Below are 576,716 nucleotides of genomic sequence, written 5' to 3'. Positions count from 1 at the left end.
TCTCAGAGGTGGATCATCACTTTTGGAGATAAAATGAGCATCGTTATCGTCATTTTCATGCTTCTAGGGAGCCAAAACTCAAGATTTGGCTTATGGTTAAAAGTGACTTAAAAGGACCCAAATGCTCACTTGGAGGGCTTAAAACGTGTTTATTCACTGCAGAAAGAGATATAAACAATATTTAGAGTGAATTAATGTTCATGCGAGAACGTTCAATTTTTCATGCAAAACGATCGATGACCCGCGACCTGATGAAATTGCTCTGAGATGACCAAAATGGTCCGTTTTGAAAAAGTTCATCTTTCAACTAATTTTGACTCTCAGAGGTGGATCATCACTTTTGGAGATAAAATGAGCATCGTTATCGCCATTTTCATGCTTCTAGGGAGCCAAAACTCAGGATTTGGCTCATGGTTAAAAGTGACGGAAAAGGCCCAAAATGCTCACTTCGAGGGCTTAAAACGTGTTTATTCACTGCGGGAAGAGATATAAACAATAGTTAGAGTAAATTAATGTTCATGCGAGAACGTTCAATTTTTCATGCAAAACGATCGATGACCCGCGACCTGATGAAATGACTCTGAGATGACCAAAATGTTCCGTTTTGAAAATGTTCATCTTTCAACTAATTTTGACTCTCAGAGTTGGATCATCACTTTTGGAGATAAAATGAGCATCGTTATAGTCATTTTCATGCTTCTAGGGAGCCAAAACTCAAGATTTGGCTTATGGTTAAAAGTGACTTAAAAGGACCCAAATGCTCACTTTGAGGGCTTAAAACGTGTTTATTCACTGCGGAAAGAGATATAAACAATATTTAGAGTGAATTAATGTTCATGCGAGAACGTTCAATTTTTCATGCAAAACGATCGATGACCCGCGACCTGATGAAATTACTCTGAGATGACCAAAATGGTCCGTTTTGAAAATTTTCATCTTTTAACTAATTTTGACTCTCAGAGGTTGATCATCACTTTTGGAGATAAAATGAGCATCGTTATCGTCATTTTCATGCTTCTAGGGAGCCAAAACTCAAGATTTGGCTTATGGTTAAAAGTGACTTAAAAGGACCCAAATGCTCACTTTGAGGGCTTAAAACGTGTTTATTCACTGCGGAAAGAGATATAAACAATATTTAGAGTGAATTAATGTTTATGCGAGAACGTTCAATTTTTCATGCAAAACGATCGATGACCCGCGACCTGATGAAATGACTCTGAGATGACCAAAATGTTCAGTTTTGAAAATTTTCATCTTTCAACTAATTTTGACTCTCAGAGGTGGATCATCACTTTTGGAGATAAAATGAGCATCGTTATCGTCATTTTCATGCTTCTAGGGAGCCAAAACTCAAGATTTGGCTTATGGTTAAAAGTGACTTAAAAGGACCCAAATGCTCACTTGGAGGGCTTAAAACGTGTTTATTCACTGCGGGAAGAGATATAAACAACATTTAGAGTAAATTATTGTTCATGCGAGAACGTTTAATTTTTCATGCAAAACGATCGATGACCCGCGACCTGATGAAATTACTCTGAGATGACCAAAATGGTCCGTTTTGAAAATTTTCATCTTTCAACTAATTTTGACTCTCAGAGGTTGATCATCACTTTTGGAGATAAAATGAGCATCGTTATCGTCATTTTAATGCTTCTAGGGAGCCAAAACTCAAGATTTGGCTTATGGTTAAAAGTGACTTAAAAGGACCCAAATGCTCACTTTGAGGGCTTAAAACGTGTTTATTCACTGCGGAAAGAGATATAAACAATATTTAGAGTGAATTAATGTTTATGCGAGAACGTTCAATTTTTCATGCAAAACGATCGATGACCCGCGACCTGATGAAATGACTCTGAGATGACCAAAATGTTCCGTTTTGAAAATTTTCATCTTTCAACTAATTTTGACTCTCAGAGGTGGATCATCACTTTTGGAGATAAAATTAGCATCGTTATCGTCATTTTCATGCTTCTAGGGAGCCAAAACTCAAGATTTGGCTTATGGTTAAAAGTGACTTAAAAGGACCCAAATGCTCACTTCGAGGGCTTAAAACGTGTTTATTCACTGCCGGAAGAGATATAAACAACATTTAGAGTAAATTATTGTTCATGCGAGAACGTTCAATTTTTCATGCAAAACGATCGATGACCCGCGACCTGATGAAATGACTCTGAGATGACCAAAATGTTCCGTTTTGAAAATTTTCATCTTTCAACTAATTTTGACTCTCAGAGGTTGATCATCACTTTTGGAGATAAAATGAGCATCGTTATCGTCATTTTCATGCTTCTAGGGAGCCAAAACTCAAGATTTGGCTTATGGTTAAAAGTGACTTAAAAGGGTCCAAATGCTCACTTGGAGGGCTTAAAACGTGTTTATTCACTGCGGGAAGAGATATAAACAACATTTAGAGTAAATTATTGTTAATGCGAGAACGTTCAATTTTTCATGCAAAACGATCGATGACCCGCGACCTGATGAAATGACTCTGAGATGACCAAAATGTTCCGTTTTGAAAATTTTCATCTTTCAACTAATTTTGACTCTCAGAGGTGGATCATCACTTTTGGAGATAAAATGAGCATCGTTATCGTCATTTTCATGCTTCGAGGGAGCCAAAACTCAAGATTTGGCTTATGGTTAAAAGTGACTTAAAAGGACCCAAATGCTCACTTGGAGGGCTTAAAACGTGTTTATTCACTGCGGGAAGAGATATAAACAACATTTAGAGTAAATTATTGTTCATGCGAGAACGTTCAATTTTTCATGCAAAACGATTGATGACCCGCGACCTGATGAAATGACTCTGAGATGACCAAAATGTTCCGTTTTGAAAATTTTCATCTTTCAACTAATTTTGACTCTCAAAGGTGGATCATCACTTTTGGAGATAAAATGAGCATCGTTATCGCCATTTTCATGCTTCTAGGGAGCCAAAACTCAAGATTTGGCTTATGGTTAAAAGTGACTTAAAAGGACCCAAATGCTCACTTGGAGGGCTTAAAACGTGTTTATTCACTGCGGGAAGAGATATAAACAACATTTAGAGTAAATTATTGTTCATGCGAGAACGTTTAATTTTTCATGCAAAACGATCGATGACCCGCGACCTGATGAAATTACTCTGAGATGACCAAAATGGTCCGTTTTGAAAATTTTCATCTTTCAACTAATTTTGACTCTCAGAGGTTGATCATCACTTTTGGAGATAAAATGAGCATCGTTATCGTCATTTTAATGCTTCTAGGGAGCCAAAACTCAAGATTTGGCTTATGGTTAAAAGTGACTTAAAAGGACCCAAATGCTCACTTTGAGGGCTTAAAACGTGTTTATTCACTGCGGAAAGAGATATAAACAATATTTAGAGTGAATTAATGTTTATGCGAGAACGTTCAATTTTTCATGCAAAACGATCGATGACCCGCGACCTGATGAAATGACTCTGAGATGACCAAAATGTTCAGTTTTGAAAATTTTCATCTTTCAACTAATTTTGACTCTCAGAGGTGGATCATCACTTTTGGAGATAAAATGAGCATCGTTATCGTCATTTTCATGCTTCTAGGGAGCCAAAACTCAAGATTTGGCTTATGGTTAAAAGTGACTTAAAAGGACCCAAATGCTCACTTGGAGGGCTTAAAACGTGTTTATTCACTGCGGGAAGAGATATAAACAACATTTAGAGTAAATTATTGTTCATGCGAGAACGTTTAATTTTTCATGCAAAACGATCGATGACCCGCGACCTGATGAAATTACTCTGAGATGACCAAAATGGTCCGTTTTGAAAATTTTCATCTTTCAACTAATTTTGACTCTCAGAGGTTGATCATCACTTTTGGAGATAAAATGAGCATCGTTATCGTCATTTTAATGCTTCTAGGGAGCCAAAACTCAAGATTTGGCTTATGGTTAAAAGTGACTTAAAAGGACCCAAATGCTCACTTTGAGGGCTTAAAACGTGTTTATTCACTGCGGAAAGAGATATAAACAATATTTAGAGTGAATTAATGTTTATGCGAGAACGTTCAATTTTTCATGCAAAACGATCGATGACCCGCGACCTGATGAAATGACTCTGAGATGACCAAAATGTTCCGTTTTGAAAATTTTCATCTTTCAACTAATTTTGACTCTCAGAGGTGGATCATCACTTTTGGAGATAAAATTAGCATCGTTATCGTCATTTTCATGCTTCTAGGGAGCCAAAACTCAAGATTTGGCTTATGGTTAAAAGTGACTTAAAAGGACCCAAATGCTCACTTCGAGGGCTTAAAACGTGTTTATTCACTGCCGGAAGAGATATAAACAACATTTAGAGTAAATTATTGTTCATGCGAGAACGTTCAATTTTTCATGCAAAACGATCGATGACCCGCGACCTGATGAAATGACTCTGAGATGACCAAAATGTTCCGTTTTGAAAATTTTCATCTTTCAACTAATTTTGACTCTCAGAGGTTGATCATCACTTTTGGAGATAAAATGAGCATCGTTATCGTCATTTTCATGCTTCTAGGGAGCCAAAACTCAAGATTTGGCTTATGGTTAAAAGTGACTTAAAAGGGTCCAAATGCTCACTTGGAGGGCTTAAAACGTGTTTATTCACTGCGGGAAGAGATATAAACAACATTTAGAGTAAATTATTGTTAATGCGAGAACGTTCAATTTTTCATGCAAAACGATCGATGACCCGCGACCTGATGAAATGACTCTGAGATGACCAAAATGTTCCGTTTTGAAAATTTTCATCTTTCAACTAATTTTGACTCTCAAAGGTGGATCATCACTTTTGGAGATAAAATGAGCATCGTTATCGCCATTTTCATGCTTCTAGGGAGCCAAAACTCAAGATTTGGCTTATGGTTAAAAGTGACTTAAAAGGACCCAAATGCTCACTTGGAGGGCTTAAAACGTGTTTATTCACTGCGGGAAGAGATATAAACAACATTTAGAGTAAATTATTGTTCATGCGAGAACGTTTAATTTTTCATGCAAAACGATCGATGACCCGCGACCTGATGAAATTACTCTGAGATGACCAAAATGGTCCGTTTTGAAAATTTTCATCTTTCAACTAATTTTGACTCTCAGAGGTTGATCATCACTTTTGGAGATAAAATGAGCATCGTTATCGTCATTTTAATGCTTCTAGGGAGCCAAAACTCAAGATTTGGCTTATGGTTAAAAGTGACTTAAAAGGACCCAAATGCTCACTTTGAGGGCTTAAAACGTGTTTATTCACTGCGGAAAGAGATATAAACAATATTTAGAGTGAATTAATGTTTATGCGAGAACGTTCAATTTTTCATGCAAAACGATCGATGACCCGCGACCTGATGAAATGACTCTGAGATGACCAAAATGTTCAGTTTTGAAAATTTTCATCTTTCAACTAATTTTGACTCTCAGAGGTGGATCATCACTTTTGGAGATAAAATGAGCATCGTTATCGTCATTTTCATGCTTCTAGGGAGCCAAAACTCAAGATTTGGCTTATGGTTAAAAGTGACTTAAAAGGACCCAAATGCTCACTTGGAGGGCTTAAAACGTGTTTATTCACTGCGGGAAGAGATATAAACAACATTTAGAGTAAATTATTGTTCATGCGAGAACGTTTAATTTTTCATGCAAAACGATCGATGACCCGCGACCTGATGAAATTACTCTGAGATGACCAAAATGGTCCGTTTTGAAAATTTTCATCTTTCAACTAATTTTGACTCTCAGAGGTTGATCATCACTTTTGGAGATAAAATGAGCATCGTTATCGTCATTTTAATGCTTCTAGGGAGCCAAAACTCAAGATTTGGCTTATGGTTAAAAGTGACTTAAAAGGACCCAAATGCTCACTTTGAGGGCTTAAAACGTGTTTATTCACTGCGGAAAGAGATATAAACAATATTTAGAGTGAATTAATGTTTATGCGAGAACGTTCAATTTTTCATGCAAAACGATCGATGACCCGCGACCTGATGAAATGACTCTGAGATGACCAAAATGTTCCGTTTTGAAAATTTTCATCTTTCAACTAATTTTGACTCTCAGAGGTGGATCATCACTTTTGGAGATAAAATTAGCATCGTTATCGTCATTTTCATGCTTCTAGGGAGCCAAAACTCAAGATTTGGCTTATGGTTAAAAGTGACTTAAAAGGACCCAAATGCTCACTTCGAGGGCTTAAAACGTGTTTATTCACTGCCGGAAGAGATATAAACAACATTTAGAGTAAATTATTGTTCATGCGAGAACGTTCAATTTTTCATGCAAAACGATCGATGACCCGCGACCTGATGAAATGACTCTGAGATGACCAAAATGTTCCGTTTTGAAAATTTTCATCTTTCAACTAATTTTGACTCTCAGAGGTTGATCATCACTTTTGGAGATAAAATGAGCATCGTTATCGTCATTTTCATGCTTCTAGGGAGCCAAAACTCAAGATTTGGCTTATGGTTAAAAGTGACTTAAAAGGGTCCAAATGCTCACTTGGAGGGCTTAAAACGTGTTTATTCACTGCGGGAAGAGATATAAACAACATTTAGAGTAAATTATTGTTAATGCGAGAACGTTCAATTTTTCATGCAAAACGATCGATGACCCGCGACCTGATGAAATGACTCTGAGATGACCAAAATGTTCCGTTTTGAAAATTTTCATCTTTCAACTAATTTTGACTCTCAGAGGTGGATCATCACTTTTGGAGATAAAATGAGCATCGTTATCGTCATTTTCATGCTTCGAGGGAGCCAAAACTCAAGATTTGGCTTATGGTTAAAAGTGACTTAAAAGGACCCAAATGCTCACTTGGAGGGCTTAAAACGTGTTTATTCACTGCGGGAAGAGATATAAACAACATTTAGAGTAAATTATTGTTCATGCGAGAACGTTCAATTTTTCATGCAAAACGATTGATGACCCGCGACCTGATGAAATGACTCTGAGATGACCAAAATGTTCCGTTTTGAAAATTTTCATCTTTCAACTAATTTTGACTCTCAAAGGTGGATCATCACTTTTGGAGATAAAATGAGCATCGTTATCGCCATTTTCATGCTTCTAGGGAGCCAAAACTCAAGATTTGGCTCATGGTTAAAAGTGACGGAAAAGGCCCAAAATGCTCACTTCGAGGGCTTAAAACGTGTTTATTCACTGCGGGAAGAGATATAAACAATAGTTAGAGTGAATTAATGTTCATGCGAGAACGTTCAATTTTTCATGCAAAACGATCGATGACCCGCGACCTGATGAAATAACTCTGAGATGACCAAAATGTTCCGTTTTGAAAATTTTCATCTTTCAACTAATTTTGACTCTCAGAGGTGGATCATCACTTTTGGAGATAAAATGAGCATCGTTATAGTCATTTTCATGCTTCTAGGGAGCCAAAACTCAAGATTTGGCTTATGGTTAAAAGTGACTTAAAAAGGCCAAAATGCTCACTTGGAGGGCTTAAAACGTGTTTATTCACTGCCGGAAGAGATATAAACAATAGTTAGAGTGAATTAATGTTCATGCGAGAACGTTCAATTTTTCATGCAAAACGATCGATGACCCGCGACCTGATGAAATGACTCTGAGATTACCAAAATGTTCCGTTTTGAAAATTTTCATCTTTCAACTAATTTTGACTCTCAGAGGTTGATAATCACTTTTGGAGAGAAAATGAGCATCGTTATCGTCATTTTCATGCTTCTAGGGAGCCAAAACTCAAGATTTGGCTTATGGTTAAAAGTGACTTAAAAGGACCCAAATGCTCACTTGGAGGGCTTAAAACGTGTTTATTCACTGCGGGAAGAGATATAAACAACATTTAGAGTAAATTATTGTTCATGCGAGAACGTTCAATTTTTCATGCAAAACGATCGATGACCCGCGACCTGATGAAATTACTCTGAGATGACCATAATGGTCCGTTTTGAAAATTTTCATCTTTCAACTAATTTTGACTCTCAGAGGTTGATAATCACTTTTGGAGAGAAAATGAGCATCGTTATCGTCATTTTCATGCTTCTAGGGAGCCAAAACTCAAGATTTGGCTTATGGTTAAAAGTGACTTAAAAGGACCCAAATGCTCACTTCGAGGGCTTAAAGCATGTTTATTCACTGCGGGAAGAGATATAAACAACATTTAGAGTAAATGATTGTTCATGCGAGACGTTCAATTTTTCATACAAAACGATCGATGACCCGCGACCTGATGAAATTGCTCTGAGATGACCAAAATGTTACGTTTTGAAAATGTTCATCTTTCAACTAATTTTGACTCTCAGAGGTGGATCATCACTTTTGGAGATAAAATGAGCATCGTTATCGTCATTTTCATGCTTCTAGGGAGCCAAAACTCAAGATTTGGCTCATGGTTAAAAGTGACTTAAAAGGCCCAAAATGCTCACTTCGAGGGCTTAAAACGTGTTTATTCACTGCCGGAAGAGATAAAAACAATAGTTAGAGTGAATTAATGTTCATGCGAGAACGTTCAATTTTTCATGCAAAACAATCGATGACATGCGACCTGATGAAATTGCTCTGAGATGACCAAAATGGTCCGTTTTGAAAATGTTCATCTTTCAACTAATTTTGACTCTCAGAGGTGGATCATCACTATTGGAGATAAAATGAGCATCGTTATCGTCATTTTCATGCTTCTAGGGAGCCAAAACTCAAGATTTGGCTTATGGTTCAAAGTGACTTAAAAGGACCCAAATGCTCACTTTGAGGGCTTAAAACGTGTTTATTCACTGCGGAAAGAGATATAAACAATCTTTAGAGTGAATTAATGTTCATGCGAGAACGTTCAATTTTTCATGCAAAACGATCGATGACCCGCGACCTGATGAAATTGCTCTGAGATGACCAAAATGGTCCGTTTTGAAAAAGTTCATCTTTCAACTAATTTTGACTCTCAGAGGTGGATCATCACTTTTGGAGATAAAATGAGCATCGTTATCGTCATTTTCATGCTTCTAGGGAGCCAAAACTCAATATTTGGCTTATGGTTAAAAGTGACTTAAAAGGACCCAAATGCTCACTTTGAGGGCTTAAAACGTGTTTATTCACTGCGGAAAGAGATATAAACAATATTTAGAGTGAATTAATGTTCATGCGAGAACGTTCAATTTTTCATGCAAAACGATCGATGACCCGCGACCTGATGAAATGACTCTGAGATGACCAAAATGTTCCGTTTTGAAAAAGTTCATCTTTCAACTAATTTTGACTCTCAGAGGTGGATCATCACTTTTGGAGATAAAATGAGCATCGTTATCGTCATTTTCATGCTTCTAGGGAGCCAAAACTCAAGATTTGGCTTATGGTTAAAAGTGACTTAAAAGGACCCAAATGCTCACTTCGAGGGCTTAAAACGTGTTTATTCACTGCGGGAAGAGATATAAACAATAGTTAGAGTGAATTAATGTTCATGCGAGAACGTTCAATTTTTCATGCAAAACGATCGATGACCCGCGACCTGATGAAATGACTCTGAGATGACCAAAATGTTCCGTTTTGAAAATTTTCATCTTTCAACTAATTTTGACTCTCAGAGGTGGATCATCACTTTTGGAGATAAAATGAGCATCGTTATCGTCATTTTCATGCTTCTAGGGAGCCCAAACTCAAGATTTGGCTTATGGTTAAAAGTGACTTAAAAGGACCCAAATGCTCACTTTGAGGGCTTAAAACGTGTTTATTCACTGCGGAAAGAGATATAAACAATATTTAGAGTGAATTAATGTTTATGCGAGAACGTTCAATTTTTCATGCAAAACGATCGATGACCCGCGACCTGATGAAATGACTCTGAGATGACCAAAATGTTCCGTTTTGAAAATTTTCATCTTTCAACTAATTTTGACTCTCAGAGGTGGATCATCACTTTTGGAGATAAAATGAGCATCGTTATCGTCATTTTCATGCTTCTAGGGAGCCAAAACTCAAGATTTGGCTTATGGTTAAAAGTGACTTAAAAGGACCCAAATGCTCACTTCGAGGGCTTAAAACGTGTTTATTCACTGCCGGAAGAGATATAAACAACATTTAGAGTAAATTATTGTTCATGCGAGAACGTTCAATTTTTCATGCAAAACGATCGATGACCCGCGACCTGATGAAATGACTCTGAGATGACCAAAATGTTCCGTTTTGAAAATTTTCATCTTTCAACTAATTTTGACTCTCAGAGGTGGATCATCACTTTTGGAGATAAAATGAGCATCGTTATCGTCATTTTCATGCTTCTAGGGAGCCAAAACTCAAGATTTGGCTTATGGTTAAAAGTGACTTAAAAGGACCCAAATGCTCACTTGGAGGGCTTAAAACGTGTTTATTCACTGCGGAAAGAGATATAAACAATATTTAGAGTGAATTAATGTTCATGTGAGAACGTTCAATTTTTCATGCAAAACGATCGATGACCCGCAACCTGATGAAATTGCTCTGAGATGACCAAAATGGTCCGTTTTGAAAAAGTTCATCTTTCAACTAATTTTGACTCTCAGAGGTGGATCATCACTTTTGGAGATAAAATGAGCATCGTTATCGCCATTTTCATGCTTTTAGGGAGCAAAAACTCAAGATTTGGCTCATGGTTAAAAGTGACTGAAAAGGCCCAAAATGCTCACTTCGAGGGCTTAAAACGTGTTTATTCACTGCGGGAAGAGATATAAACAATAGTTAGAGTGAATTAATGTTCATGCGAGAACGTTCAATTGTTCATGCAAAACGATCGATGACCCGCGACCTGATGAAATGACTCTGAGATGACCAAAATGTTCCGTTTTGAAAATTTTCATCTTTCAACTAATTTTGACTCTCAGAGGTGGATCATCACTTTTGGAGATAAAATGAGCATCGTTATAGTCATTTTCATGCTTCTAGGGAGCCAAAACTCAAGATTTGGCTTATGGTTAAAAGTGACTTAAAAGGACCCAAATGCTCACATCGAGGGCTTAAAACGTGTTTATTCACTGCAGGAAGAGATATAAACAACATTTAGAGTAAATTATTGTTCATGCGAGAACGTTCAATTTTTCATGCAAAACGATCGATGACCCGCGACCTGATGAAATTGCTCTGAAATGACCAAAATGGTCCGTTTTGAAAATTTTCATCTTTCAACTAATTTTGACTCTCAGAGGTTGATCATCACTTTTGGAGATAAAATGAGCATCGTTATCGTCATTTTCATGCTTCTAGGGAGCCAAAACTCAAGATTTGGCTTATGGTTAAAAGTGACTTAAAAGGACCCAAATGCTCACTTTGAGGGCTTAAAACGTGTTTATTCACTGCGGAAAGAGATATAAACAATATTTAGAGTGAATTAATGTTCATGCGAGAACGTTCAATTTTTCATGCAAAACGATCGATGACCCGCGACCTGATGAAATTACTCTGAGATGACCAAAATGGTCCGTTTTGAAAATTTTCATCTTTTAACTAATTTTGACTCTCAGAGGTTGATCATCACTTTTGGAGATAAAATGAGCATCGTTATCGTCATTTTCATGCTTCTAGGGAGCCAAAACTCAAGATTTGGCTTATGGTTAAAAGTGACTTAAAAGGACCCAAATGCTCACTTTGAGGGCTTAAAACGTGTTTATTCACTGCGGAAAGAGATATAAACAATATTTAGAGTGAATTAATGTTTATGCGAGAACGTTCAATTTTTCATGCAAAACGATCGATGACCCGCGACCTGATGAAATGACTCTGAGATGACCAAAATGTTCAGTTTTGAAAATTTTCATCTTTCAACTAATTTTGACTCTCAGAGGTGGATCATCACTTTTGGAGATAAAATGAGCATCGTTATCGTCATTTTCATGCTTCTAGGGAGCCAAAACTCAAGATTTGGCTTATGGTTAAAAGTGACTTAAAAGGACCCAAATGCTCACTTGGAGGGCTTAAAACGTGTTTATTCACTGCGGGAAGAGATATAAACAACATTTAGAGTAAATTATTGTTCATGCGAGAACGTTTAATTTTTCATGCAAAACGATCGATGACCCGCGACCTGATGAAATTACTCTGAGATGACCAAAATGTTCCGTTTTGAAAATTTTCATCTTTCAACTAATTTTGACTCTCAGAGGTTGATCATCACTTTTGGAGATAAAATGAGCATCGTTATCGTCATTTTAATGCTTCTAGGGAGCCAAAACTCAAGATTTGGCTTATGGTTAAAAGTGACTTAAAAGGACCCAAAGGCTCACTTTGAGGGCTTAAAACGTGTTTATTCACTGCGGAAAGAGATATAAACAATATTTAGAGTGAATTAATGTTTATGCGAGAACGTTCAATTTTTCATGCAAAACGATCGATGACCCGCGACCTGATGAAATGACTCTGAGATGACCAAAATGTTCCGTTTTGAAAATTTTCATCTTTCAACTAATTTTGACTCTCAGAGGTGGATCATCACTTTTGGAGATAAAATTAGCATCGTTATCGTCATTTTCATGCTTCTAGGGAGCCAAAACTCAAGATTTGGCTTATGGTTAAAAGTGACTTAAAAGGACCCAAATGCTCACTTCGAGGGCTTAAAACGTGTTTATTCACTGCCGGAAGAGATATAAACAACATTTAGAGTAAATTATTGTTCATGCGAGAACGTTCAATTTTTCATGCAAAACGATCGATGACCCGCGACCTGATGAAATGACTCTGAGATGACCAAAATGTTCCGTTTTGAAAATTTTCATCTTTCAACTAATTTTGACTCTCAGAGGTGGATCATCACTTTTGGAGATAAAATGAGCATCGTTATCGTCATTTTCATGCTTCTAGGGAGCCAAAACTCAAGATTTGGCTTATGGTTAAAAGTGACTTAAAAGGACCCAAATGCTCACTTGGAGGGCTTAAAACGTGTTTATTCACTGCGGAAAGAGATATAAACAATATTTAGAGTGAATTAATGTTCATGTGAGAACGTTCAATTTTTCATGCAAAACGATCGATGACCCGCAACCTGATGAAATTGCTCTGAGATGACCAAAATGGTCCGTTTTGAAAAAGTTCATCTTTCAACTAATTTTGACTCTCAGAGGTGGATCATCACTTTTGGAGATAAAATGAGCATCGTTATCGCCATTTTCATGCTTTTAGGGAGCAAAAACTCAAGATTTGGCTCATGGTTAAAAGTGACTGAAAAGGCCCAAAATGCTCACTTCGAGGGCTTAAAACGTGTTTATTCACTGCGGGAAGAGATATAAACAATAGTTAGAGTGAATTAATGTTCATGCGAGAACGTTCAATTGTTCATGCAAAACGATTGATGACCCGCGACCTGATGAAATGACTCTGAGATGACCAAAATGTTCCGTTTTGAAAATGTTCATCTTTCAACTAATTTTGACTCTCAGAGGTGGATCATCACTTTTGGAGATAAAATGAGCATCGTTATAGTCATTTTCATGCTTCTAGGGAGCCAAAACTCAAGATTTGGCTTATGGTTAAAAGTGACTTAAAAGGACCCAAATGCTCACATCGAGGGCTTAAAACGTGTTTATTCACTGCAGGAAGAGATATAAACAACATTTAGAGTAAATTATTGTTCATGCGAGAACGTTCAATTTTTCATGCAAAACGATCAATGACCCGCAACCTGATGAAATTGCTCTGAGATGACCAAAATGGTCCGTTTTGAAAAAGTTCATCTTTCAACTAATTTTGACTCTCAGAGGTGGATCATCACTTTTGGAGATAAAATGAGCATCGTTATCGCCATTTTCATGCTTTTAGGGAGCAAAAACTCAAGATTTGGCTCATGGTTAAAAGTGACTGAAAAGGCCCAAAATGCTCACTTCGAGGGCTTAAAACGTGTTTATTCACTGCGGGAAGAGATATAAACAATAGTTAGAGTGAATTAATGTTCATGCGAGAACGTTCAATTGTTCATGCAAAACGATCGATGACCCGCGACCTGATGAAATGACTCTGAGATGACCAAAATGTTCCGTTTTGAAAATTTTCATCTTTCAACTAATTTTGACTCTCAGAGGTGGATCATCACTTTTGGAGATAAAATGAGCATCGTTATAGTCATTTTCATGCTTCTAGGGAGCCAAAACTCAAGATTTGGCTTATGGTTAAAAGTGACTTAAAAGGACCCAAATGCTCACATCGAGGGCTTAAAACGTGTTTATTCACTGCAGGAAGAGATATAAACAACATTTAGAGTAAATTATTGTTCATGCGAGAACGTTCAATTTTTCATGCAAAACGATCGATGACCCGCGACCTGATGAAATTGCTCTGAAATGACCAAAATGGTCCGTTTTGAAAATTTTCATCTTTCAACTAATTTTGACTCTCAGAGGTTGATCATCACTTTTGGAGATAAAATGAGCATCGTTATCGTCATTTTCATGCTTCTAGGGAGCCAAAACTCAAGATTTGGCTTATGGTTAAAAGTGACTTAAAAGGACCCAAATGCTCACTTTGAGGGCTTAAAACGTGTTTATTCACTGCGGAAAGAGATATAAACAATATTTAGAGTGAATTAATGTTCATGCGAGAACGTTCAATTTTTCATGCAAAACGATCGATGACCCGCGACCTGATGAAATTACTCTGAGATGACCAAAATGGTCCGTTTTGAAAATTTTCATCTTTTAACTAATTTTGACTCTCAGAGGTTGATCATCACTTTTGGAGATAAAATGAGCATCGTTATCGTCATTTTCATGCTTCTAGGGAGCCAAAACTCAAGATTTGGCTTATGGTTAAAAGTGACTTAAAAGGACCCAAATGCTCACTTTGAGGGCTTAAAACGTGTTTATTCACTGCGGAAAGAGATATAAACAATATTTAGAGTGAATTAATGTTTATGCGAGAACGTTCAATTTTTCATGCAAAACGATCGATGACCCGCGACCTGATGAAATGACTCTGAGATGACCAAAATGTTCAGTTTTGAAAATTTTCATCTTTCAACTAATTTTGACTCTCAGAGGTGGATCATCACTTTTGGAGATAAAATGAGCATCGTTATCGTCATTTTCATGCTTCTAGGGAGCCAAAACTCAAGATTTGGCTTATGGTTAAAAGTGACTTAAAAGGACCCAAATGCTCACTTGGAGGGCTTAAAACGTGTTTATTCACTGCGGGAAGAGATATAAACAACATTTAGAGTAAATTATTGTTCATGCGAGAACGTTTAATTTTTCATGCAAAACGATCGATGACCCGCGACCTGATGAAATTACTCTGAGATGACCAAAATGTTCCGTTTTGAAAATTTTCATCTTTCAACTAATTTTGACTCTCAGAGGTTGATCATCACTTTTGGAGATAAAATGAGCATCGTTATCGTCATTTTAATGCTTCTAGGGAGCCAAAACTCAAGATTTGGCTTATGGTTAAAAGTGACTTAAAAGGACCCAAAGGCTCACTTTGAGGGCTTAAAACGTGTTTATTCACTGCGGAAAGAGATATAAACAATATTTAGAGTGAATTAATGTTTATGCGAGAACGTTCAATTTTTCATGCAAAACGATCGATGACCCGCGACCTGATGAAATGACTCTGAGATGACCAAAATGTTCCGTTTTGAAAATTTTCATCTTTCAACTAATTTTGACTCTCAGAGGTGGATCATCACTTTTGGAGATAAAATTAGCATCGTTATCGTCATTTTCATGCTTCTAGGGAGCCAAAACTCAAGATTTGGCTTATGGTTAAAAGTGACTTAAAAGGACCCAAATGCTCACTTCGAGGGCTTAAAACGTGTTTATTCACTGCCGGAAGAGATATAAACAACATTTAGAGTAAATTATTGTTCATGCGAGAACGTTCAATTTTTCATGCAAAACGATCGATGACCCGCGACCTGATGAAATGACTCTGAGATGACCAAAATGTTCCGTTTTGAAAATTTTCATCTTTCAACTAATTTTGACTCTCAGAGGTGGATCATCACTTTTGGAGATAAAATGAGCATCGTTATCGTCATTTTCATGCTTCTAGGGAGCCAAAACTCAAGATTTGGCTTATGGTTAAAAGTGACTTAAAAGGACCCAAATGCTCACTTGGAGGGCTTAAAACGTGTTTATTCACTGCGGAAAGAGATATAAACAATATTTAGAGTGAATTAATGTTCATGTGAGAACGTTCAATTTTTCATGCAAAACGATCGATGACCCGCAACCTGATGAAATTGCTCTGAGATGACCAAAATGGTCCGTTTTGAAAAAGTTCATCTTTCAACTAATTTTGACTCTCAGAGGTGGATCATCACTTTTGGAGATAAAATGAGCATCGTTATCGCCATTTTCATGCTTTTAGGGAGCAAAAACTCAAGATTTGGCTCATGGTTAAAAGTGACTGAAAAGGCCCAAAATGCTCACTTCGAGGGCTTAAAACGTGTTTATTCACTGCGGGAAGAGATATAAACAATAGTTAGAGTGAATTAATGTTCATGCGAGAACGTTCAATTGTTCATGCAAAACGATTGATGACCCGCGACCTGATGAAATGACTCTGAGATGACCAAAATGTTCCGTTTTGAAAATGTTCATCTTTCAACTAATTTTGACTCTCAGAGGTGGATCATCACTTTTGGAGATAAAATGAGCATCGTTATAGTCATTTTCATGCTTCTAGGGAGCCAAAACTCAAGATTTGGCTTATGGTTAAAAGTGACTTAAAAGGACCCAAATGCTCACATCGAGGGCTTAAAACGTGTTTATTCACTGCAGGAAGAGATATAAACAACATTTAGAGTAAATTATTGTTCATGCGAGAACGTTCAATTTTTCATGCAAAACGATCGATGACCCGCGACCTGATAAAATTGCTCTGAGATGACCAAAATGGTCCGTTTTGAAAATTTTCATCTTTCAACTAATTTTGACTCTCAGAGGTTGATCATCACTTTTGGAGATAAAATGAGCATCGTTATCGTCATTTTCATGCTTCTAGGGAGCCAAAACTCAAGATTTGGCTTATGGTTAAAAGTGACTTAAAAGGACCCAAATGCTCACTTTGAGGGCTTAAAACGTGTTTATTCACTGCGGAAAGAGATATAAACAATATTTAGAGTGAATTAATGTTCATGCGAGAACGTTCAATTTTTCATGCAAAACGATCGATGACCCGCGACCTGATGAAATTACTCTGAGATGACCAAAATGGTCCGTTTTGAAAATGTTCATCTTTCAACTAATTTTGACTCTCAGAGGTTGATCATCACTTTTGGAGATAAAATGAGCATCGTTATCGTCATTTTCATGCTTCTAGGGAGCCAAAACTCAAGATTTGGCTTATGGTTAAAAGTGACTTAAAAGGACCCAAATGCTCACTTTGAGGGCTTAAAACGTGTTTATTCACTGCGGAAAGAGATATAAACAATATTTAGAGTGAATTAATGTTTATGCGAGAACGTTCAATTTTTCATGCAAAACGATCGATGACCCGCGACCTGATGAAATGACTCTGAGATGACCAAAATGTTCCGTTTTGAAAATTTTCATCTTTCAACTAATTTTGACTCTCAGAGGTGGATCATCACTTTTGGAGATAAAATGAGCATCGTTATCGCCATTTTCATGCTTCTAGGGAGCCAAAACTCAAGATTTAGAGTAAATTATTGTTCATGCGAGAACGTTCAATTTTTCATGCAAAACGATCGATGACCCGCGACCTGATGAAATGACTCTGAGATGACCAAAATGTTCCGTTTTGAAAATTTTCATCTTTCAACTAATTTTGACTCTCAGAGGTTGATCATCACTTTTGGAGATAAAATGAGCATCGTTATCGTCATTTTCATGCTTCTAGGGAGCCAAAACTCAAGATTTGGCTTATGGTTAAAAGTGACTTAAAAGGGTCCAAATGCTCACTTGGAGGGCTTAAAACGTGTTTATTCACTGCGGGAAGAGATATAAACAACATTTAGAGTAAATTATTGTTAATGCGAGAACGTTCAATTTTTCATGCAAAACGATCGATGACCCGCGACCTGATGAAATGACTCTGAGATGACCAAAATGTTCCGTTTTGAAAATTTTCATCTTTCAACTAATTTTGACTCTCAGAGGTGGATCATCACTTTTGGAGATAAAATGAGCATCGTTATCGTCATTTTCATGCTTCGAGGGAGCCAAAACTCAAGATTTGGCTTATGGTTAAAAGTGACTTAAAAGGACCCAAATGCTCACTTGGAGGGCTTAAAACGTGTTTATTCACTGCGGGAAGAGATATAAACAACATTTAGAGTAAATTATTGTTCATGCGAGAACGTTCAATTTTTCATGCAAAACGATTGATGACCCGCGACCTGATGAAATGACTCTGAGATGACCAAAATGTTCCGTTTTGAAAATTTTCATCTTTCAACTAATTTTGACTCTCAAAGGTGGATCATCACTTTTGGAGATAAAATGAGCATCGTTATCGCCATTTTCATGCTTCTAGGGAGCCAAAACTCAAGATTTGGCTCATGGTTAAAAGTGACGGAAAAGGCCCAAAATGCTCACTTCGAGGGCTTAAAACGTGTTTATTCACTGCGGGAAGAGATATAAACAATAGTTAGAGTGAATTAATGTTCATGCGAGAACGTTCAATTTTTCATGCAAAACGATCGATGACCCGCGACCTGATGAAATAACTCTGAGATGACCAAAATGTTCCGTTTTGAAAATTTTCATCTTTCAACTAATTTTGACTCTCAGAGGTGGATCATCACTTTTGGAGATAAAATGAGCATCGTTATAGTCATTTTCATGCTTCTAGGGAGCCAAAACTCAAGATTTGGCTTATGGTTAAAAGTGACTTAAAAAGGCCAAAATGCTCACTTGGAGGGCTTAAAACGTGTTTATTCACTGCCGGAAGAGATATAAACAATAGTTAGAGTGAATTAATGTTCATGCGAGAACGTTCAATTTTTCATGCAAAACGATCGATGACCCGCGACCTGATGAAATGACTCTGAGATTACCAAAATGTTCCGTTTTGAAAATTTTCATCTTTCAACTAATTTTGACTCTCAGAGGTTGATAATCACTTTTGGAGAGAAAATGAGCATCGTTATCGTCATTTTCATGCTTCTAGGGAGCCAAAACTCAAGATTTGGCTTATGGTTAAAAGTGACTTAAAAGGACCCAAATGCTCACTTGGAGGGCTTAAAACGTGTTTATTCACTGCGGGAAGAGATATAAACAACATTTAGAGTAAATTATTGTTCATGCGAGAACGTTCAATTTTTCATGCAAAACGATCGATGACCCGCGACCTGATGAAATTACTCTGAGATGACCATAATGGTCCGTTTTGAAAATTTTCATCTTTCAACTAATTTTGACTCTCAGAGGTTGATAATCACTTTTGGAGAGAAAATGAGCATCGTTATCGTCATTTTCATGCTTCTAGGGAGCCAAAACTCAAGATTTGGCTTATGGTTAAAAGTGACTTAAAAGGACCCAAATGCTCACTTCGAGGGCTTAAAGCATGTTTATTCACTGCGGGAAGAGATATAAACAACATTTAGAGTAAATGATTGTTCATGCGAGACGTTCAATTTTTCATACAAAACGATCGATGACCCGCGACCTGATGAAATTGCTCTGAGATGACCAAAATGTTACGTTTTGAAAATGTTCATCTTTCAACTAATTTTGACTCTCAGAGGTGGATCATCACTTTTGGAGATAAAATGAGCATCGTTATCGTCATTTTCATGCTTCTAGGGAGCCAAAACTCAAGATTTGGCTCATGGTTAAAAGTGACTTAAAAGGCCCAAAATGCTCACTTCGAGGGCTTAAAACGTGTTTATTCACTGCCGGAAGAGATAAAAACAATAGTTAGAGTGAATTAATGTTCATGCGAGAACGTTCAATTTTTCATGCAAAACAATCGATGACATGCGACCTGATGAAATTGCTCTGAGATGACCAAAATGGTCCGTTTTGAAAATGTTCATCTTTCAACTAATTTTGACTCTCAGAGGTGGATCATCACTATTGGAGATAAAATGAGCATCGTTATCGTCATTTTCATGCTTCTAGGGAGCCAAAACTCAAGATTTGGCTTATGGTTCAAAGTGACTTAAAAGGACCCAAATGCTCACTTTGAGGGCTTAAAACGTGTTTATTCACTGCGGAAAGAGATATAAACAATCTTTAGAGTGAATTAATGTTCATGCGAGAACGTTCAATTTTTCATGCAAAACGATCGATGACCCGCGACCTGATGAAATTGCTCTGAGATGACCAAAATGGTCCGTTTTGAAAAAGTTCATCTTTCAACTAATTTTGACTCTCAGAGGTGGATCATCACTTTTGGAGATAAAATGAGCATCGTTATCGTCATTTTCATGCTTCTAGGGAGCCAAAACTCAATATTTGGCTTATGGTTAAAAGTGACTTAAAAGGACCCAAATGCTCACTTTGAGGGCTTAAAACGTGTTTATTCACTGCGGAAAGAGATATAAACAATATTTAGAGTGAATTAATGTTCATGCGAGAACGTTCAATTTTTCATGCAAAACGATCGATGACCCGCGACCTGATGAAATGACTCTGAGATGACCAAAATGTTCCGTTTTGAAAAAGTTCATCTTTCAACTAATTTTGACTCTCAGAGGTGGATCATCACTTTTGGAGATAAAATGAGCATCGTTATCGTCATTTTCATGCTTCTAGGGAGCCAAAACTCAAGATTTGGCTTATGGTTAAAAGTGACTTAAAAGGACCCAAATGCTCACTTCGAGGGCTTAAAACGTGTTTATTCACTGCGGGAAGAGATATAAACAATAGTTAGAGTGAATTAATGTTCATGCGAGAACGTTCAATTTTTCATGCAAAACGATCGATGACCCGCGACCTGATGAAATGACTCTGAGATGACCAAAATGTTCCGTTTTGAAAATTTTCATCTTTCAACTAATTTTGACTCTCAGAGGTGGATCATCACTTTTGGAGATAAAATGAGCATCGTTATCGTCATTTTCATGCTTCTAGGGAGCCCAAACTCAAGATTTGGCTTATGGTTAAAAGTGACTTAAAAGGACCCAAATGCTCACTTTGAGGGCTTAAAACGTGTTTATTCACTGCGGAAAGAGATATAAACAATATTTAGAGTGAATTAATGTTTATGCGAGAACGTTCAATTTTTCATGCAAAACGATCGATGACCCGCGACCTGATGAAATGACTCTGAGATGACCAAAATGTTCCGTTTTGAAAATTTTCATCTTTCAACTAATTTTGACTCTCAGAGGTGGATCATCACTTTTGGAGATAAAATGAGCATCGTTATCGTCATTTTCATGCTTCTAGGGAGCCAAAACTCAAGATTTGGCTTATGGTTAAAAGTGACTTAAAAGGACCCAAATGCTCACTTCGAGGGCTTAAAACGTGTTTATTCACTGCCGGAAGAGATATAAACAACATTTAGAGTAAATTATTGTTCATGCGAGAACGTTCAATTTTTCATGCAAAACGATCGATGACCCGCGACCTGATGAAATGACTCTGAGATGACCAAAATGTTCCGTTTTGAAAATTTTCATCTTTCAACTAATTTTGACTCTCAGAGGTGGATCATCACTTTTGGAGATAAAATGAGCATCGTTATCGTCATTTTCATGCTTCTAGGGAGCCAAAACTCAAGATTTGGCTTATGGTTAAAAGTGACTTAAAAGGACCCAAATGCTCACTTGGAGGGCTTAAAACGTGTTTATTCACTGCGGAAAGAGATATAAACAATATTTAGAGTGAATTAATGTTCATGTGAGAACGTTCAATTTTTCATGCAAAACGATCGATGACCCGCAACCTGATGAAATTGCTCTGAGATGACCAAAATGGTCCGTTTTGAAAAAGTTCATCTTTCAACTAATTTTGACTCTCAGAGGTGGATCATCACTTTTGGAGATAAAATGAGCATCGTTATCGCCATTTTCATGCTTTTAGGGAGCAAAAACTCAAGATTTGGCTCATGGTTAAAAGTGACTGAAAAGGCCCAAAATGCTCACTTCGAGGGCTTAAAACGTGTTTATTCACTGCGGGAAGAGATATAAACAATAGTTAGAGTGAATTAATGTTCATGCGAGAACGTTCAATTGTTCATGCAAAACGATCGATGACCCGCGACCTGATGAAATGACTCTGAGATGACCAAAATGTTCCGTTTTGAAAATTTTCATCTTTCAACTAATTTTGACTCTCAGAGGTGGATCATCACTTTTGGAGATAAAATGAGCATCGTTATAGTCATTTTCATGCTTCTAGGGAGCCAAAACTCAAGATTTGGCTTATGGTTAAAAGTGACTTAAAAGGACCCAAATGCTCACATCGAGGGCTTAAAACGTGTTTATTCACTGCAGGAAGAGATATAAACAACATTTAGAGTAAATTATTGTTCATGCGAGAACGTTCAATTTTTCATGCAAAACGATCGATGACCCGCGACCTGATGAAATTGCTCTGAAATGACCAAAATGGTCCGTTTTGAAAATTTTCATCTTTCAACTAATTTTGACTCTCAGAGGTTGATCATCACTTTTGGAGATAAAATGAGCATCGTTATCGTCATTTTCATGCTTCTAGGGAGCCAAAACTCAAGATTTGGCTTATGGTTAAAAGTGACTTAAAAGGACCCAAATGCTCACTTTGAGGGCTTAAAACGTGTTTATTCACTGCGGAAAGAGATATAAACAATATTTAGAGTGAATTAATGTTCATGCGAGAACGTTCAATTTTTCATGCAAAACGATCGATGACCCGCGACCTGATGAAATTACTCTGAGATGACCAAAATGGTCCGTTTTGAAAATTTTCATCTTTTAACTAATTTTGACTCTCAGAGGTTGATCATCACTTTTGGAGATAAAATGAGCATCGTTATCGTCATTTTCATGCTTCTAGGGAGCCAAAACTCAAGATTTGGCTTATGGTTAAAAGTGACTTAAAAGGACCCAAATGCTCACTTTGAGGGCTTAAAACGTGTTTATTCACTGCGGAAAGAGATATAAACAATATTTAGAGTGAATTAATGTTTATGCGAGAACGTTCAATTTTTCATGCAAAACGATCGATGACCCGCGACCTGATGAAATGACTCTGAGATGACCAAAATGTTCAGTTTTGAAAATTTTCATCTTTCAACTAATTTTGACTCTCAGAGGTGGATCATCACTTTTGGAGATAAAATGAGCATCGTTATCGTCATTTTCATGCTTCTAGGGAGCCAAAACTCAAGATTTGGCTTATGGTTAAAAGTGACTTAAAAGGACCCAAATGCTCACTTGGAGGGCTTAAAACGTGTTTATTCACTGCGGGAAGAGATATAAACAACATTTAGAGTAAATTATTGTTCATGCGAGAACGTTTAATTTTTCATGCAAAACGATCGATGACCCGCGACCTGATGAAATTACTCTGAGATGACCAAAATGTTCCGTTTTGAAAATTTTCATCTTTCAACTAATTTTGACTCTCAGAGGTTGATCATCACTTTTGGAGATAAAATGAGCATCGTTATCGTCATTTTAATGCTTCTAGGGAGCCAAAACTCAAGATTTGGCTTATGGTTAAAAGTGACTTAAAAGGACCCAAAGGCTCACTTTGAGGGCTTAAAACGTGTTTATTCACTGCGGAAAGAGATATAAACAATATTTAGAGTGAATTAATGTTTATGCGAGAACGTTCAATTTTTCATGCAAAACGATCGATGACCCGCGACCTGATGAAATGACTCTGAGATGACCAAAATGTTCCGTTTTGAAAATTTTCATCTTTCAACTAATTTTGACTCTCAGAGGTGGATCATCACTTTTGGAGATAAAATTAGCATCGTTATCGTCATTTTCATGCTTCTAGGGAGCCAAAACTCAAGATTTGGCTTATGGTTAAAAGTGACTTAAAAGGACCCAAATGCTCACTTCGAGGGCTTAAAACGTGTTTATTCACTGCCGGAAGAGATATAAACAACATTTAGAGTAAATTATTGTTCATGCGAGAACGTTCAATTTTTCATGCAAAACGATCGATGACCCGCGACCTGATGAAATGACTCTGAGATGACCAAAATGTTCCGTTTTGAAAATTTTCATCTTTCAACTAATTTTGACTCTCAGAGGTGGATCATCACTTTTGGAGATAAAATGAGCATCGTTATCGTCATTTTCATGCTTCTAGGGAGCCAAAACTCAAGATTTGGCTTATGGTTAAAAGTGACTTAAAAGGACCCAAATGCTCACTTGGAGGGCTTAAAACGTGTTTATTCACTGCGGAAAGAGATATAAACAATATTTAGAGTGAATTAATGTTCATGTGAGAACGTTCAATTTTTCATGCAAAACGATCGATGACCCGCAACCTGATGAAATTGCTCTGAGATGACCAAAATGGTCCGTTTTGAAAAAGTTCATCTTTCAACTAATTTTGACTCTCAGAGGTGGATCATCACTTTTGGAGATAAAATGAGCATCGTTATCGCCATTTTCATGCTTTTAGGGAGCAAAAACTCAAGATTTGGCTCATGGTTAAAAGTGACTGAAAAGGCCCAAAATGCTCACTTCGAGGGCTTAAAACGTGTTTATTCACTGCGGGAAGAGATATAAACAATAGTTAGAGTGAATTAATGTTCATGCGAGAACGTTCAATTGTTCATGCAAAACGATTGATGACCCGCGACCTGATGAAATGACTCTGAGATGACCAAAATGTTCCGTTTTGAAAATGTTCATCTTTCAACTAATTTTGACTCTCAGAGGTGGATCATCACTTTTGGAGATAAAATGAGCATCGTTATAGTCATTTTCATGCTTCTAGGGAGCCAAAACTCAAGATTTGGCTTATGGTTAAAAGTGACTTAAAAGGACCCAAATGCTCACATCGAGGGCTTAAAACGTGTTTATTCACTGCAGGAAGAGATATAAACAACATTTAGAGTAAATTATTGTTCATGCGAGAACGTTCAATTTTTCATGCAAAACGATCAATGACCCGCAACCTGATGAAATTGCTCTGAGATGACCAAAATGGTCCGTTTTGAAAAAGTTCATCTTTCAACTAATTTTGACTCTCAGAGGTGGATCATCACTTTTGGAGATAAAATGAGCATCGTTATCGCCATTTTCATGCTTTTAGGGAGCAAAAACTCAAGATTTGGCTCATGGTTAAAAGTGACTGAAAAGGCCCAAAATGCTCACTTCGAGGGCTTAAAACGTGTTTATTCACTGCGGGAAGAGATATAAACAATAGTTAGAGTGAATTAATGTTCATGCGAGAACGTTCAATTGTTCATGCAAAACGATCGATGACCCGCGACCTGATGAAATGACTCTGAGATGACCAAAATGTTCCGTTTTGAAAATTTTCATCTTTCAACTAATTTTGACTCTCAGAGGTGGATCATCACTTTTGGAGATAAAATGAGCATCGTTATAGTAATTTTCATGCTTCTAGGGAGCCAAAACTCAAGATTTGGCTTATGGTTAAAAGTGACTTAAAAGGACCCAAATGCTCACATCGAGGGCTTAAAACGTGTTTATTCACTGCAGGAAGAGATATAAACAACATTTAGAGTAAATTATTGTTCATGCGAGAACGTTCAATTTTTCATGCAAAACGATCGATGACCCGCGACCTGATGAAATTGCTCTGAAATGACCAAAATGGTCCGTTTTGAAAATTTTCATCTTTCAACTAATTTTGACTCTCAGAGGTTGATCATCACTTTTGGAGATAAAATGAGCATCGTTATCGTCATTTTCATGCTTCTAGGGAGCCAAAACTCAAGATTTGGCTTATGGTTAAAAGTGACTTAAAAGGACCCAAATGCTCACTTTGAGGGCTTAAAACGTGTTTATTCACTGCGGAAAGAGATATAAACAATATTTAGAGTGAATTAATGTTCATGCGAGAACGTTCAATTTTTCATGCAAAACGATCGATGACCCGCGACCTGATGAAATTACTCTGAGATGACCAAAATGGTCCGTTTTGAAAATTTTCATCTTTTAACTAATTTTGACTCTCAGAGGTTGATCATCACTTTTGGAGATAAAATGAGCATCGTTATCGTCATTTTCATGCTTCTAGGGAGCCAAAACTCAAGATTTGGCTTATGGTTAAAAGTGACTTAAAAGGACCCAAATGCTCACTTTGAGGGCTTAAAACGTGTTTATTCACTGCGGAAAGAGATATAAACAATATTTAGAGTGAATTAATGTTTATGCGAGAACGTTCAATTTTTCATGCAAAACGATCGATGACCCGCGACCTGATGAAATGACTCTGAGATGACCAAAATGTTCAGTTTTGAAAATTTTCATCTTTCAACTAATTTTGACTCTCAGAGGTGGATCATCACTTTTGGAGATAAAATGAGCATCGTTATCGTCATTTTCATGCTTCTAGGGAGCCAAAACTCAAGATTTGGCTTATGGTTAAAAGTGACTTAAAAGGACCCAAATGCTCACTTGGAGGGCTTAAAACGTGTTTATTCACTGCGGGAAGAGATATAAACAACATTTAGAGTAAATTATTGTTCATGCGAGAACGTTTAATTTTTCATGCAAAACGATCGATGACCCGCGACCTGATGAAATTACTCTGAGATGACCAAAATGTTCCGTTTTGAAAATTTTCATCTTTCAACTAATTTTGACTCTCAGAGGTTGATCATCACTTTTGGAGATAAAATGAGCATCGTTATCGTCATTTTAATGCTTCTAGGGAGCCAAAACTCAAGATTTGGCTTATGGTTAAAAGTGACTTAAAAGGACCCAAAGGCTCACTTTGAGGGCTTAAAACGTGTTTATTCACTGCGGAAAGAGATATAAACAATATTTAGAGTGAATTAATGTTTATGCGAGAACGTTCAATTTTTCATGCAAAACGATCGATGACCCGCGACCTGATGAAATGACTCTGAGATGACCAAAATGTTCCGTTTTGAAAATTTTCATCTTTCAACTAATTTTGACTCTCAGAGGTGGATCATCACTTTTGGAGATAAAATTAGCATCGTTATCGTCATTTTCATGCTTCTAGGGAGCCAAAACTCAAGATTTGGCTTATGGTTAAAAGTGACTTAAAAGGACCCAAATGCTCACTTCGAGGGCTTAAAACGTGTTTATTCACTGCCGGAAGAGATATAAACAACATTTAGAGTAAATTATTGTTCATGCGAGAACGTTCAATTTTTCATGCAAAACGATCGATGACCCGCGACCTGATGAAATGACTCTGAGATGACCAAAATGTTCCGTTTTGAAAATTTTCATCTTTCAACTAATTTTGACTCTCAGAGGTGGATCATCACTTTTGGAGATAAAATGAGCATCGTTATCGTCATTTTCATGCTTCTAGGGAGCCAAAACTCAAGATTTGGCTTATGGTTAAAAGTGACTTAAAAGGACCCAAATGCTCACTTGGAGGGCTTAAAACGTGTTTATTCACTGCGGAAAGAGATATAAACAATATTTAGAGTGAATTAATGTTCATGTGAGAACGTTCAATTTTTCATGCAAAACGATCGATGACCCGCAACCTGATGAAATTGCTCTGAGATGACCAAAATGGTCCGTTTTGAAAAAGTTCATCTTTCAACTAATTTTGACTCTCAGAGGTGGATCATCACTTTTGGAGATAAAATGAGCATCGTTATCGCCATTTTCATGCTTTTAGGGAGCAAAAACTCAAGATTTGGCTCATGGTTAAAAGTGACTGAAAAGGCCCAAAATGCTCACTTCGAGGGCTTAAAACGTGTTTATTCACTGCGGGAAGAGATATAAACAATAGTTAGAGTGAATTAATGTTCATGCGAGAACGTTCAATTGTTCATGCAAAACGATTGATGACCCGCGACCTGATGAAATGACTCTGAGATGACCAAAATGTTCCGTTTTGAAAATGTTCATCTTTCAACTAATTTTGACTCTCAGAGGTGGATCATCACTTTTGGAGATAAAATGAGCATCGTTATAGTCATTTTCATGCTTCTAGGGAGCCAAAACTCAAGATTTGGCTTATGGTTAAAAGTGACTTAAAAGGACCCAAATGCTCACATCGAGGGCTTAAAACGTGTTTATTCACTGCAGGAAGAGATATAAACAACATTTAGAGTAAATTATTGTTCATGCGAGAACGTTCAATTTTTCATGCAAAACGATCGATGACCCGCGACCTGATAAAATTGCTCTGAGATGACCAAAATGGTCCGTTTTGAAAATTTTCATCTTTCAACTAATTTTGACTCTCAGAGGTTGATCATCACTTTTGGAGATAAAATGAGCATCGTTATCGTCATTTTCATGCTTCTAGGGAGCCAAAACTCAAGATTTGGCTTATGGTTAAAAGTGACTTAAAAGGACCCAAATGCTCACTTTGAGGGCTTAAAACGTGTTTATTCACTGCGGAAAGAGATATAAACAATATTTAGAGTGAATTAATGTTCATGCGAGAACGTTCAATTTTTCATGCAAAACGATCGATGACCCGCGACCTGATGAAATTACTCTGAGATGACCAAAATGGTCCGTTTTGAAAATGTTCATCTTTCAACTAATTTTGACTCTCAGAGGTTGATCATCACTTTTGGAGATAAAATGAGCATCGTTATCGTCATTTTCATGCTTCTAGGGAGCCAAAACTCAAGATTTGGCTTATGGTTAAAAGTGACTTAAAAGGACCCAAATGCTCACTTTGAGGGCTTAAAACGTGTTTATTCACTGCGGAAAGAGATATAAACAATATTTAGAGTGAATTAATGTTTATGCGAGAACGTTCAATTTTTCATGCAAAACGATCGATGACCCGCGACCTGATGAAATGACTCTGAGATGACCAAAATGTTCCGTTTTGAAAATTTTCATCTTTCAACTAATTTTGACTCTCAGAGGTGGATCATCACTTTTGGAGATAAAATGAGCATCGTTATCGCCATTTTCATGCTTCTAGGGAGCCAAAACTCAAGATTTAGAGTAAATTATTGTTCATGCGAGAACGTTCAATTTTTCATGCAAAACGATCGATGACCCGCGACCTGATGAAATGACTCTGAGATGACCAAAATGTTCCGTTTTGAAAATTTTCATCTTTCAACTAATTTTGACTCTCAGAGGTGGATCATCACTTTTGGAGATAAAATGAGCATCGTTATCGTCATTTTCATGCTTCTAGGGAGCCAAAACTCAAGATTTGGCTTATGGTTAAAAGTGACTTAAAAGGACCCAAATGCTCACTTGGAGGGCTTAAAACGTGTTTATTCACTGCGGGAAGAGATATAAACAACATTTAGAGTAAATTATTGTTCATGCGAGAACGTTCAATTTTTCATGCAAAACGATCGATGACCCGCGACCTGATGAAATTACTCTGAGATGACCATAATGGTCCGTTTTGAAAATTTTCATCTTTCAACTAATTTTGACTCTCAGAGGTTGATAATCACTTTTGGAGAGAAAATGAGCATCGTTATCGTCATTTTCATGCTTCTAGGGAGCCAAAACTCAAGATTTGGCTTATGGATAAAAGTGACTTAAAAGGACCCAAATGCTCACTTCGAGGGCTTAAAGCATGTTTATTCACTGCGGGAAGAGATATAAACAACATTTAGAGTAAATTATTGTTCATGCGAGACGTTCAATTTTTCATACAAAACGATCGATGACCCGCGACCTGATGAAATTGCTCTGAGATGACCAAAATGTTACGTTTTGAAAATGTTCATCTTTCAACTAATTTTGACTCTCAGAGGTGGATCATCACTTTTGGAGATAAAATGAGCATCGTTATCGTCATTTTCATGCTTCTAGGGAGCCAAAACTCAAGATTTGGCTTATGGTTAAAAGTGACTTAAAAGGACCCAAATGCTCACTTTGAGGGCTTAAAACGTGTTTATTCACTGCGGAAAGAGATATAAACAATATTTAGAGTGAATTAATGTTCATGCGAGAACGTTCAATTTTTCATGCAAAACGATCGATGACCCGCGACCTGATGAAATTACTCTGAGATGACCAAAATGGTCCGTTTTGAAAATTTTCATCTTTTAACTAATTTTGACTCTCAGAGGTTGATCATCACTTTTGGAGATAAAATGAGCATCGTTATCGTCATTTTCATGCTTCTAGGGAGCCAAAACTCAAGATTTGGCTTATGGTTAAAAGTGACTTAAAAGGACCCAAATGCTCACTTTGAGGGCTTAAAACGTGTTTATTCACTGCGGAAAGAGATATAAACAATATTTAGAGTGAATTAATGTTTATGCGAGAACGTTCAATTTTTCATGCAAAACGATCGATGACCCGCGACCTGATGAAATGACTCTGAGATGACCAAAATGTTCAGTTTTGAAAATTTTCATCTTTCAACTAATTTTGACTCTCAGAGGTGGATCATCACTTTTGGAGATAAAATGAGCATCGTTATCGTCATTTTCATGCTTCTAGGGAGCCAAAACTCAAGATTTGGCTTATGGTTAAAAGTGACTTAAAAGGACCCAAATGCTCACTTGGAGGGCTTAAAACGTGTTTATTCACTGCGGGAAGAGATATAAACAACATTTAGAGTAAATTATTGTTCATGCGAGAACGTTTAATTTTTCATGCAAAACGATCGATGACCCGCGACCTGATGAAATTACTCTGAGATGACCAAAATGTTCCGTTTTGAAAATTTTCATCTTTCAACTAATTTTGACTCTCAGAGGTTGATCATCACTTTTGGAGATAAAATGAGCATCGTTATCGTCATTTTAATGCTTCTAGGGAGCCAAAACTCAAGATTTGGCTTATGGTTAAAAGTGACTTAAAAGGACCCAAAGGCTCACTTTGAGGGCTTAAAACGTGTTTATTCACTGCGGAAAGAGATATAAACAATATTTAGAGTGAATTAATGTTTATGCGAGAACGTTCAATTTTTCATGCAAAACGATCGATGACCCGCGACCTGATGAAATGACTCTGAGATGACCGAAATGTTCCGTTTTGAAAATTTTCATCTTTCAACTAATTTTGACTCTCAGAGGTGGATCATCACTTTTGGAGATAAAATTAGCATCGTTATCGTCATTTTCATGCTTCTAGGGAGCCAAAACTCAAGATTTGGCTTATGGTTAAAAGTGACTTAAAAGGACCCAAATGCTCACTTCGAGGGCTTAAAACGTGTTTATTCACTGCCGGAAGAGATATAAACAACATTTAGAGTAAATTATTGTTCATGCGAGAACGTTCAATTTTTCATGCAAAACGATCGATGACCCGCGACCTGATGAAATGACTCTGAGATGACCAAAATGTTCCGTTTTGAAAATTTTCATCTTTCAACTAATTTTGACTCTCAGAGGTGGATCATCACTTTTGGAGATAAAATGAGCATCGTTATCGTCATTTTCATGCTTCTAGGGAGCCAAAACTCAAGATTTGGCTTATGGTTAAAAGTGACTTAAAAGGACCCAAATGCTCACTTGGAGGGCTTAAAACGTGTTTATTCACTGCGGAAAGAGATATAAACAATATTTAGAGTGAATTAATGTTCATGTGAGAACGTTCAATTTTTCATGCAAAACGATCGATGACCCGCAACCTGATGAAATTGCTCTGAGATGACCAAAATGGTCCGTTTTGAAAAAGTTCATCTTTCAACTAATTTTGACTCTCAGAGGTGGATCATCACTTTTGGAGATAAAATGAGCATCGTTATCGCCATTTTCATGCTTTTAGGGAGCAAAAACTCAAGATTTGGCTCATGGTTAAAAGTGACTGAAAAGGCCCAAAATGCTCACTTCGAGGGCTTAAAACGTGTTTATTCACTGCGGGAAGAGATATAAACAATAGTTAGAGTGAATTAATGTTCATGCGAGAACGTTCAATTGTTCATGCAAAACGATTGATGACCCGCGACCTGATGAAATGACTCTGAGATGACCAAAATGTTCCGTTTTGAAAATGTTCATCTTTCAACTAATTTTGACTCTCAGAGGTGGATCATCACTTTTGGAGATAAAATGAGCATCGTTATAGTCATTTTCATGCTTCTAGGGAGCCAAAACTCAAGATTTGGCTTATGGTTAAAAGTGACTTAAAAGGACCCAAATGCTCACATCGAGGGCTTAAAACGTGTTTATTCACTGCAGGAAGAGATATAAACAACATTTAGAGTAAATTATTGTTCATGCGAGAACGTTCAATTTTTCATGCAAAACGATCGATGACCCGCGACCTGATAAAATTGCTCTGAGATGACCAAAATGGTCCGTTTTGAAAATTTTCATCTTTCAACTAATTTTGACTCTCAGAGGTTGATCATCACTTTTGGAGATAAAATGAGCATCGTTATCGTCATTTTCATGCTTCTAGGGAGCCAAAACTCAAGATTTGGCTTATGGTTAAAAGTGACTTAAAAGGACCCAAATGCTCACTTTGAGGGCTTAAAACGTGTTTATTCACTGCGGAAAGAGATATAAACAATATTTAGAGTGAATTAATGTTCATGCGAGAACGTTCAATTTTTCATGCAAAACGATCGATGACCCGCGACCTGATGAAATTACTCTGAGATGACCAAAATGGTCCGTTTTGAAAATGTTCATCTTTCAACTAATTTTGACTCTCAGAGGTTGATCATCACTTTTGGAGATAAAATGAGCATCGTTATCGTCATTTTCATGCTTCTAGGGAGCCAAAACTCAAGATTTGGCTTATGGTTAAAAGTGACTTAAAAGGACCCAAATGCTCACTTTGAGGGCTTAAAACGTGTTTATTCACTGCGGAAAGAGATATAAACAATATTTAGAGTGAATTAATGTTTATGCGAGAACGTTCAATTTTTCATGCAAAACGATCGATGACCCGCGACCTGATGAAATGACTCTGAGATGACCAAAATGTTCCGTTTTGAAAATTTTCATCTTTCAACTAATTTTGACTCTCAGAGGTGGATCATCACTTTTGGAGATAAAATGAGCATCGTTATCGCCATTTTCATGCTTCTAGGGAGCCAAAACTCAAGATTTAGAGTAAATTATTGTTCATGCGAGAACGTTCAATTTTTCATGCAAAACGATCGATGACCCGCGACCTGATGAAATGACTCTGAGATGACCAAAATGTTCCGTTTTGAAAATTTTCATCTTTCAACTAATTTTGACTCTCAGAGGTGGATCATCACTTTTGGAGATAAAATGAGCATCGTTATCGTCATTTTCATGCTTCTAGGGAGCCAAAACTCAAGATTTGGCTTATGGTTAAAAGTGACTTAAAAGGACCCAAATGCTCACTTGGAGGGCTTAAAACGTGTTTATTCACTGCGGGAAGAGATATAAACAACATTTAGAGTAAATTATTGTTCATGCGAGAACGTTCAATTTTTCATGCAAAACGATCGATGACCCGCGACCTGATGAAATTACTCTGAGATGACCATAATGGTCCGTTTTGAAAATTTTCATCTTTCAACTAATTTTGACTCTCAGAGGTTGATAATCACTTTTGGAGAGAAAATGAGCATCGTTATCGTCATTTTCATGCTTCTAGGGAGCCAAAACTCAAGATTTGGCTTATGGTTAAAAGTGACTTAAAAGGACCCAAATGCTCACTTCGAGGGCTTAAAGCATGTTTATTCACTGCGGGAAGAGATATAAACAACATTTAGAGTAAATTATTGTTCATGCGAGACGTTCAATTTTTCATACAAAACGATCGATGACCCGCGACCTGATGAAATTGCTCTGAGATGACCAAAATGTTACGTTTTGAAAATGTTCATCTTTCAACTAATTTTGACTCTCAGAGGTGGATCATCACTTTTGGAGATAAAATGAGCATCGTTATCGTCATTTTCATGCTTCTAGGGAGCCAAAACTCAAGATTTGGCTCATGGTTAAAAGTGACTTAAAAGGCCCAAAATGCTCACTTCGAGGGCTTAAAACGTGTTTATTCACTGCCGGAAGAGATAAAAACAATAGTTAGAGTGAATTAATGTTCATGCGAGAACGTTCAATTTTTCATGCAAAACAATCGATGACCCGCGACCTGATGAAATTGCTCTGAGATGACCAAAATGGTCCGTTTTGAAAATGTTCATCTTTCAACTAATTTTGACTCTCAGAGGTGGATCATCACTATTGGAGATAAAATGAGCATCGTTATCGTCATTTTCATGCTTCTAGGGAGCCAAAACTCAAGATTTGGCTTATGGTTCAAAGTGACTTAAAAGGACCCAAATGCTCACTTTGAGGGCTTAAAACGTGTTTATTCACTGCGGAAAGAGATATAAACAATCTTTAGAGTGAATTAATGTTCATGCGAGAACGTTCAATTTTTCATGCAAAACGATCGATGACCCGCGACCTGATGAAATTGCTCTGAGATGACCAAAATGGTCCGTTTTGAAAAAGTTCATCTTTCAACTAATTTTGACTCTCAGAGGTGGATCATCACTTTTGGAGATAAAATGAGCATCGTTATCGTCATTTTCATGCTTCTAGGGAGCCAAAACTCAATATTTGGCTTATGGTTAAAAGTGACTTAAAAGGACCCAAATGCTCACTTTGAGGGCTTAAAACGTGTTTATTCACTGCGGAAAGAGATATAAACAATATTTAGAGTGAATTAATGTTCATGCGAGAACGTTCAATTTTTCATGCAAAACGATCGATGACCCGCGACCTGATGAAATGACTCTGAGATGACCAAAATGTTCCGTTTTGAAAAAGTTCATCTTTCAACTAATTTTGACTCTCAGAGGTGGATCATCACTTTTGGAGATAAAATGAGCATCGTTATCGTCATTTTCATGCTTCTAGGGAGCCAAAACTCAAGATTTGGCTTATGGTTAAAAGTGACTTAAAAGGACCCAAATGCTCACTTCGAGGGCTTAAAACGTGTTTATTCACTGCGGGAAGAGATATAAACAATAGTTAGAGTGAATTAATGTTCATGCGAGAACGTTCAATTTTTCATGCAAAACGATCGATGACCCGTGACCTGATGAAATGACTCTGAGATTACCAAAATGTTCAGTTTTGAAAATTTTCATCTTTCAACTAATTTTGACTCTCAGAGGTGGATCATCACTTTTGGAGATAAAATGAGCATCGTTATCGTCATTTTCATGCTTCTAGGGAGCCAAAACTCAAGATTTGGCTTATGGTTAAAAGTGACTTAAAAGGACCCAAATGCTCACTTGGAGGGCTTAAAACGTGTTTATTCACTGCGGGAAGAGATATAAACAACATTTAGAGTAAATTATTGTTCATGCGAGAACGTTCAATTTTTCATGCAAAACGATCGATGACCCGCGACCTGATGAAATTACTCTGAGATGACCAAAATGGTCCGTTTTGAAAATTTTCATCTTTCAACTAATTTTGACTCTCAGAGGTTGATCATCACTTTTGGAGATAAAATGAGCATCGTTATCGTCATTTTCATGCTTCTAGGGAGCCAAAACTCAAGATTTGGCTTATGGTTAAAAGTGACTTAAAAGGACCCAAATGCTCACTTTGAGGGCTTAAAACGTGTTTATTCACTGCGGAAAGAGATATAAACAATATTTAGAGTGAATTAATGTTTATGCGAGAACGTTCAATTTTTCATGCAAAACGATCGATGACCCGCGACCTGATGAAATGACTCTGAGATGACCAAAATGTTCCGTTTTGAAAATTTTCATCTTTCAACTAATTTTGACTCTCAGAGGTGGATCATCACTTTTGGAGATAAAATGAGCATCGTTATCGTCATTTTCATGCTTCTAGGGAGCCAAAACTCAAGATTTGGCTTATGGTTAAAAGTGACTTAAAAGGACCCAAATGCTCACTTGGAGGGCTTAAAACGTGTTTATTCACTGCAGAAAGAGATATAAACAATATTTAGAGTGAATTAATGTTCATGCGAGAACGTTCAATTGTTCATGCAAAACGATCGATGACCCGCGACCTGATGAAATGACTCTGAGATGACCAAAATGTTCCGTTTTGAAAATTTTCATCTTTCAACTAATTTTGACTCTCAGAGGTGGATCATCACTTTTGGAGATAAAATGAGCATCGTTATAGTCATTTTCATGCTTCTAGGGAGCCAAAACTCAAGATTTGGCTTATGGTTAAAAGTGACTTAAAAGGACCCAAATGCTCACATCGAGGGCTTAAAACGTGTTTATTCACTGCAGGAAGAGATATAAACAACATTTAGAGTAAATTATTGTTCATGCGAGAACGTTCAATTTTTCATGCAAAACGATCGATGACCCGCGACCTGATGAAATTGCTCTGAGATGACCAAAATGGTCCGTTTTGAAAATTTTCATCTTTCAACTAATTTTGACTCTCAGAGGTTGATCATCACTTTTGGAGATAAAATGAGCATCGTTATCGTCATTTTCATGCTTCTAGGGAGCCAAAACTCAAGATTTGGCTTATGGTTAAAAGTGACTTAAAAGGACCCAAATGCTCACTTTGAGGGCTTAAAACGTGTTTATTCACTGCGGAAAGAGATATAAACAATATTTAGAGTGAATTAATGTTCATGCGAGAACGTTCAATTTTTCATGCAAAACGATCGATGACCCGCGACCTGATGAAATGACTCTGAGATGACCAAAATGTTCCGTTTTGAAAATTTTCATCTTTCAACTAATTTTGACTCTCAGAGGTGGATCATCACTTTTGGAGATAAAATGAGCATCGTTATCGTCATTTTCATGCTTCTAGGGAGCCAAAACTCAAGATTTGGCTTATGGTTAAAAGTGACTTAAAAGGACCCAAATGCTCACTTGGAGGGCTTAAAACGTGTTTATTCACTGCAGAAAGAGATATAAACAATATTTAGAGTGAATTAATGTTCATGCGAGAACGTTCAATTTTTCATGCAAAACGATCGATGACCCGTGACCTGATGAAATTGCTCTGAGATGACCAAAATGGTCCGTTTTGAAAAAGTTCATCTTTCAACTAATTTTGACTCTCAGAGGTGGATCATCACTTTTGGAGATAAAATGAGCATCGTTATCGCCATTTTCATGCTTCTAGGGAGCCAAAACTCAAGATTTGGCTTATGGTTAAAAGTGACTTAAAAGGACCCAAATGCTCACTTGGAGGGCTTAAAACGTGTTTATTCACTGCGGGAAGAGATATAAACAACATTTAGAGTAAATTATTGTTCATGCGAGAACGTTCAATTTTTCATGCAAAACGATCGATGACCCGCGACCTGATGAAATGACTCTGAGATTACCAAAATGTTCCGTTTTGAAAATTTTCATCTTTCAACTAATTTTGACTCTCAGAGGTGGATCATCACTTTTGGAAATAAAATGAGCATCGTTATCGTCATTTTCATGCTTCTAGGGAGCCAAAACTCAAGATTTGGCTTATGGTTAAAAGTGACTTAAAAGGACCCAAATGCTCACTTGGAGGGCTTAAAACGTGTTTATTCACTGCGGGAAGAGATATAAACAACATTTAGAGTAAATTATTGTTCATGCGAGAACGTTCAATTTTTCATGCAAAACGATCGATGACCCGCGACCTGATGAAATTACTCTGAGATGACCAAAATGGTCAGTTTTGAAAATGTTCATCTTTCAACTAATTTTGACTCTCAGAGGTGGATCATCACTATTGGAGATAAAATGAGCATCGTTATCGTCATTTTCATGCTTCTAGGGAGCCAAAACTCAAGATTTGGCTTATGGTTAAAAGTGACGGAAAAGGACCCAAATGCTCACTTTGAGGGCTTAAAACGTGTTTATTCACTGCGGAAAGAGATATAAACAATATTTAGAGTGAATTAATGTTCATGCGAGAACGTTTAATTTTTCATGCAAAACGATCGATGACCCGCGACCTGATGAAATGACTCTGAGATGACCAAAATGTTCCGTTTTGAAAAAGTTCATCTTTCAACTAATTTTGACTCTCAGAGGTGGATCATCACTTTTGGAGATAAAATGAGCATCGTTATCGTCATTTTCATGCTTCTAGGGAGCCAAAACTCAAGATTTGGCTTATGGTTAAAAGTGACTTAAAAGGACCCAAATGCTCACTTCGAGGGCTTAAAACGTGTTTATTCACTGCGGGAAGAGATATAAACAATAGTTAGAGTGAATTAATGTTCATGCGAGAACGTTCAATTTTTCATGCAAAACGATCGATGACCCGAGACCTGATGAAATGACTCTGAGATTACCAAAATGTTCCGTTTTGAAAATTTTCATCTTTCAACTAATTTTGACTCTCAGAGGTGGATCATCCTTTTGGAGATAAAATGAGCATCGTTATCGTCATTTTCATGCTTCTAGGGAGCCAAAACTCAAGATTTGGCTTATGGTTAAAAGTGACTTAAAAGGACACAAATGCTCACTTGGAGGGCTTAAAACGTGTTTATTCACTGCGGGAAGAGATATAAACAACATTTAGAGTAAATTATTGTTCATGCGAGAACGTTCAATTTTTCATGCAAAACGATCGATGACCCGCGACCTGATGAAATTACTCTGAGATGACCAAAATGGTCCGTTTTGAAAATTTTCATCTTTCAACTAATTTTGACTCTCAGAGGTTGATCATCACTTTTGGAGATAAAATGAGCATCGTTATCGTCATTTTCATGCTTCTAGGGAGCCAAAACTCAAGATTTGGCTTATGGTAAAAGTGACTTAAAAGGACCCAAATGCTCACTTTGAGGGCTTAAAACGTGTTTATTCACTGCGGAAAGAGATATAAACAATATTTAGAGTGAATTAATGTTCATGCGAGAACGTTCAATTTTTCATGCAAAACGATCGATGACCTGCGACCTGATGAAATGACTCTGAGATGACCAAAATGTTCCGTTTTGAAAAAGTTCATCTTTCAACTAATTTTGACTCTCAGAGGTGGATCATCACTTTTGGAGATAAAATGAGCATTGTTATCGTCATTTTCCTGCTTCTAGGGAGCCAAAACTCAAGATTTGGCTTATGGTTAAAAGTGACTTAAAAGGACCCAAATGCTCACTTCGAGGGCTTAAAACGTGTTTATTCACTGCGGGAAGAGATATAAACAATATTTAGAGTGAATTAATGTTCATGCGAGAACGTTCAATTTTTCATGCAAAACGATCGATGACCCGCGACCTGATGAAATGACTCTGAGATTACCAAAATGTTCCGTTTTGAAAATTTTCATCTTTCAACTAATTTTGACTCTCAGAGGTGGATCATCACTTTTGGAGATAAAATGAGCATCGTTATCGTCATTTTCATGCTTCTAGGGAGCCAAAACTCAAGATTTGGCTTATGGTTAAAAGTGACTTAAAAGGACCCAAATGCTCACTTGGAGGGCTTAAAACGTGTTTATTCACTGCGGGAAGAGATATAAACAACATTTAGAGTAAATTATTGTTCATGCGAGAACGTTCAATTTTTCATGCAAAACGATCGATGACCCGCGACCTGATGAAATGACTCTGAGATGACCAAAATGTTCCGTTTTGAAAATTTTCATCTTTCAACTAATTTTGACTCTCAGAGGTGGATCATCACTTTTGGAGATAAAATGAGCATCATTATCGTCATTTTCATGCTTCTAGGGAGCCAAAACTCAAGATTTGGCTTATGGTTAAAAGTGACTTAAAAGGACCCAAATGCTCACTTGGAGGGCTTAAAACGTGTTTATTCACTGCGGGAAGAGATATAAACAACATTTAGAGTAAATTATTGTTCATGCGAGAACGTACAATTTTTCATGCAAAACGATCGATGACCCGCGACCTGATGAAATTACTCTGAGATGACCATAATGGTCCGTTTTGAAAATTTTCATCTTTCAACTAATTTTGACTCTCAGAGGTTGATAATCACTTTTGGAGAGAAAATGAGCATCGTTATCGTCATTTTCATGCTTCTAGGGAGCCAAAACTCAAGATTTGGCTTATGGTTAAAAGTGACTTAAAAGGACCCAAATGCTCACTTCGAGGGCTTAAAGCGTGTTTATTCACTGCGGGAAGAGATATAAACAACATTTAGAGTAAATTATTGTTCATGCGAGACGTTCAATTTTTCATACAAAACGATCGATGACCCGCGACCTGATGAAATTGCTCTGAGATGACCAAAATGTTACGTTTTGAAAATGTTCATCTTTCAACTAATTTTGACTCTCAGAGGTGGATCATCACTTTTGGAGATAAAAGGAGCATCGTTATCGTCATTTTCATGCTTCTAGGGAGCCAAAACTCAAGATTTGGCTCATGGTTAAAAGTGACTTAAAAGGCCCAAAATGCTCACTTCGAGGGCTTAAAACGTGTTTATTCACTGCCGGAAGAGATAAAAACAATAGTTAGAGTGAATTAATGTTCATGCGAGAACGTTCAATTTTTCATGCAAAACAATCGATGACCCGCGACCTGATGAAATTGCTCTGAGATGACCAAAATGGTCCGTTTTGAAAATGTTCATCTTTCAACTAATTTTGACTCTCAGAGGTGGATCATCACTATTGGAGATAAAATGAGCATCGTTATCGTCATTTTCATGCTTCTAGGGAGCCAAAACTCAAGATTTGGCTTATGGTTCAAAGTGACTTAAAAGGACCCAAATGCTCACTTTGAGGGCTTAAAACGTGTTTATTCACTGCGGAAAGAGATATAAACAATCTTTAGAGTGAATTAATGTTCATGCGAGAACGTTCAATTTTTCATGCAAAACGATCGATGACCCGCGACCTGATGAAATTGCTCTGAGATGACCAAAATGGTCCGTTTTGAAAAAGTTCATCTTTCAACTAATTTTGACTCTCAGAGGTGGATCATCACTTTTGGAGATAAAATGAGCATCGTTATCGTCATTTTCATGCTTCTAGGGAGCCAAAACTCAAGATTTGGCTTATGGTTAAAAGTGACTTAAAAGGACCCAAATGCTCACTTCGAGGGCTTAAAACGTGTTTATTCACTGCCGGAAGAGATATAAACATCATTTAGAGTAAATTATTGTTCATGCGAGAACGTTCAATTTTTCATGCAAAACGATCGATGACCCGCGACCTGATGAAATGACTCTGAGATGACCAAAATGTTCCGTTTTGAAAATTTTCATCTTTCAACTAATTTTGACTCTCAGAGGTGGATCATCACTTTTGGAGATAAAATGAGCATCGTTATCGTCATTTTCATGCTTCTAGGGAGCCAAAACTCAAGATTTGGCTTATGGTTAAAAGTGACTTAAAAGGACCCAAATGCTCACTTGGAGGGCTTAAAACGTGTTTATTCACTGCGGAAAGAGATATAAACAATATTTAGAGTGAATTAATGTTCATGTGAGAACGTTCAATTTTTCATGCAAAACGATCGATGACCCGCAACCTGATGAAATGACTCTGAGATTACCAAAATGTTCCGTTTTGAAAATTTTCATCTTTCAACTAATTTTGACTCTCAGAGGTGGATCATCACTTTTGGAGATAAAATGAGCATTGTTATCGTCATTTTCCTGCTTCTAGGGAGCCAAAACTCAAGATTTGGCTTATGGTTAAAAGTGACTTAAAAGGACCCAAATGCTCACTTCGAGGGCTTAAAACGTGTTTATTCACTGCGGGAAGAGATATAAACAATATTTAGAGTGAATTAATGTTCATGCGAGAACGTTCAATTTTTCATGCAAAACGATCGATGACCCGCGACCTGATGAAATGACTCTGAGATTACCAAAATGTTCCGTTTTGAAAATTTTCATCTTTCAACTAATTTTGACTCTCAGAGGTGGATCATCACTTTTGGAGATAAAATGAGCATCGTTATCGTCATTTTCATGCTTCTAGGGAGCCAAAACTCAAGATTTGGCTTATGGTTAAAAGTGACTTAAAAGGACCCAAATGCTCACTTGGAGGGCTTAAAACGTGTTTATTCACTGCGGGAAGAGATATAAACAACATTTAGAGTAAATTATTGTTCATGCGAGAACGTTCAATTTTTCATGCAAAACGATCGATGACCCGCGACCTGATGAAATGACTCTGAGATGACCAAAATGTTCCGTTTTGAAAATTTTCATCTTTCAACTAATTTTGACTCTCAGAGGTGGATCATCACTTTTGGAGATAAAATGAGCATCATTATCGTCATTTTCATGCTTCTAGGGAGCCAAAACTCAAGATTTGGCTTATGGTTAAAAGTGACTTAAAAGGACCCAAATGCTCACTTCGAGGGCTTAAAACGTGTTTATTCACTGCCGGAAGAGATATAAACAACATTTAGAGTAAATTATTGTTCATGCGAGAACGTTCAATTTTTCATGCCAAACGATCGATGACCCGCGACCTGATGAAATGACTCTGAGATGACCAAAATGTTCCGTTTTGAAAATTTTCATCTTTCAACTAATTTTGACTCTCAGAGGTGGATCATCACTTTTGGAGATAAAATGAGCATCGTTATCGTCATTTTCATGCTTCTAGGGAGCCAAAACTCAAGATTTGGCTTATGGTTAAAAGTGACTTAAAAGGACCCAAATGCTCACTAGGAGGGCTTAAAACGTGTTTATTCACTGCGGAAAGAGATATAAACAATATTTAGAGTGAATTAATGTTCATGTGAGAACGTTCAATTTTTCATGCAAAACGATCGATGACCCGCAACCTGATGAAATTGCTCTGAGATGACCAAAATGGTCCGTTTTGAAAAAGTTCATCTTTCAACTAATTTTGACTCTCAGAGGTGGATCATCACTTTTGGAGATAAAATGAGCATCGTTATCGCCATTTTCATGCTTTTAGGGAGCAAAAACTCAAGATTTGGCTCATGGTTAAAAGTGACTGAAAAGGCCCAAAATGCTCACTTCGAGGGCTTAAAACGTGTTTATTCACTGCGGGAAGAGATATAAACAATAGTTAGAGTGAATTAATGTTCATGCGAGAACGTTCAATTGTTCATGCAAAACGATCGATGACCCGCGACCTGATGAAATGACTCTGAGATGACCAAAATGTTCCGTTTTGAAAATGTTCATCTTTCAACTAATTTTGACTCTCAGAGGTGGATCATCACTTTTGGAGATAAAATGAGCATCGTTATAGTCATTTTCATGCTTCTAGGGAGCCAAAACTCAAGATTTGGCTTATGGTTAAAAGTGACTTAAAAGGACCCAAATGCTCACATCGAGGGCTTAAAACGTGTTTATTCACTGCAGGAAGAGATATAAACAACATTTAGAGTAAATTATTGTTCATGCGAGAACGTTCAATTTTTCATGCAAAACGATCGATGACCCGCGACCTGATAAAATTGCTCTGAGATGACCAAAATGGTCCGTTTTGAAAATTTTCATCTTTCAACTAATTTTGACTCTCAGAGGTTGATCATCACTTTTGGAGATAAAATGAGCATCGTTATCGTCATTTTCATGCTTCTAGGGAGCCAAAACTCAAGATTTGGCTTATGGTTAAAAGTGACTTAAAAGGACCCAAATGCTCACTTTGAGGGCTTAAAACGTGTTTATTCACTGCGGAAAGAGATATAAACAATATTTAGAGTGAATTAATGTTCATGCGAGAACGTTCAATTTTTCATGCAAAACGATCGATGACCCGCGACCTGATGAAATTACTCTGAGATGACCAAAATGGTCCGTTTTGAAAATTTTCATCTTTCAACTAATTTTGACTCTCAGAGGTTGATCATCACTTTTGGAGATAAAATGAGCATCGTTATCGTCATTTTCATGCTTCTAGGGAGCCAAAACTCAAGATTTGGCTTATGGTTAAAAGTGACTTAAAAGGACCCAAATGCTCACTTTGAGGGCTTAAAACGTGTTTATTCACTGCGGAAAGAGATATAAACAATATTTAGAGTGAATTAATGTTTATGCGAGAACGTTCAATTTTTCATGCAAAACGATCGATGACCCGCGACCTGATGAAATGACTCTGAGATGACCAAAATGTTCCGTTTTGAAAATTTTCATCTTTCAACTAATTTTGACTCTCAGAGGTGGATCATCACTTTTGGAGATAAAATGAGCATCGTTATCGCCATTTTCATGCTTCTAGGGAGCCAAAACTCAAGATTTAGAGTAAATTATTGTTCATGCGAGAACGTTCAATTTTTCATGCAAAACGATCGATGACCCGCGACCTGATGAAATGACTCTGAGATGACCAAAATGTTCCGTTTTGAAAATTTTCATCTTTCAACTAATTTTGACTCTCAGAGGTGGATCATCACTTTTGGAGATAAAATGAGCATCGTTATCGTCATTTTCATGCTTCTAGGGAGCCAAAACTCAAGATTTGGCTTATGGTTAAAAGTGACTTAAAAGGACCCAAATGCTCACTTGGAGGGCTTAAAACGTGTTTATTCACTGCGGGAAGAGATATAAACAACATTTAGAGTAAATTATTGTTCATGCGAGAACGTTCAATTTTTCATGCAAAACGATCGATGACCCGCGACCTGATGAAATTACTCTGAGATGACCATAATGGTCCGTTTTGAAAATTTTCATCTTTCAACTAATTTTGACTCTCAGAGGTTGATAATCACTTTTGGAGAGAAAATGAGCATCGTTATCGTCATTTTCATGCTTCTAGGGAGCCAAAACTCAAGATTTGGCTTATGGTTAAAAGTGACTTAAAAGGACCCAAATGCTCACTTCGAGGGCTTAAAGCATGTTTATTCACTGCGGGAAGAGATATAAACAACATTTAGAGTAAATTATTGTTCATGCGAGACGTTCAATTTTTCATACAAAACGATCGATGACCCGCGACCTGATGAAATTGCTCTGAGATGACCAAAATGGTCCGTTTTGAAAAAGTTCATCTTTCAACTAATTTTGACTCTCAGAGGTGGATCATCACTTTTGGAGATAAAATGAGCATCGTTATCGTCATTTTCATGCTTCTAGGGAGCCAAAACTCAAGATTTGGCTTATGGTTCAAAGTGACTTAAAAGGACCCAAATGCTCACTTTGAGGGCTTAAAACGTGTTTATTCACTGCGGAAAGAGATATAAACAATCTTTAGAGTGAATTAATGTTCATGCGAGAACGTTCAATTTTTCATGCAAAACGATCGATGACCCGCGACCTGATGAAATTGCTCTGAGATGACCAAAATGGTCCGTTTTGAAAAAGTTCATCTTTCAACTAATTTTGACTCTCAGAGGTGGATCATCACTTTTGGAGATAAAATGAGCATCGTTATCGTCATTTTCATGCTTCTAGGGAGCCAAAACTCAATATTTGGCTTATGGTTAAAAGTGACTTAAAAGGACCCAAATGCTCACTTTGAGGGCTTAAAACGTGTTTATTCACTGCGGAAAGAGATATAAACAATATTTAGAGTGAATTAATGTTCATGCGAGAACGTTCAATTTTTCATGCAAAACGATCGATGACCCGCGACCTGATGAAATGACTCTGAGATGACCAAAATGTTCCGTTTTGAAAAAGTTCATCTTTCAACTAATTTTGACTCTCAGAGGTGGATCATCACTTTTGGAGATAAAATGAGCATCGTTATCGTCATTTTCATGCTTCTAGGGAGCCAAAACTCAAGATTTGGCTTATGGTTAAAAGTGACTTAAAAGGACCCAAATGCTCACTTCGAGGGCTTAAAACGTGTTTATTCACTGCGGGAAGAGATATAAACAATAGTTAGAGTGAATTAATGTTCATGCGAGAACGTTCAATTTTTCATGCAAAACGATCGATGACCCGTGACCTGATGAAATGACTCTGAGATTACCAAAATGTTCAGTTTTGAAAATTTTCATCTTTCAACTAATTTTGACTCTCAGAGGTGGATCATCACTTTTGGAGATAAAATGAGCATCGTTATCGTCATTTTCATGCTTCTAGGGAGCCAAAACTCAAGATTTGGCTTATGGTTAAAAGTGACTTAAAAGGACCCAAATGCTCACTTGGAGGGCTTAAAACGTGTTTATTCACTGCGGGAAGAGATATAAACAACATTTAGAGTAAATTATTGTTCATGCGAGAACGTTCAATTTTTCATGCAAAACGATCGATGACCCGCGACCTGATGAAATTACTCTGAGATGACCAAAATGGTCCGTTTTGAAAATTTTCATCTTTCAACTAATTTTTACTCTCAGAGGTTGATCATCACTTTTGGAGATAAAATGAGCATCGTTATCGTCATTTTCATGCTTCTAGGGAGCCAAAACTCAAGATTTGGCTTATGGTTAAAAGTGACTTAAAAGGACCCAAATGCTCACTTTGAGGGCTTAAAACGTGTTTATTCACTGCGGAAAGAGATATAAACAATATTTAGAGTGAATTAACCCCTTAATTGCTGCCGTCGGCCAACGGTCGTCACGGCCACTACCTCCCCAGTGCTGCGCACGACCGTTGGACGTCCATTCAGCACTAGTTCCAATGGACAGCGCAGCACTGGGGAGGTTTATTTACAAGCTCTAAAGGGGTTAATGTTTATGCGAGAACGTTCAATTTTTCATGCAAAACGATCGATGACCCGCGACCTGATGAAATGACTCTGAGATGACCAAAATGTTCCGTTTTGAAAATTTTCATCTTTCAACTAATTTTGACTCTCAGAGGTGGATCATCACTTTTGGAGATAAAATGAGCATCGTTATCGTCATTTTCATGCTTCTAGGGAGCCAAAACTCAAGATTTGGCTTATGGTTAAAAGTGACTTAAAAGGACCCAAATGCTCACTTAGAGGGCTTAAAACGTGTTTATTCACTGCCGGAAGAGATATAAACAACATTTAGAGTAAATTATTGTTCATGCGAGAACGTTCAATTTTTCATGCAAAACGATCGATGACCCGCGACCTGATGAAATGACTCTGAGATGACCAAAATGTTCCGTTTTGAAAATTTTCATCTTTCAACTAATTTTGACTCTCAGAGGTGGATCATCACTTTTGGAGATAAAATGAGCATCGTTATCGTCATTTTCATGCTTCTAGGGAGCCAAAACTCAAGATTTGGCTTATGGTTAAAAGTGACTTAAAAGGACCCAAATGCTCACTTGGAGGGCTTAAAACGTGTTTATTCACTGCGGAAAGAGATATAAACAATATTTAGAGTGAATTAATGTTCATGTGAGAACGTTCAATTTTTCATGCAAAACGATCAATGACCCGCAACCTGATGAAATTGCTCTGAGATGACCAAAATGGTCCGTTTTGAAAAAGTTCATCTTTCAACTAATTTTGACTCTCAGAGGTGGATCATCACTTTTGGAGATAAAATGAGCATCGTTATCGCCATTTTCATGCTTTTAGGGAGCAAAAACTCAAGATTTGGCTCATGGTTAAAAGTGACTGAAAAGGCCCAAAATGCTCACTTCGAGGGCTTAAAACGTGTTTATTCACTGCGGGAAGAGATATAAACAATAGTTAGAGTGAATTAATGTTCATGCGAGAACGTTCAATTGTTCATGCAAAACGATCGATGACCCGCGACCTGATGAAATGACTCTGAGATGACCAAAATGTTCCGTTTTGAAAATTTTCATCTTTCAACTAATTTTGACTCTCAGAGGTGGATCATCACTTTTGGAGATAAAATGAGCATCGTTATAGTCATTTTCATGCTTCTAGGGAGCCAAAACTCAAGATTTGGCTTATGGTTAAAAGTGACTTAAAAGGACCCAAATGCTCACATCGAGGGCTTAAAACGTGTTTATTCACTGCAGGAAGAGATATAAACAACATTTAGAGTAAATTATTGTTCATGCGAGAACGTTCAATTTTTCATGCAAAACGATCGATGACCCGCGACCTGATAAAATTGCTCTGAGATGACCAAAATGGTCCGTTTTGAAAATTTTCATCTTTCAACTAATTTTGACTCTCAGAGGTTGATCATCACTTTTGGAGATAAAATGAGCATCGTTATCGTCATTTTCATGCTTCTAGGGAGCCAAAACTCAAGATTTGGCTTATGGTTAAAAGTGACTTAAAAGGACCCAAATGCTCACTTTGAGGGCTTAAAACGTGTTTATTCACTGCGGAAAGAGATATAAACAATATTTAGAGTGAATTAATGTTCATGCGAGAACGTTCAATTTTTCATGCAAAACGATCGATGACCCGCGACCTGATGAAATTACTCTGAGATGACCAAAATGGTCCGTTTTGAAAATTTTCATCTTTCAACTAATTTTGACTCTCAGAGGTTGATCATCACTTTTGGAGATAAAATGAGCATCGTTATCGTCATTTTCATGCTTCTAGGGAGCCAAAACTCAAGATTTGGCTTATGGTTAAAAGTGACTTAAAAGGACCCAAATGCTCACTTTGAGGGCTTAAAACGTGTTTATTCACTGCGGAAAGAGATATAAACAATATTTAGAGTGAATTAATGTTTATGCGAGAACGTTCAATTTTTCATGCAAAACGATCGATGACCCGCGACCTGATGAAATGACTCTGAGATGACCAAAATGTTCCGTTTTGAAAATTTTCATCTTTCAACTAATTTTGACTCTCAGAGGTGGATCATCACTTTTGGAGATAAAATGAGCATCGTTATCGCCATTTTCATGCTTCTAGGGAGCCAAAACTCAAGATTTAGAGTAAATTATTGTTCATGCGAGAACGTTCAATTTTTCATGCAAAACGATCGATGACCCGCGACCTGATGAAATGACTCTGAGATGACCAAAATGTTCCGTTTTGAAAATTTTCATCTTTCAACTAATTTTGACTCTCAGAGGTGGATCATCACTTTTGGAGATAAAATGAGCATCGTTATCGTCATTTTCATGCTTCTAGGGAGCCAAAACTCAAGATTTGGCTTATGGTTAAAAGTGACTTAAAAGGACCCAAATGCTCACTTGGAGGGCTTAAAACGTGTTTATTCACTGCGGGAAGAGATATAAACAACATTTAGAGTAAATTATTGTTCATGCGAGAACGTTCAATTTTTCATGCAAAACGATCGATGACCCGCGACCTGATGAAATTACTCTGAGATGACCATAATGGTCCGTTTTGAAAATTTTCATCTTTCAACTAATTTTGACTCTCAGAGGTTGATAATCACTTTTGGAGAGAAAATGAGCATCGTTATCGTCATTTTCATGCTTCTAGGGAGCCAAAACTCAAGATTTGGCTTATGGTTAAAAGTGACTTAAAAAGACCCAAATGCTCACTTCGAGGGCTTAAAGCATGTTTATTCACTGCGGGAAGAGATATAAACAACATTTAGAGTAAATTATTGTTCATGCGAGACGTTCAATTTTTCATACAAAACGATCGATGACCCGCGACCTGATGAAATTGCTCTGAGATGACCAAAATGGTCCGTTTTGAAAAAGTTCATCTTTCAACTAATTTTGACTCTCAGAGGTGGATCATCACTTTTGGAGATAAAATGAGCATCGTTATCGTCATTTTCATGCTTCTAGGGAGCCAAAACTCAAGATTTGGCTTATGGTTCAAAGTGACTTAAAAGGACCCAAATGCTCACTTTGAGGGCTTAAAACGTGTTTATTCACTGCGGAAAGAGATATAAACAATCTTTAGAGTGAATTAATGTTCATGCGAGAACGTTCAATTTTTCATGCAAAACGATCGATGACCCGCGACCTGATGAAATTGCTCTGAGATGACCAAAATGGTCCGTTTTGAAAAAGTTCATCTTTCAACTAATTTTGACTCTCAGAGGTGGATCATCACTTTTGGAGATAAAATGAGCATCGTTATCGTCATTTTCATGCTTCTAGGGAGCCAAAACTCAATATTTGGCTTATGGTTAAAAGTGACTTAAAAGGACCCAAATGCTCACTTTGAGGGCTTAAAACGTGTTTATTCACTGCGGAAAGAGATATAAACAATATTTAGAGTGAATTAATGTTCATGCGAGAACGTTCAATTTTTCATGCAAAACGATCGATGACCCGCGACCTGATGAAATGACTCTGAGATGACCAAAATGTTCCGTTTTGAAAAAGTTCATCTTTCAACTAATTTTGACTCTCAGAGGTGGATCATCACTTTTGGAGATAAAATGAGCATCGTTATCGTCATTTTCATGCTTCTAGGGAGCCAAAACTCAAGATTTGGCTTATGGTTAAAAGTGACGGAAAAGGACCCAAATGCTCACTTTGAGGGCTTAAAACGTGTTTATTCACTGCGGAAAGAGATATAAACAATATTTAGAGTGAATTAATGTTCATGCGAGAACGTTTAATTTTTCATGCAAAACGATCGATGACCCGCGACCTGATGAAATGACTCTGAGATGACCAAAATGTTCCGTTTTGAAAAAGTTCATCTTTCAACTAATTTTGACTCTCAGAGGTGGATCATCACTTTTGGAGATAAAATGAGCATCGTTATCGTCATTTTCATGCTTCTAGGGAGCCAAAACTCAAGATTTGGCTTATGGTTAAAAGTGACTTAAAAGGACCCAAATGCTCACTTCGAGGGCTTAAAACGTGTTTATTCACTGCGGGAAGAGATATAAACAATAGTTAGAGTGAATTAATGTTCATGCGAGAACGTTCAATTTTTCATGCAAAACGATCGATGACCCGAGACCTGATGAAATGACTCTGAGATTACCAAAATGTTCCGTTTTGAAAATTTTCATCTTTCAACTAATTTTGACTCTCAGAGGTGGATCATCACTTTTGGAGATAAAATGAGCATCGTTATCGTCATTTTCATGCTTCTAGGGAGCCAAAACTCAAGATTTGGCTTATGGTTAAAAGTGACTTAAAAGGACACAAATGCTCACTTGGAGGGCTTAAAACGTGTTTATTCACTGCGGGAAGAGATATAAACAACATTTAGAGTAAATTATTGTTCATGCGAGAACGTTCAATTTTTCATGCAAAACGATCGATGACCCGCGACCTGATGAAATGACTCTGAGATTACCAAAATGTTCCGTTTTGAAAATTTTCATCTTTCAACTAATTTTGACTCTCAGAGGTGGATCATCACTTTTGGAAATAAAATGAGCATCGTTATCGTCATTTTCATGCTTCTAGGGAGCCAAAACTCAAGATTTGGCTTATGGTTAAAAGTGACTTAAAAGGACCCAAATGCTCACTTGGAGGGCTTAAAACGTGTTTATTCACTGCGGGAAGAGATATAAACAACATTTAGAGTAAATTATTGTTCATGCGAGAACGTTCAATTTTTCATGCAAAACGATCGATGACCCGCGACCTGATGAAATTACTCTGAGATGACCAAAATGGTCAGTTTTGAAAATGTTCATCTTTCAACTAATTTTGACTCTCAGAGGTGGATCATCACTATTGGAGATAAAATGAGCATCGTTATCGTCATTTTCATGCTTCTAGGGAGCCAAAACTCAAGATTTGGCTTATGGTTAAAAGTGACGGAAAAGGACCCAAATGCTCACTTTGAGGGCTTAAAACGTGTTTATTCACTGCGGAAAGAGATATAAACAATATTTAGAGTGAATTAATGTTCATGCGAGAACGTTTAATTTTTCATGCAAAACGATCGATGACCCGCGACCTGATGAAATGACTCTGAGATGACCAAAATGTTCCGTTTTGAAAAAGTTCATCTTTCAACTAATTTTGACTCTCAGAGGTGGATCATCACTTTTGGAGATAAAATGAGCATCGTTATCGTCATTTTCATGCTTCTAGGGAGCCAAAACTCAAGATTTGGCTTATGGTTAAAAGTGACTTAAAAGGACCCAAATGCTCACTTCGAGGGCTTAAAACGTGTTTATTCACTGCGGGAAGAGATATAAACAATAGTTAGAGTGAATTAATGTTCATGCGAGAACGTTCAATTTTTCATGCAAAACGATCGATGACCCGAGACCTGATGAAATGACTCTGAGATTACCAAAATGTTCCGTTTTGAAAATTTTCATCTTTCAACTAATTTTGACTCTCAGAGGTGGATCATCACTTTTGGAGATAAAATGAGCATCGTTATCGTCATTTTCATGCTTCTAGGGAGCCAAAACTCAAGATTTGGCTTATGGTTAAAAGTGACTTAAAAGGACACAAATGCTCACTTGGAGGGCTTAAAACGTGTTTATTCACTGCGGGAAGAGATATAAACAACATTTAGAGTAAATTATTGTTCATGCGAGAACGTTCAATTTTTCATGCAAAACGATCGATGACCCGCGACCTGATGAAATTACTCTGAGATGACCAAAATGGTCCGTTTTGAAAATTTTCATCTTTCAACTAATTTTGACTCTCAGAGGTTGATCATCACTTTTGGAGATAAAATGAGCATCGTTATCGTCATTTTCATGCTTCTAGGGAGCCAAAACTCAAGATTTGGCTTATGGTAAAAGTGACTTAAAAGGACCCAAATGCTCACTTTGAGGGCTTAAAACGTGTTTATTCACTGCGGAAAGAGATATAAACAATATTTAGAGTGAATTAATGTTCATGCGAGAACGTTCAATTTTTCATGCAAAACGATCGATGACCTGCGACCTGATGAAATGACTCTGAGATGACCAAAATGTTCCGTTTTGAAAAAGTTCATCTTTCAACTAATTTTGACTCTCAGAGGTGGATCATCACTTTTGGAGATAAAATGAGCATTGTTATCGTCATTTTCCTGCTTCTAGGGAGCCAAAACTCAAGATTTGGCTTATGGTTAAAAGTGACTTAAAAGGACCCAAATGCTCACTTCGAGGGCTTAAAACGTGTTTATTCACTGCGGGAAGAGATATAAACAATATTTAGAGTGAATTAATGTTCATGCGAGAACGTTCAATTTTTCATGCAAAACGATCGATGACCCGCGACCTGATGAAATGACTCTGAGATTACCAAAATGTTCCGTTTTGAAAATTTTCATCTTTCAACTAATTTTGACTCTCAGAGGTGGATCATCACTTTTGGAGATAAAATGAGCATCGTTATCGTCATTTTCATGCTTCTAGGGAGCCAAAACTCAAGATTTGGCTTATGGTTAAAAGTGACTTAAAAGGACCCAAATGCTCACTTGGAGGGCTTAAAACGTGTTTATTCACTGCGGGAAGAGATATAAACAACATTTAGAGTAAATTATTGTTCATGCGAGAACGTTCAATTTTTCATGCAAAACGATCGATGACCCGCGACCTGATGAAATGACTCTGAGATGACCAAAATGTTCCGTTTTGAAAATTTTCATCTTTCAACTAATTTTGACTCTCAGAGGTGGATCATCACTTTTGGAGATAAAATGAGCATCATTATCGTCATTTTCATGCTTCTAGGGAGCCAAAACTCAAGATTTGGCTTATGGTTAAAAGTGACTTAAAAGGACCCAAATGCTCACTTGGAGGGCTTAAAACGTGTTTATTCACTGCGGGAAGAGATATAAACAACATTTAGAGTAAATTATTGTTCATGCGAGAACGTACAATTTTTCATGCAAAACGATCGATGACCCGCGACCTGATGAAATTACTCTGAGATGACCATAATGGTCCGTTTTGAAAATGTTCATCTTTCAACTAATTTTGACTCTCAGAGGTTGATAATCACTTTTGGAGAGAAAATGAGCATCGTTATCGTCATTTTCATGCTTCTAGGGAGCCAAAACTCAAGATTTGGCTTATGGTTAAAAGTGACTTAAAAGGACCCAAATGCTCACTTCGAGGGCTTAAAGCGTGTTTATTCACTGCGGGAAGAGATATAAACAACATTTAGAGTAAATTATTGTTCATGCGAGACGTTCAATTTTTCATACAAAACGATCGATGACCCGCGACCTGATGAAATTGCTCTGAGATGACCAAAATGTTACGTTTTGAAAATGTTCATCTTTCAACTAATTTTGACTCTCAGAGGTGGATCATCACTTTTGGAGATAAAAGGAGCATCGTTATCGTCATTTTCATGCTTCTAGGGAGCCAAAACTCAAGATTTGGCTCATGGTTAAAAGTGACTTAAAAGGCCCAAAATGCTCACTTCGAGGGCTTAAAACGTGTTTATTCACTGCCGGAAGAGATAAAAACAATAGTTAGAGTGAATTAATGTTCATGCGAGAACGTTCAATTTTTCATGCAAAACAATCGATGACCCGCGACCTGATGAAATTGCTCTGAGATGACCAAAATGGTCCGTTTTGAAAATGTTCATCTTTCAACTAATTTTGACTCTCAGAGGTGGATCATCACTATTGGAGATAAAATGAGCATCGTTATCGTCATTTTCATGCTTCTAGGGAGCCAAAACTCAAGATTTGGCTTATGGTTCAAAGTGACTTAAAAGGACCCAAATGCTCACTTTGAGGGCTTAAAACGTGTTTATTCACTGCGGAAAGAGATATAAACAATCTTTAGAGTGAATTAATGTTCATGCGAGAACGTTCAATTTTTCATGCAAAACGATCGATGACCCGCGACCTGATGAAATTGCTCTGAGATGACCAAAATGGTCCGTTTTGAAAAAGTTCATCTTTCAACTAATTTTGACTCTCAGAGGTGGATCATCACTTTTGGAGATAAAATGAGCATCGTTATCGTCATTTTCATGCTTCTAGGGAGCCAAAACTCAAGATTTGGCTTATGGTTAAAAGTGACTTAAAAGGACCCAAATGCTCACTTCGATGGCTTAAAACGTGTTTATTCACTGCCGGAAGAGATATAAACATCATTTAGAGTAAATTATTGTTCATGCGAGAACGTTCAATTTTTCATGCAAAACGATCGATGACCCGCGACCTGATGAAATGACTCTGAGATGACCAAAATGTTCCGTTTTGAAAATTTTCCTCTTTCAACTAATTTTGACTCTCAGAGGTGGATCATCACTTTTGGAGATAAAATGAGCATCGTTATCGTCATTTTCATGCTTCTAGGGAGCCAAAACTCAAGATTTGGCTTATGGTTAAAAGTGACTTAAAAGGACCCAAATGCTCACTTGGAGGGCTTAAAACGTGTTTATTCACTGCGGAAAGAGATATAAACAATATTTAGAGTGAATTAATGTTCATGTGAGAACGTTCAATTTTTCATGCAAAACGATCGATGACCCGCAACCTGATGAAATGACTCTGAGATTACCAAAATGTTCCGTTTTGAAAATTTTCATCTTTCAACTAATTTTGACTCTCAGAGGTGGATCATCACTTTTGGAGATAAAATGAGCATCGTTATCGTCATTTTCATGCTTCTAGGGAGCCAAAACTCAAGATTTGGCTTATGGTTAAAAGTGACTTAAAAGGACACAAATGCTCACTTGGAGGGCTTTAAACGTTTTTATTCACTGCGGGAAGAGATATAAACAACATTTAAAGTAAATTATTGTTCATGCGAGAACGTTCAATTTTTCATGCAAAACGATCGATGACCCGCGACCTGATGAAATTACTCTGAGATGACCAAAATGGTCCGTTTTGAAAATTTTCATCTTTCAACTAATTTTGACTCTCAGAGGTTGATCATCACTTTTGGAGATAAAATGAGCATCGTTATCGTCATTTTCATGCTTCTAGGGAGCCAAAACTCAAGATTTGGCTTATGGTAAAAGTGACTTAAAAGGACCCAAATGCTCACTTTGAGGGCTTAAAACGTGTTTATTCACTGCGGAAAGAGATATAAACAATATTTAGAGTGAATTAATGTTCATGCGAGAACGTTCAATTTTTCATGCAAAACGATCGATGACCTGCGACCTGATGAAATGACTCTGAGATGACCAAAATGTTCCGTTTTGAAAAAGTTCATCTTTCAACTAATTTTGACTCTCAGAGGTGGATCATCACTTTTGGAGATAAAATGAGCATTGTTATCGTCATTTTCCTGCTTCTAGGGAGCCAAAACTCAAGATTTGGCTTATGGTTAAAAGTGACTTAAAAGGACCCAAATGCTCACTTCGAGGGCTTAAAACGTGTTTATTCACTGCGGGAAGAGATATAAACAATATTTAGAGTGAATTAATGTTCATGCGAGAACGTTCAATTTTTCATGCAAAACGATCGATGACCCGCGACCTGATGAAATGACTCTGAGATTACCAAAATGTTCCGTTTTGAAAATTTTCATCTTTCAACTAATTTTGACTCTCAGAGGTGGATCATCACTTTTGGAGATAAAATGAGCATCGTTATCGTCATTTTCATGCTTCTAGGGAGCCAAAACTCAAGATTTGGCTTATGGTTAAAAGTGACTTAAAAGGACCCAAATGCTCACTTGGAGGGCTTAAAACGTGTTTATTCACTGCGGGAAGAGATATAAACAACATTTAGAGTAAATTATTGTTCATGCGAGAACGTTCAATTTTTCATGCAAAACGATCGATGACCCGCGACCTGATGAAATGACTCTGAGATGACCAAAATGTTCCGTTTTGAAAATTTTCATCTTTCAACTAATTTTGACTCTCAGAGGTGGATCATCACTTTTGGAGATAAAATGAGCATCATTATCGTCATTTTCATGCTTCTAGGGAGCCAAAACTCAAGATTTGGCTTATGGTTAAAAGTGACTTAAAAGGACCCAAATGCTCACTTGGAGGGCTTAAAACGTGTTTATTCACTGCGGGAAGAGATATAAACAACATTTAGAGTAAATTATTGTTCATGCGAGAACGTACAATTTTTCATGCAAAACGATCGATGACCCGCGACCTGATGAAATTACTCTGAGATGACCATAATGGTCCGTTTTGAAAATTTTCATCTTTCAACTAATTTTGACTCTCAGAGGTTGATAATCACTTTTGGAGAGAAAATGAGCATCGTTATCGTCATTTTCATGCTTCTAGGGAGCCAAAACTCAAGATTTGGCTTATGGTTAAAAGTGACTTAAAAGGACCCAAATGCTCACTTCGAGGGCTTAAAGCGTGTTTATTCACTGCGGGAAGAGATATAAACAACATTTAGAGTAAATTATTGTTCATGCGAGACGTTAAATTTTTCATACAAAACGATCGATGACCCGCGACCTGATGAAATTGCTCTGAGATGACCAAAATGTTACATTTTGAAAATGTTCATCTTTCAACTAATTTTGACTCTCAGAGGTGGATCATCACTTTTGGAGATAAAAGGAGCATCGTTATCGTCATTTTCATGCTTCTAGGGAGCCAAAACTCAAGATTTGGCTCATGGTTAAAAGTGACTTAAAAGGCCCAAAATGCTCACTTCGAGGGCTTAAAACGTGTTTATTCACTGCCGGAAGAGATAAAAACAATAGTTAGAGTGAATTAATGTTCATGCGAGAACGTTCAATTTTTCATGCAAAACAATCGATGACCCGCGACCTGATGAAATTGCTCTGAGATGACCAAAATGGTCCGTTTTGAAAATGTTCATCTTTCAACTAATTTTGACTCTCAGAGGTGGATCATCACTATTGGAGATAAAATGAGCATCGTTATCGTCATTTTCATGCTTCTAGGGAGCCAAAACTCAAGATTTGGCTTATGGTTCAAAGTGACTTAAAAGGACCCAAATGCTCACTTTGAGGGCTTAAAACGTGTTTATTCACTGCGGAAAGAGATATAAACAATCTTTAGAGTGAATTAATGTTCATGCGAGAACGTTCAATTTTTCATGCAAAACGATCGATGACCCGCGACCTGATGAAATTGCTCTGAGATGACCAAAATGGTCCGTTTTGAAAAAGTTCATCTTTCAACTAATTTTGACTCTCAGAGGTGGATCATCACTTTTGGAGATAAAATGAGCATCGTTATCGTCATTTTCATGCTTCTAGGGAGCCAAAACTCAAGATTTGGCTTATGGTTAAAAGTGACTTAAAAGGACCCAAATGCTCACTTCGAGGGCTTAAAACGTGTTTATTCACTGCCGGAAGAGATATAAACATCATTTAGAGTAAATTATTGTTCATGCGAGAACGTTCAATTTTTCATGCAAAACGATCGATGACCCGCGACCTGATGAAATGACTCTGAGATGACCAAAATGTTCCGTTTTGAAAATTTTCATCTTTCAACTAATTTTGACTCTCAGAGGTGGATCATCACTTTTGGAGATAAAATGAGCATCGTTATCGTCATTTTCATGCTTCTAGGGAGCCAAAACTCAAGATTTGGCTTATGGTTAAAAGTGACTTAAAAGGACCCAAATGCTCACTTGGAGGGCTTAAAACGTGTTTATTCACTGCGGAAAGAGATATAAACAATATTTAGAGTGAATTAATGTTCATGTGAGAACGTTCAATTTTTCATGCAAAACGATCGATGACCCGCAACCTGATGAAATTGCTCTGAGATGACCAAAATGGTCCGTTTTGAAAAAGTTCATCTTTCAACTAATTTTGACTCTCAGAGGTGGATCATCACTTTTGGAGATAAAATGAGCATCGTTATCGCCATTTTCATGCTTTTAGGGAGCAAAAACTCAAGATTTGGCTCATGGTTAAAAGTGACTGAAAAGGCCCAAAATGCTCACTTCGAGGGCTTAAAACGTGTTTATTCACTGCGGGAAGAGATATAAACAATAGTTAGAGTGAATTAATGTTCATGCGAGAACGTTCAATTGTTCATGCAAAACGATCGATGACCCGCGACCTGATGAAATGACTCTGAGATGACCAAAATGTTCCGTTTTGAAAATTTTCATCTTTCAACTAATTTTGACTCTCAGAGGTGGATCATCACTTTTGGAGATAAAATGAGCATCGTTATAGTCATTTTCATGCTTCTAGGGAGCCAAAACTCAAGATTTGGCTTATGGTTAAAAGTGACTTAAAAGGACCCAAATGCTCACATCGAGGGCTTAAAACGTGTTTATTCACTGCAGGAAGAGATATAAACAACATTTAGAGTAAATTATTGTTCATGCGAGAACGTTCAATTTTTCATGCAAAACGATCGATGACCCGCGACCTGATGAAATTGCTCTGAGATGACCAAAATGGTCCGTTTTGAAAATTTTCATCTTTCAACTAATTTTGACTCTCAGAGGTTGATCATCACTTTTGGAGATAAAATGAGCATCGTTATCGTCATTTTCATGCTTCTAGGGAGCCAAAACTCAAGATTTGGCTTATGGTTAAAAGTGACTTAAAAGGACCCAAATGCTCACTTTGAGGGCTTAAAACGTGTTTATTCACTGCGGAAAGAGATATAAACAATATTTAGAGTGAATTAATGTTCATGCGAGAACGTTCAATTTTTCATGCAAAACGATCGATGACCCGCGACCTGATGAAATGACTCTGAGATGACCAAAATGTTCCGTTTTGAAAATTTTCATCTTTCAACTAATTTTGACTCTCAGAGGTGGATCATCACTTTTGGAGATAAAATGAGCATCGTTATCGTCATTTTCATGCTTCTAGGGAGCCAAAACTCAAGATTTGGCTTATGGTTAAAAGTGACTTAAAAGGACCCAAATGCTCACTTGGAGGGCTTAAAACGTGTTTATTCACTGCAGAAAGAGATATAAACAATATTTAGAGTGAATTAATGTTCATGCGAGAACGTTCAATTTTTCATGCAAAACGATCGATGACCCGCGACCTGATGAAATTGCTCTGAGATGACCAAAATGGTCCGTTTTGAAAAAGTTCATCTTTCAACTAATTTTGACTCTCAGAGGTGGATCATCACTTTTGGAGATAAAATGAGCATCGTTATCGCCATTTTCATGCTTCTAGGGAGCCAAAACTCAAGATTTGGCTCATGGTTAAAAGTGACGGAAAAGGCCCAAAATGCTCACTTCGAGGGCTTAAAACGTGTTTATTCACTGCGGGAAGAGATATAAACAATAGTTAGAGTAAATTAATGTTCATGCGAGAACGTTCAATTTTTCATGCAAAACGATCGATGACCCGCGACCTGATGAAATGACTCTGAGATGACCAAAATGTTCCGTTTTGAAAATGTTCATCTTTCAACTAATTTTGACTCTCAGAGTTGGATCATCACTTTTGGAGATAAAATGAGCATCGTTATAGTCATTTTCATGCTTCTAGGGAGCCAAAACTCAAGATTTGGCTTATGGTTAAAAGTGACTTAAAAGGACCCAAATGCTCACTTCGAGGGCTTAAAACGTGTTTATTCACTGCAGGAAGAGATATAAACAACATTTAGAGTAAATTATTGTTCATGCGAGAACGTTCAATTTTTCATGCAAAACGATCGATGACCCGCGACCTGATGAAATTGCTCTGAGATGACCAAAATGGTCCGTTTTGAAAATGTTCATCTTTCAACTAATTTTGACTCTCAGAGGTTGATCATCACTTTTGGAGATAAAATGAGCATCGTTATCGTGATTTTCATGCTTCTAGGGTGCAAAAACTCAAGATTTGGCTTATGGTTAAAAGTGACTTAAAAGGACCCAAATGCTCACTTTGAGGGCTTAAAACGTGTTTATTCACTGCGGAAAGAGATATAAACAATATTTAGAGTGAATTAATGTTCATGCGAGAACGTTCAATTTTTCATGCAAAACGATCGATGACCCGCGACCTGATGAAATGACTCTGAGATTACCAAAATGTTCCGTTTTGAAAATTTTCATCTTTCAACTAATTTTGACTCTCAGAGGTGGATCATCACTTTTGGAGATAAAATGAGCATCGTTATCATCATTTTCATGCTTCTAGGGAGCCAAAACTCAAGATTTGGCTTATGGTTAAAAGTGACTTAAAAGGACCCAAATGCTCACTTGGAGGGCTTAAAACGTGTTTATTCACTGCGGGAAGAGATATAAACAACATTTAGAGTAAATTATTGTTCATGCGAGAACGTTCAATTTTTCATGCAAAACGATCGATGACCCGCGACCTGATGAAATTACTCTGAGATGACCATAATGGTCCGTTTTGAAAATTTTCATCTTTCAACTAATTTTGACTCTCAGAGGTTGATAATCACTTTTGGAGAGAAAATGAGCATCGTTATCGTCATTTTCATGCTTCTAGGGAGCCAAAACTCAAGATTTGGCTTATGGTTAAAAGTGACTTAAAAGGACCCAAATGCTCACTTCGAGGGCTTAAAGCGTGTTTATTCACTGCGGGAAGAGATATAAACAACATTTAGAGTAAATTATTGTTCATGCGAGACGTTCAATTTTTCATACAAAACGATCGATGACCCGCGACCTGATGAAATTGCTCTGAGATGACCAAAATGTTACGTTTTGAAAATGTTCATCTTTCAACTAATTTTGACTCTCAGAGGTGGATCATCACTTTTGGAGATAAAATGAGCATCGTTATCGTCATTTTCATGCTTCTAGGGAGCCAAAACTCAAGATTTGGCTCATGGTTAAAAGTGACTTAAAAGGCCCAAAATGCTCACTTCGAGGGCTTAAAACGTGTTTATTCACTGCCGGAAGAGAAATAAACAATAGTTAGAGTGAATTAATGTTCATGCGAGAACGTTCAATTTTTCATGCAAAACAATCGATGACCCGCGACCTGATGAAATTGCTCTGAGATGACCAAAATGGTCCGTTTTGAAAATGTTCATCTTTCAACTAATTTTGACTCTCAGAGGTGGATCATCACTATTGGAGATAAAATGAGCATCGTTATCGTCATTTTCATGCTTCTAGGGAGCCAAAACTCAAGATTTGGCTTATGGTTCAAAGTGACTTAAAAGGACCCAAATGCTCACTTTGAGGGCTTAAAACGTGTTTATTCACTGCGGAAAGAGATATAAACAATATTTAGAGTGAATTAATGTTTATGCGAGAACGTTCAAGTTTTTCATGCAAAACGATCGATGACCCGCGACCTGATGAAATGACTCTGAGATGACCAAAATGTTCCGTTTTGAAAATTTTCATCTTTCAACTAATTTTGACTCTCAGAGGTGGATCATCACTTTTGGAGATAAAATGAGCATCGTTATCGTCATTTTCATGCTTCTAGGGAGCCAAAACTCAAGATTTGGCTTATGGTTAAAAGTGACTTAAAAGGACCCAAATGCTCACTTAGAGGGCTTAAAACGTGTTTATTCACTGCCGGAAGAGATATAAACAACATTTAGAGTAAATTATTGTTCATGCGAGAACGTTCAATTTTTCATGCAAAACGATCGATGACCCGCGACCTGATGAAATGACTCTGAGATGACCAAAATGTTCCGTTTTGAAAATTTTCATCTTTCAACTAATTTTGACTCTCAGAGGTGGATCATCACTTTTGGAGATAAAATGAGCATCGTTATCGTCATTTTCATGCTTCTAGGGAGCCAAAACTCAAGATTTGGCTTATGGTTAAAAGTGACTTAAAAGGACCCAAATGCTCACTTGGAGGGCTTAAAACGTGTTTATTCACTGCGGAAAGAGATATAAACAATATTTAGAGTGAATTAATGTTCATGTGAGAACGTTCAATTTTTCATGCAAAACGATCAATGACCCGCAACCTGATGAAATTGCTCTGAGATGACCAAAATGGTCCGTTTTGAAAAAGTTCATCTTTCAACTAATTTTGACTCTCAGAGGTGGATCATCACTTTTGGAGATAAAATGAGCATCGTTATCGCCATTTTCATGCTTTTAGGGAGCAAAAACTCAAGATTTGGCTCATGGTTAAAAGTGACTGAAAAGGCCCAAAATGCTCACTTCGAGGGCTTAAAACGTGTTTATTCACTGCGGGAAGAGATATAAACAATAGTTAGAGTGAATTAATGTTCATGCGAGAACGTTCAATTGTTCATGCAAAACGATCGATGACCCGCGACCTGATGAAATGACTCTGAGATGACCAAAATGTTCCGTTTTGAAAATTTTCATCTTTCAACTAATTTTGACTCTCAGAGGTGGATCATCACTTTTGGAGATAAAATGAGCATCGTTATAGTCATTTTCATGCTTCTAGGGAGCCAAAACTCAAGATTTGGCTTATGGTTAAAAGTGACTTAAAAGGACCCAAATGCTCACATCGAGGGCTTAAAACGTGTTTATTCACTGCAGGAAGAGATATAAACAACATTTAGAGTAAATTATTGTTCATGCGAGAACGTTCAATTTTTCATGCAAAACGATCGATGACCCGCGACCTGATGAAATTGCTCTGAGATGACCAAAATGGTCCGTTTTGAAAATTTTCATCTTTCAACTAATTTTGACTCTCAGAGGTTGATCATCACTTTTGGAGATAAAATGAGCATCGTTATCGTCATTTTCATGCTTCTAGGGAGCCAAAACTCAAGATTTGGCTTATGGTTAAAAGTGACTTAAAAGGACCCAAATGCTCACTTTGAGGGCTTAAAACGTGTTTATTCACTGCGGAAAGAGATATAAACAATATTTAGAGTGAATTAATGTTCATGCGAGAACGTTCAATTTTTCATGCAAAACGATCGATGACCCGCGACCTGATGAAATGACTCTGAGATGACCAAAATGTTCCGTTTTGAAAATTTTCATCTTTCAACTAATTTTGACTCTCAGAGGTGGATCATCACTTTTGGAGATAAAATGAGCATCGTTATCGTCATTTTCATGCTTCTAGGGAGCCAAAACTCAAGATTTGGCTTATGGTTAAAAGTGACTTAAAAGGACCCAAATGCTCACTTGGAGGGCTTAAAACGTGTTTATTCACTGCAGAAAGAGATATAAACAATATTTAGAGTGAATTAATGTTCATGCGAGAACGTTCAATTTTTCATGCAAAACGATCGATGACCCGTGACCTGATGAAATTGCTCTGAGATGACCAAAATGGTCCGTTTTGAAAAAGTTCATCTTTCAACTAATTTTGACTCTCAGAGGTGGATCATCACTTTTGGAGATAAAATGAGCATCGTTATCGCCATTTTCATGCTTCTAGGGAGCCAAAACTCAAGATTTGGCTTATGGTTAAAAGTGACTTAAAAGGACCCAAATGCTCACTTGGAGGGCTTAAAACGTGTTTATTCACTGCGGGAAGAGATATAAACAACATTTAGAGTAAATTATTGTTCATGCGAGAACGTTCAATTTTTCATGCAAAACGATCGATGACCCGCGACCTGATGAAATGACTCTGAGATTACCAAAATGTTCCGTTTTGAAAATTTTCATCTTTCAACTAATTTTGACTCTCAGAGGTGGATCATCACTTTTGGAAATAAAATGAGCATCGTTATCGTCATTTTCATGCTTCTAGGGAGCCAAAACTCAAGATTTGGCTTATGGTTAAAAGTGACTTAAAAGGACCCAAATGCTCACTTGGAGGGCTTAAAACGTGTTTATTCACTGCGGGAAGAGATATAAACAACATTTAGAGTAAATTATTGTTCATGCGAGAACGTTCAATTTTTCATGCAAAACGATCGATGACCCGCGACCTGATGAAATTACTCTGAGATGACCAAAATGGTCAGTTTTGAAAATGTTCATCTTTCAACTAATTTTGACTCTCAGAGGTGGATCATCACTATTGGAGATAAAATGAGCATCGTTATCGTCATTTTCATGCTTCTAGGGAGCCAAAACTCAAGATTTGGCTTATGGTTAAAAGTGACGGAAAAGGACCCAAATGCTCACTTTGAGGGCTTAAAACGTGTTTATTCACTGCGGAAAGAGATATAAACAATATTTAGAGTGAATTAATGTTCATGCGAGAACGTTTAATTTTTCATGCAAAACGATCGATGACCCGCGACCTGATGAAATGACTCTGAGATGACCAAAATGTTCCGTTTTGAAAAAGTTCATCTTTCAACTAATTTTGACTCTCAGAGGTGGATCATCACTTTTGGAGATAAAATGAGCATCGTTATCGTCATTTTCATGCTTCTAGGGAGCCAAAACTCAAGATTTGGCTTATGGTTAAAAGTGACTTAAAAGGACCCAAATGCTCACTTCGAGGGCTTAAAACGTGTTTATTCACTGCGGGAAGAGATATAAACAATAGTTAGAGTGAATTAATGTTCATGCGAGAACGTTCAATTTTTCATGCAAAACGATCGATGACCCGAGACCTGATGAAATGACTCTGAGATTACCAAAATGTTCCGTTTTGAAAATGTTCATCTTTCAACTAATTTTGACTCTCAGAGGTGGATCATCACTTTTGGAGATAAAATGAGCATCGTTATCGTCATTTTCATGCTTCTAGGGAGCCAAAACTCAAGATTTGGCTTATGGTTAAAAGTGACTTAAAAGGACACAAATGCTCACTTGGAGGGCTTAAAACGTGTTTATTCACTGCGGGAAGAGATATAAACAACATTTAGAGTAAATTATTGTTCATGCGAGAACGTTCAATTTTTCATGCAAAACGATCGATGACCCGCGACCTGATGAAATTACTCTGAGATGACCAAAATGGTCCGTTTTGAAAATTTTCATCTTTCAACTAATTTTGACTCTCAGAGGTTGATCATCACTTTTGGAGATAAAATGAGCATCGTTATCGTCATTTTCATGCTTCTAGGGAGCCAAAACTCAAGATTTGGCTTATGGTAAAAGTGACTTAAAAGGACCCAAATGCTCACTTTGAGGGCTTAAAACGTGTTTATTCACTGCGGAAAGAGATATAAACAATATTTAGAGTGAATTAATGTTCATGCGAGAACGTTCAATTTTTCATGCAAAACGATCGATGACCTGCGACCTGATGAAATGACTCTGAGATGACCAAAATGTTCCGTTTTGAAAAAGTTCATCTTTCAACTAATTTTGACTCTCAGAGGTGGATCATCACTTTTGGAGATAAAATGAGCATTGTTATCGTCATTTTCCTGCTTCTAGGGAGCCAAAACTCAAGATTTGGCTTATGGTTAAAAGTGACTTAAAAGGACCCAAATGCTCACTTCGAGGGCTTAAAACGTGTTTATTCACTGCGGGAAGAGATATAAACAATATTTAGAGTGAATTAATGTTCATGCGAGAACGTTCAATTTTTCATGCAAAACGATCGATGACCCGCGACCTGATGAAATGACTCTGAGATTACCAAAATGTTCCGTTTTGAAAATTTTCATCTTTCAACTAATTTTGACTCTCATAGGTGGATCATCACTTTTGGAGATAAAATGAGCATCGTTATCGTCATTTTCATGCTTCTAGGGAGCCAAAACTCAAGATTTGGCTTATGGTTAAAAGTGACTTAAAAGGACCCAAATGCTCACTTGGAGGGCTTAAAACGTGTTTATTCACTGCGGGAAGAGATATAAACAACATTTAGAGTAAATTATTGTTCATGCGAGAACGTTCAATTTTTCATGCAAAACGATCGATGACCCGCGACCTGATGAAATGACTCTGAGATGACCATAATGGTCCGTTTTGAAAATTTTCATCTTTCAACTAATTTTGACTCTCAGAGGTGGATCATCACTTTTGGAGATAAAATGAGCATCATTATCGTCATTTTCATGCTTCTAGGGAGCCAAAACTCAAGATTTGGCTTATGGTTAAAAGTGACTTAAAAGGACCCAAATGCTCACTTGGAGGGCTTAAAACGTGTTTATTCACTGCGGGAAGAGATATAAACAACATTTAGAGTAAATTATTGTTCATGCGAGAACGTACAATTTTTCATGCAAAACGATCGATGACCCGCGACCTGATGAAATTACTCTGAGATGACCATAATGGTCCGTTTTGAAAATTTTCATCTTTCAACTAATTTTGACTCTCAGAGGTTGATAATCACTTTTGGAGAGAAAATGAGCATCGTTATCGTCATTTTCATGCTTCTAGGGAGCCAAAACTCAAGATTTGGCTTATGGTTAAAAGTGACTTAAAAGGACCCAAATGCTCACTTCGAGGGCTTAAAGCGTGTTTATTCACTGCGGGAAGAGATATAAACAACATTTAGAGTAAATTATTGTTCATGCGAGACGTTCAATTTTTCATACAAAACGATCGATGACCCGCGACCTGATGAAATTGCTCTGAGATGACCAAAATGTTACGTTTTGAAAATGTTCATCTTTCAACTAATTTTGACTCTCAGAGGTGGATCATCACTTTTGGAGATAAAAGGAGCATCGTTATCGTCATTTTCATGCTTCTAGGGAGCCAAAACTCAAGATTTGGCTCATGGTTAAAAGTGACTTAAAAGGCCCAAAATGCTCACTTCGAGGGCTTAAAACGTGTTTATTCACTGCCGGAAGAGATAAAAACAATAGTTAGAGTGAATTAATGTTCATGCGAGAACGTTCAATTTTTCATGCAAAACAATCGATGACCCGCGACCTGATGAAATTGCTCTGAGATGACCAAAATGGTCCGTTTTGAAAATGTTCATCTTTCAACTAATTTTGACTCTCAGAGGTGGATCATCACTATTGGAGATAAAATGAGCATCGTTATCGTCATTTTCATGCTTCTAGGGAGCCAAAACTCAAGATTTGGCTTATGGTTCAAAGTGACTTAAAAGGACCCAAATGCTCACTTTGAGGGCTTAAAACGTGTTTATTCACTGCGGAAAGAGATATAAACAATCTTTAGAGTGAATTAATGTTCATGCGAGAACGTTCAATTTTTCATGCAAAACGATCGATGACCCGCGACCTGATGAAATTGCTCTGAGATGACCAAAATGGTCCGTTTTGAAAAAGTTCATCTTTCAACTAATTTTGACTCTCAGAGGTGGATCATCACTTTTGGAGATAAAATGAGCATCGTTATCGTCATTTTCATGCTTCTAGGGAGCCAAAACTCAAGATTTGGCTTATGGTTAAAAGTGAGTTAAAAGGACCCAAATGCTCACTTCGAGGGCTTAAAACGTGTTTATTCACTGCCGGAAGAGATATAAACATCATTTAGAGTAAATTATTGTTCATGCGAGAACGTTCAATTTTTCATGCAAAACGATCGATGACCCGCGACCTGATGAAATGACTCTGAGATGACCAAAATGTTCCGTTTTGAAAATTTTCATCTTTCAACTAATTTTGACTCTCAGAGGTGGATCATCACTTTTGGAGATAAAATGAGCATCGTTATCGTCATTTTCATGCTTCTAGGGAGCCAAAACTCAAGATTTGGCTTATGGTTAAAAGTGACTTAAAAGGACCCAAATGCTCACTTGGAGGGCTTAAAACGTGTTTATTCACTGCGGAAAGAGATATAAACAATATTTAGAGTGAATTAATGTTCATGTGAGAACGTTCAATTTTTCATGCAAAACGATCGATGACCCGCAACCTGATGAAATGACTCTGAGATTACCAAAATGTTCCGTTTTGAAAATTTTCATCTTTCAACTAATTTTGACTCTCAGAGGTGGATCATCACTTTTGGAGATAAAATGAGCATCGTTATCGTCATTTTCATGCTTCTAGGGAGCCAAAACTCAAGATTTGGCTTATGGTTAAAAGTGACTTAAAAGGACACAAATGCTCACTTGGAGGGCTTTAAACGTTTTTATTCACCGCGGGAAGAGATATAAACAACATTTAGAGTAAATTATTGTTCATGCGAGAACGTTCAATTTTTCATGCAAAACGATCGATGACCCGCGACCTGATGAAATTACTCTGAGATGACCAAAATGGTCCGTTTTGAAAATTTTCATCTTTCAACTAATTTTGACTCTCAGAGGTTGATCATCACTTTTGGAGATAAAATGAGCATCGTTATCGTCATTTTCATGCTTCTAGGGAGCCAAAACTCAAGATTTGGCTTATGGTAAAAGTGACTTAAAAGGACCCAAATGCTCACTTTGAGGGCTTAAAACGTGTTTATTCACTGCGGAAAGAGATATAAACAATATTTAGAGTGAATTAATGTTCATGCGAGAACGTTCAATTTTTCATGCAAAACGATCGATGACCTGCGACCTGATGAAATGACTCTGAGATGACCAAAATGTTCCGTTTTGAAAAAGTTCATCTTTCAACTAATTTTGACTCTCAGAGGTGGATCATCACTTTTGGAGATAAAATGAGCATTGTTATCGTCATTTTCCTGCTTCTAGGGAGCCAAAACTCAAGATTTGGCTTATGGTTAAAAGTGACTTAAAAGGACCCAAATGCTCACTTCGAGGGCTTAAAACGTGTTTATTCACTGCGGGAAGAGATATAAACAATATTTAGAGTGAATTAATGTTCATGCGAGAACGTTCAATTTTTCATGCAAAACGATCGATGACCCGCGACCTGATGAAATGACTCTGAGATTACCAAAATGTTCCGTTTTGAAAATTTTCATCTTTCAACTAATTTTGACTCTCAGAGGTGGATCATCACTTTTGGAGATAAAATGAGCATCGTTATCGTCATTTTCATGCTTCTAGGGAGCCAAAACTCAAGATTTGGCTTATGGTTAAAAGTGACTTAAAAGGACCCAAATGCTCACTTGGAGGGCTTAAAACGTGTTTATTCACTGCGGGAAGAGATATAAACAACATTTAGAGTAAATTATTGTTCATGCGAGAACGTTCAATTTTTCATGCAAAACGATCGATGACCCGCGACCTGATGAAATGACTCTGAGATGACCAAAATGTTCCGTTTTGAAAATTTTCATCTTTCAACTAATTTTGACTCTCAGAGGTGGATCATCACTTTTGGAGATAAAATGAGCATCATTATCGTCATTTTCATGCTTCTAGGGAGCCAAAACTCAAGATTTGGCTTATGGTTAAAAGTGACTTAAAAGGACCCAAATGCTCACTTGGAGGGCTTAAAACGTGTTTATTCACTGCGGGAAGAGATATAAACAACATTTAGAGTAAATTATTGTTCATGCGAGAACGTACAATTTTTCATGCAAAACGATCGATGACCCGCGACCTGATGAAATTACTCTGAGATGACCATAATGGTCCGTTTTGAAAATTTTCATCTTTCAACTAATTTTGACTCTCAGAGGTTGATAATCACTTTTGGAGAGAAAATGAGCATCGTTATCGTCATTTTCATGCTTCTAGGGAGCCAAAACTCAAGATTTGGCTTATGGTTAAAAGTGACTTAAAAGGACCCAAATGCTCACTTCGAGGGCTTAAAGCGTGTTTATTCACTGCGGGAAGAGATATAAACAACATTTAGAGTAAATTATTGTTCATGCGAGACGTTCAATTTTTCATACAAAACGATCGATGACCCGCGACCTGATGAAATTGCTCTGAGATGACCAAAATGTTACGTTTTGAAAATGTTCATCTTTCAACTAATTTTGACTCTCAGAGGTGGATCATCACTTTTGGAGATAAAAGGAGCATCGTTATCGTCATTTTCATGCTTCTAGGGAGCCAAAACTCAAGATTTGGCTCATGGTTAAAAGTGACTTAAAAGGCCCAAAATGCTCACTTCGAGGGCTTAAAACGTGTTTATTCACTGCCGGAAGAGATAAAAACAATAGTTAGAGTGAATTAATGTTCATGCGAGAACGTTCAATTTTTCATGCAAAACAATCGATGACCCGCGACCTGATGAAATTGCTCTGAGATGACCAAAATGGTCCGTTTTGAAAATGTTCATCTTTCAACTAATTTTGACTCTCAGAGGTGGATCATCACTATTGGAGATAAAATGAGCATCGTTATCGTCATTTTCATGCTTCTAGGGAGCCAAAACTCAAGATTTGGCTTATGGTTCAAAGTGACTTAAAAGGACCCAAATGCTCACTTTGAGGGCTTAAAACGTGTTTATTCACTGCGGAAAGAGATATAAACAATCTTTAGAGTGAATTAATGTTCATGCGAGAACGTTCAATTTTTCATGCAAAACGATCGATGACCCGCGACCTGATGAAATTGCTCTGAGATGACCAAAATGGTCCGTTTTGAAAAAGTTCATCTTTCAACTAATTTTGACTCTCAGAGGTGGATCATCACTTTTGGAGATAAAATGAGCATCGTTATCGTCATTTTCATGCTTCTAGGGAGCCAAAACTCAAGATTTGGCTTATGGTTAAAAGTGACTTAAAAGGACCCAAATGCTCACTTCGAGGGCTTAAAACGTGTTTATTCACTGCCGGAAGAGATATAAACATCATTTAGAGTAAATTATTGTTCATGCGAGAACGTTCAATTTTTCATGCAAAACGATCGATGACCCGCGACCTGATGAAATGACTCTGAGATGACCAAAATGTTCCGTTTTGAAAATTTTCATCTTTCAACTAATTTTGACTCTCAGAGGTGGATCATCACTTTTGGAGATAAAATGAGCATCGTTATCGTCATTTTCATGCTTCTAGGGAGCCAAAACTCAAGATTTGGCTTATGGTTAAAAGTGACTTAAAAGGACCCAAATGCTCACTTGGAGGGCTTAAAACGTGTTTATTCACTGCGGAAAGAGATATAAACAATATTTAGAGTGAATTAATGTTCATGTGAGAACGTTCAATTTTTCATGCAAAACGATCGATGACCCGCAACCTGATGAAATTGCTCTGAGATGACCAAAATGGTCCGTTTTGAAAAAGTTCATCTTTCAACTAATTTTGACTCTCAGAGGTGGATCATCACTTTTGGAGATAAAATGAGCATCGTTATCGCCATTTTCATGCTTTTAGGGAGCAAAAACTCAAGATTTGGCTCATGGTTAAAAGTGACTGAAAAGGCCCAAAATGCTCACTTCGAGGGCTTAAAACGTGTTTATTCACTGCGGGAAGAGATATAAACAATAGTTAGAGTGAATTAATGTTCATGCGAGAACGTTCAATTGTTCATGCAAAACGATCGATGACCCGCGACCTGATGAAATGACTCTGAGATGACCAAAATGTTCCGTTTTGAAAATTTTCATCTTTCAACTAATTTTGACTCTCAGAGGTGGATCATCACTTTTGGAGATAAAATGAGCATCGTTATAGTCATTTTCATGCTTCTAGGGAGCCAAAACTCAAGATTTGGCTTATGGTTAAAAGTGACTTAAAAGGACCCAAATGCTCACATCGAGGGCTTAAAACGTGTTTATTCACTGCAGGAAGAGATATAAACAACATTTAGAGTAAATTATTGTTCATGCGAGAACGTTCAATTTTTCATGCAAAACGATCGATGACCCGCGACCTGATGAAATTGCTCTGAGATGACCAAAATGGTCCGTTTTGAAAATTTTCATCTTTCAACTAATTTTGACTCTCAGAGGTTGATCATCACTTTTGGAGATAAAATGAGCATCGTTATCGTCATTTTCATGCTTCTAGGGAGCCAAAACTCAAGATTTGGCTTATGGTTAAAAGTGACTTAAAAGGACCCAAATGCTCACTTTGAGGGCTTAAAACGTGTTTATTCACTGCGGAAAGAGATATAAACAATATTTAGAGTGAATTAATGTTCATGCGAGAACGTTCAATTTTTCATGCAAAACGATCGATGACCCGCGACCTGATGAAATGACTCTGAGATGACCAAAATGTTCCGTTTTGAAAATTTTCATCTTTCAACTAATTTTGACTCTCAGAGGTGGATCATCACTTTTGGAGATAAAATGAGCATCGTTATCGTCATTTTCATGCTTCTAGGGAGCCAAAACTCAAGATTTGGCTTATGGTTAAAAGTGACTTAAAAGGACCCAAATGCTCACTTGGAGGGCTTAAAACGTGTTTATTCACTGCAGAAAGAGATATAAACAATATTTAGAGTGAATTAATGTTCATGCGAGAACGTTCAATTTTTCATGCAAAACGATCGATGACCCGCGACCTGATGAAATTGCTCTGAGATGACCAAAATGGTCCGTTTTGAAAAAGTTCATCTTTCAACTAATTTTGACTCTCAGAGGTGGATCATCACTTTTGGAGATAAAATGAGCATCGTTATCGCCATTTTCATGCTTCTAGGGAGCCAAAACTCAAGATTTGGCTCATGGTTAAAAGTGACGGAAAAGGCCCAAAATGCTCACTTCGAGGGCTTAAAACGTGTTTATTCACTGCGGGAAGAGATATAAACAATAGTTAGAGTAAATTAATGTTCATGCGAGAACGTTCAATTTTTCATGCAAAACGATCGATGACCCGCGACCTGATGAAATGACTCTGAGATGACCAAAATGTTCCGTTTTGAAAATGTTCATCTTTCAACTAATTTTGACTCTCAGAGTTGGATCATCACTTTTGGAGATAAAATGAGCATCGTTATAGTCATTTTCATGCTTCTAGGGAGCCAAAACTCAAGATTTGGCTTATGGTTAAAAGTGACTTAAAAGGACCCAAATGCTCACTTCGAGGGCTTAAAACGTGTTTATTCACTGCAGGAAGAGATATAAACAACATTTAGAGTAAATTATTGTTCATGCGAGAACGTTCAATTTTTCATGCAAAACGATCGATGACCCGCGACCTGATGAAATTGCTCTGAGATGACCAAAATGGTCCGTTTTGAAAATTTTCATCTTTCAACTAATTTTGACTCTCAGAGGTTGATCATCACTTTTGGAGATAAAATGAGCATCGTTATCGTGATTTTCATGCTTCTAGGGTGCAAAAACTCAAGATTTGGCTTATGGTTAAAAGTGACTTAAAAGGACCCAAATGCTCACTTTGAGGGCTTAAAACGTGTTTATTCACTGCGGAAAGAGATATAAACAATATTTAGAGTGAATTAATGTTCATGCGAGAACGTTCAATTTTTCATGCAAAACGATCGATGACCCGCGACCTGATGAAATGACTCTGAGATTACCAAAATGTTCCGTTTTGAAAATTTTCATCTTTCAACTAATTTTGACTCTCAGAGGTGGATCATCACTTTTGGAGATAAAATGAGCATCGTTATCATCATTTTCATGCTTCTAGGGAGCCAAAACTCAAGATTTGGCTTATGGTTAAAAGTGACTTAAAAGGACCCAAATGCTCACTTGGAGGGCTTAAAACGTGTTTATTCACTGCGGGAAGAGATATAAACAACATTTAGAGTAAATTATTGTTCATGCGAGAACGTTCAATTTTTCATGCAAAACGATCGATGACCCGCGACCTGATGAAATTACTCTGAGATGACCATAATGGTCCGTTTTGAAAATTTTCATCTTTCAACTAATTTTGACTCTCAGAGGTTGATAATCACTTTTGGAGAGAAAATGAGCATCGTTATCGTCATTTTCATGCTTCTAGGGAGCCAAAACTCAAGATTTGGCTTATGGTTAAAAGTGACTTAAAAGGACACAAATGCTCACTTCGAGGGCTTAAAGCGTGTTTATTCACTGCGGGAAGAGATATAAACAACATTTAGAGTAAATTATTGTTCATGCGAGACGTTCAATTTTTCATACAAAACGATCGATGACCCGCGACCTGATGAAATTGCTCTGAGATGACCAAAATGTTACGTTTTGAAAATGTTCATCTTTCAACTAATTTTGACTCTCAGAGGTGGATCATCACTTTTGGAGATAAAATGAGCATCGTTATCGTCATTTTCATGCTTCTAGGGAGCCAAAACTCAAGATTTGGCTCATGGTTAAAAGTGACTTAAAAGGCCCAAAATGCTCACTTCGAGGGCTTAAAACGTGTTTATTCACTGCCGGAAGAGATAAAAACAATAGTTAGAGTGAATTAATGTTCATGCGAGAACGTTCAATTTTTCATGCAAAACAATCGATGACCCGCGACCTGATGAAATTGCTCTGAGATGACCAAAATGGTCCGTTTTGAAAATGTTCATCTTTCAACTAATTTTGACTCTCAGAGGTGGATCATCACTATTGGAGATAAAATGAGCATCGTTATCGTCATTTTCATGCTTCTAGGGAGCCAAAACTCAAGATTTGGCTTATGGTTCAAAGTGACTTAAAAGGACCCAAATGCTCACTTTGAGGGCTTAAAACGTGTTTATTCACTGCGGAAAGAGATATAAACAATCTTTAGAGTGAATTAATGTTCATGCGAGAACGTTCAATTTTTCATGCAAAACGATCGATGACCCGCGACCTGATGAAATTGCTCTGAGATGACCAAAATGGTCCGTTTTGAAAAAGTTCATCTTTCAACTAATTTTGACTCTCAGAGGTGGATCATCACTTTTGGAGATAAAATGAGCATCGTTATCGCCATTTTCATGCTTCTAGGGAGCCAAAACTCAAGATTTGGCTCATGGTTAAAAGTGACGGAAAAGGCCCAAAATGCTCACTTCGAGGGCTTAAAACGTGTTTATTCACTGCGGGAAGAGATATAAACAATAGTTAGAGTAAATTAATGTTCATGCGAGAACGTTCAATTTTTCATGCAAAACGATCGATGACCCGCGACCTGATGAAATGACTCTGAGATGACCAAAATGTTCCGTTTTGAAAATGTTCATCTTTCAACTAATTTTGACTCTCAGAGTTGGATCATCACTTTTGGAGATAAAATGAGCATCGTTATAGTCATTTTCATGCTTCTAGGGAGCCAAAACTCAAGATTTGGCTTATGGTTAAAAGTGACTTAAAAGGACCCAAATGCTCACTTCGAGGGCTTAAAACGTGTTTATTCACTGCAGGAAGAGATATAAACAACATTTAGAGTAAATTATTGTTCATGCGAGAACGTTCAATTTTTCATGCAAAACGATCGATGACCCGCGACCTGATGAAATTGCTCTGAGATGACCAAAATGGTCCGTTTTGAAAATTTTCATCTTTCAACTAATTTTGACTCTCAGAGGTTGATCATCACTTTTGGAGATAAAATGAGCATCGTTATCGTGATTTTCATGCTTCTAGGGTGCAAAAACTCAAGATTTGGCTTATGGTTAAAAGTGACTTAAAAGGACCCAAATGCTCACTTTGAGGGCTTAAAACGTGTTTATTCACTGCGGAAAGAGATATAAACAATATTTAGAGTGAATTAATGTTCATGCGAGAACGTTCAATTTTTCATGCAAAACGATCGATGACCCGCGACCTGATGAAATGACTCTGAGATTACCAAAATGTTCCGTTTTGAAAATTTTCATCTTTCAACTAATTTTGACTCTCAGAGGTGGATCATCACTTTTGGAGATAAAATGAGCATCGTTATCATCATTTTCATGCTTCTAGGGAGCCAAAACTCAAGATTTGGCTTATGGTTAAAAGTGACTTAAAAGGACCCAAATGCTCACTTGGAGGGCTTAAAACGTGTTTATTCACTGCGGGAAGAGATATAAACAACATTTAGAGTAAATTATTGTTCATGCGAGAACGTTCAATTTTTCATGCAAAACGATCGATGACCCGCGACCTGATGAAATTACTCTGAGATGACCATAATGGTCCGTTTTGAAAATTTTCATCTTTCAACTAATTTTGACTCTCAGAGGTTGATAATCACTTTTGGAGAGAAAATGAGCATCGTTATCGTCATTTTCATGCTTCTAGGGAGCCAAAACTCAAGATTTGGCTTATGGTTAAAAGTGACTTAAAAGGACCCAAATGCTCACTTCGAGGGCTTAAAGCGTGTTTATTCACTGCGGGAAGAGATATAAACAACATTTAGAGTAAATTATTGTTCATGCGAGACGTTCAATTTTTCATACAAAACGATCGATGACCCGCGACCTGATGAAATTGCTCTGAGATGACCAAAATGTTACGTTTTGAAAATGTTCATCTTTCAACTAATTTTGACTCTCAGAGGTGGATCATCACTTTTGGAGATAAAATGAGCATCGTTATCGTCATTTTCATGCTTCTAGGGAGCCAAAACTCAAGATTTGGCTCATGGTTAAAAGTGACTTAAAAGGCCCAAAATGCTCACTTCGAGGGCTTAAAACGTGTTTATTCACTGCCGGAAGAGATAAAAACAATAGTTAGAGTGAATTAATGTTCATGCGAGAACGTTCAATTTTTCATGCAAAACTATCGATGACCCGCAACCTGATGAAATTGCTCTGAGATGACCAAAATGGTCCGTTTTGAAAATGTTCATCTTTCAACTAATTTTGACTCTCAGAGGTGGATCATCACTATTGGAGATAAAATGAGCATCGTTATCGTCATTTTCATGCTTCTAGGGAGCCAAAACTCAAGATTTGGCTTATGGTTCAAAGTGACTTAAAAGGACCCAAATGCTCACTTTGAGGGCTTAAAACGTGTTTATTCACTGCGGAAAGAGATATAAACAATCTTTAGAGTGAATTAATGTTCATGCGAGAACGTTCAATTTTTCATGCAAAACGATCGATGACCCGCGACCTGATGAAATTGCTCTGAGATGACCAAAATGGTCCGTTTTGAAAAAGTTCATCTTTCAACTAATTTTGACTCTCAGAGGTGGATCATCACTTTTGGAGATAAAATGAGCATCGTTATCGTCATTTTCATGCTTCTAGGGAGCCAAAACTCAATATTTGGCTTATGGTTAAAAGTGACTTAAAAGGACCCAAATGCTCACTTTGAGGGCTTAAAACGTGTTTATTCACTGCGGAAAGAGATATAAACAATATTTAGAGTGAATTAATGTTCATGCGAGAACGTTCAATTTTTCATGCAAAACGATCGATGACCCGCGACCTGATGAAATGACTCTGAGATGACCAAAATGTTCCGTTTTGAAAAAGTTCATCTTTCAACTAATTTTGACTCTCAGAGGTGGATCATCACTTTTGGAGATAAAATGAGCATCGTTATCGTCATTTTCATGCTTCTAGGGAGCCAAAACTCAAGATTTGGCTTATGGTTAAAAGTGACTTAAAAGGACCCAAATGCTCACTTCGAGGGCTTAAAACGTGTTAATTCACTGCGGGAAGAGATATAAACAATAGTTAGAGTGAATTAATGTTCATGCAAGAACGTTCAATTTTTCATGCAAAACGATCGATGACCCGTGACCTGATGAAATGACTCTGAGATTACCAAAATGTTCCGTTTTGAAAATTTTCATCTTTCAACTAATTTTGACTCTCAGAGGTGGATCATCACTTTTGGAGATAAAATGAGCATCGTTATCGTCATTTTCATGCTTCTAGGGAGCCAAAACTCAAGATTTGGCTTATGGTTAAAAGTGACTTAAAAGGACCCAAATGCTCACTTGGAGGGCTTAAAACGTGTTTATTCACTGCGGGAAGAGATATAAACAACATTTAGAGTAAATTATTGTTCATGCGAGAACGTTCAATTTTTCATGCAAAACGATCGATGACCCGCGACCTGATGAAATTACTCTGAGATGACCAAAATGGTCCGTTTTGAAAATTTTCATCTTTCAACTAATTTTGACTCTCAGAGGTTGATCATCACTTTTGGAGATAAAATGAGCATCGTTATCGTCATTTTCATGCTTCTAGGGAGCCAAAACTCAAGATTTGGCTTATGGTTAAAAGTGACTTAAAAGGACCCAAATGCTCACTTTGAGGGCTTAAAACGTGTTTATTCACTGCGGAAAGAGATATAAACAATATTTAGAGTGAATTAATGTTTATGCGAGAACGTTCAATTTTTCATGCAAAACGATCGATGACCCGCGACCTGATGAAATGACTCTGAGATGACCAAAATGTTCCGTTTTGAAAATGTTCATCTTTCAACTAATTTTGACTCTCAGAGGCGGATCATCATTTTTGGAGATAAAATTTGCATCGTTATCGTCATTTTCATGCTTCTAGGGAGCCAAAACTCAAGATTTGGCTTATGGTTAAAAGTGACTTAAAAGGACCCAAATGCTCACTTCGAGGGCTTAAAACGTGTTTATTCACTGCCGGAAGAGATATAAACATCATTTAGAGTAAATTATTGTTCATGCGAGAACGTTCAATTTTTCATGCAAAACGATCGATGACCCGCGACCTGATGAAATTGCTCTGAGATGACCAAAATGGTCCGTTTTGAAAAAGTTCATCTTTCAACTAATTTTGACTCTCAGAGGTGGATCATCACTTTTGGAGATAAAATGAGCATCGTTATCGCCATTTTCATGCTTTTAGGGAGCAAAAACTCAAGATTTGGCTCATGGTTAAAAGTGACTGAAAAGGCCCAAAATGCTCACTTCGAGGGCTTAAAACGTGTTTATTCACTGCGGGAAGAGATATAAACAATAGTTAGAGTGAATTAATGTTCATGCGAGAATGTTCAATTGTTCATGCAAAACGATCGATGACCCGCGACCTGATGAAATGACTCTGAGATGACCAAAATGTTCCGTTTTGAAAATTTTCATCTTTCAACTAATTTTGACTCTCAGAGGTGGATCATCACTTTTGGAGATAAAATGAGCATCGTTATAGTCATTTTCATGCTTCTAGGGAGCCAAAACTCAAGATTTGGCTTATGGTTAAAAGTGACTTAAAAGGACCCAAATGCTCACATCGAGGGCTTAAAACGTGTTTATTCACTGCAGGAAGAGATATAAACAACATTTAGAGTAAATTATTGTTCATGCGAGAACGTTCAATTTTTCATGCAAAACGATCGATGACCCGCGACCTGATGAAATTGCTCTGAGATGACCAAAATGGTCCGTTTTGAAAATTTTCATCTTTCAACTAATTTTGACTCTCAGAGGTTGATCATCACTTTTGGAGATAAAATGAGCATCGTTATCGTCATTTTCATGCTTCTAGGGAGCCAAAACTCAAGATTTGGCTTATGGTTAAAAGTGACTTAAAAGGACCCAAATGCTCACTTTGAGGGCTTAAAACGTGTTTATTCACTGCGGAAAGAGATATAAACAATATTTAGAGTGAATTAATGTTCATGCGAGAACGTTCAATTTTTCATGCAAAACGATCGATGACCCGCGACCTGATGAAATGACTCTGAGATGACCAAAATGTTCCGTTTTGAAAATTTTCATCTTTCAACTAATTTTGACTCTCAGAGGTGGATCATCACTTTTGGAGATAAAATGAGCATCGTTATCGTCATTTTCATGCTTCTAGGGAGCCAAAACTCAAGATTTGGCTTATGGTTAAAAGTGACTTAAAAGGACCCAAATGCTCACTTGGAGGGCTTAAAACGTGTTTATTCACTGCAGAAAGAGATATAAACAATATTTAGAGTGAATTAATGTTCATGCGAGAACGTTCAATTTTTCATGCAAAACGATCGATGACCCGCGACCTGATGAAATTGCTCTGAGATGACCAAAATGGTCCGTTTTGAAAAAGTTCATCTTTCAACTAATTTTGACTCTCAGAGGTGGATCATCACTTTTGGAGATAAAATGAGCATCGTTATCGCCATTTTCATGCTTCTAGGGAGCCAAAACTCAAGATTTGGCTCATGGTTAAAAGTGACGGAAAAGGCCCAAAATGCTCACTTCGAGGGCTTAAAACGTGTTTATTCACTGCGGGAAGAGATATAAACAATAGTTAGAGTAAATTAATGTTCATGCGAGAACGTTCAATTTTTCATGCAAAACGATCGATGACCCGCGACCTGATGAAATGACTCTGAGATGACCAAAATGTTCCGTTTTGAAAATGTTCATCTTTCAACTAATTTTGACTCTCAGAGTTGGATCATCACTTTTGGAGATAAAATGAGCATCGTTATAGTCATTTTCATGCTTCTAGGGAGCCAAAACTCAAGATTTGGCTTATGGTTAAAAGTGACTTAAAAGGACCCAAATGCTCACTTCGAGGGCTTAAAACGTGTTTATTCACTGCAGGAAGAGATATAAACAACATTTAGAGTAAATTATTGTTCATGCGAGAACGTTCAATTTTTCATGCAAAACGATCGATGACCCGCGACCTGATGAAATTGCTCTGAGATGACCAAAATGGTCCGTTTTGAAAATTTTCATCTTTCAACTAATTTTGACTCTCAGAGGTTGATCATCACTTTTGGAGATAAAATGAGCATCGTTATCGTGATTTTCATGCTTCTAGGGTGCAAAAACTCAAGATTTGGCTTATGGTTAAAAGTGACTTAAAAGGACCCAAATGCTCACTTTGAGGGCTTAAAACGTGTTTATTCACTGCGGAAAGAGATATAAACAATATTTAGAGTGAATTAATGTTCATGCGAGAACGTTCAATTTTTCATGCAAAACGATCGATGACCCGCGACCTGATGAAATGACTCTGAGATTACCAAAATGTTCCGTTTTGAAAATTTTCATCTTTCAACTAATTTTGACTCTCAGAGGTGGATCATCACTTTTGGAGATAAAATGAGCATCGTTATCATCATTTTCATGCTTCTAGGGAGCCAAAACTCAAGATTTGGCTTATGGTTAAAAGTGACTTAAAAGGACCCAAATGCTCACTTGGAGGGCTTAAAACGTGTTTATTCACTGCGGGAAGAGATATAAACAACATTTAGAGTAAATTATTGTTCATGCGAGAACGTTCAATTTTTCATGCAAAACGATCGATGACCCGCGACCTGATGAAATTACTCTGAGATGACCATAATGGTCCGTTTTGAAAATTTTCATCTTTCAACTAATTTTGACTCTCAGAGGTTGATAATCACTTTTGGAGAGAAAATGAGCATCGTTATCGTCATTTTCATGCTTCTAGGGAGCCAAAACTCAAGATTTGGCTTATGGTTAAAAGTGACTTAAAAGGACCCAAATGCTCACTTCGAGGGCTTAAAGCGTGTTTATTCACTGCGGGAAGAGATATAAACAACATTTAGAGTAAATTATTGTTCATGCGAGACGTTCAATTTTTCATACAAAACGATCGATGACCCGCGACCTGATGAAATTGCTCTGAGATGACCAAAATGTTACGTTTTGAAAATGTTCATCTTTCAACTAATTTTGACTCTCAGAGGTGGATCATCACTTTTGGAGATAAAATGAGCATCGTTATCGTCATTTTCATGCTTCTAGGGAGCCAAAACTCAAGATTTGGCTCATGGTTAAAAGTGACTTAAAAGGCCCAAAATGCTCACTTCGAGGGCTTAAAACGTGTTTATTCACTGCCGGAAGAGATAAAAACAATAGTTAGAGTGAATTAATGTTCATGCGAGAACGTTCAATTTTTCATGCAAAACAATCGATGACCCGCGACCTGATGAAATTGCTCTGAGATGACCAAAATGGTCCGTTTTGAAAATGTTCATCTTTCAACTAATTTTGACTCTCAGAGGTGGATCATCACTATTGGAGATAAAATGAGCATCGTTATCGTCATTTTCATGCTTCTAGGGAGCCAAAACTCAAGATTTGGCTTATGGTTCAAAGTGACTTAAAAGGACCCAAATGCTCACTTTGAGGGCTTAAAACGTGTTTATTCACTGCGGAAAGAGATATAAACAATCTTTAGAGTGAATTAATGTTCATGCGAGAACGTTCAATTTTTCATGCAAAACGATCGATGACCCGCGACCTGATGAAATTGCTCTGAGATGACCAAAATGGTCCGTTTTGAAAAAGTTCATCTTTCAACTAATTTTGACTCTCAGAGGTGGATCATCACTTTTGGAGATAAAATGAGCATCGTTATCGTCATTTTCATGCTTCTAGGGAGCCAAAACTCAATATTTGGCTTATGGTTAAAAGTGACTTAAAAGGACCCAAATGCTCACTTTGAGGGCTTAAAACGTGTTTATTCACTGCGGAAAGAGATATAAACAATATTTAGAGTGAATTAATGTTCATGCGAGAACGTTCAATTTTTCATGCAAAACGATCGATGACCCGCGACCTGATGAAATGACTCTGAGATGACCAAAATGTTCCGTTTTGAAAAAGTTCATCTTTCAACTAATTTTGACTCTCAGAGGTGGATCATCACTTTTGGAGATAAAATGAGCATCGTTATCGTCATTTTCATGCTTCTAGGGAGCCAAAACTCAAGATTTGGCTTATGGTTAAAAGTGACTTAAAAGGACCCAAATGCTCACTTCGAGGGCTTAAAACGTGTTAATTCACTGCGGGAAGAGATATAAACAATAGTTAGAGTGAATTAATGTTCATGCAAGAACGTTCAATTTTTCATGCAAAACGATCGATGACCCGTGACCTGATGAAATGACTCTGAGATTACCAAAATGTTCCGTTTTGAAAATTTTCATCTTTCAACTAATTTTGACTCTCAGAGGTGGATCATCACTTTTGGAGATAAAATGAGCATCGTTATCGTCATTTTCATGCTTCTAGGGAGCCAAAACTCAAGATTTGGCTTATGGTTAAAAGTGACTTAAAAGGACCCAAATGCTCACTTGGAGGGCTTAAAACGTGTTTATTCACTGCGGGAAGAGATATAAACAACATTTAGAGTAAATTATTGTTCATGCGAGAACGTTCAATTTTTCATGCAAAACGATCGATGACCCGCGACCTGATGAAATTACTCTGAGATGACCAAAATGGTCCGTTTTGAAAATTTTCATCTTTCAACTAATTTTGACTCTCAGAGGTTGATCATCACTTTTGGAGATAAAATGAGCATCGTTATCGTCATTTTCATGCTTCTAGGGAGCCAAAACTCAAGATTTGGCTTATGGTTAAAAGTGACTTAAAAGGACCCAAATGCTCACTTTGAGGGCTTAAAACGTGTTTATTCACTGCGGAAAGAGATATAAACAATATTTAGAGTGAATTAATGTTTATGCGAGAACGTTCAATTTTTCATGCAAAACGATCGATGACCCGCGACCTGATGAAATGACTCTGAGATGACCAAAATGTTCCGTTTTGAAAATGTTCATCTTTCAACTAATTTTGACTCTCAGAGGCGGATCATCATTTTTGGAGATAAAATTTGCATCGTTATCGTCATTTTCATGCTTCTAGGGAGCCAAAACTCAAGATTTGGCTTATGGTTAAAAGTGACTTAAAAGGACCCAAATGCTCACTTCGAGGGCTTAAAACGTGTTTATTCACTGCCGGAAGAGATATAAACATCATTTAGAGTAAATTATTGTTCATGCGAGAACGTTCAATTTTTCATGCAAAACGATCGATGACCCGCGACCTGATGAAATTGCTCTGAGATGACCAAAATGGTCCGTTTTGAAAAAGTTCATCTTTCAACTAATTTTGACTCTCAGAGGTGGATCATCACTTTTGGAGATAAAATGAGCATCGTTATCGCCATTTTCATGCTTTTAGGGAGCAAAAACTCAAGATTTGGCTCATGGTTAAAAGTGACTGAAAAGGCCCAAAATGCTCACTTCGAGGGCTTAAAACGTGTTTATTCACTGCGGGAAGAGATATAAACAATAGTTAGAGTGAATTAATGTTCATGCGAGAATGTTCAATTGTTCATGCAAAACGATCGATGACCCGCGACCTGATGAAATGACTCTGAGATGACCAAAATGTTCCGTTTTGAAAATTTTCATCTTTCAACTAATTTTGACTCTCAGAGGTGGATCATCACTTTTGGAGATAAAATGAGCATCGTTATAGTCATTTTCATGCTTCTAGGGAGCCAAAACTCAAGATTTGGCTTATGGTTAAAAGTGACTTAAAAGGACCCAAATGCTCACATCGAGGGCTTAAAACGTGTTTATTCACTGCAGGAAGAGATATAAACAACATTTAGAGTAAATTATTGTTCATGCGAGAACGTTCAATTTTTCATGCAAAACGATCGATGACCCGCGACCTGATGAAATTGCTCTGAGATGACCAAAATGGTCCGTTTTGAAAATTTTCATCTTTCAACTAATTTTGACTCTCAGAGGTTGATCATCACTTTTGGAGATAAAATGAGCATCGTTATCGTCATTTTCATGCTTCTAGGGAGCCAAAACTCAAGATTTGGCTTATGGTTAAAAGTGACTTAAAAGGACCCAAATGCTCACTTTGAGGGCTTAAAACGTGTTTATTCACTGCGGAAAGAGATATAAACAATATTTAGAGTGAATTAATGTTCATGCGAGAACGTTCAATTTTTCATGCAAAACGATCGATGACCCGCGACCTGATGAAATGACTCTGAGATGACCAAAATGTTCCGTTTTGAAAATTTTCATCTTTCAACTAATTTTGACTCTCAGAGGTGGATCATCACTTTTGGAGATAAAATGAGCATCGTTATCGTCATTTTCATGCTTCTAGGGAGCCAAAACTCAAGATTTGGCTTATGGTTAAAAGTGACTTAAAAGGACCCAAATGCTCACTTGGAGGGCTTAAAACGTGTTTATTCACTGCAGAAAGAGATATAAACAATATTTAGAGTGAATTAATGTTCATGCGAGAACGTTCAATTTTTCATGCAAAACGATCGATGACCCGCGACCTGATGAAATTGCTCTGAGATGACCAAAATGGTCCGTTTTGAAAAAGTTCATCTTTCAACTAATTTTGACTCTCAGAGGTGGATCATCACTTTTGGAGATAAAATGAGCATCGTTATCGCCATTTTCATGCTTCTAGGGAGCCAAAACTCAAGATTTGGCTCATGGTTAAAAGTGACGGAAAAGGCCCAAAATGCTCACTTCGAGGGCTTAAAACGTGTTTATTCACTGCGGGAAGAGATATAAACAATAGTTAGAGTAAATTAATGTTCATGCGAGAACGTTCAATTTTTCATGCAAAACGATCGATGACCCGCGACCTGATGAAATGACTCTGAGATGACCAAAATGTTCCGTTTTGAAAATGTTCATCTTTCAACTAATTTTGACTCTCAGAGTTGGATCATCACTTTTGGAGATAAAATGAGCATCGTTATAGTCATTTTCATGCTTCTAGGGAGCCAAAACTCAAGATTTGGCTTATGGTTAAAAGTGACTTAAAAGGACCCAAATGCTCACTTCGAGGGCTTAAAACGTGTTTATTCACTGCAGGAAGAGATATAAACAACATTTAGAGTAAATTATTGTTCATGCGAGAACGTTCAATTTTTCATGCAAAACGATCGATGACCCGCGACCTGATGAAATTGCTCTGAGATGACCAAAATGGTCCGTTTTGAAAATTTTCATCTTTCAACTAATTTTGACTCTCAGAGGTTGATCATCACTTTTGGAGATAAAATGAGCATCGTTATCGTGATTTTCATGCTTCTAGGGTGCAAAAACTCAAGATTTGGCTTATGGTTAAAAGTGACTTAAAAGGACCCAAATGCTCACTTTGAGGGCTTAAAACGTGTTTATTCACTGCGGAAAGAGATATAAACAATATTTAGAGTGAATTAATGTTCATGCGAGAACGTTCAATTTTTCATGCAAAACGATCGATGACCCGCGACCTGATGAAATGACTCTGAGATTACCAAAATGTTCCGTTTTGAAAATTTTCATCTTTCGACTAATTTTGACTCTCAGAGGTGGATCATCACTTTTGGAGATAAAATGAGCATCGTTATCATCATTTTCATGCTTCTAGGGAGCCAAAACTCAAGATTTGGCTTATGGTTAAAAGTGACTTAAAAGGACCCAAATGCTCACTTGGAGGGCTTAAAACGTGTTTATTCACTGCGGGAAGAGATATAAACAACATTTAGAGTAAATTATTGTTCATGCGAGAACGTTCAATTTTTCATGCAAAACGATCGATGACCCGCGACCTGATGAAATTACTCTGAGATGACCATAATGGTCCGTTTTGAAAATTTTCATCTTTCAACTAATTTTGACTCTCAGAGGTTGATAATCACTTTTGGAGAGAAAATGAGCATCGTTATCGTCATTTTCATGCTTCTAGGGAGCCAAAACTCAAGATTTGGCTTATGGTTAAAAGTGACTTAAAAGGACCCAAATGCTCACTTCGAGGGCTTAAAGCGTGTTTATTCACTGCGGGAAGAGATATAAACAACATTTAGAGTAAATTATTGTTCATGCGAGACGTTCAATTTTTCATACAAAACGATCGATGACCCGCGACCTGATGAAATTGCTCTGAGATGACCAAAATGTTACGTTTTGAAAATGTTCATCTTTCAACTAATTTTGACTCTCAGAGGTGGATCATCACTTTTGGAGATAAAATGAGCATCGTTATCGTCATTTTCATGCTTCTAGGGAGCCAAAACTCAAGATTTGGCTCATGGTTAAAAGTGACTTAAAAGGCCCAAAATGCTCACTTCGAGGGCTTAAAACGTGTTTATTCACTGCCGGAAGAGATAAAAACAATAGTTAGAGTGAATTAATGTTCATGCGAGAACGTTCAATTTTTCATGCAAAACAATCGATGACCCGCGACCTGATGAAATTGCTCTGAGATGACCAAAATGGTCCGTTTTGAAAATGTTCATCTTTCAACTAATTTTGACTCTCAGAGGTGGATCATCACTATTGGAGATAAAATGAGCATCGTTATCGTCATTTTCATGCTTCTAGGGAGCCAAAACTCAAGATTTGGCTTATGGTTCAAAGTGACTTAAAAGGACCCAAATGCTCACTTTGAGGGCTTAAAACGTGTTTATTCACTGCGGAAAGAGATATAAACAATCTTTAGAGTGAATTAATGTTCATGCGAGAACGTTCAATTTTTCATGCAAAACGATCGATGACCCGCGACCTGATGAAATGACTCTGAGATGACCAAAATGTTCCGTTTTGAAAATTTTCATCTTTCAACTAATTTTGACTCTCAGAGGTGGATCATCACTTTTGGAGATAAAATGAGCATCGTTATCGTCATTTTCATGCTTCTAGGGAGCCAAAACTCAAGATTTGGCTTATGGTTAAAAGTGACTTAAAAGGACCCAAATGCTCACTTGGAGGGCTTAAAACGTGTTTATTAACTGCAGAAAGAGATATAAACAATATTTAGAGTGAATTAATGTTCATGCGAGAACGTTCAATTTTTCATGCAAAACGATCGATGACCCGCGACCTGATGAAATTGCTCTGAGATGACCAAAATGGTCCGTTTTGAAAAAGTTCATCTTTCAACTAATTTTGACTCTCAGAGGTGGATCATCACTTTTGGAGATAAAATGAGCATCGTTATCGCCATTTTCATGCTTCTAGGGAGCCAAAACTCAAGATTTGGCTCATGGTTAAAAGTGACGGAAAAGGCCCAAAATGCTCACTTCGAGGGCTTAAAACGTGTTTATTCACTGCGGGAAGAGATATAAACAATAGTTAGAGTAAATTAATGTTCATGCGAGAACGTTCAATTTTTCATGCAAAACGATCGATGACCCGCGACCTGATGAAATGACTCTGAGATGACCAAAATGTTCCGTTTTGAAAATGTTCATCTTTCAACTAATTTTGACTCTCAGAGTTGGATCATCACTTTTGGAGATAAAATGAGCATCGTTATAGTCATTTTCATGCTTCTAGGGAGCCAAAACTCAAGATTTGGCTTATGGTTAAAAGTGACTTAAAAGGACCCAAATGCTCACTTCGAGGGCTTAAAACGTGTTTATTCACTGCAGGAAGAGATATAAACAACATTTAGAGTAAATTATTGTTCATGCGAGAACGTTCAATTTTTCATGCAAAACGATCGATGACCCGCGACCTGATGAAATTGCTCTGAGATGACCAAAATGGTCCGTTTTGAAAATTTTCATCTTTCAACTAATTTTGACTCTCAGAGGTTGATCATCACTTTTGGAGATAAAATGAGCATCGTTATCGTGATTTTCATGCTTCTAGGGTGCAAAAACTCAAGATTTGGCTTATGGTTAAAAGTGACTTAAAAGGACCCAAATGCTCACTTTGAGGGCTTAAAACGTGTTTATTCACTGCGGAAAGAGATATAAACAATATTTAGAGTGAATTAATGTTCATGCGAGAACGTTCAATTTTTCATGCAAAACGATCGATGACCCGCGACCTGATGAAATGACTCTGAGATTACCAAAATGTTCCGTTTTGAAAATTTTCATCTTTCAACTAATTTTGACTCTCAGAGGTGGATCATCACTTTTGGAGATAAAATGAGCATCGTTATCATCATTTTCATGCTTCTAGGGAGCCAAAACTCAAGATTTGGCTTATGGTTAAAAGTGACTTAAAAGGACCCAAATGCTCACTTGGAGGGCTTAAAACGTGTTTATTCACTGCGGGAAGAGATATAAACAACATTTAGAGTAAATTATTGTTCATGCGAGAACGTTCAATTTTTCATGCAAAACGATCGATGACCCGCGACCTGATGAAATTACTCTGAGATGACCATAATGGTCCGTTTTGAAAATTTTCATCTTTCAACTAATTTTGACTCTCAGAGGTTGATAATCACTTTTGGAGAGAAAATGAGCATCGTTATCGTCATTTTCATGCTTCTAGGGAGCCAAAACTCAAGATTTGGCTTATGGTTAAAAGTGACTTAAAAGGACCCAAATGCTCACTTCGAGGGCTTAAAGCGTGTTTATTCACTGCGGGAAGAGATATAAACAACATTTAGAGTAAATTATTGTTCATGCGAGACGTTCAATTTTTCATACAAAACGATCGATGACCCGCGACCTGATGAAATTGCTCTGAGATGACCAAAATGTTACGTTTTGAAAATGTTCATCTTTCAACTAATTTTGACTCTCAGAGGTGGATCATCACTTTTGGAGATAAAATGAGCATCGTTATCGTCATTTTCATGCTTCTAGGGAGCCAAAACTCAAGATTTGGCTCATGGTTAAAAGTGACTTAAAAGGCCCAAAATGCTCACTTCGAGGGCTTAAAACGTGTTTATTCACTGCCGGAAGAGATAAAAACAATAGTTAGAGTGAATTAATGTTCATGCGAGAACGTTCAATTTTTCATGCAAAACAATCGATGACCCGCGACCTGATGAAATTGCTCTGAGATGACCAAAATGGTCCGTTTTGAAAATGTTCATCTTTCAACTAATTTTGACTCTCAGAGGTGGATCATCACTATTGGAGATAAAATGAGCATCGTTATCGTCATTTTCATGCTTCTAGGGAGCCAAAACTCAAGATTTGGCTTATGGTTCAAAGTGACTTAAAAGGACCCAAATGCTCACTTTGAGGGCTTAAAACGTGTTTATTCACTGCGGAAAGAGATATAAACAATCTTTAGAGTGAATTAATGTTCATGCGAGAACGTTCAATTTTTCATGCAAAACGATCGATGACCCGCGACCTGATGAAATTGCTCTGAGATGACCAAAATGGTCCGTTTTGAAAAAGTTCATCTTTCAACTAATTTTGACTCTCAGAGGTGGATCATCACTTTTGGAGATAAAATGAGCATCGTTATCGTCATTTTCATGCTTCTAGGGAGCCAAAACTCAATATTTGGCTTATGGTTAAAAGTGACTTAAAAGGACCCAAATGCTCACTTTGAGGGCTTAAAACGTGTTTATTCACTGCGGAAAGAGATATAAACAATATTTAGAGTGAATTAATGTTCATGCGAGAACGTTCAATTTTTCATGCAAAACGATCGATGACCCGCGACCTGATGAAATGACTCTGAGATGACCAAAATGTTCCGTTTTGAAAAAGTTCATCTTTCAACTAATTTTGACTCTCAGAGGTGGATCATCACTTTTGGAGATAAAATGAGCATCGTTATCGTCATTTTCATGCTTCTAGGGAGCCAAAACTCAAGATTTGGCTTATGGTTAAAAGTGACTTAAAAGGACCCAAATGCTCACTTCGAGGGCTTAAAACGTGTTAATTCACTGCGGGAAGAGATATAAACAATAGTTAGAGTGAATTAATGTTCATGCAAGAACGTTCAATTTTTCATGCAAAACGATCGATGACCCGTGACCTGATAAAATGACTCTGAGATTACCAAAATGTTCCGTTTTGAAAATTTTCATCTTTCAACTAATTTTGACTCTCAGAGGTGGATCATCACTTTTGGAGATAAAATGAGCATCGTTATCGTCATTTTCATGCTTCTAGGGAGCCAAAACTCAAGATTTGGCTTATGGTTAAAAGTGACTTAAAAGGACCCAAATGCTCACTTGGAGGGCTTAAAACGTGTTTATTCACTGCGGGAAGAGATATAAACAACATTTAGAGTAAATTATTGTTCATGCGAGAACGTTCAATTTTTCATGCAAAACGATCGATGACCCGCGACCTGATGAAATTACTCTGAGATGACCAAAATGGTCCGTTTTGAAAATTTTCATCTTTCAACTAATTTTGACTCTCAGAGGTTGATCATCACTTTTGGAGATAAAATGAGCATCGTTATCGTCATTTTCATGCTTCTATGGAGCCAAAACTCAAGATTTGGCTTATGGTTAAAAGTGACTTAAAAGGACCCAAATGCTCACTTTGAGGGCTTAAAACGTGTTTATTCACTGCGGAAAGAGATATAAACAATATTTAGAGTGAATTAATGTTCATGCGAGAACGTTCAATTTTTCATGCAAAACGATCGATGACCCGCGACCTGATGAAATGACTCTGAGATTACCAAAATGTTCCGTTTTGAAAATTTTCATCTTTCAACTAATTTTGACTCTCAGAGGTGGATCATCACTTTTGGAGATAAAATGAGCATCGTTATCATCATTTTCATGCTTCTAGGGAGCCAAAACTCAAGATTTGGCTTATGGTTAAAAGTGACTTAAAAGGACCCAAATGCTCACTTGGAGGGCTTAAAACGTGTTTATTCACTGTGGGAAGAGATATAAACAACATTTAGAGTAAATTATTGTTCATGCGAGAACGTTCAATTTTTCATGCAAAACGATCGATGACCCGCGACCTGATGAAATTACTCTGAGATGACCATAATGGTCCGTTTTGAAAATTTTCATCTTTCAACTAATTTTGACTCTCAGAGGTTGATAATCACTTTTGGAGAGAAAATGAGCATCGTTATCGTCATTTTCATGCTTCTAGGGAGCCAAAACTCAAGATTTGGCTTATGGTTAAAAGTGACTTAAAAGGACCCAAATGCTCACTTCGAGGGCTTAAAGCGTGTTTATTCACTGCGGGAAGAGATATAAACAACATTTAGAGTAAATTATTGTTCATGCGAGACGTTCAATTTTTCATACAAAACGATCGATGACCCGCGACCTGATGAAATTGCTCTGAGATGACCAAAATGTTACGTTTTGAAAATGTTCATCTTTCAACTAATTTTGACTCTCAGAGGTGGATCATCACTTTTGGAGATAAAATGAGCATCGTTATCGTCATTTTCATGCTTCTAGGGAGCCAAAACTCAAGATTTGGCTCATGGTTAAAAGTGACTTAAAAGGCCCAAAATGCTCACTTCGAGGGCTTAAAACGTGTTTATTCACTGCCGGAAGAGATAAAAACAATAGTTAGAGTGAATTAATGTTCATGCGAGAACGTTCAATTTTTCATGCAAAACGATCGATGACCCGCGACCTGATGAAATTGCTCTGAGATGACCAAAATGGTCCGTTTTGAAAAAGTTCATCTTTCAACTAATTTTGACTCTCAGAGGTGGATCATCACTTTTGGAGATAAAATGAGCATCGTTATCGTCATTTTCATGCTTCTAGGGAGCCAAAACTCAATATTTGGCTTATGGTTAAAAGTGACTTAAAAGGACCCAAATGCTCACTTTGAGGGCTTAAAACGTGTTTATTCACTGCGGAAAGAGATATAAACAATATTTAGAGTGAATTAATGTTCATGCGAGAACGTTCAATTTTTCATGCAAAACGATCGATGACCCGCGACCTGATGAAATGACTCTGAGATGACCAAAATGTTCCGTTTTGAAAAAGTTCATCTTTCAACTAATTTTGACTCTCAGAGGTGGATCATCACTTTTGGAGATAAAATGAGCATCGTTATCGTCATTTTCATGCTTCTAGGGAGCCAAAACTCAAGATTTGGCTTATGGTTAAAAGTGACTTAAAAGGACCCAAATGCTCACTTCGAGGGCTTAAAACGTGTTTATTCACTGCGGGAAGAGATATAAACAATAGTTAGAGTGAATTAATGTTCATGCAAGAACGTTCAATTTTTCATGCAAAACGATCGATGACCCGTGACCTGATGAAATGACTCTGAGATTACCAAAATGTTCCGTTTTGAAAATGTTCATCTTTCAACTAATTTTGACTCTCAGAGGTGGATCATCACTTTTGGAGATAAAATGAGCATCGTTATCGTCATTTTCATGCTTCTAGGGAGCCAAAACTCAAGATTTGGCTTATGGTTAAAAGTGACTTAAAAGGACCCAAATGCTCACTTGGAGGGCTTAAAACGTGTTTATTCACTGCGGGAAGAGATATAAACAACATTTAGAGTAAATTATTGTTCATGCGAGAACGTTCAATTTTTCATGCAAAACGATCGATGACCCGCGACCTGATGAAATTACTCTGAGATGACCAAAATGGTCCGTTTTGAAAATTTTCATCTTTCAACTAATTTTGACTCTCAGAGGTTGATCATCACTTTTGGAGATAAAATGAGCATCGTTATCGTCATTTTCATGCTTCTAGGGAGCCAAAACTCAAGATTTGGCTTATGGTTAAAAGTGACTTAAAAGGACCCAAATGCTCACTTTGAGGGCTTAAAACGTGTTTATTCACTGCGGAAAGAGATATAAACAATATTTAGAGTGAATTAATGTTTATGCGAGAACGTTCAATTTTTCATGCAAAACGATCGATGACCCGCGACCTGATGAAATGACTCTGAGATGACCAAAATGTTCCGTTTTGAAAATGTTCATCTTTCAACTAATTTTGACTCTCAGAGGTGGATCATCACTTTTGGAGATAAAATTTGCATCGTTATCGTCATTTTCATGCTTCTAGGGAGCCAAAACTCAAGATTTGGCTTATGGTTAAAAGTGACTTAAAAGGACCCAAATGCTCACTTCGAGGGCTTAAAACGTGTTTATTCACTGCCAGAAGAGATATAAACATCATTTAGAGTAAATTATTGTTCATGCGAGAACGTTCAATTTTTCATGCAAAACGATCGATGACCCGCGACCTGATGAAATGACTCTGAGATGACCAAAATGTTCCGTTTTGAAAATTTTCATCTTTCAACTAATTTTGACTCTCAGAGGTGGATCATCACTTTTGGAGATAAAATGAGCATCGTTATCGTCATTTTCATGCTTCTAGGGAGCCAAAACTCAAGATTTGGCTTATGGTTAAAAGTGACTTAAAAGGACCCAAATGCTCACTTGGAGGGCTTAAAACGTGTTTATTCACTGCGGAAAGAGATATAAACAATATTTAGAGTGAATTAATGTTCATGTGAGAACGTTCAATTTTTCATGCAAAACGATCGATGACCCGCAACCTGATGAAATTGCTCTGAGATGACCAAAATGGTCCGTTTTGAAAAAGTTCATCTTTCAACTAATTTTGACTCTCAGAGGTGGATCATCACTTTTGGAGATAAAATGAGCATCGTTATCGCCATTTTCATGCTTTTAGGGAGCAAAAACTCAAGATTTGGCTCATGGTTAAAAGTGACTGAAAAGGCCCAAAATGCTCACTTCGAGGGCTTAAAACGTGTTTATTCACTGCGGGAAGAGATATAAACAATAGTTAGAGTGAATTAATGTTCATGCGAGAACGTTCAATTGTTCATGCAAAACGATCGATGACCCGCGACCTGATGAAATGACTCTGAGATGACCAAAATGTTCCGTTTTGAAAATTTTCATCTTTCAACTAATTTTGACTCTCAGAGGTGGATCATCACTTTTGGAGATAAAATGAGCATCGTTATAGTCATTTTCATGCTTCTAGGGAGCCAAAACTCAAGATTTGGCTTATGGTTAAAAGTGACTTAAAAGGACGCAAATGCTCACATCGAGGGCTTAAAACGTGTTTATTCACTGCAGGAAGAGATATAAACAACATTTAGAGTAAATTATTGTTCATGCGAGAACGTTCAATTTTTCATGCAAAACGATCGATGACCCGCGACCTGATGAAATTGCTCTGAGATGACCAAAATGGTCCGTTTTGAAAATTTTCATCTTTCAACTAATTTTGACTCTCAGAGGTTGATCATCACTTTTGGAGATAAAATGAGCATCGTTATCGTCATTTTCATGCTTCTAGGGAGCCAAAACTCAAGATTTGTCTTATGGTTAAAAGTGACTTAAAAGGACCCAAATGCTCACTTTGAGGGCTTAAAACGTGTTTATTCACTGCGGAAAGAGATATAAACAATATTTAGAGTGAATTAATGTTCATGCGAGAACGTTCAATTTTTCATGCAAAACGATCGATGACCCGCGACCTGATGAAATGACTCTGAGATGACCAAAATGTTCCGTTTTGAAAATTTTCATCTTTCAACTAATTTTGACTCTCAGAGGTGGATCATCACTTTTGGAGATAAAATGAGCATCGTTATCGTCATTTTCATGCTTCTAGGGAGCCAAAACTCAAGATTTGGCTTATGGTTAAAAGTGACTTAAAAGGACCCAAATGCTCACTTGGAGGGCTTAAAACGTGTTTATTCACTGCAGAAAGAGATATAAACAATATTTAGAGTGAATTAATGTTCATGCGAGAACGTTCAATTTTTCATGCAAAACGATCGATGACCCGCGACCTGATGAAATTGCTCTGAGATGACCAAAATGGTCCGTTTTGAAAAAGTTCATCTTTCAACTAATTTTGACTCTCAGAGGTGGATCATCACTTTTGGAGATAAAATGAGCATCGTTATCGCCATTTTCATGCTTCTAGGGAGCCAAAACTCAAGATTTGGCTCATGGTTAAAAGTGACGGAAAAGGCCCAAAATGCTCACTTCGAGGGCTTAAAACGTGTTTATTCACTGCGGGAAGAGATATAAACAATAGTTAGAGTAAATTAATGTTCATGCGAGAACGTTCAATTTTTCATGCAAAACGATCGATGACCCGCGACCTGATGAAATGACTCTGAGATGACCAAAATGTTCCGTTTTGAAAATTTTCATCTTTCAACTAATTTTGACTCTCAGAGTTGGATCATCACTTTTGGAGATAAAATGAGCATCGTTATAGTCATTTTCATGCTTCTAGGGAGCCAAAACTCAAGATTTGGCTTATGGTTAAAAGTGACTTAAAAGGACCCAAATGCTCACTTCGAGGGCTTAAAACGTGTTTATTCACTGCAGGAAGAGATATAAACAACATTTAGAGTAAATTATTGTTCATGCGAGAACGTTCAATTTTTCATGCAAAACGATCGATGACCCGCGACCTGATGAAATTGCTCTGAGATGACCAAAATGGTCCGTTTTGAAAATTTTCATCTTTCAACTAATTTTGACTCTCAGAGGTTGATCATCACTTTTGGAGATAAAATTAGCATCGTTATCGTGATTTTCATGCTTCTAGGGTGCAAAAACTCAAGATTTGGCTTATGCTTAAAAGTGACTTAAAAGGACCCAAATGCTCACTTTGAGGGCTTAAAACGTGTTTATTCACTGCGGAAAGAGATATAAACAATATTTAGAGTGAATTAATGTTCATGCGAGAACGTTCAATTTTTCATGCAAAACGATCGATGACCCGCGACCTGATGAAATGACTCTGAGATTACCAAAATGTTCCGTTTTGAAAATTTTCATCTTTCAACTAATTTTGACTCTCAGAGGTGGATCATCACTTTTGGAGATAAAATGAGCATCGTTATCATCATTTTCATGCTTCTAGGGAGCCAAAACTCAAGATTTGGCTTATGGTTAAAAGTGACTTAAAAGGACCCAAATGCTCACTTGGAGGGCTTAAAACGTGTTTATTCACTGCGGGAAGAGATATAAACAACATTTAGAGTAAATTATTGTTCATGCGAGAACGTTCAATTTTTCATGCAAAACGATCGATGACCCGCGACCTGATGAAATGACTCTGAGATGACCAAAATGTTCCGTTTTGAAAATTTTCATCTTTCAACTAATTTTGACTCTCAGAGGTGGATCATCACTTTTGGAGATAAAATGAGCATCGTTATCGTCATTTTCATGCTTCTAGGGAGCCAAAACTCAAGATTTGGCTTATGGTTAAAAGTGACTTAAAAGGACCCAAATGCTCACTTGGAGGGCTTAAAACGTGTTTATTCACTGCGGGAAGAGATATAAACAACATTTAGAGTAAATTATTGTTCATGCGAGAACGTTCAATTTTTCATGCAAAACGATCGATGACCCGCGACCTGATGAAATTACTCTGAGATGACCAAAATGGTCAGTTTTGAAAATGTTCATCTTTCAACTAATTTTGACTCTCAGAGGTGGATCATCACTATTGGAGATAAAATGAGCATCGTTATCGTCATTTTCATGCTTCTAGGGAGCCAAAACTCAAGATTTGGCTTATGGTTAAAAGTGACTTAAAAGGACCCAAATGCTCACTTTGAGGGCTTAAAACGTGTTTATTCACTGCGGAAAGAGATATAAACAATATTTAGAGTGAATTAATGTTCATGCGAGAACGTTTAATTTTTCATGCAAAACGATCGATGACCCGCGACCTGATGAAATGACTCTGAGATGACCAAAATGTTCCGTTTTGAAAAAGTTCATCTTTCAACTAATTTTGACTCTCAGAGGTGGATCATCACTTTTGGAGATAAAATGAGCATCGTTATCGTCATTTTCATGCTTCTAGGGAGCCAAAACTCAAGATTTGGCTTATGGTTAAAAGTGACTTAAAAGGACCCAAATGCTCACTTGGAGGGCTTAAAACGTGTTTATTCACTGCGTGAAGAGATATAAACAATAGTTAGAGTGAATTAATGTTCATGCGAGAACGTTCAATTTTTCATGCAAAACGATCGATGACCCGCGACCTGATGAAATGACTCTGAGATTACCAAAATGTTCCGTTTTGAAAATTTTCATCTTTCAACTAATTTTGACTCTCAGAGGTGGATCATCACTTTTGGAGATAAAATGAGCATCGTTATCGTCATTTTCATGCTTCTAGGGAGCCAAAACTCAAGATTTGGCTTATGGTTAAAAGTGACTTAAAAGGACACAAATGCTCACTTGGAGGGCTTAAAACGTGTTTATTCACTGCGGGAAGAGATATAAACAACATTTAGAGTAAATTATTGTTCATGCGAGAACGTTCAATTTTTCATGCAAAACGATCGATGACCCGCGACCTGATGAAATTACTCTGAGATGACCAAAATGGTCCGTTTTGAAAATTTTCATCTTTCAACTAATTTTGACTCTCAGAGGTTGATCATCACTTTTGGAGATAAAATGAGCATCGTTATCGTCATTTTCATGCTTCTAGGGAGCCAAAACTCAAGATTTGGCTTATGGTTAAAAGTGACTTAAAAGGACCCAAATGCTCACTTTGAGGGCTTAAAACGTGTTTATTCACTGCGGAAAGAGATATAAACAATATTTAGAGTGAATTAATGTTCATGCGAGAACGTTCAATTTTTCATGCAAAACGATCGATGACCCGCGACCTGATGAAATGACTCTGAGATTACCAAAATGTTCTGTTTTGAAAATTTTCATCTTTCAACTAATTTTGACTCTCAGAGGTGGATCATCCCTTTTGGAGATAAAATGAGCATCGTTATCGTCATTTTCATGCTTCTAGGGAGCCAAAACTCAAGATTTGGCTTATGGTTAAAAGTGACTTAAAAGGACCCAAATGCTCACTTCGAGGGCTTAAAGCGTGTTTATTCACTGCGGGAAGAGATATAAACAACATTTAGAGTAAAATATTGTTCATGCGAGAACGTTTAATTTTTCATGCAAAACGATCGATGACCCGCGACCTGATGAAATTGCTCTGAGATGACCAAAATTGTCCGTTTTGAAAATTTTCATCTTTCAACTAATTTTGACTCTCAGAGGTTGATCATCACTTTTGGAGATAAAATGAGCATCGTTATCGTCATTTTCATGCTTCTAGGGAGCCAAAACTCAAGATTTGGCTTATGGTTAAAAGTGACTTAAAAGGACCCAAATGCTCACTTTGAGGGCTTAAAACGTGTTTATTCACTGCGGAAAGAGATATAAACAATATTTAGAGTGAATTAATGTTCATGCGAGAACGTTCAATTTTTCATGCAAAACGATCGAAGACCCGCGACCTGATGAAATTGCTCTAAGATGACCAAAATGGTCCGTTTTGAAAAAGTTCATCTTTCAACTAATTTTGACTCTCAGAGGTGGATCATCACTTTTGGAGATAAAATGAGCATCGTTATAGTCATTTTCATGCTTCTAGGGAGCCAAAACTCAAGATTTGGCTTATGGTTAAAAGTGACTTAAAAGGACCCAAATGCTCACTTCGAGGGCTTAAAACGTGTTTATTCACTGCAGGAAGAGATATAAACAACATTTAAAGTAAATTATTGTTCATGCGAGAACGTTCAATTTTTCATGCAAAACGATCGATGACCCGCGACCTGATGAAATTGCTCTGAGATGACCAAAATGGTCCGTTTTGAAATTTTTCGTCTTTCAACTAATTTTGACTCTCAGAGGTTGATCATCACTTTTGGAGATAAAATGAGCATCGTTATCGTCATTTTCATGCTTCTAGGGAGCCAAAACTCAAGATTTGGCTTATGGTTAAAAGTGACTTAAAAGGACCCAAATGCTCACTTTGAGGGCTTAAAACGTGTTTATTCACTGCGGAAAGAGATATAAACAATATTTAGAGTGAATTAATGTTCATGCGAGAACGTTCAATTTTTCATGCAAAACGATCGATGACCCGCGACCTGATGAAATGACTCTGAGATGACCAAAATGTTCCGTTTTGAAAAAGTTCATCTTTCAACTAATTTTGACTCTCAGAGGTGGATCATCACTTTTGGAGATAAAATGAGCATCGTTATCGTCATTTTCATGCTTCTAGGGAGCCAAAACTCAAGATTTGGCTTATGGTTAAAAGTGACTTAAAAGGACCCAAATGCTCACTTTGAGGGCTTAAAACGTGTTTATTCACTGCCGGAAGAGATATAAACAATAGTTAGAGTGAATTAATGTTCATGCGAGAACGTTCAATTTTTCATGCAAAACAATCGATGACCCGCGACCTGATGAAATTGCTCTGAGATGACCAAAATGGTCCGTTTTGAAATTTTTCATCTTTCAACTAATTTTGACTCTCAGAGGTGGATCATCACTTTTGGAGATAAAATGAGCATCATTATAGTCATTTTCATGCTTCTAGGGAGCCAAAACTCAAGATTTGGCTTATGGTTAAAAGTGACTTAAAAGGACCCAAATGCTCACTTCGAGGGCTTAAAACGTGTTTATTCACTGCAGGAAGAGATATAAACAACATTTAGAGTAAATTATTGTTCATGCGAGAACGTTCAATTTTTCATGCAAAACGATCGATGACCCGCGACCTGATGAAATGACTCTGAGATTACCAAAATGTTCCGTTTTGAAAATTTTCATCTTTCAACTAATTTTGACTCTCAGAGGTGGATCATCACTTTTGGAGATAAAATGAGCATCGTTATCGTCATTTTCATGCTTCTAGGGAGCCAAAACTCAAGATTTGGCTTATTGTTAAAAGTGACTTAAAAGGACCCAAATGCTCACTTCGAGGGCTTAAAGCGTGTTTATTCACTGCGGGAAGAGATATAAACAACATTTAGAGTAAATTATTGTTCATGCGAGAACGTTCAATTTTTCATGCAAAACGATCGATGACCCGCGACCTGATGAAATTGCTCTGAGATGACCAAAATGGTCCGTTTTGAAAATTTTCATCTTTCAACTAATTTTGACTCTCAGAGGTTGATCATCACTTTTGGAGATAAAATGAGCATCGTTATCGTGATTTTCATGCTTCTAGGGTGCAAAAACTCAAGATTTGGCTTATGGTTAAAAGTGACTTAAAAGGACCCAAATGCTCACTTTGAGGGCTTAAAACGTGTTTATTCACTGCGGAAAGAGATATAAACAATATTTAGAGTGAATTAATGTTCATGCGAGAACGTTCAATTTTTCATGCAAAACGATCGATGACCCGCGACCTGATGAAATGACTCTGAGATTACCAAAATGTTCCGTTTTGAAAATTTTCATCTTTCAACTAATTTTGACTCTCAGAGGTGGATCATCACTTTTGGAGATAAAATGAGCATCGTTATCATCATTTTCATGCTTCTAGGGAGCCAAAACTCAAGATTTGGCTTATGGTTAAAAGTGACTTAAAAGGACCCAAATGCTCACTTGGAGGGCTTAAAACGTGTTTATTCACTGCGGGAAGAGATATAAACAACATTTAGAGTAAATTATTGTTCATGCGAGAACGTTCAATTTTTCATGCAAAACGATCGATGACCCGCGACCTGATGAAATGACTCTGAGATTACCAAAATGTTCCGTTTTGAAAATTTTCATCTTTCAACTAATTTTGACTCTCAGAGGTGGATCATCACTTTTGGAGATAAAATGAGCATCGTTATCGTCATTTTCATGCTTCTAGGGAGCCAAAACTCAAGATTTGGCTTATGGTTAAAAGTGACTTAAAAGGACCCAAATGCTCACTTGGAGGGCTTAAAACGTGTTTATTCACTGCGGGAAGAGATATAAACAACATTTAGAGTAAATTATTGTTCATGCGAGAACGTTCAATTTTTCATGCAAAACGATCGATGACCCGCGACCTGATGAAATTACTCTGAGATGACCAAAATGGTCAGTTTTGAAAATGTTCATCTTTCAACTAATTTTGACTCTCAGAGGTGGATCATCACTATTGGAGATAAAATGAGCATCGTTATCGTCATTTTCATGCTTCTAGGGAGCCAAAACTCAAGATTTGGCTTATGGTTAAAAGTGACTTAAAAGGACCCAAATGCTCACTTTGAGGGCTTAAAACGTGTTTATTCACTGCGGAAAGAGATATAAACAATATTTAGAGTGAATTAATGTTCATGCGAGAACGTTTAATTTTTCATGCAAAACGATCGATGACCCGCGACCTGATGAAATTGCTCTGAGATGACCAAAATTGTCCGTTTTGAAAATTTTCATCTTTCAACTAATTTTGACTCTCAGAGGTTGATCATCACTTTTGGAGATAAAATGAGCATCGTTATCGTCATTTTCATGCTTCTAGGGAGCCAAAACTCAAGATTTGGCTTATGGTTAAAAGTGACTTAAAAGGACCCAAATGCTCACTTTGAGGGCTTAAAACGTGTTTATTCACTGCGGAAAGAGATATAAACAATATTTAGAGTGAATTAATGTTCATGCGAGAACGTTCAATTTTTCATGCAAAACGATCGAAGACCCGCGACCTGATGAAATTGCTCTAAGATGACCAAAATGGTCCGTTTTGAAAAAGTTCATCTTTCAACTAATTTTGACTCTCAGAGGTGGATCATCACTTTTGGAGATAAAATGAGCATCGTTATAGTCATTTTCATGCTTCTAGGGAGCCAAAACTCAAGATTTGGCTTATGGTTAAAAGTGACTTAAAAGGACCCAAATGCTCACTTCGAGGGCTTAAAACGTGTTTATTCACTGCAGGAAGAGATATAAACAACATTTAAAGTAAATTATTGTTCATGCGAGAACGTTCAATTTTTCATGCAAAACGATCGATGACCCGCGACCTGATGAAATTGCTCTGAGATGACCAAAATGGTCCGTTTTGAAATTTTTCGTCTTTCAACTAATTTTGACTCTCAGAGGTTGATCATCACTTTTGGAGATAAAATGAGCATCGTTATCGTCATTTTCATGCTTCTAGGGAGCCAAAACTCAAGATTTGGCTTATGGTTAAAAGTGACTTAAAAGGACCCAAATGCTCACTTTGAGGGCTTAAAACGTGTTTATTCACTGCGGAAAGAGATATAAACAATATTTAGAGTGAATTAATGTTCATGCGAGAACGTTCAATTTTTCATGCAAAACGATCGATGACCCGCGACCTGATGAAATGACTCTGAGATGACCAAAATGTTCCGTTTTGAAAAAGTTCATCTTTCAACTAATTTTGACTCTCAGAGGTGGATCATCACTTTTGGAGATAAAATGAGCATCGTTATCGTCATTTTCATGCTTCTAGGGAGCCAAAACTCAAGATTTGGCTTATGGTTAAAAGTGACTTAAAAGGACCCAAATGCTCACTTTGAGGGCTTAAAACGTGTTTATTCACTGCCGGAAGAGATATAAACAATAGTTAGAGTGAATTAATGTTCATGCGAGAACGTTCAATTTTTCATGCAAAACAATCGATGACCCGCGACCTGATGAAATTGCTCTGAGATGACCAAAATGGTCCGTTTTGAAATTTTTCATCTTTCAACTAATTTTGACTCTCAGAGGTGGATCATCACTTTTGGAGATAAAATGAGCATCATTATAGTCATTTTCATGCTTCTAGGGAGCCAAAACTCAAGATTTGGCTTATGGTTAAAAGTGACTTAAAAGGACCCAAATGCTCACTTCGAGGGCTTAAAACGTGTTTATTCACTGCAGGAAGAGATATAAACAACATTTAGAGTAAATTATTGTTCATGCGAGAACGTTCAATTTTTCATGCAAAACGATCGATGACCCGCGACCTGATGAAATGACTCTGAGATTACCAAAATGTTCCGTTTTGAAAATTTTCATCTTTCAACTAATTTTGACTCTCAGAGGTGGATCATCACTTTTGGAGATAAAATGAGCATCGTTATCGTCATTTTCATGCTTCTAGGGAGCCAAAACTCAAGATTTGGCTTATTGTTAAAAGTGACTTAAAAGGACCCAAATGCTCACTTCGAGGGCTTAAAGCGTGTTTATTCACTGCGGGAAGAGATATAAACAACATTTAGAGTAAATTATTGTTCATGCGAGAACGTTCAATTTTTCATGCAAAACGATCGATGACCCGCGACCTGATGAAATTGCTCTGAGATGACCAAAATGGTCCGTTTTGAAAATTTTCATCTTTCAACTAATTTTGACTCTCAGAGGTTGATCATCACTTTTGGAGATAAAATGAGCATCGTTATCGTGATTTTCATGCTTCTAGGGTGCAAAAACTCAAGATTTGGCTTATGGTTAAAAGTGACTTAAAAGGACCCAAATGCTCACTTTGAGGGCTTAAAACGTGTTTATTCACTGCGGAAAGAGATATAAACAATATTTAGAGTGAATTAATGTTCATGCGAGAACGTTCAATTTTTCATGCAAAACGATCGATGACCCGCGACCTGATGAAATGACTCTGAGATTACCAAAATGTTCCGTTTTGAAAATTTTCATCTTTCAACTAATTTTGACTCTCAGAGGTGGATCATCACTTTGGGAGATAAAATGAGCATCGTTATCATCATTTTCATGCTTCTAGGGAGCCAAAACTCAAGATTTGGCTTATGGTTAAAAGTGACTTAAAAGGACCCAAATGCTCACTTGGAGGGCTTAAAACGTGTTTATTCACTGCGGGAAGAGATATAAACAACATTTAGAGTAAATTATTGTTCATGCGAGAACGTTCAATTTTTCATGCAAAACGATCGATGACCCGCGACCTGATGAAATGACTCTGAGATTACCAAAATGTTCCGTTTTGAAAATTTTCATCTTTCAACTAATTTTGACTCTCAGAGGTGGATCATCACTTTTGGAGATAAAATGAGCATCGTTATCGTCATTTTCATGCTTCTAGGGAGCCAAAACTCAAGATTTGGCTTATGGTTAAAAGTGACTTAAAAGGACCCAAATGCTCACTTGGAGGGCTTAAAACGTGTTTATTCACTGCGGGAAGAGATATAAACAACATTTAGAGTAAATTATTGTTCATGCGAGAACGTTCAATTTTTCATGCAAAACGATCGATGACCCGCGACCTGATGAAATTACTCTGAGATGACCAAAATGGTCAGTTTTGAAAATGTTCATCTTTCAACTAATTTTGACTCTCAGAGGTGGATCATCACTATTGGAGATAAAATGAGCATCGTTATCGTCATTTTCATGCTTCTAGGGAGCCAAAACTCAAGATTTGGCTTATGGTTAAAAGTGACTTAAAAGGACCCAAATGCTCACTTTGAGGGCTTAAAACGTGTTTATTCACTGCGGAAAGAGATATAAACAATATTTAGAGTGAATTAATGTTCATGCGAGAACGTTTAATTTTTCATGCAAAACGATCGATGACCCGCGACCTGATGAAATGACTCTGAGATGACCAAAATGTTCCGTTTTGAAAAAGTTCATCTTTCAACTAATTTTGACTCTCAGAGGTGGATCATCACTTTTGGAGATAAAATGAGCATCGTTATCGTCATTTTCATGCTTCTAGGGAGCCAAAACTCAAGATTTGGCTTATGGTTAAAAGTGACTTAAAAGGACCCAAATGCTCACTTGGAGGGCTTAAAACGTGTTTATTCACTGCGGGAAGAGATATAAACAATAGTTAGAGTGAATTAATGTTCATGCGAGAACGTTCAATTTTTCATGCAAAACGATCGATGACCCGCGACCTGATGAAATGACTCTGAGATTACCAAAATGTTCCGTTTTGAAAATTTTCATCTTTCAACTAATTTTGACTCTCAGAGGTGGATCATCACTTTTGGAGATAAAATGAGCATCGTTATCGTCATTTTCATGCTTCTAGGGAGCCAAAACTCAAGATTTGGCTTATGGTTAAAAGTGACTTAAAAGGACACAAATGCTCACTTGGAGGGCTTAAAACGTGTTTATTCACTGCGGGAAGAGATATAAACAACATTTAGAGTAAATTATTGTTCATGCGAGAACGTTCAATTTTTCATGCAAAACGATCGATGACCCGCGACCTGATGAAATTACTCTGAGATGACCAAAATGGTCCGTTTTGAAAATTTTCATCTTTCAACTAATTTTGACTCTCAGAGGTTGATCATCACTTTTGGAGATAAAATGAGCATCGTTATCGTCATTTTCATGCTTCTAGGGAGCCAAAACTCAAGATTTGGCTTATGGTTAAAAGTGACTTAAAAGGACCCAAATGCTCACTTTGAGGGCTTAAAACGTGTTTATTCACTGCGGAAAGAGATATAAACAATATTTAGAGTGAATTAATGTTCATGCGAGAACGTTCAATTTTTCATGCAAAACGATCGATGACCCGCGACCTGATGAAATGACTCTGAGATTACCAAAATGTTCCGTTTTGAAAATTTTCATCTTTCAACTAATTTTGACTCTCAGAGGTGGATCATCCCTTTTGGAGATAAAATGAGCATCGTTATTGTCATTTTCATGCTTCTAGGGAGCCAAAACTCAAGATTTGGCTTATGGTTAAAAGTGACTTAAAAGGACCCAAATGCTCACTTCGAGGGCTTAAAGCGTGTTTATTCACTGCGGGAAGAGATATAAACAACATTTAGAGTAAATTATTGTTCATGCGAGAACGTTCAATTTTTCATGCAAAACGATCGATGACCCGCGACCTGATGAAATTACTCTGAGATGACCAAAATGGTCCGTTTTGAAAATGTTCATCTTTCAACTAATTTTGACTCTCAGAGGTTGATCATCACTTTTGGAGATAAAATGAGCATCGTTATCGTCATTTTCATGCTTCTAGGGAGCCAAAACTCAAGATTTGGCTTATGGTTAAAAGTGACTTAAAAGGACCCAAATGCTCACTTTGAGGGCTTAAAACGTGTTTATTCACTGCGGAAAGAGATATAAACAATATTTAGAGTGAATTAATGTTCATGCGAGAACGTTCAATTTTTCATGCAAAACGATCGATGACCCGCGACCTGATGAAATGACTCTGAGATTACCAAAATGTTCCGTTTTGAAAATTTTCATCTTTCAACTAATTTTGACTCTCAGAGGTGGATCATCCCTTTTGGAGATAAAATGAGCATCGTTATCGTCATTTTCATGCTTCTAGGGAGCCAAAACTCAAGATTTGGCTTATGGTTAAAAGTGACTTAAAAGGACCCAAATGCTCACTTCGAGGGCTTAAAGCGTGTTTATTCACTGCGGGAAGAGATATAAACAACATTTAGAGTAAAATATTGTTCATGCGAGAACGTTTAATTTTTCATGCAAAACGATCGATGACCCGCGACCTGATGAAATTGCTCTGAGATGACCAAAATTGTCCGTTTTGAAAATTTTCATCTTTCAACTAATTTTGACTCTCAGAGGTTGATCATCACTTTTGGAGATAAAATGAGCATCGTTATCGTCATTTTCATGCTTCTAGGGAGCCAAAACTCAAGATTTGGCTTATGGTTAAAAGTGACTTAAAAGGACCCAAATGCTCACTTTGAGGGCTTAAAACGTGTTTATTCACTGTGGAAAGAGATATAAACAATATTTAGAGTGAATTAATGTTCATGCGAGAACGTTCAATTTTTCATGCAAAACGATCGAAGACCCGCGACCTGATGAAATTGCTCTAAGATGACCAAAATGGTCCGTTTTGAAAAAGTTCATCTTTCAACTAATTTTGACTCTCAGAGGTGGATCATCACTTTTGGAGATAAAATGAGCATCGTTATAGTCATTTTCATGCTTCTAGGGAGCCAAAACTCAAGATTTGGCTTATGGTTAAAAGTGACTTAAAAGGACCCAAATGCTCACTTCGAGGGCTTAAAACGTGTTTATTCACTGCAGGAAGAGATATAAACAACATTTAAAGTAAATTATTGTTCATGCGAGAACGTTCAATTTTTCATGCAAAACGATCGATGACCCGCGACCTGATGAAATGACTCTGAGATTACCAAAATGTTCCGTTTTGAAAATTTTCGTCTTTCAACTAATTTTGACTCTCAGAGGTTGATCATCACTTTTGGAGATAAAATGAGCATCGTTATTGTCATTTTCATGCTTCTAGGGAGCCAAAACTCAAGATTTGGCTTATGGTTAAAAGTGACTTAAAAGGACCCAAATGCTCACTTCGAGGGCTTAAAGCGTGTTTATTCACTGCGGGAAGAGATATAAACAACATTTAGAGTAAATTATTGTTCATGCGAGAACGTTCAATTTTTCATGCAAAACGATCGATGACCCGCGACCTGATGAAATTACTCTGAGATGACCAAAATGGTCCGTTTTGAAAATTTTCATCTTTCAACTAATTTTGACTCTCAGAGGTTGATCATCACTTTTGGAGATAAAATGAGCATCGTTATCGTCATTTTCATGCTTCTAGGGAGCCAAAACTCAAGATTTGGCTTATGGTTAAAAGTGACTTAAAAGGACCCAAATGCTCACTTTGAGGGCTTAAAACGTGTTTATTCACTGCGGAAAGAGATATAAACAATATTTAGAGTGAATTAATGTTCATGCGAGAACGTTCAATTTTTCATGCAAAACGATCGATGACCCGCGACCTGATGAAATGACTCTGAGATTACCAAAATGTTCCGTTTTGAAAATTTTCATCTTTCAACTAATTTTGACTCTCAGAGGTGGATCATCCCTTTTGGAGATAAAATGAGCATCGTTATCGTCATTTTCATGCTTCTAGGGAGCCAAAACTCAAGATTTGGCTTATGGTTAAAAGTGACTTAAAAGGACCCAAATGCTCACTTCGAGGGCTTAAAGCGTGTTTATTCACTGCGGGAAGAGATATAAACAACATTTAGAGTAAAATATTGTTCATGCGAGAACGTTTAATTTTTCATGCAAAACGATCGATGACCCGCGACCTGATGAAATTGCTCTGAGATGACCAAAATTGTCCGTTTTGAAAATTTTCATCTTTCAACTAATTTTGACTCTCAGAGGTTGATCATCACTTTTGGAGATAAAATGAGCATCGTTATCGTCATTTTCATGCTTCTAGGGAGCCAAAACTCAAGATTTGGCTTATGGTTAAAAGTGACTTAAAAGGACCCAAATGCTCACTTTGAGGGCTTAAAACGTGTTTATTCACTGCGGAAAGAGATATAAACAATATTTAGAGTGAATTAATGTTCATGCGAGAACGTTCAATTTTTCATGCAAAACGATCGAAGACCCGCGACCTGATGAAATTGCTCTAAGATGACCAAAATGGTCCGTTTTGAAAAAGTTCATCTTTCAACTAATTTTGACTCTCAGAGGTGGATCATCACTTTTGGAGATAAAATGAGCATCGTTATAGTCATTTTCATGCTTCTAGGGAGCCAAAACTCAAGATTTGGCTTATGGTTAAAAGTGACTTAAAAGGACCCAAATGCTCACTTCGAGGGCTTAAAACGTGTTTATTCACTGCAGGAAGAGATATAAACAACATTTAAAGTAAATTATTGTTCATGCGAGAACGTTCAATTTTTCATGCAAAACGATCGATGACCCGCGACCTGATGAAATTGCTCTGAGATGACCAAAATGGTCCGTTTTGAAATTTTTCGTCTTTCAACTAATTTTGACTCTCAGAGGTTGATCATCACTTTTGGAGATAAAATGAGCATCGTTATCGTCATTTTCATGCTTCTAGGGAGCCAAAACTCAAGATTTGGCTTATGGTTAAAAGTGACTTAAAAGGACCCAAATGCTCACTTTGAGGGCTTAAAACGTGTTTATTCACTGCGGAAAGAGATATAAACAATATTTAGAGTGAATTAATGTTCATGCGAGAACGTTCAATTTTTCATGCAAAACGATCGATGACCCGCGACCTGATGAAATGACTCTGAGATGACCAAAATGTTGCGTTTTGAAAAAGTTCATCTTTCAACTAATTTTGACTCTCAGAGGTGGATCATCACTTTTGGAGATAAAATGAGCATCGTTATCGTCATTTTCATGCTTCTAGGGAGCCAAAACTCAAGATTTGGCTTATGGTTAAAAGTGACTTAAAAGGACCCAAATGCTCACTTTGAGGGCTTAAAACGTGTTTATTCACTGCCGGAAGAGATATAAACAATAGTTAGAGTGAATTAATGTTCATGCGAGAACGTTCAATTTTTCATGCAAAACAATCGATGACCCGCGACCTGATGAAATTGCTCTGAGATGACCAAAATGGTCCGTTTTGAAATTTTTCATCTTTCAACTAATTTTGACTCTCAGAGGTGGATCATCACTTTTGGAGATAAAATGAGCATCATTATAGTCATTTTCATGCTTCTAGGGAGCCAAAACTCAAGATTTGGCTTATGGTTAAAAGTGACTTAAAAGGACCCAAATGCTCACTTCGAGGGCTTAAAACGTGTTTATTCACTGCAGGAAGAGATATAAACAACATTTAGAGTAAATTATTGTTCATGCGAGAACGTTCAATTTTTCATGCAAAACGATCGATGACCCGCGACCTGATGAAATTGCTCTGAGATGACCAAAATGGTCCGTTTTGAAAATTTTCATCTTTCAACTAATTTTGACTCTCAGAGGTTGATCATCACTTTTGGAGATAAAATGAGCATCGTTATCGTGATTTTCATGCTTCTAGGGTGCAAAAACTCAAGATTTGGCTTATGGTTAAAAGTGACTTAAAAGGACCCAAATGCTCACTTTGAGGGCTTAAAACGTGTTTATTCACTGCGGAAAGAGATATAAACAATATTTAGAGTGAATTAATGTTCATGCGAGAACGTTCAATTTTTCATGCAAAACGATCGATGACCCGCGACCTGATGAAATGACTCTGAGATTACCAAAATGTTCCGTTTTGAAAATTTTCATCTTTCAACTAATTTTGACTCTCAGAGGTGGATCATCACTTTTGGAGATAAAATGAGCATCGTTATCATCATTTTCATGCTTCTAGGGAGCCAAAACTCAAGATTTGGCTTATGGTTAAAAGTGACTTAAAAGGACCCAAATGCTCACTTGGAGGGCTTAAAACGTGTTTATTCACTGCGGGAAGAGATATAAACAACATTTAGAGTAAATTATTGTTCATGCGAGAACGTTCAATTTTTCATGCAAAACGATCGATGACCCGCGACCTGATGAAATGACTCTGAGATTACCAAAATGTTCCGTTTTGAAAATTTTCATCTTTCAACTAATTTTGACTCTCAGAGGTGGATCATCACTTTTGGAGATAAAATGAGCATCGTTATCGTCATTTTCATGCTTCTAGGGAGCCAAAACTCAAGATTTGGCTTATGGTTAAAAGTGACTTAAAAGGACCCAAATGCTCACTTGGAGGGCTTAAAACGTGTTTATTCACTGCGGGAAGAGATATAAACAACATTTAGAGTAAATTATTGTTCATGCGAGAACGTTCAATTTTTCATGCAAAACGATCGATGACCCGCGACCTGATGAAATTACTCTGAGATGACCAAAATGGTCAGTTTTGAAAATGTTCATCTTTCAACTAATTTTGACTCTCAGAGGTGGATCATCACTATTGGAGATAAAATGAGCATCGTTATCGTCATTTTCATGCTTCTAGGGAGCCAAAACTCAAGATTTGGCTTATGGTTAAAAGTGACTTAAAAGGACCCAAATGCTCACTTTGAGGGCTTAAAACGTGTTTATTCACTGCGGAAAGAGATATAAACAATATTTAGAGTGAATTAATGTTCATGCGAGAACGTTTAATTTTTCATGCAAAACGATCGATGACCCGCGACCTGATGAAATGACTCTGAGATGACCAAAATGTTCCGTTTTGAAAAAGTTCATCTTTCAACTAATTTTGACTCTCAGAGGTGGATCATCACTTTTGGAGATAAAATGAGCATCGTTATCGTCATTTTCATGCTTCTAGGGAGCCAAAACTCAAGATTTGGCTTATGGTTAAAAGTGACTTAAAAGGACCCAAATGCTCACTTGGAGGGCTTAAAACGTGTTTATTCACTGCGGGAAGAGATATAAACAATAGTTAGAGTGAATTAATGTTCATGCGAGAACGTTCAATTTTTCATGCAAAACGATCGATGACCCGCGACCTGATGAAATGACTCTGAGATTACCAAAATGTTCCGTTTTGAAAATTTTCATCTTTCAACTAATTTTGACTCTCAGAGGTGGATCATCACTTTTGGAGATAAAATGAGCATCGTTATCGTCATTTTCATGCTTCTAGGGAGCCAAAACTCAAGATTTGGCTTATGGTTAAAAGTGACTTAAAAGGACACAAATGCTCACTTGGAGGGCTTAAAACGTGTTTATTCACTGCGGGAAGAGATATAAACAACATTTAGAGTAAATTATTGTTCATGCGAGAACGTTCAATTTTTCATGCAAAACGATCGATGACCCGCGACCTGATGAAATTACTCTGAGATGACCAAAATGGTCCGTTTTGAAAATTTTCATCTTTCAACTAATTTTGACTCTCAGAGGTTGATCATCACTTTTGGAGATAAAATGAGCATCGTTATCGTCATTTTCATGCTTCTAGGGAGCCAAAACTCAAGATTTGGCTTATGGTTAAAAGTGACTTAAAAGGACCCAAATGCTCACTTTGAGGGCTTAAAACGTGTTTATTCACTGCGGAAAGAGATATAAACAATATTTAGAGTGAATTAATGTTCATGCGAGAACGTTCAATTTTTCATGCAAAACGATCGATGACCCGCGACCTGATGAAATGACTCTGAGATTACCAAAATGTTCCGTTTTGAAAATTTTCATCTTTCAACTAATTTTGACTCTCAGAGGTGGATCATCCCTTTTGGAGATAAAATGAGCATCGTTATCGTCATTTTCATGCTTCTAGGGAGCCAAAACTCAAGATTTGGCTTATGGTTAAAAGTGACTTAAAAGGACCCAAATGCTCACTTCGAGGGCTTAAAGCGTGTTTATTCACTGCGGGAAGAGATATAAACAACATTTAGAGTAAAATATTGTTCATGCGAGAACGTTTAATTTTTCATGCAAAACGATCGATGACCCGCGACCTGATGAAATTGCTCTGAGATGACCAAAATTGTCCGTTTTGAAAATTTTCATCTTTCAACTAATTTTGACTCTCAGAGGTTGATCATCACTTTTGGAGATAAAATGAGCATCGTTATCGTCATTTTCATGCTTCTAGGGAGCCAAAACTCAAGATTTGGCTTATGGTTAAAAGTGACTTAAAAGGACCCAAATGCTCACTTTGAGGGCTTAAAACGTGTTTATTCACTGCGGAAAGAGATATAAACAATATTTAGAGTGAATTAATGTTCATGCGAGAACGTTCAATTTTTCATGCAAAACGATCGAAGACCCGCGACCTGATGAAATTGCTCTAAGATGACCAAAATGGTCCGTTTTGAAAAAGTTCATCTTTCAACTAATTTTGACTCTCAGAGGTGGATCATCACTTTTGGAGATAAAATGAGCATCGTTATAGTCATTTTCATGCTTCTAGGGAGCCAAAACTCAAGATTTGGCTTATGGTTAAAAGTGACTTAAAAGGACCCAAATGCTCACTTCGAGGGCTTAAAACGTGTTTATTCACTGCAGGAAGAGATATAAACAACATTTAAAGTAAATTATTGTTCATGCGAGAACGTTCAATTTTTCATGCAAAACGATCGATGACCCGCGACCTGATGAAATTGCTCTGAGATGACCAAAATGGTCCGTTTTGAAATTTTTCGTCTTTCAACTAATTTTGACTCTCAGAGGTTGATCATCACTTTTGGAGATAAAATGAGCATCGTTATCGTCATTTTCATGCTTCTAGGGAGCCAAAACTCAAGATTTGGCTTATGGTTAAAAGTGACTTAAAAGGACCCAAATGCTCACTTTGAGGGCTTAAAACGTGTTTATTCACTGCGGAAAGAGATATAAACAATATTTAGAGTGAATTAATGTTCATGCGAGAACGTTCAATTTTTCATGCAAAACGATCGATGACCCGCGACCTGATGAAATGACTCTGAGATGACCAAAATGTTCCGTTTTGAAAAAGTTCATCTTTCAACTAATTTTGACTCTCAGAGGTGGATCATCACTTTTGGAGATAAAATGAGCATCGTTATCGTCATTTTCATGCTTCTAGGGAGCCAAAACTCAAGATTTGGCTTATGGTTAAAAGTGACTTAAAAGGACCCAAATGCTCACTTTGAGGGCTTAAAACGTGTTTATTCACTGCCGGAAGAGATATAAACAATAGTTAGAGTGAATTAATGTTCATGCGAGAACGTTCAATTTTTCATGCAAAACAATCGATGACCCGCGACCTGATGAAATTGCTCTGAGATGACCAAAATGGTCCGTTTTGAAATTTTTCATCTTTCAACTAATTTTGACTCTCAGAGGTGGATCATCACTTTTGGAGATAAAATGAGCATCATTATAGTCATTTTCATGCTTCTAGGGAGCCAAAACTCAAGATTTGGCTTATGGTTAAAAGTGACTTAAAAGGACCCAAATGCTCACTTCGAGGGCTTAAAACGTGTTTATTCACTGCAGGAAGAGATATAAACAACATTTAGAGTAAATTATTGTTCATGCGAGAACGTTCAATTTTTCATGCAAAACGATCGATGACCCGCGACCTGATGAAATGACTCTGAGATTACCAAAATGTTCCGTTTTGAAAATTTTCATCTTTCAACTAATTTTGACTCTCAGAGGGGGATCATCACTTTTGGAGATAAAATGAGCATCGTTATCGTCATTTTCATGCTTCTAGGGAGCCAAAACTCAAGATTTGGCTTATTGTTAAAAGTGACTTAAAAGGACCCAAATGCTCACTTCGAGGGCTTAAAGCGTGTTTATTCACTGCGGGAAGAGATATAAACAACATTTAGAGTAAATTATTGTTCATGCGAGAACGTTTAATTTTTCATGCAAAACGATCGATGACCCGCGACCTGATGAAATTGCTCTGAGATGACCAAAATTGTCCGTTTTGAAAATGTTCATCTTTCAACTAATTTTGACTCTCAGAGGTTGATCATCACTTTTGGAGATAAAATGAGCATCATTATCGTCATTTTCATGCTTCTAGGGAGCCAAAACACAAGATTTGGCTTATGGTTAAAAGTGACTTAAAAGGACCCAAATGCTCACTTTGAGGGCTTAAAACGTGTTTATTCACTGCGGAAAGAGATATAAACAATATTTAGAGTGAATTAATGTTCATGCGAGAACGTTCAATTTTTCATGCAAAACGATCGTTGACCCGCGACCTGATGAAATGACTCTGAGATGACCAAAATGTTCCGTTTTGAAAAAGTTCATCTTTCAACTAATTTTGACTCTCAGAGGTGGATCATCACTTTTGGAGATAAAATGAGCATCGTTATCGTCATTTTCATGCTTCTAGGGAGCCAAAACTCAAGATTTGGCTTATGGTTAAAAGTGACTTAAAAGGACCCAAATGCTCACTTCGAGGGCTTAAAACGTGTTTATTCACTGCGGGAAGAGATATAAACAATAGTTAGAGTGAATTAATGTTCATGCGAGAACGTTCAATTTTTCATGCAAAACGATCGATGACCCGCGACCTGATGAAATGACTCTGAGATGACCAAAATGTTCCGTTTTGAAAATTTTCATCTTTCAACTAATTTTGACTCTCAGAGGTGGATCATCACTTTTGGAGATAAAATGAGCATCGTTATCTCCATTTTCATGCTTTTAGGGAGCAAAAACTCAAGATTTGGCTCATGGTTAAAAGTGACTGAAAAGGCCCAAAATGCTCACTTCGAGGGCTTAAAACGTGTTTATTCACTGCGGGAAGAGATATAAACAATAGTTAGAGTGAATTAATGTTCATGCGAGAACGTTCAATTGTTCATGCAAAACGATCGATGACCCGCGACCTGATGAAATGACTCTGAGATGACCAAAATGTTCCGTTTTGAAAATTTTCATCTTTCAACTAATTTTGACTCTCAGAGGTGGATCATCACTTTTGGAGATAAAATGAGCATCGTTATCGCCATTTTCATGCTTCTAGGGAGCCAAAACTCAAGATTTGGCTTATGGTTAAAAGTGACTTAAAAGGACCCAAATGCTCACTTTGAGGGCTTAAAACGTGTTTATTCACTGCGGAAAGAGATATAAACAATATTTAGAGTGAATTAATGTTCATGCGAGAACGTTCAATTTTTCATGCAAAACGATCGATGACCCGCGACCTGATGAAATGACTCTGAGATGACCAAAATGTTCCGTTTTGAAAATTTTCATCTTTCAACTAATTTTGACTCTCAGAGGTGGATCATCACTTTTGGAGATAAAATGAGCATCGTTATCGTCATTTTCATGCTTCTAGGGAGCCAAAACTCAAGATTTGGCTTATGGTTAAAAGTGACTTAAAAGGACCCAAATGCTCACTTGGAGGGCTTAAAACGTGTTTATTCACTGCAGAAAGAGATATAAACAATATTTAGAGTGAATTAATGTTCATGCGAGAACGTTCAATTTTTCATGCAAAACGATCGATGACCCGCGACCTGATGAAATTGCTCTGAGATGACCAAAATGGTCCGTTTTGAAAAAGTTCATCTTTCAACTAATTTTGACTCTCAGAGGTGGATCATCACTTTTGGAGATAAAATGAGCATCGTTATCGCCATTTTCATGCTTCTAGGGAGCCAAAACTCAAGATTTGGCTCATGGTTAAAAGTGACGGAAAAGGCCCAAAATGCTCACTTCGAGGGCTTAAAACGTGTTTATTCACTGCGGGAAGAGATATAAACAATAGTTAGAGTAAATTAATGTTCATGCGAGAACGTTCAATTTTTCATGCAAAACGATCGATGACCCGCGACCTGATGAAATGACTCTGAGATGACCAAAATGTTCCGTTTTGAAAATGTTCATCTTTCAACTAATTTTGACTCTCAGAGTTGGATCATCACTTTTGGAGATAAAATGAGCATCGTTATAGTCATTTTCATGCTTCTAGGGAGCCAAAACTCAAGATTTGGCTTATGGTTAAAAGTGACTTAAAAGGACCCAAATGCTCACTTCGAGGGCTTAAAACGTGTTTATTCACTGCAGGAAGAGATATAAACAACATTTAGAGTAAATTATTGTTCATGCGAGAACGTTCAATTTTTCATGCAAAACGATCGATGACCCGCGACCTGATGAAATTGCTCTGAGATGACCAAAATGGTCCGTTTTGAAAATTTTCATCTTTCAACTAATTTTGACTCTCAGAGGTTGATCATCACTTTTGGAGATAAAATGAGCATCGTTATCGTGATTTTCATGCTTCTAGGGTGCAAAAACTCAAGGTTTGGCTTATGGTTAAAAGTGACTTAAAAGGACCCAAATGCTCACTTGGAGGGCTTAAAACGTGTTTATTCACTGCGGGAAGAGATATAAACAACATTTAGAGTAAATTATTGTTCATGCGAGAACGTTCAATTTTTCATGCAAAACGATCGATGACCCGCGACCTGATGAAATTACTCTGAGATGACCATAATGGTCCGTTTTGAAAATTTTAATCTTTCAACTAATTTTGACTCTCAGAGGTTGATAATCACTTTTGGAGAGAAAATGAGCATCGTTATCGTCATTTTCATGCTTCTAGGGAGCCAAAACTCAAGATTTGGCTTATGGTTAAAAGTGACTTAAAAGGACCCAAATGCTCACTTCGAGGGCTTAAAGCGTGTTTATTCACTGCGGGAAGAGATATAAACAACATTTAGAGTAAATTATTGTTCATGCGAGACGTTCAATTTTTCATACAAAACGATCGATGACCCGCGACCTGATGAAATTGCTCTGAGATGACCAAAATGTTAAGTTTTGAAAATGTTCATCTTTCAACTAATTTTGACTCTCAGAGGTGGATCATCACTTTTGGAGATAAAATGAGCATCGTTATCGTCATTTTCATGCTTCTAGGGAGCCAAAACTCAAGATTTGGCTCATGGTTAAAAGTGACTTAAAAGGCCCAAAATGCTCACTTCGAGGGCTTAAAACGTGTTTATTCACTGCCGGAAGAGATAAAAACAATAGTTAGAGTGAATTAATGTTCATGCGAGAACGTTCAATTTTTCATGCAAAACAATCGATGACCCGCGACCTGATGAAATTGCTCTGAGATGACCAAAATGGTCCGTTTTGAAAATGTTCATCTTTCAACTAATTTTGACTCTCAGAGGTGGATCATCACTATTGGAGATAAAATGAGCATCGTTATCGTCATTTTCATGCTTCTAGGGAGCCAAAACTCAAGATTTGGCTTATGGTTCAAAGTGACTTAAAAGGACCCAAATGCTCACTTTGAGGGCTTAAAACGTTTTTATTCACTGCGGAAAGAGATATAAACAATCTTTAGAGTGAATTAATGTTCATGCGAGAACGTTCAATTTTTCATGCAAAACGATCGATGACCCGCGACCTGATGAAATTGCTCTGAGATGACCAAAATGTTCCGTTTTGAAAAAGTTCATCTTTCAACTAATTTTGACTCTCAGAGGTGGATCATCACTTTTGGAGATAAAATGAGCATCGTTATCGTCATTTTCATGCTTCTAGGGAGCCAAAACTCAATATTTGGCTTATGGTTAAAAGTGACTTAAAAGGACCCAAATGCTCACTTCGAGGGCTTAAAACGTGTTTATTCACTGCGGGAAGAGATATAAACAATAGTTAGAGTGAATTAATGTTCATGCAAGAACGTTCAATTTTTCATGCAAAACGATCGATGACCCGTGACCTGATGAAATGACTCTGAGATTACCAAAATGTTCCGTTTTGAAAATTTTCATCTTTCAACTAATTTTGACTCTCAGAGGTGGATCATCACTTTTGGAGATAAAATGAGCATCGTTATCGTCATTTTCATGCTTCTAGGGAGCCAAAACTCAAGATTTGGCTTATGGTTAAAAGTGACTTAAAAGGACCCAAATGCTCACTTGGAGGGCTTAAAACGTGTTTATTCACTGCGGGAAGAGATATAAACAACATTTAGAGTAAATTATTGTTCATGCGAGAACGTTCAATTTTTCATGCAAAACGATCGATGACCCGCGACCTGATGAAATTACTCTGAGATGACCAAAATGGTCCGTTTTGAAAATTTTCATCTTTCAACTAATTTTGACTCTCAGAGGTTGATCATCACTTTTGGAGATAAAATGAGCATCGTTATCGTCATTTTCATGCTTCTAGGGAGCCAAAACTCAAGATTTGGCTTATGGTTAAAAGTGACTTAAAAGGACCCAAATGCTCACTTTGAGGGCTTAAAACGTGTTTATTCACTGCGGAAAGAGATATAAACAATATTTAGAGTGAATTAATGTTTATGCGAGAACGTTCAATTTTTCATGCAAAACGATCGATGACCCGCGACCTGATGAAATGACTCTGAGATGACCAAAATGTTCCGTTTTGAAAAAGTTCATCTTTCAACTAATTTTGACTCTCAGAGGTGGATCATCACTTTTGGAGATAAAATGAGCATCGTTATCGTCATTTTCATGCTTCTAGGGAGCCAAAACTCAAGATTTGGCTTATGGTTAAAAGTGACTTAAAAGGACCCAAATGCTCACTTCGAGGGCTTAAAACGTGTTTATTCACTGCGGGAAGAGATATAAACAATAGTTAGAGTGAATTAATGTTCATGCGAGAACGTTCAATTTTTCATGCAAAACGATCGATGACCCGCGACCTGATGAAATGACTCTGAGATGACCAAAATGTTCCGTTTTGAAAATTTTCATCTTTCAACTAATTTTGACTCTCAGAGGTGGATCATCACTTTTGGAGATAAAATGAGCATCGTTATCTCCATTTTCATGCTTTTAGGGAGCAAAAACTCAAGATTTGGCTCATGGTTAAAAGTGACTGAAAAGGCCCAAAATGCTCACTTCGAGGGCTTAAAACGTGTTTATTCACTGCGGGAAGAGATATAAACAATAGTTAGAGTGAATTAATGTTCATGCGAGAACGTTCAATTGTTCATGCAAAACGATCGATGACCCGCGACCTGATGAAATGACTCTGAGATGACCAAAATGTTCCGTTTTGAAAATTTTCATCTTTCAACTAATTTTGACTCTCAGAGGTGGATCATCACTTTTGGAGATAAAATGAGCATCGTTATCGCCATTTTCATGCTTCTAGGGAGCCAAAACTCAAGATTTGGCTTATGGTTAAAAGTGACTTAAAAGGACCCAAATGCTCACTTTGAGGGCTTAAAACGTGTTTATTCACTGCGGAAAGAGATATAAACAATATTTAGAGTGAATTAATGTTCATGCGAGAACGTTCAATTTTTCATGCAAAACGATCGATGACCCGCGACCTGATGAAATGACTCTGAGATGACCAAAATGTTCCGTTTTGAAAATTTTCATCTTTCAACTAATTTTGACTCTCAGAGGTGGATCATCACTTTTGGAGATAAAATGAGCATCGTTATCGTCATTTTCATGCTTCTAGGGAGCCAAAACTCAAGATTTGGCTTATGGTTAAAAGTGACTTAAAAGGACCCAAATGCTCACTTGGAGGGCTTAAAACGTGTTTATTCACTGCAGAAAGAGATATAAACAATATTTAGAGTGAATTAATGTTCATGCGAGAACGTTCAATTTTTCATGCAAAACGATCGATGACCCGCGACCTGATGAAATTGCTCTGAGATGACCAAAATGGTCCGTTTTGAAAAAGTTCATCTTTCAACTAATTTTGACTCTCAGAGGTGGATCATCACTTTTGGAGATAAAATGAGCATCGTTATCGCCATTTTCATGCTTCTAGGGAGCCAAAACTCAAGATTTGGCTCATGGTTAAAAGTGACGGAAAAGGCCCAAAATGCTCACTTCGAGGGCTTAAAACGTGTTTATTCACTGCGGGAAGAGATATAAACAATAGTTAGAGTAAATTAATGTTCATGCGAGAACGTTCAATTTTTCATGCAAAACGATCGATGACCCGCGACCTGATGAAATGACTCTGAGATGACCAAAATGTTCCGTTTTGAAAATGTTCATCTTTCAACTAATTTTGACTCTCAGAGTTGGATCATCACTTTTGGAGATAAAATGAGCATCGTTATAGTCATTTTCATGCTTCTAGGGAGCCAAAACTCAAGATTTGGCTTATGGTTAAAAGTGACTTAAAAGGACCCAAATGCTCACTTCGAGGGCTTAAAACGTGTTTATCACTGCAGGAAGAGATATAAACAACATTTAGAGTAAATTATTGTTCATGCGAGAACGTTCAATTTTTCATGCAAAACGATCGATGACCCGCGACCTGATGAAATTGCTCTGAGATGACCAAAATGGTCCGTTTTGAAAATTTTCATCTTTCAACTAATTTTGACTCTCAGAGGTTGATCATCACTTTTGGAGATAAAATGAGCATCGTTATCGTGATTTTCATGCTTCTAGGGTGCAAAAACTCAAGGTTTGGCTTATGGTTAAAAGTGACTTAAAAGGACCCAAATGCTCACTTGGAGGGCTTAAAACGTGTTTATTCACTGCGGGAAGAGATATAAACAACATTTAGAGTAAATTATTGTTCATGCGAAAACGTTCAATTTTTCATGCAAAACGATCGATGACCCGCGACCTGATGAAATTACTCTGAGATGACCATAATGGTCCGTTTTGAAAATTTTAATCTTTCAACTAATTTTGACTCTCAGAGGTTGATAATCACTTTTGGAGAGAAAATGAGCATCGTTATCGTCATTTTCATGCTTCTAGGGAGCCAAAACTCAAGATTTGGCTTATGGTTAAAAGTGACTTAAAAGGACCCAAATGCTCACTTCGAGGGCTTAAAGCGTGTTTATTCACTGCGGGAAGAGATATAAACAACATTTAGAGTAAATTATTGTTCATGCGAGACGTTCAATTTTTCATACAAAACGATCGATGACCCGCGACCTGATGAAATTGCTCTGAGATGACCAAAATGTTACGTTTTGAAAATGTTCATCTTTCAACTAATTTTGACTCTCAGAGGTGGATCATCACTTTTGGAGATAAAATGAGCATCGTTATCGTCATTTTCATGCTTCTAGGGAGCCAAAACTCAAGATTTGGCTCATGGTTCAAAGTGACTTAAAAGGCCCAAAATGCTCACTTCGAGGGCTTAAAACGTGTTTATTCACTGCCGGAAGAGATAAAAACAATAGTTAGAGTGAATTAATGTTCATGCGAGAACGTTCAATTTTTCATGCAAAACAATCGATGACCCGCGACCTGATGAAATTGCTCTGAGATGACCAAAATGGTCCGTTTTGAAAATGTTCATCTTTCAACTAATTTTGACTCTCAGAGGTGGATCATCACTATTGGAGATAAAATGAGCATCGTTATCGTCATTTTCATGCTTCTAGGGAGCCAAAACTCAAGATTTGGCTTATGGTTCAAAGTGACTTAAAAGGACCCAAATGCTCACTTTGAGGGCTTAAAACGTTTTTATTCACTGCGGAAAGAGATATAAACAATCTTTAGAGTGAATTAATGTTCATGCGAGAACGTTCAATTTTTCATGCAAAACGATCGATGACCCGCGACCTGATGAAATTGCTCTGAGATGACCAAAATGTTCCGTTTTGAAAAAGTTCATCTTTCAACTAATTTTGACTCTCAGAGGTGGATCATCACTTTTGGAGATAAAATGAGCATCGTTATCGTCATTTTCATGCTTCTAGGGAGCCAAAACTCAATATTTGGCTTATGGTTAAAAGTGACTTAAAAGGACCCAAATGCTCACTTCGAGGGCTTAAAACGTGTTTATTCACTGCGGGAAGAGATATAAACAATAGTTAGAGTGAATTAATGTTCATGCAAGAACGTTCAATTTTTCATGCAAAACGATCGATGACCCGTGACCTGATGAAATGACTCTGAGATTACCAAAATGTTCCGTTTTGAAAATTTTCATCTTTCAACTAATTTTGACTCTCAGAGGTGGATCATCACTTTTGGAGATAAAATGAGCATCGTTATCGTCATTTTCATGCTTCTAGGGAGCCAAAACTCAAGATTTGGCTTATGGTTAAAAGTGACTTAAAAGGACCCAAATGCTCACTTGGAGGGCTTAAAACGTGTTTATTCACTGCGGGAAGAGATATAAACAACATTTAGAGTAAATTATTGTTCATGCGAGAACGTTCAATTTTTCATGCAAAACGATCGATGACCCGCGACCTGATGAAATTACTCTGAGATGACCAAAATGGTCCGTTTTGAAAATTTTCATCTTTCAACTAATTTTGACTCTCAGAGGTTGATCATCACTTTTGGAGATAAAATGAGCATCGTTATCGTCATTTTCATGCTTCTAGGGAGCCAAAACTCAAGATTTGGCTTATGGTTAAAAGTGACTTAAAAGGACCCAAATGCTCACTTTGAGGGCTTAAAACGTGTTTATTCACTGCGGAAAGAGATATAAACAATATTTAGAGTGAATTAATGTTTATGCGAGAACGTTCAATTTTTCATGCAAAACGATCGATGACCCGCGACCTGATGAAATGACTCTGAGATGACCAAAATGTTCCGTTTTGAAAATGTTCATCTTTCAACTAATTTTGACTCTCAGAGGTGGATCATCACTTTTGGAGATAAAATTTGCATCGTTATCGTCATTTTCATGCTTCTAGGGAGCCAAAACTCAAGATTTGGCTTATGGTTAAAAGTGACTTAAAAGGACCCAAATGCTCACTTCGAGGGCTTAAAACGTGTTTATTCACTGCCAGAAGAGATATAAACATCATTTAGAGTAAATTATTGTTCATGCGAGAACGTTCAATTTTTCATGCAAAACGATCGATGACCCGCGACCTGATGAAATGACTCTGAGATGACCAAAATGTTCCGTTTTGAAAATTTTCATCTTTCAACTAATTTTGACTCTCAGAGGTGGATCATCACTTTTGGAGATAAAATGAGCATCGTTATCGTCATTTTCATGCTTCTAGGGAGCCAAAACTCAAGATTTGGCTTATGGTTAAAAGTGACTTAAAAGGACCCAAATGCTCACTTGGAGGGCTTAAAACGTGTTTATTCACTGCGGAAAGAGATATAAACAATATTTAGAGTGAATTAATGTTCATGTGAGAACGTTCAATTTTTCATGCAAAACGATCGATGACCCGCAACCTGATGAAATTGCTCTGAGATGACCAAAATGGTCCGTTTTGAAAAAGTTCATCTTTCAACTAATTTTGACTCTCAGAGGTGGATCATCACTTTTGGAGATAAAATGAGCATCGTTATCGCCATTTTCATGCTTTTAGGGAGCAAAAACTCAAGATTTGGCTCATGGTTAAAAGTGACTGAAAAGGCCCAAAATGCTCACTTCGAGGGCTTAAAACGTGTTTATTCACTGCGGGAAGAGATATAAACAATAGTTAGAGTGAATTAATGTTCATGCGAGAACGTTCAATTGTTCATGCAAAACGATCGATGACCCGCGACCTGATGAAATGACTCTGAGATGACCAAAATGTTCCGTTTTGAAAATGTTCATCTTTCAACTAATTTTGACTCTCAGAGGTGGATCATCACTTTTGGAGATAAAATGAGCATCGTTATAGTCATTTTCATGCTTCTAGGGAGCCAAAACTCAAGATTTGGCTTATGGTTAAAAGTGACTTAAAAGGACCCAAATGCTCACATCGAGGGCTTAAAACGTGTTTATTCACTGCAGGAAGAGATATAAACAACATTTAGAGTAAATTATTGTTCATGCGAGAACGTTCAATTTTTCATGCAAAACGATCGATGACCCGCGACCTGATGAAATTGCTCTGAGATGACCAAAATGGTCCGTTTTGAAAATTTTCATCTTTCAACTAATTTTGACTCTCAGAGGTTGATCATCACTTTTGGAGATAAAATGAGCATCGTTATCGTCATTTTCATGCTTCTAGGGAGCCAAAACTCAAGATTTGGCTTATGGTTAAAAGTGACTTAAAAGGACCCAAATGCTCACTTTGAGGGCTTAAAACGTGTTTATTCACTGCGGAAAGAGATATAAACAATATTTAGAGTGAATTAATGTTCATGCGAGAACGTTCAATTTTTCATGCAAAACGATCGATGACCCGCGACCTGATGAAATGACTCTGAGATGACCAAAATGTTCCGTTTTGAAAATTTTCATCTTTCAACTAATTTTGACTCTCAGAGGTGGATCATCACTTTTGGAGATAAAATGAGCATCGTTATCGTCATTTTCATGCTTCTAGGGAGCCAAAACTCAAGATTTGGCTTATGGTTAAAAGTGACTTAAAAGGACCCAAATGCTCACTTGGAGGGCTTAAAACGTGTTTATTCACTGCAGAAAGAGATATAAACAATATTTAGAGTGAATTAATGTTCATGCGAGAACGTTCAATTTTTCATGCAAAACGATCGATGACCCGCGACCTGATGAAATTGCTCTGAGATGACCAAAATGGTCCGTTTTGAAAAAGTTCATCTTTCAACTAATTTTGACTCTCAGAGGTGGATCATCACTTTTGGAGATAAAATGAGCATCGTTATCGCCATTTTCATGCTTCTAGGGAGCCAAAACTCAAGATTTGGCTCATGGTTAAAAGTGACGGAAAAGGCCCAAAATGCTCACTTCGAGGGCTTAAAACGTGTTTATTCACTGCGGGAAGAGATATAAACAATAGTTAGAGTAAATTAATGTTCATGCGAGAACGTTCAATTTTTCATGCAAAACGATCGATGACCCGCGACCTGATGAAATGACTCTGAGATGACCAAAATGTTCCGTTTTGAAAATTTTCATCTTTCAACTAATTTTGACTCTCAGAGTTGGATCATCACTTTTGGAGATAAAATGAGCATCGTTATAGTCATTTTCATGCTTCTAGGGAGCCAAAACTCAAGATTTGGCTTATGGTTAAAAGTGACTTAAAAGGACCCAAATGCTCACTTCGAGGGCTTAAAACGTGTTTATTCACTGCAGGAAGAGATATAAACAACATTTAGAGTAAATTATTGTTCATGCGAGAACGTTCAATTTTTCATGCAAAACGATCGATGACCCGCGACCTGATGAAATTGCTCTGAGATGACCAAAATGGTCCGTTTTGAAAATTTTCATCTTTCAACTAATTTTGACTCTCAGAGGTTGATCATCACTTTTGGAGATAAAATGAGCATCGTTATCGTGATTTTCATGCTTCTAGGGTGCAAAAACTCAAGATTTGGCTTATGGTTAAAAGTGACTTAAAAGGACCCAAATGCTCACTTGGAGGGCTTAAAACGTGTTTATTCACTACGGGAAGAGATATAAACAACATTTAGAGTAAATTATTGTTCATGCGAGAACGTTCAATTTTTCATGCAAAACGATCGATGACCCGCGACCTGATGAAATGACTCTGAGATTACCAAAATGTTCCGTTTTGAAAATTTTCATCTTTCAACTAATTTTGACTCTCAGAGGTGGATCATCACTTTTGGAGATAAAATGAGCATCGTTATCGTCATTTTCATGCTTCTAGGGAGCCAAAACTCAAGATTTGGCTTATGGTTAAAAGTGACTTAAAAGGACCCAAATGCTCACTTGGAGGGCTTAAAACGTGTTTATTCACTGCGGGAAGAGATATAAACAATAGTTAGAGTGAATTAATGTTCATGCGAGAACGTTCAATTTTTCATGCAAAACGATCGATGACCCGCGACCTGATGAAATGACTCTGAGATTACCAAAATGTTCCGTTTTGAAAATTTTCATCTTTCAACTAATTTTGACTCTCAGAGGTGGATCATCACTTTTGGAGATAAAATGAGCATCGTTATCGTCATTTTCATGCTTCTAGGGAGCCAAAACTCAAGATTTGGCTTATGGTTAAAAGTGACTTAAAAGGACACAAATGCTCACTTGGAGGGCTTAAAACGTGTTTATTCACTGCGGGAAGAGATATAAACAACATTTAGAGTAAATTATTGTTCATGCGAGAACGTTCAATTTTTCATGCAAAACGATCGATGACCCGCGACCTGATGAAATGACTCTGAGATGACCAAAATGTTCCGTTTTGAAAAAGTTCATCTTTCAACTAATTTTGACTCTCAGAGGTGGATCATCACTTTTGGAGATAAAATGAGCATTGTTATCGTCATTTTCCTGCTTCTAGGGAGCCAAAACTCAAGATTTGGCTTATGGTTAAAAGTGACTTAAAAGGACCCAAATGCTCACTTCGAGGGCTTAAAACGTGTTTATTCACTGCGGGAAGAGATATAAACAATAGTTAGAGTGAATTAATGTTCATGCGAGAACGTTCAATTTTTCATGCAAAACGATCGATGACCCGCGACCTGATGAAATGACTCTGAGATTACCAAAATGTTCCGTTTTGAAAATTTTCATCTTTCAACTAATTTTGACTCTCAGAGGTGGATCATCCCTTTTGGAGATAAAATGAGCATCGTTATCGTCATTTTCATGCTTCTAGGGAGCCAAAACTCAAGATTTGGCTTATGGTTAAAAGTGACTTAAAAGGACCCAAATGCTCACTTCGAGGGCTTAAAGCGTGTTTATTCACTGCGGGAAGAGATATAAACAACATTTAGAGTAAAATATTGTTCATGCGAGAACGTTTAATTTTTCATGCAAAACGATCGATGACCCGCGACCTGATGAAATTGCTCTGAGATGACCAAAATTGTCCGTTTTGAAAATTTTCATCTTTCAACTAATTTTGACTCTCAGAGGTTGATCATCACTTTTGGAGATAAAATGAGCATCGTTATCGTCATTTTCATGCTTCTAGGGAGCCAAAACTCAAGATTTGGCTTATGGTTAAAAGTGACTTAAAAGGACCCAAATGCTCACTTTGAGGGCTTAAAACGTGTTTATTCACTGCGGAAAGAGATATAAACAATATTTAGAGTGAATTAATGTTCATGCGAGAACGTTCAATTTTTCATGCAAAACGATCGAAGACCCGCGACCTGATGAAATTGCTCTAAGATGACCAAAATGGTCCGTTTTGAAAAAGTTCATCTTTCAACTAATTTTGACTCTCAGAGGTGGATCATCACTTTTGGAGATAAAATGAGCATCGTTATAGTCATTTTCATGCTTCTAGGGAGCCAAAACTCAAGATTTGGCTTATGGTTAAAAGTGACTTAAAAGGACCCAAATGCTCACTTCGAGGGCTTAAAACGTGTTTATTCACTGCAGGAAGAGATATAAACAACATTTAAAGTAAATTATTGTTCATGCGAGAACGTTCAATTTTTCATGCAAAACGATCGATGACCCGCGACCTGATGAAATTGCTCTGAGATGACCAAAATGGTCCGTTTTGAAATTTTTCGTCTTTCAACTAATTTTGACTCTCAGAGGTTGATCATCACTTTTGGAGATAAAATGAGCATCGTTATCGTCATTTTCATGCTTCTAGGGAGCCAAAACTCAAGATTTGGCTTATGGTTAAAAGTGACTTAAAAGGACCCAAATGCTCACTTTGAGGGCTTAAAACGTGTTTATTCACTGCGGAAAGAGATATAAACAATATTTAGAGTGAATTAATGTTCATGCGAGAACGTTCAATTTTTCATGCAAAACGATCGATGACCCGCGACCTGATGAAATGACTCTGAGATGACCAAAATGTTCCGTTTTGAAAAAGTTCATCTTTCAACTAATTTTGACTCTCAGAGGTGGATCATCACTTTTGGAGATAAAATGAGCATCGTTATCGTCATTTTCATGCTTCTAGGGAGCCAAAACTCAAGATTTGGCTTATGGTTAAAAGTGACTTAAAAGGACCCAAATGCTCACTTTGAGGGCTTAAAACGTGTTTATTCACTGCCGGAAGAGATATAAACAATAGTTAGAGTGAATTAATGTTCATGCGAGAACGTTCAATTTTTCATGCAAAACAATCGATGACCCGCGACCTGATGAAATTGCTCTGAGATGACCAAAATGGTCCGTTTTGAAATTTTTCATCTTTCAACTAATTTTGACTCTCAGAGGTGGATCATCACTTTTGGAGATAAAATGAGCATCATTATAGTCATTTTCATGCTTCTAGGGAGCCAAAACTCAAGATTTGGCTTATGGTTAAAAGTGACTTAAAAGGACCCAAATGCTCACTTCGAGGGCTTAAAACGTGTTTATTCACTGCAGGAAGAGATATAAACAACATTTAGAGTAAATTATTGTTCATGCGAGAACGTTCAATTTTTCATGCAAAACGATCGATGACCCGCGACCTGATGAAATGACTCTGAGATTACCAAAATGTTCCGTTTTGAAAATTTTCATCTTTCAACTAATTTTGACTCTCAGAGGTGGATCATAACTTTTGGAGATAAAATGAGCATCGTTATCGTCATTTTCATGCTTCTAGGGAGCCAAAACTCAAGATTTGGCTTATTGTTAAAAGTGACTTAAAAGGACCCAAATGCTCACTTCGAGGGCTTAAAGCGTGTTTATTCACTGCGGGAAGAGATATAAACAACATTTAGAGTAAATTATTGTTCATGCGAGAACGTTTAATTTTTCATGCAAAACGATCGATGACCCGCGACCTGATGAAATTGCTCTGAGATGACCAAAATTGTCCGTTTTGAAAATGTTCATCTTTCAACTAATTTTGACTCTCAGAGGTTGATCATCACTTTTGGAGATAAAATGAGCATCATTATCGTCATTTTCATGCTTCTAGGGAGCCAAAACACAAGATTTGGCTTATGGTTAAAAGTGACTTAAAAGGACCCAAATGCTCACTTTGAGGGCTTAAAACGTGTTTATTCACTGCGGAAAGAGATATAAACAATATTTAGAGTGAATTAATGTTCATGCGAGAACGTTCAATTTTTCATGCAAAACGATCGTTGACCCGCGACCTGATGAAATGACTCTGAGATGACCAAAATGTTCCGTTTTGAAAAAGTTCATCTTTCAACTAATTTTGACTCTCAGAGGTGGATCATCACTTTTGGAGATAAAATGAGCATCGTTATCGTCATTTTCATGCTTCTAGGGAGCCAAAACTCAAGATTTGGCTTATGGTTAAAAGTGACTTAAAAGGACCCAAATGCTCACTTCGAGGGCTTAAAACGTGTTTATTCACTGCGGGAAGAGATATAAACAATAGTTAGAGTGAATTAATGTTCATGCGAGAACGTTCAATTTTTCATGCAAAACGATCGATGACCCGCGACCTGATGAAATGACTCTGAGATGACCAAAATGTTCCGTTTTGAAAATTTTCATCTTTCAACTAATTTTGACTCTCAGAGGTGGATCATCACTTTTGGAGATGAAATGAGCATCGTTATCGTCATTTTCATGCTTCTAGGGAGCCAAAACTCAAGATTTGGCTTATGGTTAAAAGTGACTTAAAAGGACCCAAATGCTCACTTCGAGGGCTTAAAACGTGTTTATTCACTGCCGGAAGAGATATAAACAATAGTTAGAGTGAATTAATGTTCATGCGAGAACGTTCAATTTTTCATGCAAAACAATCGATGACCCGCGACCTGATGAAATTGCTCTGAGATGACCAAAATGTTACGTTTTGAAAATGTTCATCTTTCAACTAATTTTGACTCTCAGAGGTGGATCATCACTTTTGGAGATAAAATGAGCATCGTTATAGTCATTTTCATGCTTCTAGGGAGCCAAAACTCAAGATTTGGCTCATGGTTAAAAGTGACTTAAAAGGACCCAAATGCTCACTTCGAGGGCTTAAAACGTGTTTATTCACTGCAGGAAGAGATATAAACAACATTTAAAGTAAATTATTGTTCATGCGAGAACGTTTAATTTTTCATGCAAAACGATCGATGACCCGCGACCTGATGAAATTGCTCTGAGATGACCAAAATGGTCCGTTTTGAAATTTTTCGTCTTTCAACTAATTTTGACTCTCAGAGGTTGATCATCACTTTTGGAGATAAAATGAGCATCGTTATCGTCATTTTCATGCTTCTAGGGAGCCAAAACTCAAGATTTGGCTTATGGTTAAAAGTGACTTAAAAGGACCCAAATGCTCACTTTGAGGGCTTAAAACGTGTTTATTCACTGCGGAAAGAGATATAAACAATATTTAGAGTGAATTAATGTTCATGCGAGAACGTTCAATTTTTCATGCAAAACGATCGATGACCCGCGACCTGATAAAATGACTCTGAGATGACCAAAATGGTCCATTTTGAAAAAGTTCATCTTTCAACTAATTTTGACTCTCAGAGGTGGATCATCACTTTTGGAGATAAAATGAGCATCGTTATCGTCATTTTCATGCTTCTAGGGAGCCAAAACTCAAGATTTGGCTTATGGTTAAAAGTGACTTAAAAGGACCCAAATGCTCACTTTGAGGGCTTAAAACGTGTTTATTCACTGCGGAAAGAGATATAAACAATATTTAGAGTGAATTAATGTTTATGCGAGAACGTTCAATTTTTCATGCAAAACGATCGATGACCCGCGACCTGATGAAATGACTCTGAGATGACCAAAATGTTCCGTTTTGAAAATTTTCATCTTTCAACTAATTTTGACTCTCATAGGTGGATCATCACTTTTGGAGATAAAATGAGCATCGTTATCGTCATTTTCATGCTTCTAGGGAGCCAAAACTCAAGATGTGGCTTATGGTTAAAAGTGACTTAAAAGGACCCAAATGCTCACTTCGAGGGCTTAAAACATGTTTATTCACTGCCGGAAGAGATATAAACAATAGTTAGAGTGAATTAATGTTCATGCGAGAACGTTCAATTTTTCATGCAAAACAATCGATGACCCGCGACCTGATGAAATTGCTCTGAGATGACCAAAATGGTCCGTTTTGAAAATGTTCATCTTTCAACTAATTTTGACTCTCAGAGGTGGATCATCACTATTGGAGATAAAATGAGCATTGTTATCGTCATTTTCATGCTTCTAGGGAGCCAAAACTCAAGATTTGGCTTATGGTTAAAAGTGACTTAAAAGGACCCAAATGCTCACTTCGAGGGCTTAAAACGTGTTTATTCACTGCAGGAAGAGATATAAACAACATTTAGAGTAAATTATTGTTCATGCGAGAACGTTCAATTTTTCATGCAAAACGATCGATGACCCGCGACCTGATGAAATTGCTCTGAGATGACCAAAATGGTCCGTTTTGAAAATTTTCATCTTTCAACTAATTTTGACTCTCAGAGGTTGATCATCACTTTTGGAGATAAAATGAGCATCGTTATCGTCATTTTCATGCTTCTAGGGAGCCAAAACTCAAGATTTGGCTTATGGTTAAAAGTGACTTAAAAGGACCCAAATGCTCACTTGGAGGGCTTAAAACGTGTTTATTCACTGCAGAAAGAGATATAAACAATATTTAGAGTGAATTAATGTTCATGCGAGAACGTTCAATTTTTCATGCAAAACGATCGATGACCCGCGACCTGATGAAATTGCTCTGAGATGACCAAAATGGTCCGTTTTGAAAAAGTTCATCTTTCAACTAATTTTGACTCTCAGAGGTGGATCATCACTTTTGGAGATAAAATGAGCATCGTTATAGTCATTTTCATGCTTCTAGGGAGCCAAAACTCAAGATTTGGCTTATGGTTAAAAGTGACTTAAAAGGACCCAAATGCTCACTTCGAGGGCTTAAAACGTGTTTATTCACTGCAGGAAGAGATATAAACAACATTTAGAGTAAATTATTGTTCATGCGAGAACGTTCAATTTTTCATGCAAAACGATCGATGACCCGCGACCTGATGAAATTGCTCTGAGATGACCAAAATGGTCCGTTTTGAAAATTTTCATCTTTCAACTAATTTTGACTCTCAGAGGTTGATCATCACTTTTGGAGATAAAATGAGCATCGTTATCGTCATTTTCATGCTTCTAGGGAGCCAAAACTCAAGATTTGGCTTATGGTTAAAAGTGACTTAAAAGGACCCAAATGCTCACTTTGAGGGCTTAAAACGTGTTTATTCACTGCGGAAAGAGATATAAACAATATTTAGAGTGAATTAATGTTCATGCGAGAACGTTCAATTTTTCATGCAAAACGATCGATGACCCGCGACCTGATGAAATTACTCTGAGATGACCAAAATGGTCCGTTTTGAAAATTTTCATCTTTCAACTAATTTTGACTCTCAGAGGTGGATCATCACTTTTGGAGATAAAATGAGCATCGTTATCGTCATTTTCATGCTTCTAGGGAGCCAAAACTCAAGATTTGGCTCATGGTTAAAAGTGACTTAAAAGGCCCAAAATGCTCACTTCGAGGGCTTAAAACGTGTTTATTCACTGCCGGAAGAGATAAAAACAATAGTTAGAGTGAATTAATGTTCATGCGAGAACGTTCAATTTTTCATGCAAAACAATCGATGACCCGCGACCTGATGAAATTGCTCTGAGATGACCAAAATGGTCCGTTTTGAAAATGTTCATCTTTCAACTAATTTTGACTCTCAGAGGTGGATCATCACTTTTGGAGATAAAATGAGCATCGTTATCGCCATTTTCATGCTTCTAGGGAGCCAAAACTCAAGATTTGGCTCATGGTTAAAAGTGACGGAAAAGGCCCAAATGCTCACTTCGAGGGCTTAAAACGTGTTTATTCACTGCAGGAAGAGATAAAAACAATAGTTAGAGTGAATTAATGTTCATGCGAGAACGTTCAATTTTTCATGCAAAACGATCGATGACCCGCGACCTGATGAAATGACTCTGAGATGACCAAAATGTTCCGTTTTGAAAATTTTCATCTTTCAACTAATTTTGACTCTCAGAGGTGGATCATCACTTTTGGAGATAAAATGAGCATCGTTATAGTCATTTTCATGCTTCTAGGGAGCCAAAACTCAAGATTTGGCTTATGGTTAAAAGTGACTTAAAAGGACCCAAATGCTCACTTCGAGGGCTTAAAACGTGTTTATTCACTGCAGGAAGAGATATAAACAACATTTAAAGTAAATTATTGTTCATGCGAGAACGTTTAATTTTTCATGCAAAACGATCGATGACCCGCGACCTGATGAAATTGCTCTGAGATGACCAAAATGGTCCGTTTTGAAATTTTTCGTCTTTCAACTAATTTTGACTCTCAGAGGTTGATCATCACTTTTGGAGATAAAATGAGCATCGTTATCGTCATTTTCATGCTTCTAGGGAGCCAAAACTCAAGATTTGGCTTATGGTTAAAAGTGACTTAAAAGGACCCAAATGCTCACTTTGAGGGCTTAAAACGTGTTTATTCACTGCGGAAAGAGATATAAACAATATTTAGAGTGAATTAATGTTCATGCGAGAACGTTCAATTTTTCATGCAAAACGATCGATGACCCGCGACCTGATGAAATGACTCTGAGATGACCAAAATGGTCCATTTTGAAAAAGTTCATCTTTCAACTAATTTTGACTCTCAGAGGTGGATCATCACTTTTGGAGATAAAATGAGCATCGTTATCGTCATTTTCATGCTTCTAGGGAGCCAAAACTCAAGATTTGGCTTATGGTTAAAAGTGACTTAAAAGGACCCAAATGCTCACTTTGAGGGCTTAAAACGTGTTTATTCACTGCGGAAAGAGATATAAACAATATTTAGAGTGAATTAATGTTTATGCGAGAACGTTCAATTTTTCATGCAAAACGATCGATGACCCGCGACCTGATGAAATGACTCTGAGATGACCAAAATGTTCCGTTTAGAAAATTTTCATCTTTCAACTAATTTTGACTCTCATAGGTGGATCATCACTTTTGGAGATAAAATGAGCATCGTTATCGTCATTTTCATGCTTCTAGGGAGCCAAAACTCAAGATTTGGCTTATGGTTAAAAGTGACTTAAAAGGACCCAAATGCTCACTTCGAGGGCTTAAAACATGTTTATTCACTGCCGGAAGAGATATAAACAATAGTTAGAGTGAATTAATGTTCATGCGAGAACGTTCAATTTTTCATGCAAAACAATCGATGACCCGCGACCTGATGAAATTGCTCTGAGATGACCAAAATGGTCCGTTTTGAAAATGTTCATCTTTCAACTAATTTTGACTCTCAGAGGTGGATCATCACTATTGGAGATAAAATGAGCATTGTTATCGTCATTTTCATGCTTCTAGGGAGCCAAAACTCAAGATTTGGCTTATGGTTAAAAGTGACTTAAAAGGACCCAAATGCTCACTTCGAGGGCTTAAAACGTGTTTATTCACTGCAGGAAGAGATATAAACAACATTTAGAGTAAATTATTGTTCATGCGAGAACGTTCAATTTTTCATGCAAAACGATCGATGACCCGCGACCTGATGAAATTGCTCTGAGATGACCAAAATGGTCCGTTTTGAAAATTTTCATCTTTCAACTAATTTTGACTCTCAGAGGTTGATCATCACTTTTGGAGATAAAATGAGCATCGTTATCGTCATTTTCATGCTTCTAGGGAGCCAAAACTCAAGATTTGGCTTATGGTTAAAAGTGACTTAAAAGGACCCAAATGCTCACTTGGAGGGCTTAAAACGTGTTTATTCACTGCAGAAAGAGATATAAACAATATTTAGAGTGAATTAATGTTCATGCGAGAACGTTCAATTTTTCATGCAAAACGATCGATGACCCGCGACCTGATGAAATTGCTCTGAGATGACCAAAATGGTCCGTTTTGAAAAAGTTCATCTTTCAACTAATTTTGACTCTCAGAGGTGGATCATCACTTTTGGAGATAAAATGAGCATCGTTATAGTCATTTTCATGCTTCTAGGGAGCCAAAACTCAAGATTTGGCTTATGGTTAAAAGTGACTTAAAAGGACCCAAATGCTCACTTCGAGGGCTTAAAACGTGTTTATTCACTGCAGGAAGAGATATAAACAACATTTAGAGTAAATTATTGTTCATGCGAGAACGTTCAATTTTTCATGCAAAACGATCGATGACCCGCGACCTGATGAAATTGCTCTGAGATGACCAAAATGGTCCGTTTTGAAAATTTTCATCTTTCAACTAATTTTGACTCTCAGAGGTTGATCATCACTTTTGGAGATAAAATGAGCATCGTTATCGTCATTTTCATGCTTCTAGGGAGCCAAAACTCAAGATTTGGCTTATGGTTAAAAGTGACTTAAAAGGACCCAAATGCTCACTTTGAGGGCTTAAAACGTGTTTATTCACTGCGGAAAGAGATATAAACAATATTTAGAGTGAATTAATGTTCATGCGAGAACGTTCAATTTTTCATGCAAAACGATCGATGACCCGCGACCTGATGAAATTACTCTGAGATGACCAAAATGGTCCGTTTTGAAAATTTTCATCTTTCAACTAATTTTGACTCTCAGAGGTGGATCATCACTTTTGGAGATAAAATGAGCATCGTTATCGTCATTTTCATGCTTCTAGGGAGCCAAAACTCAAGATTTGGCTCATGGTTAAAAGTGACTTAAAAGGCCCAAAATGCTCACTTCGAGGGCTTAAAACGTGTTTATTCACTGCCGGAAGAGATAAAAACAATAGTTAGAGTGAATTAATGTTCATGCGAGAACGTTCAATTTTTCATGCAAAACAATCGATGACCCGCGACCTGATGAAATTGCTCTGAGATGACCAAAATGGTCCGTTTTGAAAATGTTCATCTTTCAACTAATTTTGACTCTCAGAGGTGGATCATCACTTTTGGAGATAAAATGAGCATCGTTATCGCCATTTTCATGCTTCTAGGGAGCCAAAACTCAAGATTTGGCTCATGGTTAAAAGTGACGGAAAAGGCCCAAAATGCTCACTTCGAGGGTTTAAAACGTGTTTATTCACTGCGGGAAGAGATATAAACAATAGTTAGAGTGAATTAATGTTCATGCGAGAACGTTCAATTTTTCATGCAAAACGATCGATGACCCGCGACCTGATGAAATGACTCTGAGATGACCAAAATGTTCCGTTTTGAAAATTTTCATCTTTCAACTAATTTTGACTCTCAGAGGTGGATCATCACTTTTGGAGATAAAATGAGCATCGTTATAGTCATTTTCATGCTTCTAGGGAGCCAAAACTCAAGATTTGGCTTATGGTTAAAAGTGACTTAAAAGGACCCAAATGCTCACTTCGAGGGCTTAAAACGTGTTTATTCACTGCGGGAAGAGATATAAACAACATTTAGAGTAAATTATTGTTCATGCGAGAACGTTCAATTTTTCATGCAAAACAATCGATGACCCGCGACCTGATGAAATTGCTCTGAGATGACCAAAATGGTCCGTTTTGAAAATGTTCATCTTTCAACTAATTTTGACTCTCAGAGGTGGATCATCACTATTGGAGATAAAATGAGCATCGTTATCGTCATTTTCATGCTTCTAGGGAGCCAAAACTCAAGATTTGGCTTATGGTTAAAAGTGACTTAAAAGGACCCAAATGCTCACTTCGAGGGCTTAAAACGTGTTTATTCACTGCGGGAAGAGATATAAACAATAGTTAGAGTGAATTAATGTTCATGCGAGAACGTTCAATTTTTCATGCAAAACGATCGATGACCCGCGACCTGATGAAATGACTCTGAGATGACCAAAATGTTCCGTTTTGAAAATTTTCATCTTTCAACTAATTTTGACTCTCAGAGGTTGATCATCACTTTTGGAGATAAAATGAGCATCATTATCGTCATTTTCATGCTTCTAGGGAGCCAAAACACAAGATTTGGCTTATGGTTAAAAGTGACTTAAAAGGACCCAAATGCTCACTTTGAGGGCTTAAAACGTGTTTATTCACTGCGGAAAGAGATATAAACAATATTTAGAGTGAATTAATGTTCATGCGAGAACGTTCAATTTTTCATGCAAAACGATCGTTGACCCGCGACCTGATGAAATGACTCTGAGATGACCAAAATGTTCCGTTTTGAAAAAGTTCATCTTTCAACTAATTTTGACTCTCAGAGGTGGATCATCACTTTTGGAGATAAAATGAGCATCGTTATCGTCATTTTCATGCTTCTAGGGAGCCAAAACTCAAGATTTGGCTTATGGTTAAAAGTGACTTAAAAGGACCCAAATGCTCACTTTGAGGGCTTAAAACGTGTTTATTCACTGCGGAAAGAGATATAAACAATATTTAGAGTGAATTAATGTTCATGCGAGAACGTTCAATTTTTCATGCAAAACGATCGATGACCCGCGACCTGATGAAATGACTCTGAGATGACCAAAATGTTCCGTTTTGAAAATTTTCATCTTTCAACTAATTTTGACTCTCAGAGGTGGATCATCACTTTTGGAGATAAAATGAGCATCGTTATCGTCATTTTCATGCTTCTAGGGAGCCAAAACTCAAGATTTGGCTTATGGTTAAAAGTGACTTAAAAGGACCCAAATGCTCACTTGGAGGGCTTAAAACGTGTTTATTCACTGCAGAAAGAGATATAAACAATATTTAGAGTGAATTAATGTTCATGCGAGAACGTTCAATTTTTCATGCAAAACGATCGATGACCCGCGACCTGATGAAATTGCTCTGAGATGACCAAAATGGTCCGTTTTGAAAAAGTTCATCTTTCAACTAATTTTGACTCTCAGAGGTGGATCATCACTTTTGGAGATAAAATGAGCATCGTTATAGTCATTTTCATGCTTCTAGGGAGCCAAAACTCAAGATTTGGCTTATGGTTAAAAGTGACTTAAAAGGACCCAAATGCTCACTTCGAGGGCTTAAAACGTGTTTATTCACTGCAGGAAGAGATATAAACAACATTTAGAGTAAATTATTGTTCATGCGAGAACGTTCAATTTTTCATGCAAAACGATCGATGACCCGCGACCTGATGAAATTGCTCTGAGATGACCAAAATGGTCCGTTTTGAAAATGTTCATCTTTCAACTAATTTTGACTCTCAGAGGTTGATCATCACTTTTGGAGATAAAATGAGCATCGTTATCGTCATTTTCATGCTTCTAGGGAGCCAAAACTCAAGATTTGGTTTATGGTTAAAAGTGACTTAAAAGGACCCAAATGCTCACTTTGAGGGCTTAAAACGTGTTTATTCACTGCGGAAAGAGATATAAACAATATTTAGAGTGAATTAATTTTCATGCGAGAACGTTCAATTTTTCATGCAAAACAATCGATGACCCGCGACCTGATGAAATGACTCTGAGATGACCAAAATGTTCCGTTTTGAAAATTTTCATCTTTCAACTAATTTTGACTCTCAGAGGTGGATCATCACTTTTGGAGATAAAATGAGCATCGTTATCGTCATTTTCATGCTTCTAGGGAGCCAAAACTCAAGATTTGGCTTATGGTTAAAAGTGACTTAAAAGGACCCAAATGCTCACTTCGAGGGCTTAAAACGTGTTTATTCACTGCAGGAAGAGATATAAACAACATTTAGAGTAAATTATTGTTCATGCGAGAACGTTCAATTTTTCATGCAAAACGATCGATGACCCGCGACCTGATGAAATTGCTCTGAGATGACCAAAATGGTCCGTTTTGAAAATTTTCATCTTTCAACTAATTTTGACTCTCAGAGGTTGAACATCACTTTTGGAGATAAAATGAGCATCGTTATCGTCATTTTCATGCTTCTAGGGAGCCAAAACTCAAGATTTGGCTTATGGTTAAAAGTGACTTAAAAGGACCCAAATGCTCACTTGGAGGGCTTAAAACGTGTTTATTCACTGCAGAAAGAGATATAAACAATATTTAGAGTGAATTAATGTTCATGCGAGAACGTTCAATTTTTCATGCAAAACGATCGATGACCCGCGACCTGATGAAATTGCTCTGAGATGACCAAAATGGTCCGTTTTGAAAAAGTTCATCTTTCAACTAATTTTGACTCTCAGAGGTAGATCATCACTTTTGGAGATAAAATGAGCATCGTTATAGTCATTTTCATGCTTCTAGGGAGCCAAAACTCAAGATTTGGCTTATGGTTAAAAGTGACTTAAAAGGACCCAAATGCTCACTTCGAGGGCTTAAAACGTGTTTATTCACTGCAGGAAGAGATATAAACAACATTTAGAGTAAATTATTGTTCATGCGAGAACGTTCAATTTTTCATGCAAAACGATCGATGACCCGCGACCTGATGAAATTGCTCTGAGATGACCAAAATGGTCCGTTTTGAAAATTTTCATCTTTCAACTAATTTTGACTCTCAGAGGTTGATCATCACTTTTGGAGATAAAATGAGCATCGTTATCGTCATTTTCATGCTTCTAGGGAGCCAAAACTCAAGATTTGGCTTATGGTTAAAAGTGACTTAAAAGGACCCAAATGCTCACTTTGAGGGCTTAAAACGTGTTTATTCACTGCGGAAAGAGATATAAACAATATTTAGAGTGAATTAATGTTCATGCGAGAACGTTCAATTTTTCATGCAAAACGATCGATGACCCGCGACCTGATGAAATTACTCTGAGATGACCAAAATGGTCCGTTTTGAAAATTTTCATCTTTCAACTAATTTTGACTCTCAGAGGTGGATCATCACTTTTGGAGATAAAATGAGCATCGTTATCGTCATTTTCATGCTTCTAGGGAGCCAAAACTCAAGATTTGGCTCATGGTTAAAAGTGACTTAAAAGGCCCAAAATGCTCACTTCGAGGGCTTAAAACGTGTTTATTCACTGCCGGAAGAGATAAAAACAATAGTTAGAGTGAATTAATGTTCATGCGAGAACGTTCAATTTTTCATGCAAAACAATCGATGACCCGCGACCTGATGAAATTGCTCTGAGATGACCAAAATGGTCCGTTTTGAAAATGTTCATCTTTCAACTAATTTTGACTCTCAGAGGTGGATCATCACTTTTGGAGATAAAATGAGCATCGTTATCGCCATTTTCATGCTTCTAGGGAGCCAAAACTCAAGATTTGGCTCATGGTTAAAAGTGACGGAAAAGGCCCAAAATGCTCACTTCGAGGGTTTAAAACGTGTTTATTCACTGCGGGAAGAGATATAAACAATAGTTAGAGTGAATTAATGTTCATGCGAGAACGTTCAATTTTTCATGCAAAACGATCGATGACCCGCGACCTGATGAAATGACTCTGAGATGACCAAAATGTTCCGTTTTGAAAATTTTCATCTTTCAACTAATTTTGACTCTCAGAGGTGGATCATCACTTTTGGAGATAAAATGAGCATCGTTATAGTCATTTTCATGCTTCTAGGGAGCCAAAACTCAAGATTTGGCTTATGGTTAAAAGTGACTTAAAAGGACCCAAATGCTCACTTCGAGGGCTTAAAACGTGTTTATTCACTGCGGGAAGAGATATAAACAACATTTAGAGTAAATTATTGTTCATGCGAGAACGTTCAATTTTTCATGCAAAACAATCGATGACCCGCGACCTGATGAAATTGCTCTGAGATGACCAAAATGGTCCGTTTTGAAAATGTTCATCTTTCAACTAATTTTGACTCTCAGAGGTGGATCATCACTATTGGAGATAAAATGAGCATTGTTATCGTCATTTTCATGCTTCTAGGGAGCCAAAACTCAAGATTTGGCTTATGGTTAAAAGTGACTTAAAAGGACCCAAATGCTCACTTTAAGGGCTTAAAACGTGTTTATTCACTGCGGAAAGAGATATAAACAATATTTAGAGTGAATTAATGTTCATGCGAGAACGTTCAATTTTTCATGCAAAACGATCGATGACCCGCGACCTGATGAAATTGCTCTGAGATGACCAAAATGGTCCGTTTTGAAAATTTTCATCTTTCAACTAATTTTGACTCTCAGAGGTTGATCATCACTTTTGGAGATAAAATGAGCATCGTTATTGTCATTTTCATGCTTCTAGGGAGCCAAAACTCAAGATTTGGCTTATGGTTAAAAGTGACTTAAAAGGACCCAAATGCTCACTTCGAGGGCTTAAAACGTGTTTATTCACTGCGGGAAGAGATATAAACAATAGTTAGAGTGAATTAATGTTCATGCGAGAACGTTCAATTTTTCATGCAAAACGATCGATGACCCGCGACCTGATGAAATGACTCTGAGATTACCAAAATGTTCCGTTTTGAAAATTTTCATCTTTCAACTAATTTTGACTCTCAGAGGTGGATCATCACTTTTGGAGATAAAATGAGCATCGTTATAGTCATTTTCATGCTTCTAGGGAGCCAAAACTCAAGATTTGGCTTATGGTTAAAAGTGACTTAAAAGGACCCAAATGCTCACTTCGAGGGCTTAAAACGTGTTTATTCACTGCGGGAAGAGATATAAACAACATTTAGAGTAAATTATTGTTCATGCGAGAACGTTCAATTTTTCATGCAAAACAATCGATGACCCGCGACCTGATGAAATTGCTCTGAGATGACCAAAATGGTCCGTTTTGAAAATGTTCATCTTTCAACTAATTTTGACTCTCAGAGGTGGATCATCACTATTGGAGATAAAATGAGCATTGTTATCGTCATTTTCATGCTTCTAGGGAGCCAAAACTCAAGATTTGGCTTATGGTTAAAAGTGACTTAAAAGGACCCAAATGCTCACTTTAAGGGCTTAAAACGTGTTTATTCACTGCGGAAAGAGATATAAACAATATTTAGAGTGAATTAATGTTCATGCGAGAACGTTCAATTTTTCATGCAAAACGATCGATGACCCGCGACCTGATGAAATTGCTCTGAGATGACCAAAATGGTCCGTTTTGAAAATTTTCATCTTTCAACTAATTTTGACTCTCAGAGGTTGATCATCACTTTTGGAGATAAAATGAGCATCGTTATTGTCATTTTCATGCTTCTAGGGAGCCAAAACTCAAGATTTGGCTTATGGTTAAAAGTGACTTAAAAGGACCCAAATGCTCACTTCGAGGGCTTAAAACGTGTTTATTCACTGCGGGAAGAGATATAAACAATAGTTAGAGTGAATTAATGTTCATGCGAGAACGTTCAATTTTTCATGCAAAACGATCGATGACCCGCGACCTGATGAAATGACTCTGAGATTACCAAAATGTTCCGTTTTGAAAATTTTCATCTTTCAACTAATTTTGACTCTCAGAGGTGGATCATCACTTTTGGAGATAAAATGAGCATCGTTATCGTCATTTTCATGCTTCTAGGGAGCCAAAACTCAAGATTTGGCTTATTGTTAAAAGTGACTTAAAAGGACCCAAATGCTCACTTCGAGGGCTTAAAGCGTGTTTATTCACTGCGGGAAGAGATATAAACAACATTTAGAGTAAATTATTGTTCATGCGAGAACGTTTAATTTTTCATGCAAAACGATCGATGACCCGCGACCTGATGAAATTGCTCTGAGATGACCAAAATTGTCAGTTTTGAAAATTTTCATCTTTCAACTAATTTTGACTCTCAGAGGTTGATCATCACTTTTGGAGATAAAATGAGCATCATTATCGTCATTTTCATGCTTCTAGGGAGCCAAAACACAAGATTTGGCTTATGGTTAAAAGTGACTTAAAAGGACCCAAATGCTCACTTTGAGGGCTTAAAACGTGTTTATTCACTGCGGAAAGAGATATAAACAATATTTAGAGTGAATTAATGTTCATGCGAGAACGTTCAATTTTTCATGCAAAACGATCGTTGACCCGCGACCTGATGAAATGACTCTGAGATGACCAAAATGTTCCGTTTTGAAAAAGTTCATCTTTCAACTAATTTTGACTCTCAGAGGTGGATCATCACTTTTGGAGATAAAATGAGCATCGTTATCGTCATTTTCATGCTTCTAGGGAGCCAAAACTCAAGATTTGGCTTATGGTTAAAAGTGACTTAAAAGGACCCAAATGCTCACTTGGAGGGCTTAAAACGTGTTTATTCACTGCAGAAAGAGATATAAACAATATTTAGAGTGAATTAATGTTCATGCGAGAACGTTCAATTTTTCATGCAAAACGATCGATGACCCGCGACCTGATGAAATTGCTCTGAGATGACCAAAATGGTCCGTTTTGAAAAAGTTCATCTTTCAACTAATTTTGACTCTCAGAGGTGGATCATCACTTTTGGAGATAAAATGAGCATCGTTATAGTCATTTTCATGCTTCTAGGGAGCCAAAACTCAAGATTTGGCTTATGGTTAAAAGTGACTTAAAAGGACCCAAATGCTCACTTCGAGGGCTTAAAACGTGTTTATTCACTGCAGGAAGAGATATAAACAACATTTAGAGTAAATTATTGTTCATGCGAGAACGTTCAATTTTTCATGCAAAACGATCGATGACCCGCGACCTGATGAAATTGCTCTGAGATGACCAAAATGGTCCGTTTTGAAAATGTTCATCTTTCAACTAATTTTGACTCTCAGAGGTTGATCATCACTTTTGGAGATAAAATGAGCATCGTTATCGTCATTTTCATGCTTCTAGGGAGCCAAAACTCAAGATTTGGTTTATGGTTAAAAGTGACTTAAAAGGACCCAAATGCTCACTTTGAGGGCTTAAAACGTGTTTATTCACTGCGGAAAGAGATATAAACAATATTTAGAGTGAATTAATTTTCATGCGAGAACGTTCAATTTTTCATGCAAAACGATCGATGACCCGCGACCTGATGAAATGACTCTGAGATGACCAAAATGTTCCGTTTTGAAAATTTTCATCTTTCAACTAATTTTGACTCTCAGAGGTGGATCATCACTTTTGGAGATAAAATGAGCATCGTTATCGTCATTTTCATGCTTCTAGGGAGCCAAAACTCAAGATTTGGCTTATGGTTAAAAGTGACTTAAAAGGACCCAAATGCTCACTTCGAGGGCTTAAAACGTGTTTATTCACTGCAGGAAGAGAAATAAACAACATTTAGAGTAAATTATTGTTCATGCGAGAACGTTCAATTTTTCATGCAAAACGATCGATGACCCGCGATCTGATGAAATTGCTCTGAGATGACCAAAATGGTCCGTTTTGAAAATGTTCATCTTTCAACTAATTTTGACTCTCAGAGGTGGATCATCACTTTTGGAGATAAAATGTGCATCGTTATCGTCATTTTCATGCTTCTAGGGAGCCAAAACTCAAGATTTGGCTTATGGTTAAAAGTGACTTAAAAGGACCCAAATGCTCACTTCGAGGGCTTAAAACATGTTTATTCACTGCGGGAAGAGATATAAACAACATTTGGAGTAAATTATTGTTCATGCGAGAACGTTCAATTTTTCATGCAAAACGATCGATGACCCGCGACCTGATGAAATTGCTCTGAGATGACCAAAATGGTCCGTTTTGAAAATGTTCATCTTTCAACTAATTTTGACTCACAGAGGTGGATCATCACTATTGGAGATAAAATGAGCATCTTTATCGTCATTTTCATGCTTCTAGGGAGCCAAAACTCAAGATTGGGCTCATGGTTAAAAGTAACTTAAAAGAACCCAAATGCTCACTTCGAGGGCTTAAAACGTGTTTATTCACTGCGGAAAGAGATATAAACAATATTTAGAGTAAATTATTGTTCATGTGAGAACGTTCAATTTTTCATGCAAAACGATCGATGACCCGCGACCTGATGAAATTGCTCTGAGATGACCAAAATGGTCTGTTTTGAAAATGTTCATCTTTCAACTAATTTTGACTCTCAGAGGTGGATCATCACTTTTGGAGATAAAATGAGCATCTTTATCGTCATTTTCATGCTTCTAGGTAGCCAAAACTCAAGATTGGGCTCATGGTTAAAAGTGACTTAAAAGGACCCAAATGCTCACTTCGAGGGCTTAAAATGGGTTTATTCACTGCGGGAAGAGATATAAACAACATTTAGAGTAAATTATTGTTCATGCGAGAACGTTCAATTTTTCATGCAAAACGATCGATGACCCGCGACCTGATGAAATTGCTCTGGGATGACCAAAATGGTCCGTTTTGAAAATTTTCATCTTTCAACTAATTTTGACTCTCAGAGGTGGATCATCACTATTGGAGATAAAATGAGCATCGTTATCGTCATTTTCATGCTTCTAGGGAGCCAAAACTCAAGATTTGGCTAATGGTTAAAAGTGACTTAAAAGGACCCAAATGCTCACTTCGAGGGCTTAAAACGTGTTTATTCACTGTGGGAAGAGATATAAACAACATTTAGAGTAAATTATTGTTCATGCGAGAACGTTCAATTTTTCATGCAAAACGATCGATGACCCGCGACCTGATGAAATTGCTCTGAGATGACCAAAATGGTCCGTTTTGAAAATGTTCATCTTTCAACTAATTTTGACTCACAGAGGTGGATCATCACTATTGGAGATAAAATGAGCATCTTTATCGTCATTTTCATGCTTCTAGGGAGCCAAAACTCAAGATTGGGCTCATGGTTAAAAGTGACTTAAAAGGACCCAAATGCTCACTTCGAGGGCTTTAAACGTGTTTATTCACTGCAGGAAGAGAAATAAACAACATTTAGAGTAAATTATTGTTCATGCGAGAACGTTCAATTTTTCATTCAAAACAATCAATGACCCGCGACCTGATGAAATTGCTCTGAGATGACCAAAATGTTCCGTTTTGAAAATGTTCATCTTTCAACTAATTTTGACTCTCAGAGGTGGATCATCACTATTGGAGATAAAATGAGCATCTTTATCGTCATTTTCATGCTTCTAGGGAGCCAAAACTCAAGATTGGGCTCATTGTTAAAAGTAACTTAAAAGAACCCAAATGCTCACTTCGAGGGCTTAAAACGTGTTTATTCACTGCGGGAAGAGATATAAACAATAGTTAGAGTGAATTAATGTTCATGCGAGAACGTTCAATTTTTCATGCAAAACGATCGATGACCCGCGACCTGATGAAATGACTCTGAGATGACCAATATGTTCCGTTTTGAAAATTTTCATCTTTCAACTAATTTTGACTCTCAGAGGTGGATCATCACTTTTGGAGATAAAATGAGCATCGTTATCGTCATTTTCATGCTTCTAGGGAGCCAAAACTCAAGATTTGGCTTATGGTTAAAAGTGACTTAAAAGGACCCAAATGCTCACTTCGAGGGCTTAAAACGTGTTTATTCACTGTGGGAAGATATATAAACAACATTTAGAGTAAATTATTGTTCATGCGAGAACGTTCAATTTTTCATGCAAAACGATCGATGACCCGCGACCTGATGAAATTGCTCTGAGATGACCAAAATGGTCTGTTTTGAAAATGTTCATCTTTCAACTAATTTTGACTCTCAGAGGTGGATCATCACTTTTGGAGATAAAATGAGCATCGTTATCGTCATTTTCATGCTTCTAGGGAGCCAAAACTCAAGATTTGGCTTATGGTTAAAAGTGACTTAAAAGGACCCAAATGCTCACTTCGAGGGCTTAAAACGTGTTTATTCACTGTGGGAAGAGATATAAACAACATTTAGAGTAAATTATTGTTCATGCGAGAACGTTCAATTTTTCATGCAAAACGATCGATGACCCGCGACCTGATGAAATGACTCTGAGATGACCAAAATGTTCCGTTTTGAAAATTTTCATCTTTCAACTAATTTTGACTCTCAGAGGTGGATCATCACTTTTGGAGATAAAATGAGCATCGTTATAGTCATTTTCATGCTTCTAGGGAGCCAAAACTCAAGATTTGGCTTATGGTTAAAAGTGACTTAAAAGGACCCAAATGCTCACTTCGAGGGCTTAAAACGTGTTTATTCACTGCAGGAAGAGATCTAAACAACATTTAGAGTAAATTATTGTTCATGCGAGAACGTTCAATTTTTCATGCAAAACGATCGATGACCCGCGACCTGATGAAATTGCTCTGAGATGACCAAAATGGTCCGTTTTGAAAATTTTCATCTTTCAACTAATTTTGACTCTCAGAGGTTGATCATCACTTTTGGAGATAAAATGAGCATCGTTATTGTCATTTTCATGCTTCTAGGGAGCCAAAACTCAAGATTTGGCTTATGGTTAAAAGTGACTTAAAAGGACCCAAATGCTCACTTCGAGGGCTTAAAACGTGTTTATTCACTGCGGGAAGAGATATAAACAATAGTTAGAGTGAATTAATGTTCATGCGAGAACGTTCAATTTTTCATGCAAAACGATCGATGACCCGCGACCTGATGAAATGACTCTGAGATTACCAAAATGTTCCGTTTTGAAAATTTTCATCTTTCAACTAATTTTGACTCTCAGAGGTGGATCATCACTTTTGGAGATAAAATGAGCATCGTTATCGTCATTTTCATGCTTCTAGGGAGCCAAAACTCAAGATTTGGCTTATTGTTAAAAGTGACTTAAAAGGACCCAAATGCTCACTTCGAGGGCTTAAAGCGTGTTTATTCACTGCGGGAAGAGATATAAACAACATTTAGAGTAAATTATTGTTCATGCGAGAACGTTTAATTTTTCATGCAAAACGATCGATGACCCGCGACCTGATGAAATTGCTCTGAGATGACCAAAATTGTCAGTTTTGAAAATTTTCATCTTTCAACTAATTTTGACTCTCAGAGGTTGATCATCACTTTTGGAGATAAAATGAGCATCATTATCGTCATTTTCATGCTTCTAGGGAGCCAAAACACAAGATTTGGCTTATGGTTAAAAGTGACTTAAAAGGACCCAAATGCTCACTTTGAGGGCTTAAAACGTGTTTATTCACTGCGGAAAGAGATATAAACAATATTTAGAGTGAATTAATGTTCATGCGAGAACGTTCAATTTTTCATGCAAAACGATCGTTGACCCGCGACCTGATGAAATGACTCTGAGATGACCAAAATGTTCCGTTTTGAAAATTTTCATCTTTCAACTAATTTTGACTCTCAGAGGTGGATCATCACTTTTGGAGATAAAATGAGCATCGTTATCGTCATTTTCATGCTTCTAGGGAGCCAAAACTCAAGATTTGGCTTATGGTTAAAAGTGACTTAAAAGGACCCAAATGCTCACTTGGAGGGCTTAAAACGTGTTTATTCACTGCAGAAAGAGATATAAACAATATTTAGAGTGAATTAATGTTCATGCGAGAACGTTCAATTTTTCATGCAAAACGATCGATGACCCGCGACCTGATGAAATTGCTCTGAGATGACCAAAATGGTCCGTTTTGAAAAAGTTCATCTTTCAACTAATTTTGACTCTCAGAGGTGGATCATCACTTTTGGAGATAAAATGAGCATCGTTATAGTCATTTTCATGCTTCTAGGGAGCCAAAACTCAAGATTTGGCTTATGGTTAAAAGTGACTTAAAAGGACCCAAATGCTCACTTCGAGGGCTTAAAACGTGTTTATTCACTGCAGGAAGAGATATAAACAACATTTAGAGTAAATTATTGTTCATGCGAGAACGTTCAATTTTTCATGCAAAACGATCGATGACCCGCGACCTGATGAAATTGCTCTGAGATGACCAAAATGGTCCGTTTTGAAAATGTTCATCTTTCAACTAATTTTGACTCTCAGAGGTTGATCATCACTTTTGGAGATAAAATGAGCATCGTTATCGTCATTTTCATGCTTCTAGGGAGCCAAAACTCAAGATTTGGTTTATGGTTAAAAGTGACTTAAAAGGACCCAAATGCTCACTTTGAGGGCTTAAAACGTGTTTATTCACTGCGGAAAGAGATATAAACAATATTTAGAGTGAATTAATTTTCATGCGAGAACGTTCAATTTTTCATGCAAAACGATCGATGACCCGCGACCTGATGAAATGACTCTGAGATGACCAAAATGTTCCGTTTTGAAAATTTTCATCTTTCAACTAATTTTGACTCTCAGAGGTGGATCATCACTTTTGGAGATAAAATGAGCATCGTTATCGTCATTTTCATGCTTCTAGGGAGCCAAAACTCAAGATTTGGCTTATGGTTAAAAGTGACTTAAAAGGACCCAAATGCTCACTTCGAGGGCTTAAAACGTGTTTATTCACTGCAGGAAGAGAAATAAACAACATTTAGAGTAAATTATTGTTCATGCGAGAACGTTCAATTTTTCATGCAAAACGATCGATGACCCGCGATCTGATGAAATTGCTCTGAGATGACCAAAATGGTCCGTTTTGAAAATGTTCATCTTTCAACTAATTTTGACTCTCAGAGGTGGATCATCACTTTTGGAGATAAAATGTGCATCGTTATCGTCATTTTCATGCTTCTAGGGAGCCAAAACTCAAGATTTGGCTTATGGTTAAAAGTGACTTAAAAGGACCCAAATGCTCACTTCGAGGGCTTAAAACATGTTTATTCACTGCGGGAAGAGATATAAACAACATTTGGAGTAAATTATTGTTCATGCGAGAACGTTCAATTTTTCATGCAAAACGATCGATGACCCGCGACCTGATGAAATTGCTCTGAGATGACCAAAATGGTCCGTTTTGAAAATGTTCATCTTTCAACTAATTTTGACTCACAGAGGTGGATCATCACTATTGGAGATAAAATGAGCATCTTTATCGTCATTTTCATGCTTCTAGGGAGCCAAAACTCAAGATTGGGCTCATGGTTAAAAGTAACTTAAAAGAACCCAAATGCTCACTTCGAGGGCTTAAAACGTGTTTATTCACTGCGGAAAGAGATATAAACAATATTTAGAGTAAATTATTGTTCATGTGAGAACGTTCAATTTTTCATGCAAAACGATCGATGACCCGCGACCTGATGAAATTGCTCTGAGATGACCAAAATGGTCTGTTTTGAAAATGTTCATCTTTCAACTAATTTTGACTCTCAGAGGTGGATCATCACTTTTGGAGATAAAATGAGCATCTTTATCGTCATTTTCATGCTTCTAGGTAGCCAAAACTCAAGATTGGGCTCATGGTTAAAAGTGACTTAAAAGGACCCAAATGCTCACTTCGAGGGCTTAAAATGGGTTTATTCACTGCGGGAAGAGATATAAACAACATTTAGAGTAAATTATTGTTCATGCGAGAACGTTCAATTTTTCATGCAAAACGATCGATGACCCGCGACCTGATGAAATTGCTCTGGGATGACCAAAATGGTCCGTTTTGAAAATTTTCATCTTTCAACTAATTTTGACTCTCAGAGGTGGATCATCACTATTGGAGATAAAATGAGCATCGTTATCGTCATTTTCATGCTTCTAGGGAGCCAAAACTCAAGATTTGGCTAATGGTTAAAAGTGACTTAAAAGGACCCAAATGCTCACTTCGAGGGCTTAAAACGTGTTTATTCACTGTGGGAAGAGATATAAACAACATTTAGAGTAAATTATTGTTCATGCGAGAACGTTCAATTTTTCATGCAAAACGATCGATGACCCGCGACCTGATGAAATTGCTCTGAGATGACCAAAATGGTCCGTTTTGAAAATGTTCATCTTTCAACTAATTTTGACTCACAGAGGTGGATCATCACTATTGGAGATAAAATGAGCATCTTTATCGTCATTTTCATGCTTCTAGGGAGCCAAAACTCAAGATTGGGCTCATGGTTAAAAGTGACTTAAAAGGACCCAAATGCTCACTTCGAGGGCTTTAAACGTGTTTATTCACTGCAGGAAGAGAAATAAACAACATTTAGAGTAAATTATTGTTCATGCGAGAACGTTCAATTTTTCATTCAAAACAATCAATGACCCGCGACCTGATGAAATTGCTCTGAGATGACCAAAATGTTCCGTTTTGAAAATGTTCATCTTTCAACTAATTTTGACTCTCAGAGGTGGATCATCACTATTGGAGATAAAATGAGCATCTTTATCGTCATTTTCATGCTTCTAGGGAGCCAAAACTCAAGATTGGGCTCATTGTTAAAAGTAACTTAAAAGAACCCAAATGCTCACTTCGAGGGCTTAAAACGTGTTTATTCACTGCGGGAAGAGATATAAACAATAGTTAGAGTGAATTAATGTTCATGCGAGAACGTTCAATTTTTCATGCAAAACGATCGATGACCCGCGACCTGATGAAATTGCTCTGAGATGACCAAAATGGTCCGTTTTGAAAATGTTCATCTTTCAACTAATTTTGACTCACAGAGGTGGATCATCACTATTGGAGATAAAATGAGCATCTTTATCGTCATTTTCATGCTTCTAGGGAGCCAAAACTCAAGATTGGGCTCATGGTTAAAAGTGACTTAAAAGGACCCAAATGCTCACTTCGAGGGCTTTAAACGTGTTTATTCACTGCAGGAAGAGAAATAAACAACATTTAGAGTAAATTATTGTTCATGCGAGAACGTTCAATTTTTCATTCAAAACAATCAATGACCCGCGACCTGATGAAATTGCTCTGAGATGACCAAAATGTTCCGTTTTGAAAATGTTCATCTTTCAACTAATTTTGACTCTCAGAGGTGGATCATCACTATTGGAGATAAAATGAGCATCTTTATCGTCATTTTCATGCTTCTAGGGAGCCAAAACTCAAGATTGGGCTCATTGTTAAAAGTAACTTAAAAGAACCCAAATGCTCACTTCGAGGGCTTAAAACGTGTTTATTCACTGCGGGAAGAGATATAAACAATAGTTAGAGTGAATTAATGTTCATGCGAGAACGTTCAATTTTTCATGCAAAACGATCGATGACCCGCGACCTGATGAAATGACTCTGAGATGACCAATATGTTCCGTTTTGAAAATTTTCATCTTTCAACTAATTTTGACTCTCAGAGGTGGATCATCACTTTTGGAGATAAAATGAGCATCGTTATCGTCATTTTCATGCTTCTAGGGAGCCAAAACTCAAGATTTGGCTTATGGTTAAAAGTGACTTAAAAGGACCCAAATGCTCACTTCGAGGGCTTAAAACGTGTTTATTCACTGTGGGAAGATATATAAACAACATTTAGAGTAAATTATTGTTCATGCGAGAACGTTCAATTTTTCATGCAAAACGATCGATGACCCGCGACCTGATGAAATTGCTCTGAGATGACCAAAATGGTCTGTTTTGAAAATGTTCATCTTTCAACTAATTTTGACTCTCAGAGGTGGATCATCACTTTTGGAGATAAAATGAGCATCGTTATCGTCATTTTCATGCTTCTAGGGAGCCAAAACTCAAGATTTGGCTTATGGTTAAAAGTGACTTAAAAGGACCCAAATGCTCACTTCGAGGGCTTAAAACGTGTTTATTCACTGTGGGAAGAGATATAAACAACATTTAGAGTAAATTATTGTTCATGCGAGAACGTTCAATTTTTCATGCAAAACGATCGATGACCCGCGACCTGATGAAATGACTCTGAGATGACCAAAATGTTCCGTTTTGAAAATTTTCATCTTTCAACTAATTTTGACTCTCAGAGGTGGATCATCACTTTTGGAGATAAAATGAGCATCGTTATCGTCATTTTCATGCTTCTAGGGAGCCAAAACTCAAGATTTGGCTTATGGTTAAAAGTGACTTAAAAGGACCCAAATGCTCACTTCGAGGGCTTAAAACGTGTTTATTCACTGCGGGAAGAGATATAAACAATAGTTAGAGTGAATTAATGTTCATGCGAGAACAATCAATTTTTCATGCAAAACAATCGATGACCCGCGACCTGATGAAATTGCTCTGAGATGACCAAAATGGTCCGTTTTGAAAATTTTCATCTTTCAACTAATTTTGACTCTCAGAGGTGGATCATCACTATTGGAGATAAAATGAGCATCGTTATCGTCATTTTCATGCTTCTAGGGAGCCAAAACTCAAGATTTGGCTTATGGTTAAAAGTGACTTAAAAGGACCCAAATGCTCACTTTGAGGGCTTAAAACGTGTTTATTCACTGCGGAAAGAGATATAAACAATATTTAGAGTGAATTAATGTTCATGCGAGAACGTTCAATTTTTCATGCAAAACAATCGATGACCCGTGACCTGATGAAATTGCTCTGAGATGACCAAAATGGTCCGTTTTGAAAATGTTCATCTTTCAACTAATTTTGACTCTCAGAGGTGGATCATCACTATTGGAGATAAAATGAGCATCTTTATCGTCATTTTCATGCTTCTAGGGAGCCAAAACTCAAGATTGGGCTCAGGGTTAAAAGTGACTTAAAAGGACCCAAATGCTCACTTCGAGGGCTTTAAACGTGTTTATTCACTGCAGGAAGAGAAATAAACAACATTTAGAGTAAATTATTGTTCATGCGAGAACGTTCAATTTTTCATTCAAAACAATCAATGACCCGCGACCTGATGAAATTGCTCTGAGATGACCAAAATGTTCCGTTTTGAAAATGTTCATCTTTCAACTAATTTTGACTCTCAGAGGTGGATCATCACTATTGGAGATAAAATGAGCATCTTTATCGTCATTTTCATGCTTCTAGGGAGCCAAAACTCAAGATTGGGCTCATTGTTAAAAGTAACTTAAAAGAACCCAAATGCTCACTTCGAGGGCTTAAAACGTGCTTATTCACTGCGGGAAGAGATATAAACAACATTTAGAGTAAATTATTGTTCATGCGAGAACGCTCAATTTTTCATGCAAAACGATCGATGACCCGCGACCTGATGAAATTACTCTGAGATGACCAAAATGGTCCGTTTTGAAAATTTTCATCTTTCAACTAATTTTGACTCTCAGAGGTGGATCATCACTTTTGGAGATAAAATGAGCATCGTTATCGTCATTTTCATGCTTCTAGGGAGCCAAACTCAAGATTTGGCTTATGGTTAAAAGTGACTTAAAAGGACCCAAATGCTCACTTTGAGGGCTTAAAACGTGTTTATTCACTGCGGAAAGAGATATAAACAATATTTAGAGTAAATTATTGTTCATGTGAGAACGTTCAATTTTTCATGCAAAACGATCGATGACCCGCGACCTGATGAAATTGCTCTGAGATGACCAAAATGGTCCGTTTTGAAAATTTTCATCTTTCAACTAATTTTGACTCTTAGAGGTGGATCATCACTTTTGGAGATAAAATGAGCATCGTTATCGTCATTTTCATGCTTCTAGGGAGCCAAAACTCAAGATTTGGCTTATGGTTAAAAGTGACTTAAAAGGACCCAAATGCTCACTTCGAGGGTTTAAAACGTGTTTATTCACTGTGGGAAGAGATATAAACAACATTTAGAGTAAATTATTGTTCATGCGAGAACGTTCAATTTTTCATGCAAAACGATCGATGACCCGCGACCTGATGAAATTGCTCTGAGATGACCAAAATGGTCCGTTTTGAAAATGTTCATCTTTCAACTAATTTTGACTCACAGAGGTGGATCATCACTATTGGAGATAAAATGAGCATCTTTATCGTCATTTTCATGCTTCTAGGGAGCCAAAACTCAAGATTGGGCTCATGGTTAAAAGTAACTTAAAAGATCCCAAATGCTCACTTCGAGGGCTTAAAACGTATTTATTCACTGCGGGAAGAGATATAAACAACATTTAGAGTAAATTATTGTTCATGCGAGAACGTTCAATTTTTCATGCAAAACGATCTATGACCCCGCGACCTGATGAAATTACTCTGAGATGACCAAAATGGTCCGTTTTGAAAATTTTCATCTTTCAACTAATTTTGACTCTCAGAGGTGGATCATCACTTTTGGAGATAAAATGAGCATCGTTATCGTCATTTTCATGCTTCTAGGGAGCCAAAACTCAAGATTTGGCTCATGGTTAAATGTGACTTAAAAGGCCCAAAATGCTCACTTCCAGGGCTTAAAACGTGTTTAATCACTGCGGGAAGAGATATAAACAATAGTTAGAGTGAATTAATGTTCATGCGAGAACGTTCAATTTTTCATGCAAAACGATCGATGACCCGCGACCTGATGAAATTGCTCTGAGATGACCAAAATGGTCCGTTTTGAAAATGTTCATCTTTCAACTAATTTTAACTCACAGAGGTGGATCATCACTTTTGGAGATAAAATGAGCATCGTTATCGTCATTTTCATGCTTCTAGGGAGCCAAAACTCAAGATTTGGCTCATGGTTAAAAGTGACTTAAAAGGCCCAAAATGCTCACTTCGAGGGCTTAAAACGTGTTTATTCACTGCGGGAAGAGATATAAACAATAGTTAGAGTGAATTAATGTTCATGCGAGAACGTTCAATTTTTCATGCAAAACAATCGATGACCCGCGACCTGATGAAATTGCTCTGAGATGACCAAAATGGTCTGTTTTGAAAATGTTCATCTTTCAACTAATTTTGACTCTCAGAGTTGGATCATCACTTTTGGAGATAAAATGAGCATCGTTATCGCCATTTTCATGCTTCTAGGGAGCCAAAACTCAAGATTTGGCTCATGGTTAAAAGTGACTTAAAAGGCCCAAAATGCTCACTTCGAGGGCTTAAAACGTGTTTATTCACTGCGGGAAGAGATATAAACAATAGTTAGAGTGAATTAATGTTCATGCGAGAACGTTCAATTTTTCATGCAAAACGATCGATGACCCGCGACCTGATGAAATGACTCTGAGATGACCAATATGTTCCGTTTTGAAAATTTTCATCTTTCAACTAATTTTGACTCTCAGAGGTGGATCATCACTTTTGGAGATAAAATGAGCATCGTTATCGTCATTTTCATGCTTCTAGGGAGCCAAAACTCAAGATTTGGCTTATGGTTAAAAGTGACTTAAAAGGACCCAAATGCTCACTTCGAGGGCTTAAAACGTGTTTATTCACTGTGGGAAGATATATAAACAACATTTAGAGTAAATTATTGTTCATGCGAGAACGTTCAATTTTTCATGCAAAACGATCGATGACCCGCGACCTGATGAAATTGCTCTGAGATGACCAAAATGGTCCGTTTTGAAAATGTTCATCTTTCAACTAATTTTGACTCACAGAGGTGGATCATCACTATTGGAGATAAAATGAGCATCTTTATCGTCATTTTCATGCTTCTAGGGAGCCAAAACTCAAGATTGGGCTCATGGTTAAAAGTAACTTAAAAGAACCCAAATGCTCACTTCGAGGGCTTAAAACGTGTTTATTCACTGCGGAAAGAGATATAAACAATATTTAGAGTAAATTATTGTTCATGTGAGAACGTTCAATTTTTCATGCAAAACGATCGATGACCCGCGACCTGATGAAATTGCTCTGAGATGACCAAAATGGTCTGTTTTGAAAATGTTCATCTTTCAACTAATTTTGACTCTCAGAGGTGGATCATCACTTTTGGAGATAAAATGAGCATCTTTATCGTCATTTTCATGCTTCTAGGTAGCCAAAACTCAAGATTGGGCTCATGGTTAAAAGTGACTTAAAAGGACCCAAATGCTCACTTCGAGGGCTTAAAATGGGTTTATTCACTGCGGGAAGAGATATAAACAACATTTAGAGTAAATTATTGTTCATGCGAGAACGTTCAATTTTTCATGCAAAACGATCGATGACCCGCGACCTGATGAAATTTCTCTGGGATGACCAAAATGGTCCGTTTTGAAAATTTTCATCTTTCAACTAATTTTGACTCTCAGAGGTGGATCATCACTATTGGAGATAAAATGAGCATCGTTATCGTCATTTTCATGCTTCTAGGGAGCCACAACTCAAGATTTGGCTAATGGTTAAAAGTGACTTAAAAGGACCCAAATGCTCACTTCGAGGGCTTAAAACGTGTTTATTCACTGTGGGAAGAGATATAAACAACATTTAGAGTAAATTATTGTTCATGAGAGAACGTTCAATTTTTCATGCAAAACGATCGATGACCCGCGACCTGATGAAATTGCTCTGAGATGACCAAAATGGTCCGTTTTGAAAATGTTCATCTTTCAACTAATTTTGACTCACAGAGGTGGATCATCACTATTGGAGATAAAATGAGCATCTTTATCGTCATTTTCATGCTTCTAGGGAGCCAAAACTCAAGATTGGGCTCATGGTTAAAAGTGACTTAAAAGGACCCAAATGCTCACTTCGAGGGCTTTAAACGTGTTTATTCACTGCAGGAAGAGAAATAAACAACATTTAGAGTAAATTATTGTTCATGCGAGAACGTTCAATTTTTCATTCAAAACAATCAATGACCCGCGACCTGATGAAATTGCTCTGAGATGACCAAAATGTTCCGTTTTGAAAATGTTCATCTTTCAACTAATTTTGACTCTCAGAGGTGGATCATCACTATTGGAGATAAAATGAGCATCTTTATCGTCATTTTCATGCTTCTAGGGAGCCAAAACTCAAGATTGGGCTCATTGTTAAAAGTAACTTAAAAGAACCCAAATGCTCACTTCGAGGGCTTAAAACGTGCTTATTCACTGCGGGAAGAGATATAAACAACATTTAGAGTAAATTATTGTTCATGCGAGAACGTTCAATTTTTCATGCAAAACGATCGATGACCCGCGACCTGATGAAATTGCTCTGAGATGACCAAAATGGTCTGTTTTGAAAATGTTCATCTTTCAACTAATTTTGACTCTCAGAGTTGGATCATCACTTTTGGAGATAAAATGAGCATCGTTATCGCCATTTTCATGCTTCTAGGGAGCCAAAACTCAAGATTTGGCTCATGGTTAAAAGTGACTTAAAAGGCCCAAAATGCTCACTTCGAGGGCTTAAAACGTGTTTATTCACTGCGGGAAGAGATATAAACAATAGTTAGAGTGAATTAATGTTCATGCGAGAACGTTCAATTTTTCATGCAAAACGATCGATGACCCGCGACCTGATGAAATGACTCTGAGATGACCAATATGTTCCGTTTTGAAAATTTTCATCTTTCAACTAATTTTGACTCTCAGAGGTGGATCATCACTTTTGGAGATAAAATGAGCATCGTTATCGTCATTTTCATGCTTCTAGGGAGCCAAAACTCAAGATTTGGCTTATGGTTAAAAGTGACTTAAAAGGACCCAAATGCTCACTTCGAGGGCTTAAAACGTGTTTATTCACTGTGGGAAGATATATAAACAACATTTAGAGTAAATTATTGTTCATGCGAGAACGTTCAATTTTTCATGCAAAACGATCGATGACCCGCGACCTGATGAAATTGCTCTGAGATGACCAAAATGGTCCGTTTTGAAAATGTTCATCTTTCAACTAATTTTGACTCACAGAGGTGGATCATCACTATTGGAGATAAAATGAGCATCTTTATCGTCATTTTCATGCTTCTAGGGAGCCAAAACTCAAGATTGGGCTCATGGTTAAAAGTAACTTAAAAGAACCCAAATGCTCACTTCGAGGGCTTAAAACGTGTTTATTCACTGCGGAAAGAGATATAAACAATATTTAGAGTAAATTATTGTTCATGTGAGAACGTTCAATTTTTCATGCAAAACGATCGATGACCCGCGACCTGATGAAATTGCTCTGAGATGACCAAAATGGTCTGTTTTGAAAATGTTCATCTTTATACTAATTTTGACTCTCAGAGGTGGATCATCACTTTTGGAGATAAAATGAGCATCTTTATCGTCATTTTCATGCTTCTAGGTAGCCAAAACTCAAGATTGGGCTCATGGTTAAAAGTGACTTAAAAGGACCCAAATGCTCACTTCGAGGGCTTAAAATGGGTTTATTCACTGCGGGAAGAGATATAAACAACATTTAGAGTAAATTATTGTTCATGCGAGAACGTTCAATTTTTCATGCAAAACGATCGATGACCCGCGACCTGATGAAATTGCTCTGGGATGACCAAAATGGTCCGTTTTGAAAATTTTCATCTTTCAACTAATTTTGACTCTCAGAGGTGGATCATCACTATTGGAGATAAAATGAGCATCATTATCGTCATTTTCATGCTTCTAGGGAGCCAAAACTCAAGATTTGGCTAATGGTTAAAAGTGACTTAAAAGGACCCAAATGCTCACTTCGAAGGCTTAAAACGTGTTTATTCACTGTGGGAAGAGATATAAACAACATTTAGAGTAAATTATTGTTCATGCGAGAACGTTCAATTTTTCATGCAAAACGATCGATGACCCGCGACCTGATGAAATTGCTCTGAGATGACCAAAATGGTCCGTTTTGAAAATGTTCATCGTTCAACTAATTTTGACTCACAGAGGTGGATCATCACTATTGGAGATAAAATGAGCATCTTTATCGTCATTTTCATGCTTCTAGGGAGCCAAAACTCAAGATTGGGCTCATGGTTAAAAGTGACTTAAAAGGACCCAAATGCTCACTTCGAGGGCTTTAAACGTGTTTATTCACTGCAGGAAGAGAAATAAACAACATTTAGAGTAAATTATTGTTCATGCGAGAACGTTCAATTTTTCATTCAAAACAATCAATGACCCGCGACCTGATGAAATTGCTCTGAGATGACCAAAATGTTCCGTTTTGAAAATGTTCATCTTTCAACTAATTTTGACTCTCAGAGGTGGATCATCACTATTGGAGATAAAATGAGCATCTTTATCGTCATTTTCATGCTTCTAGGGAGCCAAAACTCAAGATTGGGCTCATTGTTAAAAGTAACTTAAAAGAACCCAAATGCTCACTTTGAGGGCTTAAAACGTGTTTATTCACTGTGGGAAGAGATATAAACAACATTTAGAGTAAATTATTGTTCATGCGAGAACGTTCAATTTTTCATGCAAAACGATCGATGACCCGCGACCTGATGAAATTGCTCTGAGATGACCAAAATGGTCCGTTTTGAAAATGTTCATCTTTCAACTAATTTTGACTCTCAGAGGTGGATCATCACTTTTGGAGATAAAATGAGCATCGTTATTGTCATTTTCATGCTTCTAGGGAGCCAAAACTCAAGATTTGGCTTATGGTTAAAAGTGACTTAAAAGGACCCAAATGCTCACTTCGAGGGCTTAAAACGTGTTTATTCACTGCGGGAAGAGATATAAACAATAGTTAGAGTGAATTAATGTTCATGCGAGAACAATCAATTTTTCATGCAAAACAATCGATGACCCGCGACCTGATGAAATTGCTCTGAGATGACCAAAATGGTCCGTTTTGAAAATGTTCATCTTTCAACTAATTTTGACTCTCAGAGGTGGATCATCACTATTGGAGATAAAATGAGCATCTTTAACGTCATTTTCATGCTTCTAGGGAGCCAAATCTCAAGATTGGGCTCATGGTTAAAAGTGAATTAAAAGAACCCAAATGCTCACTTCGAGGGCTTAAAACGTGTTTATTCACTGCGGGAAGAGATATAAACAACATTTAGAGTAAAATATTGTTCATGCGAGAACGTTCAATTTTTCATGCAAAACGATCGATGAGCCGCGACCTGATGAAATTACTCTGAGATGACCAAAATGTTCCGTTTTGAAAATTTTCATCTTTCAACTAATTTTGACTCTCAGAGGTGGATCATCACTTTTGGAGATAAAATGAGCATCGTTATCGTCATTTTCATGCTTCTAGGGAGCCAAAACTCAAGATTTGGCTTATGGTTAAAAGTGACTTAAAAGGACCCAAATGCTCACTTTGAGGGCTTAAAGCATGTTTATTCACTGCGGAAAGAGATATAAACAATATTTAGAGTGAATTAATGTTCATGCGAGAACCTTCAATTTTTCATGCAAAACAATCGATGACCCGTGACCTGATGAAATTGCTCTGAGATGTCCAAAATGGTCCGTTTTGAAAATATTCATCTTTCAACTAATTTTGACTCTCAGAGGTGGATCATCACTATTGGAGATAAAATGAGCATCTTTATCGTCATTTTCATGCTTCTAGGGAGCCAAAACTCAAGATTGGGCTCATGGTTAAAAGTGACTTAAAAGGACCCAAATGCTCACTTCGAGGGCTTTAAACGTGTTTATTCACTGCAGGAAGAGAAATAAACAACATTTAGAGTAAATTATTGTTCATGCGAGAACGTTCAATTTTTCATGCAAAACGATCGATGACCCGCGATCTGATGAAATTGCTCTGAGATGACCAAAATGGTCCGTTTTGAAAATGTTCATCTTTCAACTAATTTTGACTCTCAGAGGTGGATCATCACTTTTGGAGATAAAATGTGCATCGTTATCGTCATTTTCATGCTTCTAGGGAGCCAAAACTCAAGATTTGGCTTATGGTTAAAAGTGACTTAAAAGGACCCAAATGCTCACTTTGAGGGCTTAAAACGTGTTTATTCACTGCGAAAAGAGATATAAACAATATTTAGAGTGAATTAATGTTCATGCGAGAACGTTCAATTTTTCATGCAAAACAATCGATGACCCGTGACCTGATGAAATTGCTCTGAGATGACCAAAATGGTCCGTTTTGAAAATGTTCATCTTTCAACTAATTTTGACTCTCAGAGGTGGATCATCACTATTGGAGATAAAATGAGCATCTTTATCGTCATTTTCATGCTTCTAGGGAGCCAAAACTCAAGATTGGGCTCAGGGTTAAAAGTGACTTAAAAGGACCCAAATGCTCACTTCGAGGGCTTTAAACGTGTTTATTCACTGCAGGAAGAGAAATAAACAACATTTAGAGTAAATTATTGTTCATGCGAGAACGTTCAATTTTTCATTCAAAACAATCAATGACCCGCGACCTGATGAAATTGCTCTGAGATGACCAAAATGTTCCGTTTTGAAAATGTTCATCTTTCAACTAATTTTGACTCTCAGAGGTGGATCATCACTATTGGAGATAAAATGAGCATCTTTATCGTCATTTTCATGCTTCTAAGGGAGCCAAAACTCAAGATTGGGCTCATTGTTAAAAGTAACTTAAAAGAACCCAAATGCTCACTTCGAGGGCTTAAAACGTGCTTATTCACTGCGGGAAGAGATATAAACAACATTTAGAGTAAATTATTGTTCATGCGAGAACGCTCAATTTTTCATGCAAAACGATCGATGACCCGCGACCTGATGAAATTACTCTGAGATGACCAAAATGGTCCGTTTTGAAAATTTTCATCTTTCAACTAATTTTGACTCTCAGAGGTGGATCATCACTTTTGGAGATAAAATGAGCATCGTTATCGTCATTTTCATGCTTCTAGGGAGCCAAACTCAAGATTTGGCTTATGGTTAAAAGTGACTTAAAAGGACCCAAATGCTCACTTTGAGGGCTTAAAACGTGTTTATTCACTGCGGAAAGAGATATAAACAATATTTAGAGTAAATTATTGTTCATGTGAGAACGTTCAATTTTTCATGCAAAACGATCGATGACCCGCGACCTGATGAAATTACTCTGAGATGACCAAAATGGTCCGTTTTGAAAATGTTCATCTTTCAACTAATTTTGACTCTCAGAGTTGGATCATCACTTTTGGAGATAAAATGAGCATCGTTATCGCCATTTTCATGCTTCTAGGGAGCCAAAACTCAAGATTTGGCTCATGGTTAAAAGTGACTTAAAAGGCCCAAAATGCTCACTTCGAGGGCTTAAAACGTGTTTATTCACTGCGGGAAGAGATATAAACAATAGTTAGAGTGAATTAATGTTCATGCGAGAACGTTCAATTTTTCATGCAAAACGATCGATGACCCGCGACCTGATGAAATGACTCTGAGATGACCAATATGTTCCGTTTTGAAAATTTTCATCTTTCAACTAATTTTGACTCTCAGAGGTGGATCATCACTTTTGGAGATAAAATGAGCATCTTTATCGTCATTTTCATGCTTCTAAGGGAGCCAAAACTCAAGATTGGGCTCATTGTTAAAAGTAACTTAAAAGAACCCAAATGCTCACTTCGAGGGCTTAAAACGTGCTTATTCACTGCGGGAAGAGATATAAACAACATTTAGAGTAAATTATTGTTCATGCGAGAACGCTCAATTTTTCATGCAAAACGATCGATGACCCGCGACCTGATGAAATTACTCTGAGATGACCAAAATGGTCCGTTTTGAAAATGTTCATCTTTCAACTAATTTTGACTCTCAGAGGTGGATCATCACTTTTGGAGATAAAATGAGCATCGTTATCGTCATTTTCATGCTTCTAGGGAGCCAAACTCAAGATTTGGCTTATGGTTAAAAGTGACTTAAAAGGACCCAAATGCTCACTTTGAGGGCTTAAAACGTGTTTATTCACTGCGGAAAGAGATATAAACAATATTTAGAGTAAATTATTGTTCATGTGAGAACGTTCAATTTTTCATGCAAAACGATCGATGACCCGCGACCTGATGAAATTACTCTGAGATGACCAAAATGGTCCGTTTTGAAAATGTTCATCTTTCAACTAATTTTGACTCTCAGAGTTGGATCATCACTTTTGGAGATAAAATGAGCATCGTTATCGCCATTTTCATGCTTCTAGGGAGCCAAAACTCAAGATTTGGCTCATGGTTAAAAGTGACTTAAAAGGCCCAAAATGCTCACTTCGAGGGCTTAAAACGTGTTTATTCACTGCGGGAAGAGATATAAACAATAGTTAGAGTGAATTAATGTTCATGCGAGAACGTTCAATTTTTCATGCAAAACGATCGATGACCCGCGACCTGATGAAATGACTCTGAGATGACCAATATGTTCCGTTTTGAAAATTTTCATCTTTCAACTAATTTTGACTCTCAGAGGTGGATCATCACTTTTGGAGATAAAATGAGCATCGTTATCGTCATTTTCATGCTTCTAGGGAGCCAAAACTCAAGATTTGGCTTATGGTTAAAAGTGACTTAAAAGGACCCAAATGCTCACTTCGAGGGCTTAAAACGTGTTTATTCACTGTGGGAAGATATATAAACAACATTTAGAGTAAATTATTGTTCATGCGAGAACGTTCAATTTTTCATGCAAAACGATCGATGACCCGCGACCTGATGAAATTGCTCTGAGATGACCAAAATGGTCCGTTTTGAAAATGTTCATCTTTCAACTAATTTTGACTCACAGAGGTGGATCATCACTATTGGAGATAAAATGAGCATCTTTATCGTCATTTTCATGCTTCTAGGGAGCCAAAACTCAAGATTGGGCTCATGGTTAAAAGTAACTTAAAAGAACCCAAATGCTCACTTCGAGGGCTTAAAACGTGTTTATTCACTGCGGAAAGAGATATAAACAATATTTAGAGTAAATTATTGTTCATGTGAGAACGTTCAATTTTTCATGCAAAACGATCGATGACCCGCGACCTGATGAAATTGCTCTGAGATGACCAAAATGGTCTGTTTTGAAAATGTTCATCTTTCAACTAATTTTGACTCTCAGAGGTGGATCATCACTTTTGGAGATAAAATGAGCATCTTTATCGTCATTTTCATGCTTCTAGGTAGCCAAAACTCAAGATTGGGCTCATGGTTAAAAGTGACTTAAAAGGACCCAAATGCTCACTTCGAGGGCTTAAAATGGGTGTATTCACTGCGGGAAGAGATATAAACAACATTTAGAGTAAATTATTGTTCATGCGAGAACGTTCAATTTTTCATGCAAAACGATCGATGACCCGCGACCTGATGAAATTGCTCTGGGATGACCAAAATGGTCCGTTTTGAAAATTTTCATCTTTCAACTAATTTTGACTCTCAGAGGTGGATCATCACTATTGGAGATAAAATGAGCATCATTATCGTCATTTTCATGCTTCTAGGGAGCCAAAACTCAAGATTTGGCTAATGGTTAAAAGTGACTTAAAAGGACCCAAATGCTCACTTCGAGGGCTTAAAACGTGTTTATTCACTGTGGGAAGAGATATAAACAACATTTAGAGTAAATTATTGTTCATGCGAGAACGTTCAATTTTTCATGCAAAACGATCGATGACCCGCGACCTGATGAAATTGCTCTGAGATGACCAAAATGGTCCGTTTTGAAAATGTTCATCGTTCAACTAATTTTGACTCACAGAGGTGGATCATCACTATTGGAGATAAAATGAGCATCTTTATCGTCATTTTCATGCTTCTAGGGAGCCAAAACTCAAGATTGGGCTCATGGTTAAAAGTGACTTAAAAGGACCCAAATGCTCACTTCGAGGGCTTTAAACGTGTTTATTCACTGCAGGAAGAGAAATAAACAACATTTAGAGTAAATTATTGTTCATGCGAGAACGTTCAATTTTTCATTCAAAACAATCAATGACCCGCGACCTGATGAAATTGCTCTGAGATGACCAAAATGTTCCGTTTTGAAAATGTTCATCTTTCAACTAATTTTGACTCTCAGAGGTGGATCATCACTATTGGAGATAAAATGAGCATCTTTATCGTCATTTTCATGCTTCTAGGGAGCCAAAACTCAAGATTGGGCTCATTGTTAAAAGTAACTTAAAATAACCCAAATGCTCACTTCGAGGGCTTAAAACGTGCTCATTCACTGCGGGAAGAGATATAAACAACATTTAGAGTAAATTATTGTTCATGCGAGAACGTTCAATTTTTCATGCAAAACGATCGATGACCCGCGACCTGATGAAATTACTCTGAGATGACCAAAATGGTCCGTTTTGAAAATTTTCATCTTTCAACTAATTTTGACTCTCAGAGGTGGATCATCACTTTTGGAGATAAAATGAGCATCGTTATCGTCATTTTCATGCTTCTAGGGAGCCAAACTCAAGATTTGGCTTATGGTTAAAAGTGACTTAAAAGGACCCAAATGCTCACTTTGAGGGCTTAAAACGTGTTTATTCACTGCGGAAAGAGATATAAACAATATTTAGAGTAAATTATTGTTCATGTGAGAACGTTCAATTTTTCATGCAAAACGATCGATGACCCGCGACCTGATGAAATTGCTCTGAGATGACCAAAATGGTCTGTTTTGAAAATGTTCATCTTTCAACTAATTTTGACTCTCAGAGGTGGATCATCACTTTTGGAGATAAAATGAGCATCTTTATCGTCATTTTCCTGCTTCTAGGTAGCCAAAACTCAAGATTGGGCTCATGGTTAAAAGTGACTTAAAAGGACCCAAATGCTCACTTCGAGGGCTTAAAATGGGTTTATTCACTGCGGGAAGAGATATAAACAACATTTAGAGTAAATTATTGTTCATGCGAGAACGTTCAATTTTTCATGCAAAACGATCGATGACCCGCGACCTGATGAAATTGCTCTGAGATGACCAAAATGGTCCGTTTTGAAAATTTTCATCTTTCAACTAATTTTGACTCTTAGAGGTGGATCATCACTTTTGGAGATAAAATGAGCATCGTTATCGTCATTTTCATGCTTCTAGGGAGCCAAAACTCAAGATTTGGCTTATGGTTAAAAGTGACTTAAAAGGACCCAAATGCTCACTTCGAGGGCTTAAAACGTGTTTATTCACTGTGGGAAGAGATATAAACAACATTTAGAGTAAATTATTGTTCATGCGAGAACGTTCAATTTTTCATGCAAAACGATCGATGACCCGCGACCTGATGAAATTGCTCTGAGATGACCAAAATGGTCCGTTTTGAAAATGTTCATCTTTCAACTAATTTTGACTCACAGAGGTGGATCATCACTATTGGAGATAAAATGAGCATCTTTATCGTCATTTTCATGCTTCTAGGGAGCCAAAACTCAAGATTGGGCTCATGGTTAAAAGTAACTTAAAAGAACCCAAATGCTCACTTCGAGGGCTTAAAACGTGTTTATTCACTGCGGGAAGAGATATAAACAACATTTAGAGTAAATTATTGTTCATGCGAGAACGTTCAATTTTTCATGCAAAACGATCGATGACCCCGCGACCTGATGAAATTACTCTGAGATGACCAAAATGGTCCGTTTTGAAAATTTTCATCTTTCAACTAATTTTGACTCTCAGAGGTGGATCATCACTTTTGGAGATAAAATGAGCATCGTTATCGTCATTTTCATGCTTCTAGGGAGCCAAAACTCAAGATTTGGCTCATGGTTAAATGTGACTTAAAAGGCCCAAAATGCTCACTTCCAGGGCTTAAAACGTGTTTATTCACTGCGGGAAGAGATATAACCAATAGTTAGAGTGAATTAATGTTCATGCGAGAACGTTCAATTTTTCATGCAAAACAATCGATGACCCGCGACCTGATGAAATTGCTCTGAGATGACCAAAATGGTCCGTTTTGAAAATGTTCATCTTTCAACTAATTTTGACTCTCAGAGGTGGATCATCACTATTGGAGATAAAATGAGCATCTTTATCGTCATTTTCATGCTTCTAGGGAGCCAAAACTCAAGATTGGGCTCATGGTTAAAAGTGACTTAAAAGGACCCAAATGCTCACTTCGAGGGCTTAAAACGTGTTTATTCACTGCGGGAAGAGATATAAACAACATTTAGAGTAAATTATTGTTCATGCGAGAACGTTCAATTTTTCATGCAAAACGATCGATGACCCGCGACCTGATGAAATTGCTCTGAGATGACCAAAATGGTCTGTTTTGAAAATGTTCATCTTTCAACTAATTTTGACTCTCAGAGTTGGATCATCACTTTTGGAGATAAAATGAGCATCGTTATCGCCATTTTCATGCTTCTAGGGAGCCAAAACTCAAGATTTGGCTCATGGTTAAAAGTGACTTAAAAGGCCCAAAATGCTCACTTCGAGGGCTTAAATTAAAACGTGTTTATTCACTGCGGGAAGAGATATAAACAATAGTTAGAGTGAATTAATGTTCATGCGAGAACGTTCAATTTTTCATGCAAAATGATCGATGACCCGCGACCTGATGAAATGACTCTGAGATGACCAATATGTTCCGTTTTGAAAATTTTCATCTTTCAACTAATTTTGACTCTCAGAGGTGGATCATCACTTTTGGAGATAAAATGAGCATCGTTATCGTCATTTTCATGCTTCTAGGGAGCCAAAACTCAAGATTTGGCTAATGGTTAAAAGTGACTTAAAAGGACCCAAATGCTCACTTCGAGGGCTTAAAACGTGTTTATTCACTGTGGGAAGAGATATAAACAACATTTAGAGTAAATTATTGTTCATGCGAGAACGTTCAATTTTTCATGCAAAACGATCGATGACCCGCGACCTGATGAAATTGCTCTGAGATGACCAAAATGGTCCGTTTTGAAAATTTTCATCTTTCAACTAATTTTGACTCTTAGAGGTGGATCATCACTTTTGGAGATAAAATGAGCATCGTTATCGTCATTTTCATGCTTCTAGGGAGCCAAAACTCAAGATTTGGCTTATGGTTAAAAGTGACTTAAAAGGACCCAAATGCTCACTTCGAGGGCTTAAAACGTGTTTATTCACTGTGGAAAGAGATATAAACAACATTTAGAGTGAATTAATGTTCATGCGAGAACGTTCAATTTTTCATGCCAAACGATCGATGACCCGCGACCTGATGAAATTGCTCTGAGATGACCAAAATGTTCCGTTTTGAAAATGTTCATCTTTCAACTAATTTTGACTCTCGGAGGTGGATCATCACTATTGGAGATAAAATGAGCATCTTTATCGTCATTTTCATGCTTCTAGGGAGCCAAAACTCAAGATTGGGCTCATGGTTAAAAGTAACTTAAAAGAACCCAAATGCTCACTTCGAGGGCTTAAAACGTGTTTATTCACTGCGGGAAGAGATATAAACAACATTTAGAGTAAATTATTGTTCATGCGAGAAGGTTCAATTTTTCATGCAAAACGATCGATAACCCGCGACCTGATGAAATTACTCTGAGATGACCAAAATGATCCGTTTTGAAAATTTTCATCTTTCAACTAATTTTGACTCTCAGAGGTGGATCATCACTTTTGGAGATAAAATGAGCATCGTTATCGTCATTTTCATGCTTCTAGGGAGCCAAAACTCAAGATTTGGCTTATGGTTAAAAGTGACTTAAAAGGACCCAAATGCTCACTTCGAGGGCTTAAAACGTGTTTATTCACTGTGGGAAGAGATATAAACAACATTTAGAGTAAATTATTGTTCATGCGAGAACGTTCAATTTTTCATGCAAAACGATCGATGACCCGCGACCTGATGAAATTGCTCTGAGATGACCAAAATGGTCCGTTTTGAAAATGTTCATCTTTCAACTATGTTTAACTCACAGAGGTGGATCATCACTTTTGGAGATAAAATGAGCATCATTATCGTCATTTTCATGCTTCTAGGGAGCCAAAACTCAAGATTTGGCTCATTATTAAAAGTGACTTAAAAGGCTCAAAATGCTCACTTCGAGGGCTTAAAACATGTTTATTCACTGCGGGAAGAGATATAAACAATAGTTAGAGTGAATTAATGTTCATGCGAGAACGTTCAATTTTTCATGCAAAACGATCGATGACCCGCGACCTGATGAAATGACTCTGAGATGACCAAAATGTTCCGTTTTGAAAATTTTCATCTTTCAACTAATTTTGACTCTCAGAGGTGGATCATCACTTTTGGAGATAAAATGAGCATCGTTATCGTCATTTTCATGCTTCTAGGGAGCCAAAACTCAAGATTTGGCTTATGGTTAAAAGTGACTTAAAAGGACCCAAATGCTCACTTCGTGGGCTTAAAACGTGTTTATTCACTGCGGGAAGAGATATAAACAATAGTTAGAGTGAATTAATGTTCATGCGAGAACAATCAATTTTTCATGCAAAACAATCGATGACCCGCGACCTGATGAAATTGCTCTGAGATGACCAAAATGGTCCGTTTTGAAAATGTTCATCTTTCAACTAATTTTGACTCTCAGAGGTGGATCATCACTATTGGAGATAAAATGAGCATCTTTATCGTCATTTTCATGCTTCTAGGGAGCCAAAACTCAAGATTGGGCTCAGGGTTAAAAGTGACTTAAAAGGACCCAAATGCTCACTTCGAGGGCTTTAAACGTGTTTATTCACTGCAGGAAGAGAAATAAACAACATTTAGAGTAAATTATTGTTCATGCGAGAACGTTCAATTTTTCATTCAAAACGATCAATGACCCGCGACCTGATGAAATTGCTCTGAGATGACCAAAATGTTCCGTTTTGAAAATGTTCATCTTTCAACTAATTTTGACTCTCAGAGGTGGATCATCACTATTGGAGATAAAATGAGCATCTTTATCGTCATTTTCATGCTTCTAGGGAGCCAAAACTCAAGATTGGGCTCATTGTTAAAAGTAACTTAAAAGAACCCAAATGCTCACTTCGAGGGCTTTAAACGTGTTTATTCACTGCAGGAAGAGAAATAAACAACATTTAGAGTAAATTATTGTTCATGCGAGAACGTTCAATTTTTCATTCAAAACGATCGATGACCCGCGACCTGATGAAATTACTCTGAGATGACCAAAATGGTCCGTTTTGAATATTTTCATCTTTCAACTAATTTTGACTCTCAGAGGTGGATCATCACTTTTGGAGATAAAATGAGCATCGTTATCGTCATTTTCATGCTTCTAGGGAGCCAAAACTCAAGATTTGGCTTATGGTTAAAAGTGACTTAAAAGGACCCAAATGCTCACTTTGAGGGCTTAAAACGTGTTTATTCACTGCGGAAAGAGATATAAACAATATTTAGAGTAAATTATTGTTCATGTGAGAACGTTCAATTTTTCATGCAAAACGATCGATGACCCGCGACCTGATGAAATTGCTCTGAGATGACCAAAATGGTCTGTTTTGAAAATGTTCATCTTTCAACTAATTTTGACTCTCAGAGGTGGATCATCACTTTTGGAGATAAAATGAGCATCGTTATCGCCATTTTCATGCTTCTAGGGAGCCAAAACTCAAGATTTGGCTCATGGTTAAAAGTGACTTAAAAGGCCCAAAATGCTCACTTCGAGGGCTTAAAACATGTTTATTCACTGCGGGAAGAGATATAAACAATAGTTAGAGTGAATTAATATTCATGCGAGAACGTTCAATTTTTCATGCAAAACGATCGATGACCCGCGACCTGATGAAATGACTCAGAGATGACCAAAATGTTCCGTTTTGAAATTTTTCAGCTTTCAACTAATTTTGACTCTCAGAGGTGGATCATCACTTTTGGAGATAAAATGAGCATCGTTATCGTCATTTTCATGCTTCTAGGGAGCCAAAACTCAAGATTTGGCTTATGGTTAAAAGTGACTTAAAAGGACCCAAATGCTCACTTCGAGGGCTTAAAACGTGTTTATTCACTGCGGGAAGAGATATAAACAATAGTTAGAGTGAATTAATGTTCATGCGAGTACAATCAATTTTTCATGCAAAACAATCGATGACCCGCGACCTGATGAAATTGCTCTGAGATGACCAAAATTGTCCGTTTTGAAAATGTTCATCTTTCAACTAATTTTGACTCTCAGAGGTGGATCGTCACTATTGGAGATAAAATGAGCATCTTTATTGTCATTTTCATGCTTCTAGGGAGCCAAAATTCAAGATTGGGCTCATGGTTAAATGTGACTTAAAAGGCCTAAAATGCTCACTTCGAGGGCTTAAAACGTGTTTATTCACTGCGGAAAGAGATATAAACAATATTTAGAGTAAATTATTGTTCATGTGAGAACGTTCAATTTTTCATGCAAAACGATCGATGACCCGCGACCTGATGAAATTGCTCTGAGATGACCAAAATGGTCTGTTTTGAAAATGTTCATCTTTCAACTAATTTTGACTCTCAGAGGTGGATCATCACTTTTGGAGATAAAATGAGCATCGTTATCGCCATTTTCATGCTTCTAGGGAGCCAAAACTCAAGATTTGGCTCATGGTTAAAAGTGACTTAAAAGGCCCAAAATGCTCACTTCGAGGGCTTAAAACGTGTTTATTCACTGCGGGAAGAGATATAAACAATAGTTAGAGTGAATTAATGTTCATGCGAGAACGTTCAATTTTTCATGCCAAACGATCGATGACCCGCGACCTGATGAAATTGCTCTGAGATGACCAAAATGTTCCGTTTTGAAAATGTTCATCTTTCAACTAATTTTGACTCTCGGAGGTGGATCATCACTATTGGAGATAAAATGAGCATCGTTATCGTCATTTTCATGCTTCTAGGGAGCCAAAACTCAAGATTTGGCTTATGGTTAAAAGTGACTTAAAAGGACCCAAATGCTCACTTCGAGGGCTTAAAACGTGTTTATTCACTGTGGGAAGAGATATAAACAACATTTAGAGTAAATTATTGTTCATGCAAGAACGTTCAATTTTTCATGCAAAACGATCGATGACCCGCGACCTGATGAAATTGCTCTGAGATGACCAAAATGGTCCGTTTTGAAAATGTTCATCTTTCAACTAATTTTAACTCACAGAGGTGGATCATCACTTTTGGAGATAAAATGAGCATCGTTATCGTCATTTTCATGCTTCTAGGGAGCCAAAACTCAAGATTTGGCTCATTATTAAAAGTGACTTAAAAGGCTCAAAATGCTCACTTCGAGGGCTTAAAACATGTTTATTCACTGCGGGAAGAGATATAAACAATAGTTAGAGTGAATTAATGTTCATGCGAGAACGTTCAATTTTTCATGCAAAACGATCGATGACCCGCGACCTGATGAAATTGCTCTGAGATGACCAAAATGGTCTGTTTTGAAAATGTTCATCTTTCAACTAATTTTGACTCTCAGAGGTGGATCATCACTTTTGGAGATAAAATGAGCATCTTTATCGTCATTTTCCTGCTTCTAGGTAGCCAAAACTCAAGATTGGGCTCATGGTTAAAAGTGACTTAAAAGGACCCAAATGCTCACTTCGAGGGCTTAAAATGGGTTTATTCACTGCGGGAAGAGATATAAACAACATTTAGAGTAAATTATTGTTCATGCGAGAACGTTCAATTTTTCATGCAAAACGATCGATGACCCGCGACCTGATGAAATTGCTCTGAGATGACCAAAATGGTCCGTTTTGAAAATTTTCATCTTTCAACTAATTTTGACTCTTAGAGGTGGATCATCACTTTTGGAGATAAAATGAGCATCGTTATCGTCATTTTCATGCTTCTAGGGAGCCAAAACTCAAGATTTGGCTTATGGTTAAAAGTGACTTAAAAGGACCCAAATGCTCACTTCGAGGGCTTAAAACGTGTTTATTCACTGTGGGAAGAGATATAAACAACATTTAGAGTAAATTATTGTTCATGCGAGAACGTTCAATTTTTCATGCAAAACGATCGATGACCCGCGACCTGATGAAATTGCTCTGAGATGACCAAAATGGTCCGTTTTGAAAATGTTCATCTTTCAACTAATTTTGACTCACAGAGGTGGATCATCACTATTGGAGATAAAATGAGCATCTTTATCGTCATTTTCATGCTTCTAGGGAGCCAAAACTCAAGATTGGGCTCATGGTTAAAAGTAACTTAAAAGAACCCAAATGCTCACTTCGAGGGCTTAAAACGTGTTTATTCACTGCGGGAAGAGATATAAACAACATTTAGAGTAAATTATTGTTCATGCGAGAACGTTCAATTTTTCATGCAAAACGATCGATGACCCCGCGACCTGATGAAATTACTCTGAGATGACCAAAATGGTCCGTTTTGAAAATTTTCATCTTTCAACTAATTTTGACTCTCAGAGGTGGATCATCACTTTTGGAGATAAAATGAGCATCGTTATCGTCATTTTCATGCTTCTAGGGAGCCAAAACTCAAGATTTGGCTCATGGTTAAATGTGACTTAAAAGGCCCAAAATGCTCACTTCCAGGGCTTAAAACGTGTTTATTCACTGCGGGAAGAGATATAAACAATAGTTAGAGTGAATTAATGTTCATGCGAGAACGTTCAATTTTTCATGCAAAACAATCGATGACCCGCGACCTGATGAAATTGCTCTGAGATGACCAAAATGGTCCGTTTTGAAAATGTTCATCTTTCAACTAATTTTGACTCTCAGAGGTGGATCATCACTATTGGAGATAAAATGAGCATCTTTATCGTCATTTTCATGCTTCTAGGGAGCCAAAACTCAAGATTGGGCTCATGGTTAAAAGTGACTTAAAAGGACCCAAATGCTCACTTCGAGGGCTTAAAACGTGTTTATTCACTGCGGGAAGAGATATAAACAACATTTAGAGTAAATTATTGTTCATGCGAGAACGTTCAATTTTTCATGCAAAACGATCGATGACCCGCGACCTGATGAAATTGCTCTGAGATGACCAAAATGGTCTGTTTTGAAAATGTTCATCTTTCAACTAATTTTGACTCTCAGAGTTGGATCATCACTTTTGGAGATAAAATGAGCATCGTTATCGCCATTTTCATGCTTCTAGGGAGCCAAAACTCAAGATTTGGCTCATGGTTAAAAGTGACTTAAAAGGCCCAAAATGCTCACTTCGAGGGCTTAAATTAAAACGTGTTTATTCACTGCGGGAAGAGATATAAACAATAGTTAGAGTGAATTAATGTTCATGCGAGAACGTTCAATTTTTCATGCAAAATGATCGATGACCCGCGACCTGATGAAATGACTCTGAGATGACCAATATGTTCCGTTTTGAAAATTTTCATCTTTCAACTAATTTTGACTCTCAGAGGTGGATCATCACTTTTGGAGATAAAATGAGCATCGTTATCGTCATTTTCATGCTTCTAGGGAGCCAAAACTCAAGATTTGGCTAATGGTTAAAAGTGACTTAAAAGGACCCAAATGCTCACTTCGAGGGCTTAAAACGTGTTTATTCACTGTGGGAAGAGATATAAACAACATTTAGAGTAAATTATTGTTCATGCGAGAACGTTCAATTTTTCATGCAAAACGATCGATGACCCGCGACCTGATGAAATTGCTCTGAGATGACCAAAATGGTCCGTTTTGAAAATTTTCATCTTTCAACTAATTTTGACTCTTAGAGGTGGATCATCACTTTTGGAGATAAAATGAGCATCGTTATCGTCATTTTCATGCTTCTAGGGAGCCAAAACTCAAGATTTGGCTTATGGTTAAAAGTGACTTAAAAGGACCCAAATGCTCACTTCGAGGGCTTAAAACGTGTTTATTCACTGTGGGAAGAGATATAAACAACATTTAGAGTGAATTAATGTTCATGCGAGAACGTTCAATTTTTCATGCCAAACGATCGATGACCCGCGACCTGATGAAATTGCTCTGAGATGACCAAAATGTTCCGTTTTGAAAATGTTCATCTTTCAACTAATTTTGACTCTCGGAGGTGGATCATCACTATTGGAGATAAAATGAGCATCTTTATCGTCATTTTCATGCTTCTAGGGAGCCAAAACTCAAGATTGGGCTCATGGTTAAAAGTAACTTAAAAGAACCCAAATGCTCACTTCGAGGGCTTAAAACGTGTTTATTCACTGCGGGAAGAGATATAAACAACATTTAGAGTAAATTATTGTTCATGCGAGAACGTTCAATTTTTCATGCAAAACGATCGATAACCCGCGACCTGATGAAATTACTCTGAGATGACCAAAATGATCCGTTTTGAAAATTTTCATCTTTCAACTAATTTTGACTCTCAGAGGTGGATCATCACTTTTGGAGATAAAATGAGCATCGTTATCGTCATTTTCATGCTTCTAGGGAGCCAAAACTCAAGATTTGGCTTATGGTTAAAAGTGACTTAAAAGGACCCAAATGCTCACTTCGAGGGCTTAAAACGTGTTTATTCACTGTGGGAAGAGATATAAACAACATTTAGAGTAAATTATTGTTCATGCGAGAACGTTCAATTTTTCATGCAAAACGATCGATGACCCGCGACCTGATGAAATTGCTCTGAGATGACCAAAATGGTCCGTTTTGAAAATGTTCATCTTTCAACTAATTTTGACTCTCAGAGGTGGATCATCACTATTGGAGATAAAATGAGCATCTTTATCGTCATTTTCATGCTTCTAGGGAGCCAAAACTCAAGATTGGGCTCAGGGTTAAAAGTGACTTAAAAGGACCCAAATGCTCACTTCGAGGGCTTTAAACGTGTTTATTCACTGCAGGAAGAGAAATAAACAACATTTAGAGTAAATTATTGTTCATGCGAAAACGTTCAATTTTTCATTCAAAACGATCAATGACCCGCGACCTGATGAAATTGCTCTGAGATGACCAAAATGTTCCGTTTTGAAAATGTTCATCTTTCAACTAATTTTGACTCTCAGAGGTGGATCATCACTATTGGAGATAAAATGAGCATCTTTATCGTCATTTTCATGCTTCTAGGGAGCCAAAACTCAAGATTGGGCTCATTGTTAAAAGTAACTTAAAAGAACCCAAATGCTCACTTCGAGGGCTTTAAACGTGTTTATTCACTGCAGGAAGAGAAATAAACAACATTTAGAGTAAATTATTGTTCATGCGAGAACGTTCAATTTTTCATTCAAAACGATCGATGACCCGCGACCTGATGAAATTACTCTGAGATGACCAAAATGGTCCGTTTTGAATATTTTCATCTTTCAACTAATTTTGACTCTCAGAGGTGGATCATCACTTTTGGAGATAAAATGAGCATCGTTATCGTCATTTTCATGCTTCTAGGGAGCCAAAACTCAAGATTTGGCTTATGGTTAAAAGTGACTTAAAAGGACCCAAATGCTCACTTTGAGGGCTTAAAACGTGTTTATTCACTGCGGAAAGAGATATAAACAATATTTAGAGTAAATTATTGTTCATGTGAGAACGTTCAATTTTTCATGCAAAACGATCGATGACCCGCGACCTGATGAAATTGCTCTGAGATGACCAAAATGGTCTGTTTTGAAAATGTTCATCTTTCAACTAATTTTGACTCTCAGAGGTGGATCATCACTTTTGGAGATAAAATGAGCATCGTTATCGCCATTTTCATGCTTCTAGGGAGCCAAAACTCAAGATTTGGCTCATGGTTAAAAGTGACTTAAAAGGCCCAAAATGCTCACTTCGAGGGCTTAAAACGTGTTTATTCACTGCGGGAAGAGATATAAACAATAGTTAGAGTGAATTAATATTCATGCGAGAACGTTCAATTTTTCATGCAAAACGATCGATGACCCGCGACCTGATGAAATGACTCAGAGATGACCAAAATGTTCCGTTTTGAAATTTTTCAGCTTTCAACTAATTTTGACTCTCAGAGGTGGATCATCACTTTTGGAGATAAAATGAGCATCGTTATCGTCATTTTCATGCTTCTAGGGAGCCAAAACTCAAGATTTGGCTTATGGTTAAAAGTGACTTAAAAGGACCCAAATGCTCACTTCGAGGGCTTAAAACGTGTTTATTCACTGCGGGAAGAGATATAAACAATAGTTAGAGTGAATTAATGTTCATGCGAGTACAATCAATTTTTCATGCAAAACAATCGATGACCCGCGACCTGATGAAATTGCTCTGAGATGACCAAAATTGTCCGTTTTGAAAATGTTCATCTTTCAACTAATTTTGACTCTCAGAGGTGGATCGTCACTATTGGAGATAAAATGAGCATCTTTATTGTCATTTTCATGCTTCTAGGGAGCCAAAATTCAAGATTGGGCTCATGGTTAAATGTGACTTAAAAGGCCTAAAATGCTCACTTCGAGGGCTTAAAACGTGTTTATTCACTGCGGAAAGAGATATAAACAATATTTAGAGTAAATTATTGTTCATGTGAGAACGTTCAATTTTTCATGCAAAACGATCGATGACCCGCGACCTGATGAAATTGCTCTGAGATGACCAAAATGGTCTGTTTTGAAAATGTTCATCTTTCAACTAATTTTGACTCTCAGAGGTGGATCATCACTTTTGGAGATAAAATGAGCATCGTTATCGCCATTTTCATGCTTCTAGGGAGCCAAAACTCAAGATTTGGCTCATGGTTAAAAGTGACTTAAAAGGCCCAAAATGCTCACTTCGAGGGCTTAAAACGTGTTTATTCACTGCGGGAAGAGATATAAACAATAGTTAGAGTGAATTAATGTTCATGCGAGAACGTTCAATTTTTCATGCCAAACGATCGATGACCCGCGACCTGATGAAATTGCTCTGAGATGACCAAAATGTTCCGTTTTGAAAATGTTCATCTTTCAACTAATTTTGACTCTCGGAGGTGGATCATCACTATTGGAGATAAAATGAGCATCGTTATCGTCATTTTCATGCTTCTAGGGAGCCAAAACTCAAGATTTGGCTTATGGTTAAAAGTGACTTAAAAGGACCCAAATGCTCACTTCGAGGGCTTAAAACGTGTTTATTCACTGTGGGAAGAGATATAAACAACATTTAGAGTAAATTATTGTTCATGCAAGAACGTTCAATTTTTCATGCAAAACGATCGATGACCCGCGACCTGATGAAATTGCTCTGAGATGACCAAAATGGTCCGTTTTGAAAATGTTCATCTTTCAACTAATTTTAACTCACAGAGGTGGATCATCACTTTTGGAGATAAAATGAGCATCGTTATCGTCATTTTCATGCTTCTAGGGAGCCAAAACTCAAGATTTGGCTCATTATTAAAAGTGACTTAAAAGGCTCAAAATGCTCACTTCGAGGGCTTAAAACATGTTTATTCACTGCGGGAAGAGATATAAACAATAGTTAGAGTGAATTAATGTTCATGCGAGAACGTTCAATTTTTCATGCAAAACGATCGATGACCCGCGACCTGATGAAATGACTCTGAGATGACCAAAATGTTCCGTTTTGAAAATTTTCATCTTTCAACTAATTTTGACTCTCAGAGGTGGATCATCACTTTTGGAGATAAAATGAGCATCGTTATCGTCATTTTCATGCTTCTAGGGAGCCAAAACTCAAGATTTGGCTTATGGTTAAAAGTGACTTAAAAGGACCCAAATGCTCACTTCGTGGGCTTAAAACGTGTTTATTCACTGCGGGAAGAGATATAAACAATAGTTAGAGTGAAATAATGTTCATGCGAGAACAATCAATTTTTCATGCAAAACAATCGATGACCCGCGACCTGATGAAATTGCTCTGAGATGACCAAAATGGTCCGTTTTGAAAATGTTCATCTTTCAACTAATTTTGACTCTCAGAGGTGGATCATCACTATTGGAGATAAAATGAGCATCTTTATCGTCATTTTCATGCTTCTAGGGAGCCAAAACTCAAGATTGGGCTCATTGTTAAAAGTAACTTAAAATAACCCAAATGCTCACTTCGAGGGCTTAAAACGTGCTCATTCACTGCGGGAAGAGATATAAACAACATTTAGAGTAAATTATTCTTCATGCGAGAACGTTCAATTTTTCATGCAAAACGATCGATGACCCGCGACCTGATGAAATTACTCTGAGATGACCAAAATGGTCCGTTTTGAAAATTTTCATCTTTCAACTAATTTTGACTCTCAGAGGTGGATCATCACTTTTGGAGATAAAATGAGCATCGTTATCGTCATTTTCATGCTTCTAGGGAGCCAAACTCAAGATTTGGCTTATGGTTAAAAGTGACTTAAAAGGACCCAAATGCTCACTTTGAGGGCTTAAAACGTGTTTATTCACTGCGGAAAGAGATATAAACAATATTTAGAGTAAATTATTGTTCATGTGAGAACGTTCAATTTTTCATGCAAAACGATCGATGACCCGCGACCTGATGAAATTACTCTGAGATGACCAAAATGGTCCGTTTTGAAAATTTTCATCTTTCAACTAATTTTGACTCTCAGAGGTGGATCATCACTTTTGGAGATAAAATGAGCATCGTTATCGTCATTTTCATGCTTCTAGGGAGCCAAACTCAAGATTTGGCTTATGGTTAAAAGTGACTTAAAAGGACCCAAATGCTCACTTTGAGGGCTTAAAACGTGTTTATTCACTGCGGAAAGAGATATAAACAATATTTAGAGTAAATTATTGTTCATGTGAGAACGTTCAATTTTTCATGCAAAACGATCGATGACCCGCGACCTGATGAAATTGCTCTGAGATGACCAAAATGGTCTGTTTTGAAAATGTTCATCTTTCAACTAATTTTGACTCTCAGAGGTGGATCATCACTTTTGGAGATAAAATGAGCATCTTTATCGTCATTTTCCTGCTTCTAGGTAGCCAAAACTCAAGATTGGGCTCATGGTTAAAAGTGACTTAAAAGGACCCAAATGCTCACTTCGAGGGCTTCAAATGGGTTTATTCACTGCGGGAAGAGATATAAACAACATTTAGAGTAAATTATTGTTCATGCGAGAACGTTCAATTTTTCATGCAAAACGATCGATGACCCGCGACCTGATGAAATTGCTCTGAGATGACCAAAATGGTCCGTTTTGAAAATTTTCATCTTTCAACTAATTTTGACTCTTAGAGGTGGATCATCACTTTTGGAGATAAAATGAGCATCGTTATCGTCATTTTCATGCTTCTAGGGAGCCAAAACTCAAGATTTGGCTTATGGTTAAAAGTGACTTAAAAGGACCCAAATGCTCACTTCGAGGGCTTAAAACGTGTTTATTCACTGTGGGAAGAGATATAAACAACATTTAGAGTAAATTATTGTTCATGCGAGAACGTTCAATTTTTCATGCAAAACGATCGATGACCCGCGACCTGATGAAATTGCTCTGAGATGACCAAAATGGTCCGTTTTGAAAATGTTCATCTTTCAACTAATTTTGACTCACAGAGGTGGATCATCACTATTGGAGATAAAATGAGCATCTTTATCGTCATTTTCATGCTTCTAGGGAGCCAAAACTCAAGATTGGGCTCATGGTTAAAAGTAACTTAAAAGAACCCAAATGCTCACTTCGAGGGCTTAAAACGTGTTTATTCACTGCGGGAAGAGATATAAACAACATTTAGAGTAAATTATTGTTCATGCGAGAACGTTCAATTTTTCATGCAAAACGATCGATGACCCCGCGACCTGATGAAATTACTCTGAGATGACCAAAATGGTCCGTTTTGAAAATTTTCATCTTTCAACTAATTTTGACTCTCAGAGGTGGATCATCACTTTTGGAGATAAAATGAGCATCGTTATCGTCATTTTCATGCTTCTAGGGAGCCAAAACTCAAGATTTGGCTCATGGTTAAATGTGACTTAAAAGGCCCAAAATGCTCACTTCCAGGGCTTAAAACGTGTTTATTCACTGAGGGAAGAGATATAAACAATAGTTAGAGTGAATTAATGTTCATGCGAGAACGTTCAATTTTTCATGCAAAACAATCGATGACCCGCGACCTGATGAAATTGCTCTGAGATGACCAAAATGGTCCGTTTTGAAAATGTTCATCTTTCAACTAATTTTGACTCTCAGAGGTGGATCATCACTATTGGAGATAAAATGAGCATCTTTATCGTCATTTTCATGCTTCTAGGGAGCCAAAACTCAAGATTGGGCTCATGGTTAAAAGTGACTTAAAAGGACCCAAATGCTCACTTCGAGGGCTTAAAACGTGTTTATTCACTGCGGGAAGAGATATAAACAACATTTAGAGTAAATTATTGTTCATGCGAGAACGTTCAATTTTTCATGCAAAACGATCGATGACCCGCGACCTGATGAAATTGCTCTGAGATGACCAAAATGGTCTGTTTTGAAAATGTTCATCTTTCAACTAATTTTGACTCTCAGAGTTGGATCATCACTTTTGGAGATAAAATGAGCATCGTTATCGCCATTTTCATGCTTCTAGGGAGCCAAAACTCAAGATTTGGCTCATGGTTAAAAGTGACTTAAAAGGCCCAAAATGCTCACTTCGAGGGCTTAAAACGTGTTTATTCACTGCGGGAAGAGATATAAACAATAGTTAGAGTGAATTAATGTTCATGCGAGAACGTTCAATTTTTCATGCAAAATGATCGATGACCCGCGACCTGATGAAATGACTCTGAGATGACCAATATGTTCCGTTTTGAAAATTTTCATCTTTCAACTAATTTTGACTCTCAGAGGTGGATCATCACTTTTGGAGATAAAATGAGCATCGTTATCGTCATTTTCATGCTTCTAGGGAGCCAAAACTCAAGATTTGGCTAATGGTTAAAAGTGACTTAAAAGGACCCAAATGCTCACTTCGAGGGCTTAAAACGTGTTTATTCACTGTGGGAAGAGATATAAACAACATTTAGAGTAAATTATTGTTCATGCGAGAACGTTCAATTTTTCATGCAAAACGATCGATGACCCGCGACCTGATGAAATTGCTCTGAGATGACCAAAATGGTCCGTTTTGAAAATTTTCATCTTTCAACTAATTTTGACTCTTAGAGGTGGATCATCACTTTTGGAGATAAAATGAGCATCGTTATCGTCATTTTCATGCTTCTAGGGAGCCAAAACTCAAGATTTGGCTTATGGTTAAAAGTGACTTAAAAGGACCCAAATGCTCACTTCGAGGGCTTAAAACGTGTTTATTCACTGTGGGAAGAGATATAAACAACATTTAGAGTGAATTAATGTTCATGCGAGAACGTTCAATTTTTCATGACAAACGATCGATGACCCGCGACCTGATGAAATTGCTCTGAGATGACCAAAATGTTCCGTTTTGAAAATGTTCATCTTTCAACTAATTTTGACTCTCGGAGGTGGATCATCACTATTGGAGATAAAATGAGCATCTTTATCGTCATTTTCATGCTTCTAGGGAGCCAAAACTCAAGATTGGGCTCATGGTTAAAAGTAACTTAAAAGAACCCAAATGCTCACTTCGAGGGCTTAAAACGTGTTTATTCACTGCGGGAAGAGATATAAACAACTTTTAGAGTAAATTATTGTTCATGCGAGAACGTTCAATTTTTCATGCAAAACGATCGATAACCCGCGACCTGATGAAATTACTCTGAGATGACCAAAATGATCCGTTTTGAAAATTTTCATCTTTCAACTAATTTTGACTCTCAGAGGTGGATCATCACTTTTGGAGATAAAATGAGCATCGTTATCGTCATTTTCATGCTTCTAGGGAGCCAAAACTCAAGATTTGGCTTATGGTTAAAAGTGACTTAAAAGGACCCAAATGCTCACTTCGAGGGCTTAAAACGTGTTTATTCACTGTGGGAAGAGATATAAACAACATTTAGAGTAAATTATTGTTCATGCGAGAACGTTCAATTTTTCATGCAAAACGATCGATGACCCGCGACCTGATGAAATTGCTCTGAGATGACCAAAATGGTCCGTTTTGAAAATGTTCATCTTTCAACTATGTTTAACTCACAGAGGTGGATCATCACTTTTGGAGATAAAATGAGCATCATTATCGTCATTTTCATGCTTCTAGGGAGCCAAAACTCAAGATTTGGCTCATTATTAAAAGTGACTTAAAAGGCTCAAAATGCTCACTTCGAGGGCTTAAAACATGTTTATTCACTGCGGGAAGAGATATAAACAATAGTTAGAGTGAATTAATGTTCATGCGAGAACGTTCAATTTTTCATGCAAAACGATCGATGACCCGCGACCTGATGAAATGACTCTGAGATGACCAAAATGTTCCGTTTTGAAAATTTTCATCTTTCAACTAATTTTGACTCTCAGAGGTGGATCATCACTTTTGGAGATAAAATGAGCATCGTTATCGTCATTTTCATGCTTCTAGGGAGCCAAAACTCAAGATTTGGCTTATGGTTAAAAGTGACTTAAAAGGACCCAAATGCTCACTTCGTGGGCTTAAAACGTGTTTATTCACTGCGGGAAGAGATATAAACAATAGTTAGAGTGAATTAATGTTCATGCGAGAACAATCAATTTTTCATGCAAAACAATCGATGACCCGCGACCTGATGAAATTGCTCTGAGATGACCAAAATGGTCCGTTTTGAAAATGTTCATCTTTCAACTAATTTTGACTCTCAGAGGTGGATCATCACTATTGGAGATAAAATGAGCATCTTTATCGTCATTTTCATGCTTCTAGGGAGCCAAAACTCAAGATTGGGCTCAGGGTTAAAAGTGACTTAAAAGGACCCAAATGCTCACTTCGAGGGCTTTAAACGTGTTTATTCACTGCAGGAAGAGAAATAAACAACATTTAGAGTAAATTATTGTTCATGCGAGAACGTTCAATTTTTCATTCAAAACGATCAATGACCCGCGACCTGATGAAATTGCTCTGAGATGACCAAAATGTTCCGTTTTGAAAATGTTCATCTTTCAACTAATTTTGACTCTCAGAGGTGGATCATCACTATTGGAGATAAAATGAGCATCTTTATCGTCATTTTCATGCTTCTAGGGAGCCAAAACTCAAGATTGGGCTCATTGTTAAAAGTAACTTAAAAGAACCCAAATGCTCACTTCGAGGGCTTTAAACGTGTTTATTCACTGCAGGAAGAGAAATAAACAACATTTAGAGTAAATTATTGTTCATGCGAGAACGTTCAATTTTTCATTCAAAACGATCGATGACCCGCGACCTGATGAAATTACTCTGAGATGACCAAAATGGTCCGTTTTGAATATTTTCATCTTTCAACTAATTTTGACTCTCAGAGGTGGATCATCACTTTTGGAGATAAAATGAGCATCGTTATAGTCATTTTCATGCTTCTAGGGAGCCAAAACTCAAGATTGGGCTCATGGTTAAATGTGACTTAAAAGGCCTAAAATGCTCACTTCGAGGGCTTAAAACGTGTTTATTCACTGCGGAAAGAGATATAAACAATATTTAGAGTAAATTATTGTTCATGTGAGAACGTTCAATTTTTCATGCAAAACGATCGATGACCCGCGACCTGATGAAATTGCTCTGAGATGACCAAAATGGTCTGTTTTGAAAATGTTCATCTTTCAACTAATTTTGACTCTCAGAGGTGGATCATCACTTTTGGAGATAAAATGAGCATCGTTATCGCCATTTTCATGCTTCTAGGGAGCCAAAACTCAAGATTTGGCTCATGGTTAAAAGTGACTTAAAAGGCACAAAATGCTCACTTCGAGGGCTTAAAACGTGTTTATTCACTGCGGGAAGAGATATAAACAATAGTTAGAGTGAATTAATGTTCATGCGAGAACGTTCAATTTTTCATGCCAAACGATCGATGACCCGCGACCTGATGAAATTGCTCTGAGATGACCAAAATGTTCCGTTTTGAAAATGTTCATCTTTCAACTAATTTTGACTCTCGGAGGTGGATCATCACTATTGGAGATAAAATGAGCATCGTTATCGTCATTTTCATGCTTCTAGGGAGCCAAAACTCAAGATTTGGCTTATGGTTAAAAGTGACTTAAAAGGACCCAAATGCTCACTTCGAGGGCTTAAAACGTGTTTATTCACTGTGGGAAGAGATATAAACAACATTTAGAGTAAATTATTGTTCATGCAAGAACGTTCAATTTTTCATGCAAAACGATCGATGACCCGCGACCTGATGAAATGACTCTGAGATGACCAAAATGTTCCGTTTTGAAAATTTTCATCTTTCAACTAATTTTGACTCTCAGAGGTGGATCATCACTTTTGGAGATAAAATGACCATCGTTATCGTCATTTTCATGCTTCTAGGGAGCCAAAACTCAAGATTGGGCTCATGGTTAAAAGTAACTTAAAAGGACCCAAATGCTCACTTCGAGGGCTTAAAACGTGTTTATTCACTGCGGGAAGAGATATAAACAACATTTAGAGTAAATTATTGTTCATGCGAGAACGTTCAATTTTTCATGCAAAACGATCGATAACCCGCGACCTGATGAAATTACTCTGAGATGACCAAAATGATCCGTTTTGAAAATTTTCATCTTTCAACTAATTTTGACTCTCAGAGGTGGATCATCACTTTTGGAGATAAAATGAGCATCGTTATCGTCATTTTCATGCTTCTAGGGAGCCAAAACTCAAGATTTGGCTTATGGTTAAAAGTGACTTAAAAGGACCCAAATGCTCACTTCGAGGGCTTAAAACGTGTTTATTCACTGTGGGAAGAGATATAAACAACATTTAGAGTAAATTATTGTTCATGCGAGAACGTTCAATTTTTCATGCAAAACGATCGATGACCCGCGACCTGATGAAATTGCTCTGAGATGACCAAAATGGTCCGTTTTGAAAATGTTCATCTTTCAACTATGTTTAACTCACAGAGGTGGATCATCACTTTTGGAGATAAAATGAGCATCATTATCGTCATTTTCATGCTTCTAGGGAGCCAAAACTCAAGATTTGGCTCATTATTAAAAGTGACTTAAAAGGCTCAAAATGCTCACTTCGAGGGCTTAAAACATGTTTATTCACTGCGGGAAGAGATATAAACAATAGTTAGAGTGAATTAATGTTCATGCGAGAACGTTCAATTTTTCATGCAAAACGATCGATGACCCGCGACCTGATGAAATGACTCTGAGATGACCAAAATGTTCCGTTTTGAAAATTTTCATCTTTCAACTAATTTTGACTCTCAGAGGTGGATCATCACTTTTGGAGATAAAATGAGCATCGTTATCGTCATTTTCATGCTTCTAGGGAGCCAAAACTCAAGATTTGGCTTATGGTTAAAAGTGACTTAAAAGGACCCAAATGCTCACTTCGTGGGCTTAAAACGTGTTTATTCACTGCGGGAAGAGATATAAACAATAGTTAGAGTGAATTAATGTTCATGCGAGAACAATCAATTTTTCATGCAAAACAATCGATGACCCGCGACCTGATGAAATTGCTCTGAGATGACCAAAATGGTCCGTTTTGAAAATGTTCATCTTTCAACTAATTTTGACTCTCAGAGGTGGATCATCACTATTGGAGATAAAATGAGCATCTTTATCGTCATTTTCATGCTTCTAGGGAGCCAAAACTCAAGATTGGGCTCAGGGTTAAAAGTGACTTAAAAGGACCCAAATGCTCACTTCGAGGGCTTTAAACGTGTTTATTCACTGCAGGAAGAGAAATAAACAACATTTAGAGTAAATTATTGTTCATGCGAGAACGTTCAATTTTTCATTCAAAACGATCAATGACCCGCGACCTGATGAAATTGCTCTGAGATGACCAAAATGTTCCGTTTTGAAAATGTTCATCTTTCAACTAATTTTGACTCTCAGAGGTGGATCATCACTATTGGAGATAAAATGAGCATCTTTATCGTCATTTTCATGCTTCTAGGGAGCCAAAACTCAAGATTGGGCTCATTGTTAAAAGTAACTTAAAAGAACCCAAATGCTCACTTCGAGGGCTTTAAACGTGTTTATTCACTGCAGGAAGAGAAATAAACAACATTTAGAGTAAATTATTGTTCATGCGAGAACGTTCAATTTTTCATTCAAAACGATCGATGACCCGCGACCTGATGAAATTACTCTGAGATGACCAAAATGGTCCGTTTTGAATATTTTCATCTTTCAACTAATTTTGACTCTCAGAGGTGGATCATCACTTTTGGAGATAAAATGAGCATCGTTATCGTCATTTTCATGCTTCTAGGGAGCCAAAACTCAAGATTTGGCTTATGGTTAAAAGTGACTTAAAAGGACCCAAATGCTCACTTTGAGGGCTTAAAACGTGTTTATTCACTGCGGAAAGAGATATAAACAATATTTAGAGTAAATTATTGTTCATGTGAGAACGTTCAATTTTTCATGCAAAACGATCGATGACCCGCGACCTGATGAAATTGCTCTGAGATGACCAAAATGGTCTGTTTTGAAAATGTTCATCTTTCAACTAATTTTGACTCTCAGAGGTGGATCATCACTTTTGGAGATAAAATGAGCATCGTTATCGCCATTTTCATGCTTCTAGGGAGCCAAAACTCAAGATTTGGCTCATGGTTAAAAGTGACTTAAAAGGCCCAAAATGCTCACTTCGAGGGCTTAAAACGTGTTTATTCACTGCGGGAAGAGATATAAACAATAGTTAGAGTGAATTAATATTCATGCGAGAACGTTCAATTTTTCATGCAAAACGATCGATGACCCGCGACCTGATGAAATGACTCAGAGATGACCAAAATGTTCCGTTTTGAAATTTTTCATCTTTCAACTAATTTTGACTCTCAGAGGTGGATCATCACTTTTGGAGATAAAATGAGCATCGTTATCGTCATTTTCATGCTTCTAGGGAGCCAAAACTCAAGATTTGGCTTATGGTTAAAAGTGACTTAAAAGGACCCAAATGCTCACTTCGAGGGCTTAAAACGTGTTTATTCACTGCGGGAAGAGATATAAACAATAGTTAGAGTGAATTAATGTTCATGCGAGTACAATCAATTTTTCATGCAAAACAATCGATGACCCGCGACCTGATGAAATTGCTCTGAGATGACCAAAATTGTCCGTTTTGAAAATGTTCATCTTTCAACTAATTTTGACTCTCAGAGGTGGATCGTCACTATTGGAGATAAAATGAGCATCTTTATTGTCATTTTCATGCTTCTAGGGAGCCAAAACTCAAGATTGGGCTCATGGTTAAATGTGACTTAAAAGGCCTAAAATGCTCACTTCGAGGGCTTAAAACGTGTTTATTCACTGCGGAAAGAGATATAAACAATATTTAGAGTAAATTATTGTTCATGTGAGAACGTTCAATTTTTCATGCAAAACGATCGATGACCCGCGACCTGATGAAATTGCTCTGAGATGACCAAAATGGTCTGTTTTGAAAATGTTCATCTTTCAACTAATTTTGACTCTCAGAGGTGGATCATCACTTTTGGAGATAAAATGAGCATCGTTATCGCCATTTTCATGCTTCTAGGGAGCCAAAACTCAAGATTTGGCTCATGGTTAAAAGTGACTTAAAAGGCCCAAAATGCTCACTTCGAGGGCTTAAAACGTGTTTATTCACTGCGGGAAGAGATATAAACAATAGTTAGAGTGAATTAATGTTCATGCGAGAACGTTCAATTTTTCATGCCAAACGATCGATGACCCGCGACCTGATGAAATTGCTCTGAGATGACCAAAATGTTCCGTTTTGAAAATGTTCATCTTTCAACTAATTTTGACTCTCGGAGGTGGATCATCACTATTGGAGATAAAATGAGCATCGTTATCGTCATTTTCATGCTTCTAGGGAGCCAAAACTCAAGATTTGGCTTATGGTTAAAAGTGACTTAAAAGGACCCAAATGCTCACTTCGAGGGCTTAAAACGTGTTTATTCACTGTGGGAAGAGATATAAACAACATTTAGAGTAAATTATTGTTCATGCAAGAACGTTCAATTTTTCATGCAAAACGATCGATGACCCGCGACCTGATGAAATTGCTCTGAGATGACCAAAATGGTCCGTTTTGAAAATGTTCATCTTTCAACTAATTTTAACTCACAGAGGTGGATCATCACTTTTGGAGATAAAATGAGCATCGTTATCGTCATTTTCATGCTTCTAGGGAGCCAAAACTCAAGATTTGGCTCATTATTAAAAGTGACTTAAAAGGCTCAAAATGCTCACTTCGAGGGCTTAAAACATGTTTATTCACTGCGGGAAGAGATATAAACAATAGTTAGAGTGAATTAATGTTCATGCGAGAACGTTCAATTTTTCATGCAAAACGATCGATGACCCGCGACCTGATGAAATGACTCTGAGATGACCAAAATGTTCTGTTTTGAAAATTTTCATCTTTCAACTAATTTTGACTCTCAGAGGTGGATCATCACTTTTGGAGATAAAATGAGCATCGTTATCGTCATTTTCATGCTTCTAGGGAGCCAAAACTCAAGATTTGGCTTATGGTTAAAAGTGACTTAAAAGGACCCAAATGCTCACTTCGTGGGCTTAAAACGTGTTTATTCACTGCGGGAAGAGATATAAACAATAGTTAGAGTGAATTAATGTTCATGCGAGAACAATCAATTTTTCATGCAAAACAATCGATGACCCGCGACCTGATGAAATTGCTCTGAGATGACCAAAATGGTCCGTTTTGAAAATGTTCATCTTTCAACTAATTTTGACTCTCAGAGGTGGATCATCACTATTGGAGATAAAATGAGCATCTTTAACGTCATTTTCATGCTTCTAGGGAGCCAAATCTCAAGATTGGGCCCATGGTTAAAAGTGAATTAAAAGAACCCAAATGCTCACTTCGAGGGCTTAAAACGTGTTTATTCACTGCGGAAAGAGATATAAACAATAGTTAGAGTGAATTAATGTTCATGCGAGAACAATCAATTTTTCATGCAAAACAATCGATGACCCGCGACCTGATGAAATTGCTCTGAGATGACCAAAATGGTCCGTTTTGAAAATGTTCATCTTTCAACTAATTTTGACTCTCAGAGGTGGATCATCACTATTGGAGATAAAATGAGCATCTTTATCGTCATTTTCATGCTTCTAGGGAGCCAAAACTCAAGATTGGGCTCAGGGTTAAAAGTGACTTAAAAGGACCCAAATGCTCACTTCGAGGGCTTTAAACGTGTTTATTCACTGCAGGAAGAGAAATAAACAACATTTAGAGTAAATTATTGTTCATGCGAGAACGTTCAATTTTTCATTCAAAACGATCAATGACCCGCGACCTGATGAAATTGCTCTGAGATGACCAAAATGTTCCGCTTTGAAAATGTTCATCTTTCAACTAATTTTGACTCTCAGAGGTGGATCATCACTATTGGAGATAAAATGAGCATCTTTATCGTAATTTTCATGCTTCTAGGGAGCCAAAACTCAAGATTGGGCTCATTGTTAAAAGTAACTTAAAAGAACCCAAATGCTCACTTCGAGGGCTTTAAACGTGTTTATTCACTGCAGGAAGAGAAATAAACAACATTTAGAGTAAATTATTGTTCATGCGAGAACGTTCAATTTTTCATTCAAAACGATCGATGACCCGCGACCTGATGAAATTACTCTGAGATGACCAAAATGGTCCGTTTTGAATATTTTCATCTTTCAACTAATTTTGACTCTCAGAGGTGGATCATCACTTTTGGAGATAAAATGAGCATCGTTATCGTCATTTTCATGCTTCTAGGGAGCCAAAACTCAAGATTTGGCTTATGGTTAAAAGTGACTTAAAAGGACCCAAATGCTCACTTTGAGGGCTTAAAACGTGTTTATTCACTGCGGAAAGAGATATAAACAATATTTAGAGTAAATTATTGTTCATGTGAGAACGTTCAATTTTTCATGCAAAACGATCGATGACCCGCGACCTGATGAAATTGCTCTGAGATGACCAAAATGGTCTGTTTTGAAAATGTTCATCTTTCAACTAATTTTGACTCTCAGAGGTGGATCATCACTTTTGGAGATAAAATGAGCATCGTTATCGCCATTTTCATGCTTCTAGGGAGCCAAAACTCAAGATTTGGCTCATGGTTAAAAGTGACTTAAAAGGCCCAAAATGCTCACTTCGAGGGCTTAAAACGTGTTTATTCACTGCGGGAAGAGATATAAACAATAGTTAGAGTGAATTAATATTCATGCGAGAACGTTCAATTTTTCATGCAAAACGATTGATGACCCGCGACCTGATGAAATGACTCGGAGATGACCAAAATGTTCCGTTTTGAAAATTTTCATCTTTCAACTAATTTTGACTCTCAGAGGTGGATCATCACTTTTGGAGATAAAATGAGCATCGTTATCGTCATTTTCATGCTTCTAGGGAGCCAAAACTCAAGATTTGGCTCATGGTTAAAAGTGACTTAAAAGGCCCAAAATGCTCACTTCGAGGGCTTAAAACGTGTTTATTCACTGCGGAAAGAGATATAAACAATATTTAGAGTAAATTATTGTTCATGTGAGAACGTTCAATTTTTCATGCAAAACGATCGATGACCCGCGACCTGATGAAATTGCTCTGAGATGACCAAAATGGTCTGTTTTGAAAATGTTCATCTTTCAACTAATTTTGACTCTCAGAGGTGGATCATCACTTTTGGAGATAAAATGAGCATCGTTATCGCCATTTTCATGCTTCTAGGGAGCCAAAACTCAAGATTTGGCTCATGGTTAAAAGTGACTTAAAAGGCCCAAAATGCTCACTTCGAGGGCTTAAAACGTGTTTATTCACTGCGGGAAGAGATATAAACAATAGTTAGAGTGAATTAATGTTCATGCGAGAACGTTCAATTTTTCATGCCAAACGATCGATGACCCGCGACCTGATGAAATTGCTCTGAGATGACCAAAATGTTCCGTTTTGAAAATGTTCATCTTTCAACTAATTTTGACTCTCGGAGGTGGATCATCACTATTGGAGATAAAATGAGCATCGTTATCGTCATTTTCATGCTTCTAGGGAGCCAAAACTCAAGATTTGGCTTATGGTTAAAAGTGACTTAAAAGGACCCAAATGCTCACTTCGAGGGCTTAAAATGTGTTTATTCACTGTGGGAAGAGATATAAACAACATTTAGAGTAAATTATTGTTCATGCAAGAACGTTCAATTTTTCATGCAAAACGATCGATGACCCGCGACCTGATGAAATTGCTCTGAGATGACCAAAATGGTCCGTTTTGAAAATGTTCATCTTTCAACTAATTTTAACTCACAGAGGTGGATCATCACTTTTGGAGATAAAATGAGCATCGTTATCGTCATTTTCATGCTTCTAGGGAGCCAAAACTCAAGATTTGGCTCATTATTAAAAGTGACTTAAAAGGCTCAAAATGCTCACTTCGAGGGCTTAAAACATGTTTATTCACTGCGGGAAGAGATATAAACAATAGTTAGAGTGAATTAATGTTCATGCGAGAACGTTCAATTTTTCATGCAAAACGATCGATGACCCGCGACCTGATGAAATGACTCTGAGATGACCAAAATGTTCCGTTTTGAAAATTTTCATCTTTCAACTAATTTTGACTCTCAGAGGTGGATCATCACTTTTGGAGATAAAATGAGCATCGTTATCGTCATTTTCATGCTTCTAGGGAGCCAAAACTCAAGATTTGGCTTATGGTTAAAAGTGACTTAAAAGGACCCAAATGCTCACTTCGTGGGCTTAAAACGTGTTTATTCACTGCGGGAAGAGATATAAACAATAGTTAGAGTGAATTAATGTTCATGCGAGAACAATCAATTTTTCATGCAAAACAATCGATGACCCGCGACCTGATGAAATTGCTCTGAGATGACCAAAATGGTCCGTTTTGAAAATGTTCATCTTTCAACTAATTTTGACTCTCAGAGGTGGATCATCACTATTGGAGATAAAATGAGCATCTTTAACGTCATTTTCATGCTTCTAGGGAGCCAAATCTCAAGATTGGGCCCATGGTTAAAAGTGAATTAAAAGAACCCAAATGCTCACTTCGAGGGCTTAAAACGTGTTTATTCACTGCGGAAAGAGATATAAACAATAGTTAGAGTGAATTAATGTTCATGCGAGAACAATCAATTTTTCATGCAAAACAATCGATGACCCGCGACCTGATGAAATTGCTCTGAGATGACCAAAATGGTCCGTTTTGAAAATGTTCATCTTTCAACTAATTTTGACTCTCAGAGGTGGATCATCACTATTGGAGATAAAATGAGCATCTTTATCGTCATTTTCATGCTTCTAGGGAGCCAAAACTCAAGATTGGGCTCAGGGTTAAAAGTGACTTAAAAGGACCCAAATGCTCACTTCGAGGGCTTTAAACGTGTTTATTCACTGCAGGAAGAGAAATAAACAACATTTAGAGTAAATTATTGTTCATGCGAGAACGTTCAATTTTTCATTCAAAACGATCAATGACCCGCGACCTGATGAAATTGCTCTGAGATGACCAAAATGTTCCGCTTTGAAAATGTTCATCTTTCAACTAATTTTGACTCTCAGAGGTGGATCATCACTATTGGAGATAAAATGAGCATCTTTATCGTCATTTTCATGCTTCTAGGGAGCCAAAACTCAAGATTGGGCTCATTGTTAAAAGTAACTTAAAAGAACCCAAATGCTCACTTCGAGGGCTTTAAACGTGTTTATTCACTGCAGGAAGAGAAATAAACAACATTTAGAGTAAATTATTGTTCATGCGAGAACGTTCAATTTTTCATTCAAAACGATCGATGACCCGCGACCTGATGAAATTACTCTGAGATGACCAAAATGGTCCGTTTTGAATATTTTCATCTTTCAACTAATTTTGACTCTCAGAGGTGGATCATCACTTTTGGAGATAAAATGAGCATCGTTATCGTCATTTTCATGCTTCTAGGGAGCCAAAACTCAAGATTTGGCTTATGGTTAAAAGTGACTTAAAAGGACCCAAATGCTCACTTTGAGGGCTTAAAACGTGTTTATTCACTGCGGAAAGAGATATAAACAATATTTAGAGTAAATTATTGTTCATGTGAGAACGTTCAATTTTTCATGCAAAACGATCGATGACCCGCGACCTGATGAAATTGCTCTGAGATGACCAAAATGGTCTGTTTTGAAAATGTTCATCTTTCAACTAATTTTGACTCTCAGAGGTGGATCATCACTTTTGGAGATAAAATGAGCATCGTTATCGCCATTTTCATGCTTCTAGGGAGCCAAAACTCAAGATTTGGCTCATGGTTAAAAGTGACTTAAAAGGCCCAAAATGCTCACTTCGAGGGCTTAAAACGTGTTTATTCACTGCGGGAAGAGATATAAACAATAGTTAGAGTGAATTAATATTCATGCGAGAACGTTCAATTTTTCATGCAAAACGATTGATGACCCGCGACCTGATGAAATGACTCGGAGATGACCAAAATGTTCCGTTTTGAAAATTTTCATCTTTCAACTAATTTTGACTCTCAGAGGTGGATCATCACTTTTGGAGATAAAATGAGCATCGTTATCGTCATTTTCATGCTTCTAGGGAGCCAAAACTCAAGATTTGGCTTATGGTTAAAAGTGACTTAAAAGGACCCAAATGCTCACTTCGAGGGCTTAAAACGTGTTTATTCACTGCGGGAAGAGATATAAACAATAGTTAGAGTGAATTAATGTTCATGCGAGAACAATCAATTTTTCATGCAAAACAATCGATGACCCGCGACCTGATGAAATTGCTCTGAGATGACCAAAATTGTCCGTTTTGAAAATGTTCATCTTTCAACTAATTTTCACTCTCAGAGGTGGATCGTCACTATTGGAGATAAAATGAGCATCTTTATTGTCATTTTCATGCTTCTAGGGAGCCAAAACTCAAGATTGGGCTCATGGTTAAATGTGACTTAAAAGGCCTAAAATGCTCACTTCGAGGGCTTAAAACGTGATTATTCACTGCGGGAAGAGATATAAACAATAGTTAGAGTGAATTAATGTTCATGCGAGATCGTTCAATTTTTCATTCAAAACGATCGATGACCCGCGACCTGATGAAATTGCTCTGAGATGACCAAAATGTTCCGTTTTGAAAATGTTCATCTTTCAACTAATTTTGACTCTCAGAGGTGGATCATCACTTTTGGAGATAAAATGAGCATCGTTATCGTAATTTTCATGCTTCTAGGGAGCCAAAACTCAAGATTTGGCTAATGGTTAAAAGTGACTTAAAAGGACCCAAATGCTCACTTCGAGGGCTTAAAACGTGTTTATTCACTGCGGGAAGAGATATAAACAACATTTAGAGTAAATTATTGTTCATGCGAGAACGTTCAATTTTTCATTCAAAACGATCGATGACCCGCGACCTGATGAAATTGCTCTGAGACGACCAAAATGTTCCGTTTTGAAAATGTTCATCTTTCAACTAATTTTGACTCTCAGAGGTGGATCATCACTATTGGAGATAAAATGAGCATCTTTATCGTCATTTTCATGCTTCTAGGGAGCCAAAACTCAAGATTGGGCTCATGGTTAAAAGTAACTTAAAAGAACCCAAATGCTCACTTCGAGGGCTTAAAACGTGTTTATTCACTGCGGGAAGAGATATAAACAACATTTGGAGTAAATTATTGTTCATGCGAGAACGTTCAATTTTTCATGCAAAACGATCGATGACCCGCGACCTGATGAAATTGCTCTGAGATGACCAAAATGGTCTGTTTTGAAAATGTTCATCTTTCAACTAATTTTGACTCTCAGAGTTGGATCATCACTTTTGGAGATAAAATGAGCATCGTTATCGCCATTTTCATGCTTCTAGGGAGCCAAAACTCAAGATTTGGCTCATGGTTAAAAGTGACTTAAAAGGCCCAAAATGCTCACTTCGAGGGCTTAAAACGTGTTTATTCACTGCGGGAAGAGATATAAACAATAGTTAGAGTCAATTAATGTTCATGCGAGAACGTTCAATTTTTCATGCAAAACGATCGATGACCCGCGACCTGATGAAATGACTCTGAGATGACCAAAATGTTCCGTTTTGAAAATTTTCATCTTTCAACTAATTTTGACTCTCAGAGGTGGATCATCACTTTTGGAGATAAAATGAGCATCGTTATCGTCATTTTCATGCTTCTAGGGAGCCAAAACTCAAGATTTGGCTAATGGTTAAAAGTGACTTAAAACGACCCAAATGCTCACTTCGAGGGCTTAAAACGTGTTTATTCACTGCGGGAAGAGATATAAACAACATTTAGAGTAAATTAATGTTCATGCGAGAACGTTCAATGTTTCATGCAAAACAATCGATGACCCGCAACCTGATGAAATTGCTCTGAGATGACCAAAATGGTACTTTTTGAAAATGTTCAACTTTCAACTAATCTTGACTCTCAGAGGTGGATCATCACTATTGGAGATAAAATTAGCATCTTTATCGTCATTTTCATGCTTCTAGGGAGCCAAATCTCAAGATTGGGATCATGGTTAAATGTGACTTAAAAGGCCCAAAATGCTCACTTCGATGGCTTAAAACGTGTTTATTAACTGCGGGAAGAGATATAAACAATAGTTAGAGTGAATTAATGTTCATGCGAGAACGTTCAATTTTTCATGCAAAACGATCGATGACCCGCGACCTGATGAAATTGCTCTGAGATGACCAAAATGTTCCGTTTTGAAAATTTTCATCTTTCAGCTAATTTTGACTCTCAGAGGTGGATCATCACTTTTGGAGATAAAATAAGCATCGTTATCGTAATTTTCATGCTTCTAGGGAGCCAAAACTCAAGATTTGGCTTATGGTTAAAAGTGACTTAAAAGGACCCAAATGCTCACTTCGAGGGCTTAAAACGTGTTTATTCACTGTGGGAAGAGATATAAACAACATTTAGAGTAAATTATTGTTCATGCGAGAACGTTCAATTTTTCATGCAAAACGATCGATGACCCGCGACCTGATGAAATTGCTCTGAGATGACCAAAATGGTCCGTTTTGAAAATGTTCATCTTTCAACTAATTTTAACTCACAGAGGTGGATCATCACTTTTGGAGATAAAATGAGCATCGTTATCGTCATTTTCATGCTTCTAGGGAGCCAAAACTCAAGATTTGGCTCATTATTAAAAGTGACTTAAAAGGCTCAAAATGCTCACTTCGAGGGCTTAAAACATGTTTATTCACTGCGGGAAGAGATATAAACAATAGTTAGAGTGAATTAATGTTCATGCGAGAACAATCAATTTTTCATGCAAAACAATTGATGACCCGCGACCTGATGAAATTGCTCTGAGATGACCAAAATGGTCCGTTTTGAAAATGTTCATCTTTCAACTAATTTTGACTCTCAGAGGTGGATCATCACTATTGGAGATAAAATGAGCATCTTTAACGTCATTTTCACGCTTCTAGGGAGCCAAATCTCAAGATTGGGCCCATGGTTAAAAGTGAATTAAAAGAACCCAAATGCTCACTTCGTGGGCTTAAAACGTGTTTATTCACTGCGGGAAGAGATATAAACAATAGTTAGAGTGAATTAATGTTCATGCGAGAACAATCAATTTTTCATGCAAAACAATCGATGACCCGCGACCTGATGAAATTGCTCTGAGATGACCAAAATGGTCCGTTTTGAAAATGTTCATCTTTGAACTAATTTTGACTCTCAGAGGTGGATCATCACTATTGGAGATAAAATGAGCATCGTTATCGTCATTTTCATGCTTCTAGGGAGCCAAAACTCAAGATTTGGCTCATGGTTAAAAGTGACTTAAAAGGCCCAAAATGCTCACTTCGAGGGCTTAAAACGTGTTTATTCACTGCGGGAAGAGATATAAACAATAGTTAGAGTGAATTAATGTTCATGCGAGAACGTTCATTTTTTCATGCAAAACGATCGATGACCCGCGACCTGATGAAATGACTCTGAGATGACCAAAATGTTCCGTTTTGAAAATTTTCATCTTTCAACTAATTTTGACTCTCAGAGGTGGATCATCACTTTTGGAGATAAAATGAGCATCGTTATCGTCATTTTCATGCTTCTAGGGAGCCAAAACTCAAGATTTGGCTTATGGTTAAAAGTGACTTAAAAGGACCCAAATGCTCACTTCGAGGGCTTAAAACGTGTTTATTCACTGCGGGAAGAGATATAAACAATAGTTAGAGTGAATTAATGTTCATGCGAGAACAATCAATTTTTCATGCAAAACAATCGATGACCCGCGACCTGATGAAATTGCTCTGAGATGACCAAAAATTGTCCGTTTTGAAAATGTTCATCTTTCAACTAATTTTGACTCTTAGAGGTGGATCGTCACTATTGGAGATAAAATGAGCATCTTTAACGTCATTTTCATGCTTCTAGGGAGCCAAATCTCAAGATTGGGCTCATGGTTAAAAGTGAATTAAAAGAACCCAAATGCTCACTTCGAGGGCTTAAAACGTGTTTATTCACTGTGGGAAGAGATATAAACAACATTTAGAGTAAATTATTGTTCATGCGAGAACGTTCAATTTTTCATGCAAAACGATCGATGACCCGCGACCTGATGAAATTGCTCTGAGATGACCAAAATGGTCCGTTTTGAAAATGTTCATCTTTCAACTAATTTTGACTCACAGAGGTGGATCATCACTATTGGAGATAAAATGAGAATCTTTATCGTCATTTTCATGCTTCTAGGGAGCCAAAACTCAAGATTGGGCTCATGGTTAAATGTGACTTAAAAGGCCTAAAATGCTCACTTCGAGGGCTTAAAACGTGTTTATTCACTGCGGGAAGAGATATAAACAATAGTTAGAGTGAATTAATGTTCATGCGAGAACGTTCAATTTTTCATTCAAAACGATCGATGACCCGCGACCTGATGAAATTGCTCTGAGATGAGCAAAATGTTCCGTTTTGAAAATTTTCATCTTTCAACTAATTTTGACTCTCAGAGGTGGATCATCACTTTTGGAGATAAAATGAGCATCGTTATCGTAATTTTCATGCTTCTAGGGAGCCAAAACTCAAGATTTGGCTAATGGTTAAAAGTGACTTAAAAGGACCCAAATGCTCACTTCGAGGGCTTAAAACGTGTTTATTCACTGCGGGAAGAGATATAAACAACATTTAGAGTAAATTATTGTTCATGCGAGAACGTTCAATTTTTCATTCAAAACGATCGATGACCCGCGTCCTGATGAATTGCTCTGAGACGACCAAAATGTTCCGTTTTGAAAATGTTCATCTTTCAACTAATTTTGACTCTCAGAGGTGGATCATCACTATTGGAGATAAAATGAGCATCTTTATCGTCATTTTCATGCTTCTAGGGAGCCAAAACTCAAGATTGGGCTCATGGTTAAAAGTGACTTAAAAGGCCCAAAATGCTCACTTCGAGGGCTTAAAACGTGTTTATTCACTGTGGGAAGAGATATAAACAATAGTTAGAGTCAATTAATGTTCATGCGAGAACGTTCAATTTTTCATGCAAAACGATCGATGACCCGCGACCTGATGAAATGACTCTGAGATGACCAAAATGTTCCGTTTTGAAAATTTTCATCTTTCAACTAATTTTGACTCTCAGAGGTGGATCATCACTTTTGGAGATAAAATGAGCATCGTTATCGTCATTTTCATGCTTCTAGGGAGCCAAAACTCAAGATTTGGCTAATGGTTAAAAGTGACTTAAAACGACCCAAATGCTCACTTCGAGGGCTTAAAACGTGTTTATTCACTGCGGGAAGAGATATAAACAACATTTAGAGTAAATTAATGTTCATGCGAGAACGTTCAATGTTTCATGCAAAACAATCGATGACCCGCAACCTGATGAAATTGCTCTGAGATGACCAAAATGGTACTTTTTGAAAATGTACAACTTTCAACTAATCTTGACTCTCAGAGGTGGATCATCACTATTGGAGATAAAATTAGCATTTTTATCGTCATTTTCATGCTTCTAGGGAGCCAAATCTCAAGATTGGGATCATGGTTAAAAGTGAATTAAAAGAACCCAAATGCTCACTTCGAGGGCTTAAAACATGTTTATTCACTGCGGGAAGAGATATAAACAACATTTGGAGTAAATTATTGTTCATGCGAGAACGTTCAATTTTTCATGCAAAACGATCGATGACCCGCGACCTGATGAAATTGCTCTGAGATGACCAAAATGGTCTGCTTTGAAAATGTTCATCTTTCAACTAATTTTAATTCTCAGAGGTGGATCATCACTATTGGAGATAAAATGAGCATCTTTATCGTCATTTTCATGCTTCTAGGGAGCCAAAACTCAAGATTGGGCTCATGGTTAAAAGTAACTTAAAAGGCCCAAAATGCTCACTTCGAGGGCTTAAAACGTGTTTATTCACTGCGGGAAGAGATATAAACAATAGTTAGAGTGAATTAATGTTCATGCGAGAACGTTCAATTTTTCATGCCAAACGATCGATGACCCGCGACCTGATGAAATTACTCTGAGATGACCAAAATGATCCGTTTTGAAAATTTTCATCTTTCAACTAATTTTGACTCTCAGAGGTGGATCATCACTTTTGGAGATAAAATGAGCATCGTTATTGTCATTTTCATGCTTCTAGGGAGCCAAAACTCAGGATTTGGCTTATGGTTAAAAGTGACTTAAAAGGACCCAAATGCTCACTTTGAGGGCTTAAAACGTGTTTATTTACTGCGGAAAGAGATATAAACAATATTTAGGGTAAATTATTGTTCATGCGGAAACGTTCAATTTTTCATGCAAAACGATCGATGACCCGCGACCTGATGAAATTGCTCTGAGATGACCAAAATGGTCTGTTTTGGAAATGTTCATCTTTCAACTAATTTTAACTCACAGAGGTGGATCATCACTTTTGGAGATAAAATGAGCATCGTTATCGTCATTTTCATGCTTCTAGGGAACCAAAACTCAAGATTTGGCTCATGGTTAAAAGTGACTTAAAAGGCCCAAAATGCTCACTTCGAGGGCTTAAAACGTGTTTATTCACTGCGGGAAGAGATATAAACAATAGTTAGAGTGAATTAATGTTCATGCGAGAACGTTCAATTTTTCATGCAAAACGATCGATGACCCGCGACCTGATGAAATGACTCTGAGATGACCAAAATGTTCCGTTTTGAAAATTTTCATCTTTCAACTAATTTTGACTCTCAGAGGTGGATCATCACTTTTGGAGATAAAATGAGCATCGTTATCGTCATTTTCATGCTTCTAGGGAGCCAAAACTCAAGATTTGGCTTATGGTTAAAAGTGACTTAAAAGGACCCAAATGCTCACTTCGTGGGCTTAAAACATGTTTATTCACTGCGGGAAGAGATATAAACAACAGTTAGAGTGAATTAATGTTCATGCGAGAACAATCAATTTTTCATGCAAAACAATCGATGACCCGCGACCTGATGAAATTGCTCTGAGATGACCAAAATGGTCCGTTTTGAAAATGTTCATCTTTCAACTAATTTTGACTCTCAGAGGTGGATCATCACTATTGGAGATAAAATGAGTATCTTTAACGTCATTTTCATGCTTCTAGGGAGCCAAATCTCAAGATTGGGCTCATGGTTAAAAGTGAATTAAAAGAACCCAAATGCTCACTTCGAGGGCTTAAAACGTGTTTATTCACTGCGGAAAGAGATATAAACAATATTTAGAGTGAATTAATGTTCATGCGAGAACGTTCAATTTTTCATGCAAAACAATCGAATACCCGTGACCTGATGAAATTGCTCTGAGATGACCAAAATGGTCCGTTTTGAAAATGTTCATCTTTCAACTAATTTTGACTCTCAGAGGTGGATCATCACTATTGGAGATAAAATGAGCATCTTTATCGACATTTTCATGCTTCTAGGGAGCCAAAACTCAAGATTTGGCTCAGGGTTAAAAGTGACTTAAAAGGACCCAAATGCTCACTTCGAGGGCTTTAAACGTGTTTATTCACTGCAGGAAGAGAAATAAACAGCATTTAGAGTAAATTATTGTTCATGCGAGAACGTTCAATTTTTCATTCAAAATGATCAATGACCCGCGACCTGATGAAATTGCTCTGAGATGACCAAAATGTTCAGTTTTGAAAATGTTCATCTTTCAACTAATTTTGACTCTCAGAGGTGGATCATCACTATTGGAGATAAAATGAGCATCTTTATCGTCATTTTCATGCTTCTAGGGAGCCAAAATTCAAGATTGGGCTCATTGTTAAAAGTAACTTAAAAGAACCCAAATGCTCACTTCGAGGGCTTAAAACGTGCTTATTCACTGCGGGAAGAGATATAAACAACATTTAGAGTAAATTATTGTTCATGCGAGAACGTTCAATTTTTCATGCAAAACGATCGATGACCCGCGACCTGATGAAATTGCTCTGAGATGACCAAAATGGTCTGTTTTGAAAATGTTCATCTTTCAACTAATTTTGACTCTCAGAGTTGGATCATCACTTTTGGAGATAAAATGAGCATCGTTATCGCCATTTTCATGCTTCTAGGGAGCCAAAACTCAAGATTTGGCTCATGGTTAAAAGTGACTTAAAAGGCCCAAAATGCTCACTTCGAGGGCTTAAAACGTGTTTATTCACTGCGGGAAGAGATATAAACAATAGTTAGAGTCAATTAATGTTCATGCGAGAACGTTCAATTTTTCATGCAAAACGATCGATGACCCGCGACCTGATGAAATGACTCTGAGATGACCAAAATGTTCCGTTTTGAAAATTTTCATCTTTCAACTAATTTTGACTCTCAGAGGTGGATCATCACTTTTGGAGATAAAATGAGCATCGTTATCGTCATTTTCATTCCTCTAGGGAGCCAAAACTCAAGATTTGGCTAATGGTTAAAAGTGACTTAAAACGACCCAAATGCTCACTTCGAGGGCTTAAAACGTGTTTATTCACTGCGGGAAGAGATATAAACAACATTTAGAGTAAATTAATGTTCATGCGAGAACGTTCAATGTTTCATGCAAAACAATCGATGACCCGCAACCTGATGAAATTGCTCTGAGATGACCAAAATGGTACTTTTTGAAAATGTTCAACTTTCAACTAATCTTGACTCTCAGAGGTGGATCATCACTATTGGAGATAAAATTAGCATCTTTATCGTCATTTTCATGCTTCTAGGGAGCCAAATCTCAAGATTGGGATCATGGTTAAAAGTGAATTAAAAGAACCCAAATGCTCACTTCGAGGGCTTAAAACATGTTTATTCACTGCGGGAAGAGATATAAACAACATTTGGAGTAAATTATTGTTCATGCGAGAACGTTCAATTTTTCATGCAAAACGATCGATGACCCGCGACCTGATGAAATTGCTCTGAAATGACCAAAATGGTCTGCTTTGAAAATGTTCATCTTTCAACTAATTTTAATTCTCAGAGGTGGATCATCACTATTGGAGATAAAATGAGCATCTTTATCGTCATTTTCATGCTTCTAGGGAGCCAAAACTCAAGTTTGGGCTCATGGTTAAAAGTAACTTAAAAGGCCCAAAATGCTCACTTCGAGGGCTTAAAACGTGTTTATTCACTGCGGGAAGAGATATAAACAATAGTTAGAGTGAATTAATGTTCATGCGAGAACATTCAATTTTTCATGCCAAACGATCGATGACCCGCGACCTGATGAAATTACTCTGAGATGACCAAAATGATCCGTTTTGAAAATTTTCATCTTTCAACTAATTTTGACTCTTAGAGGTGGATCATCACTTTTGGAGATAAAATGAGCATCGTTATTGTCATTTTCATGCTTCTAGGGAGCCAAAACTCAGGATTTGGCTTATGGTTAAAAGTGACTTAAAAGGACCCAAATGCTCACTTTGAGGGCTTAAAACGTGTTTATTTACTGCGGAAAGAGATATAAACAATATTTAGGGTAAATTATTGTTCATGCGAGAACGTTCAATTTTTCATGCAAAACGATCGATGACCCGCGACCTGATGAAATTGCTCTGAGATGACCAAAATGGTCTGTTTTGAAAATGTTCATCTTTCAACTAATTTTGACTCTCAGAGGTGGATCATCACTTTTGGAGATAAAATGAGCATCGTTATCGTCATTTTCATGCTTCTAGGGAGCCAAAACTCAAGATTTGGCTTATGGTTAAAAGTGACTTAAAAGGACCCAAATGCTCACTTCGAGGGCTTAAAACGTGTTTATTCACTGTGGGAAGAGATATAAACAACATTTAGAGTAAATTATTGTTCATGCGAGAATGTTCAATTTTTCATGCAAAACGATCGATGACCCGCGACCTGATGAAATGACTCTGAGATGACCAAAATGTTCCGTTTTGAAAATGTTCATCTTTCAACTAATTTTAACTCACAGAGGTGGATCATCACTTTTGGAGATAAAATGAGCATCGTTATCGTCATTTTCATGCTTCTAGGGAACCAAAACTCAAGATTTGGCTCATGGTTAAAAGTGACTTAAAAGGCCCAAAATGCTCACTTCGAGGGCTTAAAACGTGTTTATTCACTGCGGGAAGAGATATAAACAATAGTTAGAGTGAATTAATGTTCATGCGAGAACGTTCAATTTTTCATGCAAAACGATCGATGACCCGCGACCTGATGAAATGACTCTGAGATGACCAAAATGTTCCGTTTTGAAAATTTTCATCTTTCAACTAATTTTGACTCTCAGAGGTGGATCATCACTTTTGGAGATAAAATGAGCATCGTTATCGTCATTTTCATGCTTCTAGGGAGCCAAAACTCAAGATTTGGCTTATGGTTAAAAGTGACTTAAAAGGACCCAAATGCTCACTTCGTGGGCTTAAAACATGTTTATTCACTGCGGGAAGAGATATAAACAATAGTTAGAGTGAATTAATGTTCATGCGAGAACAATCAATTTTTCATGCAAAACAATCGATGACCCGCGACCTGATGAAATTGCTCTGAGATGACCAAAATGGTCCGTTTTGAAAATGTTCATCTTTCAACTAATTTTGACTCTCAGAGGTGGATCATCACTATTGGAGATAAAATGAGCATCTTTAACGTCATTTTCATGCTTCTAGGGAGCCAAATCTCAAGATTGGGCTCATGGTTAAAAGTGAATTAAAAGAACCCAAATGCTCACTTCGAGGGCTTAAAACGTGTTTATTCACTGCGGAAAGAGATATAAACAATATTTAGAGTGAATTAATGTTCATGCGAGAACGTTCCATTTTTCATGCAAAACAATCGAATACCCGTGACCTGATGAAATTGCTCTGAGATGACCAAAATGGTCCGTTTTGAAAATGTTCATCTTTCAACTAATTTTGACTCTCAGAGGTGGATCATCACTATTGGAGATAAAATGAGCATCTTTATCGTCATTTTCATGCTTCTAGGGAGCCAAAACTCAAGATTTGGCTCAGGGTTAAAAGTGACTTAAAAGGACCCAAATGCTCACTTCGAGGGCTTTAAACGTGTTTATTCACTGCAGGAAGAGAAATAAACAACATTTAGAGTAAATTATTGTTCATGCGAGAACGTTCAATTTTTCATTCAAAATGATCAATGACCCGCGACCTGATGAAATTGCTCTGAGATGACCAAAATGTTCAGTTTTGAAAATGTTCATCTTTCAACTAATTTTGACTCTCAGAGGTGGATCATCACTATTGGAGATAAAATGAGCATCGTTATCGCCATTTTCATGCTTCTAGGGAGCCAAAACTCAAGATTTGGCTCATGGTTAAAAGTGACTTAAAAGGACCCAAATGCTCACTTTGAGGGCTTAAAACGTGTTTATTCACTGCGGAAAGAGATATAAACAATATTTAGAGTAAATTATTGTTCATGTGAGAACGTTCAATTTTTCATGCAAAACGATCGATGACCCGCGACCTGATGAAATTGCTCTGAGATGACCAAAATGGTCTGTTTTGAAAATGTTCATCTTTCAACTAATTTTGACTCTCAGAGGTGGATCATCACTTTTGGAGATAAAATGAGCATCGTTATCGCCATTTTCATGCTTCTACGTAGCCAAAACTCAAGATTTGGCTCATGGTTAAAAGTGACTTAAAAGGCCCAAAAATGCTCACTTCGAGGGCTTAAAACGTGTTTATTCACTGCGGGAAGAGATATAAACAATAGTTAGAGTGAATTAATGTTCATGCGAGAACGTTCAATTTTTCATGCAAAACGATCGATGACCCGCGACCTGATGAAATGACTCTGAGATGACCAAAATGTTCCGTTTTGAAAATTTTCATCTTCCAACTAATTTTGACTCTCAGAGGTGGATCATCACTTTTGGAGATAAAATGAGCATCGTTATCGTCATTTTCATGCTTCTAGGGAGCCAAAACTCAAGATTTGGCTTATGGTTAAAAGTGACTTAAAAGGACCCAAATGCTCACTTCGAGGGCTTAAAACGTGTTTATTCACTGCGGGAAGAGATATAAACAATAGTTAGAGTGAATTAATGTTCATGCGAGAACAATCAATTTTTCATGCAAAACAATCGATGACCCGCGACCTGATGAAATTGCTCTGAGATGACCAAAATGGTTTGTTTTGAAAATGTTCATCTTTCAACTAATTTTGACTCTCAGAGGTGGATCGTCACTATTGGAGATAAAATGAGCATCTTTAACGTCATTTTCATGCTTCTAGGGAGCCAAATCTCAAGATTGGGCTCATGGTTAAAAGTGAATTAAAAGAACCCAAATGCTCACCTCGAGGGCTTAAAACGTGTTTATTCACTGCAGGAAGAGATATAAACAACATTTAGAGAAAAATATTGTTCATGCGAGAACGTTCAATTTTTCATGCAAAACGATCGATGAGCCGCGACCTGATGAAATTACTCTGAGATGACCAAAATGTTCCGTTTTGAAAATTTTCATCTTTTAACTAATTTTGACTCTCAGAGGTGGATCATCACTTTTGGAGATAAAATGAGCATCATTATCGTCATTTTCATGCTTCTAGGGAGCCAAAACTGAAGATTTGGCTTATGGTTAAAAGTGACTTAAAAGGACCCAAATGCTCACTTTGAGGGCTTAAAACGTGTTTATTCACTGCGGAAAGAGATATAAACAATATTTAGAGTGAATTAATGTTCATGCGAGAACGTTCAATTTTTCATGCAAAACAATCGATGACCCGCGACCTGATGAAATTACTCTGAGATGACCAAAATGTTCCGTTTTTAAAATTTTCATCTTTCAACTAATTTTGACTCTCAGAGGTGGATCATCACTTTTGGAGATAAAATGAGCATCGTTATCGTCATTTTCATGCTTCTAGGGAGCCAAAACTCAAGATTTGGCTAATGGTTAAAAGTGACTTAAAAGGACCCAAATGCTCACTTCGAGGGCTTAAAACGTGTTTATTCACTGCAGGAAGAGATATAAACAACATTTAGAGTAAATTATTGTTCATGCGAGAACGTTCAATTTTTCATTCAAAACGATCGATGACCCGCGACCTGATGAAATTACTCTGAGATGACCAAAATGGTCCGTTTTGAATATTTTCATCTTTCAACTAATTTTGACTCTCAGAGGTGGATCATCACTTTTGGAGATAAAATGAGCATCGTTATCGTCATTTTCATGCTTCTAGGGAGCCAAAACTCAAGATTTGGCTTATGGTTAAAAGTGACTTAAAAGGACCCAAATGCTCACTTTGAGGGCTTAAAACGTGTTTATTCACTGCGGAAAGAGATATAAACAATATTTAGAGTAAATTATTGTTCATGTGAGAACGTTCAATTTTTCATGCAAAACGATCGATGACCCGCGACCTGATGAAATTGCTCTGAGATGACCAAAATGGTCTGTTTTGAAAATGTTCATCTTTCAACTAATTTTGACTCTCAGAGGTGGATCATCACTTTTGGAGATAAAATGAGCATCGTTATCGCCATTTTCATGCTTCTAGGGAGCCAAAACTTAAGATTTGGCTCATGGTTAAAAGTGACTTAAAAGGCCCAAAATGCTCACTTCGAGGGCTTAAAACGTGTTTATTCACTGCAGGAAGAGATATAAACAATAGTTAGAGTGAATTAATGTTCATGCGAGAACGTTCAATTTTTCATGCAAAACGATCGATGACCCGCGACCTGATGAAATGACTCTGAGATGACCAAAATGTTCCGTTTTGAAAATTTTCATCTTTCAACTAATTTTGACTCTCAGAGGTGGATCATCACTTTTGGAGATAAAATGAGCATCGTTATCGTCATTTTCATGCTTCTAGGGAGCCAAAACTCAAGATTTGGCTTATGGTTAAAAGTGACTTAAAAGGACCCAAATGCTCACTTCGAGGGCTTAAAACGTGTTTATTCACTGCGGGAAGAGATATAAACAATAGTTAGAGTGAATTAATGTTCATGCGAGAACAATCAATTTTTCATGCAAAACAATCGATGACCCGCGACCTGATGAAATTGCTCTGAGATGACCAAAATGGTCCGTTTTGAAAATGTTCATCTTTCAACTAATTTTGACTCTCAGAGGTGGATCATCACTATTGGAGATAAAATGAGCATCTTTATCGTCATTTTCATGCTTCTAGGGAGCCAAAACTCAAGATTGGGCTCAGGGTTAAAAGTGACTTAAAAGGACCCAAATGCTCACTTCGAGGGCTTTAAACGTGTTTATTCACTGCAGGAAGAGAAATAAACAACATTTAGAGTAAATTATTGTTCATGCGAGAACGTTCAATTTTTCATGCAAAACGATCGATGACCCGCGATCTGATGAAATTGCTCTGAGATGACCAAAATGGTCCGTTTTGAAAATGTTCATCTTTCAACTAATTTTGACTCACAGAGGTGGATCATCACTTTTGGAGATAAAATGAGCATCATTATCGTCATTTTCATGCTTCTAGGGAGCCAAATTTCAAGATTTGGCTCATGGTTAAAAGTGACTTAAAAGGCCCAAAATGCTCACTTTGAGGACTTAAAACGTGTTTATTCACTGCGGGAAGAGATATAAACAATAGTTAGAGTGAATTAATGTTCATGCGAGAACGTTCAATTTTTCATGCAAAACAATCGATGACCCGCGACCTGATGAAATTGCTCTGAGATTACCAAAATGGTCCGTTTTGAAAATGTTCATCTTTCAACTAATTTTGACTCTCAGAGGTGGATCATCACTATTGGAGATAAACTGAGCATCTTTATCGTCATTTTCATGCTTCTAGGGAGCCAAAACTCAAGATTGGGCTCATGGTTAAAAGTGACTTAAAAGAACCCAAATGCTCACTTCGAGGGCTTAAAACATGTTTATTCACTGCGGGAAGAGATATAAACAACATTTAGAGTAAATTATTGTTCATGCGAGAGCGTTCAATTTTTCATGCAAAACGATCGATGACCCGCGACCTGATGAAATTACTCTGAGATGACCAAAATGTTCCATTTTGAAAATTTTCATCTTTCAACTAATTTTGACTCTCAGAGGTGGATCATCACTTTTGGAGATAAAATGAGCATCGTTGTCGTCATTTTCCTTCTTCTAGGGAGCCAAATCTCAAGATTGGGCTCATGGTTAAAAGTGAATTAAAAGAACCCAAATGCTCACTTCGAGGGCTTAAAACGTGTTTATTCACTGCGGGAAGAGATATAAACAACATTTAGAGTAAATTATTGTTCATGCGAGAACGTTCAATTTTTCATGCAAAACGATCGATGATCCGCGACCTGATGAAATTGCTCTGAGATGACCAAAATGGTCAGTTTTGAAAATGTTCATCTTTCAACTAATTTTGACTCACAGAGGTGGATCATCACTTTTGGAGATAAAATGAGCATCGTTATCGTCATTTTCATGCTTCTAGGGAGCCAAAACTCAAGATTGGGCTCATGGTTAAAAGTGACTTAAAAGAACCCAAATGCTCACTTCGAGGGCTTAAAACGTGTTTATTCACTGCGGGAAGAGATATAAACAACATTTAGAGTAAATTATTGTTCATGCGAGAACGTTCAATTTTTCATGCAAAACGATCGATGATCCGCGACCTGATGAAATTGCTCTGAGATGACCAAAATGGTCCGTTTTGAAAATGTTCATCTTTCAACTAATTTTGACTCTCAGAGGTGGATCATCACTTTTGGAGATAAAATGAGCATCGTTATCGTCATTTTCATTCTTCTAGGGAGTCAAATCTCAAGATTGGGCTCATGGTTAAAAGTGAATTAAAAGAACCCAAATGCTCACTTCGAGGGCTTAAAACGTGTTTATTCACTGCGGGAAGAGATATAAACAACATTTAGAGTAAATTATTGTTCATGCGAGAACGTTCAATTTTTCATGCAAAACGATCGATGATCCGCGACCTGATGAAATTGCTCTGAGATGACCAAAATGGTCAGTTTTGAAAATGTTCATCTTTCAACTAATTTTGACTCACAGAGGTGGATCATCACTTTTGGAGATAAAATGAGCATCGTTATCGTCATTTTCATGCTTCTAGGGAGCCAAAACTCAAGATTGGGCTCATGGTTAAAAGTGAATTAAAAGAACCCAAATGCTCACTTCGAGGGCTTAAAACGTGTTTATTCACTGCGGGAAGAGATATAAACAACATTTAGAGTAAATTATTGTTAATGCGAGAACGTTCAATTTTTCATGCGAAACGATCGATGATCCGCGACCTGATGAAATTGCTCTGAGATGACCAAAATGGTCAGTTTTGAAAATGTTCATCTTTCAACTAATTTTGACTCACAGAGGTGGATCATCACTTTTGGAGATAAAATGAGCATCGTTATCGTCATTTTCATGCTTCTAGGGAGCCAAAACTCAAGATTGGGCTCATGGTTAAAAGTGACTTAAAAGAACCCAAATGCTCACTTCGAGGGCTTAAAACATGTTTATTCACTGCGGGAAGAGATATAAACAACATTTAGAGTAAATTATTGTTCATGCGAGAGCGTTCAATTTTTCATGCAAAACGATTGATGACCCGCGACCTGATGAAATTACTCTGAGATGACCAAAATGTTACATTTTGAAAATTTTCATCTTTCAACTAATTTTGACTCTCAGAGGTGGATCATCACTTTTGGAGATAAAATGAGCATCGTTATCGTCATTTTCCTTCTTCTAGGGAGCCAAATCTCAAGATTGGGCTCATGGTTAAAAGTGAATTAAAAGAACCCAAATGCTCACTTCGAGGGCTTGAAACGTGTTTATTCACTGCGGGAAGAGATATAAACAACATTTAGAGTAAATTATTGTTCATGCGAGAACGTTCAATTTTTCATGCAAAACGATCGATGATCCGCGACCTGATGAAATTGCTCTGAGATTACCAAAATGGTCAGTTTTGAAAATGTTTATTTTTCAACTAATTTTGACTCACAGAGGTGGATCATCACTTTTGGAGATAAAATGAGCATTGTTATCGTCATTTTCATGCTTCTAGGGAGCCAAAACTCAAGATTGGTCTCATGGTTAAAAGTGACTTAAAAGAACCCAAATGCTCACTTCGAGGGCTTAAAACGTGTTTATTCACTGCGGGAAGAGATATAAACAACATTTAGAGTAAATTATTGTTCATGCGAGAACGTTCAATTTTTCATGCAAAACGATCGATGATCCGCAACCTGATGAAATTGCTCTGAGATGACCAAAATGGTCCGTTTTGAAAATGTTCATCTTTCAACTAATTTTGACTCTCAGAGGTGGATCATCACTATTGGAGATAAAATGAGCATCTTTATCGTCATTTTCATGCTTCTAGGGATCCAAAACTCAAGATTGGGCTCATGGTTAAAAGTGACTTAAAAGAACCCAAATGCTCACTTCGAGGACTTAAAACATGTTTATTCACTGCGGGAAGAGATATAAACAACATTTAGAGTAAATTATTGTTCATGCGAGAGCGTTCAATCTTTCATGCAAAACGATCGATGACCCGCGACCTGATGAAATTACTCTGAGATGACCAAAATGTTTCATTTTGAAAATTTTCATCTTTCAACTAATTTTGACTCTCAGAGGTGGATCATCACTTTTGGAGATAAAATGAGCATCGTTATCGTCATTTTCATTCTTCTAGGGAGCCAAATCTCAAGATTGGGCTCATGGTTAAAAGTGAATTAAAAGAACCCAAATGCTCACTTCGAGGGCTTAAAACGTGTTTATTCACTGCGGGAAGAGATATAAACAACATTTAGAGTAAATTATTGTTCATGCGAGAACGTTCAATTTTTCATGCAAAACGATCGATGATCCGCGACCTGATGAAATTGCTCTGAGATGACCAAAATGGTCAGTTTTGAAAATGTTCATCTTTCAACTAATTTTGACTCACAGAGGTGGATCATCACTTTTGGAGATAAAATGAGCATCGTTATCGTCATTTTCATGCTTCTAGGGAGCCAAAACTCAAGATTGGGCTCATGGTTAAAAGTGACTAAAAAGAACCCAAATGCTCACTTCGAGGGCTTAAAATGTGTTTATTCACTGCGGGAAGAGATATAAACAACATTTAGAGTAAATTATTGTTCATGCGAGAACGTTCAATTTTTCATGCAAAACGATCGATGACCCGCGACCTGATGAAATTACTCTGAGATGACCAAAATGTTCCGTTTTGAAAATTTTCATCTTTCAACTAATTTTGACTCTCAGAGGTGGATCATCACTTTTGGAGATAAAATGAGCATCGTTATCGTCATTTTCATGCTTCTAGGGAGCCAAATCTCAAGATTGGGCTCATGGTTAAAAGTGACTTAAAAGAACCCAAATGCTCACTTCGAGGGCTTAAAACGTGTTTATTCACTGCGGGAAGAGATATAAACAAAATTTAGAGTAAATTATTGTTCATGCGAGAACGTTCAATTTTTCATGCAAAACGATCGATGATCCGCGACCTGATGAAATTGCTCTGAGATGACCAAAATGGTCAGTTTTGAAAATGTTCATCTTTCAACTAATTTTGACTCACAGAGGTGGATCATCACTTTTGGAGATAAAATGAGCATCGTTATCGTCATTTTCATGCTTCTAGGGAGCCAAAACTCAAGATTTGGCTCATGGTTAAAAGTGACTGAAAAGGCTCAAAATGCTCACTTCGAGGGCTTAAAACGTGTTTATTCACTGCGGGAAGAGATATAAACAATAGTTAGAGTGAATTAATGTTCATGCGAGAACGTTCAATTTTTCATGCAAAACAATCGATGACCCCGCGACCTGATGAAATTGCTCTGAGATGACCAAAATGGTCCGTTTTGAAAATGTTCATCTTTCAACTAATTTTGACTCTCAGAGGTGGATCATCACTATTGTAGATAAAATGAGCATCTTTATCGTCATTTTCATGCTTCTAGGGAGCCAAAACTCAAGATTGGGCTCATGGTTAAAAGTGACTTAAAAGAACCCAAATGCTCACTTCGAGGACTTAAAACGTGTTTATTCACTGCGGGAAGAGATATAAACAACATTTAGAGTAAATTATTGTTCATGCGAGAACGTTCAATTTTTCATGCAAAACGATCGATGACCCGCGACCTGATGAAATTACTCTGAGATGACCAAAATGTTCCGTTTTGAAAATTTTCATCTTTCAAGTAATTTTGACTCTCAGAGGTGGATCATCACTTTTGGAGATAAAATGAGCATCGTTATCGCCATTTTCATGGTTCTAGGGAGCCAAAACTCAAGATTTGGCTCATGGTTAAAAGTGACTTAAAAGGCCCAAAATGCTCATTTCGAGGGCTTAAAACGTGTTTATTCACTGCGGGAAGAGATATAAACAATAGTTAGAGTGAATTAATTGTTCATGCGAGAACGTTCAATTTTTCATGTAAAACGATCAATGACCCGCGACCTGATGAAATGACTCTGAGATGACCAAAATATTCCGTTTTGAAAATTTTCATCTTTCAACTAATTTTGACTCTCAGAGGTGGATCATCACTTTTGGAGATAAAATGAGCATCGTTATCGTCATTTTCATGCTACTAGGGAGCCAAAACTCAAGATTTGGCTTATGGTTAAAAGTGACTTAAAAGGACCCAAATGCTCACTTCGAGGGCTTAAAACGTGTTTATTCACTGCGGGAAGAGATATAAACAACATTTAGAGTAAATTATTGTTCATGCGAGAACGTTCAATTTTTCATGCCAAACGATCGATGACCCGCGACCTGATGAAATTGCTCTGAGATGACCAAAGTGGTCCGTTTTGAAAATTTTCATCTTTCAACTAATTTTGACTCTCAGAGGTGGATCATCACTTTTGGAGATAAAATATGCATTGTTATCGTCATTTTAATGCTTCTAGGGAGCCAAAACTCAAGATTTGGCTCATGGTTAAAAGTGACTTAAAAGGACCTAAATGCTCACTTTGAGGGCTTAAAACGTGTTTATTCACTGCGGGAAGAGATATTAACAACATTTAGAGTAAATGAATGTTCATGCGAGAACGTTCAATTTTTCATGCAAAACAATCGATGACCCGCAACCTGATGAAATTGCTCTGAGATGACCAAAATGGTCCGTTTTGAAAATTTTCATCTTTCAACTAATTTTGACTCTCAGAGGTGGATCATCACTTTTGGAGATAAAATGAGCATTGTTATCGTCATTTTCATGCTTCTAGGGAGCCAAAACTCAAGATTTGGCTCATGGTTAAAAGTGACTTAAAAGGCCCAAAATGCTCACTTCGAGGGCTTAAAACGTGTTTATTCACTGCGGAAAGAGATATAAACAATAGTTAGAGTGAATTAATGTTCATGCGAGAACGTTCAATTTTTCATGCAAAACGATCGATGACCCGCGACCTGATGAAATTACTCTGGGATGACCAAAATGTTCAGTTTTGAAAATTTTCATCTTTCAAGTAATTTTGACTCTCAGAGGTGGATCATCACTTTTGGAGATAAAATGAGCATCGTTATCGCCATTTTCATGCTTCTAGGGAGCCAAAACTCAAGATTTGGCTCATGGTTAAAAGTGACTTAAAAGGCCCAAAATGCTCATTTCGAGGGCTTAAAACGTGTTTACTCACTGCGGGAAGAGATGTAAACAATAGTTAGAGTGAATTAATGTTCATGCGAGAACGTTCAATTTTTCATGCCAAACGATCGATGACCTGCGACCTGATGAAATTGCTCTGAGATGACCAAAGTGGTCCGTTTTGAAAATTTTCATCTTTCAACTAATTTTGACTCTCAGAGGTGGATCATCACTTTTGGAGATAAAATGAGCATTGTTATCGTCATTTTCATGCTTCTAGGGAGCCAAAACTCAAGATTTGGCTCATGGTTAAAAGTGACTTAAAAGGACCTAAATGCTCACTTTGAGGGCTTAAAACGTGTTTATTCACTGCGGGAAGAGATATTAACAACATTTAGAGTAAATTAATGTTCATGCGAGAACGTTCAATTTTTCATGCAAAACAATCGATGACCTGCAACCTGATGAAATTGCTCTGAGATGACAAAAATGGTCCGTTTTGAAAATTTTCATCTTTCAACTAATTTTGACTCTCAGAGGTGGATCATCACTTTTGGAGATAAAATGAGCATTGTTATCGTCATTTTCATGCTTCTAGGGAGCCAAAACTCAAGATTTGGCTCATGGTTAAAAGTGACTTAAAAGGCCCAAAATGCTCACTTCGAGGGCTTAAAACGTGTTTATTCACTGCGGGAAGAGATATAAACAATAGTTAGAGTGAATTAATGTTCATGCGAGAACGTTCAATTTTTCATGCAAAACGATCGATGACCTGCGACCTGATGAAATTACTCTGAGGTGACCAAAATGTTCCGTTTTGAAAATGTTCATCTTTCAAGTAATTTTGACTCTCAGAGGTGGATCATCACTTTTGGAGATAAAATGAGCATCGTTATCGCCATTTTCATGCTTCTAGGGAGCCAAAACTCAAGATTTGGCTCATGGTTAAAAGTGACTTAAAAGCCCAAAATGCTCATTTCGAGGGCTTAAAACGTGTTTATTCACTGCGGGAAGAGATATAAACAATAGTTAGAGTGAATTAATGTTCATGCGAGAACGTTCAATTTTTCATGCAAAACGATCGATGACCTGCGACCTGATGAAATTACTCTGAGGTGACCAAAATGTTCCGTTTTGAAAATGTTCATCTTTCAACTAATTTTGACTCACAGAGGTGGATCATCACTTTTGGAGATAAAATGAGCATCGTTATCGTCATTTTCATGCTTCTAGGGAGCCAAAACTCAAGATTGGGCTCATGGTTAAAAGTGACTAAAAAGAACCCAAATGCTCACTTCGAGGGCTTAAAATGTGTTTATTCACTGCGGGAAGAGATATAAACAACATTTAGAGTAAATTATTGTTCATGCGAGAACGTTCAATTTTTCATGCAAAACGATCGATGACCCGCGACCTGATGAAATTACTCTGAGATGACCAAAATGTTCCGTTTTGAAAATTTTCATCTTTCAACTAATTTTGACTCTCAGAGGTGGATCATCACTTTTGGAGATAAAATGAGCATCGTTATCGTCATTTTCATGCTTCTAGGGAGCCAAATCTCAAGATTGGGCTCATGGTTAAAAGTGACTTAAAAGAACCCAAATGCTCACTTCGAGGGCTTAAAACGTGTTTATTCACTGCGGGAAGAGATATAAACAAAATTTAGAGTAAATTATTGTTCATGCGAGAACGTTCAATTTTTCATGCAAAACGATCGATGATCCGCGACCTGATGAAATTGCTCTGAGATGACCAAAATGGTCAGTTTTGAAAATGTTCATCTTTCAACTAATTTTGACTCACAGAGGTGGATCATCACTTTTGGAGATAAAATGAGCATCGTTATCGTCATTTTCATGCTTCTAGGGAGCCAAAACTCAAGATTTGGCTCATGGTTAAAAGTGACTGAAAAGGCTCAAAATGCTCACTTCGAGGGCTTAAAACGTGTTTATTCACTGCGGGAAGAGATATAAACAATAGTTAGAGTGAATTAATGTTCATGCGAGAACGTTCAATTTTTCATGCAAAACAATCGATGACCCCGCGACCTGATGAAATTGCTCTGAGATGACCAAAATGGTCCGTTTTGAAAATGTTCATCTTTCAACTAATTTTGACTCTCAGAGGTGGATCATCACTATTGTAGATAAAATGAGCATCTTTATCGTCATTTTCATGCTTCTAGGGAGCCAAAACTCAAGATTGGGCTCATGGTTAAAAGTGACTTAAAAGAACCCAAATGCTCACTTCGAGGACTTAAAACGTGTTTATTCACTGCGGGAAGAGATATAAACAACATTTAGAGTAAATTATTGTTCATGCGAGAACGTTCAATTTTTCATGCAAAACGATCGATGACCCGCGACCTGATGAAATTACTCTGAGATGACCAAAATGTTCCGTTTTGAAATTTTTCATCTTTCAAGTAATTTTGACTCTCAGAGGTGGATCATCACTTTTGGAGATAAAATGAGCATCGTTATCGCCATTTTCATGGTTCTAGGGAGCCAAAACTCAAGATTTGGCTCATGGTTAAAAGTGACTTAAAAGGCCCAAAATGCTCATTTCGAGGGCTTAAAACGTGTTTATTCACTGCGGGAAGAGATATAAACAATAGTTAGAGTGAATTAATTGTTCATGCGAGAACGTTCAATTTTTCATGTAAAACGATCAATGACCCGCGACCTGATGAAATGACTCTGAGATGACCAAAATATTCCGTTTTGAAAATTTTCATCTTTCAACTAATTTTGACTCTCAGAGGTGGATCATCACTTTTGGAGATAAAATGAGCATCGTTATCGTCATTTTCATGCTACTAGGGAGCCAAAACTCAAGATTTGGCTTATGGTTAAAAGTGACTTAAAAGGACCCAAATGCTCACTTCGAGGGCTTAAAACGTGTTTATTCACTGCGGGAAGAGATATAAACAACATTTAGAGTAAATTATTGTTCATGCGAGAACGTTCAATTTTTCATGCCAAACGATCGATGACCCGCGACCTGATGAAATTGCTCTGAGATGACCAAAGTGGTCCGTTTTGAAAATTTTCATCTTTCAACTAATTTTGACTCTCAGAGGTGGATCATCACTTTTGGAGATAAAATATGCATTGTTATCGTCATTTTAATGCTTCTAGGGAGCCAAAACTCAAGATTTGGCTCATGGTTAAAAGTGACTTAAAAGGACCTAAATGCTCACTTTGAGGGCTTAAAACGTGTTTATTCACTGCGGGAAGAGATATTAACAACATTTAGAGTAAATGAATGTTCATGCGAGAACGTTCAATTTTTCATGCAAAACAATCGATGACCCGCAACCTGATGAAATTGCTCTGAGATGACCAAAATGGTCCGTTTTGAAAATTTTCATCTTTCAACTAATTTTGACTCTCAGAGGTGGATCATCACTTTTGGAGATAAAATGAGCATTGTTATCGTCATTTTCATGCTTCTAGGGAGCCAAAACTCAAGATTTGGCTCATGGTTAAAAGTGACTTAAAAGGCCCAAAATGCTCACTTCGAGGGCTTAAAACGTGTTTATTCACTGCGGAAAGAGATATAAACAATAGTTAGAGTGAATTAATGTTCATGCGAGAACGTTCAATTTTTCATGCAAAACGATCGATGACCCGCGACCTGATGAAATTACTCTGGGATGACCAAAATGTTCAGTTTTGAAAATTTTCATCTTTCAAGTAATTTTGACTCTCAGAGGTGGATCATCACTTTTGGAGATAAAATGAGCATCGTTATCGCCATTTTCATGCTTCTAGGGAGCCAAAACTCAAGATTTGGCTCATGGTTAAAAGTGACTTAAAAGGCCCAAAATGCTCATTTCGAGGGCTTCAAACGTGTTTACTCACTGCGGGAAGAGATGTAAACAATAGTTAGAGTGAATTAATGTTCATGCGAGAACGTTCAATTTTTCATGCCAAACGATCGATGACCTGCGACCTGATGAAATTGCTCTGAGATGACCAAAGTGGTCCGTTTTGAAAATTTTCATCTTTCAACTAATTTTGACTCTCAGAGGTGGATCATCACTTTTGGAGATAAAATGAGCATTGTTATCGTCATTTTCATGCTTCTAGGGAGCCAAAACTCAAGATTTGGCTCATGGTTAAAAGTGACTTAAAAGGACCTAAATGCTCACTTTGAGGGCTTAAAACGTGTTTATTCACTGCGGGAAGAGATATTAACAACATTTAGAGTAAATTAATGTTCATGCGAGAACGTTCAATTTTTCATGCAAAACAATCGATGACCTGCAACCTGATGAAATTGCTCTGAGATGACAAAAATGGTCCGTTTTGAAAATTTTCATCTTTCAACTAATTTTGACTCTCAGAGGTGGATCATCACTTTTGGAGATAAAATGAGCATTGTTATCGTCATTTTCATGCTTCTAGGGAGCCAAAACTCAAGATTTGGCTCATGGTTAAAAGTGACTTAAAAGGCCCAAAATGCTCACTTCGAGGGCTTAAAACGTGTTTATTCACTGCGGGAAGAGATATAAACAATAGTTAGAGTGAATTAATGTTCATGCGAGAACGTTCAATTTTTCATGCAAAACGATCGATGACCTGCGACCTGATGAAATTACTCTGAGGTGACCAAAATGTTCCGTTTTGAAAATGTTCATCTTTCAAGTAATTTTGACTCTCAGAGGTGGATCATCACTTTTGGAGATAAAATGAGCATCGTTATCGCCATTTTCATGCTTCTAGGGAGCCAAAACTCAAGATTTGGCTCATGGTTAAAAGTGACTTAAAAGCCCAAAATGCTCATTTCGAGGGCTTAAAACGTGTTTATTCACTGCGGGAAGAGATATAAACAATAGTTAGAGTGAATTAATGTTCATGCGAGAACGTTAAATTTTTCATGTAAAACGATCAATGACCCGCGACCTGATGAAATGACTCTGAGATGACCAAAATGTTCCGTTTTGAAAATTTTCATATTTCAACTAATTTTGACTCTCAGAGGTGGATCATCACTTTTGGAGATAAAATGAGCATCGTTATCGTCATTTTCATGCTTCTAGGGAGCCAAAACTCAAGATTTGGCTTATGGTTAAAAGTGACTTAAAAGGACCCAAATGCTCACTTCGAGGGCTTAAAACGTGTTTATTCACTGCGGGAAGAGATATAAACAACATTTAGAGTCAATTTTTGTTCATGCGAGAACGTTCAATTTTTCATGCCAAACGATCGATGACCCGCGACCTGATGAAATTGCTCTGAGATGACCAAAGTGGTCCGTTTTGAAAATTTTCATCTTTCAACTAATTTTGACTCTCAGAGGTGGATCATCACTTTTGGAGGTAAAATTAGCATTGTTATCGTCATTTTCATGCTTCTAGGGAGCCAAAACTCAAGATTTGGCTCATGGTTAAAAGTGACTTAAAAGGACCTAAATGCTCACTTTGAGGGCTTAAAACGTGTTTATTCACTGCGGGAAGAGATATTAACAACATTTAGAGTAAATTAATGTTCATGCGAGAACGTTCAATTTTCCTTTTTTTTTAGTTCAAATCATATTTTTATTGAAAAATAACATAAATGGTAGCAGAAGTGATAGCGGCAAGAAGGCATCAGAAGGGTTACAGTCATGTTACAAAGATACCGCAATCAGACATGGATTATACATAAAACAATACGTGTACATAAAAGAAAAATAAAGTACCAACATTGCATACTCACATTTGTATATAGTTCCATAAAGCCCTCCGTCTAAATCAAGTCATATAGTACCTTTTACACTTCATTGTTCCTGTTTTATGGTTATAGGATTGTCAAGTCTGGATGTATGACGTTACAACGCATACTTTTACTCCGCATACCATTACAACGCGGTATTTACAACGAATACCGTTACAACGCATAGCGCTTTGGGGTGCTGGATAGTGGTAAGTATAATTTACTATTCTAACTCCAGTCCCCGTGGACCCTAGGGAAGGTGTTGGATAGTAAATTAAACTTACCTCTTATCCTAGAGCGCCCCCCAGCGCAATGCGTTGTAATGTCATGCGTTGTAATGCCCGCGTTGTAATGGTAGTGCGGAGTAAAAGTTGCGTCGTAACGGGTGTATACCGTCAAGTCTGTGAGCACAAGATATAATCATTACAGTTCATGCAGCATGCACCCTAAAGTTTACTGAGTAAAGACCTCATCATTTAGAGCTTCATGGTGGGTCAAAGGTGAAGGAGGCCTGGTCCAATGAAGACCATAGTTTTTTGTTGGTGACCTGCCATGGTGATGAGTGTAAAGCGGGATTGTCAGTGCCCCTAATGCAGGACAGCCACTCCTTCCATGCATTGAAGGAGACCTCACCTGTTGATTTCCAATTGCATAGGATCACCTTACATGCTAATGTAAGTAGAAGGTCCAAGAGCTGGCGGTCATGGTCCCCCTTTAGTGATGGATCTAAGGCTCCTAGGAGAATGTAGATGAATTCCCTTGTGGGATGTATGTCAAACGTGTGTCCAATGTAGTCAAAGATTTTTGTCCAAAAGGTGTGAAGCATGGGGCAATCGAACAACATGTGTGGAAGGTCACCAATACCCGAGGAGCAGTTCCAGCACTTCGGTGTGTCCCGCAGGCCAACCTTAAATAGCCTCTGTGGGGTCCAAAACGCCCTGTTAATAATCATATATTTGGTCTGTGATAGTATCGGTGACACCTTGTGTGTGAGTGCTGATGCATGTATCCTGACCCAATCTATACTTATTCCAGTGTTGTTTGTTTCTGATTGTCAATAAATCAAAAATGGACTAGCTAAATAATCAAAAGAAAATAAATTATTTTAATTTATCAAGGACTCAAGTATGCTTCGTCAATGGTTTTTTGGCACCTGGTAGGTGTGCTCAGAAAGCCCTCACCCACCAACCTAGTTGGTGGCATGCTTCATCATCGGGCCCACCCAGTGACACCTAGCGTGTCCCGGGTGTGCTTCGACGCCTGAAGACAGCGGAGCAGGTATGTCGCTGTGTGTGCGGTGAAGACTGTTATGGATCGTGATTTTAAAACGGCTTGGTGGGGATCCCAGTGCCCGAGGGCAAATACACTTTATTAGCTGGGTCACCGTCAGCGGTTAAAAAATAAGGCTTATTGGATGTTAGAGGCGAGTTACGACCTCCCACATCCTGGGGTGTGTCAACATGTTTCAGCCAGTGCCTTATTACTATGCTGGCTTTCTTCAGGACGGATAAAAAAGGTGTGTGCAATTAAAATTAGTGAGTGTATATCCAGACTATGTGTATACACGCCCTAAAGTGTTTTTCTATGTGTGAGTGGGGAATTCCCATCTCAAGAAAACACCTGTACATAAAACATTTAGGACAAGGACAAAACATACAAGGGAAAAAGTTAGAGTCACTTGGCTGTATAATATGAATACAGTTGGTTGCCGGCTCTATAGCGGTGTGGGTGCTGGCTATGAGCGGCTAGGGTGTAATGGCACTGGTGGTACCATTAGGGTGGGATTCGCACTGGATTGCGGTAGTGGGGTGGCTAAAACACGAATAGTTCAAATTGGTGCACAGTGGTACAAGAGGAAAAACATAAGAGTTCAATCTTACGCTATTTTGTAAAAAGTGCTACTTCATGGTTTGAGAAGTGGCATAGGTTGACCCTGTGGAATAAAAACATAGGTTTTGCCACAGTGGTTGAGAGAGAGAGAGACCTGTAGGGGAGAAAACGCTTACCAGAGATGAAGGACCGTCTTAGTACTCACTGAGTTCTTGGTCAGAGCCTGCCGTGGACCTGTACTGCCTCCTTCGCTGCACCGGTAGCGAATGGCCATGGGAGTGGGCTTTTTATACTGCAGGATGATTGTTAAATTATTGCCACCTGTGTTTTTCGAGAAAAAGGGTGAAAAGACTCGAAATACCGGGTCAGTGCGCTAGTCATGGTTGGGGTGGCGGTCTGCGCATGAAAACCCCCAAACTCACACCCCCAGCCCAGCAGTGCCAGCCATCCCCAGACCATCGCCCGGTCGCCTTGACAACAGGCACTCTAACAAGACCAGTGCCCAGTTGCAATGAGGCATACATTTGCCTCAGTAATTCCATCATTAGTCGTTTCCTATTGCCCCACCACTTTTGTTAAAAGCACCTGATGGTTCTCACTCGCGCCGCATTAACCGCGCACGCGCGAGCGAGTAGTACCGGCCCTCCCACTCGTGCGCATGCGCAGAACGAGCACCCTATGCGCATGCGCGATAACAGCACACTACTACGCGCATGCGCAGACCGCCACCCCAACCATGACTAGCGCTTGCGAGCGCACTGACCCGGTATTTCGAGTCTTTTCACCCTTTTTCTCGAAAAACACAGGTGGCAATAATTTAACAATCATCCTGCAGTATAAAAAGCCCACTCCCATGGCCATTCGCTACCGGTGCAGCGAAGGAGGCAGTACAGGTCCACGGCAGGCTCTGACCAAGAACTCAGTGAGTACTAAGACGGTCCTTCATCTCTGGTAAGCGTTTTCTCCCCTACAGGTCTCTCTCTCTCTCAACCACTGTGGCAAAACCTATGTTTTTATTCCACAGGGTCAACCTATGCCACTTCTCAAACCATGAAGTAGCACTTTTTACAAAATAGCGTAAGATTGAACTCTTATGTTTTTCCTCTTGTACCACTGTGCACCAATTTGAACTATTCGTGTTTTAGCCACCCCACTACCGCAATCCAGTGCGAATCCCACCCTAATGGTACCACCAGTGCCATTACACCCTAGCCGCTCATAGCCAGCACCCACACCGCTATAGAGCCGGCAACCAACTGTATTCATATTATACAGCCAAGTGACTCTAACTTTTTCCCTTGTATGTTTTGTCCTTGTCCTAAATGTTTTATGTACAGGTGTTTTCTTGAGATGGGAATTCCCCACTCACACATAGAAAAACACTTTAGGGCGTGTATACACATAGTCTGGATATACACTCACTAATTTTAATTGCACACACCTTTTTTATCCGTCCTGAAGAAAGCCAGCATAGTAATAAGGCACTGGCTGAAACATGTTGACACACCCCAGGATGTGGGAGGTCGTAACTCGCCTCTAACATCCAATAAGCCTTATTTTTTAACCGCTGACGGTGACCCAGCTAATAAAGTGTATTTGCCCTCGGGCACTGGGATCCCCGCCAAGCCGTTTTAAAATCACGATCCATAACAGTCTTCACCGCACACACAGCGACATACCTGCTCCGCTGTCTTCAGGCGTCGAAGCACACCCGGGACACGCTAGGTGTCACTGGGTGGGCCCGATGATGAAGCATGCCACCAACTAGGTTGGTGGGTGAGGGCTTTCTGAGCACACCTACCAGGTGCCAAAAAACCATTGACGAAGCATACTTGAGTCCTTGATAAATTAAAATAATTTATTTTCTTTTGATTATTTAGCTAGTCCATTTTTGATTTATTGACATATAATTCGGGGGATAAGGACTAGCTTTCTGGTCCTCTCTCTCCCTCTTGATACACGCACGTTTGTTTCTGATTCCCATTTTACCTCATTGCGTCTCATAGACTTGTTGGCCGTTGGTGCAAGTAGTTTATATATTTTTGAGACAAAATGTCCAGAGGATTGAAAGTGTGGTAGTATAGCTTTTAGCCAAGGCGTCACTAGCTTGAATGCTTTAGTGGATAAGGCTGACTTTAGCTTTAAGAAGGCATAAAAGTCAATCGGTAGCAGGGAGTGTCTAGCCTGTAGAGTCGAAAATGGCAGCGGCATATTATTGTCGTATAGGTCAGAGACCACGTTAATACCTTTATCAGACCAATGGTCCCATATGATGGGTGATCCGCCAATTTTAATAGACGGGTTATGCCATAAAGACGCAGAGGAGGAGTTGTGGATTTGTTGACCAGAGGCATGAAAGCGATCTATCCGCAGAAGTGCTCTCTTGGTATTGAGCATGATGTATTTAGAGTTCGTGAGGTGTGCGAGGTCCATTGTTAGGACAGCGTAGAGCGGGGCTTTGCCTATTAAGGATTTTTCAATATTGACCCATAAGGGCGTGTAGACAGGGTCTTCGATAAACCAGGAGGCTCCCTGTTTGCAGAGAAAGGCGGACTGGTAGTTTCTGAAATTTGGTAATCCTAATCCCCCTTTAAGCTTTGGGAGTTGCAGTTTTTTCATGGCAATTCTCGGTTTCTTCCCTTTCCACAAGAAACCCGAGATCAATTTCTCAATTTTATGAAAGAAGTCTTCCGTGAAGGTCATGGGGAGCATACATGCCATGTAGTTTACCATAGGACTGATCATCATCTTTAGTGTTTCTGCCCTACCCCACCACGAAAGGAATTTAGGAGACCAGCCGTCTAATAGCTTTTGTATTTTTTTTATAGAGCAGCTCTTCGTTAATCTTTAAGGTGGATATCAAGTCCTTTTCAAATTCCAGTCCTAAATATTTAAAACTCTTCGACTGCCAGGTAAGCCCGGAGTCGCCCAGGATTGTTTTATCACATAGGTTATTCAAAGACTTCACCTCAGTTTTATCCTTGTTCAAGGAGTATCCAGAGACAACTGAGAATTCATCTATTGTGGACATTAGCGCTGGGATAGCTTTGTCAGCTTGTTCACTCATAACCAGCACGTCATCTGCATAAGCCGTGAGTTTGATGGTACAATCAGCGAACAGGATTCCAGCGATGTCAGGGTTTTCCCTTATGTAGTATAGAAAAGGCTCAATAGCCAGGAGGAATAAGGATGGGGATAATGGACATCCCTGTCTAGTGCCCTGTTCTAGACCAAATGGGGAGGAAAAAGCGCCGCCAGCTCGTACTCTAGCAGAGGGGCAGGCATATAGGGACATGACTAATTTAGTAAATACGGGGCCCAGGTCAAATTTATGTAGTACAGCATTTAAGTAAGCCCAGTCTACTTTGTCAAACGCTTTTTCAGCGTCTAGCGTAATGGCGACGGTAGGTGTGGATAAGAGTTTCGCTTTTTCAATGACATGAGCCAGGATTCTCGTGTTATCGCTCGAGAGCCTGTTCTTCAGAAAACCCGCTTGCGAGGGATGTATTAGAGACGGCAGGACTTTTTGAATGCGATTTGCTAAAATTGATGCTAGGAGCTTGCAATCTAAATTTATCAGTGATATAGGCCTGTAGTTTTTGGGGAGTTTGTGGTCTTTACCTTCTTTGGGTATTACCGCAATTACAGCCTCTGCCATAGTCCCCGTAACTTTACCTGTATTGCTAATTTCGTGGAAGACCTCTAGGAGAGGAGTTGAAAGAATATGGGCAAAGGTTTTATAAAATTGGGCTGTATAGCCGTCAGGTCCAGGGGCTTTTCCCTTTTTGAGGGATTTGATCGCGCTAATAGCCTCCGACTCAGAGATCGGCTCATTCAAGGAGTCTCTTTCTGCGGCCGTAGGCGTTGGGAGTGTGCATTTGGAGAGGTATTTCTTCATTTTTTCGTTGTCTACTTGCATGTTCTTAGCATAGATTTTCTCGTAAAAGTCCTTGAAGATATTCGCAATCTTAGTGGGATCAGAGTTAGGATTCCCCTTTTCATCGAGCAATGAGGCTATGGTATTCTTTTGAATTTTAAATTTAAGATAAGCCGCTAGTCCTTTCCCCGCTTTGTTCGAGTCACAAATTTTGAAACGCTTCCTCCTGTCTAGCCAAACTCCCGCCTTTTCGCTAATAAGTTTATTATAGGTGTATTTCTGATTGGACAGTTCAGTTAGGACCTCAGGGTTTCTACTCCTCAAGTATGTGTGTTGGAGTTTTGAAATGTCTTCCTCCAGTTTCAATAGGGCTGCAGTGCGGTTCTTATTAATTGCAGACGATATTTTTATAATAAGTCCCCTTATGGTGGATTTCAGTGCCTCCCAACGGGTGGTGTCTGAAGTGTCTCCCCTCTTATTTAATAATAAAAAGTCTTTAATGGCAGTGTCAAGGGTTTCTTTGTGTTTTGTGTCATTAATAATGGTGTCATTGAATCGCCACATAGATTGACGGGTGGTCGGTTTAATATTAGACAACGTAAGTGAGATGCAGGAGTGATCAGAGACTAATCTGGGAGCAATGTCCGCGTCCTCAACTCTTGCCACCGCGTTGTTGGAAATGAGTATATAGTCGATTCTCGAAAACGAGTCATGTGGTGGGGAATAGAATGAGTAGTCTCTGTCATCAGGATGCATCAAACGCCACGTGTCCACCATGTGAAATCTATTGCATAGTTTCATGAACGCCTTATGGGCTCTTCCCGGGCGGAAGACGCATTTAGAGTCTCTATCCAGTATTGGGTTGTATGGGAGATTGAAGTCGCCCGCCAGAATATGGACAGCCGTGTCGGGGATGGAGTTTATCTGCTTCGTTAGGCCTACCCAGAAGGACGGATCATGTGTATTTGGGGCATAGATATTTGTGACAAAGAATTCAGTGTCATCCTTGAGTAGTCTCGCTGAGACCCATCTGCCTTTCGTATCTGTTGCACTAGAGACTATTTCCACATTTGCATTCTTGGCCACTAGTATCACCACACCATTCTTCTTTGAGACTGCCTCAGAGCCCACCACTTCAGTATAATACTTATTACGTAGTGTGTGAAATTGCTTTGCTTCTAATTTTGTTTCCTGCAGTAAGGCTATATCTCCACGCTGTCTTCGTAGATAGTCAAGTGTCTTTTGGCGTTTAACCGGCTGGTTAAGCCCTTTCACGTTCAGTGATAGTATTCTAAGGTTAGCTATAATTGTCGTCCCTATAGGAGTATCTATAACAGGAGCCATCAATTATGCAGCCAGTAATATCGTGTCACAATACATGTGTATGCATAAGTATTAGGTCGTGGAGGCAGTCTCAAACCCCTTAAAAAGTCAGCAGCATCTTTTAACACGTACAATGTGTGGCCAGCATAGTATTCAGGAAACAGAAGGACAGAGTATAAGCTTCGGAACGTAATGTGGTACATTGGATGCAAGCTAGTATGCAAGATTGACATAACTAAACAAAACCATAAGCAAAATATCAAAACAACCCCCCCATCACCCCTGTCAACCGCCCTCCTCCCCCCTCCCTCACCCACAGCCCACCCCTCCCTCCCCAATAGTAGAAACAACAGAACATGGCGACTCGGGAGTGACGACCAAGCGGCCGCCTCCAAGCAACTTACTCCTAACTAGCAATTATATGGGCTGCAACCCAATTCTAAGAGAAAAACACAGCCCAATTGTGTAGGCAACAATAAACAATAATCAAACTATGGTTTCAGAACGTTAATCACCGGAAAGTCACTGCAATGGCTTCAGTATCGTGATCAGATATATCAGTACCTGCAACAGAAACATCGTAAGCACATTCGATAACAGGTAGGAATACTACATGTCAACATGTCAACAGTACAGCATAGCGTCAACATAGCGTCAACAGTATAGTAGAACAGTACAGCATAGCGCCTATCCGAGGTCCATAAGGGACGCGAGCAATATATCATGGCAGTATGATATCATGATATCATAGTGATGTAGGTATGGTATCGTGGGTATGGTATCATGGATAGCACCATAATGATGTGGGTTTTAATGAAAGAGCATTCAAGTTAAGGATTCATGCGATCGTTCAAGGGATCGTTCTAATATAGGTCCGGAATCAGTTGATTCACTGGCCCAAGGGTACAGAGTACATTATCATGTCATTATCGGCCACAACCCAGTTGCGTTCACCAACTAGGTAACAAGTCTAAGGAGGAGACCCTCCTAGCAGATCCAGTCCGGCTAGGCACTGTTACAAGGATCCTGGATTCTGAGAGTGGCAGTACAAGATCTCCAACCCATAGTTTATCCTAGGCCAGAAGCAGAGGCTCCTTGTTGAGCTGGAGGGGAGACTTCCATATTGCCATCTCCATGGTCGAACAGGAGCTGCCGCAGTTTTCGCGGGTCTGAGAACACATGAGACACGCCTTGTATAGTTACTCTAAACTTTGTTGGACCAATAAAGCCATACAGGTGACCAAGTGATTTTAGTTGGGGTCTCAATGCAAGGAAGGCTTTCCTGATCTCCATTGTTTCCTTACTGAAGTCCTATGAGATGAAGATCTTCGGGCCCTTCCATAGCACGTGGTTGTTTTTGCGAGCGAAGGTGAGTATCTGTTCTGTGTGTTGGTACCTTAGTGGCTTGCACACAATTGCTCTTGGGCCTTTTTGGTCCTTTGAGATTCGTCCTGGCACTCTGTGTGCTCTGTCAAACTCCAGAGGTTGAGTGAAGGTTAGATTTGTGGCCTGTGTGAACCACTCCTCAAGGAAGGGTATGCATGAGTCATGTTTTTCCTCCGACTTCTCCGGCATACCAAAAATTCTTAGATTCCCCCTCCTGTTTCTGTCCTCCAACTCCGCAACCTTCCTCACTAGATGGTCAGAGCATAAGGAAAGATTCTTGATAGCTCCACATGTCTTATTTTCAAAGTTTTCCAGTTTGCTTATCCTGGTTTCAGTCTCCGCTAGTCTTAAGTTAATGTCTTTAATATCTTGGCGGACAGCAACAACCTCATCTTTGGTGGACTTGGCCAAGTCTCTGACTTCTTCTAACCTGCTTAAGATTGTTTCCATAGCTTCCTCCATTTTTTTTGCTCCCTTTGATCGGTGTCGGTGGGTTAGATTTCAGGCGTTTTAGAAGCTGTACCATTTTCCTTGTCTCCCATACTTTAGATGCGTGAAGCGATGGGTTGTGTAGATGCCTTGATATTTCCCAGGCATGTAGCGCCGAAAAGCTGGAAAGCAATCTCTGTTTGATCGTGCAGGGCAGCAGATTATACACTTCACCCGTTTTGAAGTTGATTTTACAGTAGAGAGCTATGCATGCATTACCAACTTATGTGTTGCTTCCCTTTTAAAGCACTCGTCTTGCGTCGCTATTTTGTATGATTTGAAGTATCACTCCTTGTACATATCCTTGTAAATAACAATTTGCGAGGGTAATTACAGCAGTAGCAATCTTCCCCCCTCTAGTTTGTCATATGGTCATATGGTCCTGCTCTCTATCCAACGCTGCATGGAGCTTTCACTTCACTGACACTTCATTTACTTGCAGGCATGTAGAATTTTCAGATGTTTTACTCCACTTCATATGACCAAATCATATACACAGCCTCACAACACTGAGCAGAGCAACAGATGAAGCCAGTAGCAGGATGACCTAGCTGCAATATCAGCGCAGCGGCAGACGCGCCGGGGAAACCACCATTTCAGGCTGCTTACTTAAAGTTGTAAATTCTGTACTTCCGTTTTTTTAGACAGTTCATCAGTGTGCCTTAACGTGGAGAGGAGACCGTGTAGATTACAGAATGCACATGTGCGCTGTGTTTTATGTGCGCTGTGTTTTATGATTGAAAATATACATTATGAGGGCTTTCTCCTTTGTTGTTGCGCATTAAGCCAGATACAGTATTCTGCCCGCCGCCATTTTGTTGAAGCGCGTCTTGTGTTGAAGCGCGTCAGACTCCACGCTGTTGCTCACGGACCTTTAGAGACACTGAGCAATCATAGCCAAGTCGATAACACAATAGCCCAGTTTACCCCAACAATTAGTGTTATTGTTCACAGACTGCGCAGATTGTGACAATGGGGATCGCTGAGCTTTTTCCAGGTCGCATTCGCAGTCGCAGTCGGGAGCCTGATCAGACCGCCATTAAGCTGCCGGTGTTTCGCGCCTTTACTTCCCTTCCGTGTTGGTCGGTTAAAATGCGGCCAAAAGCATTCTTTCTACTCACGGTTCCGGGGGTTGACCATGTCGCTGATCACACCGCTGGTTAGGGGGTCCGTTTCTGGTCTCCTTAGGCTCCCGTCACTGACTGCGGAGAGCGGACCTGGTGCCCCGGAGAGCCGCGCTGCTGCACCCGGCATCAGTCTCCGTCCCGCTTTTCAGTCTACAGCGGCCAGAGCGGGCGGTTCTGCTACTTCAGCATTCCGTGCACGAAATTAGTTCAAAATTCAGGGCATGTTGTAGAAAGACCCCGTGAGTCGAATCCTTCGCTTTCCAGGAGCTGGGGGGTCAGATAGAAGCCCTCTATGACCGTTAAAGGAGCAGTCGCCTGGAGGAGGTCAGAGCTACGCCGCCATTCTCTCCGGCATCCAAGCCACGCCCTCGAACGTTCAATTTTTCATGCAAAACAATCGATGACCCGCAACCTGATGAAATTGCTCTAAGATGACCAAAATGGTCCGTTTTGAAAATTTTCATCTTTCAACTAATTTTGACTCTCAGAGGTGGATCATCACTTTTGGAGATAAAATGAGCATTGTTATCGTCATTTTCATGCTTCTAGGGAGCCAAAACTCAAGATTTGGCTCATGGTTAAAAGTGACTTAAAAGGCCCAAAATGCTCACTTCGAGGGCTTAAAACGTGTTTATTCACTGCGGGAAGAGATATAAACAATAGTTAGAGTGAATTAATGTTCATGCGAGAACGTTCAATTTTTCATGCAAAACAATCGATGACCCGTGACCTGATGAAATTGCTCTGAGATGACCAAAATGGTCCGTTTTGAAAATGTTCATCTTTCAACTAATTTTGACTCTCAGAGGTGGATCATCACTATTGGAGATAAAATGAGCATCTTTATCGTCATTTTCATGCTTCTAGGGAGCCAAAACTCAAGATTTGGCTTATGGTTAAAAGTGACTTAAAAGGACCCAAATGCTCACTTTGAGGGCTTAAAACGTGTTTATTCACTGCGGAAAGAGATATAAACAATATTTAGAGTGAATTTATGTTCATGCGAGAACGTTCAATTTTTCATTCAAAACGATCGATGACCCGCGACCTGTTAAAATTGCTCTGAGATGACTAAAATGGTCCGTTTTGAAAAAGTTCATCTTTCAACTAATTTTGACTCTCAGAGGTGGATCATCACTTTTGGAGATAAAATGAGCATCGTTATCGCCATTTTCATGCTTCTAGGGAGCCAAAACTCAAGATTTGGCTTATGGTTAAAAGTGACTTAAAAGGCCCAAAATGCTCACTTCGAGGGCTTAAAACGTGTTTATTCACTGCGGGAAGAGATATACACAATAGTTAGAGTGAATTAATGTTCATGCGAGAACGTTCAATTTTTCATGCAAAACGATCGATGACCCGCGACCTGATGAGATGACTCTGAGATGACCAAAATGTTCCGTTTTGAACATTTTCATCTTTCAACTAATTTTGACTCTCAGAGGTGGATCATCACTTTTGGAGATAAAATGAGCATCGTTATCGTCATTTTCATGCTTCTAGGGAGCCAAAACTCAAGATTTGGCTTATGGTTAAAAGTGACTTAAAAGGACCCAAATGCTCACTTCAAGGGCTTAAAACGTGTTTATTCACTGCGGGAAGAGATATAAACAACATTTAGAGTAAATTATTGTTCATGCGAGAACGTTCAATTTTTCATGCAAAACGATCGATGACCCGCGACCTGATGAAATTGCTCTGAGATGACCAAAATGGTCCGTTTTGAAACTTTTCATCTTTCAACTAATTTTGACTCTTAGAGGTGGATCATCACTTTTGGAGATAAAATGAGCATTGGTATCTTCATTTTCATGCTTCTAGGGAGCCAAAACTCAAGATTTGGCTTATGGTTAAAAGTGACTTAAAAGGACCCAAATGCTCACTTCGAGGGCTTAAAACGTGTTTATTCACTGCGGGAAGAGATATAAACAATAGTTAGAGTGAATTAATGTTCATGCGAGAACGTTCAATTTTTCATGCAAAACGATCAATGACCCGCGACCTGATGAAATGATTCTGAGATGACCAAAATGTTCCGTTTTGAAAATTTTCATCTTTCAACTAATTTTGACTCTCAGAGGTGGATCATCACTTTTGGAGATAAAATGAGCATCGTTATCGTCATTTTCATGCTTCTAGGGAACCAAAACTCAAGATTTGGTCTATGGTTAAAAGTGATTTAAAAGGACCCAAATGCTCACTTCGAGGGCTTAAAACATGTTTATTCACTGCGGGAAGAGATATAAACAACATTTAGAGTAAATTATTGTTCATGCGAGAACGTTCAATTTTTCATTCAAAACGATCGATGACCCGCGACCTGATGAAATTGCTCTGTGATGACCAAAATGTTCAGTTTTGAAAATGTTCATCTTTCAACTAATTTTGACTCTCAGAGGTGGATCATCACTATTGGAGATAAAATGAGCATCTTTATCGTCATTTTCATGCTTCTAGGGAGCCAAAACTCAAGATTGGGCTCATGGTTAAAAGTGACTTAAAATAACCCAAATGCTCACTTCGAGGGCTTAAAACGTGTTTATTCACTGCGGGAAGAGATATAAACAACATTTAGAGTAAATTATTGTTCATGCGAGAACGTTCTATTTTTCATGCCAAACGATCGATGACCCGCGACCTGATGAAATAGCTCTGAGATGACTAAAGTGGTCCGTTTTGAAAATTTTCATCTTTCAACTAATTTTGACTCTCAGAGGTGGATCATCACTATTGGAGATAAAATGAGCATCTTTATCGTCATTTTCATGCTTCTAGGGAGCCAAATCTCAAGATTGGGCTCATGGTTAAAAGTGAATTAAAAGAACCCAAATGCTCACTTCGAGGGCTTAAAACGTGTTTATTCACTGCGGGAAGAGATATAAACAACATTTAGAGTAAATTATTGTTCATGCGAGAACGTTCAATTTTTCATGCAAAACGATCGATGACCCGCGACCTGATGAAATTACTCTGAGATGACCAAAATGTTCCGTTTTGAAAATTTTCATCTTTCAACTAATTTTGACTCTCAGAGGTGGATCATCACTTTTGGAGATAAAATGAGCATCGTTATCGTCATTTTCATGCTTCTAGGGAGCCAAAACTCAAGATTTGGCTTATGGTTAAAAGTGACTTAAAAGGACCCAAATGCTCACTTTGAGGGCTTAAAACGTGTTTATTCACTGCAGGAAGAGATATAAACAATATTAGAGTAAATTATTGTTCATGCGAGAACGTTCAATTTTTCATGCAAAACGATCGATGACCCGCGACCTGATGAAATTGCTCTGAGATGACCAAAATGGTCAGTTTTGAAAATGTTCATCTTTCAACTAATTTTGACTCACAGAGGTGGATCATCACTTTTGGAGATAAAATGAGCATCGTTATCGTCATTTTCATGCTTCTAGGGAGCCGAAACTCACGATTGGGCTCATGGTTAAAAGTGACTTAAAAGAACCCAAATGCTCACTTCGAGGGCTTAAAACGTGTTTATTCACTGCGGGAAGAGATATAAACAACATTTAGAGTAAATTATTGTTCATGCGAGAACGTTCAATTTTTCATGCAAAACGATCGATAACCCGCGACCTGATGAAATTACTCTGAGATGACCAAAATGTTCCGTTTTGAAAATTTTCATCTTTCAACTAATTTTGACTCTCAGAGGTGGATCATCACTTTTGGAGATAAAATGAGCATCGTTATCGTCATTTTCATGCTTCTAGGGAGCCAAAACTCAAGATTTGGCTTATGGTTAAAAGTGACTTAAAAGGACCCAAATGCTCACTTTGAGGGCTTAAGACGTGTTTATTCACTGCGGAAAGAGATATAAACAATATTTAGAGTGAATTAATGTTCATGCGAGAACGTTCAATTTTTCATGCAAAACAATCGATGACCCGTGACCTGATGAAATTGCTCTGAGATGACCAAAATGGTCCGTTTTGAAAATGTTCATCTTTCAACTAATTTTGACTCTCAGAGGTGGATCATCACTATTGGAGATAAAATGAGCATCTTTATCGTCATTTTCATGCTTCTAGGGAGCCAAAACTCAAGATTGGGCTCATGGTTAAAAGTGACTTAAAAGGACCCAAATGCTCACTTCGAGGGCTTAAAACGTGTTTATTCACTGCAGGAAGAGATATAAACAACATTTAGAGTAAATTATTGTTCATGCGAGAACGTTCTATTTTTCATGCCAAACGATCGATGACCCGCGACCTGATGAAATAGCTCTGAGATGACTAAAGTGGTCCGTTTTGAAAATTTTCATCTTTCAACTAATTTTGACTCTCAGAGGTGGATCATCACTTTTGGAGATAAAATGAGTATCGTTATCGTCATTTTCATGCTTCTAGGGAGCCAAAACTCAAGATTTGGCTCATGGTTAAAAGTGACTTAAAAGGCCCAAAATGCTCACTTCGAGGGCTTAAAACGTGTTTATTCACTGCGGGAAGAGATATAAACAATAGTTAGAGTGAATTAATGTTCATGCGAGAACGTTCAATTTTTCATGCAAAACAATTGATGACCCGCGACCTGATGAAATTGCTCTGAGATTACCAAAATGGTCCGTTTTGAAAATGTTCATCTTTCAACTAATTTTGACTCTCAGAGGTGGATCATCACTATTGGAGATAAAATGAGCATCTTTATCGTCATTTTCATGCTTCTAGGGAGCCAAATCTCAAGATTGGGCTCATGGTTAAAAGTGAATTAAAAGAACCCAAATGCTCACTTCGAGGGCTTAAAACGTGTTTATTCACTGCGGGAAGAGATATAAACAACATTTAGAGTAAATTATTGTTCATGCGAGAACGTTCAATTTTTCATGCAAAACGATCGATGACCCGCGACCTGATGAAATTACTCTGAGATGACCAAAATGTTCCGTTTTGAAAATTTTCATCTTTCAACTAATTTTGACTCTCAGAGGTGGATCATCACTTTTGGAGATAAAATGAGCATCGTTATCGTCATTTTCATGCTTCTAGGGAGCCAAAACTCAAGATTTGGCTTATGGTTAAAAGTGACTTAAAAGGACCCAAATGCTCACTTTGAGGGCTTAAAACGTGTTTATTCACTGCAGGAAGAGATATAAACAATATTTAGAGTAAATTATTGTTCATGCGAGAACGTTCAATTTTTCATGCAAAACGATCGATGACCCGCGACCTGATGAAATTGCTCTGAGATGACCAAAATGGTCAGTTTTGAAAATGTTCATCTTTCAACTAATTTTGACTCACAGAGGTGGATCATCACTTTTGGAGATAAAATGAGCATCGTTATCGTCATTTTCATGCTTCTAGGTGTAGTGTAGCTCCTATTTTCCCAATAGGCTCTGCGCATTGGAATAGTACCTACAGCAGTAAAGGCCTAGGCCAGACGTTAACTAGGTCTACTACTGTCGATACTAGACTTAATTTTTGGGTTTGCCAGCTAAGCTCAGAGTTCGCTAGAAACTTTCTCGAATGTTCAAGGAAGGAATTAACTCCCCTGATTAGACAAGAAGGGATTTAGTTTCTGACAACCATAGAACATGACAACTTTGCTCTCCCCTAATCAAGAGTCAATCTCAAGAGTCGTGTGAGCACAAGGCAATTATTTTACTCAGTCAGTACGTGCATTCTTAGTCTCATCAGAATGTAGAGAAAAGGAAGAGACGGGCGTGTTCAATAAAAAGGTGTTATTTATTGATCAGTCTCTTTTCTCATACATGAGAAGTGGATCGATATTATTGCAATACTTATAGTTAAGTAAAGTGCATACATTAGAAGCAATAGTATAAAATAATACTGTAAAAACATTGATATGGTTTCTGAGCCATATGATGTTTAAAATGATTAAAATATATTTACATACACATATACATTTGACTAAACGTACTCAACTGGTGTTTCTAAATACGCCTACCCCGTGTACCTGACCTAAGTCTAATGCGTGGGCGGGAATAGAAAGTTACAGTTTAAGTTAAGTTTGTTTTTGCCAAGTGAATAACTAAAGAATTCTCTGTGAGGGGTTATTCAGTTCTGTACCTGGAATTTAGGATGAATGAGGAATGGTATCTCTTTCTCTGCTCTCGATATTCCAGGCTGCCTGCGAGGGCTGCCCAGAAGCGCCGGTGCTGGGTCTCTCGGCTTGAGATAGCAGCGCGTCTCTCAGCGCGTCAGGAAGGCGGGGCTGCTGCCAGCGGGGTCTGCTTCTGCTCTCGGCTTCGGCAAGTATGGCTGCTCCGTCTTGTCACCACGCGTGTGTTTGCATAGGGCAAGGTCGGCAATATTTATACCTTAAAGGTGCCGAGATTGACGTAAGGATGGACATAGATACGTCAATAAAGATGTCATACGACTTGCTCGTTAGCACATTCTTTACTAAAGTTCTCTGTGAAATCAAAACAATGGCCGCACGGATTATCCAGGTTGTCATAGGTTTGATTTGTTATGAGAACGTCGTATGCCTTATCAGGGGCTGGAGGAATGTCGCTTGTCTAATTAGATCTCAAGCGTTATGACCTAATCAGATAACACGTTCCTGTGCCGTAGTGTGACTGCGTCAGATAACGGTATCTGCATCATGGGGGATTTCTTGCCTCATGGGCTGACTGTTAGTTAACTTGATAGTTAGTTTAACCAGAATAGGGTCAGGAATAGGGGGATCGATTCAGAACCTATAGAAATACACGACACCCACTCCACGCTAACTATGGTCATATCTACTAATCTATGCATAGTATAACATAGTACAACATACTATAGAGTATAGTGTATACCTTACCACCCCAAAATACATAAATGCATTTTGAAATTTTCAAATATACTGAAAAATTGCAGTCATATATATTGTATGCACTTAAGCTATGAATTAAATGCAAAAGTAAACACGCATTGTTATGCATTATACACATGAAATGGCTCTTAATATGGCTATACAGAAAGGAAGTTCAAGACCATTTCATCACATAATAAAATATTTGTGAACATACCAGCGGGCAGCTAAAGTCTATATAAAGTATCTAAAAATAGAAATCTTAGTTCTCTAGGAATAGTTTCTTACTTTAAGCAGAAGATCAGTGTCCCGGAAAAAAATATATAGAAAAATATTTTAGGGGCTTGCTGAAAAAATTGCTGTCCGTGAACTGGATTGTAATTGTTCATGTGACTTTATTTTAAAGTTGAAGGCCGAATTCAGGGAACGCCGTGTGCGAGTTTACTCAAAAGTCTCTATTTCGGTTCCGGAGAGAACATCATATCATTCAGGCTTTCGAAAAAACTGTCAACGGCTTCATGGGAAAGTTCCACTAAGTCGGAAATAGGGGTAATCATGCATTCATGAGCATGATCGTCTCCATTGACATTCTGATTTGCATTGCTGACAGAAGGTCGTACCTGTTCGATGTTGCTTTCATCTTGAACTTCACTACTCTTCAATCGTAGTGGTGAATATTCCAGGAATGCCGTCATCAGGATTGGCAGCCTTTGAGGGCAGCACAAAGCGTGAACCTTGGTAGGAACCAACAGTGTATCTGCATCCACCGGCGCATCCGATTGTAGCGTCAGACAGGTGTCTAACACGCATTCTTCTCCGCATAGCAGACACCTTAGTACAGGTAAAACACACCTTTGCCACATTGGTCAAAATGATAGAAACCAAGTCATGTTCAGGTCTCTAAGCCGGGAGAGTCCCAGGATTTTTGATATCCGGTCCCGGTATCCAATGGCTAGGATCGTATCTTCCATTGTCGCGAGAGTTTGATCTGTGACATGGGTTGCCATAGCGAAAAATAAGGACTAGGAATAGGATTCCTGCAATTAGTCCTAGGATCAGGGGAAGTCCGCAAAAAATCGAATGGACGAAATCTGGAAAAATACCCAGTATGGCTTTGAATGGTGTTAATGCCATCGAAAATACTGTCTTAAATACCTTTGAGACCCCAGTGGTATCAGAAATATTTAAGATTTCGCTTAGGATTTCCGCGAAATGTACGGGGGAATTGGTTGATAATAATGTATGTATCTCTGTAGTCGTCCTTGCGACTTGTAGATCATACGTTTCTTTTGATGACGTGAGCCTTGTAGGCGTCTGAAGAAGCACTGTTTTCATTCTGCTTAAAGTATCTATTCGAATAGAAGTAATTTTCAAACTGGGCCATGCCCTCGCCTCCCTGTCTGGAAAGGAGCTGGGGAATAAAGAACGTCCACAGCACTTGACCTTCGCCGTTGTAGTTACTAGATAAGGAGTCCCGGGCATAAGACTGCAACATCTGCGATCTACAATAAGAATGTAACTCCCATTATAGAGTCTTTGAAAGAATGGTTCTATTTCAGTTGCAGGTGCGCCTTGCTGGTGACATGAAAGGTTGTATGAATTCCCTTCACAGGCTCCGTGCAAACTAATTCCGTTACACAGAAGCGTGCCGCTTAGTGACATAGCACAATTGTTGCCACTAAGAAACACTTTCTGTCCTTTATTACTGACACATGCATGTGAATAGGGCAGGTTCCATGTTGTTTTAAGGTACCCCTTTCCCAATTTCTCGTACATGCCAGCCTGTATATATTTTTGGCAGTATTGAAACCTGAAGGTTGAGATTGGAATATTTATGATTCCGTGGATTATCCATTCACTGACAGGTCGTTCTGACATTGTCAACGGTAATCTTTCTAGTTTTTCAATGCTCAAGATTGTATAATCAGCACCCTTCTGCGCCATACCGATTTGTCTATCAGTAAGGTTAAAGATTTGGAATAGTGACGTTGTGTTGATTAAACGCCAAGGCACATAGCCTGAACGCAGATTTTGTAACGTCCAGCCAAGCTGTACAATGGAACGCAATTGTGACTGACCATGTTGTAATAACAGTAAGTCTTGCGATAATATATCGATTGCTGAAGACACAATGCTGTCCAATGAAAAAATTCTGGAGGACAAAGTCATTAACCCATTGTCCACTACAGAAAGTGATTTTTCCAAATTAATACGGTCAATTTCCCGTATTCTTTCTGCTGTCTCAATTTGAGTAACCTTCCAGGCCTCATTGTATGCTGCATATACAGAGGCTGCTATGAAACGCTTTTGACGCTGTTTGCGTGGTCCCAGTATGAAATCACGCAAGTCAGCACCATCAGTAAGTAAAGTTAGGTGTTGCTTAATTTCAGGCAGTGTGGAAGTTTGTAGCCATTGAAGGCATAATTTGCCCACACTGTAGGTTGTTATTATCCCTGGGTGATGTCTTTGGGGATATCTAGGGTCTGGCCTGGTCATTTTAAAACCCTGTGTTTTATTCAGGAATCTATCTTGACAGTGATTTGTATCTGTGGGCCAGATCAACCATTGTTTCCAATCAGGATGTGTTCTGTTTTGGTTAAGTATATGGTTTATGTCTATTTCTTCATCTGTATCAGAGCCATTGCTAAACATTGTTGGCTTTGGAATAGACGGGTTATTTAAATCTTTGATTTTGGCTAAGCCAAGACAGGTGGTTTGTTGAACAGTGTCATTTAAAAATATCATTTGTTCTGGGATCATGCAGGCTCTAAACAAAGCTTCTAAACCCTGTACTTGCCATTCTTTTGTACCCCAAACACTTTTCAAATCAACATTTTTGTCCCAATAATCAAATCCAAGAGTATTCATTTTTTCAAAGAATGAATCTGAATATATCAATTTTGTGTTGGTTATCATGGTTTTCATCCCTGTCTTGTTTGACAATTTGTAATAAAATGTTTCAGCATTAGTTATGTTAAAACCTGAAAAATATGAATATTTGTCATACACGGTTCTAGAGCTCCCTTTTGGAGGTGTAGCACAATGTTCCCATTGATTATAATTTAAAACAATTCTAGGTTGTGCAGATTTATGCAAAAAATGGTTACCATAATGGTTATAGCAATACATACTATCATAATTTGTAGAACCTTGCAAATAATCATGTTTTGTAAATTTAGCAGACATTACTAAGTCAGACATCATATTGTTGATACTTTCGAAGTCCCAATCATCAGCAAATGAGTTTGGTTTTGCAAAGTCACTCAAAGAGATCTTGATTTGGTGTGGATATTTCAGGATCTCGACCGGACCATAAATTTCATAGTCAGTGTTGTCCCAGGCTACCCCACCAGGTATCGGATTGGCTGTGAAGTTGGCTGAAGAAAGTTCTGAAGAAAGTTCTCTTTTCTCGACGTGTGAAGATGTGTGTGGTTTGAGGATCAAGTTGATGTTCTAACTTGCTGTGTCCATTTTAGCATATTTTCCCTCAATGAAGCGTCCCAAAGTAAATACCATGATGAGCCAAAGTATGAGGATAAATGCACCAAAACCCACCCAAAATTCAATCCATGGAGAAATCAGATATGTTTCTTTCAGTTGTTTCAAAAGTTCCTTAGCTTTGTCTTTAAAGGATTTTGATGATGGCTGTGTCTTTGGTTCACTGAAGCCTTCAGAGGAATCATCGAAGTTGATGAAGTAACCAGATGCAGTTCTGTCAATTGTTCCAATTGGTTCAGGATTTTTGTTTTTTTCATTGTCACTTGGTACTTCAGTATAGATTGGTGTGTCTCTGCTAAATGTTTTTATTTGGGTTTTCAGAGGTCTTAGTTCTATTGCATTGTTGCATAGTCCTTGTTGTTCTTCTGTAGGCGTTTCGAATGTGATGAGCCTCTTTGTTAGGACCTCTGTACTGGTAGCAAACCTTGGTGTTCTGCTACTTATTGGGAGTCCACTTGGCCTACCGTTTGTTATCGGCCACATGTTGTGGTTTTACCAGGTCGATGGATACAACTCGGTTCTCCTTTTTTCCAGCAAGTGGCGGTAGTACAACTGATCTTGTCCCGTTGACAGACAAGACAGGAACTGCTTTTCTGTAAGAAGGCCCAAATTCCTTCTTTACCGCGATCTTCTCCCTGACTAGATCCCCGACTTTTGGAATCCAGACAGGTCTTGCTGGGACAGGTGGTGATTCTTCAGTGGTCGTTGGCTGTTGTTTCAACTGTATGTTGCTCAGGTCTTTTCTTGTTTTGTTTAAGTCCTGCAAAATAGCCAAACGGTCTTTGACATCAAAGGTTTTTTCTATTACCACTGAAGTCTGACTATCAAGGTCAGAGATCAACATCCTAGTTCCGAATAATAAATCGTACGGACTGAATCCCTTCAGAGAATTTCTTGGCAAGTTATTTAGACTACGTTGGACACTTATTAGATGTTTGACCCACCCAGCTCCCGAACCTAATATCCTTTCTATTATAGATTGCTTTCTGCCTTGGTTTTTTCTTTACACCATCCCATACCCTCAGGAAGGAAGTGAGAAGATTCCCGCTGGGCTGTGCTCATTTGGCCATGTTTCCCCCCCAGGCTGGTTTGCCTGAGTGAAAGAAATGGTCGAACGTAGCATGCTCTTAGCGTATATGCCATTTAGACTCGCAAATCTTTGTATAACAGTCCGGACGTCAGCCGAGTGCTGAAGATCTACATTATAAGTGGAAACTAGCCTGTATATGTTAATCGCAAGCCATTCTTTTTGCTGGTAATATTATCTGCCTTGATACGACGAGGTATTAAACTGCTTCTCTCCCCACTGCGATCTCTGTTGCAGTTTGGGCAGTTTTTTACAAACATGGTGTAGTGCAGGCTCATGCCTGGCCACCAGTACCGTGATTGTAATTCTTCCAGAGAATCTTTTAATTTAAGGTGTCTGTGACCCTCGCCCATGTGTGCGTCTGCGATTAACAAGCTTCTCCTGTCCATGTTTGGAATCACTCTATCCCCCACTCCAGGGATTCGAGCAAAAGGGACGGAGTTTGCATCGATTATGTATGTGTAATTGAGTGGATAGTTGATCGGTAACGCTGAGCAGTCGCCTTTTGATGACGTTTTCACCGCCAGCCATGTTTCACCGTCAATGTATTTTAATGTACGCTTTTTTCGATCTACGGGAGCCGATTTAGTGGCTGCCGCTGCGGCGGTTTCAGCCAATGAATTCCCTACAACGTGAACGCCATCACGTTGATGACTCAGTGAATGAGTCACGTGAGTCTTTGGTAGTTCTTTTTGTAAAAGAGCTGTTTGTTCCCAGAGCAGTCTCTGCTTTATTGGTGCATCTGTGTCATCTTTGTAACCGTTCTGAATCCATGTCTGCAAATCGCTGTTATATGATTTGACGCAGTAATATGAATCTGACACTATAAGTGTCGGGAATTCGCGATCCGCATTATCTAGCGCCATTATCAAAGCTATTATTTCAGTTTGTAGTTCTGAATTAGTTTCTACTGAGTGTGATTTTGTTAATAGAGGTTTTAATATACCTCCGCGCCACACTTCTTTTGTAATCTCACATGTGGGGTTGTATGCTTGTTCTCCCCAAACGGAGGGTTGAGCATGTCCGTCTGTATAGATTACACAGGCGTAATGTCGTAGAGGCAGAATGTCGATTGGCAGAGGATACGTCTTTTCATATTTTAGATTTTTTTATTCTTCTAGTTCTGGATCAAAGTAGTAGTATACTTTGTCCGTTGTGATTGAATTCACCCATTGTATCCATTCCGGATTCAATGTTGTTGTTGGTAAATTACACGGTGCTGTTAGTGCCTCAAAGGCTGATTCTGCTGTTCTGACTGTGATATGTCTACCGTCAGCTATGTCTTTTTCTCTAGCTATTGCGGTTTGAACTGCACGAATGATTTTTTCTGTATTACTGAATTTCTGTTCAGCTTCTGTGTACATGTGTGATTTGAATGCAATTGGTACCTTATCTCCCTCATTAGAGGTTAGGTATGTGAATCCGCATCTCCCTGGGATGACTCGGATCACAAGGTTGCGTGTATTATCACGGGTTTCTAATTTTGTTTTAATTAGCATGTTTGTTTGTAAGGATCTCAAAATTTCTGTGTGTGTTTGAGTCCAACTGGATCTTTTAAAGTCTGGTTTAATTAGATCATAAAGGAGTTTGACCCTTTCTGCGTAATTTGCAATGTATGTTCTTCCGAAATTTGGGAAGCCTAGAATTGACTGTAGGTTTTTTAGTGTTTTAGGAGCTTGGATTACGGCACATTTCTCTAGGAAATTGTCTGCCAGGCTTTTACCTTCACTTGATAGCTCATATCCTAAGAATAGGACTGTCAGATGGGCAATTCAGGACTTTTTAAAGTTGAATTTGTAACCCTCTGCAGCGAAACCAAGTATTATGGTGTTCACTCTTTTCAAGTGAGTCTCCAAGTCATCATCTGTTAAGTAAATGTCATCGACATAAGATAATGCTTCATCATCATATAGTTGTAGTAATTCTGTTACTCTCGCTGAGAATACCCCCGGGCTGTTCTTGTACCCCTGGGCTAACCGACAGAATTGTTTTTGAGTGCCATTTACTGAGAATGCAGTTAAATATCTGCTCTCTGGTGCTATGTTTTGACAAAAGAATCCATTGGAGATGTCCAAGGTAGTTTTGTATTTTTTGCGCACTATGTTATTCATTAGTGCAGCACTGTGTGAGTTTTGTACTGCAAAAGTTTTGCAACATGTGTTAAGGTGTTGGTAATCCAAAACTAGACGGTATGAATTGTCTGGTTTGGAGACCGGAAACAAAGGATTGTTCATTTGTGAGGTGCAAGTTTCAATCACCCCCTGGTATTCTAGCTGATCTAGTATTTCATTTACTTGTTTTTTAGCTTCTTGCTTAATTGGGTACTGCCTTTGTGCAGTTGGTTGTGATTTTAACTGGATTTTGTGAGGAGGAGAATCCTCATCCCATCCTACATGATTTTTATATAAAGCAGGTGCTAAGGCCACTGCCCACTTTCTAGCAAGTGTATATTTTTTATGAATCGGGATATGATTCGAGAAGGCAGGCATAATTACTTCTTCGCCATGAGGGCACTCCCTGACAAACTCTGGTGGCCAGTCTTTTTCAGCTAGAAGGATGTCATAGCCTTTGGACAGGTTATCCCAAAATAGTCCCCTAATTTTCCTAGTCTTATCTCCCTCTATACGTAATGTTATCTCGTATATCTTGTGGGGCTTGCTAACTCTGGTGTCTGCAGTTTCCACTTGAAGGTATTCGTTCGTGTCCACTGTCTCCAGATGATTCATAAGGACTTTGCGAGCTATGCTCACCTCTGCTGCGCTGTCTAGCATTGTCTGAGCCCACTCTCCGTTTTTCAGTTGTGTCCTCAGTATTCTCGGCATTGTTAACTACCTTGATACTGGCTACCTTCTTTTTTGGAAATTGTAATTTCTTTTTCAGTTGAGCAGGTTCCTTGTCTTTGGACTTGGCGTGCTCTTCTGATCGTCCTCTTCTTTCCGATTTCTGCGAGGAATTCTGAAAAGATTGAGAGGGACGTGTATCAATGTCTTGATATCTATCAGGTTTTTTAATATTAGCCCTATTTCTAAGGTTATATCTATTCCCAGAGGGGTCACTCTGCGGTGACCTCTGTCTTAGGTTTGGAGATTTCTCTCTTCGCCTCGGAGACCTTCCTCTGGACTGGAATTTCTTTTCTTTAGGATTGGATTGTTTATTCCCATCCCAGTTCTTTTTTGGTGAATTATTACTATTATTAAAAAATATTTTTTCTGGACTTGTAGTCAGTTGCGGTTTTACTGGTATTCCACCTAGACTATCTCTGCCTAGTTCTTCATAGGATTTTTCTATGATTCTGGCAATTTCAGCTGGTTGGTCTGCTATATCTGTCTCTTTTAACCTCTGGCGGATCGCCACGTTTGCTGCTTCACCTTTTATGTTGGCTAGTAATATAGCCGAGACCTGCTTGAAGTCTTTCAGTAATTTCATACCAAGAGTTAAAGCAGGTTCTGGACCGTATTCATCTTGAATTTGTTTTAGCACATCTGGTATCACCGAAATGGATGGGACACCGTGCGTTTTTGTGTAGATGGAAGCAAAGACTGTACCCCAAGTGTCACAGTCCTCAATATGTGGTGCGATTCCCATTGGGAGACATATAGTCAGAATCCTGTGTTTTTCTAATGGGGTGGTGTCAGGAAACACCGCCTCTATTTGGGTGATTTTCTGTGCCAACCAGAATGGTATCTGTTCCCGTTTAGCTGGAACTTTACCTAGGCAGGATTGGATGTTCTGTGGTGTAATTTTATTTGTGTTCCCCTGGTGAGGGGTCAGCTGTGGAAGTTTAATCGCTGGCTGAATTGTTGAAGTCCGCATTACATACTGAACTAATTGTCTATGAATTTTTAGTAGTTGTTTTAGCTGTATTAATAGCTCTGCTGCAGGCATTCTTTCGATGTCTGGATGTGGTGTGTATCCGGCTAAGACCGGCCACGTTGCTCCTGGTCTACCTAAAGGACCGAGCCTTGTAATGTGATTGTTATGTATTAGGGCGCCATCAAATAAGAGCAAATGCTCTTGGAATTTGAGTGGTACTTCCACCTCCTCGAAAGGAGTGTAAATGTCAGGTGGTACCTCTATTTTGTAATAGTGGAAGTACTTTGTTACAGCATTTGCTGCTGGAAAATGTATCCATGTATAGTATACCTCTGTCTGCCGATATTCGTGTGCCTCAATTACGAATATAACTGTGCCACCTCTAGGTGTCAGTCCATTTTCTATAAGTTTTAAGGTTATATATCTTCTTTTGCTGACCGGAATGAGTATTATATCCGCGTCTGCATCCTTTAGTGCAGTATCTGCTGCTGCTATTTCAGCTGCTAATCTAACTGCCTCTCTTTCTTCATCACTGTCTCCCATTTTACAGACAGGATGATATTATGTCTATTTGCAGATCAGGTTTCTTTATGGAACAAAGATTAGATGCACAATATTATGGAACTGTTTTTATCCTTCAACAATGACTTGACCAAGAACCATACATAGGAGTTCCCTCCTGCGAGGTTTTGGAGGATATAACCTTTCACCCACTCCAGACGTCTTTGGAGTATTCGGGAAAAGGGGTCTGAGTGAGAAAGCACGACTGAGTTACTCTAAATGTCTTACGTTAGTTTTATCGCCCTTTCCAAACGCGTTGGGCGCCATGTAGTGTAGCTCCTATTTTCCCAATAGGCTCTGCGCATTGGAATAGTACCTACAGCAGTAAAGGCCTAGGCCAGACGTTAACTAGGTCTACTACTGTCGATACTAGACTTAATTTTTGGGTTTGCCAGCTAAGCTCAGAGTTCGCTAGAAACTTTCTCGAATGTTCAAGGAAGGAATTAACTCCCCTGATTAGACAAGAAGGGATTTAGTTTCTGACAACCATAGAACATGACAACTTTGCTCTCCCCTAATCAAGAGTCAATCTCAAGAGTCATGTGAGCACAAGGCAATTATTTTACTCAGTCAGTACGTGCATTCTTAGTCTCATCAGAATGTAGAGAAAAGGAAGAGACGGGCGTGTTCAATAAAAAGGTGTTATTTATTGATCAGTCTCTTTTCTCATACATGAGAAGTGGATCGATATTATTGCAATACTTATAGTTAAGTAAAGTGCATACATTAGAAGCAATAGTATAAAATAATACTGTAAAAACATTGATATGGTTTCTGAGCCATATGATGTTTAAAATGATTAAAAAATATTTACATACACATATACATTTGACTAAACGTACTCAACTGGTGTTTCTAAATACGCCTACCCCGTGTACCTGACCTAAGTCTAATGCGTGGGCGGGAATAGAAAGTTACAGTTTAAGTTAAGTTTGTTTTTGCCAAGTGAATAACTAAAGAATTCTCTGTGAGGGGTTATTCAGTTCTGTACCTGGAATTTAGGATGAATGAGGAATGGTATCTCTTTCTCTGCTCTCGATATTCCAGGCTGCCTGCGAGGGCTGCCCAGAAGTGCCGGTGCTGGGTCTCTCGGCTTGAGATAGCAGCGCGTCTCTCAGCGCGTCAGGAAGGCGGGGCTGCTGCCAGCAGGGTCTGCTTCTGCTCTCGGCTTCGGCAAGTATGGCTGCTCCGTCTTGTCACCACGCGTGTGTTTGCATAGGGCAAGGTCGGCAATATTTATACCTTAAAGGTGCCGAGATTGACGTAAGGATGGACATAGCTACGTCAATAAAGATGTCATACGACTTGCTCGTTAGCACATTCTTTACTAAAGTTCTCTGTGAAATCAAAACAATGGCCGCACGGATTATCCAGGTTGTCATAGGTTTGATTTGTTATGAGAACGTCGTATGCCTTATCAGGGGCTGGAGGAATGTCGCTTGTCTAATTAGATCTCAAGCGTTATGACCTAATCAGATAACACGTTCCTGTGCCGTAGTGTGACTGCGTCAGATAACGGTATCTGCATCATGGGGGATTTCTTGGCTCATGGGCTGACTGTTAGTTAACTTGATAGTTAGTTTAACCAGAATAGGGTCAGGAATAGGGGGATCGATTCAGAACCTATAGAAATACACGACAAAACTCAAGATTGGGCTCATGGTTAAAAGTGACTTAAAAGAACCCAAATGCTCACTTCGAGGTTTTTATTCACTGCGGGAAGAGATATAAACAACATTTAGAGTAAATTATTGTTCATGCGAGAACGTTCAATTTTTCATGCAAAACGATCGATAACCCGCGACCTGATGAAATTACTCTGAGATGACCAAAATGTTCCGTTTTGAAAATTTTCATCTTTCAACTAATTTTGACTCTCAGAGGTGGATCATCACTTTTGGAGATAAAATGAGCATCGTTATCGTCATTTTCATGCTTCTAGGGAGCCAAAACTCAAGATTTGGCTTATGGTTAAAAGTGACTTAACCACATCGGTGCTCGATGAGTTCCGCCCCTGTGCTGGAATATGCAAAAACCCATTATACATGACGAGCTGGGCTCGTCATGAGTGTGCTGGGAGGCTACTGCATGACGAGCCCAGCTCGTCATGAGCGTCGAAGGGGTTAAAAGGACCCAAATGCTCACTTTGAGGGCTTAAAACGTGTTTATTCACTGCGGAAAGAGATATAAACAATATTTAGAGTAAATTATTGTTCATGCGAGAACGTTCAATTTTTCATGCAAAACGATCGATGACCCGCGACCTGATGAAATTGCTCTGAGATGACCAAAATGGTCAGTTTTGAAAATGTTCATCTTTGAACTAATTTTGACTCACAGAGGTGGATAATCACTTTTGGAGATAAAATGAGCATCGTTATCGTCATTTTCATGCTTCTAGGGAGCCAAAACTCAAGATTGGGCTCATGGTTAAAAGTGACTTAAAAGAACCCAAATGCTCACTTCGAGGGCTTAAAACGTGTTTATTCACTGCGGGAAGAGATATAAACAACATTTAGAGTAAATTATTGTTCATGCGAGAACGTTCAATTTTTCATGCAAAACGATCGATAACCCGCGACCTGATGAAATTACTCTGAGATGACCAAAATGTTCCGTTTTGAAAATTTTCATCTTTCAACTAATTTTGACTCTCAGAGGTGGATCATCACATTTGGAGATAAAATGAGCACCGTTATCGTCATTTTCTTGCTTCTAGGGAGCCAAATCTCAAGATTGGGCTCATGGTTAAAAGTGACTTAAAAGAACCCAAATGCTCACTTCGAGGGCTTAAAACGTGTTTATTCACTGCGGGAAGAGATATAAACAACATTTAGAGTAAATTATTGTTCATGCGAGAACGTTCAATTTTTCATGCAAAACGATCGATGACCTGATGAAATTGGGTTGAGATGACCAACATGGTCTGTTTTGAAAATGTTCATCTTTCAACTAATTTTGACTCTCAGAGGTGGATCATCACTATTGGAGATAAAATGAGCATCTTTATCGTCATTTTCATGCTTCTAGGGAGCCAAAACTCAAGATTGGGCTCATGGTTAAAAGTGACATAAAAGAACCCAAATGCTCACTTCGAGGGCTTAAAACGTGTTTATTCACTGCGGGAAGAGATATAAACAACATTTAGAGTAAATTATTGTTCATGCGAGAACGTTCAATTTTTCAGGCAAAACGATCGATGACCCGCGACCTGATGAAATTACTCTGAGATGACTAAAATGGTCCGTTTTGAAAATGTTCATCTTTCAACTAATTTTGACTCTCAGAGGTGGATCATCACTTTTGGAGATAAAATGAGCATCGTTATCGTCATTTTCATGCTTCTAGGGAGCCAAAACTCAAGATTTGGCTTATGGTTAAAAGTGACTTAAAAGGACCCAAATGCTCACTTCGAGGGCTTAAAACGTGTTTATTCACTGCGGGAAGAGATATAAACAACATTTAGAGCAAATTATTGTTCATGCGAGAACGTTCAATTTTTCATTCAAAACGATCGATGACCCGCGACCTGATGAAATTGCTCTGAGATGACCAAAATGTTCCGTTTTGAAAATGTTCATCTTTCAACTAATTTTGACTCTCAGAGGTGGATCATCACTATTGGAGATAAAATGAGCATCTTTATCGTCATTTTCATGCTTCTAGGGAGCCAAAACTCAAGATTGGGCTCATGGTTAAAAGTGACATAAAAGAACCCAAATGCTCACTTCGAGGGCTTAAAACGTGTTTATTCACTGCGGGAAGAGATATAAACAACATTTAAGTAAATTATTGTTCATGCGAGAACGTTCAATTTTTCAGGCAAAACGATCGATGACCCGCGACCTGATGAAATTACTCTGAGATGACTAAAATGGTCCGTTTTGAAAATTTTCATCTTTCAACTAATTTTGACTCTCAGAGGTGGATCATCACTTTTGGAGATAAAATGAGCATCGTTATCGTCATTTTCATGCTTCTAGGGAGCCAAAACTCAAGATTTGGCTCATGGTTAAATGTGACTTAAAAGGCCCAAAATGCTCACTTCGAGGGCTTAAAACGTGTTTATTCACTGCGGGAAGAGATATAAACAATAGTTAGAGTGAATTAATGTTCATGCGAGAACGTTCAATTTTTCATGCAAAACGATCGATGATCCGCGACCTGATGAAATTGCTCTGAGATGACCAAAATGGTCAGTTTTGAAAATGTTCATCTTTCAACTAATTTTGACTCACAGAGGTGGAACATCACTTTTGGAGATAAAATGAGCATCGTTATCGTCATTTTCATGCTTCTAGGGAGCCAAAACTCAAGATTGGGCTCATGGTTAAAAGTGACTTAAAAGAACCCAAATGCTCACTTCGAGGACTTAAAACGTGTTTATTCACTGCGGGAAGAGATATAAACAACATTTAGAGTAAATTATTGTTCATGCGAGAACGTTCAATTTTTCATGCAAAACGATCGATGATCCGCGACCTGATGAAATTACTCTGAGATGACCAAAATGGTCTGTTTTGAAAATGTTCATCTTTCAACTAATTTTGACTCTCAGAGGTGGATCATCACTTTTGGAGATAAAATGAGCATCGTTATCGCCATTTTCATGCTTCTAGGGAGCCAAAACTCAAGATTTGGCTCATGGTTAAAAGTGACTTAAAAGGCCCAAAATGCTCACTTCGAGGGCTTAAAACGTGTTTAATCACTGCGGGAAGAGATATAAACAATAGTTAGAGTGAATTAATGTTCATGCGAGAACGTTCAATTTTTCATGCAAAACGATCGATGACCCGCGACCTGATGAAATGACTCTGAGATGACCAAAATGTTCAGTTTTGAAAATTTTCATCTTTCAACTAATTTTGACTCTCAGAGGTGGATCATCAATTTTGGAGATAAAATGAGCATCGTTATCGTCATTTTCATGCTTCTAGGGAGCCAAAACTCAAGATTTGGCTTATGGTTAAAAGTGACTTAAAAGGACCCAAATGCTCACTTCGAGGGCTTAAAACGTGTTTATTCACTGCGGGAAGAGATATAAACAACATTTAGAGTAAATTATTGTTCATGCGAGAACGTTCAATTTTTCATTCAAAACGATCGATGACCCGCGACCTGATGAAATTGCTCTGAGATGACCAAAATGTTCCGTTTTGAAAATGTTCATCTTTCAACTAATTTTGACTCTCATAGGTGGATCATCACTATTGGAGATAAAATGAACATCTTTATCGTCATTTTCATGCTTCTAGGGAGCCAAAACTCAAGATTGGGCTCATGGTTAAAAGTGACTTAAAAGAACCCAAATGCTCACTTCGAGGGCTTAAAACGTGTTTATTGACTGCGGGAAGAGATATAAACAACATTTAGAGTAAATTATTGTTCATGCGAGAACGTTCAATTTTTCAGGCAAAACGATCGATGACCCGCGACCTGATGAAATTACTCTGAGATGACTAAAAGGGTCCGTTTTGAAAATTTTCATCTTTCAACTAATTTTGACTCTCAGAGGTGGATCATCACTTTTGGAGATAAAATGAGCATCGTTATCGTCATTTTCATGCTTCTAGGGAGCCAAAACTCAAGATTTGGCTCATGGTTAAATGTGACTTAAAAGGCCCAAAATGCTCACTTCGAGGGCTTAAAACGTGTTTATTCACTGCGGGAAGAGATATAAACAATAGTTAGAGTGAATTAATGTTCATGCGAGAACGTTCAATTTTTCATGCAAAACGATCGATGACCCGCAACCTGATGAAATTATCTGAGATGACCAAAATGGTCCGTTTTGAAAATGTTCATCTTTCAACTAATTTTGACTCTCAGAGGCGGATCATCACTATTGGAGATAAAATGAGCATCTTTATCGTCATTTTCATGCTTCTAGGGAGCCAAATCTCAAGATTGGGCTCATGGTTAAAAGTGAATTAAAAGAACCCAAATGCTCACTTCGAGGGCTTAAAACGTGTTTATTCACTGCGGGAAGAGATATAAACAACATTTAGAGTAAATTATTGTTTATGCGAGAACGTTCAATTTTTCATGCAAAACGATCGATGGCCCGCGACCTGATGAAATTACTCTGAGATGACCAAAATGTTCAGTTTTGAAAATTTTCATCTTTCAACTAATTTTGACTCTCAGAGGTGGATCATCACTTTTGGAGATAAAATGAGCATCGTTATCGCCATTTTCATGCTTCTAGGGAGCCAAAACTCAAGATTTGGCTCATGGTTAATAGTGACTTAAAAGGCCCAAAATGCTCACTTCGAGGGCTTAAAACGTGTTAATTCACTGCGGGAAGAGATATAAACAATAGTTAGAGTGAATTAATCTTCATGCGAGAACGTTCAATTTTTCATGCAAAACGATCAATGACCTGCGACCTGATGAAATGACTCTGAGATGACCAAAATGTTCCGTTTTGAAAATTTTCATCTTTCAACTAATTTTGACTCTCAGAGGTGGATCATCACTTTTGGAGATAAAATGAGCATCGTTATCGTCATTTTCATGCTTCTAGGGAGCCAAAACTCAAGATTTGGTTTATGGTTAAAAGTGACTTAAAAGGACCCAAATGCTCACTTCGAGGGCTTAAAACATGTTTATTCACTGCGGGAAGAGATATAAACAACATTTAGAGTAAATTATTGTTCATGCGAGAACGTTCAATTTTTCATTCAAAACGATCGATGACCCGCGACCTGATGAAATTGCTCTGAGATGACGAAAATGTTCCGTTTTGAAAATGTTCATCTTTCAACTAATTTTGACTCTCAGAGGTGGATCATCACTATTGGAGATAAAATGAGCATCTTTATCGTCATTTTCATGCTTCTAGGGAGCCAAAACTCAAGATTGGGCTCATGGTTAAAAGTGACTTAAAAGAACCCAAATGCTCACTTCGAGGGCTTAAAACGTGTTTATTGACTGCGGGAAGAGATATAAACAACATTTAGAGTAAATTATTGTTCATGCGAGAACGTTCAATTTTTCAGGCAAAACGATCGATGACCCGCGACCTGATGAAATTACTCTGAGATGACTAAAATGGTCCGTTTTGAAAATTTTCATCTTTCAACTAATTTTGACTCTCAGAGGTGGATCATCACTTTTGGAGATAAAATGAGCATCGTTATCGTCATTTTCATGCTTCTAGGGAGCCAAAACTCAAGATTTGGCTCATGGTTAAATGTGACTTAAAAGGCCCAAAATGCTCACTTCGAGGGCTTAAAACGTGTTTATTCACTGCGGGAAGAGATATAAACAATAGTTAGAGTGAATTAATGTTCATGCGAGAACGTTCAATTTTTCATGCAAAACGATCGATGACCCGCAACCTGATGAAATTATCTGAGATGACCAAAATGGTCCGTTTTGAAAATGTTCATCTTTCAACTAATTTTGACTCTCAGAGGCGGATCATCACTATTGGAGATAAAATGAGCATCTTTATCGTCATTTTCATGCTTCTAGGGAGCCAAATCTCAAGATTGGGCTCATGGTTAAAAGTGAATTAAAAGAACCCAAATGCTCACTTCGAGGGCTTAAAACGTGTTTATTCACTGCGGGAAGAGATATAAACAACATTTAGAGTAAATTATTGTTTATGCGAGAACGTTCAATTTTTCATGCAAAACGATCGATGGCCCGCGACCTGATGAAATTACTCTGAGATGACCAAAATGTTCAGTTTTGAAAATTTTCATCTTTCAACTAATTTTGACTCTCAGAGGTGGATCATCACTTTTGGAGATAAAATGAGCATCGTTATCGCCATTTTCATGCTTCTAGGGAGCCAAAACTCAAGATTTGGCTCATGGTTAATAGTGACCTAAAAGGCCCAAAATGCTCACTTCGAGGGCTTAAAACGTGTTAATTCACTGCGGGAAGAGATATAAACAATAGTTAGAGTGAATTAATCTTCATGCGAGAACGTTCAATTTTTCATGCAAAACGATCAATGACCTGCGACCTGATGAAATGACTCTGAGATGACCAAAATGTTCCGTTTTGAAAATTTTCATCTTTCAACTAATTTTGACTCTCAGAGGTGGATCATCACTTTTGGAGATAAAATGAGCATCGTTATCGTCATTTTCATGCTTCTAGGGAGCCAAAACTCAAGATTTGGTTTATGGTTAAAAGTGACTTAAAAGGACCCAAATGCTCACTTCGAGGGCTTAAAACATGTTTATTCACTGCGGGAAGAGATATAAACAACATTTAGAGTAAATTATTGTTCATGCGAGAACGTTCAATTTTTCATTCAAAACGATCGATGACCCGCGACCTGATGAAATTGCTCTGAGATGACGAAAATGTTCCGTTTTGAAAATGTTCATCTTTCAACTAATTTTGACTCTCAGAGGTGGATCATCACTATTGGAGATAAAATGAGCATCTTTATCGTCATTTTCATGCTTCTAGGGAGCCAAAACTCAAGATTGGGCTCATGGTTAAAAGTGACTTAAAAGAACCCAAATGCTCACTTCGAGGGCTTAAAACGTGTTTATTCACTGCGGGAAGAGATATAAACAACATTTAGAGTAAATTATTGTTTATGCGAGAACGTTCAATTTTTCATGCAAAACGATCGCGATGACCTGATGAAATTACTCTGAGATGACCAAAATGGTCCGTTTTGAAAATTTTCATCTTTCAACTAATTTTGACTCTCAGAGGTGGATCATCACTTTTGGAGATAAAATGAGCATCGTTATCGTCATTTTCATGCTTCTAGGGAGCCAAAACTCAAGATTTGGCTTATGGTTAAAAGTGACTTAAAAGGACCCCAATGCTCACTTTCAGGGCTTAAAACGTGTTTATTCACTGCAGGAAGAGATATAAACAACATTTAGAGTAAATTATTGTTCATGAGAGAACGTTCAATTTTTCATGCAAACCGATCGATGACCCGCGACCTGATGAAATTGGTCTGAGATGACCAAAATGGTCTGTTTTGAAAATGTTCATCTTTCAACTAATTTTGACTCTCAGAGGTGGATCATCACTTTTGGAGATAAAATGAGCATCGTTATCGCCATTTTCATGCTTCTAGGGAGCCAAAACTCAAGATTTGGCTCATGGTTAAATGTGACTTAAAAGGCCCAAAATGCTCACTTCGAGGGCTTAAAACGTGTTTATTCACTGCGGGAAGAGATATAAACAATAGTTAGAGTGAATTAATGTTCATGCGAGAACGTTCAATTTTTCATGCAAAACGATCGATGATCCGCGACCTGATGAAATTACTCTGAGATGACCAAAATGGTCTGTTTTGAAAATGTTCATCTTTCAACTAATTTTGACTCTCAGAGGTGGATCATCACTTTTGGAGATAAAATGAGCATCGTTATCGCCATTTTCATGCTTCTAGGGAGCCAAAACTCAAGATTTGGCTCATGGTTAAAAGTGACTTAAAAGGCCCAAAATGCTCACTTCGAGGGCTTAAAACGTGTTTAATCACTGCGGGAAGAGATATAAACAATAGTTAGAGTGAATTAATGTTCATGCGAGAACGTTCAATTTTTCATGCAAAACGATCGATGACCCGCGACCTGATGAAATGACTCTGAGATGACCAAAATGTTCAGTTTTGAAAATTTTCATCTTTCAACTAATTTTGACTCTCAGAGGTGGATCATCAATTTTGGAGATAAAATGAGCATCGTTATCGTCATTTTCATGCTTCTAGGGAGCCAAAACTCAAGATTTGGCTTATGGTTAAAAGTGACTTAAAAGGACCCAAATGCTCACTTCGAGGGCTTAAAACGTGTTTATTCACTGCGGGAAGAGATATAAACAACATTTAGAGTAAATTATTGTTCATGCGAGAACGTTCAATTTTTCATTCAAAACGATCGATGACCCGCGACCTGATGAAATTGCTCTGAGATGACCAAAATGTTCCGTTTTGAAAATGTTCATCTTTCAACTAATTTTGACTCTCATAGGTGGATCATCACTATTGGAGATAAAATGAACATCTTTATCGTCATTTTCATGCTTCTAGGGAGCCAAAACTCAAGATTGGGCTCATGGTTAAAAGTGACTTAAAAGAACCCAAATGCTCACTTCGAGGGCTTAAAACGTGTTTATTGACTGCGGGAAGAGATATAAACAACATTTAGAGTAAATTATTGTTCATGCGAGAACGTTCAATTTTTCAGGCAAAACGATCGATGACCCGCGACCTGATGAAATTACTCTGAGATGACTAAAATGGTCCGTTTTGAAAATTTTCATCTTTCAACTAATTTTGACTCTCAGAGGTGGATCATCACTTTTGGAGATAAAATGAGCATCGTTATCGTCATTTTCATGCTTCTAGGGAGCCAAAACTCAAGATTTGGCTCATGGTTAAATGTGACTTAAAAGGCCCAAAATGCTCACTTCGAGGGCTTAAAACGTGTTTATTCACTGCGGGAAGAGATATAAACAATAGTTAGAGTGAATTAATGTTCATGCGAGAACGTTCAATTTTTCATGCAAAACGATCGATGACCCGCAACCTGATGAAATTATCTGAGATGACCAAAATGGTCCGTTTTGAAAATGTTCATCTTTCAACTAATTTTGACTCTCAGAGGCGGATCATCACTATTGGAGATAAAATGAGCATCTTTATCGTCATTTTCATGCTTCTAGGGAGCCAAATCTCAAGATTGGGCTCATGGTTAAAAGTGAATTAAAAGAACCCAAATGCTCACTTCGAGGGCTTAAAACGTGTTTATTCACTGCGGGAAGAGATATAAACAACATTTAGAGTAAATTATTGTTTATGCGAGAACGTTCAATTTTTCATGCAAAACGATCGATGGCCCGCGACCTGATGAAATTACTCTGAGATGACCAAAATGTTCAGTTTTGAAAATTTTCATCTTTCAACTAATTTTGACTCTCAGAGGTGGATCATCACTTTTGGAGATAAAATGAGCATCGTTATCGCCATTTTCATGCTTCTAGGGAGCCAAAACTCAAGATTTGGCTCATGGTTAATAGTGACTTAAAAGGCCCAAAATGCTCACTTCGAGGGCTTAAAACGTGTTAATTCACTGCGGGAAGAGATATAAACAATAGTTAGAGTGAATTAATCTTCATGCGAGAACGTTCAATTTTTCATGCAAAACGATCAATGACCTGCGACCTGATGAAATGACTCTGAGATGACCAAAATGTTCCGTTTTGAAAATTTTCATCTTTCAACTAATTTTGACTCTCAGAGGTGGATCATCACTTTTGGAGATAAAATGAGCATCGTTATCGTCATTTTCATGCTTCTAGGGAGCCAAAACTCAAGATTTGGTTTATGGTTAAAAGTGACTTAAAAGGACCCAAATGCTCACTTCGAGGGCTTAAAACATGTTTATTCACTGCGGGAAGAGATATAAACAACATTTAGAGTAAATTATTGTTCATGCGAGAACGTTCAATTTTTCATTCAAAACGATCGATGACCCGCGACCTGATGAAATTGCTCTGAGATGACGAAAATGTTCCGTTTTGAAAATGTTCATCTTTCAACTAATTTTGACTCTCAGAGGTGGATCATCACTATTGGAGATAAAATGAGCATCTTTATCGTCATTTTCATGCTTCTAGGGAGCCAAAACTCAAGATTGGGCTCATGGTTAAAAGTGACTTAAAAGAACCCAAATGCTCACTTCGAGGGCTTAAAACGTGTTTATTGACTGCGGGAAGAGATATAAACAACATTTAGAGTAAATTATTGTTCATGCGAGAACGTTCAATTTTTCAGGCAAAACGATCGATGACCCGCGACCTGATGAAATTACTCTGAGATGACTAAAATGGTCCGTTTTGAAAATTTTCATCTTTCAACTAATTTTGACTCTCAGAGGTGGATCATCACTTTTGGAGATAAAATGAGCATCGTTATCGTCATTTTCATGCTTCTAGGGAGCCAAAACTCAAGATTTGGCTCATGGTTAAATGTGACTTAAAAGGCCCAAAATGCTCACTTCGAGGGCTTAAAACGTGTTTATTCACTGCGGGAAGAGATATAAACAATAGTTAGAGTGAATTAATGTTCATGCGAGAACGTTCAATTTTTCATGCAAAACGATCGATGACCCGCAACCTGATGAAATTATCTGAGATGACCAAAATGGTCCGTTTTGAAAATGTTCATCTTTCAACTAATTTTGACTCTCAGAGGCGGATCATCACTATTGGAGATAAAATGAGCATCTTTATCGTCATTTTCATGCTTCTAGGGAGCCAAATCTCAAGATTGGGCTCATGGTTAAAAGTGAATTAAAAGAACCCAAATGCTCACTTCGAGGGCTTAAAACGTGTTTATTCACTGCGGGAAGAGATATAAACAACATTTAGAGTAAATTATTGTTTATGCGAGAACGTTCAATTTTTCATGCAAAACGATCGATGGCCCGCGACCTGATGAAATTACTCTGAGATGACCAAAATGTTCAGTTTTGAAAATTTTCATCTTTCAACTAATTTTGACTCTCAGAGGTGGATCATCACTTTTGGAGATAAAATGAGCATCGTTATCGCCATTTTCATGCTTCTAGGGAGCCAAAACTCAAGATTTGGCTCATGGTTAATAGTGACTTAAAAGGCCCAAAATGCTCACTTCGAGGGCTTAAAACGTGTTAATTCACTGCGGGAAGAGATATAAACAATAGTTAGAGTGAATTAATCTTCATGCGAGAACGTTCAATTTTTCATGCAAAACGATCAATGACCTGCGACCTGATGAAATGACTCTGAGATGACCAAAATGTTCCGTTTTGAAAATTTTCATCTTTCAACTAATTTTGACTCTCAGAGGTGGATCATCACTTTTGGAGATAAAATGAGCATCGTTATCGTCATTTTCATGCTTCTAGGGAGCCAAAACTCAAGATTTGGTTTATGGTTAAAAGTGACTTAAAAGGACCCAAATGCTCACTTCGAGGGCTTAAAACATGTTTATTCACTGCGGGAAGAGATATAAACAACATTTAGAGTAAATTATTGTTCATGCGAGAACGTTCAATTTTTCATTCAAAACGATCGATGACCCGCGACCTGATGAAATTGCTCTGAGATGACGAAAATGTTCCGTTTTGAAAATGTTCATCTTTCAACTAATTTTGACTCTCAGAGGTGGATCATCACTATTGGAGATAAAATGAGCATCTTTATCGTCATTTTCATGCTTCTAGGGAGCCAAAACTCAAGATTGGGCTCATGGTTAAAAGTGACTTAAAAGAACCCAAATGCTCACTTCGAGGGCTTAAAACGTGTTTATTCACTGCGGGAAGAGATATAAACAACATTTAGAGTAAATTATTGTTTATGCGAGAACGTTCAATTTTTCATGCAAAACGATCGCGATGACCTGATGAAATTACTCTGAGATGACCAAAATGGTCCGTTTTGAAAATTTTCATCTTTCAACTAATTTTGACTCTCAGAGGTGGATCATCACTTTTGGAGATAAAATGAGCATCGTTATCGTCATTTTCATGCTTCTAGGGAGCCAAAACTCAAGATTTGGCTTATGGTTAAAAGTGACTTAAAAGGACCCCAATGCTCACTTTCAGGGCTTAAAACGTGTTTATTCACTGCAGGAAGAGATATAAACAACATTTAGAGTAAATTATTGTTCATGAGAGAACGTTCAATTTTTCATGCAAACCGATCGATGACCCGCGACCTGATGAAATTGGTCTGAGATGACCAAAATGGTCTGTTTTGAAAATGTTCATCTTTCAACTAATTTTGACTCTCAGAGGTGGATCATCACTTTTGGAGATAAAATGAGCATCGTTATCGCCATTTTCATGCTTCTAGGGAGCCAAAACTCAAGATTTGGCTCATGGTTAAAAGTGACTTAAAAGGCCCAAAATGCTCACTTCGAGGGCTTAAAACGTGTTTATTCACTGCGGGAAGAGATATAAACAATAGTTAGAGTGAATTAATGTTCATGCGAGAACGTTCAATGTTTCATGCAAAACAATCGATGACCCGCAACCTGATGAAATTGCTCTGACATGACCAAAATGTTCCGTTTTGAAAATGTTCATCTTTCAACTAATTTTGACTCTCAGAGGTGGATCATCACTATTGGAGATAAAATGAGCATCTTTATCGTCATTTTCATGCTTCTAGGGAGCCAAAACTCAAGATTGGGCTCATGGTTAAAAGTGACTTAAAATAACCCAAATGCTCACTTCGAGGGCTTAAAACGTGTTTATTCACTGCGGGAAGAGATATAAACAACATTTAGAGTAAATTATTGTTCATGCGAGAACGTTCAATTTTTCATGCAAAAAAATTGATGACCCGCGACCTGATGAAATTACTCTGAGATGACCAAAATGGTCCGTTTTGGAAATTTTCATCTTTCAACTAATTTTGACTCTCAGAGGTGGATCATCACTTTTGGAGATAAAATGAGCATCGTTATCGTCATTTTCATGCTTCTAGGGAGCCAAAACTCAAGATTTGGCTTATGGTTAAAAGTGACTTAAAAGGACCCAAATGCTCACTTTGAGGGCTTAAAACGTGTTTATTCACTGCGGAAAAAGATATAAACAATATTTAGAGTGAATTAATGTTCATGCGAGAACGTTCAATTTTTCATGCACAACAATCGATGACCCGTGACCTGATGAAATTGCTCTGAGATGACCAAAATGGTCCGTTTTGAAAATGTTCATCTTTCAACTAATTTTGACTCTCAGAGGTGGATCATCACTATTGGAGATAAAATGAGCATCTTTATCGTCATTTTCATGCTTCTAGGGAGCCAAAACTCAAGATTGGGCTCATGGTTAAAAGTGACTTAAAAGGACCCAAATGCTCACTTCGAGGGCTTAAAACGTGTTTATTCACTGCGGGAAGAGATATAAACAACATTTAGAGTAAATTATTGTTCATGCGAGAACGTTCAATTTTTCATGCAAAAAAATCGATGACCCGCGACCTGATGAAATTACTCTGAGATGACCAAAATGGTCCGTTTTGGAAATTTTCATCTTTCAACTAATTTTGACTCTCAGAGGTGGATCATCACTTTTGGAGATAAAATGAGCATCGTTATCGTCATTTTCATGCTTCTAGGGAGCCAAAACTCAAGATTGGGCTCATGGTTAATAGTGACTTAAAAGGCCCAAAATGCTCACTTCGAGGGCTTAAAACGTGTTAATTCACTGCGGGAAGAGATATAAACAATAGTTAGAGTGAATTAATCTTCATGCGAGAACGTTCAATTTTTCATGCAAAACGATCAATGACCTGCGACCTGATGAAATGACTCTGAGATGACCAAAATGTTCCGTTTTGAAAATTTTCATCTTTCAACTAATTTTGACTCTCAGAGGTGGATCATCACTTTTGGAGATAAAATGAGCATCGTTATCGTCATTTTCATGCTTCTAGGGAGCCAAAACTCAAGATTTGGTTTATGGTTAAAAGTGACTTAAAAGGACCCAAATGCTCACTTCGAGGGCTTAAAACATGTTTATTCACTGCGGGAAGAGATATAAACAACATTTAGAGTAAATTATTGTTCATGCGAGAACATTCAATTTTTCATTCAAAACGATCGATGACCCGCGACCTGATGAAATTGCTCTGAGATGACGAAAATGTTCCGTTTTGAAAATGTTCATCTTTCAACTAATTTTGACTCTCAGAGGTGGATCATCACTATTGGAGATAAAATGAGCATCTTTATCGTCATTTTCATGCTTCTAGGGAGCCAAAACTCAAGATTGGGCTCATGGTTAAAAGTGACTTAAAAGAACCCAAATGCTCACTTCGAGGGCTTAAAACGTGTTTATTGACTGCGGGAAGAGATATAAACAACATTTAGAGTAAATTATTGTTCATGCGAGAACGTTCAATTTTTCAGGCAAAACGATCGATGACCCGCGACCTGATGAAATTACTCTGAGATGACTAAAATGGTCCGTTTTGAAAATTTTCATCTTTCAACTAATTTTGACTCTCAGAGGTGGATCATCACTTTTGGAGATAAAATGAGCATCGTTATCGTCATTTTCATGCTTCTAGGGAGCCAAAACTCAAGATTTGGCTCATGGTTAAATGTGACTTAAAAGGCCCAAAATGCTCACTTCGAGGGCTTAAAACGTGTTTATTCACTGCGGGAAGAGATATAAACAATAGTTAGAGTGAATTAATGTTCATGCGAGAACGTTCAATTTTTCATGCAAAACGATCGATGACCCGCAACCTGATGAAATTATCTGAGATGACCAAAATGGTCCGTTTTGGAAATTTTCATCTTTCAACTAATTTTGACTCTCAGAGGTGGATCATCACTTTTGGAGATAAAATGAGCATCGTTATCGTCATTTTCATGCTTCTAGGGAGCCAAAACTCAAGATTTGGCTTATGGTTAAAAGTGACTTAAAAGGACCCAAATGCTCACTTTGAGGGCTTAAAACGTGTTTATTCACTGCGGAAAAAGATATAAACAATATTTAGAGTGAATTAATGTTCATGCGAGAACGTTCAATTTTTCATGCACAACAATCGATGACCCGTGACCTGATGAAATTGCTCTGAGATGACCAAAATGGTCCGTTTTGAAAATGTTCATCTTTCAACTAATTTTGACTCTCAGAGGTGGATCATCACTATTGGAGATAAAATGAGCATCTTTATCGTCATTTTCATGCTTCTAGGGAGCCAAAACTCAAGATTGGGCTCATGGTTAAAAGTGACTTAAAAGGACCCAAATGCTCACTTCGAGGGCTTAAAACGTGTTTATTCACTGCGGGAAGAGATATAAACAACATTTAGAGTAAATTATTGTTCATGCGAGAACGTTCAATTTTTCATGCAAAAAAATCGATGACCCGCGACCTGATGAAATTACTCTGAGATGACCAAAATGGTCCGTTTTGGAAATTTTCATCTTTCAACTAATTTTGACTCTCAGAGGTGGATCATCACTTTTGGAGATAAAATGAGCATCGTTATCGTCATTTTCATGCTTCTAGGGAGCCAAAACTCAAGATTGGGCTCATGGTTAATAGTGACTTAAAAGGCCCAAAATGCTCACTTCGAGGGCTTAAAACGTGTTAATTCACTGCGGGAAGAGATATAAACAATAGTTAGAGTGAATTAATCTTCATGCGAGAACGTTCAATTTTTCATGCAAAACGATCAATGACCTGCGACCTGATGAAATGACTCTGAGATGACCAAAATGTTCCGTTTTGAAAATTTTCATCTTTCAACTAATTTTGACTCTCAGAGGTGGATCATCACTTTTGGAGATAAAATGAGCATCGTTATCGTCATTTTCATGCTTCTAGGGAGCCAAAACTCAAGATTTGGTTTATGGTTAAAAGTGACTTAAAAGGACCCAAATGCTCACTTCGAGGGCTTAAAACATGTTTATTCACTGCGGGAAGAGATATAAACAACATTTAGAGTAAATTATTGTTCATGCGAGAACATTCAATTTTTCATTCAAAACGATCGATGACCCGCGACCTGATGAAATTGCTCTGAGATGACGAAAATGTTCCGTTTTGAAAATGTTCATCTTTCAACTAATTTTGACTCTCAGAGGTGGATCATCACTATTGGAGATAAAATGAGCATCTTTATCGTCATTTTCATGCTTCTAGGGAGCCAAAACTCAAGATTGGGCTCATGGTTAAAAGTGACTTAAAAGAACCCAAATGCTCACTTCGAGGGCTTAAAACGTGTTTATTGACTGCGGGAAGAGATATAAACAACATTTAGAGTAAATTATTGTTCATGCGAGAACGTTCAATTTTTCAGGCAAAACGATCGATGACCCGCAACCTGATGAAATTATCTGAGATGACCAAAATGGTCCGTTTTGAAAATGTTCATCTTTCAACTAATTTTGACTCTCAGAGGCGGATCATCACTATTGGAGATAAAATGAGCATCTTTATCGTCATTTTCATGCTTCTAGGGAGCCAAATCTCAAGATTGGGCTCATGGTTAAAAGTGAATTAAAAGAACCCAAATGCTCACTTCGAGGGCTTAAAACGTGTTTATTCACTGCGGGAAGAGATATAAACAACATTTAGAGTAAATTATTGTTTATGCGAGAACGTTCAATTTTTCATGCAAAACGATCGATGGCCCGCGACCTGATGAAATTACTCTGAGATGACCAAAATGTTCAGTTTTGAAAATTTTCATCTTTCAACTAATTTTGACTCTCAGAGGTGGATCATCACTTTTGGAGATAAAATGAGCATCGTTATCGCCATTTTCATGCTTCTAGGGAGCCAAAACTCAAGATTTGGCTCATGGTTAATAGTGACTTAAAAGGCCCAAAATGCTCACTTCGAGGGCTTAAAACGTGTTAATTCACTGCGGGAAGAGATATAAACAATAGTTAGAGTGAATTAATCTTCATGCGAGAACGTTCAATTTTTCATGCAAAACGATCAATGACCTGCGACCTGATGAAATGACTCTGAGATGACCAAAATGTTCCGTTTTGAAAATTTTCATCTTTCAACTAATTTTGACTCTCAGAGGTGGATCATCACTTTTGGAGATAAAATGAGCATCGTTATCGTCATTTTCATGCTTCTAGGGAGCCAAAACTCAAGATTTGGTTTATGGTTAAAAGTGACTTAAAAGGACCCAAATGCTCACTTCGAGGGCTTAAAACATGTTTATTCACTGCGGGAAGAGATATAAACAACATTTAGAGTAAATTATTGTTCATGCAAGAACGTTCAATTTTTCATTCAAAACGATCGATGACCCGCGACCTGATGAAATTGCTCTGAGATGACGAAAATGTTCCGTTTTGAAAATGTTCATCTTTCAACTAATTTTGACTCTCAGAGGTGGATCATCACTATTGGAGATAAAATGAGCATCTTTATCGTCATTTTCATGCTTCTAGGGAGCCAAAACTCAAGATTGGGCTCATGGTTAAAAGTGACTTAAAAGAACCCAAATGCTCACTTCGAGGGCTTAAAACGTGTTTATTCACTGCGGGAAGAGATATAAACAACATTTAGAGTAAATTATTGTTTATGCGAGAACGTTCAATTTTTCATGCAAAACGATCGCGATGACCTGATGAAATTACTCTGAGATGACCAAAATGGTCCGTTTTGAAAATTTTCATCTTTCAACTAATTTTGACTCTCAGAGGTGGATCATCACTTTTGGAGATAAAATGAGCATCGTTATCGTCATTTTCATGCTTCTAGGGAGCCAAAACTCAAGATTTGGCTTATGGTTAAAAGTGACTTAAAAGGACCCCAATGCTCACTTTCAGGGCTTAAAACGTGTTTATTCACTGCAGGAAGAGATATAAACAACATTTAGAGTAAATTATTGTTCATGAGAGAACGTTCAATTTTTCATGCAAACCGATCGATGACCCGCGACCTGATGAAATTGGTCTGAGATGACCAAAATGGTCTGTTTTGAAAATGTTCATCTTTCAACTAATTTTGACTCTCAGAGGTGGATCATCACTTTTGGAGATAAAATGAGCATCGTTATCGCCATTTTCATGCTTCTAGGGAGCCAAAACTCAAGATTTGGCTCATGGTTAAAAGTGACTTAAAAGGCCCAAAATGCTCACTTCGAGGGCTTAAAACGTGTTTATTCACTGCGGGAAGAGATATAAACAATAGTTAGAGTGAATTAATGTTCATGCGAGAACGTTCAATGTTTCATGCAAAACAATCGATGACCCGCAACCTGATGAAATTGCTCTGACATGACCAAAATGTTCCGTTTTGAAAATGTTCATCTTTCAACTAATTTTGACTCTCAGAGGTGGATCATCACTATTGGAGATAAAATGAGCATCTTTATCGTCATTTTCATGCTTCTAGGGAGCCAAAACTCAAGATTGGGCTCATGGTTAAAAGTGACTTAAAATAACCCAAATGCTCACTTCGAGGGCTTAAAACGTGTTTATTCACTGCGGGAAGAGATATAAACAACATTTAGAGTAAATTATTGTTCATGCGAGAACGTTCAATTTTTCATGCAAAAAAATTGATGACCCGCGACCTGATGAAATTACTCTGAGATGACCAAAATGGTCCGTTTTGGAAATTTTCATCTTTCAACTAATTTTGACTCTCAGAGGTGGATCATCACTTTTGGAGATAAAATGAGCATCGTTATCGTCATTTTCATGCTTCTAGGGAGCCAAAACTCAAGATTTGGCTTATGGTTAAAAGTGACTTAAAAGGACCCAAATGCTCACTTTGAGGGCTTAAAACGTGTTTATTCACTGCGGAAAAAGATATAAACAATATTTAGAGTGAATTAATGTTCATGCGAGAACGTTCAATTTTTCATGCACAACAATCGATGACCCGTGACCTGATGAAATTGCTCTGAGATGACCAAAATGGTCCGTTTTGAAAATGTTCATCTTTCAACTAATTTTGACTCTCAGAGGTGGATCATCACTATTGGAGATAAAATGAGCATCTTTATCGTCATTTTCATGCTTCTAGGGAGCCAAAACTCAAGATTGGGCTCATGGTTAAAAGTGACTTAAAAGGACCCAAATGCTCACTTCGAGGGCTTAAAACGTGTTTATTCACTGCGGGAAGAGATATAAACAACATTTAGAGTAAATTATTGTTCATGCGAGAACGTTCAATTTTTCATGCAAAAAAATCGATGACCCGCGACCTGATGAAATTACTCTGAGATGACCAAAATGGTCCGTTTTGGAAATTTTCATCTTTCAACTAATTTTGACTCTCAGAGGTGGATCATCACTTTTGGAGATAAAATGAGCATCGTTATCGTCATTTTCATGCTTCTAGGGAGCCAAAACTCAAGATTTGGCTTATGGTTAAAAGTGACTTAAAAGGACCCAAATGCTCACTTCGAGGGCTTAAAACGTGTTTATTCACCGCGGGAAGAGATCTAAACAACATTTAGAGTAAATTATTGTTCATTTGAGAACGTTCAATTTTTCATTCAAAACGATCAATGACCCGCGACCTGATGAAATTGCTCTGAGATGACCAAAATGTTCCGTTTTGAAAATGTTCATCTTTCAACTAATTTTGACTCTCAGAGGTGGATCATCACTATTGGAGATAAAATTAGCATCTTTATCGTCATTTTCATGCTTCTAGGGAGCCAAAACTCAAGATTGGGCTCATGGTTAAAAGTGACTTAAAAGAACCCAAATGCTCACTTCGAGGGCTTAAAACGTGTTTATTCACTGCGGGAATAGATATAAACAACATTTAGAGTAAATTATTGTTCATGCGAGAACGTTCAATTTTTCATGCAAAACGATCGATGACCCACGACCTGATGAAATTACTCTGAGATGACTAAAATAGTCCGTTTTGAAAATTTTCATCTTTCAACTAATTTTGACTCTCAGAGGTGGATCATCACTTTTGGAGATAAAATGAGCATCGTTATCGTCATTTTCATGCTTCTAGGGAGCCAAAACTCAAGATTTGGCTCATGGTTAAATGTGACTTAAAAGGCACAAAATGCTCACTTCGAGGGCTTAAAACGTGTTTATTCACTGCGGGAAGAATTATAAACAATAGTTAGAGTGAATTAATGTTCATGCGAGAACGTTCAATTTTTCATGCAAAACAATTGATGACCCGCGACCTGATGAAATTGCTCTGAGATTACCAAAATGGTCCGTTTTGAAAATGTTCATCTTTCAACTAATTTTGACTCTCAGCGGTGGATCATCACTATTGGAGATAAAATGAGCATCTTTATCGTCATTTTCATGCTTCTAGGGAGCCAAATCTCAAGATTGGGCTCATGGTTAAAAGTGAATTAAAAGAACCCAAATGCTCACTTCGAGGGCTTAAAACGTGTTTATTCACTGCGGGAAGAGATATAAACAACATTTAGAGTAAATTATTGTTCATGCGAGAACGTTCAATTTTTCATGCAAAACGATCGATGACCCGCGACCTGATGAAATTACTCTGAGATGACCAAAATGTTCCGTTTTGAAAATTTTCATCTTTCAACTAATTTTGACTCTCAGAGGTGGATCATCACTTTTGGAGATAAAATGAGCATCGTTATCATCATTTTCATGCTTCTAGGGAGCCAAAACTCAAGATTTGGCTCATGGTTAAAAGTGACTTAAAAGGCCCAAAATGCTCACTTCGAGGGCTTAAAACGTGCTTATTCACTGCGGGAAGAGATATACACAATAGTTAGATTGAATTAATGTTCATGCGAGAACGTTCAATTTTTCATGCAAAACGATCGATGGCCCGCGACCTGATGAAATTACTCTGAGATGACCAAAATGTTCAGTTTTGAAAATTTTCATCTTTCAACTAATTTTGACTCTCAGAGGTGGATCATCACTTTTGGAGATAAAATGAGCATCGTTATCGCCATTTTCATGCTTCTAGGGAGCCAAAACTCAAGATTTGGCTCATGGTTAATAGTGACTTAAAAGGCCCAAAATGCTCACTTCGAGGGCTTAAAACGTGTTAATTCACTGCGGGAAGAGATATAAACAATAGTTAGAGTGAATTAATCTTCATGCGAGAACGTTCAATTTTTCATGCAAAACGATCAATGACCTGCGACCTGATGAAATGACTCTGAGATGACCAAAATGTTCCGTTTTGAAAATTTTCATCTTTCAACTAATTTTGACTCTCAGAGGTGGATCATCACTTTTGGAGATAAAATGAGCATCGTTATCGTCATTTTCATGCTTCTAGGGAGCCAAAACTCAAGATTTGGTTTATGGTTAAAAGTGACTTAAAAGGACCCAAATGCTCACTTCGAGGGCTTAAAACATGTTTATTCACTGCGGGAAGAGATATAAACAACATTTAGAGTAAATTATTGTTCATGCGAGAACGTTCAATTTTTCATTCAAAACGATCGATGACCCGCGACCTGATGAAATTGCTCTGAGATGACGAAAATGTTCCGTTTTGAAAATGTTCATCTTTCAACTAATTTTGACTCTCAGAGGTGGATCATCACTATTGGAGATAAAATGAGCATCTTTATCGTCATTTTCATGCTTCTAGGGAGCCAAAACTCAAGATTGGGCTCATGGTTAAAAGTGACTTAAAAGAACCCAAATGCTCACTTCGAGGGCTTAAAACGTGTTTATTGACTGCGGGAAGAGATATAAACAACATTTAGAGTAAATTATTGTTCATGCGAGAACGTTCAATTTTTCAGGCAAAACGATCGATGACCCGCGACCTGATGAAATTACTCTGAGATGACTAAAATGGTCCGTTTTGAAAATTTTCATCTTTCAACTAATTTTGACTCTCAGAGGTGGATCATCACTTTTGGAGATAAAATGAGCATCGTTATCGTCATTTTCATGCTTCTAGGGAGCCAAAACTCAAGATTTGGCTCATGGTTAAATGTGACTTAAAAGGCCCAAAATGCTCACTTCGAGGGCTTAAAACGTGTTTATTCACTGCGGGAAGAGATATAAACAATAGTTAGAGTGAATTAATGTTCATGCGAGAACGTTCAATTTTTCATGCAAAACGATCGATGACCCGCAACCTGATGAAATTATCTGAGATGACCAAAATGGTCCGTTTTGAAAATGTTCATCTTTCAACTAATTTTGACTCTCAGAGGCGGATCATCACTATTGGAGATAAAATGAGCATCTTTATCGTCATTTTCATGCTTCTAGGGAGCCAAATCTCAAGATTGGGCTCATGGTTAAAAGTGAATTAAAAGAACCCAAATGCTCACTTCGAGGGCTTAAAACGTGTTTATTCACTGCGGGAAGAGATATAAACAACATTTAGAGTAAATTATTGTTTATGCGAGAACGTTCAATTTTTCATGCAAAACGATCGATGGCCCGCGACCTGATGAAATTACTCTGAGATGACCAAAATGTTCAGTTTTGAAAATTTTCATCTTTCAACTAATTTTGACTCTCAGAGGTGGATCATCACTTTTGGAGATAAAATGAGCATCGTTATCGCCATTTTCATGCTTCTAGGGAGCCAAAACTCAAGATTTGGCTCATGGTTAATAGTGACTTAAAAGGCCCAAAATGCTCACTTCGAGGGCTTAAAACGTGTTAATTCACTGCGGGAAGAGATATAAACAATAGTTAGAGTGAATTAATCTTCATGCGAGAACGTTCAATTTTTCATGCAAAACGATCAATGACCTGCGACCTGATGAAATGACTCTGAGATGACCAAAATGTTCCGTTTTGAAAATTTTCATCTTTCAACTAATTTTGACTCTCAGAGGTGGATCATCACTTTTGGAGATAAAATGAGCATCGTTATCGTCATTTTCATGCTTCTAGGGAGCCAAAACTCAAGATTTGGTTTATGGTTAAAAGTGACTTAAAAGGACCCAAATGCTCACTTCGAGGGCTTAAAACATGTTTATTCACTGCGGGAAGAGATATAAACAACATTTAGAGTAAATTATTGTTCATGCGAGAACGTTCAATTTTTCATTCAAAACGATCGATGACCCGCGACCTGATGAAATTGCTCTGAGATGACGAAAATGTTCCGTTTTGAAAATGTTCATCTTTCAACTAATTTTGACTCTCAGAGGTGGATCATCACTATTGGAGATAAAATGAGCATCTTTATCGTCATTTTCATGCTTCTAGGGAGCCAAAACTCAAGATTGGGCTCATGGTTAAAAGTGACTTAAAAGAACCCAAATGCTCACTTCGAGGGCTTAAAACGTGTTTATTCACTGCGGGAAGAGATATAAACAACATTTAGAGTAAATTATTGTTTATGCGAGAACGTTCAATTTTTCATGCAAAACGATCGCGATGACCTGATGAAATTACTCTGAGATGACCAAAATGGTCCGTTTTGAAAATTTTCATCTTTCAACTAATTTTGACTCTCAGAGGTGGATCATCACTTTTGGAGATAAAATGAGCATCGTTATCGTCATTTTCATGCTTCTAGGGAGCCAAAACTCAAGATTTGGCTTATGGTTAAAAGTGACTTAAAAGGACCCCAATGCTCACTTTCAGGGCTTAAAACGTGTTTATTCACTGCAGGAAGAGATATAAACAACATTTAGAGTAAATTATTGTTCATGAGAGAACGTTCAATTTTTCATGCAAACCGATCGATGACCCGCGACCTGATGAAATTGGTCTGAGATGACCAAAATGGTCTGTTTTGAAAATGTTTATCTTTCAACTAATTTTGACTCTCAGAGGTGGATCATCACTTTTGGAGATAAAATGAGCATCGTTATCGCCATTTTCATGCTTCTAGGGAGCCAAAACTCAAGATTTGGCTCATGGTTAAATGTGACTTAAAAGGCCCAAAATGCTCACTTCGAGGGCTTAAAACGTGTTTATTCACTGCGGGAAGAGATATAAACAATAGTTAGAGTGAATTAATGTTCATGCGAGAACGTTCAATTTTTCATGCAAAACGATCGATGATCCGCGACCTGATGAAATTGCTCTGAGATGACCAAAATGGTCAGTTTTGAAAATGTTCATCTTTCAACTAATTTTGACTCACAGAGGTGGAACATCACTTTTGGAGATAAAATGAGCATCGTTATCGTCATTTTCATGCTTCTAGGGAGCCAAAACTCAAGATTGGGCTCATGGTTAAAAGTGACTTAAAAGAACCCAAATGCTCACTTCGAGGACTTAAAACGTGTTTATTCACTGCGGGAAGAGATATAAACAACATTTAGAGTAAATTATTGTTCATGCGAGAACGTTCAATTTTTCATGCAAAACGATCGATGATCCGCGACCTGATGAAATTACTCTGAGATGACCAAAATGGTCTGTTTTGAAAATGTTCATCTTTCAACTAATTTTGACTCTCAGAGGTGGATCATCACTTTTGGAGATAAAATGAGCATCGTTATCGCCATTTTCATGCTTCTAGGGAGCCAAAACTCAAGATTTGGCTCATGGTTAAAAGTGACTTAAAAGGCCCAAAATGCTCACTTCGAGGGCTTAAAACGTGTTTAATCACTGCGGGAAGAGATATAAACAATAGTTAGAGTGAATTAATGTTCATGCGAGAACGTTCAATTTTTCATGCAAAACGATCGATGACCCGCGACCTGATGAAATGACTCTGAGATGACCAAAATGTTCAGTTTTGAAAATTTTCATCTTTCAACTAATTTTGACTCTCAGAGGTGGATCATCAATTTTGGAGATAAAATGAGCATCGTTATCGTCATTTTCATGCTTCTAGGGAGCCAAAACTCAAGATTTGGCTTATGGTTAAAAGTGACTTAAAAGGACCCAAATGCTCACTTCGAGGGCTTAAAACGTGTTTATTCACTGCGGGAAGAGATATAAACAACATTTAGAGTAAATTATTGTTCATGCGAGAACGTTCAATTTTTCATTCAAAACGATCGATGACCCGCGACCTGATGAAATTGCTCTGAGATGACCAAAATGTTCCGTTTTGAAAATGTTCATCTTTCAACTAATTTTGACTCTCATAGGTGGATCATCACTATTGGAGATAAAATGAACATCTTTATCGTCATTTTCATGCTTCTAGGGAGCCAAAACTCAAGATTGGGCTCATGGTTAAAAGTGACTTAAAAGAACCCAAATGCTCACTTCGAGGGCTTAAAACGTGTTTATTGACTGCGGGAAGAGATATAAACAACATTTAGAGTAAATTATTGTTCATGCGAGAACGTTCAATTTTTCAGGCAAAACGATCGATGACCCGCGACCTGATGAAATTACTCTGAGATGACTAAAATGGTCCGTTTTGAAAATTTTCATCTTTCAACTAATTTTGACTCTCAGAGGTGGATCATCACTTTTGGAGATAAAATGAGCATCGTTATCGTCATTTTCATGCTTCTAGGGAGCCAAAACTCAAGATTTGGCTCATGGTTAAATGTGACTTAAAAGGCCCAAAATGCTCACTTCGAGGGCTTAAAACGTGTTTATTCACTGCGGGAAGAGATATAAACAATAGTTAGAGTGAATTAATGTTCATGCGAGAACGTTCAATTTTTCATGCAAAACGATCGATGACCCGCAACCTGATGAAATTATCTGAGATGACCAAAATGGTCCGTTTTGAAAATGTTCATCTTTCAACTAATTTTGACTCTCAGAGGCGGATCATCACTATTGGAGATAAAATGAGCATCTTTATCGTCATTTTCATGCTTCTAGGGAGCCAAATCTCAAGATTGGGCTCATGGTTAAAAGTGAATTAAAAGAACCCAAATGCTCACTTCGAGGGCTTAAAACGTGTTTATTCACTGCGGGAAGAGATATAAACAACATTTAGAGTAAATTATTGTTTATGCGAGAACGTTCAATTTTTCATGCAAAACGATCGATGGCCCGCGACCTGATGAAATTACTCTGAGATGACCAAAATGTTCAGTTTTGAAAATTTTCATCTTTCAACTAATTTTGACTCTCAGAGGTGGATCATCACTTTTGGAGATAAAATGAGCATCGTTATCGCCATTTTCATGCTTCTAGGGAGCCAAAACTCAAGATTTGGCTCATGGTTAATAGTGACTTAAAAGGCCCAAAATGCTCACTTCGAGGGCTTAAAACGTGTTAATTCACTGCGGGAAGAGATATAAACAATAGTTAGAGTGAATTAATCTTCATGCGAGAACGTTCAATTTTTCATGCAAAACGATCAATGACCTGCGACCTGATGAAATGACTCTGAGATGACCAAAATGTTCCGTTTTGAAAATTTTCATCTTTCAACTAATTTTGACTCTCAGAGGTGGATCATCACTTTTGGAGATAAAATGAGCATCGTTATCGTCATTTTCATGCTTCTAGGGAGCCAAAACTCAAGATTTGGTTTATGGTTAAAAGTGACTTAAAAGGACCCAAATGCTCACTTCGAGGGCTTAAAACATGTTTATGCACTGCGGGAAGAGATATAAACAACATTTAGAGTAAATTATTGTTCATGCGAGAACGTTCAATTTTTCATTCAAAACGATCGATGACCCGCGACCTGATGAAATTGCTCTGAGATGACGAAAATGTTCCGTTTTGAAAATGTTCATCTTTCAACTAATTTTGACTCTCAGAGGTGGATCATCACTATTGGAGATAAAATGAGCATCTTTATCGTCATTTTCATGCTTCTAGGGAGCCAAAACTCAAGATTGGGCTCATGGTTAAAAGTGACTTAAAAGAACCCAAATGCTCACTTCGAGGGCTTAAAACGTGTTTATTGACTGCGGGAAGAGATATAAACAACATTTAGAGTAAATTATTGTTCATGCGAGAACGTTCAATTTTTCAGGCAAAACGATCGATGACCCGCGACCTGATGAAATTACTCTGAGATGACTAAAATGGTCCGTTTTGAAAATTTTCATCTTTCAACTAATTTTGACTCTCAGAGGTGGATCATCACTTTTGGAGATAAAATGAGCATCGTTATCGTCATTTTCATGCTTCTAGGGAGCCAAAACTCAAGATTTGGCTCATGGTTAAATGTGACTTAAAAGGCCCAAAATGCTCACTTCGAGGGCTTAAAACGTGTTTATTCACTGCGGGAAGAGATATAAACAATAGTTAGAGTGAATTAATGTTCATGCGAGAACGTTCAATTTTTCATGCAAAACGATCGATGACCCGCAACCTGATGAAATTATCTGAGATGACCAAAATGGTCCGTTTTGAAAATGTTCATCTTTCAACTAATTTTGACTCTCAGAGGCGGATCATCACTATTGGAGATAAAATAAGCATCTTTATCGTCATTTTCATGCTTCTAGGGAGCCAAATCTCAAGATTGGGCTCATGGTTAAAAGTGAATTAAAAGAACCCAAATGCTCACTTCGAGGGCTTAAAACGTGTTTATTCACTGCGGGAAGAGATATAAACAACATTTAGAGTAAATTATTGTTTATGCGAGAACGTTCAATTTTTCATGCAAAACGATCGATGGCCCGCGACCTGATGAAATTACTCTGAGATGACCAAAATGTTCAGTTTTGAAAATTTTCATCTTTCAACTAATTTTGACTCTCAGAGGTGGATCATCACTTTTGGAGATAAAATGAGCATCGTTATCGCCATTTTCATGCTTCTAGGGAGCCAAAACTCAAGATTTGGCTCATGGTTAATAGTGACTTAAAAGGCCCAAAATGCTCACTTCGAGGGCTTAAAACGTGTTAATTCACTGCGGGAAGAGATATAAACAATAGTTAGAGTGAATTAATCTTCATGCGAGAACGTTCAATTTTTCATGCAAAACGATCAATGACCTGCGACCTGATGAAATGACTCTGAGATGACCAAAATGTTCCGTTTTGAAAATTTTCATCTTTCAACTAATTTTGACTCTCAGAGGTGGATCATCACTTTTGGAGATAAAATGAGCATCGTTATCGTCATTTTCATGCTTCTAGGGAGCCAAAACTCAAGATTTGGTTTATGGTTAAAAGTGACTTAAAAGGACCCAAATGCTCACTTCGAGGGCTTAAAACATGTTTATTCACTGCGGGAAGAGATATAAACAACATTTAGAGTAAATTATTGTTCATGCGAGAACGTTCAATTTTTCATTCAAAACGATCGATGACCCGCGACCTGATGAAATTGCTCTGAGATGACGAAAATGTTCCGTTTTGAAAATGTTCATCTTTCAACTAATTTTGACTCTCAGAGGTGGATCATCACTATTGGAGATAAAATGAGCATCTTTATCGTCATTTTCATGCTTCTAGGGAGCCAAAACTCAAGATTGGGCTCATGGTTAAAAGTGACTTAAAAGAACCCAAATGCTCACTTCGAGGGCTTAAAACGTGTTTATTCACTGCGGGAAGAGATATAAACAACATTTAGAGTAAATTATTGTTTATGCGAGAACGTTCAATTTTTCATGCAAAACGATCGCGATGACCTGATGAAATTACTCTGAGATGACCAAAATGGTCCGTTTTGAAAATTTTCATCTTTCAACTAATTTTGACTCTCAGAGGTGGATCATCACTTTTGGAGATAAAATGAGCATCGTTATCGTCATTTTCATGCTTCTAGGGAGCCAAAACTCAAGATTTGGCTTATGGTTAAAAGTGACTTAAAAGGACCCCAATGCTCACTTTCAGGGCTTAAAACGTGTTTATTCACTGCAGGAAGAGATATAAACAACATTTAGAGTAAATTATTGTTCATGAGAGAACGTTCAATTTTTCATGCAAACCGATCGATGACCCGCGACCTGATGAAATTGGTCTGAGATGACCAAAATGGTCTGTTTTGAAAATGTTCATCTTTCAACTAATTTTGACTCTCAGAGGTGGATCATCACTTTTGGAGATAAAATGAGCATCGTTATCGCCATTTTCATGCTTCTAGGGAGCCAAAACTCAAGATTTGGCTCATGGTTAAAAGTGACTTAAAAGGCCCAAAATGCTCACTTCGAGGGCTTAAAACGTGTTTATTCACTGCGGGAAGAGATATAAACAATAGTTAGAGTGAATTAATGTTCATGCGAGAACGTTCAATGTTTCATGCAAAACAATCGATGACCCGCAACCTGATGAAATTGCTCTGACATGACCAAAATGTTCCGTTTTGAAAATGTTCATCTTTCAACTAATTTTGACTCTCAGAGGTGGATCATCACTATTGGAGATAAAATGAGCATCTTTATCGTCATTTTCATGCTTCTAGGGAGCCAAAACTCAAGATTGGGCTCATGGTTAAAAGTGACTTAAAATAACCCAAATGCTCACTTCGAGGGCTTAAAACGTGTTTATTCACTGCGGGAAGAGATATAAACAACATTTAGAGTAAATTATTGTTCATGCGAGAACGTTCAATTTTTCATGCAAAAAAATTGATGACCCGCGACCTGATGAAATTACTCTGAGATGACCAAAATGGTCCGTTTTGGAAATTTTCATCTTTCAACTAATTTTGACTCTCAGAGGTGGATCATCACTTTTGGAGATAAAATGAGCATCGTTATCGTCATTTTCATGCTTCTAGGGAGCCAAAACTCAAGATTTGGCTTATGGTTAAAAGTGACTTAAAAGGACCCAAATGCTCACTTTGAGGGCTTAAAACGTGTTTATTCACTGCGGAAAAAGATATAAACAATATTTAGAGTGAATTAATGTTCATGCGAGAACGTTCAATTTTTCATGCACAACAATCGATGACCCGTGACCTGATGAAATTGCTCTGAGATGACCAAAATGGTCCGTTTTGAAAATGTTCATCTTTCAACTAATTTTGACTCTCAGAGGTGGATCATCACTATTGGAGATAAAATGAGCATCTTTATCGTCATTTTCATGCTTCTAGGGAGCCAAAACTCAAGATTGGGCTCATGGTTAAAAGTGACTTAAAAGGACCCAAATGCTCACTTCGAGGGCTTAAAACGTGTTTATTCACTGCGGGAAGAGATATAAACAACATTTAGAGTAAATTATTGTTCATGCGAGAACGTTCAATTTTTCATGCAAAAAAATCGATGACCCGCGACCTGATGAAATTACTCTGAGATGACCAAAATGGTCCGTTTTGGAAATTTTCATCTTTCAACTAATTTTGACTCTCAGAGGTGGATCATCACTTTTGGAGATAAAATGAGCATCGTTATCGTCATTTTCATGCTTCTAGGGAGCCAAAACTCAAGATTTGGCTTATGGTTAAAAGTGACTTAAAAGGACCCAAATGCTCACTTCGAGGGCTTAAAACGTGTTTATTCACTGCGGGAAGAGATCTAAACAACATTTAGAGTAAATTATTGTTCATTTGAGAACGTTCAATTCATTCAAAACGATCAATGACCCGCGACCTGATGAAATTGCCTCTGAGATGACCAAAATGTTCCGTTTTGAAATGTTCATCTTTCAACTAATTTTGACTCTCAGAGGTGGATCATCACTATTGGAGATAAAATTAGCATCTTTATCGTCATTTTCATGCTTCTAGGGAGCCAAAACTCAAGATTGGGCTCATGGTTAAAAGTGACTTAAAGAACCCAAATGCTCACTTCGAGGGCTTAAAACGTGTTTATTCACTGCGGGAATAGATATAAACAACATTTAGAGTAAATTATTGTTCATGCGAGAACGTTCAATTTTTCATGCAAAACGATCGATGACCCACGACCTGATGAAATTACTCTGAGATGACTAAAATAGTCCGTTTTGAAAATTTTCATCTTTCAACTAATTTTGACTCTCAGAGGTGGATCATCACTTTTGGAGATAAAATGAGCATCGTTATCGTCATTTTCATGCTTCTAGGGAGCCAAAACTCAAGATTTGGCTCATGGTTAAATGTGACTTAAAAGGCACAAAATGCTCACTTCGAGGGCTTAAAACGTGTTTATTCACTGCGGGAAGAATTATAAACAATAGTTAGAGTGAATTAATGTTCATGCGAGAACGTTCAATTTTTCATGCAAAACAATTGATGACCCGCGACCTGATGAAATTGCTCTGAGATTACCAAAATGGTCCGTTTTGAAAATGTTCATCTTTCAACTAATTTTGACTCTCAGCGGTGGATCATCACTATTGGAGATAAAATGAGCATCTTTATCGTCATTTTCATGCTTCTAGGGAGCCAAATCTCAAGATTGGGCTCATGGTTAAAAGTGAATTAAAAGAACCCAAATGCTCACTTCGAGGGCTTAAAACGTGTTTATTCACTGCGGGAAGAGATATAAACAACATTTAGAGTAAATTATTGTTCATGCGAGAACGTTCAATTTTTCATGCAAAACGATCGATGACCCGCGACCTGATGAAATTACTCTGAGATGACCAAAATGTTCCGTTTTGAAAATTTTCATCTTTCAACTAATTTTGACTCTCAGAGGTGGATCATCACTTTTGGAGATAAAATGAGCATCGTTATCATCATTTTCATGCTTCTAGGGAGCCAAAACTCAAGATTTGGCTCATGGTTAAAAGTGACTTAAAAGGCCCAAAATGCTCACTTCGAGGGCTTAAAACGTGCTTATTCACTGCGGGAAGAGATATACACAATAGTTAGATTGAATTAATGTTCATGCGAGAACGTTCAATTTTTTCATGCAAAACGATCGATGACCCGCGACCTGATGAAATGACTCTGAGATGACCAAAATGTTCCGTTTTGAAAATTTTCATCTTTCAACTAATTTTGACTCTCAGAGGTGGATCATCACTTTTGGAGATAAAATGAGCATCGTTTCGTCATTTTCATGCTTCTAGGGAGCCAAAACACAAGATTTGGCTTATGGTTAAAAGTGACTTAAAAGGACCCAAATGCTCACTTCAAGGGCTTAAAACGTGTTTATTCACTGCGGGAAGAGATATAAACAACATTTAGAGTAAATTATTGTTCATGCGAGAACGTTCAATTTTTCATGCAAAACGATCAATGACCGTCGACCTGATGAAAATGATTCTGAGATGACCAAAATGTTCCGTTTTGAAAATTTTCATCTTTCAACTAATTTTGACTCTCAGAGGTGGATCATCACTTTTGGAGATAAAATGAGCATCGTTATCGTCATTTTCATGCTTCTAGGGAGCCAAAACTCAAGATTTGGTCTATGGTTAAAAGTGACTTAAAAGGACCCAAATGCTCACTTCGAGGGCTTAAAACATGTTTATTCACTGAGGGAAGAGATATAAACAACATTTAGAGTAAATTATTGTTCATGCGAGAACGGTCAATTTTTCATGCAAAACGATCGATGACCCGCGACCTAATGAAATTGCTCTGAGATGGACCAAAAATGTTCCGTTTTGAAAATGTTCATCTTTCAACTAATTTTGACTCTCAGAGGTGGATCATCACTATTGGAGATAAAATTAGCATCTTTTTCGTCATTTTCATGCTTCTAGGGAGCAAAACTCAAGATTGGGCTCATGGTTAAAAGTGACTTAAAATAACCCAAATGCTCACTTCGAGGGCTTAAAACGTGTTTATTCACTGCGGGAAGAGATATAAACAACATTTAGAGTAAATTATTGTTCATGCGAGAACGTTCAATTTTTCATGCAAAAAAATCGATGACCCGCGACCTGATGAAATTACTCTGAGATGACCAAAATGGTCCGTTTTGAAAATTTTCATCTTTCAACTAATTTTGACTCTCAGAGGTGGATCATCACTTTTGGAGATAAAATGAGCATCGTTATCGTCATTTTCATGCTTCTAGGGAGCCAAAACTCAAGATTTTGGCTTATGGTTAAAAGTGACTTAAAAGGACCCAAATGCTCACTTTGAGGGCTTAAAACGTGTTTATTCACTGCGGAAAAGATATAAACAATATTTAGAGTGAATTAATGTTCATGCGAGAAACGTTCAATTTTTCATGCAAAACAATCGATGACCCGTGACCTGATGAAATTGCTCTGAGATGACCAAAATGGTCCGTTTTGAAAATGTTGATCTTTCAACTAATTTTGACTCTCAGAGGTGGATCATCACTATTGGAGATAAAATGAGCATCTTTATCGTCATTTTCATGCTTCTAGGGAGCCAAAACTCAAGATTGGGCTCATGGTTAAAAGTGACTTAAAAGGACCCAAATGCTCACTTCGAGGGCTTAAAACGTGTTTATTCACTGCGGGAAGAGATATAAACAATAGTTAGAGTGAATTATTGTTCATGCGAGAACTTTCAATTTTTCATGCAAAACGATCAATGACCCGCGACCTGATGAAATGACTCTGAGAAGACCAAAATGTTTCCGTTTTTGAAAATTTTCATCTTCAACTAATTTTGACTCTCAGAGGTGGATCATCAATTTTGGAGATAAAATGAGCATCGTTATCGTCATTTTCATGCTTCTAGGGAGCCAAAACTCAAGATTTGGCTTATGGTTAAAAGTGACTTAAAAGGACCCAAATGCTCACTTCGAGGGCTTAAAACGTGTTTATTCACTGCAGGAAGAGATATAAACAACATTTAGAGTAAATTATTGTTCATTCGAGAACGTTCAATTTTTCATTCAAAACGATCAATGACCCGCGACCTGATGAAATTGCTCTGAGATGACCAAAATGTTCCGTTTTGAAAATGTTCATCTTTCAACTAATTTTGACTCTCAGAGGTGGATCATCACTATTGGAGATAAAATGAGCATCTTTATCGTCATTTTCATGCTTCTAGGGAGCCAAAACTCAAGATTGGGCTCATGGTTAAAAGTGACTTAAAAGAACCCAAATGCTCACTTCGAGGGCTTAAAACGTGTTTATTCACTGCGGGAAGAATTATAAACAATAGTTAGAGTGAATTAATGTTCATGCGAGAACGTTCAATTTTTCATGCAAAACAATTGATGACCCGCGACCTGATGAAATTGCTCTGAGATGACCAAAATGGTCCGTTTTGAAAATGTTCATCTTTCAACTAATTTTGACTCTCAGAGGTGGATCATCACTATTGGAGATAAAATGAGCATCTTTATCGTCATTTTCATGCTTCTAGGGAGCCAAATCTCAAGATTGGGCTCATGGTTAAAAGAGATTTAAAAGAACCCAAATGCTCACTTCGAGGGCTTAAAACGTGTTTATTCACTGCGGGAAGAGATATAAACAACATTTAGAGTAAATTATTGTTCATGCGAGAACGTTCAATTTTTCATGCAAAACGATCGATGACCCGCGACCTGATGAAATTACTCTGAGATGACCAAAATGTTCCGTTTTGAAAATTTTCATCTTTCAACTAATTTTGACTCTCAGAGGTGGATCATCACTTTTGGAGATAAAATGAGCATCGTTATCGTCATTTTCATGCTTCTAGGGAACAAAAACTCAAGATTTGGCTTATGGTTAAAAGTGACTTAAAAGGACCCAAATGCTCACTTTGAGGGCTTAAAACGTGTTTATTCACTGCGGAAAGAGATATAAACAATATTTAGAGTAAATTATTGTTCATGCAAGAACGTTCAATTTTTCATGCAAAACGATCGATGACCCGCGACCTGATGAAATTGCTCTGAGATGACCAAAATGGTCAGTTTTGAAAATGTTCATCTTTCAACTAATTTTGACTCACAGAGGTGGATCATCACTTTTGGAGATGAAATGAGCATCGTTATCGTCATTTTCATGCTTCTAGGGAGCCAAAACTCAAGATTGGGCTCATGGTTAAAAGTGACTTAAAAGAACCTAAATGCTCACTTCGAGGGCTTAAAACGTGTTTATTCACTGCGGGAAGAGATATAAACAACATTTAGAGTAAATTATTGTTCATGCGAGAACGTTCAATTTTTCATGCAAAACGATCGATGATCCGCGACCTGATGAAATTGCTCTGAGATGACCAAAATGGTCAGTTTTGAAAATGTTCATCTTTCAACTAATTTTGACTCACAGAGGTGGATCATCACTTTTGGAGATAAAATGAGCATCGTTATCGTCATTTTCATGCTTCTAGGGAGCCAAAACTCAAGATTGGGCTCATGGTTAAAAGTGACTTAAAAGAACCCAAATGCTCACTTCGAGGACTTAAAACGTGTTTATTCACTACGGGAAGAGATATAAACAACATTTAGAGTAAATTATTGTTCATGCGAGAACGTTCAATTTTTCATGCAAAACGATCGATGACCCGCGACCTGATGAAATTACTCTGAGATGACCAAAATGTTCTGTTTTGAAAATTTTCATCTTTCAACTAATTTTGACTCACAGAGGTGGATCATCACTATTGGAGATAAAATGAGCATCTTTATCGTCATTTTCATGCTTCTAGGGAGCCAAAACTCAAGATTGGGCTCATGGTTAAAAGTGACTTAAAAGGACCCAAATGCTCACTTCGAGGGCTTAAAACGTGTTTATTCACTGCGGGAAGAGATATAAACAACATTTAGAGTAAATTATTGTTCAAGCGAGAACGTTCAATTTTTCATGCAAAACGATCGATGACCTGATGAAATTTGTCTGAGATGACCAAAATGGTCTGTTTTGAAAATGTTCATCTTTCAACTAATTTTGACTCTCAGAGGTGGATCATCACTATTGGAGATAAAATGAGCATCGTTATCGCCATTTTCATGCTTCTAGGGAACCAAAACTCAAGATTTGGCTCATGGTTAAAAGTGACTTAAAAGAACCTAAATGCTCACTTCGAGGGCTTAAAACGCGTTTATTCACTGCGGGAAGAGATATAAACAACATTTAGAGTAAATTATTGTTCATGCGAGAACGTTCAATTTTTCATGCAAAACGATCGATGACCCGCGACCTGATGAAATTACTCTGAGATGACCAAAATGCTCTGTTTTGAAAATTTTCATCTTTCAACTAATTTTGACTCACAGAGGTGGATCATCACTATTGGAGATAAAATGAGCATCTTTATCGTCATTTTCATGCTTCTAGGGAGCCAAAACTCAAGATTGGGCTCATGGTTAAAAGTGACTTAAAAGGACCCAAATGCTCACTTCGAGGGCTTAAAACGTGTTTATTCACTGCGGGAAGAGATATAAACAACATTTAGAGTAAATTATTGTTCAAGCGAGAACGTTCAATTTTTCATGCAAAACGATCGATGACCTGATGAAATTGGTCTGAGATGACCAAAATGGTCTGTTTTGAAAATGTTCATCTTTCAACTAATTTTGACTCTCAGAGGTGGATCATCACTATTGGAGATAAAATGAGCATCGTTATCGCCATTTTCATGCTTCTAGGGAACCAAAACTCAAGATTTGGCTCATGGTTAAAAGTGACTTAAAAGGCCCAAAATGCTCACTTCGAGGGCTTAAAACGTGTTTATTCACTGCGGGAAGAGATATAAACAATAGTTAGAGTAAATTAATGTTCATGCGAGAACGTTCAATTTTTCATGCAAAACGATCGATGACCCGCGACCTGATGAAATTACTCTGAGATGACTAAAATGGTCCGTTTTGAAAATTTTCATCTTTCAACTAATTTTGACTCTCAGAGGTGGATCATCACTTTTGGAGATAAAATGAGCATCGTTATCGTCATTTTCATGCTTCTAGGGAGCCAAAACTCAAGATTTGGCTCATGGTTAAAAGTGACTTAAAAGAACCTAAATGCTCACTTCGAGGGCTTAAAACGCGTTTATTCACTGCGGGAAGAGATATAAACAACATTTAGAGTAAATTATTGTTCATGCGAGAACGTTCAATTTTTCATGCAAAACGATCGATGACCCGCGACCTGATGAAATTACTCTGAGATGACCAAAATGTTCCGTTTTGAAAATTTTCATCTTTCAACTAATTTTGACTCTCAAAGGTGGATCATCACTTTTGGAGATAAAATGAGCATCGTTATCGTCATTTTCATGCTTCTAGGGAGCCAAAACTCAAGATTTGGCTCATGGTTAAAAGTGACTTAAAAGGCCCAAAATGCTCACTTCGAGGGCTTAAAACGTGCTTATTCACTGCGGGAAGAGATATACACAATAGTTAGAGTGAATTAATGTTCATGCGAGAACGTTCAATTTTTCATGCAAAACGATCGATGACCCGCGACCTGATGAAATGACTCTGAGATGACCAAAATGTTCCGTTTTGAAAATTTTCATCTTTCAACTAATTTTGACTCTCAGAGGTGGATCATCACTTTTGGAGATAAAATGAGCATCGTTATCGTCATTTTCATGCTTCTAGGGAGCCAAAACACAAGATTTGGCTTATGGTTAAAAGTGACTTAAAAGGACCCAAATGCTCACTTCAAGGGCTTAAAACGTGTTTATTCACTGCGGGAAGAGATATAAACAACATTTAGAGTAAATTATTGTTCATGCGAGAACGTTCAATTTTTCATGCAAAACGATCAATGACCGTCGACCTGATGAAATGATTCTGAGATGACCAAAATGTTCCGTTTTGAAAATTTTCATCTTTCAACTAATTTTGACTCTCAGAGGTGGATCATCACTTTTGGAGATAAAATGAGCATCGTTATCGCCATTTTCATGCTTCTAGGGAGCCAAAACTCAAGATTTGGCTCATGGTTAAAAGTGACTTAAAAGGCCCAAAATGCTCACTTCGAGGGCTTAAAACGTGTTTAATCACTGCGGGAAGAGATATAAACAATAGTTAGAGTGAATTAATGTTCATGCGAGAACGTTCAATTTTTCATGCAAAACGATCGATGACCCGCGACCTGATGAAATGACTCTGAGATGACCAAAATGTTCAGTTTTGAAAATTTTCATCTTTCAACTAATTTTGACTCTCAGAGGTGGATCATCAATTTTGGAGATAAAATGAGCATCGTTATCGTCATTTTCATGCTTCTAGGGAGCCAAAACTCAAGATTTGGCTTATGGTTAAAAGTGACTTAAAAGGACCCAAATGCTCACTTCGAGGGCTTAAAACGTGTTTATTCACTGCGGGAAGAGATATAAACAACATTTAGAGTAAATTATTGTTCATGCGAGAACGTTCAATTTTTCATTCAAAACGATCGATGACCCGCGACCTGATGAAATTGCTCTGAGATGACCAAAATGTTCCGTTTTGAAAATGTTCATCTTTCAACTAATTTTGACTCTCATAGGTGGATCATCACTATTGGAGATAAAATGAACATCTTTATCGTCATTTTCATGCTTCTAGGGAGCCAAAACTCAAGATTGGGCTCATGGTTAAAAGTGACTTAAAAGAACCCAAATGCTCACTTCGAGGGCTTAAAACGTGTTTATTGACTGCGGGAAGAGATATAAACAACATTTAGAGTAAATTATTGTTCATGCGAGAACGTTCAATTTTTCAGGCAAAACGATCGATGACCCGCGACCTGATGAAATTACTCTGAGATGACTAAAATGGTCCGTTTTGAAAATTTTCATCTTTCAACTAATTTTGACTCTCAGAGGTGGATCATCACTTTTGGAGATAAAATGAGCATCGTTATCGTCATTTTCATGCTTCTAGGGAGCCAAAACTCAAGATTTGGCTCATGGTTAAATGTGACTTAAAAGGCCCAAAATGCTCACTTCGAGGGCTTAAAACGTGTTTATTCACTGCGGGAAGAGATATAAACAATAGTTAGAGTGAATTAATGTTCATGCGAGAACGTTCAATTTTTCATGCAAAACGATCGATGACCCGCAACCTGATGAAATTATCTGAGATGACCAAAATGGTCCGTTTTGAAAATGTTCATCTTTCAACTAATTTTGACTCTCAGAGGCGGATCATCACTATTGGAGATAAAATGAGCATCTTTATCGTCATTTTCATGCTTCTAGGGAGCCAAATCTCAAGATTGGGCTCATGGTTAAAAGTGAATTAAAAGAACCCAAATGCTCACTTCGAGGGCTTAAAACGTGTTTATTCACTGCGGGAAGAGATATAAACAACATTTAGAGTAAATTATTGTTTATGCGAGAACGTTCAATTTTTCATGCAAAACGATCGATGGCCCGCGACCTGATGAAATTACTCTGAGATGACCAAAATGTTCAGTTTTGAAAATTTTCATCTTTCAACTAATTTTGACTCTCAGAGGTGGATCATCACTTTTGGAGATAAAATGAGCATCGTTATCGCCATTTTCATGCTTCTAGGGAGCCAAAACTCAAGATTTGGCTCATGGTTAATAGTGACTTAAAAGGCCCAAAATGCTCACTTCGAGGGCTTAAAACGTGTTAATTCACTGCGGGAAGAGATATAAACAATAGTTAGAGTGAATTAATCTTCATGCGAGAACGTTCAATTTTTCATGCAAAACGATCAATGACCTGCGACCTGATGAAATGACTCTGAGATGACCAAAATGTTCCGTTTTGAAAATTTTCATCTTTCAACTAATTTTGACTCTCAGAGGTGGATCATCACTTTTGGAGATAAAATGAGCATCGTTATCGTCATTTTCATGCTTCTAGGGAGCCAAAACTCAAGATTTGGTTTATGGTTAAAAGTGACTTAAAAGGACCCAAATGCTCACTTCGAGGGCTTAAAACATGTTTATTCACTGCGGGAAGAGATATAAACAACATTTAGAGTAAATTATTGTTCATGCGAGAACGTTCAATTTTTCATTCAAAACGATCGATGACCCGCGACCTGATGAAATTGCTCTGAGATGACGAAAATGTTCCGTTTTGAAAATGTTCATCTTTCAACTAATTTTGACTCTCAGAGGTGGATCATCACTATTGGAGATAAAATGAGCATCTTTATCGTCATTTTCATGCTTCTAGGGAGCCAAAACTCAAGATTGGGCTCATGGTTAAAAGTGACTTAAAAGAACCCAAATGCTCACTTCGAGGGCTTAAAACGTGTTTATTGACTGCGGGAAGAGATATAAACAACATTTAGAGTAAATTATTGTTCATGCGAGAACGTTCAATTTTTCAGGCAAAACGATCGATGACCCGCGACCTGATGAAATTACTCTGAGATGACTAAAATGGTCCGTTTTGAAAATTTTCATCTTTCAACTAATTTTGACTCTCAGAGGTGGATCATCACTTTTGGAGATAAAATGAGCATCGTTATCGTCATTTTCATGCTTCTAGGGAGCCAAAACTCAAGATTTGGCTCATGGTTAAATGTGACTTAAAAGGCCCAAAATGCTCACTTCGAGGGCTTAAAACGTGTTTATTCACTGCGGGAAGAGATATAAACAATAGTTAGAGTGAATTAATGTTCATGCGAGAACGTTCAATTTTTCATGCAAAACGATCGATGACCCGCAACCTGATGAAATTATCTGAGATGACCAAAATGGTCCGTTTTGAAAATGTTCATCTTTCAACTAATTTTGACTCTCAGAGGCGGATCATCACTATTGGAGATAAAATGAGCATCTTTATCGTCATTTTCATGCTTCTAGGGAGCCAAATCTCAAGATTGGGCTCATGGTTAAAAGTGAATTAAAAGAACCCAAATGCTCACTTCGAGGGCTTAAAACGTGTTTATTCACTGCGGGAAGAGATATAAACAACATTTAGAGTAAATTATTGTTTATGCGAGAACGTTCAATTTTTCATGCAAAACGATCGATGGCCCGCGACCTGATGAAATTACTCTGAGATGACCAAAATGTTCAGTTTTGAAAATTTTCATCTTTCAACTAATTTTGACTCTCAGAGGTGGATCATCACTTTTGGAGATAAAATGAGCATCGTTATCGCCATTTTCATGCTTCTAGGGAGCCAAAACTCAAGATTTGGCTCATGGTTAATAGTGACTTAAAAGGCCCAAAATGCTCACTTCGAGGGCTTAAAACGTGTTAATTCACTGCGGGAAGAGATATAAACAATAGTTAGAGTGAATTAATCTTCATGCGAGAACGTTCAATTTTTCATGCAAAACGATCAATGACCTGCGACCTGATGAAATGACTCTGAGATGACCAAAATGTTCCGTTTTGAAAATTTTCATCTTTCAACTAATTTTGACTCTCAGAGGTGGATCATCACTTTTGGAGATAAAATGAGCATCGTTATCGTCATTTTCATGCTTCTAGGGAGCCAAAACTCAAGATTTGGTTTATGGTTAAAAGTGACTTAAAAGGACCCAAATGCTCACTTCGAGGGCTTAAAACATGTTTATTCACTGCGGGAAGAGATATAAACAACATTTAGAGTAAATTATTGTTCATGCGAGAACGTTCAATTTTTCATTCAAAACGATCGATGACCCGCGACCTGATGAAATTGCTCTGAGATGACGAAAATGTTCCGTTTTGAAAATGTTCATCTTTCAACTAATTTTGACTCTCAGAGGTGGATCATCACTATTGGAGATAAAATGAGCATCTTTATCGTCATTTTCATGCTTCTAGGGAGCCAAAACTCAAGATTGGGCTCATGGTTAAAAGTGACTTAAAAGAACCCAAATGCTCACTTCGAGGGCTTAAAACGTGTTTATTCACTGCGGGAAGAGATATAAACAACATTTAGAGTAAATTATTGTTTATGCGAGAACGTTCAATTTTTCATGCAAAACGATCGCGATGACCTGATGAAATTACTCTGAGATGACCAAAATGGTCCGTTTTGAAAATTTTCATCTTTCAACTAATTTTGACTCTCAGAGGTGGATCATCACTTTTGGAGATAAAATGAGCATCGTTATCGTCATTTTCATGCTTCTAGGGAGCCAAAACTCAAGATTTGGCTTATGGTTAAAAGTGACTTAAAAGGACCCCAATGCTCACTTTCAGGGCTTAAAACGTGTTTATTCACTGCAGGAAGAGATATAAACAACATTTAGAGTAAATTATTGTTCATGAGAGAACGTTCAATTTTTCATGCAAACCGATCGATGACCCGCGACCTGATGAAATTGGTCTGAGATGACCAAAATGGTCTGTTTTGAAAATGTTCATCTTTCAACTAATTTTGACTCTCAGAGGTGGATCATCACTTTTGGAGATAAAATGAGCATCGTTATCGCCATTTTCATGCTTCTAGGGAGCCAAAACTCAAGATTTGGCTCATGGTTAAAAGTGACTTAAAAGGCCCAAAATGCTCACTTCGAGGGCTTAAAACGTGTTTATTCACTGCGGGAAGAGATATAAACAATAGTTAGAGTGAATTAATGTTCATGCGAGAACGTTCAATGTTTCATGCAAAACAATCGATGACCCGCAACCTGATGAAATTGCTCTGACATGACCAAAATGTTCCGTTTTGAAAATGTTCATCTTTCAACTAATTTTGACTCTCAGAGGTGGATCATCACTATTGGAGATAAAATGAGCATCTTTATCGTCATTTTCATGCTTCTAGGGAGCCAAAACTCAAGATTGGGCTCATGGTTAAAAGTGACTTAAAATAACCCAAATGCTCACTTCGAGGGCTTAAAACGTGTTTATTCACTGCGGGAAGAGATATAAACAACATTTAGAGTAAATTATTGTTCATGCGAGAACGTTCAATTTTTCATGCAAAAAAATTGATGACCCGCGACCTGATGAAATTACTCTGAGATGACCAAAATGGTCCGTTTTGGAAATTTTCATCTTTCAACTAATTTTGACTCTCAGAGGTGGATCATCACTTTTGGAGATAAAATGAGCATCGTTATCGTCATTTTCATGCTTCTAGGGAGCCAAAACTCAAGATTTGGCTTATGGTTAAAAGTGACTTAAAAGGACCCAAATGCTCACTTTGAGGGCTTAAAACGTGTTTATTCACTGCGGAAAAAGATATAAACAATATTTAGAGTGAATTAATGTTCATGCGAGAACGTTCAATTTTTCATGCACAACAATCGATGACCCGTGACCTGATGAAATTGCTCTGAGATGACCAAAATGGTCCGTTTTGAAAATGTTCATCTTTCAACTAATTTTGACTCTCAGAGGTGGATCATCACTATTGGAGATAAAATGAGCATCTTTATCGTCATTTTCATGCTTCTAGGGAGCCAAAACTCAAGATTGGGCTCATGGTTAAAAGTGACTTAAAAGGACCCAAATGCTCACTTCGAGGGCTTAAAACGTGTTTATTCACTGCGGGAAGAGATATAAACAACATTTAGAGTAAATTATTGTTCATGCGAGAACGTTCAATTTTTCATGCAAAAAAATCGATGACCCGCGACCTGATGAAATTACTCTGAGATGACCAAAATGGTCCGTTTTGGAAATTTTCATCTTTCAACTAATTTTGACTCTCAGAGGTGGATCATCACTTTTGGAGATAAAATGAGCATCGTTATCGTCATTTTCATGCTTCTAGGGAGCCAAAACTCAAGATTTGGCTTATGGTTAAAAGTGACTTAAAAGGACCCAAATGCTCACTTCGAGGGCTTAAAACGTGTTTATTCACTGCGGGAAGAGATCTAAACAACATTTAGAGTAAATTATTGTTCATTTGAGAACGTTCAATTTTTCATTCAAAACGATCAATGACCCGCGACCTGATGAAATTGCTCTGAGATGACCAAAATGTTCCGTTTTGAAAATGTTCATCTTTCAACTAATTTTGACTCTCAGAGGTGGATCATCACTATTGGAGATAAAATTAGCATCTTTATCGTCATTTTCATGCTTCTAGGGAGCCAAAACTCAAGATTGGGCTCATGGTTAAAAGTGACTTAAAAGAACCCAAATGCTCACTTCGAGGGCTTAAAACGTGTTTATTCACTGCGGGAATAGATATAAACAACATTTAGAGTAAATTATTGTTCATGCGAGAACGTTCAATTTTTCATGCAAAACGATCGATGACCCACGACCTGATGAAATTACTCTGAGATGACTAAAATAGTCCGTTTTGAAAATTTTCATCTTTCAACTAATTTTGACTCTCAGAGGTGGATCATCACTTTTGGAGATAAAATGAGCATCGTTATCGTCATTTTCATGCTTCTAGGGAGCCAAAACTCAAGATTTGGCTCATGGTTAAATGTGACTTAAAAGGCACAAAATGCTCACTTCGAGGGCTTAAAACGTGTTTATTCACTGCGGGAAGAATTATAAACAATAGTTAGAGTGAATTAATGTTCATGCGAGAACGTTCAATTTTTCATGCAAAACAATTGATGACCCGCGACCTGATGAAATTGCTCTGAGATTACCAAAATGGTCCGTTTTGAAAATGTTCATCTTTCAACTAATTTTGACTCTCAGCGGTGGATCATCACTATTGGAGATAAAATGAGCATCTTTATCGTCATTTTCATGCTTCTAGGGAGCCAAATCTCAAGATTGGGCTCATGGTTAAAAGTGAATTAAAAGAACCCAAATGCTCACTTCGAGGGCTTAAAACGTGTTTATTCACTGCGGGAAGAGATATAAACAACATTTAGAGTAAATTATTGTTCATGCGAGAACGTTCAATTTTTCATGCAAAACGATCGATGACCCGCGACCTGATGAAATTACTCTGAGATGACCAAAATGTTCCGTTTTGAAAATTTTCATCTTTCAACTAATTTTGACTCTCAGAGGTGGATCATCACTTTTGGAGATAAAATGAGCATCGTTATCATCATTTTCATGCTTCTAGGGAGCCAAAACTCAAGAATTGGCTCATGGTTAAAAGTGACTTAAAAGGCCCAAAATGCTCACTTCGAGGGCTTAAAACGTGCTTATTCACTGCGGGAAGAGATATACACAATAGTTAGATTGAATTAATGTTCATGCGAGAACGTTCAATTTTTCATGCAAAACGATCGATGACCCGCGACCTGATGAAATGACTCTGAGATGACCAAAATGTTCCGTTTTGAAAATTTTCATCTTTCAACTAATTTTGACTCTCAGAGGTGGATCATCACTTTTGGAGATAAAATGAGCATCGTTATCGTCATTTTCATGCTTCTAGGGAGCCAAAACACAAGATTTGGCTTATGGTTAAAAGTGACTTAAAAGGACCCAAATGCTCACTTCAAGGGCTTAAAACGTGTTTATTCACTGCGGGAAGAGATATAAACAACATTTAGAGTAAATTATTGTTCATGCGAGAACGTTCAATTTTTCATGCAAAACGATCAATGACCGTCGACCTGATGAAATGATTCTGAGATGACCAAAATGTTCCGTTTTGAAAATTTTCATCTTTCAACTAATTTTGACTCTCAGAGGTGGATCATCACTTTTGGAGATAAAATGAGCATCGTTATCGTCATTTTCATGCTTCTAGGGAGCCAAAACTCAAGATTTGGTCTATGGTTAAAAGTGACTTAAAAGGACCCAAATGCTCACTTCGAGGGCTTAAAACATGTTTATTCACTGAGGGAAGAGATATAAACAACATTTAGAGTAAATTATTGTTCATGCGAGAACGGTCAATTTTTCATGCAAAACGATCGATGACCCGCGACCTAATGAAATTGCTCTGAGATGACCAAAATGTTCCGTTTTGAAAATGTTCATCTTTCAACTAATTTTGACTCTCAGAGGTGGATCATCACTATTGGAGATAAAATTAGCATCTTTATCGTCATTTTCATGCTTCTAGGGAGCCAAAACTCAAGATTGGGCTCATGGTTAAAAGTGACTTAAAATAACCCAAATGCTCACTTCGAGGGCTTAAAACGTGTTTATTCACTGCGGGAAGAGATATAAACAACATTTAGAGTAAATTATTGTTCATGCGAGAACGTTCAATTTTTCATGCAAAAAAATCGATGACCCGCGACCTGATGAAATTACTCTGAGATGACCAAAATGGTCCGTTTTGAAAATTTTCATCTTTCAACTAATTTTGACTCTCAGAGGTGGATCATCACTTTTGGAGATAAAATGAGCATCGTTATCGTCATTTTCATGCTTCTAGGGAGCCAAAACTCAAGATTTGGCTTATGGTTAAAAGTGACTTAAAAGGACCCAAATGCTCACTTTGAGGGCTTAAAACGTGTTTATTCACTGCGGAAAAAGATATAAACAATATTTAGAGTGAATTAATGTTCATGCGAGAACGTTCAATTTTTCATGCAAAACAATCGATGACCCGTGACCTGATGAAATTGCTCTGAGATGACCAAAATGGTCCGTTTTGAAAATGTTGATCTTTCAACTAATTTTGACTCTCAGAGGTGGATCATCACTATTGGAGATAAAATGAGCATCTTTATCGTCATTTTCATGCTTCTAGGGAGCCAAAACTCAAGATTGGGCTCATGGTTAAAAGTGACTTAAAAGGACCCAAATGCTCACTTCGAGGGCTTAAAACGTGTTTATTCACTGCGGGAAGAGATATAAACAATAGTTAGAGTGAATTATTGTTCATGCGAGAACTTTCAATTTTTCATGCAAAACGATCAATGACCCGCGACCTGATGAAATGACTCTGAGAAGACCAAAATGTTCCGTTTTGAAAATTTTCATCTTTCAACTAATTTTGACTCTCAGAGGTGGATCATCAATTTTGGAGATAAAATGAGCATCGTTATCGTCATTTTCATGCTTCTAGGGAGCCAAAACTCAAGATTTGGCTTATGGTTAAAAGTGACTTAAAAGGACCCAAATGCTCACTTCGAGGGCTTAAAACGTGTTTATTCACTGCAGGAAGAGATATAAACAACATTTAGAGTAAATTATTGTTCATTCGAGAACGTTCAATTTTTCATTCAAAACGATCAATGACCCGCGACCTGATGAAATTGCTCTGAGATGACCAAAATGTTCCGTTTTGAAAATGTTCATCTTTCAACTAATTTTGACTCTCAGAGGTGGATCATCACTATTGGAGATAAAATGAGCATCTTTATCGTCATTTTCATGCTTCTAGGGAGCCAAAACTCAAGATTGGGCTCATGGTTAAAAGTGACTTAAAAGAACCCAAATGCTCACTTCGAGGGCTTAAAACGTGTTTATTCACTGCGGGAAGAATTATAAACAATAGTTAGAGTGAATTAATGTTCATGCGAGAACGTTCAATTTTTCATGCAAAACAATTGATGACCCGCGACCTGATGAAATTGCTCTGAGATGACCAAAATGGTCCGTTTTGAAAATGTTCATCTTTCAACTAATTTTGACTCTCAGAGGTGGATCATCACTATTGGAGATAAAATGAGCATCTTTATCGTCATTTTCATGCTTCTAGGGAGCCAAATCTCAAGATTGGGCTCATGGTTAAAAGTGATTTAAAAGAACCCAAATGCTCACTTCGAGGGCTTAAAACGTGTTTATTCACTGCGGGAAGAGATATAAACAACATTTAGAGTAAATTATTGTTCATGCGAGAACGTTCAATTTTTCATGCAAAACGATCGATGACCCGCGACCTGATGAAATTACTCTGAGATGACCAAAATGTTCCGTTTTGAAAATTTTCATCTTTCAACTAATTTTGACTCTCAGAGGTGGATCATCACTTTTGGAGATAAAATGAGCATCGTTATCGTCATTTTCATGCTTCTAGGGAACAAAAACTCAAGATTTGGCTTATGGTTAAAAGTGACTTAAAAGGACCCAAATGCTCACTTTGAGGGCTTAAAACGTGTTTATTCACTGCGGAAAGAGATATAAACAATATTTAGAGTAAATTATTGTTCATGCAAGAACGTTCAATTTTTCATGCAAAACGATCGATGACCCGCGACCTGATGAAATTGCTCTGAGATGACCAAAATGGTCAGTTTTGAAAATGTTCATCTTTCAACTAATTTTGACTCACAGAGGTGGATCATCACTTTTGGAGATGAAATGAGCATCGTTATCGTCATTTTCATGCTTCTAGGGAGCCAAAACTCAAGATTGGGCTCATGGTTAAAAGTGACTTAAAAGAACCTAAATGCTCACTTCGAGGGCTTAAAACGTGTTTATTCACTGCGGGAAGAGATATAAACAACATTTAGAGTAAATTATTGTTCATGCGAGAACGTTCAATTTTTCATGCAAAACGATCGATGATCCGCGACCTGATGAAATTGCTCTGAGATGACCAAAATGGTCAGTTTTGAAAATGTTCATCTTTCAACTAATTTTGACTCACAGAGGTGGATCATCACTTTTGGAGATAAAATGAGCATCGTTATCGTCATTTTCATGCTTCTAGGGAGCCAAAACTCAAGATTGGGCTCATGGTTAAAAGTGACTTAAAAGAACCCAAATGCTCACTTCGAGGACTTAAAACGTGTTTATTCACTACGGGAAGAGATATAAACAACATTTAGAGTAAATTATTGTTCATGCGAGAACGTTCAATTTTTCATGCAAAACGATCGATGACCCGCGACCTGATGAAATTACTCTGAGATGACCAAAATGTTCTGTTTTGAAAATTTTCATCTTTCAACTAATTTTGACTCACAGAGGTGGATCATCACTATTGGAGATAAAATGAGCATCTTTATCGTCATTTTCATGCTTCTAGGGAGCCAAAACTCAAGATTGGGCTCATGGTTAAAAGTGACTTAAAAGGACCCAAATGCTCACTTCGAGGGCTTAAAACGTGTTTATTCACTGCGGGAAGAGATATAAACAACATTTAGAGTAAATTATTGTTCAAGCGAGAACGTTCAATTTTTCATGCAAAACGATCGATGACCTGATGAAATTGGTCTGAGATGACCAAAATGGTCTGTTTTGAAAATGTTCATCTTTCAACTAATTTTGACTCTCAGAGGTGGATCATCACTATTGGAGATAAAATGAGCATCGTTATCGCCATTTTCATGCTTCTAGGGAACCAAAACTCAAGATTTGGCTCATGGTTAAAAGTGACTTAAAAGAACCTAAATGCTCACTTCGAGGGCTTAAAACGCGTTTATTCACTGCGGGAAGAGATATAAACAACATTTAGAGTAAATTATTGTTCATGCGAGAACGTTCAATTTTTCATGCAAAACGATCGATGACCCGCGACCTGATGAAATTACTCTGAGATGACCAAAATGCTCTGTTTTGAAAATTTTCATCTTTCAACTAATTTTGACTCACAGAGGTGGATCATCACTATTGGAGATAAAATGAGCATCTTTATCGTCATTTTCATGCTTCTAGGGAACCAAAACTCAAGATTTGGCTCATGGTTAAAAGTGACTTAAAAGGCCCAAAATGCTCACTTCGAGGGCTTAAAACGTGTTTATTCACTGCGGGAAGAGATATAAACAATAGTTAGAGTAAATTAATGTTCATGCGAGAACGTTCAATTTTTCATGCAAAACGATCGATGACCCGCGACCTGATGAAATTACTCTGAGATGACTAAAATGGTCCGTTTTGAAAATTTTCATCTTTCAACTAATTTTGACTCTCAGAGGTGGATCATCACTTTTGGAGATAAAATGAGCATCGTTATCGTCATTTTCATGCTTCTAGGGAGCCAAAACTCAAGATTTGGCTCATGGTTAAAAGTGACTTAAAAGAACCTAAATGCTCACTTCGAGGGCTTAAAACGCGTTTATTCACTGCGGGAAGAGATATAAACAACATTTAGAGTAAATTATTGTTCATGCGAGAACGTTCAATTTTTCATGCAAAACGATCGATGACCCGCGACCTGATGAAATTACTCTGAGATGACCAAAATGTTCCGTTTTGAAAATTTTCATCTTTCAACTAATTTTGACTCTCAAAGGTGGATCATCACTTTTGGAGATAAAATGAGCATCGTTATCGTCATTTTCATGCTTCTAGGGAGCCAAAACTCAAGATTTGGCTCATGGTTAAAAGTGACTTAAAAGGCCCAAAATGCTCACTTCGAGGGCTTAAAACGTGCTTATTCACTGCGGGAAGAGATATACACAATAGTTAGAGTGAATTAATGTTCATGCGAGAACGTTCAATTTTTCATGCAAAACGATCGATGACCCGCGACCTGATGAAATGACTCTGAGATGACCAAAATGTTCCGTTTTGAAAATTTTCATCTTTCAACTAATTTTGACTCTCAGAGGTGGATCATCACTTTTGGAGATAAAATGAGCATCGTTATCGTCATTTTCATGCTTCTAGGGAGCCAAAACACAAGATTTGGCTTATGGTTAAAAGTGACTTAAAAGGACCCAAATGCTCACTTCAAAGGCTTAAAACGTGTTTATTCACTGCGGGAAGAGATATAAACAACATTTAGAGTAAATTATTGTTCATGCGAGAACGTTCAATTTTTCATGCAAAACGATCAATGACCGTCGACCTGATGAAATGATTCTGAGATGACCAAAATGTTCCGTTTTGAAAATTTTCATCTTTCAACTAATTTTGACTCTCAGAGGTGGATCATCACTTTTGGAGATAAAATGAGCATCGTTATCGTCATTTTCATGCTTCTAGGGAGCCAAAACTCAAGATTTGGTCTATGGTTAAAAGTGACTTAAAAGGACCCAAATGCTCACTTTGAGGGCTTAAAACATGTTTATTCACTGAGGGAAGAGATATAAACAACATTTAGAGTAAATTATTGTTCATGCGAGAACGGTCAATTTTTCATTCAAAACGATCGATGACCCGCGACCTGATGAAATTGCTCTGAGATGACCAAAATGGTCAGTTTTGAAAATGTTCATCTTTCAACTAATTTTGACTCACAGAGGTGGATCATCACTTTTGGAGATGAAATGAGCATCGTTATCGTCATTTTCATGCTTCTAGGGAGCCAAAACTCAAGATTGGGCTCATGGTTAAAAGTGACTTAAAAGAACCTAAATGCTCACTTCGAGGGCTTAAAACGTGTTTATTCACTGCGGGAAGAGATATAAACAACATTTAGAGTAAATTATTGTTCATGCGAGAACGTTCAATTTTTCATGCAAAACGATCGATGATCCGCGACCTGATGAAATTGCTCTGAGATGACCAAAATGGTCAGTTTTGAAAATGTTCATCTTTCAACTAATTTTGACTCACAGAGGTGGATCATCACTTTTGGAGATAAAATGAGCATCGTTATCGTCATTTTCATGCTTCTAGGGAGCCAAAACTCAAGATTGGGCTCATGGTTAAAAGTGACTTAAAAGAACCCAAATGCTCACTTCGAGGACTTAAAACGTGTTTATTCACTACGGGAAGAGATATAAACAACATTTAGAGTAAATTATTGTTCATGCGAGAACGTTCAATTTTTCATGCAAAACGATCGATGACCCGCGACCTGATGAAATTACTCTGAGATGACCAAAATGTTCTGTTTTGAAAATTTTCATCTTTCAACTAATTTTGACTCACAGAGGTGGATCATCACTATTGGAGATAAAATGAGCATCTTTATCGTCATTTTCATGCTTCTAGGGAGCCAAAACTCAAGATTGGGCTCATGGTTAAAAGTGACTTAAAAGGACCCAAATGCTCACTTCGAGGGCTTAAAACGTGTTTATTCACTGCGGGAAGAGATATAAACAACATTTAGAGTAAATTATTGTTCAAGCGAGAACGTTCAATTTTTCATGCAAAACGATCGATGACCTGATGAAATTGGTCTGAGATGACCAAAATGGTCTGTTTTGAAAATGTTCATCTTTCAACTAATTTTGACTCTCAGAGGTGGATCATCACTATTGGAGATAAAATGAGCATCGTTATCGCCATTTTCATGCTTCTAGGGAACCAAAACTCAAGATTTGGCTCATGGTTAAAAGTGACTTAAAAGAACCTAAATGCTCACTTCGAGGGCTTAAAACGCGTTTATTCACTGCGGGAAGAGATATAAACAACATTTAGAGTAAATTATTGTTCATGCGAGAACGTTCAATTTTTCATGCAAAACGATCGATGACCCGCGACCTGATGAAATTACTCTGAGATGACCAAAATGCTCTGTTTTGAAAATTTTCATCTTTCAACTAATTTTGACTCACAGAGGTGGATCATCACTATTGGAGATAAAATGAGCATCTTTATCGTCATTTTCATGCTTCTAGGGAGCCAAAACTCAAGATTGGGCTCATGGTTAAAAGTGACTTAAAAGGACCCAAATGCTCACTTCGAGGGCTTAAAACGTGTTTATTCACTGCGGGAAGAGATATAAACAACATTTAGAGTAAATTATTGTTCAAGCGAGAACGTTCAATTTTTCATGCAAAACGATCGATGACCTGATGAAATTGGTCTGAGATGACCAAAATGGTCTGTTTTGAAAATGTTCATCTTTCAACTAATTTTGACTCTCAGAGGTGGATCATCACTATTGGAGATAAAATGAGCATCGTTATCGCCATTTTCATGCTTCTAGGGAACCAAAACTCAAGATTTGGCTCATGGTTAAAAGTGACTTAAAAGGCCCAAAATGCTCACTTCGAGGGCTTAAAACGTGTTTATTCACTGCGGGAAGAGATATAAACAATAGTTAGAGTAAATTAATGTTCATGCGAGAACGTTCAATTTTTCATGCAAAACGATCGATGACCCGCGACCTGATGAAATTACTCTGAGATGACTAAAATGGTCCGTTTTGAAAATTTTCATCTTTCAACTAATTTTGACTCTCAGAGGTGGATCATCACTTTTGGAGATAAAATGAGCATCGTTATCGTCATTTTCATGCTTCTAGGGAGCCAAAACTCAAGATTTGGCTCATGGTTAAAAGTGACTTAAAAGAACCTAAATGCTCACTTCGAGGGCTTAAAACGCGTTTATTCACTGCGGGAAGAGATATAAACAACATTTAGAGTAAATTATTGTTCATGCGAGAACGTTCAATTTTTCATGCAAAACGATCGATGACCCGCGACCTGATGAAATTACTCTGAGATGACCAAAATGTTCCGTTTTGCAAATTTTCATCTTTCAACTAATTTTGACTCTCAAAGGTGGATCATCACTTTTGGAGATAAAATGAGCATCGTTATCGTCATTTTCATGCTTCTAGGGAGCCAAAACTCAAGATTTGGCTCATGGTTAAAAGTGACTTAAAAGGCCCAAAATGCTCACTTCGAGGGCTTAAAACGTGCTTATTCACTGCGGGAAGAGATATACACAATAGTTAGAGTGAATTAATGTTCATGCGAGAACGTTCAATTTTTCATGCAAAACGATCGATGACCCGCGACCTGATGAAATGACTCTGAGATGACCAAAATGTTCCGTTTTGAAAATTTTCATCTTTCAACTAATTTTGACTCTCAGAGGTGGATCATCACTTTTGGAGATAAAATGAGCATCGTTATCGTCATTTTCATGCTTCTAGGGAGCCAAAACACAAGATTTGGCTTATGGTTAAAAGTGACTTAAAAGGACCCAAATGCTCACTTCAAGGGCTTAAAACGTGTTTATTCACTGCGGGAAGAGATATAAACAACATTTAGAGTAAATTATTGTTCATGCGAGAACGTTCAATTTTTCATGCAAAACGATCAATGACCGTCGACCTGATGAAATGATTCTGAGATGACCAAAATGTTCCGTTTTGAAAATTTTCATCTTTCAACTAATTTTGACTCTCAGAGGTGGATCATCACTTTTGGAGATAAAATGAGCATCGTTATCGTCATTTTCATGCTTCTAGGGAGCCAAAACTCAAGATTTGGTCTATGGTTAAAAGTGACTTAAAAGGACCCAAATGCTCACTTCGAGGGCTTAAAACATGTTTATTCACTGAGGGAAGAGATATAAACAACATTTAGAGTAAATTATTGTTCATGCGAGAACGGTCAATTTTTCATTCAAAACGATCGATGACCCGCGACCTGATGAAATTGCTCTGAGATGACCAAAATGTTCCGTTTTGAAAATGTTCATCTTTCAACTAATTTTGACTCTCAGAGGTGGATCATCACTATTGGAGATAAAATGAGCATCTTTATCGTCATTTTCATGCTTCTAGGGAGCCAAAACTCAAGATTGGGCTCATGGTTAAAAGTGACTTAAAATAACCCAAATGCTCACTTCGAGGGCTTAAAACGTGTTTATTCACTGCGGGAAGAGATATAAACAACATTTAGAGTAAATTATTGTTCATGCGAGAACGTTCAATTTTTCATGCAAAAAAATCGATGACCCGCGACCTGATGAAATTACTCTGAGATGACCAAAATGGTCCGTTTTGAAAATTTTCATCTTTCAACTAATTTTGACTCTCAGAGGTGGATCATCACTTTTGGAGATAAAATGAGCATCGTTATCGCCATTTTCATGCTTCTAGGGAGCCAAAACTCAAGATTTGGCTCATGGTTAAAAGTGACTTAAAAGGCCCAAAATGCTCACTTCGAGGGCTTAAAACGTGTTTATTCACTGCGGGAAGAGATATAAACAATAGTTAGAGTGAATTATTGTTCATGCGAGAACTTTCAATTCTTCATGCAAAACGATCGATGACCCGCGACCTGATGAAAGGACTCTGAGATGACCAAAATGTTCCGTTTTGAAAATTTTCATCTTTCAACTAATTTTGACTCTCAGAGGTGGATCATCAATTTTGTAGATAAAATGAGCATCGTTATCGTCATTTTCATGCTTCTAGGGAGCCAAAACTCAAGATTTGGCTCATGGTTAAATGTGACTTAAAAGGCACAAAATGCTCACTTCGAGGGCTTAAAACGTGTTTATTCACTGCGGGAAGAATTATAAACAATAGTTAGAGTGAATTAATGTTCATGCGAGAACGTTCAATTTTTCATGCAAAACAATTGATGACCCGCGACCTGATGAAATTGCTCTGAGATGACCAAAATGGTCCGTTTTGAAAATGTTCATCTTTCAACTAATTTTGACTCTCAGAGGTGGATCATCACTATTGGAGATAAAATGAGCATCTTTATCGTCATTTTCATGCTTCTAGGGAGCCAAATCTCAAGATTGGGCTCATGGTTAAAAGTGATTTAAAAGAACCCAAATGCTCACTTCGAGGGCTTAAAACGTGTTTATTCACTGCGGGAAGAGATATAAACAACATTTAGAGTAAATTATTGTTCATGCGAGAACGTTCAATTTTTCATGCAAAACGATCGATGACCCGCGACCTGATGAAATTACTCTGAGATGACCAAAATGTTCCGTTTTGAAAATTTTCATCTTTCAACTAATTTTGACTCTCAGAGGTGGATCATCACTTTTGGAGATAAAATGAGCATCGTTATCGTCATTTTCATGCTTCTAGGGAGCTAAAACTCAAGATTTGGCTTATGGTTAAAAGTGACTTAAAAGGACCCAAATGCTCACTTTGAGGGCTTAAAACGTGTTTATTCACTGCGGAAAGAGATATAAACAATATTTAGAGTAAATTATTGTTCATGCAAGAACGTTCAATTTTTCATGCAAAACGATCGATGACCCGCGACCTGATGAAATTGCTCTGAGATGACCAAAATGGTCAGTTTTGAAAATGTTCATCTTTCAACTAATTTTGACTCACAGAGGTGGATCATCACTTTTGGAGATAAAATGAGCATCGTTATCGTCATTTTCATGCTTCTAGGGAGCCAAAACTCAAGATTGGGCTCATGGTTAAAAGTGACTTAAAAGAACCCAAATGCTCACTTCGAGGACTTAAAACGTGTTTATTCACTACGGGAAGAGATATAAACAACATTTAGAGTAAATTATTGTTCATGCGAGAACGTTCAATTTTTCATGCAAAACGATCGATGACCCGCGACCTGATGAAATTACTCTGAGATGACCAAAATGTTCTGTTTTGAAAATTTTCATCTTTCAACTAATTTTGACTCACAGAGGTGGATCATCACTATTGGAGATAAAATGAGCATCTTTATCGTCATTTTCATGCTTCTAGGGAGCCAAAACTCAAGATTGGGCTCATGGTTAAAAGTGACTTAAAAGGACCCAAATGCTCACTTCGAGGGCTTAAAACGTGTTTATTCACTGCGGGAAGAGATATAAACAACATTTAGAGTAAATTATTGTTCAAGCGAGAACGTTCAATTTTTCATGCAAAACGATCGATGACCTGATGAAATTGGTCTGAGATGACCAAAATGGTCTGTTTTGAAAATGTTCATCTTTCAACTAATTTTGACTCTCAGAGGTGGATCATCACTTTTGGAGATAAAATGAGCATCGTTATCGCCATTTTCATGCTTCTAGGGAGCCAAAACTCAAGATTTGGCTCATGGTTAAAAGTGACTTAAAAGGCCCAAAATGCTCACTTCGAGGGCTTAAAACGTGTTTATTCACTGCGGGAAGAGATATAAACAATAGTTAGAGTGAATTAATGTTCATGCGAGAACGTTCAATTTTTCATGCAAAACGATCGATGACCCGCGACCTGATGAAATGACTCTGAGATGACCAAAATGTTCAGTTTTGAAAATTTTCATCTTTCAACTAATTTTGACTCTCAGAGGTGGATCATCAATTTTGGAGATAAAATGAGCATCGTTATCGTCATTTTCATGCTTCTAGGGAGCCAAAACTCAAGATTTGGCTTATGGTTAAAAGTGACTTAAAAGGACCCAAATGCTCACTTCGAGGGCTTAAAACTTGTTTATTCACTGCGGGAAGAGATATAAACAACATTTAGAGTAAATTATTGTTCATGCGAGAACGTTCAATTTTTCATGCAAAACGATCGATGACCCGCGACCTGATGAAATTACTCTGAGATGACTAAAATGGTCCGTTTTGAAAATTTTCATCTTTCAACTAATTTTGACTCTCAGAGGTGGATCATCACTTTTGGAGATAAAATGAGCATCGTTATCGTCATTTTCATGCTTCTAGGGAGCCAAAACTCAAGATTTGGCTCATGGTTAAAAGTGACTTAAAAGTACCTAAATGCTCACTTCGAGGGCTTAAAACGTGTTTATTCACTGCGGGAAGAGATATAAACAACATTTAGAGTAAATTATTGTTCATGCGAGAACGTTCAATTTTTCATGCAAAACGATCGATGACCCGCGACCTGATGAAATTACTCTGAGATGACCAAAATGTTCCGTTTTGAAAATTGTCATCTTTCAACTAATTTTGACTCTCAGAGGTGGATCATCACTTTTGGAGATAAAATGAGCATCGTTATCGTCATTTTCATGCTTCTAGGGAGCCAAAACTCAAGATTTGGCTTATGGTTAAAAGTGACTTAAAAGGCCCAAATGCTCACTTCAAGGGCTTAAAACGTGTTTATTCACTGCGGGAAGAGATATAAACAACATTTAGAGTAAATTATTGTTCATGCGAGAACGTTCAATTTTTCATGCAAAACGATCAATGACCGTCGACCTGATGAAATGATTCTGAGATGACCAAAATGTTCCGTTTTGAAAATTTTCATCTTTTAACTAATTTTGACTCTCAGAGGTGGATCATCACTTTTGGAGATAAAATGAGCATCGTTATCGTCATTTTCATGCTTCTAGGGAGCCAAAACTCAAGATTTGGTCTATGGTTAAAAGTGACTTAAAAGGACCCAAATGCTCACTTCGAGGGCTTAAAACATGTTTATTCACTGAGGGAAGAGATATAAACAACATTTAGAGTAAATTATTGTTCATGCGAGAACGGTCAATTTTTCATTCAAAACGATCGATGACCCGCGACCTGATGAAATTGCTCTGAGATGACCAAAATGTTCCGTTTTGAAAATGTTCATCTTTCAACTAATTTTGACTCTCAGAGGTGGATCATCACTTTTGGAGATGAAATGAGCATCGTTATCGTCATTTTCATGCTTCTAGGGAGCCAAAACTCAAGATTGGGCTCATGGTTAAAAGTGACTTAAAAGAACCTAAATGCTCACTTCGAGGGCTTAAAACGTGTTTATTCACTGCGGGAAGAGATATAAACAACATTTAGAGTAAATTATTGTTCATGCGAGAACGTTCAATTTTTCATGCAAAACGATCGATGATCCGCGACCTGATGAAATTGCTCTGAGATGACCAAAATGGTCAGTTTTGAAAATGTTCATCTTTCAACTAATTTTGACTCACAGAGGTGGATCATCACTTTTGGAGATAAAATGAGCATCGTTATCGTCATTTTCATGCTTCTAGGGAGCCAAAACTCAAGATTGGGCTCATGGTTAAAAGTGACTTAAAAGAACCCAAATGCTCACTTCGAGGACTTAAAACGTGTTTATTCACTACGGGAAGAGATATAAACAACATTTAGAGTAAATTATTGTTCATGCGAGAACGTTCAATTTTTCATGCAAAACGATCGATGACCCGCGACCTGATGAAATTACTCTGAGATGACCAAAATGTTCTGTTTTGAAAATTTTCATCTTTCAACTAATTTTGACTCACAGAGGTGGATCATCACTATTGGAGATAAAATGAGCATCTTTATCGTCATTTTCATGCTTCTAGGGAGCCAAAACTCAAGATTGGGCTCATGGTTAAAAGTGACTTAAAAGGACCCAAATGCTCACTTCGAGGGCTTAAAACGTGTTTATTCACTGCGGGAAGAGATATAAACAACATTTAGAGTAAATTATTGTTCAAGCGAGAACGTTCAATTTTTCATGCAAAACGATCGATGACCTGATGAAATTGGTCTGAGATGACCAAAATGGTCTGTTTTGAAAATGTTCATCTTTCAACTAATTTTGACTCTCAGAGGTGGATCATCACTATTGGAGATAAAATGAGCATCGTTATCGCCATTTTCATGCTTCTAGGGAACCAAAACTCAAGATTTGGCTCATGGTTAAAAGTGACTTAAAAGGCCCAAAATGCTCACTTCGAGGGCTTAAAACGTGTTTATTCACTGCGGGAAGAGATATAAACAATAGTTAGAGTAAATTAATGTTCATGCAAGAACGTTCAATTTTTCATGCAAAACGATCGATGACCCGCGACCTGATGAAATTACTCTGAGATGACTAAAATGGTCCGTTTTGAAAATTTTCATCTTTCAACTAATTTTGACTCTCAGAGGTGGATCATCACTTTTGGAGATAAAATGAGCATCGTTATCGTCATTTTCATGCTTCTAGGGAGCCAAAACTCAAGATTTGGCTCATGGTTAAAAGTGACTTAAAAGAACCTAAATGCTCACTTCGAGGGCTTAAAACGCGTTTATTCACTGCGGGAAGAGATATAAACAACATTTAGAGTAAATTATTGTTCATGCGAGAACGTTCAATTTTTCATGCAAAACGATCGATGACCCGCGACCTGATGAAATTACTCTGAGATGACCAAAATGTTCCGTTTTGAAAATTTTCATCTTTCAACTAATTTTGACTCTCAAAGGTGGATCATCACTTTTGGAGATAAAATGAGCATCGTTATCGTCATTTTCATGCTTCTAGGGAGCCAAAACTCAAGATTTGGCTCATGGTTAAAAGTGACTTAAAAGGCCCAAAATGCTCACTTCGAGGGCTTAAAACGTGCTTATTCACTGCGGGAAGAGATATACACAATAGTTAGAGTGAATTAATGTTCATGCGAGAACGTTCAATTTTTCATGCAAAACGATCGATGACCCGCGACCTGATGAAATGACTCTGAGATGACCAAAATGTTCCGTTTTGAAAATTTTCATCTTTCAACTAATTTTGACTCTCAGAGGTGGATCATCACTTTTGGAGATAAAATGAGCATCGTTATCGTCATTTTCATGCTTCTAGGGAGCCAAAACACAAGATTTGGCTTATGGTTAAAAGTGACTTAAAAGGACCCAAATGCTCACTTCAAGGGCTTAAAACGTGTTTATTCACTGCGGGAAGAGATATAAACAACATTTAGAGTAAATTATTGTTCATGCGAGAACGTTCAATTTTTCATGCAAAACGATCAATGACCGTCGACCTGATGAAATGATTCTGAGATGACCAAAATGTTCCGTTTTGAAAATTTTCATCTTTCAACTAATTTTGACTCTCAGAGGTGGATCATCACTTTTGGAGATAAAATGAGCATCGTTATCGTCATTTTCATGCTTCTAGGGAGCCAAAACTCAAGATTTGGTCTATGGTTAAAAGTGACTTAAAAGGACCCAAATGCTCACTTCGAGGGCTTAAAACATGTTTATTCACTGAGGGAAGAGATATAAACAACATTTAGAGTAAATTATTGTTCATGCGAGAACGGTCAATTTTTCATTCAAAACGATCGATGACCCGCGACCTGATGAAATTGCTCTGAGATGACCAAAATGTTCCGTTTTGAAAATGTTCATCTTTCAACTAATTTTGACTCTCAGAGGTGGATCATCACTATTGGAGATAAAATGAGCATCTTTATCGTCATTTTCATGCTTCTAGGGAGCCAAAACTCAAGATTGGGCTCATGGTTAAAAGTGACTTAAAATAACCCAAATGCTCACTTCGAGGGCTTAAAACGTGTTTATTCACTGCGGGAAGAGATATAAACAACATTTAGAGTAAATTATTGTTCATGCGAGAACGTTCAATTTTTCATGCAAAAAAATCGATGACCCGCGACCTGATGAAATTACTCTGAGATGACCAAAATGGTCCGTTTTGAAAATTTTCATCTTTCAAGTAATTTTGACTCTCAGAGGTGGATCATCACTTTTGGAGATAAAATGAGCATCGTTATCGTCATTTTCATGCTTCTAGGGAGCCAAAACTCAAGATTTGGCTTATGGTTAAAAGTGACTTAAAAGGACCCAAATGCTCACTTTAAGGGCTTAAAACGTGTTTATTCACTGCGGAAAAAGATATAAACAATATTTAGAGTGAATTAATGTTCATGCGAGAACGTTCAATTTTTCATGCAAAACAATCGATGACGACCTGATGAAATTGCTCTGAGATGACCAAAATGGTCCGTTTTGAAAATGTTGATCTTTCAACTAATTTTTACTCTCAGAGGTGGATCATCACTATTGGAGATAAAATGAGCATCTTTATCGTCATTTTCATGCTTCTAGGGAGCCAAAACTCAAGATTGGGCTCATGGTTAAAAGTGACTTAAAAGGACCCAAATGCTCACTTCGAGGGCTTAAAACGTGTTTATTCACTGCGGGAAGAGATATAAACAACATTTAGAGTAAATTATTGTTCATGCGAGAACGTTCAATTTTTCATGCAAAACGATCGATGACCCGCGACCTGATGAAATTGGTCTGAGATGACCAAAATGGTCTGTTTTGAAAATGTTCATCTTTCAACTAATTTTGACTCTCAGAGGTGGATCATCACTTTTGGAGATAAAATGAGCATCGTTATCGCCATTTTCATGCTTCTAGGGAGCTAAAACTCAAGATTTGGCTTATGGTTAAAAGTGACTTAAAAGGACCCAAATGCTCACTTTGAGGGCTTAAAACGTGTTTATTCACTGCGGAAAGAGATATAAACAATATTTAGAGTAAATTATTGTTCATGCAAGAACGTTCAATTTTTCATGCAAAACGATCGATGACCCGCGACCTGATGAAATTGCTCTGAGATGACCAAAATGGTCAGTTTTGAAAATGTTCATCTTTCAACTAATTTTGACTCACAGAGGTGGATCATCACTTTTGGAGATAAAATGAGCATCGTTATCGTCATTTTCATGCTTCTAGGGAGCCAAAACTCAAGATTGGGCTCATGGTTAAAAGTGACTTAAAAGAACCCAAATGCTCACTTCGAGGACTTAAAACGTGTTTATTCACTACGGGAAGAGATATAAACAACATTTAGAGTAAATTATTGTTCATGCGAGAACGTTCAATTTTTCATGCAAAACGATCGATGACCCGCGACCTGATGAAATTACTCTGAGATGACCAAAATGTTCTGTTTTGAAAATTTTCATCTTTCAACTAATTTTGACTCACAGAGGTGGATCATCACTATTGGAGATAAAATGAGCATCTTTATCGTCATTTTCATGCTTCTAGGGAGCCAAAACTCAAGATTGGGCTCATGGTTAAAAGTGACTTAAAAGGACCCAAATGCTCACTTCGAGGGCTTAAAACGTGTTTATTCACTGCGGGAAGAGATATAAACAACATTTAGAGTAAATTATTGTTCAAGCGAGAACGTTCAATTTTTCATGCAAAACGATCGATGGCCTGATGAAATTGGTCTGAGATGACCAAAATGGTCTGTTTTGAAAATGTTCATCTTTCAACTAATTTTGACTCTCAGAGGTGGATCATCACTTTTGGAGATAAAATGAGCATCGTTATCGCCATTTTCATGCTTCTAGGGAGCCAAAACTCAAGATTTGGCTCATGGTTAAAAGTGACTTAAAAGGCCCAAAATGCTCACTTCGAGGGCTTAAAACGTGTTTATTCACTGCGGGAAGAGATATAAACAATAGTTAGAGTGAATTAATGTTCATGCGAGAACGTTCAATTTTTCATGCAAAACGATCGATGACCCGCGACCTGATGAAATGACTCTGAGATGACCAAAATGTTCAGTTTTGAAAATTTTCATCTTTCAACTAATTTTGACTCTCAGAGGTGGATCATCAATTTTGGAGATAAAATGAGCATCGTTATCGTCATTTTCATGCTTCTAGGGAGCCAAAACTCAAGATTTGGCTTATGGTTAAAAGTGACTTAAAAGGACCCAAATGCTCACTTCGAGGGCTTAAAACGTGTTTATTCACTGCGGGAAGAGATATAAACAACATTTAGAGTAAATTATTGTTCATGCGAGAACGTTCAATTTTTCATGCAAAACGATCGATGACCCGCGACCTGATGAAATTACTCTGAGATGACTAAAATGGTCCGTTTTGAAAATTTTCATCTTTCAACTAATTTTGACTCTCAGAGGTGGATCATCACTTTTGGAGATAAAATGAGCATCGTTATCGTCATTTTCATGCTTCTAGGGAGCCAAAACTCAAGATTTGGCTCATGGTTAAAAGTGACTTAAAAGAACCTAAATGCTCACTTCGAGGGCTTAAAACGTGTTTATTCACTGCGGGAAGAGATATAAACAACATTTAGAGTAAATTATTGTTCATGCGAGAACGTTCAATTTTTCATGCAAAACGATCGATGACCCGCGACCTGATGAAATTACTCTGAGATGACCAAAATGTTCCGTTTTGAAAATTGTCATCTTTCAACTAATTTTGACTCTCAGAGGTGGATCATCACTTTTGGAGATAAAATGAGCATCGTTATCGTCATTTTCATGCTTCTAGGGAGCCAAAACTCAAGATTTGGCTCATGGTTAAAAGTGACTTAAAAGGCCCAAAATGCTCACTTCGAGGGCTTAAAACGTGCTTATTCACTGCGGGAAGAGATATACACAATAGTTAGAGTGAATTAATGTTCATGCGAGAACGTTCAATTTTTCATGCAAAACGATCGATGACCCGCGACCTGATGAAATGACTCTGAGATGACCAAAATGTTCCGTTTTGAAAATTTTCATCTTTCAACTAATTTTGACTCTCAGAGGTGGATCATCACTTTTGGAGATAAAATGAGCATCGTTATCGTCATTTTCATGCTTCTAGGGAGCCAAAACACAAGATTTGGCTTATGGTTAAAAGTGACTTAAAAGGACCCAAATGCTCACTTCAAGGGCTTAAAACGTGTTTATTCACTGCGGGAAGAGATATAAACAACATTTAGAGTAAATTATTGTTCATGCGAGAACGTTCAATTTTTCATGCAAAACGATCAATGACCGTCGACCTGATGAAATGATTCTGAGATGACCAAAATGTTCCGTTTTGAAAATTTTCATCTTTTAACTAATTTTGACTCTCAGAGGTGGATCATCACTTTTGGAGATAAAATGAGCATCGTTATCGTCATTTTCATGCTTCTAGGGAGCCAAAACTCAAGATTTGGTCTATGGTTAAAAGTGACTTAAAAGGACCCAAATGTTCACTTCGAGGGCTTAAAACATGTTTATTCACTGAGGTAAGAGATATAAACAACATTTAGAGTAAATTATTGTTCATGCGAGAACGGTCAATTTTTCATTCAAAACGATCGATGACCCGCGACCTGATGAAATTGCTCTGAGATGACCAAAATGTTCCGTTTTGAAAATGTTCATCTTTCAACTAATTTTGACTCTCAGAGGTGGATCATCACTATTGGAGATAAAATGAGCATCTTTATCGTCATTTTCATGCTTCTAGGGAGCCAAAACTCAAGATTGGGCTCATGGTTAAAAGTGACTTAAAATAACCCAAATGCTCACTTCGAGGGCTTAAAACGTGTTTATTCACTGCGGGAAGAGATATAAACAACATTTAGAGTAAATTATTGTTCATGCGAGAACGTTCAATTTTTCATGCAAAAAAATCGATGACCCGCGACCTGATGAAATTACTCTGAGATGACCAAAATGGTCCGTTTTGAAAATTTTCATCTTTCAACTAATTTTGACTCTCAGAGGTGGATCATCACTTTTGGAGATAAAATGAGCATCGTTATCGTCATTTTCATGCTTCTAGGGAGCCAAAACTCAAGATTTGGCTTATGGTTAAAAGTGACTTAAAAGGACCCAAATGCTCACTTTGAGAGCTTAAAACGTGTTTATTCACTGCGGAAAAAGATATAAACAATATTTAGAGTGAATTAATGTTCATGCGAGAACGTTCAATTTTTCATGCAAAACAATCGATGACCCGTGACCTGATGAAATTGCTCTGAGATGACCAAAATGGTCCGTTTTGAAAATGTTGATCTTTCAACTAATTTTGACTCTCAGAGGTGCATCATCACTATTGGAGATAAAATGAGCATCTTTATCGTCATTTTCATGCTTCTAGGGAGCCAAAACTCAAGATTGGGCTCATGGTTAAAAGTGACTTAAAAGGACCCAAATGCTCACTTCGAGGGCTTAAAACGTGTTTATTCACTGCGGGAAGAGATATAAACAACATTTAGAGTAAATTATTGTTCATGCGAGAACGTTCAATTTTTCATGCAAAACGATCGATGACCCGCGACCTGATGAAATTGGTCTGAGATGACCAAAATGGTCTGTTTTGAAAATGTTCATCTTTCAACTAATTTTGACTCTCAGAGGTGGATCATCACTTTTGGAGATAAAATGAGCATCGTTATCGCCATTTTCATGCTTCTAGGGAGCCAAAACTCAAGATTTGGCTCATGGTTAAAAGTGACTTAAAAGGCCCAAAATGCTCACTTCGAGGGCTTAAAACGTGTTTATTCACTGCGGGAAGAGATATAAACATTAGTTAGAGTGAATTATTGTTCATGCGAGAACTTTCAATTTTTCATGCAAAACGATCGATGACCCGCGACCTGATGAAATGACTCTGAGATGACCAAAATGTTCCGTTTTGAAAATTTTCATCTTTCAACTAATTTTGACTCTCAGAGGTGGATCATCAATTTTGGAGATAAAAATGAGCATCGTTATCGTCATTTTCATGCTTCTAGGGAGCCAAAACTCAAGATTTGGCTTATGGTTAAAAGTGACTTAAAAGGACCCAAATGCTCACTTCGAGGGCTTAAAACGTGTTTATTCACTGCGGGAAGAGATATAAACAACATTTAGAGTAAATTATTGTTCATTCGAGAACGTTCAATTTTTCATTCAAAACGATCAATGACCGTCGACCTGATGAAATGATTCTGAGATGACCAAAATGTTCCGTTTTGAAAATTTTCATCTTTTAACTAATTTTGACTCTCAGAGGTGGATCATCACTTTTGGAGATAAAATGAGCATCGTTATCGTCATTTTCATGCTTCTAGGGAGCCAAAACTCAAGATTTGGTCTATGGTTAAAAGTGACTTAAAAGGACCCAAATGTTCACTTCGAGGGCTTAAAACATGTTTATTCACTGAGGTAAGAGATATAAACAACATTTAGAGTAAATTATTGTTCATGCGAGAACGGTCAATTTTTCATTCAAAACGATCGATGACCCGCGACCTGATGAAATTGCTCTGAGATGACCAAAATGTTCCGTTTTGAAAATGTTCATCTTTCAACTAATTTTGACTCTCAGAGGTGGATCATCACTATTGGAGATAAAATGAGCATCTTTATCGTCATTTTCATGCTTCTAGGGAGCCAAAACTCAAGATTGGGCTCATGGTTAAAAGTGACTTAAAATAACCCAAATGCTCACTTCGAGGGCTTAAAACGTGTTTATTCACTGCGGGAAGAGATATAAACAACATTTAGAGTAAATTATTGTTCATGCGAGAACGTTCAATTTTTCATGCAAAAAAATCGATGACCCGCGACCTGATGAAATTACTCTGAGATGACCAAAATGGTCCGTTTTGAAAATTTTCATCTTTCAACTAATTTTGACTCTCAGAGGTGGATCATCACTTTTGGAGATAAAATGAGCATCGTTATCGTCATTTTCATGCTTCTAGGGAGCCAAAACTCAAGATTTGGCTTATGGTTAAAAGTGACTTAAAAGGACCCAAATGCTCACTTTGAGAGCTTAAAACGTGTTTATTCACTGCGGAAAAAGATATAAACAATATTTAGAGTGAATTAATGTTCATGCGAGAACGTTCAATTTTTCATGCAAAACAATCGATGACCCGTGACCTGATGAAATTGCTCTGAGATGACCAAAATGGTCCGTTTTGAAAATGTTGATCTTTCAACTAATTTTGACTCTCAGAGGTGCATCATCACTATTGGAGATAAAATGAGCATCTTTATCGTCATTTTCATGCTTCTAGGGAGCCAAAACTCAAGATTGGGCTCATGGTTAAAAGTGACTTAAAAGGACCCAAATGCTCACTTCGAGGGCTTAAAACGTGTTTATTCACTGCGGGAAGAGATATAAACAACATTTAGAGTAAATTATTGTTCATGCGAGAACGTTCAATTTTTCATGCAAAACGATCGATGACCCGCGACCTGATGAAATTGGTCTGAGATGACCAAAATGGTCTGTTTTGAAAATGTTCATCTTTCAACTAATTTTGACTCTCAGAGGTGGATCATCACTTTTGGAGATAAAATGAGCATCGTTATCGCCATTTTCATGCTTCTAGGGAGCCAAAACTCAAGATTTGGCTCATGGTTAAAAGTGACTTAAAAGGCCCAAAATGCTCACTTCGAGGGCTTAAAACGTGTTTATTCACTGCGGGAAGAGATATAAACATTAGTTAGAGTGAATTATTGTTCATGCGAGAACTTTCAATTTTTCATGCAAAACGATCGATGACCCGCGACCTGATGAAATGACTCTGAGATGACCAAAATGTTCCGTTTTGAAAATTTTCATCTTTCAACTAATTTTGACTCTCAGAGGTGGATCATCAATTTTGGAGATAAAATGAGCATCGTTATCGTCATTTTCATGCTTCTAGGGAGCCAAAACTCAAGATTTGGCTTATGGTTAAAAGTGACTTAAAAGGACCCAAATGCTCACTTCGAGGGCTTAAAACGTGTTTATTCACTGCGGGAAGAGATATAAACAACATTTAGAGTAAATTATTGTTCATTCGAGAACGTTCAATTTTTCATTCAAAACGATCAATGACCCGCGACCTGATGAAATTGCTCTGAGATGACCAAAATGTTCCGTTTTGAAAATGTTCATCTTTCAACTAATTTTGACTCTCAGAGGTGGATCATCACTATTGGAGATAAAATGAGCATCTTTATCGTCATTTTCATGCTTCTAGGGAGCCAAAACTCAAGATTGGGCTCATGGTTAAAAGTGACTTAAAAGAACCCAAATGCTCACTTCGAGGGCTTAAAACGTGTTTATTCACTGCGGGAAGAGATATAAACAACATTTAGAGTAAATTATTGTTCATGCGAGAAAGTTCAATTTTTCATGCAAAACGATCGATGACCCGCGACCTGATGAAATTACTCTGAGATGACCAAAATGTTCTGTTTTGAAAATTTTCATCTTTCAACTAATTTTGACTCACAGAGGTGGATCATCACTATTGGAGATAAAATGAGCATCTTTATCGTCATTTTCATGCTTCTAGGGAGCCAAAACTCAAGATTGGGCTCATGGTTAAAAGTGACTTAAAAGGACCCAAATGCTCACTTCGAGGGCTTAAAACGTGTTTATTCACTGCGGGAAGAGATATAAACAACATTTAGAGTAAATTATTGTTCAAGCGAGAACGTTCAATTTTTCATGCAAAACGATCGATGACCTGATGAAATTGGTCTGAGATGACCAAAATGGTCTGTTTTGAAAATGTTCATCTTTCAACTAATTTTGACTCTCAGAGGTGGATCATCACTTTTGGAGATAAAATGAGCATCGTTATCGCCATTTTCATGCTTCTAGGGAGCCAAAACTCAAGATTTGGCTCATGGTTAAAAGTGACTTAAAAGGCCCAAAATGCTCACTTCGAGGGCTTAAAACGTGTTTATTCACTGCGGGAAGAGATATAAACAATAGTTAGAGTGAATTAATGTTCATGCGAGAACGTTCAATTTTTCATGCAAAACGATCGATGACCCGCGACCTGATGAAATGACTCTGAGATGACCAAAATGTTCAGTTTTGAAAATTTTCATCTTTCAACTAATTTTGACTCTCAGAGGTGGATCATCAATTTTGGAGATAAAATGAGCATCGTTATCGTCATTTTCATGCTTCTAGGGAGCCAAAACTCAAGATTTGGCTTATGGTTAAAAGTGACTTAAAAGGACCCAAATGCTCACTTCGAGGGCTTAAAACGTGTTTATTCACTGCGGGAAGAGATATAAACAACATTTAGAGTAAATTATTGTTCATGCGAGAACGTTCAATTTTTCATGCAAAACGATCGATGACCCGCGACCTGATGAAATTACTCTGAGATGACTAAAATGGTCCGTTTTGAAAATTTTCATCTTTCAACTAATTTTGACTCTCAGAGGTGGATCATCACTTTTGGAGATAAAATGAGCATCGTTATCGTAATTTTCATGCTTCTAGGGAGCCAAAACTCAAGATTTGGCTCATGGTTAAAAGTGACTTAAAAGAACCTAAATGCTCACTTCGAGGGCTTAAAACGTGTTTATTCACTGCGGGAAGAGATATAAACAACATTTAGAGTAAATTATTGTTCATGCGAGAACGTTCAATTTTTCATGCAAAACGATCGATGACCCGCGACCTGATGAAATTACTCTGAGATGACCAAAATGTTCCGTTTTGAAAATTGTCATCTTTCAACTAATTTTGACTCTCAGAGGTGGATCATCACTTTTGGAGATAAAATGAGCATCGTTATCGTCATTTTCATGCTTCTAGGGAGCCAAAACTCAAGATTTGGCTCATGGTTAAAAGTAACTTAAAAGGCCCAAAATGCTCACTTCGAGGGCTTAAAACGTGCTTATTCACTGCGGGAAGAGATATACACAATAGTTAGAGTGAATTAATGTTCATGCGAGAACGTTCAATTTTTCATGCAAAACGATCGATGACCCGCGACCTGATGAAATGACTCTGAGATGACCAAAATGTTCCGTTTTGAAAATTTTCATCTTTCAACTAATTTTGACTCTCAGAGGTGGATCATCACTTTTGGAGATAAAATGAGCATCGTTATCGTCATTTTCATGCTTCTAGGGAGCCAAAACACAAGATTTGGCTTATGGTTAAAAGTGACTTAAAAGGACCCAAATGCTCACTTCAAGGGCTTAAAACGTGTTTATTCACTGCGGGAAGAGATATAAACAACATTTAGAGTAAATTATTGTTCATGCGAGAACGTTCAATTTTTCATGCAAAACGATCGATGACCCGCGACCTGATGAAATTGGTCTGAGATGACCAAAATGGTCTGTTTTGAAAATGTTCATCTTTCAACTAATTTTGACTCTCAGAGGTGGATCATCACTTTTGGAGATAAAATGAGCATCGTTATCGCCATTTTCATGCTTCTAGGGAGCCAAAACTCAAGATTTGGCTCATGGTTAAAAGTGACTTAAAAGGCCCAAAATGCTCACTTCGAGGGCTTAAAACGTGTTTATTCACTGCGGGAAGAGATATAAACAATAGTTAGAGTGAATTAATGTTCATGCGAGAACGTTCAATTTTTCATGCAAAACAATTGATGACCCGCGACCTGATGAAATTGCTCTGAGATGACCAAAATGGTCCGTTTTGAAAATGTTCATCTTTCAACTAATTTTGACTCTCAGAGGTGGATCATCACTTTTGGAGATAAAATGAGCATCGTTATCGTCATTTTCATGCTTCTAGGGAGCCAAAACTCAAGATTTGGCTCATGGTTAAATGTGACTTAAAAGGCACAAAATACTCACTTCGAGGGCTTAAAACGTGTTTATTCACTGCGGGAAGAATTATAAACAATAGTTAGAGTGAATTAATGTTCATGCGAGAACGTTCAATTTTTCATGCAAAACAATTGATGACCCGCGACCTGATGAAATTGCTCTGAGATGACCAAAATGGTCCGTTTTGAAAATGTTCATCTTTCAACTAATTTTGACTCTCAGAGGTGGATCATCACTATTGGAGATAAAATGAGCATCTTTATCGTCATTTTCATGCTTCTAGGGAGCCAAATCTCAAGATTGGGCTCATGGTTAAAAGTGATTTAAAAGAACCCAAATGCTCACTTCGAGGGCTTAAAACGTGTTTATTCACTGCGGGAAGAGATATAAACAATATTTAGAGTAAATTATTGTTCATGCAAGAACGTTCAATTTTTCATGCAAAACGATCGATGACCCGCGACCTGATGAAATTGCTCTGAGATGACCAAAATGGTCAGTTTTGAAAATGTTCATCTTTCAACTAATTTTGACTCACAGAGGTGGATCATCACTTTTGGAGATAAAATGAGCATCGTTATCGTCATTTTCATGCTTCTAGGGAGCCAAAACTCAAGATTGGGCTCATGGTTAAAAGTGACTTAAAAGAACCTAAATGCTCACTTCGAGGGCTTAAAACGTGTTTATTCACTGCGGGAAGAGATATAAACAACATTTAGAGTAAATTATTGTTCATGCGAGAACGTTCAATTTTTCATGCAAAACGATCGATGATCCGCGACCTGATGAAATTGCTCTGAGATGACCAAAATGGTCAGTTTTGAAAATGTTCATCTTTCAACTAATTTTGACTCACAGAGGTGGATCATCACTTTTGGAGATAAAATGAGCATCGTTATCGTCATTTTCATGCTTCTAGGGAGCCAAAACTCAAGATTGGGCTCATGGTTAAAAGTGACTTAAAAGAACCCAAATGCTCACTTCGAGGACTTAAATTGTGTTTATTCACTACGGGAAGAGATATAAACAACATTTAGAGTAAATTATTGTTCATGCGAGAACGTTCAATTTTTCATGCAAAACGATCGATGACCCGCGACCTGATGAAATTACTCTGAGATGACCAAAATGTTCTGTTTTGAAAATTTTCATCTTTCAACTAATTTTGACTCACAGAGGTGGATCATCACTATTGGAGATAAAATGAGCATCTTTATCGTCATTTTCATGCTTCTAGGGAGCCAAAACTCAAGATTGGGCTCATGGTTAAAAGTGACTTAAAAGGACCCAAATGCTCACTTCGAGGGCTTAAAACGTGTTTATTCACTGCGGGAAGAGATATAAACAACATTTAGAGTAAATTATTGTTCAAGCGAGAACGTTCAATTTTTCATGCAAAACGATCGATGACCTGATGAAATTGGTCTGAGATGACCAAAATGGTCTGTTTTGAAAATGTTCATCTTTCAACTAATTTTGACTCTCAGAGGTGGATCATCACTTTTGGAGATAAAATGAGCATCGTTATCGCCATTTTCATGCTTCTAGGGAGCCAAAACTCAAGATTTGGCTCATGTTTAAAAGTGACTTAAAAGGCCCAAAATGCTCACTTCGAGGGCTTAAAACGTGTTTATTCACTGCGGGAAGAGATATAAACAATAGTTAGAGTGAATTAATGTTCATGCGAGAACGTTCAATTTTTCATGCAAAACGATCGATGACCCGCGATCTGATGAAATTACTCTGAGATGACCAAAATGTTCCGTTTTGAAAATTTTCATCTTTCAACTAATTTTGACTCTCAGAGGTGGATCATCAATTTTGGAGATAAAATGAGCATCGTTATCGTCATTTTCATGCTTCTAGGGAGCCAAAACTCAAGATTTGGCTTATGGTTAAAAGTGACTTAAAAGGACCCAAATGCTCACTTCGAGGGCTTAAAACGTGTTTATTCACTGCGGGAAGAGATATAAACAACATTTAGAGTAAATTATTGTTCATGCGAGAACGTTCAATTTTCATGCAAAACGATCGATGACCCGCGACCTGATGAAATTACTCTGAGATGACTAAAATGGTCCGTTTTGAAAATTTTCATCTTTCAACTAATTTTGACTCTCAGAGGTGGATCATCACTTTTGGAGATAAAATGAGCATCGTTATCGTCATTTTCATGCTTCTAGGGAGCCAAAACTCAAGATTGGGCTCATGGTTAAAAGTGACTTAAAAGAACCCAAATGCTCACTTCGAGGACTTAAAACGTGTTTATTCACTGCGGGAAGATATATAAACAACATTTAGAGTAAATTATTGTTCATGCGAGAACGTTCAATTTTTCATGCAAAACAATCGATGACGACCTGATGAAATTGCTCTGAGATGACCAAAATGGTCCGTTTTGAAAATGTTGATCTTTCAACTAATTTTGACTCTCAGAGGTGGATCATCACTATTGGAGATAAAATGAGCATCTTTATCGTCATTTTCATGCTTCTAGGGAGCCACAACTCAAGATTTGGCTCATGGTTAAATGTGACTTAAAAGGCACAAAATGCTCACTTCGAGGGCTTAAAACGTGTTTATTCACTGCGGGAAGAATTATAAACAATAGTTAGAGTGAATTAATGTTCATGCGAGAACGTTCAATTTTTCATGCAAAACAATTGATGACCCGCGACCTGATGAAATTGCTCTGAGATGACCAAAATGGTCCGTTTTGAAAATGTTCATCTTTCAACTAATTTTGACTCTCAGAGGTGGATCATCACTATTGGAGATAAAATGAGCATCTTTATCGTCATTTTCATGCTTCTAGGGAGCCAAATCTCAAGATTGGGCTCATGGTTAAAAGTGATTTAAAAGAACCCAAATGCTCACTTCGAGGGCTTAAAACGTGTTTATTCACTGCGGGAAGAGATATAAACAACATTTAGAGTAAATTATTGTTCATGCGAGAACGTTCAATTTTTCATGCAAAACGATCGATGACCCGCGACCTGATGAAATTACTCTGAGATGACCAAAATGTTCCGTTTTGAAAATTTTCATCTTTCAACTAATTTTGACTCTCAGAGGTGGATCATCACTTTTGGAGATAAAATGAGCATCGTTATCGTCATTTTCATGCTTCTAGGGAGCTAAAACTCAAGATTTGGCTTATGGTTAAAAGTGACTTAAAAGGACCCAAATGCTCACTTTGAGGGCTTAAAACGTGTTTATTCACTGCGGAAAGAGATATAAACAATATTTAGAGTAAATTATTGTTCATGCAAGAACGTTCAATTTTTCATGCAAAACGATCGATGACCCGCGACCTGATGAAATTGCTCTGAGATGACCAAAATGGTCAGTTTTGAAAATGTTCATCTTTCAACTAATTTTGACTCACAGAGGTGGATCATCACTTTTGGAGATAAAATGAGCATCGTTATCGTCATTTTCATGCTTCTAGGGAGCCAAAACTCAAGATTGGGCTCATGGTTAAAAGTGACTTAAAAGAACCCAAATGCTCACTTCGAGGACTTAAAACGTGTTTATTCACTACGGGAAGAGATATAAACAACATTTAGAGTAAATTATTGTTCATGCGAGAACGTTCAATTTTTCATGCAAAACGATCGATGACCCGCGACCTGATGAAATTACTCTGAGATGACCAAAATGTTCTGTTTTGAAAATTTTCATCTTTCAACTAATTTTGACTCACAGAGGTGGATCATCACTATTGGAGATAAAATGAGCATCTTTATCGTCATTTTCATGCTTCTAGGGAGCCAAAACTCAAGATTGGGCTCATGGTTAAAAGTGACTTAAAAGGACCCAAATGCTCACTTCGAGGGCTTAAAACGTGTTTATTCACTGCGGGAAGAGATATAAACAACATTTAGAGTAAATTATTGTTCAAGCGAGAACGTTCAATTTTTCATGCAAAACGATCGATGACCTGATGAAATTGGTCTGAGATGACCAAAATGGTCTGTTTTGAAAATGTTCATCTTTCAACTAATTTTGACTCTCAGAGGTGGATCATCACTTTTGGAGATAAAATGAGCATCGTTATCGCCATTTTCATGCTTCTAGGGAGCCAAAACTCAAGATTTGGCTCATGGTTAAAAGTGACTTAAAAGGCCCAAAATGCTCACTTCGAGGGCTTAAAACGTGTTTATTCACTGCGGGAAGAGATATAAACAATAGTTAGAGTGAATTAATGTTCATGCGAGAACGTTCAATTTTTCATGCAAAGCGATCGATGACCCGCGACCTGATGAAATGACTCTGAGATGACCAAAATGTTCAGTTTTGAAAATTTTCATCTTTCAACTAATTTTGACTCTCAGAGGTGGATCATCAATTTTGGAGATAAAATGAGCATCGTTATCGTCATTTTCATGCTTCTAGGGAGCCAAAACTCAAGATTTGGCTTATGGTTAAAAGTGACTTAAAAGGACCCAAATGCTCACTTCGAGGGCTTAAAACGTGTTTATTCACTGCGGGAAGAGATATAAACAACATTTAGAGTAAATTATTGTTCATGCGAGAACGTTCAATTTTTCATGCAAAACGATCGATGACCCGCGACCTGATGAAATTACTCTGAGATGACTAAAATGGTCCGTTTTGAAAATTTTCATCTTTCAACTAATTTTGACTCTCAGAGGTGGATCATCACTTTTGGAGATAAAATGAGCATCGTTATCGTCATTTTCATGCTTCTAGGGAGCCAAAACTCAAGATTTGGCTCATGGTTAAAAGTGACTTAAAAGTACCTAAATGCTCACTTCGAGGGCTTAAAACGTGTTTATTCACTGCGGGAAGAGATATAAACAACATTTAGAGTAAATTATTGTTCATGCGAGAACGTTCAATTTTTCATGCAAAACGATCGATGACCCGCGACCTGATGAAATTACTCTGAGATGACCAAAATGTTCCGTTTTGAAAATTGTCATCTTTCAACTAATTTTGACTCTCAGAGGTGGATCATCACTTTTGGAGATAAAATGAGCATCGTTATCGTCATTTTCATGCTTCTAGGGAGCCAAAACTCAAGATTTGGCTCATGGTTAAAAGTGACTTAAAAGGCCCAAAATGCTCACTTCGAAGGCTTAAAACGTGCTTATTCACTGCGGGAAGAGATATACACAATAGTTAGAGTGAATTAATGTTCATGCGAGAACGTTCAATTTTTCATGCAAAACGATCGATGACCCGCGACCTGATGAAATGACTCTGAGATGACCAAAATGTTCAGTTTTGAAAATTTTCATCTTTCAACTAATTTTGACTCTCAGAGGTGGATCATCACTTTTGGAGATAAAATGAGCATCGTTATCGTCATTTTCATGCTTCTAGGGAGCCAAAACACAAGATTTGGCTTATGGTTAAAAGTGACTTAAAAGGACCCAAATGCTCACTTCAAGGGCTTAAAACGTGTTTATTCACTGCGGGAAGAGATATAAACAACATTTAGAGTAAATTATTGTTCATGCGAGAACGTTCAATTTTTCATGCAAAACGATCAATGACCGTCGACCTGATGAAATGATTCTGAGATGACCAAAATGTTCCGTTTTGAAAATTTTCATCTTTTAACTAATTTTGACTCTCAGAGGTGGATCATCACTTTTGGAGATAAAATGAGCATCGTTATCGTCATTTTCATGCTTCTAGGGAGCCAAAACTCAAGATTTGGTCTATGGTTAAAAGTGACTTAAAAGGACCCAAATGCTCACTTCGAGGGCTTAAAACATGTTTATTCACTGAGGGAAGAGATATAAACAACATTTAGAGTAAATTATTGTTCATGCGAGAACGGTCAATTTTTCATTCAAAACGATCGATGACCCGCGACCTGATGAAATTGCTCTGAGATGACCAAAATGTTCCGTTTTGAAAATGTTCATCTTTCAACTAATTTTGACTCTCAGAGGTGGATCATCACTTTTGGAGATGAAATGAGCATCGTTATCGTCATTTTCATGCTTCTAGGGAGCCAAAACTCAAGATTGGGCTCATGGTTAAAAGTGACTTAAAAGAACCTAAATGCTCACTTCGAGGGCTTAAAACGTGTTTATTCACTGCGGGAAGAGATATAAACAACATTTAGAGTAAATTATTGTTCATGCGAGAACGTTCAATTTTTCATGCAAAACGATCGATGATCCGCGACCTGATGAAATTGCTCTGAGATGACCAAAATGTTCTGTTTTGAAAATGTTCATCTTTCAACTAATTTTGACTCTCAGAGGTGGATCATCACTATTGGAGATAAAATGAGCATCGTTATCGCCATTTTCATGCTTCTAGGGAACCAAAACTCAAGATTTGGCTCTGGGTTAAAAGTGACTTAAAAGGCCCAAAATGCTCACTTCGAGGGCTTAAAACGTGTTTATTCACTGCGGGAAGAGATATAAACAATAGTTAGAGTAAATTAATGTTCATGCAAGAACGTTCAATTTTTCATGCAAAACGATCGATGACCCGCGACCTGATGAAATTACTCTGAGATGACTAAAATGGTCCGTTTTGAAAATTTTCATCTTTCAACTAATTTTGACTCTCAGAGGTGGATCATCACTTTTGGAGATAAAATGAGCATCGTTATCGTCATTTTCATGCTTCTAGGGAGCCAAAACTCAAGATTTGGCTCATGGTTAAAAGTGACTTAAAAGAACCCAAATGCTCACTTCGAGGACTTAAAACGTGTTTATTCACTACGGGAAGAGATATAAACAACATTTAGAGTAAATTATTGTTCATGCGAGAACGTTCAATTTTTCATGCAAAACGATCGATGATCCGCGACCTGATGAAATTACTCTGAGATGACCAAAATGTTCCGTTTTGAAAATTTTCATCTTTCAACTAATTTTGACTCTCAAAGGTGGATCATCACTTTTGGAGATAAAATGAGCATCGTTATCGTCATTTTCATGCTTCTAGGGAGCCAAAACTCAAGATTTGGCTCATGGTTAAAAGTGACTTAAAAGGCCCAAAATGCTCACTTCGAGGGCTTAAAACGTGCTTATTCACTGCGGGAAGAGATATACACAATAGTTAGAGTGAATTAATGTTCATGCGAGAACGTTCAATTTTTCATGCAAAACGATCGATGACCCGCGACCTGATGAAATGACTCTGAGATGACCAAAATGTTCCGTTTTGAAAATTTTCATCTTTCAACTAATTTTGACTCTCAGAGGTGGATCATCACTTTTGGAGATAAAATGAGCATCGTTATCGTCATTTTCATGCTTCTAGGGAGCCAAAACACAAGATTTGGCTTATGGTTAAAAGTGACTTAAAAGGACCCAAATGCTCACTTCAAGGGCTTAAAACGTGTTTATTCACTGCGGGAAGAGATATAAACAACATTTAGAGTAAATTATTGTTCATGCGAGAACGTTCAATTTTTCATGCAAAACGATCAATGACCGTCGACCTGATGAAATGATTCTGAGATGACCAAAATGTTCCGTTTTGAAAATTTTCATCTTTCAACTAATTTTGACTCTCAGAGGTGGATCATCACTTTTGGAGATAAAATGAGCATCGTTATCGTCATTTTCATGCTTCTAGGGAGCCAAAACTCAAGATTTGGTCTATGGTTAAAAGTGACTTAAAAGGACCCAAATGCTCACTTCGAGGGCTTAAAACATGTTTATTCACTGAGGGAAGAGATATAAACAACATTTAGAGTAAATTATTGTTCATGCGAGAACGGTCAATTTTTCATTCAAAACGATCGATGACCCGCGACCTGATGAAATTGCTCTGAGATGACCAAAATGTTCCGTTTTGAAAATGTTCATCTTTCAACTAATTTTGACTCTCAGAGGTGGATCATCACTATTGGAGATAAAATGAGCATCTTTATCGTCATTTTCATGCTTCTAGGGAGCCAAAACTCAAGATTGGGCTCATGGTTAAAAGTGACTTAAAATAACCCAAATGCTCACTTCGAGGGCTTAAAACGTGTTTATTCACTGCGGGAAGAAATATAAACAACATTTAGAGTAAATTATTGTTCATGCGAGAAAGTTCAATTTTTCATGCAAAAAAATCGATGACCCGCGACCTGATGAAATTACTCTGAGATGACCAAAATGGTCCGTTTTGAAAATTTTCATCTTTCAACTAATTTTGACTCTCAGAGGTGGATCATCACTTTTGGAGATAAAATGAGCATCGTTATCGTCATTTTCATGCTTCTAGGGAGCCAAAACTCAAGATTTGGCTTATGGTTAAAAGTGACTTAAAAGGACCCAAATGCTCACTTTGAGGGCTTAAAACGTGTTTATTCACTGCGGAAAAAGATATAAACAATATTTAGAGTGAATTAATGTTCATGCGAGAACGTTCAATTTTTCATGCAAAACAATCGATGACGACCTGATGAAATTGCTCTGAGATGACCAAAATGGTCCGTTTTGAAAATGTTGATCTTTCAACTAATTTTGACTCTCAGAGGTGGATCATCACTATTGGAGATAAAATGAGCATCTTTATCGTCATTTTCATGCTTCTAGGGAGCCAAAACTCAAGATTGGGCTCATGGTTAAAAGTGACTTAAAAGGACCCAAATGCTCACTTCGAGGGCTTAAAACGTGTTTATTCACTGCGGGAAGAGATATAAACAACATTTAGAGTAAATTATTGTTCATGCGAGAACGTTCAATTTTTCATGCAAAACGATCGATGACCCGCGACCTGATGAAATTGGTCTGAGATGACCAAAATGGTCTGTTTTGAAAATGTTCATCTTTCAACTAATTTTGACTCTCAGAGGTGGATCATCACTTTTGGAGATAAAATGAGCATCGTTATCGCCATTTTCATGCTTCTAGGGAGCCAAAACTCAAGATTTGGCTCATGGTTAAAAGTGACTTAAAAGGCCCAAAATGCTCACTTCGAGGGCTTAAAACGTGTTTATTCACTGCGGGAAGAGATATAAACAATAGTTAGAGTGAATTATTGTTCATGCGAGAACTTTCAATTCTTCATGCAAAACGATCGATGACCCGCGACCTGATGAAAGGACTCTGAGATGACCAAAATGTTCCGTTTTGAAAATTTTCATCTTTCAACTAATTTTGACTCTCAGAGGTGGATCATCAATTTTGGAGATAAAATGAGCATCTTTATCGTCATTTTCATGCTTCTAGGGAGCCAAATCTCAAGATTGGGCTCATGGTTAAAAGTGATTTAAAAGAACCCAAATGCTCACTTCGAGGGCTTAAAACGTGTTTATTCACTGCGGGAAGAGATATAAACAACATTTAGAGTAAATTATTGTTCATGCGAGAACGTTCAATTTTTCATGCAAAACGATCGATGACCCGCGACCTGATGAAATTACTCTGAGATGACCAAAATGTTCCGTTTTGAAAATTTTCATCTTTCAACTAATTTTGACTCTCAGAGGTGGATCATCACTTTTGGAGATAAAATGAGCATCGTTATCGTCATTTTCATGCTTCTAGGGAGCTAAAACTCAAGATTTGGCTTATGGTTAAAAGTGACTTAAAAGGACCCAAATGCTCACTTTGAGGGCTTAAAACGTGTTTATTCACTGCGGAAAGAGATATAAACAATATTTAGAGTAAATTATTGTTCATGCAAGAACGTTCAATTTTTCATGCAAAACGATCGATGACCCGCGACCTGATGAAATTGCTCTGAGATGACCAAAATGGTCAGTTTTGAAAATGTTCATCTTTCAACTAATTTTGACTCACAGAGGTGGATCATCACTTTTGGAGATAAAATGAGCATCGTTATCGTCATTTTCATGCTTCTAGGGAGCCAAAACTCAAGATTGGGCTCATGGTTAAAAGTGACTTAAAAGAACCCAAATGCTCACTTCGAGGACTTAAAATGTGTTTATTCACTACGGGAAGAGATATAAACAACATTTAGAGTAAATTATTGTTCATGCGAGAACGTTCAATTTTTCATGCAAAACGATCGATGACCCGCGACCTGATGAAATTACTCTGAGATGACCAAAATGTTCTGTTTTGAAAATGTTCATCTTTCAACTAATTTTGACTCACAGAGGTGGATCATCACTATTGGAGATAAAATGAGCATCTTTATCGTCATTTTCATGCTTCTAGGGAGCCAAAACTCAAGATTGGGCTCATGGTTAAAAGTGACTTAAAAGGACCCAAATGCTCACTTCGAGGGCTTAAAACGTGTTTATTCACTGCGGGAAGAGATATAAACAACATTTAGAGTAAATTATTGTTCAAGCGAGAACGTTCAATTTTTCATGCAAAACGATCGATGACCTGATGAAATTGGTCTGAGATGACCAAAATGGTCTGTTTTGAAAATGTTCATCTTTCAACTAATTTTGACTCTCAGAGGTGGATCATCACTTTTGGAGATAAAATGAGCATCGTTATCGCCATTTTCATGCTTCTAGGGAGCCAAAACTCAAGATTTGGCTCATGGTTAAAAGTGACTTAAAAGGCCCAAAATGCTCACTTTGAGGGCTTAAAACGTGTTTATTCACTGCGGGAAGAGATATAAACAATAGTTAGAGTGAATTAATGTTCATGCGAGAACGTTCAATTTTTCATGCAAAACGATCGATGACCCGCGACCTGATGAAATGACTCTGAGATGACCAAAATGTTCAGTTTTGAAAATTTTCATCTTTCAACTAATTTTGACTCTCAGAGGTGGATCATCAATTTTGGAGATAAAATGAGCATCGTTATCGTCATTTTCATGCTTCTAGGGAGCCAAAACTCAAGATTTGGCTTATGGTTAAAAGTGACTTAAAAGGACCCAAATGCTCACTTCGAGGGCTTAAAACGTGTTTATTCACTGCGGGAAGAGATATAAACAACATTTAGAGTAAATTATTGTTCATGCGAGAACGTTCAATTTTTCATGCAAAACGATCGATGACCCGCGACCTGATGAAATTACTCTGAGATGACTAAAATGGTCCGTTTTGAAAATTTTCATCTTTCAACTAATTTTGACTCTCAGAGGTGGATCATCACTTTTGGAGATAAAATGAGCATCGTTATCGTCATTTTCATGCTTCTAGGGAGCCAAAACTCAAGATTTGGCTCATGGTTAAAAGTGACTTAAAAGTACCTAAATGCTCACTTCGAGGGCTTAAAACGTGTTTATTCACTGCGGGAAGAGATATAAACAACATTTAGAGTAAATTATTGTTCATGCGAGAACGTTCAATTTTTCATGCAAAACGATCGATGACCCGCGACCTGATGAAATTACTCTGAGATGACCAAAATGTTCCGTTTTGAAAATTGTCATCTTTCAACTAATTTTGACTCTCAGAGGTGGATCATCACTTTTGGTGATAAAATGAGCATCGTTATCGTCATTTTCATGCTTCTAGGGAGCCAAAACTCAAGATTTGGCTCATGGTTAAAAGTGACTTAAAAGGCCCAAAATGCTCACTTCGAGGGCTTAAAACGTGCTTATTCACTGCGGGAAGAGATATACACAATAGTTAGAGTGAATTAATGTTCATGCGAGAACGTTCAATTTTTCATGCAAAACGATCGATGACCCGCGACCTGATGAAATGACTCTGAGATGACCAAAATGTTCAGTTTTGAAAATTTTCATCTTTCAACTAATTTTGACTCTCAGAGGTGGATCATCACTTTTGCAGATAAAATGAGCATCGTTATCGTCATTTTCATGCTTCTAGGGAGCCAAAACACAAGATTTGGCTTATGGTTAAAAGTGACTTAAAAGGACCCAAATGCTCACTTCAAGGGCTTAAAACGTGTTTATTCACTGCGGGAAGAGATATAAACAACATTTAGAGTAAATTATTGTTCATGCGAGAACGTTCAATTTTTCATGCAAAACGATCAATGACCGTCGACCTGATGAAATGATTCTGAGATGACCAAAATGTTCCGTTTTGAAAATTTTCATCTTTTAACTAATTTTGACTCTCAGAGGTGGATCATCACTTTTGGAGATAAAATGAGCATCGTTATCGTCATTTTCATGCTTCTAGGGAGCCAAAACTCAAGATTTGGTCTATGGTTAAAAGTGACTTAAAAGGACCCAAATGCTCACTTCGAGGGCTTAAAACATGTTTATTCACTGAGGGAAGAGATATAAACAACATTTAGAGTAAATTATTGTTCATGCGAGAACGGTCAATTTTTCATTCAAAACGATCGATGACCCGCGACCTGATGAAATTGCTCTGAGATGACCAAAATGTTCCGTTTTGAAAATGTTCATCTTTCAACTAATTTTGACTCTCAGAGGTGGATCATCACTATTGGAGATAAAATTAGCATCTTTATCGTCATTTTCATGCTTCTAGGGAGCCAAAACTCAAGATTGGGCTCATGGTTAAAAGTGACTTAAAATAACCCAAATGCTCACTTCGAGGGCTTAAAACATGTTTATTCACTGCGGGAAGAGATATAAACAACATTTAGAGTAAATTATTGTTCATGCGAGAACGTTCAATTTTTCATGCAAAAAAATCGATGACCCGCGACCTGATGAAATTACTCTGAGATGACCAAAATGGTCCGTTTTGAAAATTTTCATCTTTCAACTAATTTTGACTCTCAGAGGTGGATCATCACTTTTGGAGATAAAATGAGCATCGTTATCGTCATTTTCATGCTTCTAGGGAGCCAAAACTCAAGATTTGGCTTATTGTTAAAAGTGACTTAAAAGGACCCAAATGCTCACTTTGAGGGCTTAAAACGTGTTTATTCACTGCGGAAAAAGATATAAACAATATTTAGAGTGAATTAATGTTCATGCGAGAACGTTCAATTTTTCATGCAAAACAATCGATGACCCGTGACCTGATGAAATTGCTCTGAGATGACCAAAATGGTCCGTTTTGAAAATGTTGATCTTTCAACTAATTTTTACTCTCAGAGGTGGATCATCACTATTGGAGATAAAATGAGCATCTTTATCGTCATTTTCATGCTTCTAGGGAGCCAAAACTCAAGATTGGGCTCATGGTTAAAAGTGACTTAAAAGGACCCAAATGCTCACTTCGAGGGCTTAAAACGTGTTTATTCACTGCGGGAAGAGATATAAACAACATTTAGAGTAAATTATTGTTCATGCGAGAACGTTCAATTTTTCATGCAAAACGATCGATGACCCGCGACCTGATGAAATTGGTCTGAGATGACCAAAATGGTCTGTTTTGAAAATGTTCATCTTTCAACTAATTTTGACTCTCAGAGGTGGATCATCACTTTTGGAGATAAAATGAGCATCGTTATCGCCATTTTCATGCTTCTAGGGAGCTAAAACTCAAGATTTGGCTTATGGTTAAAAGTGACTTAAAAGGACCCAAATGCTCACTTTGAGGGCTTAAAACGTGTTTATTCACTGCGGAAAGAGATATAAACAATATTTAGAGTAAATTATTGTTCATGCAAGAACGTTCAATTTTTCATGCAAAACGATCGATGACCCGCGACCTGATGAAATTACTCTGAGATGACCAAAATGTTCTGTTTTGAAAATTTTCATCTTTCAACTAATTTTGACTCACAGAGGTGGATCATCACTATTGGAGATAAAATGAGCATCTTTATCGTCATTTTCATGCTTCTAGGGAGCCAAAACTCAAGATTGGGCTCATGGTTAAAAGTGACTTAAAAGGACCCAAATGCTCACTTCGAGGGCTTAAAACGTGTTTATTCACTGCGGGAAGAGATATAAACAACATTTAGAGTAAATTATTGTTCAAGCGAGAACGTTCAATTTTTCATGCAAAACGATCGATGACCTGATGAAATTGGTCTGAGATGACCAAAATGGTCTGTTTTGAAAATGTTCATCTTTCAACTAATTTTGACTCTCAGAGGTGGATCATCACTTTTGGAGATAAAATGAGCATCGTTATCGCCATTTTCATGCTTCTAGGGAGCCAAAACTCAAGATTTGGCTCATGGTTAAAAGTGACTTAAAAGGCCCAAAATGCTCACTTCGAGGGCTTAAAACGTGTTTATTCACTGCGGGAAGAGATATAAACAATAGTTAGAGTGAATTAATGTTCATGCGAGAACGTTCAATTTTTCATGCAAAACGATCGATGACCCGCGACCTGATGAAATTACTCTGAGATGACCAAAATGTTCAGTTTTGAAAATTTTCATCTTTCAACTAATTTTGACTCTCAGAGGTGGATCATCACTTTTGGAGATAAAATGAGCATCGTTATCGTCATTTTCATGCTTCTAGGGAGCTAAAACTCAAGATTTGGCTTATGGTTAAAAGTGACTTAAAAGGACCCAAATGCTCACTTTGAGGGCTTAAAACGTGTTTATTCACTGCGGAAAGAGATATAAACAATATTTAGAGTAAATTATTGTTCATGCAAGAACGTTCAATTTTTCATGCAAAACGATCGATGACCCGCGACCTGATGAAATTGCTCTGAGATGACCAAAATGGTCAGTTTTGAAAATGTTCATCTTTCAACTAATTTTGACTCACAGAGGTGGATCATCACTTTTGGAGATAAAATGAGCATCGTTATCGTCATTTTCATGCTTCTAGGGAGCCAAAACTCAAGATTGGGCTCATGGTTAAAAGTGACTTAAAAGAACCCAAATGCTCACTTCGAGGACTTAAAACGTGTTTATTCACTACGGGAAGAGATATAAACAACATTTAGAGTAAATTATTGTTCATGCGAGAACGTTCAATTTTTCATGCAAAACGATCGATGACCCGCGACCTGATGAAATTACTCTGAGATGACCAAAATGTTCTGTTTTGAAAATTTTCATCTTTCAACTAATTTTGACTCACAGAGGTGGATCATCACTATTGGAGATAAAATGAGCATCTTTATCGTCATTTTCATGCTTCTAGGGAGCCAAAACTCAAGATTGGGCTCATGGTTAAAAGTGACTTAAAAGGACCCAAATGCTCACTTCGAGGGCTTAAAACGTGTTTATTCACTGCGGGAAGAGATATAAACAACATTTAGAGTAAATTATTGTTCAAGCGAGAACGTTCAATTTTTCATGCAAAACGATCGATGACCTGATGAAATTGGTCTGAGATGACCAAAATGGTCTGTTTTGAAAATGTTCATCTTTCAACTAATTTTGACTCTCAGAGGTGGATCATCACTTTTGGAGATAAAATGAGCATCGTTATCGCCATTTTCATGCTTCTAGGGAGCCAAAACTCAAGATTTGGCTCATGGTTAAAAGTGACTTAAAAGGCCCAAAATGCTCACTTCGAGGGCTTAAAACGTGTTTATTCACTGCGGGAAGAGATATAAACAATAGTTAGAGTGAATTAATGTTCATGCGAGAACGTTCAATTTTTCATGCAAAACGATCGATGACCCGCGACCTGATGAAATGACTCTGAGATGACCAAAATGTTCAGTTTTGAAAATTTTCATCTTTCAACTAATTTTGACTCTCAGAGGTGGATCATCAATTTTGGAGATAAAATGAGCATCGTTATCGTCATTTTCATGCTTCTAGGGAGCCAAAACTCAAGATTTGGCTTATGGTTAAAAGTGACTTAAAAGGACCCAAATGCTCACTTCGAGGGCTTAAAACGTGTTTATTCACTGCGGGAAGAGATATAAACAACATTTAGAGTAAATTATTGTTCATGCGAGAACGTTCAATTTTTCATGCAAAACGATCGATGACCCGCGACCTGATGAAATTACTCTGAGATGACTAAAATGGTCCGTTTTGAAAATTTTCATCTTTCAACTAATTTTGACTCTCAGAGGTGGATCATCACTTTTGGAGATAAAATGAGCATCGTTATCGTCATTTTCATGCTTCTAGGGAGCCAAAACTCAAGATTTGGCTCATGGTTAAAAGTGACTTAAAAGAACCTAAATGCTCACTTCGAGGGCTTAAAACGTGTTTATTCACTGCGGGAAGAGATATAAACAACATTTAGAGTAAATTATTGTTCATGCGAGAACGTTCAATTTTTCATGCAAAACGATCGATGACCCGCGACCTGATGAAATTACTCTGAGATGACCAAAATGTTCCGTTTTGAAAATTGTCATCTTTCAACTAATTTTGACTCTCAGAGGTGGATCATCACTTTTGGAGATAAAATGAGCATCGTTATCGTCATTTTCATGCTTCTAGGGAGCCAAAACTCAAGATTTGGCTCATGGTTAAAAGTGACTTAAAAGGCCCAAAATGCTCACTTCGAGGGCTTAAAACGTGCTTATTCACTGCGGGAAGAGATATACACAATAGTTAGAGTGAATTAATGTTCATGCGAGAACGTTCAATTTTTCATGCAAAACGATCGATGACCCGCGACCTGATGAAATGACTCTGAGATGACCAAAATGTTCCGTTTTGAAAATTTTCATCTTTCAACTAATTTTGACTCTCAGAGGTGGATCATCACTTTTGGAGATAAAATGAGCATCGTTATCGTCATTTTCATGCTTCTAGGGAGCCAAAACACAAGATTTGGCTTATGGTTAAAAGTGACTTAAAAGGACCCAAATGCTCACTTCAAGGGCTTAAAACGTGTTTATTCACTGCGGGAAGAGATATAAACAACATTTAGAGTAAATTATTGTTCATGCGAGAACGTTCAATTTTTCATGCAAAACGATCAATGACCGTCGACCTGATGAAATGATTCTGAGATGACCAAAATGTTCCGTTTTGAAAATTTTCATCTTTTAACTAATTTTGACTCTCAGAGGAGGATCATCACTATTGGAGATAAAATGAGCATCGTTATCGTCATTTTCATGCTTCTAGGGAGCCAAAACTCAAGATTTGGTCTATGGTTAAAAGTGACTTAAAAGGACCCAAATGTTCACTTCGAGGGCTTAAAACATGTTTATTCACTGAGGTAAGAGATATAAACAACATTTAGAGTAAATTATTGTTCATGCGAGAACGGTCAATTTTTCATTCAAAACGATCGATGACCCGCGACCTGATGAAATTGCTCTGAGATGACCAAAATGTTCCGTTTTGAAAATGTTCATCTTTCAACTAATTTTGACTCTCAGAGGTGGATCATCACTATTGGAGATAAAATGAGCATCTTTATCGTCATTTTCATGCTTCTAGGGAGCCAAAACTCAAGATTGGGCTCATGGTTAAAAGTGACTTAAAATAACCCAAATGCTCACTTCGAGGGCTTAAAACGTGTTTATTCACTGCGGGAAGAGATATAAACAACATTTAGAGTAAATTATTGTTCATGCGAGAACGTTCAATTTTTCATGCAAAAAAATCGATGACCCGCGACCTGATGAAATTACTCTGAGATGACCAAAATGGTCCGTTTTGAAAATTTTCATCTTTCAACTAATTTTGACTCTCAGAGGTGGATCATCACTTTTGGAGATAAAATGAGCATCGTTATCGTCATTTTCATGCTTCTAGGGAGCCAAAACTCAAGATTTGGCTTATGGTTAAAAGTGACTTAAAAGGACCCAAATGCTCACTTTGAGAGCTTAAAACGTGTTTATTCACTGCGGAAAAAGATATAAACAATATTTAGAGTGAATTAATGTTCATGCGAGAACGTTCAATTTTTCATGCAAAACAATCGATGACCCGTGACCTGATGAAATTGCTCTGAGATGACCAAAATGGTCCGTTTTGAAAATGTTGATCTTTCAACTAATTTTGACTCTCAGAGGTGCATCATCACTATTAGAGATAAAATGAGCATCTTTATCGTCATTTTCATGCTTCTAGGGAGCCAAAACTCAAGATTGGGCTCATGGTTAAAAGTGACTTAAAAGGACCCAAATGCTCACTTCGAGGGCTTAAAACGTGTTTATTCACTGCGGGAAGAGATATAAACAACATTTAGAGTAAATTATTGTTCATGCGAGAACGTTCAATTTTTCATGCAAAACGATCGATGACCCGCGACCTGATGAAATTGGTCTGAGATGACCAAAATGGTCTGTTTTGAAAATGTTCATCTTTCAACTAATTTTGACTCTCAGAGGTGGATCATCACTTTTGGAGATAAAATGAGCATCGTTATCGCCATTTTCATGCTTCTAGGGAGCCAAAACTCAAGATTTGGCTCATGGTTAAAAGTGACTTAAAAGGCCCAAAATGCTCACTTCGAGGGCTTAAAACGTGTTTATTCACTGCGGGAAGAGATATAAACAATAGTTAGAGTGAATTATTGTTCATGCGAGAACTTTCAATTTTTCATGCAAAACGATCGATGACCCGCGACCTGATGAAATGACTCTGAGATGACCAAAATGTTCCGTTTTGAAAATTTTCATCTTTCAACTAATTTTGACTCTCAGAGGTGGATCATCAATTTTGGAGATAAAATGAGCATCGTTATCGTCATTTTCATGCTTCTAGGGAGCCAAAACTCAAGATTTGGCTTATGGTTAAAAGTGACTTAAAAGGACCCAAATGCTCACTTCGAGGTCTTAAAACGTGTTTATTCACTGCGGGAAGAGATATAAACAACATTTAGAGTAAATTATTGTTCATTCGAGAACGTTCAATTTTTCATTCAAAACGATCAATGACCCGCGACCTGATGAAATTGCTCTGAGATGACCAAAATGTTCCGTTTTGAAAATGTTCATCTTTCAACTAATTTTGACTCTCAGAGGTGGATCATCACTATTGGAGATAAAATGAGCATCTTTATCGTCATTTTCATGCTTCTAGGGAGCCAAAACTCAAGATTGGGCTCATGGTTAAAAGTGACTTAAAAGAACCCAAATGCTCACTTCGAGGGCTTAAAACGTGTTTATTCACTGCGGGAAGAGATATAAACAACATTTAGAGTAAATTATTGTTCATGCGAGAAAGTTCAATTTTTCATGCAAAACGATCGATGACCCGCGACCTGATGAAATTACTCTGAGATGACTAAAATGGTCCGTTTTGAAAATGTTCATCTTTCAACTAATTTTGACTCTCAGAGGTGGATCATCACTTTTGGAGATAAAATGAGCATCGTTATCGTCATTTTCATGCTTCTAGGGAGCCAAAACTCAAGATTTGGCTCATGGTTAAATGTGACTTAAAAGGCACAAAATACTCACTTCGAGGGCTTAAAACGTGTTTATTCACTGCGGGAAGAATTATAAACAATAGTTAGAGTGAATTAATGTTCATGCGAGAACGTTCAATTTTTCATGCAAAACAATTGATGACCCGCGACCTGATGAAATTGCTCTGAGATGACCAAAATGGTCCGTTTTGAAAATGTTCATCTTTCAACTAATTTTGACTCTCAGAGGTGGATCATCACTATTGGAGATAAAATGAGCATCTTTATCGTCATTTTCATGCTTCTAGGGAGCCAAATCTCAAGATTGGGCTCATGGTTAAAAGTGATTTAAAAGAACCCAAATGCTCACTTCGAGGGCTTAAAACGTGTTTATTCACTGCGGGAAGAGATATAAACAATATTTAGAGTAAATTATTGTTCATGCAAGAACGTTCAATTTTTCATGCAAAACGATCGATGACCCGCGACCTGATGAAATTGCTCTGAGATGACCAAAATGGTCAGTTTTGAAAATGTTCATCTTTCAACTAATTTTGACTCACAGAGGTGGATCATCACTTTTGGAGATAAAATGAGCATCGTTATCGTCATTTTCATGCTTCTAGGGAGCCAAAACTCAAGATTGGGCTCATGGTTAAAAGTGACTTAAAAGAACCTAAATGCTCACTTCGAGGGCTTAAAACGTGTTTATTCACTGCGGGAAGAGATATAAACAACATTTAGAGTAAATTATTGTTCATGCGAGAACGTTCAATTTTTCATGCAAAACGATCGATGATCCGCGACCTGATGAAATTGCTCTGAGATGACCAAAATGGTCAGTTTTGAAAATGTTCATCTTTCAACTAATTTTGACTCACAGAGGTGGATCATCACTTTTGGAGATAAAATGAGCATCGTTATCGTCATTTTCATGCTTCTAGGGAGCCAAAACTCAAGATTGGGCTCATGGTTAAAAGTGACTTAAAAGAACCCAAATGCTCACTTCGAGGACTTAAATTGTGTTTATTCACTACGGGAAGAGATATAAACAACATTTAGAGTAAATTATTGTTCATGCGAGAACGTTCAATTTTTCATGCAAAACGATCGATGACCCGCGACCTGATGAAATTACTCTGAGATGACCAAAATGTTCTGTTTTGAAAATTTTCATCTTTCAACTAATTTTGACTCACAGAGGTGGATCATCACTATTGGAGATAAAATGAGCATCTTTATCGTCATTTTCATGCTTCTAGGGAGCCAAAACTCAAGATTGGGCTCATGGTTAAAAGTGACTTAAAAGGACCCAAATGCTCACTTCGAGGGCTTAAAACGTGTTTATTCACTGCGGGAAGAGATATAAACAACATTTAGAGTAAATTATTGTTCAAGCGAGAACGTTCAATTTTTCATGCAAAACGATCGATGACCTGATGAAATTGGTCTGAGATGACCAAAATGGTCTGTTTTGAAAATGTTCATCTTTCAACTAATTTTGACTCTCAGAGGTGGATCATCACTTTTGGAGATAAAATGAGCATCGTTATCGCCATTTTCATGCTTCTAGGGAGCCAAAACTCAAGATTTGGCTCATGGTTAAAAGTGACTTAAAAGGCCCAAAATGCTCACTTCGAGGGCTTAAAACGTGTTTATTCACTGCGGGAAGAGATATAAACAATAGTTAGAGTGAATTAATGTTCATGCGAGAACGTTCAATTTTTCATGCAAAACGATCGATGACCCGCGATCTGATGAAATTACTCTGAGATGACCAAAATGTTCCGTTTTGAAAATTTTCATCTTTCAACTAATTTTGACTCTCAGAGGTGGATCATCAATTTTGGAGATAAAATGAGCATCGTTATCGTCATTTTCATGCTTCTAGGGAGCCAAAACTCAAGATTTGGCTTATGGTTAAAAGTGACTTAAAAGGACCCAAATGCTCACTTCGAGGGCTTAAAACGTGTTTATTCACTGCGGGAAGAGATATAAACAACATTTACAGTAAATTATTGTTCATGCGAGAACGTTCAATTTTTCATGCAAAACGATCGATGACCCGCGACCTGATGAAATTACTCTGAGATGACTAAAATGGTCCGTTTTGAAAATTTTCATCTTTCAACTAATTTTGACTCTCAGAGGTGGATCATCACTTTTGGAGATAAAATGAGCATCGTTATCGTCATTTTCATGCTTCTAGGGAGCCAAAACTCAAGATTGGGCTCATGGTTAAAAGTGACTTAAAAGAACCCAAATGCTCACTTCGAGGACTTAAAACGTGTTTATTCACTGCGGGAAGATATATAAACAACATTTAGAGTAAATTATTGTTCATGCGAGAACGTTCAATTTTTCATGCAAAACAATCGATGACGACCTGATGAAATTGCTCTGAGATGACCAAAATGGTCCGTTTTGAAAATGTTGATCTTTCAACTAATTTTGACTCTCAGAGGTGGATCATCACTATTGGAGATAAAATGAGCATCTTTATCGTCATTTTCATGCTTCTAGGGAGCCACAACTCAAGATTTGGCTCATGGTTAAATGTGACTTAAAAGGCACAAAATGCTCACTTCGAGGGCTTAAAACGTGTTTATTCACTGCGGGAAGAATTATAAACAATAGTTAGAGTGAATTAATGTTCATGCGAGAACGTTCAATTTTTCATGCAAAACAATTGATGACCCGCGACCTGATGAAATTGCTCTGAGATGACCAAAATGGTCCGTTTTGAAAATGTTCATCTTTCAACTAATTTTGACTCTCAGAGGTGGATCATCACTTTTGGAGATAAAATGAGCATCGTTATCGTCATTTTCATGCTTCTAGGGAGCTAAAACTCAAGATTTGGCTTATGGTTAAAAGTGACTTAAAAGGACCCAAATGCTCACTTTGAGGGCTTAAAACGTGTTTATTCACTGCGGAAAGAGATATAAACAATATTTAGAGTAAATTATTGTTCATGCAAGAACGTTCAATTTTTCATGCAAAACGATCGATGACCCGCGACCTGATGAAATTGCTCTGAGATGACCAAAATGGTCAGTTTTGAAAATGTTCATCTTTCAACTAATTTTGACTCACAGAGGTGGATCATCACTTTTGGAGATAAAATGAGCATCGTTATCGTCATTTTCATGCTTCTAGGGAGCCAAAACTCAAGATTGGGCTCATGGTTAAAAGTGACTTAAAAGAACCCAAATGCTCACTTCGAGGACTTAAAACGTGTTTATTCACTACGGGAAGAGATATAAACAACATTTAGAGTAAATTATTGTTCATGCGAGAACGTTCAATTTTTCATGCAAAACGATCGATGACCCGCGACCTGATGAAATTACTCTGAGATGACCAAAATGTTCTGTTTTGAAAATTTTCATCTTTCAACTAATTTTGACTCACAGAGGTGGATCATCACTATTGGAGATAAAATGAGCATCTTTATCGTCATTTTCATGCTTCTAGGGAGCCAAAACTCAAGATTGGGCTCATGGTTAAAAGTGACTTAAAAGGACCCAAATGCTCACTTCGAGGGCTTAAAACGTGTTTATTCACTGCGGGAAGAGATATAAACAACATTTAGAGTAAATTATTGTTCAAGCGAGAACGTTCAATTTTTCATGCAAAACGATCGATGACCTGATGAAATTGGTCTGAGATGACCAAAATGGTCTGTTTTGAAAATGTTCATCTTTCAACTAATTTTGACTCTCAGAGGTGGATCATCACTTTTGGAGATAAAATGAGCATCGTTATCGCCATTTTCATGCTTCTAGGGAGCCAAAACTCAAGATTTGACTCATGGTTAAAAGTGACTTAAAAGGCCCAAAATGCTCACTTCGAGGGCTTAAAACGTGTTTATTCACTGCGGGAAGAGATATAAACAATAGTTAGAGTGAATTAATGTTCATGCGAGAACGTTCAATTTTTCATGCAAAACGATCGATGACCCGCGACCTGATGAAATGACTCTGAGATGACCAAAATGTTCAGTTTTGAAAATTTTCATCTTTCAACTAATTTTGACTCTCAGAGGTGGATCATCAATTTTGGAGATAAAATGAGCATCGTTATCGTCATTTTCATGCTTCTAGGGAGCCAAAACTCAAGATTTGGCTTATGGTTAAAAGTGACTTAAAAGGACCCAAATGCTCACTTCGAGGGCTTAAAACGTGTTTATTCACTGCGGGAAGAGATATAAACAACATTTAGAGTAAATTATTGTTCATGCGAGAACGTTCAATTTTTCATGCAAAACGATCGATGACCCGCGACCTGATGAAATTACTCTGAGATGACTAAAATGGTCCGTTTTGAAAATTTTCATCTTTCAACTAATTTTGACTCTCAGAGGTGGATCATCACTTTTGGAGATAAAATGAGCATCGTTATCGTCATTTTCATGCTTCTAGGGAGCCAAAACTCAAGATTTGGCTCATGGTTAAAAGTGACTTAAAAGTACCTAAATGCTCACTTCGAGGGCTTAAAACGTGTTTATTCACTGCGGGAAGAGATATAAACAACATTTAGAGTAAATTATTGTTCATGCGAGAACGTTCAATTTTTCATGCAAAACGATCGATGACCCGCGACCTGATGAAATTACTCTGAGATGACCAAAATGTTCCGTTTTGAAAATTGTCATCTTTCAACTAATTTTGACTCTCAGAGGTGGATCATCACTTTTGGAGATAAAATGAGCATCGTTATCGTCATTTTCATGCTTCTAGGGAGCCAAAACTCAAGATTTGGCTCATGGTTAAAAGTGACTTAAAAGGCCCAAAATGCTCACTTCGAGGGCTTAAAACGTGCTTATTCACTGCGGGAAGAGATATACACAATAGTTAGAGTGAATTAATGTTCATGCGAGAACGTTCAATTTTTCATGCAAAACGATCGATGACCCGCGACCTGATGAAATGACTCTGAGATGACCAAAATGTTCAGTTTTGAAAATTTTCATCTTTCAACTAATTTTGACTCTCAGAGGTGGATCATCACTTTTGGAGATAAAATGAGCATCGTTATCGTCATTTTCATGCTTCTAGGGAGCCAAAACACAAGATTTGGCTTATGGTTAAAAGTGACTTAAAAGGACCCAAATGCTCACTTCAAGGGCTTAAAACGTGTTTATTCACTGCGGGAAGAGATATAAACAACATTTAGAGTAAATTATTGTTCATGCGAGAACGTTCAATTTTTCATGCAAAACGATCAATGACCGTCGACCTGATGAAATGATTCTGAGATGACCAAAATGTTCCGTTTTGAAAATTTTCATCTTTTAACTAATTTTGACTCTCAGAGGTGGATCATCACTTTTGGAGATAAAATGAGCATCGTTATCGTCATTTTCATGCTTCTAGGGAGCCAAAACTCAAGATTTGGTCTATGGTTAAAAGTGACTTAAAAGGACCCAAATGCTCACTTCGAGGGCTTAAAACATGTTTATTCACTGAGGGAAGAGATATAAACAACATTTAGAGTAAATTATTGTTCATGCGAGAACGGTCAATTTTTCATTCAAAACGATCGATGACCCGCGACCTGATGAAATTGCTCTGAGATGACCAAAATGTTCCGTTTTGAAAATGTTCATCTTTCAACTAATTTTGACTCTCAGAGGTGGATCATCACTTTTGGAGATGAAATGAGCATCGTTATCGTCATTTTCATGCTTCTAGGGAGCCAAAACTCAAGATTGGGCTCATGGTTAAAAGTGACTTAAAAGAACCTAAATGCTCACTTCGAGGGCTTAAAACGTGTTTATTCACTGCGGGAAGAGATATAAACAACATTTAGAGTAAATTATTGTTCATGCGAGAACGTTCAATTTTTCATGCAAAACGATCGATGATCCGCGACCTGATGAAATTGCTCTGAGATGACCAAAATGGTCAGTTTTGAAAATGTTCATCTTTCAACTAATTTTGACTCACAGAGGTGGATCATCACTTTTGGAGATAAAATGAGCATCGTTATCGTCATTTTCATGCTTCTAGGGAGCCAAAACTCAAGATTGGGCTCATGGTTAAAAGTGACTTAAAAGAACCCAAATGCTCACTTCGAGGACTTAAAACGTGTTTATTCACTACGGGAAGAGATATAAACAACATTTAGAGTAAATTATTGTTCATGCGAGAACGTTCAATTTTTCATGCAAAACGATCGATGACCCGCGACCTGATGAAATTACTCTGAGATGACCAAAATGTTCTGTTTTGAAAATTTTCATCTTTCAACTAATTTTGACTCACAGAGGTGGATCATCACTATTGGAGATAAAATGAGCATCTTTATCGTCATTTTCATGCTTCTAGGGAGCCAAAACTCAAGATTGGGCTCATGGTTAAAAGTGACTTAAAAGGACCCAAATGCTCACTTCGAGGGCTTAAAACGTGTTTATTCACTGCGGGAAGAGATATAAACAACATTTAGAGTAAATTATTGTTCAAGCGAGAACGTTCAATTTTTCATGCAAAACGATCGATGACCTGATGAAATTGGTCTGAGATGACCAAAATGGTCTGTTTTGAAAATGTTCATCTTTCAACTAATTTTGACTCTCAGAGGTGGATCATCACTATTGGAGATAAAATGAGCATCGTTATCGCCATTTTCATGCTTCTAGGGAACCAAAACTCAAGATTTGGCTCATGGTTAAAAGTGACTTAAAAGGCCCAAAATGCTCACTTCGAGGGCTTAAAACGTGTTTATTCACTGCGGGAAGAGATATAAACAATAGTTAGAGTAAATTAATGTTCATGCAAGAACGTTCAATTTTTCATGCAAAACGATCGATGACCCGCGACCTGATGAAATTACTCTGAGATGACTAAAATGGTCCGTTTTGAAAATTTTCATCTTTCAACTAATTTTGACTCTCAGAGGTGGATCATCACTTTTGGAGATAAAATGAGCATCGTTATCGTCATTTTCATGCTTCTAGGGAGCCAAAACTCAAGATTTGGCTCATGGTTAAAAGTGACTTAAAAGAACCCAAATGCTCACTTCGAGGACTTAAAACGTGTTTATTCACTACGGGAAGAGATATAAACAACATTTAGAGTAAATTATTGTTCATGCGAGAACGTTCAATTTTTCATGCAAAACGATCGATGATCCGCGACCTGATGAAATTACTCTGAGATGACCAAAATGTTCCGTTTTGAAAATTTTCATCTTTCAACTAATTTTGACTCTCAAAGGTGGATCATCACTTTTGGAGATAAAATGAGCATCGTTATCGTCATTTTCATGCTTCTAGGGAGCCAAAACTCAAGATTTGGCTCATGGTTAAAAGTGACTTAAAAGGCCCAAAATGCTCACTTCGAGGGCTTAAAACGTGCTTATTCACTGCGGGAAGAGATATACACAATAGTTAGAGTGAATTAATGTTCATGCGAGAACGTTCAATTTTTCATGCAAAACGATCGATGACCCGCGACCTGATGAAATGACTCTGAGATGACCAAAATGTTCCGTTTTGAAAATTTTCATCTTTCAACTAATTTTGACTCTCAGAGGTGGATCATCACTTTTGGAGATAAAATGAGCATCGTTATCGTCATTTTCATGCTTCTAGGGAGCCAAAACTCAAGATTTGGTCTATGGTTAAAAGTGACTTAAAAGGACCCAAATGCTCACTTCGAGGGCTTAAAACATGTTTATTCACTGAGGGAAGAGATATAAACAACATTTAGAGTAAATTATTGTTCATGCGAGAACGGTCAATTTTTCATTCAAAACGATCGATGACCCGCGACCTGATGAAATTGCTCTGAGATGACCAAAATGTTCCGTTTTGAAAATGTTCATCTTTCAACTAATTTTGACTCTCAGAGGTGGATCATCACTATTGGAGATAAAATGAGCATCTTTATCGTCATTTTCATGCTTCTAGGGAGCCAAAACTCAAGATTGGGCTCATGGTTAAAAGTGACTTAAAATAACCCAAATGCTCACTTCGAGGGCTTAAAACGTGTTTATTCACTGCGGGAAGAGATATAAACAACATTTAGAGTAAATTATTGTTCATGCGAGAACGTTCAATTTTTCATGCAAAAAAATCGATGACCCGCGACCTGATGAAATTACTCTGAGATGACCAAAATGGTCCGTTTTGAAAATTTTCATCTTTCAACTAATTTTGACTCTCAGAGGTGGATCATCACTTTTGGAGATAAAATGAGCATCGTTATCGTCATTTTCATGCTTCTAGGGAGCCAAAACTCAAGATTTGGCTTATGGTTAAAAGTGACTTAAAAGGACCCAAATGCTCACTTTGAGGGCTTAAAACGTGTTTATTCACTGCGGAAAAAGATATAAACAATATTTAGAGTGAATTAATGTTCATGCGAGAACGTTCAATTTTTCATGCAAAACAATCGATGACGACCTGATGAAATTGCTCTGAGATGACCAAAATGGTCCGTTTTGAAAATGTTGATCTTTCAACTAATTTTGACTCTCAGAGGTGGATCATCACTATTGGAGATAAAATGAGCATCTTTATCGTCATTTTCATGCTTCTAGGGAGCCAAAACTCAAGATTGGGCTCATGGTTAAAAGTGACTTAAAAGGACCCAAATGCTCACTTCAAGGGCTTAAAACGTGTTTATTCACTGCGGGAAGAGATATAAACAACATTTAGAGTAAATTATTGTTCATGCGAGAACGTTCAATTTTTCATGCAAAACGATCGATGACCCGCGACCTGATGAAATTGGTCTGAGATGACCAAAATGGTCTGTTTTGAAAATGTTCATCTTTCAACTAATTTTGACTCTCAGAGGTGGATCATCACTTTTGGAGATAAAATGAGCATCGTTATCGCCATTTTCATGCTTCTAGGGAGCCAAAACTCAAGATTTGGCTCATGGTTAAAAGTGACTTAAAAGGCCCAAAATGCTCACTTCGAGGGCTTAAAACGTGTTTATTCACTGCGGGAAGAGATATAAACAATAGTTAGAGTGAATTATTGTTCATGCGAGAACTTTCAATTCTTCATGCAAAACGATCGATGACCCGCGACCTGATGAAAGGACTCTGAGATGACCAAAATGTTCCGTTTTGAAAATTTTCATCTTTCAACTAATTTTGACTCTCAGAGGTGGATCATCAATTTTGGAGATAAAATGAGCATCGTTATCGTCATTTTCATGCTTCTAGGGAGCCAAAACTCAAGATTTGGCTCATGGTTAAATGTGACTTAAAAGGCACAAAATGCTCACTTCGAGGGCTTAAAACGTGTTTATTCACTGCGGGAAGAATTATAAACAATAGTTAGAGTGAATTAATGTTCATGCGAGAACGTTCAATTTTTCATGCAAAACAATTGATGACCCGCGACCTGATGAAATTGCTCTGAGATGACCAAAATGGTCCGTTTTGAAAATGTTCATCTTTCAACTAATTTTGACTCTCAGAGGTGGATCATCACTATTGGAGATAAAATGAGCATCTTTATCGTCATTTTCATGCTTCTAGGGAGCCAAATCTCAAGATTGGGCTCATGGTTAAAAGTGATTTAAAAGAACCCAAATGCTCACTTCGAGGGCTTAAAACGTGTTTATTCACTGCGGGAAGAGATATAAACAACATTTAGAGTAAATTATTGTTCATGCGAGAACGTTCAATTTTTCATGCAAAACGATCGATGACCCGCGACCTGATGAAATTACTCTGAGATGACCAAAATGTTCCGTTTTGAAAATTTTCATCTTTCAACTAATTTTGACTCTCAGAGGTGGATCATCACTTTTGGAGATAAAATGAGCATCGTTATCGTCATTTTCATGCTTCTAGGGAGCTAAAACTCAAGATTTGGCTTATGGTTAAAAGTGACTTAAAAGGACCCAAATGCTCACTTTGAGGGCTTAAAACGTGTTTATTCACTGCGGAAAGAGATATAAACAATATTTAGAGTAAATTATTGTTCATGCAAGAACGTTCAATTTTTCATGCAAAACGATCGATGACCCGCGACCTGATGAAATTGCTCTGAGATGACCAAAATGGTCAGTTTTGAAAATGTTCATCTTTCAACTAATTTTGACTCACAGAGGTGGATCATCACTTTTGGAGATAAAATGAGCATCGTTATCGTCATTTTCATGCTTCTAGGGAGCCAAAACTCAAGATTGGGCTCATGGTTAAAAGTGACTTAAAAGAACCCAAATGCTCACTTCGAGGACTTAAAATGTGTTTATTCACTACGGGAAGAGATATAAACAACATTTAGAGTAAATTATTGTTCATGCGAGAACGTTCAATTTTTCATGCAAAACGATCGATGACCCGCGACCTGATGAAATTACTCTGAGATGACCAAAATGTTCTGTTTTGAAAATTTTCATCTTTCAACTAATTTTGACTCACAGAGGTGGATCATCACTATTGGAGATAAAATGAGCATCTTTATCGTCATTTTCATGCTTCTAGGGAGCCAAAACTCAAGATTGGGCTCATGGTTAAAAGTGACTTAAAAGGACCCAAATGCTCACTTCGAGGGCTTAAAACGTGTTTATTCACTGCGGGAAGAGATATAAACAACATTTAGAGTAAATTATTGTTCAAGCGAGAACGTTCAATTTTTCATGCAAAACGATCGATGACCTGATGAAATTGGTCTGAGATGACCAAAATGGTCTGTTTTGAAAATGTTCATCTTTCAACTAATTTTGACTCTCAGAGGTGGATCATCACTTTTGGAGATAAAATGAGCATCGTTATCGCCATTTTCATGCTTCTAGGGAGCCAAAACTCAAGATTTGGCTCATGGTTAAAAGTGACTTAAAAGGCCCAAAATGCTCACTTCGAGGGCTTAAAACGTGTTTATTCACTGCGGGAAGAGATATAAACAATAGTTAGAGTGAATTAATGTTCATGCGAGAACGTTCAATTTTTCATGCAAAACGATCGATGACCCGCGACCTGATGAAATGACTCTGAGATGACCAAAATGTTCAGTTTTGAAAATTTTCATCTTTCAACTAATTTTGACTCTCAGAGGTGGATCATCAATTTTGGAGATAAAATGAGCATCGTTATCGTCATTTTCATGCTTCTAGGGAGCCAAAACTCAAGATTTGGCTTATGGTTAAAAGTGACTTAAAAGGACCCAAATGCTCACTTCGAGGGCTTAAAACGTGTTTATTCACTGCGGGAAGAGATATAAACAACATTTAGAGTAAATTATTGTTCATGCGAGAACGTTCAATTTTTCATGCAAAACGATCGATGACCCGCGACCTGATGAAATTACTCTGAGATGACTAAAATGGTCCGTTTTGAAAATTTTCATCTTTCAACTAATTTTGACTCTCAGAGGTGGATCATCACTTTTGGAGATAAAATGAGCATCGTTATCGTCATTTTCATGCTTCTAGGGAGCCAAAACTCAAGATTTGGCTCATGGTTAAAAGTGACTTAAAAGTACCTAAATGCTCACTTCGAGGGCTTAAAACGTGTTTATTCACTGCGGGAAGAGATATAAACAACATTTAGAGTAAATTATTGTTCATGCGAGAACGTTCAATTTTTCATGCAAAACGATCGATGACCCGCGACCTGATGAAATTACTCTGAGATGACCAAAATGTTCCGTTTTGAAAATTGTCATCTTTCAACTAATTTTGACTCTCAGAGGTGGATCATCACTTTTGGTGATAAAATGAGCATCGTTATCGTCATTTTCATGCTTCTAGGGAGCCAAAACTCAAGATTTGGCTCATGGTTAAAAGTGACTTAAAAGGCCCAAAATGCTCACTTCGAGGGCTTAAAACGTGCTTATTCACTGCGGGAAGAGATATACACAATAGTTAGAGTGAATTAATGTTCATGCGAGAACGTTCAATTTTTCATGCAAAACGATCGATGACCCGCGACCTGATGAAATGACTCTGAGATGACCAAAATGTTCAGTTTTGAAAATTTTCATCTTTCAACTAATTTTGACTCTCAGAGGTGGATCATCACTTTTGGAGATAAAATGAGCATCGTTATCGTCATTTTCATGCTTCTAGGGAGCCAAAACACAAGATTTGGCTTATGGTTAAAAGTGACTTAAAAGGACCCAAATGCTCACTTCAAGGGCTTAAAACGTGTTTATTCACTGCGGGAAGAGATATAAACAACATTTAGAGTAAATTATTGTTCATGCGAGAACGTTCAATTTTTCATGCAAAACGATCAATGACCGTCGACCTGATGAAATGATTCTGAGATGACCAAAATGTTCCGTTTTGAAAATGTTCATCTTTTAACTAATTTTGACTCTCAGAGGTGGATCATCACTTTTGGAGATAAAATGAGCATCGTTATCGTCATTTTCATGCTTCTAGGGAGCCAAAACTCAAGATTTGGTCTATGGTTAAAAGTGACTTAAAAGGACCCAAATGCTCACTTCGAGGGCTTAAAACATGTTTATTCACTGAGGGAAGAGATATAAACAACATTTAGAGTAAATTATTGTTCATGCGAGAACGGTCAATTTTTCATTCAAAACGATCGATGACCCGCGACCTGATGAAATTGCTCTGAGATGACCAAAATGTTCCGTTTTGAAAATGTTCATCTTTCAACTAATTTTGACTCTCAGAGGTGGATCATCACTATTGGAGATAAAATTAGCATCTTTATCGTCATTTTCATGCTTCTAGGGAGCCAAAACTCAAGATTGGGCTCATGGTTAAAAGTGACTTAAAATAACCCAAATGCTCACTTCGAGGGCTTAAAACGTGTTTATTCACTGCGGGAAGAGATATAAACAACATTTAGAGTAAATTATTGTTCATGCGAGAACGTTCAATTTTTCATGCAAAAAAATCGATGACCCGCGACCTGATGAAATTACTCTGAGATGACCAAAATGGTCCGTTTTGAAAATTTTCATCTTTCAACTAATTTTGACTCTCAGAGGTGGATCATCACTTTTGGAGATAAAATGAGCATCGTTATCGTCATTTTCATGCTTCTAGGGAGCCAAAACTCAAGATTTGGCTTATGGTTAAAAGTGACTTAAAAGGACCCAAATGCTCACTTTGAGGGCTTAAAACGTGTTTATTCACTGCGGAAAAAGATATAAACAATATTTAGAGTGAATTAATGTTCATGCGAGAACGTTCAATTTTTCATGCAAAACAATCGATGACCCGTGACCTGATGAAATTGCTCTGAGATGACCAAAATGGTCCGTTTTGAAAATGTTGATCTTTCAACTAATTTTTACTCTCAGAGGTGGATCATCACTATTGGAGATAAAATGAGCATCTTTATCGTCATTTTCATGCTTCTAGGGAGCCAAAACTCAAGATTGGGCTCATGGTTAAAAGTGACTTAAAAGGACCCAAATGCTCACTTCGAGGGCTTAAAACGTGTTTATTCACTGCGGGAAGAGATATAAACAACATTTAGAGTAAATTATTGTTCATGCGAGAACGTTCAATTTTTCATGCAAAACGATCGATGACCCGCGACCTGATGAAATTGGTCTGAGATGACCAAAATGGTCTGTTTTGAAAATGTTCATCTTTCAACTAATTTTGACTCTCAGAGGTGGATCATCACTTTTGGAGATAAAATGAGCATCGTTATCGCCATTTTCATGCTTCTAGGGAGCTAAAACTCAAGATTTGGCTTATGGTTAAAAGTGACTTAAAAGGACCCAAATGCTCACTTTGAGGGCTTAAAACGTGTTTATTCACTGCGGAAAGAGATATAAACAATATTTAGAGTAAATTATTGTTCATGCAAGAACGTTCAATTTTTCATGCAAAACGATCGATGACCCGCGACCTGATGAAATTGCTCTGAGATGACCAAAATGGTCAGTTTTGAAAATGTTCATCTTTCAACTAATTTTGACTCACAGAGGTGGATCATCACTTTTGGAGATAAAATGAGCATCGTTATCGTCATTTTCATGCTTCTAGGGAGCCAAAACTCAAGATTGGGCTCATGGTTAAAAGTGACTTAAAAGAACCCAAATGCTCACTTCGAGGACTTAAAACGTGTTTATTCACTACGGGAAGAGATATAAACAACATTTAGAGTAAATTATTGTTCATGCGAGAACGTTCAATTTTTCATGCAAAACGATCGATGACCCGCGACCTGATGAAATTACTCTGAGATGACCAAAATGTTCTGTTTTGAAAATTTTCATCTTTCAACTAATTTTGACTCACAGAGGTGGATCATCACTATTGGAGATAAAATGAGCATCTTTATCGTCATTTTCATGCTTCTAGGGAGCCAAAACTCAAGATTGGGCTCATGGTTAAAAGTGACTTAAAAGGACCCAAATGCTCACTTCGAGGGCTTAAAACGTGTTTATTCACTGCGGGAAGAGATATAAACAACATTTAGAGTAAATTATTGTTCAAGCGAGAACGTTCAATTTTTCATGCAAAACGATCGATGACCTGATGAAATTGGTCTGAGATGACCAAAATGGTCTGTTTTGAAAATGTTCATCTTTCAACTAATTTTGACTCTCAGAGGTGGATCATCACTTTTGGAGATAAAATGAGCATCGTTATCGCCATTTTCATGCTTCTAGGGAGCCAAAACTCAAGATTTGGCTCATGGTTAAAAGTGACTTAAAAGGCCCAAAATGCTCACTTCGAGGGCTTAAAACGTGTTTATTCACTGCGGGAAGAGATATAAACAATAGTTAGAGTGAATTAATGTTCATGCGAGAACGTTCAATTTTTCATGCAAAACGATCGATGACCCGCGACCTGATGAAATTACTCTGAGATGACCAAAATGTTCCGTTTTGAAAATTTTCATCTTTCAACTAATTTTGACTCTCAGAGGTGGATCATCACTTTTGGAGATAAAATGAGCATCGTTATCGTCATTTTCATGCTTCTAGGGAGCTAAAACTCAAGATTTGGCTTATGGTTAAAAGTGACTTAAAAGGACCCAAATGCTCACTTTGAGGGCTTAAAACGTGTTTATTCACTGCGGAAAGAGATATAAACAATATTTAGAGTAAATTATTGTTCATGCAAGAACGTTCAATTTTTCATGCAAAACGATCGATGACCCGCGACCTGATGAAATTGCTCTGAGATGACCAAAATGGTCAGTTTTGAAAATGTTCATCTTTCAACTAATTTTGACTCACAGAGGTGGATCATCACTTTTGGAGATAAAATGAGCATCGTTATCGTCATTTTCATGCTTCTAGGGAGCCAAAACTCAAGATTGGGCTCATGGTTAAAAGTGACTTAAAAGAACCCAAATGCTCACTTCGAGGACTTAAAACGTGTTTATTCACTACGGGAAGAGATATAAACAACATTTAGAGTAAATTATTGTTCATGCGAGAACGTTCAATTTTTCATGCAAAACGATCGATGACCCGCGACCTGATGAAATTACTCTGAGATGACCAAAATGTTCTGTTTTGAAAATTTTCATCTTTCAACTAATTTTGACTCACAGAGGTGGATCATCACTATTGGAGATAAAATGAGCATCTTTATCGTCATTTTCATGCTTCTAGGGAGCCAAAACTCAAGATTGGGCTCATGGTTAAAAGTGACTTAAAAGGACCCAAATGCTCACTTCGAGGGCTTAAAACGTGTTTATTCACTGCGGGAAGAGATATAAACAACATTTAGAGTAAATTATTGTTCAAGCGAGAACGTTCAATTTTTCATGCAAAACGATCGATGACCTGATGAAATTGGTCTGAGATGACCAAAATGGTCTGTTTTGAAAATGTTCATCTTTCAACTAATTTTGACTCTCAGAGGTGGATCATCACTTTTGGAGATAAAATGAGCATCGTTATCGCCATTTTCATGCTTCTAGGGAGCCAAAACTCAAGATTTGGCTCATGGTTAAAAGTGACTTAAAAGGCCCAAAATGCTCACTTCGAGGGCTTAAAACGTGTTTATTCACTGCGGGAAGAGATATAAACAATAGTTAGAGTGAATTAATGTTCATGCGAGAACGTTCAATTTTTCATGCAAAACGATCGATGACCCGCGACCTGATGAAATGACTCTGAGATGACCAAAATGTTCAGTTTTGAAAATTTTCATCTTTCAACTAATTTTGACTCTCAGAGGTGGATCATCAATTTTGGAGATAAAATGAGCATCGTTATCGTCATTTTCATGCTTCTAGGGAGCCAAAACTCAAGATTTGGCTTATGGTTAAAAGTGACTTAAAAGGACCCAAATGCTCACTTCGAGGGCTTAAAACGTGTTTATTCACTGCGGGAAGAGATATAAACAACATTTAGAGTAAATTATTGTTCATGCGAGAACGTTCAATTTTTCATGCAAAACGATCGATGACCCGCGACCTGATGAAATTACTCTGAGATGACTAAAATGGTCCGTTTTGAAAATTTTCATCTTTCAACTAATTTTGACTCTCAGAGGTGGATCATCACTTTTGGAGATAAAATGAGCATCGTTATCGTCATTTTCATGCTTCTAGGGAGCCAAAACTCAAGATTTGGCTCATGGTTAAAAGTGACTTAAAAGTACCTAAATGCTCACTTCGAGGGCTTAAAACGTGTTTATTCACTGCGGGAAGAGATATAAACAACATTTAGAGTAAATTATTGTTCATGCGAGAACGTTCAATTTTTCATGCAAAACGATCGATGACCCGCGACCTGATGAAATTACTCTGAGATGACCAAAATGTTCCGTTTTGAAAATTGTCATCTTTCAACTAATTTTGACTCTCAGAGGTGGATCATCACTTTTGGTGATAAAATGAGCATCGTTATCGTCATTTTCATGCTTCTAGGGAGCCAAAACTCAAGATTTGGCTCATGGTTAAAAGTGACTTAAAAGGCCCAAAATGCTCACTTCGAGGGCTTAAAACGTGCTTATTCACTGCGGGAAGAGATATACACAATAGTTAGAGTGAATTAATGTTCATGCGAGAACGTTCAATTTTTCATGCAAAACGATCGATGACCCGCGACCTGATGAAATGACTCTGAGATGACCAAAATGTTCAGTTTTGAAAATTTTCATCTTTCAACTAATTTTGACTCTCAGAGGTGGATCATCACTTTTGGAGATAAAATGAGCATCGTTATCGTCATTTTCATGCTTCTAGGGAGCCAAAACACAAGATTTGGCTTATGGTTAAAAGTGACTTAAAAGGACCCAAATGCTCACTTCAAGGGCTTAAAACGTGTTTATTCACTGCGGGAAGAGATATAAACAACATTTAGAGTAAATTATTGTTCATGCGAGAACGTTCAATTTTTCATGCAAAACGATCAATGACCGTCGACCTGATGAAATGATTCTGAGATGACCAAAATGTTCCGTTTTGAAAATTTTCATCTTTTAACTAATTTTGACTCTCAGAGGTGGATCATCACTTTTGGAGATAAAATGAGCATCGTTATCGTCATTTTCATGCTTCTAGGGAGCCAAAACTCAAGATTTGGTCTATGGTTAAAAGTGACTTAAAAGGACCCAAATGCTCACTTCGAGGGCTTAAAACATGTTTATTCACTGAGGGAAGAGATATAAACAACATTTAGAGTAAATTATTGTTCATGCGAGAACGGTCAATTTTTCATTCAAAACGATCGATGACCCGCGACCTGATGAAATTGCTCTGAGATGACCAAAATGTTCCGTTTTGAAAATGTTCATCTTTCAACTAATTTTGACTCTCAGAGGTGGATCATCACTATTGGAGATAAAATTAGCATCTTTATCGTCATTTTCATGCTTCTAGGGAGCCAAAACTCAAGATTGGGCTCATGGTTAAAAGTGACTTAAAATAACCCAAATGCTCACTTCGAGGGCTTAAAACGTGTTTATTCACTGCGGGAAGAGATATAAACAACATTTAGAGTAAATTATTGTTCATGCGAGAACGTTCAATTTTTCATGCAAAAAAATCGATGACCCGCGACCTGATGAAATTACTCTGAGATGACCAAAATGGTCCGTTTTGAAAATTTTCATCTTTCAACTAATTTTGACTCTCAGAGGTGGATCATCACTTTTGGAGATAAAATGAGCATCGTTATCGTCATTTTCATGCTTCTAGGGAGCCAAAACTCAAGATTTGGCTTATGGTTAAAAGTGACTTAAAAGGACCCAAATGCTCACTTTGAGGGCTTAAAACGTGTTTATTCACTGCGGAAAAAGATATAAACAATATTTAGAGTGAATTAATGTTCATGCGAGAACGTTCAATTTTTCATGCAAAACAATCGATGACCCGTGACCTGATGAAATTGCTCTGAGATGACCAAAATGGTCCGTTTTGAAAATGTTGATCTTTCAACTAATTTTTACTCTCAGAGGTGGATCATCACTATTGGAGATAAAATGAGCATCTTTATCGTCATTTTCATGCTTCTAGGGAGCCAAAACTCAAGATTGGGCTCATGGTTAAAAGTGACTTAAAAGGACCCAAATGCTCACTTCGAGGGCTTAAAACGTGTTTATTCACTGCGGGAAGAGATATAAACAACATTTAGAGTAAATTATTGTTCATGCGAGAACGTTCAATTTTTCATGCAAAACGATCGATGACCCGCGACCTGATGAAATTGGTCTGAGATGACCAAAATGGTCTGTTTTGAAAATGTTCATCTTTCAACTAATTTTGACTCTCAGAGGTGGATCATCACTTTTGGAGATAAAATGAGCATCGTTATCGCCATTTTCATGCTTCTAGGGAGCTAAAACTCAAGATTTGGCTTATGGTTAAAAGTGACTTAAAAGGACCCAAATGCTCACTTTGAGGGCTTAAAACGTGTTTATTCACTGCGGAAAGAGATATAAACAATATTTAGAGTAAATTATTGTTCATGCAAGAACGTTCAATTTTTCATGCAAAACGATCGATGACCCGCGACCTGATGAAATTGCTCTGAGATGACCAAAATGGTCAGTTTTGAAAATGTTCATCTTTCAACTAATTTTGACTCACAGAGGTGGATCATCACTTTTGGAGATAAAATGAGCATCGTTATCGTCATTTTCATGCTTCTAGGGAGCCAAAACTCAAGATTGGGCTCATGGTTAAAAGTGACTTAAAAGAACCCAAATGCTCACTTCGAGGACTTAAAACGTGTTTATTCACTACGGGAAGAGATATAAACAACATTTAGAGTAAATTATTGTTCATGCGAGAACGTTCAATTTTTCATGCAAAACGATCGATGACCCGCGACCTGATGAAATTACTCTGAGATGACCAAAATGTTCTGTTTTGAAAATTTTCATCTTTCAACTAATTTTGACTCACAGAGGTGGATCATCACTATTGGAGATAAAATGAGCATCTTTATCGTCATTTTCATGCTTCTAGGGAGCCAAAACTCAAGATTGGGCTCATGGTTAAAAGTGACTTAAAAGGACCCAATTGCTCACTTCGAGGGCTTAAAACGTGTTTATTCACTGCGGGAAGAGATATAAACAACATTTAGAGTAAATTATTGTTCAAGCGAGAACGTTCAATTTTTCATGCAAAACGATCGATGACCTGATGAAATTGGTCTGAGATGACCAAAATGGTCTGTTTTGAAAATGTTCATCTTTCAACTAATTTTGACTCTCAGAGGTGGATCATCACTTTTGGAGATAAAATGAGCATCGTTATCGCCATTTTCATGCTTCTAGGGAGCCAAAACTCAAGATTTGGCTCATGGTTAAAAGTGACTTAAAAGGCCCAAAATGCTCACTTCGAGGGCTTAAAACGTGTTTATTCACTGCGGGAAGAGATATAAACAATAGTTAGAGTGAATTAATGTTCATGCGAGAACGTTCAATTTTTCATGCAAAACGATCGATGACCCGCGACCTGATGAAATGACTCTGAGATGACCAAAATGTTCAGTTTTGAAAATTTTCATCTTTCAACTAATTTTGACTCTCAGAGGTGGATCATCAATTTTGGAGATAAAATGAGCATCGTTATCGTCATTTTCATGCTTCTAGGGAGCCAAAACTCAAGATTTGGCTTATGGTTAAAAGTGACTTAAAAGGACCCAAATGCTCACTTCGAGGGCTTAAAACGTGTTTATTCACTGCGGGAAGAGATATAAACAACATTTAGAGTAAATTATTGTTCATGCGAGAACGTTCAATTTTTCATGCAAAACGATCGATGACCCGCGACCTGATGAAATTACTCTGAGATGACTAAAATGGTCCGTTTTGAAAATTTTCATCTTTCAACTAATTTTGACTCTCAGAGGTGGATCATCACTTTTGGAGATAAAATGAGCATCGTTATCGTCATTTTCATGCTTCTAGGGAGCCAAAACTCAAGATTTGGCTCATGGTTAAAAGTGACTTAAAAGAACCTAAATGCTCACTTCGAGGGCTTAAAACGTGTTTATTCACTGCGGGAAGAGATATAAACAACATTTAGAGTAAATTATTGTTCATGCGAGAACGTTCAATTTTTCATGCAAAACGATCGATGACCCGCGACCTGATGAAATTACTCTGAGATGACCAAAATGTTCCGTTTTGAAAATTGTCATCTTTCAACTAATTTTGACTCTCAGAGGTGGATCATCACTTTTGGAGATAAAATGAGCATCGTTATCGTCATTTTCATGCTTCTAGGGAGCCAAAACTCAAGATTTGGCTCATGGTTAAAAGTGACTTAAAAGGCCCAAAATGCTCACTTCGAGGGCTTAAAACGTGCTTATTCACTGCGGGAAGAGATATACACAATAGTTAGAGTGAATTAATGTTCATGCGAGAACGTTCAATTTTTCATGCAAAACGATCGATGACCCGCGACCTGATGAAATGACTCTGAGATGACCAAAATGTTCCGTTTTGAAAATTTTCATCTTTCAACTAATTTTGACTCTCAGAGGTGGATCATCACTTTTGGAGATAAAATGAGCATCGTTATCGTCATTTTCATGCTTCTAGGGAGCCAAAACACAAGATTTGGCTTATGGTTAAAAGTGACTTAAAAGGACCCAAATGCTCACTTCAAGGGCTTAAAACGTGTTTATTCACTGCGGGAAGAGATATAAACAACATTTAGAGTAAATTATTGTTCATGCGAGAACGTTCAATTTTTCATGCAAAACGATCAATGACCGTCGACCTGATGAAATGATTCTGAGATGACCAAAATGTTCCGTTTTGAAAATTTTCATCTTTTAACTAATTTTGACTCTCAGAGGTGGATCATCACTTTTGGAGATAAAATGAGCATCGTTATCGTCATTTTCATGCTTCTAGGGAGCCAAAACTCAAGATTTGGTCTATGGTTAAAAGTGACTTAAAAGGACCCAAATGTTCACTTCGAGGGCTTAAAACATGTTTATTCACTGAGGTAAGAGATATAAACAACATTTAGAGTAAATTATTGTTCATGCGAGAACGGTCAATTTTTCATTCAAAACGATCGATGACCCGCGACCTGATGAAATTGCTCTGAGATGACCAAAATGTTCCGTTTTGAAAATGTTCATCTTTCAACTAATTTTGACTCTCAGAGGTGGATCATCACTATTGGAGATAAAATGAGCATCTTTATCGTCATTTTCATGCTTCTAGGGAGCCAAAACTCAAGATTGGGCTCATGGTTAAAAGTGACTTAAAATAACCCAAATGCTCACTTCGAGGGCTTAAAACGTGTTTATTCACTGCGGGAAGAGATATAAACAACATTTAGAGTAAATTATTGTTCATGCGAGAACGTTCAATTTTTCATGCAAAAAAATCGATGACCCGCGACCTGATGAAATTACTCTGAGATGACCAAAATGGTCCGTTTTGAAAATTTTCATCTTTCAACTAATTTTGACTCTCAGAGGTGGATCATCACTTTTGGAGATAAAATGAGCATCGTTATCGTCATTTTCATGCTTCTAGGGAGCCAAAACTCAAGATTTGGCTTATGGTTAAAAGTGACTTAAAAGGACCCAAATGCTCACTTTGAGAGCTTAAAACGTGTTTATTCACTGCGGAAAAAGATATAAACAATATTTAGAGTGAATTAATGTTCATGCGAGAACGTTCAATTTTTCATGCAAAACAATCGATGACCCGTGACCTGATGAAATTGCTCTGAGATGACCAAAATGGTCCGTTTTGAAAATGTTGATCTTTCAACTAATTTTGACTCTCAGAGGTGCATCATCACTATTGGAGATAAAATGAGCATCTTTATCGTCATTTTCATGCTTCTAGGGAGCCAAAACTCAAGATTGGGCTCATGGTTAAAAGTGACTTAAAAGGACCCAAATGCTCACTTCGAGGGCTTAAAACGTGTTTATTCACTGCGGGAAGAGATATAAACAACATTTAGAGTAAATTATTGTTCATGCGAGAACGTTCAATTTTTCATGCAAAACGATCGATGACCCGCGACCTGATGAAATTGGTCTGAGATGACCAAAATGGTCTGTTTTGAAAATGTTCATCTTTCAACTAATTTTGACTCTCAGAGGTGGATCATCACTTTTGGAGATAAAATGAGCATCGTTATCGCCATTTTCATGCTTCTAGGGAGCCAAAACTCAAGATTTGGCTCATGGTTAAAAGTGACTTAAAAGGCCCAAAATGCTCACTTCGAGGGCTTAAAACGTGTTTATTCACTGCGGGAAGAGATATAAACAATAGTTAGAGTGAATTATTGTTCATGCGAGAACTTTCAATTTTTCATGCAAAACGATCGATGACCCGCGACCTGATGAAATGACTCTGAGATGACCAAAATGTTCCGTTTTGAAAATTTTCATCTTTCAACTAATTTTGACTCTCAGAGGTGGATCATCAATTTTGGAGATAAAATGAGCATCGTTATCGTCATTTTCATGCTTCTAGGGAGCCAAAACTCAAGATTTGGCTTATGGTTAAAAGTGACTTAAAAGGACCCAAATGCTCACTTCGAGGGTTTAAAACGTGTTTATTCACTGCGGGAAGAGATATAAACAACATTTAGAGTAAATTATTGTTCATTCGAGAACGTTCAATTTTTCATTCAAAACGATCAATGACCCGCGACCTGATGAAATTGCTCTGAGATGACCAAAATGTTCCGTTTTGAAAATGTTCATCTTTCAACTAATTTTGACTCTCAGAGGTGGATCATCACTATTGGAGATAAAATGAGCATCTTTATCGTCATTTTCATGCTTCTAGGGAGCCAAAACTCAAGATTGGGCTCATGGTTAAAAGTGACTTAAAAGAACCCAAATGCTCACTTCGAGGGCTTAAAACGTGTTTATTCACTGCGGGAAGAGATATAAACAACATTTAGAGTAAATTATTGTTCATGCGAGAAAGTTCAATTTTTCATGCAAAACGATCGATGACCCGCGACCTGATGAAATTACTCTGAGATGACTAAAATGGTCCGTTTTGAAAATGTTCATCTTTCAACTAATTTTGACTCTCAGAGGTGGATCATCACTTTTGGAGATAAAATGAGCATCGTTATCGTCATTTTCATGCTTCTAGGGAGCCAAAACTCAAGATTTGGCTCATGGTTAAATGTGACTTAAAAGGCACAAAATACTCACTTCGAGGGCTTAAAACGTGTTTATTCACTGCGGGAAGAATTATAAACAATAGTTAGAGTGAATTAATGTTCATGCGAGAACGTTCAATTTTTCATGCAAAACAATTGATGACCCGCGACCTGATGAAATTGCTCTGAGATGACCAAAATGGTCCGTTTTGAAAATGTTCATCTTTCAACTAATTTTGACTCTCAGAGGTGGATCATCACTATTGGAGATAAAATGAGCATCTTTATCGTCATTTTCATGCTTCTAGGGAGCCAAATCTCAAGATTGGGCTCATGGTTAAAAGTGATTTAAAAGAACCCAAATGCTCACTTCGAGGGCTTAAAACGTGTTTATTCACTGCGGGAAGAGATATAAACAATATTTAGAGTAAATTATTGTTCATGCAAGAACGTTCAATTTTTCATGCAAAACGATCGATGACCCGCGACCTGATGAAATTGCTCTGAGATGACCAAAATGGTCAGTTTTGAAAATGTTCATCTTTCAACTAATTTTGACTCACAGAGGTGGATCATCACTTTTGGAGATAAAATGAGCATCGTTATCGTCATTTTCATGCTTCTAGGGAGCCAAAACTCAAGATTGGGCTCATGGTTAAAAGTGACTTAAAAGAACCTAAATGCTCACTTCGAGGGCTTAAAACGTGTTTATTCACTGCGGGAAGAGATATAAACAACATTTAGAGTAAATTATTGTTCATGCGAGAACGTTCAATTTTTCATGCAAAACGATCGATGATCCGCGACCTGATGAAATTGCTCTGAGATGACCAAAATAGTCAGTTTTGAAAATGTTCATCTTTCAACTAATTTTGACTCACAGAGGTGGATCATCACTTTTGGAGATAAAATGAGCATCGTTATCGTCATTTTCATGCTTCTAGGGAGCCAAAACTCAAGATTGGGCTCATGGTTAAAAGTGACTTAAAAGAACCCAAATGCTCACTTCGAGGACTTAAATTGTGTTTATTCACTACGGGAAGAGATATAAACAACATTTAGAGTAAATTATTGTTCATGCGAGAACGTTCAATTTTTCATGCAAAACGATCGATGACCCGCGACCTGATGAAATTACTCTGAGATGACCAAAATGTTCTGTTTTGAAAATTTTCATCTTTCAACTAATTTTGACTCACAGAGGTGGATCATCACTATTGGAGATAAAATGAGCATCTTTATCGTCATTTTCATGCTTCTAGGGAGCCAAAACTCAAGATTGGGCTCATGGTTAAAAGTGACTTAAAAGGACCCAAATGCTCACTTCGAGGGCTTAAAACGTGTTTATTCACTGCGGGAAGAGATATAAACAACATTTAGAGTAAATTATTGTTCAAGCGAGAACGTTCAATTTTTCATGCAAAACGATCGATGACCTGATGAAATTGGTCTGAGATGACCAAAATGGTCTGTTTTGAAAATGTTCATCTTTCAACTAATTTTGACTCTCAGAGGTGGATCATCACTTTTGGAGATAAAATGAGCATCGTTATCGCCATTTTCATGCTTCTAGGGAGCCAAAACTCAAGATTTGGCTCATGGTTAAAAGTGACTTAAAAGGCCCAAAATGCTCACTTCGAGGGCTTAAAACGTGTTTATTCACTGCGGGAAGAGATATAAACAATAGTTAGAGTGAATTAATGTTCATGCGAGAACGTTCAATTTTTCATGCAAAACGATCGATGACCCGCGATCTGATGAAATTACTCTGAGATGACCAAAATGTTCCGTTTTGAAAATGTTCATCTTTCAACTAATTTTGACTCTCAGAGGTGGATCATCAATTTTGGAGATAAAATGAGCATCGTTATCGTCATTTTCATGCTTCTAGGGAGCCAAAACTCAAGATTTGGCTTATGGTTAAAAGTGACTTAAAAGGACCCAAATGCTCACTTCGAGGGCTTAAAACGTGTTTATTCACTGCGGGAAGAGATATAAACAACATTTAGAGTAAATTATTGTTCATGCGAGAACGTTCAATTTTTCATGCAAAACGATCGATGACCCGCGACCTGATGAAATTACTCTGAGATGACTAAAATGGTCCGTTTTGAAAATTTTCATCTTTCAACTAATTTTGACTCTCAGAGGTGGATCATCACTTTTGGAGATAAAATGAGCATCGTTATCGTCATTTTCATGCTTCTAGGGAGCCAAAACTCAAGATTGGGCTCATGGTTAAAAGTGACTTAAAAGAACCCAAATGCTCACTTCGAGGACTTAAAACGTGTTTATTCACTGCGGGAAGATATATAAACAACATTTAGAGTAAATTATTGTTCATGCGAGAACGTTCAATTTTTCATGCAAAACGATCGATGATCCGCGACCTGATGAAATTGCTCTGAGATGACCAAAATGGTCAGTTTTGAAAATTTTCATCTTTCAACTAATTTTGACTCACAGAGGTGGATCATCACTTTTGGAGATAAAATGAGCATCGTTATCGTCATTTTCATGCTTCTAGGGAGCCAAAACTCAAGATTGGGCTCATGGTTAAAAGTGACTTAAAAGAACCCAAATGCTCACTTCGAGGACTTAAAACGTGTTTATTCACTACGGGAAGAGATATAAACAACATTTAGAGTAAATTATTGTTCATGCGAGAACGTTTAATTTTTCATGGAAAACGATCGATGACCCGCGACCTGATGAAATTACTCTGAGATGACCAAAATGTTCTGTTTTGAACATTTTCATCTTTCAACTAATTTTGACTCACAGAGGTGGATCATCACTATTGGAGATAAAATGAGCATCTTTATCGTCATTTTCATGCTTCTAGGGAGCCAAAACTCAAGATTGGGCTCATGGTTAAAAGTGACTTAAAAGGACCCAAATGCTCACTTCGAGGGCTTAAAACGTGTTTATTCACTGCGGGAAGAGATATAAACAACATTTAGAGTAAATTATTGTTCAAGCGAGAACGTTCAATTTTTCATGCAAAACGATCGATGACCTGATGAAATTGGTCTGAGATGACCAAAATGGTCTGTTTTGAAAATGTTCATCTTTCAACTAATTTTGACTCTCAGAGGTGGATCATCACTTTTGGACATAAAATGAGCATCGTTATCGCCATTTTCATGCTTCTAGGGAGCCAAAACTCAAGATTTGGCTCATGGTTAAAAGTGACTTAAAAGGCCCAAAATGCTCACTTCGAGGGCTTAAAACGTGTTTATTCACTGCGGGAAGAGATATAAACAATAGTTAGAGTGAATTAATGTTCATGCGAGAACGTTCAATTTTTCATGCAAAACGATCGATGACCCGCGACCTGATGAAATTACTCTGAGATGACCAAAATGTTCTGTTTTGAAAATTTTCATCTTTCAACTAATTTTGACTCACAGAGGTGGATCATCACTATTGGAGATAAAATGAGCATCTTTATCGTCATTTTCATGCTTCTAGGGAGCCAAAACTCAAGATTGGGCTCATGGTTAAAAGTGACTTAAAAGGACCCAAATGCTCACTTCGAGGGCTTAAAACGTGTTTATTCACTGCGGGAAGAGATATAAACAACATTTAGAGTAAATTATTGTTCATGCGAGAACGTTCAATTTTTCATGCAAAACGATCGATGACCTGATGAAATTGGTCTGAGATGACCAAACTGGTCTGTTTTGAAAATGTTCATCTTTCAACTAATTTTGACTCTCAGAGGTGGATCATCACTTTTGGAGATAAAATGAGCATCGTTATCGCCATTTTCATGCTTCTAGGGAGCCAAAACTCAAGATTGGGCTCATGGTTAAAAGTGACTTAAAAGAACCCAAATACTCACTTCGAGGACTTAAAACGTGTTTATTCACTGCGGGAAGAGATATAAACAACATTTAGAGTAAATTATTGTTCATGCGAGAACGTTCAATTTTTCATGCAAAACGATCGATGACCCGCAACCTGATGAAATTACTCTGAGATGACCAAAATGTTCCGTTTTGAAAATTTTCATCTTTCAACTAATTTTGACTCTTAGAGGTGGATCATCACTTTTGGAGATAAAATGAGCATCGTTATCGTCATTTTCATGCTTCTAGGGAGCCAAAACTCAAGATTTGGCTTATGGTTAAAAGTGACTTAAAAGGACCCAAATGCTCACTTCGAGGGCTCAAAACGTGTTTATTCACTGCGGGAAGAGATATAAACAACATTTAGAGTAAATTATTGTTCATGCGAGAACGTTCAATTTTTCATGCAAAACGATCGATGACCCGCGACCTGATGCAATTGCTCTGAGATGACCAAAATGGTCCGTTTTGAAAATGTTCATCTTTCAACTAATTTTGACTCACAGAGGTGGATCATCACTTTTGGAGATAAAATGAGCATCTTTATTGTCATTTTCATGCTTCTAGGGAGCCAAAACTCAAGATTTGGCTCATGGTTAAAAGTGACTTAAAAGGCCCAAAATGCTCACTTTGAGGGCTTAAAACGTGTTTATTCACTGCGGGAAGAGATATAAACAATAGTTAGAGTGAATTAATGTTCATGCGAGAACGTTCAATTTTTCATGCAAATCAATCGATGACCCGTGACCTGATGAAATTGCTCTGAGATGACCAAAATGGTCCGTTTTGAAAATGTTGATCTTTCAACTAATTTTGACTCTCAGAGGTGGATCATCACTATTGGAGATAAAATGAGCATCTTTATCGTCATTTTCATGCTTCTAGGGAGCCAAAACTCAAGATTGGGCTCATGGTTAAAAGTGACTTAAAAGGACCCAAATGCTCACTTCGAGGGCTTAAAACGTGTTTATTCACTGCGGGAAGAGATATAAACAACATTTAGAGTAAATTATTGTTCATGCGAGAACGTTCAATTTTTCATGCAAAACGATCGATGACCCGCGACCTGATGAAATTGGTCTGAGATGACCAAAATGGTCTGTTTTGAAAATGTTCATCTTTCAACTAATTTTGACTCTCAGAGGTGGATCATCACTTTTGGAGATAAAATGAGCATCGTTATCGCCATTTTCATGCTTCTAGGGAGCCAAAACTCAAGATTTGGCTCATGGTTAAAAGTGACTTAAAAGGCCCAAAATGCTCACTTCGAGGGCTTAAAACGTGTTTATTCACTGCGGGAAGAGATATAAACAATAGTTAGAGTGAATTAATGTTCATGCGAGAACGTTCAATTTTTCATGCAAAACGATCGATGACCCGCGACCTGATGAAATTACTCTGAGATGACCAAAATGTTCTGTTTTGAAAATTTTCATCTTTCAACTAATTTTGACTCACAGAGGTGGATCATCACTATTGGAGATAAAATGAGCATCTTTATCGTCATTTTCATGCTTCTAGGGAGCCAAAACTCAAGATTGGGCTCATGGTTAAAAGTGACTTAAAAGGACCCAAATGCTCACTTCGAGGGCTTAAAACGTGTTTATTCACTGCGGGAAGAGATATAAACAACATTTAGAGTAAATTATTGTTCATGCGAGAACGTTCAATTTTTCATGCAAAACGATCGATGACCTGATGAAATTGGTCTGAGATGACCAAACTGGTCTGTTTTGAAAATGTTCATCTTTCAACTAATTTTGACTCTCAGAGGTGGATCATCACTTTTGGAGATAAAATGAGCATCGTTATCGCCATTTTCATGCTTCTAGGGAGCCAAAACTCAAGATTGGGCTCATGGTTAAAAGTGACTTAAAAGAACCCAAATACTCACTTCGAGGACTTAAAACGTGTTTATTCACTGCGGGAAGAGATATAAACAACATTTAGAGTAAATTATTGTTCATGCGAGAACGTTCAATTTTTCATGCAAAACGATCGATGACCCGCAACCTGATGAAATTACTCTGAGATGACCAAAATGTTCCGTTTTGAAAATTTTCATCTTTCAACTAATTTTGACTCTTAGAGGTGGATCATCACTTTTGGAGATAAAATGAGCATCGTTATCGTCATTTTCATGCTTCTAGGGAGCCAAAACTCAAGATTTGGCTTATGGTTAAAAGTGACTTAAAAGGACCCAAATGCTCACTTCGAGGGCTCAAAACGTGTTTATTCACTGCGGGAAGAGATATAAACAACATTTAGAGTAAATTATTGTTCATGCGAGAACGTTCAATTTTTCATGCAAAACGATCGATGACCCGCGACCTGATGCAATTGCTCTGAGATGACCAAAATGGTCCGTTTTGAAAATGTTCATCTTTCAACTAATTTTGACTCACAGAGGTGGATCATCACTTTTGGAGATAAAATGAGCATCTTTATTGTCATTTTCATGCTTCTAGGGAGCCAAAACTCAAGATTTGGCTCATGGTTAAAAGTGACTTAAAAGGCCCAAAATGCTCACTTCGAGGGCTTAAAACGTGTTTATTCACTGCGGGAAGAGATATAAACAATAGTTAGAGTGAATTAATGTTCATGCGAGAACGTTCAATTTTTCATGCAAATCAATCGATGACCCGTGACCTGATGAAATTGCTCTGAGATGACCAAAATGGTCCTTTTTGAAAATGTTGATCTTTCAACTAATTTTGACTCTCAGAGGTGGATCATCACTATTGGAGATAAAATTAGCATCTTTATCGTCATTTTCATGCTTCTAGGGAGCCAAAACTCAAGATTGGGCTCATGGTTAAAAGTGACTTAAAAGGACCCAAATGCTCACTTCGAGGGCTTAAAACGTGTTTATTCACTGCGGGAAGAGATATAAACAACATTTAGAGTAAATTATTGTTCATGCGAGAACGTTCAATTTTTCATGCAAAACGATCGATGACCCGCGACCTGATGAAATTGGTCTGAGATGACCAAAATGGTCTGTTTTGAAAATGTTCATCTTTCAACTAATTTTGACTCTCAGAGGTGGATCATCACTTTTGGAGATAAAATGAGCATCGTTATCGCCATTTTCATGCTTCTAGGGAGCCAAAACTCAAGATTTGGCTCATGGTTAAAAGTGACTTAAAAGGCCCAAAATGCTCACTTCGAGGGCTTAAAACGTGTTTATTCACTGCGGGAAGAGATATAAACAATAGTTAGAGTGAATTATTGTTCATGCGAGAACTTTCAATTTTTCATGCAAAACGATCGATGACCCGCGACCTGATGAAGTGACTCTGAGATGACCAAAATGTTCCGTTTTGAAAATTTTCATCTTTCAACTAATTTTGACTCTCAGAGGTGGATCATCAATTTTGGAGATAAAATGAGCATCGTTATTGTCATTTTCATGCTTGTAGGGAGCCAAAACTCAAGATTTGGCTTATGGTTAAAAGTGACTTAAAAGGACCCAAATGCTCACTTCGAGGGCTTAAAACGTGTTTATTCACTGCGGGAAGAGATATAAACAACATTTAGAGTAAATTATTGTTCATTCGAGAACGTTCAATTTTTCATTCAAAACGATCAATGACCCGCGACCGGATGAAATTACTCTGAGATGACCAAAATGTTCCGTTTTGAAAATGTTCATCTTTCAACTAATTTTGACTCTCAGAGGTGGATCATCACTATTGGAGATAAAATGAGCATCTTTATCGTCATTTTCATGCTTCTAGGGAGCCAAAACTCAAGATTGGGCTCATGGTTAAAAGTGACTTAAAAGAACCCAAATGCTCACTTCGAGGGCTTAAAACGTGTTTATTCACTGCGGGAAGAGATATAAACAACATTTAGAGTATATTATTGTTCATGCGAGAAAGTTCAATTTTTCATGCAAAACGATCGATGACCCGCGACCTGATGAAATTACTCTGAGATGACTAAAATGGTCCGTTTTGAAAATGTTCATCTTTCAACTAATTTTGACTCTCAGAGGTGGATCATCACTTTTGGAGATAAAATGAGCATCGTTATCGTCATTTTCATGCTTCTAGGGAGCCAAAACTCAAGATTTGGCTCATGGTTAAATGTGACTTAAAAGGCACAAAATGCTCACTTCGAGGGCTTAAAACGTGTTTATTCACTGCGGGAAGAATTATAAACAATAGTTAGAGTGAATTAATGTTCATGCGAGAACGTTCAATTTTTCATGCAAAACAATTGATGACCCGCGACCTGATGAAATTGCTCTGAGATGACCAAAATGGTCCGTTTTGAAAATGTTCATCTTTCAACTAATTTTGACTCTCAGAGGTGGATCATCACTATTGGAGATAAAATGAGCATCTTTATCGTCATTTTCATGCTTCTAGGGAGCCAAATCTCAAGATTGGGCTCATGGTTAAAAGTGATTTAAAAGAACCCAAATGCTCACTTCGAGGGCTTAAAACGTGTTTATTCACTGCGGGAAGAGATATAAACAACATTTAGAGTAAATTATTGTTCATGCGAGAACGTTCAATTTTTCATGCAAAACGATCGATGACCCGCGACCTGATGAAATTACTCTGAGATGACCAAAATGTTCTGTTTTGAAAATTTTCATCTTTCAACTAATTTTGACTCTCAGAGGTGGATCATCACTTTTGGAGATAAAATGAGCATCGTTATCGTCATTTTCATGCTTCTAGGGAGCTAAAACTCAAGATTTGGCTTATGGTTAAAAGTGACTTAAAAGGACCCAAATGCTCACTTTGAGGGCTTAAAACGTGTTTATTCACTGCGGAAAGAGATATAAACAATATTTAGAGTAAATTATTGTTCATGCAAGAACGTTCAATTTTTCATGCAAAACGATCGATGACCCGCAACCTGATGAAATTGCTCTGAGATGACCAAAATGGTCAGTTTTGAAAATGTTCATCTTTCAACTAATTTTGACTCACAGAGGTGGATCATCACTTATGGAGATAAAATGAGCATCGTTATCGTCATTTTCATGCTTCTAGGGAGCCAAAACTCAAGATTGGGCTCATGGTTAAAAGTGACTTAAAAGAACCTAAATGCTCACTTCGAGGGCTTAAAACGTGTTTATTCACTGCGGGAAGAGATATAAACAACATTTAGAGTAAATTATTGTTCATGCGAGAACGTTCAATTTTTCATGCAAAACGATCGATGATCCGCGACCTGATGAAATTGCTCTGAGATGACCAAAATGGTCAGTTTTGAAAATGTTCATCTTTCAACTAATTTTGACTCACAGAGGTGGATCATCACTTTTGGAGATAAAATGAGCATCGTTATCGTCATTTTCATGCTTCTAGGGAGCCAAAACTCAAGATTGGGCTCATGGTTAAAAGTGACTTAAAAGAACCCAAATGCTCACTTCGAGGACTTAAAACGTGTTTATTCACTACGGGAAGAGATATAAACAACATTTAGAGTAAATTATTGTTCATGCGAGAACGTTCAATTTTTCATGCAAAACGATCGATGACCCGCGACCTGATGAAATTACTCTGAGATGACCAAAATGTTCTGTTTTGAAAATTTTCATCTTTCAACTAATTTTGACTCACAGAGGTGGATCATCACTATTGGAGATAAAATGAGCATCTTTATCGTCATTTTCATGCTTCTAGGGAGCCAAAACTCAAGATTGGGCTCATGGTTAAAAGTGACTTAAAAGGACCCAAATGCTCACTTCGAGGGCTTAAAACGTGTTTATTCACTGCGGGAAGAGATATAAACAACATTTAGAGTAAATTATTGTTCAAGCGAGAACGTTCAATTTTTCATGCAAAACGATCGATGACCTGATGAAATTGGTCTGAGATGACCAAAATGGTCTGTTTTGAAAATGTTCATCTTTCAACTAATTTTGACTCTCAGAGGTGGATCATCACTTTTGGAGATAAAATGAGCATCGTTATCGCCATTTTCATGCTTCTAGGGAGCCAAAACTCAAGATTTGGCTCATGGTTAAAAGTGACTTAAAAGGCCCAAAATGCTCACTTCGAGGGCTTAAAACGTGTTTATTCACTGCGGGAAGAGATATAAACAATAGTTAGAGTGAATTAATGTTCATGCGAGAACGTTCCATTTTTCATGCAAAACGATCGATGACCCGCGACCTGATGAAATGACTCTGAGATGACCAAAATGTTCCGTTTTGAAAATTTTCATCTTTCAACTAATTTTGACTCTCAGAGGTGGATCATCAATTTTGGAGATAAAATGAGCATCGTTATCGTCATTTTCATGCTTCTAGGGAGCCAAAACTCAAGATTTGGCTTATGGTTAAAAGTGACTTAAAAGGACCCAAATGCTCACTTCGAGGGCTTAAAACGTGTTTATTCACTGCGGGAAGAGATATAAACAACATTTAGAGTAAATTATTGTTCATGCGAGAACGTTCAATTTTTCATGCAAAACGATCGATGACCCGCGACCTGATGAAATTACTCTGAGATGACTAAAATGGTCCGTTTTGAAAATTTTCATCTTTCAACTAATTTTGACTCACAGAGGTGGATCATCACTATTGGAGATAAAATGAGCATCTTTATCGTCATTTTCATGCTTCTAGGGAGCCAAAACTCAAGATTGGGCTCATGGTTAAAAGTGACTTAAAAGGACCCAAATGCTCACTTCGAGGGCTTAAAACGTGTTTATTCACTGCGGGAAGAGATATAAACAACATTTAGAGTAAATTATTGTTCATGCGAGAACGTTCAATTTTTCATGCAAAACGATCGATGACCTGATGAAATTGCTCTGAGATGACCAAAATGTTCCGTTTTGAAAATGTTCATCTTTCAACTAATTTTGACTCTCAGAGGTGGATCATCACTATTGGAGATGAAATGAGCATCTTTATCATCATTTTCATGCTTCTAGGGAGCCAAAACTCAAGATTTGGCTCATGGTTAAAAGTGACTTAAAAGGCCCAAAATGCTCACTTCGAGGGCTTAAAACGTGTTTATTCACTGCGGGAAGAGATATAAACAACATTTAGAGTAAATTATTGTTCATGCGAGAACGTTCAATTTTTCATGCAAAACGATCGATGATCCGCGACCTGATGAAATTGCTCTGAGATGACCAAAATGGTCAGTTTTGAAAATTTTCATCTTTCAACTAATTTTGACTCACAGAGGTGGATCATCACTTTTGGAGATAAAATGAGCATCGTTATCGTCATTTTCATGCTTCTAGGGAGCCAAAACTTAAGATTGGGCTCATGGTTAAAAGTGACTTAAAAGGACCCAAATGCTCACTTCGAGGGCTTAAAACATGTTTATTCACTGCGGGAAGAGATATAAACAACATTTAGAGTAAATTATTGTTCAAGCGAGAACGTTCAATTTTTCATGCAAAACGATCGATGACCTGATGAAATTGGTCTGAGATGACCAAAATGGTCTGTTTTGAAAATGTTCATCTTTCAACTAATTTTGACTCTCAGAGGTGGATCATCACTTTTGGAGATGAAATGAGCATCTTTATCGTCATTTTCATGCTTCTAGGGAGCCAAAACTCAAGATTTGGCTCATGGTTAAAAGTGACTTAAAAGGCCCAAAATGCTCACTTCGAGGGCTTAAAACGTGTTTATTCACTGCGGGAAGAGATATAAACAACATTTAGAGTAAATTATTGTTCATGCGAGAACGTTCAATTTTTCATGCAAAACGATCGATGATCCGCGACCTGATAACATTGCTCTGAGATGACCAAAATGGTCTGTTTTGAAAATGTTCATCTTTCAACTAATTTTGACTCTCAGAGGTGGATCATCACTTTTGGAGATAAAATGAGCATCGTTATCGCCATTTTCATGCTTCTAGGGAGCCAAAACTCAAGATTTGGCTCATGGTTAAAAGTGACTTAAAAGGCCCAAAATGCTCACTTCGAGGGCTTAAAACGTGTTTATTCACTGCGGGAAGAGATATAAACAATAGTTAGAGTGAATTAATTTTCATGCGAGAACGTTCAATTTTTCATGCAAAACGATCGATGACCCGCGACCTGATGAAATTACTCTGAGATGACTAAAATGGTCCGTTTTGAAAATTTTCATCTTTCAACTAATTTTGACTCTCAGAGGTGGATCATCACTTTTGGAGATAAAATGAGCATCGTTATCGTCATTTTCATGCTTCTAGGGAGCCAAAACTCAAGATTGGGCTCATGGTTAAAAGTGACTTAAAAGAACCCAAATGCTCACTTCGAGGACTTAAAACGTGTTTATTCACTGCGGGAAGATATATAAACAACATTTAGAGTAAATTATTGTTCATGCGAGAACGTTCAATTTTTCATGCAAAACGATCGATGATCCGCGACCTGATGAAATTGCTCTGAGATGACCAAAATGGTCAGTTTTGAAAATGTTCATCTTTCAACTAATTTTGACTCACAGAGGTGGATCATCACTTTTGGAGATAAAATGAGCATCGTTATCGTCATTTTCATGCTTCTAGGGAGCCAAAACTCAAGATTGGGCTCATGGTTAAAAGTGACTTAAAAGAACCCAAATGCTCACTTCGAGGACTTAAAACGTGTTTATTCACTACGGGAAGAGATATAAACAACATTTAGAGTAAATTATTGTTCATGCGAGAACGTTCAATTTTTCATGCAAAACGATCGATGACCCGCGACCTGATGAAATTACTCTGAGATGACCAAAATGTTCTGTTTTGAAAATTTTCATCTTTCAACTAATTTTGACTCACAGAGGTGGATCATCACTATTGGAGATAAAATGAGCATCTTTATCGTCATTTTCATGCTTCTAGGGAGCCAAAACTCAAGATTGGGCTCATGGTTAAAAGTGACTTAAAAGGACCCAAATGCTCACTTCGAGGGCTTAAAACGTGTTTATTCACTGCGGGAAGAGATATAAACAACATTTAAAGTAAATTATTGTTCAAGCGAGAACGTTCAATTTTTCATGCAAAACGATCGATGACCTGATGAAATTGGTCTGAGATGACCAAAATGGTCTGTTTTGAAAATGTTCATCTTTCAACTAATTTTGACTCTCAGAGGTGGATCATCACTTTTGGAGATAAAATGAGCATCGTTATCGCCATTTTCATGCTTCTAGGGAGCCAAAACTCAAGATTTGGCTCATGGTTAAAAGTGACTTAAAAGGCCCAAAATGCTCACTTCGAGGGCTTAAAAAGTGTTTATTCACTGCGGGAAGAGATATAAACAATAGTTAGAGTGAATTAATGTTCATGCGAGAACGTTCAATTTTTCATGCAAAACGATCGATGACCCGCGACCTGATGAAATTACTCTGAGATGACCAAAATGTTCCGTTTTGAAAATTTTCATCTTTCAACTAATTTTGACTCTCAGAGGTGGATCATCAATTTTGGAGATAAAATAAGCATCGTTATCGTCATTTTCATGCTTCTAGGGAGCCAAAACTCAAGATTTGGCTTATGGTTAAAAGTGACTTAAAAGGACCCAAATGCTCACTTCGAGGGCTTAAAACGTGTTTATTCACTGCGGGAAGAGATATAAACAACATTTAGAGTAAATTATTGTTCATGCGAGAACGTTCAATTTTTCATGCAAAACGATCGATGACCCCGCGACCTGATGAAATTACTCTGAGATGACTAAAATGGTCCGTTTTGAAAATTTTCATCTTTCAACTAATTTTGACTCTCAGAGGTGGATCATCACTTTTGGAGATAAAATGAGCATCGTTATCGTCATTTTCATGCTTCTAGGGAGCCAAAACTCAAGATTGGGCTCATGGTTAAAAGTGACTTAAAAGAACCCAAATGCTCACTTCGAGGACTTAAAACGTGTTTATTCACTGCAGGAAGATATATAAACAACATTTAGAGTAAATTATTGTTCATGCGAGAACGTTCAATTTTTCATGCAAAACGATCGATGATCCGCGACCTGATGAAATTGCTCTGAGATGACCAAAATGGTCAGTTTTGAAAATTTTCATCTTTCAACTAATTTTGACTCACAGAGGTGGATCATCACTATTGGAGATAAAATGAGCATCTTTATCGTCATTTTCATGCTTCTAGGGAGCCAAAACTCAAGATTGGGCTCATGGTTAAAAGTGACTTAAAAGGACCCAAATGCTCACTTCGAGGGCTTAAAACGTGTTTATTCACTGCGGGAAGAGATATAAACAACATTTAGAGTAAATTATTGTTCATGCGAGAATGTTCAATTTTTCATGCAAAACGATCGATGACCTGATGAAATTGGTCTGAGATGACCAAAATGGTCTGTTTTGAAAATGTTCATCTTTCAACTAATTTTGACTCTCAGAGGTGGATCATCACTTTTGGAGATAAAATGAGCATCGTTATCGCCATTTTCATGCTTCTAGGGAGCCAAAACTCAAGATTTGGCTCATGGTTAAAAGTGACTTAAAAGGCCCAAAATGCTCACTTTGAGGGCTTAAAACGTGTTTATTCACTGCGGGAAGAGATATAAACAACATTTAGAGTAAATTATTGTTCATGCGAGAACGTTCAATTTTTCATGCAAAACGATCGATGACCCGCGACCTGATGAAATTACTCTGAGATGACCAAAATGGTCCGTTTTGAAAATGTTCATCTTTCAACTAATTTTGACTCACAGAGGTGGATCATCACTTTTGGAGATAAAATGAGCATCGTTATTGTCATTTTCATGCTTCTAGGGAGCCAAAACTCAAGATTTGGCTCATGGTTAAAAGTGACTTAAAAGGCCCAAAATGCTCACTTTGAGGGCTTAAAACGTGTTTATTCACTGCGGGAAGAGATATAAACAATAATTAGAGTGAATTAATGTTCATGCGAGAACGTTCAATTTTTCATGCAAAACAATCGATGACCCGTGACCTGATGAAATTGCTCTAAGATGACCAAAATGGTCCGTTTTGAAAATGTTGATCTTTCAACTAATTTTGACTCTCAGAGGTGGATCATCACTATTGGAGATAAAATGAGCATCTTTATCGTCATTTTCATGCTTCTAGGGAGCCAAAACTCAAGATTGGGCTCATGGTTAAAAGTGACTTAAAAGGACCCAAATGCTCACTTCGAGGGCTTAAAACGTGTTTATTCACTGCGGGAAGAGATATAAACAACATTTAGAGTAAATTATTGTTCAAGCGAGAACGTTCAATTTTTCATGCAAAACGATCGATGACCTGATGAAATTGGTCTGAGATGACCAAAATGGTCTGTTTTGAAAATGTTCATCTTTCAACTAATTTTGACTCTCAGAGGTGGATCATCACTTTTGGAGATAAAATGAGCATCGTTATCGCCATTTTCATGCTTCTAGGGAGCCAAAACTCAAGATTTGGCTCATGGTTAAAAGTGACTTAAAAGGCCCAAAATGCTCACTTCGAGGGCTTAAAACGTGTTTATTCACTGCGGGAAGAGATATAAACAATAGTTAGAGTGAATTAATGTTCATGCGAGAACGTTCAATTTTTCATGCAAAACGATCGATGACCCGCGACCTGATGAAATGACTCTGAGATGACCAAAATGTTCCATTTTGAAAATTTTCATCTTTCATTTAATTTTGACTCTCAGAGGTGGATCATCAATTTTGGAGATAAAATGAGCATCGTTATCGTCATTTTCATGTTTCTAGGGAGCCAAAACTCAAGATTTGGCTTATGGTTAAAAGTGACTTAAAAGGACCCAAATGCTCACTTCGAGGGCTTAAAACGTGTTTATTCACTGCGGGAAGAGATATAAACAACATTTAGAGTAAATTATTGTTCATGCGAGAACGTTCAATTTTTCATGCAAAACGATCGATGACCCGCGACCTGATGAAATTACTCTGAGATGACTAAAATGGTCCGTTTTGAAAATTTTCATCTTTCAACTAATTTTGACTCTCAGAGGTGGATCATCACTTTTGGAGATAAAATGAGCATCGTTATCGTCATTTTCATGCTTCTAGGGAGCCAAAACTCAAGATTGGGCTCATGGTTAAAAGTGACTTAAAAGAATCCAAATGCTCACTTCGAGGACTTAAAACGTGTTTATTCACTACGGGAAGAGATATAAACAACATTTAGAGTAAATTATTGTTCATGCGAGAACGTTCAATTTTTCATGCAAAACGATCGATGACCCGCGACCTGATGAAATTACTCTGAGATGACCAAAATGTTCTGTTTTGAAAATTTTCATCTTTCAACTAATTTTGACTCACAGAGGTGGATCATCACTATTGGAGATAAAATGAGCATCTTTATCGTCATTTTCATGCTTCTAGGGAGCCAAAACTCAAGATTGGGCTCATGGTTAAAAGTGACTTAAAAGGACCCAAATGCTCACTTCGAGGGCTTAAAACATGTTTATTCACTGCGGGAAGAGATATAAACAACATTTAGAGTAAATTATTGTTCATGCGAGAACGTTCAATTTTTCATGCAAAACGATCGATGACCTGATGAAATTGCTCTGAGATGACCAAAATGTTCCGTTTTGAAAATGTTCATCTTTCAACTAATTTTGACTCTCAGAGGTGGATCATCACTATTGGAGATGAAATGAGCATCTTTATCGTCATTTTCATGCTTCTAGGGAGCCAAAACTCAAGATTTGGCTCATGGTTAAAAGTGACTTAAAAGGCCCAAAATGCTCACTTCGAGGGCTTAAAACGTGTTTATTCACTGCGGGAAGAGATATAAACAATAGTTAGAGTGAATTAATGTTCATGCGAGAACGTTCAATTTTTCATGCAAAACGATCAATGATCCGCGACCTGATGAAATTGCTCTGAGATGACCAAAATGTTCCGTTTTGAAAATTTTCATCTTTCAACTAATTTTGACTCTCAGAGGTGGATCATCACTTTTGGAGATAAAATGAGCATCGTTATCGCCATTTTCATGCTTCTAGGGAGCCAAAACTCAAGATTTGGCTCATGGTTAAAAGTGACTTAAAAGGCCCAAAATGCTCACTTTGAGGGCTTAAAACGTGTTTATTCACTGCGGGAAGAGATATAAACAACATTTAGAGTAAATTATTGTTCATGCGAGAACGTTCAATTTTTCATGCAAAACGATCGATGACCCGCGACCTGATGAAATTACTCTGAGATGACCAAAATGGTCCGTTTTGAAAATGTTCATCTTTCAACTAATTTTGACTCACAGAGGTGGATCATCACTTTTGGAGATAAAATGAGCATCGTTATTGTCATTTTCATGCTTCTAGGGAGCCAAAACTCAAGATTTGGCTCATGGTTAAAAGTGACTTAAAAGGCCCAAAATGCTCACTTTGAGGGCTTAAAACGTGTTTATTCACTGCGGGAAGAGAAATAAACAATAATTAGAGTGAATTAATGTTCATGCGAGAACGTTCAATTTTTCATGCAAAACAATCGATGACCCGTGACCTGATGAAATTGCTCTAAGATGACCAAAATGGTCCGTTTTGAAAATGTTGATCTTTCAACTAATTTTGACTCTCAGAGGTGGATCATCACTATTGGAGATAAAATGAGCATCTTTATCGTCATTTTCATGCTTCTAGGGAGCCAAAACTCAAGATTGGGCTCATGGTTAAAAGTGACTTAAAAGGACCCAAATGCTCACTTCGAGGGCTTAAAACGTGTTTATTCACTGCGGGAAGAGATATAAACAACATTTAGAGTAAATTATTGTTCAAGCGAGAACGTTCAATTTTTCATGCAAAACGATCGATGACCTGATGAAATTGGTCTGAGATGACCAAAATGGTCTGTTTTGAAAATGTTCATCTTTCAACTAATTTTGACTCTCAGAGGTGGATCATCACTTTTGGAGATAAAATGAGCATCGTTATCGCCATTTTCATGCTTCTAGGGAGCCAAAACTCAAGATTTGGCTCATGGTTAAAAGTGACTTAAAAGGCCCAAAATGCTCACTTCGAGGGCTTAAAACGTGTTTATTCACTGCGGGAAGAGATATAAACAATAGTTAGAGTGAATTAATGTTCATGCGAGAACGTTCAATTTTTCATGCAAAACGATCGATGACCCGCGACCTGATGAAATGACTCTGAGATGACCAAAATGTTCCGTTTTGAAAATTTTCATCTTTCAACTAATTTTGACTCTCAGAGGTGGATCATCAATTTTGGAGATAAAATGAGCATCGTTATCGTCATTTTCATGTTTCTAGGGAGCCAAAACTCAAGATTTGGCTTATGGTTAAAAGTGACTTAAAAGGACCCAAATGCTCACTTCGAGGGCTTAAAACGTGTTTATTCACTGCGGGAAGAGATATAAACAACATTTAGAGTAAATTATTGTTCATGCGAGAACGTTCAATTTTTCATGCAAAACGATCGATGACCCGCGACCTGATGAAATTACTCTGAGATGACTAAAATGGTCCGTTTTGAAAATTTTCATCTTTCAACTAATTTTGACTCTCAGAGGTGGATCATCACTTTTGGAGATAAAATGAGCATCGTTATCGTCATTTTCATGCTTCTAGGGAGCCAAAACTCAAGATTGGGCTCATGGTTAAAAGTGACTTAAAAGAATCCAAATGCTCACTTCGAGGACTTAAAACGTGTTTATTCACTACGGGAAGAGATATAAACAACATTTAGAGTAAATTATTGTTCATGCGAGAACGTTCAATTTTTCATGCAAAACGATCGATGACCCGCGACCTGATGAAATTACTCTGAGATGACCAAAATGTTCTGTTTTGAAAATTTTCATCTTTCAACTAATTTTGACTCACAGAGGTGGATCATCACTATTGGAGATAAAATGAGCATCTTTATCGTCATTTTCATGCTTCTAGGGAGCCAAAACTCAAGATTGGGCTCATGGTTAAAAGTGACTTAAAAGGACCCAAATGCTCACTTCGAGGGCTTAAAACATGTTTATTCACTGCGGGAAGAGATATAAACAACATTTAGAGTAAATTATTGTTCATGCGAGAACGTTCAATTTTTCATGCAAAACGATCGATGACCTGATGAAATTGCTCTGAGATGACCAAAATGTTCCGTTTTGAAAATGTTCATCTTTCAACTAATTTTGACTCTCAGAGGTGGATCATCACTATTGGAGATGAAATGAGCATCTTTATCGTCATTTTCATGCTTCTAGGGAGCCAAAACTCAAGATTTGGCTCATGGTTAAAAGTGACTTAAAAGGCCCAAAATGCTCACTTCGAGGGCTTAAAACGTGTTTATTCACTGCGGGAAGAGATATAAACAATAGTTAGAGTGAATTAATGTTCATGCGAGAACGTTCAATTTTTCATGCAAAACGATCAATGATCCGCGACCTGATGAAATTGCTCTGAGATGACCAAAATGTTCCGTTTTGAAAATTTTCATCTTTCAACTAATTTTGACTCTCAGAGGTGGATCATCACTTTTGGAGATAAAATGAGCATCGTTATCGTCATTTTCATGCTTCTAGGGAGCCAAAACTCAAGATTGGGCTCATGGTTAAAAGTGACTTAAAAGAATCCAAATGCTCACTTCGAGGACTTAAAACGTGTTTATTCACTACGGGAAGAGATATAAACAACATTTAGAGTAAATTATTGTTCATGCGAGAACGTTCAATTTTTCATGCAAAACGATCGATGACCCGCGACCTGATGAAATTACTCTGAGATGACCAAAATGTTCTGTTTTGAAAATTTTCATCTTTCAACTAATTTTGACTCACAGAGGTGGATCATCACTATTGGAGATAAAATGAGCATCTTTATCGTCATTTTCATGCTTCTAGGGAGCCAAAACTCAAGATTGGGCTCATGGTTAAAAGTGACTTAAAAGGACCCAAATGCTCACTTCGAGGGCTTAAAACATGTTTATTCACTGCGGGAAGAGATATAAACAACATTTAGAGTAAATTATTGTTCATGCGAGAACGTTCAATTTTTCATGCAAAACGATCGATGACCTGATGAAATTGCTCTGAGATGACCAAAATGTTCCGTTTTGAAAATGTTCATCTTTCAACTAATTTTGACTCTCAGAGGTGGATCATCACTATTGGAGATGAAATGAGCATCTTTATCGTCATTTTCATGCTTCTAGGGAGCCAAAACTCAAGATTTGGCTCATGGTTAAAAGTGACTTAAAAGGCCCAAAATGCTCACTTCGAGGGCTTAAAACGTGTTTATTCACTGCGGGAAGAGATATAAACAATAGTTAGAGTGAATTAATGTTCATGCGAGAACGTTCAATTTTTCATGCAAAACGATCAATGATCCGCGACCTGATGAAATTGCTCTGAGATGACCAAAATGTTCCGTTTTGAAAATTTTCATCTTTCAACTAATTTTGACTCTCAGAGGTGGATCATCACTTTTGGAGATAAAATGAGCATCGTTATCGTCATTTTCTTGCTTCTAGGGAGCCAAATCTCAAGATTGGGCTCATGGTTAAAAGTGACTTAAAAGAACCCAAATACTCACTTCGAGGACTTAAAACGTGTTTATTCACTGCGGGAAGAGATATAAACAACATTTAGAGTAAATTATTGTTCATGCGAGAACGTTCAATTTTTCATGCAAAACGATCGATGACCCGCGACCTGATGAAATTACTCTGAGATGACCAAAATGTTCAGTTTTGAAAATTTTCATCTTTCAACTAATTTTGACTCTTAGAGGTGGATCATCACTTTTGGAGATAAAATGAGCATCGTTATCATCATTTTCATGCTTCTAGGGAGCCAAAACTCAAGATTTGGCTTATGGTTAAAAGTGACTTAAAAGGACCCAAATGCTCACTTCGAGGGCTTAAAATGTGTTTATTCACTGCGGGAAGAGATATAAACAACATTTAGAGTAAATTATTGTTCATGCGAGAACGTTCAATTTTTCATGCAAAACGATCGATGACCCGCGACCTGATGCAATTGCTCTGAGATGACCAAAATGGTCCGTTTTGAAAATGTTCATCTTTCAACTAATTTTGACTCACAGAGGTGGATCATCACTTTTGGAGATAAAATGAGCATCGTTATTGTCATTTTCATGCTTCTAGGGAGCCAAAACTCAAGATTTGGCTCATGGTTAAAAGTGACTTAAAAGGCCCAAAATGCTCACTTCGAGGGCTTAAAACGTGTTTATTCACTGCGGGAAGAGATATAAACAATAGTTAGAGTGAATTAATGTTCATGCGAGAACGTTCAATTTTTTATGCAAAACGATCGATGACCCGCGACCTGATGAAATTGCTCTGAGATGACCAAAATGTTCCGTTTTGAAAATGTTCATCTTTCAACTAATTTTGACTCTCAGAGGTGGATCATCACTATTGGAGATGAAATGAGCATCTTTATCGTCATTTTCATGCTTCTAGGGAGCCAAAACTCAAGATTTGGCTCATGGTTAAAAGTGACTTAAAAGGCCCAAAATGCTCACTTCGAGGGCTTAAAACGTGTTTATTCACTGCGGGAAGAGATATAAACAATAGTTAGAGTGAATTAATGTTCATGCGAGAACGTTCAATTTTTCATGCAAAACGATCAATGATCCGCGACCTGATGAAATTGCTCTGAGATGACCAAAATGTTCCGTTTTGAAAATTTTCATCTTTCAACTAATTTTGACTCTCAGAGGTGGATCATCACTTTTGGAGATAAAATGAGCATCGTTATCGTCATTTTCTTGCTTCTAGGGAGCCAAATCTCAAGATTGGGCTCATGGTTAAAAGTGACTTAAAAGAACCCAAATACTCACTTCGAGGACTTAAAACGTGTTTATTCACTGCGGGAAGAGATATAAACAACATTTAGAGTAAATTATTGTTCATGCGAGAACGTTCAACTTTTCATGCAAAACGATCGATGACCCGCGACCTGATGAAATTACTCTGAGATGACCAAAATGTTCAGTTTTGAAAATTTTCATCTTTCAACTAATTTTGACTCTTAGAGGTGGATCATCACTTTTGGAGATAAAATGAGCATCGTTATCGTCATTTTCATGCTTCTAGGGAGCCAAAACTCAAGATTTGGCTTATGGTTAAAAGTGACTTAAAAGGACCCAAATGCTCACTTCGAGGGCTTAAAACGTGTTTATTCACTGCGGGAAGAGATATAAACAACATTTAGAGTAAATTATTGTTCATGCGAGAACGTTCAATTTTTCATGCAACACGATCGATGACCCGCGACCTGATGCAATTGCTCTGAGATGACCAAAATGTTCCGTTTTGAAAATGTTCATCTTTCAACTAATTTTGACTCTCAGAGGTGGATCATCACTATTGGAGATGAAATGAGCATCTTTATCGTCATTTTCATGCTTCTAGGGAGCCAAAACTCAAGATTGGGCTCATGGTTAAAAGTGACTTAAAAGAACCCAAATGCTCACTTCGAGGGCTTAAAACGTGTTTATTCACTGCGGGAAGAGATATAAACAACATTTAGAGTAAATTATTGTTCATGCGAGAACGTTCAATTTTTCATGCAAAACGATCGATGACCCGCGACCTGATGAAATTACTCTGAGATGACCAAAATGTTCCGTTTTGAAAATGTTCATCTTTCAACTAATTTTGACTCTCAGAGGTGGATCATCACTTTTGGAGATAAAATGAGCATCGTTATCGTCATTTTCTTGCTTCTAGGGAGCCAAATCTCAAGATTGGGCTCATGGTTAAAAGTGACTTAAAAGAACCCAAATGCTCACTTCGAGGGCTTAAAACGTGTTTATTCACTGCGGGAAGAGATATAAACAACATTTAGAGTAAATTATTGTTCATGCGAGAACGTTCAATTTTTCATGCAAAACGATCGATGATCCGCGACCTGATGAAATTGCTCTGAGATGACCAAAATGGTCAGTTTTGAAAATGTTCATCTTTCAACTAATTTTGACTCACAGAGGTGGATCATCACTTTTGGAGATAAAATGAGCATCGTTATCGTCATTTTCATGCTTCTAGGGAGCCAAAACTCAAGATTGGGCTCATGGTTAAAAGTGACTTAAAAGAACCCAAATGCTCACTTCGAGGACTTAAAACGTGTTTATTCACTGCGGAAAGAGATATAAACAACATTTAGAGTAAATTATTGTTCATGCGAGAACGTTCAATTTTTCATGCAAAACGATCGATGACCCGCGACCTGATGAAATTACTCTGAGATGACCAAAATGTTCCGTTTTGAAAATGTTCATCTTTCAACTAATTTTGACTCACAGAGGTGGATCATCACTATTGGAGATAAAATGAGCATCTTTATCGTCATTTTCATGCTTCTAGGGAGCCAAAACTCAAGATTGGGCTCATGGTTAAAAGTGACTTAAAAGGACCCAAATGCTCACTTCGAGGGCTTAAAACGTGTTTATTCACTGCGGGAAGAGATATAAACAACATTTAGAGTAAATTATTGTTCATGCGAGAACGTTCAATTTTTCATGCAAAATGATCGATGACCTGATGAAATTGGTCTGAGATGACCAAAATGGTCTGTTTTGAAAATGTTCATCTTTCAACTAATTTTGACTCTCAGAGGTGGATCATCACTTTTGGAGATAAAATGAGCATCGTTATCGCCATTTTCATGCTTCTAGGGAGCCAAAACTCAAGATTTGGCTCATGGTTAAAAGTGACTTAAAAGGCCCAAAATGCTCACTTCGAGGGCTTAAAACGTGTTTATTCACTGCGGGAAGAGATATAAACAACATTTAGAGTAAATTATTGTTCATGCGAGAACGTTCAATTTTTCATTCAAAACGATCGATGACCCGCGACCTGATGAAATTGCTCTGAGATGACCAAAATGTTCCGTTTTGAAAATGTTCATCTTTCAACTAATTTTGACTCTCAGAGGTGGATCATCACTATTGGAGATAAAATGAGCATCTTTATCGTCATTTTCATGCTTCTAGGGAGCCAAAACTCAAGATTGGGCTCATGGTTAAAAGTGACTTAAAAGAACCCAAATGCTCACTTCGAGGGCTTAAAACGTGTTTATTCACTGCGGGAAGAGATATAAACAACATTTAGAGTAAATTATTGTTCATGCGAGAACGTTCAATTTTTCATGCAAAACGATCGATGACCCGCGACCTGATGAAATTACTCTGAGATGACCAAAATGTTCCGTTTTGAAAATTTTCATCTTTCAACTAATTTTGACTCTCAGAGGTGGATCATCACTTTTGGAGATAAAATGAGCATCGTTATTGTCATTTTCTTGCTTCTAGGGAGCCAAATCTCAAGATTGGGCTCATGGTTAAAAGTGACTTAAAAGAACCCAAATGCTCACTTCGAGGGCTTAAAACGTGTTTATTCACTGCGGGAAGAGATATAAACAACATTTAGAGTAAATTATTGTTCATGCGAGAACGTTCAATTTTTCATGCAAAACGATCAATGATCCGCGACCTGATGAAATTGCTCTGAGATGACCAAAAAGGTCAGTTTTGAAAATGTTTATCTTTCAACTAATTTTGACTCTCAGAGGTGGATCATCACTTTTGGAGATAAAATGAGCATCTTTATCGCCATTTTCATGCTTCTAGGGAGCCAAAACTCAAGATTTGGCTCATTGTTAATAGTGACTTAAAAGGCCCAAAATGCTCACTTCGAGGGCTTAAAATGTGTTTATTCACTGCGGGAAGAGATATAAACAATAGTTAGAGTGAATTAATGTTCATGCGAGAACGTTCAATTTTTCATGCAAAACGATCAATGACCCGCGACCTGATGAAATGACTCTGAGATGACCAAAATGTTCCGTTTTGAAAATTTTCATCTTTCAACTAATTTTGACTCTCAGAGGTGGATCATCACTTTTGGAGATAAAATGAGCATCGTTATCGTCATTTTCATGCTTCTAGGGAGCCAAAACTCAAGATTGGGCTCATGGTTAAAAGTGACTTAAAAGAACCCAAATGCTCACTTCGAGGGCTTAAAACGTGTTTATTCACTGCGGGAAGAGATATAAACAATATTTAGAGTAAATTATTGTTCATGCGAGAACGTTCAATTTTTCATGCAAAACGATCGATGACCCGCGACCTGATGAAATTGCTCTGAGATTACCAAAATGGTCAGTTTTGAAAATGTTCATCTTTCAACTAATTTTGACTCACAGAGGTGGATCATCACTTTTGGGGATAAAATGAGCATCGTTATCGTCATTTTCATGCTTCTAGGGAGCCAAAACTCAAGATTTGGTTTATGGTTAAAAGTGACTTAAAAGGACCCAAATGCTCACTTCGAGGGCGTAAAACATGTTTATTCACTGCGGGAAGAGATATAAACAACATTTAGAGTAAATTATTGTTCATGCGAGAACGTTCAATTTTTCATTCAAAACGATCGATGACCCGCGACCTGATGAAATTGCTCTGTGATGACCAAAATGTTCCGTTTTGAAAATGTTCATCTTTCAACTAATTTTGACTCTCAGAGGTGGATCATCACTATTGGAGATAAAATGAGCATCTTTATCGTCATTTTCATGCTTCTAGGGAGCCAAAACTCAAGATTGGGCTCATGGTTAAAAGTGACTTAAAAGAACCCAAATGCTCACTTCGAGGGCTTAAAACGTGTTTATTCACTGCGGGAAGAGATATAAACAATATTTAGAGTAAATTATTGTTCATGCGAGAACGTTCAATTTTTCATGCAAAACGATCGATGACCCGCGACCTGATGAAATTGCTCTGAGATGACCAAAATGGTCAGTTTTGAAAATGTTCATCTTTCAACTAATTTTGACTCACAGAGGTGGATCATCACTTTTGGAGATAAAATGAGCATCGTTATCGTCATTTTCATGCTTCTAGGGAGCCAAAACTCAAGATTGGGCTCATGGTTAAAAGTGACTTAAAAGAACCCAAATGCTCACTTCGAGGGCTTAAAACGTGTTTATTCACTGCGGGAAGAGATATAAACAATAGTTAGAGTGAATTAATGTTCATGCGAGAACGTTCAATTTTTCATGCAAAACGATCGATGACCCGCGACCTGATGAAATGACTCTGAGATGACCAAAATGTTCCGTTTTGAAAATTTTCATCTTTCAACTAATTTTGACTCTCAGAGGTGGATCATCAATTTTGGAGATAAAATTAGCATCGTTATCGTCATTTTCATGCTTCTAGGGAGCCAAAACTCAAGATTTGGCTTATGGTTAAAAGTGACTTAAAAGGACCCAAATGCTCACTTTGAGGGCTTAAAACGTGTTTATTCACTGCGGGAAGAGATATAAACAACATTTAGAGTAAATTATTGTTCATTCGAGAACGTTCAATTTTTCATTCAAAACGATCGATGACCCGCGACCTGATGAAATTGCTCTGAGATGACCAAAATGTTCCGTTTTGAAAATGTTCATCTTTCAACTAATTTTGACTCTCAGAGGTGGATCATCACTATTGGAGATGAAATGAGCATCTTTATCGTCATTTTCATGCTTCTAGGGAGCCAAAACTCAAGATTGGGCTCATGGTTAAAAGTGACTTAAAAGAACCCAAATGCTCACTTCGAGGGCTTAAAACGTGTTTATTCACTGCGGGAAGATATATAAACAACATTTAGAGTAAATTATTGTTCATGCGAGAACGTTCAATTTTTCATGCAAAACGATCGATGACCCGCGACCTGAGGAAATTACTCTGAGATGACTAAAATGGTCCGTTTTGAAAATTTTCATCTTTCAACTAATTTTGACTCTCAGAGGTGGATCATCAATTTTGGAGATAAAATGAGCATCGTTATCGTCATTTTCATGCTTCTAGGGAGCCAAAACTCAAGATTTGGCTTATGGTTAAAAGTGACTTAAAAGGACCCAAATGCTCACTTTGAGGGCTTAAAACGTGTTTATTCACTGCGGGAAGAGATATAAACAACATTTAGAGTAAATTATTGTTCATTCGAGAACGTTCAATTTTTCATTCAAAACGATCGATGACCCGCGACCTGATGAAATTGCTCTGAGATGACCAAAATGTTCCGTTTTGAAAATGTTCATCTTTCAACTAATTTTGACTCTCAGAGGTGGATCATCACTATTGGAGATGAAATGAGCATCTTTATCATCATTTTCATGCTTCTAGGGAGCCAAAACTCAAGATTGGGCTCATGGTTAAAAGTGACTTAAAAGAACCCAAATGCTCACTTCGAGGGCTTAAAACGTGTTTATTCACTGCGGGAAGAGATATAAACAACATTTAGAGTAAATTATTGTTCATGCGAGAACGTTCAATTTTTCATGCAAAACGATCGATGACCCGCGACCTGATGAAATTACTCTGAGATGACCAAAATGTTCCGTTTTGAAAATTTTCATCTTTCAACTAATTTTGACTCTCAGAGGTGGATCATCACTTTTGGAGATAAAATGAGCATCGTTATCTTCATTTTCTTGCTTCTAGGGAGCCAAATCTCAAGATTGGGCTCATGGTTAAAAGTGACTTAAAAGAACCCAAATGCTCACTTCGAGGGCTTAAAACGTGTTTATTCACTGCGGGAAGAGATATAAACAACATTTAGAGTAAATTATTGTTCATGCGAGAACGTTCAATTTTTCATGCAAAACGATCAATGATCCGCGACCTGATGAAATTGCTCTGAGATGACCAAAAAGGTCAGTTTTGAAAATGTTCATCTTTCAACTAATTTTGACTCACAGAGGTGGATCATCACTATTGGAGATAAAATGAGCATCGTTATCGTCATTTTCATGCTTCTAGGGAGCCAAAACTCAAGATTGGGCTCATGGTTAAAAGTGACCTAAAAGAACCCAAATGCTCACTTCGAGGGCTTAAAACGTGTTTATTCACTGCGGAAAGAGATATAAACAATATTTAGAGTAAATTATTGTTCATGCGAGAACGTTCAATTTTTCATGCAAAACGATCGATGACCCGCGACCTGATGAAATTGCTGTGAGATGACCAAAATGGTCAGTTTTGAAAATGTTCATCTTTCAACTAATTTTGACTCACAGAGGTGGATCATCACTTTTGGAGATAAAATGAGCATCGTTATCATCATTTTCATGCTTCTAGGGAGCCAAAACTCAAGATTGGGCTCATGGTTAAAAGTGACTTAAAAGAACCCAAATGCTCACTTCGAGGGCTTAAAACGTGTTTATTCACTGCGGGAAGAGATATAAACAACATTTAGAGTAAATTATTGTTCATGCGAGAACGTTCAATTTTTCATGCAAAACGATCGATGACCCGCGACCTGATGAAATTACTCTGAGATGACCAAAATGTTCCGTTTTGAAAATTTTCATCTTTCAACTAATTTTGACTCTCAGAGGTGGATCATCACTTTTGGAGATAAAATGAGCATCGTTATCGTCATTTTCTTGCTTCTAGGGAGCCAAATCTCAAGATTGGGCTCATGGTTAAAAGTGACTTAAAAGAACCCAAATGCTCACTTCGAGGGCTTAAAACGTGTTTATTCACTGCGGGAAGAGATATAAACAACATTTAGAGTAAAACATTGTTCATGCGAGAACGTTCAATTTTTCATGCAAAATGATCGATGACCTGATGAAATTGGTCTGAGATGACCAAAATGGTCTGTTTTGAAAATGTTCATCTTTCAACTAATTTTGACTCTCAGAGGTGGATCATCACTTTTGGAGATAAAATGAGCATCGTTATCGCCATTTTCATGCTTCTAGGGAGCCAAAACTCAAGATTTGGCTCATGGTTAAAAGTGACTTAAAAGGCCCAAAATGCTCACTTCGAGGGCTTAAAACGTGTTTATTCACTGCGGGAAGAGATATAAACAACATTTAGAGTAAATTATTGTTCATGCGAGAACGTTCAATTTTCCATTCAAAACGATCGATGACCCACGACCTGATGAAATTGCTCTGAGATGACCAAAATGTTCCGTTTTGAAAATGTTCATCTTTCAACTAATTTTGACTCTCAGAGGTGGATCATCACTATTGGAGATAAAATGAGCATCTTTATCGTCATTTTCATGCTTCTAGGGAGCCAAAACTCAAGATTGGGCTCATGGTTAAAAGTGACTTAAAAGAACCCAAATGCTCACTTCGAGGGCTTAAAACGTGTTTATTCACTGCGGGAAGAGATATAAACAACATTTAGAGTAAATTATTGTTCATGCGATAACGTTCAATTTTTCATGCAAAACGATCGATGACCCGCGACCTGATGAAATTACTCTGAGATGACCAAAATGTTCCGTTTTGAAAATTTTCATCTTTCAACTAATTTTGACTCTCAGAGGTGGATCATCACTTTTGGAGATAAAATGAGCATCGTTATCGTCATTTTCTTGCTTCTAGGGAGCCAAATCTCAAGATTGGGCTCATGGTTAAAAGTGACTTAAAAGAACCCAAATGCTCACTTCGAGGGCTTAAAACGTGTTTATTCACTGCGGGAAGAGATATAAACAACATTTAGAGTAAATTATTGTTCATGCGAGAACGTTCAATTTTTCATGCAAAACGATCAATGATCCGCGACCTGATGAAATTGCTCTGAGATGACCAAAAAGGTCAGTTTTGAAAATGTTTATCTTTCAACTAATTTTGACTCACAGAGGTGGATCATCACTATTGGAGATAAAATGAGCATCGTTATCGTCATTTTCATGCTTCTAGGGAGCCAAAACTCAAGATTGGGCTCATGGTTAAAAGTGACTTAAAAGAACCCAAATGCTCACTTCGAGGACTTAAAACGTGTTTATTCACTGTGGGAAGAGATATAAACAACATTTAGAGTAAATTATTGTTCATGCGAGAACGTTCAATTTTTCATGCATAACGATCGATGACCCGCGACCTGATGAAATTACTCTGAGATGACCAAAATGTTCCGTTTTGAAAATTTTCATCTTTCAACTAATTTTGACTCTTAGAGGTGGATCATCACTTTTGGAGATAAAATGAGCATCGTTATCGTCATTTTCATGCTTCTAGGGAGCCAAAACTCAAGATTTGGCTTATGGTTAAAAGTGACTTAAAAGGACCCAAATGCTCACTTCGAGGGCTTAAAACGTGTTTATTCACTGCGGGAAGAGATATAAACAACATTTAGAGTAAATTATTGTTCATGCGAGAACGTTCAATTTTTCATGCAAAACGATCCCGCGACCTGATGAAATTACTCTGAGATGACTAAAATGGTCCGTTTTGAAAATTTTCATCTTTCAACTAATTTTGACTCTCAGAGGTGGATCATCAATTTTGGAGATAAAATGAGCATCGTTATCGTCATTTTCATGCATCTAGGGAGCCAAAACTCAAGATTTGGCTTATGGTTAAAAGTGACTTAAAAGGACCCAAATGCTCACTTTGAGGGCTTAAAACGTGTTTATTCACTGCGGGAAGAGATATAAACAACATTTAGAGTAAATTATTGTTCATTCGAGAACGTTCAATTTTTCATTCAAAACGATCGATGACCCGCGACCTGATGAAATTGCTCTGAGATGACCAAAATGTTCCGTTTTGAAAATGTTCATCTTTCAACTAATTTTGACTCTCAGAGGTGGATCATCACTATTGGAGATGAAATGAGCATCTTTATCATCATTTTCATGCTTCTAGGGAGCCAAAACTCAAGATTGGGCTCATGGTTAAAAGTGACTTAAAAGAACCCAAATGCTCACTTCGAGGGCTTAAAACGTGTTTATTCACTGCGGGAAGAGATATAAACAACATTTAGAGTAAATTATTGTTCATGCGAGAACGTTCAATTTTTCATGCAAAACGATCGATGACCCGCGACCTGATGAAATTACTCTGAGATGACCAAAATGTTCCGTTTTGAAAATTTTCATCTTTCAACTAATTTTGACTCTCAGAGGTGGATCATCACTTTTGGAGATAAAATGAGCATCGTTATCTTCATTTTCTTGCTTCTAGGGAGCCAAATCTCAAGATTGGGCTCATGGTTAAAAGTGACTTAAAAGAACCCAAATGCTCACTTCGAGGGCTTAAAACGTGTTTATTCACTGCGGGAAGAGATATAAACAACATTTAGAGTAAATTATTGTTCATGCGAGAACGTTCAATTTTTCATGCAAAACGATCAATGATCCGCGACCTGATGAAATTGCTCTGAGATGACCAAAAAGGTCAGTTTTGAAAATGTTCATCTTTCAACTAATTTTGACTCACAGAGGTGGATCATCACTATTGGAGATAAAATGAGCATCGTTATCGTCATTTTCATGCTTCTAGGGAGCCAAAACTCAAGATTGGGCTCATGGTTAAAAGTGACCTAAAAGAACCCAAATGCTCACTTCGAGGGCTTAAAACGTGTTTATTCACTGCGGAAAGAGATATGAACAATATTTAGAGTAAATTATTGTTCATGCGAGAACGTTCAATTTTTCATGCAAAACGATCGATGACCCGCGACCTGATGAAATTGCTGTGAGATGACCAAAATGGTCAGTTTTGAAAATGTTCATCTTTCAACTAATTTTGACTCACAGAGGTGGATCATCACTTTTGGAGATAAAATGAGCATCGTTATCATCATTTTCATGCTTCTAGGGAGCCAAAACTCAAGATTGGGCTCATGGTTAAAAGTGACTTAAAAGAACCCAAATGCTCACTTCGAGGGCTTAAAACGTGTTTATTCACTGCGGGAAGAGATATAAACAACATTTAGAGTAAATTATTGTTCATGCGAGAACGTTCAATTTTTCATGCAAAACGATCGATGACCCGCGACCTGATGAAATTACTCTGAGATGACCAAAATGTTCCGTTTTGAAAATTTTCATCTTTCAACTAATTTTGACTCTCAGAGGTGGATCATCACTTTTGGAGATAAAATGAGCATCGTTATCGTCATTTTCTTGCTTCTAGGGAGCCAAATCTCAAGATTGGGCTCATGGTTAAAAGTGACTTAAAAGAACCCAAATGCTCACTTCGAGGGCTTAAAACGTGTTTATTCACTGCGGGAAGAGATATAAACAACATTTAGAGTAAAATATTGTTCATGCGAGAACGTTCAATTTTTCATGCAAAATGATCGATGACCTGATGAAATTGGTCTGAGATGACCAAAATGGTCTGTTTTGAAAATGTTCATCTTTCAACTAATTTTGACTCTCAGAGGTGGATCATCACTTTTGGAGATAAAATGAGCATCGTTATCGCCATTTTCATGCTTCTAGGGAGCCAAAACTCAAGATTTGGCTCATGGTTAAAAGTGACTTAAAAGGCCCAAAATGCTCACTTCGAGGGCTTAAAACGTGTTTATTCACTGCGGGAAGAGATATAAACAACATTTAGAGTAAATTATTGTTCATGCGAGAACGTTCAATTTTTCATTCAAAACGATCGATGACCCACGACCTGATGAAATTGCTCTGAGATGACCAAAATGTTCCGTTTTGAAAATGTTCATCTTTCAACTAATTTTGACTCTCAGAGGTGGATCATCACTATTGGAGATAAAATGAGCATCTTTATCGTCATTTTCATGCTTCTAGGGAGCCAAAACTCAAGATTGGGCTCATGGTTAAAAGTGACTTAAAAGAACCCAAATGCTCACTTCGAGGGCTTAAAACGTGTTTATTCACTGCGGGAAGAGATATAAACAACATTTAGAGTAAATTATTGTTCATGCGATAACGTTCAATTTTTCATGCAAAACGATCGATGACCCGCGACCTGATGAAATTACTCTGAGATGACCAAAATGTTCCGTTTTGAAAATTTTCATCTTTCAACTAATTTTGACTCTCAGAGGTGGATCATCACTTTTGGAGATAAAATGAGCATCGTTATCGTCATTTTCTTGCTTCTAGGGAGCCAAATCTCAAGATTGGGCTCATGGTTAAAAGTGACTTAAAAGAACCCAAATGCTCACTTCGAGGGCTTAAAACGTGTTTATTCACTGCGGGAAGAGATATAAACAACATTTAGAGTAAATTATTGTTCATGCGAGAACGTTCAATTTTTCATGCAAAACGATCAATGATCCGCGACCTGATGAAATTGCTCTGAGATGACCAAAAAGGTCAGTTTTGAAAATGTTTATCTTTCAACTAATTTTGACTCACAGAGGTGGATCATCACTATTGGAGATAAAATGAGCATCGTTATCGTCATTTTCATGCTTCTAGGGAGCCAAAACTCAAGATTGGGCTCATGGTTAAAAGTGACTTAAAAGAACCCAAATGCTCACTTCGAGGACTTAAAACGTGTTTATTCACTGTGGGAAGAGATATAAACAACATTTAGAGTAAATTATTGTTCATGCGAGAACGTTCAATTTTTCATGCATAACGATCGATGACCCGCGACCTGATGAAATTACTCTGAGATGACCAAAATGTTCCGTTTTGAAAATTTTCATCTTTCAACTAATTTTGACTCTTAGAGGTGGATCATCACTTTTGGAGATAAAATGAGCATCGTTATCGTCATTTTCATGCTTCTAGGGAGCCAAAACTCAAGATTTGGCTTATGGTTAAAAGTGACTTAAAAGGACCCAAATGCTCACTTCGAGGGCTTAAAACGTGTTTATTCACTGCGGGAAGAGATATAAACAACATTTAGAGTAAATTATTGTTCATGCGAGAACGTTCAATTTTTCATGCAAAACGATCCCGCGACCTGATGAAATTACTCTGAGATGACTAAAATGGTCCGTTTTGAAAATTTTCATCTTTCAACTAATTTTGACTCTCAGAGGTGGATCATCAATTTTGGAGATAAAATGAGCATCGTTATCGTCATTTTCATGCATCTAGGGAGCCAAAACTCAAGATTTGGCTTATGGTTAAAAGTGACTTAAAAGGACCCAAATGCTCACTTTGAGGGCTTAAAACGTGTTTATTCACTGCGGGAAGAGATATAAACAACATTTAGAGTAAATTATTGTTCATTCGAGAACGTTCAATTTTTCATTCAAAACGATCGATGACCCGCGACCTGATGAAATTGCTCTGAGATGACCAAAATGTTCCGTTTTGAAAATGTTCATCTTTCAACTAATTTTGACTCTCAGAGGTGGATCATCACTATTGGAGATGAAATGAGCATCTTTATCGTCATTTTCATGCTTCTAGGGAGCCAAAACTCAAGATTGGGCTCATGGTTAAAAGTGACTTAAAAGAACCCAAATGCTCACTTCGAGGGCTTAAAACGTGTTTATTCACTGCGGGAAGAGATATAAACAACATTTAGAGTAAATTATTGTTCATGCGAGAACGTTCAATTTTTCATGCAAAACGATTGATGACCCGCGACCTGATGAAATTACTCTGAGATGACCAAAATGTTCCGTTTTGAAAATGTTCATCTTTCAACTAATTTTGACTCTCAGAGGTGGATCATCACTTTTGGAGATAAAATGAGCATCGTTATCGTCATTTTCTTGCTTCTAGGGAGCCAAATCTCAAGATTGGGCTCATGGTTAAAAGTGACTTAAAAGAACCCAAATGCTCACTTCGAGGGCTTAAAACGTGTTTATTCACTGCGGGAAGAGATATAAACAACATTTAGAGTAAATTATTGTTCATGCGAGAACGTTCAATTTTTCATGCAAAACGATCGATGATCCGCGACCTGATGAAATTGCTCTGAGATGACCAAAATGGTCAGTTTTGAAAATGTTCATCTTTCAACTAATTTTGACTCACAGAGGTGGATCATCACTTTTGGAGATAAAATGAGCATCGTTATCGTCATTTTCATGCTTCTAGGGAGCCAAAACTCAAGATTGGGCTCATGGTTAAAAGTGACTTAAAAGAACCCAAATGCTCACTTCGAGGACTTAAAACGTGTTTATTCACTGCGGAAAGAGATATAAACAACATTTAGAGTAAATTATTGTTCATGCGAGAACGTTCAATTTTTCATGCAAAACGATCGATGACCCGCGACCTGATGAAATTACTCTGAGATGACCAAAATGTTCCGTTTTGAAAATGTTCATCTTTCAACTAATTTTGACTCACAGAGGTGGATCATCACTATTGGAGATAAAATGAGCATCTTTATCGTCATTTTCATGCTTCTAGGGAGCCAAAACTCAAGATTGGGCTCATGGTTAAAAGTGACTTAAAAGGACCCAAATGCTCACTTCGAGGGCTTAAAACGTGTTTATTCACTGCGGGAAGAGATATAAACAACATTTAGAGTAAATTATTGTTCATGCGAGAACGTTCAATTTTTCATGCAAAATGATCGATGACCTGATGAAATTGGTCTGAGATGACCAAAATGGTCTGTTTTGAAAATGTTCATCTTTCAACTAATTTTGACTCTCAGAGGTGGATCATCACTTTTGGAGATAAAATGAGCATCGTTATCGCCATTTTCATGCTTCTAGGGAGCCAAAACTCAAGATTTGGCTCATGGTTAAAAGTGACTTAAAAGGCCCAAAATGCTCACTTCGAGGGCTTAAAACGTGTTTATTCACTGCGGGAAGAGATATAAACAACATTTAGAGTAAATTATTGTTCATGCGAGAACGTTCAATTTTTCATTCAAAACGATCGATGACCCGCGACCTGATGAAATTGCTCTGAGATGACCAAAATGTTCCGTTTTGAAAATGTTCATCTTTCAACTAATTTTGACTCTCAGAGGTGGATCATCACTATTGGAGATAAAATGAGCATCTTTATCGTCATTTTCATGCTTCTAGGGAGCCAAAACTCAAGATTGGGCTCATGGTTAAAAGTGACTTAAAAGAACCCAAATGCTCACTTCGAGGGCTTAAAACGTGTTTATTCACTGCGGGAAGAGATATAAACAACATTTAGAGTAAATTATTGTTCATGCGATAACGTTCAATTTTTCATGCAAAACGATCGATAACCCGCGACCTGATGAAATTACTCTGAGATGACCAAAATGTTCCGTTTTGAAAATTTTCATCTTTCAACTAATTTTGACTCTCAGAGGTGGATCAACACTTTTGGAGATAAAATGAGCATCGTTATCGTCATTTTCTTGCTTCTAGGGAGCCAAATCTCAAGATTGGGCTCATGGTTAAAAGTGACTTAAAAGAACCCAAATGCTCACTTCGAGGGCTTAAAACGTGTTTATTCACTGCGGGAAGAGATATAAACAACATTTAGAGTAAATTATTGTTCATGCGAGAACGTTCAATTTTTCATGCAAAACGATCAATGATCCGCGACCTGATGAAATTGCTCTGAGATGACCAAAAAGGTCAGTTTTGAAAATGTTTATCTTTCAACTAATTTTGACTCTCAGAGGTGGATCATCACTTTTGGAGATAAAATGAGCATCGTTATCGTCATTTTCATGCTTCTAGGGAGCCAAAACTCAAGATTGGGCTCATGGTTAAAAGTGACTTAAAAGAACCCAAATGCTCACTTCGAGGACTTAAAACGTGTTTATTCACTGCGGAAAGAGATATAAACAACATTTAGAGTAAATTATTGTTCATGCGAGAACGTTCAATTTTTCATGCAAAACGATCGATGACCCGCGACCTGATGAAATTACTCTGAGATGACCAAAATGTTCCGTTTTGAAAATGTTCATCTTTCAACTAATTTTGACTCACAGAGGTGGATCATCACTATTGGAGATAAAATGAGCATCTTTATCGTCATTTTCATGCTTCTAGGGAGCCAAAACTCAAGATTGGGCTCATGGTTAAAAGTGACTTAAAAGGACCCAAATGCTCACTTCGAGGGCTTAAAACGTGTTTATTCACTGCGGGAAGAGATATAAACAACATTTAGAGTAAATTATTGTTCATGCGAGAACGTTCAATTTTTCATGCAAAATGATCGATGACCTGATGAAATTGGTCTGAGATGACCAAAATGGTCTGTTTTGAAAATGTTCATCTTTCAACTAATTTTGACTCTCAGAGGTGGATCATCACTTTTGGAGATAAAATGAGCATCGTTATCGCCATTTTCATGCTTCTAGGGAGCCAAAACTCAAGATTTGGCTCATGGTTAAAAGTGACTTAAAAGGCCCAAAATGCTCACTTCGAGGGCTTAAAACGTGTTTATTCACTGCGGGAAGAGATATAAACAACATTTAGAGTAAATTATTGTTCATGCGAGAACGTTCAATTTTTCATTCAAAACGATCGATGACCCGCGACCTGATGAAATTGCTCTGAGATGACCAAAATGTTCCGTTTTGAAAATGTTCATCTTTCAACTAATTTTGACTCTCAGAGGTGGATCATCACTATTGGAGATAAAATGAGCATCTTTATCGTCATTTTCATGCTTCTAGGGAGCCAAAACTCAAGATTGGGCTCATGGTTAAAAGTGACTTAAAAGAACCCAAATGCTCACTTCGAGGGCTTAAAACGTGTTTATTCACTGCGGGAAGAGATATAAACAACATTTAGAGTAAATTATTGTTCATGCGATAACGTTCAATTTTTCATGCAAAACGATCGATAACCCGCGACCTGATGAAATTACTCTGAGATGACCAAAATGTTCCGTTTTGAAAATTTTCATCTTTCAACTAATTTTGACTCTCAGAGGTGGATCAACACTTTTGGAGATAAAATGAGCATCGTTATCGTCATTTTCTTGCTTCTAGGGAGCCAAATCTCAAGATTGGGCTCATGGTTAAAAGTGACTTAAAAGAACCCAAATGCTCACTTCGAGGGCTTAAAACGTGTTTATTCACTGCGGGAAGAGATATAAACAACATTTAGAGTAAATTATTGTTCATGCGAGAACGTTCAATTTTTCATGCAAAACGATCAATGATCCGCGACCTGATGAAATTGCTCTGAGATGACCAAAAAGGTCAGTTTTGAAAATGTTTATCTTTCAACTAATTTTGACTCTCAGAGGTGGATCATCACTTTTGGAGATAAAATGAGCATTGTTATCGTCATTTTCATGCTTCTAGGGAGCCAAAACTCAAGATTTGGCTTATGGTTAAAAGTGACTTAAAAGGCCCAAAATGCTCACTTCGAGGGCTTAAAACGTGTTTATTCACTGCGGGAAGAGATATAAACAATAGTTAGAGTGAATTAATGTTCATGCGAGAACGTTCAATTTTTTATGCAAAACAATCGATGACCCGCGACCTGATGAAATTGCTCTGAGATGACCAAAATGTTCCGTTTTGAAAATTTTCATCTTTCAACTAATTTTGACTCTCAGAGGTGGATCATCACTTTTGGAGATAAAATGAGCATCTTTATCGCCATTTTCATGCTTCTAGGGAGCCAAAACTCAAGATTTGGCTCATTGTTAATAGTGACTTAAAAGGCCCAAAATGCTCACTTCGAGGGCTTAAAATGTGTTTATTCACTGCGGGAAGAGATATAAACAATAGTTAGAGTGAATTAATGTTCATGCGAGAACGTTCAATTTTTCATGCAAAACGATCAATGACCCGCGACCTGATGAAATGACTCTGAGATGACCAAAATGTTCCGTTTTGAAAATTTTCATCTTTCAACTAATTTTGACTCTCAGAGGTGGATCATCACTTTTGGAGATAAAATGAGCATCGTTATCGTCATTTTCATGCTTCTAGGGAGCCAAAACTCAAGATTGGGCTCATGGTTAAAAGTGACTTAAAAGAACCCAAATGCTCACTTCGAGGGCTTAAAACGTGTTTATTCACTGCGGGAAGAGATATAAACAATATTTAGAGTAAATTATTGTTCATGCGAGAACGTTCAATTTTTCATGCAAAACGATCGATGACCCGCGACCTGATGAAATTGCTCTGAGATGACCAAAATGGTCAGTTTTGAAAATGTTCATCTTTCAACTAATTTTGACTCACAGAGGTGGATCATCACTTTTGGGGATAAAATGAGCATCGTTATCGTCATTTTCATGCTTCTAGGGAGCCAAAACTCAAGATTTGGTTTATGGTTAAAAGTGACTTAAAAGGACCCAAATGCTCACTTTGAGGGCGTAAAACATGTTTATTCACTGCGGGAAGAGATATAAACAACATTTAGAGTAAATTATTGTTCATGCGAGAACGTTCAATTTTTCATTCAAAACGATCGATGACCCGCGACCTGATGAAATTGCTCTGTGATGACCAAAATGTTCCGTTTTGAAAATGTTCATCTTTCAACTAATTTTGACTCTCAGAGGTGGATCATCACTATTGGAGATAAAATGAGCATCTTTATCGTCATTTTCATGCTTCTAGGGAGCCAAAACTCAAGATTGGGCTCATGGTTAAAAGTGACTTAAAAGAACCCAAATGCTCACTTCGAGGGCTTAAAACGTGTTTATTCACTGCGGGAAGAGATATAAACAATATTTAGAGTAAATTATTGTTCATGCGAGAACGTTCAATTTTTCATGCAAAACGATCGATGACCCGCGACCTGATGAAATTGCTCTGAGATGACCAAAATGGTCAGTTTTGAAAATGTTCATCTTTCAATTAATTTTGACTCACAGAGGTGGATCATCACTTTTGGAGATAAAATGAGCATCGTTATCGTCATTTTAATGCTTCTAGGGAGCCAAAACTCAAGATTGGGCTCATGGTTAAAAGTGACTTAAAAGAACCCAAATGCTCACTTCGAGGGCTTAAAACGTGTTTATTCACTGCGGGAAGAGATATAAACAATAGTTAGAGTGAATTAATGTTCATGCGAGAACGTTCAATTTTTCATGCAAAACGATCGATGACCCGCGACCTGATGAAATGACTCTGAGATGACCAAAATGTTCCGTTTTGAAAATTTTCATCTTTCAACTAATTTTGACTCTCAGAGGTGGATCATCAATTTTGGAGATAAAATTAGCATCGTTATCGTCATTTTCATGCTTCTAGGGAGCCAAAACTCAAGATTTGGCTTATGGTTAAAAGTGACTTAAAAGGACCCAAATGCTCACTTTGAGGGCTTAAAACGTGTTTATTCACTGCGGGAAGAGATATAAACAACATTTAGAGTAAATTATTGTTCATTCGAGAACGTTCAATTTTTCATTCAAAACGATCGATGACCCGCGACCTGATGAAATTGCTCTGAGATGACCAAAATGTTCCGTTTTGAAAATGTTCATCTTTCAACTAATTTTGACTCTCAGAGGTGGATCATCACTATTGGAGATGAAATGAGCATCTTTATCGTCATTTTCATGCTTCTAGGGAGCCAAAACTCAAGATTGGGCTCATGGTTAAAAGTGACTTAAAAGAACCCAAATGCTCACTTCGAGGGCTTAAAACGTGTTTATTCACTGCGGGAAGAGATATAAACAACATTTAGAGTAAATTATTGTTCATGCGAGAACGTTCAATTTTTCATGCAAAACGATCGATGACCCGCGACCTGAGGAAATTACTCTGAGATGACTAAAATGGTCCGTTTTGAAAATTTTCATCTTTCAACTAATTTTGACTCTCAGAGGTGGATCATCAATTTTGGAGATAAAATGAGCATCGTTATCGTCATTTTCATGCTTCTAGGGAGCCAAAACTCAAGATTTGGCTTATGGTTAAAAGTGACTTAAAAGGACCCAAATGCTCACTTTGAGGGCTTAAAACGTGTTTATTCACTGCGGGAAGAGATATAAACAACATTTAGAGTAAATTATTGTTCATTCGAGAACGTTCAATTTTTCATTCAAAACGATCGATGACCCGCGACCTGATGAAATTGCTCTGAGATGACCAAAATGTTCCGTTTTGAAAATGTTCATCTTTCAACTAATTTTGACTCTCAGAGGTGGATCATCACTATTGGAGATGAAATGAGCATCTTTATCGTCATTTTCATGCTTCTAGGGAGCCAAAACTCAAGATTGGGCTCATGTTTAAAAGTGACTTAAAAGAACCCAAATGCTCACTTCGAGGGCTTAAAACGTGTTTATTCACTGCGGGAAGAGATATAAACAACATTTAGAGTAAATTATTGTTCATGCGAGAACGTTCAATTTTTCATGCAAAACGATCGATGACCCGCGACCTGATGAAATTACTCTGAGATGACCAAAATGTTCCGTTTTGAAAATTTTCATCTTTCAACTAATTTTGACTCTCAGAGGTGGATCATCACTTTTGGAGATAAAATGAGCATCGTTATCGTCATTTTCTTGCTTCTAGGGAGCCAAATCTCAAGATTGGGCTCATGGTTAAAAGTGACTTAAAAGAACCCAAATGCTCACTTCGAGGGCTTAAAACGCGTTTATTCACTGCGGGAAGAGATATAAACAACATTTAGAGTAAATTATTGTTCATGCGAGAACGTTCAATTTTTCATGCAAAACGATCAATGATCCGCGACCTGATGAAATTGCTCTGAGATGACCAAAATGGTCAGTTTTGAAAATGTTCATCTTTCAACTAATTTTGACTCACAGAGGTGGATCATCACTTTTGGAGATAAAATGAGCATCGTTATCGTCATTTTCATGCTTCTAGGGAGGCAAAACTCAAGATTGGGCTCATGGTTAAAAGTGACTTAAAAGAACCCAAATGCTCACTCCGAGGACTTAAAACGTGTTTATTCACTGCGGAAAGAGATATAAAAAACATTTAGAGTAAATTATTGTTCATGCGAGAACGTTCAATTTTTCATGCAAAACGATCGATGACCCGCGACCTGATGAAATTACTCTGAGATGACCAAAATGTTCCGTTTTGAAAATTTTCATCTTTCAACTAATTTTGACTCACAGAGGTGGATCATCACTATTGGAGATAAAATGAGCATCTTTATTGTCATTTTCATGCTTCTAGGGAGCCAAAACTCAAGATTGGGCTCATGGTTAAAAGTGACTTAAAAGGACCCAAATGCTCACTTCGAGGGCTTAAAACGTGTTTATTCACTGCGGGAAGAGATATTAACAACATTTAGAGTAAATTATTGTTCATGCGAGAACGTTCAATTTTTCATGCAAAACGATCGATGAGCCGCGACCTGATGAAATTACTCTGAGATGACCAAAATGTTCCGTTTTGAAAATTTTCATCTTTCAACTAATTGTGACTCTCAGAGGTGGATCATCACTTTTGGAGATAAAATGAGCATCGTTATCGTCATTTTCTTGCTTCTAGGGAGCCAAATCTCAAGATTGGGCTCATGGTTAAAAGTGACTTAAAAGAACCCAAATGCTCACTTCGAGGGCTTAAAACGTGTTTATTCACTGCGGGAAGAGATATAAACAACATTTAGAGTAAATTATTGTTCATGCGAGAACGTTCAATTTTTCATGCAAAACGATCAATGATCCGCGACCTGATGAAATTGCTCTGAGATGACCAAAAAGGTCAGTTTTGAAAATGTTCATCTTTCAACTAATTTTGACTCACAGAGGTGGATCATCACTATTGGAGATAAAATGAGCATCGTTATCGTCATTTTCATGCTTCTAGGGAGCCAAAACTCAAGATTGGGCTCATGGTTAAAAGTGACTTAAAAGAACCCAAATGCTCACTTCGAGGACTTAAAACGTGTTTATTCACTGCGGGAAGAGATATAAACAACATTTAGAGTAAATTATTGTTCATGCGAGAACGTTCAATTTTTCATGCAAAACGATCGATGACCCGCGACCTGATGAAATTACTCTGAGATGACCAAAATGTTCCGTTTTGAAAATTTTCATCTTTCAACTAATTTTGACTCTTAGAGGTGGATCATCACTTTTGGAGATAAAATTAGCATCGTTATCGTCATTTTCATGCTTCTAGGGAGCCAAAACTCAAGATTTGGCTTATGGTTAAAAGTGACTTAAAAGGACCCAAATGCTCACTTCGAGGGCTTAAAACGTGTTTATTCACTGCGGGAAGAGATATAAACAACATTTAGAGTAAATTATTGTTCATGCGAGAACGTTCAATTTTTCATGCAAAACGATCGATGACCCGCGACCTGATGAAATTACTCTGAGATGACTAAAATGGTCAGTTTTGAAAATTTTCATCTTTCAACTAATTTTGACTCTCAGAGGTGGATCATCAATTTTGGAGATAAAATGAGCATCGTTATCGTCATTTTCATGCTTCTAGGGAGCCAAAACTCAAGATTTGGCTTATGGTTAAAAGTGACTTAAAAGGACCCAAATGCTCACTTTGAGGGCTTAAAACGTGTTTATTCACTGCAGGAAGAGATATAAACAACATTTAGAGTAAATTATTGTTCATTCGAGAACGTTCAATTTTTCATTCAAAACGATCGATGACCCGCGACCTGATGAAATTGCTCTGAGATGACCAAAATGTTCCGTTTTGAAAATGTTCATCTTTCAACTAATTTTGACTCTCAGAGGTGGATCATCACTATTGGAGATGAAATGAGCATCTTTATCGTCATTTTCATGCTTCTAGGGAGACAAAACTCAAGATTGGGCTCATGGTTAAAAGTGACTTAAAAGAACCCAAATGCTCACTTCGAGGGCTTAAAACGTGTTTATTCACTGCGGGAAGAGATATAAACAACATTTAGAGTAAATTATTGTTCATGCGAGAACGTTCAATTTTTCATGCAAAACGATCGATGACCCGCGACCTGATGAAATTACTCTGAGATGACCAAAATGTTCCGTTTTGAAAATTTTCATCTTTCAACTAATTTTGACTCTCAGAGGTGGATCATCACTTTTGGAGATAAAATGAGCATCGTTATCGTCATTTTCTTGCTTCTAGGGAGCCAAATCTCAAGATTGGGCTCATGGTTAAAAGTGACTTAAAAGAACCCAAATGCTCACTTCGAGGGCTTAAAACGCGTTTATTCACTGCGGGAAGAGATATAAACAACATTTAGAGTAAATTATTGTTCATGCGAGAACGTTCAATTTTTCATGCAAAACGATCAATGATCCGCGACCTGATGAAATTGCTCTGAGATGACCAAAAAGGTCAGTTTTGAAAATGTTCATCTTTCAACTAATTTTGACTCACAGAGGTGGATCATCACTATTGAAGATAAAATGAGCATCGTTATCGTCATTTTCATGCTTCTAGGGAGCCAAAACTCAAGATTGGGCTCATGGTTAAAAGTGACCTAAAAGAACCCAAATGCTCACTTCGAGGGCTTAAAACGTGTTTATTCACTGCGGAAAGAGATATAAACAATATTTAGAGTAAATTATTGTTCATGCGAGAACGTTCAATTTTTCATGCAAAACGATCGATGACCCGCGACCTGATGAAATTGCTGTGAGATGACCAAAATGGTCAGTTTTGAAAATGTTCATCTTTCAACTAATTTTGACTCACAGAGGTGGATCATCACTTTTGGAGATAAAATGAGCATCGTTATCATCATTTTCATGCTTCTAGGGAGCCAAAACTCAAGATTGGGCTCATGGTTAAAAGTGACTTAAAAGAACTCAAATGCTCACTTCGAGGGCTTAAAACGTGTTTATTCACTGTGGGAAGAGATATAAACAACATTTAGAGTAAATTATTGTTCATGCGAGAACGTTCAATTTTTCATGCAAAACGATCGATGACCCGCGACCTGATGAAATTACTCTGAGATGACCAAAATGTTCCGTTTTGAAAATTTTCATCTTTCAACTAATTTTGACTCTCAGAGGTGGATCATCACTTTTGGAGATAAAATGAGCATCGTTATCGTCATTTTCTTGCTTCTAGGGAGCCAAATCTCAAGATTGGGCTCATGGTTAAAAGTGACTTAAAAGAACCCAAATGCTCACTTCGAGGGCTTAAAACGTGTTTATTCACTGCGGGAAGAGATATAAACAACATTTAGAGTAAATTATTGTTCATGCGAGAACGTTCAATTTTTCATGCAAAACGATCGATGATCCGCGACCTGATGAAATTGCTCTGAGATGACCAAAATGGTCAGTTTTGAAAATGTTCATCTTTCAACTAATTTTGACTCACAGAGGTGGATCATCACTTTTGGAGATAAAATGAGCATCGTTATCGTCATTTTCATGCTTTTAGGGAGGCAAAACTCAAGATTGGGCTCATGGTTAAAAGTGACTTAAAAGAACCCAAATGCTCACTCCGAGGACTTAAAACGTGTTTATTCACTGCGGAAAGAGATATAAAAAACATTTAGAGTAAATTATTGTTCATGCGAGAACGTTCAATTTTTCATGCAAAACGATCGATGACCCGCGACCTGATGAAATTGCTCTGAGATGACCAAAATGTTCCGTTTTGAAAATGTTCATCTTTCAACTAATTTTGACTCTCAGAGGTGGATCATCACTATTTGAGATAAAATGAGCATCTTTATCGTCATTTTCATGCTTCTAGGGAGCCAAAACTCAAGATTGGGCTCTTGGTTAAAAGTGACTTAAAAGAACCCAAATGCTCACTTCGAGGGCTTAAAACGTGTTTATTCACTGCGGGAAGAGATATAAACAACATTTAGAGTAAATTATTGTTCATGCGAGAACGTTCAATTTTTCATGCAAAACGATCGATGACCCGCGACCTGATGAAATTACTCTGAGATGACTAAAATGGTCCGTTTTGAAAATTTTCATCTTTCAACTAATTTTGACTCTCAGAGGTGGATCATCACTTTTGGAGATAAAATGAGCATCGTTATCGTCATTTTCATGCTTCTAGGGAGCCAAAACTCAAGATTGGGCTCATGGTTAAAAGTGACTTAAAAGAACCCAAATGCTCACTTCGAGGGCTTAAAACGTGTTTATTCACTGCGGGAAGAGATATAAACAACATTTAGAGTAAATTATTGTTCATGCGAGAACGTTCAATTTTTCATGCAAAACGATCGATGACCCGCGACCTGATGAAATTACTCTGAGATGACCAAAATGTTCCGTTTTGAAAATTTTCATCTTTCAACTAATTGTGACTCTCAGAGGTGGATCATCACTTTTGGAGATAAAATGAGCATCGTTATCGTCATTTTCTTGCTTCTAGGGAGCCAAATCTCAAGATTGGGCTCATGGTTAAAAGTGACTTAAAAGAACCCAAATGCTCACTTCGAGGGCTTAAAACGTGTTTATTCACTGCGGGAAGAGATATAAACAACATTTAGAGTAAATTATTGTTCATGCGAGAACGTTCAATTTTTCAAGCAAAACGATCAATGATCCGCGACCTGATGAAATTGCTCTGAGATGACCAAAAAGGTCAGTTTTGAAAATGTTCATCTTTCAACTAATTTTGACTCACAGAGGTGGATCATCACTATTGGAGATAAAATGAGCATCGTTATCGTCATTTTCATGCTTCTAGGGAGCCAAAACTCAAGATTGGGCTCATGGTTAAAAGTGACTTAAAAGAACCCAAATGCTCACTTCGAGGACTTAAAACGTGTTTATTCACTGCGGGAAGAGATATAAACAACATTTAGAGTAAATTATTGTTCATGCGAGAACGTTCAATTTTTCATGCAAAACGATCGATGACCCGCGACCTGATGAAATTACTCTGAGATGACCAAAATGTTCCGTTTTGAAAATTTTCATCTTTCAACTAATTTTGACTCTTAGAGGTGGATCATCACTTTTGGAGATAAAATGAGCATCGTTATCGTCATTTTCATGCTTCTAGGGAGCCAAAACTCAAGATTTGGCTTATGGTTAAAAGTGACTTAAAAGGACCCAAATGCTCACTTCGAGGGCTTAAAACGATTTTATTCACTGCGGGAAGAGATATAAACAACATTTAGAGTAAATTATTGTTCATGCGAGAACGTTCAATTTTTCATTCAAAACGATCGATGACCCGCGACCTGATGAAATTGCTCTGAGATGACCAAAAAGGTCAGTTTTGAAAATGTTCATCTTTCAACTAATTTTGACTCACAGAGGTGGATCATCACTATTGGAGATAAAATGAGCATCGTTATCGTCATTTTCATGCTTCTAGGGAGCCAAAACTCAAGATTGGGCTCATGGTTAAAAGTGACTTAAAAGAACCCAAATGCTCACTTCGAGGACTTAAAACGTGTTTATTCACTGCGGGAAGAGATATAAACAACATTTAGAGTAAATTATTGTTCATGCGAGAACGTTCAATTTTTCATGCAAAACGATCGATGACCCGCGACCTGATGAAATTACTCTGAGATGACCAAAATGTTCCGTTTTGAAAATTTTCATCTTTCAACTAATTTTGACTCTTAGAGGTGGATCATCACTTTTGGAGATAAAATGAGCATCGTTATCGTCATTTTCATGCTTCTAGGGAGCCAAAACTCAAGATTTGGCTTATGGTTAAAAGTGACTTAAAAGGACCCAAATGCTCACTTCGAGGGCTTAAAACGTGTTTATTCACTGCGGGAAGAGATATAAACAACATTTAGAGTAAATTATTGTTCATGCGAGAACGTTCAATTTTTCATTCAAAACGATCGATGACCCGCGACCTGATGAAATTGCTCTGAGATGACCAAAATGTTCCGTTTTGAAAATGTTCATCTTTCAACTAATTTTGACTCTCAGAGGTGGATCATCACTATTGGAGATGAAATGAGCATCTTTATCGTCATTTTCATGCTTCTAGGGAGCCAAAACTCAAGATTGGGCTCATGTTTAAAAGTGACTTAAAAGAACCCAAATGCTCACTTCGAGGGCTTAAAACGTGTTTATTCACTGCGGGAAGAGATATAAACAACATTTAGAGTAAATTATTGTTCATGCGAGAACGTTCAATTTTTCATGCAAAACGATCGATGACCCGCGACCTGATGAAATTACTCTGAGATGACCAAAATGTTCCGTTTTGAAAATTTTCATCTTTCAACTAATTTTGACTCTCAGAGGTGGATCATCACTTTTGGAGATAAAATGAGCATCGTTATCGTCATTTTCTTGCTTCTAGGGAGCCAAATCTCAAGATTGGGCTCATGGTTAAAAGTGACTTAAAAGAACCCAAATGCTCACTTCGAGGGCTTAAAACGCGTTTATTCACTGCGGGAAGAGATATAAACAACATTTAGAGTAAATTATTGTTCATGCGAGAACGTTCAATTTTTCATGCAAAACGATCAATGATCCGCGACCTGATGAAATTGCTCTGAGATGACCAAAAAGGTCAGTTTTGAAAATGTTCATCTTTCAACTAATTTTGACTCACAGAGGTGGATCATCACTATTGGAGATAAAATGAGCATCGTTATCGTCATTTTCATGCTTCTAGGGAGCCAAAACTCAAGATTGGGCTCATGGTTAAAAGTGACCTAAAAGAACCCAAATGCTCACTTCGAGGGCTTAAAACGTGTTTATTCACTGCGGAAAGAGATATAAACAATATTTAGAGTAAATTATTGTTCATGCGAGAACGTTCAATTTTTCATGCAAAACGATCGATGACCCGCGACCTGATGAAATTGCTGTGAGATGACCAAAATGGTCAGTTTTGAAAATGTTCATCTTTCAACTAATTTTGACTCACAGAGGTGGATCATCACTTTTGGAGATAAAATGAGCATCGTTATCATCATTTTCTTGCTTCTAGGGAGCCAAAACTCAAGATTGGGCTCATGGTTAAAAGTGACTTAAAAGAACCCAAATGCTCACTTCGAGGGCTTAAAACGTGTTTATTCACTGTGGGAAGAGATATAAACAACATTTAGAGTAAATTATTGTTCATGCGAGAACGTTCAATTTTTCATGCAAAACGATCGATGACCCGCGACCTGATGAAATTACTCTGAGATGACCAAAATGTTCCGTTTTGAAAATTTTCATCTTTCAACTAATTTTGACTCTCAGAGGTGGATCATCACTTTTGGAGATAAAATGAGCATCGTTATCGTCATTTTCTTGCTTCTAGGGAGCCAAATCTCAAGATTGGGCTCATGGTTAAAAGTGACTTAAAAGAACCCAAATGCTCACTTCGAGGGCTTAAAACGTGTTTATTCACTGCGGGAAGAGATATAAACAACATTTAGAGTAAATTATTGTTCATGCGAGAACGTTCAATTTTTCATGCAAAACGATCGATGATCCGCGACCTGATGAAATTGCTCTGAGATGACCAAAATGGTCAGTTTTGAAAATGTTCATCTTTCAACTAATTTTGACTCACAGAGGTGGATCATCACTTTTGGAGATAAAATGAGCATCGTTATTGTCATTTTCATGCTTCTAGGGAGGCAAAACTCAAGATTGGGCTCATGGTTAAAAGTGACTTAAAAGAACCCAAATGCTCACTCCGAGGACTTAAAACGTGTTTATTCACTGCGGAAAGAGATATAAAAAACATTTAGAGTAAATTATTGTTCATGCGAGAACGTTCAATTTTTCATGCAAAACGATCGATGACCCGCGACCTGATGAAATTACTCTGAGATGACCAAAATGTTCCGTTTTGAAAATTTTCATCTTTCAACTAATTTTGACTCACAGAGGTGGATCATCACTATTGGAGATAAAATGAGCATCTTTATCGTCATTTTCATGCTTCTAGGGAGCCAAAACTCAAGATTGGGCTCATGGTTAAAAGTGACTTAAAAGGACCCAAATGCTCACTTCGAGGGCTTAAAACGTGTTTATTCACTGCGGGAAGAGATATAAACAACATTTAGAGTAAATTATTGTTCATGCGAGAACGTTCAATTTTTCATGCAAAACGATCGATGACCCGCGACCTGATGAAATTACTCTGAGATGACCAAAATGTTCCGTTTTGAAAATTTTCATCTTTCAACTAATTTTGACTCTTAGAGGTGGATCATCACTTTTGGAGATAAAATTAGCATCGTTATCGTCATTTTCATGCTTCTAGGGAGCCAAAACTCAAGATTTGGCTTATGGTTAAAAGTGACTTAAAAGGACCCAAATGCTCACTTCGAGGGCTTAAAACGTGTTTATTCACTGCGGGAAGAGATATAAACAACATTTAGAGTAAATTATTGTTCATGCGAGAACGTTCAATTTTTCATGCAAAACGATCGATGACCCGCGACCTGATGAAATTACTCTGAGATGACTAAAATGGTCAGTTTTGAAAATTTTCATCTTTCAACTAATTTTGACTCTCAGAGGTGGATCATCAATTTTGGAGATAAAATGAGCATCGTTATCGTCATTTTCATGCTTCTAGGGAGCCAAAACTCAAGATTTGGCTTATGGTTAAAAGTGACTTAAAAGGACCCAAATGCTCACTTTGAGGGCTTAAAACGTGTTTATTCACTGCAGGAAGAGATATAAACAACATTTAGAGTAAATTATTGTTCATTCGAGAACGTTCAATTTTTCATTCAAAACGATCGATGACCCGCGACCTGATGAAATTGCTCTGAGATGACCAAAATGTTCCGTTTTGAAAATGTTCATCTTTCAACTAATTTTGACTCTCAGAGGTGGATCATCACTATTGGAGATGAAATGAGCATCTTTATCGTCATTTTCATGCTTCTAGGGAGACAAAACTCAAGATTGGGCTCATGGTTAAAAGTGACTTAAAAGAACCCAAATGCTCACTTCGAGGGCTTAAAACGTGTTTATTCACTGCGGGAAGAGATATAAACAACATTTAGAGTAAATTATTGTTCATGCGAGAACGTTCAATTTTTCATGCAAAACGATCGATGACCCGCGACCTGATGAAATTACTCGGAGATGACCAAAATGTTCCGTTTTGAAAATTTTCATCTTTCAACTAATTTTGACTCTCAGAGGTGGATCATCACTTTTGGAGATAAAATGAGCATCGTTATCGTCATTTTCTTGCTTCTAGGGAGCCAAATCTCAAGATTGGGCTCATGGTTAAAAGTGACTTAAAAGAACCCAAATGCTCACTTCGAGGGCTTAAAACGCGTTTATTCACTGCGGGAAGAGATATAAACAACATTTAGAGTAAATTATTGTTCATGCGAGAACGTTCAATTTTTCATGCAAAACGATCAATGATCCGCGACCTGATGAAATTGCTCTGAGATGACCAAAAAGGTCAGTTTTGAAAATGTTCATCTTTCAACTAATTTTGACTCACAGAGGTGGATCATCACTATTGAAGATAAAATGAGCATCGTTATCGTCATTTTCATGCTTCTAGGGAGCCAAAACTCAAGATTGGGCTCATGGTTAAAAGTGACCTAAAAGAACCCAAATGCTCACTTCGAGGGCTTAAAACGTGTTTATTCACTGCGGAAAGAGATATAAACAATATTTAGAGTAAATTATTGTTCATGCGAGAACGTTCAATTTTTCATGCAAAACGATCGATGACCCGCGACCTGATGAAATTGCTGTGAGATGACCAAAATGGTCAGTTTTGAAAATGTTCATCTTTCAACTAATTTTGACTCACAGAGGTGGATCATCACTTTTGGAGATAAAATGAGCATCGTTATCATCATTTTCATGCTTCTAGGGAGCCAAAACTCAAGATTGGGCTCATGGTTAAAAGTGACTTAAAAGAACCCAAATGCTCACTTCGAGGGCTTAAAACGTGTTTATTCACTGTGGGAAGAGATATAAACAACATTTAGAGTAAATTATTGTTCATGCGAGAACGTTCAATTTTTCATGCAAAACGATCGATGACCCGCGACCTGATGAAATTACTCTGAGATGACCAAAATGTTCCGTTTTGAAAATTTTCATCTTTCAACTAATTTTGACTCTCAGAGGTGGATCATCACTTTTGGAGATAAAATGAGCATCGTTATCGTCATTTTCTTGCTTCTAGGGAGCCAAATCTCAAGATTGGGCTCATGGTTAAAAGTGACTTAAAAGAACCCAAATGCTCACTTCGAGGGCTTAAAACGTGTTTATTCACTGCGGGAAGAGATATAAACAACATTTAGAGTAAATTATTGTTCATGCGAGAACGTTCAATTTTTCATGCAAAACGATCGATGATCCGCGACCTGATGAAATTGCTCTGAGATGACCAAAATGGTCAGTTTTGAAAATGTTCATCTTTCAACTAATTTTGACTCACAGAGGTGGATCATCACTTTTGGAGATAAAATGAGTATCGTTATCGTCATTTTCATGCTTTTAGGGAGGCAAAACTCAAGATTGGGCTCATGGTTAAAAGTGACTTAAAAGAACCCAAATGCTCACTTCGAGGGCTTAAAACGTGTTTATTCACTGCGGGAAGAGATATAAACAACATTTAGAGTAAATTATTGTTCATGCGAGAACGTTCAATTTTTCATGCAAAACGATCGATGACCCGCGACCTGATGAAATTACTCTGAGATGACCAAAATGTTCCGTTTTGAAAATTTTCATCTTTCAACTAATTGTGACTCTCAGAGGTGGATCATCACTTTTGGAGATAAAATGAGCATCGTTATCGTCATTTTCTTGCTTCTAGGGAGCCAAATCTCAAGATTGGGCTCATGGTTAAAAGTGACTTAAAAGAACCCAAATGCTCACTTCGAGGGCTTAAAACGTGTTTATTCACTGCGGGAAGAGATATAAACAACATTTAGAGTAAATTATTGTTCATGCGAGAACGTTCAATTTTTCAAGCAAAACGATCAATGATCCGCGACCTGATGAAATTGCTCTGAGATGACCAAAAAGGTCAGTTTTGAAAATGTTCATCTTTCAACTAATTTTGACTCACAGAGGTGGATCATCACTATTGGAGATAAAATGAGCATCGTTATCGTCATTTTCATGCTTCTAGGGAGCCAAAACTCAAGATTGGGCTCATGGTTAAAAGTGACTTAAAAGAACCCAAATGCTCACTTCGAGGACTTAAAACGTGTTTATTCACTGCGGGAAGAGATATAAACAACATTTAGAGTAAATTATTGTTCATGCGAGAACGTTCAATTTTTCATGCAAAACGATCGATGACCCGCGACCTGATGAAATTACTCTGAGATGACCAAAATGTTCCGTTTTGAAAATTTTCATCTTTCAACTAATTTTGACTCTTAGAGGTGGATCATCACTTTTGGAGATAAAATGAGCATCGTTATCGTCATTTTCATGCTTCTAGGGAGCCAAAACTCAAGATTTGGCTTATGGTTAAAAGTGACTTAAAAGGACCCAAATGCTCACTTCGAGGGCTTAAAACGTGTTTATTCACTGCGGGAAGAGATATGAACAACATTTAGAGTAAATTATTGTTCATGCGAGAACGTTCAATTTTTCATGCAAAACGATCGATGACCCGCGACCTGATGAAATTACTCTGAGATGACTAAAATGGTCAGTTTTGAAAATTTTCATCTTTCAACTAATTTTGACTCTCAGAGGTGGATCATCAATTTTGGAGATAAAATGAGCATCGTTATCGTCATTTTCATGCTTCTAGGGAGCCAAAACTCAAGATTTGGCTTATGGTTAAAAGTGACTTAAAAGGACCCAAATGCTCACTTTGAGGGCTTAAAACGTGTTTATTCACTGCGGGAAGAGATATAAACAACATTTAGAGTAAATTATTGTTCATTCGAGAACGTTCAATTTTTCATTCAAAACGATCGATGACCCGCGACCTGATGAAATTGCTCTGAGATGACCAAAATGTTCCGTTTTGAAAATGTTCATCTTTCAACTAATTTTGACTCTCAGAGGTGGATCATCACTATTGGAGATGAAATGAGCATCTTTATCGTCATTTTCATGCTTCTAGGGAGCCAAAACTCAAGATTGGGCTCATGTTTAAAAGTGACTTAAAAGAACCCAAATGCTCACTTCGAGGGCTTAAAACGTGTTTATTCACTGCGGGAAGAGATATAAACAACATTTAGAGTAAATTATTGTTCATGCGAGAACGTTCAATTTTTCATGCAAAACGATCGATGACCCGCGACCTGATGAAATTACTCTGAGATGACCAAAATGTTCCGTTTTGAAAATTTTCATCTTTCAACTAATTTTGACTCTCAGAGGTGGATCATCACTTTTGGAGATAAAATGAGCATCGTTATCGTCATTTTCTTGCTTCTAGGGAGCCAAATCTCAAGATTGGGCTCATGGTTAAAAGTGACTTAAAAGAACCCAAATGCTCACTTCGAGGGCTTAAAACGCGTTTATTCACTGCGGGAAGAGATATAAACAACATTTAGAGTAAATTATTGTTCATGCGAGAACGTTCAATTTTTCATGCAAAACGATCAATGATCCGCGACCTGATGAAATTGCTCTGAGATGACCAAAAAGGTCAGTTTTGAAAATGTTCATCTTTCAACTAATTTTGACTCACAGAGGTGGATCATCACTATTGGAGATAAAATGAGCATCGTTATCGTCATTTTCATGCTTCTAGGGAGCCAAAACTCAAGATTGGGCTCATGGTTAAAAGTGACCTAAAAGAACCCAAATGCTCACTTCGAGGGCTTAAAACGTGTTTATTCACTGCGGAAAGAGATATAAACAATATTTAGAGTAAATTATTGTTCATGCGAGAACGTTCAATTTTTCATGCAAAACGATCGATGACCCGCGACCTGATGAAATTGCTGTGAGATGACCAAAATGGTCAGTTTTGAAAATGTTCATCTTTCAACTAATTTTGACTCACAGAGGTGGATCATCACTTTTGGAGATAAAATGAGCACCGTTATCATCATTTTCTTGCTTCTAGGGAGCCAAAACTCAAGATTGGGCTCATGGTTAAAAGTGACTTAAAAGAACCCAAATGCTCACTTCGAGGGCTTAAAACGTGTTTATTCACTGTGGGAAGAGATATAAACAACATTTAGAGTAAATTATTGTTCATGCGAGAACGTTCAATTTTTCATGCAAAACGATCGATGACCCGCGACCTGATGAAATTACTCTGAGATGACCAAAATGTTCCGTTTTGAAAATTTTCATCTTTCAACTAATTTTGACTCTCAGAGGTGGATCATCACTTTTGGAGATAAAATGAGCATCGTTATCGTCATTTTCTTGCTTCTAGGGAGCCAAATCTCAAGATTGGGCTCATGGTTAAAAGTGACTTAAAAGAACCCAAATGCTCACTTCGAGGGCTTAAAACGTGTTTATTCACTGCGGGAAGAGATATAAACATCATTTAGAGTAAATTATTGTTCATGCGAGAACGTTCAATTTTTCATGCAAAACGATCGATGATCCGCGACCTGATGAAATTGCTCTGAGATGACCAAAATGGTCAGTTTTGAAAATGTTCATCTTTCAACTAATTTTGACTCACAGAGGTGGATCATCACTTTTGGAGATAAAATGAGCATCGTTATCGTCATTTTCATGCTTCTAGGGAGGCAAAACTCAAGATTGGGCTCATGGTTAAAAGTGACTTAAAAGAACCCAAATGCTCACTCCGAGGACTTAAAACGTGTTTATTCACTGCGGAAAGAGATATAAAAAACATTTAGAGTAAATTATTGTTCATGCGAGAACGTTCAATTTTTCATGCAAAACGATCGATGACCCGCGACCTGATGAAATTACTCTGAGATGACCAAAATGTTCCGTTTTGAAAATTTTCATCTTTCAACTAATTTTGACTCACAGAGGTGGATCATCACTATTGGAGATAAAATGAGCATCTTTATCGTCATTTTCATGCTTCTAGGGAGCCAAAACTCAAGATTGGGCTCATGGTTAAAAGTGACTTAAAAGGACCCAAATGCTCACTTCGAGGGCTTAAAACGTGTTTATTCACTGCGGGAAGAGATATAAACAACATTTAGAGTAAATTATTGTTCATGCGAGAACGTTCAATTTTTCATGCAAAATGATCGATGACCTGATGAAATTGGTCTGAGATGACCAAAATGGTCTGTTTTGAAAATGTTCATCTTTCAACTAATTTTGACTCTCAGAGGTGGATCATCACTTTTGGAGATAAAATGAGCATCATTATCGCCATTTTCATGCTTCTAGGGAGCCAAAACTCAAGATTTGGCTCATGGTTAAAATTGACTTAAAAGGCCCAAAATGCTCACTTCGAGGGCTTAAAACGTGTTTATTCACTGCGGGAAGAGATATAAACAACATTTAGAGTAAAATATTGTTCATGCGAGAACGTTCAATTTTTCATTCAAAACGATCGATGACCCGCGACCTGATGAAATTGCTCTGAGATGACCAAAATGTTCCGTTTTGAAAATGTTCATCTTTCAACTAATTTTGACTCTCAGAGGTGGATCATCACTATTGGAGATAAAATGAGCATCTTTATCGTCATTTTCATGCTTCTAGGGAGCCAAAACTCAAGATTGGGCTCATGGTTAAAAGTGACTTAAAAGAACCCAAATGCTCACTTCGAGGGCTTAAAACGTGTTTATTCACTGCGGGAAGAGATATAAACAACATTTAGAGTAAATTATTGTTCATGCGAGAACGTTCAATTTTTCATGCAAAACGATCGATGACCCGCGACCTGATGAAATTACTCTGAGATGACTAAAATGGTCCGTTTTGAAAATGTTCATCTTTCAACTAATTTTGACTCTCAGAGGTGGATCATCACTTTTGGAGATAAAATGAGCATCGTTATCGTCATTTTCATGCTTCTAGGGAGCCAAAACTCAAGATTGGGCTCATGGTTAAAAGTGACTTAAAAGAACCCAAATGCTCACTTCGAGGGCTTAAAACGTGTTTATTCACTGCGGGAAGAGATATAAACAACATTTAGAGTAAATTATTGTTCATGCGAGAACGTTCAATTTTTCATGCAAAACGATCGATGACCCGCGACCTGATGAAATTACTCTGAGATGACTAAAATGGTCCGTTTTGAAAATTTTCATCTTTCAACTAATTTTGACTCTCAGAGGTGGATCATCACTTTTGGAGATAAAATGAGCATCGTTATCGTCATTTTCATGCTTCTAGGGAGCCAAAACTCAAGATTGGGCTCATGGTTAAAAGTGACTTAAAAGAACCCAAATGCTCACTTCGAGGGCTTAAAACGTGTTTATTCACTGCGGGAAGAGATATAAACAACATTTAGAGTAAATTATTGTTCATGCGAGAACGTTCAATTTTTCATGCAAAACGATCGATGACCCGCGACCTGATGAAATTACTCTGAGATGACCAAAATGTTCCGTTTTGAAAATTTTCATCTTTCAACTAATTTTGACTCTCAGAGGTGGATCATCACTTTTGGAGATAAAATGAGCATCGTTATCGTCATTTTCTTGCTTCTAGGGAGCCAAATCTCAAGATTGGGCTCATGGTTAAAAGTGACTTAAAAGAACCCAAATGCTCACTTCGAGGGCTTAAAACGTGTTTATTCACTGCGGGAAGAGATATAAACAACATTTAGAGTAAATTATTGTTCATGCGAGAACGTTCAATTTTTCATGCAAAACGATCAATGATCCGCGACCTGATGAAATTGCTCTGAGATGACCAAAAAGGTCAGTTTTGAAAATGTTCATCTTTCAACTAATTTTGACTCACAGAGGTGGATCATCACTATTGGAGATAAAATGAGCATCGTTATCGTCATTTTCATGCTTCTAGGGAGCCAAAACTCAAGATTGGGCTCATGGTTAAAAGTGACTTAAAAGAACCCAAATGCTCACTTCGAGGGCTTAAAACGTGTTTATTCACTGCGGGAAGAGATATAAACAACATTTAGAGTAAATTATTGTTCATGCGAGAACGTTCAATTTTTCATGCAAAACGATCGATGACCCGCGACCTGATGAAATTACTCTGAGATGACCAAAATGTTCCGTTTTGAAAATTTTCATCTTTCAACTAATTGTGACTCTCAGAGGTGGATCATCACTTTTGGAGATAAAATGAGCATCGTTATCGTCATTTTCTTGCTTCTAGGGAGCCAAATCTCAAGATTGGGCTCATGGTTAAAAGTGACTTAAAAGAACCCAAATGCTCACTTCGAGGGCTTAAAACGTGTTTATTCACTGCGGGAAGAGATATAAACAACATTTAGAGTAAATTATTGTTCATGCGAGAACGTTCAATTTTTCAAGCAAAACGATCAATGATCCGCGACCTGATGAAATTGCTCTGAGATGACCAAAAAGGTCAGTTTTGAAAATGTTCATCTTTCAACTAATTTTGACTCACAGAGGTGGATCATCACTATTGGAGATAAAATGAGCATCGTTATCGTCATTTTCATGCTTCTAGGGAGCCAAAACTCAAGATTGGGCTCATGGTTAAAAGTGACTTAAAAGAACCCAAATGCTCACTTCGAGGACTTAAAACGTGTTTATTCACTGCGGGAAGAGATATAAACAACATTTAGAGTAAATTATTGTTCATGCGAGAACGTTCAATTTTTCATGCAAAACGATCGATGACCCGCGACCTGATGAAATTACTCTGAGATGACCAAAATGTTCCGTTTTGAAAATTTTCATCTTTCAACTAATTTTGACTCTTAGAGGTGGATCATCACTTTTGGAGATAAAATGAGCATCGTTATCGTCATTTTCATGCTTCTAGGGAGCCAAAACTCAAGATTTGGCTTATGGTTAAAAGTGACTTAAAAGGACCCAAATGCTCACTTCGAGGGCTTAAAACGTGTTTATTCACTGCGGGAAGAGATATGAACAACATTTAGAGTAAATTATTGTTCATGCGAGAACGTTCAATTTTTCATGCAAAACGATCGATGACCCGCGACCTGATGAAATTACTCTGAGATGACTAAAATGGTCAGTTTTGAAAATTTTCATCTTTCAACTAATTTTGACTCTCAGAGGTGGATCATCAATTTTGGAGATAAAATGAGCATCGTTATCGTCATTTTCATGCTTCTAGGGAGCCAAAACTCAAGATTTGGCTTATGGTTAAAAGTGACTTAAAAGGACCCAAATGCTCACTTTGAGGGCTTAAAACGTGTTTATTCACTGCGGGAAGAGATATAAACAACATTTAGAGTAAATTATTGTTCATTCGAGAACGTTCAATTTTTCATTCAAAACGATCGATGACCCGCGACCTGATGAAATTGCTCTGAGATGACCAAAATGTTCCGTTTTGAAAATGTTCATCTTTCAACTAATTTTGACTCTCAGAGGTGGATCATCACTATTGGAGATGAAATGAGCATCTTTATCGTCATTTTCATGCTTCTAGGGAGCCAAAACTCAAGATTGGGCTCATGTTTAAAAGTGACTTAAAAGAACCCAAATGCTCACTTCGAGGGCTTAAAACGTGTTTATTCACTGCGGGAAGAGATATAAACAACATTTAGAGTAAATTATTGTTCATGCGAGAACGTTCAATTTTTCATGCAAAACGATCGATGACCCGCGACCTGATGAAATTACTCTGAGATGACCAAAATGTTCCGTTTTGAAAATTTTCATCTTTCAACTAATTTTGACTCTCAGAGGTGGATCATCACTTTTGGAGATAAAATGAGCATCGTTATCGTCATTTTCTTGCTTCTAGGGAGCCAAATCTCAAGATTGGGCTCATGGTTAAAAGTGACTTAAAAGAACCCAAATGCTCACTTCGAGGGCTTAAAACGCGTTTATTCACTGCGGGAAGAGATATAAACAACATTTAGAGTAAATTATTGTTCATGCGAGAACGTTCAATTTTTCATGCAAAACGATCAATGATCCGCGACCTGATGAAATTGCTCTGAGATGACCAAAAAGGTCAGTTTTGAAAATGTTCATCTTTCAACTAATTTTGACTCACAGAGGTGGATCATCACTATTGGAGATAAAATGAGCATCGTTATCGTCATTTTCATGCTTCTAGGGAGCCAAAACTCAAGATTGGGCTCATGGTTAAAAGTGACCTAAAAGAACCCAAATGCTCACTTCGAGGGCTTAAAACGTGTTTATTCACTGCGGAAAGAGATATAAACAATATTTAGAGTAAATTATTGTTCATGCGAGAACGTTCAATTTTTCATGCAAAACGATCGATGACCCGCGACCTGATGAAATTGCTGTGAGATGACCAAAATGGTCAGTTTTGAAAATGTTCATCTTTCAACTAATTTTGACTCACAGAGGTGGATCATCACTTTTGGAGATAAAATGAGCACCGTTATCATCATTTTCTTGCTTCTAGGGAGCCAAAACTCAAGATTGGGCTCATGGTTAAAAGTGACTTAAAAGAACCCAAATGCTCACTTCGAGGGCTTAAAACGTGTTTATTCACTGTGGGAAGAGATATAAACAACATTTAGAGTAAATTATTGTTCATGCGAGAACGTTCAATTTTTCATGCAAAACGATCGATGACCCGCGACCTGATGAAATTACTCTGAGATGACCAAAATGTTCCGTTTTGAAAATTTTCATCTTTCAACTAATTTTGACTCTCAGAGGTGGATCATCACTTTTGGAGATAAAATGAGCATCGTTATCGTCATTTTCTTGCTTCTAGGGAGCCAAATCTCAAGATTGGGCTCATGGTTAAAAGTGACTTAAAAGAACCCAAATGCTCACTTCGAGGGCTTAAAACGTGTTTATTCACTGCGGGAAGAGATATAAACATCATTTAGAGTAAATTATTGTTCATGCGAGAACGTTCAATTTTTCATGCAAAACGATCGATGATCCGCGACCTGATGAAATTGCTCTGAGATGACCAAAATGGTCAGTTTTGAAAATGTTCATCTTTCAACTAATTTTGACTCACAGAGGTGGATCATCACTTTTGGAGATAAAATGAGCATCGTTATCGTCATTTTCATGCTTCTAGGGAGGCAAAACTCAAGATTGGGCTCATGGTTAAAAGTGACTTAAAAGAACCCAAATGCTCACTCCGAGGACTTAAAACGTGTTTATTCACTGCGGAAAGAGATATAAAAAACATTTAGAGTAAATTATTGTTCATGCGAGAACGTTCAATTTTTCATGCAAAACGATCGATGACCCGCGACCTGATGAAATTACTCTGAGATGACCAAAATGTTCCGTTTTGAAAATTTTCATCTTTCAACTAATTTTGACTCACAGAGGTGGATCATCACTATTGGAGATAAAATGAGCATCTTTATCGTCATTTTCATGCTTCTAGGGAGCCAAAACTCAAGATTGGGCTCATGGTTAAAAGTGACTTAAAAGGACCCAAATGCTCACTTCGAGGGCTTAAAACGTGTTTATTCACTGCGGGAAGAGATATAAACAACATTTAGAGTAAATTATTGTTCATGCGAGAACGTTCAATTTTTCATGCAAAATGATCGATGACCTGATGAAATTGGTCTGAGATGACCAAAATGGTCTGTTTTGAAAATGTTCATCTTTCAACTAATTTTGACTCTCAGAGGTGGATCATCACTTTTGGAGATAAAATGAGCATCGTTATCGCCATTTTCATGCTTCTAGGGAGCCAAAACTCAAGATTTGGCTCATGGTTAAAATTGACTTAAAAGGCCCAAAATGCTCACTTCGAGGGCTTAAAACGTGTTTATTCACTGCGGGAAGAGATATAAACAACATTTAGAGTAAAATATTGTTCATGCGAGAACGTTCAATTTTTCATTCAAAACGATCGATGACCCGCGACCTGATGAAATTGCTCTGAGATGACCAAAATGTTCCGTTTTGAAAATGTTCATCTTTCAACTAATTTTGACTCTCAGAGGTGGATCATCACTATTGGAGATAAAATGAGCATCTTTATCGTCATTTTCATGCTTCTAGGGAGCCAAAACTCAAGATTGGGCTCATGGTTAAAAGTGACTTAAAAGAACCCAAATGCTCACTTCGAGGGCTTAAAACGTGTTTATTCACTGCGGGAAGAGATATAAACAACATTTAGAGTAAATTATTGTTCATGCGAGAACGTTCAATTTTTCATGCAAAACGATCGATGACCCGCGACCTGATGAAATTACTCTGAGATGACTAAAATGGTCCGTTTTGAAAATGTTCATCTTTCAACTAATTTTGACTCTCAGAGGTGGATCATCACTTTTGGAGATAAAATGAGCATCGTTATCGTCATTTTCATGCTTCTAGGGAGCCAAAACTCAAGATTGGGCTCATGGTTAAAAGTGACTTAAAAGAACCCAAATGCTCACTTCGAGGGCTTAAAACGTGTTTATTCACTGCGGGAAGAGATATAAACAACATTTAGAGTAAATTATTGTTCATGCGAGAACGTTCAATTTTTCATGCAAAACGATCGATGACCCGCGACCTGATGAAATTACTCTGAGATGACTAAAATGGTCCGTTTTGAAAATTTTCATCTTTCAACTAATTTTGACTCTCAGAGGTGGATCATCACTTTTGGAGATAAAATGAGCATCGTTATCGTCATTTTCATGCTTCTAGGGAGCCAAAACTCAAGATTGGGCTCATGGTTAAAAGTGACTTAAAAGAACCCAAATGCTCACTTCGAGGGCTTAAAACGTGTTTATTCACTGCGGGAAGAGATATAAACAACATTTAGAGTAAATTATTGTTCATGCGAGAACGTTCAATTTTTCATGCAAAACGATCGATGACCCGCGACCTGATGAAATTACTCTGAGATGACCAAAATGTTCCGTTTTGAAAATTTTCATCTTTCAACTAATTTTGACTCTCAGAGGTGGATCATCACTTTTGGAGATAAAATGAGCATCGTTATCGTCATTTTCTTGCTTCTAGGGAGCCAAATCTCAAGATTGGGCTCATGGTTAAAAGTGACTTAAAAGAACCCAAATGCTCACTTCGAGGGCTTAAAACGTGTTTATTCACTGCGGGAAGAGATATAAACAACATTTAGAGTAAATTATTGTTCATGCGAGAACGTTCAATTTTTCATGCAAAACGATCAATGATCCGCGACCTGATGAAATTGCTCTGAGATGACCAAAAAGGTCAGTTTTGAAAATGTTCATCTTTCAACTAATTTTGACTCACAGAGGTGGATCATCACTATTGGAGATAAAATGAGCATCGTTATCGTCATTTTCATGCTTCTAGGGAGCCAAAACTCAAGATTGGGCTCATGGTTAAAAGTGACTTAAAAGAACCCAAATGCTCACTTCGAGGGCTTAAAACGTGTTTATTCACTGCGGGAAGAGATATAAACAACATTTAGAGTAAATTATTGTTCATGCGAGAACGTTCAATTTTTCATGCAAAACGATCAATGATCCGCGACCTGATGAAATTGCTCTGAGATGACCAAAAAGGTCAGTTTTGAAAATGTTCATCTTTCAACTAATTTTGACTCACAGAGGTGGATCATCACTATTGGAGATAAAATGAGCATCGTTATCGTCATTTTCATGCTTCTAGGGAGCCAAAACTCAAGATTGGGCTCATGGTTAAAAGTGACTTAAAAGAACCCAAATGCTCACTTCGAGGACTTAAAACGTGTTTATTCACTGCGGGAAGAGATATAAACAACATTTAGAGTAAATTATTGTTCATGCGAGAACGTTCAATTTTTCATGCAAAACGATCGATGACCCGCGACCTGATGAAATTACTCTGAGATGACCAAAATGTTCCGTTTTGAAAATTTTCATCTTTCAACTAATTTTGACTCACAGAGGTGGATCATCACTATTGGAGATAAAATGAGCATCTTTATCGTCATTTTCATGCTTCTAGGGAGCCAAAACTCAAGATTGGGCTCATGGTTAAAAGTGACTTAAAAGGACCCAAATGCTCACTTCGAGGGCTTAAAACGTGTTTATTCACTGCGGGAAGAGATATAAACAACATTTAGAGTAAATTATTGTTCATGCGAGAACGTTCAATTTTTCATGCAAAATGATCGATGACCTGATGAAATTGGTCTGAGATGACCAAAATGGTCTGTTTTGAAAATGTTCATCTTTCAACTAATTTTGACTCTCAGAGGTGGATCATCACTTTTGGAGATAAAATGAGCATCGTTATCGCCATTTTCATGCTTCTAGGGAGCCAAAACTCAAGATTTGGCTCATGGTTAAAATTGACTTAAAAGGCCCAAAATGCTCACTTCGAGGGCTTAAAACGTGTTTATTCACTGCGGGAAGAGATATAAACAACATTTAGAGTAAAATATTGTTCATGCGAGAACGTTCAATTTTTCATTCAAAACGATCGATGACCCGCGACCTGATGAAATTGCTCTGAGATGACCAAAATGTTCCGTTTTGAAAATGTTCATCTTTCAACTAATTTTGACTCTCAGAGGTGGATCATCACTATTGGAGATAAAATGAGCATCTTTATCGTCATTTTCATGCTTCTAGGGAGCCAAAACTCAAGATTGGGCTCATGGTTAAAAGTGACTTAAAAGAACCCAAATGCTCACTTCGAGGGCTTAAAACGTGTTCATTCACTGCGGGAAGAGATATAAACAACATTTAGAGTAAATTATTGTTCATGCGAGAACGTTCAATTTTTCATGCAAAACGATCGATGACCCGCGACCTGATGAAATTACTCTGAGATGACTAAAATGGTCCGTTTTGAAAATGTTCATCTTTCAACTAATTTTGACTCTCAGAGGTGGATCATCACTTTTGGAGATAAAATGAGCATCGTTATCGTCATTTTCATGCTTCTAGGGAGCCAAAACTCAAGATTGGGCTCATGGTTAAAAGTGACTTAAAAGAACCCAAATGCTCACTTCGAGGGCTTAAAACGTGTTTATTCACTGCGGGAAGAGATATAAACAACATTTAGAGTAAATTATTGTTCATGCGAGAACGTTCAATTTTTCATGCAAAACGATCGATGACCCGCGACCTGATGAAATTACTCTGAGATGACTAAAATGGTCAGTTTTGAAAATTTTCATCTTTCAACTAATTTTGACTCTCAGAGGTGGATCATCACTTTTGGAGATAAAATGAGCATCGTTATCGTCATTTTCATGCTTCTAGGGAGCCAAAACTCAAGATTGGGCTCATGGTTAAAAGTGACTTAAAAGAACCCAAATGCTCACTTCGAGGGCTTAAAACGTGTTTATTCACTGCGGGAAGAGATATAAACAACATTTAGAGTAAATTATTGTTCATGCGAGAACGTTCAATTTTTAATGCAAAACGATCGATGACCCGCGACCTGATGAAATTACTCTGAGATGACCAAAATGTTCCGTTTTGAAAATTTTCATCTTTCAACTAATTTTGACTCTCAGAGGTGGATCATCACTTTTGGAGATAAAATGAGCATCGTTATCGTCATTTTCTTGCTTCTAGGGAGCCAAATCTCAAGATTGGGCTCATGGTTAAAAGTGACTTAAAAGAACCCAAATGCTCACTTCGAGGGCTTAAAACGTGTTTAATCACTGCGGGAAGAGATATAAACAACATTTAGAGTAAATTATTGTTCATGCGAGAACGTTCAATTTTTCATGCAAAACGATCAATGATCCGCGACCTGATGAAATTGCTCTGAGATGACCAAAAAGGTCAGTTTTGAAAATGTTCATCTTTCAACTAATTTTGACTCACAGAGGTGGATCATCACTATTGGAGATAAAATGAGCATCGTTATCGTCATTTTCATGCTTCTAGGGAGCCAAAACTCAAGATTGGGCTCATGGTTAAAAGTGACTTAAAAGAACCCAAATGCTCACTTCGAGGACTTAAAACGTGTTTATTCACTGCGGGAAGAGATATAAACAACATTTAGAGTAAATTATTGTTCATGCGAGAACGTTCAATTTTTCATGCAAAACGATCGATGACCCGCGACCTGATGAAATTACTCTGAGATGACCAAAATGTTCCGTTTTGAAAATTTTCATCTTTCAACTAATTTTGACTCTTAGAGGTGGATCATCACTTTTGGAGATAAAATGAGCATCGTTATCGTCATTTTCATGCTTCTAGGGAGCCAAAACTCAAGATTTGGCTTATGGTTAAAAGTGACTTAAAAGGACCCAAATGCTCACTTCGAGGGCTTAAAACGTGTTTATTCACTGCGGGAAGAGATATAAACAACATTTAGAGTAAATTATTGTTCATGCGAGAACGTTCAATTTTTCATGCAAAACGATCGATGACCCGCGACCTGATGAAATTGCTCTGAGATGACCAAAAAGGTCAGTTTTGAAAATGTTCATCTTTCAACTAATTTTGACTCACAGAGGTGGATCATCACTATTGGAGATAAAATGAGCATCGTTATCGTCATTTTCATGCTTCTAGGGAGCCAAAACTCAAGATTGGGCTCATGGTTAAAAGTGACTTAAAAGAACCCAAATGCTCACTTCGAGGACTTAAAACGTGTTTATTCACTGCGGGAAGAGATATAAACAACATTTAGAGTAAATTATTGTTCATGCGAGAACGTTCAATTTTTCATGCAAAACGATCGATGACCCGCGACCTGATGAAATTGCTCTGAGATGACCAAAATGGTCAGTTTTGAAAATGTTCATCTTTCAACTAATTTTGACTCACAGAGGTGGATCATCACTATTGGAGATAAAATGAGCATCGTTATCGTCATTTTCATGCTTCTAGGGAGCCAAAACTCAAGATTGGGCTCATGGTTAAAAGTGACTTAAAAGAACCCAAATGCTCACTTCGAGGGCTTAAAACGTGTTTATTCACTGCGGGAAGAGATATAAACAACATTTAGAGTAAATTATTGTTCATGCGAGAACGTTCAATTTTTCATGCAAAACGATCAATGATCCGCGACCTGATGAAATTGCTCTGAGATGACCAAAAAGGTCAGTTTTGAAAATGTTCATCTTTCAACTAATTTTGACTCACAGAGGTGGATCATCACTATTGGAGATACAATGAGCATCGTTATCGTCATTTTCATGCTTCTAGGGAGCCAAAACTCAAGATTGGGCTCATGGTTAAAAGTGACTTAAAAGAACCCAAATACTCACTTCGAGGACTTAAAACGTGTTTATTCACTGCGGGAAGAGATATAAACAACATTTAGAGTAAATTATTGTTCATGCGAGAACGTTCAATTTTTCATGCAAAACGATCGATGACCCGCGACCTGATGAAATTACTCTGAGATGACCAAAATGTTCCGTTTTGAAAATTTTCATCTTTCAACTAATTTTGACTCTTAGAGGTGGATCATCACTTTTGGAGATAAAATGAGCATCGTTATCGTCATTTTCATGCTTCTAGGGAGCCAAAACTCAAGATTTGGCTTATGGTTAAAAGTGACTTAAAAGGACCCAAATGCTCACTTCGAGGGCTTAAAACGTGTTTATTCACTGCGGGAAGAGATATAAACAACATTTAGAGTAAATTATTGTTCATGCGAGAACGTTCAATTTTTCATGCAAAACGATCGATGACCCGCGACCTGATGAAATTACTCTGAGATGACCAAAATGTTCCGTTTTGAAAATTTTCATCTTTCAACTAATTTTGACTCTCAGAGGTGGATCATCACTTTTGGAGATAAAATGAGCATCGTTATCGTCATTTTCTTGCTTCTAGGGAGCCAAATCTCAAGATTGGGCTCATGGTTAAAAGTGACTTAAAAGAACCCAAATGCTCACTTCGAGGGCTTAAAACGTGTTTATTCACTGCGGGAAGAGATATAAACAACATTTAGAGTAAATTATTGTTCATGCGAGAACGTTCAATTTTTCATGCAAAACGATCAATGATCCGCGACCTGATGAAATTGCTCTGAGATGACCAAAAAGGTCAGTTTTGAAAATGTTCATCTTTCAACTAATTTTGACTCACAGAGGTGGATCATCACTATTGGAGATAAAATGAGCATCGTTATCGTCATTTTCATGCTTCTAGGGAGCCAAAACTCAAGATTGGGCTCATGGTTAAAAGTGACTTAAAAGAACCCAAATGCTCACTTCGAGGGCTTAAAACGTGTTTATTCACTGCGGGAAGAGATATAAACAACATTTAGAGTAAATTATTGTTCATGCGAGAACGTTCAATTTTTCATGCAAAACGATCAATGATCCGCGACCTGATGAAATTGCTCTGAGATGACCAAAAAGGTCAGTTTTGAAAATGTTCATCTTTCAACTAATTTTGACTCACAGAGGTGGATCATCACTATTGGAGATAAAATGAGCATCGTTATCGTCATTTTCATGCTTCTAGGGAGCCAAAACTCAAGATTGGGCTCATGGTTAAAAGTGACTTAAAAGAACCCAAATGCTCACTTCGAGGACTTAAAACGTGTTTATTCACTGCGGGAAGAGATATAAACAACATTTAGAGTAAATTATTGTTCATGCGAGAACGTTCAATTTTTCATGCAAAACGATCGATGACCCGCGACCTGATGAAATTACTCTGAGATGACCAAAATGTTCCGTTTTGAAAATTTTCATCTTTCAACTAATTTTGACTCACAGAGGTGGATCATCACTATTGGAGATAAAATGAGCATCTTTATCGTCATTTTCATGCTTCTAGGGAGCCAAAACTCAAGATTGGGCTCATGGTTAAAAGTGACTTAAAAGGACCCAAATGCTCACTTCGAGGGCTTAAAACGTGTTTATTCACTGCGGGAAGAGATATAAACAACATTTAGAGTAAATTATTGTTCATGCGAGAACGTTCAATTTTTCATGCAAAATGATCGATGACCTGATGAAATTGGTCTGAGATGACCAAAATGGTCTGTTTTGAAAATGTTCATCTTTCAACTAATTTTGACTCTCAGAGGTGGATCATCACTTTTGGAGATAAAATGAGCATCGTTATCGCCATTTTCATGCTTCTAGGGAGCCAAAACTCAAGATTTGGCTCATGGTTAAAATTGACTTAAAAGGCCCAAAATGCTCACTTCGAGGGCTTAAAACGTGTTTATTCACTGCGGGAAGAGATATAAACAACATTTAGAGTAAAATATTGTTCATGCGAGAACGTTCAATTTTTCATTCAAAACGATCGATGACCCGCGACCTGATGAAATTGCTCTGAGATGACCAAAATGTTCCGTTTTGAAAATGTTCATCTTTCAACTAATTTTGACTCTCAGAGGTGGATCATCACTATTGGAGATAAAATGAGCATCTTTATCGTCATTTTCATGCTTCTAGGGAGCCAAAACTCAAGATTGGGCTCATGGTTAAAAGTGACTTAAAAGAACCCAAATGCTCACTTCGAGGGCTTAAAACGTGTTTATTCACTGCGGGAAGAGATATAAACAACATTTAGAGTAAATTATTGTTCATGCGAGAACGTTCAATTTTTCATGCAAAACGATCGATGACCCGCGACCTGATGAAATTACTCTGAGATGACTAAAATGGTCCGTTTTGAAAATGTTCATCTTTCAACTAATTTTGACTCTCAGAGGTGGATCATCACTTTTGGAGATAAAATGAGCATCGTTATCGTCATTTTCATGCTTCTAGGGAGCCAAAACTCAAGATTGGGCTCATGGTTAAAAGTGACTTAAAAGAACCCAAATGCTCACTTCGAGGGCTTAAAACGTGTTTATTCACTGCGGGAAGAGATATAAACAACATTTAGAGTAAATTATTGTTCATGCGAGAACGTTCAATTTTTCATGCAAAACGATCGATGACCCGCGACCTGATGAAATTACTCTGAGATGACTAAAATGGTCAGTTTTGAAAATTTTCATCTTTCAACTAATTTTGACTCTCAGAGGTGGATCATCACTTTTGGAGATAAAATGAGCATCGTTATCGTCATTTTCATGCTTCTAGGGAGCCAAAACTCAAGATTGGGCTCATGGTTAAAAGTGACTTAAAAGAACCCAAATGCTCACTTCGAGGGCTTAAAACGTGTTTATTCACTGCAGGAAGAGATATAAACAACATTTAGAGTAAATTATTGTTCATGCGAGAACGTTCAATTTTTAATGCAAAACGATCGATGACCCGCGACCTGATGAAATTACTCTGAGATGACCAAAATGTTCCGTTTTGAAAATTTTCATCTTTCAACTAATTTTGAATCTCAGAGGTGGATCATCACTTTTGGAGATAAAATGAGCATCGTTATCGTCATTTTCTTGCTTCTAGGGAGCCAAATCTCAAGATTGGGCTCATGGTTAAAAGTGACTTAAAAGAACCCAAATGCTCACTTCGAGGGCTTAAAACGTGTTTAATCACTGCGGGAAGAGATATAAACAACATTTAGAGTAAATTATTGTTCATGCGAGAACGTTCAATTTTTCATGCAAAACGATCAATGATCCGCGACCTGATGAAATTGCTCTGAGATGACCAAAAAGGTCAGTTTTGAAAATGTTCATCTTTCAACTAATTTTGACTCACAGAGGTGGATCATCACTATTGGAGATAAAATGAGCATCGTTATCGTCATTTTCATGCTTCTAGGGAGCCAAAACTCAAGATTGGGCTCATGGTTAAAAGTGACTTAAAAGAACCCAAATGCTCACTTCGAGGACTTAAAACGTGTTTATTCACTGCGGGAAGAGATATAAACAACATTTAGAGTAAATTATTGTTCATGCGAGAACGTTCAATTTTTCATGCAAAACGATCGATGACCCGCGACCTGATGAAATTACTCTGAGATGACCAAAATGTTCCGTTTTGAAAATTTTCATCTTTCAACTAATTTTGACTCTTAGAGGTGGATCATCACTTTTGGAGATAAAATGAGCATCGTTATCGTCATTTTCATGCTTCTAGGGAGCCAAAACTCAAGATTTGGCTTATGGTTAAAAGTGACTTAAAAGGACCCAAATGCTCACTTCGAGGGCTTAAAACGTGTTTATTCACTGCGGGAAGAGATATAAACAACATTTAGAGTAAATTATTGTTCATGCGAGAACGTTCAATTTTTCATGCAAAACGATCGATGACCCGCGACCTGATGAAATTGCTCTGAGATGACCAAAAAGGTCAGTTTTGAAAATGTTCATCTTTCAACTAATTTTGACTCACAGAGGTGGATCATCACTATTGGAGATAAAATGAGCATCGTTATCGTCATTTTCATGCTTCTAGGGAGCCAAAACTCAAGATTGGGCTCATGGTTAAAAGTGACTTAAAAGAACCCAAATGCTCACTTCGAGGACTTAAAACGTGTTTATTCACTGCGGGAAGAGATATAAACAACATTTAGAGTAAATTATTGTTCATGCGAGAACGTTCAATTTTTCATGCAAAACGATCGATGACCCGCGACCTGATGAAATTGCTCTGAGATGACCAAAATGGTCAGTTTTGAAAATGTTCATCTTTCAACTAATTTTGACTCACAGAGGTGGATCATCACTATTGGAGATAAAATGAGCATCGTTATCGTCATTTTCATGCTTCTAGGGAGCCAAAACTCAAGATTGGGCTCATGGTTAAAAGTGACTTAAAAGAACCCAAATGCTCACTTCGAGGGCTTAAAACGTGTTTATTCACTGCGGGAAGAGATATAAACAACATTTAGAGTAAATTATTGTTCATGCGAGAACGTTCAATTTTTCATGCAAAACGATCAATGATCCGCGACCTGATGAAATTGCTCTGAGATGACCAAAAAGGTCAGTTTTGAAAATGTTCATCTTTCAACTAATTTTGACTCACAGAGGTGGATCATCACTATTGGAGATACAATGAGCATCGTTATCGTCATTTTCATGCTTCTAGGGAGCCAAAACTCAAGATTGGGCTCATGGTTAAAAGTGACTTAAAAGAACCCAAATGCTCACTTCGAGGGCTTAAAACGTGTTTATTCACTGCGGGAAGAGATATAAACAACATTTAGAGTAAATTATTGTTCATGCGAGAACGTTCAATTTTTCATGCAAAACGATCGATGACCCGCGACCTGATGCAATTGCTCTGAGATGACCAAAATGGTCCGTTTTGAAAATGTTCATCTTTCAACTAATTTTGACTCTTAGAGGTGGATCATCACTTTTGGAGATAAAATGAGCATCGTTATTGTCATTTTCATGCTTCTAGGGAGCCAAAACTCAAGATTTGGCTCATGGTTAAAAGTGACTTAAAAGGCCCAAAATGCTCACTTCGAGGGCTTAAAACGTGTTTATTCACTGCGGGAAGAGATACAAACAATAGTTAGAGTGAATTATTGTTCATGCGAGAACGTTCAATTTTTCATGCAAAACGATCGATGACCCGCGACCTGATGAAATTACTCTGAGATGACCAAAATGTTCCGTTTTGAAAATTTTCATCTTTCAACTAATTTTGACTCACAGAGGTGGATCATCACTATTGGAGATAAAATGAGCATCTTTATCGTCATTTTCATGCTTCTAGGGAGCCAAAACTCAAGATTGGGCTCATGGTTAAAAGTGACTTAAAAGGACCCAAATGCTCACTTCGAGGGCTTAAAACGTGTTTATTCACTGCGGGAAGAGATATAAACAACATTTAGAGTAAATTATTGTTCATGCGAGAACGTTCAATTTTTCATGCAAAATGATCGATGACCTGATGAAATTGGTCTGAGATGACCAAAATGGTCTGTTTTGAAAATGTTCATCTTTCAACTAATTTTGACTCTCAGAGGTGGATCATCACTTTTGGAGATAAAATGAGCATCGTTATCGCCATTTTCATGCTTCTAGGGAGCCAAAACTCAAGATTTGGCTCATGGTTAAAATTGACTTAAAAGGCCCAAAATGCTCACTTCGAGGGCTTAAAACGTGTTTATTCACTGCGGGAAGAGATATAAACAACATTTAGAGTAAAATATTGTTCATGCGAGAACGTTCAATTTTTCATTCAAAACGATCGATGACCCGCGACCTGATGAAATTGCTCTGAGATGACCAAAATGTTCCGTTTTGAAAATGTTCATCTTTCAACTAATTTTGACTCTCAGAGGTGGATCATCACTATTGGAGATAAAATGAGCATCTTTATCGTCATTTTCATGCTTCTAGGGAGCCAAAACTCAAGATTGGGCTCATGGTTAAAAGTGACTTAAAATAACCCAAATGCTCACTTCGAGGGCTTAAAACGTGTTTATTCACTGCGGGAAGAGATATAAACAACATTTAGAGTAAATTATTGTTCATGCGAGAACGTTCAATTTTTCATGCAAAACGATCGATGACCCGCGACCTGATGAAATTACTCTGAGATGACCAAAATGTTCCGTTTTGAAAATTTTCATCTTTCAACTAATTTTGACTCTCAGAGGTGGATCATCACTTTTGGAGATAAAATGAGCATCGTTATCGTCATTTTCTTGCTTCTAGGGAGCCAAATCTCAAGATTGGGCTCATGGTTAAAAGTGACTTAAAAGAACCCAAATGCTCACTTCGAGGGCTTAAAACATGTTTATTCACTGCGGGAAGAGATATAAACAACATTTAGAGTAAATTATTGTTCATGCGAGAACGTTCAATTTTTCATGCAAAACGATCAATGATCCGCGACCTGATGAAATTGCTCTGAGATGACCAAAAAGGTCAGTTTTGAAAATGTTCATCTTTCAACTAATTTTGACTCACAGAGGTGGATCATCACTATTGGAGATAAAATGAGCATCGTTATCGTCATTTTCATGCTTCTAGGGAGCCAAAACTCAAGATTGGGCTCATGGTTAAAAGTGACTTAAAAGAACCCAAATGCTCACTTCGAGGACTTAAAACGTGTTTATTCACTGCGGGAAGAGATATAAACAACATTTAGAGTAAATTATTGTTCATGCGAGAACGTTCAATTTTTCATGCAAAACGATCGATGACCCGCGACCTGATGAAATTACTCTGAGATGACCAAAAAGGTCAGTTTTGAAAATGTTCATCTTTCAACTAATTTTGACTCACAGAGGTGGATCATCACTATTGGAGATAAAATGAGCATCGTTATCGTCATTTTCATGCTTCTAGGGAGCCAAAACTCAAGATTGGGCTCATGGTTAAAAGTGACTTAAAAGAACCCAAATGCTCACTTCGAGGGCTTAAAACGTGTTTATTCACTGCGGGAAGAGATATAAACAACATTTAGAGTAAATTATTGTTCATGCGAGAACGTTCAATTTTTCATGCAAAACGATCAATGATCCGCGACCTGATGAAATTGCTCTGAGATGACCAAAAAGGTCAGTTTTGAAAATGTTCATCTTTCAACTAATTTTGACTCACAGAGGTGGATCATCACTATTGGAGATAAAATGAGCATCGTTATCGTCATTTTCATGCTTCTAGGGAGCCAAAACTCAAGATTGGGCTCATGGTTAAAAGTGACTTAAAAGAACCCAAATGCTCACTTCGAGGACTTAAAACGTGTTTATTCACTGCGGGAAGAGATATAAACAACATTTAGAGTAAATTATTGTTCATGCGAGAACGTTCAATTTTTCATGCAAAACGATCGATGACCCGCGACCTGATGAAATTACTCTGAGATGACCAAAATGTTCCGTTTTGAAAATTTTCATCTTTCAACTAATTTTGACTCACAGAGGTGGATCATCACTATTGGAGATAAAATGAGCATCTTTATCGTCATTTTCATGCTTCTAGGGAGCCAAAACTCAAGATTGGGCTCATGGTTAAAAGTGACTTAAAAGGACCCAAATGCTCACTTCGAGGGCTTAAAACGTGTTTATTCACTGCGGGAAGAGATATAAACAACATTTAGAGTAAATTATTGTTCATGCGAGAACGTTCAATTTTTCATGCAAAATGATCGATGACCTGATGAAATTGGTCTGAGATGACCAAAATGGTCTGTTTTGAAAATGTTCATCTTTCAACTAATTTTGACTCTCAGAGGTGGATCATCACTTTTGGAGATAAAATGAGCATCGTTATCGCCATTTTCATGCTTCTAGGGAGCCAAAACTCAAGATTTGGCTCATGGTTAAAATTGACTTAAAAGGCCCAAAATGCTCACTTCGAGGGCTTAAAACGTGTTTATTCACTGCGGGAAGAGATATAAACAACATTTAGAGTAAAATATTGTTCATGCGAGAACGTTCAATTTTTCATTCAAAACGATCGATGACCCGCGACCTGATGAAATTGCTCTGAGATGACCAAAATGTTCCGTTTTGAAAATGTTCATCTTTCAACTAATTTTGACTCTCAGAGGTGGATCATCACTATTGGAGATAAAATGAGCATCTTTATCGTCATTTTCATGCTTCTAGGGAGCCAAAACTCAAGATTGGGCTCATGGTTAAAAGTGACTTAAAAGAACCCAAATGCTCACTTCGAGGGCTTAAAACGTGTTTATTCACTGCGGGAAGAGATATAAACAACATTTAGAGTAAATTATTGTTCATGCGAGAACGTTCAATTTTTCATGCAAAACGATCGATGACCCGCGACCTGATGAAATTACTCTGAGATGACTAAAATGGTCCGTTTTGAAAATGTTCATCTTTCAACTAATTTTGACTCTCAGAGGTGGATCATCACTTTTGGAGATAAAATGAGCATCGTTATCGTCATTTTCATGCTTCTAGGGAGCCAAAACTCAAGATTGGGCTCATGGTTAAAAGTGACTTAAAAGAACCCAAATGCTCACTTCGAGGGCTTAAAACGTGTTTATTCACTGCGGGAAGAGATATAAACAACATTTAGAGTAAATTATTGTTCATGCGAGAACGTTCAATTTTTCATGCAAAACGATCGATGACCCGCGACCTGATGAAATTACTCTGAGATGACTAAAATGGTCAGTTTTGAAAATTTTCATCTTTCAACTAATTTTGACTCTCAGAGGTGGATCATCACTTTTGGAGATAAAATGAGCATCGTTATCGTCATTTTCATGCTTCTAGGGAGCCAAAACTCAAGATTGGGCTCATGGTTAAAAGTGACTTAAAAGAACCCAAATGCTCACTTCGAGGGCTTAAAACGTGTTTATTCACTGCGGGAAGAGATATAAACAACATTTAGAGTAAATTATTGTTCATGCGAGAACGTTCAATTTTTAATGCAAAACGATCGATGACCCGCGACCTGATGAAATTACTCTGAGATGACCAAAATGTTCCGTTTTGAAAATTTTCATCTTTCAACTAATTTTGACTCTCAGAGGTGGATCATCACTTTTGGAGATAAAATGAGCATCGTTATCGTCATTTTCTTGCTTCTAGGGAGCCAAATCTCAAGATTGGGCTCATGGTTAAAAGTGACTTAAAAGAACCCAAATGCTCACTTCGAGGGCTTAAAACGTGTTTAATCACTGCGGGAAGAGATATAAACAACATTTAGAGTAAATTATTGTTCATGCGAGAACGTTCAATTTTTCATGCAAAACGATCAATGATCCGCGACCTGATGAAATTGCTCTGAGATGACCAAAAAGGTCAGTTTTGAAAATGTTCATCTTTCAACTAATTTTGACTCACAGAGGTGGATCATCACTATTGGAGATAAAATGAGCATCGTTATCGTCATTTTCATGCTTCTAGGGAGCCAAAACTCAAGATTGGGCTCATGGTTAAAAGTGACTTAAAAGAACCCAAATGCTCACTTCGAGGACTTAAAACGTGTTTATTCACTGCGGGAAGAGATATAAACAACATTTAGAGTAAATTATTGTTCATGCGAGAACGTTCAATTTTTCATGCAAAACGATCGATGACCCGCGACCTGATGAAATTACTCTGAGATGACCAAAATGTTCCGTTTTGAAAATTTTCATCTTTCAACTAATTTTGACTCTTAGAGGTGGATCATCACTTTTGGAGATAAAATGAGCATCGTTATCGTCATTTTCATGCTTCTAGGGAGCCAAAACTCAAGATTTGGCTTATGGTTAAAAGTGACTTAAAAGGACCCAAATGCTCACTTCGAGGGCTTAAAACGTGTTTATTCACTGCGGGAAGAGATATAAACAACATTTAGAGTAAATTATTGTTCATGCGAGAACGTTCAATTTTTCATGCAAAACGATCGATGACCCGCGACCTGATGAAATTGCTCTGAGATGACCAAAAAGGTCAGTTTTGAAAATGTTCATCTTTCAACTAATTTTGACTCACAGAGGTGGATCATCACTATTGGAGATAAAATGAGCATCGTTATCGTCATTTTCATGCTTCTAGGGAGCCAAAACTCAAGATTGGGCTCATGGTTAAAAGTGACTTAAAAGAACCCAAATGCTCACTTCGAGGACTTAAAACGTGTTTATTCACTGCGGGAAGAGATATAAACAACATTTAGAGTAAATTATTGTTCATGCGAGAACGTTCAATTTTTCATGCAAAACGATCGATGACCCGCGACCTGATGAAATTGCTCTGAGATGACCAAAATGGTCAGTTTTGAAAATGTTCATCTTTCAACTAATTTTGACTCACAGAGGTGGATCATCACTATTGGAGATAAAATGAGCATCGTTATCGTCATTTTCATGCTTCTAGGGAGCCAAAACTCAAGATTGGGCTCATGGTTAAAAGTGACTTAAAAGAACCCAAATGCTCACTTCGAGGGCTTAAAACGTGTTTATTCACTGCGGGAAGAGATATAAACAACATTTAGAGTAAATTATTGTTCATGCGAGAACGTTCAATTTTTCATGCAAAACGATCAATGATCCGCGACCTGATGAAATTGCTCTGAGATGACCAAAAAGGTCAGTTTTGAAAATGTTCATCTTTCAACTAATTTTGACTCACAGAGGTGGATCATCACTATTGGAGATACAATGAGCATCGTTATCGTCATTTTCATGCTTCTAGGGAGCCAAAACTCAAGATTGGGCTCATGGTTAAAAGTGACTTAAAAGAACCCAAATACTCACTTCGAGGACTTAAAACGTGTTTATTCACTGCGGGAAGAGATATAAACAACATTTAGAGTAAATTATTGTTCATGCGAGAACGTTCAATTTTTCATGCAAAACGATCGATGACCCGCGACCTGATGAAATTACTCTGAGATGACCAAAATGTTCCGTTTTGAAAATTTTCATCTTTCAACTAATTTTGACTCTTAGAGGTGGATCATCACTTTTGGAGATAAAATGAGCATCGTTATCGTCATTTTCATGCTTCTAGGGAGCCAAAACTCAAGATTTGGCTTATGGTTAAAAGTGACTTAAAAGGACCCAAATGCTCACTTCGAGGGCTTAAAACGTGTTTATTCACTGCGGGAAGAGATATAAACAACATTTAGAGTAAATTATTGTTCATGCGAGAACGTTCAATTTTTCATGCAAAACGATCGATGACCCGCGACCTGATGCAATTGCTCTGAGATGACCAAAATGGTCTGTTTTGAAAATGTTCATCTTTCAACTAATTTTGACTCTTAGAGGTGGATCATCACTTTTGGAGATAAAATGAGCATCGTTATTGTCATTTTCATGCTTCTAGGGAGCCAAAACTCAAGATTTGGCTCATGGTTAAAAGTGACTTAAAAGGCCCAAAATGCTCACTTCGAGGGCTTAAAACGTGTTTATTCACTGCGGGAAGAGATACAAACAATAGTTAGAGTGAATTATTGTTCATGCAAGAACGTTCAATTTTTCATGCAAAACGATCGATGACCCGCGACCTGATGAAATTACTCTGAGATGACCAAAATGTTCCGTTTTGAAAATTTTCATCTTTCAACTAATTTTGACTCACAGAGGTGGATCATCACTATTGGAGATAAAATGAGCATCTTTATCGTCATTTTCATGCTTCTAGGGAGCCAAAACTCAAGATTGGGCTCATGGTTAAAAGTGACTTAAAAGGACCCAAATGCTCACTTCGAGGGCTTAAAACGTGTTTATTCACTGCGGGAAGAGATATAAACAACATTTAGAGTAAATTATTGTTCATGCGAGAACGTTCAATTTTTCATGCAAAATGATCGATGACCTGATGAAATTGGTCTGAGATGACCAAAATGGTCTGTTTTGAAAATGTTCATCTTTCAACTAATTTTGACTCTCAGAGGTGGATCATCACTTTTGGAGATAAAATGAGCATCGTTATCGCCATTTTCATGCTTCTAGGGAGCCAAAACTCAAGATTTGGCTCATGGTTAAAATTGACTTAAAAGGCCCAAAATGCTCACTTCGAGGGCTTAAAACGTGTTTATTCACTGCGGGAAGAGATATAAACAACATTTAGAGTAAAATATTGTTCATGCGAGAACGTTCAATTTTTCATTCAAAACGATCGATGACCCGCGACCTGATGAAATTGCTCTGAGATGACCAAAATGTTCCGTTTTGAAAATGTTCATCTTTCAACTAATTTTGACTCTCAGAGGTGGATCATCACTATTGGAGATAAAATGAGCATCTTTATCGTCATTTTCATGCTTCTAGGGAGCCAAAACTCAAGATTGGGCTCATGGTTAAAAGTGACTTAAAATAACCCAAATGCTCACTTCGAGGGCTTAAAACGTGTTTATTCACTGCGGGAAGAGATATAAACAACATTTAGAGTAAATTATTGTTCATGCGAGAACGTTGAATTTTTCATGCAAAACGATCGATGACCCGCGACCTGATGAAATTACTCTGAGATGACCAAAATGTTCCGTTTTGAAAATTTTCATCTTTCAACTAATTTTGACTCTCAGAGGTGGATCATCACTTTTGGAGATAAAATGAGCATCGTTATCGTCATTTTCTTGCTTCTAGGGAGCCAAATCTCAAGATTGGGCTCATGGTTAAAAGTGACTTAAAAGAACCCAAATGCTCACTTCGAGGGCTTAAAACATGTTTATTCACTGCGGGAAGAGATATAAACAACATTTAGAGTAAATTATTGTTCATGCGAGAACGTTCAATTTTTCATGCAAAACGATCAATGATCCGCGACCTGATGAAATTGCTCTGAGATGACCAAAAAGGTCAGTTTTGAAAATGTTCATCTTTCAACTAATTTTGACTCACAGAGGTGGATCATCACTATTGGAGATAAAATGAGCATCGTTATCGTCATTTTCATGCTTCTAGGGAGCCAAAACTCAAGATTGGGCTCATGGTTAAAAGTGACTTAAAAGAACCCAAATGCTCACTTCGAGGACTTAAAACGTGTTTATTCACTGCGGGAAGAGATATAAACAACATTTAGAGTAAATTATTGTTCATGCGAGAACGTTCAATTTTTCATGCAAAACGATCGATGACCCGCGACCTGATGAAATTACTCTGAGATGACCAAAATGTTCCGTTTTGAAAATTTTCATCTTTCAACTAATTTTGACTCTTAGAGGTGGATCATCACTTTTGGAGATAAAATGAGCATCGTTATCGTCATTTTCATGCTTCTAGGGAGCCAAAACTCAAGATTTGGCTTATGGTTAAAAGTGACTTAAAAGGACCCAAATGCTCACTTCGAGGGCTTAAAACGTGTTTATTCACTGCGGGAAGAGATATAAACAACATTTAGAGTAAATTATTGTTCATGCGAGAACGTTCAATTTTTCATGCAAAACGATCGATGACCCGCGACCTGATGAAATTGCTCTGAGATGACCAAAAAGGTCAGTTTTGAAAATGTTCATCTTTCAACTAATTTTGACTCACAGAGGTGGATCATCACTATTGGAGATAAAATGAGCATCGTTATCGTCATTTTCATGCTTCTAGGGAGCCAAAACTCAAGATTGGGCTCATGGTTAAAAGTGACTTAAAAGAACCCAAATGCTCACTTCGAGGACTTAAAACGTGTTTATTTACTGCGGGAAGAGATATAAACAACATTTAGAGTAAATTATTGTTCATGCGAGAACGTTCAATTTTTCATGCAAAACGATCGATGACCCGCGACCTGATGAAATTGCTCTGAGATGACCAAAAAGGTCAGTTTTGAAAATGTTCATCTTTCAACTAATTTTGACTCACAGAGGTGGATCATCACTTTTGGAGATAAAATGAGCATCGTTATCGTCATTTTCATGCTTCTAGGGAGCCAAAACTCAAGATTGGGCTCATGGTTAAAAGTGACTTAAAAGAACCCAAATGCTCACTTCGAGGGCTTAAAACGTGTTTATTCACTGCGGGAAGAGATATAAACAACATTTAGAGTAAATTATTGTTCATGCGAGAACGTTCAATTTTTCATGCAAAACGATCAATGATCCGCGACCTGATGAAATTGCTCTGAGATGACCAAAAAGGTCAGTTTTGAAAATGTTCATCTTTCAACTAATTTTGACTCACAGAGGTGGATCATCACTATTGGAGATACAATGAGCATCGTTATCGTCATTTTCATGCTTCTAGGGAGCCAAAACTCAAGATTGGGCTCATGGTTAAAAGTGACTTAAAAGAACCCAAATACTCACTTCGAGGACTTAAAACGTGTTTATTCACTGCGGGAAGAGATATAAACAACATTTAGAGTAAATTATTGTTCATGCGAGAACGTTCAATTTTTCATGCAAAACGATCGATGACCCGCGACCTGATGAAATTACTCTGAGATGACCAAAATGTTCCGTTTTGAAAATTTTCATCTTTCAACTAATTTTGACTCTTAGAGGTGGATCATCACTTTTGGAGATAAAATGAGCATCGTTATCGTCATTTTCATGCTTCTAGGGAGCCAAAACTCAAGATTTGGCTTATGGTTAAAAGTGACTTAAAAGGACCCAAATGCTCACTTCGAGGGCTTAAAACGTGTTTATTCACTGCGGGAAGAGATATAAACAACATTTAGAGTAAATTATTGTTCATGCGAGAACGTTCAATTTTTCATGCAAAACGATCGATGACCCGCGACCTGATGCAATTGCTCTGAGATGACCAAAATGGTCCGTTTTGAAAATGTTCATCTTTCAACTAATTTTGACTCTTAGAGGTGGATCATCACTTTTGGAGATAAAATGAGCATCGTTATTGTCATTTTCATGCTTCTAGGGAGCCAAAACTCAAGATTTGGCTCATGGTTAAAAGTGACTTAAAAGGCCCAAAATGCTCACTTCGAGGGCTTAAAACGTGTTTATTCACTGCGGGAAGAGATACAAACAATAGTTAGAGTGAATTAATGTTCATGCGAGAACGTTCAATTTTTTATGCAAAACAATCGATGACCCGCGACCTGATGAAATTGCTCTGAGATGACCAAAATGTTCCGTTTTAAAAATTTTCATCTTTCAACTAATTTTGACTCTCAGAGGTGGATCATCACTTTTGGAGATAAAATGAGCATCTTTATCGCCATTTTCATGCTTCTAGGGAGCCAAAACTCAAGATTTGGCTCATTGTTAATAGTGACTTAGAAGGCCCAAAATGCTCACTTCGAGGGCTTAAAATGTGTTTATTCACTGCGGGAAGAGATATAAACAATAGTTAGAGTGAATTAATGTTCATGCGAGAACGTTCAATTTTTCATGCAAAACGATCAATGACCCGCGACCTGATGAAATGACTCTGAGATGACCAAAATGTTCCGTTTTGAAAATTTTCATCTTTCAACTAATTTTGACTCTCAGAGGTGGATCATCACTTTTGGAGATAAAATGAGCATCGTTATCGTCATTTTCATGCTTCTAGGGAGCCAAAACTCAAGATTTGGTTTATGGTTAAAAGTGACTTAAAAGGACCCAAATGCTCACTTCGAGGGCGTAAAACATGTTTATTCACTGCGGGAAGAGATATAAACAACATTTAGAGTAAATTATTGTTCATGCGAGAACGTTCAATTTTTCATTCAAAACGATCGATGACCCGCGACCTGATGAAATTGGTCTGTGATGACCAAAATGTTCCGTTTTGAAAATGTTCATCTTTCAACTAATTTTGACTCTCAGAGGTGGATCATCACTATTGGAGATAAAATGAGCATCTTTATCGTCATTTTCATGCTTCTAGGGAGCCAAAACTCAAGATTGGGCTCATGGTTAAAAGTGACTTAAAAGAACCCAAATGCTCACTTCGAGGGCTTAAAACGTGTTTATTCACTGCGGGAAGAGATATAAACAATATTTAGAGTAAATTATTGTTCATGCGAGAACGTTCAATTTTTCATGCAAAACGATCGATGACCCGCGACCTGATGAAATTGCTCTGAGATGACCAAAATGGTCAGTTTTGAAAATGTTCATCTTTCAACTAATTTTGACTCACAGAGGTGGATCATCACTTTTGGAGATAAAATGAGCATCGTTATCGTCATTTTCATGCTTCTAGGGAGCCAAAACTCAAGATTGGGCTCATGGTTAAAAGTGACTTAAAAGAACCCAAATGCTCACTTCGAGGGCTTAAAACGTGTTTATTCACTGCGGGAAGAGATATAAACAACATTTAGAGTAAATTATTGTTCATGCGAGAACGTTCAGTTTTTCATGCAAAACGATCGATGACCCGCGACCTGATGAAATTACTCTGAGATGACCAAAATGTTCCGTTTTGAAAATCTTCATCTTTCAACTAATTTTGACTCTCAGAGGTGGATCATCACTTTTGGAGATAAAATGAGTATCGTTATCGTCATTTTCATGCTTCTAGGGAGCCAAAACTCAAGATTTGGCTCATGGTTAAAAGTGACTTAAAAGGCCCAAAATGCTCACTTCGAGGGCTTAAAACGTGTTTATTCACTGCGGGAAGAGATATAAACAATAGTTAGAGTGAATTAATGTTCATGCGAGAACGTTCAATTTTTCATGCAAAACAATCGATGACCCGCGACCTGATGAAATTGCTCTGAGATGACCAAAATGGTCCGTTTTGAAAATGTTCATCTTTCAACTAATTTTGACTCTCAGAGGTGGATCATCACTTTTGGAGATAAAATGAGCATCGTTATCGCCATTTTCATGCTTCTAGGGAGCCAAAACTCAAGATTTGGCTCATGGTTAAAAGTGACTTAAAAGGCCCAAAATGCTCACTTCGAGGGCTTAAAACGTGTTTATTCACTGCGGGAAGAGATATAAACAATAGTTAGAGTGAATTAATGTTCATGCGAGAACGTTCAATTTTTCATGCAAAACGATCGATGACCCGCGACCTGATGAAATGACTCTGAGATGACCAAAATGTTCCGTTTTGAAAATTTTCATCTTTCAACTAATTTTGACTCTCAGAGGTGGATCATCAATTTTGGAGTTAAAATGAGCATCGTTATCGTCATTTTCATGCTTCTAGGGAGCCAAAACTCAAGATTTGGCTTATGGTTAAAAGTGACTTAAAAGGACCCAAATGCTCACTTTGAGGGCTTAAAACGTGTTTATTCACTGCAGGAAGAGATATAAACAACATTTAGAGTAAATTATTGTTCATTCGAGAACGTTCAATTTTTCATTCAAAACGATCGATGACCCGCGACCTGATGAAATTGCTCTGAGATGACCAAAATGTTCCGTTTTGAAAATGTTTATCTTTCAACTAATTTTGACTCTCAGAGGTGGATCATCACTATTGGAGATGAAATGAGCATCTTTATCGTCATTTTCATGCTTCTAGGGAGCCAAAACTCAAGATTGGGCTCATGGTTAAAAGTGACTTAAAAGAACCCAAATGCTCACTTCGAGGGCTTAAAACGTGTTTATTCACTGCGGGAAGAGATATAAACAACATTTAGAGTAAATTATTGTTCATGCGAGAACGTTCAATTTTTCATGCAAAACGATCGATGACCCGCGACCTGATGAAATTACTCTGAGATGACTAAAATGGTCCGTTTTGAAAATTTTCATCTTTCAACTAATTTTGACTCTCAGAGGTGGATCATCAATTTTGGAGATAAAATGAGCATCGTTATCGTCATTTTCATGCTTTTAGGGAGCCAAAACTCAAGATTTGGCTTATGGTTAAAAGTGACTTAAAAGGACCCAAATGCTCACTTTGAGGGCTTAAAACGTGTTTATTCACTGCGGGAAGAGATATAAACAACATTTAGAGTAAATTATTGTTCATTCGAGAACGTTCAATTTTTCATTCAAAACAATCGATGACCCGCGACCTGATGAAATTGCTCTGAGATGACCAAAATGTTCCGTTTTGAAAATGTTCATCTTTCAACTAATTTTGACTCTCAGAGGTGGATCATCACTATTGGAGATGAAATGAGCATCTTTATCGTCATTTTCATGCTTCTAGGGAGCCAAAACTCAAGATTGGGCTCATGGTTAAAAGTGACTTAAAAGAACCCAAATGCTCACTCCGAGGGCTTAAAACGTGTTTATTCACTGCGGGAAGAGATATAAACAACATTTAGAGTAAATTATTGTTCATGCGAGAACGTTAAATTTTTCATGCAAAACGATCGATGACCCGCGACCTGATGAAATTACTCTGAGATGACCAAAATGTTCCGTTTTGAAAATTTTCATCTTTCAACTAATTTTGACTCTCAGAGGTGGATCATCACTTTTGGAGATAAAATGAGCATCGTTATCGTCATTTTCTTGCTTCTAGGGAGCCAAATCTCAAGATTGGGCTCATGGTTAAAAGTGACTTAAAAGAACCCAAATGCTCACTTCGAGGGCTTAAAACGTGTTTATTCACTGCGGGAAGAGATATAAACAACATTTAGAGTAAATGATTGTTCATGCGAGAACGTTCAATTTTTCATGCAAAACGATCAATGATCCGCGACCTGATGAAATTGCTCTGAGATGACCAAAAAGGTCAGTTTTGAAAAATGTTCATCTTTCAACTAATTTTGACTCACAGAGGTGGATCATCACTATTGGAGATAAAATGAGCATCGTTATCGTCATTTTCATGCTTCTAGGGAGCCAAAACTCAAGATTGGGCTCATGGTTAAAAGTGACCTAAAAGAACCCAAATGCTCACTTCGAGGGCTTAAAACGTGTTTATTCACTGCGGAAAGAGATATAAACAATATTTAGAGTAAATTATTGTTCATGCGAGAACGTTCAATTTTTCATGCAAAACGATCGATGACCCGCGACCTGATGAAATTGCTGTGAGATGACCAAAATGGTCAGTTTTGAAAATGTTCATCTTTCAACTAATTTTGACTCACAGAGGTGGATCATCACTTTTGGAGATAAAATGAGCATCGTTATCATCATTTTCATGCTTCTAGGGAGCCAAAACTCAAGATTTGGCTCATGGTTAAAAGTGACTTAAAAGGCCCAAAATGCTCACTTCGAGGGCTTAAAACGTGTTTATTCACTGCGGGAAGAGATATAAACAATAGTTAGAGTGAATTAATGTTCATGCGAGAACGTTCAATTTTTCATGCAAAACGATCGATGACCCGCGACCTGATGAAATGACTCTGAGATGACCAAAATGTTCCGTTTTGAAAATTTTCATCTTTCAACTAATTTTGACTCTCAGAGGTGGATCATCAATTTTGGAGTTAAAATGAGCATCGTTATCGTCATTTTCATGCTTCTAGGGAGCCAAAACTCAAGATTTGGCTTATGGTTAAAAGTGACTTAAAAGGACCCAAATGCTCACTTTGAGGGCTTAAAACGTGTTTATTCACTGCGGGAAGAGATATAAACAACATTTAGAGTAAATTATTGTTCATTCGAGAACGTTCAATTTTTCATTCAAAACGATCGATGACCCGCGACCTGATGAAATTGCTCTGAGATGACCAAAATGTTCCGTTTTGAAAATGTTTATCTTTCAACTAATTTTGACTCTCAGAGGTGGATCATCACTATTGGAGATGAAATGAGCATCTTTATCGTCATTTTCATGCTTCTAGGGAGCCAAAACTCAAGATTGGGCTCATGGTTAAAAGTAACTTAAAAGAACCCAAATGCTCACTTCGAGGGCTTAAAACGTGTTTATTCACTGCGGGAAGAGATATAAACAACATTTAGAGTAAATTATTGTTCATGCGAGAACGTTCAATTTTTCATGCAAAACGATCGATGACCCGCGACCTGATGAAATTACTCTGAGATGACTAAAATGGTCCGTTTTGAAAATTTTCATCTTTCAACTAATTTTGACTCTCAGAGGTGGATCATCAATTTTGGAGATAAAATGAGCATCGTTATCGTCATTTTCATGCTTTTAGGGAGCCAAAACTCAAGATTTGGCTTATGGTTAAAAGTGACTTAAAAGGACCCAAATGCTCACTTTGAGGGCTTAAAACGTGTTTATTCACTGCGGGAAGAGATATAAACAACATTTAGAGTAAATTATTGTTCATTCGAGAACGTTCAATTTTTCATTCAAAACGATCGATGACCCGCGACCTGATGAAATTGCTCTGAGATGACCAAAATGTTCCGTTTTGAAAATGTTCATCTTTCAACTAATTTTGACTCTCAGAGGTGGATCATCACTATTGGAGATGAAATGAGCATCTTTATCGTCATTTTCATGCTTCTAGGGAGCCAAAACTCAAGATTGGGCTCATGGTTAAAAGTGACTTAAAAGAACCCAAATGCTCACTTCGAGGGCTTAAAACGTGTTTATTCACTGCGGGAAGAGATATAAACAACATTTAGAGTAAATTATTGTTCATGCGAGAACGTTAAATTTTTCATGCAAAACGATCGATGACCCGCGACCTGATGAAATTACTCTGAGATGACCAAAATGTTCCGTTTTGAAAATGTTCATCTTTCAACTAATTTTGACTCTCAGAGGTGGATCATCACTTTTGGAGATAAAATGAGCATCGTTATCGTCATTTTCTTGCTTCTAGGGAGCCAAATCTCAAGATTGGGCTCATGGTTAAAAGTGACTTAAAAGAACCCAAATGCTCACTTCGAGGGCTTAAAACGTGTTTATTCACTGCGGGAAGAGATATAAACAACATTTAGAGTAAATGATTGTTCATGCGAGAACGTTCAATTTTTCATGCAAAACGATCAATGATCCGCGACCTGATGAAATTGCTCTGAGATGACCAAAAAGGTCAGTTTTGAAAAATGTTCATCTTTCAACTAATTTTGACTCACAGAGGTGGATCATCACTATTGGAGATAAAATGAGCATCGTTATCGTCATTTTCATGCTTCTAGGGAGCCAAAACTCAAGATTGGGCTCATGGTTAAAAGTGACCTAAAAGAACCCAAATGCTCACTTCGAGGGCTTAAAACGTGTTTATTCACTGCGGAAAGAGATATAAACAATATTTAGAGTAAATTATTGTTCATGCGAGAACGTTCAATTTTTCATGCAAAACGATCGATGACCCGCGACCTGATGAAATTGCTGTGAGATGACCAAAATGGTCAGTTTTGAAAATGTTCATCTTTCAACTAATTTTGACTCACAGAGGTGGATCATCACTTTTGGAGATAAAATGAGCATCGTTATCATCATTTTCATGCTTCTAGGGAGCCAAAACTCAAGATTTGGCTCATGGTTAAAAGTGACTTAAAAGGCCCAAAATGCTCACTTCGAGGGCTTAAAACGTGTTTATTCACTGCGGGAAGAGATATAAACAATAGTTAGAGTGAATTAATGTTCATGCGAGAACGTTCAATTTTTCATGCAAAACGATCGATGACCCGCGACCTGATGAAATGACTCTGAGATGACCAAAATGTTCCGTTTTGAAAATTTTCATCTTTCAACTAATTTTGACTCTCAGAGGTGGATCATCAATTTTGGAGTTAAAATGAGCATCGTTATCGTCATTTTCATGCTTCTAGGGAGCCAAAACTCAAGATTTGGCTTATGGTTAAAAGTGACTTAAAAGGACCCAAATGCTCACTTTGAGGGCTTAAAACGTGTTTATTCACTGCGGGAAGAGATATAAACAACATTTAGAGTAAATTATTGTTCATTCGAGAACGTTCAATTTTTCATTCAAAACGATCGATGACCCGCGACCTGATGAAATTGCTCTGAGATGACCAAAATGTTCCGTTTTGAAAATGTTTATCTTTCAACTAATTTTGACTCTCAGAGGTGGATCATCACTATTGGAGATGAAATGAGCATCTTTATCGTCATTTTCATGCTTCTAGGGAGCCAAAACTCAAGATTGGGCTCATGGTTAAAAGTGACTTAAAAGAACCCAAATGCTCACTTCGAGGGCTTAAAACGTGTTTATTCACTGCGGGAAGAGATATAAACAACATTTAGAGTAAATTATTGTTCATGCGAGAACGTTCAATTTTTCATGCAAAACGATCGATGACCCGCGACCTGATGAAATTACTCTGAGATGACTAAAATGGTCCGTTTTGAAAATTTTCATCTTTCAACTAATTTTGACTCTCAGAGGTGGATCATCAATTTTGGAGATAAAATGAGCATCGTTATCGTCATTTTCATGCTTTTAGGGAGCCAAAACTCAAGATTTGGCTTATGGTTAAAAGTGACTTAAAAGGACCCAAATGCTCACTTTGAGGGCTTAAAACGTGTTTATTCACTGTGGGAAGAGATATAAACAACATTTAGAGTAAATTATTGTTCATTCGAGAACGTTCAATTTTTCATTCAAAACGATCGATGACCCGCGACCTGATGAAATTGCTCTGAGATGACCAAAATGTTCCGTTTTGAAAATTTTCATCTTTCAACTAATTTTGACTCTCAGAGGTGGATCATCACTATTGGAGATGAAATGAGCATCTTTATCGTCATTTTCATGCTTCTAGGGAGCCAAAACTCAAGATTGGGCTCATGGTTAAAAGTGACTTAAAAGAACCCCAATGCTCACTTCGAGGGCTTAAAACGTGTTTATTCACTGCGGGAAGAGATATAAACAACATTTAGAGTAAATTATTGTTCATGCGAGAACGTTAAATTTTTCATGCAAAACGATCGATGACCCGCGACCTGATGAAATTACTCTGAGATGACCAAAATGTTCCGTTTTGAAAATTTTCATCTTTCAACTAATTTTGACTCTCAGAGGTGGATCATCACTTTTGGAGATAAAATGAGCATCGTTATCGTCATTTTCTTGCTTCTAGGGAGCCAAATCTCAAGATTGGGCTCATGGTTAAAAGTGACTTAAAAGAACCCAAATGCTCACTTCGAGGGCTTAAAACGTGTTTATTCACTGCGGGAAGAGATATAAACAACATTTAGAGTAAATGATTGTTCATGCGAGAACGTTCAATTTTTCATGCAAAACGATCAATGATCCGCGACCTGATGAAATTGCTCTGAGATGACCAAAAAGGTCAGTTTTGAAAAATGTTCATCTTTCAACTAATTTTGACTCACAGAGGTGGATCATCACTATTGGAGATAAAATGAGCATCGTTATCGTCATTTTCATGCTTCTAGGGAGCCAAAACTCAAGATTGGGCTCATGGTTAAAAGTGACCTAAAAGAACCCAAATGCTCACTTCGAGGGCTTAAAACGTGTTTATTCACTGCGGAAAGAGATATAAACAATATTTAGAGTAAATTATTGTTCATGCGAGAACGTTCAATTTTTCATGCAAAACGATCGATGACCCGCGACCTGATGAAATTGCTGTGAGATGACCAAAATGGTCAGTTTTGAAAATGTTCATCTTTCAACTAATTTTGACTCACAGAGGTGGATCATCACTTTTGGAGATAAAATGAGCATCGTTATCATCATTTTCATGCTTCTAGGGAGCCAAAACTCAAGATTGGGCTCATGGTTAAAAGTGACTTAAAAGAACCCAAATGCTCACTTCGAGGGCTTAAAACGTGTTTATTCACTGCGGGAAGAGATATAAACAACATTTAGAGTAAATTATTGTTCATGCAAGAACGTTCAATTTTTCATGCAAAACGATCGATGACCCGCGACCTGATGAAATTACTCTGAGATGACCAAAATGTTCAGTTTTGAAAATTTTCATCTTTCAACTAATTTTGACTCTCAGAGGTGGATCTTCACTTTTGGAGATAAAATGAGCATCGTTATCGTCATTTTCTTGCTTCTAGGGAGCCAAATCTCAAGATTGGGCTCATGGTTAAAAGTGACTTAAAAGAACCCAAATGCTCACTTCGAGGGCTTAAAACGTGTTTATTCACTGCGGGAAGAGATATAAACAACATTTAGAGTAAATTATTGTTCATGCGAGAACGTTCAATTTTTCATGCAAAACGATCGATGATCCGCGACCTGATGAAATTGCTCTGAGATGACCAAAATGGTCAGTTTTGAAAATGTTCATCTTTCAACTAATTTTGACTCACAGAGGTGGATCATCACTTTTGGGAGCCAAAACTCAAGATTGGGCTTATGGTTAAAAGTGACTTAAAAGAACCCAAATGCTCACTTCGAGGACTTAAAACGTGTTTATTCACTGCGGAAAGAGATATAAACAACATTTAGAGTAAATTATTGTTCATGCGAGAACGTTCAATTTTTCATGCAAAACGATCGATGACCCGCGACCTGATGAAATTACTCTGAGATGACCAAAATGTTCCGTTTTGAAAATTTTCATCTTTCAACTAATTTTGACTCACAGAGGTGGATCATCACTATTGGAGATAAAATGAGCATCTTTATCGTCATTTTCATGCTTCTAGGGAGCCAAAACTCAAGATTGGGCTCATGGTTAAAAGTGACTTAAAAGGACCCAAATGCTCACTTCGAGGGCTTAAAACGTGTTTATTCATTGCGGGAAGAGATATAAACAACATTTAGAGTAAATTATTGTTCATGCGAGAACGTTCAATTTTTCATGCAAAATGATCGATGACCTGATGAAATTGGTCTGAGATGACCAAAATGGTCTGTTTTGAAAATGTTCATCTTTCAACTAATTTTGACTCTCAGAGGTGGATCATCACTTTTGGAGATAAAATGAGCATCGTTATCGCCATTTTCATGCTTCTAGGGAGCCAAAACTCAAGATTTGGCTCATGGTTAAAAGTGACTTAAAAGGCCCAAAATGCTCACTTCGAGGGCTTAAAACGTGTTCATTCACTGCGGGAAGAGATATAAACAACATTTAGAGTAAATTATTGTTCATGCGAGAACGTTCAATTTTTCATTCAAAACGATCGATGACCCGCGACCTGATGAAATTGCTCTGAGATGACCAAAATGTTCCGTTTTGAAAATGTTCATCTTTCAACTAATTTTGACTCTCAGAGGTGGATCATCACTATTGGAGATAAAATGAGCATCTTTATCGTCATTTTCATGCTTCTAGGGAGCCAAAACTCAAGATTGGGCTCATGGTTAAAAGTGACTTAAAAGAACCCAAATGCTCACTTCGAGGGCTTAAAACGTGTTTATTCACTGCGGGAAGAGATATAAACAACATTTAGAGTAAATTATTGTTCATGCGAGAACGTTCAATTTTTCATGCAAAACGATCGATGACCCGCGACCTGATGAAATTACTCTGAGATGACTAAAATGGTCCGTTTTGAAAATTTTCATCTTTCAACTAATTTTGACTCTCAGAGGTGGATCATCACTTTTGGAGATAAAATGAGCATCGTTATCGTCATTTTCATGCTTCTAGGGAGCCAAAACTCAAGATTGGGCTCATGGTTAAAAGTGACTTAAAAGAACCCAAATGCTCACTTCGAGGGCTTAAAACGTGTTTATTCACTGCGGGAAGAGATATAAACAACATTTAGAGTAAATTATTGTTCATGCGAGAACGTTCAATTTTTCATGCAAAACGATCGATGACCCGCGACCTGATGAAATTACTCTGAGATGACCAAAATGTTCCGTTTTGAAAATTTTCATCTTTCAACTAATTTTGACTCTTAGAGGTGGATCATCACTTTTGGAGATAAAATGAGCATCGTTATCGTCATTTTCTTGCTTCTAGGGAGCCAAATCTCAAGATTGGGCTCATGGTTAAAAGTGACTTAAAAGAACCCAAATGCTCACTTCGAGGGCTTAAAACGTGTTTATTCACTGCGGGAAGAGATATAAACAACATTTAGAGTAAATTATTGTTCATGCGAGAACGTTCAATTTTTCATGCAAAACGATCAATGATCCGCGACCTGATGAAATTGCTCTGAGATGACCAAAAAGGTCAGTTTTGAAAATGTTCATCTTTCAACTAATTTTGACTCACAGAGGTGGATCATCACTATTGGAGATAAAATGAGCATCGTTATCGTCATTTTCATGCTTCTAGGGAGCCAAAACTCAAGATTGGGCTCATGGTTAAAAGTGACTTAAAAGAACCCAAATGCTCACTTCGAGGACTTAAAACGTGTTTATTCACTGCGGGAAGAGATATAAACAACATTTAGAGTAAATTATTGTTCATGCGAGAACGTTCAATTTTTCATGCAAAACGATCGATGACACGCGACCTGATGAAATTACTCTGAGATGACCAAAATGTTCCGTTTTGAAAATTTTCATCTTTCAACTAATTTTGACTCACAGAGGTGGATCATCACTATTGGAGATAAAATGAGCATCGTTATCGTCATTTTCATGCTTCTAGGGAGCCAAAACTCAAGATTGGGCTCATGGTTAAAAGTGACTTAAAAGAACCCAAATACTCACTTCGAGGACTTAAAACGTGTTTATTCACTGCGGGAAGAGATATAAACAACATTTAGAGTAAATTATTGTTCATGCTAGAACGTTCAATTTTTCATGCAAAACGATCGATGACCCGCGACCTGATGAAATTGCTCTGAGATGACCAAAAAGGTCAGTTTTGAAAATGTTCATCTTTCAACTAATTTTGACTCACAGAGGTGGATCATCACTATTGGAGATAAAATGAGCATCGTTATCGTCATTTTCATGCTTCTAGGGAGCCAAAACTCAAGATTGGGCTCATGGTTAAAAGTGACTTAAAAGAACCCAAATGCTCACTTCGAGGGCTTAAAACGTGTTTATTCACTGCGGGAAGAGATATAAACAACATTTAGAGTAAATTATTGTTCATGCGAGAACGTTCAATTTTTCATGCAAAACGATCAATGATCCGCGACCTGATGAAATTGCTCTGAGATGACCAAAAAGGTCAGTTTTGAAAATGTTCATCTTTCAACTAATTTTGACTCACAGAGGTGGATCATCACTATTGGAGATAAAATGAGCATCGTTATCGTCATTTTCATGCTTCTAGGGAGCCAAAACTCAAGATTGGGCTCATGGTTAAAAGTGACTTAAAAGAACCCAAATACTCACTTCGAGGACTTAAAACGTGTTTATTCACTGCGGGAAGAGATATAAACAACATTTAGAGTAAATTATTGTTCATGCGAGAACGTTCAATTTTTCATGCAAAACGATCGATGACCCGCGACCTGATGAAATTACTCTGAGATGACCAAAATGTTCCGTTTTGAAAATTTTCATCTTTCAACTAATTTTGACTCACAGAGGTGGATCATCACTTTTGGAGATAAAATGAGCATCGTTATTGTCATTTTCATGCTTCTAGGGAGCCAAAACTCAAGATTTGGCTCATGGTTAAAAGTGACTTAAAAGGCCCAAAATGCTCACTTCGAGGGCTTAAAACGTGTTTATTCACTGCGGGAAGAGATATAAACAATAGTTAGAGTGAATTAATGTTCATGCGAGAACGTTCAATTTTTTATGCAAAACAATCGATGACCCGCGACCTGATGAAATTGCTCTGAGATGACCAAAATGTTCCGTTTTGAAAATTTTCATCTTTCAACTAATTTTGACTCTCAGAGGTGGATCATCACTTTTGGAGATAAAATGAGCATCTTTATCGCCATTTTCATGCTTCTAGGGAGCCAAAACTCAAGATTTGGCTCATTGTTAATAGTGACTTAAAAGGCCCAAAAGGCTCACTTCGAGGGCTTAAAATGTGTTTATTCACTGCGGGAAGAGATATAAACAATAGTTAGAGTGAATTAATGTTCATGCGAGAACGTTCAATTTTTCATGCAAAACGATCAATGACCCGCGACCTGATGAAATGACTCTGAGATGACCAAAATGTTCCGTTTTGAAAATTTTCATCTTTCAACTAATTTTGACTCTCAGAGGTGGATCATCACTTTTGGAGATAAAATGAGCATCGTTATCGTCATTTTCATGCTTCTAGGGAGCCAAAACTCAAGATTTGGTTTATGGTTAAAAGTGACTTAAAAGGACCCAAATGCTCACTTCGAGGGCGTAAAACATGTTTATTCACTGCGGGAAGAGATATAAACAACATTTAGAGTAAATTATTGTTCATGCGAGAACGTTCAATTTTTCATTCAAAACGATCGATGACCCGCGACCTGATGAAATTGCTCTGTGATGACCAAAATGTTCCGTTTTGAAAATGTTTATCTTTCAACTAATTTTGACTCTCAGAGGTGGATCATCACTATTGGAGATAAAATGAGCATCTTTATCGTCATTTTCATGCTTCTAGGGAGCCAAAACTCAAGATTGGGCTCATGGTTAAAAGTGACTTAAAAGAACCCAAATGCTCACTTCGAGGGCTTAAAACGTGTTTATTCACTGCGGGAAGAGATATAAACAATATTTAGAGTAAATTATTGTTCATGCGAGAACGTTCAATTTTTCATGCAAAACAATCGATGACCCGCGACCTGATGAAATTGCTCTGAGATGACCAAAATGGTCAGTTTTGAAAATGTTCATCTTTCAACTAATTTTGACTCTCAGAGGTGGATCATCACTTTTGGAGATAAAATGAGCATCGTTATCGTCATTTTCATGCTTCTAGGGAGCCAAAACTCAAGATTGGGCTCATGGTTAAAAGTGACTTAAAAGAACCCAAATGCTCACTTCGAGGGCTTAAAACGTGTTTATTCACTGCGGGAAGAGATATAAACAACATTTAGAGTAAATTATTGTTCATGCGAGAACGTTCAATTTTTCATGCAAAACGATCGATGACCCGCGACCTGATGAAATTACTCTGAGATGACCAAAATGTTCTGTTTTGAAATTTTTCATCTTTCAACTAATTTTGACTCTTAGAGGTGGATCATCACTTTTGGAGATAAAATGAGCATCGTTATCGTCATTTTCTTGCTTCTAGGGAGCCAAATCTCAAGATTGGGCTCATGGTTAAAAGTGACTTAAAAGAACCCAAATGCTCACTTCGAGGGCTTAAAACGTGTTTATTCACTGCGGGAAGAGATATAAACAACATTTAGAGTAAATTATTGTTCATGCGAGAACGTTCAATTTTTCATGCAAAACGATCAATGATCCGCGACCTGATGAAATTGCTCTGAGATGACCAAAAAGGTCAGTTTTGAAAATGTTCATCTTTCAACTAATTTTGACTCACAGAGGTGGATCATCACTATTGGAGATAAAATGAGCATCGTTATCGTCATTTTCATGCTTCTAGGGAGCCAAAACTCAAGATTGGGCTCATGGTTAAAAGTGACTTAAAAGAACCCAAATGCTCACTTCGAGGACTTAAAACGTGTTTATTCACTGCGGGAAGAGATATAAACAACATTTAGAGTAAATTATTGTTCATGCGAGAACGTTCAATTTTTCATGCAAAACGATCGATGACCCGCGACCTGATGAAATTACTCTGAGATGACCAAAATGTTCCGTTTTGAAAATTTTCATCTTTCAACTAATTTTGACTCACAGAGGTGGATCATCACTATTGGAGATAAAATGAGCATCGTTATCGTCATTTTCATGCTTCTAGGGAGCCAAAACTCAAGATTGGGCTCATGGTTAAAAGTGACTTAAAAGAACCCAAATACTCACTTCGAGGACTTAAAACATGTTTATTCACTGCGGGAAGAGATATAAACAACATTTAGAGTAAATTATTGTTCATGCTAGAACGTTCAATTTTTCATGCAAAACGATCGATGACCCGCGACCTGATGAAATTGCTCTGAGATGACCAAAAAGGTCAGTTTTGAAAATGTTCATCTTTCAACTAATTTTGACTCACAGAGGTGGATCATCACTATTGGAGATAAAATGAGCATCGTTATCGTCATTTTCATGCTTCTAGGGAGCCAAAACTCAAGATTGGGCTCATGGTTAAAAGTGACTTAAAAGAACCCAAATGCTCACTTCGAGGGCTTAAAACGTGTTTATTCACTGCGGGAAGAGATATAAACAACATTTAGAGTAAATTATTGTTCATGCGAGAACGTTCAATTTTTCATGCAAAACGATCAATGATCCGCGACCTGATGAAATTGCTCTGAGATGACCAAAAAGGTCAGTTTTGAAAATGTTCATCTTTCAACTAATTTTGACTCACAGAGGTGGATCATCACTATTGGAGATAAAATGAGCATCGTTATCGTCATTTTCATGCTTCTAGGGAGCCAAAACTCAAGATTGGGCTCATGGTTAAAAGTGACTTAAAAGAACCCAAATACTCACTTCGAGGACTTAAAACGTGTTTATTCACTGCGGGAAGAGATATAAACAACATTTAGAGTAAATTATTGTTCATGCGAGAACGTTCAATTTTTCATGCAAAACGATCGATGACCCGCGACCTGATGAAATTACTCTGAGATGACCAAAATGATCCGTTTTGAAAATTTTCATCTTTCAACTAATTTTGACTCACAGAGGTGGATCATCACTTTTGGAGATAAAATGAGCATCGTTATTGTCATTTTCATGCTTCTAGGGAGCCAAAACTCAAGATTTGGCTCATGGTTAAAAGTGACTTAAAAGGCCCAAAATGCTCACTTCGAGGGCTTAAAACGTGTTTATTCACTGCGGGAAGAGATATAAACAATAGTTAGAGTGAATTAATGTTCATGCGAGAACGTTCAATTTTTTATGCAAAACAATCGATGACCCGCGACCTGATGAAATTGCTCTGAGATGACCAAAATGTTCCGTTTTGAAAATTTTCATCTTTCAACTAATTTTGACTCTCAGAGGTGGATCATCACTTTTGGAGATAAAATGAGCATCTTTATCGCCATTTTCATGCTTCTAGGGAGCCAAAACTCAAGATTTGGCTCATTGTTAATAGTGACTTAAAAGGCCCAAAAGGCTCACTTCGAGGGCTTAAAATGTGTTTATTCACTGCGGGAAGAGATATAAACAATAGTTAGAGTGAATTAATGTTCATGCGAGAACGTTCAATTTTTCATGCAAAACGATCAATGACCCGCGACCTGATGAAATGACTCTGAGATGACCAAAATGTTCCGTTTTGAAAATTTTCATCTTTCAACTAATTTTGACTCTCAGAGGTGGATCATCACTTTTGGAGATAAAATGAGCATCGTTATCGTCATTTTCATGCTTCTAGGGAGCCAAAACTCAAGATTTGGTTTATGGTTAAAAGTGACTTAAAAGGACCCAAATGCTCACTTCGAGGGCGTAAAACATGTTTATTCACTGCGGGAAGAGATATAAACAACATTTAGAGTAAATTATTGTTCATGCGAGAACGTTCAATTTTTCATTCAAAACGATCGATGACCCGCGACCTGATGAAATTGCTCTGTGATGACCAAAATGTTCCGTTTTGAAAATGTTTATCTTTCAACTAATTTTGACTCTCAGAGGTGGATCATCACTATAGGAGATAAAATGAGCATCTTTATCGTCATTTTCATGCTTCTAGGGAGCCAAAACTCAAGATTGGGCTCATGGTTAAAAGTGACTTAAAAGAACCCAAATGCTCACTTCGAGGGCTTAAAACGTGTTTATTCACTGCGGGAAGAGATATAAACAATATTTAGAGTAAATTATTGTTCATGCGAGAACGTTCAATTTTTCATGCAAAACAATCGATGACCCGCGACCTGATGAAATTGCTCTGAGATGACCAAAATGGTCAGTTTTGAAAATGTTCATCTTTCAACTAATTTTGACTCTCAGAGGTGGATCATCACTTTTGGAGATAAAATGAGCATCGTTATCGTCATTTTCATGCTTCTAGGGAGCCAAAACTCAAGATTGGGCTCATGGTTAAAAGTGACTTAAAAGAACCCAAATGCTCACTTCGAGGGCTTAAAACGTGTTTATTCACTGCGGGAAGAGATATAAACAACATTTAGAGTAAATTATTGTTCATGCGAGAACGTTCAATTTTTCATGCAAAACGATCGATGACCCGCGACCTGATGAAATTACTCTGAGATGACCAAAATGTTCTGTTTTGAAAATTTTCATCTTTCAACTAATTTTGACTCTTAGAGGTGGATCATCACTTTTGGAGATAAAATGAGCATCGTTATCGTCATTTTCTTGCTTCTAGGGAGCCAAATCTCAAGATTGGGCTCATGGTTAAAAGTGACTTAAAAGAACCCAAATGCTCACTTCGAGGGCTTAAAACGTGTTTATTCACTGCGGGAAGAGATATAAACAACATTTAGAGTAAATTATTGTTCATGCGTGAACGTTCAATTTTTCATGCAAAACGATCAATGATCCGCGACCTGATGAAATTGCTCTGAGATGACCAAAAAGGTCAGTTTTGAAAATGTTCATCTTTCAACTAATTTTGACTCACAGAGGTGGATCATCACTATTGGAGATAAAATGAGCATCGTTATCGTCATTTTCATGCTTCTAGGGAGCCAAAACTCAAGATTGGGCTCATGGTTAAAAGTGACTTAAAATAACCCAAATGCTCACTTCGAGGACTTAAAACGTGTTTATTCACTGCGGGAAGAGATATAAACAACATTTAGAGTAAATTATTGTTCATGCGAGAACGTTCAATTTTTCATGCAAAACGATCAATGATCCGCGACCTGATGAAATTGCTCTGAGATGACCAAAAAGGTCAGTTTTGAAAATGTTCATCTTTCAACTAATTTTGACTCACAGAGGTGGATCATCACTATTGGAGATAAAATGAGCATCGTTATCGTCATTTTCATGCTTCTAGGGAGCCAAAACTCAAGATTGGGCTCATGGTTAAAAGTGACTTAAAAGAACCCAAATACTCACTTCGAGGACTTAAAACGTGTTTATTCACTGCGGGAAGAGATATAAACAACATTTAGAGTAAATTATTGTTCATGCGAGAACGTTCAATTTTTCATGCAAAACGATCGATGACCCGCGACCTGATGAAATTACTCTGAGATGACCAAAATGTTCCGTTTTGAAAATTTTCATCTTTCAACTAATTTTGACTCACAGAGGTGGATCATCACTTTTGGAGATAAAATGAGCATCGTTATTGTCATTTTCATGCTTCTAGGGAGCCAAAACTCAAGATTTGGCTCATGGTTAAAAGTGACTTAAAAGGCCCAAAATGCTCACTTCGAGGGCTTAAAACGTGTTTATTCACTGCGGGAAGAGATATAAACAATAGTTAGAGTGAATTAATGTTCATGCGAGAACGTTCAATTTTTTATGCAAAACAATCGATGACCCGCGACCTGATGAAATTGCTCTGAGATGACCAAAATGTTCCGTTTTGAAAATTTTCATCTTTCAACTAATTTTGACTCTCAGAGGTGGATCATCACTTTTGGAGATAAAATGAGCATCGTTATCGTCATTTTCATGCTTCTAGGGAGCCAAAACTCAAGATTTGGTTTATGGTTAAAAGTGACTTAAAAGGACCCAAATGCTCACTTCGAGGGCGTAAAACATGTTTATTCACTGCGGGAAGAGATATAAACAACATTTAGAGTAAATTATTGTTCATGCGAGAACGTTCAATTTTTCATTCAAAACGATCGATGACCCGCGACCTGATGAAATTGCTCTGTGATGACCAAAATGTTCCGTTTTGAAAATGTTTATCTTTCAACTAATTTTGACTCTCAGAGGTGGATCATCACTATAGGAGATAAAATGAGCATCTTTATCGTCATTTTCATGCTTCTAGGGAGCCAAAACTCAAGATTGGGCTCATGGTTAAAAGTGACTTAAAAGAACCCAAATGCTCACTTCGAGGGCTTAAAACGTGTTTATTCACTGCGGGAAGAGATATAAACAATATTTAGAGTAAATTATTGTTCATGCGAGAACGTTCAATTTTTCATGCAAAACAATCGATGACCCGCGACCTGATGAAATTGCTCTGAGATGACCAAAATGGTCAGTTTTGAAAATGTTCATCTTTCAACTAATTTTGACTCTCAGAGGTGGATCATCACTTTTGGAGATAAAATGAGCATCGTTATCGTCATTTTCATGCTTCTAGGGAGCCAAAACTCAAGATTGGGCTCATGGTTAAAAGTGACTTAAAAGAACCCAAATGCTCACTTCGAGGGCTTAAAACGTGTTTATTCACTGCGGGAAGAGATATAAACAACATTTAGAGTAAATTATTGTTCATGCGAGAACGTTCAATTTTTCATGCAAAACGATCGATGACCCGCGACCTGATGAAATTACTCTGAGATGACCAAAATGTTCTGTTTTGAAAATTTTCATCTTTCAACTAATTTTGACTCTTAGAGGTGGATCATCACTTTTGGAGATAAAATGAGCATCGTTATCGTCATTTTCTTGCTTCTAGGGAGCCAAATCTCAAGATTGGGCTCATGGTTAAAAGTGACTTAAAAGAACCCAAATGCTCACTTCGAGGGCTTAAAACGTGTTTATTCACTGCGGGAAGAGATATAAACAACATTTAGAGTAAATTATTGTTCATGCGAGAACGTTCAATTTTTCATGCAAAACGATCAATGATCCGCGACCTGATGAAATTGCTCTGAGATGACCAAAAAGGTCAGTTTTGAAAATGTTCATCTTTCAACTAATTTTGACTCACAGAGGTGGATCATCACTATTGGAGATAAAATGAGCATCATTATCGTCATTTTCATGCTTCTAGGGAGCCAAAACTCAAGATTGGGCTCATGGTTAAAAGTGACTTAAAATAACCCAAATGCTCACTTCGAGGACTTAAAACGTGTTTATTCACTGCGGGAAGAGATATAAACAACATTTAGAGTAAATTATTGTTCATGCGAGAACGTTCAATTTTTCATGCAAAACGATCGATGACCCGCGACCTGATGAAATTACTCTGAGATGACCAAAATGTTCCGTTTTGAAAATTTTCATCTTTCAACTAATTTTGACTCACAGAGGTGGATCATCACTATTGGAGATAAAATGAGCATGGTTATCGTCATTTTCATGCTTCTAGGGAGCCAAAACTCAAGATTGGGCTCATGGTTAAAAGTGACTTAAAAGAACCCAAATACTCACTTCGAGGACTTAAAACGTGTTTATTCACTGCGGGAAGAGATATAAACAACATTTAGAGTAAATTATTGTTCATGCTAGAACGTTCAATTTTTCATGCAAAACGATCGATGACCCGCGACCTGATGAAATTGCTCTGAGATGACCAAAAAGGTCAGTTTTGAAAATGTTCATCTTTCAACTAATTTTGACTCACAGAGGTGGATCATCACTATTGGAGATAAAATGAGCATCGTTATCGTCATTTTCATGCTTCTAGGGAGCCAAAACTCAAGATTGGGCTCATGGTTAAAAGTGACTTAAAAGAACCCAAATGCTCACTTCGAGGGCTTAAAACGTGTTTATTCACTGCGGGAAGAGATATAAACAACATTTAGAGTAAATTATTGTTCATGCGAGAACGTTCAATTTTTCATGCAAAACGATCAATGATCCGCGACCTGATGAAATTGCTCTGAGATGACCAAAAAGGTCAGTTTTGAAAATGTTCATCTTTCAACTAATTTTGACTCACAGAGGTGGATCATCACTATTGGAGATAAAATGAGCATCGTTATCGTCATTTTCATGCTTCTAGGGAGCCAAAACTCAAGATTGGGCTCATGGTTAAAAGTGACTTAAAAGAACCCAAATACTCACTTCGAGGACTTAAAACGTGTTTATTCACTGCGGGAAGAGATATAAACAACATTTAGAGTAAATTATTGTTCATGCGAGAACGTTCAATTTTTCATGCAAAACGATCGATGACCCGCGACCTGATGAAATTACTCTGAGATGACCAAAATGTTCCGTTTTGAAAATTTTCATCTTTCAACTAATTTTGACTCACAGAGGTGGATCATCACTTTTGGAGATAAAATGAGCATCGTTATTGTCATTTTCATGCTTCTAGGGAGCCAAAACTCAAGATTTGGCTCATGGTTAAAAGTGACTTAAAAGGCCCAAAATGCTCACTTCGAGGGCTTAAAACGTGTTTATTCACTGCGGGAAGAGATATAAACAATAGTTAGAGTGAATTAATGTTCATGCGAGAACGTTCAATTTTTTATGCAAAACAATCGATGACCCGCGACCTGATGAAATTGCTCTGAGATGACCAAAATGTTCCGTTTTGAAAATTTTCATCTTTCAACTAATTTTGACTCTCAGAGGTGGATCGTCACTTTTGGAGATAAAATGAGCATCTTTATCGCCATTTTCATGCTTCTAGGGAGCCAAAACTCAAGATTTGGCTCATTGTTAATAGTGACTTAAAAGGCCCAAAAGGCTCACTTCGAGGGCTTAAAATGTGTTTATTCACTGCGGGAAGAGATATAAACAATAGTTAGAGTGAATTAATGTTCATGCGAGAACGTTCAATTTTTCATGCAAAACGATCAATGACCCGCGACCTGATGAAATGACTCTGAGATGACCAAAATGTTCCGTTTTGAAAATTTTCATCTTTCAACTAATTTTGACTCTCAGAGGTGGATCATCACTTTTGGAGATAAAATGAGCATCGTTATCGTCATTTTCATGCTTCTAGGGAGCCAAAACTCAAGATTTGGTTTATGGTTAAAAGTGACTTAAAAGGACCCAAATGCTCACTTCGAGGGCGTAAAACATGTTTATTCACTGCGGGAAGAGATATAAACAACATTTAGAGTAAATTATTGTTCATGCGAGAACGTTCAATTTTTCATTCAAAACGATCGATGACCCGCGACCTGATGAAATTGCTCTGTGATGACCAAAATGTTCCGTTTTGAAAATGTTTATCTTTCAACTAATTTTGACTCTCAGAGGTGGATCATCACTATTGGAGATAAAATGAGCATCTTTATCGTCATTTTCATGCTTCTAGGGAGCCAAAACTCAAGATTGGGCTCATGGTTAAAAGTGACTTAAAGGAACCCAAATGCTCACTTCGAGGGCTTAAAACGTGTTTATTCACTGCGGGAAGAGATATAAACAATATTTAGAGTAAATTATTGTTCATGCGAGAACGTTCAATTTTTCATGCAAAACAATCGATGACCCGCGACCTGATGAAATTGCTCTGAGATGACCAAAATGGTCAGTTTTGAAAATGTTCATCTTTCAACTAATTTTGACTCACAGAGGTGGATCATCACTTTTGGGAGCCAAAACTCAAGATTGGGCTCATGGTTAAAAGTGACTTAAAAGAACCCAAATGCTCACTTCGAGGACTTAAAACGTGTTTATTCACTGCGGAAAGAGATATAAACAACATTTAGAGTAAATTATTGTTCATGCGAGAACGTTCAATTTTTCATGCAAAACGATCGATGACCCGCGACCTGATGAAATTACTCTGAGATGACCAAAATGTTCCGTTTTGAAAATTTTCATCTTTCAACTAATTTTGACTCACAGAGGTGGATCATCACTATTGGAGATAAAATGAGCATCTTTATCGTCATTTTCATGCTTCTAGGGAGCCAAAACTCAAGATTGGGCTCATGGTTAAAAGTGACTTAAAAGGACCCAAATGCTCACTTCGAGGGCTTAAAACGTGTTTATTCATTGCGGGAAGAGATATAAACAACATTTAGAGTAAATTATTGTTCATGCGAGAACGTTCAATTTTTCATGCAAAATGATCGATGACCTGATGAAATTGGTCTGAGATGACCAAAATGGTCTGTTTTGAAAATGTTCATCTTTCAACTAATTTTGACTCTCAGAGGTGGATCATCACTTTTGGAGATAAAATGAGCATCGTTATCGCCATTTTCATGCTTCTAGGGAGCCAAAACTCAAGATTTGGCTCATGGTTAAAAGTGACTTAAAAGGCCCAAAATGCTCACTTTGAGGGCTTAAAACGTGTTTATTCACTGCGGGAAGAGATATAAACAACATTTAGAGTAAATTATTGTTCATGCGAGAACGTTCAATTTTTCATTCAAAACGATCGATGACCCGCGACCTGATGAAATTGCTCTGAGATGACCAAAATGTTCCGTTTTGAAAATGTTCATCTTTCAACTAATTTTGACTCTCAGAGGTGGATCATCACTATTGGAGATAAAATGAGCATCTTTATCGTCATTTTCATGCTTCTAGGGAGCCAAAACTCAAGATTGGGCTCATGGTTAAAAGTGACTTAAAAGAACCCAAATGCTCACTTCGAGGGCTTAAAACGTGTTTATTCACTGCGGGAAGAGATATAAACAACATTTAGAGTAAATTATTGTTCATGCGAGAACGTTCAATTTTTCATGCAAAACGATCGATGACCCGCGACCTGATGAAATTACTCTGAGATGACTAAAATGGTCCGTTTTGAAAATTTTCATCTTTCAACTAATTTTGACTCTCAGAGGTGGATCATCACTTTTGGAGATAAAATGAGCATCGTTATCGTCATTTTCATGCTTCTAGGGAGCCAAAACTCAAGATTGGGCTCATGGTTAAAAGTGACTTAAAAGAACCCAAATGCTCACTTCGAGGGCTTAAAACGTGTTTATTCACTGCGGGAAGAGATATAAACAACATTTAGAGTAAATTATTGTTCATGCAAGAACGTTCAATTTTTCATGCAAAACGATCGATGACCCGCGACCTGATGAAATTACTCTGAGATGACCAAAATGTTCCGTTTTGAAAATTTTCATCTTTCAACTAATTTTGACTCTTAGAGGTGGATCATCACTTTTGGAGATAAAATGAGCATCGTTATCGTCATTTTCTTGCTTCTAGGGAGCCAAATCTCAAGATTGGGCTCATGGTTAAAAGTGACTTAAAAGAACCCAAATGCTCACTTCGAGGGCTTAAAACGTGTTTATTCACTGCGGGAAGAGATATAAACAACATTTAGAGTAAATTATTGTTCATGCGAGAACGTTCAATTTTTCATGCAAAACGATCAATGATCCGCGACCTGATGAAATTGCTCTGAGATGACCAAAAAGGTCAGTTTTGAAAATGTTCATCTTTCAACTAATTTTGACTCACAGAGGTGGATCATCACTATTGGAGATAAAATGAGCATCGTTATCGTCATTTTCATGCTTCTAGGGAGCCAAAACTCAAGATTGGGCTCATGGTTAAAAGTGACTTAAAAGAACCCAAATGCTCACTTCGAGGACTTAAAACGTGTTTATTCACTGCGGGAAGAGATATAAACAACATTTAGAGTAAATTATTGTTCATGCGACAACGTTCAATTTTTCATGCAAAACGATCGATGACCCGCGACCTGATGAAATTACTCTGAGATGACCAAAATGTTCCGTTTTGAAAATTTTCATCTTTCAACTAATTTTGACTCTTAGAGGTGGATCATCACTTTTGGAGATAAAATGAGCATCGTTATCGTCATTTTCATGCTTCTAGGGAGCCAAAACTCAAGATTTGGCTTATGGTTAAAAGTGACTTAAAAGGACCCAAATGCTCACTTCGAGGGCTTAAAACGTGTTTATTCACTGCGGGAAGAGATATAAACAACATTTAGAGTAAATTATTGTTCATGCGAGAACGTTCAATTTTTCATGCAAAACGATCGATGACCCGCGACCTGATGAAATTGCTCTGAGATGACCAAAAAGGTCAGTTTTGAAAATGTTCATCTTTCAACTAATTTTGACTCACAGAGGTGGATCATCACTATTGGAGATAAAATGAGCATCGTTATCGTCATTTTCATGCTTCTAGGGAGCCAAAACTCAAGATTGGGCTCATGGTTAAAAGTGACTTAAAAGAACCCAAATGCTCACTTCGAGGACTTAAAACGTGTTTATTCACTGCGGGAAGAGATATAAACAACATTTAGAGTAAATTATTGTTCATGCGAGAACGTTCAATTTTTCATGCAAAACGATCGATGACCCGCGACCTGATGAAATTGCTCTGAGATGACCAAAAAGGTCAGTTTTGAAAATGTTCATCTTTCAACTAATTTTGACTCACAGAGGTGGATCATCACTATTGGAGATAAAATGAGCATCGTTATCGTCATTTTCATGCTTCTAGGGAGCCAAAACTCAAGATTGGGCTCATGGTTAAAAGTGACTTAAAAGAACCCAAATGCTCACTTCGAGGGCTTAAAACGTGTTTATTCACTGCGGGAAGAGATATAAACAACATTTAGAGTAAATTATTGTTCATGCGAGAACGTTCAATTTTTCATGCAAAACGATCAATGATCCGCGACCTGATGAAATTGCTCTGAGATGACCAAAAAGGTCAGTTTTGAAAATGTTCATCTTTCAACTAATTTTGACTCACAGAGGTGGATCATCACTTTTGGAGATAAAATGAGCATCGTTATCGTCATTTTCATGCTTCTAGGGAGCCAAAACTCAAGATTTGGCTTATGGTTAAAAGTGACTTAAAAGGACCCAAATGCTCACTTCGAGGGCTTAAAACGTGTTTATTCACTGCGGGAAGAGATATAAACAACATTTAGAGTAAATTATTGTTCATGCGAGAACGTTCAATTTTTCATGCAAAACGATCGATGACCCGCGACCTAATGCAATTGCTCTGAGATGACCAAAATGGTCCGTTTTGAAAATGTTCATCTTTCAACTAAATTTGACTCACAGAGGTGGATCATCACTTTTGGAGATAAAATGAGCATCGTTATTGTCATTTTCATGCTTCTAGGGAGCCAAAACTCAAGATTTGGCTCATGGTTAAAAGTGACTTAAAAGGCCCAAAATGCTCACTTTGAGGGCTTAAAACGTGTTTATTCACTGCGGGAAGAGATATAAACAATAGTTAGAGTGAATTAATGTTCATGCGAGAACGTTCAATTTTTTATGCAAAACAATCGATGACCCGCGACCTGATGAAATTACTCTGAGATGACCAAAATGTTCCGTTTTGAAAATTTTCATCTTTCAACTAATTTTGACTCACAGAGGTGGATCATCACTATTGGAGATAAAATGAGCATCGTTATCGTCATTTTCATGCTTCTAGGGAGCCAAAACTCAAGATTGGGCTCATGGTTAAAAGTGACTTAAAAGAACCCAAATGCTCACTTCGAGACTTAAAACGTGTTTATTCACTGCGGGAAGAGATATAAACAACATTTAGAGTAAATTATTGTTCATGCGAGAACGTTCAATTTTTCATGCAAAACGATCGATGACCCGCGACCTGATGAAATTGCTCTGAGATGACCAAAAAGGTCAGTTTTGAAAATGTTCATCTTTCAACTAATTTTGACTCACAGAGGTGGATCATCACTATTGGAGATAAAATGAGCATCGTTATCGTCATTTTCATGCTTCTAGGGAGCCAAAACTCAAGATTGGGCTCATGGTTAAAAGTGACTTAAAAGAACCCAAATGCTCACTTCGAGGGCTTAAAACGTGTTTATTCACTGCAGGAAGAGATATAAACAACATTTAGAGTAAATTATTGTTCATGCGAGAACGTTCAATTTTTCATGCAAAACGATCAATGATCCGCAACTTGATGAAATTGCTCTGAGATGACCAAAAAGGTCAGTTTTGAAAATGTTCATCTTTCAACTAATTTTGACTCACAGAGGTGGATCATCACTATTGGAGATAAAATGAGCATCGTTATCGTCATTTTCATGCTTCTAGGGAGCCAAAACTCAAGATTGGGCTCATGGTTAAAAGTGACTTAAAAGAACCCAAATACTCACTTCGAGGACTTAAAACGTGTTTATTCACTGCGGGAAGAGATATAAACAACATTTAGAGTAAATTATTGTTCATGCGAGAACGTTCAATTTTTCATGCAAAACGATCGATGACCCGCGACCTGATGAAATTACTCTGAGATGACCAAAATGTTCCGTTTTGAAAATTTTCATCTTTCAACTAATTTTGACTCTTAGAGGTGGATCATCACTTTTGGAGATAAAATGAGCATCGTTATCGTCATTTTCATGCTTCTAGGGAGCCAAAACTCAAGATTTGGCTTATGGTTAAAAGTGACTTAAAAGGACCCAAATGCTCACTTCGAGGGCTTAAAACGTGTTTATTCACTGCGGGAAGAGATATAAACAACATTTAGAGTAAATTATTGTTCATGCGAGAACGTTCAATTTTTCATGCAAAACGATCGATGACCCGCGACCTGATGCAATTGCTCTGAGATGACCAAAATGGTCCGTTTTGAAAATGTTCATCTTTCAACTAATTTTGACTCACAGAGGTGTTTCATCACTTTTGGAGATAAAATGAGCATCGTTATTGTCATTTTCATGCTTCTAGGGAGCCAAAACTCAAGATTTGGCTCATGGTTAAAAGTGACTTAAAAGGCCCAAAATGCTCACTTCGAGGGCTTAAAACGTGTTTATTCACTGCGGGAAGAGATATAAACAATAGTTAGAGTGAATTAATGTTCATGCGAGAACGTTCAATTTTTTATGCAAAACAATCGATGACCCGCGACCTGATGAAATTGCTCTGAGATGACCAAACTGTTCCGTTTTGAAAATTTTCATCTTTCAACTAATTTTGACTCTCAGAGGTGGATCATCACTTTTGGAGATAAAATGAGCATCTTTATTGCCATTTTCATGCTTCTAGGGAGCCAAAACTCAAGATTTGGCTCATTGTTAATAGTGACTTAAAAGGCCCAAAAGGCTCACTTCGAGGGCTTAAAATGTGTTTATTCACTGCGGGAAGAGATATAAACAATAGTTAGAGTGAATTAATGTTCATGCGAGAACGTTCAATTTTTCATGCAAAACGATCAATGACCCGCGACCTGATGAAATGACTCTGAGATGACCAAAATGTTCCGTTTTGAAAATTTTCATCTTTCAACTAATTTTGACTCTCAGAGGTGGATCATCACTTTTGGAGATAAAATGAGCATCGTTATCGTCATTTTCATGCTTCTAGGGAGCCAAAACTCAAGATTTGGTTTATGGTTAAAAGTGACTTAAAAGGACCCAAATGCTCACTTCGAGGGCGTAAAACATGTTTATTCACTGCGGGAAGAGATATAAACAACATTTAGAGTAAATTATTGTTCATGCGAGAACGTTCAATTTTTCATTCAAAACGATCGATGACCCGCGACCTGATGAAATTGCTCTGTGATGACCAAAATGTTCCGTTTTGAAAATGTTCATCTTTCAACTAATTTTGACTCTCAGAGGTGGATCATCACTATTGGAGATAAAATGAGCATCTTTATCGTCATTTTCATGCTTCTAGGGAGCCAAAACTCAAGATTGGGCTCATGGTTAAAAGTGACTTAAAAGAACCCAAATGCTCACTTCGAGGGCTTAAAACGTGTTTATTCACTGCGGGAAGAGATATAAACAATATTTAGAGTAAATTATTGTTCATGCGAGAACGTTCAATTTTTCATGCAAAACAATCGATGACCCGCGACCTGATGAAATTGCTCTGAGATGACCAAAATGGTCAGTTTTGAAAATGTTCATCTTTCAACTAATTTTGACTCACAGAGGTGGATCATCACTTTTGGGAGCCAAAACTCAAGATTGGGCTCATGGTTAAAAGTGACTTAAAAGAACCCAAATGCTCACTTCGAGGACTTAAAACGTGTTTATTCACTGCGGAAAGAGATATAAACAACATTTAGAGTAAATTATTGTTCATGCGAGAACGTTCAATTTTTCATGCAAAACGATCGATGACCCGCGACCTGATGAAATTACTCTGAGATGACCAAAATGTTCCGTTTTGAAAATTTTCATCTTTCAACTAATTTTGACTCACAGAGGTGGATCATCACTATTGGAGATAAAATGAGCATCTTTATCGTCATTTTCATGCTTCTAGGGAGCCAAAACTCAAGATTGGGCTCATGGTTAAAAGTGACTTAAAAGGACCCAAATGCTCACTTCGAGGGCTTAAAACGTGTTTATTCATTGCGGGAAGAGATATAAACAACATTTAGAGTAAATTATTGTTCATGCGAGAACGTTCAATTTTTCATGCAAAATGATCGATGACCTGATGAAATTGGTCTGAGATGACCAAAATGGTCTGTTTTGAAAATGTTCATCTTTCAACTAATTTTGACTCTCAGAGGTGGATCATCACTTTTGGAGATAAAATGAGCATCGTTATCGCCATTTTCATGCTTCTAGGGAGCCAAAACTCAAGATTTGGCTCATGGTTAAAAGTGACTTAAAAGGCCCAAAATGCTCACTTTGAGGGCTTAAAACGTTTTTATTCACTGCGGGAAGAGATATAAACAACATTTAGAGTAAATTATTGTTCATGCGAGAACGTTCAATTTTTCATTCAAAACGATCGATGACCCGCGACCTGATGAAATTGCTCTGAGATGACCAAAATGTTCCGTTTTGAAAATGTTCATCTTTCAACTAATTTTGACTCTCAGAGGTGGATCATCACTATTGGAGATAAAATGAGCATCTTTATCGTCATTTTCATGCTTCTAGGGAGCCAAAACTCAAGATTGGGCTCATGGTTAAAAGTGACTTAAAAGAACCCAAATGCTCACTTCGAGGGCTTAAAACGTGTTTATTCACTGCGGGAAGAGATATAAACAACATTTAGAGTAAATTATTGTTCATGCGAGAACGTTCAATTTTTCATGCAAAACGATCGATGACCCGCGACCTGATGAAATTACTCTGAGATGACTAAAATGGTCCGTTTTGAAAATTTTCATCTTTCAACTAATTTTGACTCTCAGAGGTGGATCATCACTTTTGGAGATAAAATGAGCATCGTTATCGTCATTTTCATGCTTCTAGGGAGCCAAAACTCAAGATTGGGCTCATGGTTAAAAGTGACTTAAAAGAACCCAAATGCTCACTTCGAGGGCTTAAAACGTGTTTATTCACTGCGGGAAGAGATATAAACAACATTTAGAGTAAATTATTGTTCATGCGAGAACGTTCAATTTTTCATGCAAAACGATCGATGACCCGCGACCTGATGAAATTACTCTGAGATGACCAAAATGTTCCGTTTTGAAAATTTTCATCTTTCAACTAATTTTGACTCTTAGAGGTGGATCATCACTTTTGGAGATAAAATGAGCATCGTTATCGTCATTTTCTTGCTTCTAGGGAGCCAAATCTCAAGATTGGGCTCATGGTTAAAAGTGACTTAAAAGAACCCAAATGCTCACTTCGAGGGCTTAAAACGTGTTTATTCACTGCGGGAAGAGATATAAACAACATTTAGAGTAAATTATTGTTCATGCGAGAACGTTCAATTTTTCATGCAAAACGATCAATGATCTGCGACCTGATGAAATTGCTCTGAGATGACCAAAAAGGTCAGTTTTGAAAATGTTCATCTTTCAACTAATTTTGACTCACAGAGGTGGATCATCACTATTGGAGATAAAATGAGCATCGTTATCGTCATTTTCATGCTTCTAGGGAGCCAAAACTCAAGATTGGGCTCATGGTTAAAAGTGACTTAAAAGAACCCAAATGCTCACTTCGAGGACTTAAAACGTGTTTATTCACTGCGGGAAGAGATATAAACAACATTTAGAGTAAATTATTGTTCATGCGAGAACGTTCAATTTTTCATGCAAAACGATCGATGACCCGCGACCTGATGAAATTACTCTGAGATGACCAAAATGTTCCGTTTTGAAAATTTTCATCTTTCAACTAATTTTGACTCTTAGAGGTGGATCATCACTTTTGGAGATAAAATGAGCATCGTTATCGTCATTTTCATGCTTCTAGGGAGCCAAAACTCAAGATTTGGCTTATGGTTAAAAGTGACTTAAAAGGACCCAAATGCTCACTTCGAGGGCTTAAAACGTGTTTATTCACTGCGTGAAGAGATATAAACAACATTTAGAGTAAATTATTGTTCATGCGAGAACGTTCAATTTTTCATGCAAAACGATCGATGACCCGCGACCTGATGAAATTGCTCTGAGATGACCAAAAAGGTCAGTTTTGAAAATGTTCATCTTTCAACTAATTTTGACTCACAGAGGTGGATCATCACTTTTGGAGATAAAATGAGCATCGTTATCGTCATTTTCTTGCTTCTAGGGAGCCAAATCTCAAGATTGGGCTCATGGTTAAAAGTGACTTAAAAGAACCCAAATGCTCACTTCGAGGGCTTAAAACGTGTTTATTCACTGCGGGAAGAGATATAAACAACATTTAGAGTAAATTATTGTTCATGCGAGAACGTTCAATTTTTCATGCAAAACGATCAATGATCTGCGACCTGATGAAATTGCTCTGAGATGACCAAAAAGGTCAGTTTTGAAAATGTTCATCTTTCAACTAATTTTGACTCACAGAGGTGGATCATCACTATTGGAGATAAAATGAGCATCGTTATCGTCATTTTCATGCTTCTAGGGAGCCAAAACTCAAGATTGGGCTCATGGTTAAAAGTGACTTAAAAGAACCCAAATGCTCACTTCGAGGACTTAAAACGTGTTTATTCACTGCGGGAAGAGATATAAACAACATTTAGAGTAAATTATTGTTCATGCGAGAACGTTCAATTTTTCATGCAAAACGATCGATGACCCGCGACCTGATGAAATTACTCTGAGATGACCAAAATGTTCCGTTTTGAAAATTTTCATCTTTCAACTAATTTTGACTCTTAGAGGTGGATCATCACTTTTGGAGATAAAATGAGCATCGTTATCGTCATTTTCATGCTTCTAGGGAGCCAAAACTCAAGATTTGGCTTATGGTTAAAAGTGACTTAAAAGGACCCAAATGCTCACTTCGAGGGCTTAAAACGTGTTTATTCACTGCGGGAAGAGATATAAACAACATTTAGAGTAAATTATTGTTCATGCGAGAACGTTCAATTTTTCATGCAAAACGATCGATGACCCGCGACCTGATGAAATTGCTCTGAGATGACCAAAAAGGTCAGTTTTGAAAATGTTCATCTTTCAACTAATTTTGACTCACAGAGGTGGATCATCACTATTGGAGATAAAATGAGCATCGTTATCGTCATTTTCATGCTTCTAGGGAGCCAAAACTCAAGATTGGGCTCATGGTTAAAAGTGACTTAAAAGAACCCAAATGCTCACTTCGAGGACTTAAAACGTGTTTATTCACTGCGGGAAGAGATATAAACAACATTTAGAGTAAATTATTGTTCATGCGAGAACGTTCAATTTTTCATGCAAAACGATCGATGACCCGCGACCTGATGAAATTGCTCTGAGATGACCAAAAAGGTCAGTTTTGAAAATGTTCATCTTTCAACTAATTTTGACTCACAGAGGTGGATCATCACTATTGGAGATAAAATGAGCATCCTTATCGTCATTTTCATGCTTCTAGGGAGCCAAAACTCAAGATTGGGCTCATGGTTAAAAGTGACTTAAAAGAACCCAAATGCTCACTTCGAGGGCTTAAAACGTGTTTATTCATTGCGGGAAGAGATATAAACAACATTTAGAGTAAATTATTGTTCATGCGAGAACGTTCAATTTTTCATGCAAAACGATCAATGATCCGCGACCTGATGAAATTGCTCTGAGATGACCAAAAAGGTCAGTTTTGAAAATGTTCATCTTTCAACTAATTTTGACTCACAGAGGTGGATCATCACTATTGGAGACAAAATGAGCATCGTTATCGTCATTTTCATGCTTCTAGGGAGCCAAAACTCAAGATTGGGCTCATGGTTAAAAGTGACTTAAAAGAACCCAAATACTCACTTCGAGGACTTAAAACGTGTTTATTCACTGCGGGAAGAGATATAAACAACATTTAGAGTAAATTATTGTTCATGCGAGAACGTTCAATTTTTCGTGCAAAACGATCGATGACCCGCGACCTGATGAAATTACTCTGAGATGACCAAAATGTTCCGTTTTGAAATTTTCATCTTTCAACTAATTTTGACTCTTAGAGGTGGATCATCACTTTTGGAGATAAAATGAGCATCGTTATCGTCATTTTCATGCTTCTAGGGAGCCAAAACTCAAGATTTGGCTTATGGTTAAAAGTGACTTAAAAGGACCCAAATGCTCACTTCGAGGGCTTAAAACGTGTTTATTCACTGCGGGAAGAGATATAAACAACATTTAGAGTAAAATATTGTTCATGCGAGAACGTTCAATTTTTCATGCAAAACGATCGATGACCCGCGACCTGATGCAATTGCTCTGAGATGACCAAAATGGTCCGTTTTGAAAATGTTCATCTTTCAACTAATTTTGACTCACAGAGGTGGATCATCACTTTTGGAGATAAAATGAGCATCGTTATTGTCATTTTCATGCTTCTAGTGAGCCAAAACTCAAGATTTGGCTCATGGTTAAAAGTGACTTAAAAGGCCCAAAATGCTCACTTCGAGGGCTTAAAAAGTTTTTATTCACTGCGGGAAGAGATATAAACAACATTTAGAGTAAATTATTGTTCATGCGAGAACGTTCAATTTTTCATGCAAAACGATCGATGACCCGCGACCTGATGCAATTGCTCTGAGATGACCAAAATGGTCCGTTTTGAAAATGTTCATCTTTCAACTAAATTTGACTCACAGAGGTGGATCATCACTTTTGGAGATAAAATGAGCATCGTTATTGTCATTTTCATGCTTCTAGGGAGCCAAAACTCAAGATTTGGCTCATGGTTAAAAGTGACTTAAAAGGCCCAAAATGCTCACTTTGAGGGCTTAAAACGTGTTTATTCACTGCGGGAAGAGATATAAACAATAGTTAGAGTGAATTAATGTTCATGCGAGAACGTTCAATTTTTTATGCAAAACAATCGATGACCCGCGACCTGATGAAATTACTCTGAGATGACCAAAATGTTCCGTTTTGAAAATTTTCATCTTTCAACTAATTTTGACTCACAGAGGTGGATCATCACTATTGGAGATAAAATGAGCATCGTTATCGTCATTTTCATGCTTCTAGGGAGCCAAAACTCAAGATTGGGCTCATGGTTAAAAGTGACTTAAAAGAACCCAAATGCTCACTTCGAGACTTAAAACGTGTTTATTCACTGCGGGAAGAGATATAAACAACATTTAGAGTAAATTATTGTTCATGCGAGAACGTTCAATTTTTCATGCAAAACGATCGATGACCCGCGACCTGATGAAATTGCTCTGAGATGACCAAAAAGGTCAGTTTTGAAAATGTTCATCTTTCAACTAATTTTGACTCACAGAGGTGGATCATCACTATTGGAGATAAAATGAGCATCGTTATCGTCATTTTCATGCTTCTAGGGAGCCAAAACTCAAGATTGGGCTCATGGTTAAAAGTGACTTAAAAGAACCCAAATGCTCACTTCGAGGGCTTAAAACGTGTTTATTCACTGCAGGAAGAGATATAAACAACATTTAGAGTAAATTATTGTTCATGCGAGAACGTTCAATTTTTCATGCAAAACGATCAATGATCCGCAACTTGATGAAATTGCTCTGAGATGACCAAAAAGGTCAGTTTTGAAAATGTTCATCTTTCAACTAATTTTGACTCACAGAGGTGGATCATCACTATTGGAGATAAAATGAGCATCGTTATCGTCATTTTCATGCTTCTAGGGAGCCAAAACTCAAGATTGGGCTCATGGTTAAAAGTGACTTAAAAGAAACAAAATACTCACTTCGAGGACTTAAAACGTGTTTATTCACTGCGGGAAGAGATATAAACAACATTTAGAGTAAATTATTGTTCATGCGAGAACGTTCAATTTTTCATGCAAAACGATCGATGACCCGCGACCTGATGAAATTACTCTGAGATGACCAAAATGTTCCGTTTTGAAAATTTTCATCTTTCAACTAATTTTGACTCTTAGAGGTGGATCATCACTTTTGGAGATAAAATGAGCATCGTTATCGTCATTTTCATGCTTCTAGGGAGCCAAAACTCAAGATTTGGCTTATGGTTAAAAGTGACTTAAAAGGACCCAAATGCTCACTTCGAGGGCTTAAAACGTGTTTATTCACTGCGGGAAGAGATATAAACAACATTTAGAGTAAATTATTGTTCATGCGAGAACGTTCAATTTTTCATGCAAAACGATCGATGACCCGCGACCTGATGCAATTGCTCTGAGATGACCAAAATGGTCCGTTTTGAAAATGTTCATCTTTCAACTAATTTTGACTCACAGAGGTGTTTCATCACTTTTGGAGATAAAATGAGCATCGTTATTGTCATTTTCATGCTTCTAGGGAGCCAAAACTCAAGATTTGGCTCATGGTTAAAAGTGACTTAAAAGGCCCAAAATGCTCACTTCGAGGGCTTAAAACGTGTTTATTCACTGCGGGAAGAGATATAAACAATAGTTAGAGTGAATTAATGTTCATGCGAGAACGTTCAATTTTTTATGCAAAACAATCGATGACCCGCGACCTGATGAAATTGCTCTGAGATGACCAAACTGTTCCGTTTTGAAAATTTTCATCTTTCAACTAATTTTGACTCTCAGAGGTGGATCATCACTTTTGGAGATAAAATGAGCATCTTTATTGCCATTTTCATGCTTCTAGGGAGCCAAAACTCAAGATTTGGCTCATTGTTAATAGTGACTTAAAAGGCCCAAAAGGCTCACTTCGAGGGCTTAAAATGTGTTTATTCACTGCGGGAAGAGATATAAACAATAGTTAGAGTGAATTAATGTTCATGCGAGAACGTTCAATTTTTCATGCAAAACGATCAATGACCCGCGACCTGATGAAATGACTCTGAGATGACCAAAATGTTCCGTTTTGAAAATTTTCATCTTTCAACTAATTTTGACTCTCAGAGGTGGATCATCACTTTTGGAGATAAAATGAGCATCGTTATCGTCATTTTCATGCTTCTAGGGAGCCAAAACTCAAGATTTGGTTTATGGTTAAAAGTGACTTAAAAGGACCCAAATGCTCACTTCGAGGGCGTAAAACATGTTTATTCACTGCGGGAAGAGATATAAACAACATTTAGAGTAAATTATTGTTCATGCGAGAACGTTCAATTTTTCATTCAAAACGATCGATGACCCGCGACCTGATGAAATTGCTCTGTGATGACCAAAATGTTCCGTTTTGAAAATGTTCATCTTTCAACTAATTTTGACTCTCAGAGGTGGATCATCACTATTGGAGATAAAATGAGCATCTTTATCGTCATTTTCATGCTTCTAGGGAGCCAAAACTCAAGATTGGGCTCATGGTTAAAAGTGACTTAAAAGAACCCAAATGCTCACTTCGAGGGCTTAAAACGTGTTTATTCACTGCGGGAAGAGATATAAACAATATTTAGAGTAAATTATTGTTCATGCGAGAACGTTCAATTTTTCATGCAAAACAATCGATGACCCGCGACCTGATGAAATTGCTCTGAGATGACCAAAATGGTCAGTTTTGAAAATGTTCATCTTTCAACTAATTTTGACTCACAGAGGTGGATCATCACTTTTGGGAGCCAAAACTCAAGATTGGGCTCATGGTTAAAAGTGACTTAAAAGAACCCAAATGCTCACTTCGAGGACTTAAAACGTGTTTATTCACTGCGGAAAGAGATATAAACAACATTTAGAGTAAATTATTGTTCATGCGAGAACGTTCAATTTTTCATGCAAAACGATCGATGACCCCGCGACCTGATGAAATTACTCTGAGATGACCAAAATGTTCCGTTTTGAAAATTTTCATCTTTCAACTAATTTTGACTCACAGAGGTGGATCATCACTATTGGAGATAAAATGAGCATCTTTATCGTCATTTTCATGCTTCTAGGGAGCCAAAACTCAAGATTGGGCTCATGGTTAAAAGTGACTTAAAAGGACCCAAATGCTCACTTCGAGGGCTTAAAACGTGTTTATTCATTGCGGGAAGAGATATAAACAACATTTAGAGTAAATTATTGTTCATGCGAGAACGTTCAATTTTTCATGCAAAATGATCGATGACCTGATGAAATTGGTCTGAGATGACCAAAATGGTCTGTTTTGAAAATGTTCATCTTTCAACTAATTTTGACTCTCAGAGGTGGATCATCACTTTTGGAGATAAAATGAGCATCGTTATCGCCATTTTCATGCTTCTAGGGAGCCAAAACTCAAGATTTGGCTCATGGTTAAAAGTGACTTAAAAGGCCCAAAATGCTCACTTTGAGGGCTTAAAACGTTTTTATTCACTGCGGGAAGAGATATAAACAACATTTAGAGTAAATTATTGTTCATGCGAGAACGTTCAATTTTTCATTCAAAACGATCGATGACCCGCGACCTGATGAAATTGCTCTGAGATGACCAAAATGTTCCGTTTTGAAAATGTTCATCTTTCAACTAATTTTGACTCTCAGAGGTGGATCATCACTATTGGAGATAAAATGAGCATCTTTATCGTCATTTTCATGCTTCTAGGGAGCCAAAACTCAAGATTGGGCTCATGGTTAAAAGTGACTTAAAAGAACCCAAATGCTCACTTCGAGGGCTTAAAACGTGTTTATTCACTGCGGGAAGAGATATATACAACATTTAGAGTAAATTATTGTTCATGCGAGAACGTTCAATTTTTCATGCAAAACGATCGATGACCCGCGACCTGATGAAATTACTCTGAGATGACTAAAATGGTCCGTTTTGAAAATTTTCATCTTTCAACTAATTTTGACTCTCAGAGGTGGATCATCACTTTTGGAGATAAAATGAGCATCGTTATCGTCATTTTCATGCTTCTAGGGAGCCAAAACTCAAGATTGGGCTCATGGTTAAAAGTGACTTAAAAGAACCCAAATGCTCACTTCGAGGGCTTAAAACGTGTTTATTCACTGCGGGAAGAGATATAAACAACATTTAGAGTAAATTATTGTTCATGCGAGAACGTTCAATTTTTCATGCAAAACGATCGATGACCCGCGACCTGATGAAATTACTCTGAGATGACCAAAATGTTCCGTTTTGAAAATTTTCATCTTTCAACTAATTTTGACTCTTAGAGGTGGATCATCACTTTTGGAGATAAAATGAGCATCGTTATCGTCATTTTCTTGCTTCTAGGGAGCCAAATCTCAAGATTGGGCTCATGGTTAAAAGTGACTTAAAAGAACCCAAATGCTCACTTCGAGGGCTTAAAACGTGTTTATTCACTGCGGGAAGAGATATAAACAACATTTAGAGTAAATTATTGTTCATGCGAGAACGTTCAATTTTTCATGCAAAACGATCAATGATCTGCGACCTGATGAAATTGCTCTGAGATGACCAAAAAGGTCAGTTTTGAAAATGTTCATCTTTCAACTAATTTTGACTCACAGAGGTGGATCATCACTATTGGAGATAAAATGAGCATCGTTATCGTCATTTTCATGCTTCTAGGGAGCCAAAACTCAAGATTGGGCTCATGGTTAAAAGTGACTTAAAAGAACCCAAATGCTCACTTCGAGGACTTAAAACGTGTTTATTCACTGCGGGAAGAGATATAAACAACATTTAGAGTAAATTATTGTTCATGCGAGAACGTTCAATTTTTCATGCAAAACGATCGATGACCCGCGACCTGATGAAATTACTCTGAGATGACCAAAATGTTCCGTTTTGAAAATTTTCATCTTTCAACTAATTTTGACTCTTAGAGGTGGATCATCACTTTTGGAGATAAAATGAGCATCGTTATCGTCATTTTCATGCTTCTAGGGAGCCAAAGCTCAAGATTTGGCTTATGGTTAAAAGTGACTTAAAAGGACCCAAATGCTCACTTCGAGGGCTTAAAACGTGTTTATTCACTGCGTGAAGAGATATAAACAACATTTAGAGTAAATTATTGTTCATGCGAGAACGTTCAATTTTTCATGCAAAACGATCGATGACCCGCGACCTGATGAAATTGCTCTGAGATGACCAAAAAGGTCAGTTTTGAAAATGTTCATCTTTCAACTAATTTTGACTCACAGAGGTGGATCATCACTTTTGGAGATAAAATGAGCATCGTTATCGTCATTTTCTTGCTTCTAGGGAGCCAAATCTCAAGATTGGGCTCATGGTTAAAAGTGACTTAAAAGAACCCAAATGCTCACTTCGAGGGCTTAAAACGTGTTTATTCACTGCGGGAAGAGATATAAACAACATTTAGAGTAAATTATTGTTCATGCGAGAACGTTCAATTTTTCATGCAAAACGATCAATGATCTGCGACCTGATGAAATTGCTCTGAGATGACCAAAAAGGTCAGTTTTGAAAATGTTCATCTTTCAACTAATTTTGACTCACAGAGGTGGATCATCACTATTGGAGATAAAATGAGCATCGTTATCGTCATTTTCATGCTTCTAGGGAGCCAAAACTCAAGATTGGGCTCATGGTTAAAAGTGACTTAAAAGAACCCAAATGCTCACTTCGAGGACTTAAAACGTGTTTATTCACTGCGGGAAGAGATATAAACAACATTTAGAGTAAATTATTGTTCATGCGAGAACGTTCAATTTTTCATGCAAAACGATCGATGACCCGCGACCTGATGAAATTACTCTGAGATGACCAAAATGTTCCGTTTTGAAAATTTTCATCTTTCAACTAATTTTGACTCTTAGAGGTGGATCATCACTTTTGGAGATAAAATGAGCATCGTTATCGTCATTTTCATGCTTCTAGGGAGCCAAAACTCAAGATTTGGCTTATGGTTAAAAGTGACTTAAAAGGACCCAAATGCTCACTTCGAGGGCTTAAAACGTGTTTATTCACTGCGGGAAGAGATATAAACAACATTTAGAGTAAATTATTGTTCATGCGAGAACGTTCAATTTTTCATGCAAAACGATCGATGACCCGCGACCTGATGAAATTGCTCTGAGATGACCAAAAAGGTCAGTTTTGAAAATGTTCATCTTTCAACTAATTTTGACTCACAGAGGTGGATCATCACTATTGGAGATAAAATGAGCATCGTTATCGTCATTTTCATGCTTCTAGGGAGCCAAAACTCAAGATTGGGCTCATGGTTAAAAGTGACTTAAAAGAACCCAAATGCTCACTTCGAGGACTTAAAACGTGTTTATTCACTGCGGGAAGAGATATAAACAACATTTAGAGTAAATTATTGTTCATGCGAGAACGTTCAATTTTTCATGCAAAACGATCGATGACCCGCGACCTGATGAAATTGCTCTGAGATGACCAAAAAGGTCAGTTTTGAAAATGTTCATCTTTCAACTAATTTTGACTCACAGAGGTGGATCATCACTATTGGAGATAAAATGAGCATCCTTATCGTCATTTTCATGCTTCTAGGGAGCCAAAACTCAAGATTGGGCTCATGGTTAAAAGTGACTTAAAAGAACCCAAATGCTCACTTCGAGGGCTTAAAACGTGTTTATTCATTGCGGGAAGAGATATAAACAACATTTAGAGTAAATTATTGTTCATGCGAGAACGTTCAATTTTTCATGCAAAACGATCAATGATCCGCGACCTGATGAAATTGCTCTGAGATGACCAAAAAGGTCAGTTTTGAAAATGTTCATCTTTCAACTAATTTTGACTCACAGAGGTGGATCATCACTATTGGAGACAAAATGAGCATCGTTATCGTCATTTTCATGCTTCTAGGGAGCCAAAACTCAAGATTGGGCTCATGGTTAAAAGTGACTTAAAAGAACCCAAATACTCACTTCGAGGACTTAAAACGTGTTTATTCACTGCGGGAAGAGATATAAACAACATTTAGAGTAAATTATTGTTCATGCGAGAACGTTCAATTTTTCGTGCAAAACGATCGATGACCCGCGACCTGATGAAATTACTCTGAGATGACCAAAATGTTCCGTTTTGAAATTTTCATCTTTCAACTAATTTTGACTCTTAGAGGTGGATCATCACTTTTGGAGATAAAATGAGCATCGTTATCGTCATTTTCATGCTTCTAGGGAGCCAAAACTCAAGATTTGGCTTATGGTTAAAAGTGACTTAAAAGGACCCAAATGCTCACTTCGAGGGCTTAAAACGTGTTTATTCACTGCGGGAAGAGATATAAACAACATTTAGAGTAAAATATTGTTCATGCGAGAACGTTCAATTTTTCATGCAAAACGATCGATGACCCGCGACCTGATGCAATTGCTCTGAGATGACCAAAATGGTCCGTTTTGAAAATGTTCATCTTTCAACTAATTTTGACTCACAGAGGTGGATCATCACTTTTGGAGATAAAATGAGCATCGTTATTGTCATTTTCATGCTTCTAGTGAGCCAAAACTCAAGATTTGGCTCATGGTTAAAAGTGACTTAAAAGGCCCAAAATGCTCACTTCGAGGGCTTAAAAAGTTTTTATTCACTGCGGGAAGAGATATAAACAATAGTTAGAGTGAATTAATGTTCATGCGAGAACGTTCAATTTTTTATGCAAAACAATCGATGACCCGCGACCTGATGAAATTGCTCTGAGATGACCAAAATGTTCCGTTTTGAAAATTTTCATCTTTCAACTAATTTTGACTCTCAGAGGTGGATCATCACTTTTGGAGATAAAATGAGCATCTTTATCGCCATTTTCATGCTTCTAGGGAGCCAAAACTCAAGATTTGGCTCATTGTTAATAGTGACTTAAAAGGCCCAAAAGGCTCACTTCGAGGGCTTAAAATGTGTTTATTCACTGCAGGAAGAGATATAAACAATAGTTAGAGTGAATTAATGTTCATGCGAGAACGTTCAATTTTTCATGCAAAACGATCAATGACCTGCGACCTGATGAAATGACTCTGAGATGACCAAAATGTTCCGTTTTGAAAATTTTCATCTTTCAACTAATTTTGACTCTCAGAGGTGGATCATCACTTTTGGAGATAAAATGAGCATCGTTATCGTCATTTTCATGCTTCTAGGGAGCCAAAACTCAAGATTTGGTTTATGGTTAAAAGTGACTTAAAAGGACCCAAATGCTCACTTCGAGGGCGTAAAACATGTTTATTCACTGCGGGAAGAGATATAAACAACATTTAGAGTAAATTATTGTTCATGCGAGAACGTTCAATTTTTCATTCAAAACGATCGATGACCCGCGACCTGATGAAATTGCTCTGTGATGACCAAAATGTTCCGTTTTGAAAATGTTCATCTTTCAACTAATTTTGACTCTCAGAGGTGGATCATCACTATTGGAGATAAAATGAGCATCTTTATCGTCATTTTCATGCTTCTAGGGAGCCAAAACTCAAGATTGGGCTCATGGTTAAAAGTGACTTAAAAGAACCCAAATGCTCACTTCGAGGGCTTAAAACGTGTTTATTCACTGCGGGAAGAGATATAAACAATATTTAGAGTAAATTATTGTTCATGCGAGAACGTTCAATTTTTCATGCAAAACAATCGATGACCCGCGACCTGATGAAATTGCTCTGAGATGACCAAAATGGTCAGTTTTGAAAATGTTCATCTTTCAACTAATTTTGACTCACAGAGGTGGATCATCACTTTTGGAGATAAAATGAGCATCGTTATCGTCATTTTCATGCTTCTAGGGAGCCAAAACTCAAGATTGGGCTCATGGTTAAAAGTGACTTAAAAGAACCCAAATGCTCACTTCGAGGGCTTAAAACGTGTTTATTCACTGCGGGAAGAGATATAAACAACATTTAGAGTAAATTATTGTTCATGCGAGAACGTTCAGTTTTTCATGCAAAACGATCGATGACCCGCGACCTGATGAAATTACTCTGAGATGACCAAAATGTTCCGTTTTGAAAATCTTCATCTTTCAACTAATTTTGACTCTCAGAGGTGGATCATCACTTTTGGAGATAAAATGAGTATCGTTATCGTCATTTTCATGCTTCTAGGGAGCCAAAACTCAAGATTTGGCTCATGGTTAAAAGTGACTTAAAAGGCCCAAAATGCTCACTTCGAGGGCTTAAAACGTGTTTATTCACTGCGGGAAGAGATATAAACAATAGTTAGAGTGAATTAATGTTCATGCGAGAACGTTCAATTTTTCATGCAAAACGATCGATGACCCGCGACCTGATGAAATGACTCTGAGATGACCAAAATGTTCCGTTTTGAAAATTTTCATCTTTCAACTAATTTTGACTCTCAGAGGTGGATCATCAATTTTGGAGATAAAATGAGCATCGTTATCGTCATTTTCATGCTTCTAGGGAGCCAAAACTCAAGATTTGGCTTATGGTTAAAAGTGACTTAAAAGGACCCAAATGCTCACTTTGATGGCTTAAAACGTGTTTATTCACTGCGGGAAGAGATATAAACAACATTTAGAGTAAATTATTGTTCATTCGAGAACGTTCAATTTTTCATTCAAAACGATCGATGACCCACAACCTGATGAAATTGCTCTGAGATGACCAAAATGTTCCGTTTTGAAAATGTTCATCTTTCAACTAATTTTGACTCTCAGAGGTGGATCATCACTATTGGAGATGAAATGAGCATCTTTATCGTCATTTTCATGCTTCTAGGGATCCAAAACTCAAGATTGGGCTCCTGGTTAAAAGTGACTTAAAAGAACCCAAATGCTCACTTCGAGGGCTTAAAACGTGTTTATTCACTGCGGGAAGAGATATAAACAACATTTAGAGTAAATTATTGTTCATGCGAGAACGTTCAATTTTTCATGCAAAACGATCGATGACCCGCGACCTGATGAAATTACTCTGAGATGACTAAAATGGTCCGTTTTGAAAATTTTCATCTTTCAACTAATTTTGACTCTCAGAGGTGGATCATCACTTTTGGAGATAAAATGAGCATCGTTATCGTCATTTTCATGCTTCTAGGGAGCCAAAACTCAAGATTTGGCTCATGGTTAAATGTGACTTAAAAGGCACAAAATGCTCACTTCGTGGGCTTAAAACGTGTTTATTCACTGCGGGAAGAATTATAAACAATAGTTAGAGTGAATTAATGTTCATGCGAGAACGTTCAATTTTTCATGCAAAACAATCGATGACCCGCGACCTGATGAAATTGCTCTGAGATGACCAAAATGGTCAGTTTTGAAAATGTTCATCTTTCAACTAATTTTGACTCACAGAGGTGGATCATCACTTTTGGAGATAAAATGAGCATCGTTATCGTCATTTTCATGCTTCTAGGGAGCCAAAACTCAAGATTGGGCTCATGGTTACTTAAAAGAACCCAAATGCTCACTTCGAGGGCTTAAAACGTGTTTATTCACTGCGGGAAGAGATATAAACAACATTTAGAGTAAATTATTGTTCATGCGAGAACGTTCAATTTTTCATGCAAAACGATCGATGATCCGCGACCTGATGAAATTGCTCTGAGATGACCAAAATGGTCAGTTTTGAAAATGTTCATCTTTCAACTAATTTTGACTCACAGAGGTGGATCATCACTTTTGGAGATAAAATGAGCATCGTTATCGTCATTTTCATGCTTCTAGGGAGCCAAAACTCAAGATTGGGCTCATGGTTAAAAGTGACTTAAAAGAACCCAAATGCTCACTTCGAGGACTTAAAACGTGTTTATTCACTACGGGAAGAGATATAAACAACATTTAGACTAAATTATTGTTCATGCGAGAACGTTCAATTTTTCATGCAAAACGATCGATGACCCGCGACCTGATGAAATTACTCTGAGATGACCAAAATGTTCCGTTTTGAAAATTTTCATCTTTCAACTAATTTTGACTCACAGAGGTGGATCAACACTATTGGAGATAAAATGAGCATCTTTATCGTCATTTTCATGCTTCTAGGGAGCCAAATCTCAAGATTGGGCTCATGGTTAAAAGTGAATTAAAAGAACCCAAATGCTCACTTCGAGGGCTTAAAACATGTTTATTCACTGCGGGAAGAGATATAAACAACATTTAGAGTAAATTATTGTTCATGCGAGAACGTTCAATTTTTCATGCAAAACGATCGATGACCTGATGAAATTGGTCTGAGATGACCAAAATGGTCCGTTTTGAAAATGTTCATCTTTCAACTAATTTTGACTCTCAGAGGTGGATCATCACTTTTGGAGATAAAATGAGCATCGTTATCGCCATTTTCATGCTTCTAGGGAGCCAAAACTCAAGATTTGGCTCATGGTTAAAAGTGACTTAAAAGGCCCAAAATGCTCACTTCGAGGGCTTAAAACATGTTTATTCACTGCGGGAAGAGATATAAACAATAGTTAGAGTGAATTAATGTTCATGCGAGAACGTTCAATTTTTCATGCAAAACGATCGATGACCCGCGACCTGATGAAATGACTCTGAGATGACCAAAATGTTCCGTTTTGAAAATTTTCATCTTTCAACTAATTTTGACTCTCAGAGGTGGATCATCAATTTTGGAGATAAAATGAGCATCGTTATCGTCATTTTCATGCTTCTAGGGAGCCAAAACTCAAGATTTGGCTTATGGTTAAAAGTGACTTAAAAGGACCCAAATGCTCACTTCGAGGGCTTAAAACGTGTTTATTCACTGCGGGAAGAGATATAAACAACAGTTAGAGTAAATTATTGTTCATGCGAGAACGTTCAATTTTTCATGCAAAACGATCGATGACCCGCGACCTGATGAAATTACTCTGAGATGACTAAAATGGTCCGTTTTGAAAATTTTCATCTTTCAACTAATTTTGACTCTCAGAGGTGGATCATCACTTTTGGAGATAAAATGAGCATCGTTATCGTCATTTTCATGCTTCTAAGGAGCCAAAACTCAAGATTTGGCTCATGGTTAAATGTGACTTAAAAGGCACAAAATGCTCACTTCGAGGGCTTAAAACGTGTTTATTCACTGCGGGAAGAATTATAAACAATAGTTAGAGTAAATTAATGTTCATGCGAGAACGTTCAATTTTTCATGCAAAACAATCGATGACCCGCGACCTGATGAAATTGCTCTGAGATGACCAAAATGGTCCGTTTTGAAAATGTTCATCTTTCAACTAATTTTGACTCTCAGAGGTGGATCATCACTATTGGAGATAAAATGAGCATCTTTATCGTCATTTTCATGCTTCTAGGGAGCCAAATCTCAAGATTGGGCTCATGGTTAAAAGTGAATTAAAAGAACCCAAATGCTCACTTCGAGGGCTTAAAGCGTGTTTATTTACTGCGGGAAGAGATATAAACAACATTTAGAGTAAATTATTGTTCATGCGAGAACGTTCAATTTTTCCTGCAAAACGATCGATGACACGCGATCTGATGAAATTACTCTGAGATGACCAAAATGTTCCGTTTTGAACATTTTCATCTTTCAACTAATTTTGACTCTCAGAGGTGGATCATCACTTTTGGAGATAAAATGAGCATCGTTATCGTCATTTTCATGCTTCTAGGGAGCCAAAACTCAAGATTTGGCTTATGGTTAAAAGTGACTTAAAAGGACCCAAATGCTCACTTTGAGGGCTTAAAACGTGTTTATTCACTGCGGAAAGAGATATAAACAATATTTAGAGTAAATTATTGTTCATGCGAGAACGTTCAATTTTTCATGCAAAACGATCGATGACCCGCGACCTGATGAAATTGCTCTGAGATGACCAAAATGGTCAGTTTTGAAAATGTTCATCTTTCAACTAATTTTGACTCACAGAGGTGGATCATCACTTTTGGAGATAAAATGAGCATCGTTATCGTCATTTTCATGCTTCTAGGGAGCCAAAACTCAAGATTGGGCTCATGGTTAAAAGTGACTTAAAAGAACCCAAATGCTCACTTCGAGGGCTTAAAACATGTTTATTCACTGCGGGAAGAGATATAAACAACATTTAGAGTAAATTATTGTTCATGCAAGAACGTTCCATTTTTCATGCAAAACGATCGATGATCCGCGACCTGATGAAATTGCTCTGAGATGACCAAAATGGTCAGTTTTGAAAATGTTCATCTTTCAACTAATTTTGACTCACAGAGGTGGATCATCACTTTTGGAGATAAAATGAGCATCGTTATCGTCATTTTCATGCTTCTAGGGAGCCAAAACTCAAGATTGGGCTCATGGTTAAAAGTGACTTAAAGGAACCCAATTGCTCACTTCGAGGACTTAAAACGTGTTTATTCACTAGGGGAAGAGATATAAACAACATTTAGAGTAAATTATTGTTCATGCGAGAACGTTCAATTTTTCATGCAAAACGATCGATGACCTGATGAAATTGGTCTGAGATGACCAAAATGGTCTGTTTTGAAAATGTTCATCTTTCAACTAATTTTGACTCTCAGATGTGGATCATCACTTTTGGAGATAAAATGAGCATCGTTATCGCCATTTTCATGCTTCTAGGGAGCCAAAACTCAAGATTTGGCTCATGATTAAAAGTGACTTAAAAGGCCCAAAATGCTCACTTCGAGGGCTTAAAACGTGTTTATTCACTGCGGGAAGAGATATAAACAATAGTTAGAGTGAATTAATGTTCATTCGAGAACGTTCAATTTTTCATGCAAAACAATCGATGACCCGCGACCTGATGAAATTGCTCTGAGATGACCAAAATGGTCTGTTTTGAAAATGTTCAACTAATTTTGACGCTCAGAGGTGGATCATCACTATTGGAGATAAAATGAGCATCGTTATTGTCATTTTCATGCTTCTAGGGAGCCAAAACTCAAGATTTGGCTCATGGTTAAAAGTGACTTAAAAGGCCTAAAATGCTCACTTCGAGGGCTTAAAACGTGTTTATTCACTGCGGGAAGAGATATAAACAATAGTTAGAGTGAATTAATGTTCATGCGAGAACGTTCAATTTTTCATGCAAAACGATCAATGACCCGCGACCTGATGAAATGACTCTGAGATGACCAAAATGTTCCGTTTTGAAAATTTTCATCTTTCAACTAATTTTGACTCTCAGAGGTGGATCATCACTTTTGGAGATAAAATGAGCATCGTTATCGTCATTTTCATGCTTCTAGGGATCCAAAACTCAAGATTTGGTTTATGGTTAAAAGTGACTTAAAAGGACCCAAATGCTCACTTCGAGGGCTTAAAACATGTTTATTCACTGCGGGAAGAGATATAAACAACATTTGGAGTAAATTATTGTTCATGCGAGAACGTTCAATTTTTCATTCAAAACGATCGATGACCCGCGACCTGATGAAATTGCTCTGAGATGACCAAAATGTTCCGTTTTGAAAATGTTCATCTTTCAACTAATTTTGACTCTCAGAGGTGGATCATCACTATTGGAGATAAAATGAGCATCTTTATCGTCATTTTCATGCTTCTAGGGAGCCAAAACTCAAGATTGGGCTCAAGGTTAAAAGTGACTTAAAAGAACCCAAATGCTCACTTCGAGGGCTTAAAACGTGTTTATTCACTGCGGGAAGAGATATAAACAATATTTAGAGTAAATTATTGTTCATGCGAGAACGTTCAATTTTTCATGCAAAACGATCGATGACCCGCGACCTGATGAAATTGCTCTGAGATGACCAAAATGGTCAGTTTTGAAAATGTTCATCTTTCAACTAATTTTGACTCACAGAGGTGGATCATCACTTTTGGAGATAAAATGAGCATCGTTATCGTCATTTTCATGCTTCTAGGGAGCCAAAACTCAAGATTGGGCTCATGGTTAAAAGTGACTTAAAAGAACCCAAATGCTCACTTCGAGGGCTTAAAACGTGTTTATTCACTGCGGGAAGAGATATAAACAACATTTAGAGTAAATTATTGTTCATGCGAGAACGTTCAATTTTTCATGCAAAACGATCGATGATCGATGACCTGATGAAATTACTCTGAGATGACCAAAATGGTCCGTTTTGAAAATGTTCATCTTTCAACTAATTTTGACTCTTAGAGGTGGATCATCACTTTTGGAGATAAAATGAGCATCGTTATCGTCATTTTCATGCTTCTAGGGAGCCAAAACTCAAGATTTGGTTTATGGTTAAAAGTGACTTAAAAGGACCCAAATGCTCACTTCGAGGGCTTAAAACGTGTTTATTCACTGCGGGAAGAGATATAAACAACATTTAGAGTAAATTATTGTTCATGCGAGAACGTTCAATTTTTCATGCAAAACGATCGATGATCCGCGACCTGATGAAATTGCTCTGAGATGACCAAAATGGTCCGTTTTGAAAATGTTCATCTTTCAACTAATTTTGACTCACAGAGGTGGATCATCACTTTTGGAGATAAAATGAGCATCGTTATTGTCATTTTCATGCTTCTAGGGAGCCAAAACTCAAGATTTGGCTCATGGTTAAAAGTGACTTAAAAGGCCCAAAATGCTCACTTCGAGGGCTTGTTCCGTTTTGAAAATGTTCATCTTTCAACTAATTTTGACTCTCAGAGGTGGATCATCACTATTGGAGATAAAATGAGCATCTTTATCGTCATTTTCATGCTTCTAGGGAGCCAAAACTCAAGATTGGGCTCATGGTTAAAAGTGACTTAAAAGAACCCAAATGCTCACTTCGAGGACTTAAAACGTGTTTATTCACTGCGGGAAGAGATATAAACAACATTTAGAGTAAATTATTGTTCATGCGAGAACGTTCAATTTTTCATGCAAAACGATCGATGACCCGCGACCTGATGAAATTGCTCTGAGATGACCAAAAAGGTCAGTTTTGAAAATGTTCATCTTTCAACTAATTTTGACTCACAGAGGTGGATCATCACTATTGGAGATAAAATGAGCATCGTTATCGTCATTTTCATGCTTCTAGGGAGCCAAAACTCAAGATTGGGCTCATGGTTAAAAGTGACTTAAAAGAACCCAAATGCTCACTTCGAGGGCTTAAAACGTGTTTATTCATTGCGGGAAGAGATATAAACAACATTTAGAGTAAATTATTGTTCATGCGAGAACGTTCAATTTTTCATGCAAAACGATTGATGACCCGCGACCTGATGAAATTACTCTGAGATGACCAAAATGTTCCGTTTTGAAAATTTTCATCTTTCAACTAATTTTGACTCTTAGAGGTGGATCATCACTTTTGGAGATAAAATGAGCATCGTTATCGTCATTTTCATGCTTCTAGGGAGCCAAAACTCAAGATTTGGCTTATGGTTAAAAGTGACTTAAAAGGACCCAAATGCTCACTTCGAGGGCTTAAAACGTGTTTATTCACTGCGGGAAGAGATATAAACAACATTTAGAGTAAATTATTGTTCATGCGAGAACGTTCAATTTTTCATGCAAAACGATCGATGACCCGTGACCTTATGAAATTGGTCTGAGATGACCAAAATGGTCTGTTTTGAAAATGTTCATCTTTCAACTAATTTTGACTCACAGAGGTGGATCATCACTTTTGGAGATAAAATGAGCATCGTTATTGTCATTTTCATGCTTCTAGGGAGCCAAAACTCAAGATTTGGCTCATGGTTAAAAGTGACTTAAAAGGCCCAAAATGCTCACTTCGAGGGCTTAAAACGTGTTTATTCACTGCGGGAAGAGATATAAACAATAGTTAGAGTGAATTAATGTTCATGCGAGAACGTTCAATTTTTTATGCAAAACAATCGATGACCCGCGACCTGATGAAATTGCTCTGAGATGACCAAAATGTTCCGTTTTGAAAATTTTCATCTTTCAACTAATTTTGACTCTCAGAGGTGGATCATCACTTTTGGAGATAAAATGAGCATCTTTATCGCCATTTTCATGCTTCTAGGGAGCCAAAACTCAAGATTTGGCTCATTGTTAATAGTGACTTAAAAGGCCGAAAAGGCTCACTTCGAGGGCTTAAAATGTGTTTATTCACTGCGGGAAGAGATATAAACAATAGTTAGAGTGAATTAATGTTCATGCGAGAACGTTCAATTTTTCATGCAAAACGATCAATGACCCGCGACCTGATGAAATGACTCTGAGATGACCAAAATGTTCCGTTTTGAAAATTTTCATCTTTCAACTAATTTTGACTCTCAGAGGTGGATCATCACTTTTGGAGATAAAATGAGCATCGTTATCGTCATTTTCATGCTTTAGGGAGCCAAAACTCAAGATTGGGCTCATGGTTAAAAGTGACTTAAAAGAACCCAAATGCTCACTTCGAGGGCTTAAAACGTGTTTATTCACTGCGGGAAGAGATATAAACAATATTTAGAGTAAATTATTGTTCATGCGAGAACGTTCAATTTTTCATGCAAAACAATCGATGACCCGCGACCTGATGAAATTGCTCTGAGATGACCAAAATGGTCAGTTTTGAAAATGTTCATCTTTCAACTAATTTTGACTCACAGAGGTGGATCATCACTTTTGGGAGCCAAAACTCAAGATTGGGCTCATGGTTAAAAGTGACTTAAAAGAACCCAAATGCTCACTTCGAGGACTTAAAACGTGTTTATTCACTGCGGAAAGAGATATAAACAACATTTAGAGTAAATTATTGTTCATGCGAGAACGTTCAATTTTTCATGCAAAACGATCGATGACCCGCGACCTGATGAAATTACTCTGAGATGACCAAAATGTTCCGTTTTGAAAATTTTCATCTTTCAACTAATTTTGACTCACAGAGGTGGATCATCACTATTGGAGATAAAATGAGCATCTTTATCGTCATTTTCATGCTTCTAGGGAGCCAAAACTCAAGATTGGGCTCATGGTTAAAAGTGACTTAAAAGGACCCAAATGCTCACTTCGAGGGCTTAAAACGTGTTTATTCATTGCGGGAAGAGATATAAACAACATTTAGAGTAAATTATTGTTCATGCGAGAACGTTCAATTTTTCATGCAAAATGATCGATGACCTGATGAAATTGGTCTGAGATGACCAAAATGGTCTGTTTTGAAAATGTTCATCTTTCAACTAATTTTGACTCACAGAGGTGGATCATCACTTTTGGAGATAAAATGAGCATCGTTATTGTCATTTTCATGCTTCTAGGGAGCCAAAACTCAAGATTTGGCTCATGGTTAAAAGTGACTTAAAAGGCCCAAAATGCTCCCTTCGAGGGCTTAAAACGTGTTTATTCACTGCGGGAAGAGATATAAACAATAGTTAGAGTGAATTAATGTTCATGCGAGAACGTTCAATTTTTTATGCAAAACAATCGATGACCCGCGACCTGATGAAATTGCTCTGAGATGACCAAAATGTTCCATTTTGAAAATTTTCATCTTTCAACTAATTTTGACTCTCAGAGGTGGATCATCACTTTTGGAGATAAAATGAGCATCTTTATCGCCATTTTCATGCTTCTAGGGAGCCAAAACTCAAGATTTGGCTCATTGTTAATAGTGACTTAAAAGGCCCAAAAGGCTCACTTCGAGGGCTTAAAATGTGTTTATTCACTGCGGGAAGAGATATAAACAATAGTTAGAGTGAATTAATGTTCATGCGAGAACGTTCAATTTTTCATGCAAAACGATCAATGACCCGCGACCTGATGAAATGACTCTGAGATGACCAAAATGTTCCGTTTTGAAAATTTTCATCTTTCAACTAATTTTGACTCTCAGAGGTGGATCATCACTTTTGGAGATAAAATGAGCATCGTTATCGTCATTTTCATGCTTCTAGGGAGCCAAAACTCAAGATTGGGCTCATGGTTAAAAGTGACTTAAAAGGACCCAAATGCTCACTTCGAGGGCGTAAAACATGTTTATTCACTGCGGGAAGAGATATAAACAACATTTAGAGTAAATTATTGTTCATGCGAGAACGTTCAATTTTTCATTCAAAACGATCGATGACCCGCGACCTGATGAAATTGCTCTGTGATGACCAAAATGTTCCGTTTTGAAAATGTTCATCTTTCAACTAATTTTGACTCTCAGAGGTGGATCATCACTATTGGAGATAAAATGAGCATCTTTATCGTCATTTTCATGCTTCTAGGGAGCCAAAACTCAAGATTGGGCTCATGGTTAAAAGTGACTTAAAAGAACCCAAATGCTCACTTCGAGGGCTTAAAACGTGTTTATTCACTGCGGGAAGAGATATAAACAATATTTAGAGTAAATTATTGTTCATGCGAGAACGTTCAATTTTTCATGCAAAACAATCGATGACCCGCGACCTGATGAAATTGCTCTGAGATGACCAAAATGGTCAGTTTTGAAAATGTTCATCTTTCAACTAATTTTGACTCACAGAGGTGGATCATCACTTTTGGGAGCCAAAACTCAAGATTGGGCTCATGGTTAAAAGTGACTTAAAAGAACCCAAATGCTCACTTCGAGGACTTAAAACGTGTTTATTCACTGCGGAAAGAGATATAAACAACATTTAGAGTAAATTATTGTTCATGCGAGAACGTTCAATTTTTCATGCAAAACGATCGATGACCCGCGACCTGATGAAATTACTCTGAGATGACCAAAATGTTCCGTTTTGAAAATTTTCATCTTTCAACTAATTTTGACTCACAGAGGTGGATCATCACTATTGGAGATAAAATGAGCATCTTTATCGTCATTTTCATGCTTCTAGGGAGCCAAAACTCAAGATTGGGCTCATGGTTAAAAGTGACTTAAAAGGACCCAAATGCTCACTTCGAGGGCTTAAAACGTGTTTATTCATTGCGGGAAGAGATATAAACAACATTTAGAGTAAATTATTGTTCATGCGAGAACGTTCAATTTTTCATGCAAAATGATCGATGACCTGATGAAATTGGTCTGAGATGACCAAAATGGTCTGTTTTGAAAATGTTCATCTTTCAACTAATTTTGACTCTCAGAGGTGGATCATCACTTTTGGAGATAAAATGAGCATCGTTATCGCCATTTTCATGCTTCTAGGGAGCCAAAACTCAAGATTTGGCTCATGGTTAAAAGTGACTTAAAAGGCCCAAAATGCTCACTTTGAGGGCTTAAAACGTGTTTATTCACTGCGGGAAGAGATATAAACAACATTTAGAGTAAATTATTGTTCATGCGAGAACGTTCAATTTTTCATGCAAAACGATCGATGACCCGCGACCTGATGAAATTACTCTGAGATGACTAAAATGGTCCGTTTTGAAAATTTTCATCTTTCAACTAATTTTGACTCTCAGAGGTGGATCATCACTTTTGGAGATAAAATGAGCATCGTTATCGTCATTTTCATGCTTCTAGGGAGCCAAAACTCAAGATTGGGCTCATGGTTAAAAGTGACTTAAAAGAACCCAAATGCTCACTTCGAGGGCTTAAAACGTGTTTATTCACTGCGGGAAGAGATATAAACAACATTTAGAGTAAATTATTGTTCATGCGAGAACGTTCAATTTTTCATGCAAAACGATCGATGACCCGCGACCTGATGAAATTACTCTGAGATGACCAAAATGTTCCGTTTTGAAAATTTTCATCTTTCAACTAATTTTGACTCTTAGAGGTGGATCATCACTTTTGGAGATAAAATGAGCATCGTTATCGTCATTTTCTTGCTTCTAGGGAGCCAAATCTCAAGATTGGGCTCATGGTTAAAAGTGACTTAAAAGAACCCAAATGCTCACTTCGAGGGCTTAAAACGTGTTTATTCACTGCGGGAAGAGATATAAACAACATTTAGAGTAAATTATTGTTCATGCGAGAACGTTCAATTTTTCATGCAAAACGATCAATGATCTGCGACCTGATGAAATTGCTCTGAGATGACCAAAAAGGTCAGTTTTGAAAATGTTCATCTTTCAACTAATTTTGACTCACAGAGGTGGATCATCACTATTGGAGATAAAATGAGCATCGTTATCGTCATTTTCATGCTTCTAGGGAGCCAAAACTCAAGATTGGGCTCATGGTTAAAAGTGACTTAAAAGAACCCAAATGCTCACTTCGAGGACTTAAAACGTGTTTATTCACTGCGGGAAGAGATATAAACAACATTTAGAGTAAATTATTGTTCATGCGAGAACGTTCAATTTTTCATGCAAAACGATCGATGACCTGCGACCTGATGAAATTACTCTGAGATGACCAAAATGTTCCGTTTTGAAAATTTTCATCTTTCAACTAATTTTGACTCTTAGAGGTGGATCATCACTTTTGGAGATAAAATGAGCATCGTTATCGCCATTTTCATGCTTCTAGGGAGCCAAAACTCAAGATTTGGCTTATGGTTAAAAGTGACTTAAAAGGACCCAAATGCTCACTTCGAGGGCTTAAAACGTGTTTATTCACTGCGGGAAGAGATATAAACAACATTTAGAGTAAATTATTGTTCATGCGAGAACGTTCAATTTTTCATGCAAAACGATCGATGACCCGCGACCTGATGAAATTGCTCTGAGATGACCAAAAAGGTCAGTTTTGAAAATGTTCATCTTTCAACTAATTTTGACTCACAGAGGTGGATCATCACTATTGGAGATAAAATGAGCATCGTTATCGTCATTTTCATGCTTCTAGGGAGCCAAAACTCAAGATTGGGCTCATGGTTAAAAGTGACTTAAAAGAACCCAAATGCTCACTTCGAGGACTTAAAACGTGTTTATTCACTGCGGGAAGAGATATAAACAACATTTAGAGTAAATTATTGTTCATGCGAGAACGTTCAATTTTTCATGCAAAACGATCGATGACCCGCGACCTGATGAAATTGCTCTGAGATGACCAAAAAGGTCAGTTTTGAAAATGTTCATCTTTCAACTAATTTTGACTCACAGAGGTGGATCATCACTATTGGAGATAAAATGAGCATCGTTATCGTCATTTTCATGCTTCTAGGGAGCCAAAACTCAAGATTGGGCTCATGGTTAAAAGTGACTTAAAAGAACCCAAATACTCACTTCGAGGACTTAAAACGTGTTTATTCACTGCGGGAAGAGATATAAACAACATTTAGAGTAAATTATTGTTCATGCGAGAACGTTCAATTTTTCATGCAAAACGATCGATGACCCGCGACCTGATGAAATTACTCTGAGATGACCAAAATGTTCCGTTTTGAAAATTTTCATCTTTCAACTAATTTTGACTCTTAGAGGTGGATCATCACTTTTGGAGATAAAATGAGCATCGTTATCGTCATTTTCATGCTTCTAGGGAGCCAAAACTCAAGATTTGGCTTATGGTTAAAAGTGACTTAAAAGGACCCAAATGCTCACTTCGAGGGCTTAAAACGTGTTTATTCACTGCGGGAAGAGATATAAACAACATTTAGAGTAAATTATTGTTCATGCGAGAACGTTCAATTTTTCATGCAAAACGATCGATGACCCGCGACCTGATGCAATTGCTCTGAGATGACCAAAATGGTCCGTTTTGAAAATGTTCATCTTTCAACTAATTTTGACTCACAGAGGTGGATCATTACTTTTGGAGATAAAATGAGCATCGTTATCGTCATTTTCATGCTTCTAGGGAGCCAAAACTCAAGATTTGGTTTATGGTTAAAAGTGACTTAAAAGGACCCAAATGCTCACTTCGAGGGCTTAAAACGTGTTTATTCACTGCGGGAAGAGATATAAACAACATTTAGAGTAAATTATTGTTCATGCGAGAACGTTCAATTTTTCATGCAAAACGATCGATGATCCGCGACCTGATGAAATTGCTCTGAGATGACCAAAATGGTCCGTTTTGAAAATGTTCATCTTTCAACTAATTTTGACTCACAGAGGTGGATCATCACTTTTGGAGATAAAATGAGCATCGTTATTGTCATTTTCATGCTTCTAGGGAGCCAAAACTCAAGATTTGGCTCATGGTTAAAAGTGACTTAAAAGGCCCAAAATGCTCACTTCGAGGGCTTGTTCCATTTTGAAAATGTTCATCTTTCAACTAATTTTGACTCTCAGAGGTGGATCATCACTATTGGAGATAAAATGAGCATCTTTATCGTCATTTTCATGCTTCTAGGGAGCCAAAACTCAAGATTGGGCTCATGGTTAAAAGTGACTTAAAAGGCCCAAAATGCTCACTTCGAGGGCTTAAAACGTGTTTATTCACTGCGGGAAGAGATATAAACAATAGTTAGAGTGAATTAATGTTCATGCGAGAACGTTCAAATTTTCATGCAAAACGATCGATGACCCGCGACCTGATGAAATGACTCTGAGATGACCAAAATGTTCCGTTTTGAAAATTTTCATCTTTCAACTAATTTTGACTCTCAGAGGTGGATCATCAATTTTGGAGATAAAATGAGCATCGTTATCGTCATTTTCATGCTTCTAGGGAGCCAAAACTCAAGATTTGACTTATGGTTAAAAGTGACTTAAAAGGACCCAAATGCTCACTTCGAGGGCTTAAAACGTGTTTATTCACTGCGGTAAGAGATATAAACAACATTTAGAGTAAATTATTGTTCATTCGAGAACGTTCAATTTTTCATTCAAAATGATCGATGACCCGCGACCTGATGAAATTGCTCTGAGATGACCAAAATGTTCCGTTTTGAAAATGTTCATCTTTCAACTAATTTTGACTCTCAGAGGTGGATCATCACTATTGGAGATAAAATGAGCATCTTTATCGTCATTTTCATGCTTCTAGGGAGCCAAAACTCAAGATTGGGCTCATGGTTAAAAGTGACTTAAAAGAACCCAAATGCTCACTTCGAGGGCTTAAAACGTGTTTATTCACCGCGGGAAGAGATATAAACAACATTTAGAGTAAATTATTGTTCATGCGAGAACCTTCAATTTTTCATGCAAAACAATCGATGACCCGCGATCTGATGAAATTGCTCTGAGATGACCAAAATGGTCTGTTTTGAAAATGTTCAACTAATTTTGACTCTCAGAGGTGGATCATCACTATTGGAGATAAAATGAGCATCTTTATCGTCATTTTCATGCTTCTAGGGAGCCAAATCTCAAGATTGGGCTCATTTTTAAAAGTGAATTAAAAGAACCCAAATGCTCACTTCGAGGGCTTAAAACGTGTTTATTCACTGCGGGAAGAGATATAAACAACATTTAGAGTAAATTATTGTTCATGCGAGAACGTTCAATTTTTCATGCAAAACGATCGATGACCCGCGACCTGATGAAATTACTCTGAGATGACCAAAATGTTCCGTTTTGAAAATTTTCATCTTTCAACTAATTTTGACTCTCAGAGGTGGATCATCACTTTTGGAGATAAAATGAGCATCGTTATCGTCATTTTCATGCTTCTAGGGAGCCAAAACTCATGATTTGGCTTATGGTTAAAAGTGACTTAAAAGGACCCAAATGCTCACTTCGAGGACTTAAAACGTGTTTATTCACTGCGGGAAGAGATATAAACAACATTTAGAGTAAATTATTGTTCATGCGAGAACGTTCAATTTTTCATGCAAAACGATCGATGACCCGCGACCTGATGAAATTGCTCTGAGATGACCAAAAAGGTCAGTTTTGAAAATGTTCATCTTTCAACTAATTTTGACTCACAGAGGTGGATCATCACTATTGGAGATAAAATGAGCATCGTTATCGTCATTTTCATGCTTCTAGGGAGCCAAAACTCAAGATTGGGCTCATGGTTAAAAGTGACTTAAAAGAACCCAAATGCTCACTTCGAGGGCTTAAAACGTGTTTATTCACTGCGGGAAGAGATATAAACAACATTTAGAGTAAATTATTGTTCATGCGAGAACGTTCAATTTTTCATGCAAAACGATCAATGATCCGCGACCTGATGAAATTGCTCTGAGATGACCAAAAAGGTCAGTTTTGAAAATGTTCATCTTTCAACTAATTTTGACTCACAGAGGTGGATCATCACTATTGGAGATAAAATGAGCATCGTTATCGTCATTTTCATGCTTCTAGGGAGCCAAAACTCAAGATTGGGCTCATGGTTAAAAGTGACTTAAAAGAACCCAAATACTCACTTCGAGGACTTAAAACGTGTTTATTCACTGCGGGAAGAGATATAAACAACATTTAGAGTAAATTATTGTTCATGCGAGAACGTTCAATTTTTCATGCAAAACGATCGATGACCCGCGACCTGATGAAATTACTCTGAGATGACCAAAATGTTCCGTTTTGAAAATTTTCATCTTTCAACTAATTTTGACTCTTAGAGGTGGATCATCACTTTTGGAGATAAAATGAGCATCGTTATCGTCATTTTCATGCTTCTAGGGAGCCAAAACTCAAGATTTGGCTTATGGTTAAAAGTGACTTAAAAGGACCCAAATGCTCACTTCGAGGGCTTAAAACGTGTTTATTCACTGCGGGAAGAGATATAAACAACATTTAGAGTAAATTATTGTTCATGCGAGAACGTTCAATTTTTCATGCAAAACGATCGATGACCCGTGACCTGATGAAATTGGTCTGAGATGACCAAAATGGTCTGTTTTGAAAATGTTCATCTTTCAACTAATTTTGACTCACAGAGGTGGATCATCACTTTTGGAGATAAAATGAGCATCGTTATTGTCATTTTCATGCTTCTAGGGAGCCAAAACTCAAGATTTGGCTCATGGTTAAAAGTGACTTAAAAGGCCCAAAATGCTCACTTCGAGGGCGTAAAACGTGTTTATTCACTGCGGGAAGAGATATAAACAATAGTTAGAGTGAATTAATGTTCATGCGAGAACGTTCAATTTTTTATGCAAAACAATCGATGACCCGCGACCTGATGAAATTGCTCTGAGATGACCAAAATGTTCCGTTTTGAAAATTTTCATCTTTCAACTAATTTTGACTCTCAGAGGTGGATCATCACTTTTGGAGATAAAATGAGCATCGTTATCGTCATTTTCATGCTTCTAGGGAGCCAAAACTCAAGATTGGGCTCATGGTTAAAAGTGACTTAAAAGGACCCAAATGCTCACTTCGAGGGCGTAAAACATGTTTATTCACTGCGGGAAGAGATATAAACAACATTTAGAGTAAATTATTGTTCATGCGAGAACGTTCAATTTTTCATTCAAAACGATCGATGACCCGCGACCTGATGAAATTGCTCTGTGATGACCAAAATGTTCCGTTTTGAAAATGTTCATCTTTCAACTAATTTTGACTCTCAGAGGTGGATCATCACTATTGGAGATAAAATGAGCATCTTTATCGTCATTTTCATGCTTCTAGGGAGCCAAAACTCAAGATTGGGCTCATGGTTAAAAGTGACTTAAAAGAACCCAAATGCTCACTTCGAGGGCTTAAAACGTGTTTATTCACTGCGGGAAGAGATATAAACAATATTTAGAGTAAATTATTGTTCATGCGAGAACGTTCAATTTTTCATGCAAAACAATCGATGACCCGCGACCTGATGAAATTGCTCTGAGATGACCAAAATGGTCAGTTTTGAAAATGTTCATCTTTCAACTAATTTTGACTCACAGAGGTGGATCATCACTTTTGGGAGCCAAAACTCAAGATTGGGCTCATGGTTAAAAGTGACTTAAAAGAACCCAAATGCTCACTTCGAGGACTTAAAACGTGTTTATTCACTGCGGAAAGAGATATAAACAACATTTAGAGTAAATTATTGTTCATGCGAGAACGTTCAATTTTTCATGCAAAACGATCGATGACCCGCGACCTGATGAAATTACTCTGAGATGACCAAAATGTTCCGTTTTGAAAATTTTCATCTTTCAACTAATTTTGACTCACAGAGGTGGATCATCACTATTGGAGATAAAATGAGCATCTTTATCGTCATTTTCATGCTTCTAGGGAGCCAAAACTCAAGATTGGGCTCATGGTTAAAAGTGACTTAAAAGGACCCAAATGCTCACTTCGAGGGCTTAAAACGTGTTTATTCATTGCGGGAAGAGATATAAACAACATTTAGAGTAAATTATTGTTCATGCGAGAACGTTCAATTTTTCATGCAAAATGATCGATGACCTGATGAAATTGGTCTGAGATGACCAAAATGGTCTGTTTTGAAAATGTTCATCTTTCAACTAATTTTGACTCTCAGAGGTGGATCATCACTTTTGGAGATAAAATGAGCATCGTTATCGCCATTTTCATGCTTCTAGGGAGCCAAAACTCAAGATTTGGCTCATGGTTAAAAGTGACTTAAAAGGCCCAAAATGCTCACTTTGAGGGCTTAAAACGTGTTTATTCACTGCGGGAAGAGATATAAACAACATTTAGAGTAAATTATTGTTCATGCGAGAACGTTCAATTTTTCATGCAAAACGATCGATGACCCGCGACCTGATGAAATTACTCTGAGATGACTAAAATGGTCCGTTTTGAAAATTTTCATCTTTCAACTAATTTTGACTCTCAGAGGTGGATCATCACTTTTGGAGATAAAATGAGCATCGTTATCGTCATTTTCATGCTTCTAGGGAGCCAAAACTCAAGATTGGGCTCATGGTTAAAAGTGACTTAAAAGAACCCAAATGCTCACTTCGAGGGCTTAAAACGTGTTTATTCACTGCGGGAAGAGATATAAACAACATTTAGAGTAAATTATTGTTCATGCGAGAACGTTCAATTTTTCATGCAAAACGATCGATGACCCGCGACCTGATGAAATTACTCTGAGATGACCAAAATGTTCCGTTTTGAAAATTTTCATCTTTCAACTAATTTTGACTCTTAGAGGTGGATCATCACTTTTGGAGATAAAATGAGCATCGTTATCGTCATTTTCTTGCTTCTAGGGAGCCAAATCTCAAGATTGGGCTCATGGTTAAAAGTGACTTAAAAGAACCCAAATGCTCACTTCGAGGGCTTAAAACGTGTTTATTCACTGCGGGAAGAGATATAAACAACATTTAGAGTAAATTATTGTTCATGCGAGAACGTTCAATTTTTCATGCAAAACGATCAATGATCTGCGACCTGATGAAATTGCTCTGAGATGACCAAAAAGGTCAGTTTTGAAAATGTTCATCTTTCAACTAATTTTGACTCACAGAGGTGGATCATCACTATTGGAGATAAAATGAGCATCGTTATCGTCATTTTCATGCTTCTAGGGAGCCAAAACTCAAGATTGGGCTCATGGTTAAAAGTGACTTAAAAGAACCCAAATGCTCACTTCGAGGACTTAAAACGTGTTTATTCACTGCGGGAAGAGATATAAACAACATTTAGAGTAAATTATTGTTCATGCGAGAACGTTCAATTTTTCATGCAAAACGATCGATGACCTGCGACCTGATGAAATTACTCTGAGATGACCAAAATGTTCCGTTTTGAAAATTTTCATCTTTCAACTAATTTTGACTCTTAGAGGTGGATCATCACTTTTGGAGATAAAATGAGCATCGTTATCGCCATTTTCATGCTTCTAGGGAGCCAAAACTCAAGATTTGGCTTATGGTTAAAAGTGACTTAAAAGGACCCAAATGCTCACTTCGAGGGCTTAAAACGTGTTTATTCACTGCGGGAAGAGATATAAACAACATTTAGAGTAAATTATTGTTCATGCGAGAACGTTCAATTTTTCATGCAAAACGATCGATGACCCGCGACCTGATGAAATTACTCTGAGATGACCAAAATGTTCCGTTTTGAAAATTTTCATCTTTCAACTAATTTTGACTCTTAGAGGTGGATCATCACTTTTGGAGATAAAATGAGCATCGTTATCGTCATTTTCATGCTTCTAGGGAGCCAAAACTCAAGATTTGGCTTATGGTTAAAAGTGACTTAAAAGGACCCAAATGCTCACTTCGAGGGCTTAAAACGTGTTTATTCACTGCGGGAAGAGATATAAACAACATTTAGAGTAAATTATTGTTCATGCGAGAACGTTCAATTTTTCATGCAAAACGATCGATGACCCGCGACCTGATGCAATTGCTCTGAGATGACCAAAATGGTCCGTTTTGAAAATGTTCATCTTTCAACTAATTTTGACTCACAGAGGTGGATCATTACTTTTGGAGATAAAATGAGCATCGTTATCGTCATTTTCATGCTTCTAGGGAGCCAAAACTCAAGATTTGGTTTATGGTTAAAAGTGACTTAAAAGGACCCAAATGCTCACTTCGAGGGCTTAAAACGTGTTTATTCACTGCGGGAAGAGATATAAACAACATTTAGAGTAAATTATTGTTCATGCGAGAACGTTCAATTTTTCATGCAAAACGATCGATGATCCGCGACCTGATGAAATTGCTCTGAGATGACCAAAATGGTCCGTTTTGAAAATGTTCATCTTTCAACTAATTTTGACTCACAGAGGTGGATCATCACTTTTGGAGATAAAATGAGCATCGTTATTGTCATTTTCATGCTTCTAGGGAGCCAAAACTCAAGATTTGGCTCATGGTTAAAAGTGACTTAAAAGGCCCAAAATGCTCACTTCGAGGGCTTGTTCCATTTTGAAAATGTTCATCTTTCAACTAATTTTGACTCTCAGAGGTGGATCATCACTATTGGAGATAAAATGAGCATCTTTATCGTCATTTTCATGCTTCTAGGGAGCCAAAACTCAAGATTGGGCTCATGGTTAAAAGTGACTTAAAAGGCCCAAAATGCTCACTTCGAGGGCTTAAAACGTGTTTATTCACTGCGGGAAGAGATATAAACAATAGTTAGAGTGAATTAATGTTCATGCGAGAACGTTCAAATTTTCATGCAAAACGATCGATGACCCGCGACCTGATGAAATGACTCTGAGATGACCAAAATGTTCCGTTTTGAAAATTTTCATCTTTCAACTAATTTTGACTCTCAGAGGTGGATCATCAATTTTGGAGATAAAATGAGCATCGTTATCGTCATTTTCATGCTTCTAGGGAGCCAAAACTCAAGATTTGACTTATGGTTAAAAGTGACTTAAAAGGACCCAAATGCTCACTTCGAGGGCTTAAAACGTGTTTATTCACTGCGGTAAGAGATATAAACAACATTTAGAGTAAATTATTGTTCATTCGAGAACGTTCAATTTTTCATTCAAAATGATCGATGACCCGCGACCTGATGAAATTGCTCTGAGATGACCAAAATGTTCCGTTTTGAAAATGTTCATCTTTCAACTAATTTTGACTCTCAGAGGTGGATCATCACTATTGGAGATAAAATGAGCATCTTTATCGTCATTTTCATGCTTCTAGGGAGCCAAAACTCAAGATTGGGCTCATGGTTAAAAGTGACTTAAAAGAACCCAAATGCTCACTTCGAGGGCTTAAAACGTGTTTATTCACCGCGGGAAGAGATATAAACAACATTTAGAGTAAATTATTGTTCATGCGAGAACCTTCAATTTTTCATGCAAAACAATCGATGACCCGCGATCTGATGAAATTGCTCTGAGATGACCAAAATGGTCTGTTTTGAAAATGTTCAACTAATTTTGACTCTCAGAGGTGGATCATCACTATTGGAGATAAAATGAGCATCTTTATCGTCATTTTCATGCTTCTAGGGAGCCAAATCTCAAGATTGGGCTCATTTTTAAAAGTGAATTAAAAGAACCCAAATGCTCACTTCGAGGGCTTAAAACGTGTTTATTCACTGCGGGAAGAGATATAAACAACATTTAGAGTAAATTATTGTTCATGCGAGAACGTTCAATTTTTCATGCAAAACGATCGATGACCCGCGACCTGATGAAATTACTCTGAGATGACCAAAATGTTCCGTTTTGAAAATTTTCATCTTTCAACTAATTTTGACTCTCAGAGGTGGATCATCACTTTTGGAGATAAAATGAGCATCGTTATCGTCATTTTCATGCTTCTAGGGAGCCAAAACTCATGATTTGGCTTATGGTTAAAAGTGACTTAAAAGGACCCAAATGCTCACTTCGAGGACTTAAAACGTGTTTATTCACTGCGGGAAGAGATATAAACAACATTTAGAGTAAATTATTGTTCATGCGAGAACGTTCAATTTTTCATGCAAAACGATCGATGACCCCGCGACCTGATGAAATTGCTCTGAGATGACCAAAAAGGTCAGTTTTGAAAATGTTCATCTTTCAACTAATTTTGACTCACAGAGGTGGATCATCACTATTGGAGATAAAATGAGCATCGTTATCGTCATTTTCATGCTTCTAGGGAGCCAAAACTCAAGATTGGGCTCATGGTTAAAAGTGACTTAAAAGAACCCAAATGCTCACTTCGAGGGCTTAAAACGTGTTTATTCACTGCGGGAAGAGATATAAACAACATTTAGAGTAAATTATTGTTCATGCGAGAACGTTCAATTTTTCATGCAAAACGATCAATGATCCGCGACCTGATGAAATTGCTCTGAGATGACCAAAAAGGTCAGTTTTGAAAATGTTCATCTTTCAACTAATTTTGACTCACAGAGGTGGATCATCACTATTGGAGATAAAATGAGCATCGTTATCGTCATTTTCATGCTTCTAGGGAGCCAAAACTCAAGATTGGGCTCATGGTTAAAAGTGACTTAAAAGAACCCAAATACTCACTTCGAGGACTTAAAACGTGTTTATTCACTGCGGGAAGAGATATAAACAACATTTAGAGTAAATTATTGTTCATGCGAGAACGTTCAATTTTTCATGCAAAACGATCGATGACCCGCGACCTGATGAAATTACTCTGAGATGACCAAAATGTTCCGTTTTGAAAATTTTCATCTTTCAACTAATTTTGACTCTTAGAGGTGGATCATCACTTTTGGAGATAAAATGAGCATCGTTATCGTCATTTTCATGCTTCTAGGGAGCCAAAACTCAAGATTTGGCTTATGGTTAAAAGTGACTTAAAAGGACCCAAATGCTCACTTCGAGGGCTTAAAACGTGTTTATTCACTGCGGGAAGAGATATAAACAACATTTAGAGTAAATTATTGTTCATGCGAAAACGTTCAATTTTTCATGCAAAACGATCGATGACCCGTGACCTGATGAAATTGGTCTGAGATGACCAAAATGGTCTGTTTTGAAAATGTTCATCTTTCAACTAATTTTGACTCACAGAGGTGGATCATCACTTTTGGAGATAAAATGAGCATCGTTATTGTCATTTTCATGCTTCTAGGGAGCCAAAACTCAAGATTTGGCTCATGGTTAAAAGTGACTTAAAAGGCCCAAAATGCTCACTTCGAGGGCGTAAAACGTGTTTATTCACTGCGGGAAGAGATATAAACAATAGTTAGAGTGAATTAATGTTCATGCGAGAACGTTCAATTTTTTATGCAAAACAATCGATGACCCGCGACCTGATGAAATTGCTCTGAGATGACCAAAATGTTCCGTTTTGAAAATTTTCATCTTTCAACTAATTTTGACTCTCAGAGGTGGATCATCACTTTTGGAGATAAAATGAGCATCGTTATCGTCATTTTCATGCTTCTAGGGAGCCAAAACTCAAGATTGGGCTCATGGTTAAAAGTGACTTAAAAGGACCCAAATGCTCACTTCGAGGGCGTAAAACATGTTTATTCACTGCGGGAAGAGATATAAACAACATTTAGAGTAAATTATTGTTCATGCGAGAACGTTCAATTTTTCATTCAAAACGATCGATGACCCGCGACCTGATGAAATTGCTCTGTGATGACCAAAATGTTCCGTTTTGAAAATGTTCATCTTTCAACTAATTTTGACTCTCAGAGGTGGATCATCACTATTGGAGATAAAATGAGCATCTTTATCGTCATTTTCATGCTTCTAGGGAGCCAAAACTCAAGATTGGGCTCATGGTTAAAAGTGACTTAAAAGAACCCAAATGCTCACTTCGAGGGCTTAAAACGTGTTTATTCACTGCGGGAAGAGATATAAACAATATTTAGAGTAAATTATTGTTCATGCGAGAACGTTCAATTTTTCATGCAAAACAATCGATGACCCGCGACCTGATGAAATTGCTCTGAGATGACCAAAATGGTCAGTTTTGAAAATGTTCATCTTTCAACTAATTTTGACTCACAGAGGTGGATCATCACTTTTGGGAGCCAAAACTCAAGATTGGGCTCATGGTTAAAAGTGACTTAAAAGAACCCAAATGCTCACTTCGAGGACTTAAAACGTGTTTATTCACTGCGGAAAGAGATATAAACAACATTTAGAGTAAATTATTGTTCATGCGAGAACGTTCAATTTTTCATGCAAAACGATCGATGACCCGCGACCTGATGAAATTACTCTGAGATGACCAAAATGTTCCGTTTTGAAAATTTTCATCTTTCAACTAATTTTGACTCACAGAGGTGGATCATCACTATTGGAGATAAAATGAGCATCTTTATCGTCATTTTCATGCTTCTAGGGAGCCAAAACTCAAGATTGGGCTCATGGTTAAAAGTGACTTAAAAGGACCCAAATGCTCACTTCGAGGGCTTAAAACGTGTTTATTCATTGCGGGAAGAGATATAAACAACATTTAGAGTAAATTATTGTTCATGCGAGAACGTTCAATTTTTCATGCAAAATGATCGATGACCTGATGAAATTGGTCTGAGATGACCAAAATGGTCTGTTTTGAAAATGTTCATCTTTCAACTAATTTTGACTCTCAGAGGTGGATCATCACTTTTGGAGATAAAATGAGCATCGTTATCGCCATTTTCATGCTTCTAGGGAGCCAAAACTCAAGATTTGGCTCATGGTTAAAAGTGACTTAAAAGGCCCAAAATGCTCACTTTGAGGGCTTAAAAAGTGTTTATTCACTGCGGGAAGAGATATAAACAACATTTAGAGTAAATTATTGTTCATGCGAGAACGTTCAATTTTTCATGCAAAACGATCGATGACCCGCGACCTGATGAAATTACTCTGAGATGACTAAAATGGTCCGTTTTGAAAATTTTCATCTTTCAACTAATTTTGACTCTCAGAGGTGGATCATCACTTTTGGAGATAAAATGAGCATCGTTATCGTCATTTTCATGCTTCTAGGGAGCCAAAACTCAAGATTGGGCTCATGGTTAAAAGTGACTTAAAAGAACCCAAATGCTCACTTCGAGGGCTTAAAACGTGTTTATTCACTGCGGGAAGAGATATAAACAACATTTAGAGTAAATTATTGTTCATGCGAGAACGTTCAATTTTTCATGCAAAACGATCGATGACCCGCGACCTGATGAAATTACTCTGAGATGACCAAAATGTTCCGTTTTGAAAATTTTCATCTTTCAACTAATTTTGACTCTTAGAGGTGGATCATCACTTTTGGAGATAAAATGAGCATCGTTATCGTCATTTTCTTGCTTCTAGGGAGCCAAATCTCAAGATTGGGCTCATGGTTAAAAGTGACTTAAAAGAACCCAAATGCTCACTTCGAGGGCTTAAAACGTGTTTATTCACTGCGGGAAGAGATATAAACAACATTTAGAGTAAATTATTGTTCATGCGAGAACGTTCAATTTTTCATGCAAAACGATCAATGATCTGCGACCTGATGAAATTGCTCTGAGATGACCAAAAAGGTCAGTTTTGAAAATGTTCATCTTTCAACTAATTTTGACTCACAGAGGTGGATCATCACTATTGGAGATAAAATGAGCATCGTTATCGTCATTTTCATGCTTCTAGGGAGCCAAAACTCAAGATTGGGCTCATGGTTAAAAGTGACTTAAAAGAACCCAAATGCTCACTTCGAGGACTTAAAACGTGTTTATTCACTGCGGGAAGAGATATAAACAACATTTAGAGTAAATTATTGTTCATGCGAGAACGTTCAATTTTTCATGCAAAACGATCGATGACCTGCGACCTGATGAAATTACTCTGAGATGACCAAAATGTTCCGTTTTGAAAATTTTCATCTTTCAACTAATTTTGACTCTTAGAGGTGGATCATCACTTTTGGAGATAAAATGAGCATCGTTATCGCCATTTTCATGCTTCTAGGGAGCCAAAACTCAAGATTTGGCTTATGGTTAAAAGTGACTTAAAAGGACCCAAATGCTCACTTCGAGGGCTTAAAACGTGTTTATTCACTGCGGGAAGAGATATAAACAACATTTAGAGTAAATTATTGTTCATGCGAGAACGTTCAATTTTTCATGCAAAACGATCGATGACCCGCGACCTGATGAAATTGCTCTGAGATGACCAAAAAGGTCAGTTTTGAAAATGTTCATCTTTCAACTAATTTTGACTCACAGAGGTGGATCATCACTATTGGAGATAAAATGAGCATCGTTATCGTCATTTTCATGCTTCTAGGGAGCCAAAACTCAAGATTGGGCTCATGGTTAAAAGTGACTTAAAAGAACCCAAATGCTCACTTCGAGGACTTAAAACGTGTTTATTCACTGCGGGAAGAGATATAAACAACATTTAGAGTAAATTATTGTTCATGCGAGAACGTTCAATTTTTCATGCAAAACGATCGATGACCCGCGACCTGATGAAATTGCTCTGAGATGACCAAAAAGGTCAGTTTTGAAAATGTTCATCTTTCAACTAATTTTGACTCACAGAGGTGGATCATCACTATTGGAGATAAAATGAGCATCGTTATCGTCATTTTCATGCTTCTAGGGAGCCAAAACTCAAGATTGGGCTCATGGTTAAAAGTGACTTAAAAGAACCCAAATGCTCACTTCGAGGGCTTAAAACGTGTTTATTCATTGCGGGAAGAGATATAAACAACATTTAGAGTAAATTATTGTTCATGCGAGAACGTTCAATTTTTCATGCAAAACGATCAATGATCCGCGACCTGATGAAATTGCTCTGAGATGACCAAAAAGGTCAGTTTTGAAAATGTTCATCTTTCAACTAATTTTGACTCACAGAGGTGGATCATCACTATTGGAGATAAAATGAGCATCGTTATCGTCATTTTCATGCTTCTAGGGAGCCAAAACTCAAGATTGGGCTCATGGTTAAAAGTGACTTAAAAGAACCCAAATACTCACTTCGAGGACTTAAAACGTGTTTATTCACTGCGGGAAGAGATATAAACAACATTTAGAGTAAATTATTGTTCATGCGAGAACGTTCAATTTTTCATGCAAAACGATCGATGACCCGCGACCTGATGAAATTACTCTGAGATGACCAAAATGTTCCGTTTTGAAAATTTTCATCTTTCAACTAATTTTGACTCTTAGAGGTGGATCATCACTTTTGGAGATAAAATGAGCATCGTTATCGTCATTTTCATGCTTCTAGGGAGCCAAAACTCAAGATTTGGCTTATGGTTAAAAGTGACTTAAAAGGACCCAAATGCTCACTTCGAGGGCTTAAAACGTGTTTATTCACTGCGGGAAGAGATATAAACAACATTTAGAGTAAATTATTGTTCATGCGAGAACGTTCAATTTTTCATGCAAAACGATCGATGACCCGCGACCTGATGCAATTGCTCTGAGATGACCAAAATGGTCCGTTTTGAAAATGTTCATCTTTCAACTAATTTTGACTCACAGAGGTGGATCATTACTTTTGGAGATAAAATGAGCATCGTTATCGTCATTTTCATGCTTCTAGGGAGCCAAAACTCAAGATTTGGTTTATGGTTAAAAGTGACTTAAAAGGACCCAAATGCTCACTTCGAGGGCTTAAAACGTGTTTATTCACTGCGGGAAGAGATATAAACAACATTTAGAGTAAATTATTGTTCATGCGAGAACGTTCAATTTTTCATGCAAAACGATCGATGATCCGCGACCTGATGAAATTGCTCTGAGATGACCAAAATGGTCCGTTTTGAAAATGTTCATCTTTCAACTAATTTTGACTCACAGAGGTGGATCATCACTTTTGGAGATAAAATGAGCATCGTTATTGTCATTTTCATGCTTCTAGGGAGCCAAAACTCAAGATTTGGCTCATGGTTAAAAGTGACTTAAAAGGCCCAAAATGCTCACTTCGAGGGCTTGTTCCATTTTGAAAATGTTCATCTTTCAACTAATTTTGACTCTCAGAGGTGGATCATCACTATTGGAGATAAAATGAGCATCTTTATCGTCATTTTCATGCTTCTAGGGAGCCAAAACTCAAGATTGGGCTCATGGTTAAAAGTGACTTAAAAGGCCCAAAATGCTCACTTCGAGGGCTTAAAACGTGTTTATTCACTGCGGGAAGAGATATAAACAATAGTTAGAGTGAATTAATGTTCATGCGAGAACGTTCAAATTTTCATGCAAAACGATCGATGACCCGCGACCTGATGAAATGACTCTGAGATGACCAAAATGTTCCGTTTTGAAAATTTTCATCTTTCAACTAATTTTGACTCTCAGAGGTGGATCATCAATTTTGGAGATAAAATGAGCATCGTTATCGTCATTTTCATGCTTCTAGGGAGCCAAAACTCAAGATTTGACTTATGGTTAAAAGTGACTTAAAAGGACCCAAATGCTCACTTCGAGGGCTTAAAACGTGTTTATTCACTGCGGTAAGAGATATAAACAACATTTAGAGTAAATTATTGTTCATTCGAGAACGTTCAATTTTTCATTCAAAATGATCGATGACCCGCGACCTGATGAAATTGCTCTGAGATGACCAAAATGTTCCGTTTTGAAAATGTTCATCTTTCAACTAATTTTGACTCTCAGAGGTGGATCATCACTATTGGAGATAAAATGAGCATCTTTATCGTCATTTTCATGCTTCTAGGGAGCCAAAACTCAAGATTGGGCTCATGGTTAAAAGTGACTTAAAAGAACCCAAATGCTCACTTCGAGGGCTTAAAACGTGTTTATTCACCGCGGGAAGAGATATAAACAACATTTAGAGTAAATTATTGTTCATGCGAGAACCTTCAATTTTTCATGCAAAACAATCGATGACCCGCGATCTGATGAAATTGCTCTGAGATGACCAAAATGGTCTGTTTTGAAAATGTTCAACTAATTTTGACTCTCAGAGGTGGATCATCACTATTGGAGATAAAATGAGCATCTTTATCGTCATTTTCATGCTTCTAGGGAGCCAAATCTCAAGATTGGGCTCATTTTTAAAAGTGAATTAAAAGAACCCAAATGCTCACTTCGAGGGCTTAAAACGTGTTTATTCACTGCGGGAAGAGATATAAACAACATTTAGAGTAAATGATTGTTCATGCGAGAACGTTCAATTTTTCATGCAAAACGATCGATGACCCGCGACCTGATGAAATTGCTCTGAGATGACCAAAAAGGTCAGTTTTGAAAATGTTCATCTTTCAACTAATTTTGACTCACAGAGGTGGATCATCACTATTGGAGATAAAATGAGCATCGTTATCGTCATTTTCATGCTTCTAGGGAGCCAAAACTCAAGATTGGGCTCATGGTTAAAAGTGACTTAAAAGAACCCAAATGCTCACTTCGAGGGCTTAAAACGTGTTTATTCACTGCGGGAAGAGATATAAACAACATTTAGAGTAAATTATTGTTCATGCGAGAACGTTCAATTTTTCATGCAAAACGATCAATGATCCGCGACCTGATGAAATTGCTCTGAGATGACCAAAAAGGTCAGTTTTGAAAATGTTCATCTTTCAACTAATTTTGACTCACAGAGGTGGATCATCACTATTGGAGATAAAATGAGCATCGTTATCGTCATTTTCATGCTTCTAGGGAGCCAAAACTCAAGATTGGGCTCATGGTTAAAAGTGACTTAAAAGAACCCAAATACTCACTTCGAGGACTTAAAACGTGTTTATTCACTGCGGGAAGAGATATAAACAACATTTAGAGTAAATTATTGTTCATGCGAGAACGTTCAATTTTTCATGCAAAACGATCGATGACCCGCGACCTGATGAAATTACTCTGAGATGACCAAAATGTTCCGTTTTGAAAATTTTCATCTTTCAACTAATTTTGACTCTTAGAGGTGGATCATCACTTTTGGAGATAAAATGAGCATCGTTATCGTCATTTTCATGCTTCTAGGGAGCCAAAACTCAAGATTTGGCTTATGGTTAAAAGTGACTTAAAAGGACCCAAATGCTCACTTCGAGGGCTTAAAACGTGTTTATTCACTGCGGGAAGAGATATAAACAACATTTAGAGTAAATTATTGTTCATGCGAGAACGTTCAATTTTTCATGCAAAACGATCGATGACCCGTGACCTGATGAAATTGGTCTGAGATGACCAAAATGGTCTGTTTTGAAAATGTTCATCTTTCAACTAATTTTGACTCACAGAGGTGGATCATCACTTTTGGAGATAAAATGAGCATCGTTATTGTCATTTTCATGCTTCTAGGGAGCCAAAACTCAAGATTTGGCTCATGGTTAAAAGTGACTTAAAAGGCCCAAAATGCTCACTTCGAGGGCGTAAAACGTGTTTATTCACTGCGGGAAGAGATATAAACAATAGTTAGAGTGAATTAATGTTCATGCGAGAACGTTCAATTTTTTATGCAAAACAATCGATGACCCGCGACCTGATGAAATTGCTCTGAGATGACCAAAATGTTCCGTTTTGAAAATTTTCATCTTTCAACTAATTTTGACTCTCAGAGGTGGATCATCACTTTTGGAGATAAAATGAGCATCGTTATCGTCATTTTCATGCTTCTAGGGAGCCAAAACTCAAGATTGGGCTCATGGTTAAAAGTGACTTAAAAGAACCCAAATGCTCACTTCGAGGGCTTAAAACGTGTTTATTCACTGCGGGAAGAGATATAAACAATATTTAGAGTAAATTATTGTTCATGCGAGAACGTTCAATTTTTCATGCAAAACAATCGATGACCCGCGACCTGATGAAATTGCTCTGAGATGACCAAAATGGTCAGTTTTGAAAATGTTCATCTTTCAACTAATTTTGACTCACAGAGGTGGATCATCACTTTTGGGAGCCAAAACTCAAGATTGGGCTCATGGTTAAAAGTGACTTAAAAGAACCCAAATGCTCATTTCGAGGACTTAAAACGTGTTTATTCACTGCGGAAAGAGATATAAACAACATTTAGAGTAAATTATTGTTCATGCGAGAACGTTCAATTTTTCATGCAAAACGATCGATGACCCGCGACCTGATGAAATTACTCTGAGATGACCAAAATGTTCCGTTTTGAAAATTTTCATCTTTCAACTAATTTTGACTCACAGAGGTGGATCATCACTATTGGAGATAAAATGAGCATCTTTATCGTCATTTTCCTGCTTCTAGGGAGCCAAAACTCAAGATTGGGCTCATGGTTAAAAGTGACTTAAAAGGACCCAAATGCTCACTTCGAGGGCTTAAAACGTGTTTATTCATTGCGGGAAGAGATATAAACAACATTTAGAGTAAATTATTGTTCATGCGAGAACGTTCAATTTTTCATGCAAAATGATCGATGACCTGATGAAATTGGTCTGAGATGACCAAAATGGTCTGTTTTGAAAATGTTCATCTTTCAACTAATTTTGACTCACAGAGGTGGATCATCACTTTTGGAGATAAAATGAGCATCGTTATTGTCATTTTCATGCTTCTAGGGAGCCAAAACTCAAGATTTGGCTCATGGTTAAAAGTGACTTAAAAGGCCCAAAATGCTCACTTCGAGGGCTTAAAACGTGTTTATTCACTGCGGGAAGAGATATAAACAATAGTTAGAGTGAATTAATGTTCATGCGAGAACGTTCAATTTTTTATGCAAAACAATCGATGACCCGCGACCTGATGAAATTGCTCTGAGATGACCAAAATGTTCCGTTTTGAAAATTTTCATCTTTCAACTAATTTTGACTCTCAGAGGTGGATCATCACTTTTGGAGATAAAATGAGCATCTTTATCGCCATTTTCATGCTTCTAGGGAGCCAAAACTCAAGATTTGGCTCATTGTTAATAGTGACTTAAAAGGCCCAAAAGGCTCACTTCGAGGGCTTAAAATGTGTTTATTCACTGCGGGAAGAGATATAAACAATAGTTAGAGTGAATTAATGTTCATGCGAGAACGTTCAATTTTTCATGCAAAACGATCAATGACCCGCGACCTGATGAAATGACTCTGAGATGACCAAAATGTTCCGTTTTGAAAATTTTCATCTTTCAACTAATTTTGACTCTCAGAGGTGGATCATCACTTTTGGAGATAAAATGAGCATCGTTATCGTCATTTTCATGCTTCTAGGGAGCCAAAACTCAAGATTGGGCTCATGGTTAAAAGTGACTTAAAAGAACCCAAATGCTCACTTCGAGGACTTAAAACGTGTTTATTCACTGCGGAAAGAGATATAAACAACATTTAGAGTAAATTATTGTTCATGCGAGAACGTTCAATTTTTCATGCAAAACGATCGATGACCCGCGACCTGATGAAATTACTCTGAGATGACCAAAATGTTCCGTTTTGAAAATTTTCATCTTTCAACTAATTTTGACTCACAGAGGTGGATCATCACTATTGGAGATAAAATGAGCATCTTTATCGTCATTTTCATGCTTCTAGGGAGCCAAAACTCAAGATTGGGCTCATGGTTAAAAGTGACTTAAAAGGACCCAAATGCTCCTTCGAGGGCTTAAAACGTGTTTATTCATTGCGGGAAGAGATATAAACAACATTTAGAGTAAATTATTGTTCATGCGAGAACGTTCAATTTTTCATGCAAAATGATCGATGACCTGATGAAATTGGTCTGAGATGACCAAAATGGTCTGTTTTGAAAATGTTCATCTTTCAACTAATTTTGACTCTCAGAGGTGGATCATCACTTTTGGAGATAAAATGAGCATCGTTATCGCCATTTTCATGCTTCTAGGGAGCCAAAACTCAAGATTTGGCTCATGGTTAAAAGTAACTTAAAAGGCCCAAAATGCTCACTTTGAGGGCTTAAAACGTGTTTATTCACTGCGGGAAGAGATATAAACAACATTTAGAGTAAATTATTGTTCATGCGAGAACGTTCAATTTTTCATTCAAAACGATCGATGACCCGCGACCTGATGAAATTGCTCTGAGATGACCAAAATGTTCCGTTTTGAAAATGTTCATCTTTCAACTAATTTTGACTCTCAGAGGTGGATCATCACTATTGGAGATAAAATGAGCATCTTTATCGTCATGTTCATGCTTCTAGGGAGCCAAAACTCAAGATTGGGCTCATGGTTAAAAGTGACTTAAAAGAACCCAAATGCTCACTTCGAGGGCTTAAAACGTGTTTATTCACTGCGGGAAGAGATATAAACAACATTTAGAGTAAATTATTGTTCATGCGAGAACGTTCAATTTTTCATGCAAAACGATCGATGACCCGCGACCTGATGAAATTACTCTGAGATGACTAAAATGGTCCGTTTTGAAAATTTTCATCTTTCAACTAATTTTGACTCTCAGAGGTGGATCATCACTTTTGGAGATAAAATGAGCATCGTTATCGTCATTTTCATGCTTCTAGGGAGCCAAAACTCAAGATTGGGCTCATGGTTAAAAGTGACTTAAAAGAACCCAAATGCTCACTTCGAGGGCTTAAAACGTGTTTATTCACTGCGGGAAGAGATATAAACAACATTTAGAGTAAATTATTGTTCATGCGAGAACGTTCAATTTTTCATGCAAAACGATCGATGACCCGCGACCTGATGAAATTACTCTGAGATGACCAAAATGTTCCGTTTTGAAAATTTTCATCTTTCAACTAATTTTGACTCTTAGAGGTGGATCATCACTTTTGGAGATAAAATGAGCATCGTTATCGTCATTTTCTTGCTTCTAGGGAGCCAAATCTCAAGATTGGGCTCATGGTTAAAAGTGACTTAAAAGAACCCAAATGCTCACTTCGAGGGCTTAAAACGTGTTTATTCACTGCGGGAAGAGATATAAACAACATTTAGAGTAAATTATTGTTCATGCGAGAACGTTCAATTTTTCATGCAAAACGATCAATGATCTGCGACCTGATGAAATTGCTCTGAGATGACCAAAAAGGTCAGTTTTGAAAATGTTCATCTTTCAACTAATTTTGACTCACAGAGGTGGATCATCACTTTTGGAGATAAAATGAGCATCGTTATCGTCATTTTCATGCTTCTAGGGAGCCAAAACTCAAGATTTGGCTTATGGTTAAAAGTGACTTAAAAGGACCCAAATGCTCACTTCGAGGGCTTAAAACGTGTTTATTCACTGCGGGAAGAGATATAAACAACATTTAGAGTAAATTATTGTTCATGCGAGAACGTTCAATTTTTCATGCAAAACGATCGATGACCCGTGACCTGATGAAATTGGTCTGAGATGACCAAAATGGTCTGTTTTGAAAATGTTCATCTTTCAACTAATTTTGACTCACAGAGGTGGATCATCACTTTTGGAGATAAAATGAGCATCGTTATTGTCATTTTCATGCTTCTAGGGAGCCAAAACTCAAGATTTGGCTCATGGTTAAAAGTGACTTAAAAGGCCCAAAATGCTCACTTCGAGGGCGTAAAACGTGTTTATTCACTGCGGGAAGAGATATAAACAATAGTTAGAGTGAATTAATGTTCATGCGAGAACGTTCAATTTTTTATGCAAAACAATCGATGACCCGCGACCTGATGAAATTGCTCTGAGATGACCAAAATGTTCCGTTTTGAAAATTTTCATCTTTCAACTAATTTTGACTCTCAGAGGTGGATCATCACTTTTGGAGATAAAATGAGCATCGTTATCGTCATTTTCATGCTTCTAGGGAGCCAAAACTCAAGATTGGGCTCATGGTTAAAAGTGACTTAAAAGAACCCAAATGCTCACTTCGAGGGCTTAAAACGTGTTTATTCACTGCGGGAAGAGATATAAACAATATTTAGAGTAAATTATTGTTCATGCGAGAACGTTCAATTTTTCATGCAAAACAATCGATGACCCGCGACCTGATGAAATTGCTCTGAGATGACCAAAATGGTCAGTTTTGAAAATGTTCATCTTTCAACTAATTTTGACTCACAGAGGTGGATCATCACTTTTGGGAGCCAAAACTCAAGATTGGGCTCATGGTTAAAAGTGACTTAAAAGAACCCAAATGCTCATTTCGAGGACTTAAAACGTGTTTATTCACTGCGGAAAGAGATATAAACAACATTTAGAGTAAATTATTGTTCATGCGAGAACGTTCAATTTTTCATGCAAAACGATCGATGACCCGCGACCTGATGAAATTACTCTGAGATGACCAAAATGTTCCGTTTTGAAAATTTTCATCTTTCAACTAATTTTGACTCACAGAGGTGGATCATCACTATTGGAGATAAAATGAGCATCTTTATCGTCATTTTCCTGCTTCTAGGGAGCCAAAACTCAAGATTGGGCTCATGGTTAAAAGTGACTTAAAAGGACCCAAATGCTCACTTCGAGGGCTTAAAACGTGTTTATTCATTGCGGGAAGAGATATAAACAACATTTAGAGTAAATTATTGTTCATGCGAGAACGTTCAATTTTTCATGCAAAATGATCGATGACCTGATGAAATTGGTCTGAGATGACCAAAATGGTCTGTTTTGAAAATGTTCATCTTTCAACTAATTTTGACTCACAGAGGTGGATCATCACTTTTGGAGATAAAATGAGCATCGTTATTGTCATTTTCATGCTTCTAGGGAGCCAAAACTCAAGATTTGGCTCATGGTTAAAAGTGACTTAAAAGGCCCAAAATGCTCACTTCGAGGGCTTAAAACGTGTTTATTCACTGCGGGAAGAGATATAAACAATAGTTAGAGTGAATTAATGTTCATGCGAGAACGTTCAATTTTTTATGCAAAACAATCGATGACCCGCGACCTGATGAAATTGCTCTGAGATGACCAAAATGTTCCGTTTTGAAAATTTTCATCTTTCAACTAATTTTGACTCTCAGAGGTGGATCATCACTTTTGGAGATAAAATGAGCATCTTTATCGCCATTTTCATGCTTCTAGGGAGCCAAAACTCAAGATTTGGCTCATTGTTAATAGTGACTTAAAAGGCCCAAAAGGCTCACTTCGAGGGCTTAAAATGTGTTTATTCACTGCGGGAAGAGATATAAACAATAGTTAGAGTGAATTAATGTTCATGCGAGAACGTTCAATTTTTCATGCAAAACGATCAATGACCCGCGACCTGATGAAATGACTCTGAGATGACCAAAATGTTCCGTTTTGAAAATTTTCATCTTTCAACTAATTTTGACTCTCAGAGGTGGATCATCACTTTTGGAGATAAAATGAGCATCGTTATCGTCATTTTCATGCTTCTAGGGAGCCAAAACTCAAGATTGGGCTCATGGTTAAAAGTGACTTAAAAGAACCCAAATGCTCACTTCGAGGACTTAAAACGTGTTTATTCACTGCGGAAAGAGATATAAACAACATTTAGAGTAAATTATTGTTCATGCGAGAACGTTCAATTTTTCATGCAAAACGATCGATGACCCGCGACCTGATGAAATTACTCTGAGATGACCAAAATGTTCCGTTTTGAAAATTTTCATCTTTCAACTAATTTTGACTCACAGAGGTGGATCATCACTATTGGAGATAAAATGAGCATCTTTATCGTCATTTTCATGCTTCTAGGGAGCCAAAACTCAAGATTGGGCTCATGGTTAAAAGTGACTTAAAAGGACCCAAATGCTCCTTCGAGGGCTTAAAACGTGTTTATTCATTGCGGGAAGAGATATAAACAACATTTAGAGTAAATTATTGTTCATGCGAGAACGTTCAATTTTTCATGCAAAATGATCGATGACCTGATGAAATTGGTCTGAGATGACCAAAATGGTCTGTTTTGAAAATGTTCATCTTTCAACTAATTTTGACTCTCAGAGGTGGATCATCACTTTTGGAGATAAAATGAGCATCGTTATCGCCATTTTCATGCTTCTAGGGAGCCAAAACTCAAGATTTGGCTCATGGTTAAAAGTAACTTAAAAGGCCCAAAATGCTCACTTTGAGGGCTTAAAACGTGTTTATTCACTGCGGGAAGAGATATAAACAACATTTAGAGTAAATTATTGTTCATGCGAGAACGTTCAATTTTTCATTCAAAACGATCGATGACCCGCGACCTGATGAAATTGCTCTGAGATGACCAAAATGTTCCGTTTTGAAAATGTTCATCTTTCAACTAATTTTGACTCTCAGAGGTGGATCATCACTATTGGAGATAAAATGAGCATCTTTATCGTCATGTTCATGCTTCTAGGGAGCCAAAACTCAAGATTGGGCTCATGGTTAAAAGTGACTTAAAAGAACCCAAATGCTCACTTCGAGGGCTTAAAACGTGTTTATTCACTGCGGGAAGAGATATAAACAACATTTAGAGTAAATTATTGTTCATGCGAGAACGTTCAATTTTTCATGCAAAACGATCGATGACCCGCGACCTGATGAAATTACTCTGAGATGACTAAAATGGTCCGTTTTGAAAATTTTCATCTTTCAACTAATTTTGACTCTCAGAGGTGGATCATCACTTTTGGAGATAAAATGAGCATCGTTATCGTCATTTTCATGCTTCTAGGGAGCCAAAACTCAAGATTGGGCTCATGGTTAAAAGTGACTTAAAAGAACCCAAATGCTCACTTCGAGGGCTTAAAACGTGTTTATTCACTGCGGGAAGAGATATAAACAACATTTAGAGTAAATTATTGTTCATGCGAGAACGTTCAATTTTTCATGCAAAACGATCGATGACCCGCGACCTGATGAAATTACTCTGAGATGACCAAAATGTTCCGTTTTGAAAATTTTCATCTTTCAACTAATTTTGACTCTTAGAGGTGGATCATCACTTTTGGAGATAAAATGAGCATCGTTATCGTCATTTTCTTGCTTCTAGGGAGCCAAATCTCAAGATTGGGCTCATGGTTAAAAGTGACTTAAAAGAACCCAAATGCTCACTTCGAGGGCTTAAAACGTGTTTATTCACTGCGGGAAGAGATATAAACAACATTTAGAGTAAATTATTGTTCATGCGAGAACGTTCAATTTTTCATGCAAAACGATCAATGATCTGCGACCTGATGAAATTGCTCTGAGATGACCAAAAAGGTCAGTTTTGAAAATGTTCATCTTTCAACTAATTTTGACTCACAGAGGTGGATCATCACTATTGGAGATAAAATGAGCATCGTTATCGTCATTTTCATGCTTCTAGGGAGCCAAAACTCAAGATTGGGCTCATGGTTAAAAGTGACTTAAAAGAACCCAAATGCTCACTTCGAGGACTTAAAACGTGTTTATTCACTGCGGGAAGAGATATAAACAACATTTAGAGTAAATTATTGTTCATGCGAGAACGTTCAATTTTTCATGCAAAACGATCGATGACCCGCGACCTGATGAAATTACTCTGAGATGACCAAAATGTTCCGTTTTGAAAATTTTCATCTTTCAACTAATTTTGACTCTTAGAGGTGGATCATCACTTTTGGAGATAAAATGAGCATCGTTATCGTCATTTTCATGCTTCTAGGGAGCCAAAACTCAAGATTTGGCTTATGGTTAAAAGTGACTTAAAAGGACCCAAATGCTCACTTCGAGGGCTTAAAACGTGTTTATTCACTGCGGGAAGAGATATAAACAACATTTAGAGTAAATTATTGTTCATGCGAGAACGTTCAATTTTTCATGCAAAACGATCGATGACCCGCGACCTGATGAAATTGCTCTGAGATGACCAAAAAGGTCAGTTTTGAAAATGTTCATCTTTCAACTAATTTTGACTCACAGAGGTGGATCATCACTATTGGAGATAAAATGAGCATCGTTATCGTCATTTTCATGCTTCTAGGGAGCCAAAACTCAAGATTGGGCTCATGGTTAAAAGTGACTTAAAAGAACCCAAATGCTCACTTCGAGGACTTAAAACGTGTTTATTCACTGCGGGAAGAGATATAAACAACATTTAGAGTAAATTATTGTTCATGCGAGAACGTTCAATTTTTCATGCAAAACGATCGATGACCCGCGACCTGATGAAATTGCTCTGAGATGACCAAAAAGGTCAGTTTTGAAAATGTTCATCTTTCAACTAATTTTGACTCACAGAGGTGGATCATCACTATTGGAGATAAAATGAGCATCGTTATCGTCATTTTCATGCTTCTAGGGAGCCAAAACTCAAGATTGGGCTCATGGTTAAAAGTGACTTAAAAGAACCCAAATGCTCACTTCGAGGGCTTAAAACGTGTTTATTCATTGCGGGAAGAGATATAAACAACATTTAGAGTAAATTATTGTTCATGCGAGAACGTTCAATTTTTCATGCAAAACGATCAATGATCCGCGACCTGATGAAATTGCTCTGAGATGACCAAAAAGGTCAGTTTTGAAAATGTTCATCTTTCAACTAATTTTGACTCACAGAGGTGGATCATCACTATTGGAGATAAAATGAGCATCGTTATCGTCATTTTCATGCTTCTAGGGAGCCAAAACTCAAGATTGGGCTCATGGTTAAAAGTGACTTAAAAGAACCCAAATACTCACTTCGAGGACTTAAAACGTGTTTATTCACTGCGGGAAGAGATATAAACAACATTTAGAGTAAATTATTGTTCATGCGAGAACGTTCAATTTTTCATGCAAAACGATCGATGACCCGCGACCTGATGAAATTACTCTGATATGACCAAAATGTTCCGTTTTGAAAATTTTCATCTTTCAACTAATTTTGACTCTTAGAGGTGGATCATCACTTTTGGAGATAAAATGAGCATCGTTATCGTCATTTTCATGCTTCTAGGGAGCCAAAACTCAAGATTTGGCTTATGGTTAAAAGTGACTTAAAAGGACCCAAATGCTCACTTCGAGGGCTTAAAACGTGTTTATTCACTGCGGGAAGAGATATAAACAACATTTAGAGTAAATTATTGTTCATGCGAGAACGTTCAATTTTTCATGCAAAACGATCGATGACCCGCGACCTGATGCAATTGCTCTGAGATGACCAAAATGGTCCGTTTTGAAAATGTTCATCTTTCAACTAATTTTGACTCACAGAGGTGGATCATCACTTTTGGAGATAAAATGAGCATCGTTATTGTCATTTTCATGCTTCTAGGGAGCCAAAACTCAAGATTTGGCTCATGGTTAAAAGTGACTTAAAAGGCCCAAAATGCTCACTTCGAGGGCTTAAAACGTTTTTATTCACTGCGGGAAGAGATATAAACAATAGTTAGAGTGAATTAATGTTCATGCGAGAACGTTCAATTTTTTATGCAAAACAATCGATGACCCGCGACCTGATGAAATTGCTCTGAGATGACCAAAATGTTCCGTTTTGAAAATTTTCATCTTTCAACTAATTTTGACTCTCAGAGGTGGATCATCACTTTTGGAGATAAAATGAGCATCTTTATCGCCATTTTCATGCTTCTAGGGAGCCAAAACTCAAGATTTGGCTCATTGTTAATAGTGACTTAAAAGGCCCAAAAGGCTCACTTCGAGGGCTTAAAATGTGTTTATTCACTGCGGGAAGAGATATAAACAATAGTTAGAGTGAATTAATGTTCATGCGAGAACGTTCAATTTTTCATGCAAAACGATCAATGACCTGCGACCTGATGAAATGACTCTGAGATGACCAAAATGTTCCGTTTTGAAAATTTTCATCTTTCAACTAATTTTGACTCTCAGAGGCGGATCATCACTTTTGGAGATAAAATGAGCATCGTTATCGTCATTTTCATGCTTCTAGGGAGCCAAAACTCAAGATTTGGTTTATGGTTAAAAGTGACTTAAAAGGACCCAAATGCTCACTTCGAGGGCGTAAAACATGTTTATTCACTGCGGGAAGAGATATAAACAACATTTAGAGTAAATTATTGTTCATGCGAGAACGTTCAATTTTTCATTCAAAACGATCGATGACCCGCGACCTGATGAAATTGCTCTGTAATGACCAAAATGTTCCGTTTTGAAAATGTTCATCTTTCAACTAATTTTGACTCTCAGAGGTGGATCATCACTATTGGAGATAAAATGAGCATCTTTATCGTCATTTTCATGCTTCTAGGGAGCCAAAACTCAAGATTGGGCTCATGGTTAAAAGTGACTTAAAAGAACCCAAATGCTCACTTCGAGGGCTTAAAACGTGTTTATTCACTGCGGGAAGAGATATAAACAATATTTAGAGTAAATTATTGTTCATGCGAGAACGTTCAATTTTTCATGCAAAACAATCGATGACCCGCGACCTGATGAAATTGCTCTGAGATGACCAAAATGGTCAGTTTTGAAAATGTTCATCTTTCAACTAATTTTGACTCACAGAGGTGGATCATCACTTTTGGAGATAAAATGAGCATCGTTATCGTCATTTTCATGCTTCTAGGGAGCCAAAACTCAAGATTGGGCTCATGGTTAAAAGTGACTTAAAAGAACCCAAATGCTCACTTCGAGGGCTTAAAACGTGTTTATTCACTGCGGGAAGAGATATAAACAATAGTTAGAGTGAATTAATGTTCATGCGAGAACGTTCAATTTTTTTTGCAAAACAATCGATGACCCGCGACCTGATGAAATTGCTCTGAGATGACCAAAATGTTCCGTTTTGAAAATTTTCATCTTTCAATTAATTTTGACTCTCAGAGGTGGATCATCACTTTTGGAGATAAAATGAGCATCTTTATCGCCATTTTCATGCTTCTAGGGAGCCAAAACTCAAGATTTGGCTCATTGTTAATAGTGACTTAAAAGGCCCAAAAGGCTCACTTCGAGGGCTTAAAATGTGTTTATTCACTGCGGGAAGAGATATAAACAATAGTTAGAGTGAATTAATGTTCATGCGAGAACGTTCAATTTTTCATGCAAAACGATCAATGACCCGCGACCTGATGAAATGACTCTGAGATGACCAAAATGTTCCGTTTTGAAAATTTTCATCTTTCAACTAATTTTGACTCTCAGAGGTGGATCATCACTTTTGGAGATAAAATGAGCATCGTTATCGTCATTTTCATGCTTCTAGGGAGCCAAAACTCAAGATTGGGCTCATGGTTAAAAGTGACTTAAAAGAACCCAAATGCTCACTTCGAGGACTTAAAACGTGTTTATTCACTGCGGAAAGAGATATAAACAACATTTAGAGTAAATTATTGTTCATGCGAGAACGTTCAATTTTTCATGCAAAAGGATCGATGACCCGCGACCTGATGAAATTACTCTGAGATGACCAAAATGTTCCGTTTTGAAAATGTTCATCTTTCAACTAATTTTGACTCACAGAGGTGGATCATCACTATTGGAGATAAAATGAGCATCTTTATCGTCATTTTCATGCTTCTAGGGAGCCAAAACTCAAGATTGGGCTCATGGTTAAAAGTGACTTAAAAGGACCCAAATGCTCCTTCGAGGGCTTAAAACGTGTTTATTCATTGCGGGAAGAGATATAAACAACATTTAGAGTAAATTATTGTTCATGCGAGAACGTTCAATTTTTCATGCAAAATGATCGATGACCTGATGAAATTGGTCTGAGATGACCAAAATGGTCTGTTTTGAAAATGTTCATCTTTCAACTAATTTTGACTCTCAGAGGTGGATCATCACTTTTGGAGATAAAATGAGCATCGTTATCGCCATTTTCATGCTTCTAGGGAGCCAAAACTCAAGATTTGGCTCATGGTTAAAAGTGACTTAAAAGGCCCAAAATGCTCACTTTGAGGGCTTAAAACGTGTTTATTCACTGCGGGAAGAGATATAAACAACATTTAGAGTAAATTATTGTTCATGCGAGAACGTTCAATTTTTCATTCAAAACGATCGATGACCCGCGACCTGATGAAATTGCTCTGAGATGACCAAAATGTTCCGTTTTGAAAATGTTCATCTTTCAACTAATTTTGACTCTCAGAGGTGGATCATCACTATTGGAGATAAAATGAGCATCTTTATCGTCATTTTCATGCTTCTAGGGAGCCAAAACTCAAGATTGGGCTCATGGTTAAAAGTGACTTAAAAGAACCCAAATGCTCACTTCGAGGGCTTAAAACGTGTTTATTCACTGCGGGAAGAGATATAAACAACATTTAGAGTAAATTATTGTTCATGCGAGAACGTTCAATTTTTCATGCAAAACGATCGATGACCCGCGACCTGATGAAATTACTCTGAGATGACTAAAATGGTCCGTTTTGAAAATTTTCATCTTTCAACTAATTTTGACTCTCAGAGGTGGATCATCACTTTTGGAGATAAAATGAGCATCGTTATCGTCATTTTCATGCTTCTAGGGAGCCAAAACTCAAGATTGGGCTCATGGTTAAAAGTGACTTAAAAGAACCCAAATGCTCACTTCGAGGGCTTAAAACGTGTTTATTCACTGCGGGAAGAGATATAAACAACATTTAGAGTAAATTATTGTTCATGCGAGAACGTTCAATTTTTCATGCAAAACGATCGATGACCCGCGACCTGATGAAATTACTCTGAGATGACCAAAATGTTCCGTTTTGAAAATTTTCATCTTTCAACTAATTTTGACTCTTAGAGGTGGATCATCACTTTTGGAGATAAAATGAGCATCGTTATCGTCATTTTCTTGCTTCTAGGGAGCCAAATCTCAAGATTGGGCTCATGGTTAAAAGTGACTTAAAAGAACCCAAATGCTCACTTCGAGGGCTTAAAACGTGTTTATTCACTGCGGGAAGAGATATAAACAACATTTAGAGTAAATTATTGTTCATGCGAGAACGTTCAATTTTTCATGCAAAACGATCAATGATCTGCGACCTGATGAAATTGCTCTGAGATGACCAAAAAGGTCAGTTTTGAAAATGTTCATCTTTCAACTAATTTTGACTCACAGAGGTGGATCATCACTATTGGAGATAAAATGAGCATCGTTATCGTCATTTTCATGCTTCTAGGGAGCCAAAACTCAAGATTGGGCTCATGGTTAAAAGTGACTTAAAAGAACCCAAATGCTCACTTCGAGGACTTAAAACGTGTTTATTCACTGCGGGAAGAGATATAAACAACATTTAGAGTAAATTATTGTTCATGCGAGAACGTTCAATTTTTCATGCAAAACGATCGATGACCCGCGACCTGATGAAATTACTCTGAGATGACCAAAATGTTCCGTTTTGAAAATTTTCATCTTTCAACTAATTTTGACTCTTAGAGGTGGATCATCACTTTTGGAGATAAAATGAGCATCGTTATCGTCATTTTCATGCTTCTAGGGAGCCAAAACTCAAGATTTGGCTTATGGTTAAAAGTGACTTAAAAGGACCCAAATGCTCACTTCGAGGGCTTAAAACGTGTTTATTCACTGCGGGAAGAGATATAAACAACATTTAGAGTAAATTATTGCTCATGCGAGAACGTTCAATTTTTCATGCAAAACGATCGATGACCCGCGACCTGATGAAATTGCTCTGAGATGACCAAAAAGGTCAGTTTTGAAAATGTTCATCTTTCAACTAATTTTGACTCACAGAGGTGGATCATCACTATTGGAGATAAAATGAGCATCGTTATCGTCATTTTCATGCTTCTAGGGAGCCAAAACTCAAGATTGGGCTCATGGTTAAAAGTGACTTAAAAGAACCCAAATGCTCACTTCGAGGACTTAAAACGTGTTTATTCACTGCGGGAAGAGATATAAACAACATTTAGAGTAAATTATTGTTCATGCGAGAACGTTCAATTTTTCATGCAAAACGATCGATGACCCGCGACCTGATGAAATTGCTCTGAGATGACCAAAAAGGTCAGTTTTGAAAATGTTCATCTTTCAACTAATTTTGACTCACAGAGGTGGATCATCACTATTGGAGATAAAATGAGCATCGTTATCGTCATTTTCATGCTTCTACGGAGCCAAAACTCAAGATTGGGCTCATGGTTAAAAGTGACTTAAAAGAACCCAAATGCTCACTTCGAGGGCTTAAAACGTGTTTATTCATTGCGGGAAGAGATATAAACAACATTTAGAGTAAATTATTGTTCATGCGAGAACGTTCAATTTTTCATGCAAAACGATCAATGATCCGCGACCTGATGAAATTGCTCTGAGATGACCAAAAAGGTCAGTTTTGAAAATGTTCATCTTTCAACTAATTTTGACTCACAGAGGTGGATCATCACTATTGGAGATAAAATGAGCATCGTTATCGTCATTTTCATGCTTCTAGGGAGCCAAAACTCAAGATTGGGCTCATGGTTAAAAGTGACTTAAAAGAACCCAAATACTCACTTCGAGGACTTAAAACGTGTTTATTCACTGCGGGAAGAGATATAAACAACATTTAGAGTAAATTATTGTTCATGCGAGAACGTTCAATTTTTCATGCAAAACGATCGATGACCCGCGACCTGATGAAATTACTCTGAGATGACCAAAATGTTCCGTTTTGAAAATTTTCATCTTTCAACTAATTTTGACTCTTAGAGGTGGATCATCACTTTTGGAGATAAAATGAGCATCGTTATCGTCATTTTCATGCTTCTAGGGAGCCAAAACTCAAGATTTGGCTTATGGTTAAAAGTGACTTAAAAGGACCCAAATGCTCACTTCGAGGGCTTAAAACGTGTTTATTCACTGCGGGAAGAGATATAAACAACATTTAGAGTAAATTATTGTTCATGCGAGAACGTTCAATTTTTCATGCAAAACGATCGATGACCCGCGACCTGATGCAATTGCTCTGAGATGACCAAAATGGTCCGTTTTGAAAATGTTCATCTTTCAACTAATTTTGACTCACAGAGGTGGATCATCACTTTTGGAGATAAAATGAGCATCGTTATTGTCATTTTCATGCTTCTAGGGAGCCAAAACTCAAGATTTGGCTCATGGTTAAAAGTGACTTAAAAGGCCCAAAATGCTCACTTCGAGGGCTTAAAACGTTTTTATTCACTGCGGGAAGAGATATAAACAATAGTTAGAGTGAATTAATGTTCATGCGAGAACGTTCAATTTTTTATGCAAAACAATCGATGACCCGCGACCTGATGAAATTGCTCTGAGATGACCAAAATGTTCCGTTTTGAAAATTTTCATCTTTCAACTAATTTTGACTCTCAGAGGTGGATCATCACTTTTGGAGATAAAATGAGCATCTTTATCGCCATTTTCATGCTTCTAGGGAGCCAAAACTCAAGATTTGGCTCATTGTTAATAGTGACTTAAAAGGCCCAAAAGGCTCACTTCGAGGGCTTAAAATGTGTTTATTCACTGCGGGAAGAGATATAAACAATAGTTAGAGTGAATTAATGTTCATGCGAGAACGTTCAATTTTTCATGCAAAACGATCAATGACCTGCGACCTGATGAAATGACTCTGAGATGACCAAAATGTTCCGTTTTGAAAATTTTCATCTTTCAACTAATTTTGACTCTCAGAGGCGGATCATCACTTTTGGAGATAAAATGAGCATCGTTATCGTCATTTTCATGCTTCTAGGGAGCCAAAACTCAAGATTTGGTTTATGGTTAAAAGTGACTTAAAAGGACCCAAATGCTCACTTCGAGGGCGTAAAACATGTTTATTCACTGCGGGAAGAGATATAAACAACATTTAGAGTAAATTATTGTTCATGCGAGAACGTTCAATTTTTCATTCAAAACGATCGATGACCCGCGACCTGATGAAATTGCTCTGTAATGACCAAAATGTTCCGTTTTGAAAATGTTCATCTTTCAACTAATTTTGACTCTCAGAGGTGGATCATCACTATTGGAGATAAAATGAGCATCTTTATCGTCATTTTCATGCTTCTAGGGAGCCAAAACTCAAGATTGGGCTCATGGTTAAAAGTGACTTAAAAGAACCCAAATGCTCACTTCGAGGGCTTAAAACGTGTTTATTCACTGCGGGAAGAGATATAAACAATATTTAGAGTAAATTATTGTTCATGCGAGAACGTTCAATTTTTCATGCAAAACAATCGATGACCCGCGACCTGATGAAATTGCTCTGAGATGACCAAAATGGTCAGTTTTGAAAATGTTCATCTTTCAACTAATTTTGACTCACAGAGGTGGATCATCACTTTTGGAGATAAAATGAGCATCGTTATCGTCATTTTCATGCTTCTAGGGAGCCAAAACTCAAGATTGGGCTCATGGTTAAAAGTGACTTAAAAGAACCCAAATGCTCACTTCGAGGGCTTAAAACGTGTTTATTCACTGCGGGAAGAGATATAAACAACATTTAGAGTAAATTATTGTTCATGCGAGAACGTTCAGTTTTTCATGCAAAACGATCGATGACCCGCGACCTGATGAAATTACTCTGAGATGACCAAAATGTTCCGTTTTGAAAATCTTCATCTTTCAACTAATTTTGACTCTCAGAGGTGGATCATCACTTTTGGAGATAAAATGAGTATCGTTATCGTCATTTTCATGCTTCTAGGGAGCCAAAACTCAAGATTTGGCTCATGGTTAAAAGTGACTTAAAAGGCCCAAAATGCTCACTTCGAGGGCTTAAAACGTGTTTATTCACTGCGGGAAGAGATATAAACAATAGTTAGAGTGAATTAATGTTCATGCGAGAACGTTCAATTTTTCATGCAAAACAATCGATGACCCGCGACCTGATGAAATTGCTCTGAGATGACCAAAATGGTCCGTTTTGAAAATGTTCATCTTTCAACTAATTTTGACTCTCAGAGGTGGATCATCACTTTTGGAGATAAAATGAGCATCGTTATCGCCATTTTCATGCTTCTAGGGAGCCAAAACTCAAGATTTGGCTCATGGTTAAAAGTGACTTAAAAGGCCCAAAATGCTCACTTCGAGGGCTTAAAACGTGTTTATTCACTGCGGGAAGAGATATAAACAATAGTTAGAGTGAATTAATGTTCATGCGAGAACGTTCAATTTTTCATGCAAAACGATCGATGACCCGCGACCTGATGAAATGACTCTGAGATGACCAAAATGTTCCGTTTTGAACATTTTCATCTTTCAACTAATTTTGACTCTCAGAGGTGGATCATCAATTTTGGAGATAAAATGAGCATCGTTATCGTCATTTTCATGCTTCTAGGGAGCCAAAACTCAAGATTTGGCTTATGGTTAAAAGTGACTTAAAAGGACCCAAATGCTCACTTTGAGGGCTTAAAACGTGTTTATTCACTGCGGGAAGAGATATAAACAACATTTAGAGTAAATTATTGTTCATTCGAGAACGTTCAATTTTTCATTCAAAACGATCGATGACCCGCGACCTGATGAAATTGCTCTGAGATGACCAAAATGTTCCGTTTTGAAAATGTTCATCTTTCAACTAATTTTGACTCTCAGAGGTGGATCATCACTATTGGAGATGAAATGAGCATCTTTATCGTCATTTTCATGCTTCTAGGGAGCCAAAACTCAAGATTGGGCTCATGGTTAAAAGTGACTTAAAAGAACCCAAATGCTCACTTCGAGGGCTTAAAACGTGTTTATTCACTGCGGGAAGAGATATAAACAACATTTAGAGTAAATTATTGTTCATGCGAGAACGTTCAATTTTTCATGCAAAACAATCGATGACCCGCGACCTGATGAAATTGCTCTGAGATGACCAAAATGGTCCGTTTTGAAAATGTTCATCTTTCAACTAATTTTGACTCTCAGAGGTGGATCATCACTTTTGGAGATAAAATGAGCATAGTTATCGCCATTTTCATGCTTCTAGGGAGCCAAAACTCAAGATTTGGCTCATGGTTAAAAGTGACTTAAAAGGCCCAAAATGCTCACTTCGAGGGCTTAAAACGTGTTTATTCACTGCGGGAAGAGATATAAACAATAGTTAGAGTGAATTAATGTTCATGCGAGAACGTTTAATTTTTCATGCAAAACGATCGATGACCCGCGACCTGATGAAATGACTCTGAGATGACCAAAATGTTCCGTTTTGAAAATTTTCATCTTTCAACTAATTTTGACTCTCAGAGGTGGATCATCAATTTTGGAGATAAAATGAGCATCGTTATCGTCATTTTCATGCTTCTAGGGAGCCAAAACTCAAGATTTGGCTTATGATTAAAAGTGACTTAAAAGGATCCAAATGCTCACTTTGAGGGCTTAAAACGTGTTTATTCACTGCGGGAAGAGATATAAACAACATTTAGAGTAAATTATTGTTCATTCGAGAACGTTCAATTTTTCATTCAAAACGATCGATGACCCGCGACCTGATGAAATTGCTCTGAGATGACCAAAATGTTCCGTTTTGAAAATGTTCATCTTTCAACTAATTTTGACTCTCAGAGGTGGATCATCACTATTGGAGATGAAATGAGCATCTTTATCGTCATTTTCATGCTTCTAGGGATCCAAAACTCAAGATTGGGCTCCTGGTTAAAAGTGACTTAAAAGAACCCAAATGCTCACTTCGAGGGCTTAAAACGTGTTTATTCACTGCGGGAAGAGATATAAACAACATTTAGAGTAAATTATTGTTCATGCGAGAACGTTCAATTTTTCATGCAAAACGATCGATGACCCGCGACCTGATGAAATTACTCTGAGATGACTAAAATGGTCCGTTTTGAAAATTTTCATCTTTCAACTAATTTTGACTCTCAGAGGTGGATCATCACTTTTGGAGATAAAATGAGCATCGTTATCGTCATTTTCATGCTTCTAGGGAGCCAAAACTCAAGATTTGGCTCATGGTTAAATGTGACTTAAAAGGCACAAAATGCTCACTTCGTGGGCTTAAAACGTGTTTATTCACTGCGGGAAGAATTATAAACAATAGTTAGAGTGAATTAATGTTCATGCGAGAACGTTCAATTTTTCATGCAAAACAATCGATGACCCGCGACCTGATGAAATTGCTCTGAGATGACCAAAATGGTCAGTTTTGAAAATGTTCATCTTTCAACTAATTTTGACTCACAGAGGTGGATCATCACTTTTGGAGATAAAATGAGCATCGTTATCGTCATTTTCATGCTTCTAGGGAGCCAAAACTCAAGATTGGGCTCATGGTTAAAAGTGACTTAAAAGAACCCAAATGCTCACTTCGAGGGCTTAAAACGTGTTTATTCACTGCGGGAAGAGATATAAACAACATTTAGAGTAAATTATTGTTCATGCGAGAACGTTCAATTTTTCATGCAAAACGATCGATGATCCGCGACCTGATGAAATTGCTCTGAGATGACCAAAATGGTCAGTTTTGAAAATGTTCATCTTTCAACTAATTTTGACTCACAGAGGTGGATCATCACTATTGGAGATAAAATGAGCATCTTTATCGTCATTTTCATGCTTCTAGGGAGCCAAAACTCAAGATTGGGCTCATGGTTAAAAGTGACATAAAAGGACCCAAATGCTCACTTCGAGGGCTTAAAACGTGTTTATTCACTGCGGGAAGAGATATAAAAAACATTTAGAGTAAATTATTGTTCATGCGAGAACGTTCAATTTTTCATGCAAAACGATCGATGACCTGATGAAATTGGTCTGAGATGACCAAAATGGTCTGTTTTGAAAATGTTCATCTTTCAACTAATTTTGACTCTCAGAGGTGGATCATCACTTTTGGAGATAAAATGAGCATCGTTATCGCCATTTTCATGCCTCTAGGGAGCCAAAACTCAAGATTTGGCTCATGATTAAAAGTGACTTAAAAGGCCCAAAATGCTCACTTCGAGGGCTTAAAACGTGTTTATTCACTGCGGGAAGAGATATAAACAATAGTTAGAGTGAATTAATGTTCATTCGAGAACGTTCAATTTTTCATGCAAAACGATCGATGACCCGCGACCTGATGAAATGACTCTGAGATGACCAAAATGTCCGTTTTGAAATTTTTCATCTTTCAACTAATTTTGACTCTCAGAGGTGGATCATCAATTTTGGAGATAAAATGAGCATTGTTATCGTCATTTTCATGCTTCTAGGGAGCCAAAACTCAAGATTTGGCTTATGGTTAAAAGTGACTTAAAAGGACCCAAATGCTCACTTCGAGGGCTTAAAACGTGTTTATTCACTGCGGGAAGAATTATAAACAATAGTTAGAGTGAATTAATGTTCATGCGAGAACGTTCAATTTTTCATGCAAAACAATCGATGACCCGCGAACTGATGAAATTGCTCTGAGATGACCAAAATGGTCTGTTTTGAAAATGTTCAACTAATTTTGACTCTCAGAGGTGGATCATCACTATTGGAGATAAAATGAGCATCGTTATTGTCATTTTCATGCTTCTAGGGAGCCAAAACTCAAGATTTGGCTCATGGTTAAAAGTGACTTAAAAGGCCTAAAATGCTCACTTCGAGGGCTTAAAACGTGTTTATTCACTGCGGGAAGAGATATAAACAATAGTTAGAGTGAATTAATGTTCATGCGAGAACGTTCAATTTTTCATGCAAAACGATCAATGACCCGCGACCTGATGAAATGACTCTGAGATGACCAAAATGTTCCGTTTTGAAAATTTTCATCTTTCAACTAATTTTGACTCTCAGAGGTGGATCATCACTTTTGGAGATAAAATGAGCATCGTTATCGTCATTTTCATGCTTCTAGGGATCCAAAACTCAAGATTTGGTTTATGGTTAAAAGTGACTTAAAAGGACCCAAATGCTCACTTCGAGGGCTTAAAACATGTTTATTCACTGCGGGAAGAGATATAAACAACATTTGGAGTAAATTATTGTTCATGCGAGAACGTTCAATTTTTCATTCAAAACGATCGATGACCCGCGACCTGATGAAATTGCTCTGAGATGACCAAAATGTTCCGTTTTGAAAATGTTCATCTTTCAACTAATTTTGACTCTCAGAGGTGGATCATCACTATTGGAGATAAAATGAGCATCTTTATCGTCATTTTCATGCTTCTAGGGAGCCAAAACTCAAGATTGGGCTCAAGGTTAAAAGTGACTTAAAAGAACCCAAATGCTCACTTCGAGGGCTTAAAACGTGTTTATTCACTGCGGGAAGAGATATAAACAATATTTAGAGTAAATTATTGTTCATGCGAGAACGTTCAATTTTTCATGCAAAACGATCGATGACCCGCGACCTGATGAAATTGCTCTGAGATGACCAAAATGGTCCGTTTTGAAAATGTTCATCTTTCAACTAATTTTGACTCACAGAGGTGGATCATCACTTTTGGAGATAAAATGAGCATCGTTATTGTCATTTTCATGCTTCTAGGGAGCCAAAACTCAAGATTTGGCTCATGGTTAAAAGTGACTTAAAAGGCCCAAAATGCTCACTTCGAGGGCTTGTTCCGTTTTGAAAATGTTCATCTTTCAACTAATTTTGACTCTCAGAGGTGGATCATCACTATTGGAGATAAAATGAGCATCTTTATCGTCATTTTCATGCTTCTAGGGAGCCAAAACTCAAGATTGGGCTCATGGTTAAAAGTGACTTAAAAGGCCCAAAATGCTCACTTCGAGGGCTTAAAACGTGTTTATTCACTGCGGGAAGAGATATAAACAATAGTTAGAGTGAATTAATGTTCATGCGAGAACGTTCAATTTTTCATGCAAAACGATCGATGACCCGCGACCTGATGAAATGACTCTGAGATGACCAAAATGTTCCGTTTTGAAAATGTTCATCTTTCAACTAATTTTGACTCTCAGAGGTGGATCATCAATTTTGGAGATAAAATGAGCATCGTTATCGTCATTTTCATGCTTCTAGGGAGCCAAAACTCAAGATTTGACTTATGGTTAAAAGTGACTTAAAAGGACCCAAATGCTCACTTCGAGGGCTTAAAACGTGTTTATTCACTGCGGGAAGAGATATAAACAACATTTAGAGTAAATTATTGTTCATTAGAGAACGTTCAATTTTTCATTCAAAATGATCGATGACCCGCGACCTGATGAAATTGCTCTGAGATGACCAAAATGTTCCGTTTTGAAAATGTTCATCTTTCAACTAATTTTGACTCTCAGAGGTGGATCATCACTATTGGAGATAAAATGAGCATCTTTATCGTCATTTTCATGCTTCTAGGGAGCCAAAACTCAAGATTGGGCTCATGGTTAAAAGTGACTTAAAAGAACCCAAATGCTCACTTCGAGGGCTTAAAACGTGTTTATTCACCGCGGGAAGAGATATAAACAACATTTAGAGTAAATTATTGTTCATGCGAGAACCTTCAATTTTTCATGCAAAACAATCGATGACCCGCGATCTGATGAAATTGCTCTGAGATGACCAAAATGGTCTGTTTTGAAAATGTTCAACTAATTTTGACTCTCAGAGGTGGATCATCACTATTGGAGATAAAATGAGCATCTTTATCGTCATTTTCATGCTTCTAGGGAGCCAAATCTCAAGATTGGGCTCATTTTTAAAAGTGAATTAAAAGAACCCAAATGCTCACTTCGAGGGCTTAAAACGTGTTTATTCACTGCGGGAAGAGATATAAACAACATTTAGAGTAAATTATTGTTCATGCGAGAACGTTCAATTTTTCATGCAAAACGATCGATGACCCGCGACCTGATGAAATTACTCTGAGATGACCAAAATGTTCCGTTTTGAAAATTTTCATCTTTCAACTAATTTTGACTCTCAGAGGTGGATCATCACTTTTGGAGATAAAATGAGCATCGTTATCGTCATTTTCATGCTTCTAGGGAGCCAAAACTCATGATTTGGCTTATGGTTAAAAGTGACTTAAAAGGACCCAAATGCTCACTTCGAGGGCTTAAAACATGTTTATTCTCTGCGGGAAGAGATATAAACAACATTTAGAGTAAATTATTGTTCATGCGAGAACGTTCAATTTTTCATGCAAAACGATCGATGATCCGCGACCTGATGAAATTGCTCTGAGATGACCAAAAAGGTCAGTTTTGAAAATGTTCATCTTTTAACTAATTTTGACTCACAGAGGTGGATCATCACTATTGGAGATAAAATGAGCATCGTTATCGTCATTTTCATGCTTCTAGGGAGCCAAAACTCAAGATTAGGCTCATGGTTAAAAGTGACTTAAAAGAACCCAAATGCTCACTTCGAGGGCTTAAAACGTGTTTATTCACTGCGGGAAGAGATATAAACAACATTTAGAGTAAATTATTGTTCATGCGAGAACGTTCAATTTTTCATGCAAAACGATCGATGATCCGCGACCTGATGAAATTGCTCTGAGATGACCAAAATGGTCAGTTTTGAAAATGTTCATCTTTCAACTAATTTTGACTCACAGAGGTGGATCATCACTTTTGGAGATAAAATGAGCATCGTTATCGTCATTTTCATGCTTCTAGGGAGTCAAAACTCAAGATTGGGCTCATGGTTAAAAGTGACTTAAAAGAACCCAAATGCTCACTTCAAGGACTTAAAACGTGTTTATTCACTACGGGAAGAGATATAAACAACATTTAGAGTAAATTATTGTTCATGCGAGAACGTTCAATTTTTCATGCAAAACGATCGATGACCTGCGACCTGATGAAATTACTCTGAGATGACCAAAATGTTCCGTTTTGAAAATTTTCATCTTTCAACTAATTTTGACTCACAGAGATGGATCATAACTATTGGAGATAAAATGAGCATCTTTATCGTCATTTTCATGCTTCTAGGGAGCCAAAACTCAAGATTGGGCTCATGGTTAAAAGTGACTTAAAAGGACCCAAATGCTCACTTCGAGGGCTTAAAACGTGTTTATTCACTGCGGGAAGAGATATAAACAACATTTAGAGTAAATTATTGTTCATGCGAGAAAGTTCAATTTTTCATGCAAAACGATCGATGACCTGATGAAATTGGTCTGAGATGACCAAAATGGTCTGTTTTGAAAATGTTCATCTTTCAACTAATTTTGACTCTCAGAGGTGGAACATCACTTTTGGAGATAAAATGAGCATCGTTATCGCCATTTTCATGCTTCTAAGGAGCCAAAACTCAAGATTGGGCTCATGGTTAAAAGTGACTTAAAAGAACCCAAATGCTCACTTCGAGGGCTTAAAACGTGTTTATTCACTGCGGGAAGAGATATAAACAACATTTAGAGTAAATTATTGTTCATGCAAGAACGTTCAATTTTTCATGCAAAACGATCGATGACCCGCGACCTGATGAAATTACTCTGAGATGACTAAAATGGTCCGTTTTGAAAATTTTCATCTTTCAACTAATTTTGACTCTCAGAGGTGGATCATCACTTTTGGAGATAAAATGAGCATCGTTATCGTCATTTTCATGCTTCTAGGGAGCCAAAACTCAAGATTTGGCTCATGGTTAAATGTGACTTAAAAGGCCCAAAATGCTCACTTCGAGGGCTTAAAACGTGTTTTTTCACTGCGGGAAGAGATATAAACAATAGTTAGAGTGAATTAATGTTCATGCGAGAACGTTCAATTTTTCATGCAAAACAATCAATGACCCGCGACCTGATGAAATTGCTCTGAGATGACCAAAATGGTCCGTTTTGAAAATGTTCATCTTTCAACTAATTTTGACTCTCAGAGGTGGATCATCACTATTGGAGATAAAATGAGCATCTTTATCGTCATTTTCATGCTTCTAGGGAGCCAAATCTCAAGATTGGGCTCATGGTTAAAAGTGAATTAAAAGAACCCAAATGCTCACTTCGAGGGCTTAAAACGTGTTTATTCACTGCGGGAAGAGATATAAACAACATTTAGAGTAAATTATTGTTCATGCGAGAACGTTCAATTTTTCATGCAAAACGATCGATGACCCGCAACCTGATGAAATTACTCTGAGATGACCAAAATGTTCAGTTTTGAAAATGTTCATCTTTCAACTAATTTTGACTCTCAGAGGTGGATCATCACTTTTGGAGATAAAATGAGCATCGTTATCGTCATTTTCATGCTTCTAGGGAGCCAAAACTCAAGATTTGGCTTATGGTTAAAAGTGACTTAAAAGGACCCAAATGCTCACTTTGAGGGCTTAAAACGTGTTTATTCACTGCGGAAAGAGATATAAACAATATTTAGAGTAAATTATTGTTCATGCGAGAACGTTCAATTTTTCATTCAAAACGATCGATGACCCGCGACCTGTTGAAATTGCTCTGAGATGACCAAAATGGTCAGTTTTGAAAATGTTCATCTTTCAACTAATTTTGACTCACAGAGGTGGATCATCACTTTTGGAGATAAAATGAGCATCGTTATCGTCATTTTCATGCTTCTAGGGAGCCAAAACTCAAGATTGGGCTCATGGTTAAAAGTGACTTAAAAGAACCCAAATGCTCACTTCGAGGACTTAAAACGTGTTTATTCACTACGGGAAGAGATATAAACAACATTTAGAGTAAATTATTGTTCATGCGAGAACGTTCAATTTTTCATGCAAAACGATCGATGACCTGCGACCTGATGAAATTACTCTGAGATGACCAAAATGTTCCGTTTTGAAAATTTTCATCTTTCAACTAATTTTGACTCACAGAGATGGATCATAACTATTGGAGATAAAATGAGCATCTTTATCGTCATTTTCATGCTTCTAGGGAGCCAAAACTCAAGATTGGGCTCATGGTTAAAAGTGACTTAAAAGGACCCAAATGCTCACTTCGAGGGCTTAAAACGTGTTTATTCACTGCGGGAAGAGATATAAACAACATTTAGAGTAAATTATTGTTCATGCGAGAAAGTTCAATTTTTCATGCAAAACGATCGATGACCTGATGAAATTGGTCTGAGATGACCAAAATGGTCGGTTTTGAAAATGTTCATCTTTCAACTAATTTTGACTCTCAGAGGTGGAACATCACTTTTGGAGATAAAATGAGCATCGTTATCGCCATTTTCATGCTTCTAAGGAGCCAAAACTCAAGATTTGGCTCATGGTTAAAAGTGACTTAAAAGGCCCAAAATGCTCACTTCGAGGGCTTAAAACGTGTTAATTCACTGCGGGAAGAGATATAAACAATAGTTAGAGTGAATTAATGTTCATGCGAGAACGTTCAATTTTTCATGCAAAACGATCGATGACCCGTGACCTGATGAAATGACTCTGAGATGACCAAAATGTTCCGTTTTGAAAATTTTCATCTTTCAACTAATTTTGACTCTCAGAGGTGGATCATCAATTTTGGAGATAAAATGAGCATCGTTATCGTCATTTTCATGCTTCTAGGGAGCCAAAACTCAAGATTTGGCTTATGGTTAAAAGTGACTTAAAAGGACCCAAATGCTCACTTCGAGGGCTTAAAACGTGTTTATTGACTGCGGGAAGAGATATAAACAACATTTAGAGTAAATTATTGTTCATGCGAGAACGTTCAATTTTTCATGCAAAACGATCGATGACCCGCGACCTGATGAAATTACTCTGAGAAGACTAAAATGGTCCGTTTTGAAAATTTTCATCTTTCAACTAATTTTGACTCTCAGAGGTGGATCATCACTTTTGGAGATAAAATGAGCATCGTTATCGTCATTTTCATGCTTCTAGGGAGCCAAAACTCAATTTTTGGCTCATGGTTAAATGTGACTTAAAAGGCACAAAATGCTCACTTCGAGGGCTTAAAACGTGTTTATTCACTGCAGGAAGAATTATAAACAATAGTTAGAGTGAATTAATGTTCATGCGAGAACGTTCAATTTTTCATGCAAAACAATCGATGACCCGCGACCTGATGAAATTGCTCTGAGATTACCAAAATGGTCCGTTTTGAAAATGTTCATCTTTCAACTAATTTTGACTCTCAGAGGTGGATCATCACTATTGGAGATAAAATGAGCATCTTTATCGTCATTTTCATGCTTCTAGGGAGCCAAATCTCAAGATTGGGCTCATGGTTAAAAGTGAATTAAAAGAACCCAAATGCTCACTTCAAGGGCTTAAAACGTGTTTATTCCCTGCGGGAAGAGATATAAACAACATTTAGAGTAAATTATTGTTCATGCGAGAACGTTCAATTTTTCATGCAAAACGATCGATGATCGATGACCTGATGAAATTACTCTGAGATGACCAAAATGTTCCGTTTTGAAAATTTTCATCTTTCAACTAATTTTGACTCACAGAGGTGGATCATCACTATTGGAGATAAAATGAGCATCTTTATCGTCATTTTCATGCTTCTAGGGAGCCAAAACTCAAGATTGGGCTCATGGTTAAAAGTGACTTAAAAGAACCCAAATGCTCACTTCGAGGGCTTAAAACGTGTTTATTTACTGCGGGAAGAGATATAAACAACATTTAGAGTAAATTATTGTTCATGCGAGAACGTTCAATTTTTCATGCAAAACGATCGATGATCGATGACCTGATAAAATTACTCTGAGATGACCAAAATGGTCCGTTTTGAAAATTTTCATCTTTCAACTAATTTTGACTCTCAGAGGTGGATCATCACTTTTGGAGATAAAATGAGCGTCATTATCGTCATTTTCATGCTTCTAGGGAGCCAATACTCAAGATTTGGCTTATGGTTAAAAGTGATTTAAAAGGACCCCAATGCTCACTTTGAGGGCTTAAAACGTGTTTATTCACTGCGGAAAGAGATATAAACAATATTTAGAGTGAATTAATGTTCATGCGAGAATGTTCAATTTTTCATGCAAAACAATCGATGACCCGTGACCTGATGAAATTGCTCTGAGATGACCAAAATGGTCCTATTTGAAAATGTTCATCTTTCAACTAATTTTGAGTCTCAGAGGTGGATCATCACTATTGGAGATAAAATGAGCATCTTTATCGTCATTTTCATGCTTCTAGGGAGCCAAAACTCAAGATTGGGCTCATGGTTAAAAGTGACTTAAAAGAACCCAAATGCTCACTTCGAGGGCTTAAAACGTGTTTATTCACTGCGGGAAGAGATATAAACAACATTTAGAGTAAATTATTGTTCATGCGAGAACGTTCAATTTTTCATGCAAAACGATCGATGACCCGCAACCTGATGAAATTACTCTGAGATGACCAAAATGTTCAGTTTTGAAAATGTTCATCTTTCAACTAATTTTGACTCTCAGAGGTGGATCATCACTTTTGGAGATAAAATGAGCATCGTTATCGTCATTTTCATGCTTCTAGGGAGCCAAAACTCAAGATTTGGCTCATGGTTAAATGTGACTTAAAAGGCCCAAAATGCTCACTTCGAGGGCTTAAAACGTGTTTTTTCACTGCGGGAAGAGATATAAACAATAGTTAGAGTGAATTAATGTTCATGCGAGAACGTTCAATTTTTCATGCAAAACAATCAATGACCCGCGACCTGATGAAATTGCTCTGAGATGACCAAAATGGTCCGTTTTGAAAATGTTCATCTTTCAACTAATTTTGACTCTCAGAGGTGGATCATCACTATTGGAGATAAAATGAGCATCTTTATCGTCATTTTTATGCTTCTAGGGAGCCAAATCTCAAGATTGGGCTCATGGTTAAAAGTGAATTAAAAGAACCCAAATGCTCACTTCGAGGGCTTAAAACGTGTTTATTCACTGCGGGAAGAGATATAAACAACATTTAGAGTAAATTATTGTTCATGCGAGAACGTTCAATTTTTCATGCAAAACGATCGATGACCCGCAACCTGATGAAATTACTCTGAGATGACCAAAATGTTCAGTTTTGAAAATGTTCATCTTTCAACTAATTTTGACTCTCAGAGGTGGATCATCACTTTTGGAGATAAAATGAGCATCTTTATCGTCATTTTTATGCTTCTAGGGAGCCAAATCTCAAGATTGGGCTCATGGTTAAAAGTGAATTAAAAGAACCCAAATGCTCACTTCGAGGGCTTAAAACGTGTTTATTCACTGCGGGAAGAGATATAAACAACATTTAGAGTAAATTATTGTTCATGCGAGAACGTTCAATTTTTCATGCAAAACGATCGATGACCCGCAACCTGATGAAATTACTCTGAGATGACCAAAATGTTCAGTTTTGAAAATGTTCATCTTTCAACTAATTTTGACTCTCAGAGGTGGATCATCACTTTTGGAGATAAAATGAGCATCGTTATCGTCATTTTCATGCTTCTAGGGAGCCAAAACTCAAGATTTGGCTTATGGTTAAAAGTGACTTAAAAGGACCCAAATGCTCACTTTGAGGGCTTAAAACGTGTTTATTCACTGCGGAAAGAGATATAAACAATATTTAGAGTAAATTATTGTTCATGCGAGAACGTTCAATTTTTCATTCAAAACGATCGATGACCCGCGACCTGATGAAATTGCTCTGAGATGACCAAAATGGTCAGTTTTGAAAATGTTCATCTTTCAACTAATTTTGACTCACAGAGGTGGATCATCACTTTTGGAGATAAAATGAGCATCGTTATCGTCATTTTCATGCTTCTAGGGAGCCAAAACTCAAGATTGGGCTCATGGTTAAAAGTGACTTAAAAGAACCCAAATGCTCACTTCGAGGGCTTAAAACGTGTTTATTCACTGCGGGAAGAGATATAAACAACATTTAGAGTAAATTATTGTTCATGCGAGAACGTTCAATTTTTCATGCAAAACGATCGATGATCCGCGACCTGATGAAATTGCTCTGAGATGACCAAAAAGGTCAGTTTTGAAAATGTTCATCTTTTAACTAATTTTGACTCACAGAGGTGGATCATCACTATTGGAGATAAAATGAGCATCGTTATCGTCATTTTCATGCTTCTAGGGAGCCAAAACTCAAGATTAGGCTCATGGTTAAAAGTGACTTAAAAGAACCCAAATGCTCACTTCGAGGGCTTAAAACGTGTTTATTCACTGCGGGAAGAGATATAAACAACATTTAGAGTAAATTATTGTTCATGCGAGAACGTTCAATTTTTCATGCAAAACGATCGATGATCCGCGACCTGATGAAATTGCTCTGAGATGACCAAAATGGTCAGTTTTGAAAATGTTCATCTTTCAACTAATTTTGACTCACAGAGGTGGATCATCACTTTTGGAGATAAAATGAGCATCGTTATCGTCATTTTCATGCTTCTAGGGAGTCAAAACTGAAGATTGGGCTCATGGTTAAAAGTGACTTAAAAGAACCCAAATGCTCACTTCGAGGACTTAAAACGTGTTTATTCACTACGGGAAGAGATATAAACAACATTTAGAGTAAATTATTGTTCATGCGAGAACGTTCAATTTTTCATGCAAAACGATCGATGACCCGCGACCTGATGAAATTACTCTGAGATGACCAAAATGTTCCGATTTGAAAATTTTCATCTTTCAACTAATTTTGACTCACAGAGATGGATCATAACTATTGGAGATAAAATGAGCATCTTTATCGTCATTTTCATGCTTCTAGGGAGCCAAAACTCAAGATTGGGCTCATGGTTAAAAGTGACTTAAAAGGACCCAAATGCTCACTTCGAGGGCTTAAAACGTGTTTATTCACTGCGGGAAGAGATATAAACAACATTTAGAGTAAATTATTGTTCATGCGAGAACGTTCAATTTTTCATGCAAAACGATCGATGACCCGCGACCTGATGAAATTACTCTGAGAAGACTAAAATGGTCCGTTTTGAAAATTTTCATCTTTCAACTAATTTTGACTCTCAGAGGTGGATCATCACTTTTGGAGATAAAATGAGCATCGTTATCGTCATTTTCATGCTTCTAGGGAGCCAAAACTCAAGTTTTGGCTCATGGTTAAATGTGACTTAAAAGGCACAAAATGCTCACTTCGAGGGCTTAAAACGTGTTTATTCACTGCAGGAAGAATTATAAACAATAGTTAGAGTGAATTAATGTTCATGCGAGAACGTTCAATTTTTCATGCAAAACAATCGATGACCCGCGACCTGATGAAATTGCTCTGAGATGACCAAAATGGTCCGTTTTGAAAATGTTCATCTTTCAACTAATTTTGACTCTCAGAGGTGGATCATCACTATTGGAGATAAAATGAGCATCTTTATCGTCATTTTCATGCTTCTAGGGAGCCAAATCTCAAGATTGGGCTCATGGTTAAAAGTGAATTAAAAGAACCCAAATGCTCACTTCGAGGGCTTAAAACGTGTTTATTCACTGCGGGAAGAGATATAAACAACATTTAGAGTAAATTATTGTTCATGCGATAACGTTCAATTTTTCATGCAAAACGATCGATGATCGATGACCTGATGAAATTACTCTGAGATGACCAAAATGTTCCGTTTTGAAAATTTTCATCTTTCAACTAATTTTGACTCACAGAGGTGGATCATCACTATTGGAGATAAAATGAGCATCTTTATCGTCATTTTCATGCTTCTAGGGAGCCAAAACTCAAGATTGGGCTCATGGTTAAAAGTGACTTAAAAGAACCCAAATGCTCACTTCGAGGGCTTAAAACGTGTTTATTTACTGCGGGAAGAGATATAAACAACATTTAGAGTAAATTATTGTTCATGCGAGAACGTTCAATTTTTCATGCAAAACGATCGATGATCGATGACCTGATAAAATTACTCTGAGATGACCAAAATGGTCCGTTTTGAAAATTTTCATCTTTCAACTAATTTTGACTCTCAGAGGTGGATCATCACTTTTGGAGATAAAATGAGCGTCGTTATCGTCATTTTCATGCTTCTAGGGAGCCAATACTCAAGATTTGGCTTATGGTTAAAAGTGATTTAAAAGGACCCCAATGCTCACTTTGAGGGCTTAAAACGTGTTTATTCACTGCGGAAAGAGATATAAACAATATTTAGAGTGAATTAATGTTCATGCGAGAACGTTCAATTTTTCATGCAAAACAATCGATGACCCCGTGACCTGATGAAATTGCTCTGAGATGACCAAAATGGTCCTATTTGAAAATGTTCATCTTTCAACTAATTTTGACTCTTAGAGGTGGATCATCACTTTTGGAGATAAAATGAGCATCGTTATCGTCATTTTCATGCTTCTAGGGAGCCAAAACTCAAGATTTGGCTCATGGTTAAAAGTGACTTAAAAGGCCCAAAATGCTCACTTCGAGGGCTCAAAACGTGTTTATTCACTGCGGGAAGAGATATAAACAATAGTTAGAGTGAATTAATGTTCATGCGAGAACGTTCAATTTTTCATGCAAAACAATCAATGACCCGCGACCTGATGAAATTGCTCTGAGATGACCAAAATGGTCCGTTTTGAAAATGTTCATCTTTCAACTAATTTTGACTCTCAGAGGTGGATCATCACTATTGGAGATAAAATGAGCATCTTTATCGTCATTTTCATGCTTCTAGGGAGCCAAATCTCAAGATTGGGCTCATGGTTAAAAGTGAATTAAAAGAACCCAAATGCTCACTTCGAGGGCTTAAAACGTGTTTATTCACTGCGGGAAGAGATATAAACAACATTTAGAGTAAATTATTGTTCATGCGAGAACGTTCAATTTTTCATGCAAAACGATCGATGACCCGCAACCTGATGAAATTACTCTGAGATGACCAAAATGTTCAGTTTTGAAAATGTTCATCTTTCAACTAATTTTGACTCTCAGAGGTGGATCATCACTTTTGGAGATAAAATGAGCATCGTTATCGTCATTTTCATGCTTCTAGGGAGCCAAAACTCAAGATTTGGCTTATGGTTAAAAGTGACTTAAAAGGACCCAAATGCTCACTTTGAGGGCTTAAAACGTGTTTATTCACTGCGGAAAGAGATATAAACAATATTTAGAGTAAATTATTGTTCATGCGAGAACGTTCAATTTTTCATTCAAAACGATCGATGACCCGCGACCTGATGAAATTGCTCTGAGATGACCAAAATGGTCAGTTTTGAAAATGTTCATCTTTCAACTAATTTTGACTCACAGAGGTGGATCATCACTTTTGGAGATAAAATGAGCATCGTTATCGTCATTTTCATGCTTCTAGGGAGCCAAAACTCAAGATTGGGCTCATGGTTAAAAGTGACTTAAAAGAACCCAAATGCTCACTTTGAGGGCTTAAAACGTGTTTATTCACTGCGGGAAGAGATATAAACAACATTTAGAGTAAATTATTGTTCATGCGAGAACGTTCAATTTTTCATGCAAAACGATCGATGATCCGCGACCTGATGAAATTGCTCTGAGATGACCAAAAAGGTCAGTTTTGAAAATGTTCATCTTTTAACTAATTTTGACTCACAGAGGTGGATCATCACTATTGGAGATAAAATGAGCATCGTTATCGTCATTTTCATGCTTCTAGGGAGCCAAAACTCAAGATTGGGCTCATGGTTAAAAGTGACTTAAAAGAACCCAAATGCTCACTTCGAGGACTTAAAACGTGTTTATTCACTGCGGGAAGAGATATAAACAACATTTAGAGTAAGTTATTGTTCATGCGAGAACGTTCAATTTTTCATTCAAAACGATCGATGACCCGCGACCTGATGAAATTGCTCTGAGATGACCAAAATGTTCCGTTTTGAAAATGTTCATCTTTCAACTAATTTTGACTCTCAGAGGTGGATCATCACTATTGGAGATAAAATTAGCATCTTTATCGTCATTTTCATGCTTCTAGGGAGCCAAAACTCAAGATTGGGCTCATGGTTAAAAGTGACTTAAAAGAACCCAAATGCTCACTTCGAGGGCTTAAAACGTGTTTATTCACTGCGGGAAGAGATATAAACAACATTTAGAGTAAATTATTGTTCATGCGAGAACGTTCAATTTTTCATGCAAAACGATCGATGATCCGCGACCTGATGAAATTGCTCTGAGATGACCAAAATGGTCAGTTTTGAAAATGTTCATCTTTCAACTAATTTTGACTCACAGAGGTGGATCATCACTTTTGGAGATAAAATGAGCATCGTTATCGTCATTTTCATGCTTCTAGGGAGTCAAAACTCAAGATTGGGCTCATGGTTAAAAGTGACTTAAAAGAACCCAAATGCTCACTTCGAGGACTTAAAACGTGTTTATTCACTGCGGGAAGAGATATAAACAATAGTTAGAGTGAATTAATGTTCATGCGAGAACGTTCAATTTTTCATGCAAAACGATCGATGACCCGTGACCTGATGAAATGACTCTGAGATAACCAAAATGTTCCGTTTTGAAAATTTTCATCTTTCAACTAATTTTGACTCTCAGAGGTGGATCATCAATTTTGGAGATAAAATGAGCATCGTTATCGTCATTTTCATGCTTCTAGGGAGCCAAAACTCAAGATTGGCTTATGGTTAAAAGTGACTTAAAAGGACCCAAATGCTCACTTCGAGGGCTTAAAACGTGTTTATTGACTGCGGGAAGAGATATAAACAACATTTAGAGTAAATTATTGTTCATGCGAGAACGTTCAATTTTTCATGCAAAACGATCGATGACCCGCGACCTGATGAAATTACTCTGAGATGACTAAAATGGTCCGTTTTGAAAATTTTCATCTTTCAACTAATTTTGACTCTCAGAGGTGGATCATCACTTTTGGAGATAAAATGAGCATCGTTATCGTCATTTTCATGCTTCTAGGGAGCCAAAACTCAAGATTTGGCTCATGGTTAAATGTGACTTAAAAGGCACAAAATGCTCACTTCGAGGGCTTAAAACGTGTTTATTCACTGCAGGAAGAATTATAAACAATAGTTAGAGTGAATTAATGTTCATGCGAGAACGTTCAATTTTTCATGCAAAACAATCGATGACCCGCGACCTGATGAAATTGCTCTGAGATGACCAAAATGGTCCGTTTTGAAAATGTTCATCTTTCAACTAATTTTGACTCTCAGAGGTGGATCATCACTATTGGAGATAAAATGAGCATCGTTATCGTCATTTTCATGCTTCTAGGGAGCCAAAACTCAAGATTGGGCTCATGGTTAAAAGTGACTTAAAAGAACCCAAATGCTCACTTCGAGGACTTAAAACGTGTTTATTCACTGCGGGAAGAGATATAAACAACATTTAGAGTAAGTTATTGTTCATGCGAGAACGTTCAATTTTTCATTCAAAACGATCGATGACCCGCGACCTGATGAAATTGCTCTGAGATGACCAAAATGTTCCGTTTTGAAAATGTTCATCTTTCAACTAATTTTGACTCTCAGAGGTGGATCATCACTATTGGAGATAAAATTAGCATCTTTATCGTCATTTTCATGCTTCTAGGGAGCCAAAACTCAAGATTGGGCTCATGGTTAAAAGTGACTTAAAAGAACCCAAATGCTCACTTCGAGGGCTTAAAACGTGTTTATTCACTGCGGGAAGAGATATAAACAACATTTAGAGTAAATTATTGTTCATGCGAGAACGTTCAATTTTTCATGCAAAACGATCGATGATCCGCGACCTGATGAAATTGCTCTGAGATGACCAAAATGGTCAGTTTTGAAAATGTTCATCTTTCAACTAATTTTGACTCACAGAGGTGGATCATCACTTTTGGAGATAAAATGAGCATCGTTATCGTCATTTTCATGCTTCTAGGGAGTCAAAACTCAAGATTGGGCTCATGGTTAAAAGTGACTTAAAAGAACCCAAATGCTCACTTCGAGGACTTAAAACGTGTTTATTCACTGCGGGAAGAGATATAAACAATAGTTAGAGTGAATTAATGTTCATGCGAGAACGTTCAATTTTTCATGCAAAACGATCGATGACCCGTGACCTGATGAAATGACTCTGAGATAACCAAAATGTTCCGTTTTGAAAATTTTCATCTTTCAACTAATTTTGACTCTCAGAGGTGGATCATCAATTTTGGAGATAAAATGAGCATCGTTATCGTCATTTTCATGCTTCTAGGGAGCCAAAACTCAAGATTGGCTTATGGTTAAAAGTGACTTAAAAGGACCCAAATGCTCACTTCGAGGGCTTAAAACGTGTTTATTGACTGCGGGAAGAGATATAAACAACATTTAGAGTAAATTATTGTTCATGCGAGAACGTTCAATTTTTCATGCAAAACGATCGATGACCCGCGACCTGATGAAATTACTCTGAGATGACTAAAATGGTCCGTTTTGAAAATTTTCATCTTTCAACTAATTTTGACTCTCAGAGGTGGATCATCACTTTTGGAGATAAAATGAGCATCGTTATCGTCATTTTCATGCTTCTAGGGAGCCAAAACTCAAGATTTGGCTCATGGTTAAATGTGACTTAAAAGGCACAAAATGCTCACTTCGAGGGCTTAAAACGTGTTTATTCACTGCAGGAAGAATTATAAACAATAGTTAGAGTGAATTAATGTTTATGCGAGAACGTTCAATTTTTCATGCAAAACAATCGATGACCCGCGACCTGATGAAATTGCTCTGAGATGACCAAAATGGTCCGTTTTGAAAATGTTCATCTTTCAACTAATTTTGACTCTCAGAGGTGGATCATCACTATTGGAGATAAAATGAGCATCTTTATCGTCATTTTCATGCTTCTAGGGAGCCAAATCTCAAGATTGGGCTCATGGTTAAAAGTGAATTAAAAGAAGCCAAATGCTCACTTCGAGGGCTTAAAACGTGTTTATTCACTGCGGGAAGAGATATAAACAACATTTAGAGTAAATTATTGTTCATGCGAGAACGTTCAATTTTTCATGCAAAACGATCGATGATCGATGACCTGATGAAATTACTCTGAGATGACCAAAATGTTCCGTTTTGAAAATTTTCATCTTTCAACTAATTTTGACTCACAGAGGTGGATCATCACTATTGGAGATACAATGAGCATCTTTATCGTCATTTTCATGCTTCTAGGGAGCCAAAACTCAAGATTGGGCTCATGGTTAAAAGTGACTTAAAAGAACCCAAATGCTCACTTCGAGGGCTTAAAACGTGTTTATTTACTGCGGGAAGAGATATAAACAACATTTAGAGTAAATTATTGTTCATGCGAGAACGTTCAATTTTTCATGCAAAACGATCGATGATCGATGACCTGATAAAATTACTCTGAGATGACCAAAATGGTCCGTTTTGAAAATTTTCATCTTTCAACTAATTTTGACTCTCAGAGGTGGATCATCACTTTTGGAGATAAAATGAGCGTCGTTATCGTCATTTTCATGCTTCTAGGGAGCCAAAACTCAAGATTTGGCTTATGGTTAAAAGTGAGTTAAAAGGACCCCAATGCTCACTTTGAGGGCTTAAAACGTGTTTATTCACTGCGGAAAGAGATATAAACAATATTTAGAGTGAATTAATGTTCATGCGAGAACGTTCAATTTTTCATGCAAAACCATCGATGACCCGTGACTTGATGAAATTGCTCTGAGATGACCAAAATGGTCCTATTTGAAAATGTTCATCTTTCAACTAATTTTGACTCACAGAGGTGGATCATCACTTTTGGAGATAAAATGAGCATCGTTATCGTCATTTTCATGCTTCTAGGGAGCCAAAACTCAAGATTTGGCTCATGGTTAAAAGTGACTTAAAAGGCCCAAAATGCTCACTTCGAGGGCTTAAAACGTGTTTATTCACTGCGGGAAGAGATATAAACAATAGTTAGAGTGAATTAATGTTCATGCGAGAACATTCAATTTTTCATGCAAAACAATCGATGACCCGCGACCTGATGAAATTGGTCTGAGATGACCAAAATGGTCTGTTTTGAAAATGTTCATCTTTCAACTAATTTTGACTCTCAGAGGTGGATCATCACTTTTGGAGATAAAATGAGCATCGTTATCGCCATTTTCATGCTTCTAGGGAGCCAAAACTCAAGATTTGGCTCATGGTTAAAAGTGACTTAAAAGGCCGAAAATGCTCACTTCGAGGGCTTAAAACGTGTTTATTCACTGCGGGAAGAGATATAAACAATAGTTAGAGTGAATTAATGTTCATGCGAGAACGTTCAATTTTTCATGCAAAACGATCGATGACCCGCGACCTGATGAAATGACTCTGAGATGACCAAAATGTTCCGTTTTGAAAATTTTCATCTTTCAACTAATTTTTACTCTCAGAGGTGGATCATCAATTTTGGAGATAAAATGAGCATCGTTATCGTCATTTTCATGCTTCTAGGGAGCCAAAACTCAAGATTTGGCTTATGGTTAAAAGTGACTTAAAAGTACCCAAATGCTCACTTCGAGGGCTTAAAACGTGTTTATTCACTGTGGGAAGAGATATAAACAACATTTAGAGTAAATTATTGTTCATTCGAGAACGTTCAATTTTTCATTCAAAACGATCGATGACCCGCGACCTGATGAAATTGCTCTGAGATGACCAAAATGTTCCGTTTTGAAAATGTTCATCTTTCAACTAATTTTGACTCTCAGAGGTGGATCATCACTATTGGAGATAAAATGAGCATCTTTATCGTCATTTTCATGCTTCTAGGGAGCCAAAACTCAAGATTGGGCTCATGGTTAAAAGTGACTTAAAAGAACCCAAATGCTCACTTCGAGGGCTTAAAACGTGTTTATTCACTGCGAGTTGAGATATAAACAACATTTAGAGTAAATTATTGTTCATGCGAGAACGTTCAATTTTTCATGCAAAACGATCGATGACCCGCGACCTGATGAAATTACTCTGAGATGACTATAATGGTCCGTTTTGAAAATTTTCATCTTTCAACTAATTTTGACTCTCAGAGGTGGATCATCACTTTTGGAGATAAAATAAGCATCGTTATCGTCATTTTCATGCTTCTAGGGAGCCAAAACTCAAGATTTGGCTCATGGTTAAATGTGACTTAAAAGGCAAAAAATGCTCACTTCGAGGGCTTAAAACGTGTTTATTCACTGCGGGAAGAATTATAAACAATAGTTAGAGTGAATTAATGTTCATGCGAGAACGTTCAATTTTTCATGCAAAACAATCGATGACCCGCGACCTGATGAAATTGCTCTGAGATGACCAAAATGGTCCATTTTGAAAATGTTCATCTTTCAACTAATTTTGACTCTCAGAGGTGGATCATCACTATTGGAGATAAAATGAGCATCTTTATCGTCATTTTCATGCTTCTAGGGAGCCAAATCTCAAGATTGGGCTCATGGTTAAAAGTGAATTAAAAGAACCCAAATGCTCACTTCGAGGGCCTAAAACGTGTTTATTCACTGCGGGAAGAGATATAAACAACATTTAGAGTAAATTATTGTTCATGCGAGAACGTTCAATTTTTTCATGCAAAACGATCGATGACCCGCGACCTGATGAAATTACTCTGAGATGACCAAAATGTTTTGTTTTGAAAATTTTCATCTTTCAACTAATTTTGACTCTCAGAGGTGGATCATCACTTTTGGAGATAAAATGAGCATCGTTATCGTCATTTTCATGCTTCTAGGGAGCCAAAACTCAAGATTTGGCTTATGGTTAAAAGTGACTTAAAAGGACCCAAATGCTCACTTTGAGGGCTTAAAACGTGTTTATTCACTGCGGAAAGAGATATAAACAATATTTAGAGTAAATTATTGTTCATGCGAGAACGTTCAATTTTTCATGCAAAACGATCGATGACCCGCGACCTGATGAAATTGCTCTGAGATGACCAAAATGGTCAGTTTTGAAAATGTTCATCTTTCAACTAATTTTGACTCACAGAGGTGGATCATCACTTTTGGAGATAAAATGAGCATCGTTATCGTCATTTTCATGCTTCTAGAGAGCCAAAACTCAAGATTGGGCTCATGGTTAAAAGTGACTTAAAAGAACCCAAATGCTCACTTCGAGGGCTTAAAACGTGTTTATTCACTGCGGGAAGAGATATAAACAACATTTAGAGTAAATTATTGTTCATATGAGAACGTTCAATTTTTCATGCAAAACGATCGATGATCCGCGACCTGATGAAATTGCTCTGAGATGACCAAAATGGTCAGTTTTGAAAATGTTCATCTTTCAACTAATTTTGACTCACAGAGGTGGATCATCACTTTTGGAGATAAAATGAGCATCGTTATCGTCATTTTCATGCTTCTAGGGAGCCAAAACTCAAGATTGGGCTCATGGTTAAAAGTGACTTAAAAGAACCCAAATGCTCACTTCGAGGACTTAAAACGTGTTTATTCACTACGGGAAGAGATATAAACAACATTTAGAGTAAATTATTGTTCATGCGAGAACGTTCAATTTTTCATGCAAAACGATCGATGACCCGCGACCTGATGAAATTACTCTGAGATGACCAAAATGTTCCGTTTTGAAAATTTTCATCTTTCAACTAATTTTGACTCACAGAGGTGGATCATAACTATTGGAGATAAAATGAGAATCTTTATCGTCATTTTCATGCTTCTAGGGAGCCAAAACTCAAGATTGGGCTCATGGTTAAAAGTGACTTAAAAGGACCCAAATGCTCACTTCGAGGGCTTAAAACGTGTTTATTCTCTGCGGGAAGAGATATAAACAACATTTAGAGTAAATTATTGTTCATGCGAGAACGTTCAATTTTTCATGTAAAACGATCGATGACCTGATGAAATTGGTCTGAGATGACCAAAATGGTCTGTTTTGAAAATGTTTATCTTTCAACTAATTTTGACTCTCAGAGGTGGATCATCAATTTTGGAGATAAAATGAGCATCGTTATCGTCATTTTCATGTTTCTAGGGAGCTAAAACTCAAGATTTGGCTTATGGTTAAAAGTGACTTAAAAGGACCCAAATGCTCACTTCGAGGGCTTAAAACGTGTTTATTCACTGCGGGAAGAGATATAAACAACATTTAGAGTAAATTATTGTTCATGCGAGAACGTTCAATTTTTCATGCAAAACGATCGATGATCCGCAACCTGATGAAATTACTCTGAGATGACTAAAATGGTCCGTTTTGAAAATTTTCATCTTTCAACTAATTTTGACTCTCAGAGGTGGATCATCACTTTTGGAGATAAAATGAGCATCGTTATCGTCATTTTCATGCTTCTAGGGAGCCAAAACTCAAGATTTGGCTCATGGTTAAATGTGACTTAAAAGGCCCAAAATGCTCACTTCGAGGGCTTAAAACGTGTTTTTTCACTGCGGGAAGAGATATAAACAATAGTTAGAGTGAATTAATGTTCATGCGAGAACGTTCAATTTTTCATGCAAAACAATCAATGACCCGCGACCTGATGAAATTGCTCTGAGATGACCAAAATGGTCCGTTTTGAAAATGTTCATCTTTCAACTAATTTTGACTCTCAGAGGTGGATCATCACTATTGGAGATAAAATGAGCATCTTTATCGTCATTTTCATGCTTCTAGGGAGCCAAATCTCAAGATTGGGCTCATGGTTAAAAGTGAATTAAAAGAACCCAAATGCTCACTTCGAGGGCTTAAAACGTGTTTATTCACTGCGGGAAGAGATATAAACAACATTTAGAGTAAATTATTGTTCATGCGAGAACGTTCAATTTTTCATGCAAAACGATCGATGACCCGCAACCTGATGAAATTACTCTGAGATGACCAAAATGTTCAGTTTTGAAAATGTTCATCTTTCAACTAATTTTGACTCTCAGAGGTGGATCATCACTTTTGGAGATAAAATGAGCATCGTTATCGTCATTTTCATGCTTCTAGGGAGCCAAAACTCAAGATTTGGCTTATGGTTAAAAGTGACTTAAAAGGACCCAAATGCTCACTTTGAGGGCTTAAAACGTGTTTATTCACTGCGGAAAGAGATATAAACAATATTTAGAGTAAATTATTGTTCATGCGAGAACGTTCAATTTTTCATTCAAAACGATCGATGACCCGCGACCTGATGAAATTGCTCTGAGATGACCAAAATGGTCAGTTTTGAAAATGTTCATCTTTCAACTAATTTTGACTCACAGAGGTGGATCATCACTTTTGGAGATAAAATGAGCATCGTTATCGTCATTTTCATGCTTCTAGGGAGCCAAAACTCAAGATTGGGCTCATGGTTAAAAGTGACTTAAAAGAACCCAAATGCTCACTTCGAGGGCTTAAAACGTGTTTATTCACTGCGGGAAGAGATATAAACAACATTTAGAGTAAATTATTGTTCATGCGAGAACGTTCAATTTTTCATGCAAAACGATCGATGATCCGCGACCTGATGAAATTGCTCTGAGATGACCAAAAAGGTCAGTTTTGAAAATGTTCATCTTTTAACTAATTTTGACTCACAGAGGTGGATCATCACTATTGGAGATAAAATGAGCATCGTTATCGTCATTTTCATGCTTCTAGGGAGCCAAAACTCAAGATTAGGCTCATGGTTAAAAGTGACTTAAAAGAACCCAAATGCTCACTTCGAGGGCTTAAAACGTGTTTATTCACTGCGGGAAGAGATATAAACAACATTTAGAGTAAATTATTGTTCATGCGAGAACGTTCAATTTTTCATGCAAAACGATCGATGATCCGCGACCTGATGAAATTGCTCTGAGATGACCAAAATGGTCAGTTTTGAAAATGTTCATCTTTCAACTAATTTTGACTCACAGAGGTGGATCATCACTTTTGGAGATAAAATGAGCATCGTTATCGTCATTTTCATGCTTCTAGGGAGTCAAAACTCAAGATTGGGCTCATGGTTAAAAGTGACTTAAAAGAACCCAAATGCTCACTTCGAGGACTTAAAACGTGTTTATTCACTACGGGAAGAGATATAAACAACATTTAGAGTAAATCATTGTTCATGCGAGAACGTTCAATTTTTCATGCAAAACGATCGATGACCCGCGACCTGATGAAATTACTCTGAGATGACCAAAATGTTCCGATTTGAAAATTTTCATCTTTCAACTAATTTTGACTCACAGAGATGGATCATAACTATTGGAGATAAAATGAGCATCTTTATCGTCATTTTCATGCTTCTAGGGAGCCAAAACTCAAGATTGGGCTCATGGTTAAAAGTGACTTAAAAGGACCCAAATGCTCACTTCGAGGGCTTAAAACGTGTTTATTCACTGCGGGAAGAGATATAAACAACATTTAGAGTAAATTATTGTTCATGCGAGAACGTTCAATTTTTCATGCAAAACGATCGATGACCCGCGACCTGATGAAATTACTCTGAGAAGACTAAAATGGTCCGTTTTGAAAATTTTCATCTTTCAACTAATTTTGACTCTCAGAGGTGGAACATCACTTTTGGAGATAAAATGAGCATCGTTATCGCCATTTTCATGCTTCTAGGGAGCCAAAACTCAAGATTTGGCTCATGGTTAAAAGTGACTTAAAAGGCCCAAAATGCTCACTTCGAGGGCTTAAAACGTGTTTATTCACTGCGGGAAGAGATATAAACAATAGTTAGAGTGAATTAATGTTCATGCGAGAACGTTCAATTTTTCATGCAAAACGATCGATGACCCGTGACCTGATGAAATGACTCTGAGATGACCAAAATGTTCCGTTTTGAAAATTTTCATCTTTCAACTAATTTTGACTCTCAGAGGTGGATCATCAATTTTGGAGATAAAATGAGCATCGTTATCGTCATTTTCATGCTTCTAGGGAGCCAAAACTCAAGATTTGGCTTATGGTTAAAAGTGACTTAAAAGGACCCAAATGCTCACTTCGAGGGCTTAAAACGTGTTTATTGACTGCGGGAAGAGATATAAACAACATTTAGAGTAAATTATTGTTCATGCGAGAACGTTCAATTTTTCATGCAAAACGATCGATGACCCGCGACCTGATGAAATTACTCTGAGAAGACTAAAATGGTCCGTTTTGAAAATTTTCATCTTTCAACTAATTTTGACTCTCAGAGGTGGATCATCACTTTTGGAGATAAAATGAGCATCGTTATCGTCATTTTCATGCTTCTAGGGAGCCAAAACTCAAGTTTTGGCTCATGGTTAAATGTGACTTAAAAGGCACAAAATGCTCACTTCGAGGGCTTAAAACGTGTTTATTCACTGCAGGAAGAATTATAAACAATAGTTAGAGTGAATTAATGTTCATGCGAGAACGTTCAATTTTTCATGCAAAACAATCGATGACCCGCGACCTGATGAAATTGCTCTGAGATGACCAAAATGGTCCGTTTTGAAAATGTTCATCTTTCAACTAATTTTGACTCTCAGAGGTGGATCATCACTTTTGGAGATAAAATGAGCGTCGTTATCGTCATTTTCATGCTTCTAGGGAGCCAATACTCAAGATTTGGCTTATGGTTAAAAGTGATTTAAAAGGACCCCAATGCTCACTTTGAGGGCTTAAAACGTGTTTATTCACTGCGGAAAGAGATATAAACAATATTTAGAGTGAATTAATGTTCATGCGAGAACGTTCAATTTTTCATGCAAAACAATCGATGACCCGTGACCTGATGAAATTGCTCTGAGATGACCAAAATGGTCCTATTTGAAAATGTTCATCTTTCAACTAATTTTGACTCTTAGAGGTGGATCATCACTTTTGGAGATAAAATGAGCATCGTTATCGTCATTTTCATGCTTCTAGGGAGCCAAAACTCAAGATTTGGCTTATGGTTAAAAGTGACTTAAAAGGACCCAAATGCTCATTTCGAGGGCTTAAAACGTGTTTATTCACTGCGGGAAGAGATATAAACAACATTTAGAGTAAATTATTGTTCATGCCAGAACGTTCAATTTTTCATGCAAAACGATCGATGACCCGCGACCTGATGAAATTGCTCTCAGATGACCAAAATGGTCCGTTTTGAAAATGTTCATCTTTCAACTAATTTTAACTCACAGAGGTGGATCATCACTTTTGGAGATAAAATGAGCATCGTTATCGTCATTTTCATGCTTCTAGGGAGCCAAAACTCAAGATTTGGCTCATGGTTAAAAGTGACTTAAAAGGCCCAAAATGCTCACTTCGAGGGCTCAAAACGTGTTTATTCACTGCGGGAAGAGATATAAACAATAGTTAGAGTGAATTAATGTTCATGCGAGAACGTTCAATTTTTCATGCAAAACAATCAATGACCCGCGACCTGATGAAATTGCTCTGAGATGACCAAAATGGTCCGTTTTGAAAATGTTCATCTTTCAACTAATTTTGACTCTCAGAGGTGGATCATCACTATTGGAGATAAAATGAGCATCTTTATCGTCATTTTCATGCTTCTAGGGAGCCAAATCTCAAGATTGGGCTCATGGTTAAAAGTGAATTAAAAGAACCCAAATGCTCACTTCGAGGGCTTAAAACGTGTTTATTCACTGCGGGAAGAGATATAAACAACATTTAGAGTAAATTATTGTTCATGCGAGAACGTTCAATTTTTCATGCAAAACGATCGATGACCCGCAACCTGATGAAATTACTCTGAGATGACCAAAATGTTCAGTTTTGAAAATGTTCATCTTTCAACTAATTTTGACTCTCAGAGGTGGATCATCACTTTTGGAGATAAAATGAGCATCGTTATCGTCATTTTCATGCTTCTAGGGAGCCAAAACTCAAGATTTGGCTTATGGTTAAAAGTGACTTAAAAGGACCCAAATGCTCACTTTGAGGGCTTAAAACGTGTTTATTCACTGCGGAAAGAGATATAAACAATATTTAGAGTAAATTATTGTTCATGCGAGAACGTTAAATTTTTCATTCAAAACGATCGATGACCCGCGACCTGATGAAATTGCTCTGAGATGACCAAAATGGTCAGTTTTGAAAATGTTCATCTTTCAACTAATTTTGACTCACAGAGGTGGATCATCACTTTTGGAGATAAAATGAGCATCGTTATCGTCATTTTCATGCTTCTAGGGAGCCAAAACTCAAGATTGGGCTCATGGTTAAAAGTGACTTAAAAGAACCCAAATGCTCACTTCGAGGACTTAAAACGTGTTTATTCACTGCGGGAAGAGATATAAACAACATTTAGAGTAAGTTATTGTTCATGCGAGAACGTTCAATTTTTCATTCAAAACGATCGATGACCCGCGACCTGATGAAATTGCTCTGAGATGACCAAAATGTTCCGTTTTGAAAATGTTCATCTTTCAACTAATTTTGACTCTCAGAGGTGGATCATCACTATTGGAGATAAAATTAGCATCTTTATCGTCATTTTCATGCTTCTAGGGAGCCAAAACTCAAGATTGGGCTCATGGTTAAAAGTGACTTAAAAGAACCCAAATGCTCACTTCGAGGGCTTAAAACGTGTTTATTCACTGCGGGAAGAGATATAAACAACATTTAGAGTAAATTATTGTTCATGCGAGAACGTTCAATTTTTCATGCAAAACGATCGATGATCCGCGACCTGATGAAATTGCTCTGAGATGACCAAAATGGTCAGTTTTGAAAATGTTCATCTTTCAACTAATTTTGACTCACAGAGGTGGATCATCACTTTTGGAGATAAAATGAGCATCGTTATCGTCATTTTCATGCTTCTAGGGAGTCAAAACTCAAGATTGGGCTCATGGTTAAAAGTGACTTAAAAGAACCCAAATGCTCACTTCGAGGACTTAAAACGTGTTTATTCACTGCGGGAAGAGATATAAACAATAGTTAGAGTGAATTAATGTTCATGCGAGAACGTTCAATTTTTCATGCAAAACGATCGATGACCCGTGACCTGATGAAATGACTCTGAGATAACCAAAATGTTCCGTTTTGAAAATTTTCATCTTTCAACTAATTTTGACTCTCAGAGGTGGATCATCAATTTTGGAGATAAAATGAGCATCGTTATCGTCATTTTCATGCTTCTAGGGAGCCAAAACTCAAGATTTGGCTTATGGTTAAAAGTGACTTAAAAGGACCCAAATGCTCACTTCGAGGGCTTAAAACGTGTTTATTGACTGCGGGAAGAGATATAAACAACATTTAGAGTAAATTATTGTTCATGCGAGAACGTTCAATTTTTCATGCAAAACGATCGATGACCCGCGACCTGATGAAATTACTCTGAGATGACTAAAATGGTCCGTTTTGAAAATTTTCATCTTTCAACTAATTTTGACTCTCAGAGGTGGATCATCACTTTTGGAGATAAAATGAGCATCGTTATCGTCATTTTCATGCTTCTAGGGAGCCAAAACTCAAGATTTGGCTCATGGTTAAATGTGACTTAAAAGGCACAAAATGCTCACTTCGAGGGCTTAAAACGTGTTTATTCACTGCAGGAAGAATTATAAACAATAGTTAGAGTGAATTAATGTTCATGCGAGAACGTTCAATTTTTCATGCAAAACAATCGATGACCCGCGACCTGATGAAATTGCTCTGAGATGACCAAAATGGTCCGTTTTGAAAATGTTCATCTTTCAACTAATTTTGACTCTCAGAGGTGGATCATCACTATTGGAGATAAAATGAGCATCTTTATCGTCATTTTCATGCTTCTAGGGAGCCAAAACTCAAGATTTGGCTTATGGTTAAAAGTGATTTAAAAGGACCCCAATGCTCACTTTGAGGGCTTAAAACGTGTTTATTCACTGCGGAAAGAGATATAAACAATATTTAGAGTGAATTAATGTTCATGCGAGAACGTTCAATTTTTCATGCAAAACCATCGATGACCCGTGACCTGATGAAATTGCTCTGAGATGACCAAAATGGTCCTATTTGAAAATGTTCATCTTTCAACTAATTTTGAATCTTAGAGGTGGATCATCACTTTTGGAGATAAAATGAGCATCGTTATCGTCATTTTCATGCTTCTAGTGAGCCAAAACTCAAGATTTGGCTTATGGTTAAAAGTGACTTAAAAGGACCCAAATGCTCATTTCGAGGGCTTAAAACGTGTTTATTCACTGCGGGAAGAGATATAAACAACATTTAGAGTAAATTATTGTTCATGCCAGAACGTTCAATTTTTCATGCAAAACGATCGATGACCCGCGACCTGATGAAATTGCTCTCAGATGACCAAAATGGTCCGTTTTGAAAATGTTCATCTTTCAACTAATTTTAACTCACAGAGGTGGATCATCACTTTTGGAGATAAAATGAGCATCGTTATCGTCATTTTCATGCTTCTAGGGAGCCAAAACTCAAGATTTGGCTCATGGTTAAAAGTGACTTAAAAGGCCCAAATGCTCACTTCGAGGGCTTAAAACGTGTTTATTCACTGCGGGGAGAGATATAAACAATAGTTAGAGTGAATTAATGTTCATGCGAGAACGTTCAATTTTTCATGCAAAACAATCGATGACCCGCGACCTGATGAAATTGGTCTGAGATGACCAAAATGGTCTGTTTTGAAAATGTTCATCTTTCAACTAATTTTGACTCTCAGAGGTGGATCATCACTTTTGGAGATAAAATGAGCATCGTTATCGCCATTTTCATGCTTCTAGGGAGCCAAAACTCAAGATTTGGCTCATGGTTAAAAGTGACTTAAAAGGCCGAAAATGCTCACTTCGAGGGCTTAAAACGTGTTTATTCACTGCGGGAAGAGATATAAACAATAGTTAGAGTGAATTAATGTTCATGCGAGAACGTTCAATTTTTCATGCAAAACGATCGATGACCCGCGACCTGATGAAATGACTCTGAGATGACCAAAATGTTCCGTTTTGAAAATTTTCATCTTTCAACTAATTTTGACTCTCAGAGGTGGATCATCAATTTTGGAGATAAAATGAGCATCGTTATCGTCATTTTCATGCTTCTAGGGAGCCAAAACTCAAGATTTGGCTTATGGTTAAAAGTGACTTAAAAGGACCCAAATGCTCACTTCGAGGGCTTAAAACGTGTTTATTCACTGTGGGAAGAGATATAAACAACATTTAGAGTAAATTATTGTTCATTCGAGAACGTTCAATTTTTCATTCAAAACGATCGATGACCCGCGACCTGATGAAATTGCTCTGAGATGACCAAAATGTTCCGTTTTGAAAATGTTCATCTTTCAACTAATTTTGACTCTCAGAGGTGGATCATCACTATTGGAGATAAAATGAGCATCTTTATCGTCATTTTCATGCTTCTAGGGAGCCAAAACTCAAGATTGGGCTCATGGTTAAAAGTGACTTAAAAGAACCCAAATGCTCACTTCGAGGGCTTAAAACGTGTTTATTCACTGCGAGTTGAGATATAAACAACATTTAGAGTAAATTATTGTTCATGCGAGAACGTTCAATTTTTCATGCAAAACGATCGATGACCCGCGACCTGATGAAATTACTCTGAGATGACTATAATGGTCCGTTTTGAAAATTTTCATCTTTCAACTAATTTTGACTCTCAGAGGTGAATCATCACTTTTGGAGATAAAATAAGCATCGTTATCGTCATTTTCATGCTTCTAGGGAGCCAAAACTCAAGGATTGGCTCATGGTTAAATGTGACTTAAAAGGCAAAAAATGCTCACTTCGAGGGCTTAAAACGTGTTTATTCACTGCGGGAAGAATTATAAACAATAGTTAGAGTGAATTAATGTTCATGCGAGAACGTTCAATTTTTCATGCAAAACAATCGATGACCCGCGACCTGATGAAATTGCTCTGAGATGACCAAAATGGTCCATTTTGAAAATGTTCATCTTTCAACTAATTTTGACTCTCAGAGGTGGATCATCACTATTGGAGATAAAATGAGCATCTTTATCGTCATTTTCATGCTTCTAGGGAGCCAAATCTCAAGATTGGGCTCATGGTTAAAAGTGAATTAAAAGAACCCAAATGCTCACTTCGAGGGCCTAAAACGTGTTTATTCACTGCGGGAAGAGATATAAACAACATTTAGAGTAAATTATTGTTCATGCGAGAACGTTCAATTTTTTCATGCAAAACGATCGATGACCCGCGACCTGATGAAATTACTCTGAGATGACCAAAATGTTCCGTTTTGAAAATTTTCATCTTTCAACTAATTTTGACTCTCAGAGGTGGATCATCACTTTTGGAGATAAAATGAGCATCGTTATCGTCATTTTCATGCTTCTAGGGAGCCAAAACTCAAGATTTGGCTTATGGTTAAAAGTGACTTAAAAGGACCCAAATGCTCACTTTGAGGGCTTAAAACGTGTTTATTCACTGCGGAAAGAGATATAAACAATATTTAGAGTAAATTATTGTTCATGCGAGAACGTTCAATTTTTCATGCAAAACGATCGATGACCCGCGACCTGATGAAATTGCTCTGAGATGACCAAAATGGTCAGTTTTGAAAATGTTCATCTTTCAACTAATTTTGACTCACAGAGGTGGATCATCACTTTTGGAGATAAAATGAGCATCGTTATCGTCATTTTCATGCTTCTAGAGAGCCAAAACTCAAGATTGGGCTCATGGTTAAAAGTGACTTAAAAGAACCCAAATGCTCACTTCGAGGGCTTAAAACGTGTTTATTCACTGCGGGAAGAGATATAAACAACATTTAGAGTAAATTATTGTTCATATGAGAACGTTCAATTTTTCATGCAAAACGATCGATGATCCGCGACCTGATGAAATTGCTCTGAGATGACCAAAATGGTCAGTTTTGAAAATGTTCATCTTTCAACTAATTTTGACTCACAGAGGTGGATCATCAATTTTGGAGATAAAATGAGCATCGTTATCGTCATTTTCATGCTTCTAGGGAGCCAAAACTCAAGATTTGGCTTATGGTTAAAAGTGACTTAAAAGGACCCAAATGCTCACTTCGAGGGCTTAAAACGTGTTTATTGACTGCGGGAAGAGATATAAACAACATTTAGAGTAAATTATTGTTCATGCGAGAACGTTCAATTTTTCATGCAAAACGATCGATGACCCGTGACCTGATGAAATTGCTCTGAGATGACCAAAATGGTCCTATTTGAAAATGTTCATCTTTCAACTAATTTTGAGTCTCAGAGGTGGATCATCACTATTGGAGATAAAATGAGCATCTTTATCGTCATTTTCATGCTTCTAGGGAGCCAAATCTCAAGATTGGGCTCATGGTTAAAAGTGAATTAAAAGAACCCAAATGCTCACTTCGAGGGCCTAAAACGTGTTTATTCACTGCGGGAAGAGATATAAACAACATTTAGAGTAAATTATTGTTCATGCGAGAACGTTCAATTTTTTCATGCAAAACGATCGATGACCCGCGACCTGATGAAATTACTCTGAGATGACCAAAATGTTCCGTTTTGAAAATTTTCATCTTTCAACTAATTTTGACTCTCAGAGGTGGATCATCACTTTTGGAGATAAAATGAGCATCGTTATCGTCATTTTCATGCTTCTAGGGAGCCAAAACTCAAGATTTGGCTTATGGTTAAAAGTGACTTAAAAGGACCCAAATGCTCACTTTGAGGGCTTAAAACGTGTTTATTCACTGCGGAAAGAGATATAAACAATATTTAGAGTAAATTATTGTTCATGCGAGAACGTTCAATTTTTCATGCAAAACGATCGATGACCCGCGACCTGATGAAATTGCTCTGAGATGACCAAAATGGTCAGTTTTGAAAATGTTCATCTTTCAACTAATTTTGACTCACAGAGGTGGATCATCACTTTTGGAGATAAAATGAGCATCGTTATCGTCATTTTCATGCTTCTAGAGAGCCAAAACTCAAGATTGGGCTCATGGTTAAAAGTGACTTAAAAGAACCCAAATGCTCACTTCGAGGGCTTAAAACGTGTTTATTCACTGCGGGAAGAGATATAAACAACATTTAGAGTAAATTATTGTTCATGCGAGAACGTTCAATTTTTCATGTAAAACGATCGATGACCTGATGAAATTGGTCTGAGATGACCAAAATGGTCAGTTTTGAAAATGTTCATCTTTCAACTAATTTTGACTCCCAGAGGTGGATCATAACTATTGGAGATAAAATGAGAATCTTTATCGTCATTTTCATGCTTCTAGGGAGCCAAAACTCAAGATTGGGCTCATGGTTAAAAGTGACTTAAAAGGACCCAAATGCTCACTTCGAGGGCTTAAAACGTGTTTATTCTCTGCGGGAAGAGATATAAACAACATTTAGAGTAAATTATTGTTCATGCGAGAACGTTCAATTTTTCATGTAAAACGATCGATGACCTGATGAAATTGGTCTGAGATGACCAAAATGGTCTGTTTTGAAAATGTTTATCTTTCAACTAATTTTGACTCTCAGAGGTGGATCATCAATTTTGGAGATAAAATGAGCATCGTTATCGTCATTTTCATGTTTCTAGGGAGCTAAAACTCAAGATTTGGCTTATGGTTAAAAGTGACTTAAAAGGACCCAAATGCTCACTTCGAGGGCTTAAAACGTGTTTATTCACTGCGGGAAGAGATATAAACAACATTTAGAGTAAATTATTGTTCATGCGAGAACGTTCAATTTTTCATGCAAAACGATCGATGATCCGCAACCTGATGAAATTACTCTGAGATGACTAAAATGGTCCGTTTTGAAAATTTTCATCTTTCAACTAATTTTGACTCTCAGAGGTGGATCATCACTTTTGGAGATAAAATGAGCATCGTTATCGTCATTTTCATGCTTCTAGGGAGCCAAAACTCAAGATTTGGCTCATGGTTAAATGTGAATTAAAAGGCACAAAATGCTCACTTCGAGGGCTTAAAACTTGTTTATTCACTGCGGGAAGAGATATAAACAATAGTTATAGTGAATTAATGTTCATGCGAGAACGTTCAATTTTTCATGCAAAACGATCGATGACCCGTGACCTGATGAAATGACTCTGAGATGACCAAAATGTTCCGTTTTGAAAATTTTCATCTTTCAACTAATTTTGACTCTCAGAGGTGGATCATCAATTTTGGAGATAAAATGAGCATCGTTATCGTCATTTTCATGCTTCTAGGGAGCCAAAACTCAAGATTTGGCTTATGGTTAAAAGTGACTTAAAAGGACCCAAATGCTCACTTCGAGGGCTTAAAACGTGTTTATTGACTGCGGGAAGAGATATAAACAACATTTAGAGTAAATTATTGTTCATGCGAGAACGTTCAATTTTTCATGCAAAACGATCGATGACCCGTGACCTGATGAAATTGCTCTGAGATGACCAAAATGGTCCTATTTGAAAATGTTCATCTTTCAACTAATTTTGAGTCTCAGAGGTGGATCATCACTATTGGAGATAAAATGAGCATCTTTATCGTCATTTTCATGCTTCTAGGGAGCCAAATCTCAAGATTGGGCTCATGGTTAAAAGTGAATTAAAAGAACCCAAATGCTCACTTCGAGGGCTTAAAACGTGTTTATTCACTGCGGGAAGAGATATAAACAACATTTAGAGTAAATTATTGTTCATGCGAGAACGTTCAATTTTTCATGCAAAACGATCGATGACCCGCAACCTGATGAAATTACTCTGAGATGACCAAAATGTTCAGTTTTGAAAATGTTCATCTTTCAACTAATTTTGACTCTCAGAGGTGGATCATCACTTTTGGAGATAAAATGAGCATCGTTATCGTCATTTTCATGCTTCTAGGGAGCCAAAACTCAAGATTTGGCTTATGGTTAAAAGTGACTTAAAAGGACCCAAATGCTCACTTTGAGGGCTTAAAACGTGTTTATTCACTGCGGAAAGAGATATAAACAATATTTAGAGTAAATTATTGTTCATGCGAGAACGTTAAATTTTTCATTCAAAACGATCGATGACCCGCGACCTGATGAAATTGCTCTGAGATGACCAAAATGGTCAGTTTTGAAAATGTTCATCTTTCAACTAATTTTGACTCACAGAGGTGGATCATCACTTTTGGAGATAAAATGAGCATCGTTATCGTCATTTTCATGCTTCTAGGGAGCCAAAACTCAAGATTGGGCTCATGGTTAAAAGTGACTTAAAAGAACCCAAATGCTCACTTCGAGGGCTTAAAACGTGTTTATTCACTGCGGGAAGAGATATAAACAACATTTAGAGTAAATTATTGTTCATGCGAGAACGTTCAATTTTTCATGCAAAACGATCGATGATCCGCGACCTGATGAAATTGCTCTGAGATGACCAAAAAGGTCAGTTTTGAAAATGTTCATCTTTTAACTAATTTTGACTCACAGAGGTGGATCATCACTATTGGAGATAAAATGAGCATCGTTATCGTCATTTTCATGCTTCTAGGGAGCCAAAACTCAAGATTGGGCTCATGGTTAAAAGTGACTTAAAAGAACCCAAATGCTCACTTCGAGGACTTAAAACGTGTTTATTCACTGCGGGAAGAGATATAAACAACATTTAGAGTAAGTTATTGTTCATGCGAGAACGTTCAATTTTTCATTCAAAACGATCGATGACCCGCGACCTGATGAAATTGCTCTGAGATGACCAAAATGTTCCGTTTTGAAAATGTTCATCTTTCAACTAATTTTGACTCTCAGAGGTGGATCATCACTATTGGAGATAAAATTAGCATCTTTATCGTCATTTTCATGCTTCTAGGGAGCCAAAACTCAAGATTGGGCTCATGGTTAAAAGTGACTTAAAAGAACCCAAATGCTCACTTCGAGGGCTTAAAACGTGTTTATTCACTGCGGGAAGAGATATAAACAACATTTAGAGTAAATTATTGTTCATGCGAGAACGTTCAATTTTTCATGCAAAACGATCGATGATCCGCGACCTGATGAAATTGCTCTGAGATGACCAAAATGGTCAGTTTTGAAAATGTTCATCTTTCAACTAATTTTGACTCACAGAGGTGGATCATCACTTTTGGAGATAAAATGAGCATCGTTATCGTCATTTTCATGCTTCTAGGGAGTCAAAACTCAAGATTGGGCTCATGGTTAAAAGTGACTTAAAAGAACCCAAATGCTCACTTCGAGGACTTAAAACGTGTTTATTCACTGCGGGAAGAGATATAAACAATAGTTAGAGTGAATTAATGTTCATGCGAGAACGTTCAATTTTTCATGCAAAACGATCGATGACCCGTGACCTGATGAAATGACTCTGAGATAACCAAAATGTTCCGTTTTGAAAATTTTCATCTTTCAACTAATTTTGACTCTCAGAGGTGGATCATCAATTTTGGAGATAAAATGAGCATCGTTATCGTCATTTTCATGCTTCTAGGGAGCCAAAACTCAAGATTTGGCTTATGGTTAAAAGTGACTTAAAAGGACCCAAATGCTCACTTCGAGGGCTTAAAACGTGTTTATTGACTGCGGGAAGAGATATAAACAACATTTAGAGTAAATTATTGTTCATGCGAGAACGTTCAATTTTTCATGCAAAACGATCGATGACCCGCGACCTGATGAAATTACTCTGAGATGACTAAAATGGTCCGTTTTGAAAATTTTCATCTTTCAACTAATTTTGACTCTCAGAGGTGGATCATCACTTTTGGAGATAAAATGAGCATCGTTATCGTCATTTTCATGCTTCTAGGGAGCCAAAACTCAAGATTTGGCTCATGGTTAAATGTGACTTAAAAGGCACAAAATGCTCACTTCGAGGGCTTAAAACGTGTTTATTCACTGCAGGAAGAATTATAAACAATAGTTAGAGTGAATTAATGTTCATGCGAGAACGTTCAATTTTTCATGCAAAACAATCGATGACCCGCGACCTGATGAAATTGCTCTGAGATGACCAAAATGGTCCGTTTTGAAAATGTTCATCTTTCAACTAATTTTGACTCTCAGAGGTGGATCATCACTATTGGAGATAAAATGAGCATCTTTATCGTCATTTTCATGCTTCTAGGGAGCCAAAACTCAAGATTTGGCTTATGGTTAAAAGTGATTTAAAAGGACCCCAATGCTCACTTTGAGGGCTTAAAACGTGTTTATTCACTGCGGAAAGAGATATAAACAATATTTAGAGTGAATTAATGTTCATGCGAGAACGTTCAATTTTTCATGCAAAACCATCGATGACCCGTGACCTGATGAAATTGCTCTGAGATGACCAAAATGGTCCTATTTGAAAATGTTCATCTTTCAACTAATTTTGACTCTTAGAGGTGGATCATCACTTTTGGAGATAAAATGAGCATCGTTATCGTCATTTTCATGCTTCTAGTGAGCCAAAACTCAAGATTTGGCTTATGGTTAAAAGTGACTTAAAAGGACCCAAATGCTCATTTCGAGGGCTTAAAACGTGTTTATTCACTGCGGGAAGAGATATAAACAACATTTAGAGTAAATTATTGTTCATGCCAGAACGTTCAATTTTTCATGCAAAACGATCGATGACCCGCGACCTGATGAAATTGCTCTCAGATGACCAAAATGGTCCGTTTTGAAAATGTTCATCTTTCAACTAATTTTAACTCACAGAGGTGGATCATCACTTTTGGAGATAAAATGAGCATCGTTATCGTCATTTTCATGCTTCTAGGGAGCCAAAACTCAAGATTTGGCTCATGGTTAAAAGTGACTTAAAAGGCCCAAATGCTCACTTCGAGGGCTTAAAACGTGTTTATTCACTGCGGGGAGAGATATAAACAATAGTTAGAGTGAATTAATGTTCATGCGAGAACGTTCAATTTTTCATGCAAAACAATCGATGACCCGCGACCTGATGAAATTGGTCTGAGATGACCAAAATGGTCTGTTTTGAAAATGTTCATCTTTCAACTAATTTTGACTCTCAGAGGTGGATCATCACTTTTGGAGATAAAATGAGCATCGTTATCGCCATTTTCATGCTTCTAGGGAGCCAAAACTCAAGATTTGGCTCATGGTTAAAAGTGACTTAAAAGGCCGAAAATGCTCACTTCGAGGGCTTAAAACGTGTTTATTCACTGCGGGAAGAGATATAAACAATAGTTAGAGTGAATTAATGTTCATGCGAGAACGTTCAATTTTTCATGCAAAACGATCGATGACCCGCGACCTGATGAAATGACTCTGAGATGACCAAAATGTTCCGTTTTGAAAATTTTCATCTTTCAACTAATTTTGACTCTCAGAGGTGGATCATCAATTTTGGAGATAAAATGAGCATCGTTATCGTCATTTTCATGCTTCTAGGGAGCCAAAACTCAAGATTTGGCTTATGGTTAAAAGTGACTTAAAAGGACCCAAATGCTCACTTCGAGGGCTTAAAACGTGTTTATTCACTGTGGGAAGAGATATAAACAACATTTAGAGTAAATTATTGTTCATTCGAGAACGTTCAATTTTTCATTCAAAACGATCGATGACCCGCGACCTGATGAAATTGCTCTGAGATGACCAAAATGTTCCGTTTTGAAAATGTTCATCTTTCAACTAATTTTGACTCTCAGAGGTGGATCATCACTATTGGAGATAAAATGAGCATCTTTATCGTCATTTTCATGCTTCTAGGGAGCCAAAACTCAAGATTGGGCTCATGGTTAAAAGTGACTTAAAAGAACCCAAATGCTCACTTCGAGGGCTTAAAACGTGTTTATTCACTGCGAGTTGAGATATAAACAACATTTAGAGTAAATTATTGTTCATGCGAGAACGTTCAATTTTTCATGCAAAACGATCGATGACCCGCGACCTGATGAAATTACTCTGAGATGACTATAATGGTCCGTTTTGAAAATTTTCATCTTTCAACTAATTTTGACTCTCAGAGGTGAATCATCACTTTTGGAGATAAAATAAGCATCGTTATCGTCATTTTCATGCTTCTAGGGAGCCAAAACTCAAGGATTGGCTCATGGTTAAATGTGACTTAAAAGGCAAAAAATGCTCACTTCGAGGGCTTAAAACGTGTTTATTCACTGCGGGAAGAATTATAAACAATAGTTAGAGTGAATTAATGTTCATGCGAGAACGTTCAATTTTTCATGCAAAACAATCGATGACCCGCGACCTGATGAAATTGCTCTGAGATGACCAAAATGGTCCATTTTGAAAATGTTCATCTTTCAACTAATTTTGACTCTCAGAGGTGGATCATCACTATTGGAGATAAAATGAGCATCTTTATCGTCATTTTCATGCTTCTAGGGAGCCAAATCTCAAGATTGGGCTCATGGTTAAAAGTGAATTAAAAGAACCCAAATGCTCACTTCGAGGGCCTAAAACGTGTTTATTCACTGCGGGAAGAGATATAAACAACATTTAGAGTAAATTATTGTTCATGCGAGAACGTTCAATTTTTTCATGCAAAACGATCGATGACCCGCGACCTGATGAAATTACTCTGAGATGACCAAAATGTTCCGTTTTGAAAATTTTCATCTTTCAACTAATTTTGACTCTCAGAGGTGGATCATCACTTTTGGAGATAAAATGAGCATCGTTATCGTCATTTTCATGCTTCTAGGGAGCCAAAACTCAAGATTTGGCTTATGGTTAAAAGTGACTTAAAAGGACCCAAATGCTCACTTTGAGGGCTTAAAACGTGTTTATTCACTGCGGAAAGAGATATAAACAATATTTAGAGTAAATTATTGTTCATGCGAGAACGTTCAATTTTTCATGCAAAACGATCGATGACCCGCGACCTGATGAAATTGCTCTGAGATGACCAAAATGGTCAGTTTTGAAAATGTTCATCTTTCAACTAATTTTGACTCACAGAGGTGGATCATCACTTTTGGAGATAAAATGAGCATCGTTATCGTCATTTTCATGCTTCTAGAGAGCCAAAACTCAAGATTGGGCTCATGGTTAAAAGTGACTTAAAAGAACCCAAATGCTCACTTCGAGGGCTTAAAACGTGTTTATTCACTGCGGGAAGAGATATAAACAACATTTAGAGTAAATTATTGTTCATATGAGAACGTTCAATTTTTCATGCAAAACGATCGATGATCCGCGACCTGATGAAATTGCTCTGAGATGACCAAAATGGTCAGTTTTGAAAATGTTCATCTTTCAACTAATTTTGACTCACAGAGGTGGATCATCACTTTTGGAGATAAAATGAGCATCGTTATCGTCATTTTCATGCTTCTAGGGAGCCAAAACTCAAGATTGGGCTCATGGTTAAAAGTGACTTAAAAGAACCCAAATGCTCACTTCGAGGACTTAAAACGTGTTTATTCACTACGGGAAGAGATATAAACAACATTTAGAGTAAATTATTGTTCATGCGAGAACGTTCAATTTTTCATGCAAAACGATCGATGACCCGCGACCTGATGAAATTACTCTGAGATGACCAAAATGTTCCGTTTTGAAAATTTTCATCTTTCAACTAATTTTGACTCACAGAGGTGGATCATAACTATTGGAGATAAAATGAGAATCTTTATCGTCATTTTCATGCTTCTAGGGAGCCAAAACTCAAGATTGGGCTCATGGTTAAAAGTGACTTAAAAGGACCCAAATGCTCACTTCGAGGGCTTAAAACGTGTTTATTCTCTGCGGGAAGAGATATAAACAACATTTAGAGTAAATTATTGTTCATGCGAGAACGTTCAATTTTTCATGTAAAACGATCGATGACCTGATGAAATTGGTCTGAGATGACCAAAATGGTCTGTTTTGAAAATGTTTATCTTTCAACTAATTTTGACTCTCAGAGGTGGATCATCAATTTTGGAGATAAAATGAGCATCGTTATCGTCATTTTCATGTTTCTAGGGAGCTAAAACTCAAGATTTGGCTTATGGTTAAAAGTGACTTAAAAGGACCCAAATGCTCACTTCGAGGGCTTAAAACGTGTTTATTCACTGCGGGAAGAGATATAAACAACATTTAGAGTAAATTATTGTTCATGCGAGAACGTTCAATTTTTCATGCAAAACGATCGATGATCCGCAACCTGATGAAATTACTCTGAGATGACTAAAATGGTCCGTTTTGAAAATTTTCATCTTTCAACTAATTTTGACTCTCAGAGGTGGATCATCACTTTTGGAGATAAAATGAGCATCGTTATCGTCATTTTCATGCTTCTAGGGAGCCAAAACTCAAGATTTGGCTCATGGTTAAATGTGAATTAAAAGGCACAAAATGCTCACTTCGAGGGCTTAAAACTTGTTTATTCACTGCGGGAAGAGATATAAACAATAGTTAGAGTGAATTAATGTTCATGCGAGAACGTTCAATTTTTCATGCAAAACGATCAATGACCCGTGACCTGATGAAATGACTCTGAGATGACCAAAATGTTCCGTTTTGAAAATTTTCATCTTTCAACTAATTTTGACTCTCAGAGGTGGATCATCAATTTTGGAGATAAAATGAGCATCGTTATCGTCATTTTCATGCTTCTAGGGAGCCAAAACTCAAGATTTGGCTTATGGTTAAAAGTGACTTAAAAGGACCCAAATGCTCACTTCGAGGGCTTAAAACGTGTTTATTGACTGCGGGAAGAGATATAAACAACATTTAGAGTAAATTATTGTTCATGCGAGAACGTTCAATTTTTCATGCAAAACGATCGATGACCCGTGACCTGATGAAATTGCTCTGAGATGACCAAAATGGTCCTATTTGAAAATGTTCATCTTTCAACTAATTTTGAGTCTCAGAGGTGGATCATCACTATTGGAGATAAAATGAGCATCTTTATCGTCATTTTCATGCTTCTAGGGAGCCAAATCTCAAGATTGGGCTCATGGTTAAAAGTGAATTAAAAGAACCCAAATGCTCACTTCGAGGGCCTAAAACGTGTTTATTCACTGCGGGAAGAGATATAAACAACATTTAGAGTAAATTATTGTTCATGCGAGAACGTTCAATTTTTTCATGCAAAACGATCGATGACCCGCGACCTGATGAAATTACTCTGAGATGACCAAAATGTTCCGTTTTGAAAATTTTCATCTTTCAACTAATTTTGACTCTCAGAGGTGGATCATCACTTTTGGAGATAAAATGAGCATCGTTATCGTCATTTTCATGCTTCTAGGGAGCCAAAACTCAAGATTTGGCTTATGGTTAAAAGTGACTTAAAAGGACCCAAATGCTCACTTTGAGGGCTTAAAACGTGTTTATTCACTGCGGAAAGAGATATAAACAATATTTAGAGTAAATTATTGTTCATGCGAGAACGTTCAATTTTTCATGCAAAACGATCGATGACCCGCGACCTGATGAAATTGCTCTGAGATGACCAAAATGGTCAGTTTTGAAAATGTTCATCTTTCAACTAATTTTGACTCACAGAGGTGGATCATCACTTTTGGAGATAAAATGAGCATCGTTATCGTCATTTTCATGCTTCTAGAGAGCCAAAACTCAAGATTGGGCTCATGGTTAAAAGTGACTTAAAAGAACCCAAATGCTCACTTCGAGGGCTTAAAACGTGTTTATTCACTGCGGGAAGAGATATAAACAACATTTAGAGTAAATTATTGTTCATGCGAGAACGTTCAATTTTTCATGTAAAACGATCGATGACCTGATGAAATTGGTCTGAGATGACCAAAATGGTCAGTTTTGAAAATGTTCATCTTTCAACTAATTTTGACTCCCAGAGGTGGATCATAACTATTGGAGATAAAATGAGAATCTTTATCGTCATTTTCATGCTTCTAGGGAGCCAAAACTCAAGATTGGGCTCATGGTTAAAAGTGACTTAAAAGGACCCAAATGCTCACTTCGAGGGCTTAAAACGTGTTTATTCTCTGCGGGAAGAGATATAAACAACATTTAGAGTAAATTATTGTTCATGCGAGAACGTTCAATTTTTCATGTAAAACGATCGATGACCTGATGAAATTGGTCTGAGATGACCAAAATGGTCTGTTTTGAAAATGTTTATCTTTCAACTAATTTTGACTCTCAGAGGTGGATCATCAATTTTGGAGATAAAATGAGCATCGTTATCGTCATTTTCATGTTTCTAGGGAGCTAAAACTCAAGATTTGGCTTATGGTTAAAAGTGACTTAAAAGGACCCAAATGCTCACTTCGAGGGCTTAAAACGTGTTTATTCACTGCGGGAAGAGATATAAACAACATTTAGAGTAAATTATTGTTCATGCGAGAACGTTCAATTTTTCATGCAAAACGATCGATGATCCGCAACCTGATGAAATTACTCTGAGATGACTAAAATGGTCCGTTTTGAAAATTTTCATCTTTCAACTAATTTTGACTCTCAGAGGTGGATCATCACTTTTGGAGATAAAATGAGCATCGTTATCGTCATTTTCATGCTTCTAGGGAGCCAAAACTCAAGATTTGGCTCATGGTTAAATGTGAATTAAAAGGCACAAAATGCTCACTTCGAGGGCTTAAAACTTGTTTATTCACTGCGGGAAGAGATATAAACAATAGTTATAGTGAATTAATGTTCATGCGAGAACGTTCAATTTTTCATGCAAAACGATCGATGACCCGTGACCTGATGAAATGACTCTGAGATGACCAAAATGTTCCGTTTTGAAAATTTTCATCTTTCAACTAATTTTGACTCTCAGAGGTGGATCATCAATTTTGGAGATAAAATGAGCATCGTTATCGTCATTTTCATGCTTCTAGGGAGCCAAAACTCAAGATTTGGCTTATGGTTAAAAGTGACTTAAAAGGACCCAAATGCTCACTTCGAGGGCTTAAAACGTGTTTATTGACTGCG

This window comes from Lissotriton helveticus, chromosome 8 (assembly GCF_964261635.1).
Source record: "Lissotriton helveticus chromosome 8, aLisHel1.1, whole genome shotgun sequence".
Taxonomy (NCBI): domain Eukaryota; kingdom Metazoa; phylum Chordata; class Amphibia; order Caudata; family Salamandridae; genus Lissotriton; species Lissotriton helveticus.
This window is presented reverse-complemented; position numbering follows the sequence as displayed.